The sequence below is a fragment of the Pimephales promelas genome, chromosome 18 (assembly GCF_988280905.1).
Source record: "Pimephales promelas chromosome 18, fPimPro1.hap1.1, whole genome shotgun sequence".
Classification (NCBI taxonomy): domain Eukaryota; kingdom Metazoa; phylum Chordata; class Actinopteri; order Cypriniformes; family Leuciscidae; genus Pimephales; species Pimephales promelas.
Window position 1 is genome coordinate 20,946,422 of NC_142786.1, and position 520,227 is coordinate 21,466,648.

At 38.2% G+C, this 520,227-nt stretch overlaps 33 protein-coding genes, 2 long non-coding RNA genes, 3 other non-coding genes and 1 pseudogene across 95 annotated transcripts in view; 13 read left to right on the forward strand and 26 right to left on the reverse strand.

Annotated features, from left to right (window-relative positions):
• The first annotated feature begins 5,236 nt into the window (after positions 1-5,236).
• Positions 5,237-14,282, forward strand: sack1hb (scaffolding CK1 anchoring protein Hb). The gene is made up of 6 exons (XM_039680890.2): positions 5,237-5,685; positions 8,445-8,914; positions 9,418-9,582; positions 9,668-9,792; positions 9,878-12,677; positions 13,079-14,282. Exons 2-6 carry the CDS (start codon positions 8,465-8,467, stop codon positions 13,097-13,099), a joined length of 3,561 nt encoding a protein of 1,186 aa, XP_039536824.2. The 5' UTR covers positions 5,237-5,685; positions 8,445-8,464; the 3' UTR covers positions 13,100-14,282.
• A 141-nt stretch (positions 14,283-14,423) lies between these two features.
• On the reverse strand, positions 14,424-17,740 carry LOC120485245 (synaptonemal complex central element protein 1). The gene is made up of 10 exons (XM_039680891.2): positions 17,725-17,740; positions 17,561-17,608; positions 17,276-17,335; positions 17,138-17,212; positions 16,653-16,700; positions 16,433-16,487; positions 16,095-16,184; positions 15,755-15,818; positions 15,571-15,637; positions 14,424-14,592 (listed from the first exon to the last, which is right to left on the reverse strand). Exons 1-10 carry the CDS (start codon positions 17,738-17,740, stop codon positions 14,498-14,500), a joined length of 618 nt encoding a protein of 205 aa, XP_039536825.2. The 3' UTR covers positions 14,424-14,497.
• A 730-nt stretch (positions 17,741-18,470) lies between these two features.
• LOC120485001 (uncharacterized) lies at positions 18,471-32,070 on the reverse strand. Of its 3 annotated transcripts, none has more exons than XM_039680480.2 (14): positions 31,885-32,070; positions 31,213-31,244; positions 31,038-31,109; positions 30,220-30,353; positions 29,536-29,649; positions 29,389-29,446; positions 29,174-29,224; positions 26,744-27,541; positions 25,926-26,087; positions 25,639-25,781; positions 22,171-22,284; positions 22,010-22,067; positions 21,849-21,932; positions 18,471-19,894 (listed from the first exon to the last, which is right to left on the reverse strand). In XM_039680480.2, the coding sequence occupies exons 2-14, from the start codon at positions 31,235-31,237 to the stop codon at positions 19,212-19,214; spliced, it is 2,496 nt and encodes an 831-aa protein (XP_039536414.2). In that variant the 5' UTR covers positions 31,238-31,244; positions 31,885-32,070; the 3' UTR covers positions 18,471-19,211. The 3 variants fall into 3 exon arrangements, with proteins under 3 accessions (XP_039536414.2, XP_039536413.2, XP_088979170.1); XM_039680479.2 differs by lacking the exon at positions 31,885-32,070 and adding an exon at positions 31,366-31,872; XM_089123044.1 differs by lacking the exon at positions 31,885-32,070 and having other exon boundaries at positions 31,213-31,285.
• A 5,125-nt stretch (positions 32,071-37,195) lies between these two features.
• cd164l2 (CD164 molecule like 2) lies at positions 37,196-42,810 on the reverse strand. Of its 5 annotated transcripts, none has more exons than XM_089123051.1 (6): positions 41,951-42,810; positions 39,946-40,053; positions 38,185-38,262; positions 38,060-38,086; positions 37,831-37,972; positions 37,196-37,711 (listed from the first exon to the last, which is right to left on the reverse strand). In XM_089123051.1, the coding sequence occupies exons 1-6, from the start codon at positions 42,057-42,059 to the stop codon at positions 37,696-37,698; spliced, it is 480 nt and encodes a 159-aa protein (XP_088979177.1). In that variant the 5' UTR covers positions 42,060-42,810; the 3' UTR covers positions 37,196-37,695. The 5 variants fall into 5 exon arrangements, with proteins under 5 accessions (XP_088979177.1, XP_088979175.1, XP_088979174.1 ...); XM_089123049.1 differs by having other exon boundaries at positions 38,060-38,089; XM_089123048.1 differs by having other exon boundaries at positions 38,060-38,092.
• A 151-nt stretch (positions 42,811-42,961) lies between these two features.
• On the forward strand, positions 42,962-48,879 carry gpr3 (G protein-coupled receptor 3). 2 transcript variants are annotated; one of them, XM_089123047.1, is made up of 3 exons: positions 42,962-43,106; positions 45,755-46,111; positions 47,350-48,879. In XM_089123047.1, exon 3 carries the CDS (start codon positions 47,352-47,354, stop codon positions 48,330-48,332), a length of 981 nt encoding a protein of 326 aa, XP_088979173.1. In that variant the 5' UTR covers positions 42,962-43,106; positions 45,755-46,111; positions 47,350-47,351; the 3' UTR covers positions 48,333-48,879. The 2 variants fall into 2 exon arrangements, with proteins under 2 accessions (XP_088979173.1, XP_039536420.1); XM_039680486.2 differs by lacking the exon at positions 42,962-43,106 and having other exon boundaries at positions 45,533-46,111.
• Positions 48,880-50,988: 2,109 nt separating this feature from the next.
• wasf2 (WASP family member 2) lies at positions 50,989-61,399 on the reverse strand. The gene is made up of 9 exons (XM_039680844.2): positions 61,239-61,399; positions 59,345-59,503; positions 59,134-59,268; positions 57,326-57,479; positions 56,664-56,781; positions 56,441-56,565; positions 56,197-56,361; positions 54,379-54,839; positions 50,989-51,873 (listed from the first exon to the last, which is right to left on the reverse strand). The coding sequence occupies exons 2-9, from the start codon at positions 59,475-59,477 to the stop codon at positions 51,716-51,718; spliced, it is 1,449 nt and encodes a 482-aa protein (XP_039536778.2). The 5' UTR covers positions 59,478-59,503; positions 61,239-61,399; the 3' UTR covers positions 50,989-51,715.
• Positions 61,400-61,708: 309 nt separating this feature from the next.
• On the reverse strand, positions 61,709-69,725 carry LOC120485217 (putative methyltransferase-like protein 24). The gene is made up of 5 exons (XM_039680845.2): positions 69,248-69,725; positions 68,524-68,622; positions 68,263-68,384; positions 63,426-63,645; positions 61,709-63,162 (listed from the first exon to the last, which is right to left on the reverse strand). Exons 1-5 carry the CDS (start codon positions 69,548-69,550, stop codon positions 62,848-62,850), a joined length of 1,059 nt encoding a protein of 352 aa, XP_039536779.2. The 5' UTR covers positions 69,551-69,725; the 3' UTR covers positions 61,709-62,847.
• A 3,477-nt stretch (positions 69,726-73,202) lies between these two features.
• On the reverse strand, positions 73,203-97,150 carry ahdc1 (AT-hook DNA binding motif containing 1). The gene is made up of 5 exons (XM_039681032.2): positions 96,715-97,150; positions 94,612-94,697; positions 78,594-78,628; positions 74,070-78,493; positions 73,203-73,912 (listed from the first exon to the last, which is right to left on the reverse strand). Exon 4 carries the CDS (start codon positions 78,292-78,294, stop codon positions 74,098-74,100), a length of 4,197 nt encoding a protein of 1,398 aa, XP_039536966.2. The 5' UTR covers positions 78,295-78,493; positions 78,594-78,628; positions 94,612-94,697; positions 96,715-97,150; the 3' UTR covers positions 73,203-73,912; positions 74,070-74,097.
• Positions 97,151-101,460: 4,310 nt separating this feature from the next.
• Positions 101,461-130,250, reverse strand: yrk (Yes-related kinase). 11 transcript variants are annotated; one of them, XM_089123058.1, is made up of 14 exons: positions 129,907-130,250; positions 120,717-120,753; positions 119,287-119,542; positions 119,094-119,196; positions 118,815-118,913; positions 116,707-116,810; positions 115,598-115,747; positions 110,795-110,959; positions 109,429-109,584; positions 108,677-108,856; positions 106,261-106,337; positions 104,709-104,862; positions 104,186-104,317; positions 101,461-102,461 (listed from the first exon to the last, which is right to left on the reverse strand). In XM_089123058.1, the coding sequence occupies exons 3-14, from the start codon at positions 119,492-119,494 to the stop codon at positions 102,253-102,255; spliced, it is 1,737 nt and encodes a 578-aa protein (XP_088979184.1). In that variant the 5' UTR covers positions 119,495-119,542; positions 120,717-120,753; positions 129,907-130,250; the 3' UTR covers positions 101,461-102,252. The 11 variants fall into 11 exon arrangements, with proteins under 11 accessions (XP_088979184.1, XP_039536473.1, XP_039536466.1 ...); XM_039680539.2 differs by lacking the exon at positions 110,795-110,959; XM_039680532.2 differs by lacking the exon at positions 109,429-109,584.
• An 843-nt stretch (positions 130,251-131,093) lies between these two features.
• On the reverse strand, positions 131,094-140,005 carry sesn2 (sestrin 2). Its single transcript, XM_039680870.2, has 10 exons — positions 139,848-140,005; positions 139,016-139,078; positions 138,240-138,428; positions 136,612-136,794; positions 135,274-135,486; positions 135,034-135,175; positions 134,603-134,715; positions 132,359-132,549; positions 132,026-132,170; positions 131,094-131,666 (listed from the first exon to the last, which is right to left on the reverse strand). Exons 1-10 carry the CDS (start codon positions 139,869-139,871, stop codon positions 131,580-131,582), a joined length of 1,350 nt encoding a protein of 449 aa, XP_039536804.1. The 5' UTR covers positions 139,872-140,005; the 3' UTR covers positions 131,094-131,579.
• Positions 140,006-141,814: 1,809 nt separating this feature from the next.
• Positions 141,815-154,631, reverse strand: matn1 (matrilin 1). The gene is made up of 8 exons (XM_089123062.1): positions 152,927-154,631; positions 149,771-150,117; positions 147,318-147,540; positions 145,379-145,498; positions 143,598-143,999; positions 143,365-143,517; positions 143,206-143,286; positions 141,815-142,446 (listed from the first exon to the last, which is right to left on the reverse strand). Exons 1-8 carry the CDS (start codon positions 153,006-153,008, stop codon positions 142,397-142,399), a joined length of 1,458 nt encoding a protein of 485 aa, XP_088979188.1. The 5' UTR covers positions 153,009-154,631; the 3' UTR covers positions 141,815-142,396.
• A 1,867-nt stretch (positions 154,632-156,498) lies between these two features.
• On the reverse strand, positions 156,499-163,807 carry laptm5 (lysosomal protein transmembrane 5). The gene is made up of 7 exons (XM_039681167.2): positions 163,655-163,807; positions 161,946-162,054; positions 160,307-160,383; positions 158,963-159,091; positions 158,769-158,855; positions 156,925-157,017; positions 156,499-156,736 (listed from the first exon to the last, which is right to left on the reverse strand). The coding sequence occupies exons 1-7, from the start codon at positions 163,721-163,723 to the stop codon at positions 156,662-156,664; spliced, it is 639 nt and encodes a 212-aa protein (XP_039537101.1). The 5' UTR covers positions 163,724-163,807; the 3' UTR covers positions 156,499-156,661.
• Positions 163,808-165,046: 1,239 nt separating this feature from the next.
• On the reverse strand, positions 165,047-174,090 carry nobox (NOBOX oogenesis homeobox). The gene is made up of 9 exons (XM_039681096.2): positions 173,912-174,090; positions 172,356-173,282; positions 171,757-171,863; positions 170,713-170,810; positions 170,536-170,630; positions 169,838-170,060; positions 168,123-168,520; positions 166,547-166,848; positions 165,047-165,150 (listed from the first exon to the last, which is right to left on the reverse strand). The coding sequence occupies exons 1-8, from the start codon at positions 173,943-173,945 to the stop codon at positions 166,553-166,555; spliced, it is 2,178 nt and encodes a 725-aa protein (XP_039537030.2). The 5' UTR covers positions 173,946-174,090; the 3' UTR covers positions 165,047-165,150; positions 166,547-166,552.
• A 6,498-nt stretch (positions 174,091-180,588) lies between these two features.
• On the reverse strand, positions 180,589-213,417 carry sdc3 (syndecan 3). The gene is made up of 5 exons (XM_039680803.2): positions 213,016-213,417; positions 187,894-187,993; positions 185,335-186,020; positions 183,870-184,089; positions 180,589-180,957 (listed from the first exon to the last, which is right to left on the reverse strand). Exons 1-5 carry the CDS (start codon positions 213,070-213,072, stop codon positions 180,791-180,793), a joined length of 1,230 nt encoding a protein of 409 aa, XP_039536737.1. The 5' UTR covers positions 213,073-213,417; the 3' UTR covers positions 180,589-180,790.
• Positions 213,418-218,612: 5,195 nt separating this feature from the next.
• Positions 218,613-252,043, reverse strand: pum1 (pumilio RNA-binding family member 1). 3 transcript variants are annotated; one of them, XM_039680806.2, is made up of 22 exons: positions 251,904-252,043; positions 242,583-242,896; positions 241,055-241,123; positions 240,860-240,962; positions 240,592-240,779; positions 240,207-240,376; positions 236,626-236,869; positions 236,242-236,335; positions 235,569-235,670; positions 234,384-234,526; positions 233,673-233,811; positions 232,252-232,377; positions 231,444-231,734; positions 230,250-230,486; positions 227,492-227,759; positions 227,237-227,366; positions 225,430-225,564; positions 225,192-225,329; positions 223,811-223,936; positions 223,600-223,721; positions 223,318-223,510; positions 218,613-219,085 (listed from the first exon to the last, which is right to left on the reverse strand). In XM_039680806.2, the coding sequence occupies exons 2-22, from the start codon at positions 242,883-242,885 to the stop codon at positions 218,954-218,956; spliced, it is 3,453 nt and encodes a 1,150-aa protein (XP_039536740.2). In that variant the 5' UTR covers positions 242,886-242,896; positions 251,904-252,043; the 3' UTR covers positions 218,613-218,953. The 3 variants fall into 3 exon arrangements, with proteins under 3 accessions (XP_039536740.2, XP_039536739.2, XP_039536738.2); XM_039680805.2 differs by having other exon boundaries at positions 240,860-240,965; XM_039680804.2 differs by having other exon boundaries at positions 236,242-236,350; positions 240,860-240,965.
• On the reverse strand, positions 222,298-222,433 carry LOC120485476 (small nucleolar RNA SNORA5). The gene has a single exon (XR_005623900.2). It is a non-coding gene; the product is annotated as a small nucleolar RNA SNORA5 (small nucleolar RNA).
• LOC120485475 (small nucleolar RNA SNORA5) lies at positions 224,070-224,205 on the reverse strand. Its single transcript, XR_005623899.2, has one exon. It is a non-coding gene; the product is annotated as a small nucleolar RNA SNORA5 (small nucleolar RNA).
• On the reverse strand, positions 228,772-228,907 carry LOC120485474 (small nucleolar RNA SNORA5). The gene has a single exon (XR_005623898.2). It is a non-coding gene; the product is annotated as a small nucleolar RNA SNORA5 (small nucleolar RNA).
• Positions 252,044-254,360: 2,317 nt separating the features above from the next.
• nkain1 (sodium/potassium transporting ATPase interacting 1) lies at positions 254,361-263,957 on the reverse strand. Its single transcript, XM_039680440.2, has 8 exons — positions 263,770-263,957; positions 263,249-263,554; positions 260,247-260,384; positions 260,044-260,124; positions 258,003-258,200; positions 257,844-257,904; positions 257,672-257,753; positions 254,361-254,678 (listed from the first exon to the last, which is right to left on the reverse strand). Exons 2-8 carry the CDS (start codon positions 263,300-263,302, stop codon positions 254,669-254,671), a joined length of 624 nt encoding a protein of 207 aa, XP_039536374.1. The 5' UTR covers positions 263,303-263,554; positions 263,770-263,957; the 3' UTR covers positions 254,361-254,668.
• Positions 263,958-264,758: 801 nt separating this feature from the next.
• Positions 264,759-271,281, reverse strand: snrnp40 (small nuclear ribonucleoprotein 40 (U5)). The gene is made up of 10 exons (XM_039680439.2): positions 271,042-271,281; positions 269,522-269,651; positions 269,346-269,439; positions 268,429-268,594; positions 267,400-267,522; positions 267,188-267,308; positions 266,220-266,302; positions 265,255-265,316; positions 265,069-265,172; positions 264,759-264,956 (listed from the first exon to the last, which is right to left on the reverse strand). The coding sequence occupies exons 1-10, from the start codon at positions 271,150-271,152 to the stop codon at positions 264,907-264,909; spliced, it is 1,044 nt and encodes a 347-aa protein (XP_039536373.1). The 5' UTR covers positions 271,153-271,281; the 3' UTR covers positions 264,759-264,906.
• A 77-nt stretch (positions 271,282-271,358) lies between these two features.
• zcchc17 (zinc finger, CCHC domain containing 17) lies at positions 271,359-276,065 on the forward strand. Of its 2 annotated transcripts, XM_039680916.2 has the most exons (8): positions 271,359-271,788; positions 271,870-271,949; positions 272,034-272,091; positions 273,425-273,525; positions 273,658-273,749; positions 274,666-274,766; positions 275,516-275,634; positions 275,794-276,065. In XM_039680916.2, the coding sequence occupies exons 2-8, from the start codon at positions 271,875-271,877 to the stop codon at positions 275,956-275,958; spliced, it is 711 nt and encodes a 236-aa protein (XP_039536850.1). In that variant the 5' UTR covers positions 271,359-271,788; positions 271,870-271,874; the 3' UTR covers positions 275,959-276,065. The 2 variants fall into 2 exon arrangements, with proteins under 2 accessions (XP_039536850.1, XP_088979192.1); XM_089123066.1 differs by lacking the exon at positions 271,359-271,788 and having other exon boundaries at positions 271,854-271,949.
• Positions 276,066-276,347: 282 nt separating this feature from the next.
• On the reverse strand, positions 276,348-278,621 carry fabp3 (fatty acid binding protein 3, muscle and heart). The gene is made up of 4 exons (XM_039680917.2): positions 278,459-278,621; positions 277,195-277,367; positions 276,777-276,878; positions 276,348-276,607 (listed from the first exon to the last, which is right to left on the reverse strand). Exons 1-4 carry the CDS (start codon positions 278,529-278,531, stop codon positions 276,554-276,556), a joined length of 402 nt encoding a protein of 133 aa, XP_039536851.2. The 5' UTR covers positions 278,532-278,621; the 3' UTR covers positions 276,348-276,553.
• A 5,193-nt stretch (positions 278,622-283,814) lies between these two features.
• LOC120485410 (uncharacterized) lies at positions 283,815-287,089 on the forward strand (annotated as a pseudogene).
• Positions 287,090-287,208: 119 nt separating this feature from the next.
• On the forward strand, positions 287,209-296,819 carry dclk3 (doublecortin like kinase 3). The gene is made up of 5 exons (XM_039680649.2): positions 287,209-288,243; positions 289,001-290,475; positions 292,677-292,809; positions 292,899-293,066; positions 295,319-296,819. The coding sequence occupies exons 1-5, from the start codon at positions 288,180-288,182 to the stop codon at positions 295,756-295,758; spliced, it is 2,280 nt and encodes a 759-aa protein (XP_039536583.2). The 5' UTR covers positions 287,209-288,179; the 3' UTR covers positions 295,759-296,819.
• Positions 292,435-297,948, reverse strand: LOC120485118 (uncharacterized). 2 transcript variants are annotated; one of them, XR_016147417.1, is made up of 3 exons: positions 297,842-297,948; positions 292,941-293,096; positions 292,435-292,821 (listed from the first exon to the last, which is right to left on the reverse strand). It is a non-coding gene; the product is annotated as an uncharacterized LOC120485118 (long non-coding RNA). The 2 variants fall into 2 exon arrangements; XR_016147416.1 differs by having other exon boundaries at positions 292,435-293,096.
• A 168-nt stretch (positions 297,949-298,116) lies between these two features.
• zftraf1 (zinc finger TRAF-type and ring finger containing 1) lies at positions 298,117-308,220 on the forward strand. The gene is made up of 4 exons (XM_039680652.2): positions 298,117-299,009; positions 302,293-302,531; positions 305,281-305,492; positions 306,588-308,220. Exons 1-4 carry the CDS (start codon positions 298,704-298,706, stop codon positions 306,977-306,979), a joined length of 1,149 nt encoding a protein of 382 aa, XP_039536586.1. The 5' UTR covers positions 298,117-298,703; the 3' UTR covers positions 306,980-308,220.
• Positions 308,221-309,534: 1,314 nt separating this feature from the next.
• arpp21 (cAMP regulated phosphoprotein 21) lies at positions 309,535-328,860 on the reverse strand. Of its 3 annotated transcripts, none has more exons than XM_039680650.2 (20): positions 328,654-328,860; positions 325,834-326,079; positions 325,691-325,729; positions 323,713-323,781; positions 321,736-321,844; positions 320,772-320,850; positions 320,636-320,695; positions 320,394-320,531; positions 320,228-320,327; positions 320,025-320,123; positions 319,580-319,617; positions 318,167-318,223; positions 317,290-317,453; positions 315,084-315,194; positions 312,857-312,993; positions 312,368-312,448; positions 312,036-312,266; positions 311,871-311,949; positions 311,442-311,557; positions 309,535-310,224 (listed from the first exon to the last, which is right to left on the reverse strand). In XM_039680650.2, the coding sequence occupies exons 2-20, from the start codon at positions 325,963-325,965 to the stop codon at positions 310,021-310,023; spliced, it is 2,043 nt and encodes a 680-aa protein (XP_039536584.2). In that variant the 5' UTR covers positions 325,966-326,079; positions 328,654-328,860; the 3' UTR covers positions 309,535-310,020. The 3 variants fall into 3 exon arrangements, with proteins under 3 accessions (XP_039536584.2, XP_039536585.2, XP_088979194.1); XM_039680651.2 differs by having other exon boundaries at positions 325,691-325,726; positions 328,654-328,859; XM_089123068.1 differs by lacking the exon at positions 325,691-325,729.
• Positions 328,861-332,426: 3,566 nt separating this feature from the next.
• Positions 332,427-357,182, reverse strand: pdcd6ip (programmed cell death 6 interacting protein). 2 transcript variants are annotated; one of them, XM_039680725.2, is made up of 18 exons: positions 356,880-357,182; positions 354,412-354,460; positions 354,233-354,302; positions 352,619-352,746; positions 352,384-352,537; positions 352,201-352,301; positions 347,891-348,007; positions 346,339-346,561; positions 346,127-346,250; positions 338,468-338,645; positions 338,019-338,130; positions 337,610-337,779; positions 336,999-337,247; positions 336,533-336,667; positions 336,355-336,449; positions 336,145-336,265; positions 334,293-334,489; positions 332,427-333,135 (listed from the first exon to the last, which is right to left on the reverse strand). In XM_039680725.2, exons 1-18 carry the CDS (start codon positions 357,083-357,085, stop codon positions 332,955-332,957), a joined length of 2,610 nt encoding a protein of 869 aa, XP_039536659.1. In that variant the 5' UTR covers positions 357,086-357,182; the 3' UTR covers positions 332,427-332,954. The 2 variants fall into 2 exon arrangements, with proteins under 2 accessions (XP_039536659.1, XP_039536658.1); XM_039680724.2 differs by having other exon boundaries at positions 347,891-348,022.
• On the forward strand, positions 354,656-358,796 carry LOC148970982 (uncharacterized). The gene is made up of 2 exons (XR_016147418.1): positions 354,656-355,488; positions 358,286-358,796. It is a non-coding gene; the product is annotated as an uncharacterized LOC148970982 (long non-coding RNA).
• ubp1 (upstream binding protein 1) lies at positions 358,258-383,443 on the reverse strand. 2 transcript variants are annotated; one of them, XM_039680726.2, is made up of 16 exons: positions 382,690-383,443; positions 374,621-374,772; positions 374,470-374,543; positions 372,061-372,166; positions 371,811-371,917; positions 369,828-369,980; positions 369,528-369,638; positions 368,328-368,441; positions 365,871-365,980; positions 364,469-364,523; positions 364,278-364,389; positions 363,882-363,972; positions 363,644-363,765; positions 360,982-361,124; positions 359,971-360,022; positions 358,258-359,886 (listed from the first exon to the last, which is right to left on the reverse strand). In XM_039680726.2, the coding sequence occupies exons 1-16, from the start codon at positions 382,803-382,805 to the stop codon at positions 359,849-359,851; spliced, it is 1,656 nt and encodes a 551-aa protein (XP_039536660.1). In that variant the 5' UTR covers positions 382,806-383,443; the 3' UTR covers positions 358,258-359,848. The 2 variants fall into 2 exon arrangements, with proteins under 2 accessions (XP_039536660.1, XP_039536661.1); XM_039680727.2 differs by having other exon boundaries at positions 364,278-364,371; positions 382,690-383,442.
• Positions 383,444-384,618: 1,175 nt separating this feature from the next.
• Positions 384,619-442,558, reverse strand: clasp2 (cytoplasmic linker associated protein 2). 29 transcript variants are annotated; one of them, XM_089123069.1, is made up of 43 exons: positions 441,705-442,558; positions 439,944-440,022; positions 437,980-438,083; positions 437,641-437,732; positions 434,772-434,847; positions 432,940-433,037; positions 427,191-427,261; positions 421,369-421,515; positions 418,998-419,074; positions 418,748-418,840; positions 417,062-417,207; positions 416,674-416,809; positions 416,519-416,589; positions 415,365-415,424; positions 415,191-415,268; positions 414,947-415,114; positions 414,816-414,853; positions 413,539-413,703; positions 412,736-412,756; positions 412,069-412,173; positions 410,990-411,016; positions 410,413-410,439; positions 407,844-408,011; positions 407,612-407,653; positions 405,592-405,699; positions 403,860-403,922; positions 403,260-403,366; positions 402,531-402,554; positions 402,154-402,398; positions 401,970-402,033; positions 401,135-401,191; positions 397,111-397,274; positions 396,633-396,711; positions 393,162-393,305; positions 392,880-393,023; positions 392,039-392,145; positions 391,110-391,260; positions 390,254-390,455; positions 389,974-390,167; positions 389,749-389,877; positions 389,410-389,616; positions 386,693-386,809; positions 384,619-385,666 (listed from the first exon to the last, which is right to left on the reverse strand). In XM_089123069.1, exons 1-43 carry the CDS (start codon positions 441,900-441,902, stop codon positions 385,577-385,579), a joined length of 4,683 nt encoding a protein of 1,560 aa, XP_088979195.1. In that variant the 5' UTR covers positions 441,903-442,558; the 3' UTR covers positions 384,619-385,576. The 29 variants fall into 29 exon arrangements, with proteins under 29 accessions (XP_088979195.1, XP_039536968.2, XP_088979196.1 ...); XM_039681034.2 differs by having other exon boundaries at positions 402,154-402,401; XM_089123070.1 differs by lacking the exon at positions 412,736-412,756 and having other exon boundaries at positions 402,154-402,401.
• Positions 442,559-445,493: 2,935 nt separating this feature from the next.
• On the reverse strand, positions 445,494-455,500 carry fbxl2 (F-box and leucine rich repeat protein 2). Its single transcript, XM_039680554.2, has 14 exons — positions 455,168-455,500; positions 454,507-454,568; positions 453,938-453,992; positions 453,765-453,839; positions 453,398-453,492; positions 452,326-452,490; positions 450,954-451,080; positions 449,428-449,502; positions 449,211-449,341; positions 449,070-449,130; positions 448,922-448,966; positions 448,121-448,177; positions 447,767-447,979; positions 445,494-445,765 (listed from the first exon to the last, which is right to left on the reverse strand). The coding sequence occupies exons 1-14, from the start codon at positions 455,441-455,443 to the stop codon at positions 445,658-445,660; spliced, it is 1,545 nt and encodes a 514-aa protein (XP_039536488.1). The 5' UTR covers positions 455,444-455,500; the 3' UTR covers positions 445,494-445,657.
• A 2,567-nt stretch (positions 455,501-458,067) lies between these two features.
• susd5 (sushi domain containing 5) lies at positions 458,068-474,510 on the forward strand. Its single transcript, XM_039680551.2, has 5 exons — positions 458,068-458,592; positions 461,253-461,451; positions 467,609-467,718; positions 468,764-468,952; positions 470,463-474,510. Exons 1-5 carry the CDS (start codon positions 458,517-458,519, stop codon positions 471,875-471,877), a joined length of 1,989 nt encoding a protein of 662 aa, XP_039536485.1. The 5' UTR covers positions 458,068-458,516; the 3' UTR covers positions 471,878-474,510.
• Positions 474,511-475,435: 925 nt separating this feature from the next.
• Positions 475,436-481,111, reverse strand: crtap (cartilage associated protein). The gene is made up of 7 exons (XM_039680556.2): positions 480,578-481,111; positions 479,958-480,107; positions 478,389-478,560; positions 478,190-478,318; positions 476,878-477,023; positions 476,697-476,780; positions 475,436-475,814 (listed from the first exon to the last, which is right to left on the reverse strand). The coding sequence occupies exons 1-7, from the start codon at positions 481,034-481,036 to the stop codon at positions 475,764-475,766; spliced, it is 1,191 nt and encodes a 396-aa protein (XP_039536490.1). The 5' UTR covers positions 481,037-481,111; the 3' UTR covers positions 475,436-475,763.
• Positions 481,112-481,926: 815 nt separating this feature from the next.
• On the forward strand, positions 481,927-490,969 carry fkbp9 (FKBP prolyl isomerase 9). Its single transcript, XM_039680553.2, has 10 exons — positions 481,927-482,386; positions 483,543-483,688; positions 484,991-485,180; positions 486,090-486,235; positions 486,324-486,513; positions 486,590-486,735; positions 487,919-488,105; positions 488,261-488,406; positions 490,262-490,425; positions 490,526-490,969. The coding sequence occupies exons 1-10, from the start codon at positions 482,184-482,186 to the stop codon at positions 490,700-490,702; spliced, it is 1,695 nt and encodes a 564-aa protein (XP_039536487.1). The 5' UTR covers positions 481,927-482,183; the 3' UTR covers positions 490,703-490,969.
• Positions 490,970-492,664: 1,695 nt separating this feature from the next.
• On the forward strand, positions 492,665-503,301 carry sytl1 (synaptotagmin-like 1). Of its 3 annotated transcripts, none has more exons than XM_039680569.2 (15): positions 492,665-492,804; positions 493,871-494,014; positions 494,091-494,233; positions 494,317-494,488; positions 496,230-496,284; positions 496,363-496,393; positions 496,489-496,553; positions 496,639-496,728; positions 496,823-496,989; positions 498,952-499,054; positions 499,165-499,326; positions 499,662-499,740; positions 500,536-500,635; positions 501,393-501,592; positions 502,623-503,301. In XM_039680569.2, the coding sequence occupies exons 2-15, from the start codon at positions 493,899-493,901 to the stop codon at positions 502,763-502,765; spliced, it is 1,626 nt and encodes a 541-aa protein (XP_039536503.2). In that variant the 5' UTR covers positions 492,665-492,804; positions 493,871-493,898; the 3' UTR covers positions 502,766-503,301. The 3 variants fall into 3 exon arrangements, with proteins under 3 accessions (XP_039536503.2, XP_039536506.2, XP_039536504.2); XM_039680572.2 differs by having other exon boundaries at positions 499,165-499,263; XM_039680570.2 differs by having other exon boundaries at positions 492,666-492,804; positions 493,868-494,014.
• A 327-nt stretch (positions 503,302-503,628) lies between these two features.
• LOC120485059 (counting factor associated protein D-like) lies at positions 503,629-506,773 on the forward strand. Its single transcript, XM_089123098.1, has 7 exons — positions 503,629-503,726; positions 504,270-504,329; positions 504,412-504,510; positions 504,597-504,769; positions 505,525-505,774; positions 505,873-506,065; positions 506,142-506,773. Exons 1-7 carry the CDS (start codon positions 503,702-503,704, stop codon positions 506,278-506,280), a joined length of 939 nt encoding a protein of 312 aa, XP_088979224.1. The 5' UTR covers positions 503,629-503,701; the 3' UTR covers positions 506,281-506,773.
• A 2,690-nt stretch (positions 506,774-509,463) lies between these two features.
• On the forward strand, positions 509,464-513,472 carry LOC120485049 (counting factor associated protein D). 3 transcript variants are annotated; one of them, XM_039680560.2, is made up of 9 exons: positions 509,464-509,599; positions 510,389-510,506; positions 511,135-511,222; positions 511,346-511,405; positions 511,488-511,586; positions 511,673-511,845; positions 512,610-512,859; positions 512,958-513,150; positions 513,235-513,472. In XM_039680560.2, exons 3-9 carry the CDS (start codon positions 511,177-511,179, stop codon positions 513,371-513,373), a joined length of 960 nt encoding a protein of 319 aa, XP_039536494.2. In that variant the 5' UTR covers positions 509,464-509,599; positions 510,389-510,506; positions 511,135-511,176; the 3' UTR covers positions 513,374-513,472. The 3 variants fall into 3 exon arrangements, with proteins under 3 accessions (XP_039536494.2, XP_039536495.2, XP_039536493.2); XM_039680561.2 differs by having other exon boundaries at positions 509,501-509,599; positions 510,410-510,506; XM_039680559.2 differs by lacking the exons at positions 509,464-509,599; positions 510,389-510,506 and having other exon boundaries at positions 510,770-511,222.
• A 2,990-nt stretch (positions 513,473-516,462) lies between these two features.
• Positions 516,463-520,227, forward strand: part of LOC120485050 (digestive cysteine proteinase 1) — a 7,005-nt gene continuing 3,240 nt past the window's right edge. The window contains exons 1-8 of the mRNA XM_039680562.2: positions 516,463-516,649; positions 516,855-516,914; positions 516,997-517,089; positions 517,177-517,349; positions 517,475-517,724; positions 517,799-517,994; positions 518,930-519,120; positions 519,236-519,327. Of these exons, the coding sequence (XP_039536496.1) occupies positions 516,604-516,649; positions 516,855-516,914; positions 516,997-517,089; positions 517,177-517,349; positions 517,475-517,724; positions 517,799-517,994; positions 518,930-519,120; positions 519,236-519,327 (1,101 nt within the window). The 5' untranslated portion in view covers positions 516,463-516,603. The remainder of the gene's footprint in view (positions 516,650-516,854; positions 516,915-516,996; positions 517,090-517,176; positions 517,350-517,474; positions 517,725-517,798; positions 517,995-518,929; positions 519,121-519,235; positions 519,328-520,227) is intronic.

Below are 520,227 nucleotides of genomic sequence, written 5' to 3' on the forward strand. Positions count from 1 at the left end.
TTTTCGATTGAAGCAAGAAAGACATGGACATCTTGGATGACATGGGGGTGAGTAAATTATCTGCAAAAGTTTTTTTAAAGTGAACTACTCCTTCAAGAACATGTCGATAACTTCTCTTGTTTATGCGAATGTTAGTGAAAACATTAACATTCCATTTTACAATTTTAGTGCAAACAATTATGAGAATGTTACTTTAGAATGTTCTCTGAACGTTTTGAAACAAGTAATGCTTGAAAAACATTGAACGTCCAACTAAAATGATTCATAATAAAAGCATGATTTCCATGAATGATGTATAAATAACTGAAGGGGTGGATTCTGGAATGCACTGCTGCTTCAATGTATGTGTCATGAGTGATTATAAATCAATGTTTCCTTAAATATCAAATGGGTTCTCTGGAGATTTTACGTTGTTAAGTTACCAGTGTGATTACTTTTTATGAATTCTTTAATGTCTGTATTTTGATATCTGGACTTATTGTTTTTAAAAAAGGTCTTCAACGTGTTAAAACATAAAGGGGTCATTGAAGTCAATAGTTTAAGGGACCATTTCTCTCAGTAAGACTAAAGTGTAGCTCTCCTTAAGAGAAAGAACGCAATATCTTGATGTTTTGAGAGGACGATCTCGTTTACAGTGAGAGCCTGACCAATTCCAACCTTGGAAAACCTGTGTCGGTGTGTGTGTTAGTCATTCAGGTTACAGGTTAAGGAACCGCTGCCATTATTGGAGATTGACTGAGTTGTTGTTCAGGACAGGCTGGCGCCCAGCAACCCAAATCTGCGACCTGGAAGGTCACGACGCCTAACTTCAGGGTCCGAGTGTCAGCTGCATAATCCATGGAGATATGCTTCTGTCTATCTGTCTATGGGTGGAAAATTACTATGTTTATATATTTCTTAGCCAATGAGAATCATTCAACCTGAAGAAAGGACGTATAGAACGGGCGGCCTACGAACTCCAGTGTCCGAGTCTTGAAGCTAAACTTCTGCTGATGAAACTGCAAATTACCTTCTGTAAAAAAAAATAATAATAATTTTATTATAATTCTGACTCCAGATCTTCAGGTCCTTGTGTTACCCCTTAACATACCGCTGTGAGAACATTTTGAGAATGTTATTAAAGACCAGCTTTTTTATCGAACATTCTAATATTTTTCCACATTTGTCAGTCACAAATTTTAGACAAGATGAAATTAAATGAATTGAACATAAAAAATTCTGAGAAATCAATCAACTAAACTCTCCAATGCTGTTGATTAATAATAATAATATGAAAAAAAAGGTGCGTAAAAACTACTTCGTTCTTAGTTCAGACATTTTGCTCTAATAAAAAAATGTAACGATACAAAATAATGAGAAGTCAGTTTACCATATACTATGGCGTTTGTGTGAGGATGTTAATGTGATGAATGATGACGGTTTATGTTTAATACATTAGCAATTTGTTTCATGTTATAATAGGTGAATGTGGATGGGCCATTCTTCTGTTTGATCATAACTAAACTGAAATAATTAAATTGCAAAACTCCTCTGGTGAGTCAATCAGAGCTAGATCTGTTCAAATCCCTTTTTTACTATTTAACTAGTGCTAACCAGTGTTGGGTGTAACTAATTACTAAGTAATTAGTTACTGTAATTTAATTACTTTTTCCTTGAAAATGTAAAGTAAGGGATTACTCTTCATTTATCTGTAATTTAATTACTGATGTAATCAATGTAATTGAGGTAAATACTGTGTATAGATCAATCCGATCTCACAGCGATTCGTATGCATTTTATGAGGTGTCTAAATTGTATGACCGCACTCGTACAAATTCGTATGAATTATTGTAAAATATATATGAAAAAAGTGTGAAATGTCATGAGATCAGACATAAAACAATAGTGGGTTTAACATCACAATGTATTGTCTGATGTTAAAAATTATGTTTTATAATGTAACCTTCTCCACCTTGGTCTGTTTAAGGATAATTCATTCAAAAATTGTAAAACAGATTCATGTCTATCCTTGTATTATTCAGCTGGTTGAGACTGATATGGGATTTTGAAAGTAATTAGTAATTAAAAGTAATTAAATACTTTTTAGAGAGAGTAATTAGTACAGTAATCTAATTACATTGTTGAAGAGGTAATTAGTAACTAGTTAATTACTTTTTTAGAGTAACTTACCCAACACTGGTGCTAACTATACAGTTGACTAATAGTAGAACATTGTAGTCACTATTTATGTGATATCTGCAATGTCTTTCTTTGAATTCAGGCACACTTTCTCAGTCATCTCAATGGCAAAAAGAGTCCAGTAAAGCTGAAATAAGTGTGCTGGAAGCGGCTTCTCTTGAAAACATGACAACAATGATGGCTAAATTACAGACACAAATTCTTAAGGCACTTAGATAACTTTACTGCTTGTACAACCTAATGTTATTTAAATCATTTGGTTGATAGAGATCAGGTCAAATGAGACACCGTACATGAAAAACGCTCAGACTCTGAATCATTTAAGATCAAGACAAGAGACTGGTTTGGCTGAATTGTTTTTCTTTGTGCTTGGATTGTGTGATGAACATGGAGTGTGAAGTAATGAAATACAATTAAACGCGACACAGCCCGAGGTGTACATGATTACAGGAAAAGAGGAGGCATTAAACTGCTATTGCTTCAGGGGTTTGACATTTAATGTGAAAACATGCTACTTTTCAGGTTTCAGCCTTACATTACAAACCACCCGCACTTATCAGTAATGTAACAGCAATGTGCCAGCACACACAAGCAATAATTAAAAACATGACTAAACAAATACATTACACGTGAATGGACACAGTGAAAATTCACTTGGCTGCACTTCGATGCGTGCAAGAGACAAATTGTGTACCAAAAAATTAAATGTCGTGGTGTGAGTAGAAAATATACACTATGCATAACTACTAGTGCAATGATTAATCGCATCCAAAATAAAAGTTTTGTGTTTGCATAGGGTACTGCGTAAAATGATTTTGTATATATTAATACACACACATGCATGTAAATATTTTTTTAAATGTGTTATTTATATATCATGTAAATATGTATATATAATGTAAATTATATATAAATATGTACAGTATATACATGCAAATATTTCTTAAATATATACATGCATGTGTGTGTATAGGTGTATATATACAAAATACTTTTACACAGTACTCACATGTATTATGTAAACACAAAACTTTTATTTTGGATGCGATTAATGGTTGCACTACATTGAATAATGAAAGTTTGTTTATGTGCATCTGTGTGTGTTTAAGAGCTGCCTTGTGTCACATGATCTGCAGGTGTGATATTACAGCAGGAGAGGGGAACTGTAGGTGGGACTCTGGCAGACAGCAAAAGGACACACCGTTTCAAAGAACACAGCACTGTTTCAAAGATCACTCTTCAGCGGATGGATGAAGATCATGCTAAAACTTGTTTAGGTTATGGAACAAGATAGAGTTTGCAGAAAAATCATCTCAAACTGTCTTATGACACATTCTAGATTGTGTGTGTGTGTATATATATATATGTACACACAATTGAATTGTAACTTTTTATAACTTTAGCTAGGTAGAATTTTTTTGGTCTTTATAGTAAAAGGCCCCCCAGCTTCAAAAAACAGACATTTTAATTTATTCATTAATTCATTATATCATTAGGCTACATTATATTTTCTTCCTTGTTTATAGGCTTAAATGTAGGCCATTTTTTAATTTACTATTTTATCTTAAATTGATTAAAGTGAATCTAAAAGTAAATGAGAGATTTAATGAATGTTTCAGATCCTAAAGGAATGGAATCCCCTATTTGGATTGACCTATGCACATCAATTAATATGGTATACTTATATTTCAATATAAATAGACTTCAGGTTAATATATTTAATTAACAAATTGATTTTTAAGTGAGAACAAAGTACAATTTGATCTGTAGCATCAAGATATCTTAGAAGAAGTACATTACGTCTTTATGAGGTCGTATGATTGCTTTATTGCAATTTGTGTGTGTAAGTGCTTAATTCACATGCATGGAAGTGCACATGTGCAGAGGTGGAGAGAGCAGAGGATTTTGCCCCACCTTGAAAAGGAAAAGCCTAAAATATCCTCATTCTGCCAGACTTTCACCCCAGTATGGAGACGTTTTGTTTGGATTCTTTGAAGATGATTTAAATTTTCTGTGTGAACAGTTTCATGTTCTCTTCCTCAGGTTTTATGATTGTCTGATTGATTCTGAAAGTTTATAATCTTGTCAGTGTGTGTCTGTATTTGGTTTACCTTAGCAACCACTCAGGTAAGGGAGGGTGTGAGAAAGGGTGCGGCCCGCCGAGGAATGTGCCAGCACAACCGAGACATTTACCACGCCTAGATTACGCTCATTCCTCACCCACACACACACACACACACACACACCACCACCACCACCACCAGCACACTTACCTTTTCTGCTGTGTACATAACCTTGCACACATTCACTTGAGGTCACACAAATCACACAACAGCAACAACAAAAAAATCATTACTTGTATCATATGCAAACACTCCCATCATTTTCATACTTATTCAGTCATATCAAAACATTCAGTTTTCCAGTAGGGTACATCCTGACTGTGATATATGTGATGTGTTTCTCAGCATTTATGAAATTCATTTTAAACAAAGTTGTGTAAAAGTAGTTCAGCCATCTCACATAAAAGTATGTGTTTATATAATATATGTGTAGGCTATGCTATCCACACGCAGAGAGACAGACACACATACACACACACACACACACACACACACACACACACACACACACACACACACACACACAACCTTTTACGTTAGAGGGTTTGACAGCACTAAAATACAGCCTAATTTCCACTTTAAAATCCACATATAAAAAAAAAAAATAGTCAAATCATATTTACTATTGAAAAAGAAAATCTTTGTTGTTAGGAAAAATAACTGTTAATAAGCTTTTTTAATATAGCCTAATTTTAGTTTAAGTCAGTTTACACATGCATAAAAACTTGTTTTGATGGGAGCTTATAAGGGGAGCTTTAAAACATTCATTATGAATGAATAATTAATCTTTCTATAGTATACCATCTATGGCATGGCAGACATACACAACTCTCAACAGTGTGATCATGACCTGGGTGCGCCTTTGCTTTGTCCCATGAGCAACAATCCACCATCTGTCAGTCTGCTAGCCGTGGAAAGAGGAAGAGGAGGAAGAAAAGGGAGAGCTGGGATATGGAGTGCGTTTGTGAAACTCCACAGGGAAAAAGTTTTGTACGTTTCACCGGTTATGCAAATGGACAAACTCAAACAAAGCCTGCGGTAAAAAACCTTCGTTGTGTTTGTAGCTGTAGCTGTAGCTGTAGGTGAGCGCTGGCGATGGTTGGGAGGAGTTTCACAACGGAAAGGGTTAAGCAGTTCATTACGATTTACGAACCGACCCTATCGGCGCCGAGACATTCGAGCGGGCAGGACTCGGCCGAGCGCGAACAGGTTTCGCCAGGGCTGCTTTTCGCCTTGAAGCTCAATAGCACTGGGTGGGGTTTCCACCGACACTAGGAATGTATCGCGGATGCGTTCGCTGAGCTGGGGGAGAAAATAACCGACTTTTCAGGGACGTAAAAAGTCTATTCCCCGGCGACAACAAGTTAGTACTCCAACCGTAAAGGTAAGAACGAGTTCAGAAGTCTCAACTTACGAGCGCGAAAGTCTCAAGTTTATGAAACTGAAGAGAGTCATAAAGTGTTGAAGAGCAGTTGAGGGTTGACAGCGCAGAAACTTTGTATGGAAACTATCTTCAAGCTTGCTTAAAAGGGGTTTATTCTTAAACGTTCTTTGCACTTTAATCTAAAACATATAGGAAATGGTTAACTATTCCAGTATTTGAAAGACTTTGAAGTAAGCATTACTGTTTGAACAGTCATTTTGGAGGTGATGGAGGAGTGAAGCTTTGACATCTGTGCGTGATCATTTCATCATTTAAATGTTCTTAAAACTACGAAATATTAGTATTTTATTAGAGTAACTTAAGTCTGCTATTGATCTTTGAAATGGTGCATAGAATTGTTCCTTTGTTATCAAGTAGGACTTTGGTTAGGGATTGGTTCAGGATGTCATCTCCTTACGCTGTCTTAAAACATTGCACGACTCGAAATATTAAATTATCAATCTGTATTTTGTACTTGCACTGATTCTTTTTGTGGGTGAGGCCCAGGTAAACCTCGCCATGAACAGGCTTGTGTATTTCTATCACTGCCATCTTGTCATACATATGGTTGAGCTTGAGTTATGATATGACATTTTATTTTTTCACTTGTTGAAACACGAAGCTCTGTAGGAAAGGGTGTTGTTAGTAGTTGATTACCGGCAGACTAAATTGGCACATTATAATAATTATTGGATGTTTCCATGGGCTGAGATAAAAATACCTACAGTAGAACCTGCTGGACGAAAGTTAAAATAGCCATGTAAAAAATAATGTAATGGACAATCAAAATAAATATTCAATGTCACATTTGTGTTGGACAGGATGTTGTGATTTTGAAGAGCATGTCAGGATTCGGGATGCACCCATATTATTGCTGATACCCATAAAACAATAATTATTTTCATGTTATGGCCAACAAATAATAAATGGCTGAAATTCTATTCTATTTTTTCTAAAAGTACAAATAAAACACTAAAATCGGTTGTTCTAAATACAAGAGAAGTTAGGCATCACAACATTATAATGCACATTATATGGAAAGAGTTATTCAGTTTGAGATTTGCTCAAGATACATGCAACAGTGTTATTAAATTATTAGTGTTTATAAAGATTAACTGTAAGTGAGAATTAGATAATGGCAAAGGTAATCTAAATGTAAAAATAACAATTGAATATACAACATTGGCTGATACCAATACATTTAATAAGATCTTTAATGTCTTCTAACTAACCACTATACTGATATTGTAATGATAACTGTCCTTTTAAACATCCAAATAAAGATCTTTATGCATATGCTTTCAGTATTTCTGAAGTGTTCTTCATTTGAATATCATATGCAATTTGTTTCAGCTGTAAATATAACAGAATTTCACTAAAGCCGAATATTTCAATCTATTATAATCAAGGATTCATTATGAAAATTATTTGGCCATGCAAAAATCTCTTTTTGCTTGCTGAAAGTAATTACAAATACTAAGCTATACTGAAATAGTGTCACTACTTGTTGTTAAAGGCATAGTTCACTGAAATATGAGAATTCTGTATGTGCAGACATGCATAATCTCTAAAAGTAAAAGTGACTCATATCTAACTGTTGGCACTTGCAGAGTTCTAAAATTTCTCTGCTCTAGTTCAATGTAATTTCATAACATCTTTTAGGTATTTTTTTCACATTTGGCCATCTATTTACGAGACCAATACAATCTGAATTATTATTAGAGGTCAGTCATTAGGTTTAAATTTAGCTCAGAATAAAGTGAAGCAGTTCAGTGTCGATGAATCCACTCCTACATGATTTACTGGTCTGGGTGTCAACTCTCTTAAGGAAACATGCTGTTTCAGATTAGCTGAAAAAATGTATTATGATGATAATCAAGGCAAGTCATGAGTATATGCATTTTTCTTTTTGGCATCACATAACATTCCTCTTAACAATATTTTATGAATCTCGTGTACATATGGAAGTTTACAACATATAATAGACATGCTATCATGAATTAGCCACAACATGTCTTGGTTAATTTATGACCTGCTCAAAGTCTGATTCTAACTTGCTAGTTAACGCAGCGAGTCTCTTTCACAAGAGCATCAGCAAAACACTCCCTTCTTTGATTCAGTCACATGTGTCTTCAGTTTTTCCCTTTCTGTTTATGTCTTTTCGCTTCCCCTCTTGCCCACAATGAGTCACTCGCCAACAGGCTGACACCATTTCCATGGTGATGTCTAAAATACAAACAAATGTACAAAAGTGGCCACACAACCTTCAAAAACATTCATACTGTGGCCTAACCTTGCTTAGGGGTCACTGTCTGAAGGCCCCAGAACAGATAGGAATTTCTTATGTACACATTGAGTCCAGCAGAGTTTTTCGGCAGGTCGGTCCTAACTAGTGTTTTTTTTCTTGGTTGCATAAATATTTCATAAACTTCTAGTCTTTTGACTGAGTTGAACAATAAATAATATTGGCCTGGCATGCAGAATTTGTGCTTCCTGGATCCTGTTGTATCATAGTGCATGCATATAGTAAATTGTAAAAGTGTTATTTCCTATTTGTTAATGTTGCCTAGGAGTAGGCAGACAATGCTTACAGCAAACATGTTTGTGCTAAAATTGTGAACATTTTCTGCAATTGAATATAATAGAGTAATAGAATTGTTTCCAGATGCTCTGATTAGATTATTCCACATGCTTATTTATTGAATAATGTTGTTTCCTAGGTTGTTTTCCCTGCTCCACCATGGCCCACCGCTCCCAGAGTTCTTCATTGGGAGACAACCCCCTGGATCCCAATTATTTGCGTCCGCATTACCGGGAAGAGTATCGCATGGCTATTGATGCCCTGGTGGAGGAGGACACTGAGGGCTACTACAACTTTTTACAAAGTGCTAATGTTGTTGACTTTTTAGCAAGGACAGAGATTGAGCATATTAAAAGCACTATACATTCACCACAGTGTGCGGGAAATGTACCAGAACTGCCATATCGAGAAATAGATGAGGATGGGTCTTCTGACACATACTGGCCACTGCATTCTGACTTGGATGCGCCGGGACTAGACCTTGGCTGGCCTCTGCAGCAACATTGTTTTGTGGGACCCACAGAGGTCACAATGTTGGTAAACCCTGGAGACCCCGAAGTGCCTAGCATTAAGGAGCATGCACGGCGACTCATCAAAAATGCTCATCAGGTGATTTATAACTATAAAGAACATCAGTAATAAAAAACTCTTAAAAGGATGAACACTTATATGAAATGAAAAATATGACCAGCCAAATAATACTAATTTTATGTTAGTTATTGCACATAGAATAAAATGATCATGCCAGACTGAAAATAGGGCATTTTTGAAATGGCTTCAGTAAATGAAAACATTTGTGTGATCAGTGCTGATCGTGATATCCCTGACATTGATATTGGTCAGTGCAACATAAAAATGACTGCATGTATCTTTTGAAAGTGTAAATCATATTAATTTTGTGCCATAATTGAATGTCATGTTAAATCAGATTTAGACATCATCAGTTGTTTTTTTAGGTAAAAGCTATGCTTTTTAAATCTTTTCTTTCTTACAAACTTGAATTGTAAGTAAACTTTAGTAAAAGTGCTAAAAAACTAGTATCTTGTAACTTGACTAGTTTTAATAGTCAAGGTGATTCCTTATTGCTATTTTTTTCTTTCTCTTCCTAACAGGTCATTGCAGTGGTGATGGATATTTTCACAGATGTTGATATATTTTCTGATCTTCTGGATGCTACAGCACGTCATGTGCCTGTCTATATCTTGCTGGATGAACAAAATGCCCATCATTTTGTTAACATGGTGGCAAGCTGTAAAGTTAACCTGGATATGATCCATGTAAGTTTAGTTGATCTCAACTAGCCTAAGTTTTAATTACAATTTTAAGAAAATACAGGCTTAATGGTGACTTCACTGGTTACAGCTGATGCGGGTACGGACAGTTGCTGGCATTACCTATTTCTGCCGCTCAGGGAAATCATTTAAAGGTCAAGTGATGGACCGCTTTCTTTTGACAGACTGCAGAGCAGTGATCAGTGGAAATTACAGGTGAGCTCAGTGACATTTGAATGCAGATAAGAGTTCTTCTTTGTATTGTATGACATTCTAAATGTTTCTTTCTCTCTTTTTCCAGCTTTATGTGGTCTTTTGAGAAGATCCACCGCTGCATCGCCCATTTGTTCCTCGGAGAACTAGTTGCCACTTTCGATGAGGAGTTTCGCATTTTGTTTGCTCAATCTCAGCCTCTTGTTGTTGAAAATGCCCTTGTACCCATGCCACAAGATAGTTACCTTGGCAGCCAGTTCGGCTTTAAAAGGACTCAGTCACTAAGGAATCCCAGAGGAAATCCTCGCCAGCCTGAACTCACTGGTCACCCATACGGAGATCGTCTTGAGTCTTTTCTACCTTTTAGGAGGGATGACCCATTCCGCCATACGATTGAACCAAGTCCAGGTGCTATGCAGGTCACAAAATATGCAACACAGCAGTTCAGGATGCAACATTCATTCTTGGATCAAGGACGCTCAATGATGGCGTCCCAGCAGCTGGAAATGAACGCGTTTAAGAGACATAGCTATGCAGAGGGAACCCGCGAGACCTACGCCTCTTCCCGGCAGTACATGAAACACCGTGTAATGAACAACTTGGAGGAGAAGGAATCGCATTACCAGCGAGAACAACATTACTATCAGAGCGAGGGCATGGGACCTGATTCTGAGCGTGGGCCATATGACCGTCTTAACTATGGCACGTACCAGACAGATCAACAGTCTGATTCTGCATATCCCCCTGAACTTGAAGCACCAGGAAATGTGAATGTTTTATCTTCTGATGACCTCAAAAGTGATTCAGAAAAACAATATTACGCAGGAGGGGGACGCTATGATCCACATAGCCACAAGAGGCCTGCTGCGGGCCACTCATATGCCTGTCTGAGTTCACCAACTCAGCCTCATCCTCCAGACCAGAAGCAGTTGTTCTCCTCTGGAGAGCAGGTACGCCAGTCTCAGGATCCCAGTGTGAAGCAGGGATTGCGGAGCTGGAGAATCAACTCTTATCTCAGCACTTATGAAGATTCAGGAGAGGAGGGCCTGCATCAGCCCATGGGTCCTGATACTTTTGATGAGCCACATCAACAACCCGACAGCAGACTTTATGGTTCAGAGGGGCCAGGCCTTAATTTTCCCAATAGAGAACGTCCAAATATCCCAACTAAGCCAAACGTTGACTTGCGACCCCGCTTTGGTAAACCCATAATCAAAGATAGGAATCAGGTAAAAGATATTCTCTCTGACGTGGGTCCCACGAGTACTGATACATTAAAGCCAGCTATTTCAGCTTCATCACTAGCATCTTCAACAGACAACGAGAAAGAGGCGGAACCCAGGGAACCTAGGGAACCAAAGGAAATCAGCATTACAAAGCATGAGTCGTACCGGTCTCGAATTAACCCAATGTTGCAAAGGAGCTCAAGACTACGTTCTTCTTTAATCTTCAGCTCCTCAAAGCTGGAGCAACACAGTTCCTCGCAAGCTAAGTCTGGCGGGGAGGTACAAGGGGAGAAAGATGAGAGTGAGCCTATTCGATACTCATCCATTGTGGCAGAGATTCTTGAGAAGAGGAGATCGCTGTCAAGAGAGCCATTTGATTGGAATAAGCATAAAAAAGCAGATGAAAAAGATGTTAAAAACACATCAACAGGAGACCTGACTACGATCAGAGACTCCAAAGAGGAGCCCATCAAAGAAAAGGAGAAACCTGACAACCCCGAACCTAAGGACAACAAAGTTACACAGCCAACCAAGCCTTCGACATCTCAGCAAACAACTTCTTCCCTAAACGTGAATGATCCAGCAAGCCGACTTCAGTATTTCAAAGATCTGGAGGAAAGGAGAAAGACCTCAAAATTAGAGTCAGATTTGGTTAAAAGTAAAGAAGAAGCCATGAAAAAGCCAGACCTCTCTGATACAGCAACCAAACTTCCAAATGTGGTTGTTTCTTCAGAGAAGTCCACTGTAAAGACACAAGAACCTTCATTTACACTATCAGATCCTGTAACACAGCACCTGGCATTCACATCAAATCCCAAACCTTCTGAAGTCTGTGTGGACAGGCCATACATAAACAGCAAATCTCTGACAGAAAGCACAGTTGATGCAGCTGATGCAGCAAAGAAAGAGCCTGCTAAGGAACCAACTAAGTCACTCCGGCCTTTCCCTTCACCCAAGTTCTTAAAACCATTCAAAAGCTCTCAGTCCTCTCATCGTCGGATCTCATGCGGTGAAGAGATTCTCACGGATGCGACAGACGCTCAAAAGAGCGAGCTTAAGAAGTCCCGCAGCCTCAGCTCATCGGGCATGTCCCGCACAGAGTCCAAAGAAAGCCTCAGCTCCCTAAACTTTGGGAGCTCTGATGGCAAAGATACAAAGGCCCTTGACTTCCTCAAGAAACAAACACAGAGACTGAAGGGTTTCCTTGGGCCAAAGGGAGAAAAGAAGCACTCAGGAGTGTCCAACTCTCAAGAGGACAAGTCAATGAAAACAGTCCCTGAGGTGCAAGAGGATCCCTCAGAAAAAGAGAAACCCTCTGAATCCAAATCATCTTTAACCACAGTAGAGACCAACAAGCCCAATGCTAAATCGACTCAATCACGCTACCAGTCCTCTACCTCGAATGTAATATTCAGTAGCAACCTCAGGGACGATACCAAGGTGATCCTAGAGCAAATCTCAGCAAATAGCCAGAAGAACAGACAGCAGAATGAAGAGTCTGGGAAAAGCGACGGGAGCAAGGAAGACGACGTTTCCAATTCATCCTTACAGGTTCCAAGGAACCGGTTCGGCCGAACTCCAGTCAACCCACAGGAGAGGGACAATCTGCTGAAGAGAATAGAGAGCATGCGCAAAGAAAAGAAAGTCTACAGTCGCTTTGAGGTACTTTTTCGTAACCAAGAAGAATGTTGCTGGGAAATAGGGAAATAAAGAGAAGGCAGAGCAAGTCTGACTACATTAATCTCATGAGATTCAATATTTGTGATGTATTTTGTGAAATATATAAATTCTAAGCAAAGCATTTAATGTTAATGCATTGTTATATTTATTGACGAATTGTCTTTTTCCTTTTACGTTGTTTATTTATTATTTGCCTTTACATTATCTTGTGGTATGCATAGAACTGACAAATTTCAACATTAAAAATGCAGTGTCGTTATATATCCCATTTCATGCAGCCTTTCATCTATTTATGTTTTAATTTATGATAGAAATAAATCACATAATCTCCTGTGCTATTTGTGGGATGTTTTATTCACATATCTGTCACTCTACTTCAACAGATGGGGAATAACCTGGGATAACAAAACTTGGAGGAAGGGGCCAATGTTCCTCACAGAGAACCTGAAACTGAACTAAAAATTGTACCAAACATCCCCAATACTGCTGTGAACTGACAGTGAAGCAAGTAAGTCGCTTCAGATAAAAGCGTCTGCTAAATGACTAGTAACCTAAATGGTCCATGGATCTTGTATAAACACCACCAAAATAGCACAAGCTCAAATATGAGGAGTCTTGCTGCAGCAGGAGAAATATTCCTCGCTCTGTGCCAATCTGAGCCCCCACAGATGATTTACTTTGCCCTTATAAGGCATCAGGGCATACCTCAAGAGTAATCGCACACAATCCCTGCAGGACAGAGAATCACAAAATCAGGCCAAAGGAGGGTTCGAATGTCAAGAGGCTTTTCTCAGCTTGTTCTTGTTCTACTGGACCTTTTGGTTCCTTGTGATGCATATGTATGCCATTTTCTGCTCTGGGTAAGGATATTAACATGTCAGGGCAGAACCTGAGATATGCTACTCTAAAGGCACTAAAACACACCCTTTGTTAAAGTACACCACACAAACACCCCAGGACACGTCATGCTGAAATTATGCTTTCGTGGTGGTGACTGTGCCAATGGATCACAGGCATAAAGGAAAAACGGAGATGGTTGGTAGACAACGCTTTTACTTTTGAAGGCAAAGAACACTGAAACTGAAAATGACTGGAAAATATGTAAGGGATGTATGAAAATGAAAGGAGGCTTATTCATTCCATTTTCCCTCTATTTAAACGGTGCTGTCAAGGGAGTGGATTGAAAGCTGAGAAAGTGATTTGGGGGAAGTTGAATGATTTTGCAGTATAATAGCTGCATACCTACTACACATGCATGAACCGTATTGTCAAGAGAATCTGTAAAATATTAGTTTGATAAAGATGTTCTCAGGACTGGGCTTAGGCCTGTATTTTGTCAATGCAAAATGAAATTGAGATAGAATGGTATTACTGAACACCAAAGAATTCCCAGAGTGCCCTGCTGGATGTGTCATAGGACTGATTTATGGAAACTGGAAGTTGAGTATCGGGTCGAGGAGTTTGAATTTGATAGTGTCATTGATACAGTTTATGTATATAAATACAAATCTTGGGGAATTTAGGCTTGTTTACAAACTTTTTTTATTGTGTCTTATAAATTCTGAATAAATGATTTAGAAACGTTTATATACTAGGTATGGGTATGATTTGATTGAGGTTTATATCAGTGTTTGTACTTTTTTATGGTATAACACAACGACGGTACATATGGCAACAGGTTAAAATAGAAGAATAGAACCCAATAGAAAAAAACGCTTCTCTAACTTCTCTATCTGCTGTAAGATTAGCATTTGTAGGAAAACAAAAGGGACTCAACTCAAGTTTGCGAAATGTGTGCTTTTTCATGCTTTTTCATAAGTGTCCATGTGCATCTTTGCATGCTGGGTGTGGCTTAACCCGTCCAGCAGCTTGGTCAACTGCTCCCGTTTCTGTTGCTCTGTAGGGATAGACACACAAACACACAGGAAAGTATCAGATTACTCTGAGGATGAAGTTGGTCTCTTGTTTAAGGATGCTGAGAGCTCAGTTTTAGGTCTTGAGGACACTTGTGTATGAGGTTACTTAACTGTGCAATTCTATCCTTGCAAGTCACCTTACTATACTATCTTTATTCAGCGCAAGTAGCATGCTAATACAGTAGAGGGCAAAAGTGATGTTATAGCCTTGTAAGGACATTATGCAGTCAATTTGCCTGGAGTCGACTGTTTTATTTGTGATAAACACAATGAAACATGCAGACATCATTTTTGGCCAGGATTCAGACAAAGAATTTATGAACATGCAAATACAAGCGAGAAATGCTTTAATGCTTTAAAATGCGAATGCACACGCAAACTTGACTGTGCTAGTCATGAAGGAGTGGGGCGTACAAAGAATTTACACATTCTTTAAATTTACAATAGTATTCTTATTATAATTTTAAGTAGCCAATATGACAGACTTGCACTGCACTTTGCACTTACCTACTGTGTTCCACTCCTATTTCAAGCAATTTAAAACTATCATAGCGAACAGTGTTCATGAAATAAAATAAAACCTGTTGCTGTAGTTTGCCAAGTAATTTTGCCAGATAAATACTTCTAAAAAAGTTTTGCATTTTGTCCCTCCATATTTAAAAAAAAATATATATATATATATATATATATTTCCTCATATTTTGATGGTTCAATTGAACTTGTAGGGTTATTTAAAACAAATATCCCCTCCAGACATTACTTTTGGCCACTAAATGTATATGCCATTCTCCCTTGAGGACGGACCAAATGAGTCATTTCGGAAAAATTGATTCATTTGACTTCAATGTCTGAATGAAGCCAGAAAGCATCAAATGTCACACTGAACATGCAGCTACACACTGGTCATACTGGAAAGAGCCATAAAACTTAAGCAATGGAACACAATGAACAAAACGTACCAGCTTTCAGCAGCTGCTCAGTGGTGTATTCAGCAGACTGCATTTCTGCTGGTAGTCTTTCCGGAGTCTGGAAAAAGAAAAGAAAATGGAACGTAAAATGCCACCAATCTTAGCCGTTTATATTTGACAAGTAGAGAAAGCTTATTTGTTTTTATTTTAATATCCATTCTATTAGACCACTTACAAAGACAGTAGATAGGTTTTTATGCTGCTCCATTAACTGCTGAAGCTGATTCTCAAACTTCATTCTATAATAAATGAGATAAAAATTTGTTTCACTAGGCAATACGCTCTTATTTTACAATTGTTAATCCTGATACAATCCTGGACTAGTAGGTTTCCGCATTTCATTAAGAAAATGGGCATTACAATAAATGTTCAAGCGATACATGCAAAAATGTACAGTATGTTCATTTCTAAGAAGTTGTGACAGCATTTCATATCTAATTCTGTTATCTAAAAAGATAGTAATGCTTAAATGCGAGGAGGAGTTTCCATTCACTGTTATATACAGTGAGTCATACCGAATCTTTCTGTGCTTTAGTTTCGTCTCCTGGATCTGAACGCAGTACTGCTTTACCAGTTCCTCTTTCTGATGGTTCTGCTCAAGCTGCCTACAGAATTACAAGTTAGACTTTAAATCAGATATGGATGATGACACCCCAAACATTTCTGTGTGAACAAATTCTGCTCTCAAAGTCGTCCTATTTTTAATGCAATTCGTGCACTGGTATTGTGCGAATACACACCCTGTATGAGACAGAAGCTCAATGTTTAGATGACTCATGTTGTGTTTTACACGTAAGCAGTTTCCATATAGTGTGCAGTAATTCAGAGCTTTGAGTGTTTTTTGGATATCTACCTCTGTGCCTCTTGCTGGATGTCCTCACATTTGAGCTGCAAAGATCTATTTAACTCTGTATGAAAAGAATATGTGTGGTAACACTGTAAATATATCTGATAACAAAGCTTAAATATAACTTATTGGTGATTTCATGTACAGTAATGATCATTATATTTGTGTGGTTCTGTACAGTGTTATATAAATGCAAATCCCTCAGGATTTGGTTTTAGACAAGCACCTTCCTTTTCAGTTAATGTTGCCTCTAACTGTAAGGCTTCAGCAGTTACTGTAACAAAAACAAAACAAAAACTTATTTGAATGAATAGTAATGTATAATTCATGGTCGTCATTTGCCATTTAAAAGTATAGTTCGCCCGAAAATGAAAATTCTGTCATCATTTACACACCATCAAGTGTTTCCAAATCTTTATTAATTTCTTTCTTGTGTTGAACACACACACACAAAAAAAGATAATTTTGAAGAATGTATAACCATACAGCTGACTGTATTGATTTCAACAGTCATTTCTTTTCCTACTATGGAAGTCAAGAGCTATCGTCAACTTTCTGATTACCATCATTCTTTAAAATATAGTCTTTTGTGTTCAACAAAACAAAGAAACTCATACAGGTTTGGAACAACTTGAGGTGGTGTAAGTAAATGACACAATTTTTTATTTTTGGGTGAACTAAGGGTAATGCATAAAAATAAAGCATACATACAGGTCTCTTCCTCCTCCTTTCTAGCAGATATGAAGAGTATGGTTTCCTTCACTTCATCTTCAAGGCTTTTCTTGGCTGAAATTAACATGGGTGTTATTTTTTTGCCTTTTAAAAAGTGTTAATTTACAGGCAATTTACCTTGTTGCAGATTTCTGAGTTTGATTAACAGCTCCCCTGGTCTCGGTTCTGTTCCCTTGCCTATAAAACAATAGTAAATGTTATGTAAGAAATACAAATCCATTAAGTCCCATTGAGTGGACAAACATTAAAGATCTGGTTTATGGGTGAGGCCTTCTCTATTGTGAAGTAAGTTAACGAAATACACAAACAGGAATTATTTTTTAATCAACTACATTGTTTAAAATTAGATATAGCCTAATAGAAATAAATAATATAATAGCTCGTCAGTGATTCATGTCATACCTGGGTATTTTGGTGTCTTTATAATATCTTCAATGCTGAATGATGACTCTGTACAAAACAATATTTAACACATAGCAAGCTGCAATTCTCCAAAATCAAACTAAACCTGCTTAGTTGACTACTCAACACCTCTACACAAAAACAAACAAGAAAACAAAACCCACCAAGTTTCAGGCTCATTACGACGCCAGTTAGGTGTTAAATACAACGAAATAACTCTAAATGTGTACAGTAATCAATTATGTTAATGATAATGTCGTTTGTTGTTGTCCGTTGGAATATCTGATGTTCTTCGCGCACTTTCCAACTGCTGTTCACGCGCAGCTGTCTTTTAAATAAAATATTGGGTATTCTCGTAAAAATAAATAAATTATATATATATATATATAAACTTAATTTCTTTAATTAATTTAAATGTATATCATCAATATTGATTTATCAACATATCGAGGGATCACAGACCTCTTGTTAAACTCTTTACGAAATTTGGTTGTAAATTGGTAATTTGGCGCCATCATCTGGTGATTACAAGCAGAGTGAAATTATGAATAAAAATTAATATGCAAATTACAAGTCTCTTTTTTTGAGTCCTATTGGTACTCTTTTAATGCAAAACTACTGTTCGATTAAGCAAGTGTTGAATCAGACTAGTGAGGCATTTGTTTAAACTAAAGAAACACTATTTTACAGTGTCTGTTGCACGTTACATTTAGTTACTATAGTGTATAATTACTATAAATTGTAATTGTAATAGTAAGTTCACGCAATTAATTATTAATACACTGATTTATTACACTGTTGAGTATAATTAGATTGATTTATACTTTATTTTAGGCTGTCCATGTTACAAAGCTTTTAAAAACTATCATCAATTTGATTATAAAATACAAAATATGTAACACAAAAAAAGTCTGTGAAAACAAGATTTTTATTTAGAAATAGGAATTTACTGTTAAAACAGTTACAATAAAAATAATTTTATATTAGTACTTGACAACGAACTTAAAATTCAACTATGACAGCAGTGACAAAAAATAAAGTATTGACTTAACATTCAACTTCAACTGTTGTCTCTCTAAATGAATTTTAAAGAATATGAATTTTCAGTAACACTTGTGTAACACACATGTAATGCTTGTAAACCAGATCCATTGTTCATTTGAACCAAGGATAACATGTATTTTACATGTATAACAAAACAACTATTTGAATTAAGCTATATTTAGAAGTCTAAAGAAAAAAACACACAAAAAAAGCCTCTATAGTTTGTGCTTCTTTAGTTAATGGTTTAGTTCAAGTCAATCCGTTGAATTTGTGGATTAACCTGCATGCTATATATAGTGTGTAACCAACAAATAATCTAATGTTTATTTGATAGAGGAAGTAAAATGAATCCTGTAGAAGAAAAATCTACAAATAGAAGTAGAAGGCCTTATTTGTGTTTTTTTCCCCTTCAGATTTCTAAATACAGCTTAACAATTCAGTGATGGTCTTTTTTTTTTTTGTTTTTTTTTTACCAACGGCACAAAATCTGCTGAAAAAATAAAATAAAACGACATACAGTTTGGACTAAACTCTGATGCAAAAACTTCTCAAAAACATGCTCAAACTATTTGTTCCTGACGCTTAAGAGCTGGAAGATTCATTCTCATCAGTACTGCATGTAACCTTCACACCAACGATGATCACTTCCATACTGGTTTTGCCTCATCGCAATCCATTCGTTGTTATAGAAGGACCAGTCCTGCCCTGGCCAATCAGCATACGTGGTGGGGACCACCTCCTCCACCGCACCACAGTCATTAGGTCTCATATAGGGGTCAGTCTTTTGAATGCCTTGAGATTGGTCAAACTGCCCTGAGTACACATATTGAGCCGGATTCATGGACTGATCCTCAAACATACGGCTGTCTGTGTGTGAGACCACCTCCGTGTGTGTGGGAATGTCCATCTGAGCGAGTAAATCTCCTTCAGGATACTGCGGTGTATTCTCGCAGTGTATTGTGTTTGGGCGTCCCTCAGGATGTGTGCTCATCACATCATCATCATCATCCACACATGTTGACGCACGGCTTTGGCCTTCGATCTCAGGCGCCACTGTGACCGTGTCTCTCAGAGAAGTTCTCTCAATCACGACGGGTCCCTCCAGCAGAGACAGGCTTACCTTAAACACAGGGTTCTTTACTTTGTTAGTGCTCATGACATGCTTAGGATGGCCATTCTTCATTTTTTTGGCCATCTGATGAGTTGGAGGTCCATCAGGAGCTTTAATAGGCCATTTCTCAGAAGGGGGCAGCAGAGACTCGGCTGGGCGTTTAACAGTCTGACTGGGACCTTTAAAAATAGATGAATATGTTATTATCTGCCTGGAATCTTTTTTTTTTTGTCTTGTTTTCCAGTATGAATATCACAAGTTTCTTGAAAAAATAAATACATTTACTTCAGGAGTAATATTAGATAAAATAATGAAGAAAGGGCACTTACTTTGCCGTTGTGTGCAATATTTATATATTTATCTTTAAGGAATATTTTTCTTCATCTTGTTGGTGTTGGTTAAAACACACACCCATAAATGAGTGACTCACCTCCCCTTTTTTTAAAGACTTTTCTTGTTTACAAAAAGGTAGCATGTTATTTTAGTTCTCTATTTTTTTTCTTTTTGCTTACCCCAATGGTAAATAATATTTTCATGTATTAAGCATAAACCTCACTAACTGTAGTTAGATTTATGCTTAAATCAATGGAAAATGATTTAGACTGAATATAAAATACATTATATTCTCGGAAATATAGAGATCGATATATTGTCACTGCCGGGTGGAAACCTTGCATCTGTTTTGTCATTTGAATTTTTTTCCCCATAAATCATTAATTATTGGTCGCACTGTGCGTCCGTCTGTGAGTTACGGAAGCCCTGAACCGCAACCAAAAAAAAGAAAGAAAATCTGTTATAAAAAAAAAAAAGGAGAATACAGTCTTCCTCAGAAGCTGCGCGTGTCTTTTTATTGATAATTTTCTCTCCTCCTCCTCTTGCCCACAGGCATTCATAATGGCCATAATTCATAATTTGTGTGTATTTTGTTTCATCAAAGGAAATTCAACAGGTGCCAATCTACCAGCATTAGACTACCATTATACGACATTTTAAAATATACTGCGCTGTTTAGACTTTAGCCTATAGAAAAACCAACATGGAAAACACTTTCCAGACTGGATGGAGAAATCCAGCTTTATAAATGAATGAATGAATGGGGCATTTATGTAGCCCTTTCATGTCTACTAGGCCTACACTCAAAGCGCTTTACGATCATATAAGAGAATCTCTACTCAACCACCATCAGTGGTTATTAAATCTAAGGAAATCACAGGATCCGCCCAAATGATTGAATGATGCAGTTAAAATGTATCTAGAGCATATTTACGATGAAGATGGATACAGAACGGTTACTGTTGTATTCGACCCAGATAGTGACCCAGACAAGACGAGCATGAAAACACCTCAGAAACTCTGCCACTAGAACGTGACGTGTGTAGAATTTTGTTGAAAACCCAGATAAAAGTAAAAAGCTACTATTTTGTGTTAATCCATGGCAGTTCGACTTCACAAGTGCATTTCTTTACACAAACACGCGCATGCGCTCTGAGCCAGTGTGGACGTGCACTGTTAAGAATGCACACACTTCTATGGAAGACTTCTATGGAATCTCGAAACATTTCGACTTTAATCTCGAAACGCTAGATTTTTTTTTTTTTCATTACTTTTTTATGTTGGGTTTCAGGGCTTCCTTAGTGAGTTTAGCAAATATTTAACTAATGAAAAGTATTAAAAAGAGCTTGCCGCTAAACCTTGTAACTCTATTGGATCTTCAAACTGTCAATCAAACCACGTAACTCCACCTACCTCTTTCATGAATGAAGAGCCAGACACATTTTGGGGAGTTTCTCGTTTGCAATGAGAAGGAGAATAAACAACTGGTTGTTCGAAAAAGTACATTTTCTTTACTTTAGAAACACGATATATATAAAGGCTGATGTTTTATGTATATGAAGAGTGTCTTAGTCTCGCATTTGTCGTCGAGTCACAGCCAATACTGTCTTAATTAGCATTTTATCTTTTATAACATAGTGAAAGAAGAAACTGAGCGACTACACAAGGCATCAATAAACTTTACAACCTGTAAATATAAATGTAAATGTAATGATGGACAAAGAATGCATGTCTGATATTCACAGGTCAAAAACTGGGTAACTTGATTTAGGTATCACACACACACACACACACACACACCTGTGGTTTTGTTAGTTCTATCCTTGAAAGACAGCAGATCTGATCTCCACTCCACACCAGCTCCACAGTTCAACACATTCATACCTTTTTGGTAAAGAAAGGAGAATTTTGGCACTCACTGACAAAGTATAATGTATTTTGCTTTCATTTGCTGTACTTACACCACTGATAATCCTTGAGCAGTACATCGCTTATGAGACATGCGGACAACCTCATCACCTTCAGAACAAGATGAAATTACCAAACAGCTCTACACAATAACATCTAATACCAATAAGGCTATAAAATTCACATTAGTTTATAATATGAACATGGGTAGTACCTTTATTTGTCCTCTTCCGTCCTCTTTCTCAAGCTGAGTAGCAATATCCTCAAGCATCTCATTTGTGTTGCAGTGTTTACGCTTTATAGGCAGGAGCTGAGGGTGGAGAACTTTCTGCCAACATGAAGATATTTGCATGAGCAGGAACTACAAATATGGTGCCAGTATAAAGCATACGGTATTCATACTTTGTAGTCACGTGACAACCATGGATGCCTGGCCGGCAACAAATGGATATTTTCAATGTAGAGTCCTATAGTTCCAGGGGCATATACCATGAAGCCGGTTTAGGTGGCTGGCCAGCTATGTTTCAGTTTAGTTTGTGCCAACCCTGGGTTTTAGGTACCATGAAAGTGGTTTGGCTTTTAGTAGTGTAAATCGCCATAGTAACTTGCACTTGCCGGCTAACCTGGTCCGGGGCAGGTTATGTTCCAGGTAAGAGGTTGCAAACTGAACTTGGACCAATCAGCTGTGAGCAAAGTGACATGAAGTGATAAAGTCACTCCACAGCAAATGATTTTAAAAGACAAACTCATGGCTTTTATTTGTATAGTAAATAAATTTGTATGAATTTGAAATTATTTCTGTAATTATTATACCCTAAAACGATCTCACATGTACAATTTCAGTTCATTAATTATTATTACGCAGATTTTAAATGAATACATATATAAAAGGTAATATAAATACGCTTTAGAATCAATAAATGAAGCTATAAAATGACTACATGTGAGCTTAAATGTTCAATTCTCTCTATACCTTTATCAACTGTATAAACTAACTTCACAACTTCTACTTGCACTGATATACAGTAGCGAGAATTTCTTTTAGTTGTCCTCTTTCACAAACAGCTATTTTCTTCTTGCTGTGTAAATGTGTTTAAATTATTCATATTTTAATACTTTTATTTAATAAGTGAATTGCGCTACTTCTCCCGCGAGAAAATAATTTCAATGAGTTTTAAATGAGTTTCACTCTTTCTCAGCATGTGATTGGCTGTTCGCTACTGATGTCACACCTAAACACCTAAACTCAGGATCAAAGCCTGGGTTGACAGAGAAAGTTGATGATCAGCATCATGGTACCAACAAAGCCTGGTTGGATTGGTTTGGTTTTGTCAACTCAAAACTAATCCTGCAAGTCTGTTAGCAAGCTAGCTGCATAACTATGGACTAAGATTAACTCCAAGGTGAAGGTAGTTAAATTGTGTAAAGCAGACACGGTTTTTTTAGATAATCGAGCAGTAATACTTCCTCTGTAAATAATCTAGCTCTACTGTTCTCATTGACAACCATAGATATCACAAAACTCAAAAAAAAAAACAACTTTTGTTGTTGTTAGCAAAATATGAAAACTGCGTTTACACCGCCACCGGCGAGAGCGTCAAAGTGCCCAGAAGTCATTCATTTTTCAATGAATTTTTTGCTGCTCTTGCGGCGGTGATGTGAACGTACAGTTAGCATCATAACACAAACAGTGGACTCGCTGGTGGCGTTGATTGACGAAACAACACGTTAACTTAAAGACACGATTAATTACATGATCATACACCCATTGTTTTCAAACAAATGCTGAAATGACCTTGCGTGATGGAATAATTACTGCAAAGACGTGTAACGTTATACTGTGAAGGTTGCTTATCTCATGTGATTACTGCAACCAATCGCACAACAACTATCTGGCGTGTCGCGACAGGTAGGACTAATTTACGGCAGTACCATATGATTGAGTGTGACACTGTCTAAAAACAAGAAGTAAAAAATACGATGTTTTCTTTCTTTGGCTTTCGGGTTTTAGCCGTTATTATAAGATTAGAATTGTAATGACTATTATAACTGCATGTAATCATATGGATGCTGATATTATGCATGGAATAATTGAGGTAAAAATATCCAAAAAATGAGCTACACACATCAAAAGAATGAGAAGAAATAAGTGCAATGATGTCATTAAAAAACTGGCAAGTTATAGTGCTGCCGAGATATAACCTAAATTAGCATGCTAAATTATTAGCCCCGGCCCGGCAGGTGTCGTAATACCAGTTTCGGCCATGGGAGGCGGTATGCGGGCGGGCAACGTTACCACCAGCCAAACTGCAGTACACGAGTGAGTCGCGCTCGCGCCGGCTTGTGTGTACTTGAACCTGATGTCATGTCGTGATGTCGTGTGGAAATACAGCCCACTACTAAATTTCAGTTCAGGGATGAGTTAAATAAATGATTGGTCGATATTATGCATGAGGAATACATTTTGGTAAGTTGTAACATATCTTTCAACAGTGTTCGTGTTCTTTTACCATTAGCTAGTAGAGATGATCGGTTCACATGCGCCAGGGATCTGTCGTCTAACATTTGCAAGCGCCAAAACTGCATTTATTGTTTGAATTGCGTAATAAAATGAACAGAATCTGAGAGCTGAGATCGGTCTCTGTGTCCTTTTCTGTGCATGACAAAATGGAGTGTGTGAAAAGTTGTGTGTCTCACGGTGAATTTGTGAGAGTTGGCAGCTCTGAAAGGTGCTAGCTTGGTCCACATCAGGGAATGCTGTCTGTCAAATTAATTCAAACTAATGATAAAAATGTAACATGAACAAAACGAATACCATAAACTAAAAATGCCTGGGCTTTAATTTTCCCATATCGCCGAAATGCACCGGCTTGTCTATGAGACGGCCTTCATAATTTAGTATTGAGATGTTGTTCATTTAGTCTCTAATCTCTGAAAATCTCCAAATGATCCACGTGAAACTGCGGTCTTCCAACCTTTTACTATTAGTTTTACTGATTAATGTGCGCGAGGGAGACCCGCTCGCCCGTGTTGTTTGAAGACATGAGTGCACGCGGCCGCGGAGGTATTTTTCTGGAGGTATACTGCCGCCATCTGGTATGGAATGTGGTGTATGATTTGATTTTTTATCCCAGAGGGCACCTTTAATGAATAAAGAGAAAATGAATAATTTAACTATCAATATTGTATTATATTGTACAGGTATGTTGTAATGTAATAATACACTAACACTAATCCAAATAAATTATGAATTTTTTTTAAACAAAACTGAATTTAAGGAATAAACCATGTTTTAATTAAAACAGTGAAGCTCATTGTGCAGCATGTTATTTTACAAAAAAGTTTATGATAAATGATAAAATTTGTGTTTTATGGCTTCATTTTATTACCAACAAAAACACAACACAAAATTAGTGTAGAATTTTTTCATAAATGTATATATTTTTTTTTAAATGTTCATGATACATGATCTCAATTCCCATGCTTTTTGATTGCTAAAAAATTACATGCCCGCTCCGCAACACTAGCACTAGCAAACCCGGAAGAAAACTCAAGACTACCATGGAGGCGTTTCAGGGAGTTCGGAAACACCGACACTGAGATAGAGATTAACTCCCGATGGAGGAACATAAAAGTACTCCTTTAAGTTTCACAAGTTAAAGAAAGCACAAAACACACTTACTAGGTAGTTTCGCCGGTGGTCAAAGCTAGTCAAGTGGCGGAATATGTTCTTCTTATTCAGCTTCAAAGCACACAGCTGACACAGGTAACAGCATGGAGGTGGATACCCGTCCACACTCTGGCACTTGATAACAGCTTGTAGACCTGTGACAAACATGCTCACACACAGTTTAGTGCAGTGAATTTGAATCAAGGCACCATCTTTTGTACGTGACTACTGCAGTGCTCAAGGGTGTTCATTCTTAATTCCATCTGGGGTGTACTGAGATCGCACAACGCTGCACTCACCGACAAGAGGCTTTCGACCCTTGTAGTTTTCTAGAAAATCCTCAAGGGACTCAACTTTGGGATCAGAAGAGCTTTGGGTCTGAGCAAGAGGGGACTGGGCAATAGGGTTTTGTGAGAACAGAAAGACATCCCCTTCTTCAAAGTTGTCTGATTGAGCATCCACTGTAAATATAAATGAGAATTAGAGAAAATAAGTAAAGTTAAATATATTGATAGAGTCAAACATATGCTCAATATGAATGTGGACAACATTAATCATATTCAACTAAAGAAATCAGAACAGCACAATTAATATATGGTTGTGTAACTTATACATTCATAATTACACTTTTCCATTGGGAAAACCATGGGATTAAATGAAAGTATATTTGATAATTAAGTTACACAATTATTGTAGCTGTGGGTTACAAGTCTCTTTTGCTCACCAAGCCTGAATTTATTGGATAAAAACATTTTTTTGAATCATTACAATTTAAAATAACCGTTTCAATTTCTACTATAATATATTTTAAAATGTAATTTATTCCTGTGATCAAAGCGGAATTTCCAGTATCATAACTCCAGTCTTCTCTTCAGTGTCACATGATCCTTCAGAAATCATTCTAATGCTGATTTGCTGTTCACATTTCTCATTACTATCAATGTTGAAAACAGTTTTAATATTTTTGTGGAAATGACGATGCAAACCAAGAAAGGTCAGCATCTATTTGAATCAGAAATCTTTTGCAACATAATAAATGACTGTTTAATTAATAAAAGTAAAGAAATCTAAATACCATAATGAGAGTAAAAAAAAAAAAAAAAAAAAAGTACAGTACCACATGCTACCCGGTTGACGATTGGTTTCTTTGGATTCGCCTCATGCTTCCACGGATTTGAATTGTGCGTTGCAGCCGGTTCCAATGCTTTTGTTAGCGTCTGGGCTCTGACGAGGTTGACAACACTGGTAATCGGCACATTCCTGGCAGGCTCTGGACTATCAGGTGAGCTTTCATTTATGAAAAATCTATGCCTGCTTGTTAGACTCTGGGTTATCTCTGGTACCATGTTGCTCTGGTATGCTGGTGTTTGCCACTGGGCTTCATATGGCGGGGTTTGGGCCAGATGCAGAGGATGTGTTTCATAGCTGACTCCAAATGAATGCATGACATTATTCCCATGTTCTTCACTAGCATGCAAAGTGTCATTCTGGAAAGCAAATCTAATGGGGCTCCACTGTCTTGGTGGTCTTACGACAGCGATTGTCCTCGTTTCAGTTAGACAGTAGTTTTCAGATGGCATCACATATTGTTGTAGACTCTGATTTCTGTCTGCGATCAGAGGTTGACCCTGATTTATGTGTTGGCTGAAGGCTGGAGATTGGGAGCTTTCTAGACAAGATATTGTAGATGAAAAATGAGAATCCACAAGACTCTGATGTGTAGATGCCTCCTGGCATCCGAGTAATGGTTTGACAGGACCTGCGGTTCTAGGTGGCGATGCGTTTGATGTTGGATTGGTTGAGACTGTTTGAGGTTCAATCATATTTGGTGTTGTAGATACAGATTGTGTTGGGAACGAACATCCTGAAGTTAGAAGTTGTGCAGTCCCATCTGTGTATCCAGACTCTCGCTGCCCTTGTAGATACATTAAAATATACCAAACATATTTCAATATCTAATTACTACAGTATATTAGAAGAACAAATTTAAGTAAGGGTGTCCATTGTCAGGTATTAAAGGAGTAGTTCACTTTTAAAAAAAACTTTTGCTAATAATTTACTCACCCCCATGTCATCCAAGATGTCCATGTCTTTCTTTCTTCAGTCGAAAATAAATAAAGGTTTTTGATGAAAACATTACAGGATTTTTCTCCATAAAATGGACTTCAATGGGGTCCAAACAGTTCAAGGTCCAAATGAGAGTTTCAGTGCAGCTTCAAAGGGCTTTAAACGACACTAGACGACGAATAAGGGTCTTACCTAGCAAAACGATCGGTAATTTCAGAAATAAATAATAAATTTCCTGTAATGTCCTGTAATAAGCACAAATGCTCGCCTTGCTCTGTTCTTTCTGTGATGTGAGTTTGTGACTCTCCTGTTCAAACTCGTTCATTAAAATGAACAAACCTTTTTTCGAGTCATTTGGTTCATTCAACGAACGAAAAGAATGAAATGACGTTCATTTGGACCTTGAAACTTTTGTTGCCCAATGAAGTCCATTATATGGAGAAAAATCCTGGAATGCTTTCATCAAAAACCTAATTTCTTTTCGACTGAAGAAAGAAAGACATGGACATCTTGAATGACATGGGGGTGAGTAAATTATCAGCAAAAGTTTTTTTTTTAAGTGAACTACTCCTTTAATGGACGACGACGAGGCGTGAAGTCCATTAATACCCAGACAACGGACACCTCGAAGGGCATTAACCCGCTTCTACCATGGTCACTTGCCGAAAAACACATTTTTAAAACATTAGATTATATTTGTATTAGTTTTACAGCCAGAATGTTAACGTGTAACGTGTTCTTTCATGTAAGTTAGACTTGTCTAGCCATAGGCATTACACTTTCGTTTTTTTAACCTATAATTAAAACACACAGGGAGGCATAGTATAACGGCTAAATAGATGTTTGTTTTGATAAAATAAATAGCCTCTATGCACGAACCCTGCTGACATGTGTCCGAAAGAATCTCAGTCAGCGTCTTTACTTCCGGAAGCGCGTTCTGCAGGCCAAGTGTATAGAGGCAAAACTTTAATAAAATCCGTTTTCTCAGAAACGGAGACAACGATTTTAGAAACGCTGATTCGCTAGTCGAATTTCGTACGATATGAGTTGTTGATGAAGCTCGAAATATATAATTTAAATAACTTCTCTTTTTTACTTTTGTGTGACAGCTAACTGCCTCACAGTTTTTATAAACAGCAAGTATAATTTGACACTATCTCCACCTAAAGCAAAACCGTCTTCTGACCATAGACTGACGCAGCACCGGATGTAACTGGGCGTGCTGAGACAAACCCGGAAGCGATCGTGCATAGAGGCTGTTGTAAACGGATACTTTGACTGCCTGTTGCTATGGTTACTCACAGCTGATGTAGCCAGCGCATTCATTTATTAATTTTGAACGGTAAACAGTCAGTTTCACAAGAACTCCTTTACTAGGTGTCCTCTATAACTTTGTAATGGACACCCTGCAGCCAATCAGAATCGAGTATTCACCCAGACCATGGTTTAAGTCATATTAAACACATTACAGTATGCATACCTTCAGAAGGGCAGTTTCGCTGATTCTTAATTGTCGTCATCTGAGCAAAAGCTAAGAAAATTGAGGAAAGAGTTATGAGGGTTAATATAGGAAGACATGTCAAAAATACCCTTTAGAGTCCAGAGAAACAATATATAAGTGTTTTTTAATTGCAGCCATTTTAAGTGTTGAATGAAGGCGAATTGGAGAAATAAGATAAGACATAAAAGACAGACCATCAGTGACAGGCAATGATGTCATCATGTTGTAGATTACTTCATCCACACACAAAACCTTATGAGAAAATGGAAGGTTAGTGAGGAAGCTAAGCTTTATTTTAATATACAACAAAATTATTTTGATACTTCACAGTTTTATTTTACCTGTACATCACCTGTTCCCTCCCTCTTTTCAACCATTTTTGCGATATCCATGAGAGGCCGAGCCAGAAGACTCAGATCTGTGTAAGCTCTCCACCCACATGCATGGTGATATTTCTGTTAAGGAAATTTCCCCAAAAAACAATTACATAAGAAAACAATCAATGACTACTTGAAGCAAATACAAAAATCAAACAGGCCTATCTCGATCATGGATAAATCATGGTTATTTGAAACAATCCCAAAAATTTGTGATAACCACATTAATTGTGCAGTTTACATTTTAATCACATTTTGCCAAAGAAAAAAAAAATATATATATATATAAGCAATGAAAGTAAATTGATAATATATCATGAAATCATATATTTTCATATTTCCTTATGAAAATATGAATATCTATAATATATAAAAGAAACTTAACGCCCTTAAAGGGACACAGTTGAGGAAAATAATAATAATAAAAAAACAAAATATGAAATGGGAGGGGAAAAAAAGTCTAATAACTTTTAATAATAACTTTTGCGTTCGCTGAGAAACTTTGCGTTCGCTCGCAAAAGCGTTGACTTATTATTTTTCCACCCATTTCATATTTTATTTTTCACCATGTCCCTTTAATAGCAACTCTGGTAGAACGTGCCATCTCAAGTTAAAGACCTTTAAAATATAAAAATATCAATATCTTACAATGTAATTGTATCTGTGAATGCTGCCCATGATGTGGTTTCTGATGTCAGGCTTGGTTATTCTCAAAAAGCAGACATCACAAAAGTACAGAGCAGGCTGACAGTGCGTCAACACCTCAGTGATGGAGTTCAGACCTGAAACATCCAAACAGGTTCAAATGAACACATATAAAGCAGATTTCAGGTGTTTTCTTAACTAAGGAGGAGGGTGTGTACACATTTGTAGTTCATTTTGCTTGGTTAGTTTGGTCAGGACCAAAAATCTGCATTTTTTAACAGATACCGACCGAATCTAAGCACAGAGATATGTTCAAAACCTGTTTGGTTGATTTTTACGATGTACAGGTTAAACTCGAAAGTTACAAGTTACAACATTGTGCAAAAGTTCATTTATTTCAGTAATACAACTTAAAATGTGAAACTAATATATTATATAGACTCATATAGATATTTCAAGCCTTTATTTGTCATACTTTTGATGATTATGGCTTACAGCTTATGAAAAACCCAAAGAATATTGTGAAAAGGTTTTTTATAAGCTTTGAGCCATAATCATCAAAATTATAGCAAATAAAGATTTGAAATATCTCACTTTGGATGTAATGAGTCTATACAATATATTAGTTTCATCGTTTAAATTGAATTACTGAAATAAATGAACTTTTGCATGATATTCTAATTTTTCGAGTTTCACCTGTATGTTTCAAAATGGAATTTACCGAGCGTCTAAAACAATGCCACACTTACAGTTGTAATCAAACTAAACATGCCAAGTGTGAACACACTCCAAATCGTTTAAGATGTTGTAATGTCTCTCACCAATGATGGGCTGTTCTCTGTTCTGATTGTGCAGATATGAACGTATGGCATTATACAGTTGGCTCTGGCACCCTGGAACACAATTGCCAACAATTACGGCAACTGGGGCATAATTATAATACAATACAATATAACATAATAGCAGAAGTGTGAAAGAACCAGTGACATTACAAACCTGCCGAGCTGCTGGAAGACAACATAACTGGGCTGCAGTGAAGAAAACAAACGAAAATACCAAGAAACAACATGAAGAAAACGACAAAACAGAGTAAACTTGCAAGCTATCCACAAGCGCATTCAGAAAAGCATACTAACATTATAGTCTTACCTTTTCTGCAGTGTACAATGTGAGTAGTATACTATGTAAAGTATGCCAATTATGTTTATCTTTGATCACTTGTGCTGTTTTACAAACTATTTTAACAAACGTTAACTTACGTCGTACGCAGTAAGTTAAAATGACGTGTGCTGCCGTTGTTTAAAAAAAATCAACGGATTCTCACTAAACCGTAAGCCGAAGATATTGATAATACAAGATATGAATTTGTTGGCGAACTAACATGTCAATAATTGCAACCTATCGTTGGTTGTTCTACTCCAATCATAACAATTACAACGTTTAGTTGATTAATAAAGAGAAAACGTCTATAAACTCGACATGACGGCAAACTGCCTACAAGCAATCGATGCGTTATGAGTTAACGTAAAAGTCTGAACGTACCGCTAACACAAAAACACGTGCGGTTAGCTTGATTATAATCCAATACAACTCTGAACTCTGCAAACAAAAATCAGATATGAAGTGGTTTATCAGCTGGTTGATGATAATCCGCGTGCCTAACGTTACCTGTAACTTTATTCTTCTGTGAGGTAAATTCACGCGCGCATGCTGAGAAGTTTGGAGGTGTGCTAGAATCGTGAATATTCATTAACACGTCAGCACTACTTCGTGTATATTCATGCTCGCGAATCTTGTTTCCATCCTGTGGTGAAACTACGAATGAAGAAACAAAACTCTTCTAGACAAACTTTAAAGACCTGAAAAAGAATTAAAATGTGAAGCAAGCTCAATCACACTGATGGACACAGTTGCACAATTTGCATTCATTGTTGTTGTTGGTTTTTTTTTTTCAATAATGTAGGGAATTGTATTGATTTTAAAGCACTTACAAAAACACGTACAGATACATGCACACACTCAAGAAGGAACACAAAACGCAAGGCTCGCAAAGGAAGGAAAAATGCACACGCATGGCGGAACCTAAAGTCGCATGACTTATCGTGACACAAGTTTATTCTCACATAGTTCAGTTGGGAAAAAAAAACAGATTGCTTAAGGAACAATGTAACCCAGTTCCGTATAAATATGACTGCTTTTCGATGTTAAGTCGTATATAGCCTTTGTAATACCAGGTAATACCAGATCTCACCACAATAATCAACACATATGTACACTTAGGCTATATATTTAAATATGCAAGTTTTTATTTCTAATTCTTTGCATCGTATGCATTGTCCTTAGATTCAATTAATAGTTGTAGCCTACTTATTTAGTGTAGTGTGTAATGTGATCTCCTTCCCAAGGCCGAGGAAATGATAAACTATCCATTCCAAAATTTCTGTGTTGTCTCTCTGAAGGCCGGGGTGTTAGGATAAATATAATATGTTGCATCTCCTTTTCTGTCTATCTAATCATTTCTTGTACACCCTGTTTAGAGAGTTGTTTGTCTCTGTTATGGAATTTTTTTTACCTGAATCGATTCAAACAACAATTAAAGAACAAATGAAGATCTCGAAGTCATAAGAGTTGTATTTCTTATAAGAAAGGCAGTTCACACACAGACAGAGTCTGACATGAGAAGCGCAAAGGTCCTCCCATGTCACACAGTTTATATACCCTAAAACCGTACACCTCCCCCTATTATCTCCACACAACATCTTGTACATGTTCCTCTCACTCTAAAAAATGCTGGGTTGTTTTAACCCAATTTTGGGTAAAATATGGACAAACCCAGCCATTGGGTTAAAAATGAAATGTAAAAATGTAACCCAATGGCTGGGTTTGTCCATACGTTACCCAAAATTGGGTTGAAACCCGGCATTTCTTAGACTTTTGTACCCACATATGATATGACCCCTTGACAGCCTGACACCCCTTCTTAATTTACTCAAAGTAACAACACATATGTCATTTCTTAAAGACATCTTCTTCCTGAATAACATGTTTCTGCTCTTGGTGCAAGCAAGCTTATCTATTTTTGAGAATGTTCAAACTGTTCTTAACATCCTTTTTTCTGTTCACGTACTGTAAATATATATACAGTATATACATGCAAATATTTCATTTTATTTTGAATATATACATGCATGTGTGTGTATTTATATATGCAAAATAATTATACACACTACACACACATATATTATGTAAACACACTTTTATTTTTATTTACTTTTATTTAAAATTTTATTTTGGATTCGATTAATCGCGATTATATACCTAATATATATATATATATATATATATATATATATATATACGTATATATATATGTTTAAAAAAGAATTTCCATCACATCTCTAATGCACTCTTTCAGTCTCCATTCTTTCTGGACTTGTTATTTTATTTGTTGGTTTCAGCCTATGCTCTACTTATATAAACTATGACACAAGCACAATAAAGCAGACTACTGAATGAATGAACTATACTGTGTCATTCTTTATTCCCCGATGGTGGAGTTTCACTCTGCTCTGCATTGATCATTGACTTCGTTCTGATATCCAATTTTATCTAACATATATAAATATGCAAGATATTTATTTCTAATCCTTTGCATTTTATGCATTGTCTTTAGATTTCAGATTTTAGGAATGAATAGTTTTACTTATTTAGTGTGATTTGTAATGTGATCTCCTTCCACTTCAAGGCCGAGGAAGTGATAAACTATCCACAAATTCTGTGTTGTCTCTCTGAAGCCCAGAGCGACCTTGTCAGCCTTGGCAGTGGATTAGAGAAAAGAATTACTGCTACTTTAAGTTAAAGAATCTCCTAAATGAGCATTTATTTAATCTGTCTCAGAGGCCCGTACCACTTCCCTCTTTTTATCTATTCTTAAGATATATGTTTCCAGGCATCATGCTTGAACTGGAAAGCAGGTCGCTGACACACAGATATTACCGGTAACAAGCAGATGATACAACTCACTTGTGAGCTACCAAATTACATTTATTATATAGTCTATAGTTAATCACAGTCTTCTTAAGTGCATTTATTCATGCCATGTTTTATTTGAGAGGCAACCTCAGGGTGACCCGACAGAGGAATGCTTTTAACCCCTGTATGCAAATATGTCTGGGGTCATGCACTGAAAACAAAAACAAAAAAAAGATTTTCTTACTCTGTATTTTTGTCTTTTTTTCCAGTACAAATATCAAAACTTTCTTAAATCAAGAAACGTTTACTTAAGACTTGTTTTCTGAGAAAAATAATTGAAATTGAGTGAGTTTATGCCTGAAATAATGAGAAAAAACTGCCAGTTGGTTCAGAAAACTGACATCAATGGGGAAAACATTTTTCCCGCATTCTTAGCTACTCCTTCAGGTTTATATGCTTGATTTATTGCTTCATGCTACATTAATGAGGAGAATGTTTTGTTGTAAACAACTTTTTAAAGGTTGTTTACTGTCATATCTCAGTTTTGATTCACTTAGCTGGTGGAGGTCTGTTCTGATGACAGTCAACCCTGAATAAGAAAGAAACTATGTTTGTTATAACAGTGAACAGTTAAAAAAAAAAAAAAAAAACTCGGATTTTTTTTTAACCCAACGTTGGGTTACACTTTGAGTCACTATGTTGAGTTATTTTCCAAAAAAAATATTGGGTCATTATGAAAATCGTTTTCTAAAAATTTCTAGTAACAACCCAGGGAACGTTTTGGAACGTTTCCCAGAACGTTCCTAGAACTTTCCCTTAAGGTTCACCATTCTCCAAACGTTATAAAAATGGAACCTAAAAATAACCTACATGGAACGTTCCAATAACGTTCTTGTTTGGTTCCCCAAAAAATAACGTTTGAACAATACAATGTTGAAACGAAATAAGTAAAAAAAAAAATCTGACTTTCAGTCTGGCACATCTATAATAATCTTTGTGAAGAGACCAGGGCCTTTTAGATGAGAGCAAGAAGATAGACAGGAAACCTACATCCATTTTCAAACTTACATCCTCACAAACCTGTGTTTATGCCAGATAAGAAAGGGTCCAATATAGACTTATCCATTGGTGTAACAGCTAGGTCAGTGTGACCGGTCGAATGCTACAGCTGCTTAGATAGAGAAAAAATAGATAGACAGACAAGTTTGTGGTTTTGACATTTTCAGAACAAAGACAGCAAAGAGAGCACTCTCAAATACCATATCTTATGTCTTACGAGCACTGCTTCTGGAAAAGTAACCTGCGCCTTGCGTCCAATATCTTACAAAAGCACCAGTAAAATATATCTCTTATGTGTGAACATGTGAGTACATCATTCATACAGGCACTGATGTGATTGAGATTGAGGGGTTTCTGTATGCTATGGTGGGGGAAGCTTTAATCTGCTGATTGGTCCGTTTGAATGACTCATATATTTGTTGTTTCAGTCACATGGTCAAGGAAAGGATAACAGAAGATTGTAACTCTGGCTCTTTTTTCCTCTTCCAGCTTTGTTCCCTGGACAACTGTTAATATGCCAGACTCGAGACCTCAATGACATTTTTCACTACTTTCTTTCTGTTTCTCTCCTTCTTTATCTTTCGGGTATCCACAATGAGCGTGTTTTATTTCAGAGACTACATCTATTTTGAATTAATCCTGAATTAGCTGTAACTGTTATTTTTATATTTTAAGTTTTGATGTTAATTTTTGTTTAATTTTAATAATTCCTTTATGTGCTTTTGTCATTCCATTTATTTTCTTTTTTGTACGGCTATTTAGGTTCATTTATTTTCGGTTTCAGTTAGTTTTATTTCCAGTTGATAATTTTAGAGACTGAACTTATCAACTTATTTTAGTTTATTTAAAGGCTAACTGATATTTGTATTTTATTTTAGCTTAAGTTGAGTTAACAGAAAGTATTTAGTTTTAGTTATTGATAATAACTCTGTCTTGATGAATATTAATTTAAATGAAATGGTCTTATATGCTCTCTCCCACATATCTTGCTATATTTAACTGCACTTATTTCCAATGTTGGTATACGTAGCAAATGACAAATGTGTAATTATTTTATCATAATGCTGATAACGTTTCTCTATTCATTTGGCAATCCTGCTGCCTGAGTCACAAAGGAAACCACTTAAAGAATATGCAAGAGTGTGTGGATTGATTGTGTGTTTAATTTAAATTTAAGGAAATTGATAATATGCCGAAAAGTATAAATATATATATTTCTGTATATTATCAATGTCCTTAAATTTAACGGGACATGTTTACAGTGTACCAACTTCCAGAAAGCACAGCAGACCGTTTTTTTTACCGGTAAAATATATAAAGAATGTTTCAGGCATTACAGAAAAAAAATTATAAAAACTTTTTACTTGAATACTATACTTGAGGGGTTGTAAAATTGAGGTATAGGCTGGTGAAATTTATGTTGAAACTTGATTAAAGAGAAAATAGCTAAAGGACCATTTAAAATATTGTCAAAAACACAACATAAGTTATTTATTGTTAGTGTTTTATTAATAAGGCATCATCCTGTCTCGTTAATAGCCTTACTGGTATTGGAGGTCAACAAAGAGCAGCTTTAAAGGGACAGTTCACGCAAAACTGAAAATCCTGCCATCATTTACTCACCCTCATGTTGTTCCAAACCTTTATGAGTTTCTTTCTTCTGTCAAATGTTTGATTACCAACATTCTTCAAAATATCTTCTTTTCTGTTCAACAGAGGAAAGAAACTCAAACAGGTGCTTGGGGGACATTCTTCTGAGAAGATTCAGCCACTCTTAACACACCTCACACCACAGGGAGATCTGATCAAATAATATATAGAACCATCAAAATAATCGGGATTTTAGGATTGTCAGAAGGGGAGAATAGGGTCCAAAATTTGCCCGATTATCTTGTGCTTGTGCAGTTAATAACTGCATTCTACTGACACCTATAGGAGTAATGCTGTATAACATCCCAGAGTCTAATTACTTTATTGCTTCATTATTCATCTAGGAATAACAAACTCAGTGCTACATGAGTCCATAACTAACTACAAAACATAACATTAAATAAAAAGCAAATAACAGGGCATGCAATTAATCAAAATATGAAACAGAATAGTTCTACAATTTCTCAAATCAGTGTAACAAACAGAAACGGAGCCAAACCAAAGAGATTGAAATTACGCGAATAATCCTCTAATGTATCTCTCATATCACATCTATATTGTTTTCTTTGCATATTTCTCTCTTATATACACACACACACACACAACTATAGTTTTTGTCATTCAAGAACTGGTGATAATTTAACCAAAGCAATTAAAAGGTTAATAATGTTTTAGGACCGTCAATAAGAGAAGACAGTGTCTACAGATTTCCTGAAGATGCAACATCTATCTCTTTGAATATCTGCTTCTCTTTATGTTTTGTTTTGTAATTTTCTCTCTCATTCACGACTCCTTTTCTCACTGAGGTGGATCACTGTAAGAGAAGGGGAAAACAGTTAATGGTCTACTGAGTTAATCACGCTGCCCTGTATACACTGCATTAAATAGCCTAGTGAAGGACAACATTTCACTTAACAAATGCATTTTGCTCACATAGTTTCATAGGTGCTGTCTTTTGTTTTGAGGAACCGCATGGCAAAAAATGCCCCAGCTTGCAACACCAACACCAGGATGATTCCCCCGATGAAGCTGGACAGGTCAAATGATGCTTGAGAGAACTCACGGCTCGTGTTATCTGTGTATGTTGTGAAATTGAGGAAAAAATTCAGCAAAATAAAAACATAGACGTGAGCATTTAAACAGAGAAAATGAAATGCCTTGCCTTTGCCTCCAACATCAGCGGACCCATCTGCTGCTAGACAAAACATGCATATCAACACACTCCTCATTTTATAAAACATTCATTTGCAAATGTACGCAGGTTGTGATTATCAGTGTTTTGCTCACTTTGACACATGCCGGTCTCGTTGTAGACAGAGCAGCCTCCAGAGTCTTCAATGTCAGACATGCATCTTGTGTCATTTCCTGAAAATGAAACACATTTTTTCCACTTTAAGGCAAGCCTCCAAAGAAATACAGTACAGAGGACGACTTCTTCTTTAATAATGGAGGAGAGGCTTCGCTTCACTGAATAACCTGCTTTTGTGGGAAAACAGCTTATCGGTAATGAATCGACTTGAAGCTTCAACATGTTTGCCATTAAAGAGTCGTTTTGGATTGATCTATTTAAGAGTTTATGCAGACAAAAATGCCATTTTATAAGAGAAGTTGTTATTACTTACTATTTTTGATTACATTTAAAGCATTTCTCATTCGTTTCCATGGTATCCGCAAACCGTGATTGACTGTCGCACAACTCAGAGAGAAGAAATTCAATGACGCCAAGGCTGTAATGTGATTGGTTATCAAGGTTGGCCGTTACGCTTTGTCATATGGGCAGCACTACCCTTAAACACGTCCTTAAAGGAGTAGTTCACTTTTAAAATAACTTTTGCTGATAATTTACTCACCCCCATGTCACCCAAGATTTCCATGTCATTCTTTCTTCAGTCGAAAAGAATTTAAGGTTTTTGATGAAAACATTCCAGGATTTTTCTCCATATAATAGACTTCAATGGGTAGCAAAAGGTTCAAGGTCCAAAAGACAGTTTCAGTGCAAACTGTTCAAAGGGCTTTAAATGATTCCAGTCAATGAATAAGGGTCTTAACAAGCAAAATGATCCCTCATTTAAAAAAAAAATAATAACAAAGTTTAAGTTTTTAAGCACAAATGCTCGCCTTGCTCTGTTCTATGAGGCGCGTTCGTGACTCTCCTGTTCGAATCAAAATGAACAAATCTTTTTTCGTGTCATTTGGTTCATTCAACGAACGGAATTAATGAATTGGCTCGGAAAAAGATTTGTTCATTTTGGAATGTTTCTGAAATGTTTTCATCAAAAACCTTAATTTCTTTTTGACTGAAGAAAAAATGACATGGATATCTTGGATGACATGGGGGTGAGTAAATTATCAGCAAAAGTTTTTTTTAAAAGTGAACTAAAGGGATAGTTTTTATTTTTCTTTGTCCTGCTGAACACAAAAGAAGATATTTTGAAGAACCTCTGTAACCAAACCCATTTGATGACCCCATTGACTTTCATAGTAGAATATAGAAAAAAAATACTATGGAAGCCAATGGGCACCATTCTTCAAAATATCTTCTTTTGTTTTCAGCAGAAGAAATTCATACAGGTCTGGAACAACTTAAGGGTGAATAAATTATGACCAAATCTGCATTTTGGGTGAACTATCCCGTTGTGTTTATGTAAAGCTGGGTGTGGGCAGCATGTAAGCTGTATTTTAGATATATGGGTCTAAATGAGAGAGAGACTGTGTTACAGAAACGTTGCCTTGGCAACAGAGCATGAATAGACTAAAAGATGCTACTTCTTGTTGAACATTTTTTCTCTCTCTCTTTATGTCTCCCTTACACTTATTTCCAGCAGGGTGGATAATGGTGTTGAATTATTTACTGAGTCTGATGTCTTTGTGGACGGCAGCTGTAACTGCCTGTGTTTGAATAATTCACCAGGTTGTTCCTGAGCTCGCTCTCTGTGGCTCGGATCGCATGTCCGTCAGTGGGATCCTCTGTATGTATGTGTGCATAAACAACAGAGACATTGCACAGGAGAATACATTCAAACTCATATGCTACATGTGTTCTTTTACCGTCATTACAGCTTTGCCAGACACATCGAGTCAGGTTGAGGGCCGGGTCTCCGCGTATGCAGCCATCACACGAGTTAAACTGAGAACAGTCCCCAATGAGTGAAGCATCTGTCAATCCATCAGGAGATAAAAGATGTAAGCTTATATTCTCACCTGCTCACAAAACACTTCATCTCCTGGTCTCACAGACCACAAGGCTTAACTAAAAAAATGTATGTTTGTTTTAACTAAAAGCAACTGATCCTAAAATATGTCAGTGCTAATGTTTTGTCTCAAGCTGCACACCAGTAATGTTGTAAGGCATGTTTAAAGCTATTTAAATGTTTTAATTGAACTAAGGCCTATTCCTGGCTTGATCTAAACCCTGTCTGTAAAACCAGGCCCTTATGTTTGAGAGGGAAATCAATTAAGCAAGACAGCAGGACATGGTAATCTAGACAAAATAATCTCTTAATAATTTTAAGTGTCATTCAGCAGAAAACACTCAAATGCAACATTTTATAAAGGCTTAGTGACTCTAAATTTGAGCAATCTCAAAAACAACAAAGATTAGAGTATTGTTTTAAAGTTATAGTATTCTTAACCTATTACTAATATATCTTGTCTATAAGCTAAAATCATAAATATAATGATTCAAATAAAAATTGAATCAAAGTTGCAATTGCATGTCATGGCTGAGAGACATCAGACAACAATAATTTAAGTGATCAAAAGATGTTTTGGGGAAAACTATTTTTAAAGTTAAGGTTCATCAGCATACATATAAAAAACTTCTACACTTACCTGATTCTTGTGAATCGGTTATAATAACCTGCGTTAGAAGTACAATCCCACAGAGTGCGACCAACACACACCTCATCCTCAAAAAGTCGACAATGATTCCACCTATAATAATGAATCGGTCTAACTTACAGTCAGACTTACTCAGCTGAACACAGAGCCCAATAAAGCAGATACAAGCTGAAACAAGCCAACAGGTTGAAAGTGAAACACAAAACACAACTTTTCCTCACCCCAGAAAGCCTAAAACTAACAACTTAAAGAATAGGAGTCATAAACGCACACGTGTCTGTCAAGCTAACATTCAGTCCTAAATGTCTGTGTCCTCCAGATGAAAGGTCGTTGTGTGTGTGTGTGTGTGTGTGTTGACGTCATGCACTTTGATTCAGTGGGACTGGAAGGTGTGTAATGTGAGACAGGTAACATGGCAACCAAATGGCAAATGACCATGTCTTGATATCCACACCACTGAAGAAATTTAGCCTTTTCACAAGCAGACTGCAGAAATTTGTCACACCTCTAACAACAGATTCAGGTCCACACTGGTTCTGTCCAGCTCCTTTCTGTCTGTCTATCTCTCCGGTGGCCGAGAAAAGCTTTTGGGATACAGCTGTAATTTATTGCGTAAGGGTAAAAGTCTGCCTATGCCTGTGGCGTATTTATATATTTAATATAACACACAAACACAGACCAAAAGGGAAAAGAAATAAAATATTCATATGTTTCAAAATGCCCAAAATATATTGGGAATGTAGATTTTAACATAAATATATTTTCAATAAGTTTTAGTTACTTAAATGGATTTTTTTTAGTATATTTTCATTCTATTTATGCTATTTATACTGTCCTATATGTATATATCGGCCAATAAAAGCAATTATTTGTTGGCCATCAGCCGATTGTTTAAAAAACCGATTATATCGTGTCGATCAACAGGGCGCGACAACACGTGTCAAATTATCCAATGTTCACAGTTCATTATTAAAGGGGTCATGAACTGGCTTTTTAAATTTTATTATATTGTTGTCTGAGGTCAATTTATGACGTTCGCTTGGTTTTTGCATTCAAAAACATCAAAATGAATCAGGCTATTTTGTACCCTAGTTTTGAGCTTAGCTGAAAAACGCACGGTTTTTATGGGCGTCTTGCACTGAAGACTTGGAAGTAAATGCCCACTGCTGTGAGTGGATAACAGTTTTGCATATTATAATAAGTTTCAACTCACCCGTCGATGTACTTGGGGGAAATTGTTTTGAAAATGTCCAATGTTGTAAAACGGCAACCGGAATGATTCGCCCACATGTTCGACCCACCCAGAGTCCATGTTGCACCATTCCTGTCAGATGATCCAAGTTTCCTACGCCCCATGAGGCCTTGCGTCAAAAGTGGGCGCGACTTCCGGTTGGAAGTAAACAAAGCGCAACTTGACATACTTCACACTCGTTCATTCAACAGTTGACAGTCATTCAAGTTATAGCGATCCAAACTAGATAACGATGTGGGAACACAACCTCAACGAAATTCAAAAGGGTGAAATAACAGTTACCCTCCGCAGTAGTTGATTGGGAGTATTATAATAACATTATTAATAATCAATACTCATCAAGGCATGGTGACAGACAGTTGTGCGAGCTGACAAACAATTCAAATAAAAAATACACACTTAGTCATTGTGCTTTGGAGTTTATTCAAAATTATAAATGAATGTGCTGCTTGAATACATTAACTGGCACATTTGGTATTCTGTCAACACAGGCTTTGATCCTGAGTTTAGGTGTAACATCAGTAGAGAACAGCCAATCACATGCTGATAGAGTTTATAGAACATTAAGAATTTAAACAAATGTACACAGGAAGATTCGTCGTCTTTTGGGAGGTGATGGAAACTACAGTCGTTGGCAGGATCAGAGACAGGCTCTGGGAGGATCACTGTGATTTCGTTTTCAGCTTATGTTCAAAACAATCCCGTTTAAGCCACTAAATTAGTTTAGTCCGGTTATACATACAACCGCGAACATGTTGTCCCTGAGCTCCGTAACGACATCTCTCATAAAGATTTGCGTCTTTAAATAGTAAAATAATTCTCCGGAAAAACAGCTAGCCTCTTCGCTAACTAACACACAAAATACCTTTGGAATGCTACTTCCGCCGCGTCACCGGAAGTTTCACCCACTTTATTTTTTACAGAAGCGCCCCTCGGAAACTTGTGGATAGACGGCACAATGTTTTACCTCATCAATTGCAACGTCATTAAAAATAAAGGTTATCCATGCAGTCCTATTGGAATCCAGAGGAAGCATATGCAGTGACTGTCTTCTTCCACAACCAGGCACCGCACAATAATTTGTATTGCTCGGCAGCTCGATCCGGTTTGTTATCAGGTAGGCTGCGCCGGATCTATGTTCTTTGTTTATGCATGTAATGCGCGAATCGGTGGGCGGGGCTAAACGTGTTGAAGTAGGCGTTGGTCTTCTTCTGCAGGGGGTTGTGTTTTATCCTCTTTTTCGTCATAGTTCCCCACTTTGAAAAAAACGAGTCTTTGCTGAGCCTGGTGTCAATAAAAGCTTTTATTGGACTAACAAGGACGTTTTCAGTTCTGAAACTTACAGGGTATTCTTATAATATGACGACCTCTTAGATGTCAAAAGTTTGATTTCTCAGTTCATCACCCCTTTGAACTATAAAAAACACTAGCGAGGAGCTTATTTGCTGTTAATTATGTATGTTTGAATAAATTTGATAAATAAGTGTAAGTGTGATAAATAAAAGTGTTTAACCTCATATGCAACTGAGTACATACAAACATTTCAGTTTTTATTCGTGTAAAAAGTTTTTATTATATATCAGAAAATAGCATTTGAATATAATCGCTATAATATTATAGTAATGTACTAAATGAGAGGGTTCCCCTTTAAAAAAAAAATCCTTTAGAAAATCAAACTATAGCTACAGATGTCCTTCTGAATAATCAGTTTTTGATATTGATGCGAAATTTTGCATTGTTACTTCTGTATATTTTTTTGCTCCCTGAAGTGCATTTTGTAATATTTTTTGTCATTTGAAAGTTTAAACAAACGGTTTGCTTTTGGTGTATTTTTTAAATGTATTTTAGCCCGAATTTGTATTTTCAAGACAAGCCATCCTCTCCGTCCTCCAGGATGATCATTAAAGTCACAACATCATAAACGGAGCAGAGGAGGTGATGATGTAATGGATGTGTAGGAGCAGGAGGTCATGTTTATGTAGGAGGAAGCAGTCGCCACTATCAGTGCCACATCATTTTACACATCTGGGATCTTTGAAAATCAGGGCAGCATTTGTTTGCTGACCCACTGTTCAGTCAAATATCACTGAGAATCTCCCCATCACTCTATAACTCATGTGTAATAATGTCCTACGACATACAGGCAAATCACCCAAAAATCAGATCACGACATAAAGAGACAGAGAGAGAGAGAGAGAGAGAGAGAGTGGGCGTCCTCCTCTAGGGAGAACTAGGTGCAGAGATAAAGCCGCGCATGCGCTCTGCAGATATTAGGTAACTGGAAGAAATTCCGCAGTACACCCCCCCACCACATGCACACACACACACACACACACACACACAGACTTCCCGCCGAATCCGAGGACAAGGAGATACAACGCTAGAATGTTAAATAGTGTCTGTTCTCGTATTTATCTCACTGACATAATCACAGAGATGAGCTTCTGCTGTATATTTGCTGGGTGCTGACTGACACATGACTGCATTACCATTAGGCCAATGATATTTTATTGCTAGTTGTATATTGTTACTAAACAGATTTGTACAAGTTTGATAAAGCAAACTCTAAAGGTGCACCCAGATGGAAATCCTGGAAAACTGTGTTTAGGAACATGGAACATGGTGCAGTTGTTAGTCTTGTTGGTGTATTCCAATGTATTTAGGTTGAGTTTTTCAGTGTAACTAGTTTAGCTGGTAATTAGCTGGAGTAAATTTGTAGACTATATTGTGCCAACAAACCATAGGCTACATACTCCCAGTCTAGTCCCAGACTAAAATACACATTTGAGCTGTTTATAGGCTAACTAAGCAACTTGCATTGACACATATGTCAGTGCTATTGTTTTGGATGCACCCCAGAAATGTTTATAAGAATTCCCTAATTGAACTAAGGCCTAACCCTGGCTTAGTCAATGACCATAGCCAACCAATTTATGTTTTAAATAGCACCGTCTAATTTAGACCAGTTAAACCAGCTATCATGTTCCATAACACAGCTGGATGTTTCCCGCAACAGGGTAGTCAATCATAGCATTTCTTAAAAACAGGATAAGAGTGAGTACAGAGTGTTCAGTGTGAACACTCAGAGTGTTCAGTGTGTATCATCCGTCAGCATCTTAAGGAGGTTGATATTAAATTCCTCCAGCTGGTGACCACCGGAAGCACATGCCCTTTTATAGAGAACTGGAGAGTTTCCCCGTATTGTAGCGCGCGCCCACTTGCTTCATTGACATGCAGAGCCACGCGAGCACTGCGACGCCCACGCGCCGAATCTGCCGGGAAGCGCCATAATCTCCTTCATCTGCAGGGAAATTATGTCATAGCTCAGCTGTATAACCTTCAGGCATCCGAATAGTAGCATATTAAAATTAAATGTTAAATTAGGCAGTTGTGTGCGTACGTGCATGCGACATAATACATTTAGCTTAGTCAAGGTTATAGATCATGAACAAATGGGATTTATTTTGTGAAAGCAAAAATCGTGCCACGCACCCCAATAGTGCGGCACACCTGACGTCACAATCAAGTGTTTCAGCACCATGGACAGCAGTGACTCACTCTCACATACACTCACACTCTCTCCATCGGTCAAGCGCATGCAAAACACACCCTTGCTTCATGCATTATGTGTGCTGTGTTAGTCAACTTTGTAATATTTAGAGATTTTTAAAGAAAACCCTGACTGTGTCTTTTGGTTCACGCAAGGGCTGTCTTTAACAAGGCCAATTGATTACTCTCTGTCATCTCTCTCTCCCGCCGTCGCAGTGGGCGGGGTGAAAGAATGCGGTATTTTTATGAATGAAAAAAGCTACAACAGAGGCTGGTGTTCCTGCGAGTCTCCTGATTGGTCTACCGGGGCAGAATCACCCGTCATCATCGTAACTGACGTCATGGGGAATCGGTGAGGGTATAGCTCTCTGCCCACCGGAGCCTAGTGTTATACAGAAGCGCTGGAAACACCGAGTACAGCTGAGCTTTGCCAGAAGAGCCAGATATCTTTTCCACAAGACCTGGATTTTCACCCGTCTCGCCGGATCCCTGTTATTCACTGGTGGCTCGAACTCAGATTTCTGCTGGATGCTGGCGTGAAGAACTGTCCGCTTTGCAATCGTCTTCCGTTCCGTAAGTCTTTTTTTTATTCATCTTTATCTACTATGGGAAACATTGTTACATTTTAGTTGACTAGCTGTGTTGTTAGAAAGGCGCTGAATATTGCGAGAATATTGAATGCATTATTGCAGGATTGCATAGGTGCTTGTTGTGTATTTTACATAACCGTGTGTTACACCAATCAGCTTGAAGTTCAAAACGGTGATTCCCATGCGTGCGCACGTGTAACCCGACAGGATTCAGGGGGTATGCTACTTGAAAATATTTCATTTGATTATAAACCTACAAAACATACTGAAATAATGACTCGTGCGTCATGTGAAATACATAAAATGTAACATATATTGGGTATACAGATTACAAAAATTAAGAAGAAAATTTAATATTTTTATTAATATTTATTAATTTGATATAATAGAGCTGACTTTAAAGACAATTATAATTTTAGGGAAATGTACCATGCTGTTCACAAAAAATATTAGGCTACATAAGAGCAAGTTTAATAAGAAGAAGAAATGTTTTAAAGCAGCAAATCATCATAATTGAGTGATTTCTGAAGGATCATGTGACACTAAAGACAAAAAAATTCAGTCTGCGTGTCATAGTGAGGTCTTACTCTGTGTGTCTCATACCCCATTCAACCAAAAAAGAACTGGTTTGGAACTGGTGCTGGTTCAACCGTTGGTTCAACTTGCAACCCTTCTCAGAACCTGTTTGTTTTCCCACTGGCTAGAGATCCCAGCGAATGACGATGTTACATCACTGTGTACGTCGCCATATGTCTTAGCTTTCCCCGAAACGCTTGCGACAACTTTAAGCATCACAATTACAATGGCGGACTACATCGTCTTTTGGCAAATGTTTCTCCAAGCTTTGCGATCCTATATTGGGGTGAGACTATCTTGTGTTTTTAGCAATCGGGGTCACAACTTTTCCCGCCGTGTTGTTGGCCACCCCTCCCCCAGCCCCCAACGTAATGGTGACATGGTAAAAGAACAGTTCTCTGTTTCTAGTCCAGCAAAGACTCTGTGCCGCTATGGAACCAATTTTTCTGGCCGAGAACCGGTTCTTTGGCTCTCGAAACTCAAAGAATTGGTTCGCGAGTAGGCACCGGCTCCGAACCGAGGCAATAGTGAGGTCAGGGTTGGAGGTTAGGGTTCTCAGTGCATGAGCTCTAGAGCTGAACTGAATATGTGACAGTCTCCCAGCTGTGGGTTGCATGACTAACCCTTCTCTCCCTCCCCCCACAGAAATGGCCCTGAACAACTCTGAATTGGGTTTAGAAGTCATCTTGGCGATGGACCAACTCCTGGAGCTCACCCCGTCCGACGTGACCCCTAGACCCCTGGAGCCACCAGTGATGACCCCATGGGACGTGGCCCTGTGTGTATCAGGAGCTGTGATCTGCTGTGAGAACGCCATCGTCGTGGCCACCATCTTCTCCTCGTCGTCTCTGCGGGCTCCCATGTTCCTGTTAATCTGCAGCCTGGCGTGGGCCGACTTCCTGGCGGGGGCGGGGCTTCTTTTACACTTCCTGTCCCGTCGGTGCGTTTACTCTGAGGCTCTGGAGCTGGGGAGTGTGGGTCTGTTGGTGAGCGCACTCAGTGCGTCAGTCTTCTCTCTGTTGGGAATCACCCTAGACCGGTTCCTCTCGCTGCATCGCGCGCTAACTTACGGATCCCGTCGCACACACGCGCAAACACTCTGCGCTCTGGCCGTCGGCTGGACTTTTGCGGCTCTTCAAGGTGCTCTTCCTGCGTTGGGCTGGAACTGCTTGCATGATGGAGAATCCTGCAGCGTGCTTCGACCTTTGACCCGAGTCCACCTGGCGACTCTATGTGGAGGCTTTCTGCTGACCTTAGCTTTAATGCTGCAGCTGAACGCCCAAATCTGCAGCGTCGTGCTTCGCCACTCGCATCAAATCGCCCTCCAGAGGCACACACTCCCGTCCGCTCGCACACACACGCGCCGTCGGGTTCACACCCTTGTGCTCATCCTCACCACATTCGCCAGCTGCTGGATGCCCTTCGCCTTGTACGGGCTTCTGGCCGACGGGTCGTCACCGGCTCTCTACACTTACGCCACACTGGTTCCGGTCACTGGAAACTCTCTGCTGAACCCTCTGATCTATGCCTATAGGAACACACACATACAGAGAGTGCTGCGACAGGCCTGCTGCTGCTGTCTGCCTAACACACCCAACAAACACACACACACACCCAGTGATGTCTGACACTTCAGAACAATCAAAAACACTTTTAAAAAACAAGATTCTATGGTGCCATTAAAGATTGTGTTCCACATTTTATGTCTGTTCCTGTTTGGGAACGTCACAGTTGCCAAATCACTCCTCACAGTGACCTAATCTTTTCTGCATTATTTTATTTCATTCGAAACGGGTTTATGTAGCAGTGTTGTTTATTTTTGGTTGAGAAAACTGCCACTGTATCCTTTTAGCTAGTTGCCAACTAAAGGGGTGCAAGCAGAAACTCTCCTGTCCGCTTTAACGTCTCAGATTTGTGCCTCATTTTACGTCCTCTGAAGTTCAGAGTTACTGATGGAAAAATCATTTGCACTTTACGACAATGACTTGACTTTTTAGCTGAATTTTAAAATGATTTACCGTTTGTTATTCCGACTGATGTTTTTTATACTTCCTAAATGTCTTGTTTGCACTTACAATGTATTAATGTTGCACAAAATGTATGAGTGAATGTTTTATTGTCGAAATGAGATGTTTTATGGAATATGTTTATAAATAATAAATTGTAACTTTTGTACATTTTCTGTGTTTTTTGCAAGTATTTTTATTATAGAAAAAGTGTGAAAGTTTGTGGTTTTAACTTAATTTAAATATTAATCCAAAGAAATTGGGTATGAATCAGGGTTATAAGCTGACTAAAACCATAAAAAACACATTAAATAATTAAATAAATGTATTTTATTTAAGCTAGTTGCCAAGGTTGCTTTTTTTCCATTTCATTTAGTTTAACTTGATAAAATAAATACAACTGAAATAAAAACTATATATAGAGGGTATGCGCGTGACGTCACCGTCGGCCGGAGTGCCTGCAGTTACTCACAGTGAGTGGCAGAAAGACTGAGCGGCTGTATTTGTTTTCAGCGTGAATGCCGCGAAAAACAAACACAACACATATAAAGTGGGAAAGAGCTTTGCGATTGACTAGATTTGACAAAAAAAAAAAAAAACGGAGGTATATTTTTACAGACTGCTATGGAAAGAGGAGCAAATGGATCGCTGCAATTCACAGAAACAACTGGACTCCAGTCATCGGACGATATTTGCAAATTTTTATGTTATCGTTATCGGCCCGATTATAAAATTTGGCTGATATGTTGAAGCTGATAAATAATGAATTATTTCCTTCAACACTTGACACCTGAGACGCTTAAGATGCGCATTGTTCAACATGATTGATCTTAATTGCTTGAAATATGATTGGAATCAAAAAGGAAAATATAGTTAAGGGCAAAATGTGCTGTCATATCAGCTACATAAAATTATAATGAGAAGATTACAATCATGTTAGGGGACGGATTTTAAATTGTGAGACTTTTGTTTTTTGCAATCAGGCTTTCAAAAATTATATAAAAATTGGATTTACATTTATCGGCCGATATATCGATTATCGGCTTTCAAATATAAAGAATTATCGGTATCGGCCAAATCGGTGCGTCCCTATTTTGTGTCAATATGCTGAATTTAGTTGTAAAACCATACCCATATATTTTGTATTGTTATATATATTAACAACTCATCGATTAAATATTTATCATTGCATTTTCTGCATTATTGGATGTTTCACTGACCAAAAAGAAATGTTTTAGGGCTGGACGATATGCTGATATATATGCTATAAGTTTTATAACATTGATATAAGTGATCACCTGGATTTAAACCTACCTATATTGTATTTATATAAAGCGTTCACAGGAAAATTTGCTTTATGTTTAGGTCTAGAACATTATTGCTTTTATTTCCCCGGTGTCGAAATCAGGCGAACATATATCAGTCAGGCAACACGATTCCTGGCTGCATGTACAATATCCATGGATCACTGGATCTTTAGTAAGTTGTAAGGAACACTAAGTCCAACATTTAGTTTAAATTGATAAAATTGTTTGTTTTAGTCGCATTTTCGCAGTTTCCCCTGTTAAATCCAGTCACGCAGCAGATCTTTTGCCACTCAGTCAGGCTGAGGGGGGTTGTTCCAGCTACATTACAAAACATTTTTTTGAAACAAGCTTATGCACTTAAAGGGATACTTCACCCCAAAATTATGTCAGTAATTAGTCGCCCTCATGTTGTTCAACCCCGTAAGACTTTTGTTCATCTTCGGAACACAAATTCAGATATTTATGATTAAATCCGAGAGCTGGATCACTCCGAGTCCTCCATATGGGCTCGAAACTTACCGGCCCAGAAAGTTAGTAAACACAATGTTTAAAATAATCCAAGTGTCTCAACCATTAGTTTATCAAGCGACAAGAATACTTTTTGTATAATACTTCTCTTCCATGTCATTCTCCTAAACTGTTGACTTGGCTTAACGGGGTTGTGCGTCAGAACGTAGGCTCACTGGACGGTTTCTATGCAACATTTCATAAATAAGGCCCATAGAAAATAAGTCTTGTTACCAACTGGACTGTCGCATTCTTGATTTTTCTATGAATTACCAAAACATTCATAAAGCTGTATTGAGCACCTGTGTGTAGATTCAATGTTTCCCCAAATAAAGCAGCACGATCGGCATGTAGTCTGACTCTCTGAAGCCCCTGCACACACAAGTTCAGACATGTAGAAACAGTTCAGCCATGCACACAGAACACTTATGATGAAATGACTGTAACAACAGCAAGACACAACATTATATTTTAGATTTTATTTCAATTGTTGATAGAAAATTCTTGTAATTATTACCCACATACATCAAATAAAAAAACTCACTTTTCTTTGATTTCAAAATCTTGTATAATTTCTAAAACTTTGGCATTAAAACAACAGGCATTATGAAGCAGGCACTTGGGCTGAACGGACAAAAAAAACTACATCAGTCAGACCTGAGGGCTGTAAAACCGTACAGACACCGCCGGTGCCATTTAACAAACAGACAACGACTTTTGGTCATGAACATCGGTTTGCGATGGAGTAAAAGGTTATTTCATTCTACAAGGTGCAAGAAATACCATAGACACGCATCTTATTATTTTTAAATATCTGCATTATAAAGTGTGTCTCGTCTTAGTTGTAAGGAAGGCTTTAGTTGATTAGTCTATACAGAGTAATGTTAAATCGTGGGATTTTAACAGAAACGATACTGATGCATAAAGAAGAAAATATAGAAGCACATACACACACACTCGGTTTACCTTCGGCCAAATTATACAGAGGCACAGCCGCTCTGAAATAGGAGAAGGCTTATCAACTAAATAATTCACTCTCTCATTTAGATTAGACTCAACCCTCTTGACAAACACACACACACACACACACGCTTTTTGGCCCACTTCCCCTTATTTGCTTTTGGCCTCACTGCAGGTAAACAGGTAATATGAGAAGTCATAGCACAGGTGATGAAGAGCAGGATGACAGCTTTAGTCAGACCAGTCATCATCATCAAACTCGGATGAATCGTCCTCGGAGTCGCTGCACTCCACGGCAATGCGACGGGACAGGATCGCTGCAACATCGTTATCTGTGCGACCTCTCTTCTCCAGCTCTTGCTGTTCCTCCACTTTACGCAGGTTAAATCCTACACACACACAATTTCATCAAACTCAAGTCACATTTTAAGAAACACTACAATATGTTAAACCACTTAAAGGGATACAACTCCCCCAGAGTTAAACAGTTGAGTTTTACTGTTTTCGAATCCATTCAGCCGATTTTCTGATATTTAGAAGAATATCAGTAACCAGACAGTTTCTGGTCTCATTGACTTCCATAGTAGGAAAAAAATATACTATGGAAGTCAATAAGACCAGAATCTGTCTGGTTACTGATATTCTTCTAAATATCAGAAAATCGGCTGAATGGATCCGAAAACGGTGAAACTCAACTGGTTAACTCTGGGGGAGTGGTAAAATGAGCCTATTTCCAAAAAAAGTGGAGTATCCCTTTAAGGATTGATATATTTCATGTAAGTACAGCATCTCTGATGATGACGGCCTCATTAGAATAAGCAAATAAATGTGTGTTCCTCTATTATGATAATTCAATGAGGAGCCAATCACATGCAATATGATTTGATCATAACACAGCAATGCTATATATACACACACTTTCCTCCATGTTTTGTAAGTAAGGGCTGTCAAATGCTGACAATTAAGCACATTGTTTATGACATGTACATAAACATCAATTTTGGTCTGTAACCGTTGACCTTGAGTAGAATTGATTTAAAAGACTTGCTTCCTCCTGGTGTTAAGTGATTTAACAACCCCAAATAAAGTTCTCAAGTGGACTTTAATGACCTCCAGTGACAAAGATTTAGCTAAACTGAACTAAATTTAAGATAACCTGTTTAAGTTAAAGTTTTACCACTAGAGATCAGATCACCTGAAATAGAAGTGTTCAAACTAATTTGCAGTCAGCATGTTTACATTGCAGTTATAATCTTTTTTATATAGTTGAATTACAGTCATCATCTGTCTATCGAAGTAAACGTGGCACAAAAGCGCATTAAATTATCTAAAGGATAAATGAAATGCCTCCCCTCTGTTTTTTTGAGTGTGCACACAATGCCAAGGACAATTAGTTTGATTAATGTGTATACATGCCAGGTGACGACGTGCAACGATTACATCATCTAGGCCTAGTCTGACTTCGCAAAAACAGTAGTGATACAATTTCAAATGCTCAATGAATTCATATGGAAACCAAAACTGTTCACCAAGCTTTCGATAAAATTTCATATTTGAAATTATCAATGAAATCTCACAACAATGGTCTCATAAGAGGCTTTCGCAACCGGATAGTTCTAGGATCTAGCCACCAGGATGGTTCCCATAGGACCGTTTTTGCCCGCATTCTCCATATTTGTTATTTTACAATCTAATAACAGTCCTGTCTAATACGTTATTAGATCACACATAGAAAGTAGACAGTAATGAAAGGCTATAAGTCGTCTATCATCATATCATGTGACAGCCCATCTATCACTGATCCACAACTTTTTTTTTAAATGGCGGGTGCTGGTGTTTTGCGTGTGTTCAGCCAATCAGCGTACACTAACGTCCCGGATAGTTCCTATAGTGCTGGTTTAGACCTGGAGTCTGAAGTAGGAGCTAAATTCAGGGAAAAAAATCGATTCTTAGATGCATCGCGATGCGGACGATTCTGAATCGATTCACAAATGTCAAAAAACGATTTTCAAAGAAAAATAAATAAAAATTTCAGACATATATTTATAATAACGTAATATTGACAGAACGCAAAAGACGGAACTCTGAAGCGCAGAAGTGCAGTATCCGGACCGTGTACATAACAGAGACGTGATGGTGCGCGAGATCCAAACACCCTCGTTAAAAGCTGACGTGTGGAAATATTTTGGCTTCTGAAGTTGAAGGGGGAAAGGAGCTGGACAGTCAAGAGCCACACTAGTTGTAAGCTTTGTAGAATAAAACTAAAATATTTTGGAAACACGACAAATATGAGAAGCCATATGACGCGTTTTCACCCAGAGGTGGAAAAACACTCGGCTGTACCGGTCGTTATATTATTAATTTACTACAAGTATGCTGCAAGTTCAGGCACACATTTCCTGTTGGTTCTTTGCAATGTTAACAAAATATATTGTACGTTAATTCTTTATGGGTCATTACTTTGTACTTTTAAAGCAAAGTATTTATAGTCACACAAACACAGACACACACAAAAAAAGATTCAAAAAGAATCGATTTAGCATCGAATCGCAGCCCTCTGAATCGTAATTGAATCGAATCGTGAGGTGCCTAGAGATTCCCACCCCTACTAGTTTCTGTGGTGCGAACATGCCAAAATCCGGGTACTTCTGCCAATAGTTCTAGGAAGAATGAAAAGGTTCCTTTCGGTGCGAAAGCCCCTATAAATTTTGTTCCTACATGCTCGAATTATGACAGAAAACAAGTTTTTTTTTCCATATTGAACATTGCACTTTTCCCAAATCAAAACAATTCGAGGGACGAGTCTCGTGTTATTTGAAGCATAATTTGAATTCTTGTTTAATCTTACTAAATTAAGCTTTTAAAAAGTATGTGAATGTATCTAATTATTTTACCTTGACGGATGGCTGAAAGAAGATCACTGCGAACACCACCCTCGGGGGCAGGAGGCTGGGCTTTGGGAGCGGCGGGAGCATGAACTGTTGCTGAAGAAGGAGGAGGAGGAGCAGGAGCGGAGGGTGGAGGAGGGCCTGGAGGAGGAGGGGGAGGGGGAGGAGGAGGTGGTCCACCCCCAATGGGTGGAGGAGGAGGAGCTGGAATAGAGACTTCTATGGGTGGTGGAGGTGGGATGGAAGCAGAATTGCTAGAGAATGGGGGAGGAGACGGCGGCGAATCGAAACCTAGCGGTGGTGGAGGTGGGATCATGCCACCGGGAGGGGGAGGTGGTGGCGGCGCCAGAGGTGGAGCCACATTTGGACGGCCTGGAGAAGAAGGCATCGTTGGTGGAGCTGGAGGAGGATGACTGGGACTTAAAAGACTGCCACGCTTTGGAGGCGCACCACCAGATTCGTTATACCTAGAAGAGAAGTCAAGTCACCTTCATTTATATAGAGCTTTTTCACAAAATAGATTGTTTCAAAGCAGTTTTATAGTGATAAAAAGAAATCAAAGGTGCACTCACAGTGCTAAGTTCACATACTCATTTCTAAAAAACAAAAAAAAAAAAAAAAAAAAACACTTCTACAGCCAGTTATTTCACTTTGAAATGTGCGTTTCCAGGCTGGAATGTTTGTTATTGTTTTGGTCTGCGTCTCTGCGATACTGTACGTTGCCAATAGAGAGCCTAAGTCCCTCCCCTTTCGGTCGACCACCATGGGACCTTATTTCGTAAAAATATTGTATGGTACACATCTGATGTTTGTCAATTTAAAAGATACATTTTAAAGTAAAGAAAGTTGCAGTTTGATGTAAAACCGTTGAGGTATAAGACTGTGAAAATACGTAATTACAAAGACTACAAACCCCAAAGGCGCACATTTTCTCTCAATGAATGAAGCTAACTTTACTGAGGCTAATTTCTGTCATTGTTTCTATAGTCTTACGTTATAATCGTAACGTTGCGCCGTCATACCCGAGTGTTTTGTACCAGACTGCAAACATACGAGCAGCGGATCTCACTCGTTGTTTCGCTTCCCGGGAGATGTAGTTTAATGAGCGATTTTCACATAAAACTAAATGTTACTCTTCTGTTTTATGACAAACTGAGACGTTTTTGACTTTCAGAATTACCTTTTAAATTGACAAACATCATATGTGTAATTCAGGGCACAATTCAGACGGAATAAAAAGATAAGTTGTCTCTCGCCATTGACTACCATTCATATTTTTTCCGAAATAAGGTCCCATGAGCCGGAAGCGAAGCGGCGGGACTTAGGCTCTCTATTTGCCTGGGAGAGAAGTCCAGTCAAGTCACCTTCATTTATGTAGACCTTATGTAGCCCTGCCCCTTTGCAGCACTGCGCTTGTTGTCTTTAATCTTCCACAGCAATCTTACATATTCATAAATGAACTGCCTGTTTTAAAATCTTCCCAGTCTAGTGACATTTGTTAAGACATATGCTTTAAAAATGACAATACTCATGATAACTTTCGTTAACTCTACAATAAGTAAATCCACTTCACTAGCTAATTAATCTTCGACAGCGATGTCGTAGAAATACACAGAGTATATACAGAGAATTGTTTGAAAACAGCTTTAAAGTGCTAATAGGAAATTAAACTAACAGATATTGTTTTGCTTTTACAGCAGCTCTAGAATAAAGTTATTGTCCAGCTGAAGTTAGTTTTGATTGATTAGTTAGAACAAGCTCAGAAATGAACCTGGATTGGATACTCAACAACAGGGAAATCACAGGCTATTTTAAGACACTTACGGCGCGTCTGGAGGTGGTGGTGGGAAGTCCTCCTGCATCGGAGGTGGGAGAGGAGAGCCGGGATCATAGCTGTAGGAGTTTGTGCTTTGGTCCAAATAACCATCAGAGTGATTAAAAGCATCATCACCAGAGCCAATACTGCCGTTCAACCCTTCTATGGAGTTACTGTTAAAGACACGTACATAAAAATAATATTAAATTCACATAGACATCAAGAGTATCCTGTGCATTTTGTTTTTATTACCCCATGGCATCGAGTTTGGGGACAACGAACTCCTCCCCCATTTTCCGGCGTTCCCATTCATCTTTTCGGGTTTTGATTTTTCGCGGGTTAAAGTTCCTTCGGTTAGGGTTGTCGTCTTTCTTCTTCTGCTCTCGGTAAACACAGAAATACAATAACATAAACAAGTTGAAGAATCGTCTGCATTCTTAAAGGTATTTTAAGGTGGTGTCCTTGCATCACTCACCTTGTGCTTTCGTTTCTCTTTCATAATGTCCTTGGTATCTTGAAGCATTTTCTCTTTCCAAAGGTCAAAGAAATATGATGGATCAGTGTAGAACTTCAGAGCCTCCTTACCATCATCCCTGGAAAACAGAAAACACTTTAATCATGTCGAATACTTAAAAAACATGAACTGGTACAATGCCTTTAATTTAGTTGTTTTCATGCTTGAATGTTTAAAAAACACCTATAAAGCCCCTCCTTCTGAAAAGAAAACTATGCTCTGATTGGTCGGTTGGATCAGTGTGATGTGATTGGTCAAGTGCTTTGAGTTTGTTTGGGAAATGTCCTGCGCCTTACCATAACAGCCAGTTTCAACACACTACTAACTCCTTAACCTCTTTATTTTGCATATGCCTTGGACGAGAATTATTTAAATGAAGAATATTGTGACGTGTTCGTTTCCAGAAGAAAACTCAAGACTACAATGGAGTCAGAAACACTGAGTGATATAGAGAACAACTCACGCTGGAGTGACTTTGTGCTTACAACTTTGCAGAGCTTTTTCATGCACAAACAACAACATTACACACTAAAGAAAGTTGAAGATGTAAATAAACATAATAGGTTCTCTTTATTTGGATGGTAAACGGTGGTCAGATGCGGTAAATGTGTTAATGTGTATACCTGTAACAGCTGAGGTTGTTGAGGGGGGGCGGCTCGTTGCAGGTCAGATAGGTCTCATGGATAGGTTGTGGTAGTGATAACCTAATGAAGAGCTGCTGATCCATGATGGAATTGGAGTGGAAGGCTTTGCGGCTGGTGATTGCCTGAAGAGAAACTGGAACAAGAAAGAAACAATTGGAGAAAGGGAAGCAGGCAAAGAAAGAAAGATAATGACATTTAGAATAAATTAATCACTGTTTGAAAACCACAAACTAAAGGCCCGTTCACACCAAGAAAGACCACTATAAAGGTAACTATAACGATAACTGTATTAGCGCCCAACCACAGCAACAGATGATATCGCTTTATTCTAAGCACACACTGCAATTTCATCATCTGTCACTTTAAATCCTCAAACTCTTTAAAGTCTGGTGGATTCTGATTGGCTGTTATTGTTTTTATTGTGCATCAGCAGAAAAAAAATAATTCTGAAAGTAACTTCAACCACATTGTTTTTTAGACCTTTCTTGTTATCGTTAGTTATATACGGTCCTTGGTGTGGACAGTTCACACTGCACATCGATCCTGTTTTATGACAAGTCATTTTGCAAGAGATACCAGATTTGTGTTGCCATAGTAATGACTGTGATGCCTAGTGATGAAGGGGAGTAGTTGGAAAGATTGGGTGAAAAAACACTAATTAGTGGTGCTTGCCAAAAGGCAAAGCAACACCAGTGTTCTCTTGTATACTTATATTATTCTTATTATTTTGGTCAAAGTTTGGCACGCTACTCCTCCTCCACAGACCCCTTGAGTGAGGTGTCAAATCGACCGGCTCATTGAGTAGAGGTGTGCTATGACTTTTCTAAGAGATCGGTTGTACGATGTTCGTCTGGCGGGCGATAAATTGGCCGAAAACGTCCCATAGCCTTAACTTTGGCACAAAATTTGTTATATCATATCTTTTGACCAGAAGCTCATAGAGACTTGAGGTCGGGCTCTATTAACTCCTATCAAGCAGCCAATAAGTAGTGATATAATAACTTCATAGTCGTGCCCTAGCAACCATTTAGGGCTACCCTAGTAACCATTAAACAACATTTAAGAAATATCTCAACTCCAGAAAATAGTAGAGACATGGAGTTTGGTTTTTTTTACTTAGACTGTCAACTAGTCTTTAAATATTATCTCATAAACTGTATAATCACACCATAGCAACGATATAGGGTACGCTATTAACCACACAAACACATGAATAATCCATATCTCAGCTCCACAATATCGTACAGACATGGATGTTGGCTCGTATACAACCATGTACCACACCCTAGCAACCGAGCAGCGAGTTTTGCCACAGCTCTTGGCATGATGCTTAAGTGCATCAGACATCATGTGCATCAGAGGCATTAATTTTCTATTTATACAGAATATCAATGCAATGAATGTATGTGTATGTGCAGCTATAGATACTACTGCCCTTTATGTATAACATTACAGTGATACACTGTAAGGTTATACATACAGTAAACTGATTTGTAAAAATCAAATTTCACACTTTTTTTGTAAGTGTAAAACAACTAAAAATAGATGGATGTGCACAAAAAGTTAAAAATAATCAATAATATCAACAAAATAAAAGTTAAAAGAACTAAACAAAAGATTCAAAAGAGTACAAAAAGGAAAATGAAATAAAAGAACAAAATAATAATATAAAAGAACAAATCAATTCTGTTTTCGGCAACAAACCAACATGGTCCAAAATCTACATATGACTCATTAGCGCCATAACTCAATGAAATGCTTTGAATGTAAGCCAGTCTGTTTCTCACCTTCCTCTTCTTTAGGGTCGAGCTGGGTGACTTTGACCTGCAGCTTGTCCACTCTCTCTCCCAGCGTATTGACCCGATCAGCAAACGAGCTGGCTTGAATAAACAGTTCGCCGAACACATCCTCTGCATACTTACCTATTAAATAACACGTTAAAAGCAGAAACACAAAACTGATTTTCTTCAGTAAACACCCCATTACTCCAACACTTACTAAGTGATCCAAGCTGGCGAATGATGTTTGCAAGAGTGATGTTGGTCACACACTCCAGTTCACTCTTGATTGTATTTGGCAGTGACTGGCGACAGAGGTGCCGTGGCTCGATGTTTCGCGTCACCAAAGGCATGATGGGAGCTTATCAGTCACCTTCCTCTTTTAGACAGAAATACAATTCACACAGTGCATTACAAATTCTGTCATTAGCTGCATCTATAACACACTCCCTAATAACTGCTGCTGTTTTTCTATTCAGATTCTACATACCCAACACACACACATTCACAGCCTTTTATGTGCTTAAAGCAGAACCAAAACTGCTGCGGTGTTTCTTCTGCAAAGATGCAACTTATAGCCTAATTTCTGCAGTTCAACACCAGCAAGAAACTATCCTTTAACACTTCTTGTCTTTGAGTCTTTTTTCAAGTAGCAATAGTACATGCTACACTAAATTATGAGTTATATACAATACTAAGACATGCTATTAGTAAATACTACACCATTTTTTATATAAAGTTCAGTTATTTGTAATAAAGTTGTTCTTTATAAAAAGTATATTAAAAAAAAAGTGTTTCCTCTTACAGGGCACATTTACAGTACCAGTCAAAAGTTTGATAACATTACTATTTTTAATGTTTCAGAAATAAGTCTCTTATGCTCATTAAGCCTGCATTTATTTGATCAAAAATACAGAAAAAACAGTAATATGGTGAAATATTATAACAATTTAAAACAATGGTTTTCTATTTGAATATACTTTAAAATATATTTTATTTCTCTGATGCAAAGCTGAATTTTCAGCTATTACTTCAGTCCTCAGTGTCACATGATCCTTCAGAAACCTCAATGGCAGTGAAGGAACTGGTAAAATAGATTTCCACTGCGAAGGATGATAATGAATACTGATCACTGCTTATTAATGAGAGATATGGTAAGAGGAAACGTCTTCTCTTGATTTAGAAGTTACCTTGATGATATATATCAATTTGTACAAATAAATAATGTTAAATCGGATCTAAAGAATGTCACTTGTGGTGTTCCACAAGGTTCAGTGCTAGGCCCCAAACTGTATAAATTATATTAGTAAAGTGTCTAAAATATTAAAAATAGCTGAAACAGCTTCTGAATACAATGAAAATAAAATTAATAGTCTTAAAAAGTGGTTTGATGATAATAGATTAATTTAACTAAAACAAAGTTCATAATATTTAGTAATCGGCAATGAGTGCATAAAAATAGATTTCTGGGTTTTATAATAGACCATAAAGTATGTATGTAACTTTTGTATCTCGAATTAATCAAATTAATTTTCAAGATAGATTAAGGTAAAGGTAAAGGTAAAGATTAGGCATAATAACAAATGCTTATTATTTTTATTATGAAAAATGCCTGTAATGACCGAAATAATTTGTTGCTGTTTAATTAAGGGGTGAAGATGTCAGACCAGACATCACTTGTTTTGAGAGTGTTAAATATACTTTAAAAATAAGTTTCATTTTTACACATTAATTCCTGACTCCTACCAGAATTGTTTGCCTGAGCGTAAGGGAATAAGTTAAATGTTCACCCAGACTTCCTATATTGGGAGGGAGTGGAGGCTCACAACATACCAGCATAACTTTGTTTGTGAAAAAAAAAAAAAGATAAAATCAAATCAAATCAAGGCTGTTCCCTGGAAACTGATTTCTAGCACAGAAGTAAAAGCTATGGCGATATCAAAAAGACACAGTGTTATTTGTCACGAATGTTTAAAAAGCTTTCTAAAGCTAGTAGCTGAGGCCTAAACTCTCTGAAGCGTCTGTGTTTAACAGGAAGTGATTAGCGTTAGCTCTCTACTGTCAACTCGCCAACTCTTATATATAAGAGCATATAAAGTACTTCACAGTCTTACCTGGATATATGTATAGATTTGGCCTTAGATGCCGACGTCTTCTGGCTTTTCAACTACCTCAGCAGTTCCATTCCCTGAGTTTCATGCCGTCCATAATTTTCTGAGCCGACAAAATGTCTACAAGTACTGTAACAAGATCTGTATGGCAGCGACAGTTCAGTCCCACATTTGGTAACTTTTCATTGGAGCGTGGGTGTGCATCCAAACATTCGATTGGCTGATGAGCCTGTCACTCAAAGAAAAAGGGGCGTATATATAAACTGGAATCTTGAAAGCACAACTTACTCCACCCTAGCGGCTTGAAAACATCTGCTTTGAGGGAGGGTTAATTCCGTAACGTCGGGCCAGTCGGAACAAATCCGAAATATGGCGAAATTCAGAGAAACCCACTTCATGTAATACATTATTTTTTGTTTATCACAGGATTTCATGCTCAAGAAAAAAATACGACTCTGACGACCTTATTTATTGCGTATAGTTTATTTCATAATAAACAATGGACTTGAAAAATATTGCACGTTACCCTTTTGTATGAAAAGGACTTAAAGTGAATGTAATTTGTGTGATAGATTTAATGCTGAGTTGAATCATTGCAGTGCCGTTCACAACCACTAGACGGCGTGCAGACAGAAACAAATAGCACTAATGTCAGCTTTACCTCTTTAAAATGTTATGTTTGTACATCTTAACTTCATTAAACATCCCTGCTTTGGTTTAGACACATTACAGTGCAGGTCAAAATTTGGAATATGACTATTTTAATGTTTATGTGTCGTGTGATCATAAAGTGATCATCAAGCCTGCATATTTATGTGATCAAAAATTCAGAAAAAAACAGTAATAATGTGATAAATTAATACAATTTAAAATAATGTTTTTCTATTTGAATATACTTTAAAATGTAATTTATTCCTGTGATCAAAGCTGAATTTTTGGCATCATTACTCCAGTCTTTAGTCACATGATCCTTCAGAAATCATTCTTATATGATGATTTATTATCAGTTTTGGAAACAGTTGTGCTGCTAAATATATTTTCAACCTGTGATATTTTTTGAGGATTCTTTGATGAATTAAACGTAAAAAAAAAAACAGCATTTCTAAAAAAAATTGTAACAATATAAGCCATTATTTCAATTGTCTACCACTGAAAAAAAAAATGGGGTCAGTCATTTTCTTTCTGTTCTTTAAAGATATTAATACTTTTATTCAGCAAGGATGTGTTATATTGATAAAAAGTTATAGCCAAGATTTATATTGTTAGAAAAGATTTTAAATAAATGCTATTTTAAAAAGTTTTTCTTCATCAGTCTTCATCATGTTTTCAACACTGATCAAATCAACATATTATTTCTGATGGGTTCATGTGACACTGAAGACTGGAGTAGTTATATTGATATTTTAAAGCCACTATTTTAAATTGTAATAATATTTCACAATATTACTGTTTTTTTGTTGTTGTATTTGTTATCAAATAAATGCAGGCTTGATGAGCAGATGAGACTTCTTTCAAAAAATTTAGACCATTTCTGGTTCTAAATAGAACCATTTCTTCTAAGAGTGTATCCATCCAGAGTTTTTGCTTCTGTTTCAATAGATTTTGCAGTTGGTCATCTGGGTTGCTCGCTTGTCCTTATCCAGCTGAGTGTGTACGAGCTGTGTGAGTTGTCGAGTTTGTGTCTCAGCACTGTGTGTCCTGGTCCGCGTGTGAAACGCACGAGTCGGAGTCCTGAGATGCGGACGGCTCTCAGCACACTGTACCAGAAACGCACCACGTCTTCCTCAGCTCCCCCCACCTCAAACCCGGCCCACTGCAGATGAAGGGTCAGAACGAGCTGGGTGATCCGTCTGAGAGTCCCATCCTTAATCCAGCTTTCTAATATACGCCATTCAGCGCTCTCCAAATCCATACGCAGGACATCCACCTACGCAAACAGACACTAAATGAATGTGACCTTTTGAGACCAAGCAGATGACACTTCAAAAATATTGTATTTGTATGAAATCTGTTCTTTTACTGTAAAATGACCAAAGATGAACACATATGCCCTATAAGTGCAGAGGTGGACAGTAACGAAGTAGCCTAAATACTTGAGTATAATTTTTAGACACTTATACTGTCAAGGTCCTTGAGTGGAAATTATGTTAGTTTTCGTCGGAAAAACGTGATTGTATTTGGGTGTAATACCGTGGTGTGTCCCAGTGAGTCCATGATGTCAGGCAGTCTGCGCTGTACGTTACCCACGAGGTTTGCATGCGAGTGACTGCGTGGGTTCCTCCAGTCTAACCAAACCTGATGATTCTTAATATATGCGGGCCGACACACTCGACCGCTGGGGTTGAAGCGATGAACCTCACACCCCGCGTACAACATTGCATCTAAGAATGTAGCATCCTTCCCATCCAGGCTATAAAGATACAGACAAAAGATTATTTGGAACAAGTCCAACCAATTACTGTTTCCCTGCATCCGTCATGACACGTCGAGGAAAAGAGCTACAGAATCTGGGACAACCTTCAGCTTTGTGTGTTTTGTTTTTTCATAAATCACATACAACAAATCCCACCCTTCAGACCTAACAAAGAAACACGGACCCCTACATTATTTGAAATGAACATGTCTGGTGCAGAGATGCACCGATATGAAAATGATGGTCGATACCGATAAATCTTTATATTAGAAAGCCGATGACTGATATATTGGCCAATGAATCTAAATCCCGAATTTTATATAATTTTTCAGAGCCTGATTACAAAAACAAAAGTCTCACCATTAAAAGCCATGTCAACACACACAGTTATGTTCTCATTATAATTGTTACAACTTTTTTAAGGGATTTCAATCATATTTCAAGCATCATGGTGAACTGTGCGCATCTGAAGTGTCTCAGCTGAGGGAAATAATCCATTATTTAATCCATTATGTCTTATACACTGATAAAAATGATTTTATGGTGAGGTAAATACTCCAGAAAAAACAATGTAATTTACATGAAAAAAGTTAGTTCAGGCAAGAATTTAAAAAATAAGTAGTATTCAATTCAATCATATAGAAATGAAAGCGCAAATATCAACATTATAAAATAAAGTAAAATTACTCAACTTTTCTGATACTGGTGTTCCCATCATGCACTGGGCCATGAATAATTAATGAGGTTTATTTTTCACTGTTTTCCATTATGTATTTACACTACTTTACCTTTGCTTTTGTTGTTAGAATTAGTAACTTGCCATTTTTTGATATTTGGAGTTCATTTTCTACTTAAAATGACACATTCAAAGTCAAACACAAAAACGATCCATCAAATTACCATCATTGTGCATTGTCTATCAAGTATTGAGGTCTGCGTTCACACATATAATTTCAAAAGTAAATCATATACTTGAAAAATATGGTATAATTCAATGTTATATTGTTTGAGTGAAATGTTGAACAAAGAAAAATTCAATAAAATAGATATGACTTAACCTTTAATTAGCTAAATAAAAATGACTTAATTTCTTATGTTACTTTCACTTAACTTAAGTATAGTTTACTCAAAAATATCAGTGCAAAAACTTGCCTTACGTAAAAAAATTAAGTAAATTTTACTCATTGTTTTTACAGTGTACACTGTAAAAAAATATTGATGGTTTAACTTAAAAAAGTAACCTGGTTGCCTTAAAATTTTAAGTTCATTGAACTGGAAAAAGTGAGTTAATACAATGAAGGAGAATGATTTAATCATCAGAAACTCAAAATTATATGTTATCTGAACTAAATAAATTATTTAAGTTGATTTGACAAAAGAAAATATGTTGTGATAACAAATCTTGAAAATATTTTTTACTGTAAAAAACAACAAGTAAAATTTACTTAATTTTTAAGGCAAGTTTTTGTTTATTTAAACTGAATTTTTCATTTATTTCTTTTTATTAGATTGACCATTTCACTCGAATGTACGTCACAATATGAAAGAAAAGATCTGTCATACTTTTATTTTAAAAAGAGATGACTTTAACTTGCCCTATTTAAAGAAGCTTCAATTAAATAAGGATTTGGGATGTCTTTAACTCTTTCCCTGCCAACGTTTTTTTTTAAGTTGTCAGCCACCGCCAGCCTTTTTGATCATTTACACAAAAGTTTTATGGCCCTCAGAATATTTTGTTGTATAAATATCTGAATACATGTAATATATTAAAAGAAAGAACAGAGCTTCTGCTTTTAAACAAAATAAAAACGGTTTTATTCTACCTCAATGCTTTTTTTTAATCAACACTTGAATATGCAAGTTTAATTTGGAAAAAAAAGCTGAGAAAAACACGTTTTTATCAAAGATTATGGGATTCAGAAAGATGATCAAAACACAGATGGAGTAAATCGAGTCCATCAGGACCTCAAAGCTTCAGTCTTGGTAACATTTCATTCAGTAACATTAGACAGATTTGATTTATATGCTGTTGTTTGAAGATTTAAAAGATATTTTAAACCTGAAACTCGAAAAATTTGAATATCATGCAACATTTAATGTATTTCAGTAATTCAAATTAAAAGGTAAAAAATTATATATTTAGTATATATAACTAGGCATGATTATATTTTTCAGAGGGCCGACATTTCTTTATTTAAAATCCCTTTTTTTTTATTGATTTCATGTAATAGGCAAGGCAAGGCAAGGCAAGTTTATTTATATAGCACATTTCATACACAGTGGCAATTCAAAGTGCTTTACATGGAAGAAATTAAAATAATCAAAAGAAGTCAGAAGTCAGAATATGAATAATAATATTATAATTTTATGAGATTTTGAATTTGGGGGTTTCATAAGCAGTAAGCCATAATTATAACTTTTGCATGATATTCTAATTTTTCGACTTTGACTTGTATCTGCTTACATATACTATCCCTTGTTTCTGCTTCTTCTTCACACCTCTTTTGATCAGGAGATTCTGTCCTCTTTCAGAAGATGTGTAATAACGCCATATAACCGTGAAAACATGGAAAGATGAAAATTCTGTCAATGGCAGGGAAAGAGTAACTCTGCTGTTACTTAAAGGTGCCATATGTAATAATTGAGGTAAAAATAACCAAAAAATGAGCTACACGCATCAAAAGAATGAGAAGAAATAAGTGCAATGATGTCATTAAAAAACTGAAAAGTTATAGTGCTGCCGAGATATAAACCTGAATTAGCATGCTAAATAGAGTGCTGAAGTGATGACGTCACTTTGTAAGACAACTCGGAAGCTAGCGGCGCATGGATTCCCTCGGTCGAAAAGCAATGCATTTTCCCCATAGACTTTTGGAAAATCGCAAAAAATAAGATCCGTGTTTAACAAAGAGTTGTGACACTTACACGTTTTGTCTATCAAGATAATCTTTACAAGTTAATCCAAAATGTATACATTTTGAAACCTATATAAAGATTTAAAAAAAACACAATCAGACATAATAAAGTAAAAAAAAAACACAAGCAGGTTTTAACTGTGTGTTTTACGCCATAGATCAAAACGTGAAAATATTTAGAGGCTTTGTTCACCACAGACCTTATTTCAGGCAATTTGGCAAAAACCCAATCAAATATCCCATAGACTTTAGAGCGAGGGAACCGGTAGTGCTAAAATGCTAACTTTTATGTTAGGCCTACAGAGTGACGTCGTAACTTCGGCACTCTATTACTAGCCCCGGCCCGGCAAGTGACGTAATACCAGTTTCGGCCATGGGAGGTGGTATGCGGGCGGGCAACATAACCACCAGCCAAACTGCAATACACGAGTAAGTCGCGCGACTTGTGTGTGTACTTGAACCTGATGTCAGTCGTGTGGAAATATAGCCCACTACAGAGAATGTCTAATTGAAGAGAATTGGCACTGGCTGGTTACTTCCGGGTTCTGGACTGGCTGCAGTAACACGTCTCTGTCCATGCGGGGGCGCTCGCGGTCGAGTGCAGAATGAATGGGAGTCAATAGGGTTTCACCCCCATAAATCCACTTTTCTCAGGATGTAATTTTTTGTCAAGTAATTTGAAAGTTGCATTCAAAAGGGAGGGATAAGATAATACACTCAGCTGAAAATTGCATTTTTAATTTCTGTTCTAAAAATCCGTTCAAAAATGTGATGACGTCACACAATAGCAGAATGCTAGCGTGTTCCGGCCAACAACGGCCTAACCTGTACGAAATCAAAAGGACATAAGTACTTGTTCATTCGACTTTTGGCCTATAATCTATATTGAACTTGCGAAATCAACAATAAAATCGTTGTTAATTTAACGGCAAGCAGGTGAAAGAGACACATTTAGCTGTTTAGCCCCATAGACTCCCATTCATTCTGCTCTCGCCCGCGATCACCTCCAGTGGAATTCTAATGGAACTGCAACCAGGATGATACACAATAGGGCTAATAGGAAGTGCCAAGGCTCTCCGTTAGATGGGCTCTGCCCACTACCACATTTCAGTTCAGGGAAGAGTTCAAAAAATGATTGGTCGATATTATGCATGAGGAATACATTTTGGTAAGTTGTAGCATACTGTATCTTTCAACAGTGTTTGTGTTCTTTTACCATTAGCTAGTAGAGATGATCGGTTCAAGTGTGCTAGGGATCTGTGGTGTAACATTTACAAGCGCCAAAACGGTATTTATTGTTTGAATTGCATAATAAAATTGACAGAATCTGGCCCAGGCTTTTATTTTTCCATATCGTTGAAATGCGCCAGCTTGTTTTTGAGACAGGCGTCTATGAGACGGTCTTCATCATTTAGTGTTGTGAGATGTTGTTCATTGAGTCTCTGATCTCTAAAAATCTCCAAATGCTCCACGTGAAACTGCGGTCTTCCAACCTTTTACTATCGTGTCAAGTGATTTGAATAATATGCGCGAGAAAGAGAGAGCAAAACAGCGCTCGCTTGTGTTGTTTGAAGACATGAGAGTGCGCGCGGCCGTGGCACAACTCACTTTCTGGAGGTATACTGCCCCCATCTGGTATGGAATGTGGAATATGATTTGATTTTATGTGCCAGATCGCACCTTTAATATATACTTTTACCTGAATGAGTAAGCCACACAACCCCGTTTGCCCTTCCAGTGGTTGATGCACAAAACATCAGAGTGACCAGGAAAGCGTTTAGATTGATTCCCATCTGAATCCTGGACCACAGAGCAGTTCACCTGCAGAATGTGACAAGATCAGAATGTGAAAAGTCTAGATATTTTGCTTTTTGAAGTCCATTTATATAAAATATATCTGCAAATTGTTATGCAAGACATGAATGATCAAGCCAGAAAGCATTATAGTAAGTTTGCGTACCTCTGTTGTGGTGATGAACTGGGTAAAACGCAGCAGCTCTGTGAAAAACGAAGGTTGTTCTGATGCCCATGGCTGCAGTTTCAGCTCTCTAGCTGTAGCCTGTAAACACACAAACACAAAGATCTCTCTTTTCTTGGCCAAATTTACAATACACATAGAAAAAAAAAACAGGGATGCGGTGGAGGAGGGTCAGGCATTCGATAGCCACACTGTGTGAGCATGTGCAGTGCTTCAGGCAGGAGAAGTTGCAGCTTGTTTGGGGTCACAGAATGTGGCCTTTTGAAACCAGAGTTTGAACAAAAGAAACAAGAGAGAACTTTTTAAATCTGATGGGATGTTGGAAAATGAGCCTCTCCCAAAACATAGAACAACCCTGTTTCGTAACCATGGAGACACTAGACTAGGAAGAGGAGATATGACTCACTGAGGAACTCACTGTTGTGGGGGCGGACAGCGAGACAAACAGAAAAGGAGAAAGTGAGTGAGAGACTTTTGCAGAACATTTTTCCATGTTAAAGAGTCTAGGAGGGATCCCCGTATATTTTGCCAAGTCACACATATGTTTTTCAATCCCTCCAGATAAAAAAAAAAAAAAAGAACTGCATAATTTATTCATTTTTAAATTCAGCCCATTTACTAAGGCATTTTTTTTCTTTTGAGTTGCAAGACCATCCCCCTAAAACTGGAAGAAAATAGGTAACCTGCATGGTGAATATGAAATTACCTGAGGTTTTTCAAGCTCGTTTTCGTCTTCATATGCTGCTGTGAGTCCTAAATGCTCGTCAGTCCATAGACCCAATACACCGCTTTCCAAATCCCTGTCGTTTTTTCTAACCTCAGACGACAGTGACCCGTCACTCTTTGCTATGCTTATGACGAGAAAAGCCGGTTCGTCACCGCTCGTGCTGCTAAATGCGCGCGACACTTTTAAATTAACCAGTAGTTGTACGAGCAGAAGCACCGACAGACCCATAATAAACACACGGTGGGAAATACCTCTTAATCCGCTAAAGTTACAAACGGCCATGCCTTCCCTATTTGAGTTTGGAGTGACCCATGGGAGCGCAGACGCCAGAAATGAAGAGTCGGCGCCACCGTGACTCTCTGGCTCGAGGGCACTCACTGGGATAGAAATCACTGCTGGAGACTGTCTAGTGTGTCCGAGTCAAAGAATTTTCTAAAGCCAACGTTTCCAAAGAAAAAAAAAACACGTTAATAGACATAGGCCTACTACATATTATATTATCTTAATGGAAAAAAAATCAGGTCTGTTTGTGTGAGGTTGAGGGAGTGAAATTGGAACAGGACAAATCACAGAAGCCAGTGGAACGCGTGCGCAACCATTCAAACAGACAGTCGCACACACACACCACCCCCGCGCGCGAACACATTTCACTACTTTGTAGTAAAACAGCGCGTCAAATGAGGATGTTCAAATAGCCACAATTCATGATGCAGGTGAGTAGGCTACCACCATGACGTAGGCATCTGCTGGGAATCTGTAATGAGCAAGTCAGTGTCATACTTCCCACTATTAGGCTATAGAGTGGTAGAAATTAGAATTCAGAGGGGTGGTGATGGCGCAGTGGACAAGACACATGCCTTTGGTGTGAGAGACGGATTCAAATCCAATGTGTGCCTGAGCATGACACTTAACCCCTAGTTGCTCCAGAGGCATACATACGACCTCTGACAATGTTAAGTCGCTTTGGATAAGGCGTCAGCTAAATGAACAAATGTAGGCTAAATGTTATAAACACTACCTTTCAATCCAACAATTAAGCGAACACTATCTGGAATGGAAGGCAAAAGCAGATCAAGTCTGTTATTTCTGGAGAGTTGGCCTACTGGTGCTTTGCGACGTCCACTTTGCAAACAAAAGGTCTAATTTGTGGAAGAAATGGTGTATATACACCAGACAACACAAACAAATCATTAAAATTGACTTGTTAGTCAGGAGTAGGCTATTTTCTCTTTCCTATTAAAAAACTTTCCCTTACTGCTTTTGCTAGTTCCTTAATAAACAATTAATGTTTCTTAATGAACAATTACATGTGGGCTACTTGCTGACAGCTAAATCAGGGGACGTCTGGTTGAGCATCAGGAGTTTATTTTTAATTAACATTTGTTCACGCATGACAATCTCACTGATGATTGCAAAGTCCTAATGAACTGTAAATCAAATTGCTTGTAAACTTGTAACTTAAAGTATCATTTTTTTTAATGCACTATGTATTTTTATAAAATCTGTTTGTGATCTCTGAACAATAAATATTATAATTTGGTCCAAAAATATGTGAAGAATAATTGCAAAATGAGTAATAAAATAAAATAAAAACCTAGGTTTGCACAGAAGGTGGATATTAATTTAATTTAAAAGGTAAATGCATATCTGATATTGGCTATGTTTAATGTTAGAATGACACACAGCCAACATTATTATTATTTTTTTTACCTTTAAACTTTTTTTTTTGTATTTATACAAATGGACAATGAAATAATATGTAATCAGCCTGCTGCATGTTATATTGTATTTTCCAGGTGCTGCAAAGGGCATTTGTGTTGCATATTGAAACCAAGATAACCAAGAAACAGGAGTGCACAACTGCTGCTAGAAAGTGGCAACAAAACTATCAAACAACTCAAATAGAGAACACAGAGAATGTGGTAGTGAACAGATTAAGTCTTTTTCTTATATGTTATATTTGCGAGATGCTCTTTCAGAATTCACGAAGGCCTAAAATATTAAATTAGACGATAAGCAGAACATTTTTCTTTAGAGGCGTTGGGTTGGTGTGATGAAGATAACTGACATAATTGGCCAATATTTTCACATTCTCAACACAGTGGGGCAGTGCAAGGATGAGAAATGAAATCCCCATCCCCCCTTCAATACTAAACATATACAAACTAATCAATGAAAAATGCACACTATTCTCATGCTCTCCTTCTCCCAGGTTACTTACTTTCCATAGATTTCATAATTCCCATAAAATATTGCTTAATTTCTCTAAAATCCGTTCATGTCCTCACCTGAACTCATCTGAGCTCCTCGACACAAGCACAATTGCCTCGTTCCAAATGCCTGAGTAACGCTGCACGGCCAGAATGCAAAAGAGGCACCAAAACCACTCACACAAAAAGAACTGTTTCAATACCATTTCAGAAAGAAATGTTTGGAATTACAACATTATAATGAACCGTCCAGTTTGATCAATCTCATGCTGCACATATATACATTATATTGATAGTAAACCATTTAAAGGATTAGTTCACTTTTTAAAAAACTTTTGCTGATAATTTACTCACCCCCATGTCATCCAAGATGTCCATGTCATTCTTTCTTCAGTCGAAAAGAAATTAAGGTTTTTGATGAAAACATTCCAGGATTTTTCTCCATATAATGGACTTCAATGGGAACCAAACGGTTCAAGGTCCAAAAGACAGTTTCAGTGCAAACTGTTCAAAGGGCTTTAAAAGATTCCAGATGATGAATAAGGGTCTTATTAAGCGAAACGATCTCTCTTTAAAAAAAACAAAAAAACTTTAAGTTTTATAAGCTCAAATCGCCAAGCTCTGTTCTGTGATGCATGTTCGTGACTCTCCTGTTCAAACTCCTTTATCAAAATGAACAAATCTTTTTTCGTGTCATTTGGTTCATTCAACGAATGAAATGAACGAGATTCGTTCATTTTGAGAAAAACGAGTTTGAATAGGAGAGTCACGAACGAGCATCAGAGAACAGAGCAAGGCGACCTTGAACCATTTGGTTACCAATAAAGTCCAATATATGGAGAAAAATCCTGGAATGTTTTCATCAAAAACCTTAATTTCTTTTCGACTGAAGGAAGAATGACATGGATATCTTGGATGACATGGGGGTGAGTAAATTATCAGCAAAATTTTTTTTTTAAAGTGAACTAATCCTTCAAGGCATTAATTAAAATGTACTTTTTATCATAAAAATGTATTTGGACAGTTACCTGAATGAGATCTGACGAGCCTTAGTAATAACTGCAGGTTAATATCCATTGTATTTTTATTTTCCTGCTTGGCCACCAATGGACCTCATTTAGTTTTCATCGTATTTCCCCAACCACAGAGGAGAGGCAGGACAAAATTAAACAATGATCAGAACAGAATGTGTATTTAAATATTTTCACCTCAGATACAGTATATGGAACAGACAGATACAATATTTCATCACAAAAAATCACTGTACGACACAGCGGACCACAAGAAATACGAACAAAGGGATGAAAGAAAAAGAGGAGGAGAATATGCATTGTCCACACCCTGAGCTTCAGGCCATCATATCCAGGGTAGAAAGTACCCTGGCCTCAAAACATCTTGACAAGGACAGCATCTGTCAGGGGCAGTGCATGGGTGTCTGTCCTCCTGTTATGATAAAAACACACAAATGAGAGTTGGATGTTGGGCACAAAGTGACCATGCTGCAGATCCAGAGGTTGAAGGGATCAAATGTGGACACATTCCTGTGGAACCAGACCAGGCCACAGATTAAAAAAGATTACTTAAACTGTACTTGCACAAACCCAAGCTGAACAATTTAAAGCCACATAAAACTGGTATTTCCCTCATGTGTTCTTACAGCAGTTCCAAAACACTGTCATGACATTGCTGCATTACCATATCTCTTTCAGCGGGAGATTTGGTGGTTTTCATAGCAGTGAGCTCCTCAAGTGATCGAACCCTTTGAGTAGCTTATGTACAAATGCTGTTTTTGTTTTGATTTAAAAATGATGAACTTAAGAATGAGAAGAGGGCAGAGTTTGTGCAGTCACCATTCATAGATGCTGAAGGAAGTGGACCTTTAGGATTAAGTAATCTCCCCAGTGACAAAATCAGAGGAGGCTTTTGAGACTGAAACAGACAAAAAGGGAGCAAGTTCAGGATGTAGACAAAAACCTTTTGTGTGGTCTTGCACATTGTTTGAGTTTTTGGGCATCACTGAAATGTGAGAATGTGTGAATCACATTTGCACGGTTGCACTGTAAAAGAACGGGACAAGGTTGTTCCCTGCATTTCATCAAATTGGTTTCAACGTGATACAAGTGGTTTCCATTCTTTGTTTAATAAGTCCCTAGCCCAAGCTGTGTAGCAATATTAGTTTGCAAAACGTTTTGTGCGTGCATTTGCAGTTGCAAGTCGGCGTATGAAAAGTATATGCAAGTATGTGAATGTTTGTGTCCGTGCATGTGTTTCTGCGTCTGTCCATGTGTGTGAATTTGGATCTTGATTGTCACTGCTGGAGAAGTCTTTATTTAGTCCATAGCTCCGAAACTCTTCAGTCTAGCTCACTAAGTGTCTCCCAAAGCTTATCCTTTACAAAAGATTAAAAATATGAAAAGGGTACTGTCCATTTCATCTGTCAAGACAAAAAGAAAAAAATCAAATGAGGATTAGTCTCAATACATAATGACATAAATTTGTATCACAATATAGATTGTGGTAGCATTAAACCATTTACTTGAACAATTTCATACTGCTATCATCTTAACTATTTACCAGTATTAATGTTGTACCTCTTTAGCGATGGTATGATAAATCCAACTACAGGCTGGTGACGGTGAAGCCTTCATCGCTTGGCTGGTCAAGAAGCTGGCAGAGTACCCCTCCCCGGGCTGTTTGGGGTGCATAACGGTGTCCAACAGGTGCATAGTTGTCCAAGTTACCATGGTAAGCCATCTCATCATGCTGAGGCGAAGAGTCCAGAGTTCCACTCACACAAGTTGACATGGAGGGACCCCTTTGTAAAGGGGAAGGGTAAGATGAATGGGATGTAACTCTCATCCCAGAGACCATCAATGACATGTCCCGTTTGTGGGAGGGCAAAGAGACTGCTGGTGGTCGCTGTTCCTCATAATTTTGGGGGCTGCCAGCAACACTTCCTCCTTGCCCATACCAGCAGGGAGAGCCACTGTAACTTGGGGAATCATACTGGGAGAATTGCTCTTTTGGGACCCGATGCGGACTCATGGCAGAACCACACTGCGGCAAAAGCCGAGGGGTTGGGGAGAGGGTTGGGCTAAAAGTCCTGGCAGCATGCCCATAAGTCTGTGAGGGAGGACCAGGTTTAGTGTACTGCTTTAGAGCATCTGACTGATTTGATAAACTGGGGGAGACAGAGGCAGAGTCCGGAGGAAAGACATGAGCAAATCTCTCATCTGAGGAGGGAGTAGAAGTGTGGACAGAATATGGAGAGGGGTATTCACAGGACTCTGGGGCATGGCTGAGAGGTGATAGGCTACTACTATCGCCACTGTAGTAATCCAATGCTTCTTGGTATAGACCCCCTGAACTCATGTGCCCTGACCCAGATGGGGTTGAAGGCTTTTGAGATTTGGTTTTTGGAGGGGGACGATCTCTTTGGCAAGGAGAGTATCCTCCCCTGCCTCTTGCTCCCCTTGGCTGTCTACCACCTGTAGCACTCCGTTTTGGTCCTCCTTGCATAGGAGGGCTGGCAGGTGAACCTGGGGGAACAGAGCATGCTTCCTTCTCATTGTGTGTCTCAGACTTTTTCCTTCGCCCACGACCTGGTTTGGCCCCCCCTTGGAATAGTACATTCTGACTCCAGTTGTAAGAAGGGCCTGCTGAATTTTCATTCCAGTCAAGCATTAGCTTCTCCAGGCTTGAAAGGCTAGACTGACCCTCAGGCATAGGAACATCCCTTGGGCGATATGGTCCCCCCACAACATTCATCCCTCCTCCACCAGTGTGAGAAGAGTCTGAGGAGGATTCAGAGAGTGTGTCAAGGCAGGGACGTTGTTTGGCTTTTTGGGGTGTGTAGTTTGAGATGTCCAGAATGTCTTTGGATTCTGATCCACTTCCAGCTACACCATAATCAGAGTAACCATGAAACTGCTGAGTACCATATGCATCACTACCCCAGTTATTTCCCCCTTGCCTGTATCCCCACTGAGCTGTAGAGGTGTATTGTCTGCAACCCTCAGGCGGAGAAGAGGATAAGGAATAGGGGCTAGACTTTGACATTGATATATAACTTCCACCTGGTGAAGTTGCACCAGAGTCCCCTCGCTGTATGTTTGAATGGGGTGGGCCTGGATATCCACTATAATTGCGCTTGGCAGAACCCTGGTAGTTGGAATAACTCATCTGACACTGTGCAGAGGGAACAGAGGGAGTTTTTGTACCATATGTAAAGCTACAGTCACTTGGCCTTTGCTGTTGTTGCTGCTGCTGTTGAGGGAGGGGGTAAATACTTCCTCCTTGAGGAACCCCAGCACTATAACTAGCTGGATATAGAGGGAAACCTCCAGAGGGATGTGGAGAGCTGGGTGAACGGGAAAGCAAGAGTGCAGGGGATTTAGGGAAGGATGGAGTTGGAGAAGTCTGTGAGACACTGAATGAATATGAGGGTTTAGTTGCCGAGCTGCCTTGAGTTTGGGGTGAGGGTAATGGCGCCCCTTCCCCAAGACAGGCGGCTCCTTTAGGACTTCTTTTAGGGAAGGCAGGAGACCAACGATGGGCTGCACCAGGGCTGCCACCCTCATATCCTGGGGTGAGTTTACGGCCTTCCTGGCGTCCAGCAGGGCTGGACATGCCAATGTCTAGCAGGTCAGAGGAGTCATCAGAATCAAGTAGAGAGCGAAAATATCCTGCAAACATTCCCTGAGACTCTTCTCCACTGCACACCCCTCTCATACCGGGGCTGTGGTACATCCCACCCTTACTAGCCTCACTGCTTTGAAAACTTCCACGAGGGGAGCAAGGACTTTGATAACTACCTGCTTTCTCATGAATGTCTCTGTCACCTTTCCCTATCCAACTACTGTTCTCATTTTGCCAATCGTGCTCTTGGGCACCTGCACAATTTTTTGAAGCCCCATTCTTTCGTGGCCGGCGTTTTTTAACCTTCTCACCTTGTACAGAGTCATCTAAAGCTGCCCTATTTATTCCCCCAGTGACACCCTTGCCTCTTTTCCGAGGAGTTCCTGGTTCAGATGCGGGGACCTTACGCTTTTTGCCAATTGTTTCAAAGAAGTCACTAAATGACCTCTTAAAAGATTCAGAGGATCCAGCTGCTCCCCCTCCTCTACTCCCCATACAGCCTGCACGGCCACCTCTTCTGCGAAATCCTGTGAGACGGTGCAAAAGAGTGGAAAGGGATGGATTTTCTGGTGGTATGTGGAAAGTCTCAGGCTCTGTTGGGGTCCAGCAGCGTGGAGGGGAGCAGCGGCCTGTGCTGGGAGGTTGTCTGTTCAAGAAGGCCAGTTTGGAAAGGACATCTGCATATTCTACTTTAACATCATTGGTATCGTTAACATACGAGGGCTGTGGAGATGGTAGCTTTACTGTTCGCCGCCTTCGGATTTTTTTGGGCTCTGCTGCACTGGCTGCTCCTGCTCTGGTCTCATGCATGTCAGGTTGTCCTGGTAATGCCTGTTTTGGGGGGCGTCCCCTGCGTCGCTTCAAGATTACAGGAAGCTCTCCCGGTGGAAACATTACCATCACACTCTTTCCATTGTTTTTCATGTGGAGAAGTGCGGTTGGCTCTCTGGAAACAGTTGTTCCTGGCTCACCTCCGACACCCCCCTCGGGCCCCTCTCCTGTTGAGGCCCCTTCTCCATGTAGAGCAGCACACACTGGCTCCAGGGATGAAATCTTGTAGCTTTTCTGTCGTCGGCTCATATGAACAGGTATTCTGGCTACTTTAACCACAATCCTTCTCACACCTGAATAACGTCCCTGTCGCTTCCCTCTAACTGCATAGTGAGTGACAATGCACTCTCCCTCTGATGTTCTCAAGCTATGATTTGGTGTAACACTTGCTGATATATTTGGTGGTGGTAAAACCTCAAATGATGAGGCAGCAGCACACACCACTGGGGGATGCTCCTCTATCGGCCTTATTTCCTCCATTCTCCAGTCCCTATTCTCCTCTTCTTCTTCATCCTGTTGGTCCAATTCCCTTTTGAACATATTTTCCTCAGCAGCTCTACGTAATCGGGATGATTTCCGAAGATGGCAGGGGAAACGTGGTCGGCCAGAGCTCCGTAGGGTGTACTTCCTTTCAGCCTCCACAGAGGTCACAACAGTGGATTGCCCTGTTACACAAACTTGGTCTGGGTCAGTGGTGCAATCCATTTCTGGTTTACATGTTGAATTAAGTTCTGTCTCCTCCTTAGGTAGAGAGGAAGGGTTGTACTGAGGAGGTGACTGAGGAGTCTTTGGGGGAGGAGTGGTATGTAACAAAGTGGCCGACTGAACTTGTACATTATGCGTTTCAGTTTTTGAAGGTAAAGACAAGTCTTCGGGAATAAGGGAGGGGTCCAGCTCTACAAGTGAGGAGCCAGTGTCTGTGGGTGTGCGCTTGTGTGTTAGCGTACTTGCGTCCATCCACATATGTCTATCCATTGGAATGTGTGTATGCGGCTGCATGTGTGTGCTTGACTGTGAGTGTTGGGGTGTGTGCATCTGTGGTTGTTGTATGTTTTGCTGAATGTGTATTTCTTGCTCCACATATTCTGTCTGCCGACGTCTCCTTGCCCTACGTTGAAGTTGCTCTTCATGGTTCCGTAGACCATTAGCTAAAGAGGGGGGTGAATAAAAGCTGTAATGTACTGAGCTGGCTGGAGTGGAATCGGTGGGTCCTACAGATGTGCCCCCAGGCTCTTCATCCCCCTCCCATAGAGAGGGGCCCTCATCATCACTGCAGTCTTTGTCAGCCAGTGCCTCACAACTCAAGCGAACACCTCCAGAGCGCAGGCGACCTGACAGACGGCTCATTACCCCCAAAATTGCAGATCAGGATCTCCGTATTTATGTATGAGTCAGTGACGGTTCAGTGTTAGGTTTAACTGTAAGCTGGGTCCAGTTCAGCAGGTAAGATGTTTGATCTCTTTCCTCTCACGATGTTATACGTGGACAGAATGAATTGGACCATCAGACTTCACACAGTCCCAGTTTTCAGGAGTGAAGTTAATTCCTAGGGAAACGGTTACAAAATACACAAAGAAGACATAATGGTGAGAATTGAAAACAATTACTGTACAGCATGCTACTGAAATAACTGCAGTTGTTCTTACCATGTCTGCTGCTGTGGCCATGCTTTGTGTTATCCCTGTGGGCGAAAGGACACTTGTCACTATGGCAATACAGTTAGAGAACAGTTGTAACCATGGCAATTGAATATGAGTGGAACGGTAACCATGGTTACATAGTTTTCCTTTCCAACGCAATAGATTGCAGGCCTCACTATGGCAATACGACATATGTCTCAGTGGATAACTGCTTTACATGCTTTACGCTTGACAATTTAAAGCATATTTAGCCAACTTTCAGTGCAAAAAAACCCCCTCACAGACAGTGTAGCACACTGTTTATTGTCTGTGATCTCTCACAATAATAAACAATCACTCTAACTGTTCAGTGCAAAGCCTGATTTGGAAAATGTAGGAATTAAGAGGAATGAGAGAATTAGTAACATCATTTAAAAAAAAAACATCTTGAAAAATGCCATTGCAATGTGGATATTTCACAAGGCCTGGCTCTCATTATTTTAAAAAATACAGCTACCACATATTGATATAAAGTAACATTAAATGTGTCTGCCATGAAATCGAGGTTTCAAAAATGGCTTCATTTTAACTAAAGCAGTAAAAAAAATGGAATATGGTTCCATTTAAAATGCAATATATAAATAAAAGACTTTATTCAGCCCTCACTAACAAAAACCTATAAATACATAAAAATATCAAACACAATAGTGAGCTACACACAAAATATGACCTCTGAGAAAAGGCTAAAATCAATAAACAATGCAAAGAAGTTGGGACATGGCAGCAGGGGGCAGCAAAGGGACGAAAGGCAGGGGATGTGGAGAGCTCAGGAAAGATATGGATGGATGAAAGAATATGTGAATGGACTAAAGAAGAAAAAAATATACATCCTGAAAAATGAGGGGGGAAAGACAAATGCAAGCGAGAAAGGGGAAAATATCATATAATTTACTCCCATGTCATTCCAGCATCTGTGAAACACAAAATGAGATCTTTGGCATAATAAAAGATGCTGTATATACTGCCATGCGTGAAAAAAAAATACACTTGTGTGCTATATTCCAAGTCTTCGAAAGCTATATAATATGTTTCTTGGTGAATAATATCTTTCTTTTTCATTTTAGATGAACAATTCCTTTAAGAATGGCCCTTCATTTGGAATAAACATTGCAGTGATGCAAGTAAGTCCAGCGGCTGGACTCTCTCTCACACACAATACACTTCTATCCATCTCTCAGTCTGTTCCACATGGTTTTTATTACTAACTGGCAACGATAAGGAAAGTGCCGAAAGAGAGCGAGAAAGCGAACCAGAAACATGTGCTACAGTACATGGTGCCGAACAAGCTGCCACACATTCTTGAAGACACTGATTCAGAGATGTTTTTGCTTGAAATTAACAAAAGTGCTTAATCTTCACAATCCTTCATTTCACATCGAGTACTGCTGAAACTACTTTTGATGCACATAATTATTTCTTCCACCTAGAAAACAAAACGGCATTTTCCCCAGCACGCTTAATATTCTGCGACACAAACAAACTAACAGCAATCCAGTGTTCAGAGCCACGGATAAGCTTTCCACACTACTGTATTGCCAGTTTGGCCTGATCTTCTTGTGCTTTAATTCCTCCAGATTTCAACACTGCCTGCTCACTGTCTTCAGGTTTTCTGGGAGATTTAGATCTGAACACATTTTTGGTTGCTTCAGAACAATTCTTGTATGTGTGTGTGTGTGTGTGTGTGTGTGTGTGTGTGCTTGAAGACCCATGACCTTCACTTAGCACCAGGTTTCTGACACTTCTTTCTAAAGTGCTCGCCAGTTTTTGCTTGACAGCTAAAAACCATGCACATGTTCAGAGTATCCATCGCCAGGGGAAACAAAACCGTTCAAAACATCAATGAACTCTCTTGTGTTCAACTCTTTGAAAGCTTCGTTTTGTTGTCAGTAAACAGCGATGATGTGCTGAACCAAAATGGTCTGATCTGCTCATCAGAAGCAGTTCTGTTAAGGCATGTTCAGGTGTTTTTGCTGCTATGTCTTTATACATATACCCTTTCACAGGGCTGGCTATAGATGATGCAGCCTGAGTTTGAAGGGCAACTTAATGTGTGTGCCAGTTGAAAATGACTATATCTGAAATATTCTGTTGTGAAATGAAATCACATCCTGTGATGTTGACTATAGGTCTTAATCCTTTTGACACCATATCGAACAGTAAAAACAAGAAAATCAATGTGAAGATAGTCAGATTTGGCATCTGACCACCTCAGTCTGTTTTACGTGCTCATTGTACACTAACACTTGGTCTCATAGCAGGATTCGTATTTTATACTGCATTTAATGTTGTATTGCATTCCTGAAATGTATCACAAATGAGTTCACTTAAAACAAAAAATGTCCCGAATTAAATGATTCGATCAAATAACTTCAATGCACAAACTAATTACCATGAACATTAATATGCTACAATTGAATTAATTAATCAGCGTTTTCATGTTTTGATTAGTTCCCATGCCAAGATTTGGTTGGGTGTATAATTTGGGGGGAAAAAAATCATTTGAACTATATTTCATGAACAAACACAGGACAATCTAAAAGTTCACTTACAAATTAAAAATCTGTCACTATTTACTTACCCTCATGTCAGTCCAAACCTGTGTGGCTTTCTTTCACTGGCTTTCAATGTTCAAACACACATTTAAAAAAATAATTTCTTGTGTTTTGCAGAGGAAAAAAATGTCATACAGATCTGGAAAGACGTAAACGATGACACTCGCCGGTTCCAGTCCCACAAGACATCCTCGAAACACAAATGGAGATACTTGTAATGAAATCTGAGAGATTTCTGTCCTTCCATTGAAAGTCTATTCACACAGACGAAAGAGATTGTAAAATAAATCCATATGAATTGAGCAGTTAAATTTTTTTTTAAAAGCCTAATTAAATTTGTTCATCATATAAAGCAATCACGTCTCTTTCAGAAGACAGATTAAATACTCGATTCATATGGACTTCTTTTACGATCTTTATGAACGTTTTGAAGTCTTTCAATGGAGGAAATATCTTCATTTGTGTTTTGAAGATGAATGAAAGTCTCATGGGGTTGGAATGACACGAGGCTAAGAAAACGATGACAGAAGTTTCACTTAATTTGTTGAACTATCCCTTTAAGTTGTAATTCCAACTACTTGAGTCAAGTCTAGTCCATATAGCATAGAAAATCAACAAGCATGTGTGTTTTTGTCTTAAATCTCGGCTTATATCCGCATCCTGAACCAGATGATGCTGTCCGAGGGTCACACAAAGGTTTCGCACACAAACATAGCTTTTAGATCTGCTACTTCACCCTTAAACTGTATCTCTTTAATTCTCTCACACTTTAAATTTGCTTTCTGTCTCCTCCTCCCTCTCTCCTTCTCTTTCTCTAATTAATACCGCTCATTAATTAAGCATCAGTCTCACAGAAGACAGGAACAAGCACAACTGCAGAACAGCACTTTAATTACAGTCACGCACACACACTGAATCGCTCACACAGAGTCCCTCAGATATTCACGCACATTCCTTCTCCTAAGCGTTAGAGAGGGAGAGAGGGAGAGAGAGATTGAATGTCTGGAGCTTCTCCTACTATTCTCTCACAGTTCTGGCACCATCACATATTTGCCTGCCAGGACAGACTAGTGAGCTGGATTAAGTCAGCGATGAGTGTGTGTGAAGAGAGAGAGAGAGAGAGAGAGAGAGGTTTATTGAAACAAGCAATTCTGATGTTTGCACAGTTTACAGGTTATCGGTGAATGGAACATGAAATAATTTTTTAGGGCTGTGAAACGATTAATCGTGATTAATCGCATCCAAAATAAAAGTTTGTGTTTACATAATATACAGTATGTTTAGTGTGTATAATTATTTTGTATATATAAATACACACATACGCATGTATATATTTAAGAAAAATGTGTTATTAATGTATCAAATATTTATATTTATAATATTAATTTTGTGTAAATATATATTAAGTATATACATGCAAATATTTCTTAAATATATGCATGCATGTGTGTGTATTACTATTTATATTTACAATATAATTATACACACTACAAACACATATATTATGTAAACACAAACTTTTATTTTGGATGCGATTCATCGCGATTCATCGTATCACAGCCCTACTTTTTTTTTTTTTTTTTTTACATTTTGCTTGTAATGGGATGCATTCAAAGAAAGGTTTTTAAAAATCAGTTTTCTGCTTTAAAATGCATGTTTATACTTTGCAAATGTCTTTGTAATTGTTTATGAAACAATTATTTTATTGTAAATTTACTAGCAATTTATACACATTTTTTTTCAGTGTAATATTTATTAAAAGTCTCAAGTTTACACATTTTTAACAACATAGAACCATATTGGATATTGACAGACATAAGAGATTTTGCATTTATCGCTGTCAGTCAATTTTGAATATTTAATTGTGCATGTTAATTTCCATTATTTCTATATGACATTTGCCATCATATAACGCTCACTTAAAGTCAATATTTCAAAACAATAATTTAATAACACTGTTCAATGTAATCATTATCAAATCTCAAAATGAACATGCCTTTTTCATTCTGTTTCATACATGCCTAAATTCATTTTTATGAAGACTGTGATCATTATGATGATAATGATTGGTTACTTATAATTTAAGTTTATTTAGATAGGGACAGATAAAAATAACATAAACTTTGACAGTAATCTGATGCATGTATCATAATGTTTTTAGCTATTAGCTAATCTACAACACTTGTCCCTAGAAGGGCTTTTTTGGTTAAATGTAATACAAACATTTTGAACAATGGAAAATAATCAATTTAATAGATCATTAAACATATTATAAATTAGAATTCTAATATCGATGCATCCCTATTTTCTGTTGATTGGCTATAAATATTATTACAAATAATAATAAATCACAATCTTTTATCTCTAATAATTAGCAAATCCTCATTTAACAATGAGCAACAAAGGCAACTGTAAAACATTATCCGCTGACGTTGCTTTTGGTCATTGTAACTTTAGAAAGATGAGTGGTTTACACACAATTTGATCTCAGATTTGAGTACTAGCTATTAATAATATTCTCTACATTTGAAGATAATCTATGCCTTAAACCCTCTCTGCTGTTTCACCCTTTTTCTTTGTATTTGAATTAGAATTCGTTTAACTTCTCTTCCTGTGGCCGCTCTCTCCACTACTGCGCTTTCCATTCTCCACACACACGTTTTGTCTCTTTCTCCAATCCTTTTAACTGCTGCAATGCTCCCCAGGGGACCCGAACAGCTGCTAACGTTCAGCCAATCACAGAGCTGCCTTTAGATTCACTGTCCAATGACAGACGTGAAAATCTACACTGATGCCCACCTGTCCAAAAACCAGCCATGCTGTAAACAAATCCCACTGCACAAAATAAGATTATCTGTTGACTCATCCTGCAACAAGATTTGAATGCTCAGAATCGTATGTTTTAGATCTCATGAAATTGTCATGAAACCAATCACAGCCTAAATGACGACCAGAAAGCAAAATACATCAGACATAAAGGGGAAATATGTGAATCATATAAATAAGCAAAGATACTAAATATAGTGCAAGTGTCCTTTTTCTCATCTGAACTGTATGAAATATGGCATACAGATACAACAAAAGCTGAATGATGCAATGATTAGAAGGAAAGATCCTATAGAACCTTAAATGTTCCGTCAGGCGCTTCATAGAACCTTTTAAGGGTTCCATCATGTTCAGATTATCTGTTATTTATTATATATTATATGTATGGATTTAGTTTTAATTTTTTTTTAATTGTAATACAATTTTATGACAATTCTCCTTCATAAAGGGTTCTTTCAAAATGATTCTCTATACGACTCCTGTCCTGCACTCATGGACACACACACATGTATTGTCTGGTCTGTATCTCACATCCAACTTTTTTTTTTTTGAGTGAGATGTGCAAGTATGTTTGCACAAGTGTTTGTGCTGGGATGTGTGTCTGTTTACACAAGTGCTAAGGGGTGCGTGTGTGTGTGTGTGTGTGTGTGTGTGTGTGTGTGTGTGTGTGTGTGTTTACAGAAGTGTGTGCCTGTGTGTGTCAGTGGGGTGTGTTAGGGAAAAGCACTCACTGAGTTCAAATGAGAGTGCAGTTGTTGCTAAGATACAGGCAGCAGCCCCGACAGTGTGTGAGAGCGAGTGACAGAGAGAGAGAGAGAGAGAGAGAGAGAGAGAGAGAGAGAGAGACAGAAAGTTAGAACAAGACAGGAGGAGAAAGCTTAGAGTGAAGAGAAAGAGAGAGAAGGAATGGAAAGAAAGATAGAGAGAGAGAGAGAGGTAGAAGTGGGTCATAAGATCCACAGAGACACTCCAGTGACACTCTGCAGAAACACAGCTGTCATCACACACACTCTAGCTCTGTTGCAATAGCAAACCTAGTCACTGCCTCGCTGCCTACGTAGTCAGCATCAACTGGAACCTCACTAGGCAAGGGTTTGCAAACTTTTTAGTGCTAAAGAGTCCAAAACATGATGATCCCCTTATGTTCTGTATATTAAGACAGCTAGACCCATGTACACTGTCTTTATAATATTTTTTTCCCCACACAATCAACCAGATGATTTTGAAGTATTACTAAGAGAAAGAAATGAAAGTATAGGTGTGAATGACACTCATAAAGTGTGATACAATTATGTGTTAGACATATTTCACTAATCTCTGAATTTCAATAATCTCATACTTTGCATAAAAATATATTTTTCTCCCTCTTTCTTTCAATGTTCTAATTTGAAAACCATGTTGTAAGTGATTGATTTGGAGAGCTCAGCTGCAAGTAGGAACTAGATGTACAGTATCAGACAAATAACGTCTAAATTGAATTTAATACAAGTGAGAGGAACGACGCAATCTCTACTGAGCATAAATAAATACAGTTCAAAAGTTGGGGATCAGTGAGATATTTTAATGATTATGAAAAAAATGTACTTGATCAAATTTACAGTAAAAAAAGTGAAATTTTATTACAATTTGAAATAAGTTTTCTTATTTAATATAAACTGAAATTTATTCCTGTGATCAAAGCTGAATTTTCAAAATCATTACCAATGCAATTGGTATCAAATGTAAGTGTATGAATTGTATGTACATGAAAAGGTTCTAAATAGAACCTTAAAAGGTTCTATCAGCACTACGTATTTGGAACCGCTAAAAGGTTCTATACAGAACCATTTTTAAGGGTTCAATAATAAGAATCCTTTTCTTTGTAACCAGGAAAAAGGTTCTATATGGAACCTTTTGGGTTCATTCATTATCATTTGTTTTGTCCTTTCTTGATTAAATATTTCATATTATTGACAAACATCAAGACCCTAAAATGTATTTATGAGCCATCACAAAATTCAAGATATGGAGGTTAGAAAATGTATAAATTTATATCATTTTATGTAGTTAATCAATATCACACAAAGAGTGACATTTCAGTTTTTCTCCTCCAAAAATCAGCATGATTAAAATGTGATATTAAGTACAACAGTTTTATAAACAATAATTTAATTACAAATACAAAATGTTGCAGAATAGTAATATATGAATGAATAATAGCCTATAAAGAACATTTGTGTCGAATGGGTTCTTTCTTGTCATTATGGAACCTTTTTTAGCATAAAAGGTTCTTTGGAGTTGAGTAAAGAACCCTATGCTTCATATATAGAACCCCAATTAACCCTTTTTTCTATTTTTTTTAACAAATGTCGACGTGTTTTCTTAATTTTTCACTGAACTAATTACAATATTGTTAAAAAACTATGAATAAAAAGGTGACTAAAATGCACATAAAATTCATTAGATACTAATAAACTGTCTGTTTTACACCCAATATTAGGACAATAGGGAAGAAAAGACTCTCAACTGTGGTTTCATGCCGACTTCCTACAGGCCACTCATAGGTTTTGAAACAGAGCTTGTGTCTTTCTTCTTTCCCTTCTTCGCTTTCGAATGCCTCTCAAACTCAGTTCTTCTTCCTTCTCATCTGCATTCTTAATATCTCCCGCGTCTCTGCCTTTTCCCTCTCTGTAACCTCTCATTCCCTCCTCCCCTCTCCACCTTTCTCACTCGCTCCCTCTTTCACTTTCTATTACTCGAACGCTCTCTCTTGTCCCCAGCTGCAGGAAATTCCTTATAATCTTCATCACCAGAGACTGCGTTCAGCACTCGGCCCAGCCAAAAACACACACGCAAAGCACATACACACACCTATCTTACTCCTTGTCTTTTTCTTGTTACTTTTCGCTTTCCTTATTTTCTAGTGCTCACCGAGTAGGTTATTTGAAGAGGAGCAGAGGCTCACTACACCATCCTGACCTCGCACCCCTCCGCTTGGTCACATGACCACAACACCAGAAACAGCAGCTCTAAGTGCGAGGCAGAGAATTTCGTGTATTTTGGTCATTTAGGCCCTGTTTACACCTGGTATTAAGATGTGTTTTGGTGGATCGGATCACAAGTGGACGAGAGAGACACATTAAGTGTTTAAATCCTCTCTTTTGTCCACTTTCAACCACTTATGTTCTGATTTCTTCTTTCGAGGTAAATTCTTCTCTCGATTCTAGGTCAAACGGTCTAGGAGTTATTGCCAATTTAGTATTTTTGGTTGCTGTAGCGCCACCTATGGGCCAATCGGGCTCATAATTTGATAACCTCTCCTCAATTTCTGTGCAACCTTAATCCCAAATATCAAGTCTCTAGCTCTTACGATTTGGTCTGCACAACGCGTTTTATGGCGGAATAATAATAATAATTAAAGCTGCAAGCAGCATTTAGCGGGGTTCAAGCACTTAAGGCTTTTTAAGGCATTTAAGCACAAAAGCATCAAAAGGCATTCAGTTTTATTTAGCATACATTTATCCACTGACATAATAGATGGAAAACACTATTAACAGCCAATACAGGCAATTTATCATTGGAAATAAATGTTTTTAATGCTTTTTAACAGTTTGGTCTATGGACGGGTTAATGTATGCGTTTTTTCAGATCTTTTGATCTAACGGATGAAATAAGCTCACGCAATTTTCACATGAACAGACCCGGGGATGACGTAAAGGCACACGGAGAGTATCAGCATTCATTTTCGCTCTGACAGACACAAGATCAGCCGAACGCTGTGAGTGTGTGTTAGAAATCAGGAATTGTGAGAAAATATTGTCCTTGGTACATTTTTCATCTTCAAACCAGACATGGGTCTCCAGCCGACAAAACTTAAATCCCGTCCGGCTAGAGCTCTTCCCATAATGTTTATTGTTAGGTCAGTAGACTGAGAGTAGATGGTCTTTTGTGGCTGTTTGAATAAAGCGTGCCGTACAAGCCCTCAAATGTGAAGCCAAAACGTCTCGATCGGCCCCCAGTGGCCGGTCATAGTATAGGTCATAAACCCCGCCTCCATATGTTAATCAACGGCATGTGAGACCAACTAAACAATTAAATTACACTTCACATATCCTTTTTTTTCCAGAGGATAGTTTCTGTTATTTACTGTAGTTTCTATCACGTTGATGTAATTTCAAGAGTTTGTTTTTAATTAGTTATTTGATGCTATGAAAACGGTGCTGTGACATTCTGATTGACAGCTGTGATGGACAGGTGAGAAATACTCACTGAAGAACCAATGGATTTTTTTTTATAAAGTTGACAATGTGGTTAGTAGTTGTATTTAATTTATTTTAACAAGGTATTGCAATCAGCAGACATCATTAGAGAGGAACGGAGCAGACAGAGGCCACTTCAGAAAAGTGCGGGGCATGTGCTTTTGATTGATTCTGCGAGAGTGAGGGCGGGGCCTTGATTTCGCGGCTTTACTTCCTGCTCATGACTGACTGTGCATGTCTGGTCCCGAAAACGCAAGTGCGCAGACTCAAGACCCAAGATGTCAGTGCCATATTGGGAGTCGGGACATTGGCGGTGTGGTGAATAGATGAGTCCCACTGAAGAGATGGGTCCCAGCTTAGGACCCCATTAGTATGCCTGATCTAAATCTGTTCTTGCGATAACTTGTAGCTAATGTGAGCTGTTTTGGCTTTATGTGTAGCTTGAATGCTAAATCCCGCTGCTATGTGCAAGATAAGATAAAAAAAATAAAAGATATAAGCAGTTTGTTGCCATCAAGTAGTACATTTATTTGTATAGCGCTTTTCATAGTACGTTGCTTCAATAGCAGAGGAGAAAAGGAAATTTAAAAATACTACTTTTATTATGTCACGAAATTTAGTTTTAAGAGTTTTTTTCAGTCGAGAACTTTAAACATATAAGTTAAAAGACATTAATGACTCTTTATAACGTAGTTCAAACGTCTACTATAATAAAGTCATTTTCTCTGATTTGTAACCAGGCACTAAAGCGATTACCCATAAAACTAGCTTTGAACCAATCGGATTGCTTGGGTCCTAAGCCAAGTGGGTAATCCACCGGAAGTTGAAGCCTCGCGGGAGCTTCCATCTTTGTAGCAGAACTTCACTTGCATTAGCATTTCCTTTGACTCCCATTCATTTTGGTGTCACTTTGACAGCGAATAACTTTACATCTGAGGGGTTTGTAGACCCCATTTGTCCATTATTTATTTCTAAAAAAACACGACAATGTCTAAAATTCTCCATTACCTTGTAGCTTATGTTATGGCCCCGTAGAAGTTTTTTTGTAAAAGGGAGGGAAGTCCTAAAAAAAAAATTGCTAAAAATGGGCTTCACTTGTCTCAATGGAGTTCCCATGAGATCGCCCTGTCCACTTCTTATACTGTCTATGGTTCTCGCCGATGGAAAAGAGCGAAGGGGTGTCGTCCATTTTTTTTTTTACAGTCTACCGTTTGAACACTTTCGACCGCATGAGCGTTTACACTGTGAAAGCAATCCGGTCGAATGCGTTTTCCACTAAATCTGGAAGTGATCAAAAGTTGACAAGCTAAAACATTTTAGACCCCGTTTACACCTGTATTTAGTGTCCTCCACTTGTGTTCCGATCGACCAAAAATGCATCTTAATACCAGGTGTGAACAGGTAAACCAGAAGAGTTTCAGTAATGGGTATTCCTGTATGGCATGTGTGGCTAAAACCCAGTTAATTTAGCACTGATCCTTCATACTTCATCTATGGAAAACGCTCAAGAAACTGGTATGAAAGCTGTGGAAAGGTGAGAGAGAAATAGACCAACAACACACTATTCTTACTTTATCATCAATCATAATCACAGGTTTGTAGCGCAAACAGTCCAACCGTTTACTGCACTTTGTTATAATTGCACATTTACAGTAAATGGCTTACTTCTGTGTTTAAAAATATGTTGGATGCGGATGAATGGCCATTAAAATGTGAGCATGAAGACAGACAAGGGTTCAGGACACTCCCAAACATCATTAGGGAATATCATTTTCATATCATTTTTATGTTTCAGAGATAATTATGTTCTTATGAAAACTGATGACAAATATGTAAAGGATCTTCTAAAGCCCATCGTATTTTCAATACTATAATGTCAATACTGTAATCTATATCTAATGTCTAATGTCAATACTATAATACTATAAAGCCCATCGTATTTTCAATACTATAATGTCAATACTATAATGTCACCTATCGGTTTAAAACACACTTAAGAAAGGAAAATAAAGACAGTTACTTTTCTGTCCATTCTTCTTTGAATATACAGTTTTCATCATCATCTTTTGTTTATTTGAATAATCAATCGCGCCATGATCAGACGCACTACTGTAACAGCTTAATTATTTTCATATTTGGAGAATACACAATACAGAATACAGTATGTGCGCTTAAACAGTGCTTATTTATGTCTTATGTTCACTAGATGAAATATGTCCAGAAACAGCTAAACCCTAATACTGTGTTAAAAAACCCTTTCAAAAATTGCTTATTTTGCTAAATTATCACCAAATATTGGATTAAAATTGAATTTACGATGGTGTTTGTCTACCAGCAGGTCAAACCCCTGACCTCTTCTAATGCTCATCCCTAACACACACCTGTCTCCGTCCACACCTCTCTCTCTCTCTCATAATCCAACACATATTTATCTGCGTCCCGCGCTGTGTTTATCCATGTCCTTTCCGTCAGATATTCAGTAAACAGCTCATCAACCAATCAGCTCATACTTAAAGCCGGTGTGTCTCTCAGCGCACGAACCCACACCTCTCTAACCTGCCTCCTCTTATTCATCTCTGGATTGTGTCTAATGCTCCCTCCTGCACTCCGACACACACAACTTACACATACAGGCATATGGGCGTACGCCACACACACACACACACACACTTGCACATATTGAGTTGGACCTTGAGGCCAGTGTTTTGTAGAGGGGCCTCTCCACTGCGGCCCTGACTTCCTGACTCCCCCCCCCCACCCGTTACAGAACCCCTGTTCCACTGTTGCCGTGGGAGACTGCAGAGCCCGTTGCCAAGGAGAAGGGCTGCTGGATGGCTGTTTAAACAACAATGGCCGCCTTGTGCACATTCCAACTCTAGACACTGACAGCATGTTAAGACCTGCTTCAAAAACACACATCCGCGCTCTCTCTCTCGTTCTGTCCGTCTGCGTCTCGCACACTAGTGCGCACATATGCAGATATTCCCTTGACTTGACTTCTCTCTTTCTCTCACACAGGGGCTTTATTCAAAAGCATCTGTTTCTTTTTAGCACGCACAGCTCATTCTCTCTCTCTCTCGCTCGCTCTCAATCCCTGTTTCCATGGTCTAAATCTCTCCTTCTCATTCAGGATGGGAGTGTGTAGTGCACTCATCCATCTTTCTGCCTGCTGTACACTCCCTCTATCATCATATCCAGAAAATTCCACTCCCTCCTACTCTCTCTCTCTCTTTTTCTCTATCTCTCTCCTCCCTTATCGGCCTTCAGTACCTCTGCTCTTCCCCCCACTCTCTCACTTTCTTCTGTTTCTTTATCTCTTTCTCCCTCTCTCTTGCTTGCTCTTTCTCCTTCCTCCCTTATCTCCCCATAGTACCCCTCCTCTTCCCCACCATCTCTCACTTTCTGCTATGTCTCTCTCTCTTGCTCACTCTCTCTGCACTGTGTAATCTCTCTCGCTCTTTCCTCTGTCTCTGGCAGAGGAAGTGTGTGTTCCCCAGGGGGAGCTGGGCTCATTAACTTCCAGCAGACAGAGAGAGAGAGAGAGAGAGAGAGAAAGAGAGAGAAGGAGAGAGAGAGAGAGAGAGAGAGAGAGAGAGAGTGTGTGTGTGTGTGTGTGTGTGTGTGTGTGTGTGTGTGTGTGTGTGTGTGTGTGTGTGTGTGTGTGTGTGTGTGTGCAAGAGAGAGATAGAACAGGAAAGGGAGAAACAGGGGGAGGGTGAGAGAGAGAGAGAGAGAGAGAGAAAGAGAGAGTCTGCAACAGAGTCTGAAGGTGAGGAAAAGACAGGAGATGGAAAGATAGGAAAAAGAAAGATTAGACAGAATGAGAAAGAGAAATAGACATCTGATCAATCACCCAGGACCACATTCATATCCTGTTTTAATGATTTTTATCATATTTCTATAACACATTGTCATACATTTTTATTAATGGCCATCTATCTATCTATCTATCTATCTATCTATCTATCTATCTATCTATCTATCTATCTATCTATCTATCTATCTATCTATCTATCTATCTATCTATCTATCTATCTATCTATCTATCTATCTATCCATCCATCCTTCCATCTATCTATTATCTATAATCTGTCCATCCATCCATCTATCTATCTATCTATCTATCTATCTATAATCTGTCCATACATCCATCCATCCATCCATCTATCTATCTATCTATCTATCTATCTATCTATCTATCTATCTATCTATCTATCTATCTATCTATCTATCTATCTATCTATCTATCTATCTATCTATATGCGTTGTGTGTATCGGTACAGGTGTATCTTGCTGGGCAAACAGGTGTTCTGAGTTTTACAGACACACAACGGCCACAGTCATTTGCGGGAAACCTGAGGTCACTGATGTTAATTCAATTAGATTATGATTTCATTAAAAGAGCACCATGCCTTATAATCACGAGGAAGATACAGTGCTGCAAAGTAAATGGGGAACTGTGTGAGTCGACGGGATTGAGGATCTGTGGACCTCAGACTCAGTTTTCTGCATGATCCGAGGCTTTAACTGATTCGTCTGATTCTTAGGAATGTCCTGTCCTCCTCAAGACTCAGCCCACCGCACAAGCACAACTTTGAGGCTGCTTTGTTCTTTGAACCATTATATTATTTATAGGATAATACAGTAATAGGATTTATCATAATTTAATAGTAAAACTACGGCACCTGCAACGTGTTCTATATCTAATAATATGGGTTATATACTTTTAACCCATTAGTGACAATAAATGTGTCATGACTGAATTACATAGACATATTTTGAATTTGTTTTAGGAAATGTGACATTTGTTCTATTTAAAGTGTCATTAAAGGGGTGATGAACTGAGAAATCAAATTTTCCCTGAGCTTTTGACATCTAAGAGGTCATCATATTAAAAGAATATCCTGTAAGTTCAGAATTGAAAACGTCCTTATTAGTCCAATAAAAGCTTTTATTGACACCAGCCTTAGCAAACGATGTTTTTCAAAGTGGGAACTATGACGTCAAAGAGGATAAAACACCACCCCCGCAGAAGAAGATCAACGCCCACTTCAACACGGCCGGTTTAGCCCTGCCCACTGATTCGCACATTACACGCATAGTGAAATAACATAGATGCCTACCTCGTGATGACAAACCGGATCGAGCTACCGAGCAATACAAAATATTGTGCAGTGCCTGGTTGTAGAAGACAGTCGCTGCATAAGCTTCATCTGGATTCCAATAGGATTGCATGGATAAACTTTATTTTTAATGACAATCCAGCTGATGAGGGTAAAACATTGTCGTCTGTTCGCTTCATTTCACTGAGGATTGTTATGTAAACAAGACTGGATTTGCAGACCGATTAAGAGTAAAGAACGGTGTTGTGCCGATCTATATTGGATCTGACAGGAATGGTGCAACACACGGACTCTGGGTCGAACATGCATGGGCGAATCATTCCGGTTGCCGTTTTACAACATTGGACGTTTTCAAAACAATTTCCCCCAAGTGCATCGAGGGGTGAGTTGAAACTCATTATAATATGGAAAATTGTTATCCAATATAATAGCCTGTTACTTATTCATTTTGATGTTTTTGAATGCAAAAACCAAGCGAACATCATAAGTTGACCTCAGAAAACAATATAATAAAATTTAAAAAGCCAGTTCATGACCCCTTTAAAGCACAGCCACCAAAAATTATTGAATTTTCAAAAAGTATCCTAAATACAATGATATAATAAGCATATAAATTTGTAAGATCTTGTTCACTCATGCTCACGTAAAAATAATAATTTAAAAATACTGCTGTCAAACCTAACATAAAAGTTTGTAAATTAATATATATATATACAATTTTAATTTTTTAAATAATTTAAAATTTGAACACATATTTTATATTCCTTGAATTATCCTCCATCCTCCTAAAATCTTAGCTTGAATGACAACTGAAAGATTTTGCTTCTGTGACGCAAGACTTATCACCATATTTCAGATAGTAAAGGATATTGTTAAAAAATGTCTCCTGCTCCTATCATTGTTTTTTTTCACTACCTGCATAGAATAAAAATCCACAATTATGAAACTGAATGTGATTTAAAATTTGGAATAAGAAAATTGTGCCCTATAATCATGCCAAAAAGAGCCCAAAGAAGAAAGTTTACGTAAAGAAAATGATTGGCACAGGTCTCGAACATGCTTCATTCACTTTCCCAATAAAAGCACATTACCGTGCACAGAAAGGTGTGGTGAATCAGAGCCTTCGTTTCATGTAGTTATAGAAACAGAAAGTACCTCAACTACATAATTGAAAACAATGAGCATATTTGAACAGGCTGTCCTGTGTGTGACCTAAATGATGTATGGAAAGAAAACCCACACTTACCTTACACATTGGTTCTCTCAATCATTTCTCATCTCACTCTCAAACTGCATGTTTCCATGGCAATCTTTAGCCAGGCAGTTTGTTACCTGAGAGAGAGAGGGAGAGAGAGAGAGAGAGAGAGAGAGAGAGAGAGAAAGGGAGAGTCGAGAGAGGGAGAAATGGAGAGAGCAAGAGTGAGAGAGAGAGAATGACATATGTCAGGGCAAAACGCATACAAATGCATATGCAACATAAGGTATCAGTTGATCTAAAAATGAAGTATATGACATGAATATAAAACTGCTGCATTTTTCTTTTTAGGTGGCTTGTGGTAACATCTTACAATAATGATCCAGTCAGTGATACAGTATATCATTCATTCAAACCCCTAGTTGCTTATCATGAAATGGGTGAGTTTCAAAACTAGCAAATGGAAGGTTGTGTTTGTGATCTGTGTTTCTCACAGCATGCATGAGCTGTTGTTTATGTGATGTATATGTGTTTCTCAGCACCCCTCACCCTTGTTTATCTCCCCTCCCTTTCTTTCGTTCTCACTCTTTAATAATTGAGCTGGTTCTGTCTCTTGTTAGAGTTGGCTCATTACTGAGAGACACAGAAACCAGTCAGGTATACAGAACCCTAGTTACCCGCTCTCGCCTCCTCCATCCTTGCTCGCAAGTTCTCTGTGTCTTTGCGAGTGTCTCTCTCTCTCCCACACACACACACACACACACACACACACACACACACACACACACACACACACACACTGATGCGGATAAACTTAGCAGCCTGAAACACAATGCCTCCCCCTTCCTCCCTAGACTGGGGAACCAGGGTCAGAGGTGAAAATCTCTCCAAAAAAGCAGCCAGCATGGGAATGAGAAAGTGGATGGAAGAGAGTGAAGCCGTGTTTTCCTGCTAAGTGTGTGCTGTGTGAGATACACTAGCTGTGGCCAAGGTCAGCAATGTCTCTCAGCTCTGCCAATCAGAGGTTTCCAGCTGTTGTGGGAAACCAAGCTTCCTTTACAGAATAAAGGTTGCCATGGAGACCAGCTCTATAAGTCTCTCTGACAGGTGGACACATGCACAGACAGTCCCCACTCCCTATTCACCCGAATACTCACAGATGTGCAAACTCTTATAGGCAATTTGACCAATATAAAAAGACAAAGAAACACAAATCCATTCCATTGTCATTAGAAACATCCGCGTTTCAGTAACGCCACCATGTGCGTGTTTTGGACAGAGCAACACGCGCGTTCCTGGCGTGCGCCGTGAATAATCGCGCCTGTCACAACATAAACATCTTCGCGTCACCGACGCGCGCACAGCGCGAGCCCAAAGACTTGCGCCAACGCGCCACTGCATTGCCCACACTGGACAGGAGATTAGTTTAATAATAATAATAATAAAAAAAACTTCTTAATTGGGATGTCTTAATGCCAATGCTACATAACATTTTCTTTTAAACGTTTATCTATATTGAAATCATGACTTCAATTAGCATGACTGACATTTTTTCTGTCACTGATGTTTTGGCATCTTTAATACTGTATAAAACAGTCATGCCAATAAAGCACTTCTAAATGAAACATTGAGAGACACTGAAGGCAGAATAATAAAAGCCAGACTATTCAAAAGTGCAGTCATTGGCGGCGCGCGCGGCTGTCGTCTGCCCATAATAATCACACAGCGCATTCATGCCGTCAGTTAACAGACACTTATGATCAGTAATCCTCAGTCAATGGGCACAGCATTTATAGCGACACGTCCCCCAATATACGTAACCAAACGGTCAATTTTCGTAATCAACGGTCAACGAATCTCTTATATTGTCCGCGCATTTTATTCCACAAAAAATGTACGTGTCAGAAATATTTAATATTGGCAACCTGCGGCTAATGATATGCCTGATGTAGAGGGTGAGTGTAATCTATGTGTATATGGAGTGTGTGTTTGCGCGCGCGCTGAATGCGAGTGACCTATCGCGAGCTCAATGAATGGCAGCGATGAGGTTAATAAAAATTCCTTCAATAGAAAACACAAACCCTCGTGAAATGCGCCGCGGCGCAGGGGAAGACTATGCAAATGTTGTGTGTGAAGCCAGACGCGCGCACTCACCGGGAGGCGACGAGCTCCGCTGCTGCAGCTGTGGTGCTCGAGCTCCTCACGCGCTCCTCAGGCTCCTCGCGACTCGAGAACACACCGTTCCGTGACATGCAACATCCTAAAAGCAGAGGCTGTCTGTATCGGGGTGAAAAAACTACTATGCATGAATGACGGGTGTTTTAGTCATCTCGGTCCTCTTCTGTCTTGCGACGCCAAACAGGCTGTTCAGCATCTGGGTTGTTGTTTTTTTTAAGAAAAAAGAAAAAGAAAACAGAAAAAAAGAGGAGAACAAGAAAAAAAATCGCGTGTTTTTGTCACCACGTCGGCTGTAAATAAAAAAAAAAAACTAAAATTGTAGTAAGAGAGTACCGCAGTTTTTCACAGGAGCGCGCCGGGAGTGCAGCGAGCGCGAGATGTTGGAATGAGCCGTTCTGCGCCGTTTCTCGCCCTCTGCAAACCAACTCCGAGGAATCTAGTCAGAGAGGGCTGTAGACGTGCCTTGTCGATGGGGGCATCCGGGCCTCCGTAGATTCTTGTGTCTAGGTTTTTTTCTCCTCCTCTGGAGGACTCTGGGTACTGAAGTTCTGCTCGACGTGACTTCATTCTTCTCTCTCTCTCACTCGCTCTCTCTTTCTCTGTCTGTGTTGCATCAAATAACACTCAGACAGTGCAACGGGGCTCTGAAGAAATGCAATTAGATCTGCCTACGTGACACAAAAGCACTTTTGAGATCCATATGCACATTTCATCTTACACAGAACATATTCCCCCCAAATGAGAGGTGACAGTGACATTAACTTAACACTGTGAGGTCAAAGCAGCTTAATAGTAGACAGTTCACCTAAAATGAAAATTATAATTCATGTCGTACCAAAAACCTAAAAGAAGATATTTTGATAAAAAGAAAATTTGGTTACCAATTGTATAGATGGGCAGGGCTAAACATTTGTTCATGTTCCTGTTTGTAAATGGTGACATAATTGTATGTTTGGGTGAACTATCCCTTTAAGAAATTGCAAATTCATTTATTCACTCACTCACTCTGGAAGGTTATCATTTTTAGTATGATGTGAATATATGGTTAAAAACTAAGGAAGTCTTAAAAGAATATAGTTCACCCACAAATGAATCACATCAGCCTCGTGTTGTTTCAGACCTGTATGGCTTTCTTTCTTCCATGGAACGCCGACGGAGAAGTCAAAATGACAGACTCATTCAGGTACAATGAAAGTGAACAATGACTGAGGCTGTCCATCACTAACATAATACCCAACGACTTCTTTTGTGTTCCAGGGAAGAAAGTAAGTACAGGTGTGGGACAACTTGAGGTGATTCGTTTTGTGGTGAACTATCTCTTTAATGATGTTCTATAAAGACTGAACAGTGAACACAATATATAAGGTCTTAGAGCTGTGAATAATATATTGGCTGAATCTATTAGACTGTCAAAGATCACAGTCCAACTGTTTCTCTGCTCCGCCCTCATGTAATTGAATTTTCCTCTAATTTTTGTCCAAGCTCTTCCAACATTCCCTTCACAGTTTAAAAGAAATGTATAGCTATATTATTGGGCTATTATTATATGCCGGCTGCGGTAACATCGCACTGTGTAACTGTTTATTTGATTGCATTGATGCAGTTGTGTTGGTCCTACTTTGTTGTTCTGATTATAGCATTACTGGCTCATCCACAATATTTGGACATACAGGGAAAATTAGTTTTATATTAGGCCTGTTTTTTAAGCAAATTTTTCTACCTCTTCATAAAATGGGTAAATAAAATTCCTCACAAAAATGAGAAAATTAAAGTGTTTACTTGATAGCTAGAAAAAAAAACAGTCTGAAATCTAAAACCAGATTGCAATAACAAATTCTGCCCAAAAGAAAGTCAACCTACATTAATCTGAATTATCTGAAGCTCCTCCACCTACATTTTTTTCTTGTTATATCGGATTTTTATAAACAGGGACAAATGCCAAAACGTGCTTGAAATTAATCATCCACACACACACACACACACACATCCCCAGGCCTGCAGAATAGCTCTCTCTACCCCGCAGCAGCAAAAAGATGCAGCAACTGTTTAATTTATAAATGTGAAAATCAAATCTGCAGCAAGAACAAAGTGCCAGCTCAGTGCAGGTACAGAATGTACCATCATGACTACAAACCCCAGCAGGATAATTAATAAACCAACACAGCATACTAAAACCCTGCACACATCCCAGTATTCACATTATGCTTCTTCTGCCATCTTGTGGACAGCAGAGAGGAGAGCATAAAATGCAGCTGTGTGAGCAATCGAGCGTGTTTCTCTCGCTGCACCACTCCTGATCAACTGAGAATCACCTGTTTAAGTAGTAGATTTATACAGCTTTTTACAGTGGATGCCATTGAAAACACTATGACTGCGTCCGAAATCACATACTACTATATAAAGGCGAAAACCGTGAAGTATGTCCGAATTCACAGTACTCAAAAGAGTCGGCAAAATGTACCTGGATGACCTACTACTTCCGGTGAGATTCTGAAGTGTGCATACGATGAACATTTTACTATCCCTTTAGGCCATGGGAGAAGATTTGTGAAGGACAGTGAAGCGACACAACTGACTCCGTGGGTCACATGACAGTAACTACATGGCGAATGTAGCACGTCCGGTGTTGTGCCTAATTTCGACCCCCTGCCAAATTATTACCCCCCTCGTTGAAGTCAGTACCTGATTGCCTAATCCCAACCCCGCCCCTAATCTTAACCCCTCCCCCACAACTAATCCTAAACCTACCAATACTAGGGGGGTAATAATTTGGCGGGGGTCGAAATTCGGCACAACACCTGATTACTTTCTTTTACGGTCTATGCCTGGGATTACACAGGATTACATTCATACTACACATTTTTAGCAGTCGAGAAGTAATTACTTATTCAGAATAAGTACCTACTCAAGACATGAGTTGCCTATGTGATTTCAGACAGCCTATGAATCAGCATTTTAAAGGGGTCAAGACCTGTCTTTTTAAAATTGTATTATATTGTTGTCTGAGGTCAATTTTTGATGTTCGCTTGATTTTTGCACTTAAAAACATCAAAATAAATAAGTAATAGGCTATTTTATACCCTAGTTTTGAGCCTAGCTGAAAAACGCTCGGTTTGGGCGTCGCGGACTGAAGACTTGGAAGTAAACGCCCACTGCTGTGAGTGGATAACAGTTTTTACATACTATAATGAGTTTCGACTCACCCGTCTGTGTTTTGAAAACGTCCAATGTTGTAAAATGGCAACAGGAATGATTCGCCCATAGCCTACATGTTCGACCCAGAGTCCGTGTATTGCACCATTCCTGTCGGATCCAATATAGACGGCACAGCACTGTTCTTTAATCTTGATCGGTCTGCAAATCCAGTCTTGTTTACAAAACAATCCTCAGTGAAATGAAGCGACAACGTTTTACCTCATCAGCTGGAACGTCATTAAAAATAAAGTTTATCCATGCAGTCCTATTGGAATCCAGAGGAAGCATGTGCAGCGTCTATCTTCTTCCACAACCAGGCACTGCACAATATTTTGTATTGCTCGGTTGCTCAAACTGGTTTGTCATCATGAGGTAGGCATCTATGTTATTTAGCTATATGCGTGTAATGCGCGAATCGGCGGGCGGGGCTAAACCGGTCGTGTTGAAGTAGGTGTTAATCTTCTTCTGCGGGGGTGGTGTTTTATCCTCTTTGACGTCATAGTTCCCCACTTTGAAAAACGTTTGCTGAACCTGTTGTCAATAAACGCTTTTATTGGACTAACAAGGACGTTTTTAGTTCTGAAACTTACTGGATATGCTTATATGACCTCTTAGATGTCAAAAGCTCAAGGAAAAATTGATTTCTCAGTTCATCACCCCTTTAAATGAATCACTTGAATAAATGATCGTGACAAATCCTTTCACAGTCATTTGTCGCCACCAACTGGTGTAACAAGATTGCTACTGTAGATATCAGTGTTTATCCGGACTAAAAAAGCTTTTATTCCAGTACTTATGTGATCATTTGAATTATTGTTTCATACATATGAACGATAACTGCTCTAGACAGCCGAATCCTCGTCGTTCAGGAATAAGATAGCGTGGGTGTTTGGATCAAGATCTTTCACTGATCAAAAGTGCAGCTGTAATGTGAAAGCATCCTGCAAAAGTGTGTGAGTGTGGACAACGTCAAGTAAAAGAAGCATGTTAGACACATGGGTTCAGTTCAGTAAGCTCAGTATAATAAAATGGCACGAACATCACATAACTGTAATACACATCCTTCACTTCAAGAATATCACTGACCCCGAATAAAGCCACAGGTTTGATATCCACTTAAATTATAGACTAAATCGCAGCGATTAGATGGAAAATACAGTGTAAAATGCAGGAAACAAAACAATAAAAACAGTAGTTTTTCTTCTCATTTTAAAGGACAGCTCTGAAGAAAGTCTTTTTCAATGCTGACGTCAATACTGCGTCTTTAAACTCACTAGAAACAACAGAACTGCTGTCTAATAAGATAATACAAGACTGTTAGACTTCAAAATTAAACAAAAATGATTATTATAAAGCAATAACATGACTGGATAAATGAACACAGCCCAGAGAAACAAAAGCAAGAGCATTTCAAATAGTTTTGAGATGGACACACAATCACCTCTGTAATTTCAAGATTTCATTTTTGACTACTTCATATCAAGACATTTGCATTGAGTTTTTTTTTTTTTTTTTTTTGGGAGACAAAAAAATTGTTACATTCAAAAATGCTCTTTCAGGAGCTGGAAGAGCTTTCTCTGTGAAAACACACCTCCGACTAGATAGCTGTGTGAAAAATCTCAATTATCCGGATTACTGCCGAATGTCCAGTAGAGATTTCCTGTTTTATATCAGAGCAAAATCCTCAGTTGGCCAGAATAACTCATTAGAAATAGTCTATAAGAGACAAGGCATTCAAATACAGCGGTGGATATAATGAAACGGGTAGGTATTAATATGATTAAATATGATTGCTATTGCCTAATCAAAGATATGCAATAAGCTGTATTAATATGTGCCATCATATTTATAGGCCTGGTTTCACAGACAGGGTTTAGATTAAGCCAGGATAAAGCCTTAGTTAAATTAAAGTAGCTTTTATAAATGTGCCTCGGAAGAAAACATTACTGGTGTGCGTCTTTGAGACAAAACACAATGGAACTGACACGTTTTAAGACATTCTTTCAGTTAAAACTCCTCAAACGTGTATTTTAGTCTAGGCTTAAGCCTTGTCTGTGAAACCAGGGGTTAAAGTTAAAGAAGACCCGACATTAGCATTGCCCATTATTACTTCAAAAAAAGTGACCCATCTTGCGGTTTGAGATCTTGGAAGGCATTTTTAGTTTGAAGCTCTCACGCTACACCACAAGATGAGAGATTGCATGTCCAGAGCCTGTGATTGAGGTGCCGTGCATCAGTGCAGCAGTTTTTGGAGGTATTGTGATAGAAAGTTAGAAAGGCGATCGCATCTTTCCTGAAGGATATATTGAGCTAATGCTATCACAGGTTCTCTCCAGGCTGGTATTGGGGTTCAGTAGCAGTAAAGTAGTCCTCCAGGAAGCCCTGCAGGTACTCAAAGGTGTGTCTCTCGTCCGGGTCCTTCCTCCAGCACTGCACCATCAGCTCGTGCAGTGAAGCCGGGCAGCCCTGCGGACTCGGCATGCGATACCCACGCTCCACCTGCTCCAGCACCTCTCTGTTGTTCATCCCTGCACAAATACATACAAACAGAAAAAGAGAATTATATATATCCTACGAGACAAGTATGATTTTTATTATAAGAGTAACTTGCTGCTTCCCACTACACGCCTAAAAAGTACATACTATTGAGTGTGTAGTACATGCTTTGGGATATACTGTCGCATCATAAAATTGCGCTGAGGGATAGTTACATGCATCCTTTCACCGTAAACTGGCCTGTCAATCATCTTGTCACAGTTAACATCCTCCACATCTCATTTAATTTAATTTCCTACCATATAGGAGAGAAAAGAAGGGCATGTTGATCTGCCAGCTGTGGGTCTTTCATGTGGCGAACCTTTATTTTTGCATAGTGATGCATTTAACGTTAACGGCCAAATGGAACTTTATAAAAAAAGTTACAAATCCCAAAAATTACATTACATAAATATTTTTATCAGGTTAACTATTTATTATTAATCAATCAAACCCTTCTAATCTAAATCTCTACTTAACCGTTGGTTGTGCACATCTGCCATGTTTTTAACAATTTTTGTGTTTGTAGTTCTGAATTCATCAGCATTTTAGAGTTATTTCTGAAGGATCATGTGACACTGAAGACTGGAGTAATGATGCTGAAAAATCAAAATTACATTTTTAAATACATTTCAAAGATATCAAATATAAGACACTTCTTTCAAAAACAAACACGTTTTAACAGTAGGATACAAAATATTCATAAATATATTTTTCCTATTTTTCAGTGGAAGCATGTGCTTAACCATCAGAAAATGTTGGCTATCAACCAAGAAGGCCAAACTAATTATTTTATTTATTTTTTATTGACTTTATATGACTTTCAGTTCTTGTAATCTTTTTAACAAAAAACAAAAACAAAAACAAACAGGTTAACCAGGTTAATAGCATACAATTAATCGCATCCAAAATAAAAGTTAGTGTTTACATAATATATGTGTGTGTGGTGTGTATAATTATTTTGTATATATAAATACACACAAATTCATGTATATATTTAAGGAATATTTTCATGTATATAGTGTATATAGATTTATATACAGTATAATTTATATTATATATAAATATTTTATGCATCAATAATATTTTTTCTTAAATATATACATGCATGTGTGTGTATTTATATATACAAAATAATTATACACACTACACACACATATATTATATGTGTGTGTAGTGTGTATTATATAATACACACTACACACACATTATATAAACACAAACTTTTATTTTAGATGCGATTAATCGTGATTAATTGTTTGACAGCCCTACTTTATACACATGTAAAAACAAACTTTTATTTTGGATACGATTAATCACGATTAATCGTTTCACAGCCCTAAAATAAAGATAATCGGCAACAAACTAAATGGAAATGAGAAATGTTTGGCAACTTGCTAAAACAAAATATATATATTTTAATATTTTATTTTAGTTAACATTTATTTCAAATAATTCATTTTTTTAATTATTGTTTTTGGTTTAGTTTTAGTTAACGATAATAACCCTGCTTCAGGAGACTTGATATATAACGCATGAGTTACATGGAACACTTTATGATACATTTATGGTGCTTTTACATCATTTCATGAACCATGAAAAACTTGATGGTGAGTTCACCTCTGGTTCACCTACATTTTTTAGGTGAACTACCCCTTTAAGCCTTCATTTTCTTTGGTCTATCAGTGTGATTCTTCTTTGGTTTTTACAAACGCACCTGGGTAAGGCACTCGGCCCTTGGTGATGAGCTCCGTCAACAAGATGCCAAAAGACCACACATCTGATTTGATGGTAAATTTCCCATACAGAGCAGCCTCTGGGGCGGTCCACTTTATTGGAAACTTTGCTCCTATAATATGAGGATTGAGACGATCAATTCAGCACACATTTAATAATGATTAAATGTACAGAGAGGCAGCAGCCCAAAATTGAGAAATTAAAGCTGAAAATTGCACTCAAGTAAAATGAGTATTAGAACAAAATGTTATATATATATATATATATATTTATTTTTTTATTTTTTAGCCAATATACCCTATTGTTGAATGGCTTGACTAAGATTCCAGGACTCATCCAAATGCAAGGAAATGTTATAATTAATAAAAGCTTAAAAAATAAAAAAGAACAAAATGGGCAGGAATGATATAGAGTGAAGGGCAAAGAAGAGATAAATAACATTTGATAGTATCACATAAAGGATGAAACTCAAGATCAAGTTTAGGTCATAGATTGTCAGTGACCTTGTCTAGCTGTGTACTCATTGTCCTCAATGAGTCTAGCCAGTCCAAAATCTGCAATCTTACAGACCAGACCCTCTCCAACCAGGATATTGGCAGCTCTCAGGTCTCTGTGGATGTAGTTCATCCGCTCAATATACGCCATGCCCCCAGCGATCTAGAAGAAAGAAAGCGCTTTCATCACAATACATAAGAAGTGAGATTGCTATTAGTTTTAGGGTGTGTTCACACTTGTAGTTTCGGTTCTCTTGCTTCTTTTAGTCCAGACCAAAAAAGCAAGTGATACATTTAGTCCTGGTTTGCTTAGCATTCACACTGTCATTTTAAACACACAACCTAAAGACAGGAAAAAAAGGCCTTTATGACATATATTTTGCGACCGAACTTATAAACATCCTAAACAATGCTGGCCACCAGGCTGAATGCGTACATACTGTATGATGTTTTTACCAGCCGACAACTCGTGAAGAGCTTATAAAATGTCAAGGGTGTGTTCACACTTGTAGTTCGGTTAGTTTTGTACAGACCCACCCTAAAAAAAACATTTAGTCCTGGTTGGCTTAGCGTCCACATTGGCATTTTAACACCGAAGCTAAAGATGCCGAACCTAAAGGCATAAGGAAATGTTCACAACCTGATTGGTCGTCTTTGATCATGTATATTTCGAGATGGAACTTACTGAACAAGCAAAACAACGCTGTGTTCTGGGATAAATGCGCTCAATGTATGTGTGTAGCTACATATGATGCTATTTTGATCAGCTGAGAACTCCTGTAGAGCTTATAAAATGTGTAAAGGAGTCAAAACAGCGTCAGGAATCCCTCCGTCACACACATGAACGAAGATCTGCTGCGATGAGACAAACTATGATGGGCAACATCGCGACAATGACAAGAAAAAACAGATATGCTTGAGCAATCTGTCCTTTTAAGGGTCACATCTTGCATCATTTGCATGTCTTTGTTGCATTCATGTTCATTCGAACTGCACCAGTTTGTTTGGAAGCGGACCGAAACTCATCTTTTCAGCATCTCGTTCCACTTGTTTGATGTCACCAGGGTCTGGATGACAGCGTTCACAATTATTCAGATGAACCAAACTAACAGAGCATTCGCACATGTTCATTTTAATCAAGCCTGCCAAGCATGGACACATTCTCGACATGCTCTCAAAAATACAAAGAAAAATGCTTGACATTTGTTTTTCAAAAGGCTCAAGGGTGATTGACTCTGTACAGAACGACTGAGATATCTGGGTGTCTTATGTATTCATGCTAATAGTTAACTGATCCAGGATCTGAAGATCCATTATGGCTTGATACGTTACCATAAATAGAAATGGGAAATGCAAAGAGCAATTCTGGTAAAGCTGCAATTTTTTAGATTCAATAAAGTGATTCATTCAAGAATCAATGGTTTCTTTTTATTCACTAGACCGAACACCAGCTTCTTGGTTCCAACTTGAACCATTTAACACCAAGTTGCTTCAGGATGACTGTCCCAGTAATTGATAATGAATGTTTGATATATATTTGTGTACTAATAAGAAGCTTTACCTGGGCTGCCATGTCCACAAGTTGAGGCAATTTTAAATTTCTGCCATCTCCATCTTTCAAAAAGTCCAACAAGCTTCCTAAACAGAAGCATAAAACAAAATGTTTATGTGTGTGTATCATTTTTAAAAATATTTATATACTATAAAAACATATATTATTATACAAAAGTTAGGGGTCAATTTAAGGATGCTTAAAATCGTGACATTTAAGACATTTGTGGAACATTTTCCAAAAAACTATTAACTGTTTTCAACACTGATAATAAATGTTTCCTAAACAGCAAATCTGCATATTATAATGATTTCTGAAGGATCATGTGACACTGAAGACTGGTCTAAGGATGCTGAAAATTCAGCTTTGATCACAGGAATAAATGGCATTTTACAATATATTACAATAGAAACCAGTTATTTTAAATTGTAAAAATATTTGAGAATATAACAGTTTTTACTGTATTTTTTAATCAAACAAAAGCAACTTTGGAGAGCATAAGAGACTTCTTTCAAAAACATTAACAAACCTTGCCGACCCCAAACTTTTGGATGGTAGTGCATATAAACATGGGTAACACTTTACTTGAAGGGGTGTGCATAAGACTAACATGACACATTCATAATCATGACAATATGTAGTTTTATGCATGTTTGTGACAACTGTCATTAAGTGTCATTCGCTAATACAAAAAAGACATTGTCATGACACATATTCATGACAGCTATAATGCTTCATGATAGCCAATGTCAAAGCCAACCACATGACACTTAATTTAATGTCAAGTTGTCATGACAAAGACACGGACAGGTTATTATATTATAGTTTATGTCAAGATGTCATGAAGACATCTTAAAGGGGGCATATCATGCTAAATCCACTTTTTAGCCCTTAAATGCATTTTGTTGTATACTTGGAGTGTTTATAAGTACAGAAAAGATGAAATTATTCTCTTCAGGTGCTTCGTTTATATCTTTATATTCTGTTTCGGTCATATTTTTCAACCTGTTCAGATTTTTCTGTTCTCTATGACGTATTTTGAACAATTACGTCACAGTATTTGCAGCGGAACTGACAAATAAAGACATTGACTACCTGCCCAACACTTCGAGCAATCCGCCATTTTTATTTCTCGCTCCGATTTTGTAGTCCAAGCTCAATGATACAGAAGTTACGAGACGACAAGTCAAAATGTTCGGTTGTTGGATGTACGTTAGTGACCTGAAGCACTTCAAGGATTCCCACTTCAACAACCTCCGCCAGTGTAAAGAAGGGTTCGTCGATCGACTTCGACTGAATGAGGGGTCAATTCCTACTATCTTTGGAGACGACGAACAGAGAATTTCGATAAGCTGTAAATATCGTTAATAAAAATAAAGTACTATACTTTCTTAAAGGGATACTCCACTTTTTTCCATATGGAAGTCAATGAGACCAGAAACTGTCTGGTTACTAATATTCTTCTAAATATCAGAAAATCATCTGAATGGATTTGAAAACGGTAAAACTCAACTGTTTAACTTTGGGGGAGTTGTAAAATGAGCTCCCCCAAGGTTTAGCAGTACCTTTGTCTTTCTTTGTTTTTGTTTTGAAGTAACATTAGACGTCTGCAGTATTATTGTTCTTGAGTTTCATCAATAGTCATGTAGCTGCTGTGTTTTCTGATGCTTTTCTAAACGCATCATATTACCAATACAGATTTTTAGTGGTAAGATTAGACCGTAGTCATTTATGTTGTTAGTGTGCTTGTTTTACCAAGAGAAATAAACGACTTTCACTTATAACACAATACAGTTACATACCATTGCAATTCAATCATATGAAGATGTTGTTCTGCAAGTTCGTCATTCGTCACAAGTCTTCTGTTGTTGACATTTTGTTAATGTGTGACTAAAAATGTTATTTGACGCTATATAATCGTATATCTCTAATCAAACTACAAAAATGGCCGAACGGGGTGGAGTTGAACCGAGTGTGAACTCAGCGACCTGGAGAGTGGGTGGGGTGTGATACATCTCCTTTTTATTTAAAGGGGCCGCTCCAAAACGAGTTCCTCACAGACGCACGTCAGAAAAGGGGTAGAAAAGGGGCCTGTGGAGCTATAATGATGACGAATTCAGACCTAAGCATTGCAGTTTTGCTTTATATAGACCGCAAATGCATGATTTATATGTAAAAAGGAATGATTTAAAAGCATCATATGTACCCTTTAATGTCATATTTGCATTCAAAATGTCATTATTGAGCGAAAGACACTTAATGACAGTTGTCATAACACATGCATAGACCCTACTTCATATTTATAACATATGTCATGGTTATGAAGGTGTCATGCCAGTCTTATGCACACCCCTTCAAGTAAAGTGTTACCTAAACATTTTGACCTTTTGTCTCTCTCAAACAACGTTCTCATGACTGTATGTACCTTGACTCATGAACTCTGTGATGATGTAGATGGGCTCCTCCGACACCACCGCATACAGCTGTACCAGTTTATCATGCCGGAGCCTCTTCATGATCTGGGCCTCGTCCAGGAAGGCCTCCGGAGACATGGTGCCTGGCTTCAGGGTTTTCACTGCAACTTTAGTTGTGCCATTCCACATGCCTACACATAGAAATGTTGTCAGACACATTCGGAAGAAGCGTTTGAACATGGCAATGTTTAGGGGATGAGAGAAGGGGTGGGGAGAAACAGATGTAGAGGCATCTGGGAATACGGCCACACACCAAAGCAACAGGAAGCTGGGATTACTGCAGACTACTGGAAAAGAGCTGATTTTTTATTTTTCTATATGCAATGTATGTCGAATGTGCTGTTGCATTTAATTTTTTAATGTCACAATGAACATTGACACTGCGCTAAAAAATGCTACTGGGGTTTAGCTGACGTAGTGCATTTGAGGATTAGCTGACGATTCAGAACCATAGACTGATGCTTGGCAAAGCAGGGTCAATAACAGCATTTGTGCTTTATGCATTTTGGATATTCAGCATTGTGAATGACACCTTTCCATGTTCTCTTGTCATTATGACTGCATTTGCCAATGCAAAGGTCTGGATTGAAATAGACAGTGTGCATGGAGAAAAAGTGCCAAAGACTGATGCATCCTTTGGGAACGCTGGCTGTAGCTTTAGCAAACGCTGACATGGACATTGACACTGTCGTATCCGTCTCACCCATCCAGACGTCGCCAAAACAACCCTGACCCAACTTTCTGTTGAGCTGCAGCGTTTCCCGGGCGATCTCCCAGGCATCCCGCCCTAAACCCAGTGTTTGGGGCGTGGCATTTGGACAGGCTTTGGTCAAGTAGCAACATAAACCATCATTACTACCTGTTAGGAGTGTTGAAAGAGAGAAAGAGGGGGGTGGAAGAGGAGGGAAACAGGATGGCATGCATTGTTAGAAAGACCAGAGAGAGAGAACAAAAACACCACAGCCTTACATTACTTCCCTGAGATCTACTCTTTCATCTACACAGTTCCTTGCAAATTTTTTTATGTGACTTTCATTCTTCAATTAGAACGTGAAAGAAGATATTTTGATATTCATTCAAAAAAAGTCAATGGTAATTAAAACTATTTGGTTACCGACGTGTATCTTTTGAGTTTGGCAGAAGAAAGAAAGTCATTCAGGTTTGGTTTCAACACGAGGGTTGTGAGTTAATTCCGACAATTTTTATTTTTGGCTGAACTACCTCTTTAAAAGGTACAACTTGTAACTTTTTATGTTAAAATCTAACACAATATAAATAATAAGTCAATACATAATCAGTCCTTCCTCTAAAACGTTGCTTTATAACGCCTGTTATAAGTGTTTATCTTTTAGACATGTCGGGATGGTTTTCGCTGGACATTGCGTACATAAAAACAATACAAAGATGGTGTTTTTATTACTCAACACGAGTATTTTATCGAACAGATGGTTACGTCTTCAGTTAATCAGCTTGAGATCCTAAACTGGTTATATCTCTTAAAGGATTAGTTCACTTTAAAAAAAACTTTTGCTGATAATTTACTCACCCCCATGTCATCCCCCTCTCCGGTTCGAACTCGTTCATCAAAATAAACGAATCTTTTTTTCGAGCATTTGGTTTATTTAAAGCCATTTGTACCTTCACTGAAAGTCTCATTTGGACCTCGAACCATTTGGACTCCATTGAAGTCCATTATATGGAGAAAAATCCTGGAATGTTTTCATCAAAAACCTTAATTTCTTTTCGACTGAAGAAAGAAAGACATGGACATCTTGGATGACATGGGGGTGAGTAAATTATCAGCAAAAGTTTTTTTAAAAGTGAACTACTCTTTAAGTCTAGTAGTGAATGTTTTATGAACAGTGGGATAACCATATTCATCTGCACAGCCGAAGCAAAACCAAAAACAAACCAAAAAAACAAAGCTAGAGGGCCAAAAAGTTACATATTGTACCTTTGAGAAATGTAATATTTTTGCAAGGCACTGTACCACAGGCAGGGTGAGTAAGGTGTGCGAGGTTTGTTCCCTTCCTCCTGCAACATGTTCCCATGCTTTTTGTGGTTCCTACCCATCCACACTTCACCAAACTGGCCATTGCCCAGTTTCTTAATGAGCTGAAGTGACTCCCTGGGAATCTCCCAAACGTCCTTAGTCTTCACTGACAGGTCAGCAAGTTTAGGCATGCCCCGCCTACAGCTGCCAATCAAACGGCAGCACAGCCCTGCTGCGCGCTCTGAAGAACACAGTACGGAGAAAAAGAAAGACATGGATAGAAACGAGAGGAGACAGCAAGCTATAGCAAGGTATATAAAACAAACATTTACAAATACACAAATCAGATTAAAGAAGGAATCACAAGCACATATGCACATAAAAAGCTGTATGATACTTGTTCACTCAGCAGAGGGCGCCAGAGCAGCAATATGCTAAAAGATGTGTTAGATTATAAGTATTCTCTTAAAGGGATACTCCACTTTTTTAGAAATAGCCAGGCTCATTTTACCACTCCCCCAGAGTTAAACAGTTGGGTTTTACCGTTTTCGAATCCATTCAGACGATTTTCTGATATTTAGAAGAATATCAGTAACCAACCAGACAGTTTCTGGTCTCATTGACTTCCATAGTATATTTTTTTCTTACTATGGAAGTCAATGAGACCAGAAACTGTCTGGTTACTGATATTCTTCTAAATATCAGAAAATCGGCTGAATGGATTCAAAAACGGTAACTCTGGGGGAGTGGTAAAATGAGCCTATTTCCAAAAAAAAGTGGAGTATCCCTTTAAACTATTCTCTAAAATAATGATGTATTTACTTTTAATAATAGATGTGTAATAATACATTTAATATTATATTTATTTAATTACTATTATTATTAAAGTAGAAATACCTTTATAAATAAATGATAAATTACAACAACAAAAAAACACTGCAATTAATTAATTGATAGATTAATAATCTCATAACAACGAAGCAATTGACTTTTTAATTTATGATTCTATATTTTGTTTAATTTAGTATTCTTATGGTTTGTGTTTTTTTACTGTCCGACTTCAATAAATACCCAAAAGTTAGTTACACAGTACTCTTTTTCCGTTTTTAAAAGAAGTCTCTTCTGCTCTCCAAAGGTGCACTTATTTGATAAAAAAAACAGTAAAATCAGTAATATTGTGAAATATTATCACAACTTAAAATAGCTGATTTCTATGTGAATATAATGTAAATTGTCATTTATTCTTGTGATGCAATGCTGAATTTTCAGCATAATAGTTCAAAAAAAAAATTACGTAAAAATGGAAAAGCCTTTACTGTCAATTTTGATCACTTTAATGCATTCTTGTTAAATACAATAATTAATTTCTTTAAAAAAATCTTACTGACCCCAATATTTTTGAGTGTACATTCCAACTCATTAGCTAGTGAACAGTAGTACTCCAGTTCATTTAAATGTAAGTAGTAGTCTGGTAAAATTTGGATTAATAAAAATGGGACTATTTCAATATGTAGAGTACAAATGTCTTCAGCACTTAGAACTGAAAGTAACTGTTCGGTGGTAATTTGTGGTTTGCCCCATATTTGGGGTAGTAGGTGGTCTAATTTCAGTTTCACTGTTGAAGTTGTCTGTCTGAGAAGCACCGCTGTATATTCATGCATGTGGAGTGTGTGTGCGAGTGACTGTAGATTCAACAATAACAGTGAAACAGGAAGGCTGATGGCACAAGACTGACAGGTTGAGTAAGAGGATCACTAACAGAAACAGATACAAAAGATAAACTCGATGGAAGCAGAGAAGTCATTTGGGCACTAAGAGGAAATAAAGATGGGCAAAAATAAACTGACCTGTTGATAACTTTAATATTAAATATTAAATATTTTTAAATATTAACACGCCACATATCCTGTAGAGCCAATAAACAATGCTTCCTTCTGAAGAATTTCTTTAAAGGGACTCTGTGTAGGAAATAACCCCATCTAGTGGTTAAATAGTATTTTGCATTCAAACGAATTTTGCTCTCCAGCGCCTCTCTTTTTCAAGTGCGTATTGCATCTACGGTTGCCGTTATGTACCAAAAATGCTATGACAGGATGTCTTGTAGTAACACTTCATCGAGTTTTTCTCCGGGTGAACAGGTTTGTAACTTAAAAAAAAAAACAGCAACTTATGTGTTAACTTATGTGTACAATTTATGTGTCTAGCTGTATAAATTAATTTTAATTCTCTGTACAATCTTATCCACATAGCAAAATCACAATTTTAGCTAATTGATCATTTATATATAAAAAGAAAGCTGTATAGAAAATCTTACAGAGAGCAATATTTTCTTCAATATTTTCTTACAATCATTATCTCTATATTCTTACTGAATTTATAGGTTATAAAGAATTAACTTACAAACCTTGTTTTTAGCACCTTCCTTCACAATAGCTGCGAGTAAAGTAGTCAATAGCTGCTATTCATCAAAGACCTTGTTTAACTTTTTTACCAATAAATGTTATACTGTCTATATAATAAAGTACACAACCAAGCAATGACAAAAAAATTAAGTCAGACTGTAACATTGACTAACCTGTCGAGGAGAAAGCAGGCAACTTCAGCGTCTCTTCTGAAATCTTTCTGCTGCATTAGCTCTTTCCACGGTTGAAAACGCTATCCCGATATTTAAGGCCATTGCACACTGAGCACGAAATATTCGTATGCGTATTTTCCTGTACGTCAGCCTAAAAATTCGTCACGCATAGAAACCTTGCACACCGAGTCCGTTGCGTATTTATTAAACCTTTGCGGGAAAAAACGCAAAAATACCAAATGGATTCGTCAAGCAGTGAGGATGATTTTTGCCCTCTCTCATATTGAAAAGAGAAGAAATAGAAAATATCCATCCAATCCTGAAATTGCGCCGAGAGGAAGGAGTTCATTATCAAGAAGTTGCGATTTTATCCTGAGCGATTCAAAATTTACCTCAGAATGTCAGCGGGACAGTTTGATGCTTTGCTAGCGATTCTGGAGCCACATATTAAAAACAAGACCACCAATTTCCGTGAACCAATCGATTCTGAACGGAGACTGGCAGTGTGTCTGGTATGGACCAGGTATGGACACACACACAAACACACACACACCCGCGCGCGGCCCTGTGGAAGCGCTGGGCAGACAGAACAGCTAGGCTGTTATTGTGTATGTATTGTGTATATTGTGCCCAAATAATACATTAGTTATCGAATAGGCTGCTCAATCACACTTTATTCGATCCTAAATTTCAATCTGATTGAAAGGGGAGGTTTATTAATTTCATAATCCAATATAGAGAAGAGAACATAAACACTTGATCGAATTGAAAACCGAAACTGAAAGCACGGCGCATATGTGCAATGATTTGAGGACGAGCTCCCCCGGCCCTGAATTGTCAAAAGACCTCTCAAAATGCTGGCTCTGGATGCGAAAAACGCAGAAAATCGAACCATATCCGATTAATTTTATGACGGAAAAATGAATGGTCTTGTTTTTTGCAATCTCCGTTCACTTTTCCTTTTTCGTTCAAGTCTGGCCTTTTTTTGCGAGGAGGATGCATTCTCCTGTGACTCGGCATATGGTCCGCAATTAGAGCAAAAGAGCAATCAGCAATCATAGGAGTGCAATGCAGCCGTTTAAACTTGCAGGGAATGCGCCTCTCAATGTGACGTGACGATGGCTCTGAGTCTGAACGAAAACGCGTTGTGGAAACGCGTTTGGCTTGTGGTACTTTTTGACCCTCTCTGCTATTATAGTTTTCAAGATGGCGGAACGGACATGGAAGCCTCCGTGAACCTACCCGTCCCATGTACATAAAGATAATAAATTCTTCATTTACGAGGATAAGTCAGATAATTTGCAGAGGTATTTGTACACCATTGAGGACATATTTATGAATAAAAATATTGATTTCAGATAATAAAATACCTAAAAATCTACACAGAGTCCCTTTAATATTATAGACAAAACATTTAACGGTCAGTGACCTCTTATTTTTTTTTACATTTAACTTTCTTTAGTGTGTAATGTTGCTCTTTGAGCAGTATAAAGTCCTGCAAAGTTACAAAGCACAAAGTCAGGGGGAGTTATTCTACAGTACAGTATGTATCATTGTTAGGGTTTCTGAACTCACTTAAAGGAGTAGTTCACTTTTAAAAAAACTTTTGCTGATAATTTACTCACCCCCATGTCATCCAAGATGTCCATGTCATTCTTTCTTCAGTCGAAAAAAAAAATTAAGGTTTTGATGAAAACATTCCAGGATTTTTCTTCATATAATGGACTTCAATGGGGTCCAAACGGTTCAAACCGTTAAACCGTTTGGACCCCATTGAAGTTTATTATATGGAGAAAAATCCTGGAATGTTTTCATCAAAAACCTTAATTTCTTTTCGACTGAAGAAAGAAAGACATGGACATCTTGGATGACATGGGGGTGAGTAAATTATCAGCAAAAGTTTTTTTTAAAAGTGAACTACTCCTTTAAACATTGTTGTCTTTAGTCTGACACGGCCAAACTGATTCAATAGTTAGTGTAGTTACAGTAGTGTTTACATTCATAGACATTTGTTGATGTTTACAGCACCTTAGCGTAAGGAGTGTTACATTTCTGACACACACTTTAAGCAGTGGACGAATCACAACCAATCAGATCAGACTGTGCTTTTCGGAAGGCGGTTTTTTTTAAAAATGTTGTTTTTGTAACATTAACATTATGTATTCTAGTTGACCGCATGAACAAAATCATGAAACTGTAAATGAGCATTATATGACCTTTTTAATACAATATGTTGTATAATAAAATATGTATATGTTTAATAAAATTTTTCAAATAAAAGTGTTATATTTGTATTGCACTTACCTGTATAATGCTCCACCAGCTGCTGGACGGTATCAAACTGTGTCCTTGTTGTGATGTAATAACCGCCATTGTCCAGTTTCCTAATCTTATAGTGCTTGACATGTTCGCCCTTTGCATCATCCCAGTCTCTGATGGACAAAGAGTATGCTCCTAAAAAGAGGTGAAAAGATGCGTTTAAACACATTTTCAAAGGTTTGAACATCCTTCTGTTTTCAAATTGGCTGGCGGGATGAATTCAGTGGATATCAAACCAATTTTTAATAATGAAATTACTAAAATTAATAATCTCGACCAAAATGTATTTTCGATGCTTCAAAAATTGTAACTAACCCACTGATGTCACATGGACTACTTTGATGATGTCTTTATTTCCTTTCTTTTTACGCAAGTAAACATAAAGTTGAGGAGGAAAACACGTGTAACAGTATAATGGATCCGTGCGTCAGGTCGATTAATCGCATCCAAAATAAAAGTTTGTGTTTACATAATATATGTGGGTGCACTGTGTATAATTATTTTATATATATAAATACACATACATTCATGTATATATTTAAGAAATATTTTCATGTATATAGATTTATATATAATTTATATTATATATAAATATAAATATTTTATATTTAAATAATATTTTTTTCTTAAATATAGTTGCATGTATGTGTATTTATGTATATACAAAATAATTATACACAGTGCACCCACATATATTATGTAAACACAAACGTTTATTTTAGATGCGATTAATCATGATTAATCTCTTGATAGCCCTAGTGACAGCAGATTTTATGAGATAAATAAAAAATATCTATATGGCAGTTTTTCCACATGGTATCAATGTCAAAACTGTGGCCAGTGAAAACTTTGAAACTTTTAGAAACCACTAGCCACAGTGGCTGGTGAGCCAAAAAGTTAATGTCAAGCTGTATGAAAGCATTAATCTCTTCCTTCAAAAAAATATGAGATTAATCACAATTCTACATAATATCATAACAATACAAATACGTTTTCGATTGACAGACTTAATTTTAAAGCATTAGTAGTCCTTACTGAAAGCGAAATGTAAATATACAGAATGTATTGCTAAACTTTAAGATATAAACATTTACCTTTCGTTGTCTCGCTCTCACGTATTAGGAATGTCCCTCTAGGGTTAGTTTGTGCCAACAACTGTCGTTCGGCATCTTTCCGGCCCATCTTCCCAAAATACCACCTGCATTGACCAAAAAAAAGTGTATTTTAAAATGTATATAATGTGATTGTAACTAGGGGTCGACCGATATGTGATTTTCAGGGCCGGTGCCGATACCGATTATTACAGATCAAATAGACCGATAACTGATATTTTGAACCGATATATGTCTAGTGTAAAAATGTAAATTAATGTCAAAATTAAGAATAACAAAATGTTTTGACAAATATTTTCTTTAAATGATTTTAAACTTTTCTTTGAGTCTGAGAACTGTTTTTATTAATAATAATTATAATGACCAGCAGCATTCTGTAAACATTTTGTAAAACTTAAAGACTCTATTTTAATGTTTAAATTCAATTTTAGTAATCGAAAAGCATTTCTAATTAATTGAAATCAAACTTTCAATTTATTTACAGATTAACAAAAATTACATTTTTAGGGCCCTATGAAAAACTGAACTTGGAGATATTTGACTTTTTGTGTGTTTATGATATGATATGACGCTAACTTTTCTCGGTTGAAGCATTAAAAAGCTCATGAAGTGACTAAACGACTGTGGAGATGATGTTTATGCAATCATGTCCTCATATAATGATGCGGCTGAGGCTGAAAACACCGCAATCGTCATGCGTGCTCCATTGTGTGTGTGGTAAAGAAAATCAGGCATCTGCGCCATTCATTTAGAGACACGCAGGATTCATATTTCAATAGTTTTTTTGTGGTTTAAAATTCTATTTGATTTGTACAGACTAGCCTATTTATAAATTCATCAAAAAGTTGACAAACTCCGTGATATTCCACTTTGTACATTATTCCGTATTTATGACTGGATTTCGTCTGTTTTCTGCATCGCGGAAATCACAGGGCTCTATTATATTAAGATATTTTGCAACTTTAGTGCAGTAATAAATTGCTTCTTCAGCAAAGTCTGCTGCTGCCTCAACTTTGAGAGACAACTGATAATCTGTAAAGCAGCTCCAGTCAGCAAGTGCTTTCGGTGACAGTGCCTTCAGCTTTCCGCGTTGATCCGCCGGACTCGTGACTCCCAACAAATCAGATGCGCGGGGACATTGGTCTAGTCTACAGAGTGGTGAGTTCCGACAGATGTGGCTGCGTTAGAGCCAAATATAGCGCATTTCAAAATAAAATTATTTTATCGGCAAATCGGTTTTGAAAATGACCGATACCGATAACCATAAAAATGGCCCTGTAAAGGCAATTAAAAAAAAATATTCTAAACACATTATGAATGTTAGAAATGTATTGCTAAAACATATTACAAAGACTATGAATTGTTAAGTACTGAATTGTGGAGTTTTTCACCATTGCTATTTTCCGGAAGTGGCAAAAACAGGGCTCGATGAATGGAGCCCCTGGACACGCGCCTAGTTGATGACGCACTGAGGCTGGCCCCTCCCCTAACAATAGCTCAAATCGCGAGTTTCTGTCAGTAATATTAGTTATTCCAGCCTACAGTTTGTTAGCTAGCTATGCCTTCTCGTAGGCTACTACCTGAATGCGATCATGTACAAAACATATCAGTGTCTTTATTTAAATTTCCTAAAGAAGAGGTGGATTAATTTTGTGAAGAGCCAACCTTGATGGAGAGCTGAGGATCGCCGCCAACAATGGTCTCTCTAGTGATCATTTTACACGGGATAGTTTTATAAACTTTCGTAAGGGATTCACTGAGAATCCGCTGTTACTGATGAACGAGGCCGAACCGACTATCTCCCGCCTCAGAATTCATCCTCCAGTATCAGCTAATATCACCGTCGGCAGCTTTCCCGCGAGTGGGCGTGATTTCAGCGCAGCCAGCGGACACGCCCCCCAGTAGATTTTATGTACTTGCCGGCATTTTTTATCATTCAAATTTGTCTGGAGGGCTAATAACACATTTTTCCTGTGGTGTGACAAACTCAGAACACAATTTCGACTTTACAGGGACTTTAATATCAGTGCCGATAATCGGTCGACCCCTAATTGTAACTTCATGAAAGGGCATGTTTATGTGTAACTCACTCCTCAGCTTGTATGGAGTCCACAGGGGCCACATAATTACTAGGAATGTACCCAGACTTCCCTGTGTCCAGTGAACGAGCCTCCCACCAGTCACCCTCGCTGTGGGTTGCGGACGGAGAGAGAGAGAGATATCAGAAAGACCAGGAAAAAAGGAAATGAGACAGAAAGAGGGACAAGAGGAACCAAAGAGAGAGAGAGAAGCAAGGGGAAAGAAGGAAGATATGGTTAATATTTGTGGTCAAAAAAGACGATACTCGAACTGTCCTGATTTGAACTCACGTGTTGTTGATAATATGGAACTTTTCTCCTTTCTGGAAACTCAAGTCGTCCTCTGTACGGGCATCATAGTCATAGAGAGCTATAAAGAGCGTTACACCTCCTCCTGAACAAACACACACACATATTAGTTTTCAGTAAGGTAAGCAACGTTATCATCCTTATGATGAAACACTGAAACAGGCACTTTACACACCTGTGATGGCAGTTGGGCGGGACGAGGGAGCAGGTGCTGTGTTTGAAAAATCATTAAAGTTCGGGATCAACCCCGTTGATGGGTTAAAAGTCGGATCGGGGATGTATCGGGAGGGTTCTAATGACTGGATCCCATTGCCTGTGTCGCACGAGTTGGGATTCGACACAGCTTTACTGGCCTTCCTCTGCTTACAGCAAGCACAGCCCATAATATTGGATGTTTTCAAAGCACACGGCTCATCACCCTGGAAACAGAGCTTCTTCCCATAGAAACAAGATAAAGAGGAATTAATTTGACAGTAGTATCTAGTAAGCTAATGCAATGACATAAGGTACGATTTGGAGAAAAAAATCTACATTTTGTGTCAAAATCTAAAATTATCATTGTAATATGATTTAAAAAGGCTCCAATTTTGTGGTGCTATATGACTAATAATTAGAAAATTAGAAAATAAAATTATACAAAATAACATTTATTTTGTTAATGTTAGTTAATAAAAGTACAGTCATTCATTGTTTGTTCCCACTGCAATAACTAATTGATGAATACAACTTTTGATTTTAATAAATGTTCAAATTAACATTAAATAAGATGGATGTATCTATGTTGATAAATAAAATATCTTAAATAAATAAATGCTGAAATAAATAAATGCTGTGGAAGTATTGTTTAATCTAAGTTCATGTTAACTAAAGTAATTAACTGATGTAAACTAATGAAACATTGTTGTAAAGTTTTACCAAAATGATTATATATTATATAATAATAATAATATTTTTTAAATGTAATAATAATTATTACTTTATCTCAATAAATATATTAGACAAATTTCTAAAAAAAATGTAATCCAGTAATATTGCACTGTAAATAATATTTGTTTAAAAATGTTATTTTACAGTACAGTTGTACAATTACAGTACTAATATTTATGGATCTTAATTCCTTTGCTATACATCAAACCATTGAGCTTTTATTTCAGTGGAAACCACAGAGAGACCTTTCAGCTTCTCTTTTGTTGACAATAGCAGGTTTATAATCGCTTCTCATGACAACATTGTGAAGATGATGTTCCTAAACGCATGTCGTGTTCCCAAACGCACGTCATAAGCGACACAAACTCAGAGATGAGATCGTGCGGAGCCGAATTCAAAACACTGGATGCTTGCGTGTAAAAGATCACAGTGCTGCACTTCACTCCAAAAAAAGCAGCGCATGTATTTATTTATTAATTATTAGATAATACACTAAGCTATATTGTGATTTTTGTTAAATCATAAAGTGTTGAGATTGATTTTGTGCTCTCTATAGCATTTAATTGACGAAGTGTGTCCATGTTGAGAGGTTTCTCTAGTTTGTTCCCCTCAGTAACAGTGTAAATGTAATGACTATTTGAGTTTAAGTCAACAGACATTATCAGATTTGCATCTCACCAGATCCTCAGATCAGCTTTCCATACACACCAACATCCTGGGAACAAACACAGACAGAGAAATATACAAATATAAGTAACAGACAGAAAAATGAAAGAAAGTGAAAATGACTTTATATTTTGTGACTTAACACTTTTTTTTTCGCGCTACTTCCTCTTACTTTCCTGTCTAGAGAAAGGGAAGTTCACAGTTAAAATTCCCCTTTAAAATGTACATGTGTGCGCAATGTCCACTCTTTGGCTGAATAAAGCCATGTCCTGTATTTCTATCTGACTGACCATCAGTGGATCAACAGGATGCCAGTTTTGCGAGTGTTTCCTGTCCGGCCCACTAAAGCCTCCCCCTCGTTTCCTGCTGAGAGAGTCCAGCTGCAAAGGGGCAACACATTCACAACACAAATCTGTTTTCTTTCTGCCATGTGAAAATATTCCAAACTTACTCCAAGATACACATAAACATCCCAAAAGAAGATTTCACAGAGCGGACACAAACATATACACACACACACTTGCAAATGCGACGAAGTCACCGCGCTTAACAAATCAACAATCCTCGCTAGCTTTGCTTTACAATAGGTGTGTATCATTTTGCTGCAGAAAACAATACAGCCCACCACCCATGCTTATTGTTTTCATTTTTATAATGTCTCTTCAGGAATTTCCCATGAATCTGAGTCTGTTGCTCCATTCATATCTCCGGCCAATCTATGCAGAATTACATCAAATAAATTATATGAAACAATGTTGAATAAAAACAAATGCTTGTGCTCATTTTTCTTATTTTCTGTTCATGTAATCATGTGTAATCTGATTTGCGCTGATGCAATATAGTCAAAAGTTGAATTGAATGCTTGTAGGAAAGGCCTGAACAAATAATGGTCTCATTAAACAGCTGAACACAAAAGAGAATAGTTGTTGACACAAGTGAATAAAAGCAAATGAGTATATGGCTGATAATGAAAAGCAAGTCAAGTCATCTTCATTTATACAGAACTTAGTTTTAACAATATAGACTGTTTGGTTTGGCTTTACGGCAGCTCTAGAATTAAGTTATTGCCCAGATAAAGTTAGTTTTGATCGATTCACTTCCTTGTGCACTTGTGCATACACTTTTTTTTTTTTTTTTTTTTTAAAGCAGGTTTTGAAAACTGGAAACACCATGAGAGCCGGCTGAGAAATGAAGAAAGTCATTGACTGCAGAAAAACAAATAAACTTTTCTATTTTGCCGTCAAGTCAGAGACTTGGTTTGATTGGTTTGTATATGAATAAACCAAATAAACTATACAGATGGTGGTGAACACTTTTGCACTTTCTTTAGATTGGTCTACTGTCTCTTTAATATGACAAAAAAAAAAAAACTAAAAATAATTTTTACTTTTTCAGCGTTCAGGAGACCTAATGAGGTTTAAATATCAATGTGTTCTCTTCTAAAATTAACAAATAAAAACAGAGACAAATGAGAGAGTATAGGGTTATATAATCAATATGTATTGCAGCTTAGATGGATCATTTAAAATAATTAAATTAGGGCTGTGCAAAGATTCATTATTGATTAATCGCATCGAAAATAAAATAATATATGTGTGTGTGCTGTGTATAATTATTTTGTATATATAAATACACACACAAGCATGTATATATTAAAGAAAATGTGTTATTCATATATAAAATATTTATATTTATACATAATATAGATTATGTATTTATATACAGTATTTACGTGCAAATAATTCTTAAATATATACATACATGCATGCATATGTATTTAAATATACAAAATAATTATACACAGCACACACACACATATTATGTAAACACAAACTTTTATTTTGGATGCAAATAATCGCAATTAATCTTTGCACAGCCCTAATTTAAATAAATGTTTAAATTCATATTCAAATCTCTGACATTTGGTTCAGTTGCTTTGTTCGGGTTATTACACCCCTCTCGTCCCGTCTTGAGAAATCTCTTTTCAGACTTTTTTAGCCATTAACCTTAGTAAACTCAAATAAAATGTGCAAAATTGTACCTTTAGGGGCACAACAGCTTGTCATGTTCTACCTTATTTACCCCTAAAAGGTTTATAGTAGTACCGTAAAGGTATATATTACTACTTCAAGGTACAAATGTGCTAATTTTAGGGGTAGATAAAAAGTACAAAGTTGTTTTTTGCCCCAGTGCCTCCAAAAGGTCAACTTTTTTTGCACTTTTTCTCTGACTATGTACTAGTGGTAGCCATTGACCACAGTTGCTAGGTAAAAGTTTGAGAGAACTCACTGTGTTATTATTCCACACCACAAACCATGCAAACAGAATTGCACTTGCATTTATCGGCCACAGGTACATTGTAATAGAAGTGAAGATTGAGATCTGCTCTCAGCTGCAGAGATAAGAAGCTATGGGAAATGCATAATTCTATAATAAGTGTGACCAGTACCAAGAAAAGTTGCATGCATGCTGATCTATGGCTCCAACTGAAATTGCATACTTTCCTACTATATAGTTGGTGAAAAACAGTGTGAATTCACAGTGCTCGGATGATCAACTACTACCAATGAGATTCTGAAGTGTGTGTGATGGACACTTTACTATCCCATGAGGCCACGGGAGAGGACTTGTGTATGACAGTGAAGTGACGCATAGGCCTGTCTGTCATGATCAATACTTTATGTTGTGCGTTACATATTCCCAGAAATAATTACGATAAACGATATTATTGTCATTTTAAGACCATTTTATACCACTGAATATAGCCTAATCATAATACTTTCAAACAAACAAATATTTTCTTATAATAAGAGCAAAGTATTAGATAAGCTGAGGTTTTGACATACTACTTTTCCTTTCCCCTCCGTATTCTACATATCCCTTTTCATATTTTTGTTGTTTTTTCAGTTTATACAGTTTTCATGGAATCTGTCTGTATGTGAACTCATATGTTCCAGGTATGGTTAAAAAAAATACAAATTTTGATCACACAAAAAAAAGTAACAAGCAGAAAATAAAACAAACTCGCAAATGCACAAATATGGAGATTTTCTCTGTGAAGTAAGGGTGCACACTATTGCTGAAAACACAAACCCTACTTAGCAGTCAGATGTGTGTGAACAAAAGCACAGAAGCCTCAACAGGCCATATCTGCTGCTAAAATTATTTTAGTGCGCACCATTTGCACTGTGACATTTATATTTGCGGCTTTAAAATCGAGTGTAGTTGGACTTCTTCTACCAAACTGTTGTCAGGAAAAAATTATAACACCTCAAATGGCACCTTTTTTTCACCCATCGATGACCGCTCTGTGAACACAGACTTGAACAGACAAGATGACAGCACAATTGGCAACATGTTGGTGATGTTCATTACCAACATAATGGGCGATATATTGTGTCACCAAAAATTATTGAGGTCATATAGTACATATACAGTATTGTGCGATATGTCAATATATGAAGAGTTCAGATGCAAAAGCCTCTAAGTGCCATTTGAAATTTTGTTCTAGAATGACCATTTTTATCAAGCTTGTGTATTTAAGTTCAGTAATTTCACTTAAATGACAATTAATTGGTAATCTTCATTGCCATTTAAGTGAAATTATTGATAATTTTAGAAGAAAATTAAAAATGGCACTTAGAGGCTTTTGCATCTGAACTCTTCATATATTGATTATTGCGACAAGCCTTCTGACGCCGTAGGTAATGTGATAATGACAAAATGGCAAATAAAGTACATCCAGATTACACAAATACTTCACACTCATATACAGAACATACTTTTTTAGAGCTCGTGAAGCAATTACTCAAAAGAAGTACTCAAGAGAGTATGCGATTTTGGACGCAGCCATCCATCGTGTGATCAACGTTCACTTGCGATTTCATTCCAAATGGAAACTACGCTATAGTTCACTTCAAATGAACCATTCCTAGGTTTGATCATGTAAACCAACCATTTCAAACTTTGAATTAGAATGCAACTTTATTCTAGAGCTGCCATTAAGCCAAAACATTCTGCCACTTTAATTTATTATTTACCTATTATCACTGTAAAGCCGCTTTGGAACAATCTACAGTGTTAAAAGCGCTACATAAATTAAGATGACTTGCCTTTTTCGAATCCTAATTTTAAAATTTGGAATGTTTTTTTCATATATGTTTTTAAAGTTTGGGATGTTTTCAAATTTGGAATGTTTTTTTTTTTTAAATTTGGAATGTTTTTTACATTTTGAATGTTTTCAAATTTGGAATGTTTTTCAAAAATTTAATTTTTTCCAAATTTGGGATGTTTTTCAAATTTGGAATGTTTTTAAAGTTTGGAAAGTTTTCAAATTTGGAATGTTTTCAAAAGTGGAATGTTTTTTTTTTTTTTTTTGAATGTTTTTTAAATTTGGAATGTTTTTCAAATTTGCAAGTTTTTTTAAAAATAGAATGTTTTTCAAATTTGGAATGTTTTTCAAATTTGGAACGTTTTAAAATGTTTAACTTTCTTAAACTGAACTGTGCAGTTTAACGGACACGGGTCAGTACTGAAAGTTCTAGTGTGAAACAGGCCTTCATTGTCGATTTTGCTATCTTCTAAACCCCGCGTAAGATCTCTTCAGAACTTCTAGCAGAGACGCATTCGATTTCGAGAATAAATAGACTTCAGCAAAAGTCTCAATTTGCTCTCTGTTCGATCTCAGTGCTTTTTAGGAGAAACAGTTGAGATAATAAAGAGGAAGCCACATGTCTCTTCTTTTACTTCTCTTGCTCTCCGATCCACATTTAACAGAAGAGAAGAGGCGAGTCTACTTTCAGTGTTTAAATATATTCTAAACCAGAAAACACAGACCACACTTTTTTTCAAAAAGAGGTTTGACACGTTCACATGCATAAAGAAGAGCATTAGCACCAATCACATGTTAACTAACTAAATGTAATGACAACGTCTTGTTCTGCCACAGAAAGTTAACCTTGCTACAGTTGAAAAAGAGGGCTTTTAAAACGAATGAAAAACTCTCAAAAGCCTACAATCATCATAATTATTTTCGATAAATGTATGAAAAAAGGATATAACTACACAATGAAATGCATATGACTGACCAAACAATAAGAGTCATTTAGACTCGGAAGGTTATGAAAACGTTAATAATGTAAAAGCACTAAGGCTGCACATTGACAACTCAATAAGTGTCTAAATGTGTCCTCAGCAACCGTAGCATTCACAGCTGTGACGATAAGAGGAAGTTGCATTTGAGGGTTTGAGGGCATTACCAACAGCAAATGCAGAAGACCACCTAGTTTGCCAACAGAACAAAGACCATAATCCAGTCAAAACTGAAACCAGCCCTTCAAGCATGTATTCAGGTCGTGAAATGAGTTTTGCAGCACTTCTTTGGGCTTGTAGATGGGGTGAAATGCTTCTAGTTGGTGCAAATGATTACTACGATTATTATCTGCATGGGAAGGATGATGGTGAGAAATTGTGCCCAGACAAAGATGTTTAGCAATGATGGAGTTCACTGTAAATTATGAAATTCATCGGTTCACACGGACACTTTGCAACATACTGGAAGAAACGTCTGTCTCAAACACGGTTCTTGTGAAGTTTTCAGTGGATACGATAACTGTGATGAAAAAATTATCAAAAAACGAAAAACACACAAAACAAAAAGGCTAAAGTGATGCACAATTCATCAGTAACATATCAGTTAATTTATTCATATCAGTCGATATCAGATATTTAACTGAAGACGGTTATTTCCTCTTTTTTTACATTAGATAACTTTTTCTATCAAACACACCCTTAAATTTAATCATTACAATCACTAATAATTAAACACTGCTCAATGCAAACTTTTCCAGACTTCAAAATGAATATCCGTTTTCATACTATGCAATGTGACGCCTAAATTTACGTTTAGTTTTTAGTGTTTTATTTTGAATGTATTTTTACAATATTTCAAAGCATTGATATATGTGTGCTTTTCTGTTACATGCTTTGCTATGCGCTATGCGATGTGTGAGGGAACAAATTTAACAGCATTGGGTTTATTTTCACACTTCGCCTCACTCGACTCAGTTTCCTCTATTCTGTCTCTTCTCTTTCTCTCTGTATTGCCTCTAAAGAAAGAAATCTTACTAAACTAATACACTTCAAGACTACTTGTTGCATCATGCATGTGAATGATATATGCAAATATATGCATTTAACACACATATAAAGTAGAGGCCAAGAGGTCCAGGAAAATAGAAATCATAAAAAATATATATTTTTGGGATGGTTTCATCAAACTTGTAGGGTCATTAAAAACAAATATCACTTGACCTTATTGCATAAGCATTTGTAGGAGTAATATATATATATATATATATATACACACACACATTTAAAGCTACACTGTGTAGCTCTTTTAGTTTATTCTTAGCTAAAAACACTTAGTTCTTTCAAAAATATGTGCTCATTAATGTATATTTACTTCGTTCAAGTAATAAAGTATTCTCGTGAGTGAATAATATGCCATTGAAAATACATACAGGTAAGCGGTTCGGGTTCACCATAAGTCGGTCACCATGTTGCCCCTCCATCTTGAAAGTACATTAGCCAAAGAGGGGCATGCCCGTTAATTCAAGCTTCGCCTTTCGCGTTTACGTTTGAGTTAACACTCATGGACGAGGTCGAACTGGAAGCCATGTTAATCTTGGACTACATTGGCCACCGTAGGAGTTAAAACGAAATCGGAATTGAGAGGAACAGAAACTGATATTCACTGGATGGTCATATACCTTTTCACCACTAGATGGGGGTAAAAATCACACAGTGTAGCTTTAAATAAATCATGCAAGGTCATTTACCAAGGTTTCTTTGCGCTAGTCAATTTACTTGCGCCATTATTAAACTCCCACATAAAAGCATGTTTTAAACCAGATTACATGATGACAACACTGCAGGCTGACCCTGCAAAAGCTTTAGTTGTACCCTCTTTCTTTTCTTATAGTTCATTCTTTTCCTTTATCCACCCCTTCACAAACTCTCAGGCTCAGGATGTTCCCTCCCCCTCCAACAGGAAGTCTTGTGTGAGTGGAACTGGAATGATAGGATACCAGGAAACAAGTTGTCACACTGCAATCCTCTCTCATACACACACACACACTCGCTCACTGAACAAATAACCAAAGAACACATGCAAGTTGACAAATTTGAGCCACTATTGACAAACCTATACAGTAGAAAATCGCATATAAGACAAAAATGAGAGCGAGAGCGAAAGAGAAAGGGCGAGAGAGAGAGAGAAAGGGCTAGAGAGAGAAAGGGCCAGAGAGAGAGAGAGAGAGAGAGAGAGAGAGAGAGAAGACAATAGCAAAGTATGTCCTGGGAACAGAAAGTCAGGTGTCACAAACACAGCCACTTCCTTTTTCCACATGATGTCAATTTCCTCCAGAGTGAGATTCCACACACTTTCATGAACAGACAGGATAACAGTACAGGTGCCTTTGGAAAACAAAATGCGCGTACATTTTCTCTGAAAACTTTATAGTTTAAGAATGAACCCAATGGTCTTCCATTTTCTTTCAAGTAAATCAATGTCAGACAGACACTAACAGACAGAAAAACCTTTGTATATAATATAACTCAATTAGCAAACGCATTCTATTAACCGTCCTACGCTAGAACAACAGACGACATGTAAGTACTGAGCTATTCGCTAAACCCCTGAAATACATATCAGAGACTTTGACTTGGTCAGGCATTTTGGACAATTTCACCGGACAGCCGCACCCTCTTCCTCCTGTAGCTCCAGGGGAGAGCAGACAGGAAGTGACCTTGTACAGAACAGGAAGTGATGAAACCTATGGCCTAATCTAATCCTAGAGACATTCCATTCTGTTTTCCACGCACTTCTATTTGATTAAATTAATCAAACCACATGACGCTTTTAAAAAACAGTTTCAGTAGGTATGAAAAGAGTTCAACAGCAAGAGCTGCGCATCTTCAGGCCAGTCTTTCCATTTCTCTTCAGACTCTCGATATATTCCTTGGCATACACCAAAATCAACAAATGTACCAATGAATCAAAACGACGGGAACGGTTTCACACTGTTGAAACCGTTAATCATTGTATATGCTATTATACAATAATAGCATATACAATAGTCAACATTTGAAGATGATCAAAACCTTTTATCAAAGACAAGTTACACAAGAATTTTGAACAATACCCGTTCTTGTCTTAGCACAATCTTGATTAACTTTTTTGATTCACTTCAAATGTTGACGACTACTGTAGATGAACAGCATATTGGTCTAGATGTAACTATACAGTGACAGAAGCTCTAAAAACCAACATCGCAGAAACCTTCTTATCTTCATGCTCTCATTACCGCATTACTTCTGCTCTCACTATATCGCTCCATCTTATTTAGTTCATTCACACAGCTATAGCAGATAAAATAACAGTTTGCTTCATGCAAACAGTCAAAGTTGAATAAAGAATGCAATGCAATTGCGTACAGAAACTTTAGTGCACCTGCTGCCGAATCATCCTTTGCTCATCAAAGGTTTCAGATCATCTCAGCTCGCAGTTTCAACCATCATGAAGTGTCTTCTTTGCTTTTCCCTTTGTATAGACAGAGCAGTCAGCAGACTCCCATACGGGAACTAATCGCTTCCACCATCTCTTGAACTTCATTTACACGTCAATTTCGCAATGTTAACACAAACACACACACAATCTTTGTGAGAACTCTCCATAGACATAATGGTTTTTAAACTGTCCAAACTGTATATTATATTCCCTTACACTAACCCGACCCCTAACCCTACTTTTCACACAACTTTCTGCATTTTTACATTTTCAAAAAAACTCATTCTGTATGATTTATTAAACGTTTATGTACGTCGTTTATGTCCTCAGACTCCCCACAGTGACACGAGTCATTATGAGTGTGTGTGCATGCAGGTTAAAGTCCCCGGGATAGAAAAACATGTCATGTTACACACACCCACACACACATGCGAAAACCAAAACGTAAATGCTTCACTAAACAAGACATATTATTCCCGTTAACACCTTCAAATTGTCACCATACACCATATTCTGTGAACCTGCCACTGGCACTTTAAATAGTTAAAAAAAATACTTGATTTCAAATCTCTTCTTATTAACAAAAGTTAGTTATTAAGTAGAAATTCGTTAGGAAAAGTACTTGATTCCTACCTTTATGAATCCCTAACACACTGACAGACAGTGACCAGTGAGAATTCACGTGAACTGAGTCCGTGCGGCGTTGAGCCGCGGATGCTCGAGTCTCGCGATGCCCGGAAGCGCCGCTGTGCGCGAGGCCAAGCGCGCGCCGACTCCTCCTACTCTTTTATCACTTTACATATTCAAATTATTTCCAAGAAATTAAAGAATTTTATTATTATTTTATTATTTAGAGGTTACAAAATCAGGAAAATATTCAAATGACACAGTTGTGAGACAGTTTTAAGGTATTTTAGAGTTGCTGGATGTGTTAGAAGAGTGTCGAATAAAGTTTCTCTTACAAACTATGAAAAAATAGCCTAGCAACCTGGAATTTACGAAAAATGTCGCTGGAAGAATAAATAGTTCATCAAAAAATGTTGGTCTTTAAATCTTTTTCAAAGTTGTGATGAAAATGTATTTGTTTGCTAAATAATGCTTCTCACAGTGCTGAGGCTTCAACACCAGTAAAGTATCAGAGTCTCGCATCAACAGCCGCCGGTGACATTTAGTGTGATATGTGGATCTACTAGTTTTAGTTGTCATGTTCTGAGAGAGAAAAGGTCGTTGGTAATTGACTGCAGTAGACATATTAAAATATATCCGATAAAATATTCAGACATCGTAGTTATGTAGGCTACTTGTGTTATGGCTCGTGGCTTTAGCAAATGACAAAAGGTGTTCAATGGATAGTTTAACCCAAAAATTAAAACGCTGTCATCATACTTACTCAAAAATATGAATTTCTTTCTTCTGCTGAACACAAAAGAAACAATTCAAAATATCTTCTTTTGTGTTCAGCAGAAGAAAGAAATTCACACAGGTTTGGAACAAGTTGAGGGTGTGTAAATGAAAGAATTTTTAGACAAAACAATGGCACTGACATGTTTTAAGATATGCTTTCAGTTAAAACAGCTCAAACATGCATTTTTGGCTGGGACTTGTTGGTGAAACCAGGGTTGAATAAAACAACAACAACAACAATGTATACAATTAAAATACCCAATAAACTATTTTTGATGTTGTTTTTGTGTTAGATCACAGTTTATCAAGCATATTTATAGGCTCTTCGTTTATCATGCATCTAAAAACTCAAAAGAATGTGTGAGCAATTTGCTTTATGCACATCATATACAATTACATGAACTAAAACAGGAATGTCATAGTAAAATATTTTATTATACATAAAAATGCACAAATAACACCCAACAACAAAGCTTTTTTTTTTCATCTAGTTTTCGTCCACTATAAATCAGCTCTCAATCTGAGAGAGAAACAGGCCATTCTTAGTGTCAAACTTTTACATAAACATTCATCAAAACACACACAACACAATGGAGAGAATACTGCAGCAGGGCAAAGACACATTCACAGTATAAGAAAAAGACCACAATGAGGCAATTTGCTCATTATAGGACGTGTGCAAAATTCTCTACCTCCTAAATTCAATCATGAACTAGTAGCAGATGATCAACCAGCCCATAGAAGCCAGAAATAAGACAAGAGAAAATGAAACAAAATAGCTCTTGAGCCTTTGTGCTTTAAAGTGTGTTTGTGTGCAATTTGTGTTGTCAACACATGCTATAATCAGAGCATAATCGCGAGTATGCAGGGCATCACTTGTTTTAATACTCTTTGGAAAAGCATTAGGTCATGTAGCGTGTAATTGCCCTGAGAGCATAGAGTAACGCTGCCTGCAGTCGTGCCTCCATCAGTAACAGGTTCACATGGACCTGCATAAAGAGATCAACACACATTACACATAACAGGTAACATAAATGCATTCGTACTACCCTCAACTGATGAATTGTGAAGTCCAGGGGGAAAAAAAGAGACTATTGCTGTTCTGAAACTCATCCTGAAACTAATTGTACCGTAACAAGATTAGCTAAGCTGAACTAATAGACATTTTATGGACTTTCAGTCTGACACAACTTTCAGAAAAAAAGTTTAATCCTGAACAGAACCACTAGAGGACACTAACACATCACACCAAAATGCTAACTATTCAGAAAACAACAAAGCACACAGATTTCAGTTGAAATGAAACTTTATGAACACACATCAATAAGAAGTCTCACACATCTTGTACCTTTTCTGAGTGCCGGAACTGCCTCCAGAAGGAGAAGTACATTCTTGGTGTGGTTTTCTCCGGGTGACAAGCCACTGTCTTCACATACACTTTTAAACTGCGTTCCAACAGCTGGTTGACCTCCCCATAATTGTAGTCATCATACCTGTGTATGCAAAGATTAGAACAATTTTAACAACCAAAATTATTGCATTTTATGGCTACCTTTTCTCTGATAATGAGCAGTCCTTATGACAGGGACTATTTTTTCTTCTTATATAAACGTAACCCTGACTCACTTTTGTCCTGAATGTTATAAGGTCGATTCATGGCTATGATGCGTGTATGACTGACCTGATTCCATAAATGCACTGTATATAGTTCCATATCGCTTTCCGCAGCGTAGAAGTGTCCACGTGCGAGTGCATGGCCATGGTGTGATACGTGAGCGCGCACACCACCTGAAACTTCTCATCCAGAAGCTGTGCCATCTCCCCATACAGCCGGTTCATAAGAGAGAAGCCGTGATCTTCCCACGAATAGTCCTGCAGGCACAAAGATCAACATCATGCAACCAGTGTTGTTATTGCTAACTAAATCAAAAACTATTCAATTGAGAAATTCAATTTTAAACCAGTTATTGAAATAAACAAGTTTAAGCTGAAGTACCAAAATGACTCAAACTAATCCTAACCCATTCTAAAAACAATCAAAAAGTAACAAAAGGGCAAAAGCACATTCAAAATGAACTAAAATGAAACTGAAAACATAAAACTAAAACTGAAATAAAAATAATTTAAAGCTAAATAGATTTGTTTTTAAACAAACAGAATAATAAAGGCATAAAATAATAAAGGCATAAAAAAAGGCAAAACGACATAAAATTATTAAAATGAAACTGAAAATATAAACTAAAACTGAAACCAAAATAAATTAAAAGCAAAACAAAACCACATAAAATTACTAAAATGAAACTGAAAATATAAACTAAAACTGAAACCAAAATAAAGTAAAGCTTAATAGAAATATTTTAATGGGGTGGTTGATAATGATTTCACTTTTTTTTACTTTAGTTAGTGTGTAATGTTGCTGTTTGAGTATAAACAACATCTGTAAAGTTGCAATGCTCAAAGTTCAAAACAAAAGGAGATATTTTCATTTCAAGAAATTGCTTTTTAAGAACTACAACAAACGGTTGGTAGGGACTACACGAGCTTCCTCCTGGGTTAGTGACATCACAAACTCTAAAATTGACATAATTTATAGATTATAATTACAGAATATGCTAATCAATGACTAGAAGATATAATTCCACATCAGCTACATAAATTAATCTAACCGTTCAGAAATGTTGTCTATGTGTTGTCACTTCTTGAGTCTCTCCATCTTTCTCTGACTCCAGGTTAAACAAAAAAAGGCTAAAAGTTTTTGAAAAGTTCAGGACACAAGCTGCTGAAGCTCCGCCCCCTGTGCCGGGTGCAGCTGCTCATTTACATTTAAAGGGACAGTCAACAAAACTGTGCGTTATGGCTCACACTCAAAAAGTGACAATTTTAACATGCTATATAAAAAAAATCTGTGGGTTACTTTGAGCTAAAACTTCACATACACACTCTGGGGGACATCAACCTTTCCTTGTGAAAAGGGCACCTTTAAAACAACCAAAGACTATTAAAAGGAAAAAAGCACATAATAAAACTACATATTTCAACCAGAAATTATTACAACAACAGAACAATAAAGGCAAAACCAAATAAAATTACTAAAACTTAAACTAAAATGAAACTGAAAATTAAAACTGAAACAAAAATAAATTAAAAGCAAAACAAAACCACATAAAATGACTAAAAGTTAAATTAAAATTAAACTGAAAATATAAACCTTAAACTGAAACAGAAATAAATTAAAGCTAAATAGAATTTTTTTTAAAAACAAAGACTAATAAAAAGAAAAAGCACATAATAAAACTACAACATTTAAACAAAATTTTGTTTTTTGTTAAAAATACAAAATTTAAACCAGAATTTTTGTTTAAACAAACAGAATAATAAAGGAAAACCACATAAAATTACTAAAACTTGAACTAAAATTAAACTGGAAATATAAACTGAAAAAGAAATAAATTAAAGCTAAATAGAAATATTTTAAAACAAAAAAAGACTAATAAAAAGGAAAAAGCATACACAAAACAACAACATTTTAACCAAAGATAGCATAAAAATAAGAGCTAATTAAAAAAAAAATACTATAATATTATAAAAATCTAAACTAAAACAAAAATAAATCAAAGCAAAACAAAACCACTTAAAATTACTAAAACCTAAACTAAAATGAAACTGGAAATATAAACTGAAAAAGAAATAAATTAAAGCTAAATAGAAATATTTTAAAACAAACAAAGACTAATAAAAAGGAAAAATCATATAACAAAACAACAAAATTTTAACCAAAGATAGCATAAAAATAAGAGCTAATTAAAAAAAATGTATACTATAATATTATAAAAAAGAATACTAGTTATAATTCACATGATACATTTCAGCAAAAAAGCAAATCTTTGAAACTGTGTGTGAGAAATATACATATATAGTACTGAACCTGAGCTCTCATGGTTGGAGGGGCCTGCACTCCTCTAGGACTAAAATCCTGGTAAGTAAAATCTGCATCCACAACAAACTGCGAGACACAATCAGGAAGAACGGAGCGCTGAACTGTAAAACACAGATCAGAGAGTGAAGATGAATGAAGCACAAAATAATGAAGATGTTGGGGAAACATGCTGCGAACTTGTGCTTCTGTGTGTCACATCCATAATAAAGCATTAAAGTTCATCTAGGAGGGAAAAAGCATCGATTTGAATGTTATAAAATTGCTTGAGAAAGCTCAAAATTTCACTTGGTGTCGGTTATATTTATGGGAAGTACTGTAATTATTCAACTTCCCATGTGAATTATCATGTGCATAAGGTACAACAGAAGACTATTTTAACCCAGCAGAAGTGTATTGAGTTCATATGTGTGTGTTCATACCATCAGCAGGTTCCAGCAAACTCTCTGTCCTCTCTCTTTCAAAGCGAGTAACCATCTCCTCCGGAGTAAACTCTTCACCTTGCTGCCGAACCTTCATCATCTTCTCCATCAAAAGCTTAACCTCGTTCACAGCCTCAGACCACTGCGCAAAGACACAAACACACACACACATGAAAGATTTACCTGAAAAAAACTAACTAAATATTTAACTTGATACAGCAGCAGTCATGATTACATTACCTCTTGCTGGTTCCTGGCCTTGTCTCGGGCAGCACAACAGGACTCTGTGGGCGAACACGTCTGGAGCGATGGATCTCCTGACGGCTCAGGCTCGGGGAGAATCCCACAACCCCACACAAACGAGGCCAGAGAGTGGGCATGGCTCATCAGAACAACCGCCTGAATCAGTTCTGCCAGAGACCATCGAGCCTCTGCACCGGGACAAACCAACTCCTGTCAATATACAATAGGTTATTTAAAAACAATGACGACAACAGTGGCCAAACGTGACGTCCAGAGGGCATGTTTGTTTTTAATGACCCTACAAGTTCGATGAAACCATCAAAATATGGGGATAATATTTTATATGTTTTAAGTATTTTAAATATGAGGGAAGAACAAAAGACTCAACTTGGTTATGGTGTGTATCTGAGAAAATTATTTGGCAAGAAATCTGTGATTTAAAATATTTGTGATATTTGAGGAAAAATAAAAAAATTAACATTTTCCCACAAATTAAATTATCGTTATTGTAAATGCTGTGACTAGGGATGGGCAACGATTAATTGCGATTAATCGCATCCAAAATAAAAGTTTGTGTTTACATAATATATTTGTGTGTAGTGTGTATAATTAATTTGTATATATAAATACCCACACATGCATGTATATAGTATATTTAAGAAAAATGTGTTATTAATATATCAAATATTTATATTTATATATAATATTAATTGTGAATAAATTTATATCAAATATATACATGCACATATTTCTTAAATATATACATACATGCATGTGTGGGTATTTATATATACAAATTAATTATACACACTACACAAACATATATTATGTAAACACAAACATTTATTATGGATGCGATTAATCGCGATTAATCGTTGCCCATCCCTAGCTGTGACTATAGCTGTGCTGCTAAAATGTAGTTATTAGTAGCATCACTACTTTTACTCACTTTCTACCATAATGAGTTAAATTAAATCTGTTTATCATATAAAGCGATCAAGTGTCTTCAGAAAAGTTGTACTAAACCGTACAATTCATATATATTAGTTTTACGATCTCCTCGTGAACATTTTGAAGCGTCAAAGTGGTAGTTGAAATCTCTCAGATTTCATTAAAAATATATTTATTTGTATTCTGAAGATGAACGAAAGTCTTACAGGTTTGGAACGACATGAGAGTGAGTAATTAATGACAGAATTTTCCTTTTTGGGTGAACTATCCCTTTAAGGACATATTAGCCTCTGCCATCTGGAGTTTCATAACAGAACTTTAACATGAAATGGTTCTTCTCCCAGTTTCCTCCTCAAATACGATTCCCCAACCCTGATGATTCACCTGTATGTGTTCCTGCGTGATGATCCAGGGTCTGTGTGCCAGCAGTTTGTTGAGAGTCTGCAGGTGCTGTATTTTCGGTGGCGCACAGTCAAGTCCTCTAAGCCAGGACTCATCTCCACCAGCCAGCAGAAAAGCAGAGCTGTGGTGCTGAACCAAATACGAGCACTGGTGACGTGCAGACGCCTGCAAAGACAATTACTGTTGAGTATATTATAAACACTTATACTACGGGGCTGTTGAATGCTTGAATCTGATTGGTTGACGAATGTTCTACGGTGTGCAATTATTTTCAGGGAAACGCACAGCTAAAGTAGTTCCAGGCAGGTCTTGACCGCATTACATTTTCATATCACTTTGCCAAATGATTTCAAAGTCCTTACAGCCTACAACAAGCTAATAAATATAGTAAACACTAGGATAAAACAGCAAATTATTTCCATGTTTTTTTGCGACAAAACTGCATTTTATTAAGTACGGAAAGCACTCTCTCCAGCTCAAACGCACACACACACAGTAGGGACACACACTCGCACAGAAATGTGTTAAAAGCGCTGCTCTTACGATTTTAGCACTAAATCAACTTATAAGCTATAAGACATTTCTCACTGGCGATGTAATAACAGCACTGCTCTTGGAGCAGATAAACTTAGTTTGCTATTAGTAGAGACGCTGCTGCCGAACAATGATGAGAGGCACACAGACTCAGGTAATTCACACACACTTAATCTCTTTCTCTCTCTCTCTCTCTCTCTAATAACTGCATTAATCAATGCTATCAATGGCTTAAGCCTATGTTATTAGCTCTAAAATTACATTTTAAAATTAGCAACAGAGGTTTGGGATAAGATGCGTAACAAATCAGTCCTACACACAGTGTTTAAGGATAAAAACCTGACAAATGTCTTGAAACACATCCTCTCAATATTTTGAGGTGTGGTAACCGGAATAAATGAATCCAGGCCGTTGAATTATTGAAAAATAATGCATACTCAAATTGTAACACCCACTCCATGCATTACCGCCTTGGGTGTGCATTATTTTTCTAATAATTCAACGTCTCGTCGTCAGTTATTCCTTACATACTCATTCCTTACATACTCATTCCTTACATACTCATACTCATTTAAAAGTAGGGATGCACCGATAGAAATTGTGTCCGATACTGATAATCAACAATTCTTTGAAAAGCCAATAACCGATATATTGCCTGATAATTCTAAATCCAAATTTTCATATAATTTTTAAGAGCCTGATTACAAAAACGAAAGTTTTACCATTAAAAGCCATGTTCCAAGCAAATAATTATTATGATCTGATTATAATCATATATGTAGCCTATATGATAGCACATAGCTGTAATTTTCCTTTATTTTTAAGTGATTCCAATCATATTTCAAGCAGTTCAAAACCATCATGGAGAACAGTGCACATCTGAAGTGACTCAGCTAATCCTTTATTTATCGGCTTTGATATATATCGGCCAAATTTTATTATTATATAATTTTATTAAAATTAACATATATCGCCCGATACCTATATGGTGGCCTATATATTGCGCATCCCTATTTAAAACTTGCAATCTAACTTTTAAAAAGGCATCACACAAAAATATAAACCTCCTTCCTCACCAAGATGATTATAAAATGTCTCCATGACAAAGGCAGTGGACCATCCAGCTGGAGCAAAGCATGCTGGGTGCGCAGGAAACAGGTCAGGTAGGTGGGATGTAGTCCCATCGCCATGATGATATGATCGGCACGTCCCTCTGACAACGGAGCCTCTGACATCACTTCCTGTGCGCCCCCTTCCTCCAGAATCTGTCACATACAGATATTCAGTGATCCCTAAACACTGACAACAATACTGTATCTATCCTCTAAAGGGGCGGTCACATGTACTGTTGCTCAGAGAAATTTCACGTGCAAAATACAGGCATTTCAAAATGAATCTGTGCAATGGGGAGTTTCGCCTGAGGGCAAAATAGATTTTGCTCATGTTCAAGTTGGTCATTCGAATTTGCCACCCAGACCAATAGATAAAGCTGCTTGGTTTGAAAGTGACTTCGGTGTGAGCAGTGTTTCGTAAATCGCTACACTTTTGACAAATACTTTAGGTCAAAACTACATTTTATTGAAGTTTATTAATGTGCATGTTCACGGTTCTCTCATGTCATGTCATGCATGCAGGAAAGCAAATAAAATATATATGTTTGAATATTATTTTGGTTCTAATTAATGATTAAATTGATTATTGGCTTTTCATAAACCCAATAAATCCCTGCAATTCCCTCACAAACCCCAGTTTGGGAAACCGATCAGAGATCAGAATTTGTTGGAGGTAAAGACAAATAGCATAAACTCAAAAACAAGAACGTTAAAACAACAACAACAACAACAACATGCACCTCTTCAATTGGGATAAAGGCACTGGGCCCCAAGGGCAACGCCTGGGGTACGTCTGATTCCTCCTGAGAAAAAGAAAGAGACAATAGAGGTGTAATAAATATAAGGCTCTCTGTTGTCCATTTAAAACGTTTTGGGAAAATATTTAAGCCTTTTATCAGAGAGATATTTGTGCATTATCATACAACTGGCACCAAGCTATTATTCCTTGACTGCATTTTCCAAAAGCATCGTAAACTTAAGTTAATCATAAAAAAAATTAGGCTTACGTTGCTTTTGGGAAACGCAGCCCAGTGTGATAAAAAAAAGCTTACTAGCGACTAAATGTGTGCGAGTCATTTGCAAAAATCGGTTCATTCAAACTATTCATTTCAAAGAACGACTCAGTGGTTCTTTGCGTCATCCTGCGGTTTATTAAAATCGACTTGGTTCCTTATTGACTAAACTGTCATCCAATCAAGTCTTAAACATATTTCACATAAGTTTTATCAAACATTGTTTTATATTAAGCTTTCTTTTCGCCTCAACAGTCAAACGGTACACACCCCCAAATTGTCATGTCCAAAGGAAACGGTTCTGGGTTCAGTGAGTAGTTGACACGAAACCCATTCAGCCCGGCACATAAATAATTCGACCGGTTTAACAGTTTCACTCAAACGAACAATTGTTTAACTAAATTGATATCGTTGTTTCAATTTGACTTTTTAGTCAGAGCATCGACTATATACTTTATAAGTGTGCCGACCGACACGACACTTATAATGCAGACACTAGACGCCGACAAAGACATTAAAGAAGAGTGACTCGGTCAGACCGGCGGCTTAATCAGCTCACCTTCATCGGACGATAGGTGTTCATAAGTCACAGGTTGTTCAGAATATTGTTGAAGAAGAGTCTCGCAGGGTTTATGCTCTATGACTTCATTATGTCTGTTGTGGAAAGCAGGAAACAGCACCGGGTGGAGGCGTGGCGTACGTGAACACACAGCGCCGGACTCTTGCATCACCTCTCCGGCGCAACATGACGCAACCCGCCGGTAACGGAGATCCGAGCTCCGGGCTTCAGCAGTAACCGGGTAGTTAGTTAGACATCACTTTTTTCTTTAAACTGTTCATAACTGTTTTAGGTCGGTGACATGCATCTTTTCACAGAAAAAGCGGCACAGCACAGAAACAAAATTAAAACACATAAAATCACAAAATTCTGAGGAGACAGAGCCGCTAAGTCGCCTGTGTAAAGATGCCTATAGAGACGTAGTTTGGTCTGATTTGATACTAAAAGACTGTCTCCACTTGACTACTGTTAGTTGCTCATTTGATTTTAGTACTTTAAGACACAGTCTTAACATTATGGCTATGTGAATGCAACCGGCCCCTGCTGGTCTACTGTAAATAAGCATTTATTTGACAGCTTTAGATTTCACAGAAAGGGTTTAAGCCAGGATTAAGCCTTAGTTCAATTAGGTCATTTAAGTAGCTTTTATAAACGTGCCTTAGATAAAACTTTACTGATGTTCATCTTGAGGCAAAACAATGGCACAGACATATTTTGAAATATGTTTGTGCAAGTTGCTTTCAGTTAAAACAGCTCAAACATGCATTTTAGTCTGGGACTAGCCTTAAGATTTGTCTGTAAAACCAGGGGTTAAAAAATAAACTGGTCCAAGGTGGTAGACCATCTTGGACAAGCAAAAAAACATGGATAAGTTTCCCATGTCAGCTTAGTCACCTTCAATTGACAAATATTAATGATATTAATGTGGCCCGTTTAACAGTGGCGGTTGCATAAACTGCTTAGACTAGTTTTAAAAGTTAGTCATCTACATTTTTTCATCAATACTGTTCCTAACTTTTAACATATCTAGATTGGTCTAATTGGAATTAGAAATGATTACTCATGGTTCACCCAAAAATGAAAATTCTGTTATCATTTACTCACCCTCATGTTGTTCCAAACCTATATGAGTTTCTTCTGAAGATTGTTGGTAATCGGACAGTTGACAGCCTATTGACTTCCATAGTAGGAAACAAATACCATTCTGCGGTCATTGGCTACTGTCAGCAACTGTTTTATTACATAATCTTCTTTTGTTTTCAACAGAAGTAAAGAAATTCATACATGTTTTCAACAACTTAAAAGTGTGAGTGATTACTATTTTCATTTTTGGGGGAACTGTCCCTTTTGGACACAGTCTTAAGTTAACATAGCGGCTAAGTTTATGCAAGTGGCCCACAGTTCATCCGCAGTTCATATGTTACTTTTTTGTTTACTTCTCCAGTAATTTAGTCCACTTAACCCCCTTCCCCCCATGTGAAATCACACAGAAGGCAAAATAAATGTGAAAAGAGTATGTTTGAATTGACTGAATTCATAAAAGAGTTGGCAAAAAGTACACAGATGGCTTATTACTTCCACTAAGACATATGATTGACACTTTACTATCCCGTGAGGCCAAGGGGGTTTATGAATGGTAGTCATGCAACTGACGCTGGTAGGTCATGTGACAATGACAACATGGCGAATCTAGTACGTACGGATTGCATGATTCACACACTACACATATAATGATAATGAAGGCTCTGTAGTAAGAGAGAACGCCTCTTCATCACAAGCTTTCATTACCGCTGCTATATTATGCACACAGTCACAGGCCCTTAGGCTTGCACATTACATCCCTCTGTACCCGGGGCTCCTAATAATTACACAGAATATTTTCTCTTATGTAAATCTTGTATTGAAGTGATCAAGCCTAACACGCATCTGTTCAACACACACACAAACAAGGACACAACAAACAAAGACACAGACACAAAAAGGGATTTTATTGAATCATCACAAGCAGCATGTTTAGCACTTGCAGAGTCAGTGAATGTTTGCCTGTGTGTGTGTGTCTGTGTGTTGTGTCTGTGTGTGTGTGTGTGTGTGCTTCATGGAGTGTTTAATCTGAGAAAATAATCAAGCATTCACACATTTATTTCAAGTCAAAACTTATATTAAATTACCATTACATATATATTCCTTATAAAATAATACTTTCGGGGCAGAATCTGAAAGAATTTGTTTGAGAAAGCTAGAATTAAGAAAGACTGTATTTAATAGACACACCACCTCCCCACAGGGAAGACTTTATTGTCCTTTGTTGTACTTCTCAGATTGTATAGTCAAGCTTACAGGGTTATGTTGAAGGGGGGGAGATGGTTGTTTGAAAACTGACTCCTTTCGCTTTTATTCAGTGCTCCATCCCCATGGACAATATAGTGATGAAGGCAAAGAGGCAGAAAGAAATGGAGTGGATCTAAAGCATCAGGGTCAGAGGTCACAGGAGACATTTTACACAAGAAAAGAAAGGGATGTTAGTGTAAGAATTAGAGGTTGGCTCCTTCTCAAACTATCTTGTTCTCCAGGGCAGTGATCCTTTTCGTCACAGCGTCCAGTGATGCTTTTGTCAAGGAAGTGATGCAATAGTACCATCCTAACCAGCTCTAAACATGTCTGATGCTTTATGCATTTATGGCTATAACATTTCTTTTAGAGATGCAACAATAACAAAATTCTTGCCATTGCGGGTAAGCTGATAAATGACTGATATTTTATTTACTATATTTTTATATACTTGTTTTATATTTATATACACAACTTGTTATTTTATATATTACATTTTTAATACAATATATTCAATTATATAATATTTTGTCTGAACAATTCAAATATGTTTGCTAAATATGATGTATATTTTATTTTTGTAGTATATTTTTTTTATTATTTTTATAGTTTACAATAGAATTTTTTATTTATTTTGTAATTAATTTAGTTAATTATTTGTTTTATAGAATTATTATTTTGAGGACAAAGTACAAATAGCTGAAAATGAGCATGCACAATAACATTTTCAATATCGGCCTGTATATATTCTATAAACCTTATATCTGCCATTACCCAATATGGAACCACTTTATCATGCATCACTAATTTCTTTTGATTTTAATTATCATACAGCGAGTCCAAAACCTTCTTAAAAAGGCACATCTTACCTAAAAACATAGAGATGACACATTCAGCTAATGTACATAAGCATTCAGTAGCATTTTGTAAGTCAATATTGAATATTAAGCGTAATAGGAATTTGTTTAGTGAATATTTTCAGCATGGCAGATGTGGAATTGAGCTCTGAACTCTGTTTAGGAAAGGATATATTTCTTTGTTAATGCCTGTAGTGCCTCCTCCACCTTTTTCTGGAACTTGACAAGGGAATTACATTCACAGGGATCTTCAACTGTAAGTAACAGGACAGCAAAATTTCAAAAGAAATATTCAATTGATTTCAATGCTTATTTTTTGTGGTTTTACTTACCTTGACAAACATTGATTTGCAGCTTCTTGGCAATTTGGTTCATGGTTTTGAAGTCTGCCGTGTAGAAGTAATGGTCAGCGACAGGGATAGAGGCGATCTCTCTCAGCTCGTCCTCGACAGCATTGCCAACGCCCACAGCAAACATTTCAACGCCTAAACACGCACACAGTGCACTGTAAAAACACTCATACACTTTACATTGCATTTCTGTGTGTGTGTTTTCCCCCCCTAACCGTTCTCCTTGGCCTTCTTGGCGGCGTCTCCAATGTAGTCTTGCGACCTGCCGTCAGTGAAGACAATACCGACCTTTGGCACTCCAGGTCTGGCGCCCTGGCTAGGAGTAAAGCTGTTGTCCACCAGGAAATTGATGGCCTGTCCAGTCATGGTTCCCCTCTCCATATAACCCATCTTTTTTACGGCTTCTTTAAGGGCCTTTTTGTTGTTGTAGCGTCCCAGAGGAAACTCCTGCTTCACAGAGCTGGAATACTGCACCAGTCCCACGTGAGTGTTGGTTTCTGACACGTCCAGTTTGTCGATGATCAGGTTGATCCATTTCTTGACCAGCTCGAAGTTCTCTGGTCTCACGCTCTTGGACCCATCGATCAAGAAGACCACATCTGCAGCGTTACTGCAAGCTGAGATAACAGAGATAAAGTGTTTGGTGGATAGGATTTCCAAACTAAACAGGGGAACAAGGGAACAGAAAAATATTTCTTCTTTTTTTTTTTTTTTACCAAAATGTAGTAAATAAATGTAGGACTCTCAAAGTTTATATATAAATATTTATTATAAGATTTATTTATTTATTATTACCATTTCATTTTGTTTCTCTTTTCTATAGAGGGGAGGCATGTGATTAATAGTGATTATACTATTGACGGCCCTAGATTTCAACAATAAAAAAAAATAAAATTAATCTGCATATATTTTTTAGGGATGTACTGTTATGAACATTTTTTTCGATACCGATAACCGATTATTCCTTATATTTGAAAGCTGATAACCGATATATTGGCCAATAAATCTAAATCCAAATTTATATATATTTTTTTAGAGCCTAAAACAAGCACATAATTAAAATGTTCTCATTATAATTTTATCTTGCTTATATGACAGGCGTGGCATATTACACTTTGTATTACTTCTGCATGTTGTGCTTAACTGTATTTTCCTTTTTGAAGTGATTTCAATCATATTTCAAGAAATTTAAAACCATGAGGCAAATAATGCTTTAATATAATATATTATCCAAATGTCCTGCTGATAACGATAACATTTAAAAAATTTCGTAAATCGGCCGATATTCGGTGGCCGATATATCGTGCATCCCTAATTTTTGTAAAAATCTTCCTTGCGACATAGTTTCTCTAATGTTTACACATCTAACCTTACTAGTGGGCATAAAAAGATATAAACTTAAAACAAAGTAAATTTTTTCCAGATATTTCCCAAAACTCAGTATAGCGACAATTCTATATTTTTGGATATTTTTTTTTATAATAATATTTTATAATTTCTTTTCTCACACATAATTAATGGGTCCTGAGAATTAAGAAAATGTATTTAAAATGAAATTAAATTTATTTAAAGCTTTTTTATTAATTCTCGAGTGCATTGGCCTTATATGTTTCTTAAGATCTCTTATCCGAAGAGCACGAATGCGAAGATTTTTACCCCAGTTGCACTCTTTGCATTTCTTGTTATATAATAACACATGAATAATAATATATGAAAATATATAGAAGTGTTATATTTTATAGGACAAGGATTTTGCCATATTTGGGTGGGGGGGGGGGGGGGGGGGCACATTAACAAGCTTAAAACCATAACTGAAGTCAAATTATAAATGGGCCATTAAGTCACATGATTTGTCCATTTAGAGTGAGTGTGTTTGTTGGTTAGTAAATGTTTCTTGATCACTAAGGGGTTTTATATACAGTACATCAAAATCTGCACAGGTATGAAGTCTTTTGCTCATGTGTTTGATTCTTACCCAACATTCACACATACTCACCGCTGCATGTTCGGCCGTCGCCCGTGAGTGTGTGACCATCTCTGCAGGCGCACTTGAAAGATCCGGGTGTGCTGATGCAAATGTGCTCACAGTCATGATCGCTTGTCGCGCATAGGTCCGCTACCATGAATGTAACACACACACACACACCGGGTGGGGGAAGGAAGGGTTAGCGAGGAGAGAATTACTCTATGTGAAAGTGGGAACTCAAGAAAATCAATGCGTTTTAACAATCTGCTGCACTTGAAACGAACAGCAAATCTTTAAAACACACTGAAATATGTCAGAGACTCAGGCACCTGAGGTCTCAATGTGGTTTGTCTCAGGTGGCTGTTTCTCTGACTTTCTACCGCATTGGTTCTCAACCTTTTAAATTGCGAAATTGTCTAATTTGAAAATTCTCAAATGTCACATACACAGCAAAGTCTTGTTTTTTCATTACAAAAATAAAAACTTCTTGAATCAAGATGCCTTTACTTGAGAAGCAAAATGACTTAATGTCTTGTTTTATGAAAATGTAATCAAAAAGAAGAATTTATGCCTAAAATAAATTTTAAAAAATCTGCCAGTGAAACAAAACAAAACCTAACATTTTATCCTACTTCACTGATGGATGTTTAGTCACTTCATGTTGTACAGTTTTTCAGTAAACAAGACTAAAAAAATATTGTCAGGATTTACTAAAGACATGTAGTCAGTTTACTGGTATTTTCAGCACAAGGCTATTTGATGTGCTATTTACATCTGGAAGACGTATTTTTAAGAGTGTTTGCTCATCTGTAAGACCGACGTCTATAGGACATTTCCTGCAGATGTCAAATAGACGTTTAGAAGATGTCTCTAAGATGTAATGATTTAGAATGCATGTTAAACTGACATATTATAAACGTCGTCTATTTGACATCTGACAGGAACTACTATGACTACTATGATACGATGGTCTTCCAGATGTAAATAAATAGCACATCAAATAGCCTTGTGCTATCTGGGAATGCCCAAAAAAGCATTAAATCTCATTAAAATGGTGTATGTATGACACGCCAATTAGTATTTCCAATTTTGGCGTGCTATCAATACGCATAATCGCTTTTTAGCGTGTTTATGAACGCCGTTGACTTAACGTCACATTGCTGGATACATAAATATAGGACCTACCCCAACCCCGTCCCTAAAACTACCCGTCATTGGGGTTATTAGTATTTATGAGTCTTCTCCTACCATCCTAGGAAAAAAAATATCGCTCCCCAGATGTAGATCTACATTTTGCTTTGTTTCGCTCGGACATTTAACGGCGTGTACATACACGCCGAATCACTCGGACATTTAACGGCGTAGACATACACGCATACACGCGGATTGCTCAAAATGTGTATAGATAACACGCCACTTGACTTGAAAGTAGCGTGTACTGTATGTTTACGCAAAAGTCATCATGATGCCATGTTGCGTCTTAATCGATTTTGCGCTTGGTAGATAGTGTTGGTCATTATGTAAATGAGCTGAGCACATTGTCATCCACAGAACTTTTGAGTGCTTTTATTCTATTGTTGTTTCACGTTAATTTGCCCTGTTTAGTAAATCTGGCCCTTCATTTCTTATGTCATCTTGCCTATCGAATAAACATATCTTGATTTAAAAGGTCTGTATATTTGTACTGGAAAACAAGACAAATACTGAGTAAGAAGTCTTTTTCCCAGTGTATCACCAAGCTGAGAACCACTGCACTGCAGCAACTACGATCACATCAGTGATGAATACACATGCTTTTACTTCCTCGCCCGGAGAGCCGAGTGCAGTGGAGCATCAAGCACAGGGTGGAGATCTTCTTCTGGAGTGAGATTAATGATAACATGCCCTCGTATAAACACCTTTACTATCGCTGGCCATGGTGAGGACAGTCTCCAGACCTCTATTCCCTTCCCCTCGTCCTCTCACTTACCACAGAAGGCCTCCTGGAACTTCTTGGTGAGCTTCTCAATGAGGCTGTAGCTCTCCACGTAGTCCACGTGATCATCCAGAGGCTCGCTGGCCATTTGCCTGAGCGTGGTCAGTTCCACACGGCCCACTCCGATGGCAAATATCTCAATGCCGGCCTCACGCGCCTTTGCTGCAATTTCACGGATGTTGTCCTGCGGTCTGCCATCAGTCACAATAATTGCCACCTGCAAATGTTTATCAATGCAGTTTTTTAATCAAATGATCTAAAACTGGAGAGATCCTTACATAATAGTAGATTCAGATGGTCATCTGGGCCTAATTCATCCATTGAGGATTACGTAATGCAAGATGCATGTTGTGAAAGAGGCTTAATGCTGTTAATGATCCCAATATGGGGGTTTTATGAGATTACTACACTCATTTTTTCACATTATTTATTTTTATTTTTTTGCAGAAAGTAGGCCTAACGATACAAATGTGGGGAAAAATAAGTGGTTCAAATGTTGACATATCTTACTAAGATTTTATAGATAGGTCATACTTGTTATTATGTACCTAAATGGACCATGGTGAACATATTGTTTGTGAACCCTGTTTTGTTTTCAGACATTTTTTATTAACTCTTGGTTCTGTTTCCAATCAGCACGTAGCGGCACGTATCGGCTGTGAATGCGTTGCAAATGTTCTAAAGAACGTGAGAGTTCATTTCTGTTGAAGTTGAGATAAAGAGTGAGAACTCAGTGAGAACACACACAAACACAGTTTTATCAAATCATACATCATCAGTAGCGGTTCACTTCCATGATTTAGTACGATTACATTCATATAAGCAGCAAACGGAACCGAGTTCGGAAAACAGTGTTTGGAAAACCAAACTGACTTCAGTCGAACATAGGTGTGCTGTCCGAAATCGCCCCTATACCCTTAAACAGGGCACTACTTGAGAGGACAGTCGTTTGTAGTGGTGTTCGAAACCATAGCGAAAGTTTTCAAGTGCACTTTTTCCATCCCACAATGCACTGCAATAACGAGTGTACAACTGATGTATGCTCAACAGCTAGAGAAAACCCATAATGCTCTGTAAGGGTAGTGCCGAATGAATTACCATGTCTCACCAGAAGGTGGCACTGCAGCTGAATCATCCATACATTCATTTTCCAAACCGCTGGTCCAATGTGGCTACAGCGTAGTATTATACTGTTATAAATTCCTTTTTACAGGATTATTAAATTGTTCAATTAAGATTTATACAATTTCCATGACAGAGTTCAAGATAAATCGTTTCATTACTAATGAAGCTGCCAGTTTGCAACGTTTAAAATGATTAATAAACGGAAAAAAACAAACTATGCAGAAGCGGCAGCCCTTCCTGCACACTCATTGTCCGAACTCGTTTTCATTGACTCTTCAAGTGGAGTATATTAGTGGACTAATGTGTAGGGAATAGTAAATGATGGTATGGGGACAATTTCAAACACAGCCTAATGTTAAAGGCATGGTAGGTAAGTTTGAGAAACTAGCAGAGAACTGCTGGATTTTGAAAGAGAAACTCCCACCCCCTCCCTTCTGGGCCCCTTCCAAAGCCACGCCCCCAAAACACATGAACACGTGATGCCGACCGCTCACCAACGCAGTGCATGGAGTGACATCACCATAGTTTGTCTGCGCTGATTGTATATGCAGGTGGTACTGGGAATTTTGACTGCTCTTTCTCTGCCATAATTGTGAGACTAGCTTTCGGCCGTGCCTCTCCTCTTTTGAAATGAGCGAGCGCGCGCATGTGGGCGGCTCCTGCAGCAGCAGGGGTGGAAACCATGGTAGCGAGGGAGAGTGACAGTCGCCCAGCCAATCATTGCATTCGTTCCGAATGGACAGAATAGCTGTGTTTATTGCAGCCCTGAGAGGACTACAGACACTCGATTTTTATAGTCTCCTTTTCAGAGTACTTACATTTCGATATGTATACGCTGATTTCACGAATTATTATGAAATCTTGAAGCTGCTGCGGCAATTTACACAATTGGATGTTAATGTCCAACATAGGATTTGTATATAGTTTTTTCCTGCTTCTTTTTTACGTTCTGAATTATACATAAAACATCATTTTTAATTTCTAAATTACTGTAAATAGTCTTATGAAGACTATATAGACCATCGCATTCGTGACTCTCCTATGATTAAAGGTGACACTTCCAATTTTCTTCCCACTGGAGCCATTACAAATTGGCGGCAGTGTGAAATCAGCGTATTGGTATATACAGTTTAAACTAATTTGGGAAAAGTATTTTAGAACTGCCTACCCTGCCTTTAAAGCACCCTTAGTGAAAAGTTGTTAAACTTTTTTTTCTTTTTTTCAAACATAAAGTACCTTTTGTGCATTTGAAAGTTTCCATTGATGTCAAAGGTTCTTCATGGAACCAGATGCCAATATTTATAAGCGTGTAGGACTCTGACCTTGCTGATGTCGGGGGATTTGCGCGCTCCCTCGGCTTCGCTGAAGGCCACGTTCATGGCGAACTGGATGGCCAGGCCTGTCATGGTCCCGGAGGACAGTGGCTCGATCTTGGACACGGCCTTGACAAGCGCAGCCTTGGTTTTGTGGGACTTCAGAGAGACCTCATTCTTCACCCGACTGGCGTAGTTCACGACACCCACGCGAGTAGCATCAGCTCCGACGTTCAAACCGTCGATCACTTTGGTCAGGAAGACCTTGACCTGCTCAAACTCAGCCGGCCGGACACTTCGAGAGCTGTCGATGATGAACACTACATCAGTGGGCTTTGTGTAACACAAGCCTGCAGCTGGAAAGAGTGAAAGAACAGAGGATGTAAATATGTGAGATCGATTGAATTCAATATGTTTAGACCCCAGACAGGCCAGACATAAATGATTTAATTAGTCACATTTTGGTATTTATTGATGATGGTAAAAAAAAAAAAAGCCTCAATGGGTTTCTATATAGAACCCTATAGGGTTCTTGACACAATTTGAAATGTTCTATATAAGGGGAAATGTCTTAAATGATTGCATAATATCTAAATGTGTAAGTTTTTTTCTTTTTTTCTTGTGATAAAGTATGTTTATGAGCCGTTTAATTCACAAAATTTCATCAAATTAATTAAAACTAAATGATTCAAATCTATATCCATGATGGGAACCCCTAAAATGTTCTATATATAAAGCACCTGAGGCATTTTTTCAAACTGATCTAACTTGAGGTAATTTTAGAAGAAATTAAAGGTCTAACCTGTGGGGACGGCATCCCGTCTAAGAATACACTATAACTGCCTTAACACTTCTGAAGTGTTCAATATGCTAAAAATCTTTCCTCAGCTGTGCAGCATCAGTGACACCCCTCCTGATGTAATGAAGGTTTATTCACGACAACAGAGAAACTCCGAACAGATTACACACATTTATGCACATTTACTTCATTCTTGATCATTAAACACTGAGAGAGAATCATTTGACATTAACATGATGCATGCATGTGATGTGGAGATATTATTCCCAGTACGACCTCACTGGTTACATACCCAATTGAATCATACAATCTAAATATTAAAGTCACCCTGTCAATCATTTTATCCCTTAAAACTCATCTTTGATCACCAAAATGAGATATTTCAAAGTTTTGTCCTTGAAAAATACATTTCTTAATGCCTTAAAATAGTTTGAATGTAATTCTACACCCTTGCCTTCATTTTAGTATATGCGGTTCGATTAATATGCAAATGAGCCCCGCCTCCACTCACCCATACAGCTCAGAGATTCACTCGTTGATGATCCCACATTGATCTGATTGGTTACAAGGTCGTTTGTGACATCAGAAACACCAGTGATTTTTTTTTTAGACTGTCTTTGGTTCAGTTTTAAGGAGAAAATACTGTGGTGAACTACTATAATAATGGTGTTACCTTATGAATTTGCACACAGTTTGTCTTAAAGCACATTAAAAACACCACATAGACATATAAACAACATTAAAAGCTTGATTTTCACCACATGGGGACTTTAAATCATGGAAGTGATTAAACTCTCCTGCATTTATTTTAAAAAAAAACTGTTAAACAGTGTACAAATTGGGGTGTGGGAAAAAAAGTGAGAGTGAAAAGCCAGACAGGCTGCGTGTAGCTCAATAAATGTATACAGTGTTTGCTGTTCTCATAATAACTCCCATTGATTATACATTCAGCCTCAGGTATGCATGCATGCACGGATTTACACACACACACTCACGCACAGGCCCTCTTTGTGTACAAATGTAGACATTTGAAACCTTAAAAACACATTTTCCTTGAGGACATACAAGTTGTGTACAACCACTGGAAACACAACCCTAATTACCTACTTGATTGAAGCATCTCTCTTAGTTTTTAACACCTAGACCTACGAAAATTAAACTAATGTAATATTTAAATACCAGGCACATGCAGGTTTAAAACACAGAAAAGCACTGGAGGAGGTACAGACTTTAGAACATGCTCTTTAAAGGTAATTTGCGAAAATTAAAAACAAAAATATAGGTGAATATAGTGAATTTAAACACCTTTACCACCTCAGTCTTTCTACAGATGTGATAATGCTTTGTCCACACTTGAACCAGCAAAACTAGCAAAAAAGTCAATGCTGAGCAAAATAACTATATGTTAAGTCTTGTTTACTGAAAAACTGTGCTTAAAATAAGATTAAGATTAGAAAAATAATCTTGTATTCCATTTGAATTACTGTAAGTTTATTTTTAGCAGATATTTCTTTTATTATTCTGGCTTACAAGAGTGTAAGCCAGTCTTACAGAAGAGTGTAAGACTTAACAAGAGTCTTAAGTCTTACACAAGAGTGTAAGACTTAACATCTAGAGTCATTTTGCTTCTCAAGCAAATGTGCCTTGATTTAAAGGAGTAGTTCACTTTTAAAAAAAACTTTTGCTGATAATTTCCTCACCCCCATTTCATACAAGATGTCCATGTCTTTCTTTCTTCAATCGAAAAGAAATTAAGGTTTTTGATGAAAACATTCCAGGATTTTCTACATATAATGGACTTTACTGGGGTCCAAACGGTTCAAGGTCCAAATGACAGTTTCAGTGCAGCTTCAAAGGGCTTTAAACAACACCAGACGATGAATAAGGGTCTTAGCTAGCGAAACCATCGGTCATTTAAAAAATAAATACAAAAGTTTAAGTTTTATAAGCACAAATGCTCACCTTGCTCTGATGCGCGTTCGTGACTCTCTAGTTCAAACTCGTTCATCAAAATGAACGAATCTTTTTTCGAGTCATGACTCGAATGGTCCTAGATAAGACCCTTATTCATCGTCTGGTTTCGTTTAAAGCCCTTTGAAGCTGCACTGAAACTCTTGAACCGTTTGGTTCCCATTGAAGTCCATTATATGGAGAAAATCCTGAATGTTTTCATCAAAAACCCTTAATTTCTTTTTAACTGAGAAAAGAAAGACATGGACATCTTGGATGACATGGGAGTGAGTAAATTATCAGCAAAAGTTTTTTTTTTTTTTTAAGTGAACTACTCCTACTAAAACATTAATCCTGTTGGCACCAGTGATAAATGAATGACATTGATGGATGTGTTAATGATGCTCTTTTCTTACCCATAGCAGCAGCATTTCTCAGATCCATGGTGGCTTGAGCTCCCAGGATGCATAGCAGCATCACAAACCCCGGCAACGTCATACTGTAATGCGGCGTGAGTCCTAATGACCTGCTCGACTACCAGAGACAGACTGATTCACAGTGAGAGAAACATGCAGGTTATCAACACACACATATTCACAGATACACACTTAATTTTGGAGACCCGCCCTCAAATCCGTCTCCCCGAGGTGGACGAGCCGTTTTGGGAGGAGGGGGATACCTGTCCCGAAAAAAAACCTAGAGTTTGGGTAGGAAAGACAAACACACCTTGATCTGTGTATGTGTTTGTATAAGAGAAACCGGGTTCATTCGGAGCCCTAGGAGGGGTCTCTAACTTGAGGTTGAACTCAAATAAACATTAAGATGAATCTGTCTTTTCTGGGAACTTTTCCTCTCAAATTAATCTCACACACGCAGGAATTTATGCACAGGAATTATGTGGGAAGCCTCCGTTCCTGATCCAACACAGACTGCCCTGTTCAGACTGTGTGTACGTGTATGTCTGTGTTTTTCTACTATACACACCATGCCGTGTCTAGTGTGCCTGCTGGGAAATACCAGTATTGCACGTGAGCACGCATGTCTGAGACCAAATTTAATAATATTGAGTGTGAAATGCCATTTCTAAAAGGTTTTTATTAGAGGTGCTGACCACATGCAACATGTAGTTGTGTATTATGAGATATTTCAGTATTTATTATAAATTATTTATCTGTGCGCATCATTTATTTATTTATTTTTTAATGAATGTGCCTCGTAATCTTTATTCTTTAATCAAAATAACTTCCACTCCCTTTTGCACAAAGAGGGCGGGGCAACCTGTCAGTCAAACAAGGATCGACCAATAGCAATCAATCAATTCCCCACAAACAAAATCAAGTCCCGCCCCCTACATTTGTTCTTGTTTGAGAAGCCGTTTCACTCAATATACATTACAATAGGAGGAGAAGGCTATCGCAATTTCTGTTTCGTGTTGACTTGACGTAATTTATTCATTATTTACTGGAACGTGTCTTTCTGAACCTCTAAAGGAAATGAAAATTAATAGTGACCACAACAATCAAGCTAGATTTATGGTGAACAATGACTTAATTTCAGTCAGATATTGGATGGTTTGAGAAGACCTGAATTTCATAGCACCAGTTGTTGACAGCTTTTATGGGTTTCTTTTGCCTAGCCACCATCCAATAAACCATTTCAGAAGAAAGCAGCTTAAACATATCGTTTTTAGTTTTTGTTCCAGAGAATAAATGAGTTTTGAATGACATAAGGGAAAGCTGCCTGCGAAGTACTCAGGAACACTCAGAAAATAATTCCCCGGTAGTCCTGTTTGTCTATGTAAATGGAGTGTGTGTGTTTGTTTATATATTGCATAACACAGCCATTAAGGTTTGTGAACACACACTGTTTCTCTCTGCCTCCTGCTTCCATCCATCCATCCATCTATCGCCAACCTGCCGGAAAAAGCCCTACGTACCTGAAGTGTGCCAGTGACTTCGACAAGAACATTAAAGTTTCCTTATTTCTTGCACCTTCTGTGCCACAGTACAGCTTACTGGAAAACAGAAGTATAAAGTCACTTTATAATTCTTTTTAAAGAAATGATTCGCTATTGACCAAATTAAGTGTAAACTAAAGTAGATATAACACTGTGAACCATTTAAAAAAAAATTTATTATTAATAAATATTTAAAAAAATTGTATTTACATTACTGTTCAAAAGTCATGAGTCGGTAAGATTTTTTAACGTTTTTTTTAAGAAAAGCCTCTTCTGCTCACCAAGACTGCATTCATTGGAATTCAAATGCAGTAAAAAACAGTAATATTGTGAACTATTATTACAATTTGAAATAACTGTTTTTTAAGCTGAATATCTTTTTAAATGTAATTTATTTATTTATAACATTATATAAAGCAATTCATATATTTCATCATTTTGCCTCTTAAAGGAGTAGTTCACCTTTAAAAAAAACTTTTGCTGATAATTTACTCACCCCCATGTCATCCAAGATATCCATGTAGTCATTTCTTCAGTTGAAAATGAATTAAGGTTTTTGATGAAAACATTCCAGGATTTTTCTCCATATAATGGACTTCAATGGGGTTCAAACGGTTCAAGGTCCAAAAGACAGTTTGAGTGCAAACTGCAAATTGTTGAAAGGGCTTTAAACGATTCCAGACGATGAATAAGGGTCTTATTAAGCGAAACGATCGCTCATTTTAAAAAAAAAAATAAGAAAGTTTTAATTTTTATAAGCACAAATGGTCGCCTTGCTCTGTTCTGTGATGCACGTTCGTGACTCTCCTATTTGAACTCGTTCATCAAAATGAACAAATCTTTTTTCGAGTCATTTGGTTCATTCAACCAACGAAATAAATGAATTAACTCAGTAATTAGAAGATTCATTCATTTTGATGAACGAGTTCGAACAGGAGAATCACGAACGCGCATCACAGAACGCCATTTGAGCTTGTAAAACTTAAACTTTGTTATTTATTTTTTAAATGAACGATCGTTTCGCTTGATAAGACCCTTATTCATCGTCTGAAATTGTTTAAAGCCCTTTCAACAGTTTGCAGTTTGTACTGAAATTGTCTTTTGGACCTTGAACCGTTTGGTTCCCATTGAAGTCCATTACATGGAGAAAAATCCTGGAATGTTTTCATCAAAAACCTTTTTTTCTTTTCGACTGAAGAAAGAAAGACGTGGATAGCATGGATGACATTGGGGTGAGTAAATTATCAGCAAAAGTTTTTTTTAAAGTGAACTACTCCTTTAAGTGAAATGTATTTTGATGTTATAATTTTTTTGGTATTTTTACTGGAAAACAAGCATTTGGCACCTCTTTTTTCAGTGCATTTAAACCACATTGATCACGATGTGAAATGTTTTTTTTTTTTTTTGCATTTTATAATATTATATCAAGCAATTCATATATTTGATAATAGGAATTAAATATTCCCTGCACACATACAGCAGAAAAAAACCCCGCTTCACATTAGTTACTATCTCATAATCATAAAATCCCCCAGATGTCACTAGTTTCTGACTCATGATGACCAGACAATAATGAACCGAAAATAAACTGCAAAAATGATTTTCTTAGTATTTTTGTCTTGTCTTCCATTACAAATATCTAAACATTCTTAAATCAAGATGATGACTAACAAAAATGACTTAAGTCTTGGTTACGGAAAGAAATGATCAAAATCAAGCGAGTTTATCCTTTAGACAAGTGTCAGTGAGATCATAAAAAAAAATAAACATAATTCAAAGGAAAACAAGATTAACTTTCTGACCCCGCTGGCAGATATGTTATCTTGTCTAAAGCACAAACTCGCTTAATTCTGAATGTTTTTTCAGGAAACAAGACTTAATATCTTGTCATTTTTCCTCTAAGTAAATGTATTTTGATGTTATAATGGTTTGGTAATTTTTCTGCAGTGCATTTAAACCACAACAGATATTGTTAAAACAGTCTTCCTTCACCGTGAACCGGTGAGGACACAATAATCAGAAACACATTAATTACTCACTAATTACCTTTATTGTGTGAAAGCAGGAATACAAGCGTAGACGTGTGTTTATGTGCTGCATCTGGTTGTTAGCATGTGTGTGAATATTTGTGCTTATTGTGGTTTATCTTTTTTTGCGTCATAAAGCCATGCAGGAAATACGAATGCGTATAATTTTAGGGCTCTTGATAGGTCGGGGGTGTGTCTTCTGCTTTCATTTTGAGAGCCTCATCATAAGAAGGAAGCTTCACCTGTTAGTCAAAAACACAACAAATGCCGATTTGTTTTATTTGATCACGATGGTATAAACTATTAAAAGAAGATCGGAAGGGATTGGGTAGTGGCTTGGGATTGTATATTTATAATTTATTAAACAACAACATTACAAATGCTTTATCTTCTGACACCAAAGAACAATCTGTACTATAACTGCACTTACTGTCACAGCATTTCCAGTGTCAACATGGATGGCAGAGACTCTTTTTTCCTTCAGGGCGTAGAAACACTTCATTGACACCTGAAAGACGTACACCTACACAGAACACACACACACACATAGGGATACTGATAAAAGCCCAAATGCACAACATGATTCTAAACGTATAAATGAACACACAGCTATGCAGAAACCATCCAGAGGGCAGTTTAATTTCCCTCTACCTTCTCCTAAAGCCTCCTCAATCAGCACACACGCTATGACTGGCTCTATACATCGTCTTTACACCTCAAACACGCTTACTGGCAAAACAAGCGCTGGTGTAGACTGTACAATTCAGAACAGCAGACAAAACAACAGTGTGTGTGTGTTTGTGTGCGTGTGTGAGTGAGTTTGTGTGTGTGTGTGTGAGTTTGTGTTTGTGTGTGCGTATGTTTGTATGTGCATGTGAGAGAGAGAGTGAGTGTGAATAAAGTTGTATGTGTTTGCATGAGTTTGTTTTTAATAGAATGATGACACATCATATCTGTGTTTGTGTGTATAGATTGGTATTACATATTTTTTAAACAAATTATATTATCGTCATAAACCACAGTTAAATTACTTTTACTTTTTACTTTAATTCAGCAAAGACATTTCAGTAAAGACTTTCCATAGACATAATTATTTTCATACTGTACACATAAATACCATAACCATCCTACAGTACTCTGCATTTGCACTCTGCATTTTTACATTTTCAAAAAAATATAATTATCATTGTAAGCAGTTTTCCTCATGGGGACTAAAAATAAGAAGACATATTTTGTCCTCTTAACAGGGTTTAGCAGGGCCAGCACCCAAATGATAGGGGGTAAGAAAGATAAAGATGGTGTTAAAGGAGTAGTTCACTTTTTAAAAAAAACTTTTGCTGATAATTTACATTCCAGGATTATATAATGGACTTCAATGGGGTCCAAACGGTTCAAGGTCCAAAAGACAGTTTCAGTGCAAACTGCAAACTGTTCAAAGGGCTTTAAACGATTCCAGACGATGAATAAGGGTCTTATTAAGAGAAACGATCGCTCAATTAAAAAAAAAAGTTTAAGTTTTATAAGCTCAAATGCACGCCTTGCTCTGTTCTGTGATGCGCATTCGTGACTCTCCTGTTCAAACTTGTTTATCAAAATGAACAAATCTTTTTTCGTCATTTGGTTCATTCAACGAACGAAATGAACGAGTTGACTCTGGAAAAGATTCGTTCATTTTGATAAACGAGTTCGAACAGGAGTCACGAACGCGCATCACAGAACAGAGCAAGGCGTGCATTTGAGCTTATAAAACTTAAACTTTGTTTTTGTTTTTTTTTTGTTTTAAATGACTGATCGTTTCACTTGATAAGACCCTTATTCATCGTCTGAAATCGTTTAAAGCCCTTTGAACAGTTTGCAGTTTGCACTGAAAATATCTTTTGGACCTTGAACCGTTTGGTACCCATTAAAGTCCATTATATGGAGAAAAATCCTGGTTTGTTTTCATCAAAAACCTTAATTTCTTTTCGACTGAAGAAAGAATGACATGGAGATATTGGATGACAAGTGGGTGAGTGAATTATCAGCAAAAGTTTTTTTTCAAGTGAACTACTCCTTAAATTCAAACATAAACTAGATTATTTTTCTTACCCCATTGGCAGATCATTTAGCTTGTTTTTATGCAAAAACTCACTCGACAATGACTCAATATCTTATGTCATTTTACTGCTTTCGAAAATTCAGAGTTTTTAGATATTTGGACTGGAAACATGAGAAAAATACAAAGAAAAGCATTTTTTGCAGAGCGCGCACACGCAAACACGCGCACACACACACCTTCAGCAGTATTTCCACCATAAAGAGCACACTGTACCACATGGTGAACTGGCCAATGTCCTCCTCATTCATCGCAGAGACTCTTCTCTGCCAGGGACACACACACAAGTACACATTAATCGGGTGAAATTATGTTGAAATGAGTAAGTCAGTATTCAGTTTTGTGTCATTTTGTGTGCAGGAATGATTCTCACGACAGCTTGCAGCATTTCTTTATAGCTGGAGGTCCCGGGAAGACCCCAGGCTCCGTTAAACAGCGAGAGAAAACTGAGACTCAACTCCGCCACCATCATCAGCGAAAACGGAAGCACGAACATCGGGCCCTTACACACAGAGAGAGAAATGGTGAATCACACATTCAGTCATTCACATTCGCTGTTTCCCTGTTGTAGACTGATCAGGTTTGAAAGGTGTAGTTTGGAGAAAGCGCACGGATTCTGTGTTTCACCACCTTCATAAATATTGAGACAAGCTCTCTTTCTGGAACCTGGATAAATATGGTGCACACTCACACACACATAACCATTTTACCTATGCAAACTCACATTCAATAAAACAAAAACTGACTAGACTTATTCAAAATGTATCAACACACAGAGCGTTTCATTACCAATTTAGTAAGTATATTTGACCTTGGTTGCACAGATTTATTATTGTTCTTGTAAACTTGTCCCAGTCAGAGGAGAATGAGTTATTTTCTGGAATGAATATAGTGTTCAGTATTATAATGGCATGAATATTTATGTTCCAGGTTCAAGGAAATAATATAGTAAGTGAAAGCTATAAGAAAAATAACATTTAAAAATAACCTTTAGTTTCAAGAATAAGACTATTATTCAATTATTAATAAAATAGGGGTTTACGAAAGGGTATTAGAAGATTAGTAAGTAAGTAAGGTCAGTAAGATTTTAATAAAAATACTTTTATTTAGCAAGGAAGCATTAAAGTGACTGGAGTAATGATGCTGAAAATTCAGCTTTGATCACAGGAATAAATTACATTTTAAAAACGATTAAAATAGCAAACAGTTATTTTAAATTGTAATAATATTTCACAAAAATATAGTTTTTGTTGTATTTTTGATTATTGTAGCCTTGGTGAGCATGAAAGTCTTCTTGCAAAAATATCCATAAAAGAATCATACTGACCCCAAACCTTTAAACGATGCATACATTGTGTTCCCGTTGAAATGCGATTTATTATTAGTATGATTGGGTAGTAAGAAAGCATTTATTCGAAATGTACATTTTTAATCTTGACCTAAAATGGGATATGCATTTTGCTTCTTTAATTGTCTCATATGTAACAACCACTTACAATTCACCTTAAGTGATATTTAATGGATTTTTTTCAATAAATAAAACTGAAATATTAACTAAACTCATATCTATGCATTTATTCATACATTAATGTGTTCTAATGTTTTTCATAATGCATCCCCCCCCCCATAAACCGCATTTCCATGTGTTGATGTTGCGAGTGCAGATGAAAGTCCAGCACACACACACACACACACACACACACACACACACACACACCTTGCGTTGAGAGAAGAACACCAGCACAGCAGAGATGGACATCATGACCAGCATCAGAATATTAGTGCTGATGTCAACTGGAAAACAGAGAGACAATATGAATGAATGAATTATCTATCAATATTATTATTATTTCTATGATTGTTTTTTGTATGTTATGCTAAAGGATTAATTAATATATGCAAAGTCTTATACCGAACAATGTTTGGTCAAGATGCAGCATTTAGGGCTTTTTATATTGATTTTATTGAACCATTGCTGTTTTTATTGATATAAAAAATATATAATAATCTAGTGGGGGACATAATCTGATGCCCCTGACAATCTGTGATTCAAAATATCACACTAATGTTCAATAGCTTGGGGTCAGTAAGATTTTTTTTTTTTTAAGAAATCCATACTTTTATTCAGCCTGGAAACATCAAATGTGTCAAAAGTGACAGTAAATACGTTTATAATGTTACTAAATATTTCTATTTCAAACACCATTTATCAAAGAATCTTGAAAAAAAAATTATCATGGTTTCATCAAAAAAAACACTGATATTATCAGAAATGTTTCTTGAGCATCAAATCATATTAGAATGATTTCTGAAGGATCATGTGACACTGAAGACTGGAGTAAGGTGCTGATAATTCAACTTTGATCACAGAAATAAAATAAATGTTACAATATATATTACAATAGAAAACAGTTATTTTAAATGTAATAATATAAATAATAAAATGTAATAATATTTCAAAATATTTTGACTGCATAACTGTATTTTTTATCAAATAATTGCAGCCTTGGTGAGCATAAGAGACTTTTTCTTTCAAAAACAATAAAAATTGAACAGTAGTGTAGGCTTAAATATTTCTGAAGAACGTGGTGATGATCATGTGAACTCTTGGGTCAAAAACTTTTGCTGATAATTTACTCACCCCCATGTCATCCAAGATGTCCATATCTTTCTTTCTTCAGTCGAAAAGAAATGAAGGTTTTTGATGAAAACATTCCAGGATTTTCTCCATATAATGGACTTCAGTGGGGTCCAAACGGTTCAAGGTCCAAATGAGAGTTTCAGTGCAGCTTCAAAGGGCTTTAAACAACACTAGACGATGAATAAGTGTCTTATCTAGCGAAACGACCGCTCATTTACAAAATAAATAATAAAGTTTAAGTTTTATAAGCACAAATGCTCGCCTTGCTCTGTTCTGTGATGAGCGTTCGTGACTCTCCTGTTCGAACTCATATATCAAAATGAACAAATCTTTTTTTGAGTCATATGGTTCATTCAACGAACGAAATGACTCGAAAAAAGATTAGTTAAACGTAAAACGTAAACTTTTGTATTTATTTTTGAAATGAGCGATCGTTTCTCTAGATAAGACCCTTATTCATCGTCTGGTGTCTTTTAAAGCCCTTTGAAGCTGCACTGAAATTGTCTTTTGGACCTTGAAGTCCATTATATGGAGAAAAATCCTGGAATGTTTTCATCAAAAACCTTAATTTCTTTTCGAATGAAGAAAGAAAGACATGGACATCTTGCATGACATGGGGGTGAGTAAATTATCAGCAAAAGATTTTTTTTTTAAAGTGAACAACTCCTTTAAACGTATCCTTAAAATCAAGTGTAACTGAATGAAGTGAACTCACAGACACGCTGGCCCTTGAGAGCCGTTGATTCATGATAGTAGACAGAATATTCCGGTTTATCCCATGAAACCGTAAGAAAGATGCCCACCAGTTTCAGCACATTAACAATCTATAGAGACGACACACACACACACACAAACACAGAGGGGGTACAGATGAGATGCATGTGACAGAATGAATTCATAAAGGTAAGCGTGTGTCTCAGTGTGTGTGTGTGTATTCTGGCAGCCGGTCTGTTTGGTCTGTCTCCTCCGAGCCAACACCAACAGAACAAGTTACACAAGAACAGCGGTTCATTCAGAAAAACCTGTAAAAGTGTAAATTACATTACACAGACACAACCTCCTCCCTCACATAGAAATGCTATAGACGTATTTATATTTATTCCTAAATATATCGATTTCTCACACAATCCTTTTTAGATCAATATGTAAAAATGTCTATGCATGTTAGTTTCTCTGTCTATGCATCGAATCTATTGGTCGCTAAATAAATATCAGCTTCAGATAAAGAGATGGATAATGCTGTATGACAAACATTGTGTTTAACTTTATTTCAAGGGAACATTCTTGTAACAATAAGTAACTTTATGTAAACTCGCTCTCATTAGACTATTAGTAGACTGATAGATTAGGGCAAGTAGATTAAATTGACATGTATTTGCAAAGTAACTTCAGTAACACTTTACAATAAAATTCATTAGTTAACGAAAATGAACTAACAATGAGCAAAATATTTGTTACAGTATTTATTAATCTTTGTGAATGTTAAATGAACAAACAATGAACAACTGTATTTTTATGTTAGTTCACGGTGCATTAACTAATGTTATTAGTAAATGTTGAAATTAACAGATTAATAAATGCTGAAGTAGAATTGTTCATTCACTGCAAAAAAAAATGCTTTTCTTACTTAGTATTTTTCTCATGTTTCCAGTCCAAATATCAAAAAATTCTTAAATCAAGATGAATTTTCTAAAGCAGTAAAATGACATAAGATATTAAGTCTTGTTTTCTGGGAAAATTAATCAACATTAAGTGAGTTTTTGCTTAAAAGCAAGCTAAATGATCTGCCAATGGGGTAAGAAAAATAATCTAGTTCCTGTTTGAATTAACACTATCTTTATCATTTTGCTTCTTTTTTTTTAAGCAAAAACTCAATTTAATTTATATCAATTCCCCGTAAAACAGGACATAATATCTCATGGCATTTTACTCATCTAGTAAATGCATCTTGATTTAAGAATTTTTGGAAATTTGGACTGGAATCAAGACAAAAATATTAAGCAAGAAAATCATTTTTTCATTTTTTCTGTTCTAATGAACTAACTAATGAACCGTATTGTAAATTGTTTCCATTATTTCTAGTCAGTGTAATATCTGTTGGGGAGCATCAAAATAAAGTATCAGCAGATATTAAGCAGACAGTCTACTAATGCTTAAATGAGAGCTAGATAACATGTAGTTGCAAAGTTACTTTTAGTTATTAAAATATCTAAAGTGGACTATCGATATTGAATCTGTGGCTCAGGAACTGACTGTGACTTCAAAATGGAGCCAGCTTCCTCTTTCTGCACTAAAATGAGACAAATGACACATAACAGCAACAAAATGGCCATGTTAATACTGCAAGTGAATGCAAGTTCTAACTATATAAACACACACTGTACGCAGCATCTAATGGTGTGTGTGTGTGTGAAGCTGTTTTACCAGATATATGATGGCAAACGAGAGGGTCGCCGTGTTGACATGGCAGCAGAGAGTCCTTGTTCCAGACATCTTTCTCTCCGTCTCTTTCTCAATGAGAACAAGCGAGCTGAAACACTCAGAAACACACACGTAAATCCACCCTGCGTCTACTGATGCTCATGCAAGTTCCTGTATGGTGGTCAGGGCTTCCTGTGCACTTTCCGAGAACTTCGTCAATTATTTCTGCCATCACCTTAGGCTTATTTTAGTGATTTTTATCATGAGTTCTACCATAAGAATCTACATTTGAAGTTCTGTGAAAGGATGCATCAGTTTTGTGATGCACAACCGCATTTAAAGATGAGTTTGAACATTGATTATGCGAAATAACTAACATATTTATGGCCTAACACAAGAGTAAGAGTAACTTTCTGAGTGACGGTTCAAATCTAAGACACAGGAAAAAATAAATACATAGTAACACTTTATTTTGATAGTACACTTTAGACTACTGACTATAAATAACTTTACAACTACGTCAATATTTTCTACTAACCCTAACCTATCAGTCTCTAATTTAGAGTTAGTTGACATGTAGTTGCAAATTAATGAAAGTTAGTTGACATGTAGTTGCAAAATTACTTATAGTTAGAATGTACGAAGTTGGCTATCGAAACACAGTGTAACCAAATAAATAAATAAACGGTACTTCAATAAATTGTAATTAATTTAGCATTAATAGTATTTAAGTGTGTTTTTGCATGAACCAGCCTTATAACAACTACTCATGGATTCCTCACTTAACATGACTGAAGTTTGCATTTCCAATCATTTAATTTATAAGTATTAAGAGGTCAGACTAAAACCAAACATGCCACAGGCGTTTACTTTTATCTCGCTATATCTGAAAGCAACAGGAAGTGGAAGGGAACTAGAGCATGCATTTGCGTATGTGTGACAGTTATATTAACACTGCGAAAGAGCAGGCTGTGGTGTAATGATCATGCAGTGTTTCTGACATCTTCTCAATTGTTCTGTGTACAAAAAATATATCAATCGCACCTGAACGTAGCGGAGTAAATCTATGGAGAAAGAGAAGAAAAAGTATGGTGAGGTGAGGAGGTCAGAGGAGGATTGAATTATTCAACAAAAACTTTTAAAAAGGCCTCAGAAGTGTGTTGTAGAGAAGTGCGCAGGTCTGAGATCAATGCGCTTGTAAAACAGCGTCCCCTTGTGGTCTTCTACAGGTGCTCTCATGCTTTAACCCTCAATCTCTGGCTGCGGCTGAAATTGCATACTTCCTTACTAAATAGCAGGCCTGAAAACATCCTACCCTGTGCATATGCCTGATTTCTTGTTCACTAGTCCACTGAATCTTGTGCATTTGTATATAATAACCAACACAGCAAAACATCAGAGAAAGAGCATTTTAATAGCTCTTGCACACCACAGCAAAAACAGAAGACAAACATATAAAGAAATGAAAACACTGTCAGTGGATCTTCTCAGTCTGCGCCCTGAAACACAACACAGATGTGTATCAGTAATATCAGCCACAAAATACATATTATAAAATACATATTCATTAATATATATATATTATTAAAATATATATTCATGTGTCAAGAGTCAAGACCCATTTAAACTGTATGATAAATGATAAATTAACGATTTAATTAATCATAATTATACATATATATATGAGATTCAATTAATAATTATATATATATATATTTACTGAATTCAACTACCTGAATTTTTTTCCACTTTTCCAAATCTTTACTAATTAAGTTCACTTACTTTTAACATTTATCTTAATTTAATCAACAAAAATGGTTATAGTTTTAGTTAACTATAATAATCCAGATTCAACACAAACCCTTTGCAAGGAGCTTTTTTTACTTAAAGGTGCAAAACGCAAGTCTCTGAGTTTTTGCAGAACTACGCCCCCTCTGACGACAAGCGAAACTGTAACAAGAGGTGTGCGAGCTCATGGATCACACACACACACGCACGCTTGCACGAGCTGTTCATAACCAAAGGAGCATCAGCCGCAAACATCTTTTGTTACAGTCATAATGAGATAATAAAGTTATAAATCTGCAAGTCTTATTAAGTATATGAAAGGAAAGGCATTTGAGTAAATTACACACTTATGTATGTGTGAGGGGGAAACAGGGGTGGTAAAAAACTTTTTTGTTTCCATCTATCTCCATGTTGAACTGTTTTATGTGCTTACTGTATCCACTTATGATTGTATTATTATAGAAACACGTTCATGAACAATATAAGTTATTACTTTGTATAGGACCCGTTTGAGCCCTAGAGCAGACCAGAGATCTCTCCATTTGTTGAAAGCCTTCCCGATGTTGACTCTCTTCTTATTCCAACGCCTGGCACTAGACAGAAGTTTTATTTTCTTTGTCTTACGTGGAGTTTGCGTTGGGGTTTGGAATGAACTACAAGCTGGTCTCTTTAAATCCATCTTCTACTTTTGTGGAAAGTTGACTAAAGTTTTGTCGCCTGAGTTGTCTTCGCTGAAACGGAGAATGGCGGCGAATACACAAACCTGCCAGACATAGCCAGGTGAGCGTGAACGCGCATGATGTCACGCATAGTCTCAAACTCCGTCCCGAATCCCTCTTATTTTTTTTACTATACTGGATTATAGAGGCAATTACAGTGATCAGAAAATTGTTGATCGGGCAATTGTTTAAGCGTGTATGGGTTAGAATGTTGCATAATGCACCTTTAATGATATAAACTATTGTATGGACTGTTTTTTTTTTGCATTAAAATGTCTCTCCAGCATCCCCTGACCCAAGTTTTCAAAAATGTTATCGACTCATACTGTTCTATAATCAATTCTAAAACACAAAACAGACTCTACATTCATATAGCTCAACACATCACCTGCTGTTAAAAGTTGATTGGTGAGAAATCGCAGTGAAAGGTAGGCTCGGCCTCGCTGCCTCTGATTGGCTGACTGGTGTCCTCAGACTCCACCTTGACATTGGGCAGCAGGGGGTCAGTGGTGGGTTTGGGAAGACTGGGCTGTGCCGGCGCTCCCTGGAGCTGAACGTAGTGCTGTTGGGGCAGGAGTTGAGTGTACTGGCTTTCAGGACCCTGTGATGATAACTGTGGCCGAAACACCGCCTGTGTGTACGGACCCGGCTGACTATACATGTCAGTAGTCCAAGGGTAGGCCTGAAATGCTTTATAGAAACATGCAAGTTACCATTTTAAAGGGATAATTCATCCAAAAAATTTTGATTTACTCACCCTCAAGTTATCCTAGGTGTATATGACATTCTTCTTTCAGACAAATACAATCGGGAGTTATATTAAAACATGTCCTGGCTCTTCCAAGCTTTATAATGGCAGTAAATGGCCGTTTCACTGTCCATAAAACTGCATCTATCCATGACTAAAGATCATCTACTCATGACTAAAGTGCATCTATCCATGATTAAAAGTGCATCTATCCATGATTAAAGTGCATCTATTCATGATTTAAGTGCATCTATCTATCCATCATAAAAGTGCATCTCTCCATGACTAAAGATCATCTACTCATGACTAAAGTGCATCTATCCATGATTAAAAGTGCATCTATCCATGATTAAAGTGCATCTATTCATGATTTAAGTGCATCTATCTATCCATCATAAAAGTGCATCTCTCCATGATTAAACTGCATTTATCCATGATAAAACTGCATCTATCCGCCATAAAAGAGCATCTATCCATGATTAAAGTGCATCTATCCATGATTAAAGTGCATCTATTCATGTTTAAAGTGCATCTATCCATGATAAAACTGAATCTATTCATGATTAAAGTGCATTTATCCATGATAAAAGTGCATCTATTCATGATAAAACTGCATCTATCCATGATTAAAGTGAATTTATTCATGATTAACGTGCATCTATCCATGATTAAAGTGCATCTATCCACGATAAAACTGAATCTATCCACGATAAAATTGCATCTATCCACCATAAAAGTGCATTTATTCATGTTTAAAGTGCATCTATTCATGATTAAAGTGCATTTATCCATGATAAAAGTGCATCTATTCAAGATTAAAGTGCATCTATCCATGATTAAAATGCATCTCTCCATGATAAAACTGTATCTTTCCATGATAAAACTGCATCTATCCATCATAAAAGTGCATCTTTCCACGATAAAACTACATCTATAAATCATAAAAGAGCATCTATCCATGATAAAAGTGCAAAAGTGATTTTGTGATAAAAGTGATTAATCTTGGATTGATGCGCTATTATGGACTTCAAAACAAAAACGTCCATTCAGTGCCATTATAAAGCTAGGAAGAGCCAGGACATTTTTTAAAATAACTGATTTTATTCGTCTAGAATGTCATATACACCAAGGATGACTTGAGGGTGAGAAAATCATGAGCTAATTTTCATTTTTGGGTGAACTATCCCTTTAAAGACAGGTGTAATGGTGGACTTACCATGAACTCCTGAATGGAGCAGCATCTGGTTGCTGGTTTGAGAATGGAGATACGCATGTCCACTGCTGGTGTACGTGGGGAGTGTGTTGTTGGTGAGGGGCTGATACGGGGCGCTGCTGCTCTCGGTAGGGGCCGGCGTGAGGTAAGGAGAGGGCGTGAGGTACGACAGGTGGGAGTACTGGGGCAACAGTGTGCAAGACTGTTGGGGCATAAGACAACTAGTTTGTTGAGGTAACAGAGTGTTTGTTTGCTGAGAGAGGAAACTATTAGTCTGCTGAGTTAACAAGGTGTTAGACTGTTGAGAAAATGTGTTGAGTTGGTAGTTTAAAGTGCTGTTCTGTGAAGCAGAAGTCATGAAGTCCATCTTCACAGAGGTGCCCATGCCTTCATAATCAAACCTGTAAACAGGAGAAACACATCTGAGGATCAAAATCATGTGACATTAAAAGATTTGATTGTTTTGAACATAAAGGTCGTATTTCAAACTATCGCGACAAAGCAACCAGAATGCATTCATGTAAACGAGAGCGGGTGGTTTGCAGAAACATGATGTAGGCGTGTCCAGAAATGTTTTACTTCATGCAAACAAGCAGTGCGGGGACTACCAATAGGAACGAAGACAGTGGAGCACATGTTGTGAGAAGTCTCCTGTGAGACACTAGTGTAGACAGTACGATCATGTCAATCGTAATAATAATGAATAAACCTAACTCATTTAAATGAATAATGATAAATAATCAATATTACAAAATATTATGACAATAAATAATTCATACAACCTTGACCCCTAACCTTAATTCCATACATTTAGATGTATAGAATTACATTTTATACATTTGACATGTGTGGAAACCTATGTTAAAAAAGTTTCACTAATCTGAATAGGTTTGATTTATGCATTAATAATTCTATTTTGTTCATTATATGATATATTTTACACACAAACACTTTTTCTGATAAATGCTGCAAGAAAACTGATTCAATGTAAAAAACAACCTATATATACCAATGCAAAAGGGTTTTTTTTATGTTTTTAGGTCTCATACTCACCAAAGCTGTATTTATTTGACAAATATAAATAAATAAATAGTTATTAATAATTTGCAAGTCACTTTAGATAAAAGCATCAGCAAAATGATTCATTGTAAATGTAAATAAATGTAAGCAAAACAGTAATATTGTGAAATATTATTAAAATGTTAAATACGTTTTCTATATTAATATATTTTAAAGAGTTATTTATTTATGATTTTCAGCATAACTACTCCAGTCTTCAGTGTCACATGATCCTTCAGAAATCACTCTAACATGATGATTTGCTGCTCAACAAACATTTCTTATTATTATCATATAAGTTGAAAACAGTTGTGCTGCTTCATATCTTTGTGGAAAATGTGATGCTTTTTCAGGATTCTATGATGAGTAGAAAGTGCAAAAGAACATAATTCATTTAAAATATAAATCTTTTGTAACATTATCATAACTTTCGGTCAATTAAATGTAAAAATAAAATAAAAAATCCAATTTGTGATCAGATTTTCAACAGCTATGGCCAGTTGTGCAGACTACCCAATAATATAAGACCTTAAGCAGCAGGAACACCTGTAGTACAGACCCCCACTTCTAAAAAAAAATGCATATATAAAATACCGTCTAGCGACACCTAGTGTTTAACAACGGTACTGCATGGGATGAGTAACATAGTTCATACTAACCCTGTGTCAGTCTGTAAACTCAGCGGTGTTGTGTCAGTGGAGCTGGGCTCACTGTGTTCAGGTGTGTCCAGCAGAAGGGACACGGTGTGTGTGGAAGGGTTGTATGCCGTGATAAGAGGCAAGGAGGCTCGTCGTATCGGAGGAGGACTGTGCATGGGAGGGGGCATGTACTCCAAAAATCCTCCTTGAGACACACAAGGTGCCATATCAACACAACCTGGACCTGATGCACACAGAATATTGCATTTGCACGAAAAACAGGGGTTACAATTTACTTTGATAGCTCAGTTTAGACTTTGCAACTACATGTCAGCTCGCTCTCATTAGAGTATTAGTAGACTGTTAGTTTAGGGTTAGTACAATAAATTGACATGCAAAGTTACTTATATTCAGTGTAATGTCTGCATCAAAATAAAGTGTCAGCACTTATTAAGCAGATGGTCTACTAATACGCGAATGACTACTGGTTGACATGTAGATGCAAAGTTACTTATAGTTAGTAGAATATCTAAAGTGGACTATGAAAAAAAAAAGTGTTACCAAAACCGGCACCCATGTTTTGAATGTGCAGGCATTTTTGATTAGCTCTAATTAGATAGCTTGTTAAGTCCTATTGTGCAGTTTAAACAGTTTAAGTCCTAATGCATAATTAAATTAAACAGTCCTAATAGCTTTAGGTGTATGTGTGAGTGTGTGACCTGCTGGACTGGTGCGGCTGGTCCGGATGGTACTGTAGGGGGGGAGTGTGTTCCCAGGCTTGGGATGTTGAGAAGGAGCATGGAAAATTGCTGGCCTGCACACACACAAATGAATTATACAATCGAGTAAATGCATTACATCGCACAATATGTCTGCTGCATTGCGTAAACACTAACCTGTTGACCTGGACACAGGTTTGACCCCGACTAGCAGGCTTTTTTGTTGTGGTTTTCGACGTTTTTCTCCATTTGGCTCGACGGTTCTGAAACCACACCTGATGGGAGGATCAAAGTATAATTGTCAATTGCATGTATTTTGATGAATTGAAACACATATTAATGTGAGAAGTGGCTTGAGGTCTTAAAGGAGTAGTTCACTTTTGAAAAAAACTTTTGCTGATAATTTACTCGCCCCATGTCATCCAAGATGTCCATGTCATTCATTCTTTCATTAAAAGGTTTTTGATGAAAACATTCAAGGATTTTTCTCCATATAATGGACTTCAATGGGAACCAAATGGTTCAAGGTCCAAATGACAGTTTCAGTGCAAACTGCAAACTGTTCAAAGGGCTTTAAACGATTCCAGACAATGAATAAGAGTCTTATCAAGCGAAACAATCGCTCATTTAAAAAAAAAAATTACAAAGTTTACATTTTATAAGCTCAAATGCTCGCTTTGCTCTGTTCGTGACTCTCCTGTTCAAACTCGTTTATCAAAATGAAAGAATCTTTTTTCGTGTCATATGGTTCATTCAACAAACTAAATGAACGAATTGACTTGAAAAAATCGTTCATTTTGACACGAGAGTCACGAACTCGCATCACAGAACAGAGCAAGGCGACCATTTGAGCTTATAAAACTTAAACTTTGTTGTTGTTGTTGTTGTTTTTTTTAAATGAGCGATCGTTTCACTTGATAAGACCCTTATTCGCCGTCTGGAATCGTTTAAAGCCCTTTGAACAGTTTGAAATTTGCACTGAAACTGTCTTTTGGACCTTGAACCGTTTGGACCCCATTGAAGTCCATTATATGGAGAAAAATCCTGGAATGTTTTCATCAAAAACCTTAATTTCTTTTCGACTGAAGAAAGAAAGACATGGACATCTTGGATGACATGGGGGTGAGTAAATTATCAAGTAAATTATCAAATTTTTGAGCAAAAGTTTTTTTTTTTAAAGTGAACTACTCCTTTAAGGAATGGATGCCTGCGGGCAGTGACCATGATTCTCTGGGGCGTAACACCGATGGAGGCCGCAATCTCCTTTCTCTTGTCTCCATCAGGGTAGTGATCATCCTGAAATACACGCTCCAGCTCCTCCAGCTGATCTACACACACACAAACACACACACACATACAAAGATGTTGGTACACCTATTATTATGAAGATATTCCACTCTAATGTTTTTTTTATACTGAGCTAATGACATTTTCTAGCACCTACCCATTTTTTAGTATGATTATTTAGTGGTATGAATTAAAGAACATGTCCTCATAATTGACTTTTGGCATGGCAGTGTATATATGTATGAATATACAAGTATACACACACACATATTGATACATGTATATAAAAATCACATCTGTAAAGTTTTCTCCCGTGAAACACTAATGAAGACGTTTTTTTCCATACATTGAAAGTCAACGGGGTCCAAAACAACACTGGACAGGATAGTATGGACAGTAAAACACTGAGATTTTTCAAAATATCCTTTCTTGTGATTCATACAGGTCTGGAATGACATGAAGGCGAGTAAATGGTGACAGAATTTGTAACTTTTCTCAGGTTAACTACCCTTTTAATATGTACGTTCTCTCACCTGTGCTGTAGAAGGTGCGCGTTTTCTTCTTCGGAGGCAATAGAGGGACATCGGTGCTGATGGAGGGTAAAGCCTGAGTGCTGGTTTCTCCTCCGACGGAGGCCAGAGGCATAGGAGCCGCTCTGCTGGCGAAGCGTGTGTATTGGCGAGTGGTGTACACCTGTCGTAGCGTCACCTCCAGGGGCCTCATGGCCTGGGGGTCGACAGCGGGGCTGCTTCCATAGGGCCGTTTGCCCAAACACTGGGGCTCCAACTGGGCCTGTGCTGGGACCTGAGCTGGAAGGAGAGGATGGGGCAGAAAGGGGAGTATTGTGGGATTCTGAGGTGGTAATGTGATAGATAATGGTTTCGGTGGGGATTTTATAGGGGCCTGCTGGGAGAAATCTGAAGACTTGGGGGGGCATAACGAAAGGTCTTCATTCACACATCTCGGCTGATCACACACCATCACCAGGTCTATGGTGCAGTCGGGGCCCATCTGCAAAATACAGTCGTCCTCTAGAGGAGCCACCAGCAAGTCCCTTGCCTCTTCATTGTCATCATCCTCATCATCTGTCTTTCTTTCATCATCTTTTAAACCAAACACACTGTCCTGCTCTTCTTTTTTAGATTGTTCATCTGATTCAGCATTATGTTCTTTCTTGTTTTGCTCCTCTTCTGTGCTTTTCTGCTTGGTGTCTTCAGTTTCGTTTGCTTCTGTTTTGTTTTCCTCCTCTTTCCTCTCTGTTTTCCTTTCTTCAGGTTCTTGAACTATAGTCCAGTTCTCCTCAGCTATTTCCTCTGGTTTCACCTCAGAGTCCCTCTTGAACTCCTGTGACTCCTTGTCTTCCGCATCGTTTTTTATTTCGCTCTCATTTGCATGCTCTGTGTTTCTGTATCTGCAATACCCTATCTGCTCATCTTCTTCACACAGAGGACATGGACCATCTATAAACATGACATGGCAAGAAAAAGGAAATTATAAGACAAACACTAATCAGGAATTTACTCCAATTCAGAACTGATTGATAACCGTTTTGGTTACCATTGACTTTCATTGTATAAAAAAGAGACATTCTCAAAATATCTTCTATGTTCCACAGAAGATAATCATACAGGTTTAGAATAACATGAGGAGAGAAAATAATGACAAGAGTTTTCCTTTTTGGATGAACTAGCCCTTTAACTTCGAGACATGGCACAAAAAAGAAACTGTTTTAATTTTAGAATAACTTATACAATCGTTAACAGTTCAAAGTTCTTTATGCGTTTAAGTTCAAAGCAGCTGGGAAATAGTAACAGTAAAATAGTAACAATTGTGTATGCGCGTGTTCGTGTGTGTAACAATAAGAATGTTTTATCGTCCAGTTAAAAGTTACAAACATTACTTTATGGGGACGTTTTAAAAGTGAAGTTTTCTCACGTGCTTGTTTATCACTAATTAGAGAATAAATTGAACCTCCGCCCAGAGTGTCAAACCATTAGACCTTTTATCCGTTTAGAAATGAGACCAATTAGACAATTATCGGTGTCAAAAACAATGAGTCAATTTAGCTCATTTACATCAAATCACCCACCGTAATCACTGACAAACAAGGCTTCTTCGGCCATCGTGATGCCCACGCGCACTGCCCTGTATCTGTAAATTAGATGTTAGTTATTGAGCTTGAGTGAAGCACAAACTCCAGCTTCAGTATTGATCTTGATTGATAACCTGCAGACGCTGCTCAGGTTACATCACGTGACGTGACATGCACAGGAGGCGTGTTTCAATGTGTGTGTGTGTAGGTGCGCTTTACCTTCCCTCAAATTTTAATCTGTATTAGCTTGAATGAAATGGTAAAATAAAAATAAAACGATTTATATATATAGGACTATTATCATAATGCCTGATGTGGTTTGTTTGACTATATATTTTATTAGAAATTAATGAGAGCAACAACAAAAGTCTGCTCATTTTAAATTAATTGTTGACTCATCTGAGCTTTTTTTTTTTTTTTTGTAAAATGACAATGTATGGTCAAACTTAAAGGAGTAGTTCACTTTTAAAAAAAAAAACTTTTGCTGATAATTTACTCACCCCCATGTCATCCAAGATGTCCACACCTTTTTTGCTTCAGTCAAAAAGAAATTAAGGTTTTTGATGAAAACATTCCAGGATTTTCTCCATATAATGGACTTCATTGGGAACCAAATGGTTCATGGTCCAAATGAGAGTTTCAGTGCAGCTTCAAAGGGCTTTAAACGACACCAGACGATGAATAATGGAATAAGGGTCGAAAAAAGATTTGTTCATTTTGATAAACGAGTTTGAACAGAAGAGTCACAAGCGCGCATCACAGAACAGGGCGAGCATTTGTGCTTATAAAACTTAAATTTTTTTATTTATTTTTTAAATGACCAATGGTTTCGCTAGATAAGTCCCTAATTCATCGACTGATGTCGTTTAAAGCCCAGTGAATCTGCACTGAAACTTTCATTTGGACCTTGGACCGTTTGGTTCCCATTGAAGTCCATTATATGGAGAAAATCCTGAAATGTTTTCATCAAAAACCTTAATTTCTTTTTGACTGAAGAAAGAAACATCTTGGATGACATGGGGGTGAGTAAATTATCAGCAAAAGGTGTTTTAAAAGTGAACTACTCCTTTAATTTCAGTCTGGAGCATTTTGCCAGCTTTTTATGTTGGCTCAAAGGGGTTCTGTTCAGAAGATAAAAGTCTAGATTTCATAAGCTAAAAGTAATGCTGCATCCGAAATCGCATAAGGTGTATAGGTACTACATTTGACTAAAGGACTAAACAAGTATTTAATAGTTTCTACATACTACATCCACCATGTTGTCATTTTCATGTGACCTACCAGTGTCAGTTGCTTCACTAACCACCATTCACATAATCATCTACCGAAACATTTCCTTTGTAAGTTTAGGAAAATAATTTCTGCTTTCTGCTCTTTGCACTTGGAAACAGAACCCCATATTTTCTGGCATTGTAGTCATGTGAAAAGATTATGGTATGAAGTGTCTATGTTTATTAAGGATAAGGTAGGCTACTTTTTAATTTTGTTTTGTGTTTTGAAAATGTAATTTTTGGATATTTCAAGTATGATAACAGTGTTTAAGGAGGCTTTTGTAATTAATTTGTTAATTTTATTAGTCAAATTTCACATCCATAAGTGTAAGTTTTCTAACAAAAAGCCCCTTTTCTCTGTATTCCTTATAGAATTTGAAAATATTTTTTTTTCTACTATTCAATCTAGTACTAACGCAAAAGCTAATAAGACTGTACATTTGTGTACTGTCCTCAAAATCTTTGATTGATACAAAGATCTTGTTTTGTTTTTGTGTGTGTGTGTGTGATATTTTTATTTTTCTTATGTAAATGCATGGTCATTTCTCCCCTTGCTCTAATGTGTATATTGTTTTGTTTAAGCAAAAAACAAGAAACAACAACAACAAAAAAACCCCACATAATCCTCTCCCGTGGCCTCATGGGATAGTAAAGTGTCCATTGTATTCAAGTCTTCAAGTCTTTGACTTCAAGTCAAACACACCTTATATGGCGGCTTCCAAAAGCGCATACTTGACTAAGTATGCGTTTTTGGAAGCTGCCATATTAGGTGTGTTTGACTTGAAGTGGCGCTGCGCAGACCGATCGGTGTTTGTGTGACATCAAAGTACTGCTAGAGTGATTCATTCTGTATGCTTTCGAATCACTCGCGCAGTACTTTGATGTCATACACCGATCGGTCTGTGCAGCGCCGCTTCAAAACAAACACCTATTGTAATGCCTGCTACAGGTAGAGCGATTTCAGAGGGAAACCTATAAGATCATTACAAATTACACTAGCCATACATACAACATGGATCTAATAAACTTGGGAGCGACATGTGACTGTACGATGATGACACCTATTGAATCGCAGGCTACGACGCAAGTTAGCATTGAAGAATAAAATCAGCATGTAAACAAATAGAGTAAAATGTTTTTAATGTGCACTGAAAAAAAGAGGAGAATGTTGATGCGGTCATGGCTTGGCATTACCAATTTTGTAAATTGACCTTGAGGTCAGTATTTAAAATTTTTTAGCGCCATGTCGTGTTGAACAATACACCATTTCATATTGCATTTTTACAGGCTTTGTCCTAGCAGCAAAAACACTGAGATGATCATGCTAAATTTCTGACACTGTCAGATAATGATCGCAGACTATCTTGACAAAGGCCACCTTTAAACCTCTCTAAACTACGTTAACCTTTTTAAACGTAGAAACACCATTTAGGAGTCACAATTGGTCATCTTTCGTCTGGGACAGCCCGAAATCATACAATGTGCACCGGGCATTAGGTCCAGAATTCTGAGCACTCAGTCCAGATACAGTAATATCTGTATTACTAGAGTAGTCTTTATAATTAGAGTATTATGTTTTTCCAAGCATAAGCATCTTCAGGGTTTTAACCAATTAAATCACAGCAGCTACAGAGATAACCAATCAGGTTTTATTTTGAATAGAGTGGCATATTAGTGACAGAACTTTGCCTCTTTATACACAAATCAACCAATGAGGAAAAAAATTAAAAACAAAGAAAACAAAAACAAAAGTTCTTTTTAAAAAAATGTGCATGTATAAAACCACGCTGGGCGACCATCAGACCAGGACCATGCTGGTCTGTGATTGGCACACAGACACAGGAAGGCCCGCCTCATATTTGGCTATGAATAGAAAGAGTTACCGGTAGAAATGAGTAGAAAAGACAGCAATGCAAACTCAAAGTTCAACTGACATCCACAACATGAACACACAGCGAGCTCCAGGCGTTCTGGAACGGACAGGTGGGTGTTTGTGGTGGGGAGGTGTGGGATTCACGAGGACATGTGAATGTGTTGCTCACACGATTAGATTGTGGTGGGGTGAAAGCTGTGAACATTATTTTGATCGAAATATTAAACCTCCAGCACCAACAGCATTTTTTTTTTTGTACAAAAATGACTTTTTAAACAATCATCATGTCTTAATACCTGAATTTCACATACTAATTGTAGGCTTACAACTATCTGTTTAGCATGTAACTGTTTGATTAACGTTATTCCAGTTCATATTCCAATTAGACACTAATGATTGCTGAGGTTTTGTGAATATTTGTCGTGATGTGTTAGAGCCGGTCTCTTGGACACAAATGAAAACATGACCAATTTAATTACCATTTATTTCTGCTTTTTTGACCAATTAAATAAAATATATCCATTATAATTTGTTTCGATATAATTATAAATTTTAACAATTGCATTTTTGTTGCACTCTAATTAGTTGTTTGTTTCGTTTTTAGTTTTGAGATTTTATTTTTTTATTTAATTTCATTTTATTTAAGTCAACATAGAGATGTGCAATGGCATTGTTGCTATTCTTTAGACCTCTACTAAATGGTTCAAGTAGTAAATGTGAATATCGGTAAAAATATCAGTCCTCAAACCGATTATAGTCTCGATCCAAACCGATTATAGTCTCAATCCAAACCGATTATCGGTCTTGAACCAAACCGTTTATCTTTCCCAATCCAAACCGATCATAATCTCGATCCAAACCGATTATAGTCTCGATCCAAACAGATTATAGTCTCGATCCAAACCGATTATAGTCTCGATCCAAACCGATTATCTGTCCCAATCCAAACTGATCATAGTCTCGATCCGAACCGATTATAGTTTCGACCCAAAACCGATTATAGTCACGATCCAAACCGATTATCGGTCCCGATCCAAACCGATTATCTGTCCCAATCCAAACCGATCATAGTCTCGATCCAAACCGATTATCGGCCTCAATCCAAACCGATCATAGTCTCGACCCAAACTGATTATCGGTCTCAATCCAAACCGATTATCTGTCCCAATCCAAACCGATCATAATCTCGATCTAAACGGATTATAGTCTCGATCCAAACCGATTACCGGTCTCTAACATTTACTCAGTGTCCAAGAGACTGGGCCTTACTGTAATAATTTGATCAAAGGTGTGCTGTGATGTGTCATAAATTCTTCTAGGTCCTATATAATAATAATAATAATAATAATAATAATAAGGCCGAGGCTGTGATGCTATGAGTAACAGGTTTTGTGTGTTTGTGCAATTGTCAGTGTCGTATAGCAATTTAAGTGCAGGGAGAAGAGACTATCCCCACAAAGGAAGAACCATCAGGGATTGAAACACACTTGCAAATGCATGAAAACAAGCCAATATACACACTCACACACTGTTCATACAGAGTACAATATTCAAGCTACAGGTACTGTTGCACAGGTGTGACATTACAATCTTAGACTGAAGTACAACCACCCTGTATGGGTCTCAAGATTTCCCCCACCTCCCCAAAATATCCCACAGGCTTCTTGAATGTGCTTTTGTACACACACTCAGTAGAATATGCTTGAGTGTAGATTTCTCACATAAAAAAAAAACATCACCATGCATTCTAAACGCATGATTTGTGATCAAATAGGAAGCGTTATTTGATTTGATGTCACGTTTCAGTGTTATGGCAGCTTTACCCTCAGCGATATGTTTATAAATGGGGTTGGGTATAATCCTCCGTTACTGTGGATATAAAAAAGGAAATTTCGGGGACTGTGTGCTGATACTGCGCACAAGCCGTCCCAGATTCGCTATAGTACATTTGCACGTTCAGATATTTAAAATGATATGTGTTAAGACAAGTAATGTCATTTCAGCATTTTGCTAACATCTTGTGCTACATCTGCGAGTAACACTGACATCACACCACATGACATGTCACATACATTCTGAGCATGTCAACCACAGAGTTTGTTGTTGATAGCTTGTTATTGCTAATTCATGCATTTCTAGTCATTTTGCTTTTATGAATGAAATGTATTCTAACATAACACATTAAAACAAAACAAAATAACCCAGGAAAAAAGTGATCGTAATTCTGAGATCGTACTATACTATTTAAAGGCTTTCAGCTTGGATATCTTTGTTAGACACGCGTTTATTCTCCCGAACCGTTAAGTTTATGTTGCATCTGTTACCCACAGCGATAATATTAATATCCCAATCCCCTTTTCGCACAAGTTCCTTATCAACATCCGTCTTGAGCAGGACGGTCCATCAGGCTGGTTAGTGCGAGTGGAAATGTCTCCATTTGACAGTGGACAAGACCGACCTTTCAAAACAAAAAACAGGCATTGACTTATGATCAGCGAAGCACTAAACGCTGAGCATTCAGCATTTCTTCAGGTTTAACTGATTAACATCTTTTTTCAAATGATGTCCAGGTAGATATCCATAGCATGTGTGTGTGTGTTTATTTTTTTTTACTACAATAACATGGTTAAAAGCATTACAAACCAAAAAAAAAAAGTCAAGTTGATATTTACACCGATAAAACCTTACTGCACAGCTAAATAGATAATATCCTTCACTACGAATATTATGATCACCAATTTCCTTCCATTCAGAGCTGCTGATATATTATTGATTATTACTAATGATTACTAAAGTTTTTATACAGAGCAGAGGAGAGGCTAGTCCTCTGATTCTATGCATGCGCTCCCTCACAGCAAACCTTCAGTGTTTTTAATGTGTTGGTGTTTCGGGCTCCCTGCTCCAAACGGAGGGTACCGTCGTGCCAACACATGCTCTCGCCAGCAGAGGGAGTCGGAGTGTGTGTGTGTGTGTCCGCGTGTCTAGGCAGGGGTCACAAGGGCACCTTAGACATACAATCACACACATATGCGCAAGCACACACACACACACTCACTCTGCTCGAGCTCTGCTTCTAGCACCAGGGAAATGGAAGGCACCACACAACGCTAGATCACTGACCTTGGTGACAGAAGAGCATTTCGAGTACAGACTCTACTTCTGCCATGCAACTCTTATTTCTGGTCCTTTTTCTCCCTCTCGCCTGACTTGCACAAACCCCCCATGACCCCCAACTGTGTTCTTGTCCTCTCCCTCATTTTGTTCATGCTTTTTATTTTATTTTTTTTGCTCCCATGTTTTCAGTCTGAGAGTAATATTGTGCAGGAAACACGTCTGAAACGGAGTGTCTTTACAAAAAAAAAAAAAAAAAGAATCTGGTCATAATTCCATAGAACAACAATCCTAAACATATCAATAATAACATGTTCTTAAAAAAGTTTTTTTCTTCTCTGTGTGTGTGTGTGTGTAGGCTCAAGCCCCGCCCTCTCTGACCCCACCCCTAGCACAAGCCCCTCCCACAAACAATTCCATTTTTTTCTACTTTGATCTTTTTCAGTTTTTTTTTTTTTTTTTTGGAAAAGAAAGTTCAGAGTCCGTGGAATGAGAGGCACTCTCATTGGGAAAATAGGGAAGAAAGGGATCAAAGGAAAAGGGGCGAGATGAAAAGAAGGGGGGAGGGCAGGTAGAAACGGGACGAGGTTGGAGAAATGGAGGAAGGTGAACGTATGAATGTTAGGCGTAGAATTCTTCCTGCTTGTCCGGTTTCTGGTAGGTGACGGTGGCTTGTTTAGGCTCCTCCAATGTGTAGCTGCCTTCATCTTTCTTTTTCATCCGGTAGACGAGTAACATTACGAGGAACGCAGCGAAGAGAGCTCCGACTACACCTCCGACGATCACCGCTGGAAGAACAAGAGACACTGATTACTTACAGCATTTCAAACTCACGTCGTTATGAACACTTCAGCAACAATCTTAAATATATTTTTTTTATATTTTATTCATTTTAGCTGACACTTTTATCCAAAGCGCCTCTGGAGCAACCCCTAGGTTAAGTGTCTTGCTCAGGGACACATTGGTGTCTCACAGTGGATTCGAACCCAGGTCTCTCTCTCACACCAAAGGCATGCGTCTTATCCACTGCGCCAAATTACATTTCAGATATATTTCGAAGTTATTTCAAATTGTAATAATATTTCTCACTATTAAAGTTTCTACAGTATTTTGGAATAAATAAATGCAGCCTTGGTGAGCATAAGAGACTTTTTAAGAGACTCATTCTAAAATATCATGACATTGATCATGTTCATTTTGAAAATCGGTGTGAGATTTTATGGGATGCAATGCCACCAACGAGCACAACTATAAATGAACTCTGAAAGAGACAATCGATATCAGTTTCATTATTGGTTTTGAACCAAACACATTGTGCGATTAAAACCAAACCATCGGAAAGAGCGAGAAATAGAGACACAGACAAACAAACACAAAACACACTTAAAGCTGCGGCCGTAGTTTTTCCTCTTTGTCGCCATCTCTGTTCGGAATCTGCAATTGCAGTTACTCGCGGAATTATCAACTTTACACGACGAGTTGTGTTGTAAATCGTGCTGATTAAATCTAACGATCGCTAATCGTATCACGTCAAACCGTGCAAATTATACTTTGGTCCCAAATTGTTAATGTTAATAACATCAGCAATGCGTGACTACATGTAAAGGCCTTCAGATATGTATCCTTGTTTTCGCATGTGCCGGTTGCAGTATCACTTTTTTTCATCATTTGAAATTTGTCATTTGAAACTTTCTGGATCCACCATAAAATGAATATGTTTATTATATCAAGTGTTGTGAGGAAAGGCTATAAATCTCCACCTCCACCGTCCTCACACGCAATACAACTAGTCGAGACTCTTCTTTATGTACAGATGTGTGTGTACGGATGTGACGTAATGACGCAAACACATGCTCGAATCTCCTGTGGAAATCCTCCAGTGCCACTGGAGTTAAAAACATTATTACAAGGTTACCGCTTTGAATCGAGCTACGGCAAGCAAAGAGTTTTGAACACTGGCTGGTTATGTACTTGCTCAATTTATTTTGGATCATTTTTAACCCAACAAAAGTTACGGACTGCAGCTTTAACCAAGGCAGGGAGAGTTTTAAATCTCTCTAAAACTAAAGCTTAACTGCGAGAGCGCAAAGTACGATGTATGAGCTAAATCCACACTAATTTCACGCTATAGCCTGCGACTCCTACGTCATTACCTATGACCAGGAAGTCTGCAAATACAAAGGCAAACAGTCCTCCAATCAGAACAGCTGAGGAGAGAGAGACAGCATATCAGGTGACAGAGCGAAACGAGAGAGGAGAGAGAGAGAGAGACAGAGGCGCAGCTAAACAAACAGAGGAGAAGGTGAATGTGAATAAGGAAGAAAGACAGAGCAGAAGAGTGTGTTCTTCACAAACAGAGAGAGAGAGAGGCTCTTGATTGAGATCATGAGAGCCAAGCTGTTCTTAAAGGGATAGTACACCAAACATAAAGTAAATCTATATAATTCTAACTCATTTCTGGGTGAACTGTCCCTTTACACAATTGATACTCTAAACAAATTCATATTGCTTATAGATAATGACTACAAGGTTTTGTGAAATGCTATTTCATGCTTGAACCTTGAACATAATATTTACATTACCGTTCAACGTTTTGGGGTTAGTCAGAAGTATGCACGTATGCATTAAATTGATCAAAAGTAACAGTACAGTAAAGAGATTTATAGTAATATGAAATATATTAATATGTTAATTTTAACTTTGTGTTTATTAAAGCTACACTGTGTAACTCTTTTAGTTTATTCTTAGCTAAAAACACTGAGTTCTTTCAAAAATATATGTGCTCATTAATGTATATTTACTTTGTTCAAGTAATAAAGTATTCTCGTGAGTGTATAATATGCCATTGAAAATACATACGGGTAAGGGGTTCTAATGTCGGTCGCCATGTTGCCCCTCCATCTTGAAAGTACATTAGCCAAAGAGGGACATACATGTTAATTCAAGCTTCGCCTTTCGCGTTTATGTTTGACTTAACACTCATGGACGAGGTCGAACTGGAAGCCATGTTAATCTTGGACTACATTGGCTACCGTAGGAGTTAAAACGAAATCGGAATTGAGAGGAACAGAAACTAATATTCACTGGATGGTCATATACCTATCCACCGCTAGATGGGGGTAAAAATCACACAGTGTAGCTTTAAACAATACTGAAGAAAATCATGGTTTCCAAAAAAATACGAAGCAGCACAACTGTTTTCAAAATTGATAATAATCGGAAATGTTTCTTGAGCAACAAATCAACATATTAGACTGATTTCTGAAGGATCATGTGACAAGACTGGAGTAATAATGCTGAAAATTCAAGTTTGATCGCAGGAATAAATTACATTTTAAAATGTATTCAAATAGTTAGCGTATATAATGTTTCACAATTTACTGTATTTTTGGATCAAATAAATAATGCAGCTTTAGTTAGCATAAGAGACATCTCTCAAAAACACTGAATGAATCTTACTAAACCCCAAACTTGCTTTATAATAATGCCAATAAAGTGTTTCCGCTGTGTGGTTTCAGTATGATCTAATTATTTGCATCGCATCTAATCTTATAAGCTGCAGAGAGACCGACACAAAATATGTACAGAAAAATAGAAAATCAAAGATTTATACAAGACAAAAAGACAGACAGAAGTCAAAAAAGGTAGGATAGACTGAATTGGGTTGTGGAAGGTGTTTTGAGCGTGTCTCATCTCTCACCTATCAAGACCTCCTTCCTCTCGAGGATGTTCTTCTGTGGAAGTTGAGCAGCCGAGCTTCCGGCAGCGTCTACTGTGTTCCCGGTCAGATCCGGTTCTCCTGCTCCTCTTCCTTGACCGAGCTCGTTGCCTTGCCTAACTTCAGTCTCGCGGATCTCAAAGTCACCACTTGGACCTTGTCCTGCAACTTCATTATTTACAGTTTCATCTGTTGTTTGTGTCTAAATGAGGAACACAAGGAAAAAAGAAAAGAAAAAATGATCATAACCTTTCACAATTGCACAATAGATCATGTGTAGCTAAAAAAGAACATTTCCAGGGAAGCAGAGCAAAAACTGCTGACCGACCGACCGTCCTGTAAAAGTGCTTGGTTCTGAATGCATCGTAAATCCGGTTTGTGAGAGTAGAAATAGCAAAATTGTCTAAATCATCTGACAAAAGTAAGATTTTGATGCAATATGCACAAACTGAACGAATGGCATTCATTCACAGATGACATTCATATGCACAAATAATACAAATAATATTTTTTTTATTAGTCTTAAATGTCAAAAAGGTTTTTGGGGCCACTGTATTTGAACCCATTGTGAATGAGAGCATGCTTACAGAGCAAAAGTATGAATGTAAACAGCAATAATGGAATTAGGGATGGACAATATATTGGTACCATATCAGTTATCGGGTAACATTTTTACGTCGAGTTGACCTCGTCATCATCTAACTCTCACTGAAACCTAATCTTTAAAAACATTAATAATTCATTAATACATTTGAATGTTATATCTGGCATATTTTAAAATCTGTACTTTATAATGTTAAATAAAATTAATAATTTCAATGTTAAGTGTTTTATGTTTAATTTAAGATTAATTTCTTATAACATTTTAATACCTGTCTTTTTAATTATTGGCATGTCTGTATTCCCAAAATGTTCATGTCGGTGCAGCCTTGCATGGAATGTTATATTTGTTTTATTTAAGATTCATATAGATAATATACAATTTTAATATTTATCATTTATTGAAAATATTTACTGGCCTATCTGTTTTGGCCAGAATTTTCATTTTGTTGTATTCTAACTAACTAACTAACTAACTAACTAACTAACTAACTAACTAACTAACTAACTAACTAACAACTAACTAACTAACTAACTAACTAACTAACTAACCAAACTGACCAAATAACTTACCAACAAGCAAACTAACAAACTAACTAACTAACCAAAAAAACGAACTCACCAACAGACAAACTAACTAAACTGACCAACTAACTTATCAACAAACAAACTAACAAACTAACTTACCAAAAGACAAACTAACTAACAACCTAACTTACCAACAGACAAACTAACTTACCAACAGACAAACAGATTAACTAACTAACTAACTAACTAACTAACTAACTAACTAACTAACTAACTAACTAACTAACTAACTAACTAACTAACTAACTAACTAACCCACCTGTGTGCTGGAGCTCATGAGCGAGCGAGTACTGCTCTCAGTCGGGGCGGCTCTACTCGGGGTGGTCTGTGGTTGCCGGGGTCGTACGGGGGCAGGACTTGGCGTGGTCTGTGGTTGCCGGGGTCGTACGGGGGCGGAGCTTGGTGTGGTCGGGGCAGGTCGGGCTCTGGTCGGTTTAGCAGTGGTGGACGAAACGGTGGTGGGCATGACCTCAGTGGTTGTGATGTCATCAGTGGTGGTCTCTGGTGTGCTGGATGTCTCAAACATCATAGTTTCTGTAGTAATGTACAGATCGTCCTCTTCCTCCAGGTCACTAGGGGCCACTGTAGTCTCACCCAGAGTGATGGATGAGTCCACGAACACTTCAGGAACATCAGTCAACCGCGGTGCAACCGTTGCCTTCGGCCTCTCTTGGTCCAACCTTATTTCTGTCACGGATTCCTGATCTCTATCCTCCTCCTCAATCTCCCACTTTTTCTCGTTTTCTATCTCCGGTTTGCTGTCTGTGTCTACATCTTGTCCCAGGCCACTCTCTCGCTCCAGCTCAGGTGCAGGTGAGCCGCTGGGCTCGGCGGCCGGGGGAGCCGAGGGGGCGGGGCCTGTGGCCTGTGTGGTGGAAAGTGGGAGGGGCTCCTTTGTAGTGAAAGCCACACTTGCTTCACTCGGACGAACATCTATATCTGGAACTGGGAGAGAAGAGAAAGAGCTATGAAAACACTGAAGGAGATCAATACTCTCAGCCATTTTAGACCGTGTTAATGTGTCATATGATACCCAGCGCAAGCGTCTGCAAGGTTGGTCAGCACAGGAATGTGAACATCCCCATGGCAACACATGAATAAAATATCAATAACCTTGGTAAGAAATACACAAGCACACACACTAGATACAGAGAACAAAGCAAACAGCACTGCAACACCCAAACTCTCCTCATAAAGCACACACACACACACACAGATGGTGATTTTTAACTAAAGGCACTTTTATTTCCCACGAGTTGATTTTTTTATTAAAGCAAACTGATTCCAATAGATAAAAGATTTTTTTTTCTTTCTATTAAATGAAGACCACATTAGAAACTTTGCCTTTTATTTTTTTGCTGCTTTTCAAATGCTATATGTGTATGTTTACACTTGACGATTTATCTCAAATTAGGAAAATCCATATAAATATATGTTACATATTTAAAAATATGATAATCTAAACAGTGAGTAAAATAATCGAAAAAACACTTTCGTGAAGATATTATTTTTATATTATTATAGTTATATTATCAAATTTTTTACATAAATTGTTATAAGTTGTGATGTAATTTCCAACACAACCAGTTATTCCACTGATAGTTAAAGGATTATTTTATTTTGTATTGATTTTTATCTTCTTTTACATTAAATGAGACATAAAATGGTAGCTATGGAAAAAAAGCCATTTACTCCATTTTAGTCCAAATAAAGTTAAATTAAACTACGCCTTCAATTAAACTACGCCTTCAATAAAACCATACAATTTTTGTTGTATTAAAAAAATGTATAAAACACATTTTTTTAAATAAAATTTAAATGAAAATGGAAAGAACATTTTTAAATAAATAAAATAATATATATATATATACACATATATATATATATATATACACATATACACACACACACACACACACACACACACACATATATACAATTCAAAATATTGAATCAAAACTATAAATTACACTAAAATAACACTGGTCCAAAATTGTTTAAAATGTCACTTCCACCACAGAATTTGATCAAATACATAAAAACTAAAATTACATTGTGGTGGTAATGTTCATGATTTTCAAGTCTCCTGTGATATATTTATTTGCTGTTAGTTAGAGGTAAACTTTTTTTAAAAGGCTTGAAAAGTGTGTTTGAAGATAGTTTATTTTCTAAGCATCCACAGGGCACAAAGTGCACAGAAGAAACACCAAACACTAGCGGATAGTGGCTGTCCACACCCAGATTCCTGCTGATTAACTGATCTTATTTACAGTAATCTGATTACTGAGGATCAGATGATCACACTCACACACACAAACTAAACCTACCCATCACAAAAAACTTTCTGCATTTTTACATTTTAAAAAAGCATCACTTAATCTGATTTATAAGCAATTTTCCTCATGAAGACCAAAAAAAAAACCCCCAAAGATTTCAGATTTTGCCATCCTTGTAGGGACATTTTGTCCCCATGATGTAGTTTACCAGGACCTCACACTCACGAAGAAGTGCTTTTTATCTATGCTTCTATTTTACTGTTGGTCTGTGGACTTTAGTTAAACAGAGGCTAAAATAACTGTATGAAGTTGTGGGAGGAATGTGTGTGTGTGTGTGTGTGTGTGTGTGTGTGAGAGAGAGAGAGAGAGAGAGAGAGAGAGAGAGAGAGAGAGAGAGAGAGAGAGATGAAGGCGTTGAGTTGTGAGAATTACACCAGCTGGTGAGGGGATTGGAAGTCCGGGATGGACTTATAAACAAGGCAGCTGTGACCTCCTAATGAGTGATTCACACGTCACAAACACAACACACACATAACACTCACAGCCAGAGCCGGATCCAGAGGAGAAGTCTTCATCATCATATAACTCATCTCCATCTCCAGAAGTCTCCTCGTCGCTCAGTCGAGATGTGCCACGCTGGGCCTTAAAACAGAGAAAACCAAGTCAGAAATGTTTGTGACGTTTCAAAACCAATATCAGATTTAGTATGTGTGTGTGTTTCTTCATGTGTAAGTGTGAAGGGGTCTTGTGCGGAGCCGTTTCATCGAGAGGCCCGTTGCTAGGGGCAACACTTGCATTTAACCCAATTTCTTAAATTGGGATGAAAATTCAGCAGAAAGAGCTCTAGACTGTCCTCAGACCCAATGTGTCATATAAAGGAGAAAACTGTGGTCATAATAATGCTTTGGTATAATGCAATTATATACATATTTGTTTACAATGCAAACAGTTCCATTAAAAAAGTGGCAAGAAACATGTCAGCAAACCTGTTATGCCATTGATTTTGTTTTCTACTAAAATAGATTTTAATACTTCAATGTTCAAAACACATTATTTTCCACATATTCTCTATTGTTGCGGCACCTCTCTTCCCAGTCTGTCAGTAACGCTCTGTTTAGTTCCTGTCTCTATGAAGCCCCTCCTTTTGAAAAGCACACTGTGCTCTGATTGGTCGGCTGGATCAGTGTGTTGTGATTGGTCAAGCGCTTCCAGTCCCGCCTCTTACCATAACCACCAGTTTCAACACACTACTAAGTCACTCAACCAGGCCCCACCCCTTTATTCTGCATATGAATTATTTAAATGAGGAATATTGTGATGCGTTTGTTCCTTGAAAAAAACTCAATGACTACAATGGAGGCGTGTAAAAGCTCTACACACTCGTCTGTATCATTCTTTGCTCTTGTGGTCTCTTTCCTTCCCCCCACTCTCATGATTGGTTGATCTCCATACCCCATAAATACTTAAACCCATAAACCTACCCCATGCCCTCCCTATAACCCCCCATAAACACACACACACTGGCTCAAAACTGCTCTCAGTCATCAGCATGCACCGAAGCTTAAGTGCATCACACACAAACAGACACACAGTTATGATTGCGCCCAGTTCTGTATCTGGCTTAATTACTTACACACATGATGTCTGCATATGTGTAAGCATATGTCATTCACTCTGCACTCAGAACTCGCTGAGATACAAATGCTAAATATATACATAATATGGAATTATACCTTTTTTTAAATGTTTTTAGAAGTGTCTTATTCTCACCAAAGGAGAAGTCAGGAGAAAATACTGGTACAGTAGAAAAGCAGTAATATCACAAAATATTATATCAATTTAAAATAACTGTCTTCCATGTGAATATATTATAAAATATATTTTATTCCTGTCATCAAAGCTGAATTTTCAGCATCATTACTCCAGACTTCAGTGTCCTTCAGAAATCACTGTAATATGCTGATTTGATGCTCAAGAAACATTATTATTATAATCAATTTTTGAAAACAGTTAAAAAAACAGCTGTTTCATAAAAAAAAATACAGAATTCATTTGTAACATTTAAAATATGTATATATATATATATATATATATATTTTTTTTTTTTTATTTTTTTTTTTACTAAAATGTGTATTCATTAACACGAACATGTTGAAGCAAAGAACATGTTTTAAATTAAATGAAGTCATTAATTCCCTGAATAGGGTTTAAAATAAAATATTTTTTTGATTTATAATATCTTGTATTTAAGAGACAAGGTATTCAATGATAAAAATCCTCACGATAATGTTATTTTACGCGCAAAATCACAGACTATTTCAGCAGCTCTACTACACCAGCAAACTGAATTGCTTCCAATTACTTTTCTAGCCATTTTATCAACTAAAACAGTTCCTAATGGCGCTATGGATTCATGCCGATCTTTTTTTAAACACAAAGTGCATGTGAACACCAGGGAATCAGCTCCAACTGCGCCTCGAGCTGAACGGCTTCTAACCACAGGCCATTCAGCAAATGCAATCAAGTCTAATGCGATTTCCTCTCTAACCTGTGCAACACTCAGAGATGCTGGAGACACACCGGATCTCCGTCCCAAATCCTTGCGAAATCTGCTGGAGAAGCGAGATGCAGCCGGTGTGCATATTTGGAAAGATTGTGTGTTTGTGGACGTCTGCGTATCCTCCCCTGTAATGGTGGGGTTGGTTTGTGGTGTAATTCGGTCCACGATATGATTAAGGGGTAGAACTGGCTTGCACAGCTAGGGTTCTTTCACAAACAGTGTGTGTGTGTGTGTGTTTGTGTAGAATGAGAGATAGAGAGGGGGTGTGGGTAAAAGCTTTTTAGAGTCAAATGTAAATATAACATCATCTGTCTGGCAGCACAGAATGACAAAGAAACCAGAGTAGGCCTGCATGATTATGAATTATCAGTTTCCTTTGATATTGTAATCATGGTTATTCATTTTGAGTATTAGAATTTGCATTATAATGCTTATTATTTGTGAGGCAACGGGTATTTCTGGAAATTAAAAACAATGGTGTCCAATTTGTCCAAATTCTCTTTTGCAGCATTACCAAATGAAATATAACATTATGAAATATAATACATTTTATAAATACATTTTTTTTAATAATTTTAACTTTAACTTACACACTCACACATACATATATACATTATATATATATATATATATATATATACACACACTATATATATATATATATATATATATATACACACACACACACACACACACACACACACACACACACACACACACACACACGCTTCATCGGGATGTTATGAAACTTGGTGACATTTCTGCCATTAGGTATGTGAACACAAAAAAATTTGAGTTCATGATCCGAGCATGCTAAGTGGTCGTAAAAAAATTAGTCACGATTTTGGTCTTTGGTCAAAAATGACCCCCATAAGAAATGAATGGGAAATTGACAAAAACACAAAAATTCACAATTTTTTTTTTTTTTACAATTTTTTTTAAATAAGAAATAGTTTTTAAGATTGTTTCAATTATATATTCAAATCCACCAAAATAAATATATGCTTTTTCTCTATACTGTAACCAAATGGTACTAATTTTCTTCAAAAACATTTTTTTTCTGAAGGCTTAGACTCTATATTAAACAAAAATACTGCATTAATAAATTAAAAAAATAAATTATATATATATATATATATATAGAAATATATATATATATTTCCATTGAAAAAATAACCATAAATATTGCATAAATATTAATAAATTCAATCAAATTGTCTCAAAATACTAAATTAAAAAGAATAAATATTATAGAACAAAAATAAATTGCATTGGTTTTACTGGGATGGAAGAAGTTTCATTTTTAGGCCCCCTGGTCACTTCTGACCGGGAAGGCCCAGGACGTGACTCATAAAGGAAGACCATCAGAGGGATATATTTTTAAGCTATCTATTGGAAACATATTCAAAAAAATATACATTTTAGTTAACAGAATTGTAACATCTCTGTGACTGTATCTGGTTGCAATATCAACCAAAAAAAATATTTTAAATATAAATGTGTAACTAGAGACTGGAAGTCAGTAAATTCCACTTTTCATAATTAAATCTGGCAGCCATAAATACAATTTTGGAAATATATTTCCACTGTGCTCTCTTGTTGTTCTGTACTGCCATCTGTGTGTGTGTGTGTGTGTGTGTGAGAGAGAGAGAGAGAGAGAGAGAGAGAGAGAGAGAGAGAGAGAGAGAGAGAGAGAGAGAGAGAGAGAGAGAGAGAGATCAGTGTGTAAAAGTTAAGAGGTGAGTTGGTTACTAGGTAATGGCCTCATTATAGGAGTTAAACACACATGAATGCACATCTACATATGAATGCACATCTACATATGCCTCTACATACACACAGTTACACATTACAGCACCTCCGCCTAGAAAACATCTGACCCTCAAGTTTAAACTTTGTTTCTTGTAATGTGTGTTATACATGTATGAAGTGGACAGCTGTTTCTGAGGGACAATCCTTAATCCAACCAGCAAGTGATCCCATAATCCCATGGGATTAGGACCATGTCGAATGCCCATATGGGTAAGACGCCTGTGTGTCAGTATAAGAGCTCCTCTATTGCATAGCATTTAGTATTTATGATGCTGTGAAAAAATCTGACCCTGGTTTAATCAACAAAGCCAAGAACATAACCACATTTTCAAAACGTTCTATAATACTTCTGTAATTTGACATATTTGAGAAATAGGAAATAGGATATTCAATGAGAAACAAATCTAGGCTGGAGCGAGATTTTATTCATCTAGAATTGATTGGATTGTGGAAAGTGACAGGTGTTTGGAGTCTTTTGGTAAATGTCATGCACACACACACATATATACATATATCAATTATTAAAAAAAGGAATTTTAAATTTTTACTCATGTTCCCTGTAAGAGTAATTTATTAACGTGAATTTCGACATAAAACACTGGCTTCCAAGTTACAAGAGAAATTCAATGTTTTTAAATAATCAAAGATGAGTAGTTAAGGCAGCTTTGGCTTCTTTTTAGTGTCTAGAAAGCTTTCTGCTGAGAAGTTGCCATGGAAACACTTTCACGGCATATTATCCGAGTCATGACCGTTCTTCCCACACGACAGCCAGTCTACACACACACCCGGAATCACGGCTGTCTGGGATAACAGAGTAAAACGGCAAACTCGCGGCAGCATGTGCGTAACATGACCGCTTTCACGTGGAATCGAGTGGTTCAAGTGTGCAGTGTTTGTGAAGTTTCAAGGATGGTATTGTGTGTGTGTGTGTGTGTGTGTGAATGAATTCTTTCTCCTCGCAGGCAGATGGGCTTCCTGCAGATCATAACTTCTCTTGTGTTTCTAAGAAACTTTTCAACGGCGCTAAAAAATGCAGCCAGGGGCTAGGGAATGGCCAGCCTTTGTGCGTATGTGGGTGTGTATGTAACGGGCGAGTGTGTGTGGCCCGTCTTTGTGATTATGAACAATCCTCCCCCTATCCCAGAATCTCCTGCTGTTCTCAGTGTGTGTGTGTTTGAACTTCTGTATGTGGCCGGAGATCCTCATTTCCCATATCTTTGGGGACAATCTCAATTTTGCTGCACAAATAAAAAGGCGGCAAAGGTATATAGAAGTGAGGGAACGACGGGATTCCTGGAACAGCCGAAGCTGAAAGTGCAATTGGAGCAATTCTGAACTATTATGGAGAGTTGTTGCTCAGTAACAGCATACCTGACTAGAGTACAGAAGTGCTGAGAAACGCTGTGGAAATCTGGTCCCGTGTCAAGTATTTAATAGCATCTACCGCCACTGACGACACTACAGAATCATACTTTCCAACAAAGGAGTGTGCATTTTATGTCGTGAGAAAGATCATGACACAACATGATATTATGTTCATGGCTCAACATGTTTTTGAATAGTGTGAGGTGTGTAACGTATGGTTGAATATGTTTGTTTTCCAAGGTAAACGACACGTTCAGACACATACTCGAACCAGTATGTGATTGAAACGTTCACATGCACTCCTACACAGTTGATACACACCCTGTTGTAGTTCCTGTCCTGTGTATGTACAGGTGTGTACTCGTCCTTGATCTATGAATTTCTAGGTAACATGAGTAAAGGGATATACGGTTCAAAGGAATCCTTTTATTCAGCATGGACGCACTAGTGATCAAATGTGACGATTAAAATGACATTTATAATGGTAAACATTGTTCTATTTGCTTTTTTGAAAACTTTTCATTCATTAAAAAATCCTGAAAAAAATATACATCACGTTTTCACAACAATGTTAACACCATTGACGCAATTTTCAATCATTTATGAGACCATGGCTGCAACTGAAATCACATACTTCCCTACTATATAGTAGGCGAAAAAGAGTATGTGACAAAAGTATTATGTCCAAATTCACTGTACTATCCGGATGAAATACCTGCTGAGATTTGAAGTGTGCATATGATGGACACTTTACTATCCCATTGTGAATGACAATGAAGCGACACAACTGACTCCATACTAGGTCACATGACAATGACAACATAGCAAATGTAGTATGTCATGATTACATTCATGCTATACAAAACATTTTTTTTAGCGGTCCAAGTTTTAGACGCAGCCTACTCTTCTATTATCTGGCTTTCTGTGTTTTCACTGTTACTAAAAAATGCTTGGTTGTTTCAACCCAAATTTGGGTCAAATATGGACAAACCCAAATGCTGGGTTAAAAATGTAATAAAAGGGGGGTTGATTGCGATTTCACATTTTTCATTTTAAATAGTGTGTAATGTTGCTCTTGGTGCATGAATAGTATCTGCAAAGTTGCAGTGCTCAAAGTTCAATGTAAGCAGAGATAACGTCTTTTAAAAATCAGGAAGTGTATAACGTGTATAAAGTTAAAAAATATTGGCAAATTACCATTCAGAAACGTTCAGTAAGAGCCGTGTGTGGTGAGGTTCTGCTTGACTCTCTTCATCGATGCTTTCTGGGTCTGATTCTGACTCATACTGATACTGTAGTACCGACAATGTACATTTGACAGGAACACACATGCAACTTTCGCCCGTAAAGGTAATGGGCGTTAAGTATCCGGACAACGTGCACTACAGTTTAGCCAATCACAACACACTGGCCCAAAAGGGAGTGGTTTCATAGACTGAGTGGTTTCATCAAACCGGTCGTTCAAATGACAGAGGAGAACGCGGCTTAAAGGTGAAATTTATGAAAAATAAGACTTTAAAAAAAAAAACACAAATACATGTTATGTTGCACCTCATAAACACAATCATGCAAAGGAAAAAAAGCAGTAAACCACCCCTTTAAAAAAATGTACAGCTGAAAGTTAAAGTTGAACTTGGGTTAAAATTTTAAATTACATTTTTTAACCCAACATTTGGGTTAAAACAACCCAGCATTGTTTAGAGTGTACCGTATGAGACACTATTATAGGCAAAAAGAGCAGAAACAAGCAATAAAAGCGTTGCATGTGCATGTTGAAAACATTTTTTTTTTAAACTTAACAAGTGTTAAAATACATGAAGCTAGAATAAAATGTTCTGTTCTTTCATTATACATTGCATGGTCAGATATTCATATAACAAAATATTCAGGGGGTCATAAACTTTTGTGAAAATGCTAAAAAAAAAAATGCTTGTAAAGCAAGATAAAAACGCTGAGTATGACAATGATTTGCAGTGTGGAAAGAGGAAAGAAAAGTGGATGACATTCAAATCCAGTTGTTTCACCACCACAGATTATGTTCCATGTCATTTAGTGACGTCCAGGACAGTAATTGCAGGGACTATCCTGCTGGAGTAACTTGGGGTCACAAGTCTTACTTAAGGTCTCAGTAATGACAGGGCATCTGTCTAACGCTTCATTTCAGAATCCGTGAGCTCTGGGTTTCCAGCCCACACCATTAACCTCCACTCAACCATCATGTGATGAGCGTGTCTGTGCATGTGCATTATAAATGAAAGTCACATTTGCTTCAGAATAAGACTCATCTGACCAGAATTCAGATCAGGGTCATCCTCACGCCCATTAAAAAAAACATCAGGTTAAAGCAGGAATGTAGTTGCCGGACAAACACTCCTTCCTTTTCCACAGCGTATGATAAAAATGGAGTGTGTGGAATGTGTTTATTTAAAGGAGTGCAAACATGCAGCGAACGCGATCATGAAAGTATGTGGACTGTTCTTTTTCAACCTTATCTCTCTCTCCAAATGCAGGTCTCCCGAAACAAAACATTCAAATCTATTAACTGAAAAAACAGCTGTAGTGAATGTGTTGGAAATTAGCAAAGATATTTTGTATTTGGGCTCCAATAGAATAGGTTTTCTTGCTTTAAAGTAAAAAAAAAAACAGTATTTTTCTACATATTCTCTATTGTTGCGGCACCTCTCTTCCCAGTCTGTCAGTAATGTTCTGTTTAGTTCCTGTCTCTATGAGGCCCCTCCTTCTGAAAAGCACACTGTGCTCTGATTGGCTGACTGGATCAGTGTGTTGTGATTGGTCAAGCGCTTCCAGTGCGTTTGGGAAATGTCCCACCCCTCACCATAACAGTCAGTTCCAACACACTACTAACTTACTCAACAAGCCCCCCCCCCCCCACTTTATTCTGCGTATAAATTATTTAAATGAGGAATATTGTGACGTGTTCATTCCTGTACGAAAACTCAAGACTACAATGGAGGCTGTGATGAATTTTTTAATTAATCATAACTAACAATTATTTTTCTTGCAGGAATAACATTCATATGCTTTCGAATCCTAAATGTATAAAGTCAAGACTGAGTGTGTGTTAGTGAATCATGTCTGGATATAAAAAAAAGGGGAAATGAAAAAGCATAATCGGTCCTATCAAAGGGATAGTTCACTTTGAAAATAATTTTTTGGTATGTTTTAGCTTACCTCAAGGGCATCCAAGATGTAGGTGTCTTTCTTTCCGCAGTATTTTCAATTTTGATATTTTTAGGTCAAACCGTTCTTGTCTGTCAGTCATATAATGGAGGTCTATGGTCACCACCTCAAAGAGCATGCACAGAGAAGTCCAAATTAAACATGATTTAATGACTCGTAAATGTAAGTACACATTGATGGCCTTGCGCAGTTGCAAAAAAAAAAATCAACGTTGTCTATTGATTGTATATCTAAATATGTTTAGATCTTCAGTGTAGGGTAACACTTCTGAAATCTCTGTGTAAACAATGAGTGACGTACACACACGAGAGATCACTTCCGGGGCTTTCTGCCGGTGCTTGCGCAGACCGAAGAGCCCTCGCCCTCACATCACTTGGACGTGGCTGTGGTTACAAAAGGTAAAAATGATATAAATACTGTTCGTTTTCTCACACAAACCGCTCGGCCATCAATGTGTACTTACATTTACGAGTCATTAAATCATGTTTAATTTGGACTTCTCTGTGCATGCTCTTTGAGGTGGTGACCATAGACCTCCATTTTATGACTGACAGACAAGAACGGTTTGACCTAAAAATATCAAAATTGAAAATACGGTGGAAACAAAGACACCTACATCTTGTATGCCCTTGAGGTAAGCTAAAACATATCAAAACTTAATTTTAAAGTGAACCATCTCTTTAAAAAGATCCTGCTCATAAGCATCATTTGCTCATGATTTGGACATCACATATCACTTCTCACCCGATTCACCCGAAATAACATATTCTGTAACATAGTCTCTCTCTCTCTCTCTCTCTCTGTAATCTGTTTTCTAGGTTGTGTCGAGTGTCCTGCTCCACAAAGCTCTTTAGTAACTGTGTTTAACTCTCTCTCTCTCTCTGTGTGTGTCAGTTAGCGCTACCTCCAGCAGGTGATTCTGCTGTAATCTTTCATCCCTACACTTGTGGATTAGCAGAAGTGTAATCTGCTCTCCAGCACATCTGCCTGAGCGGACACATCTTCCTAACTCATATCGATCAATATCACTTTCCATGCACAACATGATAAGTGAGGAGATCAGCAGGAAGGAATGGAGAGCAAAATAGATTGACTGAGGCAGCTGATTCCGGTCTCTCTCTTTCTCCCTCTCTCACACACACTCTCTCTCTCTAACACATTTGCAGCGTGTCTTCATTGACAATTAAGCATGCATCCATTTGTTCCCGCTCGAGAGTTTATCTGGGGTTATCCTGAAAAATCACTGCGTGGGAAACGCTGTGTGCACAGCGTGACAGTCGAGTTCCTCCAAACACAGCTGCTCTTATTACCTGACATGTCACAATATAATCACTACACCAATTAGATGATGATATTCTGAGATCTTTTTCCTTACGTACATTAGATGCAGACAACCGCACGATGACAATATGCTGTATAGACAGACAAGTCATACAATATGTGGCTTTTTTGAGACCATCTATACTACCTTTTTTCGCCCAGAAGAAATAAATATTTCAGATACTCAAGTTTCCTTTCTGTTCATGAAAAGATCCTGATACATATCAGTTTTCATAAAAGAAATTAAGCAAAACAACTGTTTTCAACATTAATAATGAGAAGAAATGTTTCTTGAGCAGCAAATCAGTATAAATATAATGATTTCTGAAGGATCATGTGACACTGGAGTAATGATGCTGAAATTCAGCTTCGATCATAGAAATAAATTATATTTTGAAACACATTGAAGTATAAAAGATGTTTTAAATTGTAACAATACTTTACTTTTGATCAAATAAATTCATGAGCAATAGGAGAATTTTTTAATCTACCAATAACCATAACCATAAGCAGTTAAAAGACAAATTAACAGTCAAGTTATTACCAAGCTAACAACTGTATGTGTAAAATATCAGATCTCAGCATAAGGTTGAATATAATACACTTGCTGATATCTCTTATGTCGTTAATATAAATACTGACTCACTAAAAAAAAAATGAATCTCTATTTCTGACTGGATCACAAGTTAACCCTAAATAAACTGTACAGTTCCCTTTAATTACAGACTTCCCTCTTTTATTTTGCTGTGCTATAGGAATTTATTTTAAGGTAATTATGCTGGTCAGCGCTTCTTGATTTTATCCGCGCTCTATAATGACTCGTTTATTCCTCTGACAGTAAAGCGGTGATAGCTGGAGAACCGTGGTTTTGCTTCAGTCACAGCGATATCAGTGGTGCTATCATTCAGGGTTTGTGTAAATGGCAGTGTAGAGCTGATCTTGGCCTAAGCCCTTGACTTGGAGGCCAAAGGATGGGGGAGGTGTGAGCCTGAGCCTGACATCACACTTGAGTCAGAAGCCTTCAACTCCATGATATCTGTAGTGAACCTGACAGCCAGCAGATGTTGACGATGCCATGGCCTTCTACTGGATCACTACTGAGAGAAAATCATACGCCATTTAAAGGGATAGTTGACCCAAACATGAAAATTCTGTCATGGTTTTCTCACCCTTAAAGGGACACTCCACCATTTTTTCATATTAAACTATGTTATTTCCTTAAAGGGTAACTAAACACCAAAACAACTTTTTTTAGTTAATGATCTGTAAGAATGGAGCTTCATAAATGCTGTTCATTGATTCGAGTACATTTTTTGACAATTGAGTATAAAGTGTTTTGATTTTCAAATATATGGTGTAAAAACGTCTGAGTGCTGCCCTCTTCAGGTTAAACGGAAAGCTCCTGCAGTAGGGGTACTTGCTGACGTAGCGAACTCTCAGACGCACTCTGTCACACCCTTGGTGCGAGCTCACCACGCCCTTGGCAGCCCCTGGTATAAAAGCATCTGGTTCCGTCAAAACTACTGTAGCGAGTCAGGAGTTGGATTTATGAGTATTGAAAACGATCAGGATACTATAGCATATAATAGCATCTAGTTAGCATAGCATTTATATAGTTATTTAGATTATTTTTGAAAACGACCAGGATAGAGTATTGTTGCATCTATTTAGCATAGCATTATATAGATAATTTAGATTATTTTGTGTAGCTAGTAGCATAGTACAGTTAGGATAGCTTCAAGTTAGCATAGATTTATCAGTGTTTAGTACAGTGATCAGGATAGTAACGGAATAGAGGTGGACATGGGCTTCTCCACACGCAGTGCCAAACACTGCTCGTCCTGCATGGACTCCTCCACCGCAGCGGCGTCTTGATGTGAGTGATCATGGATATTTTAATCACAATTTATGGTTAGGATAAAGTTAATCCTCTAGGGTCGACAAACGAGCCGGTGCATTTTGCTGGATTTTTTCATATAGCGGCATAATATCAATAGCGTGCGCTATTGAGATCAACTCGACGACATAAGTCATCAGATGCCGGTCGCGATGCGGGAGTTAAGACCGCAGTTTGAGCCAGCAGCTCGAATGGATTTGGCCCTGTGTATACATACAATTCACCCTCATCCACTTCAGGTGAAGGTGAAGGTGAGGGAGAAAAGTCCTCGACTTCAAATGGCCGCTCTGTTGCAAAGGCAGCTATTGAGTCACTCCAGACTAGTCTCGCTCTATTTTAGAGTCTGACAGCAGCTGTCACTCACGGCGGGTCTCAGGTGCACGCCCCCTAGCCCCGCTGGGGTCTGCCCATTTTTTCAGCATTTTTCAAATATTGCTAGTGGGTGGAGTCAGGCTCTGACCAGGGGTTTAGTTACCCTTTAACTAAGACGAGTTGATGCATACCTCTCTCGTCTCAATCGCTCTGACGCACGAGACACTTTGAAAGCACTTAACTAGCCCAGTTCATTAAGATTCACTTTATCCACTGAAAGCGCCTAGCTGTTTTTCAGTTGAGACGCTTCGTTGCTATGATAGAGAATATATGTAGCACAGTTTACTTGTAATTTGTTTCCTACTAAAATTGTAATGTCGTTCATAGATACATACACTAGATGTCGCCTTGGGGTTCTAAGCATGCGTCAAAACTGCCGCCATCTTGGAACAGGGGTTTTGTCATATGAAGTAGCTAGGTCACGCTGCTATCTCCGCCTATACTTCGAATTCATGGATTTTCGGACTTTTGTGCTGCAATTGGATGTACACACAAACGGAATTTGAACTAGGAAGAAGTTTTTGTTTTTCTCTGGACTCAATGATAAATACATGTCTGACCATTGCAACAAACCAAAAAACGAGAAAAATCGCATTCATGACGATTTATGGTGATTTCATTTCCGTTAGACCTTTTCCTACATTGACGCTTATACATTAAAGAGGAGGGGCTCCCCTGTTCCATGATGGCGGCTCTATACGGCGATTTCACGCAGCCGCCATTTTGAAATCGAATGCGAGGCTTATTGACGCATTTGTTCCAAAGAACTGCCGTAGCCAAGGCGACGTCTAATATATACATCTATGGATGTCGCTGTACAGAAAAATGTTGTGAAAGTTGGTCAGTGTGATATTAACTGTATTAACTCCTCCACTGTGATTGGACGGCTGGGTAAAAAGTGACAGTGAAGCGCTGCGTTTTACCCAAAGTTCAACATTCTACAACTCTCCGCGACCAGTAAGAAACCCCTGGCGCTTAGCGCTTCAGCGTGAAAAAAACACTCGTTACGCGTCATTGAAAAAATACGCCAGCCGCGTGAAAAAACGCTTTGGTGGACACACGGCCTCAAGTTATTCCAAACCTTTTTGTCTTCTGCTGAACATAAAAGATGATATTTTGAAGAATGTCGGTAACCAAACAGTTGATGCGCCAAGTCGATATGAAAATTTGCAGATACGGATAATCCGATAATTCTTTACATTTGAAAGCTGATAACAAATGTATTGGCTAATAAATCTTAATCCGATTTTTTCTCACCATTAAAAGCAATGTCAAAATTCAGTGACTAAAAGTAATATAATTGAAATGAATAATGAAATCTCATTTGTGTTTTATGTAGAAAAGACAGGATTCAGGTTTGGAACGACTCAAGGGTGAGTAAATGACAGGGTGAACTATCCATATCTATTAATTACATAAATTACGTCTGTCAATCTTCCATTACGCATGTAATGGAGATGTGTGTACAATATTAAATTTAATTGAAACAAGAAGACAAAACCACTTCAATGGTTTAAACCACTTCAAGAGTTTCTTTTTATATCTTCACCATTCATTGGTGTAATATCACAGCTCTTGTGCAGAACTGAAAGATCTCAGTGTTATTTACAGGGTCTGTCTCTTAGTCATTCTCCACACTTGACAGAAGTCTGCATTTCATCAGCCATGAGTGCGTGTGTGTATGTGTGTCAGCTCCCTCTTATCAAACACTCTGTCCGAGCGGCACACAATCTCTTCTGCCAACATTTCATCACATTTTTTAAAACAACTTCACAATCATGTCCCTGGAACACACTATTATGCTTGTTTTTGTCAAGAATGGATGGACGAATACAAAGTAAAGCATTCTCTCTCCAGTCACAAAAACAACCTACACTGGTTATTTAATACAGTGTGCAATAAAACGCTACATTACATCATCAAGCATTGAGAAGTCTACTAGTGACTAAAAGGTAGTCGAAAATTAATATTCTCTGTACGTAAACCAAGGTCACAGCTGATGGGTTGAAAAGAATGTGCGATCTCTTTCCATGATACAAATCAAGAGTCCTGTTTGGTGATTTTACCATTACAAATGAGACACTAAATGGACAATAACGACTGAATGGACTGGACTGTAATAGTCCTGATAATTGGTCAGTCTGTCAATCAAGATGAAACACTTCTGACATTCAATTCACATCTGGAAGACATCTTTTCGTAAAGACTTTATCAGAGCAACAACAAGCCTGAGTTTAGACTCAACGAGCCTCTTAACTGCACCTAATGTAGGAGGATGTTCTGGTTATTGAGTTGCAAAAACGCGGTGTTCATTTGCACATCAATGTGCACAAAGCTCTCAAACGACTCTTTGAGCTTCAAAACCGGGCAACTGTTGAGTGGTAAAGCTTCAGGAGAGGTTATACTGAAGGTGAGCATGACCTTTTGTGCACGTGTTTGCGCATACAGGCTGAGAAACAAAGAAAATGCAAATGGATTAAATGACGCACGGTGTGAATAAAATCCTCTCAGACAGTTTACTTTATTTGTGTGCTTTTACACACATTCGTGTCTTTTGGATGTAGGCTCGTTTTTTTTTTTCTCTGGCTCTTTTTACTTGGCATAAATAAAATGTGTGTGAATAATAAATATTTTAAAATTATTAACTCACTGTTTAGTCAGACCGGCTATGCGTATTAGTCAGATTATATAACATGCGTTCACTGGAACTAAAAGCCTCTAGAGAATTATAATTATAAGTTTGATCATATGGACAAATCCTCGTATCTTCGAAGAAACTATTTAAATAATACAGTGTGTATACTCTGCAATACACACTCATGCACCAAGGGGACTGACTACTAAATAATGTAAAGTCCTTCTCGCCAGGAAATTCCCTCAGAACTATTAGATCAGCATCATTAGGTTTCCAGTCTTCAGGGTCACATGATCCTTCAGAAATCAGCCTAATATGATGATTTGCTGTTAAAAAACATTTCTTATTATTATCAACGTTGAAAACAATGATGCTGATTCATATTTTTGTGGAAACCTTATTTTTAAATAAATAGAACATTTATATGCAATAGAAATCTTTTGTAACAACATTGCTGAATAAAAATGTCATTTTGTTATAATAAACGGTATGATTTTATCCCAATATGTAATTTGTGGTTTAAATGAGAGTGACTAAACTGACTCTTAAATATTTAAGACTTAGACTCACTTATCTTGTGTGTTTTGGGTTTTTTCACATGGGGTTTCTGTAACTCACAGATACACAAGCATAAAAACATGAGCTGCGCAGATTAAATTGAAATCCAATTGCTGTCTTTTCCAACGTTTTGCTCTCAAACTGTTTTTGCAATCCATTCTACACTGTTTTTTTTCTTGTTTCCTGTTTCTTTTTAAGCTTGTGTCGGTTAATTAACATTTGACATAAGGTTGTGCCTTCATTGGCTTCATTTATTATAGTACGCCATTTTAATAGTAATGACGTTTTCAGGAGTTATGAAAGGTGTCGACTGTGAAGTGTGAACGTAGTCATACACATACACACACTCATCACACATAATGCACATCAATCTTGCTAAGACCACCTACAGATACAGTGCAACAGTTCCCACTCAACTCTTCAGCGAAGTATTTTTTTCTCATTCATTTCTCCCATAGAGATTCGTTTTATTTTTGAAGTCTTTGTTAAAGCTTTATAAGCCATAAACCAAGCTAATCAGCTACAAGGTGAATCATTAATCGTCATGTTTGATTCTAAGCAAAGAATTATACAAAGATACAAGACTGTACAACTAAACTGTAAAAAAGAAATACAATGCCATGATGCATTGCAAACAGCATAATCGAATTAAAAACAATGGAGAAATATAACACTACGAATTTTGAAAATGTGTATATATATATATATATACACACACACATCCAGTATATAAGCAAATATCTATGCAAATATATAAACAATATATTTTAAGTTTTGCAAAATATGCAAATAGTTGCAGTGCTTTATGGGAGTGGGCGGAGCTAAAAACCTATTTTGGCATGTTTTGATTGTGGCGACTCTGATTTGTGGAATTTTCTGCAATCATCATAGGAAATGTAGTTTTTACAACAAATTCTGCTGTTAAACCCGATTATTTTAAGAAAAAGCTCAAATAATGTGGGCTGACGCAAATACCATCGATTAAAAAGCTCATTCTATGGCTGCTTTAAAGGAGTAGTTCACTTTTAAAAAAAACTTTTGCTGATAATTTCCTCACCCCCATGTCTTCCAAGATGTCCATGTCTTTCTTTCTTCAGTCGAAAAGAAATTAAGGTTTTTAATGAAAACATTCCAGGATTTTTCTCCATATAATCCACTTTACTGGGCACCAAACGGTTCAAGGTCCAAAAGACAGTTTCAGTGCAAACTGTTGAAAAGGCTTTAAACGATTCCAGTCGATGAAGGGTCTTATCAAGCGAAACGATCGCTCATTTAAAAAAAAACAGTTTAAGTTTTATAAGCTCAAATGCTTGCCTTGGTCTGTTTTGTCCTGTTCGAACTCGTTCGTCAAAACGAACAAATCTTTTCCGAGTCAATTCGTTCAATTTGTTCGTTGAATGAACCAAATGACTTGAAAAAAGATTCGTTCATTTTTAAGAACGAGTTTGAACAGGAGTCACGAACGCGCATCACAGAACAGAGCAAGGCGAACATTTGTGCTTATAAAACTTAAACTTTGTTATTTTTTTTTTTTAATGAAATCGTTTCGCTTTATAAGACCCTTATTCATCGTCTGGAATCGTTTAAAGCCCTTTGAACAGTTTGCACTGAAACTGTCTTTTGGACCTTGAACCATTTGGTACCAATGACGTCAATTATATGGAGAAAAATCCTGAAATGTTTTCATCAAAAACCTTAATTTCTTTTCGACTGAAGTAAGAATGACATGGACATTTGGATGACATGGGGCGGGGTGAGTAAATTGTCAGTAAAAACTTTTTTAAAAGTGAACTACTCCTTTAAAGCTTTATTAGCTATCATAAAAAAACAACTTCCCAATGGAGAGTTTTTAATTCCGGAATTGAATGATAAAATGCTAGTGATGTTCCTCATGTGAAAGCCGCTTTAAATTAAATGCCTAAATGTAAACATATAATGCCATATATTAACAAAGCCATGTCATTAAACACATGCTCTCAAATGAAAGAAAGCCTGCACTTCATCATTTGTCTCTTTATCATAAATGCAAATCTTGTTGATTAATGGCCTGCACATCGCCTCTGACAAGGGTTATCTAAATATTCCTCGTTCCTAATTAACTCCGGGTTGCTTTTATCATTGTACAGACACTGATCTGGCGCTCGCCTCACCCTGCCGCTGTAAACTTAACGACATTCCAGAATCCCCCTGAGCATGAGGCCACGCCCACATTCACTCATTAACCTAATTACCCTCCGCGATCTCCACGGAAACACGTCACTATCCCTACCCTTTCCCCAAGCAAGAGGCCATGAGAACATCTGCAGAACAAACAAACACACGGGGAGGAAAAGGAAGGACACATGCGCATAAACACGTTTTCTCCGGGCAAGGGCTGTTTTGGCTACAATAGCCGTATTCATATTTATAGAGCGGATTGGTCAGGCATCTTAAAAAGCATTGTGGGTTTGGAGCGCCTCCCACCAATGCTCTCTAATTTAGGGTCTTATTTTAGCATGGCGCATACGCACATATATTTGGGACAGAAAAGCTGAGAGGCAAAAAAACATTCAATCAAGCTGTGGGTTTTTCTGAGGAACCCGATTGCAAACTGCCATTTGCACATATAAAACCAAACCCATAAAACAATATTACACTACAGCCTGTTGTAAAGCCATAAATGTCCTCATATCCAGCTGTAAAATATAGTTTACGTGTCTCTCTCTCTTCCTGTGTCTCTCAGGTATGGAGTGATTTCCCCTCCCCCATCAGACTGCCGGAGCCGCATCTTAATTAGCCGGAGACACAGAACGAAAAAGAGCAAGAAGGGAAAGAGAAAAGGGTGAATGACAGAACGAGAGGGGCAAAGAAAAGGGAGAGACCAGAGATACGGCTGTGACGGAGATGTGCCGTTGTCATGGTGACGCTGGAGAACAGGTAGAGGAACACGGTCTCCTGGGAAAGAGCAGCGAGCCCCGATAGTCTCCACCTTTCTGTTTCCACCTCTCTCAGCAAGCCATCCCTCGCTCTGCTCTCTTTTCGTGGCTGTACGAGCTCTGCTCCTACAATTGGTTTCTAAGGTACAATGTTAGAGCTTGTAATAGTAAATCACAGCTTGTTCGTCCAATTACCTCACAGATCAAGGATGGAAAGGAATATTCCAGGTGCAATAAGTGGGAATGACAGAATGAGAGGAGAGAATTTGTGGCATAATGTTAATTACCACCAAAACTATTTTAACTCAACCCTCTTTTGTTTATATATATATATATATATATATATATATATATAATCAGTATAAGCTGTATCTGCAGCAATATCTGCAGATAAAATCAATTATTTTTAGGGCTGTGAAACGATTAATCGCGATTAATCGAATCCAAAATAAAAGTTTGTGTTTACATAATATATGTGTGTGTAGTGTGTATAAGTATTTTGTATATATAAATACACACACATGCATGTATATATTTAAGGAATACTAATACTTTATATATAGTTATACAAAATTAATATTATACATAAATATAAATATTTGATATATTAATAACATATTTTTTCTTAAATATATACATGCATATGTGTGTGTATTTATATATACAAAATAATTATACACACCACGCACACATATATTATGTAAACACAAACTTTTATTTTGCACGCGATTAATCGCGTTTAATCATTTCACAGCCCTAATTATTTTCAATATCAGCCATTGGATTGTTTTAAAACAGCCGATTATTAGGGCCGATTATATCTTGTCAATGAATTAGGTGGGGTGGGGGAGTGTGAAAAACGTGCATTTTAACGTTTAAGGATCGTCACTTTTCGCTTACATTGTGCCACTCAAGGGATGAATTGAAATTAATTTTGTGGTAATCAACATTATAAATTGCTTCAAATGAAAGCTTGAGGATTCTTCCTAACTGAATGAATGAACGACACACACACGACACTGATTTGCCCCAGATTCCCACTGCCTGCATCCATCATCTTCAGGTTATCTTCGGAAGTCGTCAGTAAAATGTGGCTTACATTATTTTAAATATATAGTGACAGAGAGCAAGCATATTCGTCTAAAATAATTCTGTATTTTCAGCTTCAGAATCATGAATATTTTTATCTTGGTGTCATTATTTTCCTGTGCTTTGGGTTATCAGCACCAAGTCAAAGCCTGTTCATTTACACAACCAATGTCAACCCAAATTTTGTATTTTTTGTTAACTTTTTACCATTTGTCTTTGTGTATCGCAATATGTGTGATATGTATCGAATCGTGACATGAGAGTATCGCTACACCTCTATTTACATGAATTTCAATGAAAGAGAAAACCCCTTTTTAATATCTCAATTGTTGCATTTTAAAGCTACTCTGTGTGATTTTTACCCCCATCTAGCGGTGAAAAGGTATATGACCATCCAGTGAATATTAGTTTCCGTTCCTCTCAATTTCGATTTCGTTTTAACTCGTACGGTGGCCAGTGTAAACCAAGATTAACAAGGCTTCCAGTTCGACCTCGCCCATGAGTGTTAACTCAAACGTAAACGCAAAAGGCGAAGCTTGAATTAACGGGTATGTCCCTCTTTGGCTAATGTACTTTCAAGATGGAGGGGCAACATGGCGACCGACATTAGAACCCCTTACCCGTATGTATTTTCAATGGCATATTATACACTCACGAGAATACTTTATTACTTGAACGAAGTAAATATACATTAATGAGAACATACTGTATATTTTTGAAAGAACTAAGTGTTTTTAGCTAAGAATAAACTAAAAGAGTTACACAGTGTAGCTTTAACGTTTATGGATCGGCACCATTCACTTCAACTCAGTATTTTGCTGAAGGGACGAGCTGAAATTATTTTTTGTGGTAATCAACATTATACATTCCTTCAAATGAAAGCTTGAGGATTCTTCCAAACTGGATGAATGAACGACACACACACACACACGCGACACTGATTTGGCCCAGATTTCCCCTACCTGCATCCATCATCCTCAGGTTATCTTCAGGAGGCGTTTGACGGATGTGAGGAGGTCAGAGCGAGGTCAGAGTGATGTGGCTCGTTTAGTTAATGTGAAGCATGTGGGCTGATAAGGTGAACCTCCTCGGCTGACACCTCGAAATGAAACACTTTCACACCAGAACGCAGTGCCATTTGGTGGACCTGATAATGTTTTTTTTCGTTCGCGACACTACGCTTCAGCTGGAAGCCTTGGGAAATGCACTTATTATGTCAACATGGAATTACCATAGTGTTTGGTGCCAGACTGTGGCTAGGACTGAGATTTGCTTTGAGAAATTTAAAGCAATCAGGTGTTACCACAAGCAGTTAAACTATCTGAGAACGAACATACACTGTCAAAATGGGATCAGATTCAAAAGATTTAAATGTATATGCAGAACTTGTTTCGCAGAACTGACAAGCTTTATCAGATGTGATAGGGAAAAAAAAGTCACATATGGGGCTGTTCACAGAGCATGTTTTTGCACCGTGAGACGCAAGGTCTAAACATGTTTTTAGAACAATATGTTAAGCATGAGAAGCTGCAAAACACACAAGGCGCGAGCGCAGTGGTTAAACACGTCGTATCGCAATATAAAAATGCTACAATATGTACTGTGGATAGTGACAAACTGTATTGTGAACAGTTCACCCAAAATAAAAATGACTGTGTGAGAAAATAATTCAAGTTTTCAGAGTTTTAGTGTCAGTATTGCATTAAACTACTATATATAATGTTGAATGTAATGTATAATAATACAATGTAGGAACATTTCTGGTTCCTGATAATGCCAAATGTCTCATGTTGCCAGTAAAAAGTGGCTTAAATTATTTTAAATATATCTAGTCAGTGACAGAGTGCTAAAATAATTCTGTATTTTCAGCTTCAGAATCAGGAATATTTTTATTCTGGTGTCATAATTGTCCTGTGCTTTGGGTTATCAGCCTATGCATTTACACAACCAATGTAAACCCAAATTTAGTGTTTTTTGTTAACCTTTTACCATTTGTATTGCAATAATATCGTATCATGAGTTCAGTACCCTGATATGTATCGAATTGTGACACGAGGGTATCGTTACACCCCTATTTATATTGTAAAACTATTGAAGCGCACCAGAATGAAAAAACAGGTTTTGAGAAGAGCCCCTTTTTAATATCTCAATTGTTGCTCCTAGACACAAAGTACATTTACATGCAGAATTATTCACGTTTTTTTTTTTATTTTCTCAATGCCGAAGCCAACTGTTGTCTGATTAATGTTTACATGCTGAGCGAAACAAGAGCTTCAATCCCATTATAGAACTAACAGACCCATTTCACTCAGACTAAAAGTGTTTAAGTGACATTTTAGAAAGACAAATCATTGCTTTAGTCTGACCGAAATGGAATGCTAATGAAGTGTAATGTAAACATAAATTACTGGGATTAAATTGAAAGAATTTTCTCTCACACATTTGTCTCCTGAGAAAACTATCTCATTTTACAGTTCCTAAAAAACATGTCTGTGCTCAGATTGCCAAGATACCAAAGCCTGTGATCAAAAAGTCATTATGAAGCAAGTCAAATATTGCTCATCAGATTCTTCCAAACCCCAAACGATCAGTGTTGTGCAACTGGATTTAGCTGGGGTGTGTCACAACTACTGACTCTTTTTGCTGAAATGTCCCCCATATATGTTGAAGGTCAGAGTTCCGCCCCAAAGACCACCTCTGATCATTTCAAACGGGACGGGAGTTGACTTTCAGACTGAAGGGTCATTATCTCAGCGGGGATCTGTTAACACACACCTGCCGAGAGACACATCCACAGACTGATTCCTCAGCAACTAGACTGTGTATGCCAATGATTGTGACTAATTTGAACACTTTTAGGAGAAACATCTGAGACAATGTCATGGGTCAGTTCATTTTGCTCACTCTCATGTTGTTCCAAATTATATATGGTATCTGGCATTTTTAAAAAGTCAATGGGGTCCAATGTTGTTTTGGACACCATTGACTTTCATTGTATGGAGGACAAAATAAAAATTCTTTAAAATGTCTTCCTTTTTATACCAGAAAGTCATACAGGTTTGGAATGAAACAAGTGTGAGTAAATGACGACATTTCATTTTTGGCTGAACTAAACATTTTGGCTCCAACCCCACATTGGTTTATGCTAAGCAACGCTAATCCTCCTCACAGGCAACACAGACTTTGAGAGTGGCATGTCACAATCAAAACCTTAAACTTTTTAGCTTTTGTGAGTCTGTAAAGTGAGACCTTCGTACAGCTGAGAGAGAACGCCAGCAGCAGAAACTTCCTGTGTCAAATTGCTTCACACATTCCTCTCTACTCGTTTTCTCTCGTTCCCTCCTCCTCATCTCCCTCCCTCTCTATGGTTGTCTTTGTCGTCTACAGCACAAAACACTGATTCAGTGCTGAACCCAGGAGTCCAACATGATCCTTTAAAACACGCATAAATGCAGGAGCTCTCAGGAGCGGATGCGTTTCCATTAGCTCAATTCCCAGATCTAAATTAAACTCCATCTCTGGCACACAAAGCCAGAAAGGATATGACACCACTGACCTGATCCACATGAAGCATCCGTTTGAAGTGGCCACAACAACTCAACCAATCACGCATTATACAAGCAGTGTGTGTTGATTCATTTTCAATAACACCCAACCCCACCCAAATGTGGGTATTTTAGCACAGTAAAGTGTGTGAATTTTGCTCATCAGCCAGCCTAGACTTGTAAGACATCTCGGGTTGACACGTGACAAGATAAGTGATTCTTTAGACACACTTGAAGAAACACATTTGCACATATGTTGATGAACAAGCAATACAGAAGCTGTTAAAGTTCCTGATGTCTGATTCTGCTGTGTGTTTGGATGTTTACCCGGACTTTTACCGTGCGGTTTCCATGAATCTTAACTGTGAACGCTCGATATTAACTGGAGTAAAGATTGCTTCAAATCTACACTGTGTGATTCACTTAAAATATGAATGAAAACAATACAGGTTCACTTGTTTGTTGCCAACTTAAGGGGTCAGTAAAAACTGGACCAAAATAAAACGTTCAAGGTCATGAGTGCAAAGAATGTATTTTTAGCCCACTTAAAGCATGTTTATTTACATGTGATGGATTGTAAAAGTAAAAATACCTGGTAAAATGGAGGATTCATAAAAAAAAGCTTAATATGTGGACAACCTTAACAATAATGGTCTACTGACGACATTTTCTCCTCAGCTACCCAATAGAGTGCACTAAAGTTTCGGAAGTAAAAAATACCATTTATTTTCTCCATACAGGGAATAGTTTTTTTAATTAATGACATATAAACTGTTAAAGACAGGCCTACTGTGAGCTGTGAGGTTGTTAATCGATGGTACTTTTGTTGAAGCCATTAGGCTCGCTTCATGGCTTATAACTCTTAAACTAAGACTAAAAAATAATGGGGAAAATACTTCCGGAACCAAGGCTGCTGAAAAAGTGGACGGGCACTGTGTGTTGGCATGGATTTGAGACCACCAGTAGCTCCAGTAGTTTATCATTGTCTGTCAACTGTTTAAAACAATGGCTTTGAGCGCAACACAAAGTCATAGCATCCGTAATAAAGACTCTAGAGAAAAACGAAGAGCTCTGTTTGGTAGATCCTGTGTTAACTTACGCCATCTTTTTTTTTCAGTCTCAAAATAAACCAGGTGAATGAATTTGATACCCTTCTGAATTGCACATTTTCGGGTTTCAGTCATCATAGTTGTGTAAACTTCTAGCAGTGAATGAGAGACTACATTAAATATATTTTTCGTGTTCCCATTTGCTCAAATAGCAAAAGAAACACCAAAAATACAGTTTTCACAACTTTCAAAAAAAGAGAAAATAGAAAGAGATTGATAACAGCAGTCAGAAGAGAGGAAAAACGCAGCTGCTGTATTAGAAATATCCTCACAGCGTATATAGTTTTTATTTTTATTTTTTGTAATTTGATGCAAAGGTAATGCAAGGTAAAGTGTTATAAATGTACATACATTTTAAAAAAAATAATTTTCTTGGGGTGGGGGTGGTTGAAGGGTAATTTTTGCATATTTGGTTATTTAAAAAAAATAATAATAATATAAAAACGTTGCAGGATTTACGATGCTGATGATCGTTAAAAATCGGTTAAATCGCGTCATAACAGTCTGTGTGTGAAAAGGTTGTTGCTCTCTTGCGCCGCGAAAACCAATGACGTCACCCCCCCGCAGCCCCTCCACACCCTCCTCCTCCGGCGATCTCCGGTCAATAACCCGCTGATCGGCGACACTTCCCACACCTCCGCCGATTACCTGCTTTAACCCATTATAATGCAGCCCTGCTGTAATTACTGGGCATGTCTGGAGCCCACCGATCACTCTTGACCTCAAAGAGAGCGGTACGTGTGGAGGGACCACCGACAGGCAAACATGAGGGACAAAAGGCTCGTAATTAAACCATAATTAGACGCGACGCGTTAATTATAGTTTATCATGACCCGCGCGCGCTCACACACACGCTCCACGCCAACATAATCAGACAACCGGGGAAGGCGGCTAGCGTAACGGTGCGTCCGTGACCCACAACACCAACACACACCCACCTACCTACCCACCCACATCCAGATAAAAATGGCCAAACAAGGCAAAGGTGCTCAATGGAAACCCGGACCGTGAGTCAGTCGACTCGTGGGTCCCATCACGGAGCTTCTTCTCCAGCCCGCTCGCCGCGCGCCTCAGGCCGCCAGAGACGCGCTGTCTGCGGTCAGCCGAGAGAATGTGGGTCGCGTCCAAGATTTGCAACACGGATGCTGTCGCCTAATTAATGACCATACAATTCACCCTCTCTCATAACGATTACCGCAAACACGCACGAACATAATCTCGATTGTTAAGCGCATGTGACCGGCGGTAAATCGCCCCTCTTCGTAACAATAGAGTGTCATTCTTACCAGTGCGGTTTGCGCCAGCAGCAGCAGCGCGAGCGCCATCCAGCACGGGCGCTTCATGGTGCTCCGAACACGGCAAAACACGGGGCTCTCGTCACCCCGCTTCTCTTTCAGGTGCTAGGTAAGAGTAAACCTTTCGTTTTCGGTATCCAACTTCAGGGCAGGGGCTTTTGTCGGCACATCCGTCTGCCCGTGATCGCGTACGGCACACGGTCAAATCCCCGCAAAACCACGCGAAGACCGAGGAGTAGCAACGCGCGCACGGCCTCTAGTGATCTACTCCCCTCTGACTTCAGTGGTTGAGACTTGATGGATGTGGAAGCAGGGAAGACCAGAACTCCCCCCTCTCTCACACACACACACACACACACTTCTCTTTCTCTGCTGTACGCGATGGCGTGTGTAAGAAGAGGAGGGCATTGGTTGGATTCTCCTCCTCGTGCGGTTGAGGAATGATGATGCCCCCTGCAGCCCGTCTTCCCTCCCTGCCTCTCTCTTCTTCTTCTTCTCCTCCTCCTCCCACTCCCTTTTTCTTCTCCCTATCAAGATTTACATAAACCCTTCCTGTGACCCTGCTGCATATCGGGGATTTTTTTTGGTCTATAGTGGACATATGTTTTTGATAAAACGGTAACTCTGGAATAACTTCATGCTACTGTTTGGACTCCCAGTGAATCTTCAAAAGGGAATAAGATTCATTGCCAAGTGTGTTTTACACACACACACACACACACACACACACACACACACACACACACACACACACAAGGAATTGTGGTCAAATGTGTCAAATTGCTCATAGCAACATATCTTAATTTCTCTCAATCATCATTTTATTGCATTACATTATAGATTTGCCCCTCATAATTAAAATAATTGCATTTTTTAATTGCAAAACATTTAAATATCTTCTTACTAACTAAGACATATAATTGGGAGACAACTGATATTTATATGCATTTTTAAAGGGATAGTTCACTTTGAAATTAATTTTTGATATGTTTTAGCTTACCACAAGGGCATCCAAGATGTAGGTGTCTTTCCATAGTATTTTCAATTTTGACATTTTTCGGTTAAACCGGTGTTGTCTGTCAGTCATATAATGCAGTTTAAGAAGGTCCACCTCAAAGAGCATGCACAGAGAAGTCAAATTAAACATGATTTAATGACTCGTAAATGTAAGTGCACACTGATGGCCTAAGACACGAAACGAGCGGTTTGTGTGAGAAAAAGAACAGTATTTATATAGTTTTTACCTCTTGATAACAGCCGTCAAACTGATCTGAATCAGATGTCCAACTGAACCGAACTGAACTGTCTCCAGACGTTACGCCGGAAGTGATCTCTCGCACGTCTACGTCACGCATTGTTTACAACGGAGATTTCGGAAGTTTTACCTTTCACTAAACATATTTTGATATATACGGGAAATCGCAATGGAAGACGATTTCGATATGTCAATATGTTTAGTGAAAGGTAAAACTTCCGAAATCTCCGTGTAAACAATGCGTGCCGTAGACGCGTGAGAGATCACTTCCGCCGTAACGTCTGGAGACGGTTCAGTTCGGTTCAGTTGGGCATCTGATTCAGATCAGTTTCGACGGCTGTTAACAAGAGGTAAAAACTATATAAATACTGTTCGTTTTCTCACACAAACCGCTCGTTTCGTGTCTTAGGCCATCAGTGTGCACTTACATTCACGAGTCATTAAATCATGTTTAATTTTGACTTCTCTGTGCATGCTCTTTGAGGTGGACCCCCATACCTGCATTATATGACTGACAGACAAGAACGGTTTGACCAAAAAATATCAAAATTGAAAATACTGTGGAAAGAAAGACACCTACATCTTGGATGCCCTTGAGGTAAGCTAAAACACATCAAAAAATAATTTCAAAGTGAACTATCCCTTTAAGTAGTCTGTTATAAAATATTTATTTTATAGGCTCAGATATAAAATTGTTTTATTTTATAAAATTGTTTCAACTTAAAAAGTGTTTGTGCTGCTTTAAAATTTTAAGTTTAGTCAACTCAAATATCCAAGTTGACACTAACAGTTTTTACAGTGTACTTTTTGGTAACATCTGTGCATATTTTTGCTCAATTTCTTGACTGTGAGCTCCATATTCTCACTATATAATTTATCAGTCATTGGTTAGAATTTTTTTTTAAATTTCATCTAAAGTTTTAATAAAGGCTTTATTTTTTAAACTAATATTTGATACATAAGATTTTGTGATGGAACAAAGAACTCTTCTAATTCTGGTTTTGAATGTTTAAATCTTTTGATCAATCATCAGCTGAAAACGAAATCATTCTAAAAGGGATTCCAATTAAATCGTTCCAGTGTGTTTGTGGTCTGGACTTGCCCGTTGACATAGAATTAGTACAATTATCAAAACACTATATAGTTACAGCCATCATCCTTAGTGTGAACAGGCTTTTAGTCACTTTTGAAAAATGCAAGATTTACAATAGCACATCAGAGATGCTTTAATCTAAAGAGACGGAAAGACGTTATGCAAGTTCTACGTTTGAAAACCACTTATGCGAGTGTGATTTAAATAAATTCTTCATCAAGGCGTATCTGCTTTCATCAAGACAGTACAGTATCCTCAGGCCGTCATTAAGAAAACTCATTTATTGCTCATTATCATTTGTTTCATTAAAGAGGACCTGTTATGCCCTTTTACTAAGTTTTTGGGCTCAACTAGAATGTTTTCATGCTTGAATGTTCAAAAAAACATTATTTTATTCTCTATTGTTGGAGTTCCTCTCTTCCCAGTCTGTCAGTAACGCTCTGTTTAGTTCCTGTCTCTATGAAGCCTCTTCTTCTGAAAAGCATGATGAGCTCTGATTGGCCAGCTGGATTAGTGTGTTGTGATTGGTCAATCGCTTCGAGTGTGTTTGGGAAATGTACTGCCCCCTTACCATAACCGCCAGTTTCAACCATAGACAGTAAAAGAAAAGGACACAGTCAGTGACCCCTTTCATTTCAACGGAGAAGACTGAAGCCCAATTATTGCACTTCCTGTCTGATGTCTGAGGGACTGCACAGGCTCAAACTGAGCATGACGACAGTCTGACAGTTGTAAACCTTCTAGTAGCTGTGCCAAGACAAATCTGAATCACCTATTTCCTAAAAAACATTGAAATATTTTGTCCCATTGCTTTTATGGACTCTATCTTTGGGCTTCTCCCTTGACTTTATGCCTCCGTGTCCCCCCGATTGCCAGCAAGCTTCTCCTCCTGTCTATACGGTAATCTCTCTATTTTGCGACAGAAAGTTGAGTGGTTATGACGCAATCGTTAGCCTGTTTTTACAAAAAACGGCTTCTTCTGGGCCGTAACGCAAGATACAAAGTAATGGAGTGTTTTATACATGTCTTGTTTCTTTAGAAATTATGGACAAATTAAGTCTTTGGACAGCTCAAATGTAATGTTATTCGCTATACGCCAAAATGAATGGGAGTCAATGAGATGCTAACAGCAGGTGAAGTTCTGCTACAATGGCGGCTCCCGCGAGACTTCAACTTCCGGCTGATGGATTACCCCCTTGAGGTGCGTTCCATTCGACAGGGTCCCTACACAGTGTTCACTGCTCCCTACTCCCTGAACACGGTATATCAGTTGAAGTGGACTTCACTGACTTCCTGTGAAGTGATGTATCGATGTTCCCTTATTCCCTATGCCGTTTGCAGTGCCCTTCGAACTGAACATGTTTGTTCCCTTCGAATTGGAATCTCGCTTAAGATGGCGAAATACCCTGTGAAGTCCACTTCGCAGTCCACTTACGGTCGAATGGAACGCACCTTTGGTTTCAACCAAGCGTGCCGCACAAGCCCTGAAAAGTGAAGCCAAAGCGTCTCGATCGCCCCCCGGTGGCCGGCCGTATAGCTCATAAACCCTGCCCGGCACGTGAGACCAACTAAACAATTAAATTACACTTCAAATATCGTTTTTCCAAAGATGGTTTCTGTCATTTACTGTAATTTTTATCACACTGATGAAATTTCAAGTGTTTGCTTTTAAAATAAGTTTGTTTTTAGTTAGTTATTTGATGCGGTGGTTTGACGTCATGATTGGTTCTCTGAGTGAAGTAGTCACTGAAGCACCAACAGACTTTTTTTTCAGGATCTTCGGAGGAGATTGGAGCTTCAAATTTAATATCTAAATTTCTATAATTCATAAAAAAAGTGCCCGAGTGTGTTATTGCATTTCTGCGAGAGTGAGGGCGGCGACTTGATTGCATGGCTTTACTTCCTGCTCACGACTGAACACGTCTGGTCCCGAAATCGCTTCTGCGCAGACTCAAGTCCCAAATCGGGACACTCGCAGCATAGAGCGAAGGGGCATCGCCCAGCTTTTTTTTTTACAGTCTATGGTACACACTACTAACTAACTCGACCAGGCCCCACCCCTTTTATTTAAATGAGGAATAATAATGAGGAATGACGAAACTCGAGAATAATAGGAATATTACACACTAAAGAAAGTTGAACATGTAAGAAATCATAAAAGGTCAGGCATGTACATTCAAGTTGTGAAATTATAGCAACTAAAATTAGTCCAAACAAAACTCTAATCTTTAACAAGAGTAATTTTTATGAAAGAATAGTTAATGATCACAGTCCTTGAACACATGGAAAGGAGGAGTCAGAAGCCGTCGTGAAATTTTGAAATTTTTTCATTGTTTTGTTTCAAAATAAAGATCACACGTTGTTTAGAGACAATCTACAACTGGAGTTACAAAAAATAGTTGCCCAGGCAGAAAGCACACACAGCATCTGTTACCTATACACATTATGGTTACAAGTGTGCCTGCATAAAGAGAATCATAGGAAATATACACAAGGCTGTTTAAATATACACCAGAGAGTGTTCCAAATCAAAACCAATGGCCAGTATGTTACAATCACTTACAAGTAGACAAAAGAATGGCAAATCTGTACACACCTCCGACTCTGACCCAGGGCAGTCGAGCGCGTCACACACACATACACACACACGCGCTTGCTGCTACCTGCCCAGGAGTCAGGGAGGGACTATAAAAGGTCTTAAAAAAAGAAAGGGATGAGTGGAGGTGAAAAAGAGGTGGCTGGTGAATGGCTAAAAGCAGAGTGCGCACTTTTCTCTGTTCTTTGTACATCTATGCAGTAATAATTCAAAGGGCTTCAAAACCAACAAAAAAAATCTGATATTACAATTTACAATATATAACAACTCATAACTCAGAAACCACAACCAAAGAGGTGAGAATTTACACTGAAATGCACAAGATTTTCTTTTTTTTCCATTTTGTCAGGTTTTTTCTTCTTCTCCTCATACCAAAAAGGGCTGTAGAAGCGAGTCCACATTTACATTAGCGAAGGTTTACAAATGTACAATTATACAATCATGTATTCACTACAGGGGAAGATTATAGATACAGATTGGACATCAAAAACCAGAAAAACTACAAAGTTTTATATATATATTTATATATATATATGCAAAGGTCTACACCAAGTATGCACTAAATAGTTTATAGAAGCAAGACCAAAAACGTCTCCCATGCTAAATGTCTGCGTGTTAGCAATCAAGTGTTAGTGATAAATGTATGTGTGTGTGTGTGTGTGTGTGCGTTATGAAGAATATGCGAGTTAGAAAGGTGTTGCGAAGCAATAAAGTGTGTTTGCGCAAGCCTACATGATTGAACATGGGATAAATCAAATATTCTCTCATTTCATACAGGACCAAAAAGGACCATCATTTAGGTAGTAGAGCAAAAACCAGAAGAAATGCTAAAAGGGAGAGGAAAAACAAACACAAAAAAAACAGGTCACAAAAACCTGGGGATGATTCAGTGTTGAGGTGAAGGTTTCGACTCCACCCCAACGTCATCGACTGCGGACAGACACGCTCTCACAGACGGCCATCCTAGAGGAATTATGGGAAGGGTTTACATGATGCCATTAGGAGGTGCACAGAGTGGGCCGAGGTCAACGCCGTTCTTCATGTAGTACTTCTCCAGCTTGGCCAAAATGTGCTTTCCGTACGTGTACTTCCTCAGCGTTGCAATATGGGGCCGGATCTACACAAAACCAAGCAACATACATCACACAACATTCATCAGTTCTTTGACACTTTAGCACAGTGATACGACCATGTTAAATACGTTCATAATATCGGTACTAAAAATAAAACCAAAGCAGCAAATAAAAACAATGATTCATACAATAGAAGTTAAATAAATAAACCGACTGTATCTAAAAGTTTAATGTATGAAATGCTAAAGGTTGTATATTAGGCTGCTGTCACTTTAAGACTAAATTCACAAACTAAATTTACTGACAGATCTGGTTTTCACCCGACTGTGTGTTAAAGCAGTGTTTCCCAACCCTGTTCCTGGCGGCACACCAACACTGCGTGTTTTCTTTGTCTCCCTAATCAAACACACCCGATTCAACCCATCAGCTCATTAACCCACCTGATTATGAGCTGATGGGTTGAATCAGGTGTGTTTGATAAGGGAGACCATAGCTGTGTCCCAATGTGAAGGCTGCATCCTCCGAAGTCCGTTTTTGAAGGACGGTTGGCCGTATTTGAAGACCGATTGCGTCACAGCCGCGCGACGAAGTACGTCCCAATTCAAAGGCTGCATCCGCGAAGGCCGCATTTAAAGGCCGATTGCGTCATCGCGGTGGGATGAAGGCTGTCCCAATTCAGTTATGCATCCTCCGAAGGCCGTATTCGAAAGCCGGTTGCGTCATTGCAGCGCGACGAAGGCTTACCTAATTCAAAAGCGACGCCAAATGCACCCTTCATTTCCCCGTGAAAGGAACGATACATAAATGGACACTTCGCGGACTATCCTACCCGATCCTACCCCATAAATCATTGCGCGGGTGACGACAGCATTTTTATTTAAAAAAAGGGTGGCCGAGAGTTCAGTGGTGGACGGCAAATTCACATTTAAATGTAAAAGTATTATGTTTTTATTTACTCAAATAGCCAGAGAAACCAGTGTTAAGAGCCAAAAGGTTTTTTTTTTTCTCGTTTTTTTTCTTCTTATTATTCATCTTAACTCATTCGTCAGCATTGCATGGTTTTGTCAAGTGGAAATGCGAAAACGGCTTTTATAGCCTTGTATTGCATTTCTTGTACATTGTATTTCTTTATTATTCATTATTGCATTATTTTATGCAACTTTAAATGTGTACACAAAAGAGAATTCATGGCTCTGGATATTTGTTTATTTTTGTAAGGGTCTGTGAGTGTTTGCAAGGTTGATACATTTAAACTATAATATACTTTTGTTTTGTGTCGTTTAATGTAAAATGTGTAGTGTTGTGGTCCTGTGAGGGAAAAGGGTAGGCTACTTCACATTTGTACATGAATACTATCGCAGTATGAAGTTCCTTACATTCTCCCACTGGTTATTTTAAAAATTAAAGTAACAAATTGTTGGTCCATTGTCACAATATTAACAAATTGTTGCTAACTTCAACTTCGTCCCATATCAAAGTGCGCACCTGAAGCGCTCGGACCGGTCTAGCCTGCGGAGGATTGTTCTTGTCGCCTAGCAACTGTGACTGACAGCTGACGACGACGAGCGGGAGTACGTTTGCACTGGACTTTTTATATTTGGTTTAAAATATTCAAATAGGATTGACAGCCTGTATAAATATATTCACCATGGTCCATTTAGACAATAAAAAGAAAACCCTACAAAATCGTATGGTACGATTAACATTTGAATAGGCTATTGGCTATATATGTGCCTATGTTTTATCATTATTATTTTTTAGGCTATTTCATTACAATATTTACGTAGGTTAACACCCAATATTTGAACAGTTTACAGTGTAATCTGGCTATTCAGGACGCAGCCTCTAGCATTAAACCAGCTCTGGCCAACTCTTGAGCCGAAAATACATGACTCGAAATATTTTTTTAGTGGTTATGTGAATTGAAATTATGTGATTTTATAGATATTGCCCCTCATTTAAAGACAGGACAATATAAAACATAAAATTTCCAGTAAAATATAAAACAACAAAATGACAATAGCCTTTCTCCATAGCTGTTTACTCAGTTTCATTAAATGAATGATCAGGGTGGCAGCTGTACTCTCGCTCCGTTGCTTGGCGCCAGGAGCAGTAATAGGGAACACCTGGTTGCGCAATTAGGAAATCCCACGAAGGCTACATGAAGCGTCCTTCGAAGGCCAAATAGACTGCATCCTTCGAAGTCTACAGCCTTCGAAGTACGCAGCCTTCACATTGGGACACAGCAAAAGAATACACGCAGTGTTGGTGTGCCGCCAGGAACAGGGTTGGGAAACACTGTGTTAAAGGACTAGTTCACTTAAAAAAACAACAAAATTTTGCTGATAATTTAAAAAAAAGCTCAAATGGTCGCCTTTCTCTGTTCTGTGATGCGCGTTCGAGACTCGCCGAACTTTCGTTCGAACTCGTTTATTAAAATGAACGAATCTTTTCCATAGTCAACTCATTCATTTCGTTCGTTGAATGAACCAAATGACACGAAAAAAGCTTATTTCATTTTGATAAACGAGTTTGAACAGGAGTCACGAACGCGCATCACAGAACAGAGAAAGGCGACCATTTGAGCTTATAAAACTTTAACTTTGTTATTTTTAATTGAGCGATCCTTTCGCTTGATAAGACCCTTATTCATCATCTGAAATCGTTTAAAGCCCTTTCAACAGTTTGCACTGAAACTGTCTTTTGGACCTTGAACCGTTTGGTTCCCATTGAAGTCCATTATATAGAGAAAAATCCTGGAATGTTTTCATCAAAAACCTTAATTTCTTTTCGACTGAAGAAAGAAAGACATGGACATCTTGGATGACATGGGGGTGAGGAAATTATCAGCAAAAGTATTTTTAAATATTGAACCACTTCTTTAATCTAAGACAATCTACTCTGTTCAGGTGAATACTCCACACAATGGGCATTTGAACAATCCTGTGGGTTAGGGTTAGACTTCATTTGTCTCAGTACTGGATGAATCAGTGTTTTGGAACGAATCTCTTAAATAATTCAAAGACAAATATATTTTTTAACAGTCTCTCGTCGGCACCTACGGGTGTAACGATGTAATGATATGATTATCGTACTTTCAATTATTTAAATTATTGTGACAGAAAAAATTATACTGTGTAGCTGTTTCACATCTAAACATCTGAACCGCTCTTAGTCGCAGACTTGATATTCGCTGTATTGAGTGCGTCAGAAATGATCAATGCCGCTTTCTCACAGCACAGACAGGTTAGAAAATAAATGTAAGTAGACTTTCCTGTCCCCAGTATTCATTTTAAAAGAACATGGGTCCCATAGACTACTCATTCACTGTTGCAGCCATTTTGGCCAGTGCGGTCCATTAAAGAGGAAACACTGAATTTGACAAGACTGCAGTTCTACCAATATTTGACAGGATTTTTTCAAAGTTCAGATTGGCTCCACCACACAAATATAAATGTAAAAGTGGGTGAATGATGAATAAGGGTCTTATCTAGAAAAATGATTGGTCGTTTCAAAAATAAATAAAAAATTTTAAGTTTTATAAGCACAAATGCTCAACTTGCTCTGTTCTGAGATGCGCGTTCGTGACTCTCCTGTTCGAACTCGTTCATCAAAATGAACAAATCTTTTTTGAGTCATTTCGTTCATAGAATGAACCAAATGACTCGGAAAAAGATTTGTTCGTTTTGATGAACGATGATCGAACATAAGACTCAAGCAAGGCGAGCATTTGTGCTTATAAAAGTTAAAACTTTTGTATTTATTTTTGAAATGACCGATCGTTTCGCTAGATAAGACCCTTATTCATCGTCTGGTGTCGTTTAAACCCCTTTGAAGCTGCACTGAAACTGCACTGAAGAAAGAAAGACATGGACATTTTAGATGACATGGGGGTGAGTAAATTATCAGCAAAAGTTTTTTTTAAAAGTGAACTACTCCTTTAAGCAAAGAATTCTGAAAAAATAAATGTATCACTGTTTCGACAAAAATATTAAGCATGGCTGCTATAAAGAACGTTGGCACACGAATCAAAAAACTACAAATTAAAATATAATATCAATTTTAATATTATTTCTACTGCTTTTTAATAAGACATAGCCGAATCGTTGTCATTTATGAAGATCATTACGTGGGAGTTTGAATCGAGATCTTTTAATGAATTAATCATGCAGCTTTAATGGACGCTTTATATCGTTGCCATATCGTCACACTGCCCTGCCCTACTTTGGCACAAACAGGAAAAGAAGAAATAGTGATGACGAAATAGCAGCCGCACCTTGTGCATTACAATCTTGCGTTGTGTCGGCTCGGCCACATCGATCATCTTCTGCACAACATAGTTGGCATACTGGTCCTTCATCATGGTGTATAAGGCACTGTGGGGCCCGTCCGCCATACTGCACACCTCATCAATCAGCATCGCCCTCTCGGCACGCAGCGAGTGGGTCACACACTTCTCCACCACGTTACTGAGAACGCAAACACAAGCGCCTCCCAAATAAGACACTTCCACCTGCTCATATTGTCTGTTTTATTATTATAAATTCTTTGTGCGTACCTGGCAAACTTATGCTGGCTGAGCCCCAAAACATTTCCTCGGATTTCAGACACAATCTTGCTCTTGTCCTCAGCGCGGCCGTGCTCCAAAACGTGCTGAATTACATAATTCCCATACTGATCCTATATGGGGATGGGGGGAAAAAAAGCGCTTTTAGGAGGAATGGCCAAGATCCTGGTTCAGCGCAGAAAGAGACTGCTTCATAAATTACCTGGACCAGCTGCTCGGTGTGCTGATGTATTTCCTCCAGTATCGGGAGAGTCTGCTCGGGCAGGCAGTGCTCCAGAATACGCTGGATCACCCGACAACCATATGGGTGTGTGGACAGAGCAAACACCTGCACAACAGACACAGTTATTAGTTAAACATACACACAAGAGACAAAGGTTTAAATACATTTGAAAATAAGCCGCTCCAGACACAAGTGGATGAGAATGCCTTTTTCTCACAGCACAGACAGGTTAGAAAATAAATGTAAGTAGACTTTCCTGTCCCCAGTATTCATTTTAAAAGAACTTGGGTCCCATAGACTACTCATTCACTGTTGCAGCCATTTTGGCCAGTGTGGTCCATTAAAGAGGAAACACTGAATTTGACAAGACTGCAGTTCTACCAATATTTGACAGGATTTTTTCAAAATTCAGATTGGCTCCACCACATAAAAAAAGTATGTATGTATGCGTGTATCTATATATATATATATATACACACACACACACACACACACACAAACACACACATACAGGTGAAGCTTGAAAAATTAGAATATCGCGCAAAAGTTCATTTATGCCAGAAATTCAAATTAAAAGGTGAAACTAATATATTGTATAGACTCACTAAATGCAAAGTGAGATATTTCAAGCCTCTATTTGTTATAATTTTGATGATTAATAAAGGCTTGAAATATCTCACTTTGCATGTAATGAGTTTATTGTTTTAAGTTGAATTACTAAAATAAATGAACTTTTGCACGATATTCTAATTTTCGAGTTTCACCTGTATATAAATTATAATTATTTAGCAAGGACACTAGTGAGAGAAAAGACATTTATAATGTTAAATAAATTATTTCAAATAAATGCTGTTCTTATGAACTTTCTATTAATCAAAGAATTCTGAAAAAAAAATAATAATAAGATGCATCATTGTTTTGACACAAATATTAAGCATGGCTGCTAGAAAGACAAATGGGAACAATAAACTACAAATTAAAATATATTAAAATTGTAATATTATAATTTACAAATAAATAATAGATGAGCATAATAGATTATGTTTTTTAAATCTTACTGCAAAAAAAAAAAAATCTGACCAAAATTTTCAATGGTAGTGTATTTAATTTAATTTTAAACTTTCTCTACACAAAAAAAGAAACATTTACACCAATTTGTTTAAAATTAGGAATAGCTTAGTATTATGCATCTTCATATTATTATTTAAACTATTTTTCACTTGTTATACTGAAGTTGTGCTTCAAAAATCAAGGCCTCCAAAAATAAGTCCCAAAAGTTCCCATGGTACACAAACACACACACACACAAAGCCCTTGTATTCAAACATACAGTGTTTCACACAATTTAAAAGAGACACACCTGTCCTTTGAATGCATCGATGATGAACTGAAGAGCATGGGGCTGGACACACTCAATGCACTTCTGCACAACATGATTGCCATTTTGATCCTTCACACACTTTAACACATGCCCGTCAAGCTCCCGAACCATCTCGTTCTGTAAAAGACATAAATTTGATTCAATTCATATACAGTGTAACTTTACCACAGCCATGTGAATAATTATAACATGAGCCTTCAGCCTTTCATAAACTTACAATGACTTGTTGGTCTGAAGGGATGAACTCGAGAGCTTTCTGGATCACTCGGCAGCCGTACATCTGCAGCGCCAGGGATAAAACATGACCACGGATCCGCTCGGCCAACGCCAACTTCTGATCCAGACTGCCGAACTAAACCCATAAAACTGCTTTTAGCATCCTAATTGACAGCCAGTACACTTAATGCACATAACTGATGAACTGTGCAAGACTGAAACTGTTACTTTCCTGTATATTACTGTTAAGCTGCATTGAAAAAAAATCTGTATTATATAAATAAATGTGACTTAGGGGCTGTTTAACAGCTGGCCAGTTCATGCGTTTTCTCAGATCTGATTTATCAAAACGATTAGATTTACACCTGGTCACATAAATGCATGTTCGCTAAACTGATATAAATGCGATCTTCAACTCCAAGATTGCAGATTTAATGACGTCACAGAATGCATTTTATTGATCATCAGCTAAAATCGAAATCAAAGACCGCAATAAGAGAGAGTGGCAACAGCCCAGTTAAGATCATTTCGTTTCTTTACTTTTAATGATGATTGTATGTTAAGCGTCTGTGATTTTCACTTTGATTTGCGATAGTTTGCTCGTTGGCTTTAGGGATGTCACGGTACAAAAATTCCAGTTGGTCGGTACCGATACCATTAAAACTTTACAAGGCTTGTATTTTGAAGACCACATGCTGTTTAAACTAAAATATTGATGATATTGAGAAATACTGCTTATAAAAAAAAAACAAGTAAAAAATAAGCAACCTTCTACACACATTATTATTATTATTTTTAGTATTTTAAATGAAGACGTAGTTAAATCTATTGTACAGTAGCCTAATATAATTATTTCTATCAATTTCTTTAAGTTAAACCAAACCTTCGAAGACCTTTGAGTTTCTGTGCATGTATGATATAACAATAGTTTTTTAAATGAAACGGTAAAATGCTCATGAAGTGACTCTCGGAGATGAATGGAATCATGAATCATGTCATCATATCATGAGGCAGCAGAGACTGAAAACCGCGCGAGCGTCACTCGTGCTTTAGTGCGTGTGTGTGAATGAACGGCGCAGACGTGCGTTTTCACTTAACATTACCTCACACGCTCAAGCAGAACATGCAGGGTTCATTTTTAAATAGTCTTTTTGCAGTTTAATATTCAGACACCACATCAGCAGCGTCGCCGGTCGCCATGTCTCAGCGCTTTCATGAAGCTTTACTCCCTTCGTGCTTGCATGCGCATCCAGAACCGGGTTTGACCGGGTACTCGGTACCTACGATACTTGCTACCGTGACATTGAAATTTTTTTAGTACCGACTTGGTACCGAATATTTTGACAACATTAGTTGGCTTAATGAATAGATGCTCGGCTGCTCATTTGTGGTGATGCGTGTTGCAATAGCACTGTAATATCAGGCTATAACATTTCATATAGCCTATAACACGCTCTCATACTTTTATTTTTTAGGATTTTTGGGAGTAGTAACATTTACATTTGTGATTTCAACCACCAGATGCATTTACACTGTCCAGTTTCGTCTGGAATGCGGCCCAGAGCTCCTCCTGATGTGGTTTGAGCGATCGGATTCAAATCCGTTTCGGAGGGCATTTACACCTGGTCGTTTTTACACGATCAGATAGCTATCCGATCAAAGAACATGTGTTGTGTGTCCAGGTGTTAACAGGCCCTTAATAAGGTACAAAATCAGGGTCCAATTTGTACCGGCAACCTCTCTGTCCTCATGTTAAGCCGCACAGTTCATTAAACAATGCATTAATCAACACAAGAACTCTGTATTACCTCAAAGAACTTCTGGATGACGTAATTTCCAAACACATCCACCATGAGCTGGTAGGCCGCCTGTAGTATCTCGTTGAAGACCAACTGACGTTCTGCAGGACTTGCTCTCTCCAATTTCAGCTGGATAAACCTGAACAAATTTGTTTTTGTTGTTTTATATTTCGGACCTTTTATTTATTATTCCCACTATTATCATATCATGCCGAAAAGCTGATATAAGGGTTCTGACTTTCTAACATGTGAGCTGTAGCAGACCTGGAGCCATGCTGGTCCTGAGAGAACTCCATGACGTGTCCCGCGATCTCTCTCAGCTGCAGGTTGGGGTAGCGGTTGTTTCTGAAGTCCTCGAGGAGACGGCTGCGTCCCGAAGGCATCACATCAGACATCCCATAACGTAGCCGAGAGGAAGGGAAGAGCTGGCTGCTGGGACTGAAGAGAGACGAACCTGTGGTGGCATTGCGGTACTTCGCCTCTGCTCCTGGAGCTGCCGAGATGAAACGCCCACTGCCATTGGTCAGTCCACCTAAAGGGGGAGGTGCAAGAAGGGAGACTCAATTCATTAAAAATGTTTTAAAGGGGTCATCAGATGGGCATTTTCCACAACTTGGTATGATTCTTTAGGGTCTACGTGTACAGTTTGTAACATATGTTGGTTAAAATTCCTAAATGGTTGTGTAAAACAACACCATTTGTATCTCCTCAAAAACAGTCCTGTTCACAGCGACGCATTTCAGTGCATCTCTTTAAATGAAAATGAGCAACTGCTCACCCCACCCCTCTCTCTCTTCCATAGGGCGAGAACACAAGACACAAAGTGTGCCTTGGCAAACAGTATACAAATGGCTGAGGGCGGAAGTATGCTAATACAGGAAATATGCTAATACGGGACAGTCCGTCAGCGGTTGTGGGCGGAGCATGAGCAATATGACATCATATTACTTGTTGATTGAGTGTTTAGAAAAACAGCTCTGTATACAGCGACCTGTTTCGGTGCATGTCTCTTTAAGGGGAGACACAGCAGGCAAAAACATATTTCACCATATGAAACAAGTTCACAATATCGTTACTCGAGATAAGAAAAAAGCAGCAAATAAAAACAATGATTAATACAATAGAACAAATATACAAGTTAAATAAATAAATCCACTGTATCTAAAAGTTTAATGTACGAAATGCTAGAGATTGTATTTAGGCTGCTGTCACTTTAAGACTAAATGCACAAACTAAATTTACTGACCCAACACACATGAATCAGTGTTTCGGAACGAATCTCTTGAATAATTCAATGACATAAATAATTGAAATAAGTCAACAATTCGATTTTTTAACAGTCTCTTGTCGGCACCTACAGGTGTAACAATATGATTATCGTACTTTCAATTATTTAAATTATTGTGACAGAAAAAATTATACTGTGTAGCTGTTTCACATCTAAACATGAGAACCGCTCTTAGTCGCAGACTTGATATTCGCTGTATTGAGTGTGTCAGAAATGATCAATGCCGTTTTCTCACAGCACAGACAGGTTAGAAAATAAATGTAAGTAGACTTTCCTGTCCCCAGTATTCATTTTAAAAGAACATGGGTCCCATAGACTACTCATTCACTGTTGCAGCCATTTTGGCCAGTGCGGTCCATTAAAGAGGAAACACTGAATTTGACAAGACTGCAGTTCTAGCAATAATGTTGGCTCCACCACACAAAAATATAAATGTACACACATGAATTAATTATTATTAATTCTTTCAAGAGTTTTTTTTTTCCACTGGTCAATTTTGAGATTGATCTATTTGTCTTCAATAACATGTCTTCCTTCAGACTTGTGGTGAGAAAAAAAAAAGTCCAAAATACACATTTAAGTCTTTATATTCTTACACTATTTACTTTGGTTTGTATTGTTGTTGCTAATGATTTAATAAGTTATTGCATCGGTCATTTGTTTCCACTAATAAAGTATACATTTTTACAATACAAATCTTTAAAGGTGCCATCTATCAAAAAAATCAAATCACACTCACTATTCCATACCAGATGGGGGCAGTATACCTCCAGAAAGTGAGTTGTGCCTCGGCCGCGCGCACTCACGTCTTCAAAAACGGGCGAGCGCTGCTTTGCTCTCTTTCCTTCGCGCATATTAATCAAATCAATTGACACGATAGTAAAAGGTTGGAAGACCGCAGTTTCACGTGGAGCATTTGGAGATTTTTAGAGATCAGAGACTCAATGAACAACATCTCAACACTAAATTATAAAGGCCGTCTCATAGACGCCTGTCTCAAATACAAACCAGTGCATTTCGACGATAAGGGAAAATAAAAGCCTTGGCTATTATTTGAAGTTTTACGGTATTTGTTTTGTTCATATTACATTTTTATTGTTAGTTTGAATTACTTTGACAGACAGCATTCGCTGATGTTGACCAAGCTAGTGCCATTCAGAGCTGCCAACTCTCACGAATTCACCGTGAGACACACAATTGACACTTTTCATACGCTCTCACGCCACACATCAATTTTGTCACGCACAGAAAACGACACGGAGACCGACAGACTAGACAGAGCAGGTTAGTTATGATATATAAAAAAAATCTCAGCTCTCTGTCAATTTTTTTACGCAATTCAAACAATAAATACAGTTTTGGCACTTGTAAATGTTACACGACAGATCCCTAGCGCACGTGAACCGATCATCTCTACTAGCCAAGGGTAAAAGAACACAAACACTGTTGAAAAATACAGTATGCTACAGTATGGCTTTATCCAATGTTCAAATTTTTCTTCTGGAAATAGCACATATTTAATGATAATTTGGATATTTAAACATTCACCCATTCACCTGGGGTGTCTACCCTAAAATGATAATGAGCACCTGCAACTGGTGGTTGAGGAGAGATGCCCTGATCTGATTGTAAAGCGCTTGGGTGTCCAGTGTATATATATATATATATATATATATATAGACACACACCTCATTCCTTCTGTGAGTCTTAACCATGTCTTAACCATGTACTCACCAAGGTTAAGACTGTTTGAAGATCCATGAGTTGAGAGCGAGGGAGGTGGTGTGAGAGAGTGGGAGGGGCCTTGGTTTGGAAGAGGCATGCCTACTGGGCCAGGGGAGGAGCTAAAGCTGAGGCCATTGTAGAAACCCCCATGGCCAATAGGGGTGAGGCTGCTGGGTGTGCGCTTGTACAGATCAGAGCTACCCGTCAGAGAATCCCGACGTGACCCACTCGAACTGGAATTAGCCACTGCAAAACAAAAAAAAAATGGACATGCAAAAATGAAACCAGAGTCAGATTAAATCTGATTCCAATTAAAACATTTAAGCATTAGGAACAAATATGATTTGTGTGGTTTGGTCCCGCAGTGCAGTATGTTTTCAAGTTCAAGCTGGAATACATGCCACAGCTTTTAAAATTAGAACAGATAGACAACATACACTTGCTGACTGGGCATCATATAGCTAATGACAGGATCACACACTACAAGGCTTTCAGGTCCTTTCGAACACACACTTCAGTAGAAACATGCATATAGAGAAGCGTGAAAAATTAAACCAATGTGTTACAAAATCGGAGAAAAAAATACAAATAAAATCAATATCCTCTGACTGGATGGATTTATAATCTGAAGCTTAAAGAGATACTCCACTTTTTTTGGAAAATTGGCTCATTTTAAACTCCCCCAGAGTTAAACAGTTGAGTTTTACCGTTTTCGAATACTTTCAGCCGATTTTCTGAAATTTAGAAGAATATCAGTAACCAGACAGTTTCTGGTTTTATTAACTACCATAGTATATATTTTGTCCTACTATGGAAGTCAATGAGAAAAAAATGGTAAAATGAGCCTATTTCCAAAAAAATTGGAGTATCCCTTTTAAAAAACAAAAAAGTGTCAGTGCCCATCATATACTATGTGATTTTTCTGTGAAATTGGTCAACTGTGACAGCCCAAAATCTTCACATTGGCTCTTTCTGGACTTTCTAGGCAATTAGCATCACCTCGTATGCATGTATACATACATACATACATATATATATATATATATATAATTTTTGGGTAATTTCTAATTTCATGTTGACTTTACAGTAGATTTGCCACAAGGAGGAATAACCCTCTAGCAATATTATAGCGATTTTTATTTTCAACATAAAGAAACTTGAGATAACCAACTAAACATATATTTGCAACTTGAGATAACATGCCTGCTGTGCCAAAACCCCCTAGTGCTGCTCCAAGCGTGGCTCCAAGAGAAGACGACGGGTTGGCATTGAATCCAAGTGAGGTGTTTCCCGGTTGGGCAGAGCCTTGTGAAAATAGTGAGGAGCTCTGTGAAGAGGAGCTTGGGGATCCGCTCCCATAAAAAGAGCTTCCTCCCAACGCTCCGCTCCCTTGCTGTCCGGGACCCTGCTGAGAACTCAACGCACGAAACGGCCCGCTTCCTCCACCACCAAGACCGCCATTACCCCCGCCTGCCGAGGCGGCAGCAGCAGCCACTGGGAAATCAAAACAGGTTCATTATACAATGTCTTTATGTACTTCTGAAGCTTGAAAATGTTGATTCATTGATACCCAAAAAAATGAGAGAATATAAAAAATTATCTCAATTTGTGTTTCAAAGACGAAAAAGTCTTACGGATTTAGAACAATTTAAGTAAAAAGTAAATAAAGACTGAATTTTCATTTTTGGGTGAGCTAGTCCATTTAATTAGTGTTTCTGAGGGAGTGTTTTCATAGAATCAGGAAGTCAACCGCTCGTTCAGGGGACAGAGGAGAGCGCGGCTGACAAAGCTGAAGTTTATGAAAAATGAGACTTTTAAAAAAAGAAAAACCACGAATACATGTTATATTGCACCCCATAAATACAATTATGCAAAGAAAAAAAGCAGTCAACCCCCCCCCCCCCCCCCCTTTAAGTTGTACTTTAAAAACATGTACAGAGCGAGTGTCCCTAACACTGTCCAAACTATTCCAGAGTCTGCAAATTTTGATTTGTCATTTTCAAACAAGTACCTGCTGATGGGCTGATGATAACCGATGCAGGGGCCATTAGTCGAACTGGTCCTCCACGAGCACCGGTATTCACCACAAGTGCTCCTGTCTGGTCATAATACGCAGCCGGAGCCAACATAGGATAACCTGGAATACCAGACACATTTTAATCAGACACTGTTCTAACTGTGAAGTTTGACCTGTTCACACTAACAGCGATTAAACAGCTGAAGATTGACAAGTCGCTGTACTGTTGGTTGATAGTTGATGTCCCAACGAGACTGTTGTATCCAATAAGATTCCGATAAGACATTTCCATGACTTTTCCCAGTCATCAGTGATTAGTTCAAGGATTTCAGCAATTTTTAGCAAATTAAATATCTTATTTTTACAAATCACTTTCTACATTCAAAAGTTTGGGGCTGGTACGATTTTTAATGGGATGGCAAAGCTGAATTTTGAGCATCATTACTCCAGTCTTCAGTGTCACATGATCCTTCATCCTTCAGCTCCGTTTTCCATTGCAGACAGTACCGCTACAAATAGTACCTGGTCGTCATAGTGACGCCTTTTGTTCCTCGCCGCCCTAGTATCAAGCTCTCGCTAGATCCTCTCTTCGGCAACCAAACAAAGGAAAGTCTGAGTTGCCATAATAATAGTAGTAAGTTTAGTAACTATCTCTGGCCAAACTATTTAAAAACGGTGGGGATATTCTGGATATTCCGTTGGTTTCCATCTGGCGCGTGCAATGATGGCGCAGTGAATGGTGACGATTCTCTCTGACCAATCAGCAGTCGGCATTGTTTCTATGTCACATTTTAGTTTTACCTCAGCTCGCCTCAGAACCTCGCCGGAGGTGATACTAAAAAAAGTACCCGAAAGCAGGTTCAGCTTTTACACAGTGGATACCAATGTATCCACTGTGTAAAAACAACTTTTACACAGTGGATACCAAACAAAGGTGAGCCGAGTCGAGCTGGTACTGTATAGTGGAAAAGAGCCACAATATGCTGATTTTCTGCTCAATAAACATTTCCTATTAGCACACTTTAAAACATTTGTGCTTAATTTGTGTGTGAAAATGATGCAGTTTTCAGAAATCTTTGATGAATAGAAGTTCAAAAGAACATTTATTTGAAATAGAAATGTTTTGGAACCTTATAAAATCATTTTACTGTTAATGCCAGAGATTGCTTTAAAAAAAATCTAATCCTTTCCATTTGCTTTTATTTAATTTATTTTTTTTATTTCCTGGTAGTTCTTGGTTTTCTATGATTATCAGGATCCTAGTATTGTCCATTTGCAAAAGGTTAAACATTACACAATTTTGTTACAATGGCAACTGCATCAGTCACCTCAAATCACAACTTTCTTCAGTCGCATTGTCTTGAAAATCACTGTCAGTGTGAACACCTCTTTAAAAGACGCATCAAGTCCCTTACCAGGTACGCCTGCTGCCAGACCCTGTCCAAAAGCCAAGGCTGAGTTCACAGCTGCCGCTGCTACGAGCTGCTCTGTCTGCTGACCCTGCTGTCCTTGACTGGGAGTCAGAGGTCGTTGGTTTCCACCTGCACGCATCACCTGGGGCAAAATAAAGGCAAAGATTGGCTGATGAGTTGAATGTATTTGTGTTGAGACTTCTTAACATCGCAAACACAAATCAAACACTCACACACATGTACAGATATGAAACAGCATCACAAACAGTCTTTTCAACCAGACAGTTTCATTATTTCTATGCTAATTCAATAATTCACTGATAAAAGTTTATAGTTCGGATATAAACACCAATCTCTACAGCAGCGTTCAAAATAGAGTAAATCACTTCAAAAGTAACTTGATGCTTCGAAAAAAGATTGTATCAATTACATCATTACACCAGTAGGAGGCGACAAGTGACTGAATGGATTGGCATTGATTCATTCATTCAAAAATGATGATTCATCCGGTAATGAAAACTCTTTATGATGGACTCATTGAATCTATAATTGTAATAGATATAAATATTTTTAAATAGACTACAACAATTAACCTTTTCAGAAGCTCTAGTTAATTACACATTATTTTGTTTAGTTTTGAATCATGGGAGAATCATTTTAAATTGCGATTCTCAATTTATCCAGTTCAAGTGCTCTGGTTGGCTGAACTCTTACCTGTTGTTGATTCTGTTGGTTCTGTGCCGCTGACTGCTGGTTGGCCGAGTTGGAGGGGGTGGCGGTTTGCTGCTGGAATAGGTTGGCAGGATACACACCCCATGGAGTCACACCATAGTACTGAGGGGGCATTACTGCTGGACCTGAAAGAAACACACACGTCATCGCTCAGATGAAGGGCCAAAGCACACTGTTTTCAGAGGAGGCTCAGGGGCTTTGATTTACACAGGACTCGAGAATCGGCAGCCATTTCCTCTGCCTTTATACTCTGCTTCAGGAGCATCAAAGCAGGTGTGTGTGTGTGTGTGTGTGTTTGTGTGTGCGTGGCTTAGTCAAGCACACTGCCTCAATCCTAGAGCTAAATCTCAATCCTCTGGAGGACGTCGTTCAAATTATCAGCCATCGTGAGCAACACTTCTTATCCACTCCAGACTGTGAGCAACAGACTGCTCCTGCCACAGCGAGTATAGCATTCAAACACGGTCAACGTTCAAGTACAAAGAAACCTGCCGCACATCGACACTTTCGCACTTGCATATTAAAGATTTATTAAAGAGTCCACATTAAATGTGCATTCAAAAGTTTTGGGGTAAGTATGATTCTTTAAAAAAAAATCAATACCTTTATTCCACAAAGAATTACATTTGCTGTCAACATTGATAATAAATGTTTCTTGAGCAGCAAATCATCATATTACAATGATTTCTAAAGTATTATGTGACTGAAGACTGGGATAATGATGCAAATTCAGCTTTGATCACAGGAATAAATCCCTTTATTAAATATATTTAAATGGGAAATAGTTATTTTAAATTGTAGTTATTTTACAATTACAGGTTTTTTAATGAAATAAATGCAACCTTGGTGCGGTGAGCATAAGAGAAAAATTAAATTACATTTTGAAAGACCCCAAACCTTTTAGACTGAACAGTGAAATATTACACAGCCCTCTAGAACAATAAATTCTAGTTGTTCAATTGTAGAATATACATTAATATTGATAGTGTTTTTTCATGTTGCCGGGCTAATTATTTTCCATGTTGTAATATATCTATTATTTGGGAAGAAGCAGCACTTCAATAGAATAATGTAGTTAGTGATCAGAGGCCCAAAGTGAATAATTTTAAACTTTAATAATAACAACCGACATGATACATATCCATCTGGGTAAGCATGATCTCTCACCTAGAGTGGCGGCAGCAGCGAGGCCGGCGGCGTACGGATCAGTGCCGGGAGGAGCAGTGCTAATGATGTACGGATTCTGCACGAACGCAGCTTGAGCCAAACCTAACGCACAACCAATGAGAAACCAAGTTGAGTAAATCAATTATTTAAAAAGTAAATAATTAAAAGTGCAGTTTCTGAAAAATGCTGTTGAAAATTTAAATCAACACCCAAACAAACAATTTTGAGAATATTTGCTAGATTGTGTGTGCTAAAAAAATGTGTTTGTGCATAGCTGTGTACATACGAGAAAAAAAAAAACATGCAGAGGATGCTTTATCAACAGAACCAAGATATGCTGTTGTTAAATCACAGCTGGTTCATCCGTACTTGCTGTCTGATGTGCCAGCTGTTAGTTGTTAGCGTGTTTGTTATTTTATGGTCAGAGCAATTAAAGGGATAGTTCACGATATATATGAACTATCCCTACTATATATGAACAAAGACACCTACATCTTGGATGCCCTTGAGGTAAGCTAAAACACATCAAAAATTAGTTTTAAAGTGAACCCTCCCTTTAAGGGCGGGGTGTGTTTCTTTTGGTTAGGGTTGATTTCAAACGTCAACAGTGCTCCTCAGAAATTGCTCACTGCACCTTTAAGTCATGTGGATACTCAGAGTCAGGGAAACTCACCGATGTGTTGCTGTTGAGCTGCGGCGAGCGCGTACTGCTGCTGCTGGGCCGCCGTGAGCTGCTGCACTGCCAGAGCGCTGGGTCTCTGGAACAGCTGCAATACATGAAGCTTTTATCAGACATTAAACATTTGCATTTGTTTATAGTCATATATGCAAAGGCTTCAGAAGCAAATGCAAATGTGACTAATTATTACTTTTCCAGAATAACTTCGAAAGAAGCTGAACGGTATTATGGCAAATTACTTCAAACAAAGGTTAGCCTTGACATGTGCGGCCTTTGATGGTAACAACACAAATATTTATAAACGCATACATTATTATTATTCTACTCTACTAATTACAGTCTTGAGAGTTGAAAGTGCTAGCAGCATCAGATATTCACCTGTTGAGGGGAGTTGTAGTCGAACAGGCTGACGGTAGCAGCTGTGGAGTCGAGAGGCAGCTGGCCTCCAGTGTAATCAAACTGCAAAGTCTCCATAGAAACAGATTCCATGGGGTCCAAGGTCACATTTTGGGTTTCAACATTAGAAAACTCCTCTGCTGGTTTTGGCCCTGCACCTCCAACCATTTCTGATCCACCCAACTCCACCTCTGGACCAGTCGGAGGGCAGTTACCAGGAGTACGACTGAGGAAGAAACAAGGGTGTTATGCATTTAATTTATTTTAGAAATACTCAAAGTATACTGTGTTGGCAAGCCATTTTCTAATACTGAATAAGAGACAAACATGTAACAATTGGACAATACATACACATATTCGTAATGATATGTATAAACACAACATTAATCTAATTACCATAATATTTCTAAGATTCTATAAATATAATTAAAGGCCAACAGAAGGACATATTACATTTCTTCCACAATGCATAGGGGCAAAGCCCCAGAAAGCGAACAGTGGGAGGATAAACATGACTTTCAACAAACCATTTTTTTTTTTACAACTTTTGTACTTGACTATTTTAAAAATGTAATTAATTCTTGAGATCAAAGCTGAATTTTCAGCACCATAACTCCCGTTTTCAGCGTAACATGTTCCTACAGAAATCATTTTAATCATTTGCAACATTACCAATAACTTTACGGTCACATTTGATCAATTTGATGCATTCTTGCGGAATGCAAACAATCTATTATTTTTTTAACTAGGGCAGTCACTCACGATTTTTGAGACACAGGTGTTCATTGAATCGATTGTAAAATCGATATTCATGGCTACAGATGTTTACATTTTCAACACCAAATTTAGGCAAATACACGGACAACCAACAGGCATTAGGACAAACGTAAAGAGCCTTGAGACGCATGATTTATTGCCGTGAAGTTTCATGCACAATGACAAACAGGAGTGCAACATTCAGGGATTGAAATTAACACCCTCCAACCTGCCAAATGCGGGTAAAAATGAACTTTGGTGGGTAACGCTGTCAAATCACAAGCCAAATTGTTGTGTTTCTATGTTCACTCACTCACTTTGCTGGGGAAGTTTGTGCAAGCCAAATCTACGTGGATTTAACGCGAATAGGCAACTCGTGAGTCCTCATGATATATCAAAAACAGCGTATTGTGCAGAATCTACGCATTTCTGGCTTACTTGAACACTAGGGTTGGGTATCGGTTGGGGTTTATCCGATACCAGTACCTACTCTGTATTTTTTAATGGTTCCAGTGCCTAAACGGTTCTTGAAACGGTACTTAAGAAAGCAGCTTTGAGTAAACATATGAAAGAGAACGTCTCTGTGTAACCCATGTTCTCTGAATAGGGAACGAGACGCTGCGTTCGCTGCCAAACTCCTCGTGCTGCTGACAAGCTTCCTTTTTCTGCAGAGAAATCTGAGGTGCAGATGATGCGCACGCTCATTTAATATGATGATGATATGAGCGTCAAGGCGGCGCGAATCATGATTCTATATGGGCTTCAGACAATCATTCTGACACGTAATTTTACACGTGAAAAGCAGGCAAACCTTGCAACGTTTTGTCTTCGGCATCTTCATTAATCCCCTCACTATCAGTAAACGTTCCGGGAGTCTCCCGCATATTGATAATGGCTCCAGATGACCGCAAATTAGTTAAAAACTCCTGGAATCTAGAGCGAGCGAGCAAGCAAGAGCACGCGTGTGAGACAGATCAGACAGTGCTTCAATAAACCGTATAGTGCGCGCACGTCGGAGAGGGAGAGCACTTTCATGTGTATGCCTCATGACAGACTCAGGCACCGAAACTTTCATTCTTATTCGGTCTGGATACTACCGTTTACGTCAGAACGGTTCCCTATTGGCACCGAGTTTCGGTACCCAACCCTATTGAACACACACACACACGTCACTAAGCAACAAATAACGGCACGCTTGGTCACTTGCATTGAAGTAATAGCGAATATTTGCAAAGCATTTGGCTAACAGAAAATACATTGTTATTTTCCAACATCCCCCATGTTCTGTCTCCTATATTGATCTGTCCTCCTAAAACATTTTTGGTAAAAAAAAAAAAAGTCCATTAAAATCGATTCCCTATTTTCGTTTTCGATACTTGTGTTAGTTGGTCAGATCGATTGTGCAAGCGATTTTCGAAAGTGGAGTGACAGCCCTAAATAAAAAATTGGGCTTTATTACACCCAATTTTTAATTTATTAAAACTTTTTTGATGGCGTATACTAGGGGTGCACGATATATCGAATCAATATCGTTATCGCGATATCACGTTGCTCGATATACATATCGAAAGTCTCGCGATATTTATGCAATATTTTGTTTATGATGCGTCCGTCACCGTTTCATTTCCACCGATTCATTTCCTGATTCTCCTTCTCCATAAACAACATGAAATCAAGGAGAGGTTTAACTTTTCATGCTACAGATTTCCCACAGTGGTCAGAAAGAACAGGGGAGACACTTTGTTTTTCTCAAGAGTCGCTATTCGCTTCAAAGCTAATCGCCGTCACTCTCTCACGTCTCACTTGCTCTACTACCACACAGTCCGCCCACACACACACTTGCCCCGGCCGGCTCGAGTTGGCCGGCTCGACGCGCACAAGCATAAACATCAGGCCATCTGGCAACTTCATGCGTTTTCACTGATCGGATATCTGATTTATCAAAATACGATCTTTAATTCCGGCGCTATATGCAGATTCAATGGAGTGCGCGTAAGTTACGTCACCGAAAGCAAATGGGCTGCATACGATCATCAGGTAAAATAAGATCATTCATTTACTTTTAATGAAGATAACTGTGTAAAAGCGTCTGTGACTTACTTTCACTTTGATTTGCCATAGTTTGCGCGTTGGCATAATGAAGAGATGCTCAGCTGATCTGCGTGTTGCAGTCGCGCGCGTCGTCAAATCTGGCCATAACATGACATTTAGCCTGTAACGTTCTAATTTTTAGCGTTTTTGGAAGGAGTCAATTTTACATATGTGGTTTATTCAATAACGAGATACATTTATATTTGTCCAGTTTCGTCTGGAATGCGGCCCTGACCACCTCCTGAAGTGGTTTGAGCGATTAGATTCAAATACCGGTAACGTTACGTCACATATGCGTTCCACAGGGCATTTACAACTGGTCTTTTCACGATCAGATAGCTATCCGGTCAAAGAAAACGCATATAGTGGCGTTTATGTTGCATATAGTGTGTTCTATGGACTTGCTTATTTATTGTCTTTTACACTGACTGTAGTGTAGGCCTACACAACTAACATAGTAAAACATGTCCTGTTCTGTAGACATGGTTATTATTTATATATTCATGCTGTACCAGTCCAATATGACTGTCAGTTGAAATAAACCTTATGTTGTAAGAAAACTTGTTTTATTTATTAATCTTTTTTATGTGTTTTCCTATAACTTTTGTAGTTTTACATCCATTTAAAAATATCGAAATTAATATCGATATCGCAATATTCATTATCGATATCGCAATATCACATTTTTGTCAATATCATGCACCCCTAGCGTATACCTAAAATCCTTAACATCCACATCAAGTCCATTCTGATTGGGCAGTCCATTGGGGTTATCCAAAACATCTGGCTCTGTCTCTTTCAGTTCCTTCCGCTCCGGATCAAATGTTGTTTTGGGTTTTTGTTCCACCCTTTTCTCAGGGTCATCAGCCTCCGAGTCTCTTGGACCCTAAAAGAAACGAAGAAAAGAAAAAAATTGAAGTAAAAATGACAAGGAACAGTTCATCCAAAAATTCTCTTTATCAACTCGCCCTCATTTCCTTCCAAAACCACGACTTTGTAAAACATGAGGGACACAAATAATTAATTTTCAGCTTTGTGCGAACTATTTCTAATCTCATTAAAAATGTTTTGATGATAAACGATTAATAAATCAAGACTCACAAATGCTCCTTTGCGCAAACACGAGTCCATTTTCTCAGCAGGGGAGGAGCTAAGAACATACTCCACCATAGACACGCCTAATCCGCCACTCTCAGAACGGGGCGACAGCACAGATCCCGCCTCTCCCACGGGATGGAAACCCTGACCTGGTCGGCGCTGCACCATGATTGGCTGGGATACGGAGTGATCTACGGGGAAAAAAAGGGACATTAGAAAGAAAAAACCTAAATATGTAAAATACAAGCATGCTATCTGCACACACACATACCAGAGGTTCCCCAGGCACTGTCTCTCCACTGGTCCAGAAAGATCCCTTTTGGTCCATCTTTCCCTGAATCATCAGTTTCCCAGAACTTCTTCCCAGTTAGGAGCTGCTGCAGATCGGGAACATCAGACATTACAAACATGAATATATAAGAATGAGAAATTAGGTATTAAGAAGATGAGGAAGGTAATGACTCGCCTCTCCCATGGCTCGGCCCTCCAGCGCAAGTGCCTGGAAGTCATGGTTAAGCTCATCCATTGATCGTACCTGTGTAAGAAAAAACACAATTATTATAATTACACATTATTATAATTACACATTATTATAAGATTCAATTTTATCAAATTAAAGAAGACCTATTACGTTTTTTGCAAGTTCAACTTTCTTAAGTGTATAATGTTGCTTTTTAAGAATGAAGAACCTCTGCAAAGTTATAAAGTCACTCAAAGGGAGTTATTCTCTATATCAGCGTCAGTGTTTCTGAATTCCCTGAAACAGTAGATATCTATATGTAGATGCCACACACATGTGGTATCTTGGAACAGTCAGCGCGTTTCACTCACAGTAAGAATCAATGATGCCACAACATTGCACAACTTCTGGTTGTGAAACCCCTGAGATTGAAATTCCTGAAGAAATGGGATATCCTTTCACAGGTGAGAATGTGTTGGCTTGTGTTTTTATAATGTACTATCAACTGAGTTTTTTTCTTTTTAATGTTTTCGCTTTTTCTATTGTAACTTTAATGTTGTGTTAGCTGCTGCCTTCATCTTGTTGTATTATGTTAGTTTAGCAAAATCCTCTGCTGAAGTCTATTGCAGATATAGATATTCATACATGCATCTACCTAGGGTTGCAGATGCTCAGTCAACTTGTGCTCCAATGTTCAAAGACCGGCTCTGACCGTTCTAATACGGCGGACGGCTTACATTCAGCGGCCCATAGAAACAGCCGTTAAAACGGAATCTATGTAAATACATCTATGCCTGAAATGACTCCATTGTAGTCTTGAGTTTTCTTTCGGGAATCACAAAATCCCTCATTTAAATAATTCTAGCCGATTCTGATTGTTCCAAGCATCCAATCAAAGCACATGGCCGGGGGCTGATTGAGCGAGTTAGTAGCGTGTTTAAACTGGCGGTTATGGTAAGGGGCGGGACATTTCCCAAAACGTCAAAGCAGTTGACCGATCAGAGCACATTGTTAAGGAGGAGGGGCTCCATAGAGACAAGAACTTAACAGAGAGTGACTGGGAAGACAGGAGCTGCAACAATGGGGAATATGGGGAAAAAATGTATTCTAGTAGACCCTAACAACAGATTCAAATTGTTTAATTTAGTGCCACATCAGTATCCAAGGCTATTTTTATGGCAAAAATTAAATGGAAAAAAATAAAAATCTTATAAAAAACAATAAAAACCAAACAAACAAAAACAACAATCATTAAACAAGATTTTTAAAATTAACATATGATAAAAAAATATTTTAAGTGAGGTAACTTCATAAAAAAAAAAACATTCTACTTGTATCAAGTCCATGACAATCTAATAAAATGTTTAACAGTTAGGGGAATCTTACAAAACATGCATATAGTTGGGCCTTCACATTCAAGCAAAAAAAAAGCAGGGACCCCAACAACAAAATCAAGAATTTATAATTCAAAATTATATTATATACAAGTCCTTAAAAATCTTAATCTACCTGGTCAGTTTTACACAGTTCTCACCTGGTTGTCTGCATGAATGTTGTCACCAGTCGGCCAGCGGTGTTTGCAATTGTTGTAGCCGGGCTGCTCGCCATGTTGCCGCTGGAAGAAGTAATCCACCATGGCGTCATCTTGAGAGCGCCCTGCTCCCTGTGTAGGGGGAGGGGCCTGAGGAGAAGGGCCGGGTTGGGGGGGGTGGCCCGCAGCACTCAGCACCACAGGCATGCTGGGTAATGGCCTGTCAGGGGGAGGCAGTCTCAGGTGGGGGCTGAACGAATCCTGCCAGAGCACAGCTTTCCTCTTCAACACACACGCTACGCTCATTCCACCAGAGACTGTAACACAAGAACAAAACAAAACACTATTAACCCCTAAGGCATCAGGGATTGATTTGCACTTAACGTGCATTTAGTTACCATATTACCACAGCTGTGTACCTCGAAGCAGGCCGAGGATGAGAAGGCTCACAAAATATATTGCAAGAAATGGCTAAATCAAACCAACTTTACTTATTTTAAAGAAAACAACCATCTATGGAGTTAAACAGTAACGGCACACTACATTTGATACGGATTCAATTGAATCAAGGACAAACAAAATAAAATCCCTGACCCATGAAAATATAAGGCAACAGAAAAGAAGACGCACATGGTATGGGCTGGAATGAGGTCAATTCAATCCATCAGTGTGATAGTCAGAGCTCATTACGACGTCGCACACACTTGTTGAGGCTCAGTGGGGAAAGCAGAGTTGTTGTTCTAGTTAATCAAGCAGAGCGGGTCTGTCAAATTGAGTCATTTCATTCTCGTTCAAATGTTCATATGATATCATTGACAGAACAACTTTGGAAATGCTGGGGAAAGCCAACAGTTGAAACTATGGAGGAATTTATGATGAGAAAAGGTCCATTTCTAGCTTGACACATTCTCTTTTAATACTCATAACTTAAATATTTTGTTACATTAGTGGCACATGAAAATACATCATGGGTGGAAAAAAAACCTTAAGAATTGTCAAATTACTGGATACTGAAAAGTATTATTTTGTAAAAAAAATTTAAGTTATAAAAAGTTTTACTTTTGAAATACACTTAAAAGGCACACTATGTAAGATCTGTGGATTACAATACATAAAACCCTCAAGAACAATGTTATATATTTTGTTGACTTGTGTACTTAAATTATCCCAAAATGTTCAAACGCTTAAATCCAGAGAAATCAGCTATTTTAACCAGTGTAACAGCCTGTAACATTGGGTCACCAGTCAATGATGACATCTGCACTACCGTTAATTTCGTAGAGACCATGGAAACACCAAAGACACTTTAATAGGCGTTTGTTTATACAGGACAGCAACTGTTTGGATACTTTTATCTACAGAAAACTAATTGTTAAACAGTTTAACACGGTTAGTCATTTTCTTGAGTTACTGCGAGTACCATGTCTCAGAAATAAATTCTGAGACATGGTACTCGGAATGAGTGAGTGTGACAAGAATAGGGAGCGCGCGTAAACGTCTGTGTGAAGGAGACGGAGACAATCATCTCAACCTGCTATGTGCGTCTGAGCAATGAGCAATCAATCGACTCGTCACCAAGTAGCGAATGCAAACAAAATGAAAGTGGAACAAAATTACTACTCATTTATGCTTCATGGACCATTCATTAGTTCGGATCAATAACAGACAGAGCAGCGCATAGTCTTTCTTATGCATATCTATGGAGCAGCGCCCCAAATCATTGACAGAAAAATAAAGCCCTGAACTTGCTTGTCATGGGCCGATCTCACTCGCGCGACACTGTTACATGGAGATCCAGTGAAGAAATCAATTGAACTAGCCTCAGAATTTATGACATCATCATCACTACGAGATCCAGTGAGAAACCCTCCGATTCGGCACAGAATTCTGTTATAGACAAGATATCAGACCAAACAGCGCTGACGTGGAAACCAGAAGAAACGCTTATGGTAGACTTTCAATCCACTTTCAATCAAGTATTAGTTATTTTGGGGGAAATTTTAATAATGGCATTGCAAGCTGATTTAAGGTGTGCCCCTAAATTTTTTGCTTGTGCTCGTAAAATTTTCAGTGGGGCAACAGCGCTCCTAGTAAAAAAAAGTTAGTCTGGAGCCCTGAACTGCACAATATTATAGCCAATGATTTCTGTAAATAATACTGTCATTTAGTGATAGCAGCACAAGAACTGTTGAGGAATATGCAACATAATTTAGACAATTGTTTTTGTCATGTTATAATAACTGACAATCATTTCAGCTGCTCTGTGCATGTCACTATAATTGTTAAATTCTTTCCATTGATCAATTTTCTGCAAATATAATGATCAACATGATTGTTCGCTTTGCGACCCCTTTAAATAAAGTTTTAAAAAAGACCAAGCATTCGATATACGTCAGAACATCAGAGCGTCCACGAATCTTTCCACAGTGTCACTGGCAGGACGCCTAGAGCGAATTTTGCCGCCATCGCCGGCAGCGGTGTGAACGCACGGTAAGCATAATAAAAACAGTAACGTAGAATCTCCCGGATAGAATCGAAAAATCGTGACACCCCTAATGAAATACGGCATAGTTTTATATAAGCAATGAAGGTGGTTATTGCCTCTGTGACTGGGCTGTCTTCATTGATTACATTTTCTTTTGTTGAGTGAGATGCCCAGAAAGTTAGCAAAAAAAAAGTTTTACTTTAAATATATATTTCACTATTTATCTTCCAATACATAAAGCCAATACATACACATTGAAAATATACATTTAACTATTCAAATGTTTTTTTTTTTGGAACATTTGGCCCATGCAGCACATAAACAACAGGCAAATCAGGACAAACGGTTGATCTAAAACAGCAATTATTTTGAATCCCTACTCACTCCTGAGTTGGCAAATAATAGCCATTTATCGTGGATAACAGGGTTCTTTGCAGAACATCCTACCACAGCACCTCAAGCCAAAAGATGTGCAATAACAAGGAGGAAAAAAAATGTTCCTCTTGTGACACAGTTACACTTGTTTTCTCCTTATTTCTGCTTGCAAGGAAACTATAGTTATCCCGTTTTCATTCACATGCTGATTTCAGCCATCAATAATATGATTTCAAAAAGTTTAACAAACAGAAACACTTTAACAGAATTACATGTGCAATCATGCCTCAAGGACATGTCGTAACTTCAATTATACTTTTAGATAAAATTTACATAAATGAAAAAAAGACAAAGAAACTCGTTTTTGGTGAAATTAACTACAATATGAAATCAAAATTTAAATTGCTACGTTAAATAATATTGCCTAAAAATATCAACAAAAGCATTTTTGGCCATAGTTTTGCTCTTGCTTTCACATCTAAAAGAGAACCGATCTTTTAAAGAGACATGTAGCAATAGGCGACCACAAACATCAAATTAATCCCAACTGCAAAATCCTGATATATTGGTGTAATCGCACCTCAAAATGGTGCCAGAGGTGTTGGCAGCACTGAGAGTATATAATTTCACATAGATCCTTCTGGAAATAATAGTCTCCAAAAAGTTTATTTCATAACCACTTTCATTACTATGTTAGATGACCATCACATTTAGCTGAAATTTAGCCTTCATACTAACACACAGTTTAGCATTAAAAGAAACCGGGTTTAATTATGGGTAGAAAGCAAGCAGAAGAACTTGTATGCAGAGTGTCAAGATATTTAGACTATGTGATGCATTTAATACACAAATGAAAATTATTGCACTGCTAGTGAAAGCATACCGAGACAACACAATGTGAAAACCAATTCCAGACCTATGAAATAGATGAAGGATAAACCACAGAAATTTTAAAGACACTGTGTCATGTAACCCTGACAACTGTTTGAAAGGACCACAGATTTGTCTTTAGTCCCATTAGTACCAGAGGTTTGGGAAGCTAAACTGAAGCACCAACTGGCTAGAAGATCATGTGATGATGGGACAAAAGGCTCGAAGAGATAAGAAAATAAATAGGCCTCTTACTGTAAGATATAGGCTAGGTAGGGTTATAATAGTTAACTCAGTGTTTCCCCTACCATTGTTTTAGGGGGGGGGGGGGGGCACCCCCTCAAAAACGCCCCCGCCCCCCCTAAAATGCTAACGAAATCCAGTCATAAAAAAGGAATTTACTGTATATTTTTCGAGGAATAAATAGAAAGCAGTTCAGTACACTTGAAATCAAATCGCGATGTAGACTAGTGTGTGTGAATATTAGGCCATACCACAAAGACGAATCCTGCTTGCCTTGTTCCGCGTGATGAATGGTGCAGCCGACGGGCAGTTTTATTTATCACACACAAGCACGTGTGGCGTTGTGCTGTTTTTTGCCTATATGAAGACAGAAATGCATGAACTTCCTTTCCAGGCTCTAGACCCACTCTGAAAGTCACTTTGTGATCATTTAACCGCTTCATTTGAGAAACTATCATCATGACATAAACGCACAGAAGCTGTCAAACCTCCTGATTTTTTCCCGGGTTTCTCACATATTTTAGCTCTTTTCCTGCTGTCTTCCCGTTTTAGTATTTTCCCGTAAAATATCCATACAAAATATCCCATATTTTTAGGCTCTGACTGTGTGATAGGGGTGTAAATCGGGGCCTTCATGACGGTTCAATACGATACCGATTTCTTAAGCCAACGATTCGATTATTTTCGATACCTCAAAATTCGATACGATTCGATTAATACTCTATATTTTTACATGATATCTTCAAATAAATCAACAAAATATGTATATTTTGCATTTTATTGAGAATACAGAAACAGTATTCTATTCACAGTGTGCATGTTGTGCTCAAATCACTGCAAATAGAGAAGCGAATGTAACAGTAACTGCATCTACAGTTACAATAAAGTGCCATCAGATAAATTGTAATTAGAACAAAATAAAAATAATTAAGTCTAATGCTTACAGTGCAGGTCTACTATGGCCAAATTAGCCTATTCACTGTTAAAACAAACAAACAAAGGCTGAATCCCAATTCACCCCCTGGCCCTACCCCTTGTTTTCGAGTGTACCCCTTGGCCCTTAAAACGGAGTTACAAGGGCCAAGGGGTTGAAATATTTCCCTACAAAATGGAACAACCCTTCATGAACCTGATGCGTCATCAGTCGTCGGCGATGGTTCTGCCGTTACATAGTTTGTACAGGATTTCTCCATGACAACAACTGACAATCAGCGCAGCTGCTCTTAACTTTGAATAAACTAATGATGATTATAACATCCCTTCCTCGAAATGTATGTCTTTTCTGATAGGAAAGGTAATTTATTATACCATTTCTTAATTTAAATGACTATCTAGTGTTATTATAAGAGTAAATAAAGTGTGTTGTGGAATCATCTGGCGCTAAATTTAAATGTTTAACCGTTTGCGATCCATCTCGCCGGTTATTTCATTCCGTGAAGTTTTCTCTTAGCCCTCCGTTTTGAGTGTGCCTCTGAAAAATCTCCGTTTCAAGGGCTATGTAGCCCTACCCCTTCGCCCTACCCCTCGATCTCAAGAAGAATCAGGACACCCTACCCCTAGACGTGAACGCGCAAAACGGAGGGGTAGGGCCAAGGGGTGAAATGGGATTGAGCCAAAGACTGACCTCTACAGCCTAAATTTCAAATACATCAACCCTGCACTCTTTTTTTTTGCATCTTATTTAGAGGTAATGGTCACACATCCTCTGCAGTAGATGAACTGCAAATAGAACAGTTACTCCACAAAATCAGTTAAAGTGCAATAATAACAAAAAATAACAAAAGTCTAGGACATAAGCCTACAGCACATTCACTACAAAATAACAAAAATGCATTTGCATTTTATCTATTATCTCAGACTGACAGCCTTTCTCTTTACACACAGCAACATCTCTTACCACTGCTCCTCCATCAGTTGTCCTGAAGCCAAAATGCTTCCACACCCATGACTTGACGCCGACTGGAGTGTGTTCAGACCCCATTTACACAATCACAATATCTGCGTTTCACTTTTAAAAAACTTTTGCCTATAATTTTCTCACCCCCATGTCATCCAAGATGTCCATGTCTTTCTTTCTTCAGTCGAAAAGAAATGAAGGTTTTTGATAAAAACATTCCAAGATTTTCTCCATATAATGGACTTTAAATGGGGTCCAAACGGTTCAAGGTCCAAATGAGAGTTTCAGTGCAGCTTCAAAGGGCTTTAAACGACACCAGACGATGAATAAGGGTCTTATCAAGGACCCTTCGAGTCATGACTCGAAAAAAGATTTGTTCATTTTGATGGAGAGTCACGAACGCGCATCACAGAACAGAGCAAGGCAAGCATTTGTGCTTATAAAACTTAAACTGTATCTATTTTTAATGACTGATAGTTTCGCTGGATAAGACACTTATTCATCGTCTGGTGTCGTTTAAAGCCCTTTGAAGCTGCACTAAAACTGTCTTTTGGACCTTGAACCGTTTGGACCCCATTGAAGTCCATTATATGGAGAAAATCCTGTAATGTTTTCATCAAAACCTTAAGTCCTTTTTGACTGAAGAAAGAAAGACATGGACACCTTGGATGACATGGGGGTGAGTAAATTATCAGCAAAAGTTTTTTTTTTTTTAAAGTGAACTACTCCTTTAAATAATTATTTAAGTTTCATTATTTTACGTTCACAGAAAACGCTGCTCCACACAAACTCAGTCTCTACATGCGCTGTTTGTTTGGGTTTGGGAACATAAAGTCTGATCTGCTTCGTGTTTTACGCAAAGTGTTGCAGTTATTATCATTTACATGCATCGGCATCTCAAAGCTCAGTTAAACTCTCATCTCTGCGTATGCTGCGAGTTTGGGTTGCTTAATCATTTATAAACCTAAGCCAACACAGGAGAATTCATCAATGTTTCTAAATAACCAAACTGTTGTTAACTAAGATTTTCAACAGTTGAATCACCTGGCTCTGAGTTTGCATGATTTGATGTCCACATGTTCTTGCTCTAGCATTTCTATTGTAAAGAAGTGGCCAAATGTTAAACATTAACATACATTTGAATTCAATATTTAACAAGGATTTGATCATGCTGTAAAGTGTAACAACATCAATGACCAAGCCATTAGCGCCCTCTCCGGGTATTTGTTTTAATACGCAAAGTACACGAGTTGATTATGTTCATATTATATAGGCTATTTTACATTGTGCATTTTAGCAGCATTGTTCAATAAAACAAAACTAGGCCTATAACTTGCTTTGGATGCTTAATTTAAACCAATTATTATTGTCTCACTGTTACTATATCCATGCATTTTAAATCATAAGGGTTATTGTTCACATAGGTCTATTTTTATTACCACAAAAAATGATGCGACTAAATTAATCATCAAAATAATCAACCTATTACCAAAATAATCATTAGTGACAATCCTAATTTCAAGGATGCTAAATAACAGGCAATATCCACTCAATCAACACACAATTTAAATCCCTCTTTTTGCTCTTTACCAGTTACCATATAGGCCTACTTTAAATGTCTGCTTTCTAATTTGTCTGTAAAAAAAACGCTCTAATTGCAATGCAGTGAGATTATACAGCTGCACAAGATCCCCATTAGGTGTAATCCTGTCCACATTGATGAAGTAATGCCCTGAGCTTCACATCAAGATACACAAGGTGAAGCAACACACTGTTTAAAAACACTGAGATAACTGTGAGCACACAGCACTTGAGGCCTCCATTAGAACAAAATTCATCCCAAACCTCTTTTAAATGATAAACATGGTCCTATAAACCAGCATACAAGTTCAAAACCTGGAGTCAAGTAAGTTTAAAGACTATAGGGTGAACCACCACAGAAAGAACGGCTTCATGAAACACTTGCTTGGCAGAAACTATGACAAATGAGACGTCCAGCTAAGTGGACAGATTATGTTACATCCTCAAAACAAAACCATGCAAGGTAAAAGAAAAATTCACTTATATTCAGTTATACAAGGAAAAATCTGTCTTGAAGCAAAACTTGTAGAGAATCTCTGATCTAGGCTTCACAACACCTGCATTTGGAAATAACACATTCAACTCCCACACTTGTGGAAAAGAGATAAAATCCCACTATGAGTGCTACAGAAATCCCCCAAGCGCAGGATCAAACCGAAAGTCCTTCACATCGATCACAGCATGAGCTTTATTCGTCTCTCAATTAAAGCCTAACCAACTTGCTCTGTTACTAAAGTGCAGATTCCAGAAGTAAAAATCACATTTCTTTTCTAAATAGTGGAATTGATTTTTAAAAATAACTTGTAATCTGTCGAGAAATCTTTGTTGTAGTCCGCATTCAGCATGCATTTCCTCAACTTATTTTTTTTTTTTAACAATTATGTTCAACAGCAAAAATCTAGTATCAGTCTCCAGACATCAAAACATTGAAACAAGCAAATACCACCAAAGTAACTCTGGCTCGAATACCTTCCTGCTTCAAATCAATGTTTATAATGTTATGATTCAGGTTTCGTTCATGGTTTATAACTCTTAAAGACTTTCTTTACAGGGGACCACGGGTGGATATAAAAGAGCACTGTTGTACCGACATATTGGCTGTGTCTTATGAGCTATTGAACCTCGACGTAACCCATATGATACCCAAAGTTGAGACAGCCATTGTCCTCATACATTACATGCACTTTACAGCCTGATCAGTTTCGCCATTACATGGCTCGAGCTCCACAGACACCCGGAAACCAGAGCTCCTGAGCGGCTGCATGTTCACCTCCCGGAAGTGAGCAGACATACAGTAACTCGTTACCCATGATGACCAAAGCATGCGTTTGCATCATGATAACACAAACAGGTAGCAACAAAAGACTCGCGCAATAACCCTCAAGAGGAGGTGAACGAGTATAAACGGCCACAAACGGTGTACACGAACCCGGTGACTCCAGACAGTCGTGAAACAGAGGCGTTTATTGGAGTTGTCACATTAATTTGCGACATGGGAATCGGTGAGGGGCGGAACTGTCTGGTAAGGCTTTGATCAAACGTTATAATGACTAGTATTACACGGCCTAAACGGTCAAACATAGCCGATTTCCAAACAGACTCAAGCGATTATGTAAAACGCACGAACCGGTACTCGACAGTCTGTAAGCGGCTATTCTACAGGTCCTCTTCCCGTTAACAAAAGGCCCGGGCCGTCTGGACAGGAAGAGCACTAGCTAGCAAGAGGAAGACCCGGGGAAAGGAGGGGGAGCCACTGTCTTATAATAAAGCCCTCGAAATCACTCGTTACACATCATAATTCCAAAATATAAACGCGAGGTGAACTAAAACGGTTCAGGAGGGAAATACGGTTTCAGAACAGAGGGATACTCACAGGTGGAGGATGCGGATGGTGACGGATTTCAGCCCCGGTTCGCAGCAGCTCCCAGCTTTCACACCGACAACATGGCGGCTCGATCCAAGCAGACGCGCGCGGGGCATCATGGGTAGCATGAGAAGGAGCGCGTGCGGTTCATTGCGCCAAGAGGGGAGTGTCGTCCTTTGTTGTGCTCGAGACACATACAACAATGTACAGATTTACAGGCGCTCATAATGTGCGACACACTGAGTGAATGCCGACATGGGTTTTTGAAAGTGAAGTTGGCTACTGGATTTATTTTTTATATTTATGTATTCATCTTTTGGCTGTATCTGTTGTTTGGGGCAAGACATATCCTATTTGTTTGTGTATTGTAGCCCAATAATCATACTTGGTGGTCTGAGTAGAAAATCCTAAATAATGTTAAATACATCGTTTTTTTCAATCAGGCAATTGTGGCAATTTTAGAAAATAAAGTGAAAGACAATAAAATGCAGGTCACTGTAAAAAGTTCTATATTTACAACATCTATATGTACATTGCTTTTAACTCATCAAAATAAATTGTAAAATTCTTTTTTTTTTGTAAGTTATTCAAGTTTCAACTTGTATTATATCATCAATAATAGTTATCAGAATTAATAGTAATGCACTTTTTATTTGTTTTATGTAATAATACTGAGAAATGTAAATAAAGCATCACCTGTTCAAAATGTGACCACTGACATGTTTACATGCTCTCTCAGTATCATTAAAATACAATGTTGATTATACATTAATAATAGGTGGATTCAGTCATCTTTCGGAGTGGTAGTACATTTACATTTGATATTTTACAGGTGGGATTAATGTTTTCTTAAGGCCCGTTCTTATAAACGGCATTCACGTGTCAATCTGACATGTTTATGTGAATTATAATCTGGTAACACTTTATTTTAGTGACATTGTTACAATGTTACATGTAGTTAATATAGTAATAACTATTAATTATGCATAATCACATACAACTAACCCTAAAACAAATCCTAACCCTATAGTAAGTACATGTAGTTACTTATTATTACACAGTACTTAAATTTATAATTACAGTGTAACCAATCTCAATACCTTAAAACACAATGTTAATAATACATTAATAACAGAGCCTTTAAAAAATAAAATGTATAAAATATTGTGGTTTTATGTATATTATGGTACATGATTTTAGGGAACGTCCTTTTATTATAATCTTTCATAGCAGCTGGTCAATATTAGGTAAAAAAGTTAAGAATAGATATCACAAATATACTTGCCCAGTTGATTAATCTGTTTTGTATGAAATGTCATGTTTAAATATGCAATATCTAATTAAATAGCAATAACTTGTACGTTTAAAACAGAAATCTGAACATTGGATAAAGCCATTGGATAAAATTATGTTTTTATTCGTATTTTTTTACGGCCTTTTAAATGTGTTGTAATTGAAATCTACATTTGTAAATAGATAAAGTACACTAAAATAAACACTTAAATGTGTATTCTGGACATTTTATTTCCATTACAGTCATGGTTATGGAAGCAAAATAGCCCAAAAACTGACCAGTGCATGAAAAACGTGTCTTGCCTTAAAAGTACATTTACTGTGTAAAATTATTAAAAGTTTCTTTTCTCTCTGCAAACATGGCTGGCAAAAACAAGAGAAGCACGTTCTTCATTATAAGTTGCAGTCATTCAAAAATAGCAGGCTGTTCGAAATGTAAGCGCTTAACCTGCCTTTGTGTAAATGGCAGAAGGACATTCATTGGCTGTGAGCGAACTATTTCAGATGATGTATAATGAGATAAAACAGGTCTGGACATTGTCTAAACATCTGACTCACAGCTCTCTCACGGGAGCAACAGTTTTACACACTTAGCCCTGTGAAAACGAGACCAAGCTTTTTATCCTCATCCATCAAAGACAGTGTTTTATTTCACACGAACCCTCTGTGGAGCATTTATAAGTCAACAAGACAAAGAATAATCAAGAAAGAGTTTATTATGGAGAACAACTGTCCCACCCTTCAGGTGTGTCCCTCACGCACACACTCGCTTGCTCGCTCACACAAACACAGCCTTCCTGAAACAAGTATTGTACATTAACATACATTCATTCTAAGCTTGTGTTCAAATAAACATTTATGGCTAGTCACATTATGCGTCAGGTGCATAAGTACATATCAAAACGTGTTATCCGTGTACGTCGACACAATCAGAAACGCACATTCATGCACGCAGACGCTCTGTCGTGAGTTTTACATGCACAAAGTCCTACAGCATTCCTCAAATACACATCTACCCAACCTAAAACATTCATCTAACACATTACATTATAGTGTCTTATATCAGAGTATAAACAATCACGCACACACACCAGAAAGAGCTGAGCGGGCTGCTCCGGCGTGTGCTCAACGATTACCTGGGTCAAAGGTCGGCCGCCTTGTGAATACACAAACATGTACAAAGGCCTATGTGCACACAGGCGCGCACTCACACACACACACACACACAGAAGATCTGTCACTGTCTTCAAGTCTGATTTAATAATGCTTGCGTAAGCATGTTCTTGTGGTCCTGTCCATATGCTCGTTCTCTCTCTGTGACTCTGGCTGGTGTGGCACTATATATTTTCTCCAATAGAGGGAGACAAAGTTCGAGAGACACAGACGTTGAAGTTGGTAGAACAATTCCCACAATGCAGAGGACTTCATCTCTCAGAGATTAGCAGTTGTTTTCCTTTGAAGTTGGGGTTTTCTTCTGGTTTTTATCCAGTCCTAGATATAAATAAAAACATACATTTATGAAGTGAAGTTTCTAAACCAATCGACCTATGTCACGAAAAAAATTAAGACCGGAAGTACGTCTTTTAGTAGGGATACGGCTCTTCCGGTTATCTTTTTACAATGGTGGAGTCCGATAGATACCGCTGGACTCCTCAAATCTCTCCTCAACCTGCCTGAAGTCACATATGACGATGTGGTTTGGATGGTAAATGAAAACACTCAAGTGGGAACGTGTGAAAACTGAGGTATGGCTGTCTACGTCCTGATGCAGAGCAACCCGGTACACTACAACAACAGCCGTGGGTAACTCTAGCCGTTCGCCAGTAAGGTAAACGTTTCTATGGTAACAGCGAGTTGGACCAATCAGCAGACGTTGCTACTACGCTTAGGATTGTGGGTAGTGTATTTTTTTTTTTATAAGATCGTGGATAAAACAAGTTTTTCTTTAAACAAGTTTGATTTCATACAAACTTCGTTTCCCCTCATAGCTCATGGTCAGTCTACCTAGTCAGATGGTTTAGGCATCTAAATCCTTATCGAGAAATACTGTTGACCGGAAGTTCTGTATCCCTACAGCAGGAGGTGTGACATAGGCCTATACATAGTTCCCACATGACGTCACAACATACGGGCATTTGCCGACCCGGCGCCATAGCTTAGGGCAAAACATAAGAAGAAGCAATACGAGTTGAACGAAGTGAAATGAGTTTCGTGCTATAAAGTGAAAATGGTCATCTCCTGCTGAGTCAATGGATGATAAAATCGTGCCGGAGGTTCAGTTAAATCGGGATTTTACACTATACCCGTCATTAGACTCCATATGGATGTGAGAAGACTAAGCTTTTGTCCGAACAACGACGGAGATTATGGCTGGCGAGCATAAACAGGAAAGAAACTCACTCAAAACACACAAGAATTTGTTTGACAAAAGCACAATGTTGTGTTTTATTGCGAGTGTAAATAAATATAAGTTAACACATTGCAGTTTGAATAATGTCCTGTATGAACAAAATGACGAGGTATTAAAAACATACAAAACAACATTGTTTCCACTGTTTGATCTCACATTCCAGCATTGCAATCTCAGATTATGTCCCTAAAGATCCCGCGTATAATGTAGTTCTTCATTACATTAATTAAATTGCACGCGAGTTATTTATTTTAATATTCATGTACCGAACCATGACGCCCGCAAGTACATGCATATAACAGAAATCACCGGTGACTGAGGAACATAGGAATTAAGTTGTGCAGGCTATGGCTTTTTAATAGACAGATTAGCATCATGCTACTTCGCTATGATGACTTAAGTTACTTTTCCATTGATTGCACTTGAGCAAACGTCACCAAACCAACCCCACGTCAATCTGATCGTACACTTCCAGTGATTTCCAGGCTTGGAAATGCTCACATGTGTAAAAACTCCTCACCAATACCAGATAATTGTACACATGAAAATACTGTATCTGAGGCAAAGTTGCATAATCGGTGCTCAGTGCTTCTTTTGTTGCATAAGGATACACACCATTTATGAATGAAATTTTCGCATTGTACCTCTCTATGTCTTGTTTTAATAGTCTCTTTATAATCTATTACACTTTGTCTTTTCATGATTTGCATAACAATATAAACAGACATAAATATTTGTTTGTAAAACGACATTCTCTGATAAAACGTTGTAAACGCCTATGGTAAACACAGCGGTTTTGCCCTCAAAGATGGCGTCTCCGGGGAGGTCATGTGACAATTTTTTTGCCTGTGGGAACTATGTATAGGCTGTGGCTGCGTCCGAAATCACACACTCTCTTGAGGAGATACTCCATTACTCTGAAACCACTAAAACGGTACGTTCTGTAGTATTAATGTAATTCGGATGTACTACGTTCTTAATTATCATGTGATCTGCCAGCGTCACTGTCCTTCACAAGTCCAATCCTCATGGGATAGTAAAGTGTCCATTGTATGCACACTTCAGAATCTCAGCGGAAGTAGAAGGTCATCTGGGTACTTTTTGCTGACTCTTTTATGAGTACTGTGAATTCAGACATAGTGTACTTTTGTCACATACTGTTTTCTGCCAACTATATAGCCGGGAAGTATTTCGGATGCAGCCTGTTGTTTGAAGTACTGCCATATAGAGCCCGACCGATAAAGGATTTTGAAGGCCGACACTGATACAAATATTTGTTGGTTTTAAAATCCGATATTCCGATATATCGGCCGATATTTATTTTTTTCTTCTTCCCAGAATCGCGCAACAAAAAATTAACAGATTTCCGTAACATTAGTTGTTTGTAGTTATTTATGAGTTTTAACTAAAATAATATAATGCATTTTAAAAAGAAACTTGTTTCTTTTATTGTCACAACAGAACAGAGGAACACAAAATATATTAAAGTTCTGATAAATAAAATAATAATTAGTCCCTACATTGCTTTATAAGCTACCTGCAAACTGGATCAGTGTGTTGCAGGATGTGTGGCGCGTTATACACGAGTGTTGCCAACAGGGAGAGTGTAGAGTGCCCTCTGGTGGACAAACTGTACAACTCCAACACTCATGACATGGTTGAAGCGTGTTTCGTCCGTTTTTATTTTATTTGTTAAATATTCATTTATCGGCCATTATAACTGCCAATACCAATAGTTTGGAAAATGCCTAATATCGGCTTGCCGATAAATCGGTCTGGCTCTACTTCTATAATAACGTTATTTTTATATTACATAGTACCTATGCTGTGCAAAGTATGCACATTTTCACCACTAAATGATGTACATTCCCTTTATAGTAGGGGAGTATGTAATTTTGGTTGCAGCCATTTTATCTTGTTCCAAGTGGGTTTTTTATTTGTGCACTAGTTATTCAAATAAACACAATTAAACAGTCCCATCACACACTATATATAAATAAAACAAATTTTATAGAGACAACATTTTGAAAGAGTACATTTTTAGTAAAGAATGCCTTATTGAGCGAGTACTTACGTATAGAGAGGCTGCAGCTGTAAGTGAGAACTCTTTTGTGGAGGCTGGTAACTATAAGAGTCCAATCCTCCAATGAAATCAACTGCAACAGAGACAGTCATCAAAACTTAAACACTTCAGTGTCTTTGTAATTCAGTGTCTAACAGCAGATTTCCAAATACAGAACACTTACAGCTGTCCTCATCATCCAGGAAGACTCGACTGACATAGCAGGCATAAACAAATCCAAAGAGCTGAAACACAGAACCAAACCAATACGTGAACAGGCCAAACATTCATATGCATGTACTTTTGTACATGTAAAGAAAGGAGATCAAACGAAAGCACTCACTGCAAGAAACACTTGCAAGGCTGAGCTGACCACCTCTATGTACTGGTAATCCAGTAGGCAGCCACTGACAGTGATGACGTGATGATCCTGAGGAGCCAATGGTGAGTCAGGCACTGGAGTAACTAAGCAACCAGGCCCGTTCTCCATCCACCAGGAACGATGAAGCGAAGTGTTAAATGTCATTAGAAAATCCTTGTCCTGAAGAAGAACACAAACAGAACAATAATCATTAACTCAACTATTTACTCTATTTTAGTTTTATAAACATTTTAAATAGAATTTTTAGTTTTCATGGTAATTTTAGTTGAAATTTTAGTCATTTTGTTACGTGCTTTTGCATTTTATTAGTCTTTTAATTTGAATGTAACTTGTACAAACTTATATCAGTTTATTGCCAAGGAAATATTTAGAAGTTTTTCTATTAATATTTGTATTTTATATGTATTTAATATTCAGTTTTAGTTAATGATAATAATCCTGTTCCAAAGAAAAATGTTTGTCTTCCTAATCTACTAACTCTTTCCCCGCCAGCATTTTTAATCATTTTCAGAAAACTTTCATGGCCCCCAGAATATTTTGTTGCATGAATATCTGAGCATGCAATATATCAAAAGAAAACAATTATTCTAGCTTTTTTCTATGCATTCTTTTTTTATCAACACTTGAATGTGGGTGTTTAATAAAAAAAAGCAACATTTTGAACAAAAAGCTGAGAAAATCGTGTTTTTATTCTAAGACTACAACATCCATTAGCAATGCTTTTATTGTTTTTATCTTTTTGTATTTTTTTAGCAGTGAAAACACGGAAAGCAGGAAAAATCTGTCAATGGTGAGGAAAGAGTTAAAATGTCCTCAAGCCCTATTTTCCTATTAGATCACATTAACCAATAAACTCTTTTATGGGATGCCCATCTTTCATAAAACTATTCCCAATTAATAAAATTAGATAAAATGTCCATGAAAATACAGAAGAAAAAAAACATTTCATGTTGACTTTAAGATTAAAAGGGATAGTTCACTTTGAAATTAATTTTTGATATGTTTTTAGCTTACCTCAAGGGCATCCAAGATGTAGGTGTCTTTGTTTCCACAGTATTTTCAATTTTGATATTTTTCGGTCAAACCGTTCTTGTCTATCAGTCATATAATGCAGGTTTAGGGGGTCCACCCTCGGTTCACCTCAAAGAGCATGCACAGAGAGGTCAAACTAAACATGATTTAATGACTCGTGAATGTAAGTACACATTGATGGCCTAAGACACGAAACGAGCGGTTTGTGTGAGAAAACTAACAGTATTTATATCGTTTTTACCTCGTGTAACCACAGCCATGTCCAACTGATGTGACGACACGGACGCTTCGGTCTGCGCAAGTGCTGGAAGTGATCACTTGCGTGTCTATGACACTCATTGTTTACACAGAGATTTCGGAAGTTTTACCTTTCACTAAACATATTTAGATATATCGAAATCGTCTTCCATTGCGATTTCCTGTATATCTAAATCTGTTTAGATCTTCACAGTGAAAGGTAACACTTCTGAAAAGTGACGTAGATGCGCAAGTGATCCCTTCCAGCGTTTGCGCAGACCAAAGTGCCCATGCCTTCAGATCAGTTGGACATGGCTGTCGTAACAAGAGGTAAAAACGATATAAACACTATTCGTTTTCTCACACAAACCGCTCGTTTCGTGTCTTAGGCCATCAATGTGTACTTACATTTACGAGTCATTAAATCATGTTTAATCTGGACTTCTCTGTGCATGCTCTTTAAGGTGGTGACCATAGACCTCCATTATATGACTGACAGACAAGAACCGTTTGACCTAAAAATATCAAAATTGAAACTACTTTGGAAACAAAGACACCTACATCTTGGATGCCCTTGAGGTAAGCGAAAACATATCAAAAATTAATTTCAAAGTGAACTATCCCTTTAAAGCACAACAATGCATGATATCAAACATTTAATCGGACTCTTTGGTGTATTTACACAATGACTAACAATGACTGGAGTCTGGAGCAATGAAGTAAATCCACCCACCTGTGACAGGTGGCCAACTTCCAGGTAAAAACAGATGATGAAAGAGTTCCAGCCAACCCAGAGCACAAGCCATACAGCATACTGAAAGAGCACACACACAACTATATTAATTAACACATACGAGACATGTAGTGTTCATAAGACACTTTTCCTTTGTGAATTCTGACATTTGTTTGTCTCACCATGATTATGCTTATGCCTACCAGTATTAGATATCTGGAGCGGATTTGCACCGTTCCAAATGCTCCCAAAATGACAGCCACAATGTGGAGGAAATTGGCCAGGATGGGAGCCCACTGATATCCCAAAAAGTCAAACACCTGCCTCTGTAATGCAGCGACCTGTGAACCAAGAACAGATTACATGCACAATCATTCAACTTTTTATTGCATGCACAAAAAAACGTGTGCCAATACAGATAATGTCACGTATAGCTTGTCCCACATCATTGCAGACTTCAAAATGAGCTATACTGGGTTTATTTAGGCAAATATGAGACTGGCAAAACAAGCTTGTGCTGCAGACTCCCAAGTTACATTGGCAGGAAAGTAGTACACAAAATCTGGTATTGCTGGCGACTATTATTGGCAGAGATTGACGTGCGCAGCATTCATCCAAGAAACGGCCCAGTGCACATTAACCACGGAAAATTCTTCGAAGAAGGATCATCAGCCACGGGAATCTGCGCCAATGCGATTCTCGTACACTGGAACGTCCATCATTGACATTGACAAAGTACTGCATGTTCTCTGCTGCTTCGCATGTGCATTTAGCAAATATTTTGGTTAATTTGATGATGGAGAGAGTCTGGTGGTGGGTTAGTTAGCCAAACTCCAAAGCTGTGTCTAGTCCATGTTTGCTGTGCACTTTAAAGGGATAGCCTACTCCACCTTTTTTTCATATTAAACTATGTTATTCCCTTAACTAAGACGAGTTGATACATACCTCTCTTGTCTGGCGCACGAGACACTTTGATAAGACTTAACTAGCCCAGTTCATTCAATATGGGCCAAGCAGAGAAGCGACCAAACACATTTTTTAGACCAAACACCCTATTTAAATGCAGTGTAACTCGACCTAGGACAGTGACGCAAAATAAAACGCTGCACTTTTCTAAGCGTGTAAAGTGGATAATTATAATGTATGGTGGAATACCACAGAAAGTGCTTGGGAGCACTTCGACTCATGCATATATATCTATGGACTCGGCGCAGTGATATCATCAATCTGGAGAATGAGAGGGGTGAGAGGACTTTTCACGAGTGATGATATTACTGCGCCGAGTTGAAGTGCTCCCAATCACTTGCTGTGGTATTCTGCCATACAATATAGTTATACACACCATCCTAGGTCAAGTTACAGTACTCGTGTAACTGTATAATATCATATATTAAAGTTATATATTTAAACAAATATCCTGGCTCTTCCAAGCTTTATAATAGAGACCCTAAGTCCCGCCCCTCCGCTTCAGGCTCATGGGACCTTATTTCGGAAAAAATATGAATGGTAGTCAATGGCGAGAGACAACTTATCTTTTTATTCCGTCTGAACTGTGCCCTCGATTACACATATGATGTTTGTCAATTTAAAAGATAATTCTGAAAGTCAAAAACGTCTCAGTTTGTCATACAACAGAAGAGTAACATTTAGTTTTATGTGAAAATCGCTCTGTGAACTACATCTTCTGGGAAGCGAAACGAGATCCGCTGCTCGTGTGTGTGCAGTCTGGTACAAAACACTCAGGTATGATGGCGTAACGTTACGATTATAACGTAAGACTATAGAAACAATGACAGAAATTAGCCTCAGTAAAGTTAGCTTCATTCATTGAGAGAAAATGTGCGCCTTTGGGGTTTGTAGTCTTTGTAATTACGTATTTTCACACTCTTATACCTCAACGGTTTTACATCAAACTGCGACTTTCTTTACTATAAAATGTATCATTTAAACTGACAAACATCTAATGTGTAATTCAGGGCACAATTCAAATGAGATCAAAATATTTGTTGTCTCTCGCCATTGACATACCATTCAATATTTTTCCGAAATAAGGTCCCATGGTGGTCGACCGGAAGGGGAGGGACTTAGGCTCTCTATAGGAGAGAATGGGTACCTTAGACCTCGAAGCCCAAAAAACTGCATTCATCCATCATAAAAGTAATACATAAGGCTCCAGGGGTAAATAAAAGCAACTTTTTTGTTAACTTTAACTATAATCACTGGATTGACCTCTTGATCATGAATTAGAAGTCTAAATTTGAGATGTATTGCAGTTTTTCGCACTTCCGGGTCGGCTTCAGCTTTCAGATTAGAATGTTGCCGCTTGCTCCCACATCCTTCGTCATGCGTTGTGTCAAAGGTAACTCTTCCGTGGGAACTAGACTCCCGTACGGCAGTTAACGGAAGCCAGTGATTATAGTTTATGAAGTTATAAATATGGATATTTTTCTCACAAAAAATGCATTGCTTTGCTTCAGAAGGACTTTATTAACCCCGGATGGATGCACTTTTATGATGGATGGATGCACTTTTTTTGGGCTTCAAAATCTCGTCCTCCATTCACTGCCATTGTTAAGCTTGGAAGAGCCAGGATATTTTTTAAGATAACGCCGATCGCATTTGGCTTAAAAAGAAGAATGTCATATACACCTAGGACAGCTTGAGGGTAAGTCAATTATGGGACAATTTTCATTTTTGGGTTGAACTAACTCTAAAACAATGAATTAGCAGCACAGGTTGCAGTGGACCATTAAACCCACTAAAGCCAATGGTCAATAAAAATATAGTCTCCACACACAGAGGAGCAATCCCAAAGCTCTGTGCTGCAGCTGTTTCCATGGAAACTGCCGGGAGCCCCGGCCCACAGCCCTATGAGAGTAGAGCCCCTTCCTCAGGAGACCCTCATCCTCACATGCACCTCATCTGTGTGTTACACAAACAAATCATGCATATGCAAACATATCTGGGGCATGAAGTTTGAAGCAAAGGCATGAAGTATGGAAAGTTGACAGGTGATTCGACTGAAAAGGGAACCAGGGCATCTTGTCCCTTGGCTTCACCTCTTCCAAATCACAACCTCAGGCCAGTGGACACCCTGCGCTCTCTCTCTCTCTCTCACTCACTCACTCACTCACTCACACACACACACACAATATCTTTTCAGGTAAGACTAGAGATGAATTAATGAACAACAACACTGTCTTACCAGCTGCAGGCAGCAGATGACCACCAGCGTGCACCTCCCGTCGCACGGACCCATGCTCTCGCGCTTGAGGCACGGCTTGGGCCCCGCGAGGCGTCGGGAGAAAGCGGAGTCCCCGGTGAGGTCCAGCGCGCTTCAGGGTCTTGCTTCACGATCACCGTTCAAAAACATCAAGAAGCCCACCGGGCCGCGTGCATGCTTCGTTGAGTCGATGCTTTCTGGTGTCTGCCGGTCATACCGGACCTCCTCCGCGGAATTGTCCTGACCGATGCGTCCTACAGGATCCCAATCTTAGCGGATCTGCCACACCTTCATTCCGCACCGGGTACCAGGCGCAGACAGCCCCAAAATAGCACAAAGAACAGAGAAGAGTCAGTGAGCGCGTTTAACTGGCAGAAATGAGCATCATATGATAAGCATCAGACGGAGCGCGAACAGGGGCGGGGGAGGGAGTGAGGGCGCGAGGTAAGAAAATAACGCAAATGAAATCCGGAGCGAGCACAAAGCAAGCCTTTGTGACTTACCGTGAGGTCCGTCCGGTAATCGTTTTTTTCCGAGTCGATGTACCGTCGGGGGTCTCAGACTGGCTCTGTAGTTTGAGAGACCATCCTCCTGCTCCGGCTCTTTGTCAACATCGGCACCGGGAGGAGGGTGAGGGTTTGTGGGTGGAAATCAGACACCCTCGTGCGAGTCTGACTGCAACCCGCTCGCGCAACCGCACAGAGACGCTCGTCGCGCGCTTGGCAAGACATGAGGCGTTTTACTCTGAGGCTGAGCACAAAGAAAACAATCATGCGGATGCGGGCGCTCTTATTACAATTACAAAGTGGAACATTTCTATATTTAAACAAATTTTACGTCAAAGTATGCAAGGTGTACACATGCGCAATATACACTACAGTTTTAGTACACACACTCTTACAGTAATATGTTGGCTATACATATAATATATACAGTACATGTGTACACACGTGACACAACACACACACATATATATATGTGTGTGTGTGTATATATATATATATATATATATACACACATTTATGTGTGTGTACACAAAGAAATCAGAAGAATTTTTAGTTTCTCTTCAAACAATAAGGGAGTGTTTTGACTAAATTATCTGTTGTCTCACATTTGATGTGATATGCTCTATATACGTGCACTGTTTATGTATAAAAATGAATTAAAGTGTAAATTAAATAAATTCATCATATGAAGCAATTGTTTCTTTTTAGAAAACTTGGATTCCACTGTTGAATTCATAAATGATTACTTTTACCATGTTTAATACATTTGCAACACACATATTACAAAAACTTATGTTAGATGTGATTAATCGATTTGACAGCCCATATATATACATATATATATATATATATATATATATATATATATATATATATATATATATATATATATATACATACAGCCATTTCATATACAAAGACGGTGCACATACAAATTTTGGAAACAAGTTTATTAAAAGCATAAAAAAAGCCAAAGTTTTTCAAATACACCCCCCCCCCCCCCCCCAAACTGGTCATCACAATTTTACAACCAAATACAAATGGCAAAATTCCAAATAATATCTCCATCTGCCCATCCTCTTCTCATTCTCACATTCAGTCACACATAAACCGCATTCGCACACACAAACACAGTTACTGAATCTCTCCGATGTAGAGGCGCTTATCACTGGAACCAGAGAGAACTGTGGAAGACATAAAATATTGGAGTTACACATAGAGCAGAAAAGGGAAGAATGTGCTCGCTTTATCATTCCAGTTATATATTCTATTATTAGAATAAAATATTTTTTTTACCAATGGGTTCTTCTGGATGGAAAGCCACCTCATTTACAGACCCAGCATGACCAGGCAGCTTATAAAGGATCCTACGAGTTGTTGTGTCCCAGATATACACAAACCTACAAAACAAACACACCATATTAACCTCACACATAATCATAATGCACAAACACTGTATAAAGCACACAAAAACACCCTTACCTGTCAGCAGAACCGGCTGCAATCTTCCCCCCATCAGGAGACCAACAGCATCTGAGAAGATTCTGACAAAAAACCCTTAATTACAAAATGTTTTTAATGAACTTCCAGTTTAGCCTCAGCGATGTTAAAAAACCCTTAATTACAAAATGCTTTTAATGAACTTCCAGTTCAGCCTCAGTGATGTTTATTGAAAGAAATCATCAATAAGTCACCCCTTATCAAGGGTGTTCACACTTGCAAATTGCTTCACTTGGTCCGCTTAGCGTCCACATTGGCATTTTAACACTGAAGCTAAAGATACCGAACCAAAAGGCATAAGGATATGTTCACAACCTGATTGTTTTATGTATATTTCCCGACGTAACTTAGCGAAAATCCAAACGAACGCTGTGTTCTGGGATAAATGCGCTCGTTGTATGTGCATAGTTACATATGATGGTATTTTGACCAGTTGAACTTGTGAAGAGCTTATAAAATGTCTAAAGAAGTCAAAACAGTGTCAGGAATCCCTCAACAAAGATCTGCTGTGATGAGACTCGTTTCTGATGCCTAATGGGCAACATCGCGAATCTGTCCTTTTAAAGGTCACATCTTGTGACATCATGTACCGTTTTTGGTTTATTTGCATGTCTTTGGTCTGTGTTCCGTTCATATTTAATTCGAAACCGCACCAGTTTGTTTGGAATCTTTTCAGCGTCTCGGTCCACTTGTTTGGTGTCACCAGGGTCTGGATGACAGCGTTCACACTTATTCAGATGAACCGCACTAACAGAGCAATCGCACCAGTTCATTTTAATCAAACCAAACCTGCCATGTGTGAACACACCCTTAAAGTCTAGCTTTAAAAAAAATTGATAGCAGCAATCACAGTGGAAATCACATACTGTATTTATAAACAACTAAAGAACTATAAAACAAGGTAATCTCTTTTGTTGTTGTAAACATATACAATTAATTGTGCTTACCTTCTCAAAATTATGGACATTTCCCTGAAAGATCTTCACACACCTCTCCTTTGGCGCAAATGGACGGATATCCCAGACACGCACTGTCTCAAACACAGAAAACATCAGCAGACGTTTTACACGTAAACTCATTAATAACACATACACATACACTCACCTAAAGGATTATTAGGAGCACCATAACCTAATACTGTGTTTGACCCCCTTTCGCCTTCAGAACTGCCTTAATTCTATGTGGCATTGATTCAACAAGGTGCTGAAAGCATTCTTTAGAAATGTTGGCCCATATTGATAGGATAGCATCTTGCAGTTGATGGAGATTTGTGGGATGCACATCCAGGGTACGAAGCTCCTGTTCCACCACATCCCAAAGATGCTCTATTGGGTTGAGATCTGGTGACTGTGGGGGCCATTTTAGTAAAGTGAACTCATTGTCATGTTCAAGAAACCAATTTGAAATGATTCGAGCTTTGTGACATGGTGCATTATCCTGCTGGAAGTAGCCATCAGAGGATGGGAACATGGTGGCCATAGAGGGATGGACACGGTCAGAAACAATGCTCAGGTAGGCTGTGGCATTTAAACGATACCCAATTGTCACTAAGGGGCCTAAAGTGTGCCAAGAAAACATCCCCCACACCATTACACCACCACCACCAGCCTGCACAGTGGTAACAAGGCATGATGGATCCATGTTCTCATTCTGTTTACGCCAAATTCTGACTCTACCATCTGAATGTCTCAACAGAAATCGAGACTCATCAGACCAGGAAACATTTTTACAGTCTTCAACTGTCCAATTTTGGTGAGCTCTTGCAAATTGTAGCCTCTTTCTCCTATTTGTAGTGGAGATGAGTGGTACAAACGCACACACACACACACACACACACACACACACACACACACACACACACACACACACACACACACACACACACACACACACACACACACACATGTAAGCTTACCGCTGTTATCCATGGAGTTAGAGAGCAGGTAGGATCCATCTGCGCTGAGACTCAGACCGGTCACAGAGTCTCCATGACCCTGCATACTGTAAATCAATTTGTTTTGTCTGAGGTCCCACACCTGCAGCAATAAACACACATACAGACAAGAATAAACAATCAAATCAAAACATTCAAAAACAATTGAGGCGAAAAAGCTGTTGCACACAGACCTTTATGTCGTTGTCGATGCCTCCTGAGATGATCTGGTCACTGGTGTCATTGAATGTCACACTAAGAACCTGATAGGTGTTCTGGAACGTGTGAACAGAGGCCTTCTTCCTGATGTCCCACAGCTACAACAACACATGAACAAAGAGGAACCAATGACACATTTAGACCATCAGTACACTCTTAGTTTTATTTAAAAAGCATGATGAGCAACAACCTAAGGACTTACTGTAACATCTATCGTAATACAGACGGCAAACTTTATTTTATTGATTAGTCGGGGTGAAACGATACCCTCATGTTACAATTCGATACATATCTGAACTCATGATACAATATTAATGCGATACTCCAAGACGTATGATAAAAGGTTAACAAAAAAATGTACTGGTGATTAATGAAATGAATAGACTTTGACTTGCTGATAACCCAAAGCACAGGACAATGGACAACCAGAATTAAAATATTTATGATTCTGAAGCTGAAAATACAGAATTATTTTAGACGAATACTTTCACTCTGTCGCAGACTAGATATATTTAAAATAATTTAAGCAACATTTTACTGGTAACATGAGACATTTGGCATTATCAGGACCTACAAATATTCCCACATTGCATTATTATACATTAAAATCAACATTATATATAATAGTTTAATGCAATACGGACACTAAAACTCTGAAAACTTGTAATTTTTATTTTTGGGTGAACCATTCACAATACAGTTTGTCCCTATCCACAATATGTATTATGACATATTGTGACACAATATATTGTTACACTCCTATTGATTAGCTATTTGCCTTTTTATACTAGAGAGACTATGATAGTGAAGATTTTCACTTAAAAGAGAGATTGGGTTCGGGACACAAACCAGGTCTAAAAACTAAAACTAGGCCATTTTGACTACATTATGCTAGGCTAGATTGAAAATGCATTGGAGTTTTGTGTTTAAGATTCATTTAAGACATGAAAGACTTCTTGTGGGTTTCCAGTCTAGACTCAGGGGTTCATTGGTGTCATGTTTACCTTTACAGTTCCATCATCGCTGCCTGTACAGGCCAGCTGTGGGCCACGGCGAGCCGGAAAACATGAGTTCACAAAGGACGTGTGACCTTTCAGACGCTTCACACGCTCCCCTGTCTCACTGTCCCACACGCATACGGTCTTGTCTGTACTGGCTGAGAACAGCAGACTGGAAGACACAAGCACACACTGAGTATGTGATGCATTATTCTTGAGTACATTCTCAAGAATAAATGTTCTTTGGTTCCATAAAGAACCTTTAACATCCATGGAATCTTTCCATTGCACAAAAGGTTCTTTTATAGCGAAAAAATGTTCTTTAGCTTTTTGCTTATAAAAAAAAATGGTTCTTTTAAAAAATGTTCACTGAAAGGTTCCACCAAAAATGGTTCTTCAATGGCATCACACCCTTTAAAACCTTTACTTTTGAGTGTACATGCTATATAAAGTGCCGAAGTTACGACGTGACTCTTTAGGCCAAAACGTGGAAGTGAGTTAGCATTTCTCGCTCTAAAGTCTATGGGTTTTTTCAATGGGTTTTTGCTAAATAGCCTGAAATAAGGCCTGTGATGAATAAAGCCTCTAAATATTTTCACGTTTTGATCTATGACATAGATCATAACACACAGTTATAACCAGCTTGTGCTTTTAAAAACTTTATATAGGCTTCAAAATGTATACATTTTGGATTAACTTGTAAAGATTATCTTGATAGTCAAAACGTGTAAGGGTCACAACTCTTTGTTGAACACAAATCTTATTTTTTGCGATTTTCCAAAAGTCTATGGGGAGAATCCATAGCTTTTCAATCGAGGGAACCCATGCGGTGCTAACTTCCAAGTTGTCCTACAAAGTGACGTCATCACTTCGGCACTATATTAGGAAGCTTTTTTAGAACAATATCTGTTCCACAAACGCACCTGCCGTCCGTATTATAATGAAGCTCCATCACAGCTCCAGTGTGGCCTTTAAGCGTGGCATAATTCTCACATTCTCCATAGACATTCCACATCACTACAGGAACATGAAAATCAGACATAAGCAACGAAAGCAAATCAATATAATAATCTAAAATAGTAAAAGTCATGTGACTCACAGATGAGGCGGTCATATCCAGAAGAGGCTAGTGTGGCTCCATTGGGGTGAAACTTGCAGCAGTAAACTTCCCCTTCGTGACCGGAGAGCAGCATTATGGGAGCCTGCAGACTGGAGCTGCGGGGGGGCCCCTGACATTAACACAAACAGATTAGTGTTTATGCAGGTGCAGTTAGAAATTCTCAAGGATGAAGAAGCCCCCCCATCATTTGACTGAAACGCTAATCTGTTCTGAAATCTGAAATCGATTTTAACCTTTAAAGTGAAGCAAATCCTTCTTGTTCGCTTCCATGCACTAATTCTTTCGTGTACTGTGGTCTCTCCTTTTTGAAGCATGTGAAATGTTCTATATTGATGTTGTTATTGGTGAGGGAAATATGTATGATGCTTAAACGCATGGTAGATATTTATACACACAAAGTGCAATAAAGGATAATAGGCAGTGTTGGGTAAGTTACCCTGAAAAAGTAATAAATTACTAGCTGCTAATTACATCTTTAAAAGTCAATTTAGATTAATGTACTAACTATGCTCTCTAAAAAGTATTGGATTACTTAATACTTACCAAATCCCATATCCATCAACCTCGAACAGTTGAACATTACAAGGATAGGCGTGAAACTGCACTTCTGATTCTTTCAAATAAATAATTTAAAATTGCATAAATTATTCTTGAACTGACCAATGTATGTAAAGGGAGAAGGTTACATTTAAAATAGATATTTTAACATTAAATTTTGATATAGAATTGTTCTATAGTCTATACAGTAAACTGTAATTAAATTACAAAAAAATAGAAGTAATGCCTTACTTTACTTTTCAAAGGGAAAATTAATTAAATTACACCCGACACTGATAAAAATGACTGGTTTTATCACTGGTTTTAGTTGTGAACGATTGAGAATGACTGAATTACTCGCTCATACTACTTACTTGTCTTCACTTACTGCCGTGACAATATTATGATGTGACATATTGAAAGTATTGAGTGTCCAAGACCTCTTTCACGTTTTAGCTTCACTGAATACTGAAAGTAATAAATGAAAGTGCCTTCATTTAATTAGTTTACTTGTATCTTTGACCAAATGTCACATTCATAAATGCAAGATTAGTAAATAAAAACACTTTATGGTTTTGTTGACTGGAGTTCGGCTGTAGACAGTATATTAGAGACTCTTTTTTGTGAGTTTTATAAAGTATTATTTGTTATTTATATAGACAATTATATTACAACAACCCTCGGTACTTTATCTTTCTTTTTTTTCTTTAGTTGTTTTATTTCTGTTTGTATAATTGTTCGATATTTCCACTGACTGGAATGAAAGTGAATGTATAATGTCAATATAACAACGTAACCGTTACATTGCCGTAACAATGTTATACACTGAACAATCCCCTTGGTGAATTGATTCAAAAGATTCGAGTCAGTGAATCAAAACCCCACTTCAACAGCATAGACAGCATATATGCATCTATGAGCAACAGTTAGTTGTTTTAATCTAATTCAGCTCTCAGTTTTACCATAGCAGAGAGTTGTTGCGACTGCGCTGCAGACACCAGTTCTGTCCGAGGTCTCTTCACACCGACGGGAACGACTGCCATCTCTAGACCGCGCTTCTTCGGTTCGATCATTGTCGTGATAAATAAACGAAACAATAAATGAAAAGGTTTCAAAACTGCGAGCTTTTTTTAAATGAATGAGTATTCCGAGCTTCCCACCACCATCGAGCAACACACGCTCGCCAAGTAAAACACATCCGGTAGCACGAAGCCTTCTGATTGGCTGGCTCACACAACTCGCGGTCTTATTGGTTACTGTTAAAACTCTGAACCGGAAGAAAATACAGTCACTCACGGAAATCGTGTGTCATCCAAACAAACAAGAGGAATGTACCGTCTGCATGTATTTACGTTTAGTGTTTTATAGTGTATTATGGATTTACTGTATTTCCATCGGATGAAGATTTTTGGAATTTAAACTGCGACTTTTTAGCGCGTGCATATTGGACTTTTCTTATAGATCGCTTTGAAAAAAATAAGAGTGGAATGGTCTACAAACATGTATTTACGTTTTGCGTTGTGATGTGTTTTTAGTCGTGTATAATGGAGTGACGTGTCTGGCAGTATTTACATTTTACCATATTTTATCGGGATAAAAAAAAAGATTTTTGGAATTAAACCTGCGACAATTTAACACATGCATGTTGCAGTTTACTTATAGATTTATTTCAAATTACAGTAAAGGGTCCTCGGTCTGAACCCATCTGGGTAAGTTAATATAAGCACTAACTGGCGTCTAGATGCAGTGTTCAATGGCTGGATTTGTTTAATACATGTGTACCTCTGCAGGAGTGATGGAGGAGGAGTGGGCGAGAGAGCCAGCCGGTCTGGATGGAATCCCACCAATGTACAGCATTCTGAAAGGAGAGGTTAGATCTAAGAGTAAACATAAAGAATCTAAAATCACATAAAAAAATTTTCTTTTACTGATCTCCCATTTCTTACTTGCTTAGGTAGTGTCTGTTACAACATACGGCGCTTTTGTGAAGATTCCAGGTTACAAAAAACAAGGTAAAGATGGTTAGTAACTGAGATGCGTGTTCTCATTTAAAGGTATGTTTTAGCTTACCTCAAGGGCATCCAAGATGTAGGTGTCTTTATTTCCGCAGTAGTTTCAATTTTCATATTTGTAGGTCAAACCGTTCTTGTCTGTCAGTCATATAATGGAGATCTATGGTCACCACCTCAAAGAGCATGCACATAGAACTAATTAAACATGATTTAATGACTCATAAATGTAAGTACACATTGATGGCCTAAGACACGAAAAGTATTTATATCGTTTTTACCTCTTGTAACCACGTCCCAAGTTATCTGAAGGCACGGGCGCTTCGGTCTGTGCATACGCCGGAAAGCCCCGGAAGTGATCTCTCGCACGGTTGCGAATTAAAAATCAGCATTGTCTGTTGATATATCGAAATCTTATTCTTCCATTGCAATTTCTTGTATATCTAAATATGTTTAGATCTTTACAGTGAAGGTTAACACTTCTAAAATCTCTGTGTAAACAATGAGTGACGTACACACGCGAGAGATCACTTTTGGCGCTTTCTGCCGCTTGCGCAGACCGAAGCGCCCTCGCCCTCAGAGTACTTAGACGTGACTGTGATTAAAAGAGGTAAAAACGATAAATACTGTTCGTTTTCTCACACAAACCGCTCATTTCGTGCCTTAGGCCATCAATGTGTACTTTATTTACAGGTCATTAAATCATGTTTAATTTGGACTTCTCTGTGCATGCTCTTTGAGGTGGTGACCATAGACCTGCATTATATGACTGACAGACAAGAACAGTTTGACCTAAAAATTTCAAAATTGAAACTAAAGACACCTACATCTTGAATGCCCTTGAGTTAAGCTAAAACATATCAAAAATTAATTTCAATGTGAACTATCCCTTTAAAGAGATAGATCACCCAAAAAATGAAAAGTATTCATTATTTACTTACCCTCATGTTGTTTCAAACCCGTAAGACTTTCGTTCGTTTTCGGAACACAAATGAAGATCTTTTTGGATGAAATCCGAGCCTCCTTTGACAGCTACGCAACTACCACTTTGACGCTTCTAAAAGTTCATAAAGAGATTGTAAAACTAATCCATATGAATTTCTGAAGAGAAACGATCACGTTATATGTTTTATGATCTCTTCATGAACTTTTTAAAGTGTAAAAATGGCAGTTGCATAGCTGTCAGTGTAAGGACAAAAAGCTCTCAGATTTCATTAAAAAGACCTTCATTTGTTTTGATCTTCATAAGGTTGAATAATTAATTTTTGGTGAACTATCCATTTAAATCAACGAATATGAATACACACATAATTACTTATGTTTATTTGTGTTTCAGGTCTGGTTCATAAGAGTGAGATGTCAGCCTGTCGGGTGGACAACCCATCTGAAATAGTTGATGTAGGGGAGCAAGTGTGGATAAAAGTCATTGGCACAGAGGTACATTCAGTTATTACACCGATATATCAACAAATTGATACTATATTTGACATGCAGCAGTGATTAATTTAGCGTCTTTCATAATGCAGTTATATTTTTTAATAGTGCTTTTTGTTTTCTATCCACTATCAGATGAAAGATGATAAAATCAAACTGTCCTTCTCTATGAAATGTGTCAATCAAGGCACTGGCCGGGACCTAGACCCCAACAACGTCATGGCAGAGTACGTGGATCTATTGTATACGAGTGCTGTATTTATACTAGGTTAAATACACCTGGTTTCACAGACAAGGCTGAAGGCTAGTCCCACACTAAAATGCATGTTTGAGCTGTTTTAACTGAAAGCAACTTGCAGTGGCAATGGCATATCTTAAAATATGTCAATGCCAATGTTTTATCTCAAGATGCACATCAGAAAAAAAAAAGCCACTTAAATGGCCTAATTGAACTAAGGCTTAATCTAAACCCAATCTGTGAAACCAGGCCATATATTGAGGTAGTAATTATACTATCCCTTAAAGGGATAGTTCACTTTGAAATTAATTTTTGGTATGTTTTAGCTTACCTCAAGGGCATCCAAGATGTAGGCGTCTTTGTTTCCACAGTAATACAATTTTCATATTTTTAGGTCAAACCGTTCTTGTCTGTCAGTCCTATAATGGAGGTCTATGGTCACCACCTCAAAGAGCATGCACAGAGAAGTCCAAATTAAACAATTTAATGACTTGTAAATGTAAGTACACACTGATGGCCTAAGACATGAAAGGAGCGGTTTGTGTGAGAAAACGAATAGTATTTATATCGTTTTTACCTCTTGTAATCACAGCCACGTCCAGGGCGCTTTGTGGCTGTGGTTACAAGAGGTAAAATGATATAAATACTGTTCGTTTTCTCACACAAACCGCTCGTTTCGTGTCTTAGGCCATTAAATTATGTTAAATTTGGACTTCTCTGTGCATGCTCTTTGAGGTGGTGACCATAGACCTGCATTATATGACTGACAGACAAGAACGGTTTGACCTAAAAACATCAAAATTGAAACAAAGACACCTACATCATGGATTCCCTTGAGGTAAGCTAAAACATGCCAAAAAATATTTCAAAGTTAACTATCCCTTTAATAAATGTTGTTCACTCAGACAGGACGAGCGTCGCCGGAGACAGTTCAGAGATTACGGCAGGCAGAAGATCACATTGGAGGCTGTGCTCAACACCACATGCAAAAAGTGTGGCTGCATTGGTACGAAACTCCAGGTTGTGTCAACCTCACCCGATACTAGTGCACATTAGACCCATGACCCTTTACAGACTGCCTGATTTTATCACAAGCTCAACTGAAATGCTGTACCAACAAGATTTAGCCAAATGAAAATCATTATCTTTCCTCACCACTTTGACTTTAGTACATTTTCGGGTAAAACTAAGTCAAATCTGCTGAAAACCCACTATAGCTTAGATTATATAAGGATGGAGTTAGTCGTGATGTGCCTTCTATTTAAAGCATAAGTGTTTCTGTTTGTCATTGCAATCGTTAAATGTTGTGGTCTGTTTAGTATGAACTCTTCTGCTGACCAAGGCTGCATTTATTGGATTGAAAATTCAGTAAAAAGTGTAATATTGTGAAATATTATTACAATTTTAAATAACTTTATTATTTGAAGATATGCAATTTATTCATGTGATGCAAAAAATATTTTAGTGTCATATGATCCTTTAGAAATCATTCTGATTTGCTGATTGCATTTTTGATTATTATAAATGTTGAAAACAGTTGTGCTGCTTGAAATCATGATACTTGAAATATAGAATTGTTGTCATCCACAAACTAGTTTATATTACAGCAAACACTTTTAATTGGATGTCATACACAATCATTGAGTGTGTCACTTTCACGGCCTTCATTTGCAGGTTGCATGTGTGATCCCTGAACACCTGTTATGACGGCGTTCAGGTTTTAAATAATGACGTGTATTTATGTTTGCATGCAAGGTCACTTTGCAAAGGACTGCTTCTCTACTCCTGGCCTGCAGTACAGCTTAGTGCCAGAAGAGGAGGAGGAGCCAACCAGCAACCAGAACACCCAGTCAGAGCCCCAGAAACGTAAAAAGGTGTGGACACACCCCAGATACCAAAATTATTGCACCAGATGACACTCTGCAAGCAAGTGGTTGTGAAACCTTGCCACTAAATCCTGCAATACTTCCCTACTATTAGCCAACTTCATCCGTCTTTCATTTGCATGCTCATGATGCCTTTTTTTCATGCAGGAAAAAAAGGCAAAGAAAGAAAAGAAGAAAAAGAAAGAGAAAGAAAAGAAGAGAGAGAGTTCTTCATCTGATAGCGGAGCGGAAGATGCCAAACGGCCAAAGCATTCACACACACACTCGGACAAGAAGAAGAAACACAAGAAACACAAACACAAGGCTAAGTAATTTTGGTTTGCAAATCCATTCAAACTTGCGCGTGTCGTTTCATTATCCAGATTAAATGTATCTGGTGTATTTTTTTGTTGATATTAAAAATAATTTGACCATTAAAAGAGACTGGCTTCTTGTGTGAAGGTTAAAAGGTTCACTGCACTACCTCTGAATGGCCCTTCACCCAGAAACACACAGACCCACGCGCTCGAATGGCCCTTCACCCAGGAACACACAGACCCACGCGCTCGATATAGAACAGGATCACGTCAGCCAGCAGACACTGGAGCATGCTTAAATTAGAAAGACCTCACGGAAATAAGCGTCCTTTTGGAAAATGAAAACGTACCGTAGAGCACTGGAGCGCTTAATGTAAATGTTGATAGTAAACAGCACAAGGTGAATTTGGAGCAAATGTCATTTATTAGTAACCCAAAGGCATTTGACGTAACACTGACTGCAGAGGCATAACACATATCCAGAATAAGATATAATACAGACATCTGGAGGTATGAGGTTGGAATTTCTTCAGTGTTTGAGGAACGGTGCAAATGAGAAGGTGCAAAACATTGGAAATGTACATGACCGTTGATGTGAATGAAGTTTCTCTTTATTCCGCCTTTAAATAGTGACGTGTGGAGACGACGTCGCCCAGTGTCAATGTCTGTTAATAAAAGAAAGAGGTTGGTCTGTATTGATACAGTTATTCATGCAGTCAAACACCCATAAATATTGACAAAAGTAATTACTTAAATGGGCAGCAGAACCTGTTATGCTTTTGCTGACTGTTCTCGGCCAAAAAGGCACTTACTGTGAATACACACAATACTGACCAGAGTGAGACTGTTGTCGCTGACTTCTCGGACCAGGGTCGTCTCTTTACCGTCCCATTTCTGAACGTGAACCAGTTTGCCTCCATCTAAAGTTATCAAGGACTGGAGAAAAACAGAGTAAAGGAAATAAGACAAGGAGTTTGTTCTTGTAATACGATCTTTTTTTTTTCCTTTTGCTGCCCGGGAGCAGCGACGTCTGAGCCTACATCAATGATTGACCCGATGAATGTCACAGCACAGGTCAAGCTTTCATTGGGGCTCTTGTTTGCCCTCAACAAGACCCTATTGTGTCATCCAAGACTATATTAACTGCCCAATTCATAACGTGTCAGTTGTGAAATTATCCGTGCCTTTCACAAGTCTCAACGCACAGGACTATTGTAATTGTAAGCGAGACTAATGCGTGGGATTTTATCACCTTGACTGCGCGGTCATCAGCCGTGGTCTCATCGAATTCCTCTCCCAGTTTGAAGTTGATTTCCGTGCTTTTGAAAGTGCTGACTGTCTTAAGTGTGAAGACATCGCCCTCCTTGGAAATGATGGTTGTGGGTTTGGTCATACTGCCAACCTGACGCGTGGCAAAGCCCACACCTGATAAACAAACACACTTTCAGGAAAAAGTACAAAACAATGGAATTCACATGGAACCAAAGATGCTTTTAAAGATTGTAATGTTGGTAAAGGGTTTAATTAAAGCTCTTAAATATATTTTAGGAACCAAATTTGTTTTTAAAAATGGCCATGAAGCTAAAAACTAAATAGAGCTTAAATAAAGTCCTTTATTTTATATATTACAATTAAAAATTGTAAAAAAAACGGGACAAAAAAGCTAATAAGGAAAGAGCATCTGCATAGCTTAAGGCCAGTATATTAATAATTAAACAAATTTTGCATTAATATTCAGTGGTTAGTCACAACTGAACACATCTTTGCAAAATAAGCAAACTCTGGAACGGTCAAATCATACGGGTTTGGGAGAGTGCAGCAATTACTATTGATTTGTTCAGCAAACACTGCAAGGGTATGTCCGAACGCCAACGTGTTCTTTAACCACATATAAAGGGTAGGAAATCAGGGTTCACTTCAGTTCACTCAAGATTAGTGAATTTGAGACCGGTTAGTAAGAAGGGAGTAAGAAAGAAAAATCCCCCAGTCTGTCTCACCCATGCTTTCCTCCCTCCTTCACGCTATTCCTTTCATACAGATGCACACTGATTGATTCACACCCCCATCTTCCTCTTTTAAACCTCAACTCACTCAACAGTACTTAATAAAATACTAAATCCGATGCATCTGGCCCAAAAAATATATAGACACAGATGTTTCAGAGTAACAAAATATCAAGGTCATGGAAAATGCACTGAATGAGTTCAATGGCAAAATAAAGGGCTCATTGTATTTTATACAAGACAACAGCAGATGCTCTGTATAGTAATGAATGCATGTGGTTGTGTGTGAGAGCACGTGTGTGTGTGAGAGTGATTCATCGAGACCTTCCATGCACCATATGCACTCTCACACACACACATGCACCTTGCACACACAATAAATGTGTCTCACCCATCCCACTCTGAAACGCACACCCAAATTACATGTGCTTACTTGCATCAAAAGGCACACACCCTACATCTAGCTGTAAAGCACACACACACACACACACCGACCGCACACATCCTACTCACCGAGGGCTTTCATGTACTCATCAAAATTCTTGCTCTCCTTTAAGTTCCATGTGCCAACAAAAACGTCTGCCATGTTTGGAGCTGAGTGAGAGAGCAAGAGCAGAAGAATGAGAGCGAGGAAGAAAGAAACACAGAGGAGGGTAAGAGAGCACCACTGAGCTTCTGCGATCTTACTGGCCGATTTATAACTGCTGTTTGTGATGTCATCACTACAAGCTTGGGGGGTGAAAGAGGGAGGAGCTGAACCAGAGAGAAGAGGAGAGATGAGTGACAGGCGGGGGGAGATGGGAATTGTAGGACAATCAGTTAAGAACAATAGAATAAAGAAAGACAAGGAGGTTGAGGAACTGTGCAAAATGAAAGGGATAGTTCAGCCAAAAATGAAATCATTTACTCACCCTAAAGTTGTTCCAAACCTGAATGAGTTTCTTTCTTCTGTTGAACACAAAAGAAGATATTTTGAAGAATGTCGGTAACCAGGCGGTTGACGGCACACATTGACTTCCATTGTATTTTTCTTCCTACAATGGAAGTCAATGGCTACGGTCGACTGTTCGATCACAACATTCTGATGTACACATTTAAAATGGATATTCATTTAGAGATGTGCTGAAGATAACATTTAAATAAAATTTTAAGTGTTTTAAAGATTAACTTAATCTAAACGTAAAAATAGCACACGTAATCTAAATATAAAAATAGAGGAAAAGAGCATTAATCATTAAATTTCCCAAACTGGCCCATATTGTTAATGTCTAATATCACTCAATATCTGTTATAATTGTGCATCATACCCTACTTAAAAAAAAATGTAAAAAATAAAAATGAATTTTATTGCATTAAAACACAAAGTAAAAGCGAGTAGTCCACTTTTGCTGATAAAAAAAAAAAAAAAACTTTTGCTGATAATTTACTTACCCCCATGTCATCCAAGATGTCCATGTCTTTCTTTCTTCAATCAAAAAGAAATTAAGGTTTTTGAAGAACATTGCATGATTTTCTCCATATAATGGACTTCAATGGGGTCCAAAGGTCCAAATGAGAGTTTCAGCGCAAACTGTTCAAAAGGCTTTAAACGACACCAGACGATGAATAAGGGTCTTATCTAGGACCCTTTGAATCATGACTCGAAAAAAAATTTGTTCATTTTGATGAACGTGTTTGAACAGGAGAGTCACGAACGCTCATCACAGAACAGAGCAAGGTGAGCATTTGAGCTTATAAACCTTAAACTTTTTTATTTATTTTTTAAATGGCCGCTCGTTTCGCTTGATAAGACCCTTATTCATCGTCTAGTGTCGTTTAAAGCCCTTTGAAGCTGCACTGAAACTCTCATTTGGACCTTGAACCGTTTGGACCCCATTGAAGTCCATTATATGGAGAAAATCCTGGAATATTTACATCAAAAACCTTAATTTCTTTTTAACTGAAGAAAGAAAGACATGGGCATCTTGGATGACAAGGGGGTGAGTAAATTATCAGCAAAAGTTTTTTTTTAAAAGTGAACTACTCCTTTAACCAAGTGGTCTAATTTTAGTGGATGTATAAGTCACTTGCCTTTCATCTTGAAATTTCTTTGTACCGGTAGTTTAAAACCAAATGAATGTCTTTTTGAAAAGTATGTTGATTGAAATTGTGGTTTGGTTTGATATTTTGTTTAGTTACATTTATCATTCATGCATTTAACAGATGCAAAGCAACATTATGTAAAGACATTCATTCATTTGCCTGGAGAGCGAGAGAAAGAGCAAGAGAGCACAGCGAGAAGGGGGGAGGAGTGATTGATATTGGGACTGGAGTCAGGCCATATTCTCTCTCTCTTTTACAAGCCACTGAGGACATGACCTCATGTCAGAGGACTCGCTCTTCCCAGCCTCTAAACTCTTTGACTGACTGTGTTTGGCCATTCTGCTCAGTAAGTGGCAGCGAAGGTCGAGTCGTGTCAGCTGCTGTTTGTACAATAATCACCAAATCATTGCACCGGTATCGCTAAATTTTTCCCCGGCCCATCCTCTGAATTCACAAGTGTTTGCAAGAAACGGACGATTGTTTGAGCATGTGTGTGTGTGTGGTGAAGAACATCAAGAAGGATCCGAATGCCAGGATTTGCACGCAATAATGTCTAGGGTTAACTCAGAACTCTTGAATTTTTTAGAGTTTGTAACGCGAGCAGCTGTTCATGAACGCTGGACATCTGGTGCACAGATGACCAACAACAGCTTTTAAGAAAAAGCCAGGAACAGATCTGTAATGAGTCTATACCCTACGGAGCCCCTAAAGGGACATGGCGATTTGCATTCTACTGAGAACTCATTTAAAAAAAAACAAGCAAATGCAAAGTTTCTCAGGGGAACGCAGACATTTTTGTAAGAAAAAGTAAAAGTATCGATTTTTTCTCCCATCCAATATGTTTTTCCTTTAGGGGCTCCATTATACCTTTTGATAAAACCCAAAGAAAACTTATTAGATCTACAGTGAGAAGTTTTTGGGTAACGAAAATAAAAATGAAATAAAATTGAAATAAATATTAGATTTAAAAATGTAAAAAAAAAAATATTGAAGTTAAAGTGCCACAAGTGAACAAAAAAAAATAATAAAGCTATTTAATTAAAGATTAAACTTCAAAATAAAGGTTCTTGAATCTATGATTCCATGAAGAACCTTTAACATTCATAAATCCTTTTCATTGTACAAAGGTTTTTTTTTTTTTACATTTATTATAAAAAGGTTCTTCACACTAAGAAAAAAAAATATTTTAAAGAAAGGTTTATTGAAAGGTACTTTAGAGAATTAAAACAAAATGTTTTTCGTTTTTTTCATTTAAAAAAAAAAAAATTTTTGGAGTGTAACAAAATGGATAAAACTTCTTAAGCCAGAAATTTAAATTGAAAATTGAAACAAGGTCATTCAAAATAAAGTATATATTTTAACAACAACTACATACAAACTATAGAACCCAGATTGTTTATTTAAAGGATTGCTTGGTGGAAACGTTCTAGGATTCGTTTGTCCTCCTCATCGATAGGAACATGATGTGAAATAAACAAACATTTAAACTCGCATCTGTTTGAGCAGGTACAAATACACACAGACACACACCCTTCTCTTTAACCTCTCCTAGATATTTATATTTCATTATGTTTACAGCTATCATAAAATTCCCTTTCTAATCTGTTCATTGTCAACTGACTTTGAACAATTGCAGCTGAATTGTATTATAACTGCAAGATAAATCTCCAATGAATTGTAGCTATTGCAGGTGTGTCCTGTCACAGTGTTAGCATTCAGATGGTGTGTGTTATAAATATTGTATGCTCAAAGAAAAAGGTGAATCTCCAAAAAGAAATTTGGGAATTTAGTTAAAATTCCATATAAAATACCCAATAGTATTAGAGTAATATTTTCTTGATCTAAATGCATCACTGAAATGAATTATTAAGGGACAGTTCATCAAAAAAGTTCTCATCATTTACTCATTTACTTACTGAACACATAAATAGATATGTTGAAAAAATGTCAGAAACCAAACAGTTTTTTATTTATTTTTTTCTATGGAAGTCAATGGGGTCCATTAACATTCTGCCAACTTTCTTCAAAATATCTCCTTTAGTTTTCAACAGAAGAAAGAAACTATTGGGGGTGAGTAAATAGGCTAAATAAGTAGGCTATTTCAGTTGAAAAAGCAAACACAATTTGTATTTCTCTGACAGTTTAGTACTCCTGCTCTCCCGGTTTCTCGCATTGACTTGGAAGCTTGTATTATACACATGCAAACTACATGTTGTGAAATATAGTTCAGTTATCTTAAAGAGATTGATGATATGACCTTGTGTGTTGTAACACCCCTCTTCTGGAATGATTTATAATATATAGGCTTTATATTCTCGGTATTTGAACACAAAATCACACACAGTTGACTGCCATGTGTCTAACCCAACACAAATGTGTGACTAAACATGGTATGCATGCAGAGTTCATGTGTTTGACACGAACAGGTGGTGTGAGAGAGAGAGAGAGAGAGAGAGAGAGAGAGAGAGAGAGAGAGAGAGAGAGAGAGAGAGAGAGAGAGAGAGACATGACCCGAGTAAAACACCCCTTTTACTCGGGTCATGAAATCAAAGTCCAAGTCTCAAACACAAACCCACAAATACAAATTCTGCCATTATTACCAACATGGTGGCAGATTCTGGTCAGTAGCATTTATGTCACTAATCATCAATACTTAGAATAATATTTTGCAGTCATTACTTTAACGTGGAGGTCTGCTAATTACTATGAACAATAAAAACAAGCATTAAGCAAAATACAATGTTCGCCTCAGTCAATTATTCTGGTCCACGTTTTACAAGATCTGTCGAGTTGAGGTTCGTCACGTGCATCACAAATGTCGTTTAGCGCTCAACACAACCGTCTAATATCCTACTGACGTTTGTGTATTTATGAAGCGTAAATATATAATGTAAGTGATACAAAAAGATAGTACTTACTCATTTAGGCTATTGTCCGATACTGAAAGGAAATTGATCGCGCGGTGCATTGTTGGTTATTGGTTTCCGTCAAGGAAAAAAATGCTCTCTGGGGCGGGACCATTTCTAAAAGAAATTAATTTTTACCTTAATTAGCCCTGAAAAGTTGCATATTAGTATCTTAAATGCATATTAGTACCTGACGTGTAGTATTACCTTGTGGTACATGATAGGCCCAAGTGACGACGTTTGTACCATTTTTTTTCCTGAATGTTTAGACCTTAATGATCAAATTACATTTAATCTATTTATATAACGTGGTGTTCAATGTTTCATCATTGTCCCTCCAAATAAATATTAATTACGTAAATTCAAATGTAACGCACAAGTAGGATTATATAGCAAAATAAATACATTTTAAAAAGGATAGTTCCGTCCTTGATTCTGATTGGTTCTTTGGTTGAGACTCGTGTTCAAGTGCACATAGGCCTTCTTTTTGTGGAAAGTAATGCATTACGTTACTTTTGTGTTACTTTTTCTCACCTGAAGGGCTGGGCTTGTTTGGGTTTTTTTTATAACGAAAAAGATATTTTGGGGGCGATTGGACAGGACATTTTAATTGCACACTAAAATTGAAATAACAAGGCTGAAGGGAAGGCAAATTCACACCTATACCGTTGAGGGCTTAGCTTAAACAAACCTCATTCTGGATCGCTGAAGAAACTTTAACAAAAGAGTTAAAATCTAAAGTAATTTTTGCTTATGGTTTAAATGAATCGTCGAAGGTCAGCAACAAGTACATTGGTCAATAGTGAGTGTCGTGAGTGAGTATAAATACATAAAAAATATTTGTTGTATTTAACATATTTAGCCTCTGTGACATCTCGTGAGACCACGATCTCGGACCTTGCAGGGAGTTGGTGGCGCCACCTGAACCAGGGACCCAATTCGACTGCGCTGAACCCACGTTGAAAGAGGTGAAAGATGCTGTTAGTTCGGCAAAAACCAGCTCCACCCCAGGTCCCAGCGGGGTCCCTTACAAGGTCTACAAGCAGTGGCCGCAGCTCCTCAGACGTTTATGGAAGATTCTGAAGGTGATCTGTCGGAGAGGGAAAGTCGCTGGGCAATGGAGACATGCTGAGGGAGTCTGGATCCCGAAGGAGGAGGGCTCTTGCAACATTGATCAGTTTTGCATCATCTCGCTGCTCAGTGTTGAAAGCAAGATCTTTTTCAAAATCGTGTCCCAACGTCTGACGGACTTCCACCTACATCGACACCTCAGTCCAGAAGGGAGGAGACCCAGGAGTACCTGGATGTCTGGAGCACACAGGGGTGGTGACACAGTTGATCCGGGAGGCTAGGGAGAGCAAAGGAGATCTGGCAACTCTCTGGCTTGACCTGGCCAATGCCTACGGGTCTGTGCCGCATAAGCTTGTGGAAATCGCATTGGTAAGACATCATGTTCCTGACAAGATCTGCAACCTTATCATGGACTATTATAACAACTTCAGCGCGCGAGTCTCTTCAGGCCAAGCAACATCCTCCTGGCATAAACTTGAAAAAGGGATAATCACGGCTGTACAATCTCTGTAACTCTTTTCTCACTTGCCATGAACATGATTGTCAAGTCGGCCGAGGTGGAATGTAGAGGTCAAGATCTGGGATCCGTCAGCCCCCCATAAGAGCTTTTATGGACGATTGACAGTGATGACAACATTTGTTCCAGGATGCAGGTGGCTCCTCCAGGGGCTTGAAAGTCTCATGTCCTGGGGAAGGATGAGCTTCAAGCCCGCTAAGTCCAGGTCTCTGGTCCTAAAGAAGTGTCCGACCGTTTTCGTTTTGCCCTGGGAAAGACAATGATTCCATCGGTGTCTGAAAGACCGGTCAAGAGCCTGGGGAAGATCTTTGATATCTCCTTGAAGGACTCAGCGGCCATAAAACAAACCAAGCGCGACCTGATTTCCTGGCTCACAGCGATTGATAGATCTGGCCTCCCCGGAAAATTCAAAGCCTGGATATACCAACACGGAGTCTTGCCAAGAATACTCTGGCCCCTGTTAGTCTACGAGGTACCCTCATCAACAGCCGAGCTGCTCGAGAAGACTATCAGCCAGTTCCTCAGAAAATGGCTGGGGCTCCCTCGGTCCTTGAGCAGCATTGCCCTGTACGGCCATTCCACCAAGTTGCATCTTCCGTTTAGTGGACTAACTGAGGAATTCAAAGTCACCCGCTCCAGAGAGGTGTTGATGTACAGGGACTCCAGGGACACAAAAGTTGCAGCAGCAGGAATCCTTGTGAAGACCGGGAGGAAGTGGCAGGCGCAAGAAGCCGTCAACAGAGCTGAGGCGCGACTAAGGCACAAAACGCTGGTGGGCTCCGTGGCGACGGGACGAGCAGGTCTTGGTTGTTTTCCCAAGCCATGTTACTATCTGGCCTGGGGGAAAGAGAGGCGTAGAATGATTCAGGACGAGATACGAGCAGAGGTGGAGGAAGAACGCTGCACCAAAATGGCCGGCATGTCCAAACAAGGAGCGTGGACCAGGTGGGAACGCGTAGACCCACGCAGAATTACTTGGGCAGAGCTCTGGAAAGCAGAGCCATTTTGGATTAAGTTTCTTGTCTAATCGGTCTACGACGTTCTCCCAAGCCCAGCTAACCTGCATACCTGGGGCCTGGCAGATACTCCTGAGTGCAAGCTGCATCAGAAGAGGGGCATGCTGGAGCACATATTGAGCAGCTGCTCAAAAGCGCTAGGAGAGGGGTGGTACCGCTAGCGCCACGACCAGGTGTTAAAGGCTTTGGCTGAATCTATTCACACAGCAATCCAGCTCAGCAAGACCCAGGCAGCCCCCAAACAAACAATCACCTTCATTAGAGCTGGGCAGAAGGAACAAAACCACCAGCCTAGCTCTACGGGGGGCTCCTCTCCACTGCTCGTGATTGGCCGCTCCAAGTCCTCCAACACCTCGGAAGACAGCTTAAGTTTCCAGGCAACATCACAGCCACTTCTCTCCGCCCAGACATGGTGTTAACATCTGAGTCTACTAGGCAAGTGGTCATCCTGGAACTAACTGTCCCCTGGGAAGATAGTATTGAAGAGGCCCACGAGCCCACAAGGGCTAAATATGCAGAGCTCAGCTCGGAGTGCCGTAACAACGGCTGGAAAGCTCGCTGCGAGCCAGTCGAGGTCGGATGCCGAGGCTTCGCTGGTCGCTCATTGCTGTGAACCCTCAAACTCCTTGGAGTGAAAGGACTACAGCTGAAGAAGGCCACCACAAACATCTTTGAGGCCGCAGAGCAGGCTGTGTATAGGGGGAAACGTGGAGCAACATGCCACTTGGACACAAGCCGGGGACTGATCACCCCCGGCTGGGTCGCCCGGGTGAGGGTGTATGAAGATTAAAGACCCGAAACACCCTATGACCCCGGGTACTTCACTGATGACGTGTCCAAGTAGCACCAGAAGGTGTATGCAAACTCAGCCTAATTATTGGAGGTTTGCATAGTATTCTGATTTTGCATTTCACGGATTTTTTTTTTTAGTAATAGCCTACTGAATCTTTTTTTTTGTGCAATTCAGATAAGTAAATGCATGCTCATTTAGTCTTGATCTACAGTAACATAACATCATGTTCCCACAGACGACACCTCTGCAGCACTAGGCTACTCCCCGATTGTGTCAACATGGGGACAGGAGCTGTCAGTCAATAAATGAGAAAACAAAGTAACTTGATTTGTAAAGTACTTATTTAAAAAAGTACCTCTGGTGTTTTGATGTAAAATTTAAAAGTAAATCCAAGCCTCCAACTGTTTCTTTGAAACGGGCCTCCGAATTGCAAAGGCTGCCTCTGGCAACAGCACAGCACAGCCATTTTACACATAAACATAGCATTTTTTTGTTTTTAAATAAAAATATATAGAATAGAATTATAAGTGTTAGTTTTAATGAGTCAAGTGTCATAACTGTTCTAAATTCACTGTAAAACACGGCTTTTTACGCTTGTTTTGTCACTGACATGTGTACTAGGAAAACATAAACCGAGTCTGCCTATCACCCAAAGCTCCTCCATACCCCACTACCGTCGAACACACACTGCCCTCTAATGGACACATTTACACAACTCATCTACAGCTGCTCACACACAGCAAAGGCCAGCAAAGCCATCCTCCTGACACAAAGCAGGACTGCTGTGTTAACAGTAACCATGGTAATACAGCCATAATGGGAGACCTGCGAAGACAAAGTGTCGGGAAGTTCAACGAATAAAGGGGTGAGTGGGTGGGAAATAAGGCAGAGAATATGGGAAAGAGGGGAAAAAAAGGCTATTATTGAAATCAGTTGAGTGAATTTCTGTCAATGTAACAAAACACCGATAATGGCAATGACTGAAATATTCACAAACAGATACTCAACATCATATTCATAGACATCTTTAAAGACTACTATTTTATATCTAAATCTCATTCCTTCTGGCATGAAGAACAAAAAGAACAAATAAAAAGGTGCCAGTAGGCCTAATGCCAATAAAATGCCAATATATTAAAACTATAATTGTTAATGCATACAAGAATAATAAATAGCCTACATTTTCTTTGATTAAAAAATGGCTAGTTTTAAATAAATTTTAATTAGGCTAGTATTTTTTTAAATAATAGTCTAACTGTGTTCTTCTTCTGAGAGTCAAATGCGGTTAATGGGATGTTTTAGGAGTTCTTAGTGAAAAGGATAGGGGGTCATAAATTGGACACATATTGTTCTTCATTATTTCTATTGGACGGCTGCTATATGAAAACTGTGGAAGTGTATGACGTGGCCTTCTCAGTAGTCAAACAGACCTATCTCTCTCTCTCTGTGTGTGTGTGTGTGTGTGTGTGTGTGTGTGTGTGTGTGTTTCAGCTCTATGTGTGTTACCGGGGAGACGCGCTTGCAGGATGCGGAGTATCCGGTAACGCGCTCGTAGCTTTTCCAAAAGATGCGTGTTCTCGATATCCCCACGTTACCTCATGTCTGACTGAACACTCACTGGCTGTGTGCGCGTGTCCGATTCACTGTGCTTTAAATTCAGCGCTGTTTTAAACTTTCACGATTCCTCAAGGACACTGATAAGCTTGTTTAGAGGTGCGCGTTGATTTCATCATGGTTACAGACTTTTTTTTGTAACGCCGCCGGACATCTGGGACAGTATGAGCAGTGAATCAGACTCACGTGTTTATATCTGCATAAACACTGATGAAACTGCGAGCAGGGGAACAGAATGACACCGGTGTGGAACCAGCGACCGGGGCGAGAGCCACCGAGACCCAGATGGGGACTGACAGGCGAGTTCAAATGATTCATTAATATACATTAAGAGAATAGGACAATTACTAAAAGTTTAACTTGGTCAATTAACCAGTCCACATTTGAATAATCTCCGTAACGAGTATCCTATTGGGCTATGATTCTTATGATGAATAAACAAACTAATTAATATGATATAATTATTATTTCTTAGATAAATAATAATATTGATATAAAAACGTAATTCAGTTTAAAAAATAACTTTAGTTTTATTCATGCATTGGTAACTGGTTTCACAGTGGCTTTTCTTTGGTAACAGTCCTTTCAAAACATCTTTCTGTGAAACAGCATCTTTGAGCGTTGTTGGTGTTCAATTTCTTAATGCCTCCTGCATCCTTCCACTTAAAGAAATCAGACATGTGTTTAGTGCATGCATGGAAAGAAAGAAAGAAAGAAAGAAAGAAAGAAAGAAAGCTGCGCAAGCAGAGTAAAGTGATCCGACATGATCAGATTTGATCCTTTTCCGTTACCCCTGGAGCATGTGGTGCAATTTGAGAAACAGCATGTCTCAGCATTGCTCCTCAATACACACCTGCTCTCAATTATTAATGTTGCACACTTCCTCTTTAATTCGCCTGTATAAGCTTTTTTTTTCTCCTCCAAAATCTGATCGAGCAATTTTAAATGTGCTGCGTTTTTGATGAGCAAAGCATATCTTTGGACAAGTTGCTCTTCTAACAAAAAATAAATAAAAAATAGCAAATTATATCCTAACAATACATGTTTGTGTTGCAGATCAAAGGACTAAACTGCCAAAATGCCCAAATGTTGCCCCTCGGCAACCTCTTCCCTCTTACCTGCACAGATCCAGACCCCGAAGACCCCTGACAGACTTTGGGCCTTCAGAAAGCCCTGTGTGTCATTGGGAAGAAGCAGGAATGCCCAGAGCGAGTGGTTATCATGCCCGGCACGCAGAATCAAGCCCTGTGCGCCCGCGGATCGTGAGCGTGGTGCGAGCGTGTGGACGGGACAGCGTGAGGAAGATCTCTCTGCTGTTGAACCGGCGCGCGGTGCAGACGTTCGAGCAGCTCGTGGCCGATGTGTCCGAGGCGCTGGGCTTCCCCTGCTGGAACAACGCTCGAATACGACGTCTCTTTAGCCCTTCTGGCCGAGAGATACAAAGCCTCACTGACTTCTTCCGCTTCGATCAGGCCTTTCTGGCTTTCGGGAACACCCGGCCGTCGCTTGAGGAAATCAGTGCAGCTCTGGATGAGCTCTATCCCGAAAACCCCGGACACTGCGAAAACTTGCTGAGGGTGTGGGAGCGTATCCTGAGACCCAAGGCCACTAAAGCTGACAGTGGTTTCCATGATGACGATCCTGAGGTGTCCTTGCCTGCGGTGCGGGATCACCAGGTGAACCAACCACCGGTCAACAACCTGCAGCCCGTTGGAAGGCAAAAGGTGAAGAGAGAGAGGCAAAGAGAACTATGGAGGAGGAAAGCTGACCTGCTGAAGGAAGATGAGAAGGAGCCGAAGAAAGAGGAAAGAAAGAGAGACGCTGTTTTCTGCCGGAGCTGTCGAGGATGCGTCCCTCCTATTCCTCCAATCAGAAGCAGTCGAAGTTCTCAACCGGACAGGACGAATAACCCCAGTAATAAAAGTAGTACATCTCAAAACAATATGGTTTCTTTGGACAAAGCGCAGCATAGACCGCTGAAAGCTGATAAGCATGTTGCCAATACGAAATCTAACCCTTCTGTTCCTCAAAACGCTCTTAACTTAATAACACCCGAGCGGGACATTGATAAGCAGGACACCGTGGAGCTGAAAGACTTCCCACCTGACGGTGCAGAACTATCTCCGGAGGACATCGAGCGCTGCTACGACATGGGTCGTGTGGTGGGAGACGGGAACTTTGCGGTGGTCAGAGAGTGCCGTGTGAAAGGCCTGGATGAAACCTTCGCCATGAAGATTGTGGACAACGCTAAGCTGCAGGGACGCGGTCACATGATCCAGAATGAGATCGCTCTGCTGCGAAGTCTGGAACATCCTCGACTCATCCAGCTGTTTCGTTCTCATCACACGGACACTCACGTTTACCTGCTGATGGAGCTGGTCACCGGTGGAGATCTGTTCGACGCCATCACTCAGAGCGGCAGGTTTACTGAGCCGAGAGCTGCATGCATGATCACAGATATCAGTCAGGCTCTGGAATACATCCACAACAAGAGCATTGCACATCGAGACATCAAACCTGAAAACCTGCTGGTAAGAGACGAGAGTTACTCAAATACAGTCTTAACCAAGGACGATAATGATGAAGTTTTAAAAATCAGTCTGAAGTCCCTTGCACACTGAGTCCGAAATTCGCGTCTGAAATTTTTGCACGTTAAAAAATAAATATGACCTCACGTTATGTCAATCATGCTTGCACACTGCCTCCGGAACTTTCGTCCGTCATAAAAAAAATCGAATCGGGTTAGATTTTCTGCGTTTTTCGCATCCGTAGCAAGCAGTTTTAAAGGAGTAGTTCACTTTAAAAAAAAAAAAACTTTTGCTGATAATTTACTCACCCCCATGTCATCCAAGATATCCATGTCATTCTTTCTTCAGTCGAAAATAAATTAAGGTTTTTGGTGAAAACATTCCAGGATTTTTCTCCATATAATGGACTTTACTGGGCCCCAAATGGTTCAAGGTCCAAAAGACAGTTTCAGTGCAAACTGTTCAAAGGGCTTTAAACGATTTCAGACGATGAATAAGGTTTTATGAAGCGAAACGATCGTTCATTCAAAAAAATCTTACAAAGTTCAAGTTTTATAAACACAAATGGTCGTGTGATGTCGTGACTCTCCTGTTCGAACTCGTTTATTAAAATGAACGAATCTTTTCCATAGTCAACTCATTCATTTCGTTCGTTGAATGAACCAAATGACACAAAAAAAGATTATTTCATATTGATAAACGAGTTCAAACAGGAGAGTCACCAATGCGCATCACAGAACAGAGCAAGGTGACCATTTGAGCTTATAAAACTTAAACTTTGTTAGTTTTTTTTAAAAAGAGAGATCATTTCGCTTAATAAGACCCTTATTCATCATCTGAAATTGTTTAAAGCCCTTTGAACAGTTTGGAGTTTGCACTGAATCTGTCTTTTGGACCTTGAACCGCTTGGTTCCCATTGAAGTCCATTATATGGAGAAAAATCCTGGAATGTTTAATGTCTTTTCGACTGAAGAAAGAAAGACATGGACATCTTGGATGACATGGGGGTGAGTAAATTATCAGCAAACGTTTTTTTAAAAGTGAACTACTCCATTAATGGTGTTTTGACAATTCAAAGTGTTTAGACACCGAATCACAAATACGAAAAAACGCATTTCGGATTCAGTGTGCAAGGGCCTTAAAGAAGAATAGCACAGTCCACACCACATTAACGATAACGGCACAGAGAAACAATATCGTCGGAATCACTTACAGAACATTTCTTCCAGCTAATAAATGATAAATACATTGACAGCCAATCAGAATCCAACCCTGCTTTAAAGAGCTCGAGCATTCAACAGAACGTATTGTCCGCTTGTGTGGACGCTGCAGTTTTGTGTCCTGTCTCTTTAAATAGGGATGCTCTTTAAAGCAGGATGGATTCTGATTGGCTGCTAATGTTGATATCTTTTATCAACTCGATAAAAAAAATCGTTCTGAAAACGATTCCAAATACATTTTCCTCTGTTGGTGTCATTATAGTTGTGGACCCCACTATAATTTCAATTTAGAACGATTTTTAAAACAAAATCTTTATAGTTGTTGTTATTATCTATATTCCGTTTTAGTCATTTGTATTATTATTTTTTTTATTTCTATACATTACTTTAATTATTTGGCTTTCATTCTAGTCACTCAATTTAAAATCATCTCAAACTTATTAATTTCAGTTAGCTGCCAAGGCAACATTTCTAATTTTAGTTTTTCATCTAAAATTTATCATATAATTCATCATAAATTATTTTATTTCAGCTTATTTAAATCACTGTATTTTTTTAGTTATAAATGTTAAGTATTATTTCATAGACTACCGACAATTTAAACAATTTAATATATATATATATATATATATATATATATATATATATATAATATAACCAAATAATATTACATAACTACTAAATACAACAATATTTACTTAAATCAGTGTAAAACATAATACATAGGACAGGGAACGGGAACGGATGAATTGTTATTGATCTGTTTATTTACATAAAACATCCGAACGAACCGAGTCAATTAAATGAATCGGATTTCCAACACTACAAATGAGGACTGGTGAAGACGAACAGAATCATTGCAATAGATTCAGCAGCAGTAGGCTATTTGCAATCACTTAGTATTGTATTGGACATGCATTTAAAAACAGTAAATAATACAACATCCAGCTGATATCATCTCGTTTTTTTTTTTACTGATTATAGGTACAGCGGCATGGCAATGGAAGTCTGAATCTGAAGTTGGCAGATTTTGGCTTAGCCATGGTGGTAACGGAGCCAGTCTTCACAGTTTGTGGCACACCTACATATGTTGCTCCAGAGATACTTGCTGAGACAGGTAATGTTTGAACTACAAAAAAAGGACAAAAAAAACCTGAGGTTCAGCTCTGTGATCAGCTAAGCATGTCTATGTCTATATTTGAATAGGTTACGGTGTTGGAGTAGATGTTTGGGCGATGGGTGTTATACTGTTTGTGCTGCTCAGTGGCTTTCCTCCCTTCCGCAGTCCGGATCGCAATCAAGAGGAACTATTCCGTCTCATCCAGAAGGGTGAAGTCCACTTTCTGTCTCCTTACTGGGACAACGTGTCCGAGGGTGAGATCTTGAACTTCAACATTTGACCCCCTACAAAATTAAAAAGAGATTTAAAGGGTTAGTTCACCCCAAAATGAAAATTCTGTCAGTAATTATTCATCTCATGTTGTTCCAACCCCGTAAGACTTTCGTTCATCTTCGGAGCACAAATTAAGCTATTTTTGATTAGATCTGAGAGCTGAATCACTCTTCCATAGGCTTCTAAAAGGACTGAAACTTGCCAGCCCAAAAGTTATTAAACACATTGTTAAAATAGTCCGATTGACTACAGTGGCTCAACCTTAAGTTTATCAAGCGACAAGAATACTTTTTGCGCAAAAAAAAAATGAACAAAAATAACGACTATATTCAACTATTAATTTCCTTCTCTGTTGGCCTCGAGATAGTTCTCGTAGTGTAACAGCGCAGCGCTTCTGTGTTGTACGTCACACATAGGCTCACTATTGGCCGACGCTGGTCATGTGTGTGATGCGTGTGACGTACAACCTAGAACCGTTGCGCTAGCCTGGCATGCCAGACCTACTTCAGGATGTTAGGTCTGGGAACTCACCATTGGCATGCTTTAAACCAGGGGGCGGGATAAACGGTTGTCTTTCAAAATCTCTCTGCAGGATTGTGCCACAGCCAACCAGAGCAACGAACGGTTGTGGATGATTGAGTCCCTTGCGTTTTCCCGCTTGGGTATCCCGTCGTCAAAACTCTGAACACATCTTAGTTTTTTAAGAATGACGTTCTCTTAACTCCAAGTCCTCCAGAGTCGCGGCCAAAGCCAATGTGAAAGACCGCTGTTCGCCAGCAGCAGCATATTCTTTGTTTTCAAGTAGCAGGGAAATCACATGGAACTGTCACAAATCTGCCGTCATTATGCTAAGCCCGCCCACCAACTGTATACACGATGTGATTGGCCTGACTAGAGTTTGTTTTTTCCAGCTCAAAATCCAACGGAGAGTTGCTAGACCACACCAAGGGAGTAATCGACCGGAAGTTGAAGCCTCGCAGGAGCTGCCATCTTGTAGCAGAACTTCACTTGCGTTAGCATTTCCTTTGACTCCCATTCATTTTGGAATCACTTTGACAGCGAATAACTTTACATCTGAGGCGTTTGAAGGCCCCATTTGTCCATTATTTATTTCTAAAGAAACACGACAACGTATAAAATGCTCCATTATCTTGTAGCTTATGTTATGGCCCCGTAGAAGCAGTTTTTTGTAAAAGTAGGCTAACGATTGCGTCATAACTACACGACTCTCTGTCGCACAGTAGAGAGATTACCGTATGGACAGGAGGAGAAGCTCGTGGGCAATTGGGGAAACGTGGAGGCAAAATGACAAAATAATTAATCAGGAAACCTAGCAAAATTGTCTCCTTCTCCTAGCTCATGGACGGCTTCTACTCACACTCTCCGCCTCTGCAAGTTTCAGAAGGGAATTATTCAGATTTCTCATGCCACAGCCACTAGAAGACAGACGGGTTGCTCTCGTCACATCTACGTCGTCAAGCTCTGTTTGAGTCTGCGCGTCAGGGACGGAAGTCCTAAAAAAATTTTTTTTGCCAAAAACGGGCTTCACTTGTCTCAATGGAGTTCCAATGAGATGGCTCTGTCCACTTCTTATATTGTCTATGGACCACACTGGCTGAAAAATAATTTTTGCGGCCACTAGGGGGAATCTAGATTTCTAGCTTACGATGCGTCAATCTCGAGGCCAAAAGAGAAGGAAATGAATAGTTCAATAAAGTCGTTATTTTTGTTTATTTTTTGCACAAAAAGTATTCTCGTTATTTGATAAACATAAGATTGAGCCACTGTAGTCACTTGGACTATTTTAACGATGTCTTTAATAACTTTTGGGCTGGCAGGCTGGCAAGTTTCAATCCTTTAGAAGCCTATGGAGGAGTGATCCAGCTCTCAGATCTAATCAAAAATATCTTCATTTGTGTTCCGAAGATGAACGAATGTCTTACGGGGTTGGAACAACATGAGGGAGAGTAATTACTGAGAGAATTTTCATTTTGGGGTGAACTATCTCTTTAAGTGTTAGTCTACCCCAAATTGAAAAGGCTACTCATTTACTCAACCTCATGCTGTTTCAAACTCGTATCATGTTCCTTCTGCAATTCGTGCACTTCTTCTCGGGTGGAGTAGTAAATGAGAGAATTTTGGGTTGAACCGTACCTGTAAACCCTTCAGATCTACTGTAATTTAGATGCTGTTATCTAAACACATGACAGGTGTTGATGTCTGTGTTTCCCAGGGGCTAAAGCTCTAGTCAGGGCTCTGCTGGAGGTCAACCCAAATAGACGTTTGACAGCAGGACAAACCCTGCAGCAGGACTGGCTTCAACATGCAGCAGCACAACAAGACCACAAGGGGGCGGCAAAGGCCACTCACACCACAGCTGACATGCAGAGACTAAACAGACAGCTGGAAATTATTAATAAGAGAGATTCTCAAAAACCAGAGATGTTGGCAGAGAAATTTCATGCAGCACAAATTCACGAGAATATACCGAACAATAACTATGAACCAGATATCAACGCACATGGCAGAAACCAAGAGATTCAAAACATGATGAGCAACCAACAATATTCATCCCATGCCGAAGACACCACAACAAACATTCAAAACACCACAGATCAGCACGTACCTGAGAAACCAGCACAGCAAGAAGATACTGACTCAAAACAAGAGTGAGAAGTGAGTTAGAGGGTATGAAGCCAGCATAAACAACTGACTAGAAGAAACCAATGATATATGATGAGAACAAAAGAGTCAGGACAATACAGGCCATGTGAATGTGAAAAAGAGGGACGGTATGACTTGCAAAATTTAACACCATGATACAAAAACATTTAGTGTCTTCTCTCTCTCTAAACATACACACAGACTTTAAGCACTGATACTGACAGAAAGTTTACCTTTTTTTTGACCAGGCCCCAGTGAAATCGGCACTGGTTTCCACATTTCTGCACTCAAGGAAGGGTATTCCTTGTTTTATAAACACTTTTTGTTTTGAAACTCTCTTCACATCCCGATAGCAGTCCATAATCGTTGTCTCAATATGAAAACATGTGTATATATATCTTCTGTGGAAGTCTCAGGACCAAACCACGTTCATCTAATCATTGCATTCGGTCCGAATCTCATGCTTTCAAAGCTAGCTTGCCACTAGCCACTCAGAAATTGCCTACTCTACCGTTAAATGAGTGCACTCTTCTTGCTATAATTCTTGTATAATCCAATATTTAAAAAAAAAATACAAATTCAGTGTTTATTCTGTGTGGGCCTACAGGTCACTAATGAAATAACCCAGGACATTATTAGACATTATTATTATTATTATGAGATTATTTACTGACTAGACAAAGAGGGCTATTTATGTTTTATTTTAACGTTGTTTTTGTATATATAGGCCTCTAATTATTACTTTGTCTAAAAGAGAGACGGCATAAAAGAAACTGTAAAGATGAAACATTTCAATAAGGAAGGACTAGTTTTGTATCAGTATCAGTCAAGCTCGGCCTCTATTACTTGAGTGCCAATGTGTGTGGAAATGTTTAGTTGGGCAGACTAGCTAGCAATAAGCTAAAAGTATTTAGTATTGTTTGTCTTCGCTTGTTTCGTTTCATAGCACGACTTTATATTTGTTTTAGTATTTTTCAGCATTTCTGTTAAAGTTATTTTTGTTATTATGAGTTCTGTGTAAATGTTTTAGACTGTAGGATAATACAATTAAACTTCACTAGCTGTTCGGATACACGTTTCTATAATTTGGGCAGTAAAATGCTGTTTTTAAGATGATAAAATGTCATTTAATCTTTGTTTGGTTGAAGTTTTAATTTCGTTTCTCCGGACTTTTATAAGACAAGGCATTTAAGATATCGGCCAAAATTAATATTAGTAATTCAGATTTTTAAAAGACTAATGCATACAACTATTCTTAATATTTTTGTGGACAGAACAGGCAGTTATCAACCTACATAACCGGCCTGTTCTTAATTACTAATGATAATCAATAAATACATTTTCATTATGGTAAGATCTGAAATACCAAGTGTACAGAGCTAATAATTAATGAAGAAAGCCCTTGTCCTTGTCAGGTGACTTCAACCTTCATTTTAAATGTGGTAGGCCTATATTTTAAGTGTGTTTTAGATAGGTATGATGTGCATAAAAACACTATTAATCTCAACGTAATTAATACATTCTTTTTTACATTGTTATTCCCATTTAATAACACATACCTTATAGTAGTAGGCTAGGCTATTCAGTATATAATTAGGAAACACACTCCCAGTCCCATCCCCCCATTCAACCACAAAGCTTGTTCAGGTTGGGGAAACTAGACTGACAGCTGTCTTAAACAAACCAGTCCATCATAAACCGCGACATTTGATTGGTTGAGGTCATTTCCCCTCCCCCAGGTCGGGTTTCGGGTCAAAAAACAAAGAAGGTGAAAAAAATTTAAAGAGATTAAAAAGCAGCTTAAATGTGTAACATGTCTTTAAAAACATATGTATCCGAGAAAAAAAATGATTCTTCCATTCATTATTCTGTCAAGTATAATTAACAACCCACGATGACGTTGCCATTTTTTCCGAATATGAGGAGTGTTATGGGATTTTGACCATGGTATGAAAAGGTTTGCTCACCCTTTTACTCTTTCTTTGTACTATAATCGCCATGACAATAATGTGACAAACTAGCACAATAAAATATGAACAAATCTACTAAAAACAAGCTCCAGATTATCCAAATTACAAAAGTTTTTGATCACCTTTATCCCAAAAAAAACCGCTTCAGCCATGACCCGCAGGAGGCCGGTGCGCATGCGCAAAGTATAGCTCTTTAAATATCCCTAGTCATCTGATGAAGCACAACATTTGTTGCAGCCAATCAGGAAGCGCGAAAGAGAAGGGGAGAGCGGCCATATTTGCTAGTGGCAACGTATTCACTGACAGTTCAATAACGGATGACAGGATACGCTTGTTCTTCAGCTCGCTCTGAGTAAACCGACCTCGGATTGGCAGAATCAGAAAGGGACAAGCGGACAGGGGCAGAGGAGGAGACAGTCAGGAAAAAAACAAAGATGGCAGTGTAGATTAAGGGAAGGACTATCGAAGAGACTGTGCAGCAAACTGATAATTTTTAGGCTTTCGGGAGAATCCGGATCGTCTCGGAGTGGCTCGGTTGTGATCGGAAGGTGTACCGGAGGGAAAGAGCCCGGCCCGGTCGCAGAGAGTCGCCGTGTGCGTGCTGTCACGGCGGATAACGGACCTAAACAACAGCCTGTTGTTTTGTTGAGTCTTAGCTGTTTTTTTCTGTCTCTCTCTCTTTTCACAAGCTGAGAGCCGAAGCTTACCTGAGATCTATCCAAAAAAAAATTATAGGCATCCATGCAGGCCAAACCGCAGTAACACCCTGATGAAATTATATCCACTGTCCCTTTACCTAGTATCATATTACCCAAAATTAGCCTATTTGAACTGACGTTTGATGGTTTACAACTGAGTGCATTGTTGGCTGTCCAGACCCCCCATCATTAAAGGCCAACTACCTGGAAAAACCTGAAAATCTCACCCTGACATTCAGCGGATCCTGTGCTCAGTCAGCCCAAACACCCCTCGTGACTCATTCGGATGTCTTCGATGGAAGAGCGGATGGAATTAGGCGTCGCGGCCGCCCCGGGCTCCTCATCTTCGGGGCTGGGTGTCGGTCCTGTGGGGGGTGTCCTGGATGCGGGCCCGGGGAGCGCAGGACTGGCCGGTATCCAGGAGGAGTCCGGTGTGCGGAGAGACGGTCCTGGTTCCGAGGCCGACCCGGACGCACCGCCTAAGAAACGCGTGAGGCACCAGGAAGGAGAGGCGGGGAAGCTCGAGGAGCGCCTGTACTCGGTGCTCTGCTGCACGGTGTGCCTGGACCTGCCTAAAGCCTCGGTGTACCAGGTAAACAAAGCCATTATGGAGACTTACAATGCAGAGAAATCTGTATGCATGACGTATATACCATAAACATAATGCAGCTATCAAAGTACACAACACAGCATCCTCTTGGAATGCAAGAGATATTAGTGTCTGTTATTATAGATATGACACAAAGGGGGGTATCTTTTTGTCATTGTGATTGTTTGTCTATTGTATTTGCATATAATACAGCTGATTGCACACTGTCTGTGACTCATAATGTGTCTGGAAAAAATATGTTTAATAAAATGCACATATATGCCATTCCAGGTACATGTTTTTTTTTTTTTTTTTTAAGAGCAGGTATGGTGTTATTTGCGAAGGTTTCAGATTCTGCACTTCATGTGACACAGACAGCTGTTTTATGCCTTTAAAGGCCAACATGACAATCAGGGTGGTCACATGACCTGTTTAACCCAATCACTGCCGGCCTCTTCTGATCACCCCTCCCCCAAATATGCACCCCATATAATCCCTCTGAAGCCACAGGCTAAACCAGCTGTAAAATAACTTCCTCTCATGTTTTCACACACTTTGTTCAAATGTGCTGGCGTTTTCGGTTTGCATACAGCTTACCCACGTTTACTTTTTTACAAGTGTCCATTTAATGACTTGATTAATAAATAATAATTGGAGAAATCCACACTAGAGTGGTCATTTTGTTTGCGTGTTTTGCTGAAACTAGAGGAAGCAATAGACACACATAACACAGATAATGAGAAAACTGACATCCTCTCACTTTGAGCATGTGATTGAGGGAGGAGGTGTCAGACTCAGAGCGCATCAGTGCTGTTAAACTCATGCCATGTAATCTGTTTATTACAGAATCAGGGGATGAATCCTATCAAATGAGATGAACATGTGCAAGTCCATGAGCAAAGCAAACAAGCCAGGGAGAAAAAAAAAATCAACTTCCCACTGAATTAATCACGTTATTATTGTTAACTAAAACAAAATCTATTAAAAGTAGTTCTGTTAATTGAAATAAACATTAAATAAATAAAAAAACATACAATTTTATATGAAATACTTTTTGAATATGAAATTAAAAACTACAAAAAAAGATGTTTGTTAACCGAAATAAAACAAGAAGAACTCACAATAATTAAAACTAGAATAAAAAATAAATGAAACTATTTATATAAAAAAAAACAATGACTGTTTTAATACAGAAAATTTCAAAATAAAAAATGTAAACATTTTATGGTAACACTTTATTTTATGGTGATGTAGTTACACATTACTTAATGGACTTACTATAGTAATAACAGTAAATTATGCATAATTACAAGTAACTAAACCAAACCATAACCGTAACTCTATAGGAACTACATGCAGCTAATTCATATTACTCAGTACAAATTTGAGTAAGTACAATGTTACTATGTCACCTTAAAATACAGGGGAAGCCACAATTTTTTTGGCATAGAATAAAGGAAGAATTATCTTAGAACAGTTTTTAAAACACATTAATTATATCACGTATTTGTTTGTGAAATTCGGGTACGACTTTATTTTTCAGTGTCCATGTTACACGTATTTACTATAGCAGTAAATTATGTATAATTACTTGCAACTAACTCTATAGTAAGTACATGTTATTAATTAATATTACTCAGTACTTTTAACAAGGACACCCTAAAATAAAGTCTACCATAAATTTACAGTGTTAGATGCAACGGAGATTGAAGCAAATGACAAATGGAGTACATTTTTATACGAGGATTGAAATGACAGTTTTTTAACAACCCATTTTTACCTTAAAGGGGACATATATTTATTATTATTAATAATTATGATCATTTCCCCCCATTAAGATCCACCTACGAATTAAGAACAAAAACTGCCTTTGCATGTGAAATAAGGAATCTTTCTCCCATTTTCTCTGCGCTGAAATGCTCCACACATACGCTTCGGACTGAAATGATCAGGGTTCTTGATGCAAACAATCTTCATCTACCCAACCTTGGGATCCTTGTGGAGGTATATAGGCCCAATGTTGGACAAACCGTTGTTTACTTTATTTTTTTACCTGATTTGACTTCGTTCATACTACCTTCCTGCAAAGCTCATAAGTTCATAGATCTCAACTGTGCTTATTGCCCTTATACCCTCGTTCACTAATCTCTACATTAGTGCACTAATATAGTTCACATGTGAGTGAGTGTTACACCACTACAAATGGCTGTCCCCTCAAATAGTGTCCTATTTCATATGGGTGTAACAATATATCGCAATGCAAAAATGCAACAATACGTATCGTGGATATTGACAATATGTATCGTGGATAGTCCTCCCAAAATAAAAATGACTGTGTGAGAAAAAATTCAGTACTACATTCAACTACTATATATAATGTTGATTATAATGTATAATAATGCAATGTGGGAATATTTGTGGGTCTTGATAATGCCAAATGTCTGATGTTACCAGTAAAAAGTGTCAGACTCTACTTTAAAGCTACACTGTGCAACTCTTTTAGTTTATTCTTAACTAAAAACACTTAGTTCTTTCAAAAATAAATGTGCTCATTAATGTATATTTACTTTGTTCAAGTAATAAAGTATTCTCGTGAGTGAATAATATGCCATTGAAAATACATACGGGTTAGGGGTTCTAATGTCTGTCGCCATGTTGCCCCTCCATCTTGAAAGCCTTTCGCGTTTACGTTTGTGTTAACACTCATGGACAAGGTCGAACAGAAAACCATGTTAATCTTGGACTACATTGGCCACCGTAGGACTTAAAACGAAATTGGAATTGAGAGGAACAAAAACTAATATTCTCTGGATGGTCATATATCTTTTCACCGCTAGATGGGCGTAAAAATCACACAGTGTAGCTTTAAATATATCTAGTCAAGTGAAAGTGTGCAAATGCAAATTCATCTAAAATAATTCTCTATTTTCATCTTCAGAATCATGAATGTTGTTATTCTGGTGTCACCACTGTCCTTGGGTTACAAGCACCAAGTCCAAACCTATTCATTTAAACCCACAATGTAATATCAAATTTAGCATTTTAATCAACAGTAAAAAATTTTGTTAACCTTTTACCATGTCTTGGAGTATCACAATAATATCGTATTGTGACATAAGGGTATCGTTACCCCCCGTTATAAGGGTATAGGGGGCGATTACGGACACAGCTTTCATTTACAGGAATCTAGGAAATGAGGAAATGCCGTCCAGCGGCCTTGTGTTTGCATAAAGCTCCCTGTTTGAGCTCTGGTTGTGGGCTGAAGATGTGTGCTCTCATTTCACAGTGTACAAACGGGCACCTGATGTGCGCCGGCTGCTTCATCCACCTGCTCGCTGACGCGCGCCTCAAAGAGGAGCAGGCCACGTGTCCTAACTGCCGCTGTGAGATCAGTAAGAGTCTGTGTTGCAGGAACCTGGCGGTGGAGAAAGCCGTGAGTGAACTGCCCTCTGAGTGCAGCTACTGCCTCAAACAGTTCCCTCGCTCCGGCCTCGAGCGCCACCAAACAGAGGAGTGCCAGGACAGGTACTGCTGCACCCATTCCCCAAACACACACCGTTACGCTGGAAAGCCATGAGGCCAGTTCGCTAAACACTTGTGTACAAGTGGGCACAATCACTGTTTAAATCCGTTATGATTCTTTTCAGCACAACATGCTACTTTTGTAAATGGAGTGAATTAGTGCCTGCCCACTTTTTTTTTAGTAGCCTTGGTTCCGGAAGTATTTTTTTTCCTATAGGGATTTTTAAAAAGTCTTTATTAAAGAGTTTTAAAGGGATACTCCACCGTTTTTTTTTTATATTAAACTATGTTATTCTCTTTACTAAGACGAGTTGATACACACCTCTGTCGTCTCAGTGCGTGCACTCAATCGCTCCGACGCGCGAGACACTTTGATAGCACTTAACTAGCCCAGTTCATTTCAATAGGGGCCAAGCAGAGAAGCAACCAAACAACTCCGCGTTTTCCCTATTTAAATACAGTTACTCGATTAGTGTAACTCGACCTAGGACGGTAATACAAAATAAAACGCCGTGGAAAAGTGGAAAACTATAATGTATGGCTTGGGAGCACTTCGACTCGGCGTAGTAATATCATCACTGGTGAAAAGTCCTCTCCCCCCTCTCCGGAGTGATGATATCACTGCGTCGAGTCGAAGTGCTCCCAAGCACTTGCTGTGGTATTCCACCATACATTATAGTTATCCAATTTACATGCTTAGAAAAGCGCAACATTTTATTTTGTGTCACCAATTCTTGGTCGAGTTACACTGCTTGTTTAACTGTATTTAAATAGGGAAAACGTGGAGGTGTTTGGTCGCTTCTCTGATTGGCCCATGTTGAATGAACTGGGCTAGTTAAGTGCTATCAAAGTGTCTCGCACGCCAGAGTGATTGAGTGCACGCACTGGGACGACAGAGGTATGTATCAACTCGTCTTAGTTAAGGGAATAACATAGTTTAACATGAAAAAATGGTGGAGTATCCCTTTAAGCCATGAACCAAACCAACCAGCTACAAGGTGAATCACAACTTTACAACATTTGAAAATTGGACAAAAAGACAAAGGACTGGGACTGTTTTAGTGAGAGAAAGAACTGCAATCCCATGAAGCATTGCAAAAAAAAAAAAAAAATCGAAATTCTGACTGATTGGTGGAGTTTTCTGTACAGAATCATGGGTAATGTCGGTTTTCACCATTGATTTTGACATAATCGGCTTCGACAAAAGTATATAGCATCGATTAACAATCTCATAGCTCACAGTAGGGCTGTTTTTAATGGTTCATAAATTCTTGTTAAAAATCAATTTCCCTTTGGGTAAAATGAATGGACTTTTTATTCTAATTGCTGCGATGGTTTCATGTGAGTGACAGGTTTCTGGACGGGAAGAATTGAAACTGGCGTTTGGACAAGCTTATTTCCCAGCCCTCGTCAGAGAAGAGACGTCTTTGTGAGGCAACGGGGATGTTATTGTTTTTGATTAAAGACTATGAGGGCATATGTTTTTTTTTTTTTTTAAATAAATACTGATGTGCACATATTATTTATTTATAATGGATACTGGAATATTCCATAAAAAAATAAGAATTGTCAATTTTGATTTCATGGTGACTTTAATTTTGGCCTATTACAACTTTCGAAAAGCTTGTTTATGTATGTTCATGTCACTGCATGTACGTTCCTATAGAGTTACGGTTACGGTTTGGTTTAGGGTTACTTGTAAGTATGCATTATTTACTGTTATTACTATAGTAAGTAACTGTCACCAACAATTTTACCATTCATTGTAATCAGGCACTAATCTAGACATGTAGTTGAACACACACACATTCATTTAAAGAGAGATGATTTTTAGATGTTTTCATCCATAGTGATTTACTTTAGTGCTTTATCACATATGAGGCCACTGTGATCATACATGTCTGGAATTAAAAGGACTTTGGTGCAAATAAATAATTGTGCTGTCAGTGGACACAATTTATGTTTAGTTTATCCTCCCTCTTAATTAGCCATAAAGATGTATAAACATAGAGAAATAAATCTCTTCAAAGTGTATATAATTTTATATGCAAACTGAAATACAAGGCAAAAGTCAAGTCAACTTTATCCATATAACATATTTTTAAAGCAGCTCTGCAGAAAATTATGATGTTAATGTTTATGTGACCGGTTTCAAAGACAAGGTTTAAGCTAGTCCCAGACTAAAATCCATGTTTTAACAAAGCAAATTACACTGAAATTTCTTAAAATATGATGTCGTTTTGTTTGTAAGGGGTGCTGTTGGCGTAGTGGATAAGACGCATGCCTTTGGTGTGAGAGACCGGGGTTCGAATCCACTGTGAGACACCAATGTGTCCCTGAGTAAGACACTTAACCCCTTGTTGCTCCAGAGGCGTGCGACCTCTGACATATATAACAATTGTGAGTCGCTTTGGATAAAAGCGTCAGCTAAATGAATAAATGTAAATGTTTCAAGATGCACGTCAGTAATGGTTTTTTTTCTAAGGCACGTTTATAAAAGTCACTTAAAAATCCCTTATTGAACTAATGCCTAATCCTGACTTAATCTAACCTTGTCTGTAAAACCGGGACATACTATCTTATCTACATTCCTTACAGTTGCATTTAGTAGATTTGAGCTGGTCAATAGTAAAGTTGGATATCAACATTATATATCGAGCTGTGTGATGAGACCGTATTTACAGACTATATTGCTAGAGTTATTGGTTGGTCATTTAAAAAAAAGGTGTTGTTTTTTTGTTTTTGGAAATAGAGTGACGCAGTGCAAGTACAAGCGGATTGGCTGCCCATGGCACGGCCCGTTCCACGAGCTCAGCGCTCACGAGGCCGAGTGCTGCCACCCGTCAAAGACCGGCATGGAGCTGATGGGTATCCTGGATGAGATGGACCAGAGCCATCGCAGAGAGCTACAGCTCTACAACAGCATCTTCAGCCTGCTGTGCTTTGAGAAGATCGGTTTTACAGGTACATAGAAACCTTGAGTCTTGCTTCATTGCACCATTGACTCTTAAAATGAAGCTTAGCTTATTTAGGTTCCTTGGCATATTGCTGTAGATCTTTAAAGTTCCCCTATAGTCAATCATTTTATCCTTTAAAACTCATATTTGATCACCAAAATGACATATTTAAAGTTTATTTCCTTGAAAAAAAATCTTCATGCCTTAAAATACGTTTAATGTTACTCTACACCCTTGCCTCATTTAGTATACGTGGTTCTATGAATATGCTAATGAGCCCCGCCTCCACTCATTGAGATCCACTTGTTGACGATCATGCGTTGACCTGATTGGTTACAAGATAGTTTGTGACATCAGAAACACCAGCGATTTCAAACCGTTGTCTTCAGGATACTTCCTTGATACTTCAGGATTTAGCATTAAGCTTGTATTAGTAGAAAACCTGTAGTATTTTCAAATTACCGTGCTTTCCACCCTCATATCCCCCTGAGATGAGAGATTTATGTATTTTTGTCTGGAAAAAAATCCTCCGATTACACAAAAATCGTCATTTTGCATCAATCGGAGGGTTTTTTGGCCAGAGGCTAAAGACTACAGTCAGTAGTAGGGCTAGCAGGCTCTTGTCCTCTAAATTCTCTAAAAAAAAACTCCGTAACGGCAGAGCCATTGCCGACGACTGATGATGTATCGGGTTCATGAAGGGTTGTTCCATTTCGTAGGGGAATATTTCAACCCCTTGGCCCTTGTAACTCTGTTTTATGGACCAAGGGGTACACTCGAAAACAAGGGGTAGGGCCAAGGGGTGAATTGGGATTGAGCCATGAGCCTCTGGGTCACGGCACCAATTTATACCCTCTGGTACTACTTGCCCCGCTCCGAGTGAGAATCGAACCCACGTCTCTGGCATAGGAGGCGGTGCGCTAACAAAGACGCTGAAGACCGTAGTCTCTAGCATGAGTTGTTGGTGCACCTCTTGAGATCAAGGGAGTGAGGTTTACCTGCACAACTCTCACTAGCTGGCCTCCGTTACATAAAGTGTTACCGATAACTGCCTGTGTCGTGAAGTACTGATAGCCTGTACTGTCATGTATCTTTGCCCCAGAGGTCCAGTTCCGGCCCTACCGCACCGACGACTTCATCACACGCCTGTACTACGAGACGCCTCGCTTCACCGTGCTCAACCAGACCTGGGTCCTGAAGGCACGGGTCAACGACTCGGAGCGCAACCCCAACCTGTCCTGCAAGCGCACGCTCTCCTTCCAGCTCATCCTGAAGAGCAAAGTGAACTCTGCCCTGGAGTGCTCCTTTCTGCTGCTGAAGGGCCCGTACGACGACGTGAAAATCAAACCCGTCATCCAGCACCACGTCTTCTCCAACGACGCCAACGAGACCGAGTACGCCCTGCTGCCCATCAGCGACAGCGTGGAGTGCAACAAGCTGCTCGCGGCCAAAAACATCAACCTCCGCCTCTTCATCTTTCAGATCCAGAAATAGAGGCACGGGACGACGGGGGCGGAAGAAACGGATCAGGCGACGGGCGAAGGAGGAGGGGATGGAGTGAACAAAGGTGAAGCGAAGAGGGCGACGAGCACCACTGAACCACAGATACCTCTACGGGAGCAAAAGAAGGATGAATACGGCCCATCAGTACTGCAGTAGATCGTTTGTGTGTGTGTGAGTGTGTGTTGTAAGCTTTCAGACCCTCTACAGCCAAAAAAAAAAAGTCAACAATCTCACCCTGCTGATCTCCCATCGGGCCTGAATGAACAACACCAAGAGTCTGGGACTGTGTTTGTGTGTTTCTGGGCCTGTTTGTGTGGAAATCAGTCAGTAATGACCAATGAGGCGAGTGTTTTAAGGAATGAGACTGAACGAGTGCTAGAGATAGAGACAGGTGCGACCGATCATTCAGGCAGCGTTCAACTCTGCGTTTGTGTGTTTTCATACCTTCCTCTTGAGGTTTACCCACACAGACGCAGGGGCTGCAACTGCTTTAAGTGTATTTTTGTATGTGAAGGTGGCCATTTTCATCAAAGCGCAGCTGTATAGTCAGGCTGAACAAAATGGCTGCCGATCCCACAACCCGAAAGATGCGATTTGCATGTTTTTTAGTTTCTCTGTGTGCCCTCTGGAACGCACACCTTTAGTTGCGTAGCATCGTAGCCTTGTAATCTAACTTAAGTTTGAGCTTTTTAACACATTTATTTAAGAACCTGTGAATCTTGCCCTTTTTTCCTACTTTGAAATTTTCCCGCACTCTTTTAACCCCCCCATTTTGTGAACACAGGTACATTTCTCCTGACATGTCATGATATTTATATTTATTGCTTTTATTTAACCTGCATTAAAGGTAACAGACTTTTCACACTCACTCAACACAGCTAAACTGGAAAGATTTGATTGTGAGGCAGTGTAACAGACCTTCTTCCACCCTTTTCCATATACACACACATAAACAGACGCAAACGACCTTCTTTCATACCTTCGTTTCTTTCTCACACACACACTAAGCTGGGGGTACAAAAGAGCCAGTGGGGTAATCAGATGAACGCAGCTGTGACTTAGTTTTGACATGAACTCATGAACGACAGAGCGAGCAGTTGAGCTGATCTAGCAGAGACTGTCACTTCTGATTAGGGGAGTTTAGTTTAAAACTGTTTCTGCATTTAAAGGCTTTTAATTCTCACACTCTGGCTGTATATGTGCCTTTCTATTAAAGCTCATTTAAACTTGTGGCACTGCATTCTTTTTTTGTGTACTTGAGTTGATAAATTCTTAAATTACTCTGGAAACCTTGTTATTCTCTGATAAATGCATGTTTGAAACTAGTACTTGTCATGTGGGTAACAGACCACGTGCTTAAAAAAAATGTTGTTCCACTTGTACAACTTTTATCTAAAGGAGCACAAAATTTAGCAGTCCGAAGAAATCAAGCTGAATTTTTAACTATTTCAGCCTTTTAAGTCTGATTCTAAACAGCTGATAGAAAACACAAATCTGAATTGATCCTAATCTGAAACAATGAAATGCTTTGTTATTGTAATTCTCTCTTAAAGGGTTAGTTCACCCAAAAATGAAAATTAAGTCATTAATTACTCACCCCCATGCTGTACCAACCCCGTAAGACCTTCGTTCGTCTTCGGAACACAAATGAAGATATTTTTGATTAAATTTGAGAGCTGTATAACTACCACATTGGCTCCTAAGGGACTGCCTCTTGACGGCCCAAAAAGTCAATGAAGAAAATGTTTAAATATCCCAAGTGACTACCGTGGCTCAACTATATGTTTATCAAGCGACGCGAATACTTTTTGTGCGAAAAAACAAACAAAAATAACGAGTTTATTCGACTATTTTTTTCTTCCTTGTAGGCCAGAACGAGACTTCCTTATAGATTTCCACGACGCATGCGCGAGATTTGCGATCTGCGTACACAGCTTACACTACTTCAGATCGCAAATCTCGCGCATGCGTCGTGGAAATCTATAAGGAAGTCTCGTTCTGGCCTACAAGGAAGAAAAAAATAGTCGAATAAACTCGTTATTTTTGTTTGTTTTTTCGCACAAAAAGTATTCGCGTCGCTTGGTAAACATATAGTTGAGCCACGGTAGTCACTTGGGATATTTAAACATTTTCTTCATTGACTTTCTGGGCCGTCAAGAGGCAGTCCCTTAGGAGCCAATGTGGTAGTTATACAGCTCTCAAATTTAATCAAAAATATCTTCATTTGTGTTCCGAAGACGAACGAAGGTCTTACGGGGTTGGTACAGCATGGGGGTGAGTAATTAATGACTTAATTTTCATTTTTGGGTGAACTAACCCTTTAAAGCCACCAGAGGGCGTTTTATGGCATTTTTTTTAATCAAATCTATATTTTTAATTATTATCAAACCGATTTAATCAAAGCTAAATTAAATTTAGGTATTTTTAAACATTTGTCTGAATTTCTGAAGGACAACGTCAAAGTGAAATGTTTGAACAACCCTCAAATCGTCTATGAGAACACCGACTGACTGATATGAATGTGAGTAAAGACAAGAAGCCAACAGTTTACCAATTAAAAGGCCATATATTTAAGAAATGACACTTAGATATTCACCAATCCGGTCAAATGTTGCATCCTAATAAAATTCCGACACAAACAAACAAACAACAAAACATTATTTTAAAAGGTTCTACACTGATAAACTTTTGTAGAATCTAGTTTCATTCCTCACTCATGTAATATAGCCCTCTATAAACAAGATAAATATAGTATCATATACTATTCAAATGTAACATTTTATGGATATTCAACAAAAACATAATATAAATAGTATATTTAGTATAAATTATGCTCTAACAGCAATTGAAACATGACGTTATCGGTCTCCATGTAAAGTAAAATTCAAAACAAATTTCTGACAAAGTAGAAAAGACTGAATCTGAAGATGCGATCAGACTCGAGTGCTACAGGCTGTACACGACATCATGTGTAGCTACAAACACTGAATATGCATGAGTTTATAACACTATGTGTGGGTACACAGTGTCCTTTAGTACCAGCATTGGTTCTGATTAACGTTACAGCCATTTTTGCAGCTACTGGACTGGAAGGAGAGCCCCATCACACTGAGCGGTGGAGGGGGAGAGGAGTTGCAGTACACCTGCAGTCCAGCAGGAGGAGCCAAACACTGGCTCTGCCCGGCCTGTCCTGACACCAGCACTGCAGAGGGATACGACTGCTGCTGCTGCGGGACCTTGTTAGGAGAGACAAAACACATAGGCACACATGTAGAAATATTATTATTTTAAATAATATATTAATACATTTGTATGCATGTATATATTATACATACATACCCACTTACACACACACACACACAAATGTATGTGTGTGTATTTATATATATATATATATACACACACACACACACACACACACACACACACAAATGAATTAATCGTAAATATTAGTAATACTTTATTAGTAGTAAAAGTTTATTATATATTTTATTAGTAGTAAATATTAATAAAAATATTAAAATAATAATTATATATTATATTAATTATTATATATAATAATTATATATATAGATATATTTTTTAAATTTGTAATTATTATAAATTGTTATTTAATATTTAATTTAATATTGTTTTATTAATATATTCTAGCCTGGGTTTCCCCATTCTGCCTTGCCGCAGCACGACTTTATTCGAGCTGCTAGGCAGTCTGGATACCATGAACCAAATTTTTCAGGAACCAATCACAGAATGGGGAGGGAGCACAGGTGCATTTGATAGACATTCGTAGCACCCAATAACACGGCTCTGGGCATTCGTAAACCATGCCTAAAATACGAGAAATTGAACGTGTGGTTTCCAGACCACGTTTCATCCTCAATGATACGTGGTCTGGCGTTAGCCTGGCTAAATATATTCATATTTATAATTATTTATTTTTATATTATTTGATATGCATATTTATATTTAATATTAATTATATCTATCTATCTATCTATCTATCTATCTATCTATCTATCTTTTTTAATGTTATATTTTATTAATATTTATTAATTTTATTATTTCTTTTAATATATAAATATTTTTAATATAAAATGTATATATTATTAGAAATATTTACATACAATAATATTGAAAATAATAATCCTTAAAATAAAAAATGCATTTAAAAAATCATGTATATATATATATATATATATATATATATACACACACACACACACACACACACACACACACAGTTCATTCACACACGTGTAATGTGTGTGGGGTGTGTGTGTATGTGCAATTAATGATTATTATAACATTTCATATTAATATAGATTTAAATATGACAACTTGATTTTATTTTAGAGCAAATGATTTCAATTTGATATATTAACCCATCAATAAAATGTGCATGGACGGAGTTTCCAAACTAAATTGTCTGTAGTTTGTTTATTTGCATCAGTACCTGATAGGAGGACACGGATGGGTAATGTCCCATAATGCTTTGCTGTGTTTGGGGTAGAATCTGATTTCCCATCATGCCTGGGCAACCTTGTTGGTGAGAGATCACAGGCGTGTATCCTGTTGAAAGAAATGTTGACAAATATGTGAGATTTTATTAATTGTATAGTGATGGCGGACTCAACATGACAGCCAACACAGAGTAAATTCAATAGAGGTTTTTTCTTTGTTTATTTATTTATAAATGTATTTTTATGCATGTATGCGTAGCACAGAGACTTGAACGTCTGATATCTCATATGAGAGCTGATATGAATAGCAAGAAAAGAGACCGGTTCACTGTGAGACCAGTGACACCATCTCTTACAGTGTAGCGGCCCCCTCTCCTACTACTGAGACTCAGCGTGAGGGACACACAGATCTTCATGTGTACCTGTTTGTGTGCTGTAACTGCCCGCTGCGTACTGTTGAGCTGCACTGGGGCACTGAACAGGGTAACTGTACACTGAAACCTGAGAGGGCACACCAGAATTGACTCATAATTAGATATACAGTATGACATTACACCGTATCTCATGACTCATTGATGAAGAAGTACCTGGTTGCTTGGCTGAGTCTGAGGGGGCGGGGCTGTGGGAGGAGCCAATGTCATTCCAGGACTCATGTAACTGTCTGAATGCTGAGGCGGAGCATAGCTGCGTGTGGGGGGTGGAGCATAGCTGTGTGTGGGCGGAGCTCCTTGCACATAGAATGACGACATATCTTGAAGATCTCCTGATGACTGGTGACTCAAGGTCATGTGACCAAACTTAGAGCTAATGTCTTCCCTCTAGGAAGCAAACAATAAGTTTGTCATGTTCTCTTATATATATATATATATATATATATATATATATATAGTGTGTATCATAGTACATGTATATCACTTACAGTCTGTTCTATTGGGTGTTGCTGAGAGGTAGAAACGTTTAACTGCTGAGGTGGAAGGTATGTCACAGAGGAGTACTGTACCTAAACCAGAAATGAGAGGACAGGTTGTGGATTTTGTTGATTTTATATAAGGAACATTTTCTCTGGGACTGTATTATAGAAACTTCCCATCTTAATTCAATATTTAAGATTTAAAAAAATTCCTTTGGTCACTAAACATGCAGTACAAGATAGGATGTTTCTGTAATACAGTCCCAGAACTTAATAATGTACAGCATGAGAAATTGACGTTCATTTTGAGATTTGCTAAACATTACATTTTAACTTGTTTTATAAAACTATTACTGTTTTTAAAGATGAACTTTAAGTGAGCGTTAGATGAATGTAAAAACAGGTCAAATGAGCATGAAAAATTACAATACCAATACAGATTTATAAAACAAAATCAGACTACCGATATATATTGTGCACCACGAGTCTTTCACTCACCTGAGGGACACCATGGCTTGCTATTGGCTGCTGCTGAGGTGGAGGGGGCGGGGCTTGTGACTGTACTGGGTTAAGCTGGTGATTTACTGGTGGGTTGTAAACGGCTGGAGTTCCATCAGGATTCAGAAACGGCTGCCCTAAAGGACATGTTCATTGTTGGATGAGAGAGATTATTTGGTGTGTAGACTAAGTCAGTGTGAACCAATGAGTCAGCTTCTACTAGTGAATTGTGTGTGTGTGTCTGTATATATATATATATATATAAATATGTTTTTCTATCCCGAAATGGACTTTAAAGGAGAACTCCGGAACTTTGGTCTAATAAAACATCGGTACATAGCCAACCGTTCTCTGAGATTTGTTTTCATGATAATCGAATGTAAAGAGTTTTATCTCTAAAAACTGTTTAGCGTATAATGCTAGTAATGGGGGCATTGACTAAGTAAAAAGAAATCGCTAGTTTATACCACTAACAAGGCTCAAAATAGCCCCACACTAACACAGTAACATAATGAGGCTCCATACATGCAAAACGAAGCATTGAGAACTTTGTAAGTGTACAGACCGTTTAATAAGAAGATACTTTATGAAGACAGTTCACTTCATGTATACACAGCAGGAGCCATCTTAGAAAATAGTCTCGATAAGTCAAACCACGAACGTCGTGCTGAGTGATCTGAGCTGTATGAAGTTCAGTGAACTTCTGATGCCGTTCGGGGATCGACTTATCGAGACTATTTTTTAAGATGGCTCCTGCTGTGTATACATGAAGTGAACTGTCTTCATAAAGTATCTTCTTATTAAACGGTCTGTACACTTACAAAGTTCTCAATGCTTCGTTTTGCATGTATGGAGCCTCATTATGTTACTGCGTTAGTGTGGGGCTATTTTGAGCCTTGTTAGTGGTATAAACTAGCGATTTCTTTTTACTTAGTCAATGCCCCCATTACTAGCATTATACGTTAAACAGTTTTTAGAGATAAAACTCTTTACATTCGATTATCATGAAAACAAAACTCAGAGAACGATTGACTAGGTACCGATGTTTTATTAGACCAAAGGTTCATTGTTCGCCGGAGTTCGCCGGACTCGTGTCACTGTGGGGACCTAAATTGAGGTACACAAGCTTATAAATCATACAGATTTTTTTTTTTTTTTTGAAAATGTAAAAACGCAGAACGTTGTGTGTGAAGGGTCGGGTTAGTGTAAGGGGACTTAAAGGATTAGTTCACTTTTGAAAAAACTTTTGCTGATAATTTACTCACCCCCATGTCATCCAAGATGTCCATGTCTTTCTTTCCTCAATCGAAAAGAAATTAAGGTTTTTGATGAAAACATTCCAGGATTTTTCTCCATATAATGGACTTCAATGGAAACCAGACAGTCCAAGGTCCAAAAGACAGTTAATAACAGTTTCAGATGCAGCTTCAAATGTCTTTAAACGACACCAGACGAAGAATAAGGGTCTTATCATGCGAAACGATTGGTTATTTCAAAACTTATTCCAAAAATGTAACTTTTCTAAGGACAAATGCTGGCCTTTGTAACGCGTTTGTAACGTCACGTAATACGTAATTACGTTCAAAAGGTCACGGGCGACGTGGCCGGAAGTACAGAATCAAAATCGTCCGACATCGTTGTTTTACCTTTTAATTCCTTTTTTTGTAAAAGGCGTTTGAGTTAGTTTGCATGTTTAACCTATGCGTTCAACTTGTAAACACTGACTCTGTACTACGTCGCCCGTGACCTTTTGAACGTAATTACGTATTACGTGACGTTACAAACGCGCCTCACAGAATAAGAGAGCAAGGCTAGCATTTGTCCTTAGAAAAGTTTTTTTTTGGAATAAGTTTTGAAATAACCGATCGTTTCGCATGCACACATCAGCACCTTATTCATCGTCTGGTGTCGTTTAAAGACATTTGAAGCTGCATCTGAAACTGTTATTAACTGTCTTTTGGACCTTGGATCGTCTGGTTCCCATTGAAGTCCATTATATGGCGAAAAATCCTGGAATGTTTTCATCAAAAACCTTAACTTCTTTTCGACTGAGGAAAGAAAGACATGGACATCTTGGATGACATGGGGGCGAGTAAATTATCAGCAAAAGTTTTTTCAAAAGTGAACTAATCCTTTAATATACAGTTTGGACAGTATAAAAACTATTCCATCTACGGAGAGTCCTCACAAAGATAGCGAACCAGACTCTGTGTGTGTGTGTATGTACCTGTATGTGGGTTCAGTAAGATGCTCCCAGGAGGTATGGATGACTCAGCAGGCACAAGAATGTAAGCAGGGTTGTTGTTGGGTGGAGCGTATGATAGCGATGACTCAGACACTGTTGGATTGATCCCACAGAAACAACAGCAGATCAGAAACATTATGAAGGATTCTGAACTATTTCCAGGCCACTAATCAAATTAGGAAATTTGTAACATTGATCATGTGACTCTTTGTCCAGCACAAGGATGCTCTTTGGATCAATCTCAAATGATGCTGAGTCATGCTGTAATTTAGGAAAAAATTAAGATAAACGGTAACTCTTTACAATACGGGTGCACTTATATGCATTAATTCACACTTAACGAATGCACAGAGTTAATGTATGACTCATGAAGAACTAAACCATTAATTAATGATTATTAAATAACATTTTATTAACTAATAGTGTAAATTAATGTGTTAATTGCCACAATTAGTCAACGCTATGCACTCTGCTTTAATTAATCATTAGCTAATGATTTGCAAAGGCATCATTATGTTATGACTTTACTTGTTGAGGCACATGACTGTTAGCTAAATGATAAGTAATGTCATTATGGTTATGGGTTTTGTCATCCCCACTGAAAGCTACACTGTGTGATTTTTACCCCCATCTAGCGGTGAAAAGGTATATGACCATCCAGTGAATATTAGTTTCTGTTCCTCTCAATTCTGATTTATTTTTAACTCCTACGGTGGCCAATGTAGTCCAAGACTAACATGGCTTCCAGTTCAACCTCGTCCATGAGTGTTAACTCAAGCGTAAACGCGAAAGGCGAAGCTTGAATTAACGGGTATGTCCCTCTTTGGCTAATGTACTTTCAAGATGGAGGGTCAACATGGCGACCGACATTAGAACCCCTTACCCGTATGTATTTTCAATGGCATATTATTCACTCACGAGAATACTTTATTACTTGAACGAAGTAAATATACATTAATGAGCACATATATTTTGAAAGAACTAAGTGTTTTTAGCCAAGAATAAACTAAAAGAGTTACACAGTGTAGCTTTAAGGAGTGTAATGTCAGAGCGTGTTTGAGGGATGGGTAAGTTGGGCCGCACACAAATATCAGCACACCAGAATCTGAAATACTGACGCTGTTGCACCGCGTTTAAACTGGATGAGACCATTACAGCTGTCTACACTGGACATGACAGACCTTTGCAAGTCCATTTGTCCTTCATAACAGAAGTAGTGCAAGAGCTCAGATTACGTCAGAAATAGAGTGGCATCAGTTTACTGTCGGGGTTTTGTTGTGTCGTGCAGCTGTGTCGCATCCAGTGTTGCATCACTGATTATAATGGGTTCTAGTGTCTTCGTCCGGTCTAGACACTGCGTTATGAAATAGCAAAGCCCGGACGCATGTTCTCAGTGTTCTTCCTTTAAATCCTAGAGCTCAAGGTTAACCTGACACACTCCTGTGCCATGAACTGTTGGATGTGGTGGTTCATCCATAGTGTGGATGTCAAAACCAAAATGACATATTACTTATCAATTAGCCAACAGTGATGTGGCTCAACAAGTAAAGTCATAACATAATGATGCCTTTGCAAATCATTAGCTAATGATTAATTAAAGCAGACAACTGGAAGTTGAAATGCATAGCGTTGACTAATTGTGGCAATTAATTTACACTATTAGTTAATAAAATATGTTTTAGGAATTAATACACAATGACCCATTGAATTAAGAGCAATTCATGTATTACTTAATCTATTAATCATATAGACTCTATTAGTTGCTGATGCAGTAATCATTAATTAATGGTTTAGTTCATTAACTCATGACTATATGTGCATTAGTTAGACATGAATTAATGGATATTAGTGCAGTGCTCCCAGATAAACAAAATATTAAGACATTCTGTAAGATTTTTTTTGTCCATAGAATCTTTCAATCCTAAACTAATAACATTTGAGGTTTCATTTGTTAGCATTAACAATGAGCATTATATATTTACAGCATTTATTAACCTTTGTTAATGTTAGTTAACGAAAATTATTCACGATAGTTCAGAGTGCTTTATTAACTATTGTTACAGATGCAACTTTTGAGCCTAAAAAGTATTAGTGAACGTAAATAAGATTAACATCCAAATTAATAAATCCTGTAAAGTATTTTTCATTGTTAGTTCATGTTAAATAATGGACAGTGTTATTTTTGTACCTGGTTTGCAGAGTTTGGAGCAGCTGTCTGAACGAGATTTAGACGTCCATGTTGAGCTGTCTGAATCTGTGCTGCTCCAGGGTCGAGGGTCATTCCAGTGCGAGTCCAGCTCAAAACTGCTCTGCCTGCTGCCGGACAGACGACCCGAACCGTCCCGGTTACCCCTGCACAGCTCAAAACCACTCATAATCAGTTGTTGAAAGAAGTTTGAGTTACATTTTCGGTAAGAATAAGTTGAAAACATTAAAGATCATCTATTAAGCCCTTGATTTGTTTGGGGGCTCTACTGGAACAGGTTTTCATGCTTAAATGTTCAAAAACATTATTTTTTTCCCCATTTTCTCCATTGTTGCAGCTCCTCCCTTCCCAGTCTGTCAGTAACGCTCTGGGGTGCGTTTCCTGAAAGCATCGTTAGCCAACTTAAGTCATCGTTAGAAGACTTAAGTCTTCTCTGTTGAAATGAACTGTTGTTGAAATGAATGTTTTCAACACATTACTAACTAACCAGGCCCCACCCCGTTATTCTGCGTATGCCTTGTGCGTAAATTATTTAAATGAGGAATATTGTGATGTGTTTGTTCCCGGAAAAAACTCAAGACTACAATGGAGGCGTTTCAGGAGTCCAGAAACAATGACACTAATATAGAGAATAACTCTCGCTGGAGGGTCTTTGTTTGTAACTTTGAACAATCATCATAGGTCCTCTTTAAAGGTGTTGAAAGTGATTTTTGGACCACACATAAATTGTTTCTAACATAACTGAAATAACACCTGTGTGTCACAAAGTGGAACAGCCTTTTTAGCCAATCACAGAACAATCTTTCTTTCCTCGGACGCATCTTTAGTGGTCGGATTATAGAGAGAAATAATTTCTCACCTAAAGAGCTGGCGTCTTCTCTGTGTCTCAGTGAGGATACTACTGTCATCTAGACCTCTGATATAAAAGAAGAGAATAGTTGAAGTGCAGTCCATTTATTTATAATTATATTGATAAAATTAGATTTTTCAATTATGCCTGGTTCAGATTACACGATTTTTTTTGTCTGTTACGATAGTCACTGTGTCAGATTACACGATTTTGGCTCCTAAAAGCTTGTCGTGTCGTGGACAAGACACGTGTCAGACTACACGCTACTTCCTGACCAGTCATCGCATGCCGTGTTTAATGGCGCACTTGATGGCATCGAGAAGGCAAAACTCGTAGCGAGTGACTTCCTGGATTGCTCGGCATTGCCCTTTCAGCATGAGGAATACACAGTGTGGCGTGTGAGTGTGTGAACTGGTTGAATTGCGTGTCTCACGGCCATTGCGTGAGACTTGAGAACCCTGCAAAGAGAACTTGAGGTAAAATATTGTTTTCTTATATATTTTTACTTCTAGTTTTAACGTTAGCACCATCGTCTCTCTTTCGTTTTGTCTTTTTTGAAAGTTGTATATGGAAAAGCTTGTGCTCCTATTGGTCAATCTCATACATGTGACAGAACCGTCGTGGACGACCGTTAAAAAAATTAAACATGCTAGTCTTTTTGTCGTGAAGCATCGCAGACGCGACGTAGGTTGTCGCCCACTATGACAAACTATACGAGATGATACGAACGAATTTTGCGTCCCGACGCCCGTTGTCGTTTACGAATCCCCACGACACCCTACGCAAATAGATCGTGCCAAAATCGGGCTAAAATCGTGTAATCTGAACCAGGCATTACATGGTTTACAAAAAATACTGATTACTTTATTTTGAAGAGCAGTCATTTAATATTTAAATATTATTATATTTTTTGCATATGTATTTAAATGCAACATTTCAAACATATTCTTAAAGGAGTAGTTCAGTTTTAAAAAAAACTTTTGCTGATAATTTACTCACCCCCAAGATGTCCATGTCTTTCTTTCTTCAGTCGAAAAGAAATTAAGGTTTTTGATGAAAACATTCCAGGATTTTTTTTCCATATAATGGACTTCAATGGGGTCCAAACAGTTCAAGGTCAAAATGAGAGTTTCAGTGCAGCTGAATAAGGATGAATAAGGGTCTTATCTAGCGAAACGATCGGTCATTTATTGTCTGGTGTCGTTTAAAGCCCTTTGAAGCTGCACTGAAACTCTCATTTGGAACTTGAACTATTTGGACCCCATTGAAGTCCATTATATGGAGAAAAATCCTGGAATGTTTATCAAAAACTTTCATTTCTTTTCGACTGATGAAAGAAAGACATGGACATCTTGGATGACAGCAAAAGTTTTTAAAAAAAGTGAACTACTCCTTTAATATGAACTATTGAGAGAGGTTTACCTGGTCTCAATATAAACACTCTGCGAAAGACCAGCGGGCTGAAAAATAAAAGAGCAAAACAATTAGAGGCCAAACTTTAATGTAATACCAAAGACTTTAGATATGCAAACACAGTACACTGACATTACTATGACTGGAAGAAAGTGTAACGCTCAATATGGTACAAACACGACTAATTGCTGATCCAGCCTGAGAAAGGCAGATTTTTGTCATGATTTGAGTGTTTAGAAGCAAAATTGTTGAAGTCATATTTAATTTGTGATTTCCAATATGTAATTTAATTGTAAGCTTTGGAGAATTTGATGTCTCCCCATTCAAAGAGATAGGAGCTGTACTTTCAAGACTGATGCTGGCCAAGAGGCGTTTCAAAGGCGGGCGCCGAGGGAAATAACTTGCCTTAAAAGGATTTTGTACGACTATGTGTGCATGTTCAGTGTTTTCTTACGTCCTGTGAGAATATGCGTTCCCGGACTCTCTGGTACTCCTCCTCTCTCTCTTCTATTGACTTGCTTCTCATCTGATCTTTGAGAGATGGAACCCTCAGCTATAAAAAAAGCAGACGAGAGTTAACCAGCCGCAAAGATCAGAGCTATTAGAGGAGCCAATGATCGTGCCCAAGTGATCAGTGAAATGTGCGTTTGTCCAAACCTGACTGTCTTCTTTCTCCTGACTGGTGTCTCTCTTCAGTATTGATCTTCTTTCCTCTGTCTTCTCCTCCTGAACATGTTCAGCAAACCGATGTTCTGGTCTGAAAAACATTACGTTATGCCCACATCCATTCCTTCACAAATGCACAAATATAACAGACACATACATCCTGGAATTGCAGGTTTTGTTGATGATGACCGCTTTTCCACTGTGATCCACATTGTGTTCCAGACCAAAATAAGCTGCGACCCTGTGGACAAGCATCCTGTGATACGAGGACATCTGAGGGAACTTTTTATAGGAACTACAGAGAGAGAGAGAGAGAGAGAGAGAGAGAGAGAGAGAGACATTATATCACATTACAAGTGTGTCTATCTGTAGACCATCAAGACATGCATGGAACGGTACCTGTTGTCTGTCATAAAGTCAGTCATGTCCTGCTCGAGCTTTAAGAGCATCAGTCGGTCCCTGTAAGCCAAAAATAAACAGATTCTGCAGGAATGGAAGGAGGAGAATGAAGGGATATTTTCAATCTTTTACACACCTGGGACTGCTCTTCAAAGTAGTGATTAAAAACTCCTCCAGATCAATGCCGGTGGAGTCTGTATACTCCAGACTGGGCTCTAAAACACACACACACACACACACGTGTGCATGGAATTACATTTTAGATATGCAAGGGATTGAAAGTATGTCTCAAAAATTAGGACTTTGAATCGAATGAACAAATGAATTAACTGCAAATAACATTAAAATCTTTAGTAAGGAACATACAGTATCATTTAATGGTTTGAGGGCAGTAAGTTTAAAAAAAAGAAATAAATACTTTTATTTAACGAGGATACAATTAAACTGATCAAACGTGAGAGTAAAGACATTTATAATGCTATTTTCAAATAAATGCTGGCATTTTGAACTCTCCATTCATCAAAGAATCCTTAAAAATGTATCACGGCTCCCAACAAAAATATTGATAATAGACATTGATAATAATCAGATATGATTTTTTTGAGCAGCAAATCAGCCTATTAAAATGATTCCTGAAAGATCATATGACAACGAAGACTGGAGGAATGATGCTGAAAATTCAGCTTTTATCACAGGAATACATTCCATTTTAAAATAGATTAAAACGGTTATTTTAAAATTGTAATAATATTTCACAATATTACGTTTTTTTTTAAATAGAAGAAATAATAGAGCCTCGGTGAGCATAAAATACATCTTTCAAAAACAAACTAATCTTACCTATCCCAAAGCTTTTGAACGATATATCCTCAAATTAATTTAGAATCAATAGAAAGTACATTTTAAATAAAAAAAATCTGTTCACTCTGAAGTTTAAGAAATAAATAAATAGATTCTGCATTAATCGACTCATTCATTTTGAACACTTAAACATCCCATGTTTGAAAAAATGAATGCATTCTTTTTCACAGATCTTGATGAAACGCACACATACTTCATGATTGCATGATACACAAATGCACACACGCTAGGTCAATTACCTTTGGATAAACTAGTTTTTTTCGATGTGATGCTCTTCTCCTCTTCCTCCTCATTGCACTCAGGACTGTCATCAAGGTCACTAGATATAGCCGTCTTGCTCTCGTTTTCCTAAGACCAGACAGAACAGAGTTCCTTCAAAAACTATCATTCATTTCAAGGATGTAATGTATGGGGAGACCAAATGCAATACTCCATATTTCCATTAAAGGGGTGGTTTACTGCTTTTTAATTTGCATGATTGTGTTTATGGGGTACAATATAACATGTATTCGTGGTTTTTCTTTTTTAAAAAGTCATAAATTTCACCTTTATTGTAAGCCGCTTTCTCCTCTGTCATTTGAACGACCGGTTGACTATGAAACCACTCCCTCAGAAACAGGCAATGTGCTCAGATTGGTTAGTTTGGGCCGGTGTGTTGTGATTGGCTAAACCGTGTAGTGCATGTTGTCCGGAAACTTCACACCCATTACCTTTACGGGTAAATGTTTCATGTGCTCCGGTCAATGTAAATAAGTGTTGATACTGCCGAAACAGTATGAGCCAGAATCAGACCCAGAAAGCGGCGATGAAGAGAGTCAAGCATAACCTCCCCAAACACGGCTCTTACAAAACGTTTCTGAATGGTACATTTTAAAATAAAAATTATTATTATTCTATTCTACTCCACTATTATTATATAAGAATTTTGATATGTTGTTACTTAAAAAAATGCTACTGCTGCTTGTTAGCTTTTGAGATACGGTTTTCTCCTGATTAAACATTTAATATAACTGAATAAATGTTTTTTTTTTAAAGTTATTGTTTTATCGATATAATGAACAACCGTTTATCTAATCACAAAACTGTTTACTCAGTGTATCGTTTTATTTAGGTGTAGCCTACATGTGGCAACTGTGTTAAAACCATACTGAACACTGATAACAGCAGCTGAATCATTTTTTAAACTTTATACACATTTGTTTTACACAAAATAGCATCAAACTAACTGGCTACTATATACAGTACTAACAGCGTTGGCATTGGTTTATGTTCTTGATCAAATCGAAAATAACGTCATAAAGTATATATACATGAAAAATACATGTACAAAATGAGTACATATACAAATTCAGGTCCAAAATGTTTGTACGCGTTTGTCATAGACACGAAATAGCAAAACTAAGTGGATATAAAGCCAGCGCTGGCATTTGATAAAAACTAAAACATTACGTCTGAAATACATTTAAAATTATTTAGCCTACTTACAGGTTGTGGCCCAACAACTGCTGCCTCTGGTTTTAAAGTTAGAACTGCTTCATGTTTTAGTAACAGTTTCTTGTTGAATCCGGCATTGAATTCGTGGAGATTCTGGAAGCTGTCTCTCGTAAAATGCGCAGCACAGAGAGCTAAATTACGATCGTCATTTTCAGGAACATAATCAAACATAAATTGTATCCATTGTTGACGAAGTACAACGTCCGTGGGAAGTCCAAACACAGAAGACCTGATAGCTGGATGAACATAACACACTTTCGATGAGCCGCAGAAATATGGCCATGCCCTTTTTTGCATATTCCGTAGGGAGGGTTGATTTAAATGTATGGGTTAGTGACGTCTAAAACCCGTTGTAGTCCCAATCGAGTCATTTCTGTAGGCATTAAACTTCCTGATTTTTAAAAGACGATATCTCTGCTTACACTGAACTTTCAGCGCTGCAACTTTACAGATACTGTTTATGCACCAACAGCAACATTACACATTTAATTGTTTAAAATGAAAACTATTTAAAACGAAAAAAGTGAAATCACAATCAACCACCGCTTTAAAAACCCTGTATTGTTGGAACACTAACGAGAGCAGCGGTAACAGTCTTGATTCACTTACACGTGTCCTATCCCATCAGACTATCAAATTTAACTTTAATGGTGGATGTAAGATTGTAAAGTGTTTTTAGGTTATAGAGAGAAAAGAAAGACAATGATTTGAATGATTCTTACCTTACTGTTCTCCTCAGTGGATAAAGACTCCTCACATACAGCTGTGCTCCGAACTAATTTCCCTTTGGCCTGTAACACACACACACATTCATTCAATAACCCCACATCACAAAGGAAAAGAAACATTTTTACTAGAGAGGATTGTTCTCAGCGCACATTATTGCTGCATTTGTTATTTCAACCATAATATATTCTGAACACAAAAGGATATGGAGAGGATTGTCTTTATATGGTTGTTGCCTGATTTTTCTTTAAAGCAGTTTCCCAGATTAAAGTTATGAGCAAATGTTCCTCCATTAATAGAACGTTCATTCAAACTTATTAAAACATTCACTGAAACGCTAGCACATAAACTTTATTTTTAGCATCGCTTACGGAGATTTTTTCCCCTGAAACTTTCAGTTGGATGTTGACCTAATATTTTTTAATGTTTCTACTTGATTTAGAACGTTCAGAGAACATTCAAAGGTAACACAATGTTTGAAAAAATGATGAAATGGAATTTTTCCCTATCGCTTTAAGTGACACCAGACGATGAATAAGAGTCTTATCAAGTGAAACGATCACTCATTTAAAAAATAAATAACAAAGTTTAAGTTTTATAAGCTCAAATGCTCGCCTTGCTCTGTTCTGTGATGCGCATTGGTGACTCTCCTGTTCAAACTTGTTTATCAAAATGAACAAATCTTTTCCCGAGTCAATTTGTTCATTTCGTTCGTTGAATGAACCAAATGACACAAAAAACCCTTTGAACAGTTTGCAGTTTGCACTGAAACTGTCTTTTGGACCTTGAACCATTTGGTTAAAAGTAAAGTGCATTATATGGAGAAAAATGCTGGAATGTTTTCATCAAAAACCTTAATTTCTTTTCGACTGAAGAAAGAACGACATGGACATCTTGGATGACATGGGGGTGAGTAAATTATTAGCAGAAGTTTTTTCTAAAAGTGAACTACTCCTTTAAATTTTTTTAAAGTAAAATCAACTTGGATGTTTAAAGTCCCCGTGAACCGGAAGTCGCAAACGATTTTTCTCCAGTGCTGTGACGTATTTCCAAGTGAAACGGAATATTGAACAGAGGGCAGGGTTTTACTCTAGCGCTCCTCCTCTCCATCTCTCGCTCATAGCAAACTAACGGTTTGAGGGGAGTGGTTAAGCTTTCCCCACCCAAGCTGTGAAACCTACGTCATCAGAAAAAGAAACCGTTCCAGACCGGAAGTAACTTTTCAGATTTTGATTAAAGATTACCAAGGTAAAACATTTTTTTAATATATTCTTACTTGCACAGATTAATTGTTCACCACAAGACTAGTAATATGCGCTAACAAAGTAAATAGGTTCAATTTTGATTTCACGGGGACTTTAAGTCATTTCAATTATTATTATTTTTTTAACAGAATGACAAGATGCCGAATATAAATTAAATCTTAAATGCAAAGTATATAAATAGCCAATTCCAGCTTTCATTTGTCCAAATTCTATATTTCTACATTCCTATAGGCGGAGATAAGATTTCTGACTTTTATATTGTTATGTAGCCTATAGATATTATTTTAAATACATCACTATTTTCATTGAGCACATGCAGCAGAAAGGCAGTGATGCCCTAGTGATTGTATTTCTTGATCATTGGATCAACGCTACAGGTTGAAAAGTGTAACTACGCTATTTTTACACTATTTGAACCTGCTGGTGGACTGACTGAAGCTGCTGATGTGATTTACTTGATGGAGCTGGGTAACTATAGGGACTGAATGCAATGTTTAATGGTATTCTGACTGAGCCACATAACCGCTGAGGTTCAACAGTCAGCAGCAAATGCCATTTACCCACTAAGGAGAATGATTCAAAAAGCAATATTCTGCCGAGCATAAAGCCATCAATCTCACATAAACGTTGAAAGGTAAATAAACTCATACATGAAACGAATGCTCTACAGGGAGGGTGTTTTAATAATTGGATTCAATTGCTATCCTACCTTCAGTTTCTTTTTAAGTTGTCCATCTGATTTTGGCTGCTTAAAGAAAATAAAAACATGGTTAAAAGAAAAAGATGGGAGGAAATTAAACAAGGAAGAAACTAAAGAGTAAATGCTCAAAGGTGTTGGATGTGGATTGTCACCTGGCTGGATTTATGACCATCCTCTGTTTCTGTGGTACGACATGGAGGTGGAGTCTCCTCCATAGTGCATTCTGGGAGATTTTCAGATTCTCCTGTTTCGGACATCTTGAAGTTTGCAGATTCAAAAGTCATATCAGTTATTGGCCACCATGACCATCCAAGCCAGTTAATACAGAGACAAGATGTCTTCTTTTCTCTCTTTTTCCCTCGGTCCACTCTTCTCTTCCCAGAATAGATGGCTAGATTCTTATTTAGTAAAGAAGCGGAAAAAAAAACACATCTTAGAACAAAAATTCCCTCTCAGATCTGTAATAATTTTTTTTAATTCTGAGCACTATGCCAGGTATATATACATTCTTACATATACTACTCGTATAAGCTCAAATAGGTGATTAATTAAGTTTCCAACCATATCAATAGTAATAAAATATCTTTATTTTTCATTCAGGTCATAAAATGATTTACTTGGTCTCAAGTTAAAATGAAATGAAATTAAACGCATAATTGTGTACAGCCAGGACAGCAAAATAAATAGACTTTAAAAACGAGGAAAATGATTCCAATGTGTTTTGTTGTTGATGTCAAATGCTGTTCTTCCAATCACACAATATTTTGGTATAAATTCATATGTCATTTGGTTAAAAGCTAGATTAATTAGACATACCAACACAGACAGACTGCGTAAAACATCTTCAGAAATTATGAAAAAGAATACACCGGGTAAAAAGAAATATGAATTTTAAACAAGGATAAGCATGGTTTGTGCCAACCACAATGAGCCGTGTGGCGAATGAATAGCTGAAATGTTAAAATTCAAGAGAATAATAATTTTTAAAAGTGCTCAACCAATAAAAAACATTCAGTTTTCCGGTTCTTTCTGTCATGTTAACAGTTTTAGGCCTATGCAGATCGAAGTATTCTTAATACATTTATAATTGATTTTAAGGATATTTTGTTTTAATTTTGCATGACAAGATGGTACTTATTGTTTAATGTAAAATCTTGAAGCAAAACCAGTTGAGAAGCTCTCCAGCAATGCTGATCTGGATAAAAATACCTATGCGTGTAAGAGGTCTGCATTGACTGTGCATGTATTATGTGCAGCTCTTTTCATAGCAGTGGCAGGTGCTGTAAATTATATTCCTAATGAAGACTCCCTGAATGGAAAGCACACACACACACAGTTTGAAAAAGACAGCATCCTCACTCTAATGTCATCACTTTAGTCATGTTTGAACTTGTCTTCATGTCTGACCACTGAGTCACTGACTCACTTTCACCAGTGTTAAGCCATACGCCTTCACACACACACAGACGTGGCGTGTCTATCACTTCATCAGGTGTTTTCTGGGTTAGCTAACAGGTGGCTTCAAACGTGGATGTAAAGTAATTGTATGACAGATATGCCATTTTACATCTGATGAAACAGCAGCACATTGCTCAGGGTTTTTGGCCACTGACTAACCCTTATAAATATAGTAGGCCTACATAGTTTCTGCAAAAACATCATAGAATTGATACTAGTAAACCTACTAAAATTATGGTGTTCTATATTTATTTTATTATTATATTATGGTGTTATCGTAATGGTGTATATACTAATATAAATTATACAGACATTTCATCTATAAAAAAAATATTATAGTTCGGAGCGGTTTACTTTCTAGTTTACAGAGCGGGAAATATAAACCCCGGCCTGGATTTCAAACGGTGTAATTACAGAACGCTATGAGCACAGCAGAAAAATCACTCCACTCCACTCATAGACGAAGCGCCAGTCCGTCTTTTAGTCTGTTATTTTGCTTGGCGACAATCAAACCGTGATGCTCTGGCTTTTTGTCGAAATCTGCGAGAATTTATGTCAGAAACGTTACTCGACATTAACTAGCAGCATACTAATTAAAAGTTACTCATTTTCAGAACTGTTGTGAGCAGCATTCACAATCAAACTATAGTTGCTTAAAGATAACGTTACTTTAATTCACTCAAAAATGTGTCATTTATTACTCACTCCAAACATTATGAATTTCTTTCCCAAAAGATGAAAATTTGAATGTCACTAACCTAATGTCGGTAACCAGTTTGAATGTCAGTAACCAGTTGATGGATCACATTGGCTTCCATAATATGGGAAAAAATAAGTTAATGACAGAATTTTCATTTTTGGTTGAACTATCTATTTTAAATGAACTGTCCTACTTTAAACAATGTAACGTTAAACTTTAATTTTTAATGACAACTAATATAGCACTTTGGCTGACGTTATGGTTATTTGGTTACCATATAATAGGTATAGATTGTGAGTGCGTTAAACCATGTGGAAAAGCCAAACACACACGCGCTCTGCAGACTAGGGCAAAGATCTGTATTCAGATATCTGTCTGTCTGTCCGCATGAAGGTATAGCAGCCGAGATGGGCTTCGGTTTCCACCACTACGTCGCATTCCTAGTTCAGTCTGACTGGCACGGGTTATATTTGGAGGGGCTGTTTGGATCTCAGACTGTGACTGACGCACGGAGCGACGCAGGCCAGGGAGCAGCTGTGCTTTCTAAAAACGACCCAGACCACTGCTGGTAGTTTAACAACCCTGAACCCAACATCAGACTATATATCGACAGAACAATTCGTCATAAAAATAGCTAAAAAAAAAACTAATGCTTGTTAGTAAGTGAACCAGACACAAGTGCCCTTACGTTGTGATATGATTGAGGTTATGAAGACTAAATTATAGTTAAAAGGAACTCACAACAACAAGCCACGGTATAAAATCGCGCGCCCTAATGAAGCTTGAACCGCATGAGACAACAGACTTTGCTTACCTGTGTTAAACGCGAACCGAACAAACAGTTGAACTCGTCAGGATTGAGCGCTTGGGTCTCCGGTGAGCTTGTCAAACATCTTCTGTTTCTGACAGACTCACTCACGCCACGCGCGCTCAACACACTCAATTAAACGCGCGCGCGCGCGCTCTCGTGCGATCAGCCTCTTCCTGGCACTCAAGCTGCGCGCTCACAGACACAGACACACACACACACACACACAGAGCCGGTTAAAAAAAGCAAGACATCCATACCAACATTAGTTAGATGTGAGGAAATTATATGTAAGGCAAAAATATAAAAAACTCGTCTGACACAATGGCAACTGATTCACCAAACATGTCCCTTGTGGTAATAGTTTAGTTTATTATTAGTAGAACTGTAAAATCACAATAAATGGGTAATCCACCAGTCAACACAGAGTAAGAACCTTTTTATTTGTTATAGGTTAATAAACATTTTTATTTATTTATTTATTAATGACTTTTCTATGGTGCATTTTTTTTAAAGAATATTATTCATTAAATGTAGAAAAATATACGTTTCAGGATCTAATAGCTTATATCCATGTTTCAAGATAGCTTCTAAGCTGTTTAATATTCTCATCTACAGATAAAAGTGTGCATTTCTCACACAAAGAAAACCACCAAATAGCTACTGCAACGACACCTGTTAGATGAAAAGATTATGCGACACTCAGACTGACACACACACACACACACACACACACACCACAACTAGACTTCACAGCTGCACATTGACTCTCTTTCTACCAACGTTTCAGAGAACTGGAGATAGTTTAGCAGTTTTTAGAGAGTGTGTGTTGATAACACCTGATGTTGTCTGTCTCCTTAATTAAATGCCTACACATTTATGAGTGTGCAACTCTGGCAAAACAAGAACATTGTTTCTTGAGGTGTGATGTTTTACCTGTAATCTCAGCCTAAAGGTCCCTGTTCTATCGCTCTCTAACACACACATGCACACATGTTGTCCTTCAAGCCCTCAGGGTTGTGTGTTTTTTCTGTGTTTCTGTTGTGACGGAGGGCAGAGCAGCCGCTATTGTGAAGTTCACAGGACGGAGAGATGGAAAGATGGAGAGCTTGAAAGAAACATCCATATTTTTGTATTTGTTTTGTAAAAGAGCCCAATTTTGTACAACCTTTATCATCAGCCTTCCAGTATTCCGTCAGTTCATCAGTCATTGCTGCACACGAGTCACGCCTGTACACTTCCACTAGCTACTTTACGTAGGAATAATCCACGGACAGATAGCGGACGCGGAAGCAAAGAACCACCCAATGCAAATCAATTCAATCAATTATTGCACCGCTAGCTGTAGATTTTTACTCTATAAAAATGTAAATAATAATTACTGGACCAAGAAAGAATGCAAAAACAATGTTAAAATTTATGTAAATACATTCATCAATCTGTCTGAATAATTCTGCAAACCTTATCCAGAAAAAAATATTCAGGCAATGTAAAACAGTCTGTTCCTTATTCTGCTTTCTAGTATGAGCTATTGTATTACATAAACATAGATGTTTAAATAACTCCTGTCCTGACGTGCTCCTGCTGGGAAGGATACACTTGTTCATAATGCCTACAGTATGCCAATCAATGCCGAGGCTCTTCAAAGCATTCCGCCTTACTTAACATGAAACACATGCAAATAATCCAGCTCTCGCCCTCTCAGCTTTCTCTAATGACACTTTCACCTGCGTCATCAGCGATGGATTCATCTCGAAAGGTCAAAGGTCAGAATATCTGGCAGTATGTCAACAATGCAGCTACTGTCAACTCTTCTAAACACACTGATATTCACATACTTATATACAAACACACACACCTGTCTCGCTCAATAAATGTCTCCTCATCGCAATATTACATTTCTCTTACGGTACACTCGCAGGGAGAATTTCACACCTGCTTTTTGTCAGTGCTTGATTGGTTGAGGTCAAAAGAGTTTGGGAAATGAAGCATTGAACTCGAAATGAGCTTTCAGCAGATTGATCATGAATAGCCATGATGATCCATCTTAAGTTATTTTTGCTTCCTTGAAATATTATTGACTAACAAGAAATGGATGCTGAATGAGTTGTGCGAGTAAAAGTAAAATTATTTAAAAGTAAAATACCGATTTTTTTTCTGATTAATCACCATCCTTTAAACATTATCTAACTATTTCACCACTGCTAAAAAGCAGAAAACGCTTTTGACTCGTTCAGCATTTATTAATAAAGGCAAAATAAGTTTGACCTGAGTTTGCAGTCCGAATTTAATTTGATATAAAATAGCAATCATGAACAAAATAATCTTCAAAACTGGTTCTAGTGAATGAGAAACATACAACATAGCCAGTGTGTGGTCTGACCCACAAACTATCGTCAATGAACCTGTCAAGCATATGCTCTTGTGAACTGTTTATGAGTTTAAATTTTTTTATTTTTTTTTTACACATTGTTATAACAACAGCTACACGATATATGTGTGTATTGCTTTTAATGACCCAATAAGTTTGGTTAAACCATAAAAATATGAAGGAAAACAACACTAAACTTGGTTACGGTATAGGCTTTTTATCGGACTAAATTATTTGGAAAATAAAAAAAGGCAAACTACAGCTACAGATTTTCTTTTTGCCCTGCAAAACAAAATTAAAAGGAAAACAAAAAGCATAAAATAACTACAACATGATCAATTATTAATATTTTGTTGGTTCTCTGGGGTTTTTTTGTTGCTTTTTTTTTTGCAGGTTTTCATAATTTCTTTTTATGACGACTTGGACAAAAATTGTGTCGGCACCCAAAAAACCAAACAAAAACAAAAAACCCCCCCCCAAAAAAACGATTGACTCCATGCACAACTATGCAACTGTGTGTCTGTGTGTATGTGTCAATGTACATGTACATACACACATACGTATACGTATATGCGTGTGTGTGTGTATATATATATATATATGTACATATGTATATGTAGGTATATGTATATATTATACAAGTTAAAGGTTCACTGTACACTGTATAATTTATAGCATTAGGTGAGAGAGAATTAAATGAAACCGATCATATCGGATCATATCGAATCAAAATGAGAGCTTTTGATTTGTGATTGAAACAAGTAAGCAAACCCTATCAATACCGAGCTGTATTATGAAGCTAGACTGTAAAACACAGGTACTTCCGGATATGAAGGGCATCTGAGAGGCAACAGCCAAGGAGGAAAGACGCCAGTGAACTTAATTACATCATCACATTTTAAAACGTCATTTACAGCTCATTAAGTTTTTGACTGTAGTCTCTTTTACACCACATATACTGAAGGTATTTATCGCCCTAGAATGCAGTGTTGAAGACTGAAGACTGTAAAAAAACAACAATGCACTGCTCAAGCATTATTAGTTAGTGCTATGGGCGAAGAAAAACATGCTTATATAATCATAACAGTCCGATACCTCGATAAACATTCATCTGTCTACCCCCCCACCCCCCCCAAAACATCCTCTTCCCTCTGTATCCATGGAGACAGTTGGTTCAGGCTCCTTCAAGACAAAAATAGCATGGGAATAATAATCGAACAAACACTTGAATTCATGTGTGGTGACACTCAGACTCGTACCCCAGCCTGATAATCTCAACTCAATCTGCTCAGCTGTTGGATCTGGCACTGGATGATCACAACACGATGCGAACTATGACCAAAAAAATGCAGAAAGCACGCCCACCACTTTAGACTACCATCCACAGAGAGGAAATAAAAAGACAGCCTTTAATATCAGCGATTTTAATCACATGAAAACAATAGAAACACAAAAACGAATTATTTTTTAGTGACAAACTCATTCTCTATTCTGTATAACTGTTCTTTTCCCCGGGCGATGATTGTAGACTGAACAGAAGGAGGTATAACAAGGGTTACAGTAAGACCACGTCTTTCTCCCAGCAATTAAATGATCATCATCATCAAGGAAAGAAATCAACAGCTCTTGCATTAGATTATATGTCAGTATTCATTACAAAAATAAGATATTAGCAGTGGCAGACAGCCAGCAGCTTCACTTTGGGCTAGAGGGCAAGACAGAGAGAGAGAGAGAGAGAGTGAGAGAGAGAGAACAGATCTTCCCTCGACCAGCACAACCCTGGCCTTGAAGGTCCACCCACAGAGAAGGGGCGGGGCCTGTGTTCAAAGCCCCGCCCAGATCATGCCAGATGTTAAGAGCAGAGCGTGTGAGTGCAGGAGTGTTAATAGTTAAGAGCAGTGAGAGTGAGTGGCGGTAGTAGCAGGGTTAAAGTGCTCTACTGCTGGGGGTAATAGGGCTGCTGCTGTGGGGGTTGTTGGGGGTAAGGGTAGGGCTGCTGTGTAGGAGGGGCTCCAGGGTACCCAGCCTGCCCCTGGGCTTGATAGGGCATGTAGGGCATATTAAACTGCCCGTATGCATAGGGGTTATAGGCCATTGGCATCTGGTAACCTGGATACCTGAAAGAGAGGGAAAATAACAACATTATGTTTCAAGCCTTCCTAATATCTGCACATGTGAGCACAGTTCTAAACCCAGATGAGCTTTCTTACTGTTGACTACTTTAAAGGGGTGATGAACTGAGAAATCAAATTTTCCTTGAGCTTTTGACATCTAAGAGGTCATCATATTATAAGAATATCCTGTAAGTTTCAGAACTGAAAACGTCCTTGTTAGTTCAATTAAAGCTTTTATTGACACCAGGCTCAGCAAACGACTCGTTTTTCAAAGTGGGGAACTATGACGAAAAAGAGGATAAACACAACCCCCTGCAGAAGAAGATCAACGCCTACTTCAACACCGGTTTAGCCCCGCCCACTGATTCGCACATTACACGCATAACGAAATAACATAGATGCCTACCTCGTGATGACAAACCGGATCGAGCAACCGAGCAATGCAAAACATTGTGCAGTGCCTGGTTGTAGAAGACAGTCGCTGCATAAGCTTCCTCTGGATTTCAATAGGACTGCATGGATAAACTTTATTTTTAATGACGTTCCACTCCAGCTGATGAGGGTAAAACATTATCCGTCTGTTCGCTTCATTTCACTGAGGATTGTTTTGTAGACCGATTAAGAGTAAAGAACGGTGCTGTGCCGTCTATATTGGATCTGACAGGAATGGTCCAACACGCCTCATTATCGGGTCGAACATGTATGGGCGAATCATTCCGGTTGCCGTTTTACAACATTGGATGTTTTCAAAACAATTTCCCCCAAATGCATCGACGGGTGAGTCGAAACTCATTATAATATGTAAAACTGTTCTCCACTCACAGTAGTGGGCGTTTACTTCCAAGTCTTCAGTGCGAGACGCCCATAAAAACGTGTGTTTCTGAGCTGGGCTTAAAACTAGGGTAGAAAATAGCCTATTACTTATTCATTTTTGATGTTTTTGAATGCAAAAACCAAGCGAACGTCATAAATTGACCTCAGACAACAATATAATAAAATTTAAAAAGCCAGTTCATGACCCCTTTAACCTTAACATTTAACTAATAGATATAACCATACCAAGTTAAGTTATCTCGGTACATTAAGACATCTATTTGTATTACATGTTTTCTGAAATGTCATGTTTAAATATGCATGTACTTGAGAATGCCTTTATTTACCCTGGGTAGCCTTGATAAGAGGGATAGGGTGGTCCTTGAGCCTGTGAGGGTCCAGTGGGTGCAACAGGTGGAGGATTAGTGCTTCCGGGACCCATCGGAGAACTGACTGGAGCTGAAGCACTGGCAGCCTGAGGAGTGATGCTCGGGGGTGGTGGTCTCGCTGGGGGCTGGGGCTTAGCCTGAGGCTGCTGCGCGTTCTGGGACAGAAATACAAATAAGAATATTTCCAGCAATCAACAACTTGCTTCTTTTTTAAGCAGGGACGGATTATGGCGATGATGTGCCCTGGGCACGGATGTCTCAAAGGCCCCTTTCAACACATTTTGCGACAATTTATTTAGTTATTTTTTTACATTTTTGCTAAATCATGCATACTTTACGAGTCATACGAATTGTATGAATTCATTCTGGGCACAGTAGCCTACCTGCTTTTTCTATTTCATCTCGACATACAGACGGCAATCAAACGCGAGTTGGGCACTAACGTCAGAATTTGAGGAAGTTTGGCGTGGTGGGGGAAGTGACGTATGCCGTAAAGCGGTCGAATTTTGTAGTTCTTTTTGTGCTCGGGTTCCTACCCGAAACCCGAAGTTACAAAGTGCTAGTAAAAGTGATACAGACACCTTCAGGCTACGGCAGACGTGTCATTCAACCTATAGACCCTTTTACAGTTGGTAAACATGGTGACGTTTTTTTGTGGGCGGAGCTTAGGTGGAGGCAGAAAGATCCATCTGGCTGCTTCACTAACGCTAGTTAGCAAGGATTGTTAGCCTGTTTTTTTAACAATGACTGGAGAAAATTCGATATTATCTTAATGTGTAAGGTCACTCAGTGTCCAGGACCGCGATTGTTATTTCCAAAAGTTATTTTTAACGGACGGAACCAGATTGGCCGACCCGTAGCCGCCTACACTCAATGCATGGACGATCTGACAGGATTAACGTACGTTACCTCGGTTGAGTGGCCTGACTTCTACACCTACCTTATAGAGAAACCGATCGTAAAGAGAAACTGAGGGCATATAAATCTTTAGATTCCTATATGGTCCTGTACAGGACTTGTGTGTACGATCCGCAGTTTTGCCGAGTCAGTGCCGAGACCACGACAATGTAAAGAGTGAAATTACAGTCCAATTTAATTATGTAAATATTTTCTAGAAATTAAAGTTCCAGATACAGCATATTCATTTTTCATCAATTCTTGCGCCAAACAACACAACAAGATGACATTTAATAATAGTAATAATTATTTAAGCTCCTTATTATGTGGCCGAATCTGTGCTGTTTTGTATTGGCCGCCTCCAGTTTTCACTTTGTTGTGCCTCCAGCTAGCGCCGTGACGTAACTGTGACATCGGCGCAAAAGGGGTCTATTGTAAGTCGATGTACCATCTCAATGGGTTTTGGTAATATATTATAAAAGTTGAAAAGTTACACAGTATGGCTTTAAGCTTAAAGTATATTTATTTTTTTTATGCATACATTAGCGTGTGGATCCAGTCAAACACACAGCCTTTCAAAGTGTACTCCATTTTATAGCATGAGCAAACACAGGCTCTCCACCATGTGCGCTAGACAGATTCACCCTTGTCTAGTGTCTATGATTTTTCTCTCTTAAAGTAATGAGAGATAAAATGTCTTTGTACTTGTTTAAACTAGTTTTGTGGTAATCTTTTAATCCCCTCACACAAGTGCTTGTCCAACTTGGGTCAGTGTTGCCACACTGTGAACAAGCCAATTGGTGCAAATTCAAGGCGCATACACATATATTGCACACGTGGTTAGAAAAATAGTCATGCGTGTAAAAACCGGAGTATACTTTGGGCTTTAGAAATCATGTGTCTGGGAACTCACAAACACAGTCCTGGGTGCAGGGGTTGGGCCTCCTGGGACAGGAGCAGGGGTGTTGGACTGGTATGATGGGACGTTGAATGAAGGAGCGCTCGGCTCACGAGCGATGCTCTGCTGCAGCTCCCTGTCAATCAAACACAGGCATAGAGTATGAGCCGATCACAGTCCTTCAGTAAGAAAAAAAGGCCTTGATGATTTGTTAGCGTGACATACTTAAGCAGTTCATCCCTCTCAGTTTTGCGAGCGAAGACAATGTCGCTGCACTTATTTTGAAACTTCAGCAGGATTTCTGTCAGATCATTGTAGAACTGAAAGAAGACGAAGACAGTTGAGTGACATCCTACAGATTGTGCATGTGTACAGAACTAATATTAGGGCATGCAATAGTTACTTTAGTGCCCTCTTTGGTATTGGAGCTGATCTCGATGTAGCTATCATGGGCCGCAGCAAGCTTCTTTAACACCTCCTCTCTGCTATTAGCCTCAGAGTTGGATTGCTTCAATGCTGAAAACTCCTGGTGAGACACCTGAGACGAGCAGGAAAGCAATTTTAAAATGAAAAAGTACTCCCCACAGTTGCAGCAGCAGCAACTATTACATTAAATGTTAATTTAAAGTGCACCTATTATGCTTTGGATTGGAGTCTCCTACAAAAGGGTTTACATGCATCCAAGGACAAAAAAAATTCTCATAATATACATTGAGACTAATCAGCTATGACTTCCTCAGTGCTTGTAAACACAGTGATACGAGTTACTGTCCTCGATAGAGGTTTCCACAGACTCTACCAGGAGTGAATGGTACACTCGTTTTCATAACGGATATTCTGATTGGTCATGCGTGAGTGTATGAGTGCACCTGTATCTGTGACAGCAGTTCCTCCTGTCGGCGCAAGTTCTGCTGAACACGTTGTGTGTGAGAGCCGTAGCGAGTGTCCAGCTCATTGGTGGTCATGGCCTCCTCGTTAATGGCACCATCTTGAGCGAGTGCGGTAAGGAACTTTGTCGTCAGGTCAAAGGTCACCGCCTTCACCTCTCCCTCCAGAACTTCCCGTTCCCTCTTCACCTCATCCAGCTGTGCCAGCTGAGCTCTCAGCACGTTCACCACCTGCACAGAAGAGACAAGCCTGGACTGAAGGATAGCATTTGAGTTTGGTCTGGGTTAAGGCTCGTTCACACCAGGAATGCTAACCATACAGATAACTGTAACCATAACTATATTAGTATGCTCGAGCTCTTACAAGTTTCTCTGTGCTGTTATTGAATGTAGTGATATCCATCCATCCATCCATCCATAGACCTTAACTTATAAAATATTATAGTACCTTAACTTAAATTTATTTCAATTAGTTCCCAAGGCAACATTTATAATTTTCGAACTTTAAGCTTTCATCAACTATTTTGTTTTTTTTACATCTATTAAAAAAGGTTTTTAATAGTTTTAGTTAATGATAATGGCACTGAGCTCACCTCACTGCCCTGCAGAGTCTTGGCAGGGTTGGCAGACGGTATGGCGGCACTGATCTCATTCTCTGGCTTGCAGAGCAAAGCAATCATCCCACAATGTTCATTGTAACGCCCTTTCACCACCTGATCAGCCTGCACTGCCTTGTCCAGTATATTGCAAAAATTATTTCCCTCTGCACAGGATTAAAAGAGAGAGAGAGAGAGAGAGAGAGAGAGAGAGAGAGAGAGCGCCATCATGAGCAAAGCAAGAGGTTACTGTAGCTTGACTGCTAGAACATGATGACACTAGTAACACCAAAGTCATGAGCAGGAAACATACAAACTGATAATGTGTTTACCTAGAATGCACTGTAAGACTTATTTGGTAAATGCATCTGCTTAATGCATAAATGGGGTGGAAGCGTGCATGTACCTGCTCTGAGTGATTTATACAGATCTCCAGAGGGAGTTCTGTTCCAGCGCTGATTGAATTTAGCTCTGAGTTCATTGTCTGTCGTTTCCTCTTCATCTAATATCTTCAAGGACTGTAACACCAAAACACAATATTTTTGTTCATGAAACAAATTGGCATGAAGTGCAAGTACATACAGTCAGATGGTGTCATACGGTGTCATACATACAGTGGGTTCAAGAGTCTAAGGCCACTTTTGTAAATAAAAATCTTAGAATTTTGAAAAATCAGGATAAAAATGTCAACTCCTTTGTGAAGAATGTCAGTGGTTTTTGCTTTCATTGAAGCACAAGTTTCTCTGGTAATTTTCACTCAAATTGTTATACTGAAAATGTTAATAGGTATTAAATAACATGCAAGTAAAATGTGGTCTCAGTCTCTAGCATATTGTTGTGCATTGTGTGCATCACCTCATCCAGGATCTCACGGTTCCTCTGCAGAAGTTCAGGGAGATCTCGAATCAGCTGTTCGATGCTCTGCAGGCCTCCGTGCTGAATAACTGCACGACTCTTATCCAGGATGGACTGAGGCACAGCGTCTCCTGACAGATCTTCTAGTGCAGCCGGCAGATTCAAAGACGCCAACACCCTAACCGATCAACAAAAACCAATCAATCACCTCTAAAACCCTTAATAATCCACTCAATCACCTCCAAAACCCTTAATAATACACCCAATCACCGCTAATATCCGTAATAATCCACTCAATCACCTCTAAAATTCGTAATAATCCACTCAATCACCTCTAAAACCCGTAATAATCCACTCGATCACCTCTAAACACTTAATAATCCACTTGATCACCTCTAAAACCCGTAATAGTCCACTCAATCACCTATAAAAACCCGTAATAATCCACTCAATCACCTCTAAACACTTAATAATCCACTCGATCACCTCTAAAACTCGTAATAATCCACTCGATCACCTCTAAAACACTTAATAATCCACACGATCACCTCTAAAACCCGTAATAATCTACTCAATCACCTCTAAAACACTTAATCCACTCGATCACCTCTAAAACTCATAATAATCCACTCGATCACCTCTAAACACTTAATAATCCACTCGATCACCTCTAAAACTCGTAATAATTTACTTGATCACCTATAAAAACCCGTAATAATCCACTCAATCACCTCTAAAACCCGTAATAATCCACTCGATCACCTCTAAAACTCGTAATAATCCACTCAATCACCTCTAAAATCCGCAATAATCCACTCAATCACCTCTAAAACTCGTAATTATTCACTTGATCACCTCTAAAACCCGTAATAATCCACTCGATCACCTATAAAAACCCGTAATAATCCACTCAATCACCTCTAAAATTCGTAATAATCCACTCAATCACCTCTAAAACTCGTAATTATTCACTTGATCACCTCTAAAACCCGTAATAATCCACTCGATCACCTATAAAAACCCGTAATAATCCACTCAATCACCTCTAAAACCCGTAATAATCCACTCAATCACCTCTAAAACACTTAATCCACTGGATGGCCTCTAAAACACTTAATCCACTCAATCACCTCTAAAAGACTTAATCCACTCGATCGCCTCTAAAACTCGTAATAATCCACTCGATCTACTCTAAACACTTAATAATCCACTCAATTACCTCTAAAACCCGTAATAATCCACTCAATCACCTCTAAACACTTAATAATCCACTCGATCACCTCTAAAACTCGTAATAATCCACTTGATCACCTCTAAAACACTTAATAATCCACACAATCACCTCTAAAACCCGTAATAATCTACTCAATCACCTCTAAAACACTTAATCCACTCGATCACCTCTAAAACTCATAATAATCCACTCGATCACCTCTAAACACTTAATAATCCACTCGATCACCTCTAAAACTCGTAATAATTCACTTGATCACCTCTAAAACCCGTAATAATCCACTCAATCACCTATAAAAACCCGTAATAATCCACTCAATCACCTCTAAAACCCGTAATAATCCACTCGATCACCTCTAAACACTTAATAATCCACTCGATCACCTCTAAAACACTTAATAATCCACTCGATCACCTCTAAACACTTAATAATCCACTCAATCACCTCTAAAACCCGTAATAATCCACTCGATCACCTCTAAACACTTAATAATCCACTTGATCACCTCTAAAACCCGTAATAATCCACTCGATCACCTCTAAAACTCGTAATAATCTACTCAATCACCTCTAAAATTCATAATAATCCACTCATTCACCTCTAAAACCCGTAATAATCTACTTAATCCCCTCTAAAACCCGTAATAATCCTCTCGATCACCTCTAAAACCAGTAATAATCCACTTAATCACCTCTAAAACACTCGATTATCCACTCAATCACCTCTAAAACCCATAATAATCCACTCAATCAACTCTAAAACACTTAATAACCCACTCAATCACCTCTAAAACACTGAATAATCCACTCAATCACCTCTAAAACACTTAATAATCCACTCAATCACATCTAAAACACTTAATAATCCACCCAAAACACAGTCTAGATGTGTATAAAAACTATTAATTAGAGATTAACATTTATACGGCATATTCAGGTTTAACAAAATGCATCATGTGCATTATTTCATTAGTGAATAGTGCCTCAAAACAACTAAATATTAGTGAGAGTGAGACTCAGGGATGCACACTCATCTGGGGTGAAAAGGTGACAAAGAATCGGGAAGAAGACCTTTAAATCAGCTTTAAAATGTGGATTTACAGGCGATTTTAGGATGAGAATACAGAGAATCCTCCCATGACTATTTATAGTGTTTTATTAACAGAATAAAAAATCTCTAATTTACTTGTCTCAGGCCACATTCACACTGTTGTTTTTTATGGAACCCATTCAACATCGCTAAATAATAATCTAAAATACAATTTTTTTTAAATTGATAATATTTTCAAAACATGAAATCTGTTTTATTCAATGTTAGCGAATCAGATTAGTGGAAGTTTACTGACAAGCCTTAAAAATTGATCATTTCAGACAGAGGGTCAGAATGAAGGTTGAAAATAATATATATTTTTTTGTGTGCAAAAAACTTGATTCACATTATACATAAACCTTAAGGAACATTAAAATAATTATAAAATAATAAAACCCATGTCAATACTAGAACTATTATTTTGGCAGAAAACGTCTCAGGTTACAACTGTAACCTATGTTCCCTGAGAACAGGGAACGAGACAATACGTCGAATGACGCTATGGGGAACGCCTCAGGCGTGACAGGTGTCTGAAATCAAATATCAACTCACAGTAATCAGGTTGACCGGCGACAGCCCGTGCATCATCAGCTTGAATGATGAGCGCGTCAATCTGGATGTATAAGAAGGGCGCCTTGAAACCGTGACAACATCCTATCGTCTGAAGGGACTGTTGCAGGCAGGCCCCGAGGCATGGCAACGAGACGTATTGTCTCGTTCCCTGTTCTCAGGGAACATAGGTTACAGTTGTAACCTGAGACGTTCCCTTTCGAAGGGAACTCAACAATACGTCGAATGACGCTATGGGGAACGAAATACCCACTCCGCCATGCTGAGGGGAGTGCATGCCGAAAGGCAGTGACAACTGTCAGAACCAGTAATTCCAAGAAACACTGAAACCACTCACCCTATGTTACATCGGGCTGTCAGTGACAGCACTCCCTACCGGTCATAGCCCAAGCTAATGAACCAAGAAAAACCAGAACGTAATAACGTGAGTAAATCAGGGCCAGCTCAAAGGCTTTAGGACCACAACTTCAAAATAGAAGGGGTCCCTTCTAGGGAGTGTGGCTAGGGGGCCAAAGAGACCCCCAGCCAGTCACTATTCAGGAGAACACTCCTCCTGAAATGCCCCCAGGCTGGCCTGGTGATCTGTACTAAGACACACAGTCTGGCCATAGCCTGTCCGTCCAAGACAGAGCCTCTGGAAATTGCCTAGAAAAGGCATCCAAAAACTGAAGGCCCGCGAAGCTGGCGGAAACCATCGAGTTTCGGATCACAGAGACGGGATCCTCCGGAGAGTGTGACTCAACCTCGAACCAATGGGAATCGTACACTCAATCCACGAGTTTCCACCCAGTGCTCGCTTTTGAGCACTGAGGAAGTAAGAGAGGGATCAAAAATCAGGAAGGTCAAAGAGACCTAAGACCTGATGACCCCATGTGTGGGGAGCTCCGATACATGAGGGCTCATGTCAGGAAGGCCGTACGTTGTGCGGCCTGAAACCCAACGACCACAGCATGTGGAAGCTCATCCTTCAGGAAAGCCAGAGGCTAGAAACCTGACAGACCCACAATGTTGGGCTACCTCGAAAAAGGTCTAATCAGACCTAAAACCACAGTTGTGGGAGATAGCTTGAACAAGGGAAGTGCCTGTCGTAATGTATTGCGACAAAGACACATCTACAGTGGGACCCAAAGTGAAGAACCAGAGTCTGAACCACATAAGAAGGGACCGAAGCATACCGCGCGTGACCCTCACCATATGAAATGGATTTTAAAAACTGCACAAGACATCTCGTCAGGTGACTTACCACAATAATAGGTGAAGTATGGGTTTGTGTACTTCACTCTGAATTCAGGAAGGCCTGTTGAGGCCTGTAACCTGGCGTCCACAGTGTGTGGGAGCTCATGGCCAGGAAGGCCTGGTAAGGCCTGTAACCTGGCGACCACAGTATGCGGGAGCTCGTAACCTGGCGACCACAGTATGTGGGAGCTCATAACCAGGAGGGCCTAGTGAGGCCTGTAACCTGGCGACCACATCCGGTGGGAGCTCGTACTCAGGAAGGTCAGTGAGACCCAGCCTGGTGTACCTGAAAAACCACACCAAGTGGGAGCTACTTCCAGAAGTTAGCTCTTAAGAACTCTTAAAGTGGGACCCGAGGAAAGACCGGGGTCTGAGCCACATAAGAAGGGACCGAAGCATACTGCGCGTGACCCTCACCATAAGAAATGGATTTTAAAAAGTGCACAGGACATCTCGTCGGGTGACTTACCACAATAATAGGTGAAGTATGGGTTTGTGTACTTCACTCTGAATTCAGGAAGGCCTGGTGAGGCCTGTAACCCAGCAACCACAATATGTGGGAGCTCATAACCAGGAAGGCCTGTTGAGGCCTGTAACCTGGCGACCACAGTGTGTGGGAGCTCATGACCAGGAAGGCCTGGTAAGGCCTGTAACCTGGCGACCACATTGGGTGGGAGCTCGTACTCAGGAAGGTCAGTGAGACCCAGCCTGGTGACCACAACCTGTGGGAGCTTACTCCACCAAGTGGAAGCTACTTCTTCCAGAAGTTAGCCAGAGAAGGGCGTCCCTGTAGCCAGTGACAGGACGCCACTTAAAGTGGGACCCAAGGGAAGACCGGGGTCTGAGCCACATAAGAAGGGACCGAAGCATACCACGCGTGACCCTTACCATACAAAATGGATTTTAGAAAGTACACAAGACATCCCGTCATGTGATTTACCACAATAATAGGTGAAGTAGGGGTTAGTGTACTTCACTCTGAATTCAGAAAGGCCGAACTTGAGGCCTGTAACCTGGCAGCCACAACAAGTGGGAACCCATAATCAGGAAGGCCTGACAAGGCCTAACACCCGATAGTCCCAATGCATGGGGAGCTCACATTCAGGAAGGCCGCTGAGGCCTGCAGCCTGACATGTGAAGACTCACCACTACAACTTAGCGACCACGAAAAGTGGGGGTTTCACATTCAGGAAGGCCTGGTGAAGCCTGCAACCTGACATGTGACAACTCACAACCAGGAAGGCCAATGAAGCCTGAAGCCTGGTGACCACAGAGTGGGAGCAAAGTGCTCAGGGAAGGTGGTGAGGCTGTAGTCTGGCTACCGCATCATGTGGGAGCCCACATTCAGGAAGGCTGGGTGAGGCCTGTAAACTGACTACCACAGTATATGGGAACTCATAACCAGGAAGGCCCCTTTGAGGCCTGTAACCTAGCAACCACAATGTGTGGGAGCTCCTCACCAGGAAGGCCTGGTGAGGCCTATAACCTGACCACCACAGAAAGTGGGAACTCATAACCAGGAAGGCCCCTTTGAGGCCTGTAACCTAGCAACCACAATGTGTGGGAGCTCATAACCAGGAAGGCCTGGTGAGGCCTGTAACCTGGCGACCACAATGTGTGGGAGCTCATAACCAGGAAGGCCTGGTGAGGCCTTTAACCTGGCGACCACAGTACGTGAGAGCTCGTATCCTGGTGACCACAGTATGTGGGAGCTCATAACCAGGAAGGCCTGGTGAGGCCTGTAACCTGGCGACCACAGTATGTGGGAGCTCATAACCAGGAAGGCCTGGTGAGGCCTGTAACCTGGCGACCACAGTATGTGGGAGCTCATAACCAGGAAGGCCTGGTGAGGCCTGTAACCTGGCGACCACAATGTGTGGGAGCTCATAACCAGGAAGGCCTGGTGAGGCCTTTAACCTGGCAACCACAGTATGTGGGAGCTCATAACCAGGAAGGCCTGGTGAAGCCTGTAACCCAGCGACCACAGCATGTGGGAGCTCATAACCAGGAAGGCCTGGTGAGGCCTGTAACCCGGTGACCACAATCAGTGGGAGCTCATAACCAGGAAGGCCTGGTGAGGCCTGTAACCTGGCAACCACAGTATGTGGGAGCTCCCACAGATGTCTCTCCGTGGCCACCATAGCACCGACAGAACAGCAGCTTGCTTGGTGGCCCGGAGTCCCGCAACAGATCGGTCTGGTAGGCCTGAGGACCACAAGGGCGTGCAGAACCGCACCTGCCTGACCTGCTGCCGTGTACGCTCTGTCATTCAAGCATGAAGATGTCTTGAGCAGCTTGGATGACAGGGTTAGAGCTCTTAGTGAAGAGGACCAACCAGAGACGAGATAGTTAGCCAACGTCTCGTCCACTGGCGGCCTCGACACTTATCCGTTCTCCACGGCTCCCTCCACAGCAGCGAAACTAGCCCGCTGATGCAGATAGAGACGTGAGGAGAACGGATTCTTCCATACCCTCTCGATCCCAGCGTGGAGATCGGAAACGAATGGAAGGCTCATCCGGGCTGGTGGCTTATGGGTGGGGAGGAACCAGCCATCCAAAATACCATGAGCGGGTTCCTCCCAGACGCGCCTCCACTGCAACAGCAATCTGTCTGAGGCGCGCCCCATAATGTCAACCAGCTCAGCGTACACTGGGCAGGAGGGCTGAAATGATTCGGTCTCAACCAAACTGACATCCTTTTCTATATATATATATATATATATATATTACAGCCAACTCCTGCCCTGCCCAAAGAGAACAGTTACAGATTCACCAAAGAGAGAGAGCGCTCATTTTCTCTCTTCTTAGATGTTCAACATTAATCTGTAACTCACCCTCGTCAGCTGGTAGATCATCCGCGAGGTTAACGCCCCTCTCCCGATAATCTGCCAGCTCCATCTGAAAGCTCCACGAGCTCAACCGCCACTGAGCCTCAGCCCGAGCGGGAACCGGAACCGCGGGGTTCAGATGCCGCGCCCACTTCCCTCGAGAAGTGGGTCAGACGAGAGCAGAGAGTTCTGAAAGGAAAAACTCTCAGTTCGCGCAAAAAACTCCCTCGAGAGCTTCCCGCGAATGCTCTTCTCTCAGGCAGAACACGCACAGATCGTGTGAATCCTCCGGTGTCAAATATCTGGACACAAGTCGGCACACTCGCGCAAAGTGTTTCTCCACGTCTCTGCGCGTTTAATCGTTGATACTATCACACAGACAAACAGTCCCTGAAGACGAAAAGATGTTGTCACGGTTTCAAGGCGCCCTTCTTATACATCCAGATTGACGCGCTCATCATTCAAGCTGATGATGCACGGGCTGTCGCCGGTCAACCTGATTACTGTGAGTTGATATTTGATTTCAGACACCTGTCACGCCTGAGGCGTTCCCCATAGCGTCATTCGACGTATTGTTGAGTTCCCTTCGAAAGGGAACTGCATGATTGACAACCCCCAAAAAACTATCATGTTCATGTTAATGTACTTTTAATGGAGTTTAAATTGACTTGTGTAAGAGAGAATAAATGCACAAACACGGACCCATTGCAGAGATTTGTTGCTTCTCTCATGCTGCCAATCAATCTGTTGACTGTGTCAGCCTTCCTGGAATTGGCTGCGCTCACTGACTGCTGAACTGCCATCGGCACCATCTTCTCAAACAGATCTAAACAAAAAAAGTGCATTATTTGCATTTCATTGGAAAAAAAAAAAAAAAAAAGAGTTAAAGGTCAACTGAATGTCATCGTTCTGACCTGTGAACTTCTGGCTGAGTGGAATCTGCACTGCAGTTGCTTTGACCAGAGATGCTTTGCCAATGTGCTCCAGGTCTTTGACCTCCGGCACACGATCATGGTAAATGAAATCGTTGTCCTTCTTTGCAGCCGTGAGCGCACGACTGATCTTATCTGACAGATCCTTTACGTTAACGTACTCATCGTATCTGGAAGCCGCAGTCTTCACCAGCTCTGTGGCGTGCTGCAAAACACGCATGAGAAACCTCAACATCAACGTCCAATTAAGGTAATCTATTTATTTAAAAGAGTAATTAACTTTTTAAAAAAAAAAACTTTTGCTGATAATTTACTCACCACCCATTTCATCCAAGATGTCCATGTCATTCTTTCTTCAGTCGAAAAGAAATTAAGGTTTTTGATGAAAACATTCCAGGATTTTTCTCCATATAATGGACTTTACTGGGCACCAAACGGTTCAAGGTCCAAAAGACAGTTTTAGTGTAAACTGCAAACTGTTCAAAGGGCTATAAAAACTTTTGGATGACGAATAAGGGTCTTATCAAGCGAAATAATAGCTCATTTAAAAAATAATAAAACAAAGTTTAAGTTTTATAAGATCAAATGCTCGCCTAGCTCTGTTCTGTGATGCGCGTTCATGACTCTCCTGTTTGAACTTGTTTATCAAAATGAACTAATCTTTTTTCATGTCATTTGTTCATTCAACTAACGAAATATACGAGTTCGAACAGGAGAGTCACGAACGCTCATCACAGAACAGAGCAAGGCGAGCATTAGTGCTTATAAAACTTAAAACTTTGTTATTTATTTTTGAAATGATCGTTTCGCTAGATAAGACCCTTATTCATCGTCTGGTGTCGTTTTAAGCCCTTTGAACAGTTTGCTGTTTGCACTGAAACTCCTTGCACTGAAACCTTGGACCGTTTGGACCCCATTGAAATGCATTGTATGGAGAAAAATCCTGGAATGTTTTCATCTTAATTTCTTTTAATGGAAGAAAGAAAGACATGGACATCTTGAATGACATGGGGGTGAGTAAATTATCAGCAAAAATTTTTTTTTAAAAGTGAACTACTCCTTTAACACGTTAGCAGCAATGGCTATACAGGTGAAAACAAAAAAATTTGAATATCGTGCAAAGGTTCATTTATTTCAGCAATTCAACCTAAAAGGCTAAACTAATATATTATATAGACTCATATTTCAAAGTGAGATATTTCAAGCCTTTAATTGTTATAATTTTGAAGTATACAGCTTATGAAAACCCCAAACTCAAAGTTAGAATATTGTGAAAATGTTTTCATATCTGTGAGCCATAATCATCAAAATTATAACAAATAGAGGCTTGAAATATCTCACTTTGCATGTAATGAATATATTAGTTTCACATTTTAAGTTGAATTACTGACTAACTTTCACATGTCATTCCAATTTTTCAAGTTTCACCTGTATTCATGGCAATCAAAATTATTTGAATAAAAAAAAAAATAATCTCAAAACGGAATAAATAAATCAAGCAGCCAAGAAGTCCGTCGCACACAGAGAAACACACCTGCAGCCGAGCAATCTCCTCTCCGAACTTTTTCTTCTGATTGGCCAAGGCTGACTGGTGCAGCTCGGCGGTGGCCTGCATCATACAGTGCTTGGCGGCCAGGACTGGAAGCACTTCCTGGAAATAAAAATACTGACCAGGGAAAGGCAACCACAGCAATCACAAACGCCACAGCAACCACAAACCAACACCACGGGCAACCACAAACGAGCACAGACACACAGCACAGGGCGCAGGAAGAGAAAACAGAACAGCAAATCAGCACGCATCCTTCAGCAAACCCCAACCAAATCCTCACACAACGCTCATGCAGCGTTCACTCATAGATCAGTAAGAGAAGAAACAAAGGCTGGAGACTTTGGGAGTGTGTGACTGTATGCGGGGTGACTAGCAGTCATACGGGAATCAAGGTAACTCAAATCTATCGACGCACGCATCCAGACATTTAAGGGTGCTCCGATAGATCAGGCAGCACACGTTATCGGCCGATAACACTTATAGAATTTGATCGGTGGTCTCCATAAAATCAGATAATGCAAAATTCGGGAGAATTTCTCTATGCACAGCTAAAATTGCTTCGCATTCACCATTTCAACCAGTTTTTTTTTAAAAAGACAATACATTTGCAATGTCATTGCAATGACAGCAATGGCAGCAATACACTAGAGCTGTGCAATTTTTGTGCATTTCTCTAATTCGCACATTGGACAAGCCCAACTTAATGTCCAAATAAGCTAAATCAAGGATTGTTGTAAAATGATGTCTACTGTTGCTAAACTGCAAGACATCCTCGATAATAAAGAGTTTTAAAACCCCCATTAAGACGCAAAGATACACTGTTCCCCAAGCGGCTTTCTGTGCACGCGCTCCGAGACAGGTGGAACATGGACAAGTGAACTTTGAGCTTTGGGTTAAAACAATATGCCGATTTGGTGAGTATTCACATAAACACAGTCGGTTATGTTTTCAGTGAACTTAAAGGAGCAGTTCACTTTAAAAAAAAAATTTTTGCTGATGATTTACTCACCCCCATGTCATCCAAGATGTCCATGTCATTCTTTCTTCAGTCGAAAAGAAATTAAGGTTTTTGATGAAAACATTCCAGGATTTTTCCTCCATATAATGGACTTCAATGGGAACCAAACGGTTCAAAGTCCAAAAGACAGTTTCAGTGCAAACTGCAAACTGTTCAAAGGGCTTTAAATGATTCCAGACAATGAATAAGGCTCTTATCAAGTGAAACAATTGCTCATTTAAAAAAAAAAAAGTTTACGTTTTATACGCTCAAATGCTCGCCTTACTCTGTTCTTTGATGTGCGTTTGTGACTCTCCTATTCAAACTCGTTCATCAAAATGAACGAATCTTTTCCAGTCAACTCCTTCATTCATTTGTTGAATGAACCAAATGACACGAAAAAAGATTCGTTCATTTTGATGAACGAGTTCACCAGCAGAGTCACAAATGAGCATCACAGAACAGAGCAAGCCGACCATTTGAGCTTCTAAAACTTAAACATTTTGTTTTTTAAATGAGCAATCGTTTCACTTGATAAGACCCTTATTTATCGTCTGGAATCGTTTAAAGCCCTTTGAACAGTTTGCAGTTTGCACTGAAACTGTCTTTTGGACCTTGAACCGTTTGGTTCAAACGGAAGTTTTCATCAAAAACCTTAATTTCTTTTCGACTGAAGAAAGAAAGACATGGATATCTTGGATGACATGGGGGTGAGTAAATTATCAGCAAAAGTTTTTTTTAAAGTGAACTACTCCTTTAAACAGTTGGGAAATAAACCGCATGTGTAACAGTATCCTGGATCTGTGCATTCGATCTTAAAGTGACAGCAGTCTAATATGCCCGTTGCTCTCTGTGTTCCTTAATGTTCAAACAACAAATGACAATGAGAAAATGACTTTGCTATTTAGGAGATTTAATAGGATTAATCTATATTTTATTTATACAATGAAGACTATGCTGTGTTGTTTTAGGCTGGATTAAAGTACTTTCTGTTGATAACGTTTTTTATTATTTCACAGGATAGCTATACAGTACTTGTTAAGCTCTAAGCTGTTCCTAATCTCCTCTAAGTAAGGGAATTGAATATGTTGCTTGCCAATAAATAAAAAGTTCATGATTTCATGATACTTTCTTATCTTTTAATTTTAATACTTAAAGGAATAGTTCACTTAAAAATGTAATTTGTCATCATTTACTCACCCTCAAGTTTTTTCAAACCTGTATGAATTTCTTTCTTCCGTTGAACACAAAAGCAGATATTTTGGAGAATGTCAGTAACCAGACAGTTGATGGACCCCATTGTCTTCCATAGTATTTTCTTTTCCTACAATGGAAGTCAATAGGCTTTAAGCCGAGCGTCACGTGACCAAACTGGAAATTTGGTCTCATCGCATCCGCTTGTCAGAGAAAGTGTTAATGGCCGTAAGAACTGACTACGATATCTATGGATTTTTAAGGTAATCAGCTAACCTACCTAGTTCACTTTGTTATTGGCGTTTTATTCCATTTAAATATCTAAACGTTACTGTGTAGAAGAAAAACATAAAACGTTTAAATATCAATCTGCACATGTGAGGGACATTGGTTGTGCTAATCTTTGTTCGCTCCTTTTATCTTGAGTATAACTGCAAAAAACTTCATGAAGCACATACAAAAGACCTAAACTGGAAGTAATGCAATCTGTTCTACAGAATGCGGAAGTAAGTTGTGCATAGAGCCTATGAGGTCCGGCAACTGTCTGGTTACTGACATTCTTCAAAATATCTTCCTTTGCGTTCAGAGGAAGAAATTCATACAGGTTTGAAACAACTTGAGGGTAAAAACTGACAGTTGAAGAGTAAATGACAGAATTAAAATTTAAGTGAACTATTCCTTTAACATACATTGTTGTTAAAGAGTAACTAAACACTTAACCAATTTTTTTAGTTAATAATCTGTAAGAATGGATCTTTATTAATACCAGTCATTGATTCGAGTAACTTTTTTGGCATTTGTTTATAAAGTGTTCTATTTCTACAATATATGGTGTAAAAACGTCTTAATGCTGCCCTCTTCAGGTTGAACGGTGGCGACTGCAGTTGAATTTTCCTACTGAATGTTTGCGGTAGTACGTGACACAGCGGTTGTTGGTGACGTAGGCAAGTTCCATACAAAGAGATGCGTCTCAGGTGCACGCCCACCTCCGCTGGGCTCTGCCCACTTTTCCAGCATTTTTCAAATATTGCCAGTGGGTGGAGTCAGGCTCTGACCAGGGGTTTAGTTACCCTTTAAAGGTGCATTGCGCAAGTTTTTGCAGAACTACACCCCCTCTGGCGACAAGCGAAACTGCAACCAGAGGTGTGCACGCTCATGGACCACAAACACACACGCTTGCATGAGTTGTTCATAACCAAAGGAGCATCAGCCGCACAAATCTTTTGTTACAGTCATAATTTCTTCAGAGGTAATAAAGTTATAAATCTGCAAGTCATTTTAAATATATGAAAGGAAAGGCATTTGAGTAAATTACACACTTATGCGTGTGTGAGGGGGAAACGGGGGAAGTAGAAACTTTGTTTCCATCTATCTCCATGTTGAACTGTTTTATGTGCTTTATTGTATTATTATGGAAACACGCTCATGAACATTATAAGTTAATACATTGTATAGGACCCGTTTGAGCCCTAGAGCAGACCGGAGATCTCTCCATTTGTTGAAAGCCTTCCCGATGTTGACACTTCTTATTCCGACGCCTGGCAATAGACAGAAGTTTTATTTTCTTTGTCTTACGTGGAGTTTGCGTTGGGGTTTAGAATGAACTACAAGCCGGTCTCTTTAAATCCATCTTCTACTTTTGTAGAAAGTTGACTAAAGTTTTGTCGCTTGAGTTGTCTTCGCTGGAACGGAGAATGGCGAAAATACACAAACCTCAAACTCCGTCCCGAATCCCTCTTATTTATTTTAGTGTACAGGATTATAGAGGCAATCGCAGTGATCAGAGAAGGGCTCATTCAGCCCATCAGGCAATTGTTTAAGCATGTATGGGTTAGAAAAATGGGTATTTTTAACATGAAATGTTGCATAATGCACCTTTAAGAAAAGTGAAATAACCCCTGTGGATTTATTTGAAGCCTTCCATCATCCTAGTATTATTTCTTTCAGTGATCAGTATAGAACGATACTGAATTCAGTGATCCTGATCGGAGCACCCTTACATACAGTTTGTGGGGATCTTTGACTAACCGTCTCTAGTGAGCCCTAGTGGACCACTTTAACCACTCATGTGTCTGTCATGTGTGTTGGCAGCTGCACATACCTTGGGCAGATTCTCTTTGTATTGACATTGCTTAAAAGCGTCGCCGTAGTAATCTGCTGCCTGGTTGGCGAGTTTAGCGACAATGGCGTCCTTCATCTTATCTGCGAGATGAAACAGAGGACAATTAAAATTGTGTCAACTCAAAGCAGAAAAATGCACAGATATAAACACAGATAAACGCACCAGCAGTGGCCTTGAGAACGAAGACCTCCTGTGCCTGGCTGAGCATGATCTGACTGAGCGTGCCCACCGTCTCGGGGGAGATGTCCATGGTGGGCTCTCGATTCAGTGCAGACAGCACAGTGTCCTTTATATGAGCAAATGCACCACTCGCCAGCTGGAAAGAGACGCAGATGCTGGTAACATTTTCTCTCTCTCTCGATTGTCTGTGTTGGAGGATTTAAGGTAAAACTCAAACCTGGTAGAACTTGGCGGCAGTCTTAAGTCCTTCGTCATTGTCGAGATTCTGCTCAGAAGCAATCTGACTCGCCAGCGCACCGACATTAAACAACACGCACGTCTTCTCATAGCCCACACTTGCCAATGCTGAAACACAAAAACAGGATAAACCACACAAAGGTCTTTTATGCAAACCTTTTCATTCCTTTTTATTAAAAGGGTCCAATTATGTTTATTAAAATTTTTAACTTTCATTAGTGTGTAATGTTGCTGTTTAAGCATGAAAAAGCTCTGCAAAGGTACAAACACAAAGTCACTCAGAGTGACTTATTCTCTATATCAGCGTCACTGTTTCTGAACTCCCTGAAACGCCTCCATTGTAGTCTTGAGTTTTCTTCCGGGAACAAACACGTCACAATATTCCTCATTTAAATAATTCCTGCCTAAAGCATACACTAAATAAAGGGGAGAGGACTGGTTGAGTTAGTTAGTAGTAGTGTGTTGAAACTGGTGGTTATGGTAAAAGGGCTGGACATTTCCCAAACACGCTCAAAGCAGTTGACCAATTACAACACACTGATCCAGCTGACCAATCAGAGCTCATTGAGCTTTTCAGAAGGAGGGGCTTCATAAGCCCCTTTCACACAGCGCGTTGATTCCGGGAAATTGCCAGAACGCCTTCTGTGTCAACGCAAACACGACCCGGGATTGATACCGGCATCGATGCCGGGTTGGGGACCTAGTAACATTGCCAGGATCAGACCCGGAACGCGTGCTGTGTGAACAAAAGCCAGGACCAATGCCGTAAGGGGTGTGTCATAGTGATGACGCTCGTGCCATCGCGCGACTCTGTTGTTCTTAGAAAAAAAGTTTGTGTTCGTCATCAACAAAGAAAAGACGCACAAATGTCTGCAAACTGGAACGAAGCAGAGACCAGGAGCTCCTCACTATCCGCGCTGAAGCTGAGATCGTTCACCAGCTTTGTGGAACGGTATGAGCGTGTTCATGTTTTCGACGCGTGCGTAACACGTCTCATCCTGACGTCATGAGTCTTTCCGGGATCTTTACGGGTTGTGTGTGAACGCACTCACAGATCCCAGCAAATCACTGGCAGTGTGAATGAACCGAAATCAAACAATCCAGGGAAAAATGCCGGGTCACATTATCCGTGTATTTTCCGGAATCTCTGTGTGAAAGGGGCTATAGAGACAAGAACTAAACAGAGCTTCACTGACAGACTGAACTTAAGCTAGTCATGGAGATATCATTATTTATGTGCAAACATCAATAAGCTTTTTATGTTAATAAGGGATTCCAAGCTGTGCTGCCCTTCCTTTTTACTGGATTAGGTGCCTGACTCCATTTCTAACGGGTCCAGTTTTCTTAAATACGGATGATATACTGTATATATGATATTTATTGATGCATGCTCTAACAGAAACATTACCATATAATAAACGCTAGGTTACATAAAATTTCTGTTATATCTGAATCTTCCAATAGCTTAAATGTCTTGAAAAGAATTTACCTCTAAGGCACTTTAGCCATGCAATCGAAAGTACAAATTATTTTCACCTGGCATGGATTTGTTTGTGTGCATATGGGGTTTCTGAAATCACATAAAAATACTCACCAAGCTTTACTGATCCTCCAAAAAGTGATCCTTTATCAAAAGCATCTTTCCAAGTGAATGTCAGACACAACTGGAAAAAAACAAAACATTAGTAATTTGCTCAAATGACCCAAAAATATAATCAACTTTAGTCATTTATAAAAAAAAAAAAACAGTGATTGTGAATTTATAAGTGATACCTCTGGAAAAGGAAATTTGGGTTCGATTGCACAGAGCTGATCATAATATCTAGAGGGGAGAGACACAATGAGAAAAGAAAGGGTTGAGACAAACTTTTTTTTTTTTTTAAATTGCAAGAATGTTTCACAAATAAGTGCAAAGTAACAGCAAGTAATATTGAATCAAACAAGACTGAAATTGTACTTTCTTGTTAAAACATACTCCAATAGTCTGTTTTAATTTCAACAGTGAATAGTTTAGCCATGACAGTATTCTCATGTGACCGTGTCAGTCTGAACGCAAGGACCAACTGACTAAGCTGACATTACTCAACTTCTTTGTTACGGAACTAGCTAGTGACACTTATCACAATTACACTTCCTTCATGGAAGGAAAGAGGAGCGTTTCCCCACATATCTGCTCCATTTAAACAAATATACATCTACAACTCCTTGCCCTTCGTCGACACTATTAAAAGAACATGTCTGTGGACTCATGGGGAAATACCTCTTAAGTGTCATCACACAAACCAAACAGCAGTCTAACTAGGAGCTACAAAGCAGGCCATTCATCTGGATCATTTAGCATGGCTACAAAGCAGCAAACAAAAAACGTATTCCTATAGCAACACATGGCTCATTCACATAACAGATGGCGGAAGTTGGCTCCAGCCAGAGTTAACTCAACTACATTTAACCACAAATTGACATGCAGAACGTAACCACGGACTGGAGAAATAAAGTCTAATTTTAAAGTGTTTTTTTAGGTTCATTCTCGTGTTACACAGCACATTTGAGCTTGCGCAAGAGGTTTGTTCTCACACATCAAGAAGGTTCGGTTGAGCTTCTGTTTGTTCGCTGATCAATGTTAAAACGTGAATAAAAGACTAAATTCAATCTGTTCATCATATAAAGCGATAAAGTCTCTTTAGAAAATTTGGACTAAACCACTCAATTCATTTGGATTAGTTTTACGATCTCGTTATGAAGTTTTTTGTAGTGGCAAAGTTGTCAATGGAGGGACAGAAAGCTCTCAGATTTCATCAAAAAGATCTTCATTTGTGTTTCGATGATGAACGGGTACGGAACGACATGAGGGTGAGTAATTAATGACAGAAGTTTATTTTTTTTGGTGAACTTGTTTTTTTTTTATATAGAAAATGTACCATTGGGAAAAAATATATAAAACAAATATATGGCAACACTTTATTTTACAGTGTAAAATGTAATGTTACATTACTGTAGTAAAAACTATAAATTATGCATAATTACATGCAACTAACTTCCTAAGCCTAACCCTATAGTAAGTACATAGTTAATTATTATTACTCAGTAGTTAATTATTTAATTTTGACAACTTCCCAATTAATTTGCAAAAACCTTTCAGTACAGGCAATCCTCAAAAAAAGTTATTTTATGAGTTAAATTATGTGCTGAAAGCATAAGGCAGCAAATCTGATTTATTTATTTTTTTTATAAATCAACTACCATTTCCTGTACTGTTCAAAAGCTCCATTGATCAACTGCTGGTTTACAGGTACAGTATATCTTCTAAAAATAACAACTGTACGTGACTAACACACCTGTATCCACCCCAGTCATTTCAAATATGACGTAATGGAGTCTCGAGGTCGAAGATTAGGGACTCAACTGCTTAAACAACTAGGCGAGTACACTAGAAACAGCTCAAAACGCAGTTTCTGCTTTATTTCAGTTATTTGCGTCGAATTATGCATCATTACATTTACAATGAAAGTTTGACACGGTCAGACGGATTGACACACCTGAGTCACGCAGAACCAGGAAGCCGGTGACGTAACGTTACATAGTTGACGTACGCAGGGACTTTTTATATTCAACTTTAAGATTTTGGGGTGAAATTTATATTAATGCATAAATGTATTTTAGATTATGTAATTTGTCATCTTTTTTCATGTTTTTCACCATTTTAATAACCTTTTTGGGATAACTAGGTCATTTTAATGATCATTGGGTGTGACAAATGAATTTGAAAAGTACAAATATTCTTGGTAGCATCTATCTTAATACAAGTATGCATTATATAAATATATGTAAGATTTTAGAAAGAGTAGCACATCAACCACATTATGTCAAATCCCCCCAAAAATACTGAAAACCACTTATCACGCTAAACAAATATGTGGACTGTAAACACTAAACATGCTACCAACATGCCATACCAACATGAGCAACAACACCAGTTTACGTTTAACATCTATAAGAATGCCAATAAAAACAGACAAGGTCACCAACGGTAGTCATCACTTGGCTAAACTGTTTCTGCTATTAAATGACATACAAACTGATTCATTTAGATAGCTTCATGTAACTTAACTCACACAGCTTTTGATATCCGCTAAAGGAAAATAATCAGCACTTCAGCAAATTACATAGATTAATCAACAATCAAACGTTACGCCATAGGTAGCAGAAATGAACACCCTGAAGTTATCTTGTCAGGCTCTCACCGAAGCAGGATTTCCAGCGAGCTCTCGTGTTTGTCCAGCGGCCTCCCCAGAGCACTTTTGCGGAGCTTGTTGAGCTCTTCCACGGCACGGACATACTCCGCCTGCTCCTCACCGGGAGGATACGTGGCAGTTACAAATTTCAACAACGGTTTCGCTAAGTCCACCTCTGAGGACTTTTTCAACGGGACAGAAATAAAAGTCGCCATTTAGGCCCGCGGGAACGACACAGTTCTTGTGGAAAATGAGAAGACTGCAGACGGACAAAAACAAAGGCTGAGCACTTCCTGGTTCTCTTGACTGCGTCATCGCGTCAGATGTACTGTCAAAGTCACGCATGCGCATTCGAGAGCCGTTCCTGCAGGCTCCAGTAGAAGTACTGAGTAATTTTAATGAAGTACAAGTACTTACTGGGGTTAGGGTAGGATTGGGATTTGATTTAAAGTTAGTTGCATGTAATTATGCCTAATTATTACATTAAATACATTTAACGTGTGTAACAAGGAAACATTAATTGGACAATGTCTCATAAATTAAGAGAAATTCCCTGTTTGATCCACAAAGGAATTCACTGGTTCAAGGCTTTAACTATAGAGGAGAGAGAATAAGTTTACACTGACACATCTTACCCTATCCATTTAGTCATGTGGCCATTATATTTATGGCATATTACATAAAGTTACCTGTAATTCAGAAGCATTGCAAAAGTGATACGTATTTTTTATTGTAAAACATATTTAGGATAAAGCTTATTTTCTACATAGCAAAATGAACTTACCCAACAGGTCTAAAAATACATATTATATATGTTCATTATTTTGCTAAAGATTGACCTTAAATTATTAGATGAAGCATTTTTCCTATAATGATAGCTCAGCCTTTGTTCAACAGAAGTTGCAATTGTCTTTTCTTCCATATTGTGACGCATATATCCTAATGAAACCTTGAGCAAGAAAATAAATGTAGGGCAGGGCTTGATTTTGTCCATGGGGAATTGATTGAATGGTTATGATTGGTTGATCTCACGTGAGTGACAGGTTGCCCCGCCCTCACGCCAGTAAACGCATCATCAGTGAAGAGATTTCGTTGCAAGACTGAGGGGAAGTAATTTTAATTAAAGATTACAAGGGCACATGAATTAAAAAAAGATGTGCACAATTATATTAAACACTACAAATTTTCTATTTGATTTCATGGTGACTTTAAATGCATAATATTACAAAATGGCTGTATTTTGTTGGCAGACATCCTTAACGTATATAAAAAACGTAATGCGAGTATTATTTTAACCTTTCATTTCTCCTTGCCCACAAAAAAGCTATTCAATTTCAAAAGCATTACCCTCTCATTTTTAATTATAGTAAACACTCCAGAGACAATATATGAAAATTATTTTTATTTTGGTACAGGCATTAATTGTGTACATCTCAGCACCCCTATGGAAGAGAGGCTTCTTTAGACAGACAAGTGACGTGAGGGCACCATGATTATCATCACGGAAACACAGAGGACAGTCTGATGATCCACAGCATTTGATCTGAGGAAGAGAACAACGCACCTCTCCATGTGTTCAGACTTTGATCATTTGTTCAACCTGGAAACGTCACACGTACACCAAAAGTCTAAGTGAGCATCCAACGACAGCAAGGAATCAAACGGCGTGACATTTTATTGTGGTTTCAGTGCAGACTTGGCCATTCCTTTTTTAATTTTTTAGTTTTTTGGAGAATTAAAAGGAGTCAACATTCTAACAACCATGCTCCTCTATAAAGTGGCAATCATAAGCACAGTACATGCCAAAGCACAGCTGCCCAATACACGACTACTGAGATCAACAGTCAGTCTCTATTCAAGAAAGAAAGAAAGAAAAATTATTAAAAAAAAAAAAAAAAAGACAAGAAAGGCTGGCTGGTTTAACCAGAGCAGCTGACTGTAAACCATGAGAAAAACACCAGTCAACATCATATTCTAGGCCAAAAAAGGTACAAATTAAAAGAATGTAAAGGCATTAAGGGAAATAATTTATGGAGGCTTGTGATTGTGCTCGTTTATCAATAATCGTGCCAGAAGCTACTATAAAGTGTTAGTTACCAGGCACAGAAAATATAAAGCACAACCATCAATCTAAAAATCCTACAAATCCCATTATTTAATTCTAAACATATGGAACTAGCTGACACTTAATTCATCTGGCTAAGCACAAAGTAAATGCTAAGAAACTAACCGAATACAGTCAACAGAGGAAATGATGGCACCAGAAACGATTGGTCTTGAGCGAGGAAAGGATATCAGCACTGATGAGAGTAGGATACAGCCAAAACTTCTCACAACCTCATGTTAGTACTCGAACTCAAGGAATTATTTCATCCATATAGACAGACATAAAGACGTCCTGCGCATGCCGAAGTCAGGACGCGGTTCCCCACATTTGAACGAGGTCGTCACTATCTACCGAGGGGTTGCGAATGGCGTCTGCAGGCCAGGCCGCAAAACGCTTGACAACTCACAGACAAAAGGCCAACAAACTCAGGTAAGTACTGCACGTTCACACCCAGCAAAGTGAGGACAGATTCTGAGCCGTATCGGCGCCGGATGCTCGGGTTCTTCCACCAATTGAGTAAAAGTGGTCACAGTTCTCTTCCACTTCCTTGAGGTTTCCGCTCACCTCCATCACCTCCCGATTCAACCTTTAAAAACTCACTCGCACACACACTTAAAAGCCCACCGCTTGCACACACTGGCATCAGTTTAAGTGTTTTCAATATGAAACAATTTACACACTGAAGTCAGATTCTAACAGTTAGGAGGCCCTGTCCAACCCCGGCGATCTCTCCGACGTCTGAGACGCGAAGAACGAGAGAGAGATAAGGAAAGGAGGAGAGAGGAGGATGGAGGGAACTCGCTCAATGCTCGAGAGCGGCAGTATGAAGCCTTGTGATGTCTTCGCACTCTCTGCTTCACGTACGGCAGATCTACTTCAGAACGAGGTGAAACCCATCACTGGTGTCATCTGAGGAAGACACAGTCAGAGAGATGATGTGGAGAACAGAAAAAGCAGAGAGGATTTATTTGGGGTTATGAAAAAAATTTTCACCTTGTATTGTGCTGACAATGAAACTGCTCTCATCAAGGAAGTTATAAACCACCTGTAAGAGAAAAAAAAAAAAGGACAAATTTGAGTTACTAAGGTCTTGTTCATGCTAATCATCTGATCTGAACTTCAGAAATGACTGATTCTGTAAGTGATTACATCAGTTTGTTCAAATAATGTAGTCAATATCACTATTGCTTTAGTAATTACTTTTATATTAAAACATAAAACAGTTGGTGTCAATGTTAAAGGAGAAGTCGGGTCAATTTTAACATTGAGATCATTTTTTTGTACATTTGAAGTGCTGTCAGCACAGACAAAAACGACAAAAATCGGTGTAGCCTACACCGTGTTATCGTCTTTTTAAAATTCGCACCCTATTGACTTCAATGGGGGATGTTCTAAACCTGCTTTTAGGCTCCTTGGGTGCTTTCACACCTGCCTAATTTAGTTCGGTTAAATTGCACTAGAGTTTGTTTTCCCCCATGGTGCGGTTCGTTTGGGCAGGTGTGAAGGCAGCAATCGCACTCGGGTGCGCACCAAAAGCTGACCAAACAAGCATACCGAGACTCCCTCAAAGAGGTGTTTTTTTTTAATACATAATATTTTTTTCTTAAATATACATGCATGTGTGTGTATTTATATATATATATATATACAAAATAATTATCCACAGTGCACCCACATATATTATGTAAACACAAACTTTTATTTTGGATGCAATTAATCGTTTGACAGCCCTAATATATACACATATGTTCACAATCAATTTATATTGCTGTAGTCCGTTTTAACAGTACATGATGTAACCATTCATTAGACAAATCTGCCACATGATGTTTCTCACCGACATGTCCCATTCATGGCAAAAGATAACAGCACAAAAAAGCCCACAATGAAGTGTGTTTTATCTGTGGCATGATGCAAAACATTATTCAAATGAGCAGCCATGGTTGGCCAGCTTACGCGCGGCACATGATAACAGGGAAGAGATTGTTTCAAGTGTGTGCTTACCTGGTCACTGAGTAGAATGTGTATCCCTGTGGGCCCCTGTTTGTAGACTTGGTTGATGTGGACCATCGGAAGCGACAAGACACTGGAGATCTTCTTAGTGAGTTCACAAGCGGTCATCTCCTCAAGGTAAAGCGCATGGTAAACTAAAACACAGACACACTTTAAAACAAGTCCAATGATGGAGGATTGAACATTTCACAGTACAACGCCTAAATTAAAACATACTACATCTGCAGACCCAAAAGCATACAGGAAGATTTTGACCTAATTCATAAAAGACAAACAGGATTAATAACTTTATTTTAAGTGTCCTTGTTTTAGTGTAATTTTACATTTAAGTACTACTGAGTAATATTCAACAAAATGTACTTATTATAGGGTTATAATTAGGGTGTAAGATAGTTGCATGTAATTATGCATAATTTACTGTAATTACTCTATTAACTACATGTAACGTGTCACAAGAAAACTAAAATAAAGTGTTACAGAGTAGGGTTTGGTTGCTTATAATTATGCACAATTAACTGTTACTCTAACTACAGTAAATGCATATCCCGTGTCTTGAAGAGTGAAGACACTGTAAAATAGTCAACTTTAAACCCAACTTCACATTAGGCTGTGATGCGCTGTGTGATAAAGCAGTAAAAAAAGTATTTTTCCAACCAACAAAACAACCACACACATATTTTAGACTTCAGTGACCTTCTTTTCTTGGTAAATGAGTTTGGGCTCTGACCCGAGAGGTTAAACCACATCAGTTATTAGAAGTGGCTATAGAGAGAACCGTGTCGGGTTTGAGTTGTGGTGGTGTTGTCAATCACATTTATTTATATAGTGCTTTATACAATCCATTATATGTTTATTGTTGCTTGCTGGGTCAAATTTCAGTTGTTATGGTTTTGTGTTTTAGAGAGCAGCATGAGGAAGATGTTTTTCTCAATGTGGCTTTTGCTGTATCTTTATCTCATAAGCTGCTGTTTAATAGTTTGGGACTGGTGATATTTTTACATGTTAATGAAAGCTTAAATGCTCACCAGTTCACTGATTATGCTTATTGTGCATTTATTTAATTAAAACTACAATATTGTGAAATAGTTTTAGAATTTTAAATAACTTTTGAATGGATTTTAAAATGTAATTTATTCCTGTGAATTTTCAGCATCATTACTCCAGTCTTCAGTGTCATCCTGAAGATCCCTCAGAACGATGATGATTTGCTGCTTAAACAATTCTGAATATCAATATTTTTTCATGCTGCAACATTTTTGTTGAAACTGGCTTTTTTCTTTCAGGAGTCTTTAATGAGTAGAAAGTTCAAAAGAAAAGCATTTGTTTGATATACACTAGCGGTCAAAAATTTTAGATCGGTAAGATTTTTTATGTTTACATATTTTTAAAAAAAAAAATACTAAAAAAAAAAAAAAGTAATATTGTGAAATATTATTACAATTTAAATAGCGGTTTTCTATGTGAATATAAAGTGAAGTGTTATTTATTCCTGTGACCAAAGCTGAATTTACAGCATCATTACTCCAGTCTTCAGTGTCACAAGATCCTACAGAAATCATTATAATATGATGCACAAGAAACATTTATGATTATTATTGAAAACAGTTTTTTTACATTTTTATTTCAGGATTTTTTGATGAATAGAAAGTTCAAAAGAACAGAATTGATCTGAAATGGAAAGCTTTTGTAACATAAATCACTACCATTCAAAAGTTTGGGGTCAGTAAGAATTTATTTTTTATTTTTGGGGGAAAGAAATTAGAAAATACTTCTATTCATCAAGGATGAGTTAAATTTATGAAAAAAAAAGTTACAGTAAAGACATTTATAATGTTAGAAAATATTATATTTTAAATAAATGCTGTTTTTTTTAACTTTCTATTCATCAGAATTTGGGGGGGGGGGGTGGTACACGACTGTTTTCAACATTGAAAATAATAATTTGTTTTTTGAGCATAAAATCAGCATATTAGAATTATTTCTGAAGGATCATGTGACGCTGAAAACTGATGTGCAATCAGCAACAGTAATGAAGTTGAAAATTCAGCTTTCAAATTACATTTTAAAATATATTAAAATAGAAAACAGTCATTTTAAATTGTCATAATATTTCACAATATTACTGTTTTTCATTTTTTTTTTATCAAATAAAGCAGCCTTGGTGAGCAGAAGAGACATTTAAAAACATAAAAAATCTTACTGATCTATAACGTTTGACCGGTAGTGTATATTTATTGTAATTTAATGCATCCTTGCTGCTTAATAAAAAATGCTAGTTGGTCTCATGTCTGACCAACAATTTTGAAACGGTTTAAATACAGTAATATAATTATGCTCAAGTAATCATTAATCATTAGAATAAGGTTAATTAATATGAATGCCATTTTATGTCACTAATGTAAAAACAAAACCCTGTGAAATTTAATTTAGTCATTCGGCTTATGGTTTATAGTGCATCCGGAAAAAGTGAACATGTCGGTTCGTCAATAATAGTAGTTTTCTCTGTCAATAATAATTATGATATATCAAGCAATTCTGTGTTGCTGAATGATGCTGCTGCACTGCATGATTGTTGTTGCAAAACAACAGATGCTCCGTGATAGTGGTATGTTAGGAACGCATGTGCAAGTTTCCACGATTGATATTTCTATACCAGGTATCGATGTGGGACTGCTATGTTCGCCGTTTTTGCTGCGGCCACGTTTCTCCAGCAGAGGGCTCTCGCTCAGAGACGACTCCAGAGACACGTACACCGTGAGTCTAGGACGCACTGCTCTGTACAGGGACACAAACGCACATAATGTGAACAGAATTCTTTAGTTCACTCTTTCGAAGTGTATTAAAAAAAAAAAAAACAGAACTTATATTTAACATCACTCTTTTTATCCTACCGTGCTTTAAGTGCATTGTAGAGTCTGATTCCATCGGCCGCACCACAAATTTGGACTAAATCGTCACGAGTTAATTTCAGTAGATCAGAACCTAAGATGGGAAAACACTAATTGGTCTCATTATTGACTACTTTTAGTTTAATATTGTGTCTATTAGGGCTGGGTATCGTTAAAGATTTCCTAGATTACATTCTGATTCAGAAATCCTCTATGCCACTAAATTTAGATTCAGTCTGATTTTATATTTATCTTCTATGGTCATTTTACTTATATTTGAAAGAGACTTATGTATACATGCAGGTGTTTCAGACTAATTCTAACTGGTCACTATTTTTACCCAGACCTAGTGTAGTATAACTTTTGCACTAAAAACTGGTCATGTGCATGTGTGCATACCTGAGAAATGGGTGAAAATGCGAGTGTACGAGTTGAATCTGTTCTTAAGGAGCCACTTCTGTGCATCTTGTATAGAGGATGTAGGACTCAGGGACTGCAGAATTGTCAAAGACTGAATTATTTTAATTTAAACCTGCAATTGCAACTTAAGGTGCAGTTAGTAAAAATATGACATACAAACATATACTAACCTCCACAGACACGGGGCTACCAGCATCCCCTTGGTGGTTAGGTGAAGATGACTCACTAAAAACAAAGGTAAAAGCGTTAGACAATGCATAGCTGTGGTTCACGGCGCACAGATGCTGTATGAGTAGGGTTGGGAACCGAGAACCGATTCTTTTCCAGAACCGGTTGTGTTTTTGAAAAAATACCGGAACCGTGCAAAATTCCTAAGTTTCGGTTCCGAAAACGGTTCTGATGCCGATGCGAAATCATCATGTGGGCGAAGTGCTGGGAGTAGATGATCCTTTAGCGTCTCACCTCAAGACGCAGAGAGAGAGTAGAGCTGCATGATTATCTTTAAAAGATTTCGATTTAAACACCAAACTATTACGCCGTCTAATTCCTAAATGACAAAAACTTCACCGCTGAAGTTGCGATTTGCTCTCACACGCGCTGCATTTGTCACACACAGATACGCGCGCCGACCGCAGAGTCACTCTCTAGCCTACATTCAAATCAGTTTGCGCTGAGAGAGAGCAGTTGTCGATATGAAACTGCTTTACAATCACACAGTATCAATATTTATGTGTTTCACATATTCAAATGATTACCGTTACAGAATTAGTGAGATTATAGTTTGAGTAAACTTTGACAGTAGTGGTCAAAACAGATGCAGTCCATATCTTTTTTGTGTTCAGAATTTACAAAATATATACAATGAGCGAGTGCATCATAATGTTTTTTTTTCAAACCTTGTTTTTGTCTTATCTTGAACCACTACGTAAAGCCTGTAATAAGCGTTAATACTCGGACTTCTTGTTTAGACTGGCCGGAGACTGCGGAGTAGCCCAATGCCTTCGTGATTCGTCATCGACATAAACAAAGAGAAGTAGCTCCGGCAACAATGTTCTTCCGCAAGACGCATGCAGTTCTGTTTATTAACTGCTAGAGCGCCGATTTATCCAGTAATGAAATAAGTAAAGTCTTTATGAATCAATCATTCAAACCGTTTAAAAAAAAATAATCTGTTCTATACACATCTTACATGTGTGTTAAAGCATATTCTACTCCTTCTGAGAGGGTATTCTTCACTGTTGGAGATACAATAAAGGAGAGGTCCTAAATTATTTTAGAGAATGCAGAATTTTTTAATTTCCTTTTTAAATATATATACACACACATATATATATATATATATATATATAATTTTTTGCAAAGATTGCTTAACAATATGTTGAGTTTGTTTACATTACCAGTCTGTTAAACTAATTTTTCAAGTACTATAAGAAATAAACACAAAAAGGATTGTGGATTTTTCTCTTACTAATAATTTTAATTGAATGGGAACCGGAACCGGAATCGTTCGGCGGAACCGGAATCGGAACCGGAAAATTTCTTACGATTCCCAACCCTATGTATGAGTGTCACCTGTCAGGTACTGTGCTGCTAGTAGTGCTGTAGGAGTTTGTGCTGGAGGTGAAGGTCGGTGTAGCTGCTGTGATGGGGTTGACGTACGCATTATCTGGCCATGGTGAACACTGCAGTGGGAGAAGGAGAGACGTGACGAGTCAAAAGTGAACCTAAATAAAAGTTTTAGTGTTGATGTCAGACTAATGCAAGTTCCCCTGACAAAAGAGTGTTCTAGTTGACTGACGGTTTCATTTCCCCTTTAAATGAATGACCACCAATCAAGTTTACATGATTTACAAGATGGATTTCCACTATAATCAAAAATTATATAACTTATAATTATATATAAATTATATAAACATATGGGCTATGTGCACAACCATAGTTTTGCAGAAGTCGGCGTATCAGTTTCCGGTCTACGACTGGTCATCCGCATCCACTAATAAACAAACAAGATGAGTGCTGCTGTTGTACGAAAAAAAGAGTTCTTAAACACATCTAAGTTTCTAAGAACTGTTGGTGGATCTAACGTCCGTTTCACACCCGTTTGCAGTGTGTGTTGCGGTGCAGGAGCGTGCTGTTAGTGCGTTCACATATGCGTTTGCACAGTGAATAACTGATCCACGGCTGTACAACAAACACATACTTAATATTTTTATTATTTTTTGCGCGTCGCCCAAAATGTCTTTTTTGTGCAGCCACTGCGCACAAAGGTTGGTGTTTATCAGGAAGCAGTAGAAGCACAAATGGCTGTTAGTGACTTGAAGTCGAGCAAAGTGCCGCACAGCAGTCTCCTACGCACCATGTAAACAGGTTAGGGCTTTCACTTTTCACTGATGTCGTACGTATAACAGCAGCACAGCGATCGTTTCCACGCCGAATCTATTTCTGCTGTGCTGCAAACGCTGGTGGTAAAAATGATAAATATTGACCTGAAAATGTAGTAATTTCACCATAAATGCGTTTAATTAAATAAAATGTAGTAATCTCACCATAAATGCACATTTAATCAAGGAAAGCTACAATTTACTTCAACCAGGCGACAGAATGAACTCGTCTCGATCGTGGAGGTGGAAAAATAAGTTGTGACATGCAAGATCTATTGTTTTAAAATTAAAATGCAAAAGAAAAGGCAAGTCGGCAGCTTTTGTCAATTTCAAGTTTTAATTTAAATTATTTGCGATTTTAATATAGGAAATATTTGACCACTTGCTTGAGCAACTTGTAATGCATAATATAGCCCTAACTTACATTGTTTAAATTGTGTTTAAATGTGCATACAAAGAATCGCAATGCTGACAACATGTTGTTTTTAAAAATAAGTTGCAACATAACTTCTGGACTTTAAATAAAAATATTAAGTATGTGTTTGTTGTACAGCCGCGGATCAGTTATTCACTGTGCAAACGCATCATAATATGTGAACGCACTAACAGCACGCTCCTGCACCGCAACACACACTGCAAACGGGTGTGAAACGGACGTTAGATCCACTACAGTTCTTAGAAACTTAGATGTGTTTAAGAATTCTTTTTCGTACAACAGCAGCACTCATCTTGTTTGTTTATTAGTGGATGCGGGTGACCAGTTGTAGACCGGAAACTGATACGCCGACTTCTGACAAAAGCGGAAGTTCGAAACTACGGTTGTGCACATAGCCTACAAAAGAAAAAAAGAAAAAAACTTTATATCTTTCGCCACCAGGGCGCCGCCATTGTGCAGTATTCTAACATGTGACGTCACGGGGTTGGTTGGCTTCAGTTTAACAGGCTCTGGGCAATGAATATCCCGACATCAAACTGTGTTTACACCAGTGTTTTGTCCATCGAAAGTGTGCCTTCACTTTAATTGAGTGTCAGCAGCGCAGCAAAAATAGACTCTCCACTGAAACCTCCGCTTCAGTGCTGCTGCTGTCTGTGGTGTGAAACGGCCGTTAGGCTACTACATACATGTTTCAAATGGTCAAAGAATGTTTGCACATCACCTTTTTGTGGTCATCCTTTACCCTCTCGATATATGATCCTACACTTTGGATTTCTTGCCCGACACAATTACCACATTACGGACTGCGTATTGGAGTTTTTGGAGTATAGACCATTTCACAAGATGTAAACAACACTGGTCCAGAAGCACTTCCTGTTTCAGTTTGTAACTGTTTTCTTTATTTCACATGTAATGAAAACATCTTAAAGATGTTTGTTTAACTTTTTGATTCAGTTTTAAATGTTCTGTTGGTTGTATTTTATCCCAGCTTTTATGTAGTGTTAAAAAAACTGAAACAGGAAGTGCTTCTGGACCAGTGTTGTTTACATCTTGTGAAATGGTCTATATTATCAACAAACGTTTGGTGGACTATTAGGGGGCAGTTCTAGACCTGACACACACTGATGAAGACCGATCTACAAACAAATATGGACAAAGGTTTGGAGTCTGGAATGAGTGAACTAAACACAGAAGAGGAGAGTGGGCGCTTACACTTCCTCTCTTGCTTTTGGCGATGGAATCTCCACAGTCTGCAGGAAGTGTCCGCTTGCTAGATTTCTTTAGCTCATGTTCCACAGCCTCCTCAATCACCGGCTCCAATCGAGTCTACGCAAACAAGTGAACACATCAGTCAAACAGACACGCATGTACATTTGAATCAAGTTAAAGGAGCACAAAGTCCTTTAACTAATACCCCATTAAAAAAAAAACTTGTTTTGGTGTCCTTGCTACTGAAAAAGGAAGTTTAAGAAAAACATTAAAGGGCTCGTCCCTTCTTCTTTTTTTTTTTTAACAGCCGATTAATGCGTCAGCCATGAACCGTGATTTGCTTCTTGCTTGTTACAGAAGGTATAAGCGGTATATAATCTTTCTCTAAAAATGTTTAGATCCTATAGAAATTAATAGTATTTAAACTGTTTGAAATTATGTACTTTGCCACGGTGAGGAAATTCACACACCGGTAAATAAACTAGCATTTACTGTAATTTGCGTGCATTAGCGAGCTGCTAATATGCGCGCTATTGAAATCGCTTTTGAATTCGAATTTGCGATCACGCGGCGGTACTGACCGCACATTTTACCAGATATTTGTCTCAGGATCTGTTACGCACCAAATCCTCAGTCCATCGTGCTGTCAGTCATCTCTTCTTACTCTCATCATGTGAAACCTGACTCCTGCTGCGACGCTGCAGCTTGTGCTGTATATGGAGCAGAGCAGACGCTTTCAGTTTAGAATTGTAATGTCGATTGTCCAACTGAACTAAATTATTTTTATTTCTATAAAAAAGCAAAACGGCAGTGGAGATGGTGTCGGGGTGGGAAAATAGTGTAATCGTTGTACACCGCATAACACCGACTACTGCTGCTAGCCTATTGGACATGAGATGAAGACTCAGCTTATTTTAAGCCTCTGATATTAAACTCGACATAAGGTGATTCCTGCCACATGCTGGGCGTAACATGACCAGCTAAATACTATTAACTTCAGCAACCCCTCATTATCAGACTAAATTAATCACATGACACATCTATGAATAGGCCTTTCCTACGATCGGTAACCGAACACTTTTTTTTTATGCGCAGCTGCATCCATTCCACACCAATAGGTGCCAGAGTAAGATCCAAGATCGCTGTCATTTTATTGTGTAGGAAAACAAACAAGCCAACAGAACATTCCTTAAATATTCTTGCCTCTGACAGAATAGTGGTATCATAAGAGGGTTGATATTTCTCTTTCTCCTGCGGAGTCCTTTTCTCCATCTTCTCTCGGTCCGTTTTTTGTTTTCTGTCCGCTCCCTTTGGCTGTTTATAGCAAGACAATAGAAACACTTTAGTGCACCCTATGTCATATTAATGATTCAAAACAAGCTTTTTAACAACATAAGCATTCAGTTTAGTAAAAATAAGTGGGGTATAAATTCAAACCTGAGGTCTTTAACCAAATATACATTTCCTTGTATTTGATGCATGCTTGCATGCATGTGACGTCACCTTAAAGACTTTGATCTGGCAGCTGGCAGAGTGCAGGTGCTCAGTGTATTCTCCGCTTTCATTTTGTTTGAAGGTGTCGATCTGGATCCGGAACGGAACTCCTTTCTCTCCGCCGTGTTTCCGTGGGGTGAACTCTGTACTGATGCAATGGACCTTCAACGAGAGACGGAAGGAAAGAAAGATAATTAACGTGGAGCATATGATCGCTTCCATGATTCTTGGCATGCATTACACACATGATTTCTGCACAGATTAGGATGCGCCAGATACGGTTTTAATCAACTGGAATGATATTCATATGTTTGAAACTTGATCAGATGCTTCCAAGGTCAAGAGATAAATGTCAGAGTCAGTGGGCCAAATCAGACGCTCTGCAACATGTCTGGGACATTTCGATCATCTTAAACATCCTCACTCTATTGGAAAAACATCTGCATCGCTCCTCTGAGAGAGACAGAATTTCTGGCCAATGAGATTGTGCTTCAGGCATGTTCTATTCTTTAAAGGGATAGTTCACTTTGAAATTAAATTTTGCTATGTTTTAGCTTACCTTGATCCAAGATGTAGGTGTCTTAGATTCTGCAGTATTTTCAATTTTGATATTTTTAGGTCAAACCGTTGTTGTCCGTCAGTCATATTATGGAGGTCTATGGTCACCACCTCAAAGAGCATGCACAGAGAAGTCACGTAACTGTGATTACAAGAGGTAAAAACGATATAAATACTGCTCGTTTTCTCACACAAACCCCCGTTTCGTGTCTTAGGCCATCAATGTGTACTTAAATGTATGAGTCATTAAATCATGTTCAATTTGGACTTCTCTGTGCATGCTCTTTGAGGAAGACCCCATAGATCTCCATTATATGACTGATAGACACGAACGGTTTGACCTAAAAATATCAAAATTGAAGATACTGTGGAAACAAAGACGCCTACATCTTGGATGCCCTTGAGGTAAGCCAAAACATATCAAAAATGTATTTTAAAGTGAACTATCCCTTTAACTACACAACAGCTGTGGGTCTCTTGACGCACCAGTAAATGTCTAACTGCATATTTATGTGCTAATACTTTGTTATACAAGAGCATCTTGCATAAGAAAGACAGAAGCACAAAACAGACAGTGAATGGATTTTCAACCAATAGCATTTAATGTCCAGATTATACCAAATATTCCTATCAGTCTAAATATCAATGTCGGAACAGACAACTAAACAAAAAGTAATTCACTAGAAGTTCTGAAAAAATGTTAATTGCTGCAGTCTATTTAAAATGTTTAATTTATCTGAATCAATTATTGTTAAAATCAGTTTGAATGAATGATTCAATGACTCACTTATTAAGACTTCTCTTGTTTCATTACTGGATGAATCAGGACTTTATTAACTAATCTCTTGAATGAATCATTCAATGATACTTACTTTTTTTTAAGTCTCTCTTAAAAAAAAGAGTCTCGCAACTTACTGGCGTAACGATGTAATTAATACATTACTTCAATACTTCTTAGCATCAAGGTAATTTACTCAATTTAATTCGCTACAATAGACAGTGTATTATAACTATAAACTTTTCTCCAAGTACTAGTGTGATCATTTGATAGTGATACAGTGTGATTTAAAAGCTATTTCATATCTATACATGACAGATCTAAATGTTCGCTGTGATCATTTAGGAATAAGATTGCATGGGCATGTTTTTAATGATCAACTGTGCAGCTTTACCACAGACCTTATTTTAATCATAAATTGAAAAAACCCATTATAAAACCCCACAGGAAATTTTCGGAGGAATCATTCATCTGGGTTTTGACGTTATTCCCGCAGCACAGACAAAACCAAGTCTCTTCCTACATTTTTGCTGTTCAAGAAGCCATTTCATTTGGATATGCATCACAATGGCGAAGAAAAGACTTTTGCAACTTCCATTTCATGCTGACTTGAACCTTTAAATTACCACAACATGACAGTGTTTGATTGTGTATACCTGCACAAATACAGAGGTGCGTTTGGAAAGATCCCACAGGAACTCTGCTGCGTTTAGCTGTGACGTGTGTGTGTTGGGCTCGGTGATGCCAACTGACATGGGGATATCTGTAACAGACACATGACGCACAGTAAAAACTCCCTCTCCCGAGGCTTTATGCTGCTTTGAAACGCTTATCCTGAAACAAACAAAAAACAGATTGAACAAAATGATGACAGCAAACTAATGTGATCACACAACAAGCTCTCACCGATGTCAAGGAGGCGGTCGCCAGGCCGATTCCATTTCCAGCCCTCCAGCTGTTGATGCTCCATGTACTGAAGCCTTCGGTCATGGAAAACCACCCTAACTAAACTCTATAATTCACCCCAAACCAAACACACACAAACACAAAACCATCAGGACAAGCAGCACTCTTAAAGAGCCATACACCACACCAGTCCTTCCTGCACCGCTGGATCTACTGCACCACGGCAAAAGAAAGGAGTTGTGAGCTTTTAGCCTGAATTTGATGAAACGGCCAATGCATCTTTACTTGCTGCTCTCAAAAACACAAATACAGCAAGACTTGTCAACTGAGTGATTCCTCGCACAGATTCAGTGATTTGGTTGTGATTCAGATTAGATTGGTTATGCTGTACATTTGTTTCTATATGTGGCAAGCAAAGACAATGAAAAATAAATATTGTCTATGTACTGGTCAAATGTTTGGGGTAAGTAAGATCACGGTTTTGAAAGAAACTAATATTTTTTTCAGCATTCATGCATCAATTGCATAAATTCATGCATAAATAGTTAAAAAATTTAAACAGATTTCCATTTCAAATAAATGGTGGTTTTTTTTAACTTTCAACATTGATAATAATCAGAAATGTTTCTTGAGCATCAAATCAGCATAATAGAGTGATTTCTGAAGGATCATGACATTGAAGACTGGAGTAATGATGCTGAAATTCCTTTACATCAGGAACAAATTACATTTACTTTAATAAGTAATAATATTACACAATTTTTACTGTATTTTAATCAAACAAATGCAGCCTTGGCGAGCATAAGAGACTTAAAGACAATAGTGTATTTTTACTTTTTTGGTTAGCAATTATTAATAAATAATAAATAATAATATATTTACAGATAACTAGCATCCAATGGGCTATATGCACGCATAAGTTCCGCATTTTACGCAAGGATGCTCGTCCATTTCCGGCTGTGGAGATTAAAGCGGAGGAAAACCGAGGAAAAGGGGATTATGGCAGAGTCTTCAAAATTTACTGTCCTCCAGTCTTTGAAACGAAACGTACATCCGTTTAGATGTAATTTTATATATAGTTATGTTTATTTACTATATGTTTATGAACACAACGAGGGGTGTCTGTTTTATCCGTTTTTGTGACTAATGTTTCTTTAGTATAACCATGGAGTATAAAATTCAATATAAATTCTCGGTATTGCATTGGACTCTACGATCGGCGGAAGTTATCGAGCATCCTTACACCTTCACCAGAAAGCCCATAATGCCATGACACAACTGTGCACAACAGTGAACAACACTGTTCACAAATAATTGAGTATTTAAATGTATTCCATATATTTTTGTTGTTGAAATGGTTTATTTTTCAATGCAGTATTAGTCATATAACGCAGTCATTCACTTTCAGAGGTTTGTGATCAAACATTCAGCCATTAAAAATATAAAACAAACCAAACACTTCAGTTTCATATTGGTCATAAACATATTGGCTGTTCTTTATTTACATCATTCTGCAAAACACTTTAGTTTTTGTTGATTTGATCAAAACTCTCAACCCGAGTTAAATATAATGTTGCTGTCCGGCAGAAGCTTTGCATCTTACTTGGTCATTTTTATTTTTTACATAAATTATTACTATTGGTCGCCCTTTATGTCTGTCTGTGGGTTTAGCAAATATTTCGCCAACTAAAAGTATTGGAAAGAGCTTGTGACTAAACCTCGCAACTCTACCCACCTCGATCATGAATGAAGAGCCACACACATTGTGGAGCGTCTCTGTTTGTACAGCGCCGTTTTCTTTACTCAAGAAACACTAATATATGTGTGTATATAATATATGTGTGTGTATATATACTGTATCTGAATGAAGTGCCACACACATTGTGGAGTGTCTCTGCTTGTTTGCAATGCAAGGGTAAATAAAAAAGCGTTTTCTTTACTCAAGAAACACTAATATATACCATGAGGTTTTGGCCAAATGACAGGAAAAACTGAGCGTCTACATAGCTACAATAACCCTTATAACCTGTGAGATGATGAAAATGTAATGCGATGCACTTACTGCCTTAGACTCAGATGTTCTAATGATGGATAAAACATGTGCCTGATCTTTGCTGGTCAAAAACTCCATTTCAGCTTGATTTCGGTGAAATGTTAATATTACAATGACACGTGCAAGTTTCTGACCGTATATAAAGCCACAATATCAACTTTGACAAAACAATGTTTAATTTACATAAACACTGTGCTTTTTCCATTTCCTGAAAAGCATCAGTTTTGGACAGGTTTCCGCCCAACGACAGCAATTATTTATTTAACCACAGCGCTGTAGATTCACTGGTGCAGGAGACGCCACACTACACGAAACCTCAAGCGCACTGCACTGACAAAACACACATGATCTCTCACCTTCACAGTCTTGTTGAGTTCAGGCATCTCCCCTATTTTCCTGTTATCAAGCATTCGGATCTCATAAGACTGGCCTGCATGGGAGGGGAAAGTGTGTTATTGAAAACCTCCTCTGCGTGTTATTGCAGGGATAGAGAAAGAAACGACATGCCTTGGTTCAGGTAGGTGAGCGTCTCCTCGTGAAGCTTCACAGCAGGAGAAGTGGCGGCACACAGCACATACTGAAACGGAGGATTCTTGGTGTCAGACTCCACAGGAACGCTAACATCTTCCTGCTTAAAGATGGGCAGAGCCAACACATCACTGAGAAACAAAGACAGACACACAGAGAAACAGAAGTTATGAAACTGTGAATTATGTTGGTTAGGACCACAGACCCTCTTCAGTCAGAATGGAAATGGCTGTCATGGAAACAGGTATATGGGAGCACGCTTTCACCTATAGACACTTTAAAAACCACACAACACATGATCGCTCGTTCACACTTCTGAACCACAAAACAATGATCAAATGTTCTTATCAAACTACTCCATGCACTACTGTTAAAAAGTCTGGGGTCAGTACAATAAAAAAATAAAAACAATTATTCAGCAAGGGTGCTTTAATGTGACAAATGACAGTAAACACATTTGTAACAAAATATTTACATTTAAAGGGGTCATATAATGCCATTTTTGTTCAAGTTAATATGAATATAGGGTCTAAATAAAAATTTTGTAATATACTTGAATTAAAAATTCTTATTAATATTTTAAGAAAACACTCATTTTACCTGCTCAAAATGAGCTCTGTTTTCAGCACGCTGTTTCAGTGCATATGACTTTAAATGATAATGAGCTTCACTGACTCCGCCCCTCTGTTCTTTGGGGCGTTTTTGACACAACGCATGTGGAGTATTGCCTTGACAACAGTTGATGGTGTATTTTGGCGAAAGAATGGCAGCTGGAGTCTCTGAGGACACATCTGTATTCTGTAGTGCAACCACATCAATTTGAACCGGAGTCGGAACCGGAACAAGATGACGGCCCGAAGAAGTTCGACAAACAGGTTCGAACAGGACGATTCTGAATTGTTGGTTAACGTAATTAACCAACTTAAGTCACTTTGACTATTTTTGTATGTACTGTCAGGGTAGAGTTGTGAGACACAAACGCTATGTGTTTAACGTTACTAATGTAAGTTATAGGTTAGTTCGTTGACAGATTTAGGTTGAAAAACTTTTTTTTGTCAGCGATGCGTAACGTTATCTCAGTGTTAGGTAGAACTATCGTGACTAAAACACTGACATGAGGTCATGTCAGTAATGATTCTAGCAGTAGTTGAAGGATACCTAACAATTTGTTGTACGTTTATGTTTAGTGCAGTACGAAAATGTTTTATGTTTTAAGAAAACAAATATGGTTTTATTTATAAACCTGGGATTATAAATTATATTGAGAACGTCTAACGCCACATCGAATACATGCCGTAATGTACCCTGAGGGTAAACATTAGCCACATTCATCGTGAAGCATGCAAGCGATTTGCAAAGATTAATATAAAGTTTAATAAAATATTACACTCACTTCTTCTGGAGGTCCAACAGGAACATGTATAGTTGGTACCGATTCCTTTTTCAGGAGCGGCTTCTTAGCAAAACCTGATTTATATTGACCCTCATTTAAAAGGCACTCGGGAGAAATGATTTGCGCAAACATGAGTGCATATGTTGCTCGCGGGGAATATTCCCTTCATAAACAAAACTCAGTCACTGCGTCTTCAGCGATTACGGATTACGTAACATCAAAATGACTGCTGTGTTCCTTATTGCACCCAAGAACAAAACACCACAATCGCTTAGACGCCATTCTGCTTTAGTGTATCAACAATGACGGACTATGATTGACAGCTCGCTCATGAGCGAGGGCGGGCCTGTGTTGAAACACTGCTGTAAATCAACAATAGTGGGAGGGGCGTGCGACTGTGTGACGTCACACGGTCGAACGGCTCGATTTGAGGCAAGGGAAAACATACAAGGAGATTAAAACAAAACCACTGGATGGATTTTTATCATTATATGATGGCTGTGTACAGACACTGACAACACACATTTCAGTACAATCAACTTGTAAGAGTGCATGTACCATTATATGACCCCATTTAAAGCTGTTCTTTCCCTTCAAAGAATAATGAAAAAAGGATTACATTTCAACATAAGTACAACGGTTTACAACACAGACGATAATCAGAAATGTTTCTTGAGCATCAAATCATCATATTAGAATGATTTCTGAAGGATCATGTGATATTGAAGACTGGAGCTGAAAATTCAACTTTGATCACAGGAATAAAAAAAATGACATTTTAAAATATCTTACAACAGAAGAGTTCTTTTAAATAGTAATAATATTGCTGATATTAATGTATTTTGATTAAATAAATGCAGCCTTGGCGAGCATAGGAGAAGAAACTTCATTCAAAAACATTAACAAATCTTAAAGATCCCATGACGTAATTAAAAACAATTAAAGTGCCCCTATTGTGCTATTTTAAAAGTTCCTAATTTTGTTTTGGATGTACTGGTTGTGGAGTATTAAATATCCTCCAGATGGACATAACTTGGTTGTGCTGAAATGACAAGCCAAAGTCTAAATGGACTTTGGTGAAATGCATGTACGGTGGTTGAGCGCAGTAAATTTAGGTTCGGTATTTCCCTTTACACTGTTCTATGATCGGCAGTCTTACAAAGACATCAATAGCAGGATTATTTTGTGCAGAAATAAACAAAAATAAACAGTTGGCTCATTACATGCAGCGCAGAATGCACATTATAGCTGACATTCGCCTGTAGCCCTCTCGGTTCAAGTGCAGCTTTTTACCCCGACGACAGAGGACGAGAGGCGACAACACAGTCGACTTTCATGAGCGCTAGTTCGTCCGCTTTGTGTGTTCCAGGCTATATGTTGTCTCGTGTAAAATCACAGATCTAATTACCTTTTGTTCATGTTGCATTTTGTCCTCAACAATATTAAATTGAATTAAATTTTTGTAAATGTATCTTGTAAAAAACATTTAACAAATGAAAACCTAAAGATGTTCATTATAAATAAAGTAGGACAGAAACTTTTAGGCAAAGACAAGCGCGTTTCAAATCAGTGCTTCTCCAGGGAGACTAGCGCTAAATCAATCCCCTATTTTAGCGTCATCTACTGTTTTAGAAGAGGAAGCTACTCATCTGCATTTGTGAGAAAATCGAGCCGAGAGATCAGACAAATTTGCATTTGTATGCACTAGATTTGGTATTTGCTCAAAGGTTACCTTCAATTTGTTGGATGGTTTGTATTTATTTGTGACATAACCTATTATCTAAGCTCATTTATTTATATTGTAAAACACAATATTGATTATAATTCCACTGCATTGTCCATTGCACTCAAATTGACCTTTGTTTTAGCAAATTGCTTTCTGTTTGTTTGCAAGTCGAGTTTTCCTTTGCAAAGCAGATCGAGTTTGTTTGCAAAATGCTGGATTTGTTTGTTTAATATTGGCACATAATTCGCTCCATAGTCAACCGCTTACAGCGCGTGTCAGAAACAATCCATTTGCATATCTGAATTTCAGCTCCGGATCTTCCTCAGTGCTTGACACAGTGATATGATATCAACAGGAAAGATAGCGGTGGTTTTCCGTATCAATTCCAGCACGAGTTCTCATCCTTTGAAAGAGCACTAAAGTGGATTTGCAGCAAAAACAGCGTCTTCTCAACATGTTGACAATATAACCCAAACACTACAGTGTTTGAGGGCGGGGCAAAGCAGACGTTGTTCACGAGCAGCCAACGAAAACCATAAGCTGGCAATCTACATTCCTAACAGTCGATGACGACTTGTTTCAGCAATTCAAAAACAATTCTTTTTTTTTTTTTAGAAAAACATGACTGTATTTTTCATGTACTTTGATCATTAAAACTTACATTCACAAAGAGCTAATTACACCTGTAAGGTAATATCCAAAAAAAGCATAAATAGGGCACTTTAACAATAAACAATTATTTTTACAGCATAGAGTAAATATCCATGACTCTGTGCTCAAATCTTCTTTGGCACACATGTACAGGCGGTGTCAGGCCGGGGGAGCAGCGACAGCTAAAGACGCTGAGTCAGTCAGTTGGACATGACGGGATGCGCCTTGCAGGATCTGCAAGTGTTTTCTGAAATTTGAGCAGCTCCACTGTAACATTCTGTTCCACAGCTGCTCATGCCACATGATCGACAGCCAGATAATCAGCATCTCGCACACCCTCATACACCTCAGCACCAAAACATCACATTAGCACCCTGTCACTGTACTGGCCTACACAAACACTGGGAAATCACAAGCATATCTCACTTGGATATTGAACTCATCTGACCCTGTTCATTGAAACTGTCCATATTTCGCAATAGTTCAACTAATAACGCTATAGTTCATTCAAAACTCTTAGAATTGTGCATGCAGCTTTCGTTACCTCATTACATCAGAAATTAAATATTTCCACTTGCTTTTAAAGATGTCATGCCATAGAAGCATTTTAAATGAACGTAAAAGGGTGATTTAATTGTGAAGGTTTAAACCTTTAAGTCCGTTGACAGGTTTTGCCTCGACAACCATAAACACTGTCTGGTCGACTCTAATGCCAACAGAGCAGTGTCTGTGAACTGCGAAACTGCAGGGTGCTGGAAGAGCAAGAAACTTGATATCACAGGGGGAGAGAGAGCATGTGAACAGCTTCATCCTCCAGTCTCACACTACAGCGCTCAAGACAACTCCACCACACTCTCTCGACTCGCTTGCACCGAGGCTTTCAGACACTCGCAGAATAACGGAGCGCTGCAGGGAAAATGCTGATGTTGCTCTTTCCACCACAACCTCCCGAAGGCTGCCACATCCCAGACGAACTGTAACTGTTCCATGGAACCTGACCTCGGGTGCAGAATGTCTATTCCTATCACGTAATGACCGCGTTTGTTCAAACTCCTCATGGCCAACTGGGAAGAGCGAGAGACTCTAGTGATATGGAAAAGCTACAGATTAAATGTGCTCCAAAATGATCATTAAAACTCCGATGAATCTGACGTATGCCACTTCCAAAGCTGTGGATGCCGAAGCACCTGACAATGAGTTAATTTGTGGGGGAAAAACGCATATATATATATATATTTTTTTTAGCACAATGATGTGTTGGACAGCTTGATATTTAGTCATATTCAACTGAATGCCAGAAACAATAACACACAGAAAACACAAGATTAAAAGACATTTAATAATGGGATATTTTCCAAAGTTTCCAAACTGTATTATAGAATAAAAAAAGAAAAGTTCGACAGTAAAGGCCATTGCACACCAAGTCTGAAATTTCAAAATGTGTTTTTTTTCGTTTTCGTGATTCGGTGGCTCTGAACTGTCAAAACACCATTCAAACTGCTTGCTACGGATGCGAAAAACATAGAAAATCAAACCAGATTTGATTTTTTTATGACGGACGAAGTTCCGGAGGCAGTGTGCAGGCGTCACTGACATAACGTGAGGTCGTGTTTGATTTTTAACGTGCAAAAATTTCGTACTCGAATTTCAGACTCGGTGTGCAAGGGCCTTAAAGGTGAACCATGTGATTTATAAGCAAATTTAGAGCTGTTCAATGACATAAAACCAGAAAACGAGTGCAACAGGATAAAACATGGATAAAATATATATAATAACAATATATATACATGAATCATTATATATAATTTACCCATTCAATTTATCATTTGCAGCGCTTCATGGAATTGTATTTATTGTATGGGATCATTTTTTATTTTTATTCCTATTTTTATCTCACAATAGGTCTGTCTTTAACATTTCATAAGCTATTTTGTTTATGTTTAAAATGAATTCCACTTTGGAGAAAATGTATGGGATTTTTACTTGTGGAACCCAACGGTCAACACACTATAGACCTCATGCGCCAGAGAAACATCACTGTCGAAGAGTAATTAGCTGGTGAAGTGGTATACTTATTGTAGAGTTAAAAGTAATCATGAGCATTGTAATGTTTAAAGGGGATATCATAAATGTCAGCAGCCCGGGAAGATTTTAAGATGAGGGGTTCATTCATAAATACGCAAGACATTACATTCAAGGGGCGGAGCTACATAAGGTCAATAGGTTCCCTCAGGAATTTTCTTTAGTTATTTATAGTTCATTTACACAACAGAGGTTTCAAATTAAAACTTTTAATGTGTTTTGTTTTGAAAACAATATCGCTATGGTCTCCGTTTTCACAGTTTACACAGTGACATCTTGCGCATGTGTATTGTGTGTGCAATCTTTTGCCATGTTTTTTTTTACAAAGCAACATCACCAACTACTGGCTTGGCATGAATAATGGAGCGTTTTTAATCATTTCCGAAAAATCATGTAAACAGGGATCATTTTGATAACGCATGTGAAGAATCAGTGGTTAGAGTTCATATTTGCAACGATACCACAACAGTATAGCCCGAACCTTGTGTTCATCATTTTAATGGCGAATCATTCAAAAACATAAATGAATTCAAATGTGGATTCGCAAGCCGGTTGTTCCTGAAGGAGGGCTCAGTATCCAGTGTATATGGATCAGGTTCGTCCTCCTCCGAATCACAATCTGTAAGTATTATTAATAATGTTTGCTGTTATGTTTTCTGTAGCATGCACACTATAGTTATATTGTGTTGTGTACACTCCACGCAGCTTCCAAGCGGGGTAGTTAGTTTTGTTTTTGATATTCACCAGACATTCATTGAAAAATGGCAATTACCTCCTAAACGACTTAGCCAAATATGACTTCGCTCTATATAATAAGCACGGTCCCTCAAAAGCCACCACAATGTGAGTTTCGCTGGGAAAGCTCGCTCTTGATGGAGACGCGAGTAAGGGACCGTGTGGAAAGTGCACTTTTTCTGACACGTTTGTTCAAACACTATATACAATTTTCAACACTTGGCAAGCTATAATCCTGGTTATGGGCGTTCCGTTGCCGACAGTCTCTGCCTACGGTTTACCAATAACAACTGACTGGGTCATTTGACCAATCGCCGCAAATTTGCGTCCCTCAAAGGAGGTGTTTGGGAAAATGAATCGTCGAACGAATCATTTGGGAGTCGTTGAGCAAATCGGGTAAAAATAAATGCATAGGGCCTATTATAAGACAAATAAAGTGTTTTTAATCCTTGCATGCACGTTAAACTGTTTTTGGGAACTCCCAAAACAAAAAAAGGAACATTTCAAATGCTATGATAGGGTCTCTGTAATGATTTTAATGACTATAATGATTTTCTTCAAACAGGTTTCCTCAAACACCATGCGCTATTGGTCAGTCAAGCAAATAGCCCCGCCTCCAGACTCACGCCATTGGTTAGGCCAGTGTTGTTGCCTTATGCAGGTACAGAGCGATGATATTTACATTTTTCAGAAAAACAACTGTTGAATGGCTAACTCAGTTGTCTTTGCATATGCAGCTAGGATATGAATAACTGATCCAAAGGACAATTACACACTTCTCTTTTTATTTCCACATATTGAAGTCACAAAGGAAAAAATGCTGACAGAAACAGACTCCAGGACATGACCTTCATCCTAAATATTGTATCAACTGTTTTAGAGTATCCATAGCAGTTGAATGACGTAATCATTAGCCGTTTGCTTCTATGCAGTATCATATGATGTAACGTTAACGGGAGTTCAACGGTCGCCTCAATTTCTTTAACCAGTAAACGTGCGATTCACTAAACGTTTTAACGCTCTTTAAACCACACAGATGAAAGAATTATCTTAACTAATTACACATTTTAACGGTTAATCACCCATCTCACAACAGACTTCAAAGAACACCCTGTTCCAGGAAGTAACACTTACTCCAAGCGCGCTTGTTGTCGTTTTAGCACAACCACGTTATGGCTACTTGGAGGATATACTCTACTAACGTTACCAGTTTGAAACAAATATCACGTCTAGTTAGCTCTTAAAATGATCAGACAGCGTTAAGATGCAACTCGTCTATTGTTTTGAGCTAGCATAGCTAACGTAATTACTCTCATATAGGCATTTTAATAAACCAGCTGACAAAAACAATCTCGCGAATTGCCAAATGATGAATAAGGGTATGAATTGATGAATTTTTGCAACCTCTCAACACAAACCGGTTAGAATCCCAAGGTTTGCTACATTTGATGATGTTCTAACCTCATGCTGTACGCGCCAGCTCCGAGCTCCTGGCCGATACCAGACAAACTGGCATCGAAGTCGTGCACAAGCCCCGACTCGATGGTCGCATCGTCCATCTTCAGCACCCACGCCATGGCGCCCAGATCCTTCTCCTCCGACTCTAACCGGAGCGCCGCCAGCTTCGCCTCGTACACACAGCACCTGCGCGGGGCTTGCGTTGCCGCAGGAGTCGGCTAGTCCCACTAGACTCGGTTAGGTGGCCACCCGCGGAAGGCTAGCTGTTGAAAGCAGGGCAAACGGCTCTAGCCCTGACTGCCGTGTACCTCGCCATTGCTTCAGTTTCACAGTAACAGAGGCGAGAAATAACAGTCTCGGGATGAGCTAAGGCGTCGCGAATCGACTCAACACCGTATAATCCGTTTCCAGCTCCCGTATGTTATCCCGTTTGCATCAACACATCATATCTGTAGCTATGCGAGCTTCCATTACATAAAGCAGGGTGGGAGGACGCTGTTGACTGTCACCGCGTTCACACGCAATGTCCGTTGGGCTGGCAGAGCTCGCTCGCGCGCGCTCACCTAACGTTAATCCTAAACGCAGCACGCTGTTTTTACACTCGCTGTCTTCCGAAAGCGCTCCCGTAATTTCATCATGCTGCTGCTAGTGCTAACCAAGAGGATTGATCTTTCGGAAAAGGCCAAAGATCACGACACATCGACACGGCACCCCGTCTGCCACCATTCAAACGCCAGATTTCGCTTCAGCTGCAGCAGGGATCCGGGTCAGGAATTCGACAGCCAATCACATTCCTCTGCGAGACGTGCTCAGCCAATCGGCTTCCGACTGTCTATCGTCATCTTCTCCCTGGTTAGAGCTCCGATACAGCTTCCAAACAAAATGTAACCTTTAACTTGCAGCGAATAAATTAAACAAGTCATCTGGTGGGAGAAATGCAAAACTGTAGCATTTTAGATTTATTTATTCAATTATTCTTTTATTATTATAGGATAATTTTATTATTATAGATCCTATTATTATAGGATCTATTATTATATAATCTTTTATTATTATAGAACTTTTTTGATCAAATGAGTAATTTAAGTTTAAAACTAGGGTCCATACCAGCATGGCTGTAAAATTATATATATATCTGCTTGCCGTCAAGATTACCAACATTACCAACATTCTTCAAAATATCTTGTTCAGCAGAAGACAAACTTGTACAGGTTAGGGTGAGTGAATAGCACTCTCATTTTGGGAGAACTATCTTTTTAAGAACCAGTATGACCAATTAGCAGTTAGCTATGGTTAATCAATCTGTCTTTTAGGTATCAAATTAGACCAATATACATTTTTATGCCACAGACTTAAAAATATCTTAAAGAAAAAAACTTGTAAGACTAGTCGAGGCTTTTGTGGTAGTGGTCTGGACAGGAAGGCACACATGCCTATAAAATTATATAAATGTATATATATATATAGTAATATAACATTTTATATGATAAATCAATTGCATATTATTTGAAATTTAACCAAGAAAATAATTCAAATAGAAAACAGTTTGTAAATTGTAATATTTCACAATTGTATTGTTTTTACTGTATTTTAATCAAATAAAAACAGCAATTTTGAGCATAAGACTTCTATAAAAAAAAGAACAATTAAGCCCATACAATCAAGTTGATATTCTGAAAAGAAAGAAAGGATTTTGTATTTGTCCATACAAAGAAAGTCAAATGTTCGGATCGGTTTCATTATGGACAAAAAGTGAATTAATTCTTCAAATTATCATATGTACAACAGAAGAAAGAAAATCATAAAGGTGAGAAAATGGTGACAGTTTGCATTTTTAACCCTTTAATGCATAACTAGCATTTCCCTTCATACATTTGTTGTATTTAGTTTTAAAGTGACAGAGAAATAAAAAGATAAAAATGAGACAATTAGTTAATTACTGTACATTTTCTTTATTTTAATTTCATCGTTAGCACAGGTCTAGAAATGCAGCAGGAAGAAAGAGAACTTCCTCACACGGGAGAAAGACCGACACTACAGGAAAGAAGTGACGAGACAGTTGCGGGATTTAGATGCGTAAATACATTTCTACAAATTTCCCATCAGAGAAGAATGACACTATGCTACTTAAAAGAATCCACACACCCTCAGGACGTCACAAGATCTTCTTGGATATTCCCTTGTTAAGGTATATATAGATACATATTGCCTATGTGGTGTGGCCTCGCCGCGATGAGAATCTCAGTTGTGTGCGGCGGCTGATGCGGGGCATGTTGTACGCAACCAGATAAAAAGGTTCAGTTTAATTCATGACATGCATATAGCCAAGCAAAGTATGCCTTCTAATAGAGCAAGCTGGACCAACCGCTCATTGTTATGAACTGATATGACCATTAATAATCGACACTGAGCAATTAGGAACGTTAATGACACGTCGCTCAGACCAAGAAGTTTTGAACTTCACCTTAAAAGTCTGAGTTTCTCAAAAGCTCTTTGATAAAAAGAAATGATCTCCATGTTGCACAAAATGACACCCACGACTCTCTCTGCCGGGTTTCCACCCTCCTCCAATGTTTTTGCATCTGGGACACACACTCGTAGACACAATCTTCTCATTGACAAGGTGACAAAACTACATCAGACCACCACCCGGTCTTTCAGACAAGAACACGAAGCGATGGTGATCCTAGTTGGGAAGAAGCGTTTCAATCCGACTGGAAGGTGACGTGGGGCCGGAAGGAGGGTGTCCAGCAGTGTAGGTGGCATGCGGCTTTGCGTATCTGTATGCAAGCGGGTGTAGGTGTTTGTTTGTGTATGCATGAGAGTTAAAAAGCCAGCTAGGGTCCCCTGCACTAAGAGAGTGCTGTAGTTCTGAATAGTGATGGCACAGCTACAGGCCCTGCCCACCCAAATCTGAAGACTGGTCACTTCCACTGGAGCCGCTCTGCGCTCGCTTTATGTACAAATTCAACAGTTTCAGCTGGGAAGAGAGAAAATATGCATGTTATAGATTACTCTATAAAGACAGAGCGATAATGAGATAGGAGGGGAAAAAAACAGACATTTAAAGTCCCTGTAATGTCAAAATTAAGTATGTGTTCTGAGTTTGTCACACCACAGAAAAATGTGTTATTAGCCACCCAGCCAAATTTGAATGATAAAAAAAGCTGCCAAGTACATAAAATAAGCTATCAAAATCTTGAAAAAATGAGCAGTTATCTGTTCTCAAACGCTGGGGGCGTGTCCGCTGGCTGCGTGGAAACCACGCCCACTCGCGGGAAAGCTGTCGACGGTGATATTAGCTGATACTGCTTTCGGGACGGGAGAATGAACGCTGAGGCGGGAGATAGTCGGTTCGGCCCTGTTCACCAGTAACAGCGGATTATCAGTGAATCCCAGTTGTCTCTGAGGAAAGTTTATACAACGATCCCGTGTACAAAGTAAAATGATCACTACAGAGGCGGGTGTTGGCAGTGATCCTCAGCTCTTCATCAAGGTTGGCTCTCTAAAAACCTCTTCTTGATGTGATTGTTTTTAGGGAATTTAAATAAAGGCACCGATCTGTTCTGTACATGATCGCATTCAGGTAGTAGCCTATGCATTTCTGTGTCGAAGGCAGCTAGCTAGAAAACTGTAGGCTCAGCTGTAGTAATTAATTGTACTGACAGTCACTCGCGATTGACCGGTGAATGCGAATGTGTTCGGGGAGTGTTATTGTGTGTTAGGGGAGAGATCAGACTCTGTGTGTCATCAAATAGGGGGGTGTCCAGGAGCTCATGGGCTCCAGTGCGTCATCGAGCCCTGTTTTAGCCCCGCCCAAACAATCCGTAAAATTGCAATGGTGAAAAACTGTTTAACGGTCTAACTGCACACTTCAGTACTTCACAGTTCACAGACTTTGTAATATGTTTTAGCAATACATATGTAACATTTATAATGTGTTTCGAACTTTTTTGTAGAATTGCCTTTACAGGGACTTTAAGAGGATAAGAGGAAAAGTGCTCACCTTGCTGCCGGACAGCTGGCTGAGGTGAGGTTTCAGATCCTCTCCAATGACAGAATAGACGGCCACAAGGCAAAATACACACGCCTTTCGTACACTGCTCTCAGAGTTATCATAACCCTGCGAATGAGAGAAAATTACAATCAAAACATGCAGGGAGAATCTATAAAAATGCCCCAATTATGCCATTATAAAAATTCTCCTACAACAGGCTTACATGCATCAAAGACCAAAAACACTTAAATTCTCATCATTTACATTGCAGCATCAGCTCTTTTCTCTCAGTGTCTCAAATGGATCAATCAAGAATTGGGTCTCACTAAACCCCTCCATTCTGAGAGCCTGCTCTGCTCTGATTGGTCCGATGGCCCATCTGTTGTGACTGGTCTACTGCTTTCATAGTGTGTCACAGTGTGCCTTCACTCTGGAAGTTGAGTTTGAAACGGGGCACGGATTGCATGAAAAATTGCTAATTTGAAAGCTGTCATGAGGACAGAAGTGTCGTTTACTCTGCTATGACATAATAGCACCAAATTTATTAAAAAAAAACTCTATTAAGTTCTGTCATGTGGCGTGCACATTTGTGATGATGCAAGATGAACGCAAGTGCACCAGGGAATTAACACCTGTTCACACCAGGAGAGATAACCATATTATAATCCATGCCAGTGTACAATAAAGTTCTGTATCTTCTGATTGGCTGCCAATGCTTTATCATTCATGCAAGGATTTCCAGTCGGGATTAAGATCGCATCATAGTACTGAGACTGCTCTAATTAGAGTTACAAATCCAATTCTGTTCCAACCATGGTTATATATCTCTATTAGTGTTACTGGATCTTAGTGCTGAATTTGATACTATCGACCACAACATCATTTTGAATAGACTCAAATTATTTGGGCATTAGTGGAATTGCATTGGCATGGTTCAAAGCATACTTATCTGACCAATTTATCTATTACCAATTTGTACCAGTAAATGAAGAGGTGTCATATCAATCACATGTTCAGTATGGAGTACCACAAGGCTCAGTACTAGGACCGTTGCTTTTTACGCTGTACATGCTACCCTTGGGAGATATCATTAGGAAGCGTGGCATTAGCTTTCACTGTTACGCTGATGATACTCAGCCCTATAGTAGAAAACTGTCTAACACTAAATGGCTGCTCTGTCAAGTCTTTGTCGTCAGTTGGGAACTTGGGTGTTTTTTATGATACCAAACTTTCATTTGAAAGCTACATTTCTAGCATCTGTTCTGTAAAACCCCATTCTTCCATCTTAAAACTTGATCTGAATTATGACATATGCTCTCAATGAAAAATGCAAAACAGTTAGTTCATGCATTCATGACCTCAAGGCTAGTTTGTAATGATCTACTGGGTGGCTGCCCTGTACGCTTAATAAACAAACTCCAGCAGGTGGTCCAAAATGCAGCAGCTCGAGTTCTTAACAGAACCAGGAAGTATAACCATATTAACCCGGTTCTGTCAACACCTCATTGGCTCCCTATTAAACACTGTATGCATGTAATTTTAGCTAATTACCAACAAAGCACTTGAGCGAGCTATTAACGCATTACAGTCCTTCACGTCTATGGTGATCTCAAAATTCTGGCCAGTTGATAATACTTAGAATATAAATATCAACTGCAGTCAGTAGATCCTTTTCCTATTTAGCGCCCAAAGTCTGGAATAGTCCTCCTAGCCTTGTTCGGAAGCTTAAATCTAGACTGAAAACACATCTCTTTAACCTGGCATACATGTATATGTGCTATACATTATCAATTTCTTTTTCAAAAACCAGTTAAATTATTGTCTGGCTGCATGAATTAGGTGAACCGGAACCAGTAACACTTCCTATAACACCCGATGTACTTGTTACATCGTAAGAAGAATGGCATCTACACTAACATTAGTCTGTCTGTCTCATCCTTAACCTGAGGTTACCGTAGTCAGCCGGATCCGGTCCGTATCCAGATCAGATGGTGGACCTTCACCTAGACACGACCAAAAAAGCAGCCCTGAATGTCAGCAGAGACCGTGTCAACTAGACAATCCCTGTGAAGGCCTTGTCGACACGACAGCCATCGGCACAGATCCTCAGCAGAGATCACAAGAACCAGACAGGTCCTCCGCACAGACCTTATGGCCAGCTTTGGCTCCATACCGGCATGATGAATCGATCTTCAACAAAAGGAACTGAACTTTGACTTGTGAAGCAGCCTGAATCATAATGACACCGTGTTCGTTCGTTGGCCAGAGGAAAACCTGAACAGTGACTTGACTTGTCCGGTGACTTGACCAGCTGGGGAAAAAATCCTTCTGAAAGTGATTCCAACGATATCGATCCTGTGTTATCATAATAGTTGTGGACTTCCTTATTCTTATAGAATTAAAACGTTATAGTTAGTTCCCTGTCATATATAGACACTAGCGTTTAAATGTTTGGGATCGATAAGATTTGTTTTTGTTAAAGAGGTCTCTTATGCTCACCAAGGCTGCATTTATTTGATAAAAAAAATTGTAGTACAAACATTCTTTTTTCAGGATTCTTTCAAAATAACAGCTTTTATATGAAATCGATATCATTTGGAGATTTTCAAATGTCTTTATTGTCATTTTTGATCAATTTAATGCATCCTTGATAAATGAAAGTATTCATTTCTTTAAACAAACAAACAAACTTTCGAAACGTAGTGTATTTAAAGTACAGTATTTACCTGAATGAGCCCAGGGACGATCTCAGGGAGCATTTGAACGAGACCCTCTTTGGGCAGCCGGTCGATGACTTTGGTGAGCATCTTGATGGCAGCCAGGTTGGTGGGGTAATCTGCCGACAGGATGATGGGGCATAGCACCTTGATACACTGATCGGGACTTATTGAGGTTGCCAACATAGACGCCCCCTCTTCTGCGGCCCGCACCACCTGATTCAGAGAGAAAAGTGCATTTTGTGCCTGAGTTTAGATCTGCGTTTCAGTTTGGGATGTCAATCTTACGTGCTCACGTCTGTGTGAATTGTGATTTTTGGGTGAACTATGCCTTTAGGGACGCCTGACCTCTTTGTGTGGGTCTTTATGTGCTTCCAGGGTCTTCATAATGGTGAGTTCCGCATAGTTTTTAAAGCGCCACGGCTGCCTGTTAAGGATTTCCTTTAAAACTCGGAGTGCTAATGCCCGAATGACGTGCTGAGAGAGAAAAATAAAGAACAACAACTATATTTGGTTGTCCTCGTGTCTAACATTGGAGTGTGTTTACAGCAGTGAGTGTATGTTTGCGATTACCTCTCCATCCTCAAGTGTTTCCAGGAGCAGCAGGAGGATGGTTTTGAAGTGCTCGTCCCAAACATGCAGCTGTGTTTCTCTGATCAGCCGCATTAGCTCACACAGAGCAGCTTTCCTCTCTTCCACTCGTTCGCTGTGATTCGAGAGCTCCTTTAGGAGCTCAGAAACCACCTCAGACTGGTCCACACCACTGTCTGTAACACCATCAGCAGCAGAAAGGAAGTAAGACACACGGCTTTACATGCATACACTTGACCAAGCAGTTACAGAAGTGCATTACCATCAGTGAGGCACTCGGCATCCTGGTCTGCATCTTTCAGGCTTTTATTAAAAGGGGAGGAGCTGAAGGAAGAGTCAGAGTAGTTGACTGGCTGGTATTCCCCTTTTGGGCGAGGACTTGATGAGAGGAGTGGCATTGTATTCAGCAGAGATGTCTTGTTATCCAACGCCGTCCGACCAGAGTCCGTGGTGTGATCACCACTCTGTAAAAAGACATTCACACATCAGTGATATGATTTTAGATTTCAGTGCATTTTATGATGCATTTACAGTGGTGTGAATAAGTGTTGGCACCCATGCTAAATTTGCCTAAAAAGAGGAATAAAAAAATCATCTTTTGGATATTGATCTTAATGCCTTAATTAGAAAAATGAGGAAAACTCCAACCTTTAAGGACACCAATTTTCTTTGTGAATGAATAATGTATCATAAATAAATAAATGTTTTTCCTTAAAATACAGGGTGCATAAGTCACGGCACCCCTATGTTAAATTCCCATAGAGTCAGGCAGATTTTTATTTTTAAAAGCCAGTTATTTCATGGATCCAGGATAATATGCATCCTGATAAAGTTCCCTTGGCCTTTGGAATTAAAATATCCCCACATCATCACACACCTTCCACCACACATAGAGATTGGCATGGGGTACTTTCCATAAGATCATCTTTCAATGCAAATCAAACCAGCTATTAGGCAAACTGAAGTAAAACCATGCCAATCTCTAGGTGTGGAGGGACTTTATGCTTGCACACTATAGTAAGCTGAACAGTAAAAAAAGCATAAAAGGTCATCTTTTACCCAATCACCACTGACTGACAGTGACATCAACATCTTTTAACTAAATGTGCTTCTCTTACCTCTTCTCCACCATCTCCTTCTCTTTTCCGAGCTGGCTCTGTCATGTCCTCTTGGCTGCGGACGCTGAAGTTCTGGATGGCCTGACTGACTCCTCTTAGGGAGCTGTAGATCTCCTCGGAGTTCATGTTCTCGGTATCGTAATCAAATGCACTGTGAAATGATACACACACAATTTGCATGGAATGTTTAGCTACTCAGAAATGCTGAGCAAACAACTAAATAACCCCAATTACAGTTTTTACAGGGTTCCCACTCCTCGGTTAACTTCAAATTCAAAGACCTTTCAAGGAATTTTCAGGTTCAATACCCTCAAAATCAAGGACTTAATGTGGGGACACACTTCGAGGGAGAGCAAGGTTACATCGTGTTACCTTGTAAGATACATTTTTACAGTTTTCATGCGTCAAACAACTATGCAAAAAAGCTTTTATTTTTTGCATTTATTTTTGGCCACATGAATTTGCATAAAACTGAATAATATTTGGTACATCCTATATTGTATTCTAAAATTCTGCATTCTTCATTGAAAAGAGTTTAGACTCATTTAACCAGCCTATTTTTGCAATGATTCACGGTGTGTCTGTGAAACGTTGAGGTTCCATCGTAGTAGTTTTGTGCGCCTGTGAACATCATGGCAACATAGAAAAATCAAGCAAGCTATTATGCATAGGCCATGAATTGTTGCCGAAATAACTGGGTTTTGAATTTTTTTGAATTTTTTTTAAAATGGATTTTTTTCCAGAAATCTTCTTGCACAAAAAAAAATTCAAGCACTTTTAAGGACCTGTATCTATGCATGTTTATTTTCAAAAACCTTCCAGGGCCTTTGTTTTTTCAGATTCACAAACTTTCAAGGATTTCAAGGACCCGTGGGAATCATGATTTATGGAGTCTGTCAATGTTTACAGTTTGAGACTCAGTGGCGTACCTTGGTGAAGGTGTGTTTTGTGATGTGTTGGTAGGGGATGTTAAAGGGCTCGACCAACTAGCTGGTGATCTCGGGGTGTGTCGGGTGAGAGGGCTTCCCATTGTAGCCTGCAAGATAAAAAAACAAAAATCATGTTAGTACTGATAGAAAAGTGGTTCAGAAGTGGTTTTTAAAGGGATAGTTCACTTTGAAATTAATTTTTGGTATGTTTTCGCTTACCTCAAGGGCATCCAAGATGTAGGTGTCTTTGTTTCCACAGTATTTTCAATCTTGATATTTTTAGGTCAAACCGTTCTTGTCTGTGAGTCATTTAATGGAGGTCTATGGTCATTACCTCAAAGAGCATGCACAGAGAAGTCCAAATTAAACATGATTTAACGACTCATAAATGCAAGTACACATTGATGGCCTAAGACACGAAACGAGTGGTTTGTGTGAGAAAATGAACAGTATTTATTTCGTTTTTACCTCTTGTTACCACAGCCACAAAGCGCCCGTGCCCTCAGATCACTTGGACGTGGCTGTGATTACAAGAGGTAAAAACGATATAAATACTGTTCGTTTTCTCACACAAACCGCTCGTTTCGTGTCTTAAGCCATCAATGTGTACTTACATTTACGAGTCTTTAAATCATGTTTAATTTGGACTTCTCTGTGCATGCTCTTTGAGGTGGTGACCATAGACCTGCATTATATGACTGACAGACAAGAACGGTTTGACTTAATATATCAAAATTGAAACTACTGCGGAAACAAAGACACCTACATCTTGGATGCCCTAAAAACATACCAAAAATTAATTTCAAAGTGAACAATCCCTTTAAAGAGTTTGTTTAATCACCTGGGCTGTGTTGCCTGTGTTTCGTAGGTGGTTCTGCAACAATTTGGTGGCTCCATCCTGAAAGGTTTTAGGTAGTGCAGCAAGAAGCATTGTGAACTCTGGTGTGTTCAGCTGGAACAGCGAGATCAACACCGACTGCGCTGCCTGTAATCAAAACACATAATCAGACCTTCCAAACCAATCAACACCATTAGCGGTGTTCTAACAAACAGATCTCACATTTAAAGCTAAATTTAGAAACATTTAAAATATCATTCATGTAATGAGCACAATGTCTTGTACCTTTCTGACATCCGAGCTCTTGGGTTCGGTGGTCCACGTGATGATGCGAGACACTGCCAGTCTGGTTTCGCTTGAGTTGACAAAATCCTGTGGCTCCATTTGTAGTGTCAGTGTTTCTATGTACTTCAAAATGGCCACCTTCACCTGAAACATTATTCTTATGTTACAACTCTGCAACAAAATCATCTAAGGCACATTATCTCATCCAAGACAACAGGGGCATTCAAAAACATTCGACCTCAATCAAAATCTCTCCTTTAATCAATCTTCTCCACATAAAGACCAATCAGAATCAAACATGTTTCCACACACCGACGGTGCAGACCAAGCACACAAAGTCACTTAATTACAGCTATTCTTCAATCCATGAAATGAAGCAAGACAGCAGGGGGAAGTTGGGACGAGCATGACGGGTGTGATTGGGCACAGCACAGCGTTTCAAAGGCAAAAGGCTTGTGTATTTGTGTTGTGCTCTGCTCTCGTTCACTGACGCCCCCTTCTCTCAAACATCAACCTGCTTCTGTCAAGACTGACTGATCTGATCAAGGCAATAACTAGGAACTTTCTCCCAGTTTCTACACTACCTTTCAAATGTTTGGGGGTGGAAATTTAACCCAAAAAAAAGTTATTGACAGACTTTTGTGCTCAGAAAGGCTGCATTCATTTAATCTGAATGAAAAATAAAGTAATATTGTTACAATTTAAAATAGCTTTTTTGCTATTTAAATATATTTTGAAGTGTCATTTATTCTTCAGTCACATGATCCTTTAGAAAACATGCCGATTTGCTGCTTAAGAAACATTTCTTATTATCATCAGTGTTGTTAACAGTTGTGTTGCTTCATATTTAGTGGAAACTGATATTTTGATGAATTAGAAATAGTTGCAACATACATTATGTCAATTTGATCAATTTCTTACATCCATGTTGAATAAAAGTAAACTCTTTTTTTTTAATCCTACTTTAATAGCAGTGAATTACGTGCGGAAATCTGCGTATGAAAGATTCTGTGAGTTACTTATCCCTGTCGGTTAATTCTGAATAAAAGTCGAGCTAGCTTAGCTGAGGGGTTTTAGTTGTGGGAGCTGCGCGTTACAGAATTGCTTCCCCTGTGTCTCACTGACCTGTACTGATTGGTTCCACAATTGGATATTTTCCTGCAGTGTGCAAGCATGCCGTCGCTTTCTGAGGGGAAGCAATTCTATAGCCCCGCCCCCGTACCAGCAACAGCGCCTTCTCCCCGGCTTCAGAGAGAGAGAGGGAGAGGAGCACGTCAATGAAAGGGAGCCCTGACAGACACGCAGATAAGGGAGGGAACACTGGACAGGGTGCGCTAATAAGTCATGCTGCTGAAAAAAGATGCCGAATGTGAGGATGATGAAAGGGAGATGGTGTGGTTAGTGGGAGTTGAGCAGATGTGGTTATGGATTGTGTAGGACAGTGCTTCCAACAGGACTTTCTTGCTGCAGCCGGAGACGCCGACACAATTTGACAACACTATTTTACAGTGTCCTTGCAACATGTAGTTACTAAATTATAAATAATTACATGCAACTAACCCTAAACCAAACCCAAAAGTATGTACATGTAGTTAATTATTATTACTCTGTACTTAAAGAGTTAGTTCACCCAAAAATGAAAATTATGTCATTAAAAACTATCCCTCATGTCGTTCCAAGCCCGTAAGCCCTCCGTTCATCTTCGGAACACAGTTTAAGATATTTTAGATTTAGTCCGAGAGTTTTCTGTCTCTCCATTGTAAATGTATGTACGGTATACTGTCCTTGTCCAGAAAGGAAATAAAGACGTCATCAAAGTAGTCCATGTGACATCAGTGGGTTAGTAACAATGTTTTGAAGCATCAAAAATACATTTTGGCCCAAAAATAACAAAAACTATGACTTTATTCAGCATTGTATTGTCTTCTGGTTCTGTCATGGATCCGTGTTCAGTGGCACTACTGATATAAGACGCGGCTGACGTGTGTCTGGTGCGCCCGTGTGTCTTTCTCTGAGTGGAAATCCTTAGACATGTTTGCGAAGATTGTTTTGTACAGCGTGCGTCTCCCTCAGACTGTAACCGAAGCTCAGCCGCACCAGACACACGTCAGCAGTGTCTCACTGAACACGGATCCACAACAGAACCGGAAGACAATACAATGCTGAATAAAGTCGTAGTTTTGGTTATATTCACACCAAAATGTATTTTCGATGCTTCAAAACATTGTAACTAACCCACTGATGTCACATGGACTACTTTGATGATGTCTATTTCCTTTCTGGACAAGGACAGTATACCGTACATACATTTACAATGGAGGGACCGAAAACTCTCGGACTAAATCTAAAATATCTTAAACTGTGTTCTGAAAATGAACTGTAGTCTTACGGGCTTGGGACGACATGAGGAAGAGTCATCATTAATGACATAAATTTCATTTTTTTAAATGTATAATAACACTAACACGGACACCTTACAATAAAGTGTAACTAAATTTTTTCCCCCACATATTTTTTTATTCAAATAAAATTAATTAAAGTCTGAAACTTTCAGAAAGTTTTTTCCCCCTCACATTTATCAATATATTGTCATTTGTTCCTCAATGTTATTATTGTGAATTAAAACAATTAAATTATTTTTGGAAAGTAAAATAATGCTAAAATAAGACGAAAAAGTAAAAACTAGAAATTAAAAAGCAACATTAAATTAGAAAGCAACTAGGACTGGTATATATATATATATAAAACTACTAATGACAAACAAAAATTAAAAATATAAAGGCTAAAACTAAATGTTAATAAATACTACTAAAATAACTTTGAGACCCTATCAATACAACACAAATGTTAATTTTAAGTATTGTAAAAAAAAATATTTTATTATTAATATTAAGTTTTTAAATTTTTAAAAGGCTATTAAATTTTCTTAAAGTATTCAAGTGTGTGGACAGTTTATTCATTTTTGACTGTCTGTCTGGCACCTTGTTTCCTGTGAGTGGGGTGAAACTTCTTCAAATAAGTATTGTACAAAAAATTACTAAAAACGTTCCAAAAACTTAATCTTACACTGATTTAATGGATTAATTAATAATAATGGTAACAAATGAGTGATTGGTTTACAAATTCAACAATGCACTAGCTACACAACAGCTAAAATAGTGGCTCTTCATATTCAGCTGCGGTGGAGGAAACACTGAGCTAGAGGTTGGGGATTCTTATGCAAAACCATGTCCTTGTGGTTTGCATGAGCTTTAATGGAGGGGTAACAACAACAACAACCTGAGTACATTGAGCCCGCAGCACATGACATCCTGTAGAAACTCCAAAGAAAGCACTTAAGCAAGACCTGACAGACACGTCAGGTTACATTTACATTCGCTGAAAGCAGCATGTTGGCAGACACCGTCTGTCCTCCTAGTCGCCCATCCATACAGTGAGGAGATACAGTGTCACAAAAAACCCCCCACTTACCTTTAAGTTTGGTGTCTGTGTTTGGTCAACTGTGAATCTCATCAGGATAGTGAACTGCAGATCATTCGGGAAAGATTCTCTGAAGAAAGACACAAGAGAAATAAATGAACCATTCTTGAGAGCAGATATCTGTGGACTTTTGATATCAGAACATTGTAGAAATAATAGTTAACCGGGTTACACTTTATTTCAATAGTCCACTTTAGACATTCTACTAACTATATCTAACTCTGCAACTACATGTCAACTAGCAGTCAAAAGAGTATTAGTAGACTGTTAGGTTAGGGTTAGTAGAAAAAGTTGGCATCCAGTTGTAGAGGTACTTATAGTCAGTATAATGTCTTAAAGAGTTAGCAGATGGTCTACTAATACTCTAATGACTGCTGGTTGACGTAATTGCAGTTACTCAAATTTAGTAGAATGTCTTGGACTATATAAATAAAAGTGTTACAGGTTCTGATTTTTCCATGCAACACACCTTGTGACGTCTAGGGCTCTCTGTACTTTGGCTTGTACTGAGCCGAGCAGGTCCGCTCCCATTTTCTTCAGCAGTTGGGTGAGCAGCACAAAAAGCCAGTCCTGCAGATCCTCCTTATGAACCACAATGAAGTCCACAAGTGTCTCCAGAAACATGCTGAACACCTGCAACAAAATAAACATCAGATCACAACAAAAGTCAAATCAATAAATGAACAAAAACGCATGGCCATGTACAAAAGTAATCAGTTTTGATTCATGCATTCAAATTCTTCAGTCAGAGGACAGTCATTGTTCATTTGTTAGAGATAGTTATGGCAAATATTAATGTTGCAATGATTTTTATCCCCAAGTAGGAAAATGTATAAGCAGTGCCAATGTCATGTTCCACTTTCATCTGAAACTGAGATAAGCAAGATATAAAATTCCCCAAAACTTACATTCTAAAAAATAGTAACTAAAAAGACCCACTTCATGTATAAAGGCAAATGAAAAAGCACAAATTGTACATTATCATGATGGTCTCCACAGCTATACGATTCTGGATAAATAAAATAAAAAATATATATAAATAAAAGACAGTTTATTTATACAATTCTCCAATGAATAATTGACTATAGTTTATGACAAAATGTTAATTGCAGCAGACTATTTCAATAATATTAAATTTAAAAATTGAAAGACAAATAAATTTTTTAAGCCAGATGTCGCCACCTACTGGTGTAACGATGTATTTGAAACGTCAAGTTACTTTAAAGGGTAACTAAACCCCTGGTCAGAGTAGGGTGACCACCTGCTAATAAGCCCAAGGGGGGACAAGGGGTATGTTTCTGAGGGACAATGTGGGACACTGCTTGGCGCGGCGGTGCCCCCACCCCACGGGCAGACTCTGATAGTGGTTTACCCATATCTAGAATTGTTACTATTGCCTTACTGTTTGTACATGAATAATTGTTCAAAAAAAAAAAAAGCACATACCTTAGCACATGCATTAATAATGCCCTATTCCCTAAACATGTGTAATTGCTGATATATGCTCATGAATAGGCCGACCAATGTGTATTTTTTTCTAAATAAAAAGAATATTTTGAACATTCAATGAATTGACAGATGCACTTCCACTTACGATTTACTTTAGCTATTTAATTGTATTTATTTTTCATTACAATTAATTCACTTTAAATAAATAAAAAGATAAATTATAGGATTAACAGGAATTATAGTTGCTCAACACCACAGGAACAGTTTTAAAAAAAGTCGAAAAAAAGTCTAAACTCACAACTCCAGAGGTTCACGGAACGATAAGGTGTGCTGTCATGACAACAATGAAAAAGTTGACATCAACCTAGTCAGCAGGTCACGTGGGAGTGGCAACCGGGGAAGTTCTCACTTTCTGAACTAGTTCAAAGTTCAGTTCACACATTTTAAAATGAACTAGTTCAGTTCAAAGTTTGCACAGAAATGTAAGATTTCCCATCTTCACCGACCTCGTTATAAAATCCGTTTAAATTATCATACGACGCCTTTGTCGACGGCGGCCGCGGTGCCACTGGTGGCTTGTGTTGCCAGATTGGGTGTTTTTTTCGCCACATATTAAGCCCTGTTTACGGCGAGTTTTAGCCGGGTTTTTGCCTGGAAGGCTCTATAGAAATCTGGCACCCCATCAGGACAGGCAGTAAAACAATACGTTCAGTTCACCCAAAATATGAACGAGTTCATGAACGTGAACCTGTTCAGGCACAATGTTTGGCTGCCTGGGTCTCGAGGATATAGACTGACCGACTTTTCTTTTTTTTTTTTGAGCAACCATTGATTATGCGTGACACGGTCTCAATTTGCGGGACTCATGAATTGGGCTTCAAACGCTGTGCGCGCACGCGCTACGCGGGACGGGTGGTCACCCTAGGTCAGAGCCTGACTCCACCCACTACGTATATATATTTGAAAATACTGAAAAAGTGGGCTGACCCCAGCGGAGATAGAGGGGACGAAATAGATGCTAAAACACTCTATCCTGATCGTTTTCAATACTCACAATTCCAATTCCTGACTCCCTACAGTGGTTTTGACGACACAAGATGGTTTTTATACTGCCAAGGGCGTAGCTCGCGTGGTGAGCTGAAACCTGTGTACGTCACGAAGTGCGGAACATCCAATAAGAAAATTCAACTGCAGTAGCCACCGTTCAACCTGAAGAGGGCAGCACTAAGACGTTTTTACACCATATATTGTAGAAATAGAACACTTTATAAACAAATGTCAAAAAAGTTACTCATATCAATGACTGGTATTAATAAAGATCCATTCTTTCAGATCATTAACTAAAAAAATTGGTTAAGTGTTTAGTTACTCTTTAAAATAATGATTTCCTCTATTTTGATTGAACATTCAGATTTAAATGTTCGCTGTGATCGTACTTGTCCAAGGTTTAATAAAAATCATTGTCAAATCACTGTTATTTAGGAATAACAACACGTGGGTGTTTGGATCAAGATTATGATCTTTTAACGGCCTCTACATACTTATCAATGGTGATATGGGGAAGTAATATAAAATACAGAAATTAACTGCATGTTAACAAAAATCCATTGATAGCTTTGTAATATTTAAGAATAAAAAAAAATAAAAATCTGTATGGAAGACAATCAAATGATTTTAAATCGCACATTATGATTTAATCACTAGTTTCTTTAGATGATAAAGGCACTACTTAGTTATTTGCCTACATGGGGGGAAAAACCAGAAGATTTGTCTCTTTAAAAACATAAATACATTCTAAAACATCAAACATACAGATTACTGATGAGATACAGATGTTTATAATGGACACTTTTTAGATATAATTGATTAGTTAACAGCAAAGCCACAGATTAATAGCAGGATCAACAATCTTTGACATCGCATATTCACCATCATATTGGTTACTGATTAGTGTATTAGTAAAGTAGATTGCCCTGTTAGTGCTTAGTCCCAAAAACACAGACAAAAACTGAATAAATGCTTTCCAGCTACTTATTAGAGCAGCATCTCAGTTTCTGGATTTACACATGATGGCACTAAAACAAACAAGCAGTAAAAAAAAAAAAAAATGTGCACAAAAGTTAACCAAACTTACTCTCTACAGTTCCACCACAGGGAAAGGCATGAAAAGAAACAAACACACTGGTGAATTTCCTTAACTCGTAACTGTGGGACCATTTTTGGAACAACATGAAATTAAAAGAAATTAAATTAAAAGGTCCACTATGTAACTTTTGTCATATTTTTTGTCTTAGTCTGATTCACTATGGTAAGCCTGTTAAGTATCTGACTGGATGGTTTTCACAAGAAATTGCATCCGTCACTCGCCCATGTGTCTTGTCTGATCCATACTTTGAGAAAAGTGAAATTAAAGTTTTTTTTTAAAAAAAAAGGACAGTGGAAACCCCCCAAAAGTGAGCTGTATCATGCAGTGGAAAAGCGCCATTACAGAGTTCAGTGTAAAGCATCATCTATTGTGAAGGCTGATTTCATTATGGTTGTAGCGCTGTGCTGGAATTTATTTTATCATGTCTAATACTTGGGTAAAGCTACAGTAACATCTTCAGCTAGTCAGCTTGAGATCCTTTCCAACTAAACTGGTTATATCGCTTAAGTCTAGTAGTAAACAGTAGGATAACCATTCATCCGCACAGTCACGAAGAGCCGGAGCACAACCAAAACAATGTTCTTCTACAAAGTGCATGCAGTTTTGTTTTATAACCACTAGAGGGCCAAAAGTTACATAGTGCACCTTCCTTAAAAATGATAAAATCATTTAATTTTAAAATTTAAACACCATACAATGAAAAAAGAGATAGATAAATAATGCACCCATTAAATCATGACCAATATAATCTGGGGAAAAGGGTAAAATAAAGCAGCATAAGCATATTTTGTCATTTACACATCCACACAAAAGGATCCAGGGTTTTCCAGACCCTTGAAGCTCAGGAGGCTGTAGAATATAATCATGTTGGACAGGAGTGAGAGAATGACTTTTGTACCTTAAAAGAGGCAGAACTGATACCGGATTCTGCCGTGCCGAAGCCTCTGGGGTCACGCTGCAAATCAGAGAGAGGGGCGGGCCATGAGCCCTGTAATCAGATATATGGGGCGGAGCTACGGGCTACCCGACAAGAGAGAGAATGCCAGAAAGAGGTTCCAGGAGATCGTTATAAGCGAGAGAAAGAGAAACACCTCAAACGCGGGTTAGTCTGTGTGTGTAGGACTGGGCTGTCAACGCTGTAGGAATAATGTACCTTTCATGATGCGTTTAAAGGCTGTGTTTCGCAAATTAGACTAACCACATTTTTTATTTACATACTGTATATTTTTTTAAGACAAAATTATGTACATTTATATATATATATATTTTTTTTTACCTTATGCGTCTATATTGTAATTTATATTGAAATATCGAACTCTCATGTGATTTTCTCATGTCTTTCCTAAATTCCAACGATTTGCATTGTATTTTTAAGGTCTATTTTTTGGAATTGTGACAGTCCCGTGTGTGAGTATGTGTGAGTGCAAGCATGAAAGAGAGAAAAGCTACGGAGGAAGTTTGGGCTGGCGTTGGAGTGATTGAAAAAGACGAGCTTTTAATTTTTCTGAAATCAGAAATCCACTCAAACCAAACCATGCGATTAGCCACGGTCCTCAACCCGAGAGTTAGTGTACAATGCACATGCCCGAGAGTGCGGATCTGTGAGTCTGTGGCGAGAATACGGGCTGTGGGTGAGGCAGAATCCGATACAGTCAAGCAGTTTTGTGAGACGCAAGAGTTCATGCTGGTTTATGTCCGTTGCGTGCGTGAATGAAAGTGGCATGCGAAGGTACCTTGCTGTGTGGGTCTGCAAACATCCTGGTGAAAATTTCACATAACCTCTTCAGCTCAACACGGCTGAAACAGACAGAAAGAACAAATTAAACACAAACTTGCATTGAGCATGAGAGAGTTTATTTACATATGAGACAAAAATCATCCAATTCAGCAAAAATTCAAAAATAAGAATGTGTTTACCTGAGAGTTCGCTGGTTTTTCAGCAACGCCTGCAATCCCATCAGCCCCTCTTTTCTCTCGGACCAGTTGGCAGAGGCACAGCGATTGAGCACTTCGGCCACATCCTCAGTCTGACGCATATACGTTGGGATACTGCCATTTCGGGAGCTGTACGAGCGCTCTGAACACGCGCTGGAGGCGTCGCTATTTGCATCATCATCCGAGTACATCCCATAGGTGTCGTACCGCCGCCGAGCTGGTTTCTTCTGCTTCGGAAACATAAAATCAAATCCATATGATCATTTTAGGTATGAATTAAACAGACAACTTGAAGGTAAGACTGAAAATGTAAGCTTTAATGCAGAGAGACAGATAGACAGAAAGCCAGACACACTAACCTTGCCACGCATATCTCCTAAAAGCTGGCAGCATTGATAAAGCCAAAAGGTTAAAGTTAAAGCATGATAGACAAGTTAAAGACAGACATTTAAGGGCATGATACAATGGTTATGTGAATCTAATGTTAATTTTGTGAGTACAGTTTTTTGTAGAAGTTTGATATTTATAGTAAAAAAATAATGGCATGGATCAGTACATTTGACATCCCTACACAAGAGCATGTATATACAGTACATAAACTACCATTCAAAAGTTTGGGGTCGGTAATGTTCAACATTTCATATTGAGCAAAAAAATAGCAAAAAGGACTATTGTGAAAAAATAATCTTCATTCTTCAGTGTCAGATGATCCTTCGTTTATAAATTATAATATAATATGCCGATTTGGTGGTCAGGAAACATTTCTTAATATGATCAATGATCAACTGTTTATATTCTTTTAGAAACCTTGATATATTTTTTCAGGATTTTTTCAGAATGATTAAAATACAGCATTTATCAATTTAACACATTCTTGCTGAAATAAAAGTCATTTCTTTTAAAATAAACATCTTACCTCAAACTTTTGAATGATATATATATAAACAAAACAAAGATTTATCTTTCTTTAAATGGCTAAACATGAGATTCTGGGTCTGTAAACGTTTGAGAAAAAGGCCATGTAAACTTATATGTGAGTGGTGTGTAAGCAGAGTTCCTGTGTGTGACTGACTATGTATCATATTTACCAGCGCATCTGCCAGGGCTTCTTCCACATCTGATCCGGTGTTCAGCACTCTCATGGCACTAACTGAAGATGAGAGACGACTGGACTGAGACATACCCAACCCAGAACCTACAACACACATCACGCATTTTACACACACACATCCACAAATATATATATATAAAAAAACCACCTACATTTTCAAACAAAAAAACGCATGCAGTGATCTTATCGATACTGAGCAATCACCAATAAAGACACTGAGATAAGAGAACAAAAACAAATTATCACAATATAGTAAACATTTATATAAAAATAACCAGAAATGCCCAAACAACAAACAATTCCAAAAATAAGGACACGTAGAAAAAAACTTGGGTTAAATTCAGGAAAAATCATGAGTGACACTGAAAGGTTTTCCACGTGAATCTACTTGAATACGATTGTTATCGAGGTAATGGTTGGAACGGTTGTTAAAACTAAACTTAAAGCATGCAGGTCCGATGGAGGCTAAACTCAAAGAAGCAGAAGGATGAGATGAAAAACTAAAAAGTCAAAAAGTGACAATGACTTAAAAAAAAGTTTTTGAAAAGAGTCCTGTGCCGCTGAGGTGACAGTTCACCTGCTGCCCCGAAGGCATCTGGGGCATGAAGAGCACCAGTTGAGCGCGAATAATGCCGGGATGCTGCAACACACACACAAGAATGCAAACAAGCACACACGCGTAAATAACCAGGCCAGTGTTAGAGCTCACCAGAGAAACTCCCAATTAGCAGTAAAGTGAGAACGTCCCATCACCAAACACACACATGCCCTGCTGTGACACACAATTTCACACACTTCAAGTGTCAGTGCTGAAGGATATTAGTCCAGTTCTGCATTACAGCAAGAATATTTTCACACTTTCATCAAGTAAGGTAAAATAAGTTTTAATTGCGTCATACCTAACATCAAAAATATTGCTGGAAGCAGACAGTCTCTATCTTAAATGTTCTTATGAAATTTGTGCCACTCAAAATAATTGTGCAATGAAAAGGTTGATTCTTAAAAAAACAAAACAATCAATCATAAAAAGACATCATCTGTGATTTTGAAGTATGTATGAGGTGTAACACATTATTGGTACACTGAGGAGGACTACAGCTATTTGTCAGAAAGCTTGCACATATATATAACTATCAAACTTAGTGATTTAAACTTATTGACAGTCATTCACAAAAAATGTTTCTTTCTCATGACATTTTTGTGCAAAACAGGAAATTCAACAAGTGATAAAAACAAAGTGGTGTAGGTACTGATGAGGAATATACATTAAATTAAAATATATAAACTGTGAATTTTAAATGCATATTGACTGTTAGGGTTATTAAATGGAAGCTTGTTTACACCACTGAATAAAAAATTAAAATAAAAAAATAAATTGCCACTTTTCATCTCACAATTGCGAGATATGAAGTCAGAATTCTGAGAAATAGTCGCAATTGTGCGAAAAAAAAGACAGATTCAAGATTTTTTATCTCACGATTTTGGCTTTATAACACATAATTGCGAATTTATATCTCAAAATTCTAACATCTTTTCTCAGTATTGTAAGACATAAACTCGCAATTGCGAGTTATCAGGCCAATTATATGGCAAAAAAAGACTAACTCCCCCCCAATAATAGTTTATATCACAATTGCGACTTTATATCACGCAATTCTGACTTTATATCTTGCAATTCTGACTTTATATCTCGCAATAAGACTTTATAACACGCAATTGCGACTTTATATCACGCAATTCTGAGTTTAAATCCCACAATTCTGACAAATAAAGTCAGAATTGCGAGATTAAAAAGTCGCAATGACCTTTTTTATTTTTTCATTAAGTGGTGGAAACAAGCTTCCATAGTTATTCCTAATAATTCCTGTCTGAGGTTTTACCTTTGTTTACGATAATTTTTCTCTGGTGTGCTGCATTTACGGACCATCTAAGACAAAGCTTGTATCAGCATCCATCAGTAATGTTCACCATGTAAAATGAGGTGAAAAAAAAACCCAAGGCCAGGAGAAAACTGCTTCCTGACCAGGCTGAATCATGTGGGATTTATAACCCCAAAGATCTTCTTAATACAACGTGCGCCAGCAGTACAGCACAAACATTTGTGTTTGGCAGCAGCAAAAATTGAAGCAAACTGAGTCCAGCAAAGAGCAAAATGTGCAAAAGCTTGACTTCCAGTTTCAAATGAAGCAAAGGAGGACATGTCGCTTTTCATTTTTCAATATGGCATGATCTTGCCTAATCGTTTATGCCCCCTGCTGTGTTGAAGCTGATTGGTCCTGGTAGATGAAATGGTTGCCGTGGTTACTCACCGAGCGGCGTGAAGGAGCGCACAGGGCTGGTGTCTCTGCTGCTCTCTCGACTGGCCTCACGACTGCAGCCCTGACTCACGCTAGGCCGTGGTATACGACTACCCCTCGCTGACCCACCCCCAAGAGAAAACACCAAGAAAAGAGCAGAGAGAAAAAAAGATAAAGAAGAACAGAGACATTGGAGGGTATAACAGACAAGACAAAGCAGGAGAAATATGGAAGGAATAGCCGTAACAATTACATGGAGTATAGGCCTATGTCACGGAAAAAATTGAAGACTGGAAGTACGTCTTTTAGTAGGGATACGGCTCTTCCGGTTCGCTTTTTACAATGGCGGAGTCCGATGGATACTGCTGGACCAAATCTCTCCGCAACCTGCCTGAAGTCACATATGACGATGTGGTTCGGATGGTAAATGAAAACTGGTGGGAAAGCGAGAAGTGGGAAAGCGTGAAAGCTGAGGTATGGCTGTCTACATCCTGATGCAGAGCAACCCAGTACACTACAACAGCAGCCGCTGGTAGCTCTAGCTGTTCGCCAGTAAGGTAAACGTTTCTATAGTAACAGCGAATTGGACCAATAAGAGAGCCTAAGTCCCTCCCCTTCCGGTCAACCACCATGGGACCTTATTTTGGAAAAATATTGTATGGTAGTCAATGGCGAGAGACAACAAATATTTTGATCTCGTTTGAATTGTGCCCTGAATTACACATATGATGTTTGTCAATTTAAAAGATACATTTTAAAGTAAAGAAAGTTGCAGTTTGATGTAAAACCGTTGAGGTATAAGACTGTGAAAATACGTAATTACAAAGACTACAAACCCCAAAGGTGCACATTTTCTCTCAATGAATGAAGTTATAATCGTAACATTACGCAATCATGCCTGAGTGTTTTGTACCAGACTGCACACACACGAGCAGCGGATCTCGTTTCGCTTCCCGGGAGATGTAGTTCATAGAGCGATTTGCACATAAAACTAAATGTTACTCTTCTGTTGTATGACAAACTGCAACGTTTTTGACTTTCAGAATTATCGTTTAAATTGACAAAAATCATGTGTAATTGAGGGCACAGTTCAGACGGAATAAAAAGATAAGTTGTCTCTCGCCATTGACTACCATTCATTTTTTTTCCCATGTAAGGTCCCATGAGCCGGAAGCGGAGGGGCGGGACTTAGGCTCTCCATCAACGGACGTTGCTACTACGCCTAGGATTTTGGGTATAGTTTTTTCATAAGATCGCAGTAAAACATGTTTTTTTTTAAACAATGTTGATTTCATACAAACTTATAGCTTCAACAAGAGCAAAAACCTTTGTTTCACAACCTCATAACTCGTGGTCAGTCTACCTCGGATGGTTTAGACATCTAAATCCTTATCGAGAAATACTGTTGACCGGAAGTTCTGTATCCCTACTCCGCGTTCCCGGAAGCAGGAAGTGTGATATAGGCCTATTGTTAAGCACTGAAATGACAATGGAGTTTGAATTTTTTGAGAAAAAAAGAGGTCCCAAAACAGAGCCCTGAGGAACCTCCCATAAAATAGGCAGGAAGACAACAATGAACTCTTGAATGAATATTTGTCCATGCACATATTCCACATTAAAAGGAATAGATTAGAAATGAGCAGACATTCACTGATAGGACGAACAATTAAAAGGTTAGGAATTAAAGGGTGAATGTTATTAAATGGGAGGTGGCAGGTCTGGATGCTTGCTTTTATATCCTGTCTCTTTAACGTTCAACGTTCATCTGCATTCATGAGATGGACTTCACGCATTCATTTTGCAAAGATCAGCATCAAGCTGTGGCGTTTAGCATCACAGCAGACAAGGGAAGACCCAGCAGGTTAATGAGATGGCATTTTCTGCTTTCACAAAGCAGTGTGTTACACGCAAAAGAGCACAAACTTCAGCATGAAACACCATTAGGATGACAGCCCCAGCTTAGACAGGCAGATGGATTATCATTATGGGATGGGTGGCAGAGACCAAGGCAAAAAAAAAAAAAAAGGCATACCTCCTTTTGATCCATTGTAGATGTGGCTGATGTTTGAAGGAGCTTTGATTGAAAGAAAACATTTGAGTTTTGGTAAGAACACTGTCACCCGTTTACGTGAAGGCCTACAGAAGTCTTGGGGCCAATTGCAACACTGTGCCAACAGATTCAATGGACACTCACTGATAAGGAAGGTATTTTATTCATTAGACAGAAGAGTTTCTCACGGTCACAGACAGAAACGAATGCTTACCAACAGACAGGCGAGTGGGGCTGGAGTCTCGACTGCAGCCTTGACTTCGAGGGATCCTGCTGCGACGGTGGGAGCCTGGAGCCGCGCTCACACGCTGAGCTCCCGTACTGAGCGTGCTCAGAGCCGTACTCGTCAAAACCCGGCCTGGGGAACCCGAGCGAGAACCCGCTGTAAATATACAGAAAATGAAAAGACAAAACAACTGTGAGACTGACAGACCACTAAATGCATACACAAACAGCTTTATATATAATCAGGGCTTGACATTCAAACCCGTCTTGGAATTTAGCAGTGGCGTGTAACAGTCCTACTAGCATGAATTTTATATAATATTAATTTTACACTTTAAAAAGGCATCCATATCGATACATATACGTATCGATAATTAAATATCTGAAACTCTTCTGTAGGATACACAATACCAGCTGCGCATTCTCGCTCTCCCATCTCTCTGACAGTGAGTTGACACGCCTTTACTCACTTGTTTCATTTGCTCCGGATGAATATTGTTGATGTTAGTGCTTGAATATTTCGGTGGGGAATATTGAGCATAATTGTATTAATTCTCGCAGATTTTGTGACCCAAAGTGCGTCAGGTCTTAAAGTGACAGCAGCCTAATATGCCAGCTGCCAAATTATGAGCTGAATATCTAGATGGCAGTTATTCCCTATATTTTAGATGTCAAAATTGTGGCCAGTGAAAATGCTAGTGGCTAGTAACTTTGGAAAACCACTAGACATAGAGGCTGGTGAGCAAAAAAGTTAAAGGGGAGGTTTACTGGTTTCTTTCTTTGCATGATTGTGTTTATGGGGTGCAATATAACAAGTATTCGTGTTTTTTTTTTTTAAGTCTTATTTTTCATAAATTTCACCTTTATTGTAAGCCGCTTTCTCCTCTGTCGTTCGAACGACTGGTTGACTTCCTGAGTCTATGAAACCACTCCCTCAGAAACAGGCAATGGGCTCAGATTGGTTAGTTTGGGCCAGTGTGTTGTGATTGGCTAAACTGTAGTGCACGTTGTCCGGAAAATTCACGCCCATTACCTTTATGGGTGAAGTTGCATGTGTTGTTCATGTCAAATATACATATTGGTGTTGATACTGCAGTATCAGTTTGAGCCAGAATCAGACCCAGAAAGCGGCGATGAAGAGAGACAAGCAGAACCTCCCCAAACACGGCTCTTACAAAACGTTTCTGAATGGTAATTTGCCTATTTTTTTATTTATTTTTTTTACTTTATACACCTTAGTTTTACACAATAGCTAAATTATCATTTTCAGGAACATAATCAAACATAAATTGTATCTATTATCGACGAACTACAGCATCTGTGGGAAGACCGAACACAGAAGACCTGACAGCTGTGTGAACATAACACACTTTCGACGTGCCGCAGAAATATGCGCATGACCTTTTTTGCATTTTCCGGAGGGAGGGTTGATGTAAATGTGTGGGTTAGTGACGTCTAAAACCCGTTGTAGTCCCAATCGAGTCGTTTTTGTAGGCAGTAAACTTTTTTAAAAGTCGATATCTCTGCTTACATTGAACTTTCAGCGCTGCAACTTTGCAGACAATGTTCATGCACCAACAGCAACATTACACACTATTTAAAATGAAAAAAGTGAAATCACAAATCAACCACCCCTTTAAATGTCAAGTCCTGTATATATATATATATATATAATAAATAGCACAAATTACATTACTGTCCACCAAAACCAAACATCAACAACTAATCCTCATATCTATGCTAATATTTTTACTGTTTATCCACACAGCAATAATTCACACAACAATAATCACATATACACAGTTCGACAAAAAAGTGCTAGTGCTGTGATTCCGATTGTGTCAAGACCAAAAGGGAAGAATGAAGTTTGCCTAGTGAACAAGTGAAAATGTTTCTATTACTACAGACTACACAAACACAAATGAACATGCTCACGCTGCACTTTGACACACCAATTACCAAATCTTTAAATCTCCCCACACAGTGACATGTAAAGCAGGGGTGGGCGATATGACCAAATTCTTAAATCATGTTAATGGCATAAATCAGACAAAAGTTATTTTTGCTGGAAATTCAAGCAAATATGTTTAAATATGATTCATGACAGATGAAAGAACCAGTACTGAAACAGCATCACATTACATTAAACTTGAATTAAAACAAAGCCATCACTTTGAAGTTTTCTGCAATTTTGTGGATTCTTAAATAAAAATTAAAAACGCACCTCAGATATAGAGGAATCAGTGTAGCAGATTCCCAGCAAAACCAGAATCGGTATAAACGAAGCGCATATAACGTCATACCGCCCAGCCTTATATAAGGTTCAAGTTTTTCACAGGTTTGAAGAGAGGAAAAAAAAAAAAAAAAAAAAACACCATCCAAAGTGAACCAAGCAACACACCCTCCATGCAGTGAAGAGAGTGGGTGCTGATGGCAAAACCATGTTTTTCCATGAGTCAGGACAAGGGGAGATGTAAGACTAGAGGGTGGAGGCCCACAGGATGGGAGTGACTGGACTAAGTGAATAAATGACAGGTGAAATATGTTGAAAATCTTACCACCAACAGGGGTAGCAGACTGTGATCCTGAGCCAATGAGGGGAAAGGATTAGGGAGCGGGAACGGGTCCAAGAGACCCATTGGGTGGGAGGAGGAATAGCATATTAAACGAATACAAATGCATTATGGGGTAAAAACATGCTGTCAATGTGTTGTTTTTGACACACACATCGTACAAATGAATAAAACCATAAGCCTGCAAATGAAAACATCAGTATGAGTTGCGCACATAGATTCAAAAAGCCCTACAACAGACTGCGCAGCTGACGTTACTCCACAGAATCACCATGAAGGCACACAAAAGATGAAAAACATCATGGTTGTGTTTGCCACTGCTTTAGTTCCATCAACACTCTTAACGTGTTAAAGCAGCCCAGGCTACCGAGCATACACTGCTAAACCGCTGTGTCTGAGAGTGTGTGTTTCTACACGCCTGCAGGCAGAAATGGACTGATACCATTACACCCAAGTGAAGACCACACAGCATGCAGGCCACTCAAGACATACAAACGTTTGCTCGCTCACACACACGTTTGCATGAACTAAACACACTCGCCCACATGTCAGACGAGGGTACCTGGCGTGCAATCAGAATCGTCGGAACCTAGAGGCACAGAAACAGTTGGAGGAGCGGTGGGTTACATCCTTATAGCAGGATGACTCCTGATAATCTCTCTCTCACACACACACACTGGCATGCAGATGACAATGTGTTTTACAGCACGTGGTGTGAGGGAAGACTGTTTACAGTCCTTGTGTTGTGCATAAAATAAGCACAAGCACTGGGTCATTTAAAAAAAAATAATTTAATACTTATTCAACAAGGGTGCATTAAATTGATCAGACGCAACAATAAATATATTTATAATATTACAAAAGTGTTATAAAATAAATGCTGTTATTTTGAACTTTATATTAAAAAAAATGTAAAACTGTTTTCAGCATTAATAATGATAAAATAATTACAGGAATACATTTAAATATATTTAAAAATGTAAACAGTTGAATTAAAATTGCAATAACATTTATTACTGTTTTTTATAGTGTATTTTTATCAAATAAATGCAGCCTTGATGAGCAATATTATATTTTCATAGTACTTAAATACACACAAATAAACAACATTGTGCATATACATAATTTATATTTTATTTAAATAGCCAAAGTGTAGGTGCCTAGGTGAAATTCTGATATACGCTTTCACAAAAATACCTCCTTAAGGTGCTTATTTTAGTGTTATTTTGTAAAGGTATCTTTTCATTTTTTATTATAATTATTAATGTTTTCTAAATTGTCCTTTTGTATGCTGACTTGCTGTGAAATTAATTGCCCTTCGGGGACATATATAAATAAATAAACATAACATAACATAACATAAACTGTAACTTGTGTTTACAACATACTTTATATTAGGAATGACTAAGTATAAAGTCTATGGATCATTTATGGGAGTTTGCAATCAGTACAGTATATTCCTCTATTGGGAAACATTTTGCACCAACATATATTTACTGACAAGTTTTGTTGCATTTATAAGATATGTTTATGATGAGGTCAGGTGTGTGAGCAAAATGACAACACATAATAATATTCATCTAAAATATTTGAGCTTGTTCACTGCAGAATGTGTATGAACATTGCAAGTACCGTACTTACGTTGTGACTGAGATGTTATTTTTGATTTGGTCCGCCCTCTTGAGTCGACCTGACAGCTGCCCATACTAGATGCCGTCGATAAAGTCTGCTTAGTCCGTAGTCGCCCTGAATAGCAGCAAAAATGCTGTAAGTCATCGGGCCAATCATAACACACCATCAAATGAATAAGTCAAAGAAATTTCCGGTGTTTCACTGGCCCACCACAACCACCCACTGGCCAGTCCTGTGATTGAGGGAACGTATTAATGATTACGTTACAGGAAAGAAGATGGACAGAATGGACAGTATAAGAGGAGAGTGTCAGATCAGTATGGGAGATTTTTAATGAAGCAATTCAACTTGGCACAACCACAAGCTAAAAGGCAGATGATTCATTTTCTTGCAATAACACACGTCACCAGCAGACGGCAGCAACACAGCATCACACACAATGAGCTCCGCCCACTATGCGTGAGAGGATCGGGTTCCCTATTATACCTACAAGCATTGAAATAACTACAACTTTCCTCCTAACATAATTTAATATAAATCACCAAAATCCTGATCTACGATTCAAAGACAAACAGTAGGAGAGCACAAGCAGGAAGAAAGGCCAATAGAAAAGGGCAGGGGCAAGTAAGAAGAGGAGAAGATGAAGACGGGATGAGCAAACGGCAGATGATCTTACCATCTTTATCAGAGGCATCATCTTAAGCCAAAGAAGAGAGAGAGGAGCACAGCAAACCAGTTAGAACAAAACACAAACACACTCACAACAGAATCACACGTCAAGACACGCACGTAACCTTGACGAATTAAAAGGTCGTTGTTTTCCTTTTTTGTAAATATGTAGGAAAATGTCAACACCCATAATGCACTGGGCATGTTTCCTACCGCCTTGCTTTAGTAGGAAATACTTCTTGGCAAACTTTGTAATAATGGGGTTGACTTGTAATTTCCCATTGAGTTAGAATTTAAAAAGTATATTCTAACGCAAACCTGAGCGTTTCTAGTCAACATTTCAAACTGGATGACCACGTACACAATGTTTTAGGCCAAACGCAGGGGAAAAAAACTAAAAGAAACCGTCAGTTCTGCCTAAAGCCAAAACAGCGTCACATAGGGGTAAAAAAAAAGCTGCTGCCAGAGTGTTTACCACAATGCTGTTGAAGAAATATGATATTTTCAGTGACTGTTCTGTTAATAACCCTCTGTCGATCTGACTGTGTGGGAGGAAATACAAAAATGCTCTGTGGTTTTTAAAAGCCCTGAAGCTGTCAGTCTTTTGCTGACAAATTTGAATTTCACAGAAAACGAGTACATATAATACTAACATCTGCGAAGTTACACTTTAAGACAATTCTTCATATCTATTTCTATTGCGTGTGGTAAGAAGAGCAAAGAGCGTGCATATCTGCATATTCACATGTGTGACCTCTTCTGTTCACGAGCTGATAAAAGTGTGCCTTATGAACTGTATGTGGCTCATACCGAGAGATGCGTATGATCCGGGGGCCAGGCCTGCCGTGACTCGACCGGCCCCCCCAGCCTGTCCGCCGTGTCTGGCTTTAGCACCGGCGGCTGCGTTTACATCCACATCACTGCGGGAACGCTGCAAAGAGCCTGGAGATCCTGACGATTTTGAACTCGCAGGCACTAAAGTAACAAACAAACAAATGTGTATGCTACATTCATATACATTTTTTTAAATGAAGCATGGCCATGTCATTATAAACAAAAAATGTAAACGTTTCAAATACCCAGTTTTCATTTAAATTTTAGTTAGGTTTTGGTAATTCTGTTGTAGAGCCAGACCGATATAGCGGCAGGCCGATATTATGGGCCGATATTAGGCATTTTCTAAAATATTGGCAGTTATAATGGCCGATAAATGAATATTTAAAAAATAAAATAAAAACGAACGAATCACGCAGCTTATAACTATAAGGCAAAGTAGGGGCTAATTATTATTTTATTTATCAGAACTTTTAATATATTTCGATGTTCCTCTGTTCTGTTGTGACAATAGAAACAAGTTTCTTTTTAAAATGCATTATCATATTATTTTAGTTAAAACTCATAAATAACTACAAATAACTAATGTTAGGGAAATCCGTCAATTTTTTGTTGTGCGTTTCTGAAATAATAATAATAATATCGGCCGATATATCGGAATATCGGATTTTAAAACCAACAAATATTTGTATCGGTATCGGCCTTCAAAATCCTTTATCGGTCTGGCTCTATTCTGTTGTATTGAATTATTTGTATTTAACTTTAATTTATTTTTATTTCAGTTTTAGTCATTTATTACATTACAGATTTTCAGTTAGTTGCAAAGGCAACATTTAATTTTTGTTAAAGATTTAAGTTTAGGTTTACATCTAATATTGATAAATTATTGTATTATTTCAGATATATTTCAATGAACAAAATTATTTTAATAGTTTTAGTTAACAATAACAACACTTCTATGAAAATGTGATATAGGTGGGTTATTTTGAAAATTAACATTCTCACGCTGAGCATTTTGATAATTATGCATGAAATGCTTTAGACTACATGGAATATTTGTAGTTTTAAAAAGCATTTTGCAAAAGGCAAAAATGTGTTTGGCCTAATTATATACATTATATATTATATACATTACATACATGCATTATATACATTTAAAACAAAATATCAAGTGATTTGGAGTTTGAACACAACGTGAGTCAATTACCAATACACATATTCCAACATATCTACACACACACAAAAAATCTCACCTCTGCCTGGAGCAGCTGACCACTTTGACAGCGGCCGACTGAAAAAGAAAAGAGGGAAAAAAATACAGAGCTCTTATTCAATTTCATTGTTTACTGCAGCAGTCGGTTGCCGGTGAGTGAGATATTCTTACTTAAGGCTTTCTTGCGAGCTGGAGGACGAGCGATCCGACTGTGGGAGGGACGCCACGCTGCCCGAGCTCTTTAGATGTGGCTGAAGAGTCTTCTGATAGGACGGTTCTAATGAGTTATACAGAGACTCTGCCTCCCCAGGGAAATGAGCTTGCAACCCAGAGTATGCCCTGAGAGAGAGCAAAATAAGAAATAAAACAACACGAAAAGGCAAAACACATGAAGTAATTTGAGGACGGCACTCACTTCCTGGCCTCCACTCGAGCCTCCGAGTCTGCATCTCTGATTCCCTTCTTAATGCTCTCCACCAACACTGCCGCATGCCTGAGGCACAGACGAAACAGAAGAGAGGTTATGTAGTGCAGCGCTGGCCTTTCAACACCAGTAGGCACTGTAGTTTAGCCTGTGCTGTGGCGGTACCTCTCCAGAGAGTGAGTCTGCCATTCCTGCAGCAGGAGATCCAAGAACTCATAACAGCGCCTGACAGGTACAGGGGGGAAGAAAGAGAATTCAGTAATGAACTCACACAGGTCCTGGGAAGTGCTCAAGAGGCCAGGGAGATGAACTGAATGGTTACAATAAAAACATGAAGACTGCTGAGATATAAAATTAAACTCTCTTAAAGATTGTGCCAGCAGTATAGATTCATGACTCGCAAGTATAAATATTTTAAAGGTGCTCTAAGCGATGTCACACGTTTTTTTAGGCCAAAACATTTTTTGTCACATACAGAAAACATCTCACTATCCGCTAGCTGCCTGTCCCCTAAACACACTTTAAAAAAATGCGGTCTATGCAGACGACCCAGGCTCCACAAATGGCAACAAAGACATAAATAGAACAGACGACAAATAAATCGAATGACAGACAGACGAAAAATAAATAGAACGCCAGATGACAAATAAATAGAATGACAGACAGACAAAAAATAAATAGAACGACAGACGACAAATAAATAGAATGACAGACGACAAATAAATCGAACGACAGACAGACGACAAATAAATAGAACGACAGACAACATAAATAGAACAGACGACAAATAAATAGAATGACAGACAGACGAAAAATAAATAGAACGGCAGACGACAAATAAATAGAATGACAGACAACAAATAAATCGAACGACAGACAGACGACAAATAAATCGAACGACAGACAACATAAATAGAACAGACGACAAATAAATAGAATGACAGACAGACGAAAAATAAATAGAACGGCAGACGACAAATAAATAGAATGACAGAGAGACAAAAAATAAATAGAACGACAGACGACAAATAAATATAACGACAGACAACAAATAAATAGAACGACAGACAGACAGCCAGCTAGATAGATAGATTGATACAGCTTGTACGTGGAAAACAAATATTCAGTTACACTATTTTAAAGCGTCCTTGTTGCAGTGTAATTCTATATTTAACAATTGAGTAATGATTAAATACATGTTCTCACTATAGGGTTAGTAGCATAAAATGATGCATACTTTATAGCCTTTATGTGTATAGTGTTATCTATATTCTTGCAGTGCTCAGCTATAGTGTGTGAAAGCAGTTTTAACATCTCACCTCCGGACGGCCACAGACTTTGACGTGCAGTTACTAGCGATGAGAGGAATAAGTCGTGGGACATGAGTGTGCTGAAAATACAAAAACAAACAGTCAAAACATGCAGACACAGTGCAGACAGACAGAATGAACTCCTGCACGCCACCGTTCCTCACCCGTATGATGATGCGTATGGCTGCGGTGCCAGATGTAGCCATCACTCTGGCACAGTTAGGGATGAGATTGAAGAGCACTGGAACGATGCCCTCTGCTCCATGATCGAACTTATTCCCTAACAGTGTGGAAAGATGCCTGCACAAACATAGCACAATAAATTGGTGCTCTTTACAATGAACGCAAAACAATAACAAGAATCCATAAATCAAGATCCAGTAGACTGTAAACAGGAAACGCTTTGCTCTATGAGCCTGTCGACTCATGTCTACCCCTTAATCAAGCGGTTGATGGGAAACAGATCTCAATAATCTGCATAGTATGCACACACAACTTTCTAATGCCAGAGATCTGAGTTGACATCATTCAAGATGTCAGGTAGACACTCACGCCACTGTGATGCAAGCCTCCCGCACCACCTGAGAACGCAGGTCTTTTGCCGACAGCTTAAATGCGCCATCCAATAGGCGCAGGTGCTGGTAAAAACAATCATAGTCTGCGGCCCCGGCAACCAGCAGAGATCGGATTTTCTTCAGCTGTGGAGAACAAGACCACATCAAAGAGGGTTTGTCACAAATGAATAGAAAATTGCACAGGCAAAGCAACATAAAAGCCAGAAAGACCCATAAAGAAATGTTTTTTTTTTTTTTTTTGAAGAGTAAACAATCCCAATGTATGCTCACAAAGATCTAGGTCTAGTGCATCCCAATGCCATCCCCTCTTGAATTTTCAATGGAACCACATTTATTCAGCAAATAAGTTCAGTCACAAAATACGGAAACATAATGGTGATGTGTTTCAAGTCTGCACTAAATGAAAATTCACCCTATGCATTTTATAGACCTTATGCACCAGAGAAACGTGGGCGCTGTCATCTTTAGAATATTGCCTTTGAACTTCCGGTTCTGTATATTTCTATGGCATTGCTGTTGAGGAGTAATTAGCTGGTGAAGTGGATTTACTTATTGTAGAGTTAACAAAAGTTATCATGAGCATTGTAATGTTTATCATAAGCATTGTAAAGCAGATGTCTTAACAAATGTCGAACGATGTTTTTTACGAGCAGTTCATTCATACCCATGCAAGATCGCTGTGGAAATACAGACCGGAAGTCAAAAGACAACGAGACCAACGCTGAAAAGGGGCGGGGCTACATAAGGTCTATAGATCTTATTGTGAACGATTCATTCATACAATTCATACAATACTCAATCTTCCGGTAAGATGACAGACTTCTCTGGTGATGCAGGACTTCAACAATTTAGTCTGCTTAAACTCAGCCCTCCACTATTGACTGCAAGTATATTGAGTTTGTACAGTATATCTGTATATTTAAAAAAATATATAAAAATGTGAGAACGTTAACAACATAGCAACATGCAACTCTGTGTAATGTATACTTAATGGGTTTTTGTTTATTTTTACACCATAACAGACATCCAAAGTCTGCCCACACACACACACACATAAAAAACTCTCAATCTTTGTGTTGAAAATAGAGCATGTTAAATGACTAATTAATTTAACTTATTAGAACAAAACTGTGTGGACCAATCCATGTAAAATACAAAAGGATCTTTCAGGCTCTTATTTAGTGCCACATTTAATACCATTTATATTAGGACACTGGGCATTGCAAAGATTTTTTAAAACGTGCTTAATATTTTCTAAACAAGTATTTATTTCCAGTTGAATTTTCGGATTTCCCATGGGCCCCCCCTGTATAAAATCCAGAATCGCCTCTGCACTTGGACATGAATCAGTAACCTAATGACAGCTGTTTTATTACACACAGAGTGTGTAAACTCATCGGGGCCACCATGTTGAAATCACATGACCAGTCAAATTGATTTCCTTTATCTCAGTAACCGCCATTTAACTGGACATCTTAGGTCACTTGATCCATTAATTATGGCCGACTGTATAGTGCATTTTTAAACAGTGGCATTAGTAAATGAAAACGTGGTTTAGCACAATGCTGCATCCACACCACTAGGTGTCAGTGTAAGTCCAAGGCAACTGTTATATCAACTAACGTAACTTAGACGGTGTTTAAATCGCGCATGTTGAACTCACCGCACTTGTCCTATGGTCCCAATCGTGTTTATCATCAGAGAGAATCTCACGGATCTTGTTTAAATTATCCTCCAGGTCCCGCGAGGAGTAGATCTACGCCAGGAGAGAGACACATGAGTTTAGATCAAACACTTCCAAGCCTTTGATCAAACATCAACGTGAACGTTGTGAAACCCTCAGGTAGATTTGTAACTAGGTTCTGAGGAATTCAGTGACTCTTCCCTCATTTATAGGCAAGTGTGTGTCTCACCTGAACCGTGGGGACGTCTGTGAACGCTTTGATAAAATCCTCCTCATCCACAGCTCCTGCTGCTTCCTTAGCGCCTCCTGCAACACACACGATTGACATGCATTAAACCACAAACACAAGACAACTGTGGAGTTTATGAAGGGCAGATGCATCTGTCTAACACTGTTTGAGACATGTTCAATCTCAAATGACACTGACAGCTCCAGCCGCTACCATAGAAACAGAGCACAATGAGCTGTTACTATGGCAATCGTTGTATTGCCATGCAAAAGGGAGGGTGTTCTTGGTGTACAAAGCATGCGATTATGTTTTAGGTTTGTGTGATATAAATAGGTGGGGGAGGAAGTTGTAACCCATGTTGTATTTAAAAAAATATTTTCTTTACACTGTGTACCATATTCAGTGAAATTGCCCCTAGCAACCTATTACATGAGGGAGGAAGCCCATCCGACACATTAACAGCGCTCAATCCTAATGGACTTCCTGTCTGTTTTCCGTCCGGCTGTAATTGAACGATCAATCGTGAGGGGGTGTGGCCTGTAAGAACTCCCAACAGAGAGTGTGATGAAAACATCAGCACCAGTGAGCTGTCAGTCAACTGTGTTTACGCGAACTGCGGCTGATACAAACCAAGTATGTGTAAAAAGGTATTTGTGCAAACTTCTCGTTCTGTAAAAGCAACAATTACATAGCTATTGCACACAGTGTGTACTTGCATTACAGCTGCACAGTTCTGGATAAATTGCGAATCACGAATTTTGGTTTCAAACTGAGAATAAGAATTTTGTTTCAAACAGGTTGAATGAATGATTCAATGACTCACTCATAAATACTTCACTTGTTTGTTTACTGGATGAATCAGCATTTTTGAACAAATCTCTTCAATGAATGATTCAAAGACAATATATATTTTTATAGTCACTTGGCGACACAAACATTATTTGAAGTTACTTTCAAAGGGTGTTTTGCTCTAATTTGATTCCTTCCGTAGACATACAAACTTTTATCCCAGTACTTCTGTGATGATATGAATTATTGTAACACAGAAATAATGACACTGTGTGGTTGAAAAGGCTATTTGTGACGCTGTTTCACACCTATACATGATAACTGCTCTCTCTGGGACAGCAGAGCAAACGCACATTTGACTGTTCTGGTGTGATTTTGTCAAAGGTTTAATAGACAGGCGAATTGTCATTTAGGAATGAGATTGCGTGGGTGTTTAAAACGAGATTGCGATCTTTTAACGATTAATCGTGCAGCTCTACCTTGCATTGCAAATAATAAACAAACTAAATACTCATTCATTATTTCTTCTTACGAGCCTCTTTTGTAACTTTTCCTTCAATGATATTAAAACTTGTAGAACTGGGTGTTAAGATAGTGAGTGTGTGTGTGTGTGTGTGTGTGTGTGTATGTATGACTTTACAACCAATAGAGATTGTTCAATACTGTAGAAGGTATATTGTTTATAAACAATGCAAAACCATAAATATATATATATATATATATATATATATATATATATATATATATATATAAAGCAAAATGTGTCCTAAGCAAGTCAAGTTCCAAACACCGACAAATAGGATATTAATAATGCAAAGCTAAATAAATGTAAGGCTGCTAAGCAATATCACAACTTGCTGTAGAATTCAACTAATGAACGCTTGATACAGGCGTCTGCATATCCACTATTTTACAACAGCTTTGAATATGGTTCATCCAACCAGAATTTAGGGTCAGCGTAATGATCTCTTTTATAATACTAGTTGAGTCCTTTGTTCTAATCATTATGTAATGTGAAGCTGCTTTTGCACTGATGCCAGATAGAATAATTTGTTAGTTATTTTGTTAACAATTTGAAATATTTTAGTTTGTGTCCATCAAGTTCCAAATAAAAAGAGATATAGCTTTCAAAGCAAAGTACCTTTCATTTGTGAATTCATTAATTCAGTGGCTGGTCTAAAAATAAATGGGATTTACAACATGGTTATTTAATAAATATATAAGCCATTTTCATTTCATTTCCAACCAATTCATATTCACATCATAATAATGCTTTAGACGTAACACCCAGCCCATAAGCTTATTATACCTTTCTGAAAGCACAGACTAATTGAGTCAGTCATTAGTGATTAGTTAGTTTACTACTTTATTAATCCCACAAGGGGCAATTAAAGTAGGGTGCAAAACAGCACACAACAGACTCATTTCAGATATGACACAGAACATATAGCCAATTAAAACACATATTAAAAGAGTCACATTTGACGTATTACAACGTGCTTCAAAAGGTTCAATCCACTTACAATGACCAAGTGGGTTATTTTGAATTTTGACATTGAACACAATCTCACATGTGTCTCACCTGTCTTGGCAGCACCAGTGCCACTGGGTCGTCTGGCACTGCTGGGAGCTTCTCCGGGTTTTTTGGGTACTTTGGGTACTTTAAACGCAGCCTGAGCCGACGACGGCCTGCTTCCATCCACAGAGTCATCGTCGTCAAAACTACGATCTGAGAGAAGCAACGAGAAGATGAATCAATTGGCTATCAAAGTCAAGACATGCAGGCAGCATTTCAATAGACGAGCTAATTTTAAATTTTGTTCCAGGATAGACTTACTGCACAATGAGAAGCAAAAACCACGTATTTCTGTGCCAACTAACATAGTCTCATATTCTAGTCCCAATGCAGTTGGTTCAATAAAAAGGAAATCTATCAATAAACAAATCCACTTCCTCTGAAACCCAATAGGTTTTAGGATTATTTCACCAAGTATGCCGAGTACAAGGTCTGATTTCCTCCTCACCACAATATCAGCTTCAGTAATCAATGACCAGCCCAGAACCAGGAACTATTAGGGGCCTATCAATTACTGAACAGCAAAAACAGGAAGTATAGGTACAGTTAATGACTCGCACACAATCACAATCACAAACAAAGAGAAATGCCTTCAAAACTCAAAAGCCCAAAGCCACCCACACACAAGAACAGATTGGGCGCTTCCAGTAAGAACACAAACAGCCTTTCGTTTCATCTACCAGCTGTTAAAACGCCCCAAATCTCCACGGCACCTGGGCGACGTCCAATGCCTGCACTGATTCAGACGTCAACGTTCATTTGAGCCGCCAGCATCATTTCAAACAGGTACATTTCGAGAAGACACTCACAGTCACAGATGCGTTTGCAGATGAGGCGCCTCATGCCTGAAGGCGGGCGTGGCTCTCTCTCGTATCCGAGGCAACGCCCAAGCTGCCGCTCACATGACAGTGACTCTCACGGTGACAAAATATCCCCAGATGGATCGGCAAGGCACACACCACAGTTCACAGAAACCACCACCCAAAAGCTGGTCGGCATCTTCTCTCCCTCTCTCTCAATTACTCTCTCTCTCCATCCCCCCTCGTCTCCTGCTCCATCACTCCCTCGCACTGTGCAGAGCACCCCCCCCCCTTACTTCCCCGCATCCGAAGAGCCAATCAGCAGAGTGATGACATCACCTTTAAGCAGCCAGTGAGCTTTGAGATTTGAGGATGCTTCTTGCATGTCAATGGGGCTCATTTCGTCTGGAGCTCAAGCTAAGCTAATTAGCATCAGCTCGGTGCATGATCACCTTAGTTTAAACACAGTCACGGCCATACATGCACAGGGGAATTGGGGTTAAATAAAATGCATAAATACTGATGAGAACGAAGGCCACACCCCCACAGTCAAGATATGGTTTTTGATTGCATATGAAAGTGTGTGTGTGTGGGCAATTGGCATTGTGACCCTGATTGCACTGACACATTATGGATGCTGACCCCACTAGCGGAGCTGAAAGGGCTCTGTGTGTCTGCCTATGTGTGTAGCATTATTAGCATAGTAGCATAACCCACCCTTTGTTGAGACTGGAGGGCGTGAACAACAATTCAACAAGGACGAGCCAATGACGACCATAGAGAGCGAGATCAATCGAGAATGAGGCTGGCCGAAAGGACCAAAACAGCAACAGGAAGCAAGAGAGAAAGAGGGGACAAGCTGAAGGGAAAAGGGGAAAAAAGGGAGAAAAGGCAAGGACGAAGCAAGAGAGAGAGAGAGAGATGGCCGCTTGCAAAAGGCTGTTGCCATGACAACAAGATCAGCCCACAATAGTGGATTTGAAAGATTGGAGAGAGAGAGAGAGAGAGAGAGAGAGAGAGAGAGAGAGAGAGAGAAAGGGCTGATTCACATAGGTTTAAATTTTGATCAGCCAAAAACAGCTTGCTGAAATCAGAAAACTAAAATGTTATATTTTACCACCAACAACAACAACAACATAATAATAATAAAAGGCTGAATCACATTGGCTTGAATTTTGGTCAGCCAAAAATGGCTTGCTCAAATCAGAAAACGTAAACACTTATATTTTTGATTGTACTTTATTTTAAGGTGACGTAGTTACATTGTACTTCAGTACGGAGTAATTAACTACAGGTAATTACAACAGAGTTACGGTTAGGTTTTGGTTTAGGGCTAGTTATTTGTAAACTGTACTTATGTATAATTTGTTGTTATTACTATAGTAAGTACAAATTTGAAAAAATATTTCTCTATGACTTTATTCCAAGCAAGATATTGCTTCTATACTTACGAGTTAAGTTTCATTTTTGGGGAAAAGGCTGCCAGCCTAAAGTCACAATGAAATGCAGTGTACTGTCATAAGTCAACACACAATTATTTCTATTCGATCAATGAATAAGCTAAAAAAAGAGATTAATACATAATTACTTGAAAGCGTCATATTATTGTATTGTGACACAGTTATTGATATAAAAATGTATTGTCACCATATTGACAGTTATGAATAGCCGTATGTAACACAGCAGACGTAACTGACTACACACTAGTACAAGACACATTTCTCAGTCAAAACTGACCTGGAAACACATACTGTCAGTCTAACACCATATATCGCTAAGTGTTGGTGTCCGAGTCCTCACTGGTCACTCCGTAACTGGCTATCTAATCTAGTTATCAGGATTATGACGAGAAGGACCTGTGTAGTAGGGCCCACCAAAATGAACAGCAAACTTAAGTACTCTAAAGCTTCATCTATAGTCAAGAGACACACAGCATCTCATAGTTAAGTGTACTTCAATTTCCAGGCCAAGAGCTGAGGAGTCTAATAATGGGTAGCGGAGGCAACAAAATGCCCTAGAAACCAGGTCACACTTGAACTCCCAAAGGACAAAACCCACTGATGCAGAAAGCAATATAACTACTATGTCAGAGAGATATAATGCAATATATTCTGATCACATTCCATTCAAAGACAAGCATCTGAAAGAATAGCCATAGGAGAGAGTATTTTCTGGACAACTCATTAAAAAAAAAAAACAACAACAACAACAATTGACTGACTGACTAGCATCCAAACCAAATAAACAGAGCGTAATGCATACCTACTGTACACAAACAACACAACAGCGTAGTTATTTCTATACTACTTATTAGATGAACACACTCACCATCTCCATCGTCACCCACAGACATGGCTATACTGCTTCTGAAAAGAGGCAGCTCTTTCACTCTCTCCTTCTCTCGTCCTTCTCTCTCTCTCTGTCACGCTGTGTCAGAGTAATGCCGTGACAGGCACAGCTCTCTCTCTAGAACCCTCTACTCACAGCGGCTCCATTGGCAAAGCCACTGGACAGAAAAAAAAAACTCTTTGAATGTCGTCCACTTTGTCTTCTGCCAAATTTAAAAATGTCTGGTGAGGAAGTTGGTTGCATGGTGATCGATCCCTTTCCTGTTCTTAAACTGTTTGTTTTACCTGGCCATGTGCCTTGAGATCTTGCCAGATTTCAGTATAACACATTAGGAAGTTCACCAATCTTTTAGAGGAGACATGTTGAAATGTGTAAGGTCTGTGAGATCAATATGAACCTGATTTTAATCATTGAATTGCCTATAGCAGCAGAGGAATAGTCTGAATTTGTTTTCCCAGGGGTCTGCATTAGTGCTTTAATAACATAAAGAGCAAGTTGTGTCACACTTTAGATTGGGTTCCAATTCTCACTATAAACTTTAAACTATGACTTTTGCCTCAAACTAATTACTTCTCTTTAGTAAAGTAGTTTAGGTATTATTGGCAAATTTAGGTGTTGGGTGGGATTCAAGGGACACTCCACCCATTTGCAGTGGACCTAATGTGCTAACCGACCAATCACAGATCAGTGCCAGTGCGTGTGATTCCACCGGCAGAAACTTTTTGAAAATATGGACAAAGGTACTGAATACGCAGACGGATGCATTATGGAGGATTTGGATTAAACATAGTGTCGGCCATCTTTTTTTGGAAGCTAAGCTAGCAGGCTGTTGTTCTGTGGAGAAAGCCAAGTAGTAAATTTAGCGGTTACCGCCCTCTTTTTCCCGGACATGTCTGGCCGTCGATGTCCGGAATTCAGGTTTTGATTTCTGCAGTCGCCATTCTTTGTTTACATGCACAGTGTTTGTTTCAATCTAACTGAATTCATTCTGATTGGTGAATCTGAATGTAGTGTTTACGCGAACGCTAAACAAGTGATCGGTTGATGTGCGTTTTAACATTGCTAAGAAAATTCCCGCTCCTCCGTGAGAGATACGAGACCGGTGCGTCTCACAGGTGTCGCTCATCGATAATCACGTCACCAGCCTTGCGTTGTTCTGCCACGGCAATCACTCGTCCCGCTCGCCACAGTAAACATGATGAATGGCGACTGTAGAATGCAAAAGACGAATCCCGGACATTTTGGGCGATCTCGAAACACATTATTGGGCAGACTCATCACGGAGACTCACTAGTAGCCTAGGCTTGTTTAACTACTGCGCTCTTTTACCGGTAGGCGTGGCCTCCTAGGGAAGAGAAGCAAGAGCATTCTGGGAGTTGTTGCCTTTCATCCACACATCCACACCTTCTCAGTCTAGAAAGCTCCAAATTAAAAAATAATTTCACATTTCTTCTATATAAATGACCCATTTTAAATACACATTCATATTTCCAGAGGTGAAGTATCCCTTTAAGGGATGTAGGATAAGAAATTAATATGTGCTTTAAAGTTTAGAAGTACTAATAAACAGCCAATATCCTGGTAAATTGCATGCTAATGAGCAACTGGTTAATAATGAGAACTTGACTCTAAAATAAAGTGTTACCGCAAGTTGAGATATTAAAAAATTCAAGAGTTATTAATCTGATTATTAAGTACTCCATAGGTAGACCCAAAACTCACGTATGTCTAAGGACATACAATATAGCTAATTGCTTCAAAACACACAAAGCACGATAATAAATAATTCAGGTAACTCCAAAGTATCAGAGACAATGTAAGTGGTGACTGGAAAAGAGTTTGAACAGGCATGAACCAGCAGGAAACGGCTGCACATACTCAACGATTATACAAGTTATTGATTAAATTATTATCGCAAATGAATCGATTGTAGTTGAATCGTTAGCAACCCCAATATAGATATTTTGTGCATCTCTGGTAAAGACAAAGACACTATTGAACCCACTTTTAGCATACATCACCATGTGATGCACCGGGACACATCATCAGTGATGTTTCCTGGGGTCATTGAATGTTTCGGGTCTTCCAACAATCAGATACCCTCACCCAGGCGACCCCATTAATACATGTATAAACACATGTTTATCCCCCGTAAAGTCAACAGCTGCGACCATGAAAAAAGCAACCATGGAATAGCTTAAGTCACTGTTAAACACATTACTACACCACAACAACTCTACACCACAACCAAATGTAAGCAGCACAGCGTGATCCATCTGGAGATCCAGCTCTGCCATCACATGACATATGCCAAATACATCATGGAGATTTCCAAGGCCATGGAAGTCTGACACCATCTCCCCCTTTTAGATGCTAGCACTCGCATTAAAGCTAACGTACCAGCAGAGACAGAAGGGACACACAGAAATCCAGCATTAAGTAGCAGCCAATCGCTTTATGTTGATGTTAACCCTCTAGTAATGCTAATGCTAATGAAAAACATGAGGATTAGCATTTAGATGAAAGTAGCATGCCGGTTAAAGCTGGGGCTCAGATGTCAAAGGCTTATGTTCAGGACTGTGGTCAGAGACACTGACAAAGACTAATATTAGCATTGTAACCGAAGCTAATGGAGACGAGTGTTGCAAACAAGATTCAGCAAGTTAAAAGCTAACTTACCTTGACTCAGGCTGAGGGCCATGTTACCCGAATTCAGCACTTCATCAAAACGGCTCAGAATGGTCTGCAACCTGAAATAAACAGAACAGAGATGATTTGAGATTGATATTAAAATTATCACACAAAATGTAAAAAACAAACATTAGCATGAATATTATAGTCATATTTATGCTCTCCAAACCAAGAAAACAATCACAAAGTAAGGCATTATGGGGTGTAGTAGAGTTGGGTGATATCAAATAGTCATCATTTTGCTGGCAACGTACAATACAGTTCAAAAGTTTGGGTTGATAAGATTTTCTAATGATTTTTTATTTTTATTTTAATCTTTTATGCTGAGCAAGGCTGCATTTATCTCATTAAAATACAGTAAAACCATAACAATGCATCCTGAATGCAAAACGCCCTGACCCCCCAAATTAATGATTTCAACACGCTTTCTTTTTGCCATCAAGTTTCCTAAAACAGTGTTATTAGTTTCTCAAACTTTCTTTGTCCTCCAAATATGAAAGCATCAAGACAGAGGTTTTACAAGCTCCTTTCTGTAAATCTGTTCCAATGGTCAGTTTTGGTTAATCGATTTAAAATTCAGATTCAATATTCACTCATATCATCACTTAAATATGTTCACAGATATGTTGTTTAATGTATTAAAATATTGTAGTTAAAGAAATACATAGGTAAATATATATATATATATTTTTTTTTTTTACCAAGTTTGGATAAATTGATCCATATGAATAAAAATGAGAAATATTAAATGAGAAATAAAAAAGCAGTCTGGAAAGCAAGTCTACATTAAATATTTATATACTGTATTTAATTTTGCATTAAATCATTTTATTCTATTTTGCCCCAATGGCTGCTTGGTTGATACTGAGGAGTCACAGATTTTTATTTTTTTAGCAATATCACCCAGCCATAAAGTGATGGTATGGTGCAATGAAAATGCAATAAACATATCTCTTTCTGCTTTACTCTATAGCAAAAAAGCTTTCTGAAGTAAAACGCATCTTGCAACAGAATAAAACTGTTGCAACAGCACCTAAGGCCTTAATCTGTCCATCACAATAATGCTGTTTCCCACAGAAACAGATACAGACAAGTCTGCCTTTTTACACATTCAGAATCAGAAGCAGTGCTATCAGAACCCCACCAATATCACTCACAGAAAATATCCAGCTAAGTAGCTTTAAAGTCCATTGAAAAATGTTTCAGCCATAAAATATGTAATAAAGGCAATAAATGATACAACGCAGACAAACCAAACCAATCAGTGATAACCACCACTGTGACAAATGGAAGCATAACACACACAAAAAAACATCTGTAGTGTGCACTTACTGTACAAGTCAATGCTTAATTACTAGTCTTGAAGTGCCTGCCAAACTCAAGACTATTTTCAGCACAAGGAACAATTACAGCACAATTACTGTCCCTCAATGTATAGCAGATCGAACACTAAAACACAGCTACAAAATATCAAGAATGATGCTTAAACCCTGCATGAGACTAAACGACATTTGAATAAATTTGCTGGCCCTGCAGACCTCGTTCATTCATGAACGAACAACGTGCGCATTTACTTTCTCACATGCAATTTGCATGTAAATGCACATTCAAGACCACATGTGGGATGTTGCCTGTGTGTGTGTAACGCAGTGCTTGCAGTCCAGAAGAATCAGGCATGTTCTTACACATGCAGAATCACAGATCATCAATCCCTATTAACGCAAGCGGTTTAGGATCTCTGCTCTTTCTAACCAAAATGGTGCCGATGAAGACGACACATGGGCTAAAATGCAATGAAACAGAGAGAAAGTGAATGAACAACCAAGAACGAGAAGAGAGAACATGCGACGAGAGGAATAAGATGAAAAGGGTAAAAGAGGACGGCGTGCGAGGTCCCACCCACCTGCTCAGACATACTGCCCTTCACATGCAGACGAGGACCGCTGAACAGACTCCACTGCTGCGTGTCCGCCACGGAAAACTAACAAACTGTTTACCGGTTTGTGTGTGTGTGAGAGAGAGACATAGACAGCACAAAGATTCTATTCCCCTTTACATAACCTCCTGTCTGGAACACACACCAGTGGGAGGGGCCAAAGCTGTGAAGCTCAGAGACAGGGCTCCCACCCCTCCCCCTCCAGGCATGGACACACACACACACTTAAGCACCACTCGCATTTCCCCTCTTCTCACTGCCGCCCCCCGTGTCTTGCCTTGGCTCAGTCGTTTCAGACTGCCCTCTCGCTCTCCTTCCTTCCTGTTTTGACTGATAGTTGTGTGTGTGTGCGCCCAGCTCACGGCCCTGTCCTTTCAAACCATATTCATGTCAACAACACACATGTCCTTTCTTGTACCCGCAATCTCTTGGTCAGATGAGGGCAGCGCAGCCTCTGAATTACAGTTTTTGTATGTACAGTAGCTTAGAGTGAATTTCAGACATGTGAGCTCAACCCTGGAGTGTGAGATCAGATCAGATCATATCAATATGATGTGATGCAACAGGATTCCAAAGGCAAAGTGTAAGAGACAAACAACATCAGCCCTAAAAATTATACATACAGAAAAAAAAGGGACCTCAAATATTCTCTACTAACTGATGTACACTGTCAGGCCAAATTTTCATTTATTTATTTAAATAGGCAAATGCTTAAAGGGGTGATGAACTGAGAAATCAACTGAAAACGTCCTTGTTAGTTCAATAAAAGCTTTTATTGACACCAGGCTCAGCAAACAACTCGTTTTTAAAAGTGGGGAACTATGACGTCAAAGAGGATAAAACCTGCAGACCCCCGCAGACGATGATTAACGTCTACTTCAACACGGCCGGTTTAGCCCTGCCCACCGATTCGCGCATTACACGCATAGCGAAATAACATAGATGCCTACCTCGTGATGGTGCAACACACATACTCTGGGTCGAACGTGTATGGGCGAATCATTCCGGTTGCCATTTTACAACATTGGACGTTTTCAAAACACGTCCAAGATTCGAAACTCGTTTTAATGTGCAAAACTGTTATCCACTCACAGCAGTGGGCATTTACTTCCAAGTCTTCAGTACGAGACGCCCATAAAAACCCAGTGTTTCTGAGCTGGGCTTAAAACTGGGGTAGAAAATAACCTATTATTTATTCATTTTGATGTTTTTGAATGTTAAAAACCAAGCGAATGTCATTAGTTGACCTCAGACAACAATATAATATAATATAAAAAGCCAGTTCATGACCCCTTTAAGAGTCTATGATTGGATCATTATTGGAGTGATTATTATGTTTCCAGCATGTTATATGTTTGGCAACAGTTCTTCTAACCCTAATTGATGCAGTGTGTAGCTTTTCATTTCTTAAACAACGATGTAGGATCCATCCGGCTCGAACTGTGTAAGAATGGTAGTGAGCGAGCATGAAGAACGGTTCCTAAAGCTTCTAACAGCGGCAGCAGTGTCAATGACTTTACCAATTGGCGTCGAATCGCGTTTGGCTCTTTTATTTAGACTTATTCCACCATACTGTGCATTGCACTATCTTCCATTTCTAGTAATGAGTGCTTTGTATATCTAAAGACTGTGAAAAGATGCCTTTTGATCACATGTGGTGGCGTTGAGTCGGGTTAGAAAAAGCACAAAATACAAACCAATGCAGACACAAGCACCTTTGTGTTCTTGACCAGCCTTATTGTCCGAGATAGCGATGTGTCAGAGTCATGACCATGTCACACACCAGACAATCCATCTGACACACACTGTTGTTACTGAAACCAGGCTGAACATACACAGCATAAGGTTCATCCACTCCATATACTTCAGTTTGTATTGAAACATCTGGACAACACTAAACATGAATCACTCTGAACAGACTCCTGGAAGAATTAATGTAGTGCAACAGTGCCAAAATCTGGGACCATGAAACCATAAGAGGGGGGAAAAAGACACATCAACAGATTCCTCCAGAAAAGAATCCCTTATGTACAGAAACAAATTTGATTCAGAACCAATTCCTGGCATTAGTAAAGTGATCATGAAATGTTCAAGATGCAGTCAATGGAGTCTGTCCAAGCGGCTGAAGACTCTTACATCAGACAGAGAGGAATGCAGGAGTATTAGACCGTCTTCAAAAACTCGATTTATCACAGATCAGCAGCGCACACTGATGTCAGCCCACAAGAGTCTATCAGATTACAAGGAATCCTTTCTTAAACACAATGTAAATAGATTTTCACCACTCCATAATAGGAAAGCCATGAAGTAATTTCTTAGTAAGTTTACTGTCCATGCATCACTAACATACCAAACACCCTCCTTTGAGTCTCCAGACTTGAAATACTCAATAGAACTACAATGATAGACTAATAAATAGAGTTCTGTGATAATCCAATGCAGATTCAGAGCTCTTTGGTTTTTATCAAATCAATAGGCTGACCTCAAGAGAAAATGGTCAAGTAATCCCACTGAGGGATAATGTGTGGATAGAAAATGAATATGTTCATAATAAGACACAAAAATGTCCCCATTGATCTATTGTAGTTACCAAAGGTTGTGTAAAAAATATACAAGTCAGTAATGCATGTAGTTTGCAACAAACTCTCATTAATTTGCAACTACAAGTCAACAAACTCAGAGTATTAGGGTTAGTAGAATAAGTTGATATGTAGTTGTAAAGTTACTTATAGTTAGTAGTGGACTTATCAAAATAAAGTGTAACCACAAATTTGAGTGAAATCCAATATGTTCTGAAATAATTCAAATATGTTAAAATGTACTTATAAATAAATAGGCTATCCTCTACATGCATAAGCTATATAGTCATATTAAAAGTAAAATGTAATGTATCCATTAGCCGAGCTCTAATTCATTACATTTATATACCGCTTTTCTATAAGCGAGATAAGTGTCTGCTCTGGATTAAGTTATGCGGTAGACCACAACACCAAATAAACATGGATAAATTAAATAAGGATGTCTACATTTGTTCTAACTTCAGTCAACAACGCATTTGAACGTTATCTTTAACATCTCTAACGTAATGTTAGGCCAACATTAGAAAACGTTAACGTTAGCTTCTAGCTGCGTTGTACATCATATCACTTAGCTTCATTAACGTATCTGTAAATAACCAAGTCACCAAGATAACAAATGTTAACAATGCTGTGCTGAATGATTCATGTAAATACTGTAGCACCAAACGGTGATGGCAACGATATGCGGTTTATCACGTTTCCACTGTGACCTGTACATTTTTGCCTGGAGCTGAAGCTTTTCATCGACCTTCTCAACAATAAAAGTATTAATATAACCTTCCAATGCATAGTTAATGCCCTTTAGGAGACTTTGAGATAATATATAATCTTTCTGTCTCCAAAAATCACCAATTGCCTCCTGTGAAATGTCTCCAACCGTGACAGCTGCCATAGCTCCTGTCCCCGAATTTTGACTGTGTCCGAGTGGAGGGGGCGTGAGCCATAGGTCAATTACCACATGCAAAAGGCTCCTTTAAATATAGGTGTGTCCATCCTATGTGCATGTGCTGATATTTGTACAATTCTTCATAATTAATCACCCACAATACACCCACAAACAATCAGATAGATTGACTCATGTCAGTAATTATAACAATCCAGAAACTGTCAACACAACTGTGGTGTGGGTACACTACAACATGTGATTGGGTTTGGGACAGTGTCATTAAGTTAAATAAATATTTATAGAAAGCTTATGGGTTCAACAGTAAATGACACTAACCGCGCCGATGGTAGATCTCTTTTGATGAGGTCCACTCTGACTTTCTCTCCCACATGCCGATACACCTCCACTAGGCTTGATATCGCGGCCTCCCGTACCTGTGGAACACAAAACACACAATCAACCTCGAAACACAACTACAGGTTTGATCATTCAACAATACCACTTTCAATCAGCGACTGAAATTCACTCATTTTCAATGAGAGTTTGTGACGCAATAAAATTGCTATCTGTAAAAACGCAGATTCATAATACATTACTGTTCAAAAGTTTGGGGTTGGTATGATTTCTTTATGTTTAAAAAAAAAAAAGTCTCTTATCTCACAAAGATCTTAGTTTATTTGATCAAATATACAATAATGTTGTAAAACTATTAAACTATTACAATTTGAAATAATGGTTTTCTATTTTAATTTATTTTAAAATGCAATCCCTCTGATCAAAGCTGAATTTTCAGCACCATTACTCCAGTTCAGTGTCACATAATCCTTCAGAAATCACTCTAATACGATGATTTGCTGCTGAAGAAAGATTCATTATTATTATTACTATTATCAATGTTTAAAAGTTATTTTTTCTCAATTCACTTTTCATTTTTTTTTTCTGGAAACGGTAATAAAAAAATCTGTATTATTTAATGAATAGGGAGTTTAAACAGCATTTCTTTAAAATAGTAATCTTTTTTTAACATTTATAAATGTCTTTACGGTAGGGCTGGGCTATATTGCCAAAAAAAAATATCACAATAATAAATAATAATAAAAATAAATAAAAAATGATAATTATCACGATATTGACGATAATTTGCCAAATCTGAGTTAGAACATTCAAACGTGTTATTTTTCCTTAACAAAATAAATATATTAATAGAAAATAAATCTTTCTTAGTTTCTGCATGTGCTAATTTTTATTTAGTAAAATTTAATATTCTGACTGTTTGAGTTTTATTAAAATTAACCATTGGTCATCCAGCATCATGCATTTAGATCATGATAACCACAGATAAAACCGGGCATAGCTTACAGCACCTCACTATCATGGCAATGCTTTCTTTGGTATTTGTATGAAAAACTGTAGCCTAAATACATTATTAAATAATGCTATTATATTCCATTAGTCCTTACATTGTCTACATTAATAATATAATACAATTCAATATGTATATCCCACATTTAATAGTGCAGTTAATATTAGTAGGCTAGGTTACAGTAAATCCGTGGTAAATGATGGGAATTGGACTGTGTGTGTTGCGCACAGTGTTTCTCCTGTTTGTCAGCGCTGATTAATCTGCCTTTAAACTGGTTTAAATCACTGAAACATTTGTGTTCTTCGCTGAATTCAAGCACTTCTCACTGGTTCTTCTCGTGAGCGAGGTCACTTTTGGCACATAAACATTATCGAACATTTATCGAACTCTTGATATTGTTTTATCGAGAAAAATTTTATCGTGATAACTATCGTTATCATTTTATCGCCCAGCCCTACTTTAAGGTCACGTTTGAATAATTTAATACATCTTTTCTGAATAAATATATCAATTTCTTCCAATCTATATATATGTAGAACCATGAGATCGATCTAGACTTCCCTTTTCAAATCTCTAAGATGTCTTTTCCCATTTCTTCCATCTCAACCTCCAAATCTAACCCTCATCTCTGCGAGTGCTCCATTCGCCCAGCAGGAGCTTGAATTCAGCTGTTCTTGTCTAAAGCCTAACATTATTGCAGAAGACTGCCTCCCACACACACACAAAGAACAGAAACAGAGAGTGTGTCCAACTCACTTTACTTTTTCACACACATTCCGAGCATTATATACATACACAGACATACCTGGGGGTTTTGGTCTCCTGTTAGCGAACAGAGATGTGGAACAAATTTACTCAAACTCAAGGGCTGAGCACCGAAACTAAGAGAAAGTGAGAAACAAAGAAATACGGAGTGTGAGTCAGCTTAGACTAAACAGTTCACACCAAGTTCAAATTTTACATGGATGTACACTGGAAAAAAAATGGGTGTAGGCAGGGTTTACTTTGAAACCATTTTCATTTAGGCCCCGTTTACCGTTTTGGTCGATCCGATCACAAGTAAAAAAAAAAAAAAAAACATTCAACTGGATTGTATGTGGTTGCATGTGTTCAAACAGACACAAAAGACAATCTACTCTCCGCCTACTGACCTAAAGCGTAAACCTTATGGGAAGAGCGATAGCCGGACGGGATTTAATCTTTATCGGCTGAAGACACGTTTGCTTTAAAGATGAAAAACGTACCAAGCACAATGTTCTCTCACCATCCCTGATTTCTAACACACACTCACAGTGTTCAGCACGTCTTACGGCTTTAAGAGCAGAAATGAAAGCTGATGCTCTCTATGTTTTCCCATAGTCTCCGGGTGCTCTTATTTTGTCCATGAGATCGAAAGATCTGAAAAAACACATACATTTACCTGCCCATAGACCCTCACCTCTAAGACATCAGGGGCCCGTTTCAATAAGGAGGTTCAACCAACTCTAAGTTAAAGCTTGAACTCTGAGTTGACTTGACTCTGAGTTTTTGGTTACAGAACAGCTGAAATGAGTTAGTTCAATCAACTCTGAGTTGACTGACTCGGAGTTAAGCGCGTGCACCACAACTAAAAAAAGCCATTATCAATGGAGGGCAGATATTATGAGTCACCATGGCAACAGCACCAGACAAAAAGAGGTGTTGGTTGGGTGTAATTAATTACCAAGTAATCTATATATTGTAATTTAATTAAAGGGATTACTCTTAAATTTTCTGTATTTTAAAATAAAATATGATGCAATTAGATTTAGTCAATTAAACCATGGACATTAAACAATATATATTCCTTAAAGAATGTGTAAATACATTTTACTATTTTTGTTGGTGTTTAAACAGCACTTCCTCTTTAAAAAAGGGGAGGAGACCGCAAGAAACTCTGGGTTTACTGAAGAAAGCCTGCTCCAGACCAGGTTAGGTTCACAGAGCGAGTTACCATGGTAACTGACTCTGAGTACAAGTTACCTCTCTTTCAGAAACGGGCTTGACTTACTCTGCTTTCTCGGGTTTGATATACCCCCCTTTCTGAAACAGAAAACCCAGAGTTTCCCTCATTTCAGGGTTAACATACTCAGAGTTTTCACTTAGAAGTGGTTGAAAGTGGACAAAAGAGACAGGTGTAAACGAGTATGTGTCCCCCTCCTCTACTTGTGATCTGATCCACCAAAACACATCTAAGGCTGCATTTACACTGCAGGGGCTTAATGCTCAACTCCGATTTTGGCCTTTTTGCAAGGCCTTCACATTTCCAATTAAATGTGAACGTGAAATGACCCAGAAGTGAAGAGTACTCAATGGTCAGCGACGTTTCGCTGGAAATGTTTTCAAAAACCACCCGGTTCTGATTATAGCCCTCGAGTGTGGCCTGAATAGAGCTCTCCGCCCAAATATTAATTAAATCAGAAACCTCGCTCCCCTTACATTGACTGGTCTCAGCATTGTCCACCATAGTTGTCATTTATCTTCTCATTCCTGCCAACTTCAACATATCACATCAATGACGTGCGGGTCGGATACATGTGACTTGGCCGTTCAGATTGAAGTCGCATTTCAAAAGATCGGTTACATATCGGATTTGAACCACATACCCAAGTGGCCAGGGTCGCATTTGAAAAGATCGGATCTGTGTCGTTCAGACTGTCATGAAAAGATCAGATACAGGTCGCATAGGGGCAAAAAAATCTGAATTGGGTCGTTTCAGCCTGCAGTGTGAACGTAGCTTAAATACCAGCTGTAAACAGTCCTCACTAGTGCGTTTTTGTTTAAAAACGGAGAATTAAAACGAATACGATCTCCGTCCACACCAGCGTTTTATCTCTGTATTAGAATTGATCTCAGTCCACATTAAAACGACTGAAAACGCAGATCACGTGACCATTCACCAACACTGGGCATGCGCGTGCCGGTGTAAACAGGAAACGGGTCATGTGATGGGTGGCTGACGAATCAGGGAAGGACACGTCACGACTGATGACACCCAATCATAGAGCCGAGCGTGAACCTCTGCATCATCGTTTCTAAAGTCCTCAGTATTGTCCCGTCTACGGAGACGGACGGAGCTGGAGTGTTTCTAAACTTGTGAACTATCTCTTGTAATACAAAACCCAAACAACGGCATTGTCAAACTTGCTTGTAATAAAAGCAAACTTCATCTTATTATTATAATAACAGTGTAGTATAAAGCTGAGTGTATACAGTGTTGATTATGTGACAGCTCTTTTGTCAACAACGAGGAGTAAAGTTACTGAGAAACTAGTTTTGTTTGTGTATGAGCGTTTATGTAGCGCTTCTGTGAGAACGTCTGTTAATCTGACCTTCCTGGAATCGATACAGGCAGGTAAGAGGATTACCTCAGTGGGCTGAGTTTGTTTACAGTGTGTGACCGACAAGGAGCTTGTGTGGTATGAATGTCTGTAGATTACATTTAAAACCCAGTGATATGTTATATGTCAAAACAGGTGGGAAATTCTGGGATGCTGAACTATTAGAATCCAGTCCTATCTGTGATAAACCGAGGGCATATGATCGCATTCACAATACTGTGATATGGAAAATCAGCGCCACCTGTTGGACAAGATTGCCAGTACAAATGTGATTGTTTACAAATTGAGAATGTATAGGATTGTATGAGGACTTACGCATTTAGTGTGGCAACCAAACAAAAGCAGAGTCCCTCTCGACTGCGGAAGTTTTTGTGTTTGAAGCCAGGAATCAGCCTCTCCCAAACGTTCTACAGAAACAGCGGAAAACAAACAGTGAAAACCTGATTCGTTACTACAAAAGCAGGAGAGAAAGAGATGAGCTCTAAATGACTGGCAGTAGTAACTAGCAAGAATGATCCAATGCATTTCTATTCACCCAGCAGCTCTCACACACACACACACACACACTAGACCGGAGCTTTAGGAGTATTTTTTAATTTGTAAGCATGAATGTGTGTAATAGTGATGATCATATCCGCTGTATGGTTAGCTCACCATGGGTGTCGTCGCCTGATCCATCAGCTTCAAAATGAGCCCTTGTGCCTGTTCTCGAACCTGATCCTTTGCGTCACCCAGACGGTCCACTAACGCAGGCACCACTGAGGAACAAATGCAAAAGAAGGGTTTAAGAGACAATACAAATGAAGTAGGGCTGGAAAAGACTGAAAACCTGTGATTTCTATTTATTTACATAACATCTCCAGGTTGGTGGTGTATGTTTGTAGAGATGCACGATTTTGTAATTATACATCAGTATTTAACTACAATATAATAAGAAATAAGAAACATTAATTTTGAAATATTTCACTGAGTATTTAAAAAATTCAATTTCAATTTCAAAAATTGAAAAACCTTAGGGAGACTTTAATGTCAGCGTGAATCGTAAGTTGCAAACGACTTTATTTCAGTATTGTGACGTATTTTACTGAAAAAAAAACATTGATTGAGAAAAATAGAGGGGGCGTGGCTTGTTTTTTCCCTCTGGGAATTAATTGGGTCTAAAAAAATGTTCCGTTCAGCTCATTATCAAAGCTTGCAGCAGAACGACAGTTGGAGGAGATGTCCTACCCAAGCCGTCAAGCTGATGTCATCAGAGAAGGAACGTCTTTCCAGAGTGGAAGTACATTTTCAGATTTTTTTATTATGGATTAACTTCAGCATGAATGAACTGATCACCACAATACTAGTAATGTGTCGATTTTGATGTCATGAGAACTTTAAGCTTCTCATGTCATTTGTCGACAACAGCCAGTTTACAAACGTTTCTCATTAGAAGTTTGTGAAGATGGTTGTGTCACATGTTATACGAGACCCAAACTCAGAGCAAAGACACTAAAACACTGAATTGTGAGCGTGTAAAAGAACTTTGTTCTAAAACACGCAGCACATATATTTACCCAAGCATCTCTATAATAATTTACATTTAATACTTATTATAAAACGGTTAGTTCGAATCCTTGATTCTGTTTGGTCAAGAGCTGTGCTTTATTCACGATAAAACACGATAAATGACCGCTTCACCCAACGGTTCTATTGATCGCTCCGCAACACAGCGGTTCTATGTTGTTTTTATTTGAGCTTTCATGCATTTTACACATTGGAACTTTGTTGCTGTTCACGCTCAGGGACTATTTTTTCTAGCGGAAGGAAGACTTTTAGTGATTTTACTTCAAGAAAGTTGCACTTATACATTGTTTTTTACTTTAAAATTCTGTGGCAACCGTTTTATAAAAACTTCGCGTTGTGCCTAACAACGCCCTTCAGCCGTTACTTATTCACGATACAGCACAGCCTCTCGTACCTTATTGCTTACGTATACTTTTCCTATCCCAGCTTGCAATATGCACAACCATTTATAAACCAAACAAACTGATTGTAGAAAGATTAACCCAAATACAAGTTTTTTGAGTAATCTGACAGTACCATTGGAACAAACAATCGCGTGACTATCTGTTTGTAAGAGAATTTAATTGAACAATGCTAGTGGCCCGGAAATTACCCTTCATCTTTAACTTTCAACACTTTTTGTACGCCAGACAGACTTGGTGTGAAGTCATGCCATTCCTTTCTCTCTACTCCATTTGTTCCATGTTTTCAGATGAATGAGGTATGTATGATTGTATCTGTTACCATCATAACAACCTGTCTCCATGGTAACAGGAGAGGGCGGGGCTCAAACAGCTGAGAGACAAGCACTGAGCCAGTGGTTTGTGTCATATACATGGCAAGTCACCCCGGCATTCCCCTTTCTGCTGATAATTCAATGGAGAATATCTTCAGCTAATGTTGGACTTTAAATGGTAAATGGACTGCGTTTATATAGCGCTTTACAGACCCAATGGCCACCAAAGCACTTTACAAGGCGCCATCCAGCTAGTCAGGAGCAGCTGGGGTTAGGTGTCTTGCTCATGGACTCGACACTTGGTCAGGTGGAACCGGGGATTGTGCACACCGCTTACCTGTGTTGACATAACCTCTGAAGCGATCATTCAGCCGATCCACGAACGCGCTGACAATATCGATCCCCATCAATGCAACCTGACACCAAACAAGAAAGAGACAAATCAGCTGAAAACGTCAAACTCACATTTCCTCTCACCAAGGCATTTTCAAACACATGATTCTGCTGATTCAGGATCTGACACAGAGCTTTGCGTCATTGTGCACTATGTCTTTAAGAATGCCTGTTGTTATTGTGTGTGAGTGGGAGAATGAAAATAAGATTGTGAGAGGCACTATATTTGAGGATTGCGGTGAGATCGCTGCAGTGTGTTTCTTGGCAATGCAGGATGGAAGTTCACATTCCACAGAAACAATTAAATATTCACTACATCCCAGAAGCTCCAGTTATGACCTATTTTAGGCAAAGCATCCAGAGAGAGTCCTGAGTAAAGACAACAGAGTGTGTGTGTGTGTGTGTGTGAGCACCTGAAATGCAAAACAGGAGAACACATGGTAATTTCATTTTGAAAATAATTTAAATGTGTTTCAATTGGCCAGCGTTCATCTATTCTACACACTTAGCAATGGGGTCAGCCACACTTTATGGATTAACCTCATTTCTTCAAGTTAATTCAATTAGTAAGCATTTCTGGTTTCTTCCTTGTGTGACAAGTCCATTCTTTAAGATGCGCTGATTTTCTGCTCAAGAAACATATCTTATCAATGTGAAACCCGTTATGCTGCTTTATTTTTTTCAGGACGCTTATATTAATAGAAAGTTTAAAAAACAAGCATTTTTTTTACATAATTATTTTGTAACATTATAAATTCTTCACTGTAATGCATCCTTGCTAAATAAAAACATTGCTAATTAAAACTAACTGCCACAAAACTTTTGAATGTAATTGAATAAAAAAATATATATATATTAAAAAGAATAAAAATTATTCACAAAAATATTTTAGCGGTCTACCAGATCTTCAACCAGTGGGACTGAGAATTTGACACCCTGTATTTATCAAACCACATATATTTCTAGAAGCCTGCAGCAGCTGTGTCTCCAATTTATGAATCACCGCCATCATTTCTAAAACCCAACCTCATTGAGTCTGATGTCATAGCCATCCATTAACATTCGTCCCTGAAGACTTGAACCATCAGCTGTCTGATGCTGCTTTTAAAGCATCCGTTCCCTACTTAATCAGTTTCCTTTCACACAAACAGAAATGGTAAATAAAGCAGAAGTGACCATTTTTTAATATTAGCAGCAGTATGAGCCAGCATTAAAGCTTCTGCTTGCATGCCCAGGTCAAACTTGACAAGAAAGCACCATCAAACAGCTTTTCTTAATCAATATCACACACAAACAAGCATATAAAAGGATGAATCATATGCATTGCAGACAGTGACATGTGCCTTTTAGCCTCAGCGTAACAATACCCACGCAACCCTCCCCCAACCCCACAACACCCCCACTCTGTCATAGACACAAATGAATATGTAATGTATGCACATTGATAATGCATCATTTGAGCAGACTGAAGCCTCTCAAGAACAAACTCCTGTATTTTTCTGTCAGTTTGATGCACAACAAGCCTAATGCAATTGGTGATATACATGCAATAATAGATTATATGAGAATAAAAGACTTGAGACAGTCACTCTAGATTAGAACAATGCATGCATCCTTCATAACATCATCATACAACCCATCTGGCTAAACACACATTCATTTAAATATGCACCCCACAAAGCAGGTCACAGGCCATGTAAGTTACCTTGTAATTGCTGGAATTGACCCATCCCGTCAGCTCATCGATGGTTTTATCCAGGCGGGGTTTGTCCTGCTCCACGTCCATGGACCTCTGCGGGTCGCTCAGGTAGTCTATGAGATCCGGGCCAACCTGCAGCCTCCGGGTCACGTCCTTCTGCAAAACCTGCTGGTAAAAATAGTCCATGTTGTCATTGTCCTCCATCGGGACGCTTTGTGGTCAGTCCTCAGGTTGCGGCGAAACAATAACAACGACAGAATGACTGTCAGATTCGCGTTAATAACGCGAGGAACTGAAATGTGGACAAAGCGGAAGTCAAACACTGGTTTTAAAGACACTTAGAGGTCTGTTGTTGTTAGTGCATTAATGATGAAGTAACGGAAAATAAACAACTTCAACAAAGTTCCCCAGGAACGAAATGGTTGATCCTTCGAAAAAAAGTGTATTTTTACTAAACAATAAAGCGATGTGAAAAGAAATAGGCGGCGAGGCGCGTAAAAAAAACAGTGGCAATGTATCCGACCAGTCTCGGCTAACACTGTTAGCTTTAACCGTTATGGTCGAGTATCCTGGGGCCTCCCGCCGGGGCTCTCTTCCCTCCCGGACACCATTTCAGAACAGCCCGCTTCAAATCGCTCGTGGAGATGAGTGGATGAGCCGCCGGTCCGTCCACTGCTCTCACAGCTCTCGTGTTCGCACTTAATCCAGAAATAATCCGCAGTTTGACAGCTGCCCTCCGAGCTCAAGACTCTCGCTTCGACCACGGCTACTGGAGCGCCGGTAGCCGCAATAGTACTGGAGTGTTGAACAGTAGCAAACGATGCCGAGGAAGAGTGATTGAGCTGAGTATGGAGACGAGGCCTTGGGGTCCTTCAACGCCGCACAGTTGTCCAGCACGATGCCTGAATAAAAATATCCGCATTCTGTAGGATGAGGATAGGATATTTCTGTACACAATTTATTATTCATAATCGGAGACTGTGTGCAGTATGACAGGATAGAAAAATTACGTTTATTATATAGTATCAAGAGAGACACTAGACATGTTTGTTATTATTATTCATTATTGGTTGTGGTTGTTGTTGTTGTTGGTGATTCTATTTATTCCAGCGTGTTGACATTTGTATGGTATTAATGACTGAATAAATTGTTTAAGATTTGAATATTACTAGATTAGGCTATTATTATTTCTTAAGTATAACATACCTCGTATCATTATAGTATCATATCATAAACACAAACATACACTTGTTTCAAAGAACCATTTTGTGCATTTATAAGCACCAAGCAGATTATACTTGCTTTTGTTTTGAATAATGTACACACACACGCGCTTGTATTTGTTTTCACCATGGTCTTCCATTCATTGCTTTTTATTGGTCTTCGTCTCCCTCTAGTGGCACTTGAATGTTTTTCAAACTCAAATTTTTGTGCTTGTACATAGTGTGTGTGTGTGTGTGTGTGTGTGTGTGTGTGTGTGTGTGTGTGTGTGTGTGTGTGTGTGTGTGTGTGTGTGTGTGTGTGTGTGTGTATACTAAAATTACCTTCTTTATAGAGTACAGCGTACTAAAACAAATTTGGTGGTGATGCATGCCACTGCCACATTAACAGATTTACATTTGTAGAGTCTATATTATAATGCAATTCAAAATACATTTTGAATTGAGACCCCAATTGATGCTTGTTTTTTTCATATATGCCTACACTAGGGGACACGTGGTGGTCTCTAGGACTATCCATATTACATTACCATGCATTAGTGCATTAGTTTTAGTTTCAGGTCATTATTAAGTGTGTTTATGTGTTAAAATCGAAAATGATTGATCATGCGTTATTATAACCACAGGTTTAAAAAAAAAAATAATAATAATAATAATTTACATCAACTATGAATGGTGTATATGAAACCAATCTGGAATGTGACACACTGCTCAGATCTTTTATTTAAAGTAATGTAACATTAACAACCAGAACACAAGGACATTCAGGTAACTTGTTTCATCTTTGTCAAAAAAATATGGGAGAAAAGGAGGGGAACCGATTAGCTGTTACAGAACAACAAAAAATAAAAATAAAAATAACAAATCACTTTCGTTGACAGGTTTAGCATTGCCTTCTAAAGTGGTTCCATGGTCGAGATAAAGAATACTGGAATCACTGGTGTATGCATTGATATAATGACATCATCATATCCAATGGTAAAAAAACCAGCTAAATATGGGTAAATACAAGAGAAAAAAATGTGATGAACTTCACGGCAGCCCTGAGTCGAGCATTTCTGTGTGTAACCCACCCCTCCCTCCAGTTGCAAAATCAAAGGCACTCACACCGACAAAAAAAAAAAAAACCCTTTTCCATTGACTACATGATCAACTCAGCAGCTGTTTTCATCAGCGAGACTCATGTTTTTAAATATGCAATGTTACGCAACTCCCTGTTGAACAGTATTATGCACAAGATGGTTCACCCAAAAATATCATTCACTTTGTACCAAAAGCCACATTTCTTTATCCTGCAAAACACAAAAGGAAATTTCAGATAGAATGAAACTCATTTCCATTGCATCTTGATCCATACAATGAAAGTGTATGTTGACAGAGACTAACATTTTGTGCTGCACACATAAAAAAAGTCAGGTTTTTGAAGCAAAATGAGGGTGAGCAGATAACAGACATTTACATTTTGGCTGAACTGTCCATTTAAATCAAGATTGCATGGGTTAAGTTTGATATATTTGCCTTGACGTATTCCAACTGTTGATTTTTGCATCATTATGCTCAAATCTGATGTAGATCAACATGAAAATACTGTCATCATTTACTCATCCTCATGTTGTTTCGAACTGTGAACTACAACAGAGGATGTTTAGCAGAATGGGGTCCAAACACACAGACATTTTTCAAAATAAATGATGACAGAATTTTTTATTTTGGGTGGACTTTCCCTTTAATGACATGAAAAGAGAAGTGAAGTGAAGTTGTGATTGAGAATAGTAAGGAAATGCCTGAATAAGGAGTGTTCTTCTAAATCCTGTCACATGGCCTGGGCTTTCAATATTGCACATTGTGAGACATTGTGAAACTAAAATATCCCCCCCAACCTTAGCACATGTTGTCTAAATTTGAACATTCACATCAATTGTGACGTACTTGTAACTCCACAACTGGAGCAAAATCGACTTTATCTTGCATGCACAATCTCAGTCGTTCTCTTCCCCTCGTCTGCTCACATGATTTCAACTGTGATTTTTTTTCGTCCTCTCCAAATTACGGTAAGCACAAACAGAAAATAAAAACCATTGTACTCCAGTTTTTATATGGGTTGATTTGTTGTAGTGTTATATTTCATTTTCTATACTTAACATTCTCACACACACGCGCGCAAAACCAGACAGAGACGCTCAAAGTTTCCAGCTCTCAGGTTTGAGAAAGTCACATGATCAATCGGCGGGAGGCGTATCCTACAAAACTCCAGAGACTTCCATCCTGCTGCTCGTTTTCTGTTTTTTTCTATTTGTTCTCAGCGTAATAGAATGCAATCCTATAGGTTGAGGAAGAGGAGCAGGACGTAAACACTGTGTAGTCGTCGAAACGGCATCAAAATGCCTCAATCAAAATTCCTTCTATATTTAGTAGTTCCATAATGCTTTAAGTATTTCGTTTTCTATATATCCAAAAATGAAATATTTTACATGGTAGCTCCTTGATTTTTCTCCTTGTACATCCAGGTAAGTGGTATTGTATGTACGTAGTATTTGTCACGTTGCATTGTATTTATTTTGCGTTTTTTTGTTCAGGTCAATCACGCTGCCAGGCAAACGCTCGTTGAACAAGCCATGCCTCCTGTAGCCACAACCCCACACAGCGCCTCATAGTGGTGTGGAGCAGGGGCAGGGCGGAGTTTACAGCTTGACTGACAGCTCGACTTTCTATGGCGTCTCCCAGAGGCTCCACCTTCTGTCAGAGTATGACGCAGCAGCGGCAGAGACGCTGGCCTCCACCGTGGACTGATGGAGGTGGTGTGACCGGGGCGAAGTAAGCGTGGACTTTGATCTCGGGAAGGTGAGCCTACAGGAGAAACAACCGCAGAGTCAGCCACAATGCAGAATGTGACATCATAACAACAACTAGATCAAGCAATTTTTTCTCTACAAAGTAAAAAAAAAAAATAAATCTACAGCCAATCAAAACGTTTGATGAAAAGCTATGTGGACCAATGGGTTTTGTTTGGGTGGGGCTATTGACAAAAAAAGAAGCCAAACAATGACCATAATGCCCTATTGCTTGTGACGTCGGTTAGGACCAAAACTCAAATTTAACAGATTTTAATTGCAAGTCACACTGACATGTGTAGAGTAAAACACACATTGGATTTGATCAAACTATTTAAACTGTATATCAAAACTGTTGCTTTACACAGCACACCACAAACATTGAGTCTCATTCATGAAACATTCGTAAATATACGAGTTAATATGCGAGTGATTTGCGCATAAAGAGACCTTCCCGAAAACCCTTCTCCTGATTCACAAATACTTAAACGTCAGATGAGCACACAAAAGCATTACTTAGCATGTTAACCAGATTAGCGTGCTAATGTAGTCAGCATAAGACAACAAACAGGCACGGTAGTGAATATCAAAAATCCGTTTTTTTGCAGCTTAGTCCAAAATTCTTCCGATCAGATTTTGGACAAAATTTGTAGGAAGATTCGCATTTTTCATTTATATCGGAGAAGCGGACAGGCAAATTGATGGAAAATTAAAAATAAGATCTCACCAGAAGATGTTGGTATAAACCAAGGAACAATGACACAATATTACATGAATAATATTTTCAAAAGTTGTTTTCCTTCTGTAGGAAATGCTGCTGATGATACCTACCGAATTTTGTTGCTGATATGTCAAATTGTTTAAAATATATTGTAATTCATGGCAAAATTTCAAAAAGATGGTTCGTCCGATCCTAGCAAAATCAGTGTCTATGTTTTCGGCACGACACAAGGAATCCATATCATGATTTTCTGACAAACTGATCAAAAGTTATTAGCAAAAATAGCAATTTTTCAGATCTCATGACCCGTAGGTGACGCTGTTCCCAAATTTGGTATGGACCCTTAGAACATGGTGTTGATTAGGTCTACCGAATTTCATTTTGATTGATCAAACTTTGGCCGAGATACAGACACAATGAATCAATTTTGGGTCGACACTGTTAAGCTCGCGACATTGTACAAAGTGTCGTAAGAATTTAAAGGAGTAGAAGCAAAAAAACTAAAAACTGTACTTTTCAAAATGGCCACTACTGTAATGAGTCATGATGAGAGTAATCGGGTTCTAGATGAAAGGATTCAAAATTTATAACAGTTTCAAATGTTAAACTGGTGATGGCGCTATAGAGTTGGTCCTAGAGACCCCAAAGTTGTTCAGATTACTATTGATTATCATCACTACAAGTGTGCCAATTTTCATAATTTTCCTACATATGGTTAATCTATAGGTAGATTGTATTACATTTACATTTATCTGACGCTTTTATCCAAAATTTTATGCCTCTGGAGCAACTAAGGGTTAAGTGTCTTGCTCAGAGACACATTGGTGTCTCTCAGTGGATTTGAACCCGGGTTTCTCACACCAAAGGCATTTGTCTTTTATCAGCAAAGCCGATTTTCAATCTGTCCACTGGTCTACAGTGAGAATAATGCATCCTTTATGAAAACCAAAACCTCTCCAGTGTTTGACACAGACCAGGACTTCAAGTCGCCATGATTGCCATTTGATGAAACAGACCAGTTTACCCAAATGACACTGTAACCAAGGACAAATTAATTCAGGCCCATTTTTGACATGCTTGTTAAGAGATCCTACGGAAAGAAAATGCTTTTTGTGATTGATCATTGTTCAGGCACTCAGGCCACCTCTAGCATTTACACACTGTACTTGTGTTGCATGCACTCCAAACTCACACTGCACATTTGAATTCTGCAAATTAATCACTTTAGCCTGTCCATGGTTATAGTTAAGACTAACGTGGGAGTTGTGACATATGTAGCTATTGTTTTTGACCGACCCGGATTCGTTTGATGCCTGCGCGGGAGACCTGCTGGCAGTCATAGAGCTCAATGCGTTCTAGACGCTGGCAACTCTTGAGATGTTCCAGTGTAATGTCTGTGATCAAGGGGCAGTTGTCCAACTCCACGACCTGCAGACGCTCCTGACCACACACACTGCTGCTCAGATGTCTGATCCCGTCGTCTGTTATCAACTCACAGTGTGACAGGCTCTACAAAACACACCCACACACACGTAGAAGTGAGCAGACGAAAACAAATGTGCTCTATAATTCCTTTACAGAAAGCCATAAATAACAAGCATGGAAGCAATACTCCCACACACACTCTCTCTAACACTGCTTGGCACTCACCAGCGCCTGCAGACGAGGGCAGTGGATTGAGAGCTGAACCAGAGTGTTATCAGTCACCTGAATGGGACGTACAGACACAGAACATTAATTTTAGCATGGATAAATTGCTGCAAGGAAACAGACACAGCTCAAAAGCAGTAAAAAGAAAAACCTCAGGGTTTCTTTGAAACTGCACACGTTAAACGATAATAAATCAAACCAATGGATAAACAGCATTGTTTTAAAACCAGTCAATGAGAAACCATGCATTACATTTGAGTGCAACATTTTTATGTTTTTTATATACACTACTGTTCAAATATTTAGGGTCATTCTTTTAAAGAAATCAATACTTTTATCAGCATGGATGAATTAAATAATGTTATAAAATATATATATTTTTAATAAATGCTGTTTTTTTGAACTGTCTATTAATCAAAGAATACTGTTTACATTAAAACATCAAGCGGCACAAATGTTTTCAACATTGATAATAATCAGAATCAAATGTTTCTTGAGCAGAAAATCAGAATATTAGAGTGATTTCTGAAGGATCATGTGACCCTGACGACTGGAGTAATGATGCTGAAAATTCAGCTTTGCCATCAAGGGAATAAATTACACTTTAATACATACTGAAAAGAAAACAGTTTTTAAACTATAATAATATTTCACAATATTAAGCCAGAATAACTATATAGCACATTATATAATATAATACCAACAAAAATATATATATTTTACCACAAAAGTGAAACTCGCCCATGACAACTAGGCCATATAAAACAGCTTTTCTGAATTATGGATTTAATATAAACTCACCAAAATACATTCCTCTAAATCCATCTTCTCCATTTCATGACAATTCTAAAACAGAAGGAATAATTTGTTTGATAATCCTGTCATCAGCTCAAAGCATGCTCTCCGAATCCATGCGTTCATGTTTTGGGGTGTTTGTGTGATTACTCACTCTGGCAAGAACAGTGAAACCAGCATCAGTCACATGTGAGCAGCGAGCAGCCTCCAGGATCCTGAGGAAAACACAAGCAATGAGAATGAATGACTGTGTGTGTGTGTGTGCTGATCTGCGTACAAATGAAGAAAGCTTTACTTGAGCCGTTGGCAGTTGAGGCCGAGGGCAGTCAGAGAAGCGTCAGTGATGTTGCTGCATCCAGACACACAGACCATCTGCAGTTTGTGACAACCCCGGCACAAACTCACAAAGCCGTCATCTGTGATTTGCTGCAAGATAGATAAACCGTGTTAGTGTTCTAATGTGTATTGTGAATTTGTGCAATTATTAACTCCAGTATTGTAACAAGTCTTACGGTGCATGATTGCATGTTGATTGTCATGAGCTCAGGACAGTGCTTTTGAAGGTGCTTCAGTGCAGCATCGTCAAGCTGAAATGACATATTTAAAGTCACCATGAAATCAAAACTGACCATTCTTGTTTTTTTATGAAATATTGCAGTATTTATTATAATACAATGATTTATCTGTGCACATCTTTTTCTTTATCATTCATGTGCCTCATTTTCTTTCATCGCAATTACTTCCCCTCCCTCTTGCAGAGACATCTCTTTTCTTCTCTGATGATGTGTTTAGTGGCGTAAGGGCGGGGCAACCTGTCACTCACATGAGATTCACCAATAGAAAACCACAACCATCTGATCCAATTCCCAATCAATTCTTGATTTTGAGCCAAGGACAAAATCAAGCTCCACCCTATATTTTTTCACTCGGATATACATCACAATTGACCTATGGCTAAGCCACGCCCCCGCCACTCACTCGGAGAAACAGTCATCATTCTGTCAACATCCATGAGACACATGCCTTTGGTGTGAGAGACTCGGGTTCGGATCCACTGTGAAACACCAATGTGTCCCTGAGCAAGACACTTAACCCCTAGTGTCTCCAGAGGCGTGCAACATCTGACATATACTGTATAGCAATTGTAAGTTGCTTTGGACAAAAGCATCAGCTAAATGAATAAATGCAAATGTAAACATTCAGATTTTTGGAGACTGAAAGAGTATATATCATCTCAAGGTCACCTAAAGGGCCTTAAATATGCATTGATTGGAGGGTAATATTAATACATTTATTATTGAGAAGGTTTATGAAAAGCTTCAGCTCCAGGCAAAAATGTACAGGTCACAGTGGAAACGTGATAAAACACATATCGTTGCCATCACCGTTTGGTGCTACAGTATTTACATGAATCATTCAGCACAACATTGTTAACATTTGTTATCTCGGTTATTTACAGATACGTTAATGAAGCTAAGTGACATGATGTACAACGCAGCTAGAAGCATTAACGTTTTCTAATGTTAGCCTAACATTACATTAGAGATGTTAAAGATAACGTTCGAATGCGTTGTTGACATAAGTTAGAACAAATGTAGACATCCTTATTTAATTTATCCACATTTAGTTGGTTGTGGTCTACCGCATAACTTAATCCAGAGCAGACACTTATCTCGGTTGAGATGTGGCTTGGGAAAGGATAAAAAAAACACACCCAACCTCGCCCAACCTCTCGGGAACCTAGTGTCGGAGCTGCATGTACCCCAAGCACACCGTTTGACCATTTTAAACTTAAAATGACAGAAAAAAACGAATGAAAACTGACTAACTGCAATGCATTTCAATGGACGTGGAAGCAGAGAATGTCCGAGTGTATTGGATTAGCTGCGCACTGTGATTGGCTCATCGTGTTTGAGGGCGTGGCTTAGCCATTGGTCAATTGGGAAGAAATTTCCATTTCATGCGACTAACAATTATCATGTGTTTATATATATATATATATATATATATATACATACATACATATGTGTGTGTGTACCTGTGTGCAACCTCTCAGAAACAGAGCTCTGAGAGCTGTGCAGCCACGGCTGAGAGCCTCGATGCCATCACTCATGATCTGATCACACCAAGACAGGTTCAGATTCTCCAACATACGACAGCCCTCACTAGAAGACAGAAAGAGCAAATGAAGAGGGTAAGAAGCAACCAAAAAATTTAAAAATTAACTCAAACACCACTGCACTATCCAAACACACAAAGAAACCAAAATGTACACTACTGTTCAAAAGTTTGGGGTCGCTAAGATTCTTTCTTTTTCTTTCTGACAGTAAAGATGTTTGTAATCATACACGAAAAGTATATTTCAAATGGATGCTGTTCTTAGTTTCTATAAACTTTTTATTCATCATAGGATCCGTAAAAGAAATGTGTCATGGTTTCACAATCACAGCACATCTCAATATTAATAATAATAATTTAAAAAAAAAAATCTTTAGCAGCATATTAGAATGATTTCTGAAAGATCAAATGTCATGCTGATAATTCTGCTTTATATCACAGGAGTAAATTACATTTTAAAATATATAGAAATAAATAAGAGTTATTTTAAATTGTAATAATATTTCAAAATATTACTGTATTTTTTTAATCAAATTAATGCAGCCTTGGTGAGTGACTTTCAAAAACATTTACAAAATCTTACCTTCCCGAAACTTTTGAACGGTAGTACAGTAATTTAAAAGATGAATAAACTTTAACAGCTAACCAATAGAACAAAAAAAAATTAAATACATTTTAAAAAGGCATAATAAACCCTTTTGAGGATCAATAAACCTTCCACAATAATAATAAAATATAATAAATAGAAGCATTATTTGATTTTCTAAATATGTTTTCTGAATTTCAAACCATACCATGTGCTGTTAAAGCTGTGGGAATACAAACAGCAATTTTCTGAAAAGTCTAACAATGAGTTAATAATTGTTCCTTAGTCACTGTTTAAATGTTCGCTCTGAATTTCCTGTTTCACCAGCTCATACGGTATAATCCACTGCAACTGTGGAAAAGATTCATTAAAGAAAGGTGACAGAGGTGACAGACTTTACAATCATTAACAAAGTCATCCTCTTGACACAATGAAATCCAATCTGAGCTGTAATTGAACACTTCCTGGTTTAGTTTTAAAGACTCCATAATGTCAAGTGTTAGCTTTGAGGTCATCTATATGCCAGTGTATTCCTAAAAAACACTTTGCAGACACAGGAGTTTGAAAATGTCATTCACTCATGGCAAAAGCAATCAAAAATACTGATGACCTATTTTGCGCTTATGTTTTTATGGCTTAATGATCAAAACAAAACAAATCACCCAGCTTAAATTTTGGCCCCCTAGTCCTTATTACTTCCCCCCACCTTAAGGCCTTAAGTGCATGATTGGTGATGGACACGCAGGAGGTCAGGTCAAGGTGACGGAGTTTGGAGCAGAACTTGCTAAGGCTGATGCAGGTGGAGTCCGTGATCTTGGTGCAGCCGTTGAGGTTCAGATGTTCAATGTTGCGACAGTTCTGTGCAAAAGTCCTGTCAAATCAAATTAAACCTCTCATGTTAAACTGAAAAACTAAACACTAAAAAAAGTGGTAAACATCACCATGGACAGTGCAAAACAACAAATGATCCTTACACCATTTTCCGAAGCAGCCGCAATACGACAGGTTTCCAACGACAAGCCATTTGTCAAAGCGAAAGCTAAACTGCTGCACAATCCAATCAATCAGCTGTTTCGAAGATATTGATATATAATGTAAAATTACTTGTGGGACCAAGGAGATTTCATAGTGGGCGGGGCTTATTAGTGGGCCAATCATTTCATAGTGATTTTAATTCAATAAATGTATAATAAATATAATAATATATAGAGATTAATTCAAATAATTTTAATTTCAAAGTGGGCGGGGCAACCTCTATTCTATTGTAAAATAGAACCCACTAAAATTCCATTCAAAACCTAGCGTTCAACTTAACACCCTATCGCTCTTCCACAAATCAGCCAGTGAGAACTGATGTACTGAGATTGATAACTTTATGTATAATGCATGTTATAATGCCTATCTGTTCATAAATAAATATACCCAAAGTTAGAATGCATTATATTTGCAGATTCCTCGTGAGTTCTGAAATTGTTTGTTTGTCCAGTGTTTTAATGCATTATAGTGTAACAATAATTCGATAAGTATTATAATGCATTATAACAGAGGTTACAATAATTCATGAGATCTTACATGCATTATAAAGTGCATTACAAGGCATAATTAATGCATTAAAATAATTTTATAAAAGGCTTTAAGTAAAGTGTTACCGAAATAACTTTTATCACTTGCTACTCTGAGTTGCTGAAATGCACCCAAGTGTTATTTTATACTTTGATTGGACAGGTTCATGAACTGTGCAATCCTTCATTTAATTAACAAAAACTTCTGTGGCTCACTTCATGGAGGCATCTCCCACACTGAGGCAACCCCGAAGACTGAGCTGTCTCAAAAAACCTCCACATCGCTTCGAGATGTTCTCCACCACACGTCCCTGAGAGAGAGAGAGAGAGAGAGAGAGAGAGAGAGAGAGAGAGAGAGAGAGAGAGAGAGAGAGCTCAGGAACAGAGGATCAGGGATGACGTTACAGTCTATGGATTCAGAAGAAAAGCCTACTGACCCAGTGTTAATCCCACACACACACACACACACACACACACACACACACACACATAATTTTCAGCACATACAAAGCAAAAGCCAATAACACACAAGATTGTAAACCAAACACAAACCAAAACATTTAGTTTACACACGCATTTTCACCTCAATATCCGTCTGAAAGTTGAAGAGATCGATCTTCTGCCAGTTGCTTCCATCTAAAGCGAGAACATTCCAAGCCTGTTCATGAGCAGAGAAAAGGAGGAAGCATTGTTTGCAAAATACCTTCATTCAAGACAGTTTTGTTTCATTTGAACTAAACAAGCAGTTGAACATACCTTGGAGACTTGAGCACACCGACACAATGTAACTACATCCAGGTAGGAGAAAATCCTAGAAAATAAAGAGAGAGATTTCTGTTTTACTTCTTCATTAATGTCTTTTTCCTCTCTGGCCACTGTAATGCTTTGGCAGTACGTACAATACATAAAATATGTAAAGCAATCAAAAAATGAGAGAGAGAAAGAAACAGATAGATAGAACGATAGATAGACAGATAGAAGGACAGAGATAGATAGATAGATAGATAGATAGATAGATAGATAGATAGATAGATAGATAGATAAACAACAAATAAAAAGAATGATAGACAGACAGATAGATAGAATGACAGATAGATAGATGACAAATAAAAAGAACAATAGACAGACAAATGATAGATACAGATAGATAGAATGACAGATAGACGACAAATAAAGAGAGATAGATAGATAGATAGATAGATAGATAGATAGATAGATAGATAGATAGATAGATAGATAGATAGATAGATAGGATAATTTACTTAACTTATTACAATATAATTGACATTTATTGCAATAAAAGTCATTCATTATGATTGTCTCACCTGAGCAGAAGCTCTTTGGGAAGTTTTTTGTTAATAAGGGCCTCATCACTGTTTGAGAACACCTGGACAATATGAAATGAAGCAGATGCATTATATAAGCTAGCTCATACAGGACCAGTTACTCATGCACAATCAATATGCTCAAAGCTGGTTCAGAAGCGCCTCGCCCTGGTGCAATTCAACGCTTAACACTTGCACGAGGACAAATAACATCAGTGAGCGTCTTAGATAACACACTGCTGCTTTGTGAGATCTTCTCAAACCAATCAGCTTGATCTAAACTCCCAGAACAGCAGCCAACTCGAACGTTAAACGGATTCATGCGCAACGCCCGTAGCTGACACGGTCAGCTGGTGCCGTTGTGTTAGAACGGGATTACCCTTGACGAACAAAAGCCTTAACACGGCACGTAAAAATAGAGCCCTGCTCGGTCTAAAACACACACACACACACACACACACACACACAGTACCCTTGCAGATTCACACACGCGCGGGCACGCACGCAGTCAGCCACTCACGCGCGCGCTCTCCCACCAACACAAACATACGCTTAAACACACTGTCATCGCTCAGACAGCCTGCCACCGCCCGTTTTTGTTTCCTCGGACAAACTACAACAGTCCAACAGTCACGTCCACGGTTCGCTCGATATGAGTTACCTCAAATCTGCCCTTGGTGATGCCGTTCATGTCTGTTGCAGTGTCAATAATAAAGACAGTCCTCGGCGAGCGCTGCGCACAGCGACGTTTGCGCGTTTTGTCAACTCTGGCGATCAAACTATCGTGAGACAGACGCGCAGCTGTAACGTGTGGCCTTCTAGCCGTTCGTGTACGCGCTGGTAACCGGAGGAATCCCGGGCTGGCCGCCGTCCGTGAACCATCACACAGCCAAAATAACAATAATAACATGGACGGAGCAGACTGCTGCTCTAACATCACTTCCGCCTCCCGAGCTGCCTCTCTGACTACATTTCCGCTCGAGTGCAAATTCCTGCCTTAAGTGAGTGCTGCTTAATCTTTAAACCACGCCAATCATATGCAACAACTGTCTGGGAAATAAGCTTGAAGAATAATCCATTTTATTAGCACTGGAGCTAAGACGCGCTCGTGCGCTCTAGGGGTTCAAAACAGTGGCTGCCGTGACGTCACTTTTGCGGGAAAAACACGCGTGGTGGGTTTGTTTTGATAATGATGTGAGGTCGCATAGGTGTGTCGTGGGTAATGCACAAGTGGAAGTGTAGGGAATGGACAAATTGCATATTATTCATACAGATAGTTCTGTCATTGACAATATTTTTGTGTTTAATCTTGAGTTATCTTTAATCTAACACACATAAATCAAAGTAAAACATTTCCACATTTAAAGGGATAGTTCGCTCAAAAATATAAATATTGTCATAATTTACTCACCCTCATCTTGTTCCAAACCTGTATGAGTTTCTTTCTTCTGTTGAACACAAAATAATATATGTTGAAGAATGTCAGTTATCAGACAGTGTTGATGGACCCCATTAGTATTTTTTTTTTCTACTATGGAAGTCAATGGGGTCCGTCAACTCTTTGGTTACAGACATTCTTTAAAATATCTTCTTTTGTGTTCAAAAGAAGAAAGAAACTTATACATGTTCGGAACAAGATGAGGGTGAGTAAATGATGACAACATTTACATTTTTAATTATAAAACCTTTTTTAATGCCCTGCTTTATAAGGTTTCGAACAACATCAGATGTTAAACTGAAGCATTACCTGAGATTGTTAAACATTAAATTCAGCCTCAGCTTTTTCAGTTTGACATTTGATTCGTTTATAGACAGATTCCTGTCTGTGTTTACTCAAGCAATCTTCAGCAATGCTGTATAGGTCAAAGATTATTTCAGTCATGATGACTTCAGAGGTCTAAATGAAATTGTATTGCATAATTTTGTCTGAATAAAATACATCTGAGTAGTTCAGTAATACTTCAGTGAGGTACACATAAAGTAATACTAATGAATTATACATTTTCTACAGCCATGCACTATTATTAACACAGTCTGGTTATTATAAAATGCTAATTTCTGTGCATGAATGTGGAATGTGTATTATTATGAGTTTGAATGTGTGTTTCTGTACTGCACTATTCCTGCGTAACAACAGCAGAGGGCGAGAGAGAGCCGTGTTGCAGGTGAGTTTTGATCTTGCATGGTTCTCATTGTAAATGGTCTTAAATATTTTCCAGTCATTATTCAGTTATCCGAACATGACGTGTTCAGCAGGCCAGACGACTAAAGAAACAAATTAAAACTTGCCAGGCTGCGGTTACAGAACTATTTCTAAAGAGTTGGGCTCTTCCAAGTCTGATCGTGTCCAAATGGAATATATTTAACACTAGGCCCTACTGCTACTCTACAGGTGTGGCCGTCCAACAGAAGCCACGGTGTATTCCAGAAGGTTGCTCAGAGTAATCTCAGAATCTCTCTTGCATTGACTAAGGTTAGTGTCATAGGTTAGTGTCCACCATCAGGCACTGAACAATAATGGTGTGCATGGCAGGACAACAAGATGCAAGCCAAGTACATTTGCCAAAGGCCATGTGAATGAGCCAGAAGACTATGAAAAGAATGTTTTGTGAAAATGAGTCTGAAATAGAACTGAATAGCTTAAATGTGAAGTGTTAAAGCTAACAGGGAACTTCTTTCTCAGTGCTTTGGCTATCGTTCTGGAAAGGTTCTCATGAAGTTATGGACAAATATGCTTCCAGTTATAATAATAGAATGTTGGTTCAACGTTTTAATAACGTTCTTAAAACATTAGCACAAAAACGCTATTTATGCATTCATTGAATGTTTTTTTACTTCCTAATCTACTTACTTCAAAACGTTCAGAGAACATTCCAAAGGAACGTTCGCATAATGTTTGCAAAATGACTGAACATTCCCTCAATAACGTTTGAGAGGTGGACTGGATGTTTTTTTCTGAAAGAACCTTTTTTAACTTAATTGGATCGTTATCAGAACGTATTGCTTTGAGCCTCTTCTTGACCAGGACGTTTGTCATCATTGTTGAAGCTGATAAAATATAAAATGTAATGTTTTTTGTTAAACGTTTTCTAGTTATTAAAATTTAATAAAGTAGCCTCTCAGTGTAGGTCAAATGTAAGCTTCACGGTTTTATCTGTGTGTGTGCCGGCTTTAAGCTGTAATTGTTTGGCTAAAGCCTTGACTAAATAATAAGGTAAGGAATTTAGGATCACGTACAGCTCTGTTATTGAAGGAAAAAACATTAAAAGCTGTTCAGCCTGCAATGCATGCGCTGACCACAATCTTGCCATTTACTCACTAAAAAACAAACATACTTGCTAATTCACACACTCACTATTTCTTTATCCAGCATAAAAGCCTTTACAATTGAATGAATGTGAGTGGGAGTGTGTATGTGTGTGTTTGTGGGTGGTGGTGGGCGAAAACACCCATTATGCTTTCACGTCACATATTGCCCAACAGCAGCTTCATCAAAGTTAATGTGTCCTGAGGTTGGCCCCAAGAATTTAGGACACAGGCACAGTTGGTTTTGTCCTACTCGTTTTGAACTGACATGCAGCCAGGCGCGCTATGGTGACGAGACTCACCAAAATGAAGGGTCCGGTCATAGTGAAGAAAAAACGCATTACACGGTGGCAAACTTTCCTCTGTGCCAATGAAGCACAGACTCCCCACGGCACTGGAACAGTCCCAGTGCTTAGAGCCTCTGTTCTCATGCGGTACTGCACAGGTTCTGAGTCATGACGTATTTACTGACAACGCCGTGCGAGTTTTCGCACGAGCGCACCAGCAGCGCGGTAATGTACTTCATGGTCAGATAAACCTCGCCTTGCATCTCTGTCACTGCGCCTATTAGTTCTTTTCTCTCGCTTATCGGAATCACCGGGCCTGTCCGCTTGGAGTGCGCAAATCAATTGGGATTTTTCACATTTCCTGTCAGATTTGGAAAAGTTTTACCGTTTTCCATCCACTGCGTTCAGCCTGTGAGAATGAGGAGCGCCTGTCACCGAGAGCTCGCGCTCCCGCTTCTGCTGGGATACCTGGTTTACCTGACGCGCGCGGAAGGTAGGTTTCTCTGGACGATCTGGTAATAGTGTCATTTGTTTCACGCGCCTCTGCAATACGCATTTAAGCGAGGCAATGAATGGACGCATGCGTGTGTCCAGCTTCCAAAAGGTTAGACAGTGGTGTGAGTGTTATATTTGTTTTTGGTGTGTGTTTAGATGCATGTTTGTGTGTGTGAAAGGGAGGGAAAAGCTGAAATTAGCTAAAGCCGCAACTAATTCCTCTAAATAACAATTTAGTCTAGGTCAATTACGTGACGCACATTGTTTTTGTGTTCGTTCTATTAAGTTGTTTAAAATAGCCTACTTAAAAAATTCCGATTGACCTGAATAAATTCATGTTATTTTTTTCAATGCAGTTTAAAGTTAAGAAACATCTAGATTTTGTCTGGAGGCTAACACCTTTATATAAAATATTTATAGGCCTATTTATTTAAATATTTATTAAAATAATCACGTAAGCATACTTTTACATTTTTTAAAATATAAACAAAAAAAGTTAGCTAAATTCAAAGTCAGTCTGGCATGTCCAACATGCAAGAAATTTTGTTTTCATGTGACAAAAAACAAAACATAAATCAGATAGATGCTTGTCATTAGTGTTTTGTTTTCTCAAGAAAAAATCTCACTTTTTAATGAAAAAATTGTAAAATGTAAAAAAAAAAAGTCAAATGAAATGAGAAACTGATTTTGCACAGTGACAACTTGGATATTTGAGTTGACTCAACTTAAAATTTCAAGGTCAGCATGAACACTTTTTTAAGTTGAAACGACTTATTTTTAGTATGCGATTTCAAACACAAAATTAAGCCTCCACTCTGTTTGTCCCATTGTTTTCAGTGAAAGATGCTCTTGCAATGTGTTTCGAATTTGTTTCCCCTTTTCTCACACAATATTCATGTTTGATGTTTGTAGAGTTCAAATCCTTTAACTAGATCCAATTCCCTTAATGAATTTCATGTGCATCCACAAACCCCTGATATCTTCACATCAGCATAACAGACTCATCAATATGACACTAATGAATTTGTAACAAACGATTGATAGATGACAGGTTGTTTGTGGTTGGGTCAGACTTCTGAACATGACTCAGAATGGATTTACCTCACTGACACCAACCTGATACCGTAACTCTTTAAATGGATCCCAAATAATGATGTTAACTTTTGCGTATTTATGGAGGTATGAGATACTTGAATGCTTCTAAAAAACGCTGCACGTTTGATGATGTGATCATATAACTTCAGTTTAATTTGTATCTAATAACTCACAAAGACACTGAATCAGAGGCTGTGAAAGTTCAGAGAGTTTACACAGGAACTGACTCACTCAAGCTGCTATTTTATTTCCTCTGTGTGAAACTGTGTCACACTAATGATGTAATGAAGTTTCCTTATGAGAGATTTGTTAAGATTTGCTTGTTTACATCATGTGTATGTGTGTATGATGACTTTATGTGTGTACACAATTAAAAATAAAGGTTTCAAAAGTTTTTTTTTGCAGCAGTGCAATAGAAGAACCATTTTGGGTTTCCCAGAGAGGCTTCAGCAAACAGTTTAACCAATTTTTCGTAATGTATAAAATAGTTAATAATAATCTAAAGAACCCTTTTCCACAATAAAAAGTATTTTGTTCATTGTAAAGATTCCACGGATGTTTACGATTCTTGGAATCATCAATGGCATTATAAACATTATTTTTTCATGGCCAAAAGTTATAGGAAAGTTGAAATCTTCACCCATTATTTAAAATGTGCCATAGTGTCAAAATGAGTCAAATATTAATAACTGAATATGTTGTAGTCAATATATGCTTTTTCCTGTGAGCTTTAGCAAAAAAAAAAATATATATGCATAGCAAATAAAAACCTGTAGCTGTTTGCTAAATAATTACGTCAGATAAATACTTTTAGTGTTTTGTTCTTCCCTCATATTTGATGGTTTAATCAAACTTGAACTTTTATCGAATACATTTACATTTATTCATTTAGCTGACTTAGCGACTTACAATTGCTATATATGTCAGAGCTCGCACGCCTCTGGAGCAACTAGGGGTTAAGTGTCTTCCTCAGGGACACATGCCTTTGGTGTGAGAGACCCGGGTTCGAATCCACTGTGAGACACCAATGTGTCCCTGAGCAAGACACTTAACCCCTAGTCACTAAGAAGCGTGCGACCTCTGACATATATAGCAATTGTAAGTCGCTAATCTCATATTATAATGGTTTAAGTGAATTTGTGTTTAATGTTTTAATGGTTTAAGCGAATTTGTATAGGGTAATTAAAAACAGATATGCCCTCCGGAGTCCGGACATCACTTTTGGCCACTACTATATGTGGATTAATTTTTAAACTGAGGGTTAAAGAAATGCTGTAAATGCGAAGAGGAACCCTCAGTTGTTATAGCTTTACATTGCCACAATGCCCAAAACAATATAACCTCCCTCACTTGACCTCATTCAGGTTGTATCCTGCTTTTTAAAATGACCTTTTGACACAAAGTTCTTTGGTGGTGTAATTCATGCCATTCATACCTCCTTTGCTCTGGTTATATCCTTGAATTCTCAACATTTCTTGATGTCCTTCTCATTTCCCCAGTTTGAGGTATAATGTATTCTCAAATGTGCATAACACACTATTTAAACTGGTTTGTTTGTACCAGTCTCTCCGTTAGGACGTGTATTCTTACTGGAGTTGGAGAGTTTCTCCAAAGCTGGACAGGAGGAAGGGTTCGAGGCAGCGACGCACGCCTGCATCGCTCACGGGGCCCGGGTGGCTTCAGGGGCCGACCTGCAGCACGCAGTGATGGAATGTGCTTTCTCAGCCTGCTCGCGTGGTTGGCTCTCCGGACCGAGCGTGGGGTAAGAACATTAATTATCTGAAGAACAGAGCTTATGCTGTATAGGTCAGAGTGCTGCTTTGTTGGGGGTAATGCATTATAACGTCTGTTATGTAATCAGATTACTTTTTTCAAGTTACTAGTAAAGTAGTCTCAGCCTCAGACGTCACGCCCACGGAACGTTGGCTAAACGTTCAGCCGTCAGTCTGAAGGTCTGGCTACGCGAGACTACTAGTAAAGTAACACTCCTTTAGAACTAAATATCTGAGTTACTTGTTTTCCCATTTGTTGATCATGTTGAGAGAAATCTGTGTGCATGTGTGAATATGATGATTATTGTAGTTCTAGCGGACAAAGACGCATTCAGTCTTCCTAAAAATGAATAAAAACAGTGCAATGCAAACACAGAATATTACGTTAACCTGCAATAATTAAAATACTTTATGCAATCTCACTTTATTAGCCACTGTCTTTGCTGCTGACCTTTCAATGATCTAATATAAACACTAGGCAAAAATGACTAAATATCACATTTGTGTTTAATTTTTAGTTTTTATTGCTTAAGTAAAATCTGAAATCACATTCTCTCATGAGTAGGTAGGCTACTCATTTTGAATCAGCAATTACTTCACGACAGCTAAAAAAGTATGTGCTCTCACTCTTAGAAAAAAAGGTACAAAAGCTGTCACTGGGGCTGTACCCTTTCAAAAGGTACACTTTTGTACCTAAAGATTGCATATTGGTACCTTAATGGTACATATTAGCACCTAAAATGTACATATTAGTGCCTAAAATGTACATATTAGCACCTAAAATGTACGTATTAGCACCTAAAATGTATTAGTACATAAAATGTACATATTAACACCTGCAATGTACATATTAGCACCTAAAATGTACATATTAACACCTAAAATGTACATATTAGTACCTAAAATGTAGATATTAACACCTGAAATGTACATATTAGTACCTAAAATGTACATATTAGCATCTGAAATGTACATATTAGCACCTGAAATGTACATATTAGCACCTGAAATGTACATACAGCATTAGCACCTAAAATGTACATATTTACACCTAAAATGTACATATTAGCACCTGAAATGTACATATTCACACCTAAAATGTACATATTAGCACCTGAAATGGACATAATAGCACCTAAAATGGACAAAAGTTTACCTTTTGAAAAGGTACCACAGTGACAGCTTTTGTACCTTTTTTTTTTCTGAGAATGTATAGTATGAGTGTGTGGACGTATTACATGTTGTTACTGTCATGTGACCTACAGCGTCAGTTGCATCGCTTCACTGTCATTCACAAATCCTCTCCCGTGGCCTCATGGGATAGTAAAGTGTCCATCGTATACACACTTCAGATTCTCCCCGGAAGTAGAAGGTCATCCGGGGAAATTTTTGACGACTCTTGTACGAGTACTGTGAATTCTTCTGTTGTGCCGTATATGCGATCTCGGATGCAGTCTGTAACTTTCTTCTCATTCGTCCTATTCTTCTGTGATCCAGAAAGATTTATTTGAGCTGTGCCATCTACTGTAGCAGAACCTTTATTTTTGTTATTAAAAACAAAGCAAGCAAGCCAAGCCCAGGTGAGAAAAATTTAACACAAAAGCAAAACATTACTTTCTATGACTAGCACAATTAGTTACTTTTAGTGAGTAATGCAATATTGTAACATTCACAAATTTTGAATGGGCATTGTGTTTTTTTTAGGCATGATAATGAGATATGTTGCTTGCGTACATGTGTTTTTGGTTGTGATTGCAAGACAAAGCGAATCCTACCTGTGATTTCAGCCAGAACATTCCCATTTACACCTCAGGGCCTGAGAGAAATGGACCTGAGCTTCTGCGAGGGAACATATCAGCACCTGCCATGTGTTCATTCTCTCTACTGCTCCACTGCTGAGCCGTATTACTTTACCCCTGAGCACAAATCCCAAAATAATTATCACATTGAAAATGTGGTGCAAAACGACATATACAATTGGCCCAAAAATGTATATATGGACACCTAAGCAAAACACATCAAACAGATTGGCATCTGCCAGGCCAGGTATTTTTATATATTACATTATATATTGTTAAAGTAGATTATTATTTGGTTTGATGTTATGTTTTTTACAATATTACATTTAATTTATTCTTTATTCTTAAATATGGTCAAGGGGTCACAGTAAAACCAAAAGCAGAACATTCATAAACAGTTTTCTTCAGGGATAATTAAAAGGATATGATTTGATGATCTTCTTGAATACATACATGAGGTGCCAGCAACTCTTAAAGATATTTGGGTAACAAATACTATACAAATAATAGGACTTTATACATAAAAATACACCAGTGTATTTCCCGTCTAATATGTAAGGACGTCCAATTTGAAAGGGAATACATTTAACAGTGATGCGTTCTGTAAGGTTCATTAGTAATCAGTCTAAAAGCTGCATGATATCTTTTATACACATAAAGGTAAAATAGTAGTATAGATATTTATTGGCTGACATAGTGAACGTAGATCTATATTGATAAGAAGCCAAGTCTAGATTTAACTTTCTTCTGAAGATTGATTATATGATCAGTGAAAGTTAAAGAGCTTTCAAGATATACCACTTCAAGTTTTGTCCCATTTAGGCATGTAATATCTTTATAAAATGGTTGGTTTCTTCTCTCTGAACCACATTATCTTCATTTTTCTGCTATTCAAACCTTAAATCATTAAAAGCTTCGTGAATACTATTGAAACAATGATGATCCAATAAATAAGTATAATCCGCGTATAGGTAAATATAGGTTTTCTCACTACAGATAGCCTGGGAAACACTATTAATATAAACTTAAAACAAGGCTGAAGCCAACATCGAACCCCTTTGTTAATAGTCAAAGGCTCAGCTTGTTGTTTAATCTTAACATGTTGGGGTCTACTAAATAGATAATTAGAGAACCAAGATAAAGGTAAATTAGATACACCATTATTACGTAAGGATAACAGAATAGAGTGATCAACTGTATCAAAAGCTATACATTTATAAGAATTGATCCAAGAGTTGTTAAAACACGAGAGAGTTGATGGAGGACGATAAACCTGCAACTGTTATTGAACTGGCAAAGTTCAAATTGATTTCGAATCTTTTTAGATAACATTTTTGTACATTGAAGATAATCCATTTCAAAAATAGCACAAAAATACAAACCACCACCTTTAGATCATCATATGATTATGATCAATGTTAAAAAACAGTTGTGTAAATCAATCGAACTATATTAAAGGAGTAGTTGCGGATAATTTACTCACCCCAATGTCATCGAAGATGTCCATCCATGTCTTTCTCTCTTCAGTCGAAAAGAAAGGAAGGTTTTTGATGAAAACATTCCAGGATTTTTGTCCATATAATGGACTTCATTGGGTATCAAACGGTTCAAGGTCCAAAAGACACTTTCAGTGCAAACTGTTCAAAAGGGCTTTAAACAACACCAGGTGATGAACAAGGGTCTTATCAAGCGAAACGATCAGTCATTTCAAAAATAAATACAAAAGTTTTATAAGCACAAATGCTCGTCTTGCTCTGTTCTGTGATGCGCGTTCGTGAATCTCCTGTTTGAACTCGTTCATCAAAATGAACAAATCTTTTTTCGAGTCATTTGGTTGATTCAACGAATGAAATGAACGAAATGACTCGAAAAAAGATTTGTTAATTTTGATGAACGAGTTCGAACAGGAGAGTCACCAACGTGCATCACAGAACAGAGCAAGACGAGTATTTGTGCTTATAAAACTTTTGTATTTATTTTTTAATGACCGATCGTTTCACTAGATAAGACCCTTATTCATCGTCTGGTGTCGTTTAAAGCCCTTTTGAGCTGAACTGAAACTCTTATTTGGACCTTGAATCGTTTGGTTCCCATTGAAGTCCATTATATGAAAAAAAATCCTGCAATATTTTAATCAAAAACCTTAATTTCTTTTCGACTGAAGAAAGAATGACATGGACATCTTCGATGACATGGGGGTGAGTAAATCATCAGCAAAAGTTTTTTTTTTTTTAAAGTGAACTACTATTTACAAGAAAACAATGGCTTAGGCTTAAGAGAAACAAGCTTAATTCAAGACATATTGTTTGTTCTTAGCTTTACACGTCTTTCTAATTGGTCTGGACTACAAAATTCAGAGTGTTCTATTGTTATCAAGTATAAATGTATGCATGTTTGAGGCCTTTGTTGAATATCACTTGCATCTGTGAGTTTCGGCCAAAGGAGTGGCCTTCCCTTCAGAACAACCTATAGATTACACAAGGATTTTTGGGATGTGACGCATACATTTCACGTAAATGACATACACATGGATATCTCCCTGCAATCTAACCTCAAGACAATCTACCTCAGTTCAGCCGAGTCTTCATCACTAAACTTTGGCACAGGGTGTTTCCTAGTAACTTAACACTGTCCCAAGAGAGTCTAGTCTCAGGACTCCAGCAGTCTGGCTGTGGTTCGAGCCTCCCTCTGCGCTCGCTCAGACATACCCACATGCTCATAATTCTGATTAAGACTTCACAGCTGAGTGTTAAAAGGTGAGGTAAGCAACTTACTTCCCTCACAAACATTTGGAGGAATGTCTCTAAAAGAATTGGGACAAAACAGACAGACATTCTTGGCTGTAGATGATATGCCCAGTATATTCAGAAACCTTGACTGAACTCTAAGAAATAAGTTTCTATTTAAGGTTCTTGACTCAATCTTAAAGAGCCCTTTATGCCAAAAAGTTTATAAATAAGGAGAAATGTTTGAAATGATTGCATAATACCTTCATGTTTATAAGGGTATTTCATTTTTTCTTGTAATAAAGTTAATGAGCTGTTTAATAAATGATTAATTTAAATTAAAGACAAAATTAATTAATTATTAGGCCATTTTAAAAGTTCCTAAGTTTGTTTTGGAGTCTCCTACAATAGGTTTGCATGCATCCAAGGTCAAAAACACTTAAAGGGATACTCCACCGTTTTTTTTTTTTTTTTTCGTATTAAACTAAACGTTTTATTTTGTGTCACCGTCCTAGGTCGATATGTATCGCACTTGACCTAATTTCTCAAAGAGTCTGAAAGTCTCTCTAAACCCCGCCTTTCTGAGAGCCTGCTCTGATTGGTCAGACATCCCAGTCTGTTGTGATTGGTCGACCGCTTACAGCGTGTGTCGGAAACAAAGTGATTATTACTATATCTGAATTTCAGCTCCAGAAGCTTCCTCAGCAGTTGATACATACCGTGATACGAAAGATGGCACGAATGAGTGGATTTGCAGCAAAAACAGCGTCTTCTTGACACGTCGACAACACGAACCAAACTCTTCCAGTCTCGGCTACAACTAGTGTTTGAGGGCAGGAAAGTAGACGTTATTAACGGGAAGCAAATTAATACATGGCATTATGCAAATTTGTTACATTGTTATATATACATATGTAATATCTGGGGGGGAAAAAACATACTAGGAGCACTTTAAATCAATAAAATGATCTCATGACGGGAACCCATTAGGTTCCAGGTGAAGCGCCTGATAGAAAATGGATGTGACCTATTGTAAAATGACCATAAATGCAAATGCCATTCTGTATTGACGTGGCAGATCACTAATATTCCAGTCTTTCTGCTTCAAATTTTCATGTTTAATTTATTAATGCCGTTTCTATGTAATTATTTGTGAATTTATAAGCAATTTATAAGAGAAAATTTCAAGTTTCAAAGTTAATCCTACTCCGTTTTTTTTTCCACTGCATGTAATGCAGGGATTTTCCAACTTTTTAATGCCAAGGACCTCCAAATATTATGAGTCTCTTGTGGCTTATTGCTTTTTTTAATCACTTTTTTGACAGACACACTCAGAAAATGGTGGGAGACAAAAGCTTTGAAAACATGCACACATGATACAAAACAGACCTGTGATGTGAATTTATACAAACACTGGAGACATTAGCAATGTGACGGGGATATACTGCATAAGGTGTGTGTGTGTGTGTGTGTTTGTGTATGCAAGTTGAAAGTGCATGAGCTGCATTTGTAAGCAGAATGTAACCGTGACATCATGTCTGTTGCCTTTATAAGGGAGAAGACATAAAACGAGAGAAAGAATTCTTCTAATTCACTTCCAACTTGCCAACGTGTGATTTCAGGACCACAGTGTGCAGCGGCGTCCCGGGGACTCAGAGGCCGGTTGACGTTCAGCTGGAGAATTTGACCGCCGACACTGAGAGACTGGGCGTGTTCTGTGTGAAAGATAGCGGTCAGTTTTAAATCACTGAAACTAAGAAACTGGAGAAGGGGGCTGTGTTTTTTCACTTATGAGAGATCACGAGGGAATATTTTATGTAGCACATACATAATTACTTTGGGCTGTTTCATACGGCATGTGAAAGAACCAGAACAATATGTGAGTAGAGGGTTTTTTACAAAGAAGGACCCCAAATGTAATGATCTGAGAGACACTTCTAATACACCACTGGTCAAAAGTTTTACCAACGTTTTTTTAAAGAAGTCTCTTCTGCTCACCAAGGCTGCATTTGTTTGATCAAAAATAGAGTAAAAGAGTAATATCATGAAATATTTTTACAATTCAAAATAACTGTATTCTATTTAAATATTTTTTAATGCAATTTATTTCTTTAATGGCGAAGCTGAATTTTCAGCATCCAGTCTTCAGTGTCACATGATGACAAGACAAGAAACATTTCTGATTATTATTATGTTGAAAACAGTTTTTTTACAGGATTCTTTGATTAAGAGAAAGTTTTAAAAAAACTGCATTTATCTGAAATAGAAAGTGTTTGTAAAAATATACACTACTGTTCAAAAGTTTGATGTCAGTAAGATTAATTTTTTTTATTCTTTTTTCTTAAGAAATTAAAGATATTGATACTTTTATTCAGCAATGATGCGTTAAATTGATTTGATCAAAAGTGAGAGTAAAGATATTTATAATGTTACAAAAGCTACCTATTTTTTAAACAGAAATTCCTGCCAAGTGTTTGAAAAAACTAAATAAATAATGTTGAGAAACTAATAATTTTAGCACTTAATATGTAGTTAGTTTACAGACAAACTCCAGTAACGGTTTTATAATGTATGACTGTTATTAGAGGGATTTTTCAATATAGTGACCCATAAATGACTTTTTCTATATCTACTCTTTCTGTATGCACTATGACTGTCAATGTAAAAGCACAATGTGAGCCTGATAATTCATTGTGCAGTGTGAAACAGGCCGTATAGGTAATTCATCCAACTCTTTCATATGTCTGACCCTGTTCCACTTCCCCGTCTTCCATCAGATGCTCCATGTGGGCAGCCACCTTCATTCCCACACTCACATCTGCAGGGGAAGACTGGGCTGGATCTCGGTGATGAACTCCTGTACGCCTGTGACCCAGGACACAAACTGCCCGATGGACAAACAGCCTTCAGTCTGGTCTGTGACAGCTGTGGAGATTGGTACGGCCTGGTCCACCACTGCGTCAAAGGTGAGCTGCAAACTCATTGGTGAGATTTAAAGGCACACTATGCAAGAATTGTACCTTAAAGGAGTAGCTCACTTTTGAAAAAACTTTTGCTGATAATTTACTCACCCCCATGTCATCCAAGATGTCCATGTCTTTCTTTCTTCAGTTGAAAAGAAATTAAGGTTTTTGATGAAAACATTCCGGCATTTTTCTCAATATAATGCACTTCAGTGGGAACCAAACGGTTCAAGGTCCAAAAGACACTTTCAGTACAAACTGCAAACTGTTCATGGGCTTTCAATAATTCCAGACGATGAATAAGGGTCTTATCAAGCAAAACGATCACTCATTTAATAAATAAATAACAAAGTTTAAGTTTTATAAGCTCAAACACTCACCTTGCTCTGTTCTGTGACGCACGTTTGTGATTCTCCTGTTCGAACTCGTTCATCAAAATTAACAAATCTTTTTCCGAGTCATTTGGTTCATTCAACGAACAAATTGATTCGAAAAAATATTAGTTCATTTTGATGTTTCAAAGTTTTTTGAAAAGTGAACTTATCGTTTAAAAAAACAGCTTCAAAGTCATTTTGGTAGTAAACAAATTTATAGTAGGGCGAATCATCCTGGTATTAAAACTTGGGGGGACGCCGCTGGAAAAACCAAGTTTGAGAGGAGCGCCCCCGACAAATCTGGCGAGAAACAAAACATGCTTTACGGCAACGACATCACACACATCAACCACAACATGAAGCACGAAGACACTTTCAGACATGATCCTCAACGACAGAAAAAGCAAAGAAAACCATAGACAGAAAACGCGTTCGGAAGAGACTAGGAAAAGGAAAAAAGAGAATGAGCCTCTCTGCTCAACCCGTAAATAAATGCATCGATCCGCAAGTTTTGTTTGAGTTCTTTAATGGTCTAGTGGGAGATCTTTTGCCAAGCGTGTCAGAGGTTGCAGGTATTATGTTTTTTCTCTCATCAAAACTGAATATGTTCATCAGTGGTTACAGTCTATATCAAGCAGGGACATGTTTTTGTTATTTCACCAGAATGAAAAGAGTCTCCGCAACTGCGATAGATTGAAGAGCGCATCCGAGTGAAGACTGCGCGCGCCACTACAATAGACACTATGTATCCATGACACTGATAGCAGCGGACACGAGCGCTCAGCTTGAGTTCAAAAACACATTTTAGCGCTAGATCTCTTATTTAATGCAAAAAAATGCACACTATGCAAGATTTGTCAGCTTCAAATGGGTATCAAGCTGTGAGTGCAGAGACCAGTCTATGGTAGACGCTCTGTGTGTGTGGTATTTATGACAGTAACGTTAAAAACAGTACTCCACATCGACTCAAGGGGGCGCTGTTTGTCAAAAACGGAATTCCTGCATAGTGTGCCTTTAAGAGCTAAAAGAGCCGAGCATGAGAAAGAAACTCCTAGATGCTCAATTCTCAAGGTTCAAAGGGTTTGTTTGGTTTTCGGGTGTAGCTGCGTATAGTCTTCAGTATGTTTTATTTATTGCAGATGATCCTGAAGGCCACATCGACTATGAGGAAAAGTTCACAGATGGCCATCTCTTGCACGAGCATCATATTTCCTTGATTCCAGGAGGAACGCAGTTGACTGATCGCGATGTAGAAGAATCCACTCCTGAGCCTGAGCATGAACGGACAGTTGTGTCAGAGGAGGAGAATGATGAAGATTCAACAGTATCAGTCACAGAACCTCCTGTGTCTCAGCTCAGTCAGAAACACATGTTCTGGTTCCCTTCAGAGGCCTTCTCGGAAGAGAAGGAGCATCTGGGTATCACAACGGATTCCTCCTCTGTTAAAAGCCCCAGTGAAGACGAGAATCACATGAAGGTCAAAACATCCGACAGCCAATCTGATCCCGACACGATAGCAGAGGAACGTGACCGTCCGACTGATCGTCCCACCCATGAACCAGCCAGTCCCAGTGCCGGCGGCACGGATGAATCCTGGCTAGATGGATATCCTATAACTCTGGATGAAGAGAAAGCTGGAGGCGAATCCACAGGAGAGGCAGGACCAGAACAGGGGATTGAGACAGAAAGCATGACTGGACACTCAGAAGTCGAGGAGTTTGAGGATGGAGCCAAAAATCCTGTGGAAGAAGAGACCGGAGGTTTGATTTACAGTCCTGAAGAAGAAGAAGATGGAGAAATTAAAAATCCCAAGGACAAGATCCACAGGAAAGGAGACGAGGAGGAGCTTGGCAAAGGGACAACCAGACTTGAGAAGGAAGAGTCTGTTGCAACACATTATGAGGAAACATCTGAAGGACTTGCAGAAGATGACATGGAGAGACCAGAGGAAACAGACTCTGATGGAGCCAAAACATTGGGGTTTGATGGTGTTACTGACAGTCCAAATGGTGTGGAGATGAAAACCAACACCATCATTACTCAGATCACACCCAGTCCTGATGATATTGCTCTCCACAAGTCGTACACACCGGCTTCCGCTCCTGAAAATGTGAGCACCAGTCAGGGGGATTTGGGCCCAGAGAACGCGTCCACACCGGCAGGGATGGTCAGTTTGGACGATGAAATCACCAGCATTCCCACACCCGTCATTAAGGATCCATGGGAAACCATTGATAATAGCCACTTCCTGGAGCACATCCCTGGTCTTGTCCCGACTGAAATCCCTGAAAACCGTAGCGTGATGGAACGAGGTGGAGACCCCAGCCTGGAGCAGCAGGAGCGTGCAGGGGAGGGTGTGTGTGCTGAAGACCCCTGTCCCGGGTCGAGCCACGGGCCGATGATCGCAGCCATCATCATCGGGGTGGCGGCTGCTGTGGTCGGGGTGGTTTTAGGGGTGTGGTGTTATAAGAAGAGGCAACTAAAGAGCTCGCACTACCAGCTCAATGGAACTAACAGGCAAACGCAGTGCATTGAGTTACAGCAGACTGTGTGAGATCCACAGATCCTCATGAAGACACACTGCTTACACACACATCCATACAAAACCAATCATGTGTGGACATCACAGTCTACGTACACTAGAATTGAAAAATTGGCTCTCTTTTAATTCATAAATGTGAATCTATCTATCTATCTATCCATCTATCTATCTATCTATCTATCTATCTATCTATCTATCTATCTATCTATCTATCTATCTATCTATCTATCTATCTATCTATCTATCTGTCTGTCTGCCCTTCTATCTATCTATCTATCTATCTATCTATCTATCTATCTATCTGTCTGTCTGTCTGTCTGCCCTTCTAGTCTATCTATCTATCTATCTATCTATCTATCTATCTATCTATCTATCTATCTATCTATCTATCTATCTATCTATCTATCTATCTATCTATCTATCTATCTATCTATCTGTCTGTCTGTCTGTCTGCCCTTCTAGTCTATCTATCTATCTATCTATCTATCTATCTATCTATCTATCTATCTATCTATCTATCTATCTATCTATCTATCTATCTATCTATCTATCTATCTGTCTGTCTGCCCTTCTAGTCTATCTATGTATCTATGTATCTATGTATCTATCTATCTATCTATCTATCTATCTATCTATCTATCTATCTATCTATCTATCTATCTATCTATCTATCTATCCACTCATCTATTGTTCATCACTACGTTCATTCTATCAAACAAAACTTTCATTGTTGACAACTTTGCTTTTCATCATTTTGTAGCACAATGACATGAATGTTAAATGAAGTTTGAATTTCAGTTCACTTATATTTGCCTCAAATTCAAGTCTGAATGACACACAACACAACACAACACAGAGACTGTGTCTGTGTTCAATACTGCTTTATTACACAAAGTCTATTGGATAGGATTGTTTAGTGCTTATTTTGGGTAGTTTTGCCATGTTTTTTTTCCTTCTTTATATTTTCCTTGTATTGTGGATAATTGATGTGTCATGAATCTGATGTCCTCTCTTACTTTGGACGGACTGTATTAGACTGTGGGTCGGGTGCATGTGTGTGCGTGGTGCCCGTCTGTCCTCGTTAACAGATCTGTATGCGATTATATCTTTGTCCATTAGTGAGTGAGCGTGTGTGAAAGAATCATTGTGACTTTTGCCTATTTTAGTGTGTGTGTGAGAGAGAGAAAAAGGACAGAAAGAAAGAGAGCAGTCAGTCAAAAGAGAGTGTGGTTGAACTTAGCATTCTGTGCGCGCTATTGAAAGTTTCCAGCTCACAGACAGGTGAGACATTCTGCCCAGAGAAACTGAGGGGGGATTCTGATTGGCCCAGAATAAATAGAATTCTTCCCTAATTTTAGAATACAATAAGCATTTGTTCATTTCTAAAATTTTTCCTATAAATGAGAGTTTCTTGGGGTTGAGCTCAGAAAGATTCACTCTCACAGACAGGTGAGACATTCTGCTTAGAGGAACTGATGGCGGATTCTGATTGGCTGTCAACACATTAACAGCTTGCTGAGTTTCAGTTATAGAGCTATAACAGTTATATTATAGCAGACTATTTTATATGTACAATTTCCCAAATGTCTCATTGATGGTCAGTGCAAACCTTTCTGGCCATGTTTTTTTTTTTTTTTTTTTTTTAAGTGATTTATTATCTCCAGCTACGTTTATGAGGCATATTTATATCACGTGTATTATAAATGTAAAAACTTTATTTTAGAACTAGTTAATTAAAACAAAACAAACACAAATCAGATACAGTAACTTTTTATTTAGTTGTCTTACTGAAGTCAAACATAATAGGCTATGCTATTTTTCCTTTTGCCAGTTCTCTTTTAGATAATAATAGTAATAGTTAATAAAGTGTAGTAAAGCCATTTATTTCTAGGTGTTGTTAGAGCAAGGGTTGCGGGTTTGTTTTTTTATGTTGTTTGATTTGATTATAATTGGAGTAAATCTATATTTGAACTTTGCAGGGCCATTTGCAAGTATCTGTTAAAGATCGGCTGGCGAAATCAACATTATCTAACAGTTTCGGTGTTTTTGAATGTTGATTGATTGTTACTTTTTTAAATCTCCTTTCAGCTGATGTTAGCTTTTATTATACAATATACCCTGTGTATATAACACTGTTCAGTAAATCAAGTAGCCTACGATCTTTACATTTGGTCATTTAGCGGACGGTTTTATCCAAAGATACTTACAAATGATGACCATCACAGCAATTTCTTATACAAGGGCCAAAAACACTTGCAAGTTGTTGCAACGAAAAGCAGTTGCAGTTGGCTATTACTGTGCTGGTTTTTACTTTAAGTTATATCTAAATCTATACGGTGGAGAAAAACCTGAACTGCTTACCAGATTATTGGGGTAAAGCGGTCATTTGAACTATTTGCTCTGATGTTGTTTTCGTAAAGCGTTTTATTATTGTGATATTACGGTGGCCGAGAGAGCTCAACGCGCTGCAACTATATGGAGCTGTGAGATTTGTTTTTTGTTAATCTGTGATCATTTCAATTCCATTTCAAGCTAAAACTGCTTGTTAACATTACACTGTAACAATTGGATGTGACATCAGACTAAACATAGCTGTGGAAAACTAACTGAACATTAACCAATAAATTACTTTGGGGGGAAATGTCCGCTTTTTAGTGTTCCTTGTGTCAGTATTGCTGTGAGAGCATAAAAAACATTTCCTTCCTAAAATAAGACTGCAAACATTTGCATAGTGTTGCCAGGAGTCTCTGTATGTGTGTAAGAGCACAAAATACCACAAAAGAGATTGTTTTTAGACAACGAAACACTAAGAAACACTCCTGCATTCAAACACTTAACACAGCGGGAGAACAGAGACTTGTTTAAATGTGTTTGAACATGGAGTATCTGTGCAGTTTATCACACCATAGTAGGAAAAACCCACAGAGAAAAGAAAAGAAAGGGTGGGGGATGAGGAACGAGAGATGTGGAGCGAGGCTGGATTAAAAATGACCGTCCACATGCACTATTAAAACCCAGTGTTTAGTCTTTTCCTTTTAAATTTACTCTGAATGTTTACGACGCTCAAGGGAAGTATTACTGGCTCAGCCTCAAAACAGACAAATTCGTTTGATTTCTTCTACACAACACCATTTTACACACATAAAAAAAAAAAAAAAAAAAAGCCAAGTGAATATTTGTAAAGATATCAACTAGTATTAACATTTGATACAGATTGTGTAAGGCTTGGCATAACCAAAAAAAATGCTAAACTCGATCCTTTCCATCTGTTATATCTCTTAAACTGTGAATATTTAATAAGCAGAAGGATAACCATATTCATCCACACAGCCAAAACAATGTTCTTCTGCAAAATGTATGCAGTTTTTTAAACACTAGAGGCCCTGTGAAACTATAGATATAGAAAATTATTGATGGATTTAACCATTATTCCAAGGCATTACAAACGTTTTGAATGTAAGCATTTTCTCGTTATTTATTATGAAAAAATACAACATTTTCAGTGTTTAACTGGTTCTTGTGCCTCAAGTCTTCCTGGACGTCTTCCCTTAACATAGTATTCCAACTGGATCAGATCAATATAAAACAATCTTTATTAAAACAATCCAACAAATAAAATAAAAAGTTAAACACAACATTTCTCTAAGATACAGTAAGTTGACAGGGACTGAGATTCAGATTTATTATCTTTTTGACTGTGGTGCATGTGTAAAATCTGTACTTACATGTTATGTATAATATAAGTACATATTTTAGTACAGAGATCATTAAAATAAAAGTCACTTCCAATCACCAACCCCTAAATAAATACAAGGACCAAAATAGTACAGAACTGAGAATACCTTTATGGCCTTTTGAAGATAATTTTTTTTGTTTTATTCAGAGCAATTACAATCTTTTATTTATCATCAGAATCAAGAAATTCATCAAGAAACTCTAAGACTTCATCCTGAAAGAAAAACAAATGGTTGGAGGAAGAGTTAGGGAGAGAGAACTGTGTTTATTTTAAAATATAAGCTGCAATAACTGCACTAGATATTAAAGACATAAACAGTTACTAGAAATAAAATAAAATATTAACACTTTCATTGAAAGGAAACTTGCATTATGTGTACAAACCAAATTTAAAATGCATTATAATATATAAAATGCATTATATATATATTTGCAGATTCATTGTTACTTCTGATATATATATATATATATATATATATATATACTTATAGTATACTAATATACTTATGTATATACTTTCTAAAGTGTTACTTTCATAACAATAAACAGATAAGTATTAGAATGTTGTGGTTACAATTATTCATAAGACCATACAATGCATCATAATGTGGATTAGAACGTATAATTAATGCATTAAAATACTTTTATAAGCACTATAAAGGCTTAAAGTAAAGTTTTTCCAAAAAAAATTCTCATTTTAATTTAGTTTTAACTTGATGTACTAAAATTTCTAAGACAAAAATAGAAATCAAAATGAATAAAAACATATTAAAAGTCACTAATAAAATGCCCAAAATACACAACAAAATCCCTAAAACTTGAGCTAAAATTAAAATGAAAACGAAAAAAAAAAAACTATTTTCAAGTATTACAAAAAAAAAAAAATACCCACAACAGTATCTCAATGATACTAATGATACAATGATACTAAGTGTTAGCGTTTAAAGATTTGCTGGATCACCACTAGAGGGCGGTGTGTCGCTGCGTGAATCAGTGAGCACAATGCGCACCCAAGTGGACAAAACTAGCAATTTATGCAGTAAGAACTATGAATATTTGTAAAACAACAAGCACACCAAATACTCTCAGCCCTCACCTCATCATCCGACAGCAACTTCTGTTTGGCGAACTCCAGCATCTGCATCTGAAGTGTCGTCTGATTGTGGTACCGAACTGCCTCCTGTCACGCGAGTGTCCATTATCAGTACAACTCCTCACATTAAAAAGGTAAGTACATGTGTTTTATTCATTATTTCTCACTGATGTGAGACACCTACCGCTCTAGGCAAGAAGTCCTCATCACTGAGGCCAAATTTCTCTTTGTGGTAACGATAATACTCCACATTATTCTTCATCACCTCATCACTGGGGTCAAAGAGCATATAGCTGGACACACACGGCACTGCGTTCTTCAGATCATTCACTGAACGAGAATGAAGGAGAGAAACATTTATATACACACACACACACACACACAGACTGTCTATCAAAAGTTTGGGGTTAGTAAGGTTTTATAAAAAGAATACGAATCCTTAAATTCAGCAAAAATGCATTTCGTTGATCAAAAGTGATGGTAGATACATTTATAATCCATTTTATAATGTTACAAAAAATTATATTTTAAAGTAAATGCTTTTGAACTTTTTATTAATCAAAGAATCCTAAAAAAAAGAAATATTTTTAAGCAGCAAATCATCATCTTAGAATGATTTCTGAAGGATCATGTGACACTGAAGACTGGAGTAATGATGTTGGAAATCCAGCTTTGATCACAGGAATCAAATGTTCATGTTAGTTCACAGTGCATTTACTAATTTATGGCTGTCAAACGAGTAATCGCGATTAATCGCATCCAAAATAAAAGTTTGTGTTTACATAATTTATGTGTGTGTAGTGTGTATAATTATTTGTATATATATATATATATATATATATATATATATATATACACACACACATGCATGTATATTTAAGAAAAAATATTTATATTTAAATATTTATGTATAAATTATTTATATTTATATATAATATAAATTATATATAAATCTATATACAGTATATACATGAAAATATTTCTTAAATATATACAAGCATGTGTGTATTTATATATATAAAATAATTATACACACTACACACACACATATTATGTAAACACAAACTTTTATTTTGGATGCGATTAATCGCGATTCATCAAGATTAATCGTTTAACAGCCCTACAACAGATTTGATCTTAAAAATATATTATTAAATGTTGAAATTAACATTAGCTATTATTAATAACTGATGTAAAAGTATTTTTATTGTTGTTCATGATAACTAGCGTTAACAAATAAAACCTTATTGTGTTGCCAAAATATAATATCTGTGATAATATATCACAATATTACTGTTTCACTGTATGTTTTGGGTCAAATAAATGCAGTCTTAACGACATCTTTCATTAAAAACATTAAAATATCTTACCAACCTCAAAGTTTTGAATGGTAGAATGTGTTTCAGTTTTTCACATTCATGGTTCACATATTGTTGTGTTCACGAGTGTAATGACGTAGTGTATGTGAGTAAACAAGACGCCACACACAGACTTACGTTTATAATAAGCAAACTGGAGATAGTGGTACATGGTTGCCACAAATTTGTCAACAACAAATCCACCGACGACCGGCGTGAGCTCGCTCTCACAGCGAACCTTCCTCTCCAGAACCTCGGTGTAATGATCTAAAGAAAGAGAAACATGTTAAAGCTGTTCCGCTGAGCGATGGCAAGGGCAGAGATGACGAGAGCAAACCTGCGATGGACGGGTAAAAGTCTTTAAAGTCTCTGATCTGTCTGGATCCCTCTGATGCTGCGATGCACTCATCATACACCTTGAAGAAGTCTCTCATTGCCAACTCCATATCTGACACTGACGTTCTGAAGTTGTCTCCGTTATACGCCCGCACGGCCCGAATGAACAGAGACTGGAGGAGAAGAATGCAAGCATGAATCAACACTTATTACATTCAACAGGCGTATCATAATTGTGTGCATTTCCCTGAGCTTGAATTGTACGTATTACATATTTATAGATATGCATTTTACTGTTTAAAAGCATTGGGTTTGTGAGATTTTTAAATGTTTTTGAAAGTCTCTTTCGATCACCAACGCTGCATTTATATGCATTTATCTGACAGTAATATTGTAAATTATTGCAATTTAACTTTAGCATCGGTACTTCAGTTTTCACTGTCACATGATCCTTCAGAAATCATTTTTATATGTTGATTTCCGGCTTAAAACATTTATTATTAATATTGTCAATGTTGAAAACTTGTGTAGCTTAATATTTGTGTGGAAACCATAATAAATTAGTCTTTGATGAAAAGAAAGATTTTTTTATAGAAAACTTTTGTAAAATTATGTCTTTATTGATATTTTTTTTATATTTAATGCATCTTTGCTGAATAAAAGTATTAATTAATCTTACTGACCCTAGAGTTGTTTAGTTTTGCATATTTGTAAGAAAATGCTTATTTTATTCCGTTATAAAAAATATATTCAGCATATTTGAATGAAAAGTTGAATTTAAAAATTAACATGAATTTCAGTATTTCTTATAATTTGGTTTAACACCCTATTTCTCTAATGGCAGCTGATCTTAAAGGAGTAGTTCACTTTTAAAAAAAACTTTTGCTGATAATTTACTCACCCCCATGTCATCCAAGATGACATGTCCACGTCTTTCTTTCTTCAGTCGAAATGAAATTACGTTTTTTGATGAAAACACTCCAAGATTTTCTCCATATAATGGACTTCAATGGGGTCCAAACGGTTCAAGGTCCAAATTTGAGAGTTTCAGTGCAGCTTCAAAGGGCTTTAAACGACACCAGACGATGAATAAGGGTCTTATCTAGGACCCTTCAAGTCATGACTTGAAAAAAGATCTGTTCATTTTGATGAACGAGTTTGAACAGGAGAGTCACGGACACGAACGCTCATCACAGAACAGAGCAAGACGAGCATTTGTGCTTATAAAACTTAAACTTTTTTATTTATTTTTTAAATGACCGATCGTTTCGCTAGATAAGACCCTTATTCATCGTCTGGTGTTGTTTAAAGCCCTATGAAGCTGCACTGAAACTATGATTTGGACCTTGAACCGTTTGGACCCCATTGAAGTGCAGTACATGGAGAAAAATGCTGGAATGTTTTCATCAAAAAACGTAATTTCTTTTCGACTGAAGAAAGAAAGACGTGTTCAACAAGCCATTCACTTGAATATACATCACAATAGAAAAGTCTATCGCGACTTCCTTTTCATGCCGACTTTAATATGAGGACTTGATCACCCCTTAAATGTGTGGGGTCTCAGTCTCACCTCATATGATTTGGTCTCCAGGTCTTTCATATGTTCCTCTGCTCCAGGTAAGCTCTTGTAATAGTTCATGTTCCTCTGCATCATCTCGTCATCAGGATGCTTCAGCAGGAAAGTGTGCGCTGCAGATACAGCTTTGGCCAAATTTTCACTCTGGAATAATTTATATAATAAATTTGGTCAGACAGTATATAGACCATATGTAGGCCCACTATTCCAGTAAGTACTTTGAAATACCATGCAGTTTGAAAATGTATCATCATGGTACATAAGGTAAACATTCGGTACCATGGTATTACTATGTTATATACAAACAAAAGTATTATAAAAACAATGGTAACACCATGTTATGCACTTGGTATCAAAGTGATATTTGCTCATGTGCCATGGTAATATTCTTTAAAGTATTTTGAAAAACCGTGTTTTTTGATATATGGTGAATGATTCAGTATAAACCTACAAGATAACATGCTACTACCATGTGTTAAATACCATTGTAAATATCACATTCTCTACAGTCCAATTATGTATGGTACAGGTACAGTATTACAAAGCAAAACTTTTAACCCTCTTCATTCTCGCATTGTTAATGGATGCAATGAATGAGTGAACGTTAGACTTACTTTAAAGTAAGCAAACTGCAGGTACTTGTAGGGTTCGCGTTTCTCGAACTCCTCGATGGTTTCTCTGCTGGGGAGCGTCTGTCTGAAGGCAGGTAACCCCTGTTTGCATCGCTTCAGACATTGCGCTCGCCTCATCACGTTACCGAACGCGTGAAGCTCGGGGAAGTCGCTGAAGCGGGTCTCGTCGTCGAGTCGTACCGTGCTGCAGTTCAGGTTGCAATAGGCCTCGCTGTCCCTGAGCAGTCGGTACAGCCGGAGACTCACCTCCAGAAACTCCACGCTCTCGGGCCACTTCTCCTCGCTGTACTGGTCTAAAGCGTGTCGGTACGCAGAGTCCAGGGGCATGAGCTCGTGCCGTGGGAAACTGCGAAAGTTGTATTTCTCATACTGTGCAAGAACGCAAAAAGAAAAGCAGAATAGAAGAAATGCGAGCCTCAGGCAGTGCGATGAGGAGGCCATGGTCCCGTATGGGAATCCCAAAGTACGCCGGGGTGGGAGAGAACAAGACCCGCCCGCAGACTCTCCACGTCCCCAAAATCCGTCAGCGCGCTCCCTTCCCCCATGCAGCTAAAAACACTACAGTGATTTACTAACAAATATTTATGCATCTCGGTAACATCTGTGGCCAACATTTACTTTAGGGGCTAAAAGAGTTTATTTTACACATATTTCACATACTGTCTTGCTGCCTGCTGTAATTAAATAGCCACACACTCACTCTCAAACACACGTTGTTCATGTTATGTGGACTTTCCATAGACTAATGATGTTACTGTAAAAACTTCCCTTACACTAAACCTAACGTTACAGATAACTTTCCGCATTTTTACATTTTCAAACAACATCACTTATTATGATTTATAAGCAGTTTTCCTGATGGGGACCCCAAAATGTCCCCAGGATTTCAGACATTTTATTAACATAATGATGGTAACCAGGACCACACACACACAAACACACACATATTTTTTGCAACTTCTATTGGTCTTTTGGTCTTAAAAACTATAAATATATAGGCCAAAAATTTCCAGCAGTTGTGACCAGAAATAAAACATAATTTCACTAACTTTTGTGAAACGAAAAAAGAAAAAAGTTTGTTTCATTGCTCTGTACACGTTGCGCTCACTTTTCATTTTTTTTTTTTTTTAATGATTGGGATTTAATAGGTTAAACAAGTGGGGAAACCCCTTAAAATGAAACTTCCTAAAGTGAAAAGATGTATTTTGTATCGTTCCTGATATTTTATCAAAAACTGCTTCACAGAGGTGCATGTGAGAGTCTGATCTGAAACGCCTGTTGCGCTGCATTGTGGTCCCTCTATAATTACAGTCTCATAAAGCGCGAGCCGCCCATCTCTGTGCCACGTAGAAAACATTCCAGCCTCCAGGCCTGCGTTTCCGCTTTTCACTGCAAAACTGAGCTCTTTCCTGCCCGTTCCCCATGTAAAGTGACACCGGGGGCAAAAGAAGAAGAAGTTAGAGTGAGTTTGAGGACCGTCCACCACGTCTACACACCCCGTTTCATCTACAGTCCGCGAGAGTGATCGAGGAGAGTCTGCTGCAGCGCGCGAACGCAGCAACCCAGACCTTAGCTAAAACAACGGAAGATGAAACGATTAACGGTGCAAATGATTCTCCTGGCGATCCTAGTAACGGTAGTGGCGTGCAACCCGCCGCCGGTACCGTTAGATGACATCGTTATTGAGAAGACGTTCACTCCGGAACGCTGTGACCGCCTGGTCAAGTCAGGAGACTTTGTTCGTTATCATTATATCGGCACGTTCCCTGATGGAAAGAAGTTTGACTCCAGGTTAGTTCAAAATGCATTGTTCTTCATCTCACCTGGCCTGAAGCCATTTGCGTCTGTAGGTTTACTAGAGCCACGCAGGCAGAGCAGATCTAACGTGACGTGCTCATTTAGGCCTACCATAGTGAACATTACTTCTGCAAAGCACATCCTAAACAATTACAATTGATTTAAAACAAGTTTAAGTTTGCAAATTGCAGTAGTCTATAGAATGAATGCAAGAATGAATACGTGTCTGAGTGAACCAAGGAAGGAATGTGTCATTGAATGAATGAGTGAGTGAGTGAACGAATGAATGAATAATGGGCAAGATAATTTACATCTTTTAAAGATACATTTGCATGAAAAGTGTGAATAAAGTTATATGTATATATAGTATGTGTATATACATTGTATATATCTATATATACACACTGTATGTTTAAAATTTTTAAGTGTAATCAACTTGGATGTTTAAGTCAATTCAACTTAAATTACATTAAAGTGACTTACAATTAGATGAATCTTGTATAAATTATAAAAAAGTAGAAAATTGCTTAACTGAATTTGATGAGTGAAAGAATTGGAAAAACAGACCTGATCATATATTAATATATTTTTATCATAGGCTATATATTTATATTTTATGTATGTATATATATATATATATATATATATATACACACACATGCATACATGCATGAACAGTGTAAACAAATTGTTCTGTGAGATAAGCCTTTTAAAGAATATAAAACGGCAAATAGTAAAATTAAAAATATTGTTTTAAGCATAAACCTCATTTGTTGGATATACATTAATGCAATAAAATAAAATTTGCCAACTGTAAATTCTATAACTAACTAACTAACTAACTAACTAACTAACATTAAGGTGACATAGTTACATTACTACATGTATACTAAGTAATAACAGTAAATTATGCATAACTAAAACAAACCAAACCATTACCATAACTCTATAGTAAATACATGTATTAATTGATATTACTTAGTACTATGTAACTACGCCATCTTAAAATAAAGTGTACCCATAAATTCTCTAAAAACAAGTCTTAATATCTTATAAAAGTATTTTTCTCAAGAATAAATATCCATGTACATGTTTTACTAAGAAAAGTATTTTTGTGGTATAATACATGTTTGTTTATGTGTGTTTGCAGTTATGACCGTGGCACCACATATAATGTGTTTGTTGGCCAGAAGAAGCTGATCGCTGGGATGGACAAAGCTTTAGTGGGCATGTGTGTAAATGAACGATGGATGATCAAAATCCCTCCTCAGCTTGCCTACGGAAAGGAAGGCTATGGTAAACACACTTTCAAATCACAGTTCTCTGTTTACCACTTCATGCATGAATGCAGTTATTTGTCATTTAGATGTCTGTCGGTGTAGATGCCATCAGCACATTTGCATGTGAATAAGCACAAACTTACAGAAACCTACAATTCCCATGATTCTCCTGCACTCCTGCTGAGTCACGGGAGCATGGGATCTCGGGTGGAGAGAGAGAGAAAGGGGGAAGTTGAACGGATGGGGGTGTGAATTCCCTAGAGTGATCCGAAGAGGAATGTTGAACCATGTCCGCTTGTCAGAACTAGTTGTGGAGATGGTGTGTGTATGTCTGGCCAATTCACAGCTGCATGAAACACAAACAGATGTGTAGAATTAACTGCACATATACCAAAGACAATTGTGTGTGTGTGTGTGTGTGTGTGTGTGTTTTTGTGTGTGTGTGTGTGTGTGTTTTTTTTATAACACAATGAAACAGGCCAAATTGAGGGAGCATCATTTTTGGCCAGGCTTTCATACAAAGAAATTATGAACACATGCAAAACAAGTGAAACAACAAAATATTAATAATTTTGTTGTAGTCTATGTTTTTCCTGAGCTTTCATCAGATAAAAACTTTAACCAAGTTTAGGGTTTTGTACTTCCCTCATATTTAACATATTTAGAATATATATATTAAATATTTTGATGGTTTAATCGAACTTGTAAGGGTAATTAATAGCAAATTATCAAAAATCCCCTCCAGACATCACTTTTAGCTACTAATGTATTTCAAAATGTAATTGGTAACACTTTACAATAAGGTTAATCTAATAAGGAATAACAATAAGGAATCTTAATTCATGTTAAGTTCATAATTTACTAATACATTATTAAAATCAAAAGTTGTATTTTGTAACATTAGTTAATGCACTATGAACTAACACACAACAAACAATGAATTATTTTGCTTAAACAACAGAATAAGTACCGTAATAAATGTATTTCTCAGTCTTAGTTCATATTCATTAATACATGAACTAATGTATATGATTTATTCCTGCGATGCAAAGCTGAATTTTCAGCAGTCAGTTTTCAGTGTAACGTGATCCTTGAAAAATCTTCTGATGTTTGACTATATTATTATATATCTCATCATCACAAAAGCTCTTCCCGTGAAACATAGGCTTCACAATACACACTTTCCCTGCCAAACGAAACTAATAATGAAGTCTTTATACTAAACACAAAGACGGTTTAAATAGATGGCCAGGTTTCAAAGCTGCAAAGCTTGATTTATTTTATTCCTCAAAAGGTATTTTGTGTCATTTCCTGTCAGGCGACATCATCCCCGCAGATTCCATCCTTCACTTTGATGTGCTGATGTTAGACATTTGGAACCCAGAGGACAAGGTGCAGATAAAGACGTACTTCAAGCCAGAGAGCTGTAACCGCACTGTGGAAGTGTCTGATTACATCCGTTACCACTACAATGGTACTCTGCTCGATGGCACGCTGTTCGACTCCAGGTGAGTCATGTGGACCTCACAAAAATAAATAAATAGATATACGTATATACATATAGTGTATATAGCAAAGGTTCCTAAATCATGATTCTGTGTTTTTGAACGAATCGGTTAATGATTAAATATGTGTCTTCGACATGAAGCGGCACTGTGCAGTCACTCTCGCTGTTTTTTAATGTCATAAACTGATCGGTCTGCACAGCTCCTCTTCAGTTCAAACACACCTATTTAATCGTTAACCGATTCGGTGGAGTAAAAGAGTCAAATGACTCACTTATACAGATTATGACTCACAATACCACCTATTGGTGTAATCCTGTAACATGCAGAAATAGACACTGAAAAATCGCTGTTAACAATGAGTCTGCCTAAAACAAGGTTTTATTTAAATAAATAATGATTAGATTCAAATAAATAATTAAAAAAAGGTTAATAATAAAATATTAAAAAATGATGTAAGACAAATTCTTTTATATATTCCAAATATTATTTTACACTTACTTGTAATATTACTTTATTCAGTATAAATTGGGTCTAAAAAAAATAAAACAATATAGATGCCCTTTAAATTTTAGGATGGGGGTCCCTCGTATGAAAGTATATTTGTGGGTCTGTGGCATCAAAAAATATAGAAAACCACACACAAAAGCAATATGTAATAGCACTCTTGGCTCATGGCTTGACCAATCACGTTTGAGGAGCGGAACTGTTGTGTAAAGCACAAATGTAAATAAATGGAATATGTTAAATATGTGAATATATTACAATTTTAAGTAAATATAACATCATTTATAATTATAATTTAGCTATAAACAGCTTAAAACAATTTTCATTGCTTATTTTATGTAATAAATTTCAAGAATATTAAAATAAAGATTTATGTAATTTTTTTCCTGATTCTTTCATTTGCAGTCACACACGTATGCGCACCTATGACACTTACGTGGGGATTGGCTGGCTCATTGCGGGAATGGACCAGGGGCTTTTGGGAATGTGTGTGGGAGAAAAACGCATCATCACCATACCACCTTTCCTCGGCTATGGAGAGAACGGGGATGGTGAGAGTCCTTTTATTCGTAATATACACAACTAACAGTATTTGTCCATTCAAATGAAGAATCACAGCATCGTTATCTCCTCTCACAGGAAGTGACATCCCCGCTCAAGCCTCTCTGGTGTTTGATGTGATTCTGCTGGACCTTCATAACCCCAAAGATGAAATCACAGTACAGGTGGAATACCTTCCAGATCCTTGTCCACGCAAAAGTCAAGTTGGAGACTTCATGCGGTATCATTATAACGGATCCCTGCTGGACGGCACATTTTTTGACTCCAGGTAAAAACCCTACACACTTTCATTTTTTAAAGTGATATTCAGAGCACTTATGCTTACAGTTGTGTTTATGTTTCAGTTATTCAAGGAATCGCACATATGACACTTACATCGGTAAAGGCTATGTGATCGCAGGAATGGACCAAGGACTCCTGGGTGTGTGTGTTGGAGAGCGCAGGAGGATTGTGATCCCACCTCACCTGGCGTATGGAGAAGAAGGCACAGGTGTGTGTTGATCTACCTTTTTATTGTTTAAAGTGCTTTTTCGGATATTACCTTTCATGCAGTGTGTAATACAGCTGTTTGTGGATGTAACAGGTCTGCAAAGTGCTCGATAAATGGAGTTACTGTTGTCCACATGTCAAGAAGACAGTTTTCTGCGCTGCAAAAGCAAATACTCTTTAATGCATTTCCAAAGGAATGGAGTCAAATTGATACAGTAAAACCGATGCCATTCTTACTGTTCGTATCACTGTGTATCAAGTGCTGAGGAGGAGCTGAAATTCAGATATGGTACTGGTGTTTCATTTCCAACATCCTCTGTAAGTGGTCGACCAATCACAGCAGACTGGGCTATCTGACCAATCAGAGCAGAGCAGGCTCTCGGTAAGCCGGGTTTAGAGAGACTAAATCCTTTATCGAACCGTTTCATACACTGATATAGTATAGTACAGTATGCGAAAAAAAGGTGTTTTTGGTAAACCTACTGTTGGAGACCTCCAAAACAAAACCAAGAACCTTCAAAATACCATAATAAGAGCACTTTAAAGGGATACTCCACAGTTTTATCATGTTAAACTATGTTATTCCCTTAACTAATAACAATAATTCCCTCTCTCGTCTCGCATGCGAGACACTTTGATAGCACTTAACTAGCCCAGTTCATTCAACATGCGCCAGGCAGAGAAGCGACCAAACACCTCCACATTTTCCCTATTTAAATAGAGTTACTCGAGTAGTGTAACTCGACCTAGGACGGTGACACAAAATAAAACGCTGTGGAAAAGTGGAAAACTATAATGTATGGCGGAATACCACAGCAAGTGCTTGGGTGCACTTCGACTCGGCATAGTAATATCATCACTCGTGAAAAGTCCTCTCCCCCGATCACTCTCCGGACTGATGATATCACTGCGCCGAGTCCATAGATATATGGGCCGAGTCGAAGTGCTCCCAATCACTTGCTGTGGTATTAGGGAAAACGTGGAGGTGCTTGGTCCATATTGAAAGAACTAAGTGCTATCAAAGTGTTTCGCGCCAGAGCGATTGAGTGCACGCACTGAGACGACAGAGGAATGTATGAACTCGTCTTAGTTAAGGGAATAATGGAAAAAACGGTGGAGTATCCCTTTAACAAACTACAACAAGCTTTTACCTTTGTATGAATCTCTTCTATGTGCTCCTACAGGAACTAAGATCCCTGGCTCAGCTGTGCTGGTGTTCGATGTCCACATTATTGATTTCCACAACCCATCTGATACAGTTGTGATCACCAGTGTGAAGCCAGAGAACTGCACCTACAATGCAAAAAATGGTGATTTTGTCAAATACCACTACAACGCCTCTCTCATGGATGGCACCAACATCAGCTCCACGTGCGTTGCAATTACACGTTTCGCATAGTATTTCGTTTTTTGAAGTATTTGGTCATCTTGTTGCTTGAAAACTGGGAATCAAAAAGAATGTTTTATATTTTAAAAATGTTTTTATCTAAAGTGATGTTTTCCTTTGTGTCTGTGTGTTAATGCAGGCACACTATTGGCAAGACGTATGATGTGGTTCTGGGATCCGGACAGGTGGTTTTAGGCATGGAACAAGGGCTGATGGGAATGTGTGTTGGAGAGAAGCGCAACCTAGTCATTCCACCTCACCTTGCCTATGGAGAGAGGGGAGTTGGTAAGACACACATTTACATTATTATTATTTCCACTAAGGTCATTCTGAGTTCTTGATGAACTTGACCGACTGATACCATTATTAGTAGATTTGTGATGCTTTCTGAACGATTCATTAAAAGAGCAAACTGTAGAATTGGACTACATGGGCTTGGGTAGGTACATATTTTGAATAAGTAACTAAAAAGTACGTTCTATGCAGTATGAATGTGTGTAGAATGAATGTAATCTGTACGTACCATATTTATGATGTTGGCATTATCATGTGACCTACCAGCATCAGTTCACTGTCATTCACAAATCCTCTCCCGTGGCCTCATGGGAGGATAGTAAAGTGTCCATCAAATGCACACTTCAGAATCTCGTAGGAAGTCCTGATACTCTTTTATGAGTACTGTGACTTCAAACATACCATACTTCTTTTGTCACATACTGTTTTTTTGCCTACATTATAGTAGCGAAGTATGTGCACTGTTTGAGCTGAATTTTATTCACTAAAAAGAACCGACTCTTAAGAATCATTTCGTTAAGAATCGGACTGTAGCTTTTGGCTTTGTGATTTTTTTATTGCAATATGTGATGCAACCACCAGAGGGAGCCAACAGACACCAGCAAAGGAAATTATTCTTACAAACTTACTCTGCTAAAAAAAACGATTTGTGTGCTAATATCAAAAAAGAATTAGCTGTCATTTAGTAAGTCAACTAATGTTATTTTAATGTTTTAATTGTTTAGGGGGATGATCCACATGGTCCCTAAAAACTGTGTTGAGTCACAGTTAAAATCTCTATATTTCCCAGAATATTAAATATAGTATTTTAAAAATGGTGTGAAATGGAAAATGCGTTAGTCTTTTCTTCCCCATTGTGATCCAAGTGAAGAAAAAATGTGGGGCGGGACTTGATTTTGTCTATGGGGAATTGATTGGATGGTTGTGGGTTCCTATTGGTCGATCTCATGTGAGTGACAGGTTGCCCCACAATCGCTCCAGTAAACACATCATCAAAGAAGAGATGCTGCAAGAGGGAGGGGAAGTTATTTTGATGAAAGATTATGAAGACACTTGAATTAAAGGAGTAGTTCACTTTAAAGAAAACTTTTGCTGATAATTTACTCACCCCCATGTCATTCAAGATGTCCATGTCTTTCTTTCTTCAGTCGAAAAGAAATTAAGGTTTTTGATGAAAACATTCCAGGATTTTTCTCCATATAATGCACTTTACTGGTAACCAAACGGTTAATGGTCCAAAATACAGTTTCAGTGCAAACTCCAAACTGTTCAAAGGGCTTTAAATGATTCCAGATTATGAATAAGGGTCTTATCAAGCGAAACAATTGCTTTTCATGAAACTTTTTTCAAATATTTGGTTGATTCACCGAACGAAATGAAGGAATTGACTCGGGAAAAAGATTCATTCATTTTAATGAACGAATTCGAACAGGAGAGTCACGAAGGCCCATCACAGAACAGAGCAAGGCGAGCATTTGTGCTTATAAAACTTTTTTTTAAATGAGCTTGATAAGAACAGTTTGCAGTTTGCACTGAAACTGTCTTTTGGACCTTGAACCATTTGGACCCCATTGAAGTCCATTATATGGAGAAAAATCCTGGAATTCTCATCAAATTCTCACCTGGAATTTTCATCAAAAACCTTAATTTCTTTTCGACTGAAGAAAGAAAGACATGGACATCTTGGATGACATGGGGTGAGTAAATTATCAGCATAACTTTTTTTAAGAAGTGAACTACTCCTTTAAGAAAAGATATGCTAATGTTGTGCACGGATAAATCACTGTTCCATAAAAAACATAACAACAAAACATAGTGACTTTAAGTGCCATTTTTGTTTGTTCAGATGGAGAGGTCCCTGGCAGTGCTGTGCTGGTGTTTGATGTTGAAATGGTGGACATGGAGGAGGGTCTTCCTGACGGCTACATGTTTGTGTGGAACAACGATGTCTCTCCTGATCTTTTCAGTGAGATGGACAAGAACAAAGATGCACAAGTGGACTCCACTGAGGTATACAGCTTTTAACTGTGCGTTTGGCTGTGTGTATCACCAATACATCTGCAGAATGTTTATTAAGTTCATTTTATTATTGTCTGTTCCTTCCATACAGTTTTCAGATTACATCCTCCTGCAGGTAGAAGAGGGCAAAGGTCGTCTTGCACCAGGTTTTGATACGAAGCGCATCATAGAGAACATGTACGATAACCAGGACCGCAACAAGGATGGACGAATCACAGAGGATGAGTTTAAACTCAAGGCAGATGAAGTCACTCATGATGAGCTATGAGGCTGGACTCAGGGATACAGGGTTGTGATTGGTTGTGTGGTTTAATGTTATAATAAGTGGGAGGGGTATAAAGATACTGAATTTGCCAGTCAAGTGTCACTGATGTTTGTTTGAGAAGTGTGTGCTTGTATGAGTGTGCATAATTGTGTTTATATATGATTTTTGTACATGTATTTGAATGTTTGTAAGAGTCTTGAGTGATACAAATGTGCAAAACATTGCTTTGTAAAAAAAATCCCTTTAATAAACACATTCCAACCCCCAAAATGTTACTTAAATTACTATTTTATTACAGTTTGAGAAATATTGCCTGACCAGCAGAGGTTAGGTAAAAGGGGAGCAGCTTCAACATAACATTTTTCTTACATAATGCAATATGTGTATTATCCGAGGCATAATATTTGCAAGCTTTTGAACTTTGAATGTTTTCTTCATGATTGATCATGTCTATTCTGATATGTTCCTGATAACATGCTTTCAGCCTTAGCAAATAGGAATAGCACTAAAACAGTCGCTACACGGCTCAATGAACAATGCCTGAGTATAACATGAGCGTCTAAGTGTCTGTGTCTGCCCGGTGTTTTTGTCATCCTCTGAACGTGTGTCAGTGTGTGTTTAGTAGGTGTGGGGAGATAGAGACTCCAAACCGGAACTGACACTGACAGACATGAGTACAACGTGAAAACAAATGGATCATTTCTGTGAAGAATGAAGAAGGAAAAAACATTATTAAATGGTTCGGAAACTTGGAAAACGTATTTACATTCTATTACAAAGAAATTCTATTACTGCTTTTCTCGATATGCTGTCATTACCATCATGCCAAGCATTTAGAAAACCCTCCTTGCTAAGATTTCTTCAAAAATGAACCATTTCTTGATATTTTTATAAGCTTTTATAAGTTTTATAAGTTAATCAACTATAGCTTTAACTTGATGTGTTAAAAAGTCCTAGCCGTGTATGGACTTTTCTCCAAAAAGTGATTAATGTCATTACCATCACATCATTATTCTCACATAAAATCCACATGTCACACATTATACAAAAGTCTATTTGAACATTGATTTCAAGTAGTCCAATGTGCCCCAAAGTGAGGAATCACTTCCAGAAATACCAGACAAAATTTTTGTCTTGTATTTATACTATTAGCAGAGTAATGACTAGTGTTGGGGTTACGCATTACAAGTAATGCAAGGTATGTAATCAGATTACTTTTAAAGTAACTAGTAAAGTAATCTATTACATTTAAATTTACAAGAAAATATCAGAGTTACTTTTTCAAATTATTTTGTTCTCCTATTCATTGACAATTCTTCTGTCCCCATGATGGTTATAGCAGTTGTGAATTTGCTCTTCCTGCAGCCTGAGGCTTATTCATTTAACTTTTGGTGTGGAAGGGCAAGGGCCTTTACATTTGCCAAGATAGAACTCAGTTATCCCTTTCCTCAATGATTTCCGGATCAATTCCGGATCAAAACACAAGTGAAAAAGAAGTAGACAGGTGAGTGATAAAAGCATTAATGCAATTAATTATTAATAATAATTATAATATTAATAATAATATCAATATTATTATATATTATATTATTTTTATTAATAATAATAATAATTAATAATTGTGTTAGCAATTGCTTGTGCACATGTAAAATAAAGTGATCATCAAACAATATTATGTATAACCCAAAATCTATGGTTTGATGATATCGTTCTAAATCCATTCATAACATTTAAAATGTTTTTTATTTTTTATTTTTTTTTATTTTTTCAATAAACTTACCCATGAATCGAGAAATAGTCGAGACCTCTTCTTTCTTTTGATATGTTGCATATTCAGATATTCATGCAACAAAAATGTTCAGAGATAGAGAGAGAGTGCAGAGAGACATGCTGTGTGAACGTCGTTAAGTAATTAATTAGTAAAATAAGTGCATACTCGGTGATGTGTGAGAATCCGGTTCGTATTTTGCTCTGTGCCCGAGGGCGGGTGTGAGTGCCAGTCCTGCCAAACCAGATACAAACGAGTGTGTGTTTAGAAACTACCGACAGCTAAACTTGACAAAGAAAACCCGCGACAATGAAATACCCAGAGGACATTAGATGAGGTAAAGATATTACATTTTGTTGTTTAAGTAAACATTAGTTTCTTCTTCTCGTTCTTTTTCACGTTTGAGTTTTGGGTGCAATTGGGAGAGTTTGACAGGTGCGACTCCATCTGTTCATTTATCCTCGTTTGTTAATCATTTAACTAACCGAAAGTCTTTAGCAGCTTGATCTAAAGTGCATTATAGTAGTTTATGCTTGTGTTTTATGGAAGAAGATAAATACTTGGCCTCATTGCAGTGGTAAGCAATTTGTTTACTTTTGGCTTGTTTGCGCTGTTTGTTTTGCGCGTGCGCGACTCAAGCATCGCTTTGTGGTATCAGAAACTTCTATTAGAAATGAGACCGTCATTTCCTGCTACAGGATTTTAATCTCTTTATTTGTCAAAATAGTTTGGCACAATATAGGGAAATATAGGCAGAATTCGTTGTATATCAGTTACAGTCAAGTAGGAATGAAGTATATTCCATTATACACATTTAACTCTTGTTGCATAAGAGTTTAATTATGTACACTTGTGAATTTGGTGGTGTGGAAATCAAGTTTTTTATTTTTTTGGTTTACCATTGATTACCACTGATTGCTACAGAAGATTTAGAAAAGATAACATTTTGGGCTGTAAAAATTATTCAATTTATTAAATAAAGTGAAAAAAGAACCCTACAAACAAAAAGCATTGAAAATCATTATCTGAGAAAGTTGATGTTATTATTATTAATATAACTGTGTACATATCCTTGTGAAATTAAAAACAACAAAAAAAAAAAAACATATCAAAGAGCATTAGTGGGCTATTCACATGCCTACCATATGAATTGAAGTCCCTTTATTGCATCTGGAGGGCATAAATACACATTAACGCAGGTTGGAGCTTGAAAATTAATTTTAGTTTGATTGAATTTTAAATTGCTTTTCTGATTCAAGAACCTTTATTGTTTTTTTTTTAATTGTTTTGTTAAATTTGTATTTTCTCATTTGTGCATTCAACTCGTTTAGTTCCCACATTTCCATCTGCAACTCTTAGATGTGATTTCTCATAAATCTAATCTAACTCATTTTAATAAGCAGGTGTGAAGAACACTGAAGTGTGCCTGAAATGGAAGGGGAACCTAAACTAGATCTGTGTCACCTGACTGAGGTGGAGCAAACTGTAATTCTCAATGTTCTGCTGAGAGATGCTGAACTACGCTGCAAAGAGGAAGGGAGAGTACGGTCAGTCTGTGTACAATACTGGACTTTTTTGGTTCATGTAAGTCATAGGAGGAATAAAAGATATTTGTGTTTTCAGTAAGCTTCAGCAGACGGTGTCAGACCCTGTCCATCTGCGCTCTCTCTCGGGTGAGTGGTTTCATGAAGAGCGCGCTAAGAGATATCAGAAGGCAGGAGCTGATGTTGTGCACACCTCCTTACGCCGTAAACGACATGAAAAAGGTCACATGATCTCCTACTCATCCCTGTAGAGTAATATTTGTGTGCATATACATGTGTTGACAATAATCCTTTTTTCAAAGTAGATATACCTCCTTTGACGGATATATTTGTTGAAGAAGGAGGTAATAACTCTTCTCAATTACATGATCACCGAGAGGAAGAAAAGAGTACAGAGAGAGAATTGCTGGAACATATAAGCATAAGAGAGGATGACAACGGCCAGGAAGAGAAGGAAAGCGAAAAAGATTTAGAAAGGTTGGTGCATCTTTTGGTGTCATCTCTCTTCCTTAAAGAGCAACATGCAGGTTGAATTTATTTCTGAATGAATACTTTACATTTTCTGCAGAGGTCTTTTAAAAACACATATGTAAAATTATTAATGAAATCTCATTTGATGTTGAGTTTTTGATGAAAATGTGCAAGGCTCTGGAATACGCCTTTCCCGCTAGCAACGCGTCATATGATGTAAGCCGAGGCAAAAAAAAAGAGCTTGCGGCCGCTTTCACATTGTTGGGTGTTGATAGGGCAGTACTAGTAGTGAGAGACAGAGAGTTTTAGATTGAGTTTTAGAGAAGCCATAATGGTAATTTATTGTGTTTGTACTGGTTGCACGAATTCCAGCCTGTCAGGACATCGTGTCCATAATTTTCCTTCTTGGAAAAACAAGGCTTTTCGGTCTTGGGTGCGTTTTGTGTTGGTGAAGAGAGGAGACTTCACTGTTACCACAGTGAAGTGTCTGTTACCACACACTCGGTCGTTTGTGGTGCACATTTCACTCGTTTAAATAGTATCACTAACTGCAGTTGAAAAGCAAGCCGAGCCGTGTCAAGCCGAGTCATAGCCAAACCGTACCGAGCGAGCCGAACCGCACCGACCGAGCCGTGCCATGCAGTGGAAAAAGCGCCATTAGACTGTTGTTATTGTAGCTTAGGTATTGTCATTGTATATTGGTTGTTATAGCATGGTCATTAGTCAATGTAGATAGTGCTAACCAGCTTGGATGGACTGCATAATCACTGTCAGCGTAGAATATGGTAAGACAAAACGTTGCTGGCTTTAATTAAGACAATCTAAATGGATGTTTAATCAAGAACAAGGTTTAGCGTATGTTTGCTAAAGCAGATTTATTGCAAAACACCAAGATACTAGCCATACAGTAGCTATGTGATATCCACGGGGCTAGCTAACTTACATTAACTCACCAAGTCATTTGCCCTATTCTCCACTGGTTTTCTTGACACCACAACTCTAACGTTGCTTCTCTCCTCTGCCCAATGTTCCTCCCCCGATCTCCCCCCGACGTCCATCTCGCCTTGGAGGCTCATAATTATAGGCCTGTGGGTCATCATAGGCATGTTCGTCAACATCAGAGAACTCGGTTTCTTCACTCACATCCATTGTAACTTGAGCTTGAACTTGAACAGACTCCCTCGCCTATCGTCACTTCCGGTTAGTGCTTCATAGTTATTTTATCACAAGTTTTATCAAAATATTGTTAATGGCTAAATCTATATTACTCCAGTTCAGAAAATCTAGTTGTTTTATCATCAACATACACTATGCTATATAGGGGTGTCCAACCTGCATGTTGCTCTTTAACTTTGGACTGAGTAAAATGAATGCATCAACAGTCTATATATAATAAAGAGGCCATATTATGCCATTTTACAAAGTTATTATTTTGAAATCGCTAGTTAATACCACTAACAAGGCTTAAAATAGCCCCACACTAACACAGTAACATAATGAGAGTCCATATATGCAAAACGAAGCATTGAGAACGTTGTAAGTGTAAAGACCGTTTAATGAGAAGATATTTTATAAAGACAGTCCACTTTGTATATACAGGCCGGAGCCATCTTGAAAAACAGTCTCGACAAGTCAAACCACTATCTACTTTACTGAATACTCATCACAATATTATTGAATATTAAATGATTTAAATTCTAACTAAGCCAACCAAAGGCGACTGTCTTGTATTGTACATTCTTTTTAGTCTCATTCCTGCGGTATCGCCTGAACCACAATCCAGGACAAGACACATCACAAAGGTCATTTTACATTTAAGATTATATTAACTTTGCGTGTGAAATATGAGAGATTTCACATAATGTTCTTGCTTTGAACAGAAGAGCGCAGCAGTAGGAAATGCTCTTGAAGGTAAAATCCACTGTACTGACAGTCAAATCATATGATGCATTTATAAATGCCTCAGCACTCCACTCTGCTCACCTTCTCTTTCCCTCCTGCCTCAGGAAGTTTTGGAGAGCCAGCAGACAAAGAGAGGAGAGCTTTGCCAAGTGCACCACCATATCTGCAGGTCTGTTCAGAGAGGACTGTCGTACAGATGCACACGTGTGAGAACCTGTTGTATTATATGTATTCGTGTGTGTGCGTGTGTGTAGATGGACTCAGAGGGGGACATTGACTCTGGCAGCACTGAACTAGACTACACTAGGTTTGGCTCAGTTAGCAGCTTGACCTCTCATCATATGGTAAGACACACTCTCTCTCTCTCTCGAGCACAACACATGATGGTTTGCGGCAGAAGCTTTGGAGGGGTAAACTGTGCCGTTTGTGTGTGAGTAGATGAATGGCAGTTTGATGAGCCTGTACAGTGTGGGTGATTTCGGGGATGTTGTAGTATCAGGGCGGATCCAGTTCTCGTTGCAGTATGACATCAAGAAGGAGGAGCTTCACGTGCACATTATATGCTGCCAAGACCTTGCATCGGCCCGCAAAAATCGATCGGACCCGTAAGTGTCATTTCATGTGCCATGGTCATTTTCATTCAGTCATATGGTCTCAGGAATAATTTTAATCCCTATAATAGTTATCTATTTATTGTTACAAAGTATAATGTATTAAAACACAGGACAAACAACCAATTTCAGATTTAACAAGGATTTTTTAACAAGGAAAGAAACCAATATTATACACTCGCCTAAAGGATTATCAGGAACACCTGTTCAATTTCTCATTAATGCAATTATCTAATCAACCAATCACATGGCAGTTGCTTCAATGCATTTAGAAGTGTGGTCCTGGTCAAGACAATCTCCTGAACTCCAAACTGAATGTCAGAATGGGAAAGAAAGGTGATTTAAGCAATTTTGAGTGTGGTATGGTTGTTGGTGTCAGAGGGGCCGGGCTGAGTATTTCACAATCTGCTCAATTACTGGGATTTTCACACACAACCATTTCTAGGGTTTACAAAGAATGGTGTGAAAAGGGAAAAACATCCAGTATGAGGCAGTCCTGTGGGCGAAAAATGCCTTGTTGATGCTAGAGGTCAGAGGAGAATGGGCCGACTGATTCAAGCTGATCGAAGAGCAACTTTGACTGAAATAACCACTCGTTACAACTGAGGTATGCAGCAAACCATTTATGAAGCCACAACACGCACAACCTTGAGGCGGATGGGCTACAACAGAAGAGACCCCACCGGGTACCACTCATCTCCTCTACAAATAGGAAAAAGAGGCTACAATTTGCAAGAGCTCACCAAAATTGGACAGTTAAAGACTGGAAAAATGTTGCCTGGTCTGTTGAGTCTCGATTTCTGTTGAGTCATTAAGATGGTAGAGTCAAAATTTGGCGTAAACAGAATGAGAACATGGATCCATCATGCCTTGTTACCACTGTGCAGGCTGGTGGTGGTGTAATGGTGTGGGGGATGTTTTCTTGGCACACTTTAGGCCCCTTAGTGCCAATTGGGCATCGTTTAAATGCCACGGACTACCTGAGCATTGTTTCTGAGGCCCGTCCACTACTGCGTTTTCGTTTAAAAATGGAAACCTTTTGCTACGTTTGCACCTCCAGACTAAAACGGGAAAAACGAAGACCGGAGAAATTTAGACTGAGAATCTAAAACGGAGAAGTTTAGAAACGCTGCAGCTCCGTTTTGCGTTTTGAATCTCCAGAGGGCGTTTAGTGTAGACGGAACAAAATGGAGGAGTTTAGAAACGATGACGCAGAGGCTGACGCTCGGCTCTATGATTAGTTGTCATCAGTCATGACGTATACTTCCCTGATTAGTCAGCCACTGTTGACACCGGCATGCGCATGCCCAGTGTTGGTGAATGGTCACATGATCCGCATTTTCAGTCATTTTAAAGTGGTGGGGATACGCAGATAAAACGCTGGTGTGGACGGAGATTGTATTCGTTTTAACTCTCCGTTTTTAAACGAAAACACAGTATTGTGGACGGGGTCTGACCATGTCCATCCCTCTATGGTCACCATGTACCCATCCTCTGATGGCTGCTTCCAGCAGAATAATGCACCATGTCACAAAGCTCGAATCATTTAAAATTGGTTTCTTGAACATGACAATGAGTTCACTGTACTAAAATGTCCCCCACAGTCACCAGATCTCAACCCAATAGAGCATCTTTGGGATGTGGTGGAACGGGAGCTTCTCGCCCTGGATGTGCATCCCACAAATCTCCATCAACTGCAAGATGCTATCCTATCAATACAGCACCTTGTTGAATCAATGCCACGTAGAATTAAGACAGTTCTGAAGGCGAAAGGGGGTCAAACACAGTATTAGTGTCGTGTTCCTAATAATCCTTTAGATGAGTGTAATGCGTTTTAACTTTGGTTACAGTTATTTATGAAAAGATATAATGCATATAATATAAAAAATCTTATTGACTCCAAACTTTTGAATGTAAATATATAATGAATGGTTTCCATCTTTCTCTCACACACAGATACGTTAAAGTTTACCTTCTCCCCGACAACACATCCCGCAGTAAGAGAAAAACTGCAATGAAGAGAAAAACATTAAATCCGGTCTATGATGAAACCATGAAAGTCAGTTTTCTTTCATTGATTATTATTGTTAAAAATGACTTCTATGAATTTAAAATACATTAAAGTACTATTTCTTTCCCCACTCATTTCTAAAATGTTGCCTGTACCAGTACAAAGTGCGCAGACTGGACCTCCAGGCTCGTGTGTTGAGTATGTCAGTCTGGCACTTGGAGAGATTGAGGAGAAACCTGTTCCTGGGGGAGGTGGAGGTGAGGCTGGGTCTGTGGGACTGGAGCCAGAGCCAACCAACCTGGCACAACCTGCAACCGAGAGTGAGCCCAATTCATATAGACGCTGCATCCCAAATCGCATACTCTTATTTTGAATAAGTAATGACTTCACAGTAGTGATCATTCGCCATGTTGTCATTACTATAGTAAAGTGACCATCATATGCACACCTCAGAATCTAACCGTTGTTCATCCAGGTACATTTTTGATGACTTTTTTTATGAGTACTGTGAATTCAGACATACTACTTTAATTACATACTCAACTACTATGTAGTTGGGAAGTATGCAATTTCAGATGCAGATAGGCTGATATGTGGATTGAATTAAACCTGTGATAGTCAGTCTCTCATCAGGAGACTCTTTCTCTTGATGTAGGTTCAGTTAAGTCCAGATGCCATCATCAGCAGAGGAACCATTCTGTTCTCAATTAAGTTTGTACCTCCGGGTTCAGAGGGTGAGTCTGAGCAGATGATTCATATTTTAAACCTTTCTATCCATATTTATATGCAGGGCCATTATTAAAAGTCATGTGGCCCATTACCAGTTTTTATGGGTGGGCACACTATCTCTTACGGCTAAACTGTAGAGCAAGGATTCCCAAACTTTTTTTGGTCAGCCGAATCCATTTGATAAAAAACACCCTTTTATGTTAATATTTCAATTACCTGACAAGACTCTCTGATATTGGATAATGGTCACAGGTCATACGTATTTAATTATACATTTTTTAATTTCATCAGAAACTTATTTTGTGATTGTTATTTATATCATATTTTTACATTATTATTGTCATTTTAAATCTAATTATACACAATATTTTTGTATTATTACAATACATTTCTATTGTAATAATACAATTGCACTTTAAATAAAAAAAATATACTCAATCATTAAAAAAATAATAATAACGTTTTACACTGCAATACTAACGTCTTCAATTATTCAAACCCTCAAGCTTTTATTTTGGAGTAAAATCAGGTTTGCTGTTTACAGACAGATAAATTGCGTTTTGTTTGTTTTTTATTACTTGTGCAGCCCTATTTCTAATGTTATGATTTAATTCTTAGTTTTTCATCCAATCACAAACCCCTTGTTTGGTAAACTCTGTTGAAGAGGACCTTATTGGGTCCCTCTGGTCTCATTACTGATTGGTCCTTGGACAGTATTGCCCCCCTGTGGTTTGTTCAGGTACAGTTTGTTTAAAACCCCATCATGTCAATATCTTATTTTGTGTGTTCTGTGTCTGCAGGAAATGGTCATCCACTGACTGGTGAGCTCCATATATGGTTGAGGGAGATTGTTGGTCTACTTCCCACAAAACGTGGTGCACCCAACACGTTTGTGAAAAGGTGTGTGTGCCCATTCATGACAGAGTGGTTCGTTTAATGTTTATTATGCATGAGTGCATGCAGTGTTGGGAAAGTTCACTTTCTACATAAACTAGTTCAAAGTTCAGTTCACACATTTTAAAATGAACTAGTTCAGTTCATAGTTCTTTTTTTCCATATGTTGCAAGCTTTTTTTTTTTTTTTTGCCACAGCCCATATACAACCACAGACAACAATTATTTTATCAACGGGCAGTTTGCACAGAAATGTACGATTTTTCCCATCCTCACCGGCCTAGTCATAAAATCCGTTTAAATGATCATACGACGCCTCCTTGCTCGCTACTTTGTCGACGGCGGCCGCGGTGCGACACTTGTATTTTGTGTTGCCAGATTGGGTGTTTTTTCACTACATATAAAGGCCTGTGTTTTAGCCGGGTTTTCGCCTGGAAGGCTCTATAGAAATGTGGCAAGTTAAACTGAGGCCCCGTCCACGCTACTGCGTTTTCGTCTAAAAACGGAGAAATAAACGAATACGATCTCCATCCACACCAGCGTTTTATCTGCGTATTAGAATTGATCTCCGTCCACATTAAAATGACTGAAAACGCGGATCATGTGACCATTTACCAACACTAGGCATGCGCGTGCCAGTGTAAACAGTGGCTGATGAATCAGGGAAGGACACGTCATGACTGATGACAACTAATCATAGAGCCGAGCGTGAGCCTCTGCGTCAGCGTTTCTAAAGTCATCTGTTTTTGTCTGTGTTTCTACAGTGTGGTGTTACCAGATGAAAGCGGCATCAGTGGCCAGCGAACTCGACTAGTGCGAGGTTCTGTCAGCCCGGTGTTCAACCACACCATGGTTTATGACGGGTTTCAGTCCAGTGACCTCATGCAGGCATGTGCAGAAATAACGGTCTGGAATCCACATCACTCCGACTGTCTGGGTGGAGTCCGACTCAGCACAGGCTCTGGTAATACAGATTTGAACATACTTGACAATAGAAATAAAAACAGCTAAGAGATAAAGAGGACCTATTATGCTTAAGTCTTGATCTTGATATCTCTGTTAGAAGAGTTTTTCCTGTTGAATGTTCAAAAAACACCTTATCTTAAATATTTTACGTTGTTGCTTCTCCTCTCTTCTCAGTCTGTCAGTAACACTATGGGGCGCGTTTCCCACGACGTTACTCCCACAGTACGATCCATCGTTGAAGAAATCAACTACGTAGTCACAGCTACAGTTTCCCAAAACTGTATTGTCGCAAATTGGTCGTTCAACCACCTTTTTTAATGATGTCAGGCAGGTGGTGGACTAATAACTTTAATGAATCTGTTTGAGATTGAATTAATGCTAAATGTTTAGATAAAAATTACAAACATGACATCTGAGGAGTAGTTAAAATTTTCAGTTATTTTACTTTACTTCCAGATCAAAAACGTTCAAAAACAGTGCTTTAAATCTCTTGACAAACTCAAAGACGTAAATTACATTTGTATGTATTCTATATAAAAGATACAGATTGTAATGAATGTCAGCTTGCTTGTTTTGCTCAAGACAAGGATTTATTAAGTCCACGTCATGTGAACAAGTAATTCTAACCACAGTTAGAGAGCTGCCGTTCCAAAATTTGCACTGCCGCTGCTATTTGCGAAAGTTCGTCAGAATTATGCTTTTGGGAAAACACAACTCGTTTAACTATGCTAATAATGATGGAAGTTGCGACCATAGTTGGACTAACGTTGCTTTTGGAAAATTAATAAATTAAAATAAATTAGTTTAGAAAATAAATTAGTTCCTTTTTCTATGAAGCTCCTCCTTCTGAAAAGCACAATGTGCTCTGATTGGTAAGCTGGATTAATGTGTTGTGATTGGTCAACTTCTTTAAACGTGTAAACCATAACCACCAGTTTCAACCAACCAACCAACCACCCTCTTAATACTCTCTTTAAGTGATGTTTTAAAAAATGGTTCCTCTTTAAGACTGTGTGTTTGTGTTGCAGGAATGAGTTACGGTCAGTCAGTTTGCTGGATGGATTCTACTAAAGATGAGATCAGTGTGTGGTCAAGAGTAATGCAGAGCTGCAACAGCTGGGTTGACACCTGTCTGCCTATCAGAACCAACTTACAGCTCTGCTCTGACTGAACTTTGTTCAACTTATGGATATTCACCAATGACATTGGTTGCAAAACAGTCTGAGTAAAGACTGGAATGCACTGCACTGCAATACTACTGATTTTTGACCCGATTTGCAGTCTGGATGAGTTGACACAGCCAAAAGTTGGAGCCAGTCTGCAAATTTTAGGCACTCAGAATTGACAGATTCCGTTGTGTGGTGTACACAACAGACTCAGTTTTTAGCTTCAGATTAGGATTTCATCCAGTTGGAGGATATCAAACATGTTTCATGTTTTAAACTGTGCCAACCCTTATCTTATAATTTCATCTCCAAATATTGTAGCAATCTGTACAGGACAGAAATCAGATTAACCTCCTCTACATGAAGTTCTAGAAAGGGAATGGAACTAATAATATATTGCATAATATTTTTTACAACATAGTCCTCACACATTTCTTTGAGTATGTTGCCAACATGATAGTGTTTCTGAGGGAGAAAAAATTCATAATAAATAGTTAAAATAAATCAAACTGCTCTCTTATGAGAATAGTGGCATTTTCATATTTTCTTGTGTCTTGATATTTTACTAAATGTATCATTTTCAATTAACAACTACTTTTTCTTTAAATTTGTATTAATAAGTTTTCAAAAAATGACATCCTGTTCTAATATTGTATGTCCTTTGTCAGATTATTCAATAAAACCAGTTATATATTATTATTTTTTTTGCTCTGATTAGGATGAGTTAAAAAAAAGACAGCCATTGTATAGTTGTAATATTGTCGTATTATGTAAAATTGTATACATTTGTTTGCTTCTTTATTAAACTTGGTCTAAATTTTTCCACAATGACAGTTGCTCATCTCATGTTTCAAGCAAAGTTCCCGTCATCTCTCTTTTTTCACTCGTGACGTGATTTCGCACAAGATTCTTGCGGTCTCATTCTGGGTGTGTCCGTAAACATGGCGGAGGAGAGAACGACTAAGGGTTGAGTTTGAGTTTTATTCTTTTTAGCATTTATTGCTTTCTTCTTACATCCATGCATATTCAAATATAGCCTAAATAACCATATACAGAGAAAACTGGCGTAAACGCTACATTTCATTCTATAGGCTAAGTCATATGGAGATTTACTAAATATGAGTTATTAGGATTTCCGAAGTAAATGCAGCACACATCAAGACGATATATATAGTATTTTGATCTACAAATTTGAAGAACTAGGCTCTATTTAGGCTACTATGTATTTGTCAGCTATTTCTTTGCAATATTTATCAAATCTAGACTCAAGGTGAAGGATATACAAATTGCTATAGTTCGATAAATATTTGTCTGCCCTCAATGGACCATCATTTCATAACGTTAATACAGTATGGGAGTTGATGTCGTGATTTAATTTCCTGTAACATTAAACCTACTTAGCAACATGCCAAGCAACATGCCAAGTATGCGATTAAATAGGTTTCGTTTCTATTCTTAGTTATAGAAAAGTTAATAATACATTTTGTGATCTTTCTGTTTCTTCCCCAGATGCCACTCCAGTTGGTGTCAGGACAGCTCCTGATTTTGGAAAGATGTATCATGTCAAAGGTGCATTTCTGCCTGATTACACTGTATATCCCAGTACAGTACACTTCTTTTTCAGTATGTTACATGTACCTCTTGTATGTAGGTGAGCTGACTTTACCTTATTCTGGTGATGAGCTAAAGGAATCGTTTGAAGTTTGGTATGACCTTGAGGGGAACAGAAGTCGCATCGACTATCGTAATAGTTAGTAATCTTCTCATGATAAATTCACATAATGTTAATCAAAATATTATGTATGCAGTTTCTCTTCATTAATGCTCTCTATACAGGTACAGTGCGCACTTTTCTGATTGGAAACGACTTGGATTATGGTGCCATTTATCAGATCACACCAGTTAACACTGAGACTGAAATCCAAGCTATTAAATATTTCCAGCTTAAAGGTACAAAGGAGGATCCAATACGTCCACAGGCAGCACTACCTGATCTGCAGGGCTTTGAAGTATGTACTATAAAACACAAAAGTTATTTAGAAAAATGTGTCAGGGGGGCGTTTACACGACACCAACTTCGACTAACAACTTTTCATGTGCTTTGGCCATTCATTTACATGACAATGGTGCATTAAGGGGTTAAAAAGCAAACTTTTGAAAAAGGTGTAAACTTTTGTGTTCAGTCTACTGTACTCTATTTGTATGCATTCACAATGCATATTGTTTCAAAGCAGCTTTACTGAAAATGCATGTCTACAATTTAGAGTGATCTGTTATCAGAGGTCAGAGGTGACTGTCCAAGTTATTTATTTCAGAAATGTACATATACAAATCACAGTTAGCTAATAATGTACTCATTTAAACAACGTATTAATTTAAGGCAGAAACAATGAGCTCATCGAGGTAATGAATACATGTCTGATATGATAACAAATGATTAGGATATATAGAAAAATGAGAATGATAGAAGATCGATTAAATACACCGGAGCTGAACCGTCTGTATGCGAAAAACATCAATGACGTGTAAACAGCTTTTTTTTGTCCAGATGATGAAAGTCCAATGTTGTTTAGGACTTCATTGACTCTCATTGTACGGACAAAAACAGTTATACCAAAAAACAGTAAAACAGTTATAAAACACAATCCAAAATGTCTTGTGCTACGTAGAAGAAAGTCAAAGAGGTTTAGAAAGATATGAACAACATTAAACCCCATAGATTTAATTATGTGTATCAAATTTGTATAAAATCATTATTTTGCAGTTTGAGAAGATGGAGGATTACACAGGCGTTCAGTGTGAGGTCTGGAGAAAGGTCACACAGGCCGGTCATAAGAAGAACACATATCGTCTGTGGGTCACGCGTCCAGAGGGAAATGATTCCCCAGCTGTCCCGTACCACTTTGAGATGATGGGCTTCAACACTCTCTTGGGGTCTCACAATGACAAATACATGATTGACTACAGTGACTTCAGCCCCCAAACTGAGTCGGACATTTTCACTCCCCCTGGAGGTAACTGGAGAACACACATTCAGTGACATGCCTCTGTCCGTCTCTTTTACTCTTACAGACCATCTAATCAAATGCTCACTGAGGTTTTATGTGTTTAGAAACGTATGAGGAGTTTCCGGATCCTCCTGAGGAGCATCAAATATTGGCCAACCCCCTTCAAGACTATGTCCACACCTCTCCTGTTAGCCACGCCCACCGTTTGTTTGGCCCCTTTAAGGAGAAGTTTGAACGTCAGTATGCAAGTGAGAAGGAGCACGAGGAGCGCGAGAGCTACTTTGTACATAGTCTTCGGTGAGGAAAAGCAAATCTGTGAGAAATCTGTTGTCTGATTTAAGATGCAAATGTTCAACATCCTCTTCCTCCTCAGGTATGTGCACTCTATGAACAGAGCCGGCCTTACATACAGCCTCGGTATCAACCACTTCTCTGATCGGTCAAAGGCAGAGCTGGCCAGGATGACAGGAGGTTTATTAATTCCAGATGAGATAAAGGCTGTTACAGAATAGACCTCACACATTTCTTTGAGTCTGTTGCCAACATATTATACAGTATGGTAAACTTTCTCAGATTGTCTAAGAGTTTGTCATTAAAATCTAAAGGTTAAAAAAATGTTTAACTAACTTAAAGGGGTGGTTTACTGCTTTTTTCTTTGCATGATTGTGTTTATGGGGTGCAATATAACATGTATTCGTGGTTTTTCTTTTTTTAAAAAGTCTTATTTTTCATAAATTTCACCTTTATTATCAGCTGGATTCTCCTCTGTTATTTGAACGACTGGTTGACTTCTTGAGTCGATGAAACCACTCCCTCAGAAACAGGCAGTGGGCTCAGATTGGTTAGTTTGGGCCGGTGTGTCACGCCCATTACCTTTACGGGCGAAACGTGCATGTGCTCTGGACGGTCCAATGTAAATAATAGTGTCGACACTGCAGTATCAGTATGAAGAGTGTAAAGCAGAACCTCACCACACTGCTCTTAATAAACGCTTCTGAATGGTAATTTGCCTATATTTTTTTTTTTCATACACGGTTTTTTACACAATAGCATTGAACTGACTGGCTACTACATACACAAACAGCGTTGGCATTGGTTTACGTTCTTGATCAAATCGAAAAAAACGTCATAAAGTATATATACATGAAAAATAGATTTACAACATTAGTACTCGTACATAAATCAGGTCCATAATGTTTGTACGCGTTTGTCGTAGACATAAAATAGCATAACTAGTAGCCTAGTGGCTATATAGCCAGCGCTGGCATTTTATAAAACTAAAACACAAGGCTACGTCTGAAATTATACATGCAAATTTAAAATGATTAAGTCTTAGCCTACTTAGAGGTTGTGGCCCAACAACTGCTGCCTCTGGTTTTAAAGTTGGATCTGCTTCATGTTTTAGTAACAGTTTCTTGTTGAATCCGGCATTGAATTCGTGGAGATTCTGGAAGCTGTCTCTCGTAAAATGCGCAGCACAGAGAGCTAAATTATGATTGTAATTTTCAGGAACATAATTGTGGTGAGCAGGACGGCCGAGGGACAGACAGGAAGTCGCGAGGCCGGTGTTGCGATTGCTAATGAGCAGCACCTGCGAAGCACACCGGATGTCGCATCTCTCACGAAGGAGCGGAGGCATAAAGGGGGAGCGACGGAGTGGATGATCGAGAAAGGAACAGGCCTGCTTTTGTTTGTATTTTATATTTTATTTGGTAAGCCAGCAGTCGTCCGCGAGGGGCTGCTGGCTGGTATTTTATATTTTATTTTTGGTAGCCAGCAGTCGTCCGTGAGGGGCTGCTGGCAGGTAATTTGTTTGTTTATTTTGTTTAAATAAAGTTTTATTTTTGATTATTATCCGGTTCCTGCCTCCTTCTTCCCTGAACCTTGTTACAATAATCAAACGTAAATTGTGTCCATTGTTGACAAAGTACAGAGTCAGACCTGACAGCTGGATGAACATAACACACTCGACGAGCCGCAGAAATATGGCCATTGCCCTTTTTTGCATTTTCCGGAGGGAGGGTTGATGTAAATGTATGGGTTAGTGACGTCTAAAACCCGTTGTAGTCCCAATCGAGTCGTTTTTGTAGGCATTAAACTTCCTGATTTTTAAAAAGACGATATCTCTGCTTACACTGAACTTTCAGCGCTGCAACTTTGCAGATAATGTCCATGCACCAACAGCAACATTACACACTATTTAAAATGAAAAAAGTGAAATCGCAATCAATCCCCCCTTTAAAAACTGTCCTCTGATGAGAATAGTGGTAATTTAATATTTTTCTAAATCATCATCATAATTACATTTGGTTTAATTGAGTATCTAATTGCATCTCCAAGCTGTTTTGACAAGATGTATCATTTTCGGTTTAGGGTTTGTAACTGGTCTTCCGTGTATAAAGTGTGGATGGTGACATTGCTTATCGCATCTCAAATGTCATTAAATACTAATGACTTAATTGATTAAAGCCATGAGTTTAGTCTTTGATTAAATGTACATAACATCAGTTCTTCTGACCAAAGATTTTGTATCAAATCAATAAGTAAACAGTCTGAGTAAAGACTGAAATGCACTGCACTGCAATACTACTGATTTTTGACCGGATTTGCAGTCTGGATGAGTTGACACAGCCAAAAGTTGGAGCCAGTCTGCAGATTTTAAGCACTCAGATTTCATTGCAGTGTAAACAATATACTCACCGATTTTTAGCTTCAGATTAGGATTTCACCCATTTGGAGGATATGAAACATGTTTCATGTTTTAAACTGTGCCAACCTTATCTTACCACTCTCCAAATACTGTAGCAATCTGTACAGGACAGAAATCAGATCAACCTCCTCTACATGAAGTTCTAGAAAGGGAATGAAACCAATCAGATATTGCACAAGTAGCGGATTTTTTTACAAAAAAATAAAATGAAAATGAAAATCTCTTTCATTTCTTTGAGTATGTTGTCAACATATGTGATGTTTTTGCAAGAGTTTGTCATGTAGATCTGAGGGAGAAAAATGAGAAAACCTCCAATTAACAACCTACATTCTAACACATTTTTCTTTATTTCTTGTACATTAAAAAGTTTTCAAAAAATGGCTATTATTCTTTTCTAATATTGTATGTCCTTTGTCAGATTATTCAATAATAATCTGTTAAAGCCATTTTTTTTTTTGCTTCTTTATTAAAATTGGTCTAAATATTTCCTCAATGACAGTAGCTCATCTCATGTTTCAAGCATTTCTGCAATGTGTCCTGCCATCCATAGATATCTATATAAAGGCTAGATGTCTTAAGGCTACAGGCTATCTATTTTATAGTCATCACCGGCGTCCATCTTGTCACAGATGAGTGGACAGCACAAACACAAATACTCTTATCTCGTTGAAATCTTAACGGATTTAGAAACGGTTTGGTTTCTTACAAACGTTATTAACGTGGTTATAATTATCTTGATGATTATTTATTTATACACTTATTATTCGTAGTGTGCTGTGTCATAACTACATATCTGACGTTTAGAACAAACCAAACCGTTTGAAAATTGAGCAAGTAATGGTTATTTAAAAAGTGTATGTGTTACGAGTGAGCGAGCTGCCTGTGACAAGATGGCCGCCAGGTGCAGACGTCGACCTACATTGGCCAGCAGCGTGGACGAGATATCTAGCCTTTATATTCTATGCTGCCATCTCTCTTTTCACTCGTGACGTAATATCGCACAAGATCTCTGGGTCTCGGGTGTGTGTGTGTGTCCGTAAATTCAAACATGGCGAAGGAGAGAACGACTGACGGTTGAGTTGTGAGACTGTAGTGTTGGCCTACTACTACGGTTCATATGAGTGAGTGTGTTTAGTCTGGGCTTTTACTGTACTTTTTTTTGCACAATGTATAGCATTACCTACGTTATACATAATAATTTATTATATTTGCTGTCATAACCTTTGATTTATTGTTTTGAGGACAACATTGGGCAAACATTTTAATTTAAATGCCTTTTTTATCCAATTATTTGAAGACACAATAAACGGATTAATCAATTATCAAAATAATTGTTAAATGCTGCCCTACATCTTTTTCTAAATCATCTTTTGAATAAGTGCATTTGTTTAAATGGAGTCTCTTCATTTATTTAGCAAAATGTATCATTTCCAATGTATGGCTTAAAGTCTGTTTGCTTGACGTTTTTGGTCAACCCGGAATGTAATAAAATACTAACTAAACACTATGCAATAAATAAGTTCTGATATTGATAACCTTTTGTGTCATTTTTACTCAAATCAACAATTAGACACCCTTATATTTGTAATATATTATTTTAAATTTGGTTACATTTCTTTAATTTTTTTATTTAACTTGATTACATTATTTTGACTATGCAGCACATCTCATGTTTCAAGTTAATATCTTTTTCTCATTACTGATGCCCAAGTAGTTCATTTTCTTCCTCTAAATTGTTCCTTAATCCTGCCTAATTCCACCTCAGTACATATTCTTTCTTGATTTATGACTCCTTCTACCATGAATTGCCTTTGTTTAGTATCCCATCATGTAGCTACAGTATACCCATAAAATTAACATAATTTTTAGAATTATAAAGTTTATGTACTATTAACATTTATCTCTTGCAGTGAACTCTTTTCCTTATACAGGCGAAGTCTGAGCAAATAACCTCTACCCATTCTAATGCCTATGAAATAGCTAATATTTCATACGCAAACACAGAAAGATCATCATTTAGTCACTGAGGTAAGAAATAAACATGTTCTATCTATATACATTTGAACATGTTAAACATTTTTTGACATCAATCTCATAAATAGCTAAAGATATAAATAGTTCAAATTACTATTTATATGCACATTAGCTATTAATTTAGGAGATCGATCTATGTTATCACTGTAAATCAAAGTTCAGCACCCTGAACATCAGTCCATTGTAAACAGTGCTTTATTTTAACCTACACTTTTCCTCCCCCAGAAACTCAAAACACTCAAACAACCACTTAAGAGCTGGCCAGTATTTAATTTGAGCCTATATTCGAGTAATTTAAAGTTAATTTAATTGCTTTTTTACATATATCCTAACCAATAATTCAGGAATGAGTGCAGCTTTAAAAGTCCCAGCACATTCACAGTATATTTTCCCAGGGGTGAAAGAAAGGTGGACTGATTCCAGACGACTCTCAACGATAACCCCCGCAAGGGGTATCAAACACAGACCTTGATCCAGTTCAATAAATATTTGCCCACCCCCCACCAATGAACCCTCTGCTCTATCATATGTGACGTTAATCCAGTCCCTCCTTCGTGTGTTTTTATTGCGAACTTCTGCTATCCACTAACACTTGTGTTTGACGCTTTCTGATGGACGAAAGCTTATTTTCCATCTCCAGTGGAAGTCTGCTTTATATTGCAGTATGTGGCGTCTTCTAGCTGGGTTCGTGCTTCTGCTGTGTGCTGCAGGTAAAGAGAAAACACTGGAAGAAAACCTGATAATATGACACATTTCCTGTGATGTTTTGAACACTAAATGTGTTGTGTAAGTTGATTTAAGTGAATTGTGATCTCTCTCTGTTTCTTCCCCAGATGCCTCTCCAATTGATGTCAGGACAGCTCCTGATTTTGGAAAGATGTATCATGTCAAAGGTGCATTTCTGCCTGATTACACTGTATATCCCAGTACAGTACACTTCTTTTTCAGTATGTTACATGTACCTCTTGTATGTAGGTGAGCTGACTTTACCTTATTCTGGTGATGAGCTAAAGGAATCGTTTGAAGTTTGGTATGACCTTGAGGGGAACAGAAGTCGCATCGACTATCGTAATAGTTAGTAATCTTCTCATGATAAATTCACATAATGTTAATCAAAATATTATGAATGCAGTTTCTCTTCATTGATGCTCTCTATACAGGTACAGTGCGCACTTTTCTGATTGGAAACGACTTGGATTATGGTGCCATTTATCAGATCACACCAGTTACCACTGAGACTGAAATCCAAGCTATTAAATATTTCCAGCTTAAAGGTACAAAGGAGGATCCAATACGTCCACAGGCAGCACTACCTGATCTGCAGGGCTTTGAAGTATGTACTATAGAACACAAAAGTTATTTAGAAAAATGTGTCAGGGGGGCGTTTACACGACACCAACTTCGACTAACAACTTTTCATGTGCTTTGGCCATTCATTTACATGACAATGGTGCATTAAGGGGTTAAAAAGCAAACTTTTGAAAAAGGTGTAAACTTTTGTGTTCAGTCTACTGTACTCTATTTGTATGCATTCACAATGCATATTGTTTCAAAGCAGCTTTACTGAAAATGCATGTCTACAATTTAGAGTGATCTGTTATCAGAGGTCAGAGGTGACTGTCCAAGTTATTTATTTCAGAAATGTACATATACAAATCACAGTTAGCTAATAATGTACTCATTTAAACAACGTATTAATTTAAGGCAGAAACAATGAGCTCATCGAGGTAATGAATACATGTCTGATATGATAACAAATGATTAGGATATATAGAAAAATGAGAATGATAGAAGATCGATTAAATACACCGGAGCTGAACCGTCTGTATGCGAAAAACATCAATGACGTGTAAACAGTTGTTTTTTGTCCAGATGATGAAAGTCAATGGGGTCCAATGTTGTTTAGGACTTCATTGACTTTCATTGTATGGACAAAAACAGTTATACCAAAAAACAGTAAAACAGTTATAAAACACAATCCAAAATGTCTTGTGCTACGTAGAAGAAAGTCAAAGAGGTTTAGAAAGATATGAACAACATTAAACCCCATAGATTTAATTATGTGTATCAAATTTGTATAAAATCATTATTTTGCAGTTTGAGAAGATGGAGGATTACACAGGCGTTCAGTGTGAGGTCTGGAGAAAGGTCACACAGGCCGGTCATAAGAAGAACACATATCGTCTGTGGATCACGCGTCCAGAGGAAAATGATTCCCCAGCTGTCCCGTACCACTTTGAGATGATGGGCTTCAACACTCTCTTGGGGTCTCACAATGACAAATACATGATTGACTACAGTGACTTCAGCCCCCAAACTGAGTCGGACATTTTCACTCCCCCTGGAGGTAACTGGAGAACACACATTCAGTGACATGCCTCTGTCCGTCTCTTTTACTCTTACAGACCATCTAATCAAATGCTCACTGAGGTTTTATGTGTTTAGAAACGTATGAGGAGTTTCCGGATCCTCCTGAGGAGCATCAAATATTGGCCAACCCCCTTCAAGACTATGTCCACACCTCTCCTGTTAGCCACGCCCACCGTTTGTTTGGCCCCTTTAAGGAGAAGTTTGAACGTCAGTATGCAAGTGAGAAGGAGCACGAGGAGCGCGAGAGCTACTTTGTACATAGTCTTCGGTGAGGAAAAGCAAATCTGTGAGAAATCTGTTGTCTGATTTAAGATGCAAACGCTTTTTTGTTTAACATCCTCTTCCTCCTCAGGTATGTGCACTCTATGAACAGAGCCGGTCTTACATACAGCCTCGGTATCAACCACTTCGCTGATTGGTCAAAGGCAGAGCTGGCCAGGATGACAGGAGGTTTATTAATTCCAGATAAGAAAAAGGATGTTACAAAATAGTCCTCACACATTCTTTGAGTCTGTTGCCAAGAAATGATATGGTAAACTCTCTCAGACTTAGGATGATTTTTTTCAAAAGAAATAAAAATGAAGACGATACATTTTCTGGATTTATTTTACAATATTGGTAGAAAAGATCTGTTGCGGCTTTCGTTTCATTGCTACTTTAACGCTTGAGGTTTTGAAGGTTTGAAAGTGTTAAAAATGTTGTAAAATGAATTCAAATTATTTTTGGATATTCATTGTAAGGTAAAATTTACAAAACCTTAATTTAATTTAGTGTGTGATTAACACACATCCTCGGTATCAAAAACTTCTCAGATTGTGGAGATTGTGGAGCAAATACTGTAAAAATTGATTAGTTGAGTACACAAACTTTGAAAAATCAAGTAAATGAACACCTCTCTTAATTAGAAAAAGAGTGAAATTACAAATTACTTGAGTGCGTTGTTTTTCCTACAGTGAAATTCCCTGATTAAGAGGAAGATTAGGAATATTAAGAAAATTAAGTTGCAGTTAGCTAACAAGATTGAGTTCAGATGAACATAAGGTGCTCAAGTTAGTACAAGTTAATTTTATTTTGTTTCAAACTCGCTGTTGACTTGAGTAATGCTAGTAATACTATGCTAAAAAAAGGAAGAACGGTTGTAATTTATTCTTTATTTAAATATTTAATTTATTTATTTTATATTTTTCTTTGAAAAATAACAAAATTGCTTACACACTTGCATGGATTTTAGGGCCAGCACAAAGTCAAATGTGTCTAGATGCAGTGTGTACACAAGTCCACATAAAAGACACAGAGCATTTGGGTAACTTCCCAGACCGTCAACAACAATTATAACAAGAAGTACTATTGCGATGCTGCAAGATGCTTTGAGGTCTGAATGGGTTGGTCATAGATTTGGACTGTCAGTATTCCTACAGCCATTTGAGTGAATTACTTGGGCAAGTCACAGTTTTGCAAATGAAAAACAGAATTAAGCTTAGAAAATGTTGTGTTGTGGCTTTTAAATAACCAGAATACCACTTCTTCCTCATAAAGGAGACAGAAAAATCCTCTTTATTCGTAAGGAGGCTGAAGAAAGTCAATGTGACATATGGCAAAGAGCGACTGCACGAGCCTTGATGAGGAGGTTCAAGACATCAATGAAGAAGATTATTAATGAAGGCCAAAACATGTTAATTAGGTGTTAACATGGAATTACGACATGTTAAGATGTTTGTTTCACATGTTTTGGCCTTCCATAGATTATTGCAGATGACAAAGTAGACTACATGAAGCCAGAGACTATTTATTTGATGAAGAACTGAGTCGGAAAGGACCCCAAAACATCAATTCCCTCATCATCAATTTTTTTACCACCCCTAATGTAAATTAAGTTGTTCATGTTGTAACAAATGTGGTCTGTATGTGTCTGAGATGGTTCATGGTTCCTCGTCTGCTCTAATTCTACAATTGATGACCATTTGCTCAGGATGTGAGCACCCCAAGTGGGGCATAAACAAAGAAACTGTTGACTGTACTTTTCTATGATAATCAAGCCATTTTGGGGAATAAGCATGAGCAACCACCTATCTTGCAGTGGAATTTGGGTTGGGCAGACTTTAATTTTGTACACAGTAAATGCTATTTTCATGCTATTTTATTGTTATATTGTGTTTAGTTTTTTAAAATAAAACTGATAAAAATATACACCCCACTTGTTGGTATTTATATAAAGTGTCTGGCTTGTTTTCATATCTTACCTAGGGTTCTAGGGTTTTCATACCCTAGTGGCAGGGTTAAATCCTTTTGTCCAGATCAAAAGTTACCTTTCCTCCTCGTGAACAAAGGTTTGTAAAAACATGAGTGAAATACCAACACCAAAACCAGCCAAAAGATAAAGTGAACAGTTGGTGATATGATCAAGAGGGGGAGAAATAGGCCGAACATAACTAATTAACATAGTCTCCTCAATGCACGTTTCAGCAATAGTGCCTAGATTGTACTTTAGGATACTAAATAAATATTACTATTAAGTTCAACAAAATTCAGTTCAGTTTATAAGATGTCAGATGAGACCAAACATATGTTAGAACACACAAGTAAGTGAGTTGGACTGTGTCTCAATCAGCATATTGATGAATGTCTTGTATCAGATAGCCATTAGAATACAGATGATGAAAGCCACTGTACCCCTTTTAATTTACATGTATACCTTTAAAGTGATTTCTGCAGTACTATAGGGCAGTAAAGAGATTCACTCAACCCCACAAAAGTCAATCAGGGTTGGAATGACATGAGGATGAGAAAAAAAAAAAAAAAAATTACATTTCACTGTAGGTTTTCCACCAAAGCTCTGCCATGGGTTAAGAAGGAAAATATAAATTTGACTTAAATCTATACATTTTTTCACATATTGGCCATTAAGAGTGGGGAGATCACAAAGCACCACTGTTTGCTTAGCAATAACAACCTGTGTATTTTATCAAAAAACGAGAGAAAACAGATTTGCTTCATTAATAAACCACTCTGTGACAGATGGCTTTAGTTAAACTTACGACAGAAATACATTTTAGCACTAACAAACTGCTAGTAACATAATTGAATTGCTAAAAGAAACTGACACAAAAAAGAAGATTTTTATTTTTCTCACAGGGGAGAATTTTTTTTCGTACAGGGGAGTTTATGAAAGCCTAAAAATAAAGAAAAATGCGAGGAAAAAAGTCTGAATTGCTAGATGTAAACTCTAGAAAAATGTTAGAGGTGCGAAATAAAGTCACCTTTAAACCAGCAATTCATGTATTATATGTGATGGTTTGCTGTTGTCAGTTGCTCCTCTCATGTTTCAAGCATTCTGCAAAGTTACTTCCCATCTCTCATTACAATACACTTCACGCTTCATATTTCTCGTTTTGATTCTTACTTCTGATACAGGATTCGTGTAGTGAACAATCTTGTTTAATATTTGTAATACACCGTGTGATCTAGTTAGAAATCAAGTCAGCAATTTTAACCGCAATAAAACCTATACAGGAAATCGCTCACAGAAAACAGCTGACTGCAGTCATGTGACAGCAATAGACCCAACGTCATATGACTTTAATTCAGCCCCTTCCTCGCGTTTGTTATCGCGCCTCGTCACTGGCGCACACACTGAGTTTTATTTCGTGAGTGACTGACTTTCTGACGGACGAAAGCTTATTTTCCATCTCCAGTGGATGTTTGTCTGCTTTAATATTGCAGTATGTGGCGTCTTCTAGCTGGGTTCGTGCTTCTGCTGTGTGCTGCAGGTAGAGAGAAAACAACATGACAACAGGAAATATAATAGTTGATCTCGTGATATAGATATCCTGTGCTGTTTTTAACATTAAAAGTGTTTAGGGAGAATGCAATAGTATATTTAGGCTTAGTAAGGTTTTAAGTATTAGTATTTGTCAATACGTGAAAGTAAAAGTTGATGAAAATAATTGTGATCTCTCTCTGTTTCTTCCCCAGATGCCACTCCAGTTGGTGGCAGGACAGCTCCTGATTTTGGAAAGATGTATCATGTCAAAGGTGCATTTCTGCCTGATTACACTGTATATCCCAGTACAGTACACTTCTTTTTCAGTATGTTACATGTACCTCTTTTATGTAGGTATGCTGACTTTGCCTTATGCTGAGATAAAGGAGCCGTTTGAAGCTTGGTACGACCTTAAGGGGAACCGAGGTCGCATCGACTTTTATCATGGTCAGTCATCATCAGATGATTAAATCAGGCAGGATTGAAATGGAATAGATTATGTATGTAGTTTCTACTAATTGCTCCCATCTACAGGTCAAGTGTGCACTTTTTTTATTGGAGACGACTTGGATTATGGTGTCACTTACAAGATCACACCAGTTACCACTGAGACAGAATTCAATACTATGAAGTGTTTCCAGCTTAATGGTACAAAGGAGGATCCAATACGTCCACAGACAGCACTACCTGATCTGCAGGGCTTTGAAGTATGCACTTCTTAAAGGGCCAGTTCACCTAAAAGTGAAAATTCCCTCATCATTTACTTTTTTTAATGTCGTTCAAACCTGCAGCAAGGCTGAAATGTATATAAAATCATTGTTTGTTTTTGCAGTTTGAGAAGATGGAGTATTACGCAGGGGTTCTTTGTGAGATCTGGAAAAATGTCACACAAGTTGGTCATAAGAAAAACACATATCGTCTGTGGGTCACACGTCCAGAGGGAAATGATTCCCCAGCCGTCCCGTACCACTATGAGATGATGGGCTTCAACACACTTTTGGGATCTCACTACGACAAATACATTATTGACTACAGTGACTTCAGCCCTCGAACTGAGTCTGAGATTTTCAAACTACCAGGAGGTAATTGTAGAACAGACATTCATTGTTTCTGCCACTTACAGATCATCTAAGCAAATGCTCACTCTTGTGTTTAGGAATGACCTGTGGTGACTTTCCTGGTCCTGGTGTGGAGCATCATTTATTGGCCAACCCCATTAAAGACCTGGTCCACACCTCTCCCGTTGGCCACGCCCACCGTATGTTCGGTCACTTTAAGGAGAAGTTTGAGCGTCAGTATGAAAGCGAGAAGGAGCACGAGGAGCGCGAGCATCACTTTGTACACAATATTCGGTGAGGGAAAACAACAACAACAACAAATATTCCTAGAGATTTGGTGATATGTAATAAAGTTGAGGAAAAAAGACCCCAAATATTTTATTGCAAATCTATTTTTATTAAACAACATGCTATAAAAGTTGTTCGGCACTACACCATGATTACATTCACGAAACAGCATGACCTGATAATAATAATATTAAAATCTATGTAAAATTAAAAATATTTAAGGCACATTTTTGGGAGAATTATTATTTCATTTTTTTAATCTGATGCCATATGGTAGCTTTGTTTTGGTTGCATTACTAGCATTATTATTATGACAATAGTATAGTGATTGGCATTTTTAGAAAGGCTAGTTTAAGTGGTATATTATACGAGGGTATTTGTGGCAACTAGCCTTTTAAAATTACATCATTTTGTTTTTTTGGTTGCACTTTATTATAAGGTGTCCGTGTTTCAGTGTAATCATACATTTAAGCACTGGTTTGATTTAGAGTTAGTTGCATGCAATCGGCTTTATGCACAACTGCACTACAGTACTTCCTAAACTTCAGCCAGCTCTAACAAACTTGATTAATTCAGGTGTGCCTTATTGTTGTGACTACTGAGGTCAGACACACCTAGATTAATCAGTTTGTCCAATAATGGCAGAAAGGAAACAAGGAGGTGGCTGAAGTTCAGGAAGTAGTGGAGCTGTGCATAAAGCCAATTATGCATAATGTATAGTTATTACTACATGTAACGTGTAACAAGGAAACTTTAAACAACAAACATTACAAAAAAATAGATTTAATAAGAATAAAGAGTGTGTATCGTTGATGACATTTTTTGGGGTAACAGTACATAGACATGTCAGCTTTCTAGGAAAACTAATCAGAATATGGAGCCATAAAAACTATAATTACATGATGAGAATGATCTGAGTTTTACATCCTTTTCTTCTTCAGGTATGTGCACTCTATGAACAGAGCTGGTCTTTCATTCTCCCTCTCTGTGAATCACCTGGCGGATCGGTCTCAGGAAGAGCTGGCCATGATGAGAGGATGTAAAAGGTCTCACGGTCACAGAAAGGCTCAGGCTTTTCCCTCTGAGATGCGCTCTATTGCCACCCCTGATTCAATAGACTGGAGGCTACATGGTGTGTAATTCTTGTTCGTATTTGTTGAGTTGAATGTGAAGTCAGAATCTTTCTATGCATGTTTAGTGTTGCAGGAGTGATACACAGCCTCTGATATACTCTGATGTATTTCCAGGTGCTGTGACGCCTGTGAAAGACCAGGCAGTGTGTGGATCCTGCTGGAGTTTTGCCTCCACTGGAACACTAGAGGGAGCTCTTTTCCTGAAGGTAAATCTACACCTCCAACTCCAGACTCCATATCCACCTTATCTTCTAAGAGAGGGCATGGACATTAAAGGAGTAGTTCACATTTAAAAAAAAAACTTTTGCTGATAATTTACTCACCCCCATATCACCCAAGATGTCCATGTCTTTCTTTCTTCAGTCGAAAAGAAATTAAGGCTTTTGATGAAAACATTCCAAGATTTTCTCCATATAATGGACTTCAATGGGAACCAAACAGTTCAAGGTCCAAATGATAGTTTCAGTGCAAACTGCAAACTGTTCAAAGGGCTTTAAATGACACCAGACGATGAAAAATCGTCTTATCTAGCGAAACGATCGCTTATTTTAAAAAATAATTTTTAAAAAAGTTTTATAACCTCAAATGCTCACCTTGCTCTATTCTGTGATGCGCATTCGTGACTCTTCTGTTCGAACTCGTTCATCAAAATGAACGAATCTTTTTTCGAGTCATTTCATTCATTTAGTTCGTTTAATGAACCAAATGACTTGGAAAAAAAGATTCATTCAATTTGATGAACGAGTTCGAACAGGAGAGTCATGAATGCGCATCACAGAACAGAGCAAGACGAGCATTTGAGCTTATAAAACTTAAACTTTTTTTATTTATGTTTTAAATGACCGATCGTTTCGATCTAGATAAGACCCTTATTCGTCGTCTGGTGTGGTTTAAAGCCCTTTGAACAGTTTGCAGTTTGCACTGAAACTCATTAGGACCTTGAACCGTTTGATTCCTATTCAAGTCCATTAAATGGAGAAAATCCTGGAATGTTTTCATCAAAAACCTTAATTTCTTTTCGACTGAAGAAAGAAAGACATGGACATCTTGGATGACATGGGGGTGAGTAAATTATTAGCAAAAGTTTTTTTTTAAAAGTGAACTAC

Excerpts from the sequence above, each read along its gene's own strand:
- matn1 (XM_089123062.1), bottom strand. The coding sequence starts at position 153,008 with ATGACGTTGCCGGGGTTTGTGATGCTGCTATGCATCCTGGGAGCTCAA. Across the intron at positions 145,499-147,317 it reads GTTCCAGGAGGCCTTCTGTG|CGGACCTATGCGCGACAAGC; the intron begins GTAAGTGAGAGG and ends CATTCATGGTAG. Across the intron at positions 144,000-145,378 it reads CGACGGCCGAACATGCAGCG|CTTGCAGTAACGCTGCAGAT; the intron begins GTGAGTATGTGT and ends CTGTTATCTCAG.
- yrk (XM_089123058.1), bottom strand. The coding sequence starts at position 119,494 with ATGGGCTGTGCTTGCTGTAAGCAGAGGAAGGCCAGTAAAGCTGTGTCG. Across the intron at positions 118,914-119,093 it reads TTCCATATTATCAACAACAC|CGAGGGTGACTGGTGGGAGG; the intron begins GTGAGTTCAAAT and ends CGCAACCCACAG. Across the intron at positions 102,462-104,185 it reads GGGCCGAGTGCCTTACCCAG|GGATGAACAACAGAGAGGTG; the intron begins GTGCGTTTGTAA and ends GTATTTGTGCAG.
- sesn2 (XM_039680870.2), bottom strand. The coding sequence starts at position 139,871 with ATGAACACCTATCGTCCGATGAAG. Across the intron at positions 138,429-139,015 it reads CCTTTATCCCAATTGAAGAG|ATTCTGGAGGAAGGGGGCGC; the intron begins GTGCATGTTGTT and ends TGTATGTGACAG. Across the intron at positions 132,550-134,602 it reads CTCCAACCATGAGAGCTCAG|GACTATTCGTGGGAAGATCA; the intron begins GTTCAGTACTAT and ends TTGTGCCTGCAG.
- arpp21 (XM_039680650.2), bottom strand. The coding sequence starts at position 325,965 with ATGACTTTTGAATCTGCAAACTTCAAGATGTCCGAAACAGGAGAATCT. Across the intron at positions 319,618-320,024 it reads AACGCATATTCTCACAGGAC|CCCGCTGGTCTTTCGCAGAG; the intron begins GTAAGAAAACAC and ends TTTATTTTTCAG. Across the intron at positions 315,195-317,289 it reads CTCCAAACTCTGCAAACCAG|TGTCTGAGTCATCGCTATCA; the intron begins GTACAAAAATAA and ends TCAATCCAACAG.
- LOC120485059 (XM_089123098.1), top strand. The coding sequence starts at position 503,702 with ATGGCGGAGGAGAGAACGACTAAGG. Across the intron at positions 503,727-504,269 it reads GGAGGAGAGAACGACTAAGG|ATGCCACTCCAGTTGGTGTC; the intron begins GTTGAGTTTGAG and ends TTTCTTCCCCAG. Across the intron at positions 504,330-504,411 it reads AAAGATGTATCATGTCAAAG|GTGAGCTGACTTTACCTTAT; the intron begins GTGCATTTCTGC and ends TCTTGTATGTAG.
- nkain1 (XM_039680440.2), bottom strand. The coding sequence starts at position 263,302 with ATGGGTCCGTGCGACGGGAGGTGCACGCTGGTGGTCATCTGCTGCCTG. Across the intron at positions 260,125-260,246 it reads GCTCCAGATATCTAATACTG|TATGCTGTATGGCTTGTGCT; the intron begins GTAGGCATAAGC and ends GTGCTCTTTCAG. Across the intron at positions 258,201-260,043 it reads AAGTTGGCCACCTGTCACAG|GACAAGGATTTTCTAATGAC; the intron begins GTGGGTGGATTT and ends GTTCTTCTTCAG.
- susd5 (XM_039680551.2), top strand. The coding sequence starts at position 458,517 with ATGAGGAGCGCCTGTCACCGAGAGCTCGCGCTCCCGCTTCTGCTGGGA. Across the intron at positions 461,452-467,608 it reads CTCTCCGGACCGAGCGTGGG|GACCACAGTGTGCAGCGGCG; the intron begins GTAAGAACATTA and ends GTGTGATTTCAG. Across the intron at positions 468,953-470,462 it reads GGTCCACCACTGCGTCAAAG|ATGATCCTGAAGGCCACATC; the intron begins GTGAGCTGCAAA and ends TATTTATTGCAG.
- gpr3 (XM_089123047.1), top strand. The coding sequence starts at position 47,352 with ATGGCCCTGAACAACTCTGAATTGGGTTTAGAAGTCATCTTGGCGATG.
- zftraf1 (XM_039680652.2), top strand. The coding sequence starts at position 298,704 with ATGTCTTCGATGGAAGAGCGGATGGAATTAGGCGTCGCGGCCGCCCCG. Across the intron at positions 302,532-305,280 it reads ACAGAGGAGTGCCAGGACAG|AGTGACGCAGTGCAAGTACA; the intron begins GTACTGCTGCAC and ends TTTTGGAAATAG. Across the intron at positions 305,493-306,587 it reads TGAGAAGATCGGTTTTACAG|AGGTCCAGTTCCGGCCCTAC; the intron begins GTACATAGAAAC and ends TCTTTGCCCCAG.
- LOC120485049 (XM_039680560.2), top strand. The coding sequence starts at position 511,177 with ATGTGGCGTCTTCTAGCTGGGTTCGTGCTTCTGCTGTGTGCTGCAG. Across the intron at positions 511,223-511,345 it reads GCTTCTGCTGTGTGCTGCAG|ATGCCTCTCCAATTGATGTC; the intron begins GTAAAGAGAAAA and ends TTTCTTCCCCAG. Across the intron at positions 511,846-512,609 it reads CTGATCTGCAGGGCTTTGAA|TTTGAGAAGATGGAGGATTA; the intron begins GTATGTACTATA and ends ATTATTTTGCAG.
- fkbp9 (XM_039680553.2), top strand. The coding sequence starts at position 482,184 with ATGAAACGATTAACGGTGCAAATGATTCTCCTGGCGATCCTAGTAACG. Across the intron at positions 483,689-484,990 it reads CTACGGAAAGGAAGGCTATG|GCGACATCATCCCCGCAGAT; the intron begins GTAAACACACTT and ends ATTTCCTGTCAG. Across the intron at positions 488,407-490,261 it reads CTATGGAGAGAGGGGAGTTG|ATGGAGAGGTCCCTGGCAGT; the intron begins GTAAGACACACA and ends TTGTTTGTTCAG.
- sdc3 (XM_039680803.2), bottom strand. The coding sequence starts at position 213,072 with ATGAAGCGCCCGTGCTGGATGGCGCTCGCGCTGCTGCTGCTGGCGCAA. Across the intron at positions 186,021-187,893 it reads CTCTGGATCCGGCTCTGGCT|TTCCAGATATAGATGTTCGT; the intron begins GTGAGTGTTATG and ends CTTCTCTCCCAG. Across the intron at positions 180,958-183,869 it reads GAGGAAGGAGGTCTTGATAG|CGGTGATCGTCGGAGGTGTA; the intron begins GTGAGAGATGAG and ends TTGTTCTTCCAG.
- pum1 (XM_039680804.2), bottom strand. The coding sequence starts at position 242,885 with ATGAGCGTAGCGTGTGTGTTGAAGAGGAAAGCTGTGCTCTGGCAGGAT. Across the intron at positions 236,870-240,206 it reads GTGGATGTTAAGGATTTTAG|TCGTACTCCTGGTAACTGCC; the intron begins GTATACGCTAGG and ends TTTCTTCCTCAG. Across the intron at positions 225,330-225,429 it reads CTTCAGACCAACAAGTCATT|AACGAGATGGTTCGGGAGCT; the intron begins GTAAGTTTATGA and ends TGTCTTTTACAG.
- snrnp40 (XM_039680439.2), bottom strand. The coding sequence starts at position 271,152 with ATGATCGAACCGAAGAAGCGCGGTCTAGAGATGGCAGTCGTTCCCGTC. Across the intron at positions 269,440-269,521 it reads TGGATATGACCGCCTCATCT|TGATGTGGAATGTCTATGGA; the intron begins GTGAGTCACATG and ends ATGTTCCTGTAG. Across the intron at positions 265,317-266,219 it reads ATGTCCATAATTTTGAGAAG|AATCTTCTCAGATGCTGTTG; the intron begins GTAAGCACAATT and ends GTTTTTTGTCAG.
- nobox (XM_039681096.2), bottom strand. The coding sequence starts at position 173,945 with ATGGCCGAAGAAGCCTTGTTTGTCAGTGATTACG. Across the intron at positions 170,811-171,756 it reads TTACGCCCCAGAGAATCATG|GTGTGGTTTCAGAACCGTCG; the intron begins GTCACTGCCCGC and ends TCCTCCCATCAG. Across the intron at positions 168,521-169,837 it reads AGTTTACAGACTGACACAGG|GTTTGATTATGAAGGCATGG; the intron begins GTTAGTATGAAC and ends TCCTGTTTACAG.
- wasf2 (XM_039680844.2), bottom strand. The coding sequence starts at position 59,477 with ATGCCTTTGGTGACGCGAAACATCGAGCCACGGCACCTCTGTCGCCAG. Across the intron at positions 59,269-59,344 it reads TCGCCAGCTTGGATCACTTA|GTAAGTATGCAGAGGATGTG; the intron begins GTAAGTGTTGGA and ends GTTATTTAATAG. Across the intron at positions 56,566-56,663 it reads AAGAGAAACGAAAGCACAAG|AAGAAGAAAGACGACAACCC; the intron begins GTGAGTGATGCA and ends TACCGAGAGCAG.
- sack1hb (XM_039680890.2), top strand. The coding sequence starts at position 8,465 with ATGGCCCACCGCTCCCAGAGTTCTTCATTGGGAGACAACCCCCTGGAT. Across the intron at positions 8,915-9,417 it reads TCATCAAAAATGCTCATCAG|GTCATTGCAGTGGTGATGGA; the intron begins GTGATTTATAAC and ends TCTTCCTAACAG. Across the intron at positions 9,793-9,877 it reads GTGATCAGTGGAAATTACAG|CTTTATGTGGTCTTTTGAGA; the intron begins GTGAGCTCAGTG and ends CTCTTTTTCCAG.
- sytl1 (XM_039680569.2), top strand. The coding sequence starts at position 493,899 with ATGGAAGGGGAACCTAAACTAGATCTGTGTCACCTGACTGAGGTGGAG. Across the intron at positions 494,015-494,090 it reads AAAGAGGAAGGGAGAGTACG|TAAGCTTCAGCAGACGGTGT; the intron begins GTCAGTCTGTGT and ends TTGTGTTTTCAG. Across the intron at positions 496,990-498,951 it reads CGCAAAAATCGATCGGACCC|ATACGTTAAAGTTTACCTTC; the intron begins GTAAGTGTCATT and ends TCTCACACACAG.
- pdcd6ip (XM_039680724.2), bottom strand. The coding sequence starts at position 357,085 with ATGGCGACTTTTATTTCTGTCCCGTTGAAAAAGTCCTCAGAGGTGGAC. Across the intron at positions 352,302-352,383 it reads CGTTCTCAAGGCCACTGCTG|ATAAGATGAAGGACGCCATT; the intron begins GTGCGTTTATCT and ends TTCATCTCGCAG. Across the intron at positions 346,562-347,890 it reads AGGAGATTGCTCGGCTGCAG|CACGCCACAGAGCTGGTGAA; the intron begins GTGTGTTTCTCT and ends CGTGTTTTGCAG.
- clasp2 (XM_039681034.2), bottom strand. The coding sequence starts at position 441,902 with ATGGAGGACAATGACAACATGGACTATTTTTACCAGCAGGTTTTGCAG. Across the intron at positions 397,275-401,134 it reads TCAGTTCTGCCTCTTTTAAG|GTGTTCAGCATGTTTCTGGA; the intron begins GTACAAAAGTCA and ends ATTTTGTTGCAG. Across the intron at positions 392,146-392,879 it reads ACACAGGCAACACAGCCCAG|GCTACAATGGGAAGCCCTCT; the intron begins GTGATTAAACAA and ends TTTATCTTGCAG.
- LOC120485001 (XM_089123044.1), bottom strand. The coding sequence starts at position 31,285 with ATGTTGTTTCTTGGTATTTTCGTTTGTTTTCTTCACTGCAGCCCAGTT. Across the intron at positions 29,447-29,535 it reads AGGGAACAGGTGATGTACAG|GTTTTGTGTGTGGATGAAGT; the intron begins GTAAAATAAAAC and ends TTTTCTCATAAG. Across the intron at positions 21,933-22,009 it reads GCTCAAGGATTATCAGTGGT|GTATGAATGTGTTGAACTGT; the intron begins GTAAGTACAGCA and ends TTTACCAAAAAG.
- fbxl2 (XM_039680554.2), bottom strand. The coding sequence starts at position 455,443 with ATGTTAGAGCAGCAGTCTGCTCCGTCCATGTTATTATTGTTATTTTGG. Across the intron at positions 451,081-452,325 it reads CATGCACTTAAGGCCTTAAG|TGAGGGCTGTCGTATGTTGG; the intron begins GTGGGGGGAAGT and ends TCTGTCTTCTAG. Across the intron at positions 448,967-449,069 it reads GTTTCACTGTTCTTGCCAGA|AATTGTCATGAAATGGAGAA; the intron begins GTGAGTAATCAC and ends CTTCTGTTTTAG.
- dclk3 (XM_039680649.2), top strand. The coding sequence starts at position 288,180 with ATGACACCGGTGTGGAACCAGCGACCGGGGCGAGAGCCACCGAGACCC. Across the intron at positions 292,810-292,898 it reads AGAGATACTTGCTGAGACAG|GTTACGGTGTTGGAGTAGAT; the intron begins GTAATGTTTGAA and ends ATATTTGAATAG. Across the intron at positions 293,067-295,318 it reads CTGGGACAACGTGTCCGAGG|GGGCTAAAGCTCTAGTCAGG; the intron begins GTGAGATCTTGA and ends TGTGTTTCCCAG.
- crtap (XM_039680556.2), bottom strand. The coding sequence starts at position 481,036 with ATGGCCTCCTCATCGCACTGCCTGAGGCTCGCATTTCTTCTATTCTGC. Across the intron at positions 478,319-478,388 it reads CTTTTACCCGTCCATCGCAG|ATCATTACACCGAGGTTCTG; the intron begins GTTTGCTCTCGT and ends CTCTTTCTTTAG. Across the intron at positions 477,024-478,189 it reads CCAGTTTGCTTATTATAAAC|TGAATGATCTGAAGAACGCA; the intron begins GTAAGTCTGTGT and ends ATTCTCGTTCAG.
- ahdc1 (XM_039681032.2), bottom strand. The coding sequence starts at position 78,294 with ATGAGCCGTCTGTCAGGTCGCCTGCGCTCTGGAGGTGTTCGCTTGAGT.
- fabp3 (XM_039680917.2), bottom strand. The coding sequence starts at position 278,531 with ATGGCAGACGTTTTTGTTGGCACATGGAACTTAAAGGAGAGCAAGAAT. Across the intron at positions 277,368-278,458 it reads TGAGTACATGAAAGCCCTCG|GTGTGGGCTTTGCCACGCGT; the intron begins GTGAGTAGGATG and ends TTTGTTTATCAG. Across the intron at positions 276,608-276,776 it reads GCGACAACAGTCTCACTCTG|ACATTGACACTGGGCGACGT; the intron begins GTCAGTATTGTG and ends TTTTATTAACAG.
- LOC120485245 (XM_039680891.2), bottom strand. Across the intron at positions 16,701-17,137 it reads AAAGGAGGAGGAAGAGACCT|TAACTGCTGAAGCCTTACAG; the intron begins GTATGTATGCTT and ends TTTTTGTTACAG. Across the intron at positions 15,638-15,754 it reads AAAACCTATCTACTGTCTTT|ACTCCGGAAAGACTACCAGC; the intron begins GTAAGTGGTCTA and ends TTCTTTTTCCAG.
- laptm5 (XM_039681167.2), bottom strand. The coding sequence starts at position 163,723 with ATGTCTGGAACAAGGACTCTCTGCTGCCATGTCAACACGGCGACCCTC. Across the intron at positions 160,384-161,945 it reads TCTCAAGGGCCAGCGTGTCT|TTGACATCAGCACTAATATT; the intron begins GTGAGTTCACTT and ends TCTGTTTTCCAG. Across the intron at positions 159,092-160,306 it reads TGTTCTTCTCTCAACGCAAG|GGCCCGATGTTCGTGCTTCC; the intron begins GTGTGTGTGTGT and ends TCTGTGTGTAAG.
- ubp1 (XM_039680726.2), bottom strand. The coding sequence starts at position 382,805 with ATGGCGTGGGTGCTGAAGATGGACGATGCGACCATCGAGTCGGGGCTT. Across the intron at positions 374,773-382,689 it reads GCTGGCGCGTACAGCATGAG|TGATGTGTTGGCTCTGCCCA; the intron begins GTTAGAACATCA and ends TTTGTTTCTCAG. Across the intron at positions 374,544-374,620 it reads GCTCACCTACCTGAACCAAG|GCCAGTCTTATGAGATCCGA; the intron begins GCATGTCGTTTC and ends CCTCCCATGCAG.
- zcchc17 (XM_089123066.1), top strand. The coding sequence starts at position 271,854 with ATGTGTACCTCTGCAGGAGTGATGGAGGAGGAGTGGGCGAGAGAGCCA. Across the intron at positions 271,950-272,033 it reads ACAGCATTCTGAAAGGAGAG|GTAGTGTCTGTTACAACATA; the intron begins GTTAGATCTAAG and ends TTACTTGCTTAG. Across the intron at positions 274,767-275,515 it reads CAAAAAGTGTGGCTGCATTG|GTCACTTTGCAAAGGACTGC; the intron begins GTACGAAACTCC and ends TTTGCATGCAAG.
- cd164l2 (XM_089123048.1), bottom strand. The coding sequence starts at position 42,059 with ATGGTGCAACATGGACTCTGGGTGGGTCGAACATGTGGGCGAATCATT. Across the intron at positions 38,263-39,945 it reads CTGGCAAAGCTGTAATGACG|GAAATGACACAAGATGCATG; the intron begins GTAAAAGAACAC and ends TTTCATTTTCAG. Across the intron at positions 37,973-38,059 it reads CGCTGATGTTGGAGGCAAAG|ATAACACGAGCCGTGAGTTC; the intron begins GCAAGGCATTTC and ends CAACATACACAG.
- LOC120485217 (XM_039680845.2), bottom strand. The coding sequence starts at position 69,550 with ATGGCCGTTTGTAACTTTAGCGGATTAAGAGGTATTTCCCACCGTGTG. Across the intron at positions 68,623-69,247 it reads ACGAGCTTGAAAAACCTCAG|GCTACAGCTAGAGAGCTGAA; the intron begins GTAATTTCATAT and ends GTGTGTTTACAG. Across the intron at positions 68,385-68,523 it reads AGTTCATCACCACAACAGAG|GTGAACTGCTCTGTGGTCCA; the intron begins GTACGCAAACTT and ends CACATTCTGCAG.